General features: G+C 33.5%; 14 protein-coding genes and 2 long non-coding RNA genes across 23 annotated transcripts in view; 6 read left to right on the top strand and 10 right to left on the bottom strand.

Annotated features, from left to right (window-relative positions):
* LOC136987874 (tumor protein 63-like) overlaps nt 1–30,484 on the top strand; it is a 54,754-nt gene extending 24,270 nt beyond the window's left edge. The window contains exons 1-11 of one of the 4 annotated variants that reach the window (XM_067285634.1): nt 475–613; nt 6,963–7,034; nt 8,069–8,157; nt 15,425–15,503; nt 15,575–15,764; nt 19,339–19,449; nt 21,688–21,793; nt 23,157–23,272; nt 23,355–23,455; nt 23,883–23,989; nt 29,630–30,484. In XM_067285634.1, coding sequence (XP_067141735.1) covers nt 548–613; nt 6,963–7,034; nt 8,069–8,157; nt 15,425–15,503; nt 15,575–15,764; nt 19,339–19,449; nt 21,688–21,793; nt 23,157–23,272; nt 23,355–23,455; nt 23,883–23,989; nt 29,630–29,693 — 1,101 coding nt within the window. In that variant the 5' untranslated portion in view covers nt 475–547 and the 3' untranslated portion in view covers nt 29,694–30,484. Of the gene's footprint in view, nt 1–474; nt 614–1,078; nt 1,103–6,962; nt 7,035–8,068; nt 8,158–15,424; nt 15,504–15,574; nt 15,765–19,338; nt 19,450–21,687; nt 21,794–23,156; nt 23,273–23,354; nt 23,456–23,882; nt 23,990–29,629 lie in introns of those variants that run through there. The other 3 variants (XM_067285636.1, XM_067285633.1, XM_067285635.1) reach the window with 3 other exon arrangements.
* Nucleotides 30,485–33,642: 3,158 nt separating this feature from the next.
* On the top strand, nt 33,643–113,758 carry LOC136987871 (TBC1 domain family member 1-like). Of its 2 annotated transcripts, XM_067285628.1 has the most exons (21): nt 33,643–34,268; nt 70,083–70,241; nt 78,849–79,115; nt 79,201–79,755; nt 79,827–79,931; nt 82,569–82,719; nt 83,929–84,020; nt 85,143–85,268; nt 87,435–87,512; nt 88,313–88,372; nt 99,377–99,621; nt 102,998–103,125; nt 103,302–103,466; nt 105,987–106,148; nt 109,304–109,471; nt 111,968–112,119; nt 112,185–112,277; nt 112,342–112,501; nt 112,571–112,740; nt 112,810–112,983; nt 113,049–113,758. In XM_067285628.1, the coding sequence occupies exons 1-21, from the start codon at nt 33,795–33,797 to the stop codon at nt 113,448–113,450; spliced, it is 4,086 nt and encodes a 1,361-aa protein (XP_067141729.1). In that variant the 5' UTR covers nt 33,643–33,794; the 3' UTR covers nt 113,451–113,758. The 2 variants fall into 2 exon arrangements, with proteins under 2 accessions (XP_067141729.1, XP_067141731.1); XM_067285630.1 differs by lacking the exon at nt 88,313–88,372.
* Nucleotides 55,016–64,196, bottom strand: LOC136987884 (uncharacterized). Its single transcript, XR_010882689.1, has 3 exons — nt 64,131–64,196; nt 56,281–56,448; nt 55,016–55,135 (listed from the first exon to the last, which is right to left on the bottom strand). It is a non-coding gene; the product is annotated as an uncharacterized lncRNA (long non-coding RNA).
* Nucleotides 113,759–134,988: 21,230 nt separating the features above from the next.
* LOC136987877 (Krueppel-like factor 8) lies at nt 134,989–313,534 on the top strand. 2 transcript variants are annotated; one of them, XM_067285640.1, is made up of 7 exons: nt 134,989–135,295; nt 140,521–140,631; nt 145,522–145,678; nt 161,769–161,865; nt 163,540–163,850; nt 165,195–165,392; nt 165,463–165,684. In XM_067285640.1, exons 1-6 carry the CDS (start codon nt 135,287–135,289, stop codon nt 165,365–165,367), a joined length of 858 nt encoding a protein of 285 aa, XP_067141741.1. In that variant the 5' UTR covers nt 134,989–135,286; the 3' UTR covers nt 165,368–165,392; nt 165,463–165,684. The 2 variants fall into 2 exon arrangements, with proteins under 2 accessions (XP_067141741.1, XP_067141740.1); XM_067285639.1 differs by lacking the exons at nt 134,989–135,295; nt 165,463–165,684 and adding exons at nt 139,472–139,825; nt 313,525–313,534.
* LOC136987889 (sodium- and chloride-dependent glycine transporter 1-like) lies at nt 179,830–199,396 on the bottom strand. 2 transcript variants are annotated; one of them, XM_067285658.1, is made up of 15 exons: nt 199,282–199,396; nt 190,947–191,151; nt 190,736–190,867; nt 187,944–188,087; nt 187,709–187,865; nt 187,449–187,581; nt 187,224–187,358; nt 187,050–187,153; nt 186,514–186,638; nt 184,337–184,449; nt 184,090–184,221; nt 183,908–184,007; nt 183,189–183,295; nt 182,894–183,061; nt 179,830–181,786 (listed from the first exon to the last, which is right to left on the bottom strand). In XM_067285658.1, the coding sequence occupies exons 2-15, from the start codon at nt 191,131–191,133 to the stop codon at nt 181,550–181,552; spliced, it is 1,974 nt and encodes a 657-aa protein (XP_067141759.1). In that variant the 5' UTR covers nt 191,134–191,151; nt 199,282–199,396; the 3' UTR covers nt 179,830–181,549. The 2 variants fall into 2 exon arrangements, with proteins under 2 accessions (XP_067141759.1, XP_067141758.1); XM_067285657.1 differs by lacking the exon at nt 199,282–199,396 and adding an exon at nt 197,877–198,053.
* Nucleotides 219,703–275,581, bottom strand: LOC136987882 (ubiquitin-like protein 3). The gene is made up of 5 exons (XM_067285646.1): nt 275,123–275,581; nt 238,156–238,264; nt 233,726–233,812; nt 230,233–230,310; nt 219,703–222,911 (listed from the first exon to the last, which is right to left on the bottom strand). Exons 1-5 carry the CDS (start codon nt 275,147–275,149, stop codon nt 222,847–222,849), a joined length of 366 nt encoding a protein of 121 aa, XP_067141747.1. The 5' UTR covers nt 275,150–275,581; the 3' UTR covers nt 219,703–222,846.
* Nucleotides 284,544–314,327, bottom strand: LOC136987875 (fatty acid hydroxylase domain-containing protein 2). 2 transcript variants are annotated; one of them, XM_067285637.1, is made up of 7 exons: nt 314,233–314,327; nt 302,193–302,363; nt 293,142–293,242; nt 292,953–293,074; nt 290,179–290,384; nt 287,842–288,114; nt 284,544–287,767 (listed from the first exon to the last, which is right to left on the bottom strand). In XM_067285637.1, the coding sequence occupies exons 2-7, from the start codon at nt 302,351–302,353 to the stop codon at nt 287,608–287,610; spliced, it is 1,023 nt and encodes a 340-aa protein (XP_067141738.1). In that variant the 5' UTR covers nt 302,354–302,363; nt 314,233–314,327; the 3' UTR covers nt 284,544–287,607. The 2 variants fall into 2 exon arrangements, with proteins under 2 accessions (XP_067141738.1, XP_067141739.1); XM_067285638.1 differs by lacking the exons at nt 302,193–302,363; nt 314,233–314,327 and adding an exon at nt 300,007–300,229.
* LOC136987851 (uncharacterized) lies at nt 305,481–307,434 on the bottom strand. The gene is made up of 2 exons (XM_067285603.1): nt 306,123–307,434; nt 305,481–306,079 (listed from the first exon to the last, which is right to left on the bottom strand). The coding sequence occupies exons 1-2, from the start codon at nt 307,432–307,434 to the stop codon at nt 305,481–305,483; spliced, it is 1,911 nt and encodes a 636-aa protein (XP_067141704.1).
* A 5,057-nt stretch (nt 314,328–319,384) lies between the features above and the next one.
* LOC136987878 (fatty acid hydroxylase domain-containing protein 2-like) lies at nt 319,385–340,056 on the bottom strand. The gene is made up of 7 exons (XM_067285641.1): nt 340,037–340,056; nt 321,256–321,340; nt 320,890–320,973; nt 320,687–320,814; nt 320,007–320,215; nt 319,657–319,932; nt 319,385–319,576 (listed from the first exon to the last, which is right to left on the bottom strand). Exons 3-7 carry the CDS (start codon nt 320,966–320,968, stop codon nt 319,432–319,434), a joined length of 837 nt encoding a protein of 278 aa, XP_067141742.1. The 5' UTR covers nt 320,969–320,973; nt 321,256–321,340; nt 340,037–340,056; the 3' UTR covers nt 319,385–319,431.
* A 7,937-nt stretch (nt 340,057–347,993) lies between these two features.
* LOC136987848 (kelch-like protein 8) lies at nt 347,994–372,776 on the top strand. The gene is made up of 9 exons (XM_067285600.1): nt 347,994–348,051; nt 351,148–351,842; nt 351,914–352,181; nt 352,251–352,394; nt 352,466–352,577; nt 352,654–352,822; nt 370,829–370,988; nt 371,617–371,818; nt 371,892–372,776. The coding sequence occupies exons 2-9, from the start codon at nt 351,228–351,230 to the stop codon at nt 372,013–372,015; spliced, it is 1,794 nt and encodes a 597-aa protein (XP_067141701.1). The 5' UTR covers nt 347,994–348,051; nt 351,148–351,227; the 3' UTR covers nt 372,016–372,776.
* PolD1 (DNA polymerase delta) lies at nt 357,913–365,068 on the bottom strand. The gene is given in 3 exon segments (XM_067285599.1): nt 357,913–358,986; nt 358,988–361,104; nt 364,807–365,068. Coding segments are annotated over 3 exon segments (3,270 nt in total). The 5' UTR covers nt 364,979–365,068; the 3' UTR covers nt 357,913–358,005.
* Nucleotides 372,777–410,500: 37,724 nt separating the features above from the next.
* On the top strand, nt 410,501–422,639 carry LOC136987873 (sodium- and chloride-dependent glycine transporter 1-like). Its single transcript, XM_067285632.1, has 14 exons — nt 410,501–410,662; nt 412,877–413,162; nt 413,233–413,364; nt 413,456–413,756; nt 413,829–413,961; nt 414,952–415,086; nt 415,170–415,273; nt 415,379–415,503; nt 415,589–415,701; nt 419,788–419,916; nt 420,335–420,434; nt 420,816–420,916; nt 421,006–421,173; nt 421,253–422,639. Exons 1-14 carry the CDS (start codon nt 410,633–410,635, stop codon nt 421,484–421,486), a joined length of 2,091 nt encoding a protein of 696 aa, XP_067141733.1. The 5' UTR covers nt 410,501–410,632; the 3' UTR covers nt 421,487–422,639.
* A 5,243-nt stretch (nt 422,640–427,882) lies between these two features.
* Nucleotides 427,883–474,025, bottom strand: LeuRS (Leucyl-tRNA synthetase). Its single transcript, XM_067285631.1, has 27 exons — nt 473,941–474,025; nt 473,660–473,875; nt 463,361–463,441; nt 460,060–460,188; nt 458,016–458,177; nt 457,624–457,736; nt 455,063–455,126; nt 454,901–454,968; nt 454,603–454,831; nt 454,432–454,519; nt 453,006–453,136; nt 451,630–451,770; nt 451,487–451,564; nt 444,809–444,894; nt 444,333–444,481; nt 444,083–444,221; nt 440,086–440,356; nt 439,955–440,018; nt 439,698–439,881; nt 436,884–437,118; nt 436,671–436,814; nt 436,483–436,596; nt 434,328–434,435; nt 428,586–428,690; nt 428,406–428,501; nt 428,199–428,331; nt 427,883–428,129 (listed from the first exon to the last, which is right to left on the bottom strand). Exons 1-27 carry the CDS (start codon nt 473,941–473,943, stop codon nt 427,924–427,926), a joined length of 3,537 nt encoding a protein of 1,178 aa, XP_067141732.1. The 5' UTR covers nt 473,944–474,025; the 3' UTR covers nt 427,883–427,923.
* Nucleotides 474,026–477,661: 3,636 nt separating this feature from the next.
* On the bottom strand, nt 477,662–543,725 carry LOC136987879 (uncharacterized). Its single transcript, XM_067285643.1, has 5 exons — nt 543,431–543,725; nt 479,392–479,843; nt 479,247–479,315; nt 479,084–479,173; nt 477,662–477,957 (listed from the first exon to the last, which is right to left on the bottom strand). Exons 1-5 carry the CDS (start codon nt 543,489–543,491, stop codon nt 477,829–477,831), a joined length of 801 nt encoding a protein of 266 aa, XP_067141744.1. The 5' UTR covers nt 543,492–543,725; the 3' UTR covers nt 477,662–477,828.
* Nucleotides 487,085–502,069, top strand: LOC136987901 (uncharacterized). The gene is made up of 7 exons (XR_010882691.1): nt 487,085–487,198; nt 487,353–487,529; nt 487,613–487,729; nt 487,803–487,963; nt 488,051–488,398; nt 488,483–488,649; nt 501,999–502,069. It is a non-coding gene; the product is annotated as an uncharacterized lncRNA (long non-coding RNA).
* On the bottom strand, nt 541,319–543,341 carry LOC136987880 (uncharacterized). Its single transcript, XM_067285644.1, has 4 exons — nt 542,985–543,341; nt 542,841–542,909; nt 542,678–542,767; nt 541,319–541,451 (listed from the first exon to the last, which is right to left on the bottom strand). The coding sequence occupies exons 1-4, from the start codon at nt 543,333–543,335 to the stop codon at nt 541,323–541,325; spliced, it is 639 nt and encodes a 212-aa protein (XP_067141745.1). The 5' UTR covers nt 543,336–543,341; the 3' UTR covers nt 541,319–541,322.
* Nucleotides 543,726–576,716: the final 32,991 nt, after the last annotated feature.

Below are 576,716 nucleotides of genomic sequence, written 5' to 3'. Positions count from 1 at the left end.
ATGAAGAAAAATGTGCGAAAAACAATTTTATTGGTTTTTTTAAAATTCTTTCCGCCCTGTGGGCACTAAGAAGGCCTTTTTAGCCAGCTCATGGATTCGTTCAGGCCCACAATGTGGCGGCAGGGTGATGAAGGGCGGGGCCCAACCCGTCCGGATTCGATCCCGGATCCCCGATAGCAATCAATATATTCATAAGAACGGCAGGATATTTTATATAATAATGAATCCAGCTTAAAAAGAAGCTGGCATATCATATGTATTGTGTTAAAGTGAATAGATTTAACAAGAAAATTGTACTTTATGCAGTCTGGCACGCAGCGGTAACACGGCAAATCAAGCAATGGAAACTCAACTCGATATTAAAAATATATCTATTTTTTTAAATACGCGTGAGTCGGTCGTCCTGTTTATTTCTTAACAGCGCCGACTTAATTACACAAATTCCGTAATAATAAAAAAGACGAAAGATCGAACTGGCAACGTTCGACGATCTCCTGCCATTTTCTGCAAGGAAGGACGAGTCTGGACAAGCCCGTACTCGATCAAAATGGTAGAGCCAATTAATTTAATGCCCAACATAAAGTTGGAAGTGGAATCGGACGACGAATTTCAGGTTTCATATTAACTTACGCTATTTTCTACCTAATAAAGAGAAATTATTTTGATTATAATTATATATTACTATTATTATTATGAACTCGAGTTATTTTTTTTAGGTGGTTAACTAAGTTTGCCGTAGTTCTTTATTTCCGCTTTCGTGTCAATTAGTAATAAATTATAATTAAATGACGTAATTAATTTGAAATTTAGATCATTTTCCCCCGTGTATTTAGGTCACGTGACTGCCATGTTGACACGTAACCGAGTAATTTTTTGAATCGATTGATCTTACCGCAGTATCGCGAGCAAGATGGGGAGTTTTGAGTTTGTTTCGACGTAGTAAATGCCGATTTATTGCGTAAATATAGTCTCGACGATGTAAAGTTGCTCGATTCTTTCGGTTTCTGCGTAATTTAACGAAATAGAATCTGCGTACAGCCTCTGGGCTGAATTGTTAACAGTACAAACCCTGTTGAATCTCGCCAGCTGTTATAACAATTAGGTTAATTTATGGTATTCTTTTTTTAAAAATGAAGAATAATTATCCAAAAGTACTCGATAAACTGCTATTCGGTGTAAATTTGTGAATTCTAATAAAAGATTTTCAGATTTATTAATTAAGCATTCTAATTTATAAGTTCGATTGCTGTCTGTACAGTTACTGCAATGATCAACTTAATTGCATATAAATCAAGCATATGTAATTGTGAGCAAAGAATACTTTCGGAGATTTAAGATTGTTTTTGGAGTTTACCGGTTCGTATTAATGCGACAGTTTTCGGTGCGTTTAATTAATTCATAGAAATAGAAATACTTTTACTTGATTTTGCCATTCATTTAATGATGAATGAAGATCTTGCACACCCACAACGTAGAAGCAGTAATGTAGAATAGTTCTGCTCATTTTGAGTGCTGATTGATAAAAGTTTTACGGTTAAATACAACGTTTTATTAATGTAGAACACATTAAGCGTATTAATTGTAATTTTACGTTACCTAGATTAATCGAAAAGCGCATTATCTGAAAAGGATTAAGGTTTGTCAGGTTTGTGAATTATAAAACTAACAGACTCCCTCTGTTTATCCACAGTTGCTTTTGACTAGTGGTAATTTGAATTTCTGTGAAAAAAAAAGGTGGCAACGCGCCATTATAAAAATATAAGCTGCACGGCCTCTCTCGTTTCCTTTCTGTTTCGTTATATTACAAGGATGTAAAGAGCAATTGTGATTAACCGAGAGCCTGCCGGCATGCTTTGGTAAAGAATACGGGCATTTGTTTCAAAGACCTGTCGGAAGTCTCGGTCCTTTTCAAATCTATGGTTAAAGACTGACTTAACTGTGATCTTGCCAACTCCCAAAGAGTTGTTTCTGCAGGGAGTAAAAATTTTCGGAATTTGATGTTTTTTACTCTTGGCAATTTATGATAATACAAAAATGCCGTAGTGTATTCTTTACTCTGTTTTAATAACTCAAAACTGGATCGTCTTGTCGATCGAGTTTTGGAGTTATTAAAACAGTCGAGGAAGAATAGGTGTCAATTCGGGAGTCTGAAGAAAATTAAAACTCTTTGTCAAATTTCTGGAGTCGTCCGTCGAGTCTGGGAAAGTCGACAGTCCTACATTAATAATTATATTTTTGTTAGATTATGATATATCCAAAATGAATTTGTACTCTGTAAATAAGATAAGAATAACCGTTTTATATATATATTTCTTCATACTTAAAAAAAAATACAGTGGGAGAGATGAATTAAAAAATTGATCCGATTACATTTTGTCTTAAACAGTATCATTCTATGGATTCTTATTTACATTGAAAAGAATTAGAATAACTTCAAATTAACTTAACTGTAAGTTAATTGAAATTTTATAGGAAAAAGTAAAGTTGCTCTTATTTTAACTAGATCAGTATCAAAAAGATGGTGATATATAATAAAACATACGTTATAAAAAATTGGATTTAAAATTTACTTAATTAAAATATAGTAGAGTTTCTGTAGTCCGTCACTTGCCAGTTTGATGTATCTGGTAATCTGATACTCTGCCACAAAGTGATGCATATGAAATTTTTGTGTTATTAATCGACGTGTGCGACAGAGAGATCGTGTGACAGAGAGACGTGTGCGACAGTGATATTCATTGCACGTGCTGTCGGCAAGGCAGTCACGGTCACAATTAATATAATAGATTAACCTAACAACCAAATGTATTTTTTACTGTACAGTACATACAAACAAAATCTAATAATCTGACAACTGCTGGTCCAATGTATGTTGGATTACAGAGAATCCGCTGTAATTACAAAATTATCATCGTTATAGTTTCGACGGGTTATGTTATTGGTTATTAATTAGCTAGGCTATTTCTGAACAATTAAAATTTGTAAAATGCTTTTTAAGTTTCTGTTTTAGACAGGTCCAAAATTATGATTTTTTTAAAATATAATACGGAAAACCTAAAACACAAAAAAAAATTAAATGAAAATTTCTGATTGTTCCTAAATAACTACAGTTTAATATTACAAGTTTGTATGGAGGAAACAGACGAATTAGATTTCCAATTAAAAATCAATTTTGTTATTGAAAGATGTTTATTATTTAATAATTGCAAATTCTTATATCTGAAATAAAATGTTGCTTAAATAGGTGGCATAGTGTAGTGGGGGTGGCTCGCCCCGGGTGGCACTTTTAGGGGGGGCCAGAATTTCACAATAAATAATAATAATATCTTGTAAAAATTTGAACCGTTTCATTTTATATTTTTGTCGCACCTACGATTCGGACCGATTGAAATGAGCACAGAATTTTTCATTACTTATACCTAAATAAGGGGACAGCAAAATTTTCCTCTGTCCTGGGCGGCTGACACCCACGCTACGCTACTGGCTTAAATTGTGTGGTAACTTTCCATAATATAACAAGGGGGTAACCTTGCAAACCAACAGAAATTATTTTACTTGACTAATACATTAATTTCTCGGTTTCATTGACTTTGGTTATTGTCAGTTTCGGTGTTTGTCAATTTTTTTCACAAAAATTTGTCTCGGATTTTGTTGGCGTGCCCACGTGATCTCCCGCTAATTTTGCGAAAACATAGGGCTACCCACGCATTTTCCTGCTCAATGTGACATTATTTCTCATTGTGTTAGCATTACCCCGTGCGTCTAGCCAAACAGTTCCATTGCTTTCCTTTCCTTTTAGCTCTATCGTGGAACCAAAGAAAGTTTCCAGAGCCAACAGCTTTTCAAATGCCACGTTAAATGCTATGTTAAATGTTCATTTATTCTTTACATTAGTTTTTTGTATTCATATTATATTAATTTATTATTATTTTTAGTACCAAATCAACTTATCTTAAATACCAGTTAACTTAATCCACACTCACTTCGTTTAACCTTAATATCCGGTACTTCTTTGTCGTCAAAACAAACGTTTTCGTCCTCCCCGAGGACTGCATCAGGTTATTCGAACAAAAGACTACATTCGAGCCGGATTCCAATTTCTTCGAATTACTTTCTCGAGGAACTTTCAAACTATTTCAACAGGAATAGTTTGAAAGTTCCTCGAGAAAGTAATTCGAAGAAATTGGAATCCGGCTCGAATGTAGTCTTTTGTTCGAATAACCTGATGCAGTCCTCGGGGAGGACGAAAACGTTTGTTTTGACGACAAAGAAGTACCGGATATTAAGGTTAAACGAAGTGAGTGTGGATTATTATTTTTAGTATTAAACGGAATATTTATGCTTTATAAGATGTGCGTTTTGGTATGTTTTTTGGAGTGTCTACAGTGAATTAATTGGATTTACATTGATTCGTATGGAAATAATTGCCTGGGTTTTCAGATTTCGCCGATTGTTTTCGGACGGATTATTGACGAAAACCAAGGTGCCACTGTACTTTCAATCTTAATCAGGTTTACTCTTTAACACAAATGGAACATGCATTTAAATAAGTTTTTGAACAATTTAAAAATTTAAATGGATAGAATTTTTTGTTCGTGTATATCCTAGTATATGGTCATATAAGTCAGACATGGATATCAGTTATTGCTTGACAAAGTATACAGAAAATCTAATAGTGTTTCGGTTATCAGCTTTTAGAAAAACTTATTTGCAGGAATAATGATTTTTATTTATGATTATTTAAAACAGAATTATAAAATGCCAACAGTTATTCAACTTCTAACAGGACAACTTACTACATAAAATTCACAAACCCGACAAATTAGTTCAGCAGTTGTCAAAATTTCAAAATTATCACCTTTTTTAAAGTTTTCTACTCTGAAGGTCTTTATCAGGAAATTTGAATACTGGAATGTTCATTTAATATTTGTTTAAATTTAATACATTTTTTAAATTCTGTTGTCACATGCACTTTATGCAATGTATGGATATGCAGTTCGTAAGGTGGTGTCTTTTGGGATGGTTCTTTCTTCCTTGTTATTAATGCAGTTCTCGTCCCTGGTTGCGTTGAAAAATCTCAAGGACCTCCATCTCCGATACTTCCCCATGTACGAATGTTTTTAGCATGGAGGCTCTTCCCAGATTGTCCCATTGTTTAACAATTGTTGAGATAGCAGGACAATCCATTCTTATAAAATGTCTGTATGAGAATAAATATTTCTATTTTTTTTTTTTTTTTAGTCATTTAGTCTAAAAGATATATTTCTTTTTGTGAAATTTACTGCACTTTATTCATTTATTATTAATGATTAGTTTTTTTTAAATTACTTTTTAAGTTAACAGAAGCTTATTTGTGCTTTTATTTGAAAAATACATACAAAAAATTATGATAGTTTATACTGCAAAGAGTGTTTTTGGGAATGATCAGAAAATTGTATTCTGTTATTTGTTGCTACTTGTTATATCTAGGGATTTGGTGAAGTAGAGAAAAGCAGGCTGGCAGATCATTTAAAGTGGAACAAATGAATTTAGTTGACTCAACTGGAGGCTGAAAACAACTGCAAATAATATGATGACATGCATATTTATAGATAAATAAACTAATTTTTGTTGAACACCTGTTGTGTCTTAAATAAGCATCTAGGTAGCACTAAGAGAAAAAGTGACTCGGATGATCGGCACTTGCTGGAAAATTTCTGTTTTTGTGCACTTGTCAGTTTGACTTTTAAAATGTAATCTTTTAAATAATATATGCCTACTGGAGCTAAATAAACTATAAAAGATATAAATAACACCTTTTTAACAATCCGGCAAATGTTTAATTCGTTAAAAAAAAGGTGTTATTTATATCTTTTATATGTAATCTTTTGTTTGTCTTGTGTCAATCACTGGAAAAGAAGTTTAATATTAAAATATGAGATGATGATCTTTCAAAGTTGATAGACAACAACAAAACTTTATATATAAAGTTGTTGTATTTTTTTCTTTTTTTTTTTTGTTCCTTATAAAGACAGGATCAATGAGAGGAGGAATAGAGAAGTTTTTTCCAGACTCAAGAAAACTCGGTGGCCCCTATAAGATTAATGTTATGTTTATTAACAGAAAATAAAAACTTAACCACTCTGCAGTGATCGATGGATATATCCATCAAGGGCGATCACGTGGCAGTGGTGAACAACGTCTATATCCACAAAGAAATTTTGCAGATATTGCCAAAAACTACCGCGATAAAAAATTAACATAAAAAAGGAATTATATGACAATAAAAAAAGATTTTTCTTTACTAGACATAACTGTTTAAAAAAATTTTTTCTTGAAACAGAAACAAGAAAAACACGTGGGAAAATTCATAAAAAATTTCCCACGTTTATTCTCCACTACATCGTGGTAGCTCCATATCTGAGTAACCCACTGTAGAAAGGTTAAGGGTAGAGTTACACACAACAGTGACATGCCGGCACAGTGCAGTAAGCATCGATAAATATCACACACAGCCAATCAGAGTTTCATCTACAACATTTGTATGATTGACAGAATACAGATCACATGTCGTAGATGAAACACTGATTGGCTGTGTGTGATATTTATCGATGCTTACTGCACTGTGCCGGCACGTCACTGTTGTGCGTAACTTGACCCTAAGATTGGTTTTTATTAATAAAGAACATTCTATATATTTTTTTGTTAAAAAAAACAAAAAGCTAAAGGGACCTGATTTAATTCTGGCAGTGAAAGCTATTCCATTTTTAGAGTTGTAGTTTTTAGTTAAGTACTTACATAGTCAACTTACATCTTAATTATAATAAATATTTTAAACTTTATTTTATTAAATATATTCAAATTAACCAATTGAATAGCTTAAAGAAGTTTCTCAATTCAAAAATGTTATGTTAATTGCAAAATTTTTTACTTTCAGGAATTAATGATGTTAATTTGAAATATAGAATATGTATTTATTTCAGAATGAAAATCCTAATGAGATTGAAAATGCACGAATGCCATTACCCGAAATCACCACTCTTAGTTCGTTCAATGTATGTATGTATTTATAATATGCTGAAAAAATAATAAACTTATATTTAATATTCTGTTAATATTCTCAATAAACTCTGCCATTTCAATAATTCATTTTGATTTTTAAATAACAACAACAGAAATAAACTGCGGGAAGTAAATAAAACAAATAATTAAACCTTTTGTATCCAGTAGTAATTGTTCAAATAGAACAAATGCTTCGGAAGAAGTTAAACATTTAAATTGAAAGAGTGCATGCAAAATTTAAAAATTGACCAATACTGTTAGATTTGAGAAAGAAACTTGCATGTACAGTATGAAAAGAAAATACTACAGAAAAATTAAAGTTGAAATAATAGGATCTATGTGCGTATACAAAATTTAAATTTAAAAAATTTAATTACAAAAATACAAGCATGTACAGTAGTAAATTATTTAAACAACACTCTCTGCACATGAATTACTCATTAGATCCATATTAATGAATTTTAATACTTAGCCAATACTGGATTATAATATGTTAATGATAAATTGTTTTTACATTCCTATGACTTTGTGTGTGTTTATATCATTATTATTACCATATTTCTGCACAAATAAGAACATGCTTTTATTTGTGAAAATTGTTTTTGTGTGTGTGAAACATACATCCTGCTTATCTTATAAGGCCATACCTCACATATAAGAGCATGCGTATTTTGTCAGCTTGTTTGATGCTCTTTGGATATACAATAAAATTGTATATTATTGTCATTTTTCTGTAAGTATAATTATAAACTCTTAAAATGTACACTTCATATAAAGTGTACATGCATTTGTGTGCTTTAAGATATTTTTTTCCTTTTGAAATGTGTACCATTTTAATTTTTTAACACTTACATTTGCATGTTTTTTCAATAAATCTTGATAAGTCTTTATAACTAATTTCAAAGGCATCTTAAATGTCATTTACTTTTTGAACTAACAAAAGTTATTTCTACAAATTTTGATCATTTTCAAATTTGGCATTTGTTTACATTTCATTTATTTGATTTAAATTTTATATGATTTTTAGATTCCCACTTCGTCTCATCGAAACATACTACCCAAAGGTAATGAGACAGTAGCTTCGCCCCATATATCTCATGGAAATATTCCTGCAAAGTAAGCATTTAATTATTATTTATTATGAATATATATACAGGTAGCCCTCGGTTTACACCACAGTTCCATTTGTACAAAAGCCGGCATAAAATGAACCCATATTTACAGTGAGGTATAGGGTTAGGTTCTACATAAGTGAAAAATAAGCAAATAATTTTGTTTATTGATACAATATAATACAAAATACATACATTATAAATTTAATTTTTAAAATGTATTTTATGATGAAATGTTTTTATTAAAAAATCTTAAGAAAAACAAATGATATTTCAAAGTTTCGGATCTCTTACATGTTTCGGAAAAAGTATCCATCTTTAATTGTTTCGATTTTTGTTTTCTTTCATTAAGAATTTCAGAATGTGGTCGAACGGATGCGATGATGCACCTTTTTACATTTGCACTTCGCTCCCAATTATTGTCTAACTCACAAAGTTCATCTGTCAACCTTTCCATAGTTGAAAAGATACACTGACCCGACGTAGAGCTACAGACGAGCGGAGACACCGATTGGTCGGCCGCCGGCCGCTGTAGCACATATATAAGGTCAGTTTGAGCGGGAAAATTGAAGGTGGCTAAGGAGAGATACATATCCTCTGGCCAACGAGTAGTAAATTTGTCTCACTAACGATAGTTTGTGATCGCCGGAAGTGCTACTGTGTTGTAAGGTGAATGAACTGATATGGGATACATTCATTGGCGTTATGGATTCAGATGGCATTTATTGGACTATTAAGTTTAATAACTTGACTCGTGGGTACCTGAACATTTAGTATTTTAATATTAATTTAATGCAAATGTATACATACCCAATAATATTAAACAGAAAAAATAAATATATTCAATAAAAATCTTTGTTTTAACGAATGTACAATGTTGCGGCTTGGTAAATACGTCAACACTAAAATGAAAATCAGTCTAACATAGGGAAAATCGGGGAATTACACTGCGAAATGGCGAATTGCGCAGCGGCGTTATTGTGAACCGGTGTAAACCGAGGGCTACCTGTAATTCATTACATGGATGATTTTGGCCACATAATCAGTTTTATATATACATATTAATGGAAAATGTTATTTTAAAAGAAGAAAAAAAAATATTTAACAATAGTAGATCTATAACTACTTAGTCAAGGTGGGTCCTGTAAGTAAGAAGATACAGGAAAGTAGGTTAAGGTGGTTGTACATTTAAAGAGAAGTGACAACCTTGTTGGAAAGAGGATTGAGAAGTTGGAAGTGATAAGGGAGGAGGAAGCAGGGAAGATCGAAGCTGAGATAGAGAAACAAGTGGCAGAATTTGAGAATGAGGGAATGGAGGGGGGAGAGGATGTTCTGGATAGAGAGAAATGGAAAAGAAAGATTAAAGATGGGAATGATGATTCCATATAAACATGGGTAGAAACTAAGATGAAAAAGATCTATAACAATTTAGTAAATTTGTATAATTAGAAATGACTATAAAACTTTGACTATGAGTATGTTTATATATTCATGAATTATATAATATATTTTTTAAATGGACTAATTTTAAATTGTATATCCTGTATTGAATTGCCTAATATTACTGTATTGTTAGTTTTGGACAGCTTTATCTTGCAACGTATGGTCACTGAGTATTGGTCTGTTGAAATAAAATGTGGATCTGCAGATAATTTAAAAACTAGGAAACAAAATAATGAAAAAATTTGGTACTCATCGGTAAACAGAACACCAGTCATTTTCACTTTTTTGTGAAATCGCTATTTTATTTTGTAATTTATTCATATTGAAATAAATACCATATTAGCCCGAATATAACACAACTCCAAAATTTTCATAAAGATATTTAGAAAAAAAAATAATACTCATAAAAGAATTCAAAGAAAGTAAAATTCAATCAGATAAGCATTTATTTAGGTAATTATAGCTAATAATACAGGTTAAATTCATGTCAATAAAATTAAGTAATGTAAAACAAAATTAATATTACGTAAGTAACAACAAAAAACGGAAATGTTTATTCAGAATCAGAACTGTTTTCAGAATGAGAACTCATTGATGTCACATCAGTATCATCAGTATTTTCATTCTTGCTTTCAGTCTCCCACAAAATGTCATCTTCCGTCCCATTTAGATCATCGGAAATGCAGCATTTCTTGAAACCTTTAACTATCGATTCAGGTTCGATCTTCTGCCAGGCAGTGGCAATCCATTCTCCTAAAAGAGAGACTGAGGGTTTTTTTATTTTTCCTGAAGGTGTCAATGGATGATTGCCCGATAATAGCCAATTGTTGTATTCTTTTCGAAAATTCTCTTTAAATGGTTTATTAACCACCACATCCAAGACTTGAAACTGAGAAGTCATACCACCCGGTATTATTACAAGATCGGAATCCAGTGCCTCAATTTTTTCCTTAACACTTGTCGTAAGGTGGCCTCGAAATGCATCGACGACTAGCATGGAGCGGGAGTTTCTCAGAGAATCTGGCCGTTTTTCCCATATCACATTCAACCAGTCTAATACCAACTCCTCTGTCATCTAACCTTTTTCTTGGACCCGAAAAACAATTCCTGGACACAGCTTTTCTTTGGGCATTGTTTTACGTTTCAATATAATGTAAGGTTGAAGCTTTTGTCCGTCAGCAGTAACAGCAAGCATAACAGTAATTCTGGAGTTTTCATAACCAGCTGACTTCAATAAGACCGTTTTTTCACCTTTCTTATTTACCGTAAGGTCGGAAGGCATGTCAAAATAGACTGGTGTTTGGTCTGCATTTCCCATATTTCCAAGACTGTAGTTGTGCTTTTTGCGTAATGATATAACATGGCGCTGATAAGCCAACAATTTTTCATTAAAGTCGTCAGGAAGTTTTTGCGCGAGAGTTGTCTGCCGTCGTAGTGATAAACTGTTCCTTTTCATCATTCTTCTACACCAACCCATACTTGCCTTAAAGTCCTTTCTAGGAATGTTTAAATTAGCAGCCTCTTCTAACGCTTTAAATCTTATGACTTCACGGGATATTGGGCACCCTTCATTTCGCTTTTCTATTACGAATTTTAACACTCGCTGCTCAACTTCATTAAACCTTCCTTTTTTAGGTCCACTAAAAGATTTTCTTGAAGAATTTGCATTCTTATATTTCCTTAAATCTTTTCTCCATAGGCGGATGTTTACTTCTGGAACTCCGTATTTCCTCGAAGCTCTCAAGTTGTTCGTTCTTTCTGCCTCGTTTGCAACCATAATTTTAAAATTCATATCGTAGGTTCTCCTGGTACCTTTATTTATTTGACTCTTTGATGAGCCTTTTTCTCAACACTACCTTTATTACTCACACTCATTTTTTATGGGCAATAAAGAAAATAGTAAAGTAACCATCACTAGTCACTAGAGCAAAAAACAAATGAAACAAAACAGTTGCGTGAGACGTTAATGAGTGGAGACATAGCCTTACTATAGTAGCGCTATGCAAACAAAAGCGCAGGCCTACTAACTAGATCACATGGTTGTTTTGAAGTGGTCGGTCGAGCTAGGAATTGGTCGGACGTTCAGTCGTGTTTCAACCTCTGTAGGAAAATGTCCTTGTTTATATTACATTCCATATAAATAAACAACAACTAACCCGTTATAACCAAACCAACAACTGGTTTTTTATTACATTCCATTACTTAAACCCTGAATTTAGCACGAGTCGATTTTTTAACGGAAAATAAATGGTCGAAAAATATCGCGTTATATTCGGGCTAAGAAATAAATATTTATAAAATAATAAAAATACAAAGAAAACATTCTGCGAACATTTGCCATATCAAACTATTGACATAAACTTGGATATGTCATTTAATATTGCTGTAAACATTTCACTTTTGGAATATTGTCTGCACCACATAAATTCTATTACATATGAATCTAAATGGTTATGCAAAGTTCCACAATGAACTTTATTCGTACATTTTGCTATTCCCACAAACTTTCTATATTCGTTATTTTGAGCATGACAGACTGTATTAGGGTCCACAAAGTTATACTTACGGTTTACTTGAAAATGATCATATCTGGCTTCTCCTAACTTGTCTTTTTTATAAACTCTCCAACAGTCAGAATATATTGTGGTTCCTTCTTTAATGTTATTTCGAATTTCCTTCTTCAGTATTTTGGCAGAAAAATCACGTACAGATACTAAAAACACACTCTTTGGTATCCCTGCATATTCCGCTGAAAACCCACTGCTGTGGAAGAATGCATCCTGCATTATATTTTCTATGTGTATATAGACGAAAGTCTATCTCTACTATTTTGTTTTCACCGCCTATTTTTACATTAGGTTAACAGATTAATGAATTTGCACATACCTCCCACATATAGTTGTTCCAATCTACAGTTGTGCTGGGATGATTCCTAACTGCATTTGGTAGAAATCTCTGGAGGTTAGTTCCAAATGCCGTAGGTCAGGGGTGGCGAACCTATGGCATGCATGCCCAAAGTGGCACGTAAGAGAAATCATCTGGCATGTAATGTATCATATGATTTCTGTCCTTTTCAATCATCCTTTCTGTTTATCACCTGATCATCCTTTTTTCAATCAGATTTTTTACATTTATTCGAATTAAAGCGTATTCGTTAAATTTCTTTAAATATCATTATTCGAAGTCTAAGACTTTGGCACGCATTAACATCTTTAAAGCTAAGTATGCTTACAATATGGCATGTGGACTCAAAAAGGTTCACCATCCTGTAGGTAAATGAACTGTACAGCATTCAAAAAAGAAATACATGATCCTTCAAACCAGTTATTACTTCTAACACCCTTCTTTTCACAACAGGACCAGGTATGGCATCTCCATTTTGGGGCTTCGTAGGAGCAAAAATACGTCATTTTATGTTTTCTAGCACAGTATCTTTCATTATGCAAAATTCCTTTTTCTTGAAAAAACAAATAGCATTTTCTTCATCGTTTCGTAGTTCCCAAGGTGTAAAATCCATTATCAGTTGAAAACAAATAAGTACATGAAAAAGACAAATTACTAAGCACATTAAACAAAACTATGCAATTTCATACTCTGAGTCACTTCACTTGGTAATTTACATAATCACATTATAGTAATGATGCAAATATGAGTCACAGAACTATGCAAAGAAAGACGATGATACATTAGAAATGCTGATTTTAAATTTTATTAATTTTCTACTTCAAAATAAAAAAAAAAAACACATTAATTAACATGTTATGCATAAAATAAACAAAAAGATTGTAAAGTTTCACTTCTACAATTACACTAACATTGAAATATGCTTTCTTGCGAAGACACAATGCAGTGACAGTAGATTTAAAACACTGGGCAAATTTTCATCCCTTATTCAGTTGGAATGCTTTTTACATTGCGCGTTTCGGGCCGATGCCCTTCTTCAGCCAACTAAACAACAAAAGGTGTTTTTTACATAAGAAAAGAGTACAAACAGATATTTAAAGTAAACAATACAACAGCATACACAACACTCCATAAAACGTACCTTATAATTGTCTGTACGTGTTACAAATACATGTGTACAAACAGCACAGCAGTTATTGGGGGTTGTTACCTCCTAAATGTTGGTGTTAAGAGCTTGTATACTGGAATTAATGTTAAATATACATTTATATAATCAACTAAAAAGGTGGGTTTTTTTATTAAAAGTTTAAAATAACATTACCCATTAAAGACTGGACTGCACTTCGTTCGAAAGCATAGACAGAGTAAGAGTAGTCCAACAGCATGAATCTTTATAAAATTGCATAAAAGTTTTTAATATCAATCTGTGGAAATGTATCAAATTATTCTCTATAAATACTAATCTAAGTGTAAAAATCAGCAAAAATTGGATTAAAATGTTATAAAAAATATTATAAAATATACAAAACTATTTCAAGATTCGATATTATGTCATTTGCATAGTGATAGATATTAAAATCCAAAAGTAAAATAAAAAATTGGCAATGGGCACCTGCTGTATAGTAATAAGCTCTAAAAAATGTCGTTAAGTTCCAGAATAATTTTGTTGGAAGGGAAAACTCCTTAGAAGTAATACCTGCCCTATCGGTACTTAACCAAATGTATGCAAATTAAAAAACCAAATTACGCAGTTGAAGCGGCGGCCCTGTATATGGAAACAACTCTAGTCACTATGCAAGGGAACTCCCAGATAACATGCCGGTAGATGAATTTCAGGTATATCTTTTGTAAATACGATCTGTAGAGAATAATTTGATACATTTCCACAGATTGATATTAAAAACTTATGGAATTTTATAAAGATTCATGCTGTTGGACTACTCATACTCTGTCTATGCTTTTGAACGAGGTGCAGTCCAGTCTTTAATGGGTAATGTTATTTTAAACTTTTAATAAAAAAACCCACCTTTTTAGTTGATTATATAAATGTACATTTAACATTAATTCCAGTATACAAGCTCTTAACACCAACATTTAGGAGGTAACAACCCCCAATAACTGCTGTGCTGTTTGTACACATGTATTTGTAACATGTACAGACAATTATAAGGTACGTTTTATGGAGTGTTGTGTATGCTGTTGTATTGTTTACTTTAAATATCTGTTTGTACTCTTTTCTTATGTAAAAAACACCTTTTGTTGTTTAGTTGGCTGAAGAGGGGCATCGGCCCGAAATGTGTGATGTAAAAAGCATTCCAACCGAATAAGGGATGAAAATTTGCCCAGTGTTTTAAATCTACTGTCACTGCATCGTGTCTTCGCAAGAAAGAAAACATAAAACACAGTTTCCTCAAGATAAAAAAAAAATTGAAATATGCTAATAATTTTGGATTTCAAACATGTATTAACAGTCATTGTTTAAATACATAATCGACTTTTATATTTTTTATACAATCTTAGGGAAAATGGAGCGTTTTCAATCTTATTAACTACATATACAATTTAATGTAAAATAAAGAAAATATCTGGATGTAAATGCGAATCAGATTTCATCTGTTGACTGGCATCCCATTAACTGAAGTGCAATTGATCATTGTTTATTATTGCTGTAAACACCAAAACGTTTATGGCTTAGGTATAGAGAAAAAAGGGATCTAAACTGCAGTTTGGGTCTAGACCTCATTTCTGTAATTAAGCCCAGAGCTTGCTTATGGAAAAAATATCTAATAATGGTATTTTTGTTGAGTGTAAAAAATTTAATCAATTATAAATGATTTTTACCTAATTTTTGCAAAATTTTTTTGTTGAGTTTTGGTTGAACATTTTTGTCTATTTATTTATTAATTTTTTTACTTTTATTTCAGTAACGATTGGGCTGGGGAGTATGGATTCAATATTTCATTTGCACCTCATGAAAAAAATACAAGATGCACAAATTGGACAGTATGTTTCATTACATAACAATTTTATTATTGATGATAAATAAGTACATTGTAAATATTTTTTCATTTCAGTATTCCGACATTAAAAATAAATTGTACGTGAACATAGCAGTGCCTTGTCCGATAAGATTTCATGTTTTAAAGACACCTCCCGAAGGCTCCGTTATTAGAGCATTACCCATTTTTTCCAAACCAGAACATATTATGGATGTGGTTAAAAGATGTCTAAATCATTCTCTTCCAACTGATCCATTAAATGAAGGTAATTGTTTTAATTTTTCTAATGTATAAAAAAAATATCATATAATTTTGTCTTTCACATCAAATTATAATAAATATATAGCGATTATAACTTAATGATGATATCTTATTTTATACTTATCACAATACATGGAAAGATCGTATAGTCATTCAGAAGTATGAATGAGAAGTCACTAGGCTGCAATTTTCAAATTGCAGATCTATAAGTGTCCACTAGTGTCTTTCTGTTCATTCTTGAGAATGGAGTTAGATAGAAGAAAGTCAAAACCAGTTGTAGAAAGCTTAAGGGTAGGAGGTCCCAATTAATTACACTGGTCAACAATGAAAATGTTTTGGACTCAAAATTAACATATTCTTATGTATTTCCATCTGCTGAATTCAAAAATCACCATAAAAACGATCGATTAGCTCTCCCTTTGGAGATACAGTGAAATGTCATTTTTTAGGGTCTACATTTGTATTTTGGGGAAAATTTATTTTTTGGGAGTTGTCACACCTCTCAATTGACATAACGCAACGTTCTCCATATGTTTGTAAGTTATGAACATAATAAATGTAGCTGTGACATTGCCGAGCCTCTCGTGGACCCAAAAAATGTTCTTTTTCCACCCTTTCATATCAAGCTGGGTTTAATGAAAACTTTTGTTAAAGGTATGAACCGGAAGGACAGGCATTTAAGTACTTAAGAGACAACTTTTCTAGATTGAGTGATGCAAAGGTTAAAGAAAGTATTTTTATTGGGCCACAAATTCGACAACTTGTAAAGGATCCTGTGTTTGACCGAGTTTTGGAGGGAAAAGAAAAGGAAGCTTGGGAAGCCTTAAAGAGAGTTATTCATGGGTTCTTAGGCAACAAAAGAGATGATAACTACACTCAGTTGGTAACAGTACTGAAAAAATACCATCAACTCGGATGCAACACGTCCTTTAAAATCCATTTTCTCTACTCCCATCTAGACTTTTTCCCTCCTAGTTGTGGAACTATCAGTGATGAACATGGAGAAAGAGTCCACCAGGATATTTCTGTAACGGAACAAAGATATCAGGGCCGTTGAAATGAAGCAATGCTTGCAGATTAATGCTGGTCTGTGTGTAGGGATGCACCGGAACTCACTTACAAGAGGCAAGCGAAAAGAAAACGATCTCATGAAGTCACCACATGATTTTCTTCACACCAACCACCTGCCAGGTATTCTTCCATCAATTTAGAACTCCTAGAATGTAACTGTAATTTTAAAAAAATTCAAAAGCACTTTCAATGTTCTTAGCACATGTAATTAAAATGTATTGTTTTCTCTTAAGCCATTAAAATCACATACTGCCACCTATTGTATATTACAGAAACTAGAGCTAATAAAAATTTTTCTTTGTCATATTTGATTTTCTCACCCCAAAATTAGTAAGATTTCACTCATGAAATAAAGGAAACATTCAAAAACATTTTTTTTTGTTGACCAGTGTTATCTATGAACTTCTGATCCAGACGGGAAGTCACATTATTTCAATTCAAAAATTCCTCTGGAATGGAGTGAGTTAGGTGACAGGCATGCCTCTGTTGTTAACAAGAAAAGTATGATGTACAGAGGCAAGATGATACTAAAATTGAAAGCATATATTTTAAATTAAATAAATTAAAAATTGCAGCCTGGCATTATGATGTCACAGTAAATAATTGCTCATTTCTCATTCATTCATATCATAATTACTGTGTTTTTGTGCATGTGCATGTAATCTGTATTTAAAAAGCTATTTCAAAGGAGTATGGGCTATGCAAATTGTTTTACTTTCATTGTAGCAATTTTCTACAGGTTATATGAATTACGAGTTGTAAGCCATGATTCATATACACACAGCTGTAGGTTGTAAGCAAAAAATCTTATAAAGTGTTTGTAAATTATTGAATCAATTCTTTAGTAACTAACAGTTTGAAATAATAATCCAAAATAAATGTTTCAATCTCAGTTTTTTTCTCTTGTAATATTGAAAAATAAGAACGACAATTGGATAGCAAGGATTATAATGCAAGAAAATTGGCAAGAACAAATTACAATATTACTATAGATTTAACTGTTATCTTTTATAAAATATTTTAGTTAAATTACAATTCAAATTAGTAAAACATTAAAATATGACAGTTTTCTACACATATGTAAATCCAAAATAGTTGAATTTATTAGCAATTCACAAGGAGAGGGCATAAGGATTGGGAAACTGATCTCAATGAAACTTGGCCAAATGATTGTCATAATTAATTAGGTTGCTATTATGCTATAATTAATAAGTAAAAACTAAGTAGTTTGGAACTAGCATAATAATAGCCCAATTAATTACGGTGATTGTATAGCTTAGTATCAATATGTTGGGCTTCAGGATGTCGATATATATGAACAAAACTTATTTCTATACTAGTACTAAAACATAGGGAAGTGCTAGCATGTAATATGCAGCCAGTTTTGAAAAACGCCCTTGAAAACTAGGACAACAAATGTCTATCAATCCTACACAGATATCTGGCCAAGTGGTAGTTAAGCAGCTAATGCTGTTTTCTGCTATACTGCTAGCCTGTTTAATTTCTGCTGATAGTTTTTACATACTAAAAAGTATGTAAACAGTATAAAGTATGTAGAGTTTAGTTTTACATACTAAAAGTATGTATAAAAAAATGATGTACTGTTGCGTTAAAAATGCAACAGTACATCATTTTTTTATTATTATAATTATTGATAATTTCAAATAATGAATAATAATCATTTCATATCACATAGTTATACAGTAGCAGAGTTTAGAATAACATAAGAATTATTGACTAAATGTGAAAGTACATTGTTGATTATTATTATTGGCTATTAGTTAAAAAAAATGCAGATAAAAAAAATTAATCAGAAATAATGAGTTGTGTGGAAATAATAATTTAAGTCTAAAAATTAAGAACTGCAAATAAGTTATTAGAAGAACTAGCAGATAAGCCCGGGGTTGCTCGGACAAAAAGTAACAATAGCGAAGATTAAGATTATTAGATTATAGCTGATCTTACCCGTTTTCACCAGGTGCAAGAATTAGGTCCTCCTATTCCGAGGCTAATTAGAGAATTTTTAGACGAGTCTAAAAATATGTTTGATTTCCCACAAAAATGCAAAACACCGCATCTAAAATAGTACAGTAGAAGTCGAGTTCTTTAGGGCAATTCTTAACCCTTGCCCTGTCCCCATGGGGGAGAATTTCCAAAAATCTCTTTTTAGTGTGCATTCGCATGGCATACCCTAACTGTCTACCAAATTTCAATTTTCAACTCCTAACTATTTCAGCTCTGTGCTTATTATTATCATCATCATCAACCCATCTTGATTATATTATAAGATTAATATGTAAATTTTAATAGAACAGAGCAATATTCATTCATAAAATTATTATTCATAAAGTGTTTTAAGTCATATTGTATGATAAAGAACATAAAATTATAGCTCTTATAGCATAGTTTTTGTAAATAATGTGTGCACAGTATAGAAAATGTTAAGAATTTACGTTTAGATAATATGGTTACTCATGAATATTTCATCATTATCATAATTTATTTAGGTCATCCAGCTCCTGATCATTTGATACGATGCGATGACGATTTCACTGATTATACACAGGATTTATCCACAGGACGTTTGAGTGTAACTGTTCCTTATAAAAGTCCACAAGGTAATTCAAATAACAATTTTAACTAATAGTGATTATTTGCACATATTTTAATAATATATTCTATGGTCATCTTAACATAGATTAGTTCACTAACATTATAAGGAAGATTCAAATAGTTTTCATTTCTGATGCTGTACTCCAATTGAACAATGTTCTGGACTACTACACAAGTTTAGATTACATGGTCTTGTGTTTGCTCAAAGTGGCATTGTTGTTAGCTGTAATAAGTCAAGTTTAAATACAATTGCAGTGATTCCAATTATCAATGTATTTAACTACAGCATCCAAGTCTGACTACAGGGTATTTATCTGAGGGCTTGCTGTTTCTAGAATTGAAACCACTGATCAGACTGCAATTAAATAAAATTACATAAATACATATAGATAACCTCACACTCATAATCCAAGAAGGGTGAGTAGCAGGCAAAAGTAGACTACAATCCTACAAATCATCCATTCTGCAACTTTCTCCAAACCTTCCCATCCAGACACATCTCCTACCTCCTTTGCTTCAGACACACTTGTGCCTCTTCTAGCACATATCCTCATGTTCTCTTTCTGACTCAACACCTTACATTCTTTCACATACTCATTCATTTGTTCCAATCAAGACTTTTTCAGCCTTCCTTTACCACAGTTTCCATCCACCTTTTCCCATATACACTCTTCAACACTCCTCCCTTTCATTCTCTCAATGTGGCTGAACTATTGTAGAGCTGATTTTGAACCACACTCTTTCATATCGCATTCCTCCAGCTTTTGTTCATTTCTCGTATACAGTGGAACCTCGGTATACGACCTTAATCTGTTCCTGATGTTTGGACTTATACTGAATAGGACGTATACCAAACCAACCTTTCCCATAAGAAGTAATGTAAAAATGATTAATCCGTTCTCATGTAAAAAAAACTCCTCTTGATATGGTATATTAATGGGGTTGTAAAATAATTGAAACACTGTTTGAGCACATTAATAAAAAAATAAATTTTATTATAGATTTTTAAAGTTATTACAGTAATAATCGCAAATAATTGCTTCTGATACGCTGTCGCCAGCACATTGTTTTTCAGTTATCGAAAGCAAAAGCAATTTCTCAACACGATCTAATGTCTCCGATCTCTGTTTAGAAATTGATTTAACCCCTTTTGCAACATTAGCAGATTTAATAATGTCTTTATTTTTCACGATTGTCGGTATCGTTGTTCTCGGAATACGATATACAACAGTTAAATCTCGAACATACATGCCACCTTCATATTTCTCAACAATCTCTTTTTTCAGTTCCATTGTGATTCTAGTCATTTTTTTAGTTTTCTGTTGCTTTTCGTTTGCCTTTTTGCAATTCATGATTAATAAAAATAATAAAGTTTTACTTACAAATTAAAATCAGAAGAAATTTAACAAAGTTATAGACTGTGGCACTGTGAACGTCTAGTCTGGTCTAGTACACTGATAGTGCTACTTTTTCATAGATGGTGCATATAATTGAATTAAGTGGTATATTGAGCAAAATTTGTTTCGTCCAAACAGGATGTATTCTAAAGTAGACGTATATCGAGGTACCACTGTAGTCTCTCCTCATTATACCACACACTCCTCTCAAATACCTCATCTCCCATGTGGTAATGCAAAACTGTGACTCTTCTTTCATATTATAAGTTTTCGTACCATATGAGCACAGGCACCACAACACTTCCACACAGCTATTTGTCTGTTTGGATATCATTTTATCTCTTGAAAATTTACTCATTGCACCCACGACCTGTGCTCCTGCATTCACTCTTCTGGTGAGATCATTAAAGCAAGTTGATCTCATAAATTGAGCTTTGGTATAGATTTTTGGCATGAAATGCAAAAATCTATACCAAATGATGTTACACACATGTTTGGAAGAAGCTGCATTGTGCGTAATATAAACACTTAACACATCTTCCTTGTAGTTCTTTAGTTATGTGACTTTTCTGATTTTTTTTAATCCACAAAGAAAGCAATTATTTGCCAATAATTAACTAACATCTCATTAGAAATCATCAATTTTATCTATATTTAATTAGTATGAAAAATGACTTCTTTTCACAAAAATTTGTTAATGTTAAATATCAATTTTAATTTGTTAAACTTAGAAATTAAGCATAAAAAGTTAAAGTGCTGAATTATTATTTTAATGAAGAACAATTTCATTAAATTTTGTTTATTTATTTATTTTTTTAAATTCTATTTTGTTACTTATATTTACAGTTGGCATGGAATATTCAACATACCTCTTCAGGTTTATGTGCCTTGGAAGCTGTGTAGGAGGTTTGAATAGAAGACCTCTTCAATTGGCTTTTACCTTAGAAAAAGAGTGAGAACAATGAATTATTTTTAGAGTATTTAACAATATTTTTATATTATAAATAAATATATAAACTTAAATGCCCCAATTTCAGTTACATGGGCTTATCAAAATTGTAAAAGTCATTATTTAATTAAAATCTTATTAGTATATAGATAAAAAACCTGACGAAGATCTCGGAGGAGATTCGAAAACATTAGTTGGTGATTAATTTTGTCTTGGGTACCGGAAACGTAAATGCTTAGGAAGATATTCTGGATATTATATAGATAAAATATTTATGATTGTATCTGCAGAAAATTCAATTACTATTTAGTATTAAAGACTCGAGTGACGTTTTAAAAACTTTTAATACTGTGTCATTGATGTCAGATCCTCAAAGGAAAGATTGGCCTCAAAGTATAGTGCAGGGCTTCTCAAACTGTGCGCCACGACGCCCCAGGGCGTCGCGGCGCTATCCTAGGGGAGTCGCGAGATGATACCCACAGGTCGCCTGCACACGACGTAATGAGTGAGTGCACGGCGCATGCCGTGCACTCAACTCATTACGTCACGACGTAATGAGTGACACTCATTACGTCGTGACACTCATACGTCACTCATTGCGCGTGACACTCATTACGTCACGACGTAATGAGTGTCACGGCGCATGCCGTGCACTCATTTATTACTCATCACCCCGCTCTTCCATTTTCTTGTTCTTTCGTTCAGTCTTTTGTTTTCCTCCATTATAAGTGTTGATAAATCAGTGTTTTGATTTCAAGTGTGTTGTATTTAATTTATGCATCGTAAAATGGATAACTTTATTCAAATAAATAGAAAACGTGTCGAAGACTCAGGAAAGAGTACAAAGAAGAGTAGCCATTTCAAAACTTCAGCCCCAATTTGCAAAGTTATGCTCAGAAACGCAAGCTCATTTTTCTCATTAATTGTACTGTTATGTTTTCTAATAAATAATAATTATTAAGATTCTATATTCTTTGAAGTTTTCTTTGAATAATAAATTGTCTGCCGGAGCTACACGTAAGTATCTTCAAAAAAAATTACAGCCTGTAAAGGGAGTAGCAGTATAAAAAAGATTGGGAATCCCTGGTATAGTGTATGTGTGTTTTTTTAATATCATATAATTGGTTTTTAACGAAGAACCGTTTGCATTTATATTTGGCTACTGAGAATGCTGCTACAAGTAGCAGGCTTAAACTATATCTCCTAAAATGATGACAGAATTATCTGGTGATTGCAAAATCTATATCATATGACTTCCTTGTATGTACAGATAATTCTTGAGGGTCTGGATTTTCATAATTTATCATTTATAGAGGTAAAAGTACTGTTTCTCATCTCTCATTTATGATATTTAATGTTTTTACAGCGGATGTTGTTTAGGTAGAAGAGTCATAGATGTTCGTATATGTGCTTGTCCTGGTAGAGATAGAAGAATAGAAGAAAAATGTTACGAAGATTCTCAAAAGGATTCAAATAAAAGAAGTAAATACTTCAATTTTTTTTTAATTACACATCTTTGCTTTTTAGAAATTCATATTGTGGTGTAATAAAATTAAATATTCAGGTTTTTCAAGAAACTTTCAAGAAAGTAGCTTTTCCGACCAAGTTGCTACATTGAAGAAACAAAAATCAAGTAGTTCGGATGATGAATACGTTCTCATTTCTGTAAGTATTTATTTTCTAAATTTAAAATAATGCGCGTAACAACTCTAAATGCTATAAACTTCTAATTTTATAAGGTAAAAATCATATAAAATATTTTAATTTGTGTTTTCAATTAGAGTGATTAAGGAAAAAAAAAAGGTAATGTTTCATTACAATAAACTTTATGGAATGATTTTTTAGACTTCTCAATGTTGATGTAGATTTCAATCAATATAGTAAAATATCAAGAAATGATTAGAATTATTTTTGTTTATATAAAACTTGATGGAATTTAAAAAGTTATTATCTACTGAATGTAAAAAATTGGTAATGTAATTATAGAAACTTCATAATGCTTTGTATTATGTTTCAAAATTAAATCTACCATATTTAACGGGGAGCTTGCAGCTGTCTTGTAATGTTAAAATTTTTCACGGTTTTATTCTAGATAAAAAGAAGCCATTATGAATTCATTAAAAAGACATTGGATGGTTTAGATGCATTAGAAATGCTAACTCCTGAAATGAAGGCAAATCTTCATCAAAAACAAATACAGTAAGTAATATATTATGCAAGAATATTAATAGTCAATAACACCTTTAATGAAGGAATTGCATTAACGTGTATTTACGATATATTGTTTCAGTTACTTATCTGACTACTGAGATTAAATTAGCAATTAGAATTTTCTAAGGACATTTATTTCAAAAATTTTTCAGTAATTTTACAAAAAATTATGTAAAATTTTAAATTGTATTCTTTTAAAACATGGACAACAGTAATTTACATAATAAAATTGTGTGTTTAATAAATATAGGGTTAATCAAAATGACATTAACAAATTTGTTGTTTTATTTCAAATTAACTTATATCCCTATGACAAAATATGTTATAATATGAAAATACAAATAACATTTTTAACAGTAGCTTACATCCTTCAATGCAGTCACTACGTGCAATTCCAAACATGTCACTGCAATAATCAGATTTGTAGCATGTTTTCATCAATCTGGAAAATGTGTGTGATTGTGGCACAATTTCTAAATCTTCTTACAGAATCTCACAAAAACTCTAGGACGTGAGGTTTAGTGATCTCGTTGGTTGGCAAAATAGATTTTATGTTACAGGAAGCATCTCCAGCTTTCTTCTATTTTAAAATGTGATAGAAATCCATTCTGCTACAATTTATATTATTGTATTCTCAGCTTTGCCCATAAGCTTTTTCTCTCGAACATAACATGGATAATGTTTATTTTCAAACTCCTGTTTATGCTCCCCAGTTTCAAAAAAAAAATTCTTGCATCCTCAGATACAAATTTTGTGTCTTTTCTGCTGAGATAGAATTTTGCTTCTTTGGAAAGCATTAATCTCTCCAGAAAATTTCTGACTATTTTTTTTTTTTTACCTCAATGCTGGATAGTACAACTTTGATATCAAATGAAACCATAAATAATATTTTATGCAAGGAAACTACATAAATTTGAAATAAAATGTCAAAATGATGTAGACAACATTGACTAACTCTTTATATAATTAACAAGTTATTTCAGTTCTCTAATTACGTTGTCTTAATTTTTGTATTGGCGATTAAAAATTGAAATGAAAAAAATTAAAAATGCTTTAGCATGAATTATATTTTTGATTTACAAAACAAATTGTACAGAATTTTCAGCAAATTGACATGTAAAAGTTTTTAATATATTTTATGTAAAAATGCCTACTTTAAATTGTTAGAATATCAGTGTCACGAACTTCTAACGTTCAGTCGAGATAAAACTACAGAGAAGTTTTGTGGTGTTTCAATTTATTTTCTGCACTTTACGATTTATCGATTAATTTATTGTATGTCATTTTTGATGGTACAGTATTTCTATGAATTTGAATAATTTTCTTTTGAGTGTGAGTGAATAGTTCTTGATACCTATAACAAGTAATCTGGTAGAATTGATTTTGGCTTTTTTTCATGGATATTGGAATTTTTTAAATGTTTTATGAAAACCAATTCATTCCAGAATTTGGTTAATGTGTACCTAGGTAGTCCAGGATGGCAGCGCTTCCGGTCGCCGGGGTCTTGTTTGCACACAGCGCATGTGCAAACAAGACTGCGACCGCTCGACAATAACCAAAATGCACCTATATTTAAAAAGTGTTTCAAACTAAAACATTATTAAAACGTAAATTTTCTACTTACTTTTTCCCCGTGCTCTTTGTTTCATTTCCTACTTTTGGAATGGAGGCGAAAAATAAATAAGTAACTATAATACCTGAAAATCCTCGATAACTGGATGTGGTGAAATACGAGATTGAATACATCAGTGGTTCGAACAAGATTCGCCTGGAATTTAAGTATAAGTTTACGCCTATGGGGAACTGCAGCCTCGCTGTCACACGGCCTCGGAATACTATATAACATCACCATAGGTAACGAACAGTAAAGGATGAATCACTAACCTTTGGAAGATCCATCAGGAGCACGAACAGTCGAACGCCATTTAGTGAAAAACTAAAATTGCGTAGAATGCTAATAATTACGAAATAATTTCATCTTCCGACATTTTTCCGGACGACAGATAAATAGTAAAAAATTTTGATTAAATTTTCCTACTCGTTAACTTAAAAAAAAAAAGAAAAGAAAATTGTACGAAATTTAAAAAAACACCAAAAGCATTCGAAAAGATAACAGCGTGCACCGTCTGTCTACACCATAACCAAACTCAAAATTTGCATTATTCCTCATATTTTCTGAATGGAAATTTCTGAAGAAAATTTGCATACGAAATCGTCAGTACGATAAGCGCCATCTACATTTTATTTCTAAACACGCATGCCGTCGAGATTACCGGAAGCGCGTCCATCTTGGACTACCTAGGTACACATTAACCCAGAATTTTAAGGACAAGTACTTAGATACAACACATTTTCCTTTAATGTCATTTGTAGGTTCTTTGAAACTGTGATGTTAAGCAAAACAATGTATAAAAGAAATCAATTTTACTGTAGGCTAAATGATATAAACGAGATTACATTTCTGATCACAAAACATCACCAAACTTCTAAATAGACTGAAAACTCTTTTAATGTCAAACTCACAAGATTGAAATAAATGCAAGCTGTATGTGACATATTTAAGGAAGATTGATGAAAACAAGTAAGATTGTTATTTATCCAATTTTGGGAATTAGTGAATGACAGCAGTCATGGTGGTGGGTTATATGGAAAGGGAGTTAATTCCTCATCACTGGAGATGGTTAAAGATGAGTAATAAAGAATACATTTTTGCAAAAAGAAAAATTGTAAGGGGCATCTTCTACCATCACACAGTTTAAAAACAAACAATTAGTGATTCCAGTGAATTGTAGGGGATGTTATATAAATTTAACATGGAAGTTGTAAACAGGGCATGTCTGTTTATTTCAACATTAAATGATGTCCTATGTGTTGTTAACATGGATATAAGTTCATAACATTTGAAGTTTAATGATTGCAAATTTTAGAAAATAATTTGGTTAATATTAGCAAGGTTGAGACCGAAGTTTTAAACGTGAAAATGTGTATGTCGGACGTTCGGCGCCGCTTTCCCGTAAGCCTAAAAGTTTGACAATGGCGTTTGGAAAGTCAGTGGAATCGTGCTCGACATTCCAAACGCCATTGTCAAATTTCTAGACTTACAAGAAAGCGGCACCGAATGTCTGATGTACATGTTTTCGCATTTAAAACTTCGGCCTCAACCTCGCTAATAATAATATAGACTGGTTTCCAACCTACAGCATTTATTTCCTATCTTGTAGAATCAATTTTACTGTTTATAAAGAAAATAAGCAATAATAATTGTAAATGACATATATACTTGTATCTTCCTCAACAATATTTTAATGAAACAATATTAAGTACTTGCTTTATTATAAAATATTTTTTGAGCTGTTTAATATAGAAATTTTATTATCTTATTATAAAGCTTATATTTTTCTTCACATCTTTTATAGCTTTATAATTTCATAGCTTATATGGCAGCAGTTAAATGGTGTTTTTGTTTGATTTCAAACCAATTTTTTCCAGTTTTATCCAATAAAATAAAATGGCTGACATCAAATATTACATGTCAGTAATGAATATCAGCATTGAAAAATATTACTATAGTAATTTCTTGTTCTTTATCCATAAAATTATATATTGTTTGCTGTAATGTGTTGAGGGTGTTAGTTATAGATATAGTAAAAGCTGTATAAGTTGACTGACTACAATTTCTGTGAGAATTGATCAAGGTGGACTGGTAGTCAGGATGTAGAGTGAAGTATTGTTTAGAGATAATTGCAAGTACACAAGATTAAACATAGTAGCCTACAGAAAAAATACAAAGTTTTTTCCCACCAATTTACACTGATTGCAGGAATATTTTACTACATGTAACATTATGCGTGAAACATTTACATATTTCTCATATCCAGTCATTAGTGTACAGTATTATAAATTGACTGTTAGAAAAACATTGAAGATGTTTAGTTAAACTTCAGTCAATCTTAAGATAAAATTTCTTAAAAACTTACTAATACATTCGATTTTGTTTTTACATATTACACTCCTGAAAAATCAGTGAAAAAAGAAAGATACTGTCTGTATGAAAAAAATGGAAGATTGATTCTAGACGTTAAAAACCAGTAAAAATAATACAATAAACCAATTAATATAACAAGATACAGTGGAACGTCGCTTAATGAGCACCTTGCATAACGAGCAAAACAAATCGTAAAAATTTGCCTCGCTTAACGAGTGATGAGAAGAGGGGAAGTCCTAAATCGTGTGCATACAGCATACTTATAAACATCAACAACCATAGCTTGTTATATAATAAACACGCCAAACGATATGCCAAATCCTTGCTTAAATTTAATGATCGATTCCAAATTAAATTTTAGAAATGTCTGAATTAAAAATTAACTATTTATAATTATTAAATTTAATACGAGATGGAAACATAACTGCCTACCTCTAGTCAAATTAATTAATTTCTAATATTTAATTATAGCCTTTACATAACCCAAGAATTTGGCATATCGTTTGGAGTGTTTATCAAACATATTATCTGTGATTTTTTTTTTTTTTTGTTTCTGTAAAGTCGAATTCTCATTTCAGGATGGTTCATTCCACGCTAGAAGAAAAGATGATGATGATTCACGCTCCTTAACAGTGTATATTGTACAATTTTTTTTTTTTTTTTTGAATAAACGTTATACATAAAACATTTGAGCATTTTTTTGTCGTGGAATGCATTATCGTATTTTACATTAATTTCTATGGGAAAAAATTGTTTTGCATTACGAATAAAACTCTGGAACGAATTATGCTCGTTAAGCGAGATTCCACTGTATATTTAAACAAAATATTTCAATTTTAGTTAAAAAATCAGGAAAGGTGTAAGTGTTTATAAATAAAATATTTTGGCAACACTTGATAATAGCATCACTTCCACTGTTAACAAAGAATATAACCCTTTTTCAAATTGCCACTGCAAAACACCATGACACAAACATCACTAACTCAAAAGTAGCCACTGAACAGACAATGTTTTTAAAATTAAAATTTAGTGACTATTTCTATTTGTAGATATTTGTATGCATATGAATTTGTACATATTGCACCCTTGCTTCAATTGTGATGCAATTAAAAAATGTAAGTTTGTAGAACAATGCAAAAACATCTTTTTAAGCATAACAAACATATTGATAAATAGGTTATTCAACAATAAGAATGAATAATGCTCATAAAACCAGGATCAATTGTCATTTTTGTTATTAAAAACAATCTCTTGTATTTTTCTACAAACCTACATTTTTTAATTCTCTCTCTCGAAGCAACGATGTGATAAAAGGTCATGTAATACATATATAAAAATTTACCCCTAGATAATGTATTATTATTACATCTTTTGTGGTACAGTAATTATTTTACATTAGATTATACTGTAGATTTTCTTTCACGCTAAATGCTTTAAAAGATTTTTAATAGATTAATTTTTAGTAGTGTATTATGAATTGTGAATAATCCACCGCAGAGTCCGTAAAACTCTTCGTCCTCTCGGTCCGCGTTAGGTCGAGTTTGCGGAACTCTACCGTAATTAACATTTTGAATTACACATATTTAAAATTAGTTGATTCGAATACATAAATTACCATAATTAATAATCATATTTTATTGCAGAAGAGTTGTGGCTACAGCAAAGAAGCACAAGAAAGGAAGTAGCAGCGACGACGAAATTATTTAGTTAATTATAATTAGCCCATTTAAAGAGATGGCAGTTTTTATATTAACTTCTTTTTTCAAGAAATAATTTTTATAAACATTGTTACAAATCATTATTCTATTTCATTGCTCGCGTATTTCATTTATTTTGACTTATTTTACGTTTAACAACAATTGTACGTTGCATTTACGTTCGGTACGAATGTAAAATAATCTCACATTCCATACAAGTATGAATGTATAAGAATGTGTAAAATATGATTAAGTCAATCCTAGCTAATATTAGCTAAATTATTCAATTTATGATTATTGCTTTTATGTTAAACCCTTAACAGTTTTTCTGGTTATTTTAAAAATAAGAAAATCAAAGCTAGATTTAAATTGTTATCATTCTCTAGTGTAATAGTTACTTTAGTCCCTAAAGTATGATTAATAGTTTCAAACTGTTTTCTACATAACTTAATTAAGGCAGATTTTAAGACGACATCGAGCTTCGATCGTCGTCTCGACGAATCGTCTCCCGACGGCCAAAGGTAATCTTCGGATATATTAATCGTTTGAGCTCGTTATCGTCTTAAGTTTTCCGTCGTGCGAATCTGCCTTTGATAGCGACGTAGAAGATCAATTTAAATCTAACTTCGTCCAGAGAGATGTAAAATAATATCAATTTCGATGATATTCTAAAATTCAACATAAGAAAACATTCTTTTAAATTTCTGTAAATCTTTTATTTGTATTAATGTTGGTTTGGATTCATTTAACTATATTTTTATATGTTATTTAATAACAAAGAATAAAAATAGTTATTACATTCATTTGAAATTTTTTATTTATTAAATCTCATTTTCATATATATATAATTTTTTTTTTTTTTTTCAATTTATTCTAAGAACAATTTCCATGACAATAGATTTTATTAGTAATAGGAAATATTTCAGATTTGCATTTTCTGATTACTGAGTAACATAACATTTTTCTTTAATTATCATAAATACAAGATGATTATTGTTAACAGTTACACGATTAGTCATTATCAGCCTTAATAATTAATCAAAATTTAATATTTATGTTTAAACATAGTTTTGTGAGGGCCCTGGGCACCGGCCCCAAATGTCCTTACGTAAATCCGGCCCTGTATACAGGGTATATAATATATACTACAGCATAATAATGATGATTAAATGATTTGCCATTTGTGTATATTAATTGAATGCAAGTTATTTTATCAGTGCTTTAGATTCATTATGACGAGAAAACGAATTAAGGAGTGAACAAATGACACGAGCACTTAAAACACCGTGATTGTAGATAATTGCCAGAGAAAGATACCACGAGACATTTTTAGATTTCTCTGCTGCTATTAAACTTTTCTTTAAAAAAGGTCTTTATCAGTTGTATTATCTTGGGGGAAGAAAGTTCATTATCTTATTCAAATTAAAGAGTGAAAGGGTTGCCTTCCAGATTTGGTTCTCCAGATAATATAAATTACCTGGAGCACCAAAATCAGTTTGCCCATATTGTCAACCCAGTTGGAATGTCTTTATGTTCTAAGATAAAACTAGTTTAATAGTTTATTCATTAATAAAATAAATTATTTTTGTAAACACATAACCCAAATTTAGAGAGAGTGAAAGTTTTGCCACCAATCTTCATTGAGGATTACATTATGGTTGAAATTTTCCAAGTAATTTGCTTGGAAACACAATTGAAAATTAATTTTGGGAGTTTAAATTTCAGTAGTTAGAACATTTTTATACTCTTGCATTACTCAATTATTTGGAATAATCAACTAAAGTTAAGGATTTTTTTTTAAAAATGGTTTGTTTTTAAACCGACAGGTGGCGCGACTGAATATTATATTTATAAAATCGGAGTAATGTTACGTCGATTATTAATTTATCATCATCCGATAACAATTTGACGGAAGTTAGAAGTTAATATTATTTATATATTAATTTATTAATTAAATTTTGTGGATTAAATATAGCAATAAATATTCTTTATAAATCAAAAGTCCTGTTCACCATCACTCACCACCAATTTTTCACTTCATCTACTATCGTTAGAGGAACAACATGATTTGTAGGATTGTATTTGTTTTTGAATCGTGAATTCGAGTAAATATATCCAACATCTGGGTCTAAGTTACGAAAATAACTGGAGTGGATCCAAGTTCATGAATTTTTTACGAATGTTTATTCGAGGCTACAAAAATTCATATACAGGATGGGTGGAAAGTAACTAGGCATTTAGAAATCGCCGTGATTTCTACGTTTCCAACGCAAAGATGATGAAAATTATTTAACACGAACCTTATTAAGTGGAGATGCGTATGCATACCTTAAATTCAATGTAGGCACCATCCACCATTATTGCAACATATGCCCCTTCTGACTAAATTCCAAAAATTCTAATCGGAGTTTGATCTCGAATTCAAAATACTTTCTATATTTAATAGCAACGTAACGGGGGGTTGGCATTCTTATCTTTGTAAATAAATAAATGAAAAACTAAGTACGTTTGCCAGATTTAAATCTTTTTCTCATACAATATCCGAGTTAAATCTTGACAGTGGTACAGGAGTTGCACGTTCTAATTCGGGTCCCCCTAATATCTTGTTATAGTTATGTAGGGCTTCGTGTATAATTTTCACGTTGCGTATAAATTAAATATTAAATCCTCGCTTTTACGACCTAATTTATATAGAATCGTCGTAAAGCGAAGGTCTATTTCACGTTAAATCTTTATCGTAAATTGAGGCCACGTTTCATGAAAAGATATTTAATTACATAATGCAGAAATGGCGCAAAATACGGCAGTTCATACGATCACAATGATGGATTTATATCAGCCGTAAAGCGAGGGTGTGCCGTATAAAAAAGGAAACTATTATAGAGCAATATTTCCTTTAAAAATTCCTTAACAGTAACCCTTACGAGATAGAGAATTTTATCACAGGATAATGCCAAAGTCAAGGGATGAGAAAATGTAATTTAATAGGAGGTTAGTGACAATAAATAGTAATAGTTTGACCCCTAACGAATGAAATTGCCCTAAAATTTGTTCATAAACAAGCTATTTTTATTGTTTATTTACAAACGTACAATTTCAATGGCTCGTACGAGTTTTATTTATTTATACACGTCAATAACAGATCGTAAATATATTGAAACTAATGGCACACACCTATCGACCTTGACGCGATTTAACATCTGTTACGTTCCTTAACCCTACATATACGGCGATTTTAACGAAGCTGAGGGAATAAAGAGAGACAATAAACAAAGAAAATGAATAATGACCCTAAGACTTCTCAGAACTGCATTGTGGTTCCACGAAAACGACCCAAATAAAATTAACTCGATTAAAAATACTTAAAAATTCAGCCAATTGTTACGTGAACAATCTTGTAGGGCCTCATTAGCTTAATACATGGGCATACTCGATCATGGCCGGAAGGCCTCCCCTTATTAGAGAGCTTTTCTATATCTATAAAATGCCTATAAAAATTGAGCCGGGAGCCCTTCAAAACTGGACTGCCTAATAGGTATTAAGTGTTTTTGTTTTATCGAAACAGAACGTTCACATCGCACTATAAAACACTAAATAGGGGATTTTCGGGACACATTGCAGTGTGCTGAAATATTTGACAGGAAAATGTAAGAAGCCTAACGTAATTGTGGAAAAAATACCCGAAACAATACTTTTCACACACTACTAGATAGGGTGTAAATTATATAAAAAACACTAGTTTTATTTTTTAAAATTTGAACATATTAAGCGAACCGAATCGTCCTGGAAATTAACAAGAAGCGCGTGTTATTTTGGAAGCATTTAAATAACGAAAATAAGTGGCAGTAGAGCGCAAGTAAAGCTACGAGGGTTTTGCGTGTGTTGCTACTGTACTTTTAACCAGACCACGTGCACGTCCAACCAGCGCTTATGAGCGCCATCTAACGGTCCGAACTGATTCGAGAGTAGTTGGCATCGAGCGTTGGAGCGAAAGCGTATGCGACTTTTGTTATAAAAATGGTGCTTTATGGGGAAAGCGAATCGCTGCTTCTTCTAATTTCCAACTTATAACTTTCGTCCGTGATGTGATGAACCGGCAAACTGTTCAGCAATGAACAGATTGGGCAAAAGTAACACGGACAGGGATGTTAACGATAACACGGAATGGCACGCTTCCGAATCTAAGATGACGGAGGAACGACCCAGGAGTTTCACTTCGGATTTCTCTCACTTGCTTCTTAAATCTCACGCCAACCACGTGACTTTCCAGCGCACGTATCGCGTGGTATACGTCGGTTCATCGGTACTTAACCAGCGGTACAGTCAGCCCATGCTGCCATGGATTATCTCGGAGATCAAGCTCTCGTCCTCGACAACGGGGAAGGAGGTGTTCTTAGAAGTTACGGAATCTTCCTTAAAGGCCGTCGACGTCTACGAGAACAAACTGATATTCGAACATCGCTTGCAATGCATTTCCAAATTCGCTCAAACTGCTCACGATCACTCGTGCTTCTCCTACTTGACCAAGGATCTTCCCGATGAGCCTTTCATTTGTCACGTGTTCCAAGCTTTCGAAGAAAATACGGTAAGTACTCTTAAAATAGCTCAGCTTTCGTCATCTCAAGGATAATTTCTAAGCACCCGGGCACGGAATTCCTACGTAACACGTGCTATTATTCGGCACCAAACACGTAAAACGCAAATTATACGGATTTATTTGTTGTATTGTCCGTGCAAACGGGCATTCGTTAATTATATAGATTATGGAAAAAAATTTGGCTTGAGATCAAAAATAATAACACCTCCTTTTCTAACGTATTGACCTTGACGTGATTTATCACTTTGCATGTATGTTATATTTCTTATACTCTGCAAAAAAAGCAAAAAAAGAAAAATAATAATAATAATACACCCTGAAGGGTGTAAAGCAAGAATACAAATCCACAACGAGGAATTTACTCACGTATACGTTTATATACAGTAAAACCTGTCTAAAACGGAAACCTGCGTAAACAGAAAAAAATTCTTCTATACGGAGCGATTTTTCGTGTTAAAAAAAAACTCTGTTAGAAGCGGAAAACTGCCAAGCCGGAAAACAATCCGTATCGTGCGATCCGGTTTACACAGGTTTTACTGTACCCACCTTAAAATTTCTTACTTAAATCCTATAGAAAATCATATATTTAATTCTTCCGAAAAAAATGTAGCATCTAGTTTCTAAAATAAATAAAATAAAATAAACAAATAATTTAGGAAACAAGAATCGCCCGGTATGCAAATTAGCAACACGTCCTGTACGAACGAGCTGCGTTGCATTCGAATAATTCTAAAAATATCTAGAATTATTTCTGCCGTAGAATACGAGGAGAGAAATTTAATTTCTTTATCTCTACTCTACCGGGAATTATGTCGACGTCATAATAGGTGAAAATTCAAATTAACAATTGATACGGAGGAATATCGAAAGAGGAAGTTTGTGTACCGGGGCACTCGTTTTCTATCTGGATCCTAGCCAAATAAACGAAAAGTAATGGGGAGAAAATTAGTTACGTAGTTAGAAAAAATATTAACAAAGATACGTGCCACGTAAATAAATAAAGGTTGTCTGTCCTGTTGACGAAATTTCGTAACACAATACCTGCAACACACAGTTATCACGTTCTCGCTCTGTGAATTACGTATTAGTGCACGGTATCTAATCTGATTAATATTTCTAAATGGTTGCTTTATAGATAACGCTGATGGGGTGTAATCTGTAAATTCGATTCATTTCTATTGTTTACTGCAGCTTTGTACGTAATAGTTTTTACTGTTTGGTGATTTTATAGCTGTAAAATAAGGCAGGTTCGGCATTTCCTGCAGGCATTAATGCTTGGCTAAAAAGTAAATCGCGCCGAAATCTCGGGAATGGATATAAAAAACTTTCAACTATGGCTTCGATTACGTGAATTTTTGGTTGTTTTATTGGAGGTTTTACTGCTTCGTGGGGGGTATCGAGTAGATAACCCCTACGCTGGCGAACGGCAAGTTATAGTGGCATTATTGATCGTATTCTCCTTTTTATTTGCTTAAAATTATATATTTAAGCGCGACTTCGAAGCCAAAAGCAAATATTGAGGATTCGTTATCGAAGTGTTTACCTGTCGCATCGCGTTTGGCTATGTTATACGCGCGAAGCGACGCGACGCGACGAGAAAGGTCGAGAAGCGCTAATCTAATATGTAAAATCTTCTTTTACGTTAAAAATCCAAGCTACTTTTATTTTTTAATCGTAAATTTAATATAGTGGTGTGTGTATATATATATAATCGGTTGTATTGCTAAATATAGTATATTCTGTAGTACGTGACGCGCGAGTGGAAATCGCATCGCGTCGCTCGCAATCTAATAAAAGTACGTTTTTATAAAGTAATTGTTGCGCTATAACAAGGACGAAGTAAATTTAGATTATGGGTGACACTAAAAGGCCAACATCCGAGACATTTTCGGTCGAATAAGCTGTTTCGTTGGAGATAAATATATGAATTTAGTCAATACGCGACCATAAAGCCGGCATTATCATCGTTTTAATTCCTTTGTAAAGTAATAAAAAGCGAGTAACAGTTGTCATGGTTACAAAGTGGTGCATTTCGATTCGGTTATTCATTTTCTGTGTTGTATTTTAAAGTACTGGATACGGTAATCGGACGGAAATTTTTATATCTTTAGACGTTTGTCTCCCCCCGATAACATTTGCTAAAAATTTCTAATTAATTTACATAATACTTGCTTCTTTCTGTGCTTAATAAATGAATATTCGAGGGGTTCTCGTGAATGGGACGATCTCCGTAACCGATAACAGAAAAGAAAGATAGGTAAATAAGTTTAATCTTTAAAAATCCGCTTAATAATTCGAGTGTGTGTCGGTCAGTCTGAACGTTTGTAAAATATTTTAAACTAAAGAAACGCGTATAAAAAATAAAATCGTTCTGTTTGATTTTACGGATGATTCCTTCTCTCTCCCACTTCTAAACCCGCCCTTTATCTAGGATCTAGATAAAGGGCGGGTTTAGATCTATCCATTCTAGATCCGTTCCTGAATCAGATCAGCCCTCCTGTATCCTTCTTCGGAGTACATCAGCCCTCCTGGATACGTTCCTCGAACTAGATCAGCCCTTCTGGATTCATTTCTTGAGCTAGATTAGTTCTTTTAGATCATTTCCTGTAGCAGAATAGCCCTTCTAGAGCCGTCCACGAACCAATCGCTATAAAGTTAATTCGAGGGGTTTTTTCCCCCATCTTCCTAAAACATTAACCTGAATTTATTAAAGCAAGAATTACGTTAATGTAATTTAAGTAATAATAATAATAATAATAATTTCGTGCGAGATTTATATTAATGATTCAATATATAAATATATATTTAGAATCAAAATTACAACGTCGGACGTAATAATAATGATGTTTTCTACAATAGAAATCATCTTTTCTCGCTGTAAATGTCCGCCTGAATTGGAACCGTTCCATATTACTTTGATAACCAGCCAGATAACAATCACTATTTTCTCGTTCCCCCTCTTCCTCTTTTTTTTTAGAATATACTTCAGGTAAGAGTTTGCCGAATTTAAGATATTGCTATGGCAACAGCCGTTCTACCGAGTCATATCACTCGAAAATGAAATCTTCGAAAGTTTTGACAAGAGAATTGGAAAGTTTCGAAGTATTAAAGCATTTTTTAAGTGTTTTTTTAACAGTACAAAACTTCGATTAATACGTTTTAACCTCTAAATTCGTAAAGAATTGGACAAGTACACGGGTCCTTTTTTTAAAAAAAAATATTTGAAAGACGATAAGACCGACGTGTTGTATACAAAATTAAAAACTAGAATTCTCAGTTCTATAATTAGTAACAGTTGAAAGTGCAGTACTTCAATAAAACTAGATAATTATTAAGCATTAATGCCTAGAAATACGGGTATTATCTAATATTTAAAATTTAAAAAAGTGAATTTCAATCGGGGAAAAAATGTAAAAGACGTGAAATGTTATTTGGCGCTGAATCGAGTACGACGCTAAACCGAAGTACCGCGAGAAATGACGAGTTTGAATGAGTCATGTGGTAAAAATGCCTCTTGTCGTTACGTTTAGTAATTCGCAGGTTCTGCGAGGGTTGATGAGGAAGATCCCTTCTTGAATATTCATTGGCAATGTTCTGGAGGGTGCGGGTTCGAGGTCGACGAATCCGGATTTTTATTATTACAGTCAAATCTGTCTATAACGGAACCCCCGAGGGATCGATCAACTCTTCCGTAGTAGACAGGTTTTCGCTGTATACGTGTTCGTTATAGTGAGGTTTGGTTGTATTATTATTATTATTATTATTTTGCTGGTGCTTTGTTTCCGATTCCTTATTCGTGCTCATCGATTCCATTAGGATTAGGTTCGACCATAAAAGGATATATTGAAGATAGATAGGTGATAAACGATAGCTATAAAAAGGTGAAAGACATAAGAGAATAAATCAAATACAGTGGAATCGATAGAAAAGATTCGAGTCACGTATCTTTATTAGAAAACAAAAAAAAAAAAAAACATTAAAATTTAAAATCTAGATAAAAAGTATTACGTAGTATCGATTGGGCCATATTACAAAATTTTGTTTTGTTCTGATACATCGATTTTCTGTGACTTTTTCTACCGGTTTTCTGATACTTTATACCTTTTCTGCATAAGTAGGTCAACGGTAACTAATAGTCAAACTAATCAAGTGTCTAGTGATACCGATATTATAAATTTAGTAAGTTCCTTTGCCAACCCATTAGTACGATTTTTTTTTAAAATTTAAATACATCGGAAAGTAGAGAAGGAGTAGTACAAAATGTATTTTTCTTTATTTTCTTAATCTGTTTTTTTTAAATTTTAATTATTTCCGTTGTGCGGCCATTAAGAGAGTCATTTTTCGTGTCCCTAATGGGTTCGGCCGTGTCTACAATGGAAAAGATGTGTTGGAGTAGAGTCCTACGTCCCCGTACATCCCGATAACCAGGTCATTCATCTCTGAACATTTCAGGATTCGAACCTGGCTCGCTCTTCTGATTCCTTTATCGATTGTCTGGCCATGAAAGTAGATTAATCCCATGGGGTTAACCCGTGACTGCGATTAAGAATCTTATTCTCTATTGCTTGTGTAGTATGGGTATTTAGGTATGTACTGTATATACAAGATTCGCTGATTTTTCACCTGGTTTAAAGGAGAATTTAATGACCTTACTCACACACTGTGTGTGTGTAAAAATTTATTTATATATATACAGTGAAACCTGCTAATGTGACCACCTGTGTAAGGTGACCATTTTGAGCTGGTTTCACTGTATAAATTCCTAAAAATTATAATAAATTTCACTGTAAAACACAACAATATCCTTCTTTACCATCTCTTTTTACTAGTTCGATTTACGACGGTTTTACAGGAATCAATTTGGTCGTAAAGCGGGGATCTACTGCATTTAATAAGAATTAAAATCCATTTCCAACTTCTTTCGGGTAATGACCTAGAATTAACGCAAATTTTTGCATTCTTTTTACGGATACCCTCATTAAAGAAATCCCAAATACGCCCTTCGGTTTTCATTTAAGAATTATGGAATATTAATACCTATCTCCTTTACATACCCTCGAATATAGTTCCTTTTCGGTCATCGGCCGTATGATTAATAGTGGCAGGTGTTTAGTTAATAATTTATTCAAATCTTATCTATGTTTCATAAATTAGAACACAAATGAAACAATTCTTTGCGCAATACGCATACTCTTGGGCATACCCAACCGTGGGACCTCGCCTTCTTAGAATCCTTACCTCGTTGCTCTTTATTTGTATAATACCTATTGGGCTGGGGCCTCGAAATTACTTAAAACAGACTTCAGTAGTTGCTAAATCCAATTAAAATGGTTGAAAATAGTTGCATCTGTTACTAAAAAACAAGTAACGTAATCGTAGATATTGGCATATAAACTACGTATCTATCCAAACAAAGAATCTATGGAACGTGCAGAATATACAGATGGATCTACGTCATAGGTAACGTGCTACGAGCTCTGTTTTCACCAGGCTAACACGCTATCACTGTATTTTTTTCTTTGTAAGTAGGTCATAGTTTTCTCTTTAGATGGACACGTGATTTTTCTTCCAAGTTTTTAGACGTCATTTACCTTCAATAAAACCTTACGAATATAGACTAATGAGTGTAGGAGGTACAGTACAAAGAGGTGTGCCCTTTGTTGAACACCCTTTACCATTGTTCTGCTTCATGGTTAAATTAATTCGAGTATTTATTTAATCACAGAGACTGATGAACTTATAAATTGCACAACACCACCCGTGCAAAATTATGCGAGCCTATAGGCTATGCCACTTTCCTTGTAGGCCTAAGTGGCGCCTTAGCGCACGTTACACGTTACGTAACAAGACAGTTTCTACGAAGCGAAAGTATTATATAAAGATAAGACAGGAGAAAAATGTGTCAAGGAATATTTAGGTCTCATATTAATGAATTCTCACCAGAATTCTTTTGTAATCTCTAATTATACTTATGAATTATTTATTTTCTGATTTGATATTGCTGTATGTCTGTCAGTCGGTTTTCCTTCGTATATACAGTAATTACTATGCTGTTACGCTGTTACGCCGTTACGCCGTTGATTTGAAAGGAGAAATAATTTTTTTTTTATGTCGTAACGTATCTAGTAACGAGCTTCCTCGCATTTGTCGTCGAACAATGCCAATTCCTCAATGATGGATGTCATATTTGGTTACTTCGATGATAGAAATGACGTGACTCGCATGCTGTGTATATAATGGCGAGCGAACAGAATTATGTAACGAGAAGAAAGAATATTTTCTTTAGAGGACTTCTATCTATTTTGGAGGTGCTTTAAAAATATCTTCGATCGTCTCCAATATTGGATAAGACATAGAGTCGCGAAGATTATAGAAAATTCACTAAAGCTCTTCTGTAGTAATAAAAAGTAACATTCGGTGAACGTAACTTAATTTATTTTTTGTCAATTTATTATTATTTTAAATCGATCAAAACTTGGTATTCCGCTACAAGGCCATCCAAGTGTTAAAGTTCATTGGCACAACGTACCTTCTCTCCAAAGATTCTACAATATTTTTTTACTTTTCCTGTTGTGTAATCTATAACAAAGGATAAGTATGGCGATCGGTCAAAGAATGACCTCCCCAAATTTTTACATTTGTGGACTCTGGGACCGTAAAACACGAAACGATTTGAGGGTTTTTCCTGTATGTGGGGGACACCAGTTTTGAAGCTTAATAACTGGCGTGCCAACAGTCGAAAATTTCTGAAATTTTGCAGGGTGGTTTGTGTATTAAGGAGGAACGTTTCTAGAAATTTTCAGGAAAATCGGAGTACCGGTTCGTGAGATACGGTTCCACTCCCGAACTGATCTGAAGACTTAAAGGTAATGGTAACGGTTATTAAGGATGAAAACAAATAAACAACGTCTCCATTTATTTATTTATTTATTTACAATGTCTAACATGAAATAATTTTCCATGTATTTAATGCTTTCGACTCTTTGATAAATTATTAAGAAAGTAAATAATAAAAATAGGGCGACTTAACGTGTCTAGAATGCTAAATTAGAATAGGTCGTCCAAGTACAGTAGAACCTAATTTTATAGGTGACGTCGTCCGCGGGAATTATAAATATTTAAAAAATATATAAAATTTATACATTGTTCTTATTTTTACCATTTTTTCTTAATTATGTAAATTAATGCGGCCATTACGTAGGAGAAATTGTCAATCTGCAAATAGGTTTTTCTCCTTTTATTATTTGTTTAATTCGTTTTCATTATCTGAATTTTCGTTGCTGCGTGCAGCGATAAATTATTTTTAAAAGTGCATTCCGAACAAAAATTCTTGTTTTTTTTTTCTATTTTTGTCCGGAATGCAGTTTAAAACGCGAAAAAATATGCAAATTAGTAATGGAAGTAATAGATTTATCATCATCTAGAAAATGGAATCTGCACGAATTGCATTTGCAATATTTAAAAAAATAATAATAATAATAATAAAATATTCTTCACAAATTGCTTTGTGCTCGTTTTATATATATATTTCTACGAGAAATAAATCAACTTTAATCAGAATTTTGTGTCGAACTGGCGTATCCTGTGTTTTACGCTACTTTGATCCTGCTTTATAATCGATATTACGAATGATTTAGCTCGATTCGTTGAGAATCCGCCGTAATTTTAATGAAGTTTCTACTGCGTTATGTAGGTCTGCTAGCGAGAAGGGTCCATCTCTGATGCCACTGGAGACTGGTTTCGCGCCTGGACACGCGTTTTCTTTACGTGTTTAACACCTAAATAAGGGCAGTTACCCATAAAATATCTTCTCGAACACATCCCCTTAACAGATCGCCCACCTGTTGAGTTGTGGTACCCATCAAACCAAACCGAACCTTCTGCAACGAGTATGCAAATTATATTGTAACGGGTCAACAATGACAGGAGTATTAACGAGCAATTATTTATTGTGACGTCGTCGCAATGACGGGCTGCAAATATATGCTCTCCATCTCAAATTACTAGTGGCTTGCCCCTGTACATCATACAGGGGCAAGCCACAGAGTCGTACCGTTCATCTAACTCCTTTCGAGGGAAAATTTTTGAATTGAAATAACGTGACTTCCGGTTTGTACCGGATGTTCGTATACAGTTAATCGGGCCTCCTCCCTCTAAGGTTTCCATATGTGGTCTTGGCTTTCGCCTATCTAACTCCGTTTTCGGGATAAAGGAAAGACGAACAGACGGACGAGTGGGAATTTATAGTTCTTCAATTTTTTCAGATTGCAGCCATAAAGAAAACTATAGAAGAATTTTTAAATACTTCAAAATAACGCTAATTTTTTATTCGAAATTAAAAATATGCGCATTTTTGTCAGACATTCTCAAAATGTTTTCTCACCCTTGAATTAGATACTCCACTCCTATTCAGAGATAATACAAGATAGCAAGGTTTGTATAAGATTTACTGTTAAGAACCTTTTTAATTTGTAAATATTCAATTAGAATTTTAAAGTTTCATAAGTTACGGATTTACGTGCGTGTACAATCAAACTTCGATTTAACGCCGCCATTTTTTTTAAGCCAGGCGCAATTTTCATTGGTTACAGCCTAATTTTCTAATTTTGGCACCTAATTAAACACATTCGTATACAATTTAATTTATTCTACAGGATATTTTTCGCTGTAGGATACTGTTTTTGATACTTTTTTTTTGTTTTTAGTTGAAAGATCTTTGTAGGTTTCGTCAAACAGTTCATTATTTGTTGATCTTGGCACCATCGATACTGTTAGTTCTGTCAGAAAAGTTTCAGATACTTGACATATATATTTTTATATATTTTTTTTCCTTCTTAGCTCCTAACTTATTTTTTACACGGGTTCTATTATTTACTGTGCAGATGTTCGTTCTTCCACATTAGTACGAAATTTCATTCCGCATCTCTCGTATGGAAACACAAAGTTTACGTCGTTACCACTCGATCGACTTCATTTAATATAACGAACACATCAAAATAGAATTGTGGCACATTGAATTGTTTTCTTTAATTCAAAAATATAATTAATATAATTTTACTTTTACCTCCCCGGCTGATTTATACAACAGAGGGAAAGTATAGCGATCGGTAAAATCCCCCTCCTAAGAAGATTTTTACATATTTGGACCTTAAAACGTGAAGAAATGTTAGTTTATGTTAGTTCTAATTCGAAGCTTAATAACTCCTGTGTCTTTTGTCGAAAATTTCTGAAATTTGGCACGGAGATTTGTGTATTAGGGAGATTAATGCTGTTAAATTTTGGTGGTTAAAGGTCGAGACAGTGGGGAGATACAGGGGGTCACGTGTCACCTCTCGAGCGGGTTCGGACTTAATGATTTTACTCGTTATTAGCAATACAAATTTTTATAAAACTCACCTTTCCCCTCAAAATTAAGCCATTTTATAAATATTAATATTATGATATTTCATTTAAAAACTTTATAACAGATGGCGTCATACGCAACTTTAACTGCTTTTACCGGGAAAGTTACGCAACTCGTTGCTGGATTTATTTATTTATTGTATAAGACTGTTTCTATCGGCCACGTATATAATTAGCAGTTTCTTTTAATACAAATTGCTACTACTTAGCACGATTTGGAAGTAACCTACTTGGCTAATATAATTGGATAACTAGTAAAGTAGCCTATTTCGATAAACTCTGGCCAAATTTTCTACATATTTTAATATTTCAAGATTAGATATAACACTAGTAACTTCGTATCTTTTGACGTTACTTATAGGTGTTCTAGTTAAGACTTTTCAGGCACTCGACGGAAGAAGGAATTCTATGGTGGGAACAAGCCGTTTTTAATATAGATTCACTCACTTTTATGCAATATTTTATCCAAGAATATATATATATATAGGCCTATAAATGTAAACAGATATCTCTGCCGCTAGTCGGTAAATATTTTCTATAAAACCACGTGTGAAATATTCGTGTATCAGTGTTGGCTTTCTGTTCCGCGACGATACTCGCCGTGATAAGTATATTTATTCTGTAAACAAGTGTACAGTAACCACTGCCAGGAGAAGAAAATAAAAATTTGTAAGTATAGGAACATTAAAATTAGTATAGAGTTCGTTAGTAATACCTGATAAAGCTTTAACTTAACCATATTTTTTTGGACAGGGCAATTTGAAACTTCGAGAAATGCAAAAATTCGGGGATAATTTCTGTATATATGGTTTTGTGTGTTGGGGGACACGATTTTTTTTCACACTGTTTGAAGCTTAATAACCCCCTGTGCTTTTTGTCGAAAATTTCTAAAATTTATCAGGGAGGTTTGGACTTTAGTGGTATTGAAGCTATTAAATTTCGCTGGTTAAAGGTCAAAGAAGTGGAGAACTAGAGGAGTCACGTGTCTGGAGTGGGGTCGGACTTAATGACGTTTTTACTCGTTATTACCATTTACTATTTTTTTTTTTTTTTTTATAAAACTTATCCCTACCTTCAAAATTAAGCTTTTTGCCATTTTAAATAATTAATTAGCCTTTTAAAATAAAATCTCATAATAGATGGTACCACACGCAATCTTAACTTTTTCCTGGGAATGTTACGTAACTCGCTGGATTTTTTAATACTAGAATACTGTTTCGAGGATGATTTGGTGTTTATAGTTAAGTAATTAACGGGTTTTTACCATTTACCTTATGTAATGTCTACCGAATGAACTAAGTTAGCAGCGTGTAACATTCTACATATTATTAAACACTTTAAAATATGTTCACGTAAGTCAGACTTATATATTCTTATCAAAATTACAGACAGACAAACCTTATATTTGTGAAAGATAATTTTTCAAGTAAATTAAATATTTAATATGTTATAACTGATATTAAGAATATTAAATAATAAATAATAAATTTAAATTCATTCCCGATGAAACGAATATAAAATTCGTTATTCTGAGAATAAATTGCCCCAATTTTATTTATTTATTTAAGATTCTTTATTGCTGGAAAATAAAATAAAAGTTTAAAGGAGTTCGAACGGAAATTTCTAAATTTAATAAACTGAAGATAAATCGTTATACGTGTTTCGCGTGCGAACGTTATATCCGGGTGGTTTTTCTCTTTCTGGGTGGACGCGTATACCAACCCAAAGATAGAAACAAAGACTCAGACGGAAAAAATTCTTTGGACTCGGATGGAAAACGGGAACCGAACCCACGTTTTTTCGGATAGGTGCCAAACTTGTTCACCGTTATACTCTGAGGCATCCATTTTTATTTTAATAAGTGAAAATGCCACGTATTTTATTTTTAAATATACCGAGTAAAATGGTTAATTTAAAATTATTAATAAGAAAAAATACGAAGGAAGATTAAAAAAAAATGAAGTAGAGAATTACAGGGATTATAAATTAGGAAAATTTTCTTTATCTGGAAGAAATTATTTAAATGTTGATCAATTAATATAAACTTCGATTTAGCGCCACTGATTGTTCGATTTAACGCTGAATCGAGTGTGGCACTGAACTGAATTATTTCAAACAATAACGATTGTATCTAATAACGAGGTCTGTACGAGAGCTTGGAGGCCGAGTGGTTTAGTAGTAACACTCGTTTACAGTGAAAAATTGTAGAATCAGTGAGTGAAATACTGATTTAATGTTTACGAGGAAGTTACGAAAGTGAGACTATTTAGTAGGACGTTATATCGAGGTTTAATTAGAAATTATTTTATGATCTTTATAATTTTCATAATTGTTAAATTAACATGTCACGTAATTTATTAAATGCAATAACTTTTATTTATAACATAAAATTTCGTGTTTTGACCTTTCTGTGATTGAATATCACTTGAATAAGTTAATGATAAAGTAAGAGGTGTAATTATTATCAATGTACATTTATTTAGACATGAATTATTCGCAGTCATCTCGTATTTAAGTAGGGTGTGGAAATTATCGAGTAAATTGTAATTTTCCGGTACCAAACGCCTACCAGTGATCGAGTGGATAAAACTATGAACACTGGTCATGGGTTCGCGCCTTACCAACGAGCTGGCCACGTGGAGTCTTCCGGTTTTTCTTCACGTTTACACCTAAATAGAGGCCAGTTTCCCTTAGAAAGTCCTCCCGGGTGGTATCCCTCTTTAGCGTGTCGCGTTGCCTTATGCAAATAAACCAAACCGGTATCAAACAAAAGCTACTATACACCCAGCAATTTTAGTACATATACACACCTCAAACGGCCATAGAAAACAACACATCAAATATACTACGACCGAGCCATAAACACAGACAAAACAATACATCACAACAGACCAAACATCACATCCATCGACAAACAAAACAAAATCACGTACTGTACTGTACTGTACACCATAGACATCGCTGTACAAACAAACACACTGAAAAAATTAGTAAACGTTTATGAAATAAAGCTTTTGTAGAGTATGGATAAGGTACTTTTTGTGCCAGTAATTTCTTGCAGTCATCATAACAAATACACTACTGAAGTCTAGAAACATAGGCACCACACTACCAGGTTGCCATACTAAACACGTCACATAGAACATTCTTAAATACAGGCGAACAGGCTACGTGAACAGCTCTAAAAAACAAAAGAAAGCAATTTTATTTTGTAGTTATGCTTTGACTTTAATCCCGCATAGCGCTAGGCATGGTGTAGAAAGCACTCCAACAACACTATTACCATAATAATGATAGAAAACGGTGAAGATGAATCTTTTTATCGGGAAAAATTAGAAAAGCAGTACTGGTATTTCGGTAACGGTATTACTCATCAACTTTCAAAAATAGGGTGTGTTTCTGAAACCGGTGTATTTAAATACCGGTTTCCACACCCTACATCTAATTTATCTATTATTTCTCATTTTTAGCATTATTATATATACAGTATACTATTGTATATATGCGTATACACGTTTCCTTTTATTATTTCATACTTGTTAACTACACACTTATCTGCAGGTGTTAAAATTCCATAGGTATATATAATTTTTATATTATAAAAATTAAAGTAACGGATAGGTATAGTATTTATTTAAAGTATATGTATACGGTATGACCTGTATCAAGAGACAAATGTCTTGCTGAAAAACTACGAGCTGTGTTTATATTTCAAGTCATGATTTATGACTTTCTTTTATCAAAGTAACCAACACTGTTGCCACTGAGAATTTCGTTATTTTTCATAAATGTCTAATGTTCATGTTTTTTTTTCAATAAATTACAATAATGTATATCGAGTGTTTTCTGTACTTGGCTGCGGAAATAGATAGAAAATTTTGTCTATTTTGTTTGTTTTTCTGACCGCCCAAGAGTGGCGGCAAATGTTGAGAAACTGGCCCCTTTTAAGGTATTACGACACTTGGGAGACTGGCCCCTATTTAGGTGTTACGAACGTGAAGAAAACTCTGAAAACTCTTCATGGCGAACCCGGACCAAGTTTACCAGTGTTCGGAGATTTTTACTCTTCTGGCTGTTATACATAACAGAGGGAAAGTATGGCGATCTGGCAAAAAAATGACCCCCTCCTGACTTTTTGCGTTTTCGGACTCAGCATACCTTAAAACGTGGAGAAATACAAAAAACTCCGGAGGTTTCTTCTGTATATATGGATGTTCGCGTGTGTGGGTGGGAGGGGTACGATTTTGTTCACCCTGTTTGAAGCTTAATAACTCCTTTGCTTTTTGTCGAAAATTTCTGAAATTTTGCAGGGAGGTTCGTTTATTAGGAGGATCGATGCTATTAAATTTTGGTGGTTAAAGGTCGAGGAGGTGGGGAGATGGGAGATAAATGAGTCATGTGTATCTCCAGTTGGATCGGACTTAATGACGATTTTACTCGTTATTAGCATTTACAACCTTTTTTGTTTTTATAAAACCCATCTCTACCCTCAATATTAAGTTTTTTGCCATTTTATAATAGTTAAAAATATATAAAAGTTCTTAAAATAAAATATCGTAACAAATGGCTCTACCAAATATTGCCGGGAAAGTTAAGCAACTCATTGCCTGAGCGTTTTTGTTCACTCTGCCACTGGGTGAGCTGAAAAATTTTGTCTGCTTATAGTTTCTTTTTATTAAATTAATAGTATATTTTTTAAATACGATTTTTTTTTAAACTCGCGATTAAAAGTATCACAAGACAGATGCCCTTGTTGTTTAATTTTTAATTATTTAAAGTTTATCATGTAACGATGTAAAGAGCATCTTACATATTTTATTTTTGAGTATGTGTAGGGGTAGAATTTGGCATTTTCCTCGTCACCAGTAATGAGTCCTTAACGAAAAATAAACTCCAAGGCCAGTGACAGTTACCAAGAAGGCCATTTTTCTTTCTTTTTGTTTTGGAAAATTGTAAATCCTTATTTAAAAAAAATCCCCAATTTATACGAATACAGTATTTATATTCGCTTGATTTGTTAGTATGTAGTGAAATTTGTAATTGTTACTTTGTACTGAAATTATCTGTTGCGTTCTGTTATTTTGTAATGAAATTAATGTGAAATTTGTGTAAAACGTAATTAAATAATTGCCAAAATTGATACAGATCATATTTCTTCAGTGTTCTTTGTACTTATATACATCATGAATAGCTATCAATTTTTATTATCCCTCTGTTATGTATACGTATAACAGAGGAAAATTATGGCAATTGGTCAAAAAACGGCCCTACATTTTTGAACTCGAGGACCTTGAAACGTCAAGAAATGCAAAAAAAAAATGTTAGCGGGGTTTTTTCTGTGTATGAATGTTAGTGTGTATGGGAGCACGATTTTGTTCACCTATTGAAGCTTAACAATTCCTGTTCCTTTTGTCGAAAATTTCTGAAATTTTGCAGGGAGGTTTGTATATTAAAGGCATTGATACTATTAAATTTTGATTGTGAAAGATCAAGGGGATCGAGTGATCACATGTCATATTTCGCGAGGAGTGATGAAGATTTTATGAAGATTTTACTTGTTGTCAGCATTTGGTGTTTTATAAAACTCATTTCTACCCTCAAAATTAAGTCTTTTGCTATTTTGTAATAATTAAAAATATATAAAATTTTTATAACAAAATATCATAACAGATGGCGTCACATACAATTTTAGTTGTTTATTTTGATTAATAATAAAAATGTTATTTTTAAAATAAAATCTCATGAAAGCCGGCAAAGTTACGCAACTCGTTGCTAGATTTTTTTTTTAGATATGCTTAAATATTCACTGAAATGGATTTATCTCTATTAAAACGAATTTCTAGTTGTAATATGTAAAATATTATTATTCTACATAATTTTAGCAGCAGAATAAATTATTTTATTTAATTTATACTGTATTACACAATTGTATTTCAATTATTCAGAAAAAAATACTCTATAATTTACGACGTGAATCTTTATTTAGGAGAAAACTCCGATTTTCTTCATTCGATAAAGTAAGAAAAAAATAAAATAAATGTCCTTAATTCTTTAAAGCGAATAAAAGAGAGAAAGAAAAATACATAAAAGGTAACTTGTATCAGTTAAATCTGGTCTGAATTTTTTTAAATTACTTAGACGAAGATGCTGTAAATGGAAGAAAATAATAAAGTAAATAATATAATAGAAAAACTCATTAAAAATTAAATGAAATAAAAATAAAAAGTCAATATTTAAAAACTTCAAGTTTGCTTTCATCAATGGTCGATTATGTTCGGAGGAGGAAACTGTAAATAACACTTTTAAATTGCGATAATTGACTTAAATAAACGAATAAAAAATATTACTTACGTTATTTTCTAATGAAATTTTAAAGGAACAACTCAGTTTTCCCCCCCGGAACATCCTAATTATATGTCCATTTTTCCATTTGTAGGCGTCAATGAACTCCTGTATCGATCGGTGCGTGATTAAAACACGCAAAAGTTTAATTCATATAAATAATTATTTTTGATTTATGGGCCATTCGGATGCTATCTATTGTAGAAATTTATTTATGAAGAATTTTTTTTTGTGTAAATTATGAAACTAGACCTATGAAATTTACTTTTCCGGCTGTTATAACAGAGGGAAAGTATGGCGATCCGGCAAAAAGAAAAAAGACTCCTCCAGATTTTTTTACATTTTTGGACTCAGGACATCTTGAAACGTGGAGAAATACAAAAGAATTCGGAGTTTTTTCTGTATATGTGTGTTTTGTCCACCCTGTTTGAAGCTTAATAACTCCTGTGCTTTTTGTCGAAAATTTCTGAAATTTGGAATGGAGGTTTGTTTGTTAGGGGGATTGATTCTATTAAATTTTGGTGAGTATAGGTCGAGGGGAGATAAAGGGAGTCGCGTGTATCTCCAGTAAGACGGGACTTAATGGCGATTTTACTCGTTATTAGCATTTATAATTTTTTTTATAAAACCCGTCCCTTCAAAATTAAGCTTTCTGCCATTTTATTTAATTTATACTGCATTTATACTTTAGTTGTGAATAACTAAGATACATAGTTTAATAATAATTAAAAGTTTTTAAAAAATTTTTAAATGAAAGATCGTAACAGATGACGCCACTAAATGTTGCCGGGAAAGTTAAGCAACTCGTTGCTGAAATTTTTTTTTCGTGGAAGTAACACGGTTTTATGATTAAGGAAAATCTCTGTTTAGAGAATTGAACGTTCTCACTTTAAGACTTCAGCTGTTCTTGAAAATTTAATACAGTATCGATTTTCTATTTCGTAAGGAATCGATTGATTTCTAGTTGCTGCACTCTCACGATAATGCATTTTTTGTCCCCCTTTTTTGTTGTTTAAGATCGGTCACTTTGAGAAAGTCCTAAATTATTTTACATAACGGACAGTACAATTACAAAGTATTAATTCAAATAAACTTCAATACAGTCTAACCTCGATTTAGCGCTAGTAATTACTTGCAAACGGATCTTCTCATAAATATTTAGTAGGGAACCTCTTCGGTATCTGTGAATAACTAACTAAACGTGAGGTTATTTTTGTCACCAAGTCACAAATTTGTGTCGACCTCATTCAATAGATCATTAAACGTTAATATTCGTAAAAAATTAATTTGTACATACTTTTACCTACGATATAAATTTAAATTTGTGGGAAAAAAACAGTATTCCTTAATTTTATCGAAAGGTTTTTTTTAAAGAGCAATTAACTACGGAATATACTAACAAATACTCGTGTTTTCGAATTCGAGTTCATATTTTTGATGAAGAAAATACTAAATTATTCTGTACTGTTGCCGTCGAGGGAAGATATATAGGCTAATTTATTTGTTACAAACTTTCTTAAAAGTTTAATTTAAAATATATATATATATATATATCTGAATTGTTTTCTTTGTGTGTAGAAAATAAAACCAAAATATCTTACAAGTTTACTATAATAGTTGAGAGTAGATTCTAATTTCACAGAAACATTTATTGTATTTTCTTCATACATAGCAAAGTTAAAAACTTTATTGTAAACGAAGAAAATAAAGGAATTAATTAATTTCAATGAAGAAAATGGAAGAATAAATAAAATACAGCAAAGAAAATGCGATAATAATTAAAATAGAACGAAGAAAATACAAGAATTAAATCAACTGCAACAAATAAAATGCAAGAAACATTCAGAATTTAGATTAAATAAATAAAAATTCCGAATTTGCTATTATTAGTATTATTATTTCTTGCGCTACAGTTTAGTAGTTATATCAAAAATTACCTATTTAGACTATTGTGATGTAACGAATATTTTTCCATAAAAATTACTAGAATTAAAACGGGCTATGAAGCGCGATATACAGTAAATTGTACATAAGTTCAAAGATTAAAAAAAAAAAGAAAAAAAACATTTTGTTTGCTATAAATCACCGACATATTTACATAAACAGACTACATAAATATTTCCGTAAAGAAATAAAATCTTAATGTATCTTGATTATTCGTTGGGAGAAAAATCATACCACTGTTTATAAGAGATAATTATGTATCGGTTATATTCTACATAGTTTAGCATTACTATAATTATTATTATTAATGTGCCTTCATTTCTCACAGGAAGTGAATGTGAGACTTTGGAGCCAATTTTTTTGTAATTGATACCTCTCTAAACAGTTTTTTCCGTATCAAGTTATGAAGAGATGGCTCCAAAGTCTCCACAGTTTCCTTTTTTTGTTATTTGTTAGTTTTTTAAGTTCCTTATAATTTTAATTGCCAAATTTATTCGTTATCTTAAGATTGTTGGTTGATCCTCTTTAAAAAAAAAAATTGATTTACTTCAGAATTTTGATGTAATTCTTTGGAAATTTCTTGTATTTTACTAACATTTTTCGTCTGAGAAAACGTTAAAGGCAGAAAAACCGAATTAAAATTTGACCTGGCATCACGAAAAATTCGCTGAAAATTATATATATATATATATTTGATACACCTTAACAAAGCATTAATTCAAATTCGTATAAATTAAATTAGATAAAATTTAATGAAGTGTTGCTACTAGTGATGGTTTCAGTTAAACAGTTTTATTAATTTAATTCGTATTAATTTATTAAAGTGGCAATCAAAAATGATTGCCACTTTAATAAATTATTTTTATCAATCATTCTCCTACTTAATTTACGAAAATAATTAAGTTTAAACGATTCATTAAACGGTTAATTATAATTATCCAGTATAAAAACACAACAAAATCTTATAACTTGAATGTAATTAAGTAACAAAAGATGATTTCAAATTTAAATTAGTTAATTTTAAACATGATTTCTGTGAACACAAATGTGATTTTTAAATGTATTTATTTCCTAATCAATACAGCTTAAAAAATAAATTTTTAAAGCATTATATTTACGTACAGATGTACTGTACATTCTTTATAGAATATTTGCGTGTGCTAAAGACCTAACGGTTAAAAATTAATATTAAAAAAGTTCTGGCTTTTAGTACTATAGTTTCTATTGATTTTCCGGATGGATCCAATCAGGAATACGTCATTATATTAAAAGAAATAATAACGCATTTCCGAAAGCAGATCAGCTATTATAGTAGGCTCGTGTAGTAGGCTTTTACAATGAGTAAAATTCGTTCCGGAAATTGGGGAGAGAAAGGAAAAATCCATTATACTTCTACAAGAGATAACGAAAAAATCAAGAGATAATACCTGTTTTTGAATTTCCGATACAGCTTTTATTCATGTCCATGTCAAGCTTCAATTTATTTATTATTTTTTTTTAATGGAGTAATTCTGTGTTACGTTGCTCATAAAACAGATTTGATTTAGGAAGATGGCGAATTTTTCTATAATTTAATTGTTTTAACGGGGTAGTTTTTAAAGCCGGGAGTAGCGACCTTTAACTTTTTCCGCTACTTAAAAACGATATTATAAATCTAATTGAATGATAACTCCGATGTTCAAGAAGCGTGAATCATGAAGAAAAGTTTGTTTATATATAAGGAATCTATCAGATATTTTATATTCTTAAAAAAATATAAGTATACAGTGTATAGAAAAAAGGAGAAGACAATTAAACTCCTACTATCTTCTATTACATTTTGCTTGGTCTTCTTGTAATCTCTATCCACTGGAGATGTATCTAAATTTCCTCGCTGTAATCCAGTTTTATCTTCTTTGTGCTATACGTTATAGTGGGGTGAATATTCTGTTATTGGGGTTATTTCGAGGTTATTTACTGTCTTCATTTTTTAAATTTTATCAAGTAGTAGTCGACATTCTTACGAAGAATTTCCTTTCGGCTAAAATGAATCGTCCTTCATCCCTCTTCCTGAATTATTCATATTTTATTGCCGTAAGTGAGCGGTGGCTTTCTATTATTTTATAAGCTTTAATTCTGGTATGTCTTTGAACTTGTATCGGATTGAAAACATGATTTATTATTGTGCAGTTTTGAATTTTATTACGTACGTCTCCTCTCCCGAAAACGTTAGGTCCACAGCCAAAATATTCGAAAGGCTTCACTTGTTACAGAACTGTTTTAAAATGCGTGACGTGTTCCGAATTGATTCCCTTCTGTACGTGATAATTCCATTTTTTAAAAATTTCTTGACATAACGCAATAGATGTACTGCTGTGTTGAAAGAATATTTACTTGTATGCGGGGTGTCAGCGTAATTATTATGTAACGTGATGCTTCCATATATTGTTCGTCTCGAATTTATTTATTTATAATTATATAAATGCTTAAGAGTAGCTGTATGAAGAGGCAGCTTTTCGAACGGCACAATTTATTGATTTCCAGTCTGAAACTTCTGTTGCCAGTTTTATCGCTATCGAGTTGTTTTTTTTATAGATTTATATATTACTAATACTACTTTGTTTGAGATTTCATCATTTGGTAGAAATTCTAAACGCTTATTTCTAATGTTCATTTGCTCAGATGCGTATTTTTATGAATCGACAAGTGTCGTATGAGTGTCCGTTGAACTGTACTTTTCGACCGTTGCTTTCAAAGTAAAAAAGCTGAGTGCATTGAACCTATCCCTGAGAAATTCTTTCTCCACTTTAACCAAAACAATGATTTTAATAATATTTACGAATATTTTTAACCGATAACGAGATTACGTAACACTACAGTTTACATAATTCTTAAAATTATCCTTTAATTATTTTTGAAAATTTTGATTATTACAATTGTCTAAGAGTTTAGTGGATTACATTTTCATATTATTTATGAAATTCGGTATAGTCGTAGGCCTAAATGCATGGGGTCCGCAGAGCTCCACCGTGGGACAATGTAAGGTTGTTTGAGGGAGGATGTTTTTGTATTGATGCAACGTTGCATTCTATAATATACTTATGAAAAACCCCCAAAATTAAATAATTTATTGATGAAATTATTTTGTTTCCAACTCCTCCTGGGAAATTTTCTATAGATGCCCATGCCTAAATGATGATTTAAAAAAATGAATTTGTATAACTATTCAATACATGAAATATCGAGAAATCAAAAATGATCTGTAAAACAGAATAAATAAATCGTTGATAAATTCATTATCTAATAAAGGAACAATTCTGAAAAATCAATAAATGTCATGACGATAAAAATATCAAAAATTCTGATAGCAAATTTTTTTCTGCACGCGTATTAAATTGATTACAATCTGACAGTTGCCATTTGTAATTTTTGCATATCGCCTTCAGGACATCTTAATATATAATTCACACAGCCGCGCGTTATCCTATGGGCAGAAAGAGCGATTGCCTGGGACCCCAAACCAATCTTTTATAAGGAAATCTTTTCCCAAAAAAGTTAATTCCCCGAAGAAAAATGTTTGAAGTCATCACTGCATACGGGGCCCGTAATTCAAATTTGCCTGGAACTCACGAAGCTATAAAGCGCCACTGAATTCATTCGAAACCTATTTGAAACATAAATGTTCCATAAAAATATTTTGTCATCGTGTCTTTTGCATATAAAATGTATAATAATTTATTCTAGTATTTTATTTTTAAAATTCCAGGTTGGCAATTAGGTTGAGTAAATCACGGAAAAAATACAAGTAGCGTTTGTATACAGTATATAAATATAGAATATAATGATTTTCACATTTGACATTTAAACAATAAGCGGATAAAGTATCATTTTTACGAAAAAAAAAAGTCCATATTTTGGTCTGTAGCATTACATAAAGTATTTTGAACACATTGTTTCCTGTATGCGTGATGAATTTAACATATTTACAACACTGAGAAACAATTTAATGACATAAAACTTTACGTCAGAAAAATGCTAACGAAGCTTACAACACCAGAACAATATTTTTTTCTGGCATTAAAACCGTTTCCTTGACATCAAATGGCATAAAATTTAAATGCCATCGCATTAAAAATATGGCAACGTTTGTCGTTTATTGATTTTTCCAAAATACCCGACGGTAGGGAAAAAAATGTAAGAGATAATCCTGATGTAAGATGTAGTAAAATTTGCATGGAGACTTAACCAAATCTTTTGATAAAATATTGAAAAAAAACCTATGCATTTATATGTACTGGACAGATCATAGCTATGTATGGAAAAGCTATCTTACCCCTCATTATTAATGCAATCATTTCCGGGATGTTTTGCATATCTCATTATTCAAAATTTATGATGCTTTACGTCAGGCCGAGAGATGAATATTCACATTTTTCTTAGCAATTCTTTACGTGTAAGAAATATAAATACCAGGAAAAGGCGATTTTTAAATTGTTCGTCTCTGTATTTAAAACTAAAAAGAAATACAGGTAATATAATTTACAATATAATACAATACAATCGACCGTGGATCAAATTTCCGAAGAGAAATAATTATTCTACAGAGTAAATTTAGGAAGTTATCGAAGAGGTAAATTCTCTTATTGTTTATTGTGCCCTTGGATTTCTTTCAAGGAAATATCCTTGCTTTTCCTTCCTCGTTAATTTCGATAACATCTTACAGTTATTCAATTAATCAAGCAATATTTAATGAGCCGGAACGTGTTCTGAAAGTAGAATATCGATTATTCGGTTGATTCGGTACAGGATTTATTGGAAACTTTTTGAAAAATTGCGCGCTGTCATACTAAATATTGTTAATTTTTTGTACAAAATAAACCTTAGAAATGATACGCGGAAGACTCTCGATTATCCGACATGCCAAAAATGCCTGTAGATAAAAATGCGTCATTAAGTTCATGACTCGTCCGCTTTTTTGCAGGCCAGAAGGAGGGGAGGGGATAAACTGATGAAGTGTCCGGTTTAACTTATTCGGATTAACTACGTGAGATAGTTCCATGCTTTCTCCTGTTCACTCTTTTTTACTTTTTATTTATTTTTTAAAAATTTATCTGTTTTGTTTACTGGGTACGGGATTTAAGCGGTACTGGATTAACCGGGATTAACATTTTCCCCATTCATCCGAATAACTGGGAGTCTACAACTTAATTTATTATTATTTATCAGATTGTCTTAAAATGTCGGGATTATTACTTTCCCGGCTGTTATATATAACAGAGGGAAAATATGACGATCCGGCAAAAAATGACCCCTCCAAAAATGCAAAAAATTCGGGGCTTTTTTCTGTATGTATGGATGTTTGTGTGTGGGGGACACGATTTTGTTCACCCTCTTTAAAGCTTAATAACTCCCGTGCTTTTTGTCGAAAATTTCTGAAATTTTGCATGGAGGTTTGTTTTAATAAATTTCATAGCACCAATCCGCCATTAGGCGGATTGGTGCTATGAAATTTTGGTGATTAAAGGTCGAGGGGGTGGGGAGATAAAAGGTGTCGTGTGTGTCTGCAGTTGGATCGGACTTAGTGACGATTGTACTGTACTCGTTATTAGCATTTACAGCTTTTTACAAAACCCATCTCTACCCTCAAAATTAAGCTTTTTGCCATTTTATAATAGTTAAAAATATGGTATTTTATTTTTAAAATTTTTTATAAGAGATGGCGCCAGTAAATGTTGTCGGGAAAATTAAGAAACTCGTTACTGAATTTTTTTTTTTTTTTAATATATTAAATAACGTATCAACAGTTGGAATGAATGATTACAGATTAACAATAAATAGTGTGTACGATGAATGCTAGAACAATTCTTGTATGCAATTTATTAAATCTTGTACATATTTATTATAACAATTAGTTTAGTAAGCTGATTATAGTCAATTAGATATATTTATTAATTTTTAACATTCCGGTAATACGATGTTTTTGTAGGTTTTCAATATTATCATTGTTTATTATACGAGTCTCTTAAATTTAAAAAAAATAAATAAAATTTATAGATAAACTTTTGTTAAAATCTGTAAAATATAGGGAAAAAATATTTACAGTACAGTGTATAACACATATACAACACAATACAGTTGTAACGAACTTCATTTCAATATAATTAATTTTATTATTCCATAAAATGTAATGTAAGATGTATTGTGAAGGATAATAATTATTTATTATTTATTTATTATCATTAGTTATTTAGACATACTGGGAAAATCCATGATGCAGGGAATACAACAAAATCATTAGATATACAATACAAACTACAGTACGTAGAAAAATAATAATTAAATTTTGAACTGAAAATTTTGTAAAAGGTGCAAGTAGAATACTTTAAATATACGGTATATATATTTTATAAGGATTTGCATAATAATGAATAAGCAGAGATAATAGAGATTTGTATAAAAAACAGTGATCATATCGAAGACCTACAAAAACATGATATTACTGGATTGTTAAAAATTAATAAATATATTTAATTTAGTATAATCAATTTACTAAAATAGTTGCTATAATAAAACATATACAGAATTTAATGAATTGCATGTAAGAATTGTCCCATCATTCAACACACACAACAGTTTTTCCTGGAAACATTTGTTTAATTTTATTAAAATTGTGTGACGTTTACTGTACGTAACAGAAGAGTTTGTTTATATTTTTTAAAAAGTTAACTCTTCCTACAGGCATAATAATCATAAAACCTGCATAAACTGGAATCGCATGGTATCGAATATTTTTTATTCATTTACGCAGGTGTCCGTTTTGGACAGGTTTTTACTGTATTTAGTTTATTCTCTTAAAAATAATTCTACATTTGTTATCTACTTATACAATTTGCCAATAAATAACATTTTAAATAATTGCTTAGAGGTCAACTGATTTTTTTTTCTATAGTAGAAAGTTTAAGGTCAAGTAAATATTGATATCTATTGGATTTTAGCTTAGCTGAATCGTTGCTTGTTTGAATGTAATTGTATAGTGAGATCAAGATAAGGGTTGAAAAAAATTATATCTAAAGTAAATTAATGATAATATGAATAATTCTTGATACTTGCACGTTATCTTTCTACATTAATAAATCATAGTAACTATTGGAATGATTTGTAATGTAAGAATTTAGGGGTAAATGGGTAATCAGTAACCCCCATTAAATTTCCGTACGGAGTGAATAGTAATTTCGATTAATTCTGCCTATTCTGTAATAATTTCTATGTAAATAACCCGCAGGAGAATCAAATGAATAATTCAATAAACTTCATTTTAAAATAACTTTATAAAATTGAACGAAGAAAAAACAGGAATTTTTTAAAAAACTTTTTCGCGTAAACCAAGCTGTAAAATGTGAACTTTATACCGTTTATTGTACACGCAATTACAGTACCGTACAGTACGTAGAGGATAAAGTTTAGAAATCGATGCTGTAAATGTGCGTACAGTAATTGGAATTGGCATTGTATGTAATTTTATTGTTAAATTTTTACTTTTCCAGCTGTTATATAACAGAGGGAAAGTCAAGCAATCGGTCAAAAAATGACCTCCAAGATTTTTACATCTTTGGACTTTGGAACGTCGAGAAATACCAAAAAAATTCGGGATATTTCCCGTATGCCAGTGTGTTTAAAGGGCACGATTTTGTTCATTCACTTTGAAGCTTAATAACTCGTGTGTCTTCTGTCGAAAACCTCTGAAATTGTGCAGGGTGGATTATGTATTAGGGGAAAATACTTCTAGCAATTTTTAGAAAAATCGGACCACTGATTCGGGATATATGGTCCCACCCCCTTAATATCTTCCGAACCAATCTGAAAACTTAAAGGTAATGGTATCGGTAGCAATTATTAATTTAAAGGATGAAAATCATAAAAGAATGCCGAGAAAGTCTAGCAGCAACGTTGCCAGCCTTTTTTTTAAGATTTAGCGCTTAAAGTAAATTTAATTTAATCTCTAATGCGTTTCTGGGAGGGAAAAACGAGAAAATAAATCAGAAAATATAATTGTTCATAGGCTATAATACCGACGTTGACGTATTATTTTATCAGTTTATAGCCTATTATATTATGCCTATTATCGATAATGTTTATAGAGTAAAGACAGAAGTATAATAATTAATATTTATCGACTATTATCATGGTTCAGCATTTCGCAACTAGTTATTAAAATAATGGAATTTTTCGGTGATAATATAGTCGTAACTGCCAAGGAAAAAGTCATGGACGCAGTTTTTAGTATTTACACAACTGTATATAATTGGTATTTTGTAATTTATTACGCATAAGAGAGATTTTTATCTGAAGAGAAACTAATTTATAACAGCGCCATCCGTCTCTGCTTCTGGTGTTTACAACTATTTCGTTTGAACGTGTAATTAAATGCCTCTGTTTCCATTTAAAATCAGTGATTACGTGTCATCAGATAAGTTAAAATGATACTAACACACACTTTAGCAGTGTAACTATTCGATATATTGCGTTTATTTTGATATGATCTTTAGGATCTATGTGACGCAATCGCGACACAAACTGCACGCAATAAAATTGTTAATATTATCTTAATGAGTAAAAATACTTGGAGAAATATGGCTCACCAGTCGCCGAGTGGATAAAACCACCGAACACTGGTCGTGGGTTCTTGCCTCACCAAGGAGATGGTGCGTGTTTTCTTGGTTTTCTTCACGTTTGTAACATCTAAATAGGGTCGTTTTCCATAGAAAATCGTCCCGTGTGACATCCCCCTCAGTAGATCGCCCCCGTGTCGAGTTGCCGTATACAAACAATTCAAACCTGTAGAAATATTCGCAATTATAATTAATAACCGGAAACGTTACCTGTCTGAAACGGACTTTCTTCTATAAACCTGCCTAAACGGAAAACCAGTTTCGGAATGGAACGTTCTATTATGAAAAATACTACTTTAAGCGGAAAGCCTGCCTAACGCGAAAACAGAAGACTTGGAAACGAATTGCATGTGTTATAACCTGAGTAAAGCGGAATTTTTTCGGGCCTAACAGCTGCTAAATTCTAAATCATAGTTAATGCTGTAACTTGCGGCTGAAATCATGGTTAACTTCTTTCTTTTAGCCAAAATAGTACTTTCATTGTCTAGAAAGAAGCTCTTGACAATACAACACCGCTATTACTCCTCAACCATGAATTTAGTTAATTAAATTAAAACACAACCTTCTACAAAACAAAAAATTCTGGCCTATCATCGCGTTCTGTTTTAAACAGGTTTTACCGTTTGAAATTTTTCTATACAACTTTTCTATGATTAACGAGCTGAATTTTTTTGTTAACTATTCTGATGCAGTTTAAACTAATCGATGAGTCACGAGCACCCTTATGAATAATGCCGTTTCACTGTCGAAGATGGTCATCAATTAACATCTGTTAAGAATAATGTCTAAAAGATTTGAAGGTTTCAAAGGGAGGATTCTGTAAAATCTATATTATTCATCATTTATTTAAATGTCTTAATATTTCAAAATTATAAATACATGAAATTATTATGAGAAAGTCGATAGAATTTTCCCCTTCTCAGTAAGGATTAAGTGACTAAGTTTCTGAAAAATATTATTCGGATTCTAAGTTGTTTAACTACTGGGTCACGACCTTCTGAGGTTCATGAACTGTTCTTGGTAACGTTAAGGTCTTCTAATATTGTTTAAAGTGGGTGTCAATTAAACAGTTAGGAAACACTGTTCTAAAGATTCATAGTTTAAAGGTTTCAACGAAGAAATCCTGAAAAAAAAGTCGTTGTAATACTGTATATAACAGAGGAAAACTATGACGATCGGTCAAAAATTGACCCCCCCTGCAAGAGTTTTACATTTTTGAACTCGAGGGACCTCGAAACGTCGAGTAATGGAAAAAATGTAGGTGTTTTCTGTATGGATGCTCGCGTGTGTGGGGGACACGATTTTGTTCGTTCACCCACTTTGAAGCTTAATAACTCCCGTGCCTTTTATCGAAAATTTCTGAAATTTTTCGCGGAGGTTTGTATATCAGGGGCATTGACACTGTTAAATTTTGGTGGTTAAAGGTCGAGGAGGTAGGGAGATAGAGGCGGTCACGTGTCACCTCTCGAGTGAGGTCGGACTTAATGACGATTTTACTCGTTATTAGCATTTACAATGTTCTATAAAAACCTGACCCTATCTTCAAAATTAAGTTTTTTGTCATTTTATAATAGTAAAAAATATTAAAAGTTTTTAAAATAAAATATCATAACAGATGGCGCCACATACAATTTTAACTTTTTCCAGTAAAGTTACCTAACTGGAGTTTTAGTTTATGCTTCTGTCTTCCATAATCTTTGAACTTTTTAATGCCGCAAATAACAGTTTTATAATTGATGCTGAGAAAATTTTAATACAAAACTTTTGAACAATTTATTCCAAGAGTTAATATATATAAACTCCCTTCGGGATAGGTAAGTTCTCTCGATAATTTAATATCTTGTATAGGATATAATTTACTAATATTTGAATTATTCATTTAGGCGATGATAATATCGACAAATGTAATTATTGTCTATCAAATTCCCTAAATTTCATTATTAATTTAGATTTAGATTTAGTTGAATATAATTTCACATAAAATTTATATCTAGTCAAAGTGATTTGAAGTAAATAATAATTGGATGCAAGTAGAGAAGAATTCATAATTTAAAATTAATTGTAATTAAATTCTAAATAATAATTACAATTATTTGTTAATGGATTTTTTTTATTCAAGAATTATTATATTTTTTTTGTCTATGAATTCTTTTTTTGCATAAATTAACATTGGAAAGATGGGAAAATTATTGCTGTGTAATTCTACTTTATTTAAATAACAGCTTGCAAGAATGATATAGAATTAAATTACAAGCTACACCTTATTATATTGTGACGAATAGTTAAAATTGTAACATATACAACAATTTTTAATGGTATTTATCTTAAAGAGCCCATGATATTAGCCCATTAAACTTAATGGGTACCATAGAGTTTATAGTGCCCATTAGATGTATGTGAAAGAGCTTAAGGTTTTGTTCATTGTGTAATATTACGTGAATGAATTTAATTGAACTACAGAGTTTATTATTCTATTATGTACAAAGGAGTTTCATGTGAGCGCTTGACTGTTCATTGAGAAAAGCTTGTATGAAAGAATTTCATTGTAAGTTTCAATGAAGAGATGATTTGCTAGATTTATAGTGTAAATAACGTAATACAGTATGTAGAAACGAATAGTCATGTTGTTTGTTACGAGTCCTGAAGCGGTTTAGGTCCAAAAAATTCATTTGTTCTCAGTTTAATCATCTTTTAACTAATTACTATCGATATTCGGGTTCTTTCCGCTCTGTGGACACTAAGGAAGGGGTCTTTTTCTTACCAAGCCGATTTTGGATTCGACCAGGTCCACAAGGAGGGGTGTGCCCACACATCCGGACGTTCCCCGAAAAATTCCTGGGGTTTTTTCGATCCGTCCGGATTCGATACCGGATTCCCATAGTGATAGGTTGCCACCTTAACCGCTCATTTGAATGAGGGTAGTGTGCTAGATTCGGTTTGGTTTGGTTTTATTCGTATATGGCAACGAAACACATGGGCGATCTGTCGAGGGGAATGCCTCCCGGGAGGACTATCTATGGGAAACTGGCCCCTGTTTAGGTTGTTACTAACGTGAAGGAAACCCCGAAAATCTAGCCAGGCTCGAACCCACGACCAACCACTAGTGTTCAGTAATGAACTGAATACTGGTCATGGGTTTATCCACTTAGCCACTGGTGGGCACGGGATCTTCTAGGAACCGCTGTGAATGAGGGCTATAATGCCTACCGATATATCGCTTAATGTTCTTTATTTTAATTAATGTTTCTATATAATTCGCTTAGGTAATTATCTAAAAATATAGCAATTTAACTGGAGAGTAATCATTTCTAAATGACTATTATTTTCCTTTACGAAGGAGCCGATTTTCCTCCTTTCTGACCTTCATTATGTAATTTTTCGATTATTATGTGTTGTAGAGTATTAGGCCGATTGTTTTCGTGTTAATGAGATGTTTTTCTTATAATATACGAAATAGAAAGTATTTTTATTAGATTTATAAATAGTATCTCTTATAAAACGAATAAAAACTTACATAACTTTGGTGGACGCCATTTTTGAAAATAAGAGATTTTCGTCTGGTTGGGATCGTAAGTTTACGTCAATTTGACGTCACCTTTTCATTTGTACAACGAGCAAATCTAAAAGGTGACGTCAAATTGACGTAAACTTACGATCTCAACCAGACGATATCTATTATGGCGCATTTAAAAAATATTTTCTTCTACAAATCAGTCGAATAATGTATATTCGCCCAGTCGTAATTTCATCATTTCTACTGTATAATTTTTTAATGAAATTACAATACCCAAGCTAGGCTTCTTCTACATTTTGTTTCGGCCACCATTTTGAAACAAGATGGCGGCTAACTCAATTTAGAATGATTATACAAAATAAAGACATTCTGGTTGTATTGCACAATATTTAAAAGTTAAAATTCTACAATTAATTAAAGGAAGAATCACTTTTAAAAAAAAATAATAAAGTGATTCTTCCTTTAATTAATTTGTAGAATTAAACCATTTACACCCTAGAGATCAAACAAGACAATAAAATTATTATAAATATAAACTAATGCTGTTTAACTTTTAAATAATGGTTCTAAATCACAATTTTCAGTTTAGTTCAGAATACTTTTACACCAATTTAACACCCAAATAGGGACCAGTTTCTCCATAGAAAATCCTCCTGGGAGGCATTCTCCTTGGCAGATCATCTACATGTTGCATTTCTATACACAAACAATACACTTTTTTAAAAATATATTACACTTTTCGTAGAAGTCAAGAGTCCTTAATTCATTAATTAGTTTCCAAGTGGTTGGAAGATTAATTAACATTTTTCAGCTATTTGTGATTTTAAGATAAGCTAAGTATCTTCAAAAGTACTTAATGAACTAAAGACTCTTGGCTTCTATACAAAGACATGTTATCTTTTAATTTATTCAAGAAATCTAAGGAAACTTTCTATAAATTTTTATAGGTCATTTGTAAACATCATTTATTTTATATACAGTGTACTACATCATCCCCCATGCTTGTCACTGACCTAACCTTCAGTTTATTATTTTAGTTTGTCAGTTTATTTTAACTTATTATTTATTTATTTAGTGGAGATTGTTTTTGTTTTTGAGTATGATATAATCTCACCAAATGTTTTTCCTCTCTGTGTTTAAAGATGTGGTGATACTAATTCATAAATTAGAAATAATCACAGGTATAAAGTAGGATTTCAGGTGCATCTGTTTTTTTAATGTCTCCAGTTAATTATGAAAAATTGCAGTAAAGTTAATTTGCTCCATGTTGACTTCCTGAAAAAAAACACACCTCACTTCCTTTACACATATTTCATCTTCCTGTTTTCTTTGTGTGACTCACACAGCTGTTATGCATTTAATATTTGTTTTATATATTTTCTTTAACTTATTCAGTAATTGTTAATAGTAATTTTAAATCTTAAATTCAGATGTTTTAGAAATTTTGTCTTATATATGTACTAATTTGTTTTATAAAATGAAAAACTGAAATCACTCAACTCCAAAATCAATTTGTTGTAATTACATTTAATGCAATAAATCTATGAATTTATAAACGAGCATCTTTTTAATTTGTTCAATTACTATTTAAAAAAAGGTATTACGGATGAATATATTTATCTATACGTCTTGCTTTAAGGAATAAAAAAACGAAAGTAATATCACATAGATAAGGGATGGAAAATTTTGTGAACTTTAAATCCGGTAGAGAAAACATGGTGGATATGAAAAAGGGAGAAGTTTCCATGCCAATTAAGAATTTTTTCCTTTTTTTGTATGTATGTATGTGATGTATACATGTGTGTTTGAGCATTTCAACTTGTAATTTATTGATCATGCTATTAATAGAATTATAATACATTAACTTTTCTGTTGATTCTGCTATGTATATTAATTAAAGCATCAAAACTCAGACTAAAATTATAGAAAAATAATAGTTTATTTCTTAAAATAAAATATTTTTTTGATATTATAGAACATTTAATCCTTAAATATTCTATGCATATTAAATGAGAAAGATATATAAGACTTTGTTTAAAATATAGAAGCAAGCAATGATAAAACTCGTGTAATTTCAATTTTTATGCTTGATTAATTATTCACGAATGGTTTCGACAGATTTGGATGTTACGTTATACCCGCTCACTGTCATTCAGAATGTGGATTTTAGATGGACTTTCATGATTCAAAAATAAGTAGTGTTAACTGAAAATTTTGACTATTGAATTTTTAATGTTAATAACTAAAAATCTGCATCAATATTTAAATATTTTCAAAATGTATTGCATCTGTAGAGTCTCCTTGAAAATTCAGATTATATTTTTAGATTAGTTATCTTTCTGACATAACAACAGTTCAAACTGTTTAAATTTAGCTTCAAATAGATTTTAAATATATTTTGTATATTCAAATACAGTAAATCTATACAATTTTATTACAAAATATGAACTTAAATATAAATAAATGTCTAAACTGTTTAAAGAATTATATTAGAAATTTTTTTAATAAGCAATTCACAAGTTACTAAAAAAAAAATTAATTTTAATTGAAACTAAAATTAGGTCAAAATCAATTAAAGAAATTAGATTTTTTAAATAAAATTGCTTAATTATTTATATTTGATAAGGTTTATTTAAAAACCCTTCTAATTTTAAATTTTTTTTAAATGAATGAATGCCATGTTATGAATGTATTATCGCTTAATTTAGAGTAAAAATAATAGAATTCTAAATTTATAATACAAATTTCTCAAGAAAATTTATAATTTTAAAGTTTAAATGTTAAAACATAATGTTCAGATTAGAAAAAAAATGAGAAAATTAAATTATGTTTGTGCTAAAGTTGAAAATTAGAAAAATATTTTTAGTTGTTTGGTAAAGATTTGAGGAGAAAACCATTTATGTAAGATCAAAAGGAATCAAACGTTCACTACATCTGTATCTAATAATCAATCTCCTAAACCGGTAAATTGAATAAATGATAAGCCCTTGCAGCAGAAATATTTTATTTATCAAATGTTTTCGGTTGACCGGACAGCCATCGTCAGGATTAAATATCCCAATGTTCCTTAGCAATATGTTTGTTTTTGCTTTCCTGAAGCTGAGTACTTGTAAACTACAATAGTGGTTATTTATATATACTCTATTAAAACATTTCCCTCATACTGAAAGTAAGAGAAAGATTAGCAATATGAGCAAGCTTTATTTTGCCTAAATAAAATAGCCAAATTATGAAATATACCTTGAAAATAGTTGTAAAATCTTTAAATTGGAGTAAATTTACTGTTAATCGAGAAGCTATTAAAAATTTTCAACAAATTTGAACTCTAACAACCACTTCACACTAACAGGAAACTTACCTCATTTCCATAACTTTTACATTAAAGTTATTTGAAAGTTACCAAAAGATATCGAAGACAATCACTTCTCACTAACAGGATACTGTTAGTGTGAAGTGGTTGTCAGAGTTCAAATTTGTTAGGACATTTTTATGCATATTTTGAAGACATTCAGTTATTGCCATTTTATTTTATTGCTTTTAGTTTTATAGTTCAAAAATGTCAATAAATACTGTCTAATGATTATTCGTTTTAAACAATTATATGCTTTTCTGGTTACTTTTACTTTTAAACTTTGTAGTTAATCAAAAGGAAATGATGAGAAATTATTAGCAAAAACTAGTTTTTAAAAAAATTACCTCTTTAGTAAACTACATAAACTTCTTCACAAGAACAGGCAGTTAATGAAAATGTATATCTAAATGATTTTTACCAAGCTTAAAGAGTCATTATGAAAGCTATCTTCATTTTTCTTGAGTTCATTTGCAAAAGACGAGTCTTTTCAGTTTTTGATCATGTATAACTTCATATTTCATAATTTCCTGTGTTTTAGGTCATTTAGATTTAAAGCATTTTGACACTTAAGTGCAAAAATAATAAATTTTCGATAATTCTTGTTCTTATCTTTAAGCTTTGTTGTGCACCTTGGTTTTTATATGTTTGTTTTCAAAGGATGACTGCTAGATATTGATTAATATCACACTAAGAATATCTAATTCAACTTAAAAACCAGCAAAACTCAAGTGAGTGGTGCTTTTGCTGGTTTTTAGGTTGAGTTAGGTGTTCTTAATGTTTGTTTTCCATTAATTATCTTTTGATTAATTTATGTGGCATATACCAGGTATTTTATTGAATAAAGTTGAAGGTCTTCTGTGTTAATCATCTTTAAAATCTCTCTCTCTCTCTCTAATATACATTTTTTAAACATTTGAAAAATAATACTAGTAATTGTAAATGGATAAGGCCCATAAATTGCATTGTTTAAAATTGTTCATTTAAAAGCTCATTTTCAAAAACTAAAAGGTGTTCAAAATATGTATGTAAACTGAAAGAAATAATAATAAATTTTTTCTGTTAAATTTATTTAATTCTTTCTAATCAAAATAATTATAATAGAATATGTAGTAATGTATAAGTCTGTTTGTTTCAAACCTTTCTGAATGATTTGTGCTTTTGATTTACATAGTAATACAAGGGAGAATCAATAAATAAGGTCACAAGTGAACTGAACGTATTTTTGTTAGTATAAATGTGAATCTACAGCTATACATACATAGGTAAGAACACAATGTTTCTGTATAATCAAATTTGTCCAATATTTGTTCCACTAGGTAATCAATGCATCCATTCTGTCAGAAAATAATTTTGTGTCCTGCAAAATTCCAGCCAGGCAGTGACTGCCTGTTGTATACTCTCTACAGTCAGAAATCATTGTCCACAGAGATGCTTTTTCATGGATCCAAAGAGATGAAAGTTATGGGAGCCAGATCTGGACAATAGATACAGTATTCCGAAATCTCCCAATATATATCATCATTATGAGACCAGTTGCTTTAGACAATGTGTGTTTTCGCATTGCTGTATAAGAGAATGACATCGTCTTGTAGTTCCCTGGTCTCTGTACCTCAGTAACTGTAACAGATCAAGGTGTAAGTGTTATTCATCTTCCTCTATTGTAGAGACTGTGCGACCTTATTTATCGATCCTCCATTGTATAACAACTTTTTAAATCATTACCTGTAATAAATGACTTTATTTTGAATTATAATTTTTTATTTGTATGAAAGTTATGATAATGAAAGAAATGGTTTAATTTAAATTTGTAATTAAGACATTCTTTAATGCAATCTTCATACAAATTCGAAGCTTTTTCTAATGTATTAACTAAATTATTTACATTTCTATAACTATATAATAAATATAATTCAATAATGTTTTAAAAAATTATATTTACATATATAATTTAAATATTTTTTGTAATAGATGATTTAATTTCAAATTACTAAATCTTTTTCAAGTAATTAATAATATTCCCTATAGTTATTTGTTGGAGTATTGCATTATGTCATTTAATTTAATTTAATCGAATAAATCAAGTGTCATAACATATGTAATTAAAGCATGAAATTATTAATAATTAATTTGTAATATTTTAATGATATTAATTAATTTAACACTATTTTTTAAACAGTTATTTGTGAAATAAATTTAATGACTTTGATCAAACTCCCAATAGAAGCAACTTTTTTCGCATTAAGATAACCTAATATCCCAATTACCAACTTATTTATTTATGAAATTATCATCACATAATGAATAAATCAATTAGAGTAAATCTGGCGTAGATTATTACATTAGTAATTGGCGTGCTTTGTATAATGCATCAATTTCCGTGCTGCCATCTGTTGAATATTTTCATAAATATATTTAAAATTTAGTTTTTAAGAAATGATAAAAGAAATAATAAAAATTTACATAGAAATATGTACAGTTTTATTAATTATTCACAAATTAATCATTACAATAAAGTTATCTCTTACTAGAAACAAGTACAGTAAGAGGAAGTAAGAATATAATTATAAATTGATATGATTAAATTTATTTTCTTTTTCTAGGTGTTAGAATTATTCACTACAATAAGAGAGATGACTAAAGAATTAGTCCAGCAACATAATATCGTGGCACCTCTGTGTAGGCAAACTAGTAATCTTGCTCTCGACACCATTCTTTGTAATTCTCAGCAGTACGAAGTATTATATGTTGGAAAAATAAAGGTAAGTGTTGAAAAATATGTAAGTTACGGCATTTATTAAGTTACATATTTATATATACAAATAAATTTAAAATGCATATATAATTATTAGATAAGGTAATATAGTATTATACACCGATACGTAAAAGAACAAATAAACTGTTGGGTGTCGTCGTATATTTGTAGTTAATATCAGTTTTAGTGTTGATTGAGCCAATATATATTTTATAGAGAGAAAAAATTAATTTTATACACTTATATTGTATTAAATTCATTGACCATATTACACATTTCAAATTAATTTATAGTGGATAAATTATTGAATGTTGCAGTGATTTTGTTGCTTGTATGGAGCTGGGGTAGAGTGGAGCCTTTTTCCATTTTTCTGTATTTTTGGGACAAATTAAATATGTAATCTTCTGTTATTAAAAATGACATTAATTTATAGAGATAGGAACTGCTATGGACTAACCAATTTTCTCAGAGCCTGCAGATAAATCCTTAGCTCTTCCTCTCTCAACGGAGACCTGATGCATTAAAATGAAAAATACAGAATGTAAATAAGAATATATATAAAGAAATATTGTATATGAGTATTTGATTGTATATACATGTTAAGAGATGCGTGTAGTGTGACTAAAAGTGAATGTTAGAATAAAACGTACAAAACAGAAGATACGTAAGAAATATTATTGGCCTTTAAAGTACTCTCCGTGAGACACAATGTGCTTTTACCATGTTCATAAACATTCTGGAAACAGTTGAAAAGGTCTTGTTTGGGAAGTGCCATAAGAACTGCTGTCACATGGGCTTGAATCTCAGAGATACCAGCAAAATGTTATCTCCTGATAACCTCTTTGACACAAAGAAACAAAAACAAGTTCGCAGGCACGAGATCACTTTGCCAACATTTCATATGTCTCTGTCATCATTTTCCCCAATTTGATGCATAACTTCATGTTGTACCATTGTTCCATTGATGATACAACATTTCACAAAGACTGTTCTTGAATGATTTCAGTGGAAGCCCCTGACATGTCTAGAATCTTCTAGCTTGAAATACAAGGGGCTACACCATGTTTATTTCAAACCAGAAGTTGATTCTAGACACGTCCCTGATGTCTGTGTGCTTGCATTCAAGATAACCTAACATCTAACATTTACTGAACTTTTTAAACACACCACATATTATATTAAAGCATTATAAAATAAAACCTACTTTATTATATGGTATGGATAACAAAATTATATAATTGAATAGGAAGACTAGAACAGTTTTTGTCCAAAACAAGTATGATTTATTAAGTGATAATGAAAGTGTGAGTGGATATACTCAAAAATAGACAACTGTAAGCATTTTAGAGGTAATTTTGATTTTGTTAAGATGTAAATGACCATTCAGTTTTCTAAGGTTAAGGAAGAAGTATTCTGAAATTAGTTTAGACAAGTGAAGAAACTTGGAAGACTCCACGTGGTTGCTATTGGTGAGATGCATATCCACAGTCAGGATTCAATGGTGTTATCCATTCAGACTTATGTTATTGCATGCTCATAAAATCAGTAATTATTATCATATTTATCCAGCTTTGAATTATTTAACTTTTAAGATTAAAAAGCAACTCAGAGGACGATGATTTCAACCAGAATCTGATCCGAATAACTGAATTATTTCTTTCCAAAACAGTTTTTGACTCGGATAATCGGGAATCCTAAAATGCCGGCTACCGGGAATTTCATTTAACTTTAATTATAAATTTGATCCGAATATTTTTATTATAATTTGAGAAATGACAATAATAATCAAAAAAGTAACTAAAGAATAAAAATTGTGAAAGAGCAAGTTATTAATATTAAATAAGGTAAGAGAGAACTTTTACAGCCTATCAAATTAAATAAATATGATAAAGGCTTTTTACATACAAAGTATATTTCTTAGAATTCTTTTGACTTGTTGATAATTTGAGTTTTTTTTTTAGTTTGTTTAATGGCACGTGGAACAACAGAACGGTTTTTAAACAATTCTTTTAATTTTATTTACGTTTATAATTTCCTTTTATCATAATGTGAAGTTTTGCAATAGACTTTACTTAGTTATTAATTTTTTTTATAATGTAGTTTTATACATAGTTATAGTGTAAGGTGACCAGATTTTAACATTGGTGAAGCGGGACAAAATTGACCCGGGGGGAGTGGTTGTCTTGTTGAAAAAAATTGTACTAGAACAACAGACTTTTATCATCAAAGAATGCAAAAATTGTATTGTATTATATCGTATAAACAGTTGAATCCACTCTTCGTCGATTATGCTTATGAGTTTTTCCGAATTCTGATTTCCGAATAATCATCCGTTTTCATGTGGGAATGGATTAAAACTTATATCGGACTCCCGTGTGATTTTGGAATTTCAATCTGGAATTCAATTCGAAAGCTTTGCTTTTCCTATTGCTATTCATCTTTACTCCTGACAATATATAAGAACGGTTCAAATGACCGAGATAAAATACTTATGTTTTTAAATACAAGAGGATAAGCATTCGATAAAAAATGCAAATACACGAAAATTATTTGCAAAAACACAAAGAATCTTTCGCTTGCACTTATAGGACGACCTATGAATTTGAAGCCGTGATAAATTAATAAAAACCTCATCTTATATGCAAGTAAATATGATATTTTTTAAAATTTCAACATATGTAAAATTTACAAATATAATAAATATATATATTATTATAAATCTTTAAAAACTCTATTCTTTCTCATATTTCTCATTTGAGTGAATTTTTTTTTTAGTAGATTGCTGTTGTTGTTTAAAATGTCATAAAATTTTTCACAAGAATTTGTTAAATTATATTTCACACATAATATGGCTTTCAAAGTCTCAACATTTAATTATAATTTATCATATGTCCACATTTTATTTACGGTAAAAAAAATGCATTCGGTTGTGGCATTAGTTCCTGGTAAGGACAGCACGTATTTCACAGTTTTTATATTCTGCATCGTATTCTGCGCCATGTAACGTTCAATGAACGAAATATTCGCTCATTTGGACAGCCTGTGAACACTCACTGCTCTGTTGCAGCAGTTGCACATCCCAAACCATTTTCTGTAGGTCTTTGCCACAAACACAAAGGGTTTTGTTGGCACAGCATTCTTTATTTCCAATGCTCATGCACACCTTGGTAATGATACGTGTGATACAAAATGATCTTTATGAATCTTAAACATAAGACATAAGTTTATGACACATAATTGACAAAAACTTAATCTTTCCAAAACTCTGGACTTTTTTAAAGTGCTGCGGGATGCGGGACAAATTGTTAAAAATCGGGACTGTCCCACCGAAGGTGGGATGTCTGGTCACCTTATTATAGTGACTAAATTTTATATGCATCCATCACAGTATAAATCATGTAATCTTGATTTGCAAATGTCTTGTAATCTTGATTTGCTTATGTCAACTGGCTTTGTATTCATTTTATATTGCCCAGGTGATGGCATGAAAACAGCCAAGAGTGTCATGATTTGATAGAAGAATTCTTGGGTTAATTACTTTCAAAGCAGTCTCTGTTCTGTTTCATGAAAGGTCTCTCTCTCTCTCAAATCTAATGTTGTGTAAGTTAGAAGTGAGCCTAATGATTTTGGCTTGATTCCATTGAACGTGCACATTATTATTCTGTGAATAAGCTGCCAGCGCCATGTTACCGAGGTTTTTCCTAGCTGCATATTTATGCTCCTCGACCCTCTTCTGTAAATTACAAAGTGTAGCTCCTACATAGACTAGCCTTGAATTGAAACACTTGTCGTCGACCAATATGGAGTAAATCCCGGTGGTTGAGTCCCGGTCACGTAGTGTTTTATTATTCTGCAGTATCTTAAAAACCATTGGGTTATGTTGATATACCAAAGATACTTTACCATTATGAGCTGCTTTCCTCTGGATACTGAGGAAGCCGGGGATTATAATTTAAGACTACCCTTAAAGATTATAAAACGATTGACACTTAACACCAAATGCTGTAACAGCAGCATTAAACGGGAGGCAAAGGGTAGTCTTAAATTATAACCCACCTTCAACATCCAGAGGAAAGCAGCTTATGATGGCAAAGTATCTTTGGTATTTGTTTATTAGTTAAGGTTATAATAATTTATATCTGAATTAATTAAACTAAATTTTAAAATTTAATATTAAATATAAATTATTTTTTTAGTTTAGTATTGATGATTTATTTGTATTTGTGTTCTGTATACAAAAGATACATGATATCCAATGAGTAGAATAAGCCACATTAACGACGAAACACCCGATTAATATTTAATACTCAGAAATGTAAATAAAATCATATTATAGAGTTTTAGAAAAGAAAAGAAATTATTTAATAAAGAAAAGATTTAATAAAGAAAATAATAATAATTATTTCATAACAATAATAAATATTTTGATCCTGCTGTTTTTAATCTTAAGCATTTCTAGTTATGTTTTTCCACTACTGTATTATCAAGGTTATAAGTGGAAACAACAGTTATGATAGATGATATATGATATATCAAGTGTCATTGAAATATTATATATTTAAGGATAATTATAAGTTTATATCTATTTTCATTTTGTGAATTTCTGAAATAATATAATTTTTGTATGGATAATTTATAGAAATGTTTATCAAAACAGTTGAATAATCAGTAAATTTTTAAAGTTAATCAATGCTAAAATTATGCTTATCATCAATAAATCTATTTTTCTCATTTTTATCAGGAAAATAAATTAAATCATTCATAAAAATTTTCTGGATGATTAATAAATAAACTATAAATACAAATTAATTTTTGTTTATTTAAATTTTCTTTCATTGCATAAGTAATTTCTGTTGTGGACGAAATTTTGTAGTATTTACTTGTATTCGGTGGCGTAGTGTAGTGGGGGCGGCACTTTTAGGGGGTGGCAAAATTTTACAATAAATAATAATAATATCTTGTAAAAATTTGAACCGTTTCATTTCGTATTTTTGTCGCACCTACGATTCGGATCGATTGAAATGACCACGGAATTTTTTATTACTTATTCTGTGATGAAACTGGGGAATCTCCTTTCTTTAAATAAATGTATAATAATGACATCTTGCTCATTGTAGCGACTGGCAACATCGTCTGTACTGACTTCTAGGGATTCTCCGTATTTTATTTTGTGCTTGGATTGTTTATGACTAATATTCAGCAAGAATGACTTCTATCATATAAAGAATAGTGTTCAATATTGTATAATAACACCTGCAAATTAGATTACAGTACTGATAAGTCCCTTCAGGGAAGTCCGTGAGTGATACTTTGACAATAATGATGATCGTTCTTGAGAATTACTCTATATTTTAATCTTTTAAATTGAGATACCTAAATAAGGGGGCAGCGAAATTTTCTTCCGCCCCGGGCGGCTGACACCCACGCTATGCCACTGCTTGTATTTAAACTCTACCAAAGCTGTAGGACCCACTATTCGGACATTCTCGAGAAACTCGCGATTAAAGTTTTTCTACAACTATTAATACCTATGCGGAAGCACCACTCTGGTGTTTGTGGTGTAGCATGATTAGTTAAGGCATTGCATGAAGAGCGTTAATATGTGGGTTTGAATCTCATAAATTTTTTCTTACATTTATAATTTAATCTTATTGTTATTAAATTTGTTATATACAGTTTTTAAAGTCCTCAAAAATTTATTTTTTTATTTTGATCACTCCATATTTAGAAAGTACATATAACATTATAATCACATTTTGTATTGTTTAACATAATGTAGGTTTTTACTGTATATTATACATATCAATACATTTATATTACATTTTATATGTAAGGATAGAAAGATATTATAACAAGAAACTCTTTCCAGCAAAAAATATATTATATATACTGTATGTAATATTTTAGTAAGTAGACAAGCCTATTCTAATCAGGAAAGAAAACTAGACAAAGATTATGCTTTCTGCCTGGATGCTTCAATTTTACTAGAGAGGTAAGGGCATGGCTAGAGTCTCTTTGATGTAGAAAGGGAAACGACCAAAGTTGACAGCTAGGATTCTCTCTTTTCATTCGCCAGTGACCCCAATGATATGGGATTCAAACCTGCATATTAATGCTCTTTATGCAATGCCTTAACTAATCACATCACACCATGAACACCCACAAGTGGTACTTCTGCATAGGTATTAATCAGGGGCAAAGCCTGACCAAAATTTTTGGGCATGCTGAAAGTTATAATAAGAATTATAGGCCTATCTCTAGCACTAAACAATAGGCAGAAACGTTATTTGGTGTGAATAAAAAAGTATGGACTATTATAAAGCCCATTATGTCTATACGTGAAATATATTATAATAAAAAAGTATTAAAAATTTATGATAATAATTCAACTTTTGTGGGCCTTTGACACTGGGGTCCCAGAGCTTAAACTCAATTAGTCCCTATCAGTGGTGAAGCATAGTGGGGGCGGCAGGGTTGCCCGCCCCGGGCGGCACTTTTAAGGGATGGCAAAATTTCACAATAAATAATAATATCTTGTAAAAATACCTAAATAAGGGGGCGGCAAAATTTTCCTCCGCCCCGGGCGGCTGACACCAACGCTACGCCACTGGTTCCTATGTAGATCCACCCCTGTACACAATACATGTATGCTGACTGGATACCACATGCTTTCGATACAATCTGGCCGTGTTAAATGCTTTGAATGGCGTCGTGCGTGTGCACTTGTTTGCTGCAGCAAACCACACGAGCAAGCAATCGAGTTTCTGCAAGCACCACACTGACTTAAAACTTCTAGCCACTAGCTGTCAATGTAAAAACAAACACAAATGATAAAAGAGTTTACACGTTAGAATAAACCATTATTGGCATATTTTTTCTCATATAAAAATATATCGACAGACAAAACTTTCTCTTAAGCTCTCTGGTGCATGCTAAGCAAGCCCAGAGAATTTGCCCCTGGTATTAATAGTTCTAGAAAAACTTTAATTGTGAGTTTCTTGGGAATGCCCCAATACTGGGCATTCCTGCGGCTTTGGTACAGTTTAAGTATGAGTAAATACTACACATCCACAAAATTTTATCAAAATTGGTGATGACAATCTCCCAGGTTCCCCTGTAATTGTCAGATCTGAAGATTTGGATAATTTAGAGAGGAAATAAACGACTTGAAAGTTTTAATTGCTGAACTTATTTGTGCTACAATTCGTCTAAAGGCGGCTTCACACATTTGGTATTTGCCGATTGCTGAATAGTTGGCTATTCGTTCTCTTTGATTTGACACATTATACTGACAAGTGGGAAATGGCAAATACCAAATATTAGTTATATGTAAATCATTCACACAACTTGATATTGACCGTATGTTCGCTCAACATTTGGTCAATATCAAGTTCTACAAATATAAAACACGTGGATCTTCCTTAACACAAAACATTTTCACTCTCAATTTGAACCATTCTTGGTGCATATTTAAAATACAGGGTATCTCTAAAAGAATCATTTGATTTCAAGTGATCATATTTCAGAAACTCATCAATAGAGAATGGCTAGTGTTACACCAAACAGAAGGAAAAGCATACAAGATTTTGTCCCTTTACCTTATATATGCTGTTTGAGCTTCCTCAGTAGTCCAGTTCCTCCCACACTTGATGTAATGTGTCTGCTCTTACTAACAGTACAGCATTTATAATGCATATTTTAAGCTCCTGAAAGTTTGTGGCATTGGCAACACGTACACACAATCTTTTACATACTCCCAAAGGACTCACGAGTAATTATAAGGTGTGAAGTCTGGTGACTTGGGAGGTCACCTATCATTGAGTCCTCTGTGTCCAATTTGATGGTGTGTATGAGAGCACTTCATTTTATGATATTCATTATCCAAATGCCACCTATATGAAACTTGGAGAATCTTTGCTTCCAACAGTATTACAGAATGAATGTTAATGGAAAGAGAACTATAGTCATTTGAAATCTGGCACTTCTTGTAGAGATACTCTTGTGGTATATGTTCTGGAGGTTTGGGACTTTGATGATATGTGATGAGTCAGTCTGTGCCACCGCTAGTCCGCCTGTTCTCTTTACACATCTTTTATTCTCAGCTCCCCTTACCTTGCTCAAATAAATTATTCCTTATAATTTGTTTTCAAATAATTACATTTCTTCTCCTCTTGATGCCTCCTTACCCGGTGCCCAAGGCACAGGTATGGGGTACAAGCCCATCCTTGATCTTAATTGTGCTGATGAGTATATCCTCTTATGTGACAGACTAAATGAAGAAGAAAAATATCTCATATGTCTGAGTTAGATCATTTGAGAAAAGTTCCCAAGTTCTAACAAAGGTAGAAACTCAAAGTGGAGCAGCAGGTAGAGGTCTTCACCACCTCTGCATCTAGTTAGCAATTCATTTGTAACTTTAGAAAAGGTGATGTTTTATAAATTAAAGAAGTTTATTTGAAAACTTCTAAAAACGTTACTTATCAAAAAAATATTATAAATTGTAAAAACAAATAATTAAGTTAATAATATTTTAATTAATAATTAACTAGTAGAATTTTTATTAATTTAAAGAGTAATTACTTCAATTAAAACTATCATTTAAAATTTTTTTAAGGTTTCACACAAGAGAGCCCCTCCGACATTTATCGACGAAGCAGTCGAAAAATTTAAAATATTTAAGGCTCAACAACAAGAAGGAAGGCAAAGACATGGAAGTGGAGCAAGCATTTCTAGTTTGTCTCATAATCTCGATATGAGTGAAAAAACCAAAGAAGAAGAATTAGGTCATACCAATTTAATGAATAATAACAACAAAGAAAATAGAGAAACAAATAGTTTGTCAGAAAATGTCTTAAAATCCAGCGAAGAATCTTTAAATAAGGTTACTGCTAACATTTATTTTTTTAATATGTAATTGCATTACTAAAATAAAAAAATAATGTAAATTAAAATATTTGTATTTACAGGATGATAATAGTGACCATAGTGAATATGTAAAATCTCCTATTACACCGACAGAACAATTTGGAAATATCTTGAATTCGGAACATTCTTTGATAACTCATACACAAAGCATAGATAATCCGGTTCGTTCTTCATTTATTCACGATTTAAAAGAACTCGCAGTTTTAAATTCAAACTCTCATATGTTACAACCACCGACGGCTAATTCGCTTATTACTCACACGCAAAGTTTGGATACTCCAAGTAGAACTATACTAGTAAACGATCTTCACGACACTATCAGTCATTCTAACAGAGTTAGATCGTGCAGTGGAGATGTTCCGAGACCTTCCAAGCAGACTTCGTTGCCAGTTTATCGAAGCAGAATAAATAGCGGCGAGAGTTCGGATACTCGCCGTTCTCGGGCGGAAACGTTGCCCATTATGTCGAATTCTCGCCAGCCGCTTAATCGAACCATGCTTTTTCTAATAGGGCGATCAGAATTATGCTTGATTGGTATGGATAAGAAACAAGCATTACTTAGTAAAACATTTAATGACATTTCTCATTGTTCTCAGGTAATATAATCTAATATAAGTGATTACTTTGATAAAATTAATTTATAATTTGTTGATGTCAATTTTTTTAGGGTATTAAAAATCCCGATAATTTTGGATTCATCTGTAGAGAAGGAACGATGACTTCGGTAGACTGCTACGTTGGTTATGTATTTAAAGGACAAACCGAGAAATTGGTAAGCTAGAGATGGTTTTGATACCAGTTTTCATGTAGGAAAATAAATTACAAAGCATTTTAAGAAACTTTTATACAATAATTTCATTTTGTAATCCTTGGGATATCTTACATAACGTGAAATCAGAATACGCTTTTCTCTTACTGAAGTGAATAAGTTGCTTTTAAGTAGTGCAGATTTGAAAAATTAATAAAAAATGAAGTTGTACACACAATATTGCAGTTTCTCCTAAAGCAAATGCTAGAATGTCTCCCGGGGAGTGAGGTTCGGAGACCTAGCTGTCCGAATTCCATGGGACATTATGCGATCGGCAAAGAAGTCTTCCAAAAAGTGTAGCCCGAAAACCAGAACCTCTGTGAGCAAGTAGTAATGCCATCTACTGCAAATTGGAAATGCAGGACATACAACTCATGGGTCTCTTATGTGATGTTGCACATATAACTTTAATGTTATTACAAATTTCTCATTGCACAGCAACTTTTCAGACACTCTGTATCAACATTGAATACATGGTACTATTTAATTTTTTGATCAATTGTATAGTTTTGTTTGGAGTCAAGGATATAGGAAAAGACTGCAAGAGCATATTGTATGACATAGCAATGACGAAAAGCAAAGAAAATGCCCTTCTGAGATTTTTCTTTGTTTTTCTAATAACAATTGTATAAAATAAAAGTACAGTCAAACCTGTTTTTATGCGGGGGATAGGGACCGCATTAAAAAAGACGCATTAAAAAAAATAGCACAAAACTTCACGAATGGCTGTAAAAAATAGTTTTCGCAACACAATTAAAAAATATTTTTTTTATGCGGTCAACAGGGACCGCATAAAAAAAGTCTCACATAGAAAATAACTCAAAACCGTACGAAATAGAATTTATTGACAACAGATGTCAGCACTTGACTGCATCGTCTGGTCTATCGTCTGTTTTACATATTTTTGTCCAGGTGGTGTTTTGTTGACTTAAAAAGTAAATTATTTCATTTTTCGCATATTCATGCAATAATATTACTATAATAAGTGCATTTATGCTATAATAAGTTTATTTAGCTATAATAAGTCAACGTGAGACATGACGAATCGCACGAGACTAGTCACCAACTATACCGCACAAATAAAAAATCGCACATAAAAAGAGCGCATAAAAACAGGTTTGACTGTACTTTGCAAGAGTAACTTAATTTTGATGGTTGTAATTGCAGTCCATGTTTAATGAAATGATTCTTCTAGTTCTTTTTAATTAAAGCCCTATGCAAAAGTTGTTCTTTTTGGAAGACTGCATGCTTTAGAATAGCATTTTTGCTTGTTTTTTATTTTTATATGTGTTTATTATTCATTCATGACAACAGATGAGGGTTGTAGAAGTAGAAACAAACTTATTCAAGGAACATGATTATGTTCTCTAGAGATGAATTTTATAGATGAATTTCCTGAAATGATATATGTAGAGATAATTCTAAATTAAATGAAAGTGGAGACAATAGATGGAAGCTAATAAGCTATGACTTAATAGACAATAATGAACAAAATTAGTCTTGATGCTAGATAAGATGTAAAGATTTTTTTATACACTTATATACAATTATAAAAGCCTTCAAAAAATATATTTTGACAACTGCTAGATTTATTCTCTGATGCATTCATTCAGGAATACTCAATAAATCTTTGGCAAACATGACACGGCATTACAAGTTCTCAAAATATTTGACAGTAACGACATACATTGTTCATTTATCTGCAAACGTCTGCTATAAAGATAGCTCGTTGAGATTGAATTTAGCACGTGTCATCTTCATCTTTTTCTTCTACATTTAATAATGAAAAGTCTGAAAAGTATGTATAAATAACTTTGTCTTATTGGTCATAGCTTTAATAAGTAAGAAAAGAAACAATGTATTATTCTACCACCTCAAGGCATAAGGCCCTATCTTCAAAACACTTTAAAATCAAGTTGTGCACTTGGATATGCATGGAATTACTACAATGCATTAAAAGGGAGGTTGATCTAGATATGCGTCACATAATTTGGGGGGGTGGATATGTATGACAGCATTCTGGGGCATTACAGAGGGTGAAAACTATAAAACAGTATTATGTAATTTATAGACAATTTCTATAAGAACTTGTCTATAAATTTTCACTATTTTTCTTGAGTTTTAACGATTCAAAGGTATAAAAGTTTAGCATAGGGCTTAGCATATTTTTATATATTAAAATCTAATGGAATACATTAGACTTACAGAATATGAAAATATCTATTGCAATTAAGAATTTACAGTTTACTAGTATAATACAAATAATTTTAATTTATTAAAAAGTTATCTCTACAATGTTATTAGATATGATTTGATATATGATGATATGATGTTATTCAATACTTTAAAATATTGGATAACATATATCACACATTCATTCCAATGCGATAATTCTTAATATGGTTAAAAATACTTGTCTAAACAGTTCACATTTCTCGTTTAAACTTTAACTTCCAATCTTATATATATATAATTCAAAGTAATTTTATAATTATATTGAAGTTTTTTGCATTTATTTTTATAATGTAATAATAATATTTAAATGTTGTAGTAAATATATTTAAATATTATAATATATTGAAGTTTAAATTTTCCGAACAGGTAGACGAAGTGATGAAAGCATTAAAACAGGCATTTCACAGTGCTCATCAAACTTTTCAGTATCATCATCATCAAAATAACAAGAATCAAGCCGTTATCTGCGAAACTTGTCCAATGCATTGGTTTCATAAGTTGTGCGTCGAGTTAGAAGGTGAGAATTAACTTTTGTAATATTTGCTCATTTTTTCCTATTATTTTAATCTTTCATTTCCTTAAATCCATTAACCTTAAATTGTATTTTGTATGAATAAAGCTTTATATAATTTTTGTAGTTATTAAATGTGTGTTTAACACGTAATAAGAAGTAAATTTCTGCTATTTATGCTCTAAAATGAAAGTCAGTTTATAAACAGTAGATAAAAACATATTAATAATTTTTTTTATATTATTTTATTTGTCAAATTTGTAAATTTTCTTCAGAGTGCATCTAAAATAGAAATTTTTTATTTTTTATAATTATTCTTTTATGTACGATGTTAATGGATAAATGATGATTAAAACTAATTTCAAATTGGCTTAGCCATTTTAAATTACTCTAATTATGTTAATTATTACCCGAGAAGTATGCAACGCACATTAATTCGTATAGTAAATGTTCAAGTTTCGCTTACCATCTGCATTCAAACATCTTTTCGATTGCTGCCTGTAGGAAGTGCCATAAAAAAATGGAACTCTGCAGCAGAGAAAGCATTTTGAGTTCTGCAGTCTGCCAACTCTGAATCACTCCAAAATTTCTCTCTGAATTTTAAAGTGATCCAACATGACTGATTCCAACATTGCAAACTGCAGAACACAAAACACTTTCTCTATTGTAGAGTTTCCATTTTTGTTTATGGCGCTACCTAGAGGCAGCAGATAGAAGGACGTTTGTGAACAGATGGTAGGCGAACTAAAAGATTTTCTCTATCAATTGACGTATCGTACATTGCATACTTCTCGGGTAATAATTAACATAATTACAGTAATTTAAATGATAGCATTCTTTTGGAAGACCCTGTAGATTAAGCACTCTGAGTAATATCATCATTCAATGAAGATCAAAAATCTATAATGTACAGATGTTCATAAACACCAGATGTAACATTCTTATCCTGTAACAGGTTCACTGTCTTATCTAAAACTTTACTTTTTAAGTAATGGATAATGCTAAATGTTGATTTTCTTTGTTTTCATCACACTTTTGACAGCATCTGAAAAGAAAGAATGGATGGATGATATACCTCAAGATTTCAGTATTTTTGAGTATTAAACATCCAAAATGTTAATGTAATAACAATTTAGTTTTTAATTGTTAAAATTACAGAAAGTTTTCATTGTGTTTTATTTGAAGAATGTTCTAATATCTTTAAATTTTTCGCAGGACTCTCCACCGAAGAAGCCCAACTCATTATCATTAAGCGTTTGCAAAGTTTGCCAGACAATGAACGGGAAGATATAATGTTAAAGTCTCAGGTAGATATATAAAAAATTAAAAGGTGGTTTTATTTTTACATATCACTTATCATCAGATTTTAGGACCTCTGAAAAACTTAATCTGAACTTAACTTTAAGAATTCTATTCTAAACAATTCACACGTATGAAAACTGAATTATTTAATTTCTGTTTGAGGATTTAAATAAGTTAAAAATATGTAAAAGCTATATGTTTTGGTGTAAAGCCATAGACAATCAGCCAGATGAAGCAGTTAACCACAAATGTCAATTCATAAAAGTCAGAGGGGCCATATTCCCCCAGTATTTTTGAACCAGTAAATTGTTCCCTTCTGAAGATATATACATACTTTTATTTTATATCATACTAAAAAAAATAGAAACAAGTACACTGTACATAAAAGATACATCTTATTTTTTATATCCGTGCAAAACCCAACAATGAGAAATTCTTATTCCTTGTCATTGGCCTAAAGCCTCCAATATATATACAGATCGTTATCAATATGGTTAAGGCATCAGCTTACTGCTCTGGAGGAGCCAGGTATAAACCCCAAGTCATCCCAGGAATTTTTAATGAGCAGTCCATTCTGGATACATTGTGTCCAGGTCCGGTTCTCTCCACAATTCTGGCTGAATCTATGATGTTTATAGGAAAAGGGGCTCTCTTTCACAGGGCAGAAAGAGCCAAAATGAAAACAGATGTATAAAATCATGATCAGAAAACTAAATTGATTAAGTTGAAGTTTTCTAAAGCTAAATGCATTTATCCAGATCTAATAAAAAAGGAAAAAATCTGTTATTTAATGTTATTTAAATGTAATTTATGAACATATTTTATATTTTTGTTTAAAACTACAAAATTAAATCTCAAAACTTCTGTTTTAATGAATTTCAAATAATTGTATTAATTATTTAACTCTAATTACCCACTAAAATGTTATATTTTAGATATAAAAATTTTCACGATTACGGATTTAAATTTATATTATACATTATATAATTCTGTAAACAAGGACATTAATATTAAATGAATTTTTTAGAACTGTTATGATTAAATTCTGTTTTTTAAGTAACTTTCCGCCAGTTTTGAGAATAAAATTATTGCATAAATAATTAATAGCATTGAATTTTGTTTTGAAGGGTTCCGACATAGAAAATATGCAAGAAAGAAATGAAGTATTTATGATGTTAATTCGGAGGTTATGCGAACAGAAGCAATCGAGTCATACTCATGTTTCTAATGGCAGTCATCCAACAAAAGTAGATGTAAGTATTAATGAATATATATTTAAAGAATTATTACTGAGTAATAGATAAATAATAATTAAATATATATTCCTCAATCACTTTCTTTTTCTTGTATCGTTTAATAAATTAATGTAATAGTTTATTTAAAAGAAGCCACATTCCAATTACATTATACTTTTTTTTTATATATTCTGGACATCTTTTTTTCTCTTCTTCAGTCCCTCTTTACAAATTCTTTTTTATCTATTGTCATTTTTTTGTGTAACATTCAGTATTATATTTGTTTAATTATGATTTATAGTACATTTTATAAGATGAAATAATCTGTCTACAGCACTCTAGAATTCAACATAAGAAGCCATTTATACATTATAGTGCATTTCTCAATCTTTCTCTCATTGGGACTGCCAAACCAGTTATACACAACTATGAATTATACTTATATATGCTTATCAAGTGTTATTGTATGTAACAAAGATGTATAGTAACTACAGATTACTATTTAAATGTCACTGTAATCAATTGTGCCATTGTCAGTACAATCAAATATATTTTTGTGGGTCAGTGGTTGAAAAACACTGCTTCATATAATACAAATTTAATCTTATGCTGTCTATCTTATATGTATGTATATGAATAAGAGATTAAGAATATTTTCTATAATGTATGAATGGCTTCTTATGTTGAATTCTGGAATTCTATAGAAAGATTATTTTCTCTTCTTATAAAATGTACAGGTACTCCTCACTTTACAACCGAGTTTCGTTTTGACGACTATGTCGTTAAGCGAATTGGTCAATAAGCGAGGAGCTTGCGCCGGGAATATAGAATCGTAAAATTATCTAAATTATGCAACAAACTTCAAATTTATTCATAAAATTAGCCTATTATAGTATGCTTAGTGTGCATGTCACCATTCGCCACTAACCAACACTCAAACTGAGAAAGGGGCTTCAATTCCCCGAATTGAAGGTCGAAACTCGATTGGTCGTTAAGCAGATAGGTCGTAAAGTGAGGAGTACCTGTACTATAAATCAAAACATACTAATTTATAAAATATCAAAATAATATACATTGAAAATGTATTTTATCTTAAATCCCTTAAGATGCATCAAATTTAAACATCTAAAAAATTTTATTATAACTTAAGATTATTTGTTTAAATAATAATACCGAATCCATTGTAAATTTGACATAGTTTTCAGCCTTGAAATAATTTTCATTCACAAATATTCAGATAAAATATTATTTTATCCTTCTTTAGATTCAGGTAGATAAAAATTAAAAATATCTGAGCTTGATTAAAAGATAAAATAACATTAAAAAAAGAAGACAGAACACTGATAAGATACAGAATATAACATTAAGAAATGTTCAATTTTGTTAATTTTTAAATATTGTTATTTTTATTATATTATCTGTTTATATTTTCAAAAATTAATTACACTGTTTTGCTTTTATCTTTGTTTTACTACATTTAAGTAAATTATTCAATCGGTAAGCAATTCAATTATAAATATAAATGCATCCGAGTAAATCAGGTTGTTTATCAAAATATGATAAAGAATCTGACTTACTTCAATTGTTTAAATGATAACTGTAAATTGTCTAAAGTCCAGTAAATATTACTAAGTAATATTTGAGAATAAAAACTATCGTTAAATACATTTTAAATCTCTACATGTTTTTCGAAACTCGATTGTTTGATAAGTTGTAAAAGAGGTATACTTTGAAACAAATTAATATAATAAAAATGTGTTTTGTTAAATTATGAAGAACATTTTAGATGTAATTTTAATGTAATTATGTTAGGTTAAATCAATAAATAACCAGCCAAGTTGCATAGGCCGAATATTTATTGATCCATCCTTATACTTATAAACTAGATATAATATTTCATTATCAATTAGCCGTCAAAGAATAATTTATAAAGATTTTTAATTGGAGAAAGTTGTACAATATTTAAGAAATATGATTTTAGATTGTGTTTAGAAGTAGATTATCATCATTATTGTCATCAGTAATAGTTGTTAGAAAACAACCATGCGAAACATTATGTGAAATGAAGGAAATTAAATGAAAAACTGTAGAATTTGTGTTAAAATTTTATAAAATATTAATAATTTTTAAATTATTTTAAAAATTTCTGTTTCTTATTTTTAATTTCATTTTTCTTTTACGAAGAAAGTTCCGTCAAAGCTCGATAGTTTCCGTCAAAAAGCAAAGAAGTCACTCCACAGTTCTTTCGAAACTATTTTAAAGGTAAACGTAAAATATGATATATAATTTTTATTGTATAAAGTTCAAATAATTAATGCTGTTTTTAATTGTGATTAATTATTAATATTAAATTATGATGCATGGTTTTATCAGGCTAACTGTAATATGATATTTTCCATCTTTTCAGGCCACAATGAGAAAATTTGATATTTAATATTTTATTATGATATAAATAAAAGGGTCATTATATAACAGTCGGTAGAGTGAAGATAAAAAAAATATATCAGGTTACAACAGATGACTGGCCATCGTATAGCCTGAAACCGGAGACTATAAGACCATGAAATATTTAATATTAATTACTTTATTATGTAACAAAAGAGAATAATTAAACTAGTTTTCGATATTTTTTTCCTTTTAACTATTCACTATTAGATATAAAATCGCTTTTTATTAAAAAAACTACGACCGCTGGCCGTCGGACCACTTCTGAGGCCATACGACGGCCGGCAGTCGGAAACAAACTTCATAGACATCCGCCAGAGGCCACCACTAGGATGTAAAACAACGTCTTACGAAGCCAGGATAATTTAACCTTGAGTGAAACTACATTGGTTATTACGACCACAGGCGGTCGTATGGCTCTGTACGGCCTTGACTAGAACGACCGCCGGCGCGTCGTTTCGAAACTATTTTAAAGGTAAACGTAAAATATGATATATAATTTTTATTGTATAAAGTTCAAATAATTAATGCTGTTTTTAATTGTGATTAATTATTAATATTAAATTATGATGCATGGTTTTGTCACTAATATTGCTACTAATTATGACCTTTATTAGAGAAAGGGAAGGGACGAATATCGAGAAAGAGCTGCAACATTGGATGTTGATATAAGTCAAGTAAGCCTCCTCATTACATTTATGGACTCCTCTATTTCTCAATAATTTGTTTTAAGTGTTACACAGTAATATATAATTAATTTTTGTCAACATTTTAACTGTAATTTTTTAACAAATAATAAATACTTATTTAGAAAAAATGATTGAAGTAAAACATTTTAAATAATGCTGATGAAACATATTTATTGAATGCCACTGAAACATTTCAAGCTGTTACATGATCGAAATTACTGAAATTTTCATACAGGGGTCTAAATAATAATTATAATACTTGAGATCATCAAACTTATTCATTACAATAATCTCTCTGCATACGTGACAGAAAAGTAGACTTTTCGTATTAATGTTTCTTCTATTTTTTGTGAATTTTTAAATATACTTATTGTCCTGGCTTATTATCAACAATGCTTTGTTAATTGTGTCATTATCAGAAGGTATTTTTTTAATATGTTTCATGTATAGAGGCAGATGAGAGCTTTACAGTAAAAGTCAACATTGCTGTGACACTATTATATTCCTGAGCTGTAGAATAGGATGAAATACAAAGAAACTTCTAATTCATTTTACTTTTTCTTCTATTTTGTTTTGAATTTTTAAGTTTACTTATCCTTTTGGTTTTTTATCAACAGTAGATTTTTCTATATTTACTAAGCTTTAATTATGTTAATATTTCAGCATACTTATTACCTTATACATTTTTGAGTGAATAGAATCTATTTTTTTTAACTAACTTAAATACCAATTAATAATTGAAATTATTAATTGGTATTTAAGTTAAAATATCAATTAATAATAAATTTCAGTTAAGCAGAAAATATTTCAATAATAACAAAGATTTGATAAATAATAAATTTTTATTTTTATAGATTTATTACTAATAGGATTTTGTTATTTATTATGAGGTCTGATCAAAATTGACCTGGAATTTTATTTGTAAAGTAAGAACAAATTTACTCAAAAGGATGAAACTATGTACATTTCTCAAAATACTCTCCAGCTGCGCATACATATTTGTTCCATTTTCCTGGTAGTGTTTTTATTTCTTTGGCAAATAAAAAGTTTAAGGACATTGTCACAGTCATAGTCTCACAACCAATGTTCCCTCAAAGTTGCGCGGCCGCACACTGTTCAAATTGTTGCCGCACGCGGGGTTGCCCGCAAGGCTCTGTATGCGGCCCCCTTTTGTGGAATGTCACATTCAATGAATTTCTGAACTCCAGTTTTGGACAGGACTCACTCACTGCATATGCAGACGACGTTATGGTCCTGGTTGGCGGCTCAACCAGAGCTGACCTGGAAAGGAAGGCCACTAATATCCTGCATAATATACATCACTGGGGCATTCGTCACAAACTACACTTCAACCCGCACAAAACTAAGGGCATTATATTCACAAATCCCCGCAAGCCCAACCCCTATAAAAGGATCCCTACCATAAAAATGGATGGCCACTCCATAAAAATCAAGAAGACATTAAAATACCTGGGGGTCACTCTTGACTACCATCTTTCCTGGGAACAACATATTAGACACACCTGTGACAGAGTCAGTCTTATTTTTCATTCTTTCTCCAGAGTGGCCAAGAACTGCTGGGGCTTAACTTCGGAAGCCATGGGCATAATCTATGATACTATCTTCGTCCCCATCATTACCTACGGATGCGGCGCCTGGGGGAATGCTGTCACCAAATCCCACCCTCACCAGGAAACTTATCTCTGCTCAGAGGACTGCCCTATTACACATTGCTAAGGCTTACCGCACTACCTCCAATATCAGCCTCCAGGTCATATGCAAGAGGCCACCGATAGACAAGGTCATTAAACTCTATTACGATATTTGGAACATCAAATGGGGCAAGAATATTAACACTAGTATAGGTGTTATTCAGGCTGATGTGCTCTAATGTCCCATCGATATTAGCAATGCACCTTACCCGAACGATATTACCAACTTCTCCCACACTTTCCTCTCTGAGCCTTCTATTAACATCTACACCGATGGCTCCAAGGCTGGTAATCAGGTGGGATGCAGCTTCATTGTCTATCAGAATGATACTGAGATTTTCCAACGTAGGGCGAGGCTGTTTGGCGGCTGCTCGGTCTTTCAATCTGAGCTGCTTGCCATCAAGCTGGCCATCGACTGGTGCTCCACAAATTGCCACAATGTAAACATCGCTCTTTACTCTGATAGTAACTCTGCCATCTCCCTCCTCAGCCGTAGGAACATGCACCCCATTGCTAGGAAAATCCAGGAGGTTCTCAAAAAGTTGGATAACTCCATCTGTATTAATTGGGTCCGGGCCCACCAAGGAAACATTAGCAACGAAAGGGCCGACGCCCTTGCTAAATCTGCTGCCACCAATGATACACTTCCTATTGAATATAACAAGCTAAACTTACAGACCATCAAAAAACTTTTGTGGAATGATCTACTCGCCAGCTGGCAGCAAGACTGGGACCTAGCCCAAAACATTACTTATCAATTCTTCCCGGACATCTCGGCAATTTACTCCTACAAGTGGATTACCCCGAATTTTCAGCTCACTCAGTTCTTATCAAACCACGGCCGATTTAATGCCTACCTAAGACGTTTTGTCAACCCTCAAAATAGTGGCATTTGCCCTACTTGTAACACCCAGGACGGCAGCCTGCACTACATCCTGGACTGCGCAATGCTGGAGCCTGAGAGGGCACTTCTCCATATCCTGGTAAACCACAAGCAAGGCCACTGGCCTCAGGACCACTATGAATTCTTAAACGACCTAATTAATGATAAAGAAACTTATGACCAATTTATTCTCCTCATCAATCAGTACAATAAGAGGACAAACATCCCCACGCGCAACTCTCCTTCAAATTAACCATCATCTTTCTTTCTTGTTTACAGTGTAATTACTGTAATCTATTGTCATCGTCTCTATTTCTCTGTACTCGGGTATATTTCTTTTTATGGCATACGGCATTATTCATTGTAATACTGATATCCTGTCATTGTATGCAATCTTGGTAACTGCAAACATTACTATGTTTATTTTCTGCCAAGGTTTGGCACTCCTTTGTATATATGTACATTAACTTAATTGTATCTCTGTATACTGTATTCCTATATTGTCGCATTATTCTGTAAATCCTACCCAACACGTACATCATTGTATCCTCTGCAATTATGCCTATTCTGTATAGTAACCAACGTTTCCTCACGTTTTGTACACATTACTAATTATGTATACTTGATTCTTTGTAATAATTTCTGTATTTCTGTTCCAGCTATGCCTAGCGGTGCTGGACATGCATTCTTTTCATGCATTAATAAAATGATTGATTGATTGATTGTTGCTGCATGCGAGAATTTATGTGCCGCACAGGCGAGCATGCACACTGATTTGAATTGTTGTTTACTTATTTCTTACTCTGTCTGCAACATGATTATTGCTACGTATTTGGCACTAGAGCTCGGCGTTAGGCGCCATCTCTTACTAAACTTAATAATTATAATTAAATTAAATAAATAATTTTAATATTAATTATTTATTTATTATAGCCAACTCTAGCCCGATAATTCGGCTCTTGTGGATGTGTAGCTTTGTAACGGGTTAGTCGTTATTTATTTATATTTAATCTCTACTTTATAATTAATTAGTTTAATTTTTATAGGAAAAAATAAGATTTTATATATATATATATATATGCTCAGAAAAATTTTTTGCTCAGAGAAGTATATGTTCCGCTCATCTACAAAAAAAATTAGACGAAACATTGCTCACAGCTGCTTCAATTTCTTTCTTGATGCAGAATTTATGGCCTTCAAAATGCTCTTTTATGGGTCTAAACATGTGATAATCACAGGATGAAAGATCGAGACTGTACGGTAGGTGATCCAGAATTTCCCAATCAAGATATGTCAATGTTTAAACAGTGGATGGCAGACATACTGTCATGAAGCAGCACATCACTTCTCACATTGCTTACTCCTCAGGGCAAGTTTAACTTTTGTTTCTTGTGAATTCAAGTAATATTGTAAATTGAATATTATTTTCTATGTTTAGAGACCCTTTAAAGAGCATTTGCGTGACCAGAAATTTGGCAGTAATGAAGAAGTTGAAATAGCTGTGTGACAGCAGATGTGGCAAAGTCCCCAAATCTTTTTGCCAGCAGTATTTTCTTTACAAAAACGTTTGATATACTTGTTACTAGGAAAGTGGAACAAATATATATGTGCAGCTGGGGAGAGTACTTTGAGAAATGAATCTAATTTCATCCTTGTGAATAAATTCGTTTTTATTTTATGAAGAATATATTTGTATTTTTTATATACAAATATATTATTTCATTAATCTTTAGTATTCAAATTTGTAATTATTAATTTTTATGTAAAATATATTATATAACATGCATATTCATTATTATTAATAATTATTATAAGCTGTTGAAAAAATATTTTGAGGAAGATTCATTTATGTATTCGTTATCATCATCATCGTCGTTGTTTGCCTATTGTCATATGGAGTCCTCTGTGACTTTGGAAACCTTTTCCAAGAATCCATCCCTTGATTATAAAGTGATTTGTCTGTAGGTTTGGAGTCCAGAGTTTTTTTTCACTGTCTGCAGCCATTCGATCTTGAGTCTTCCTCTTTTTTCTATAGCCAATCTTGGCAAACAGTGCAGCTATTAAAAGTCTCTGGAGTGTCATTCTTTCCACACGTCCATACCATTTCAATTGTCTTTTGTGGATTTTATTTATGAAAGAGTCAAAATATTTCAGCTTACTTTTTAGTTTGTTTTTTGTCAGCTCTCTTGGTATTATTCATTTTCCTTAAATATTATACGTCAAAGGCCTCCAGCTTTTTGACTTCTTGTTTCTTAATTGTCAGAGCCATAAATTCTATTTGGAATTTTGATACTGTCAAATAACTTTAGTTTTAACATTTTGAGAACTTATTCCCGTTTTACATTTTGTGCAGTTTATTAAATGAGACTCGGGCTATTACTAATCTGTGATTAATCGACTGTAAAGTGTCCAGATTTTCCATCATTAATATACTCAAATAATTGAGTTTCTTTTATTTGCTTAATTTTATCTTCATTGAGTGAAATGTTGATATCGTCGGTACTTTTTCCAGTTACCATTATTTTTTTTTTTACTGGTATTTAGAGTCAGATTGAAAGTTTTTGCTGCTGTTTTGAGTTTAGAAGTTAACTTCCCAGTGTTTTATATTGCATCTGCTATTAGAATATTATCTGCAATTGATATTCATGGTGTCCAGAAAGTAACTATGCAGTGGAGAAGATTTAACCATGTCCTGGATCTCAAGAACTTTCTGAGGTTGAGGGACTAACAATTTGGAGTGCATCTGCAACATTGCCTGTTTTGTGAAACTTGACTATCAGATTTTGCATGCATCACATTGGTGCACCTGTTTATTTAGGAACAGCTTCATTACCCAATGTCTGTGAATTTTCCATCATACAGCATATAAGGAACAATAGATTATAAAAACTCAATTGGAGTCTCTTACAATTAGAGACTCAAGGGAATTTATTTTTCTTTCCGATCAACAATGTACCATGCCACTGAACAAATGATACTAAATTGGTATGAACTTTGTAAAAGAGACTTCTGCACTTAGATTTTCAGCTCATACTTTAACATTTTCTGAAATTTTAAACTTTACCATATGACATAATATTACTTTTAATTTCTCTTTTATTTTACACAAGCCCATTTGCTTTACTGTTCCTGCATTATATATAAACTTGAATTTGATATTATACGCAAAAACTTGAGACTGAATTGAAATCCGAGTTAAATTTTGGTGATTTTTGCCCACTTCTGCATCCCTGCAATGTAAAAGAGTACTAGGAAAGCCCAGAAGAGAAAGAGGAAAGGGGAAAAGGTCATTATTTTCTATTCATTCATTGCATCCTACTGACTGATTTTTGTACACATTTCATATCCTAGATAAAATTATATTCATTTATTTTTAAGGAAATAAAATTGAGAATGAAAATTTATAAAGCAGTTATTATAAAACTATTAATACTTAGATGTTATTTTGTCCAATGAAGTTTTGTCTGTATATGCTTTTAAATGCATTGCAGTTTTGTTTTGGGCTTTTGTCCTATGGGATTCTGCAACTTAGCTATTCTTATTTAATTTATTAAACTAATGAGTGCTTAATAAATGAATAGATATATAAATAATATAAATATTAATTATATGTTAATAATTAATTACAGAAATATCTGAAATTAATATGAATGTAAGCACAAATAACTTAACTGAAATTGTGTTAAATGCAATCGGTTCAAAATCTGTAATGATGATAAAAACCATAAACAAGATTTATTATTACTATTTTATTTATTTATTTTTAATAAGTTTTGATAGAAAAGTAAATAAATAGGTAACATTGAATTGTTTATCATTTGTTATCTTCTAAAACTAGATATCGTGTAAATTAAACATATTTAACTTGTCGCCTAAATCTACATTCTTCATAAAGTAGCCCTGTTCTCCCTTGTTTTGCTGTTGTGTTCTGTAGTGACTTGTGTATGGTTTACTTGATTGATATATTTAATCAGTCATTTACAATAATATAACATTTGAAATTTTTGTATTTGGTTAGCTTTTGTGATATGTTCTCAGTGCATTAAAGGTCAGGAAAATTTTCAGAAAATTCTATTGTATTCTTATTTACATATTAATATAAGTATTATAAACAAATGTTATAATGACCCAGTTTTATGCTGATTTGTTTAGTACTCGGCATATTTTCAGGAACACATCCTGAGAGTTAACCAGAGTATGAGAGTATCTTTTAATGCACATTAGTACTAACAGTTAAAATAACAAAAGTTATCTATTAAACATTTTCAGCTCACACAAAGATGACATTGTCAATTAATGTAATTGCATTTAATTATTACCTAAGAAGTATGCGACATTTACCAATTGATAGAATAACTGTTACATCAAACATCTTGTCATTTAATATTAATAATACTTCTAGGAAGTGCCGTAAACAAAAATTGTGATTCCACAGCAGAGAAAGTTGGAACCATCATGGCGGATCACTTTGAAATTGTCATTCGCAGACGATTCAAAGTGATCCACCATGTAAGGCAAGCATTCTTGTTGCACAGTGGTGAGTGATTAGACAGATTTGATTATTTATTTTACTTTTAAATATCCTGTTGTTGGTTTGTTTATTTGTACAGTTCTATATGGTTGTTATTGATATTTTATATTATGTATATTCAATTCTATATTTATTTATTTATACAATTCTAATATGGCACAGCTTAGACCAGTGTTTCACAGTTGATGTGCCGCAGCACACTGGTGTGCCGTCACAAGGTGAAAGGTGTGACGTGAACTTTTACATATTCTAACAATTGTCAAGTTTTATTTATATATTTTTATCACAGTTGCTGTGTTTCTTACGCTTGTATTTCATTCTCTGACGCAGCACTGGTGAAATATGATGATGTTTGTTTATTCTTTATTACATTTTTATGTATTCTAAAAAATTAAATATAAAATAAATTTGCTCACAGGTGTTTTGTTACCTTTGCCAATTGTTCTGTGTACGTGCTTCTCCCAAAAGTGCTGGGATTAGCCCTGTCTTTTATTACTTTATTACTTTATTTTGGTACTTGTTCCTGTTTGTTAATGCTTCCTCAACTTTATTACATTCCTATACCAATTCACCAACCCATTATTAGACTTTCCTTTGAAGAATATAGGTCCCGCGTCTTGCAAATATTTCAGTTCTATCTTAGCTGTGCTCTGTAGTAGTCCAAAAATTGTGATTGCTAGTCAGTCTTATTTTTTTCTATTATTATTAGACTATTTAATTTTTTCTAAGATAAGATTTTCCTTGTATGGAGTGTTCCTTCAACAAGTAGAAGTAGTGATAGCATTGAGCCTGCAAAAAAGAAACAAAAATTAGTGCGCCGGCAGTATAGTGATAATTATTTATCTTGCGGGTTCTTTTGGTGTGGTGATAAAATGTGCCCAATCCCCGAGTGTATTGTTTGTGGTGAAAAACTTACTGATGCTGCTATGGTGCCCAGTAAATTGAAACGACATTTGTCAACAAAACGTCCTTCTCTGTTAAACAAAGATGTCAATTATTTTTGTCGGTTTTTGGAACAAAACTGAAAACAAGCAGCATTCATGACTACAACAGTATGTGTTTCGGACAAAGTACAGAAAGCTAGCTATAAGATAGCCGAACTTATCGTAAAGGCCAAAATTCCACATACAATAGCTGAAACGTTATTAATGCCTGCTTGTAAAGAGATGGTGAAAATAGTCCTGGGTTCAGAAGCTGCTAGTGAAATATCAAAAATTCCTCTTTCTGATGACACAATCAGTCGCCAAGTTATTGAGATGTCCAGTGACATTGAAGACATTATGAAGGAGAAAATCAACAGCAGTCGAAAGTTCTCACTTCAGATCGACGAGTCCACCGATATTAGTGGCCACGCACAACTTCTTGCTTATATTCGGTACATCGATGGTAATGTAATTGCAACTAATTTCTTTTTTTGCAAACAACTTCCCGAGCGAGCCACCGGTGAAGAAATATTTTGTGTAACTAACGAATATGTGCTCCAAAATGAATTAAAATGGAAGGACTGTGTAAGTGTTTGTACAGAAGGAGCCGCAGCTATGACAGGCCGAGTGAAAGGATTTGTAGCTCAAGTACGTGAAATTAATCCTAACATACGATGCGATCATTGTCTTATTCACCGCGAAGCCATTGTTGCTAAATCTTTGCCACCTTCTCTGAAAGCTGTGCTGGACGAAGTAGTAAAAGTCGTAAACCTTGTCAAATCGCGACCCCTAAATTCGCGTCTATTTTCCGTTTTGTGTCAGGAAATGGAATCAGAACACACCACACTCCTGCTACATACAGAAGTATGGTGGTTATCAAGAGGAAAAGTGTTAACGCGAATATTGGAACTTAAAGACGAGGTACGTGTATTTTTGACTGTCGAGGGGCACGAGTACGCGAATTTATTTGCAGATGATGAATGGGTATGTAAGTTGGCCTATCTTTCTGATATTTTCATACAATTGAATGAGCTGAACAGAAAAATGCAAGGTAGGAACGAAAATATTCTTACTAGTATGGATAAGATTCAAGGATTTGTGAATAAGCTAAATTTGTGGATACAGAGAATTGAAAATGGTTCGTTTGAAATGTTCTCGACTGTATGGTCACTTGCTTCCGGTAATAAAATGATGATGGATCTAATTAAAGAACATTTACAAATCCTGCAGCAGAGGTTCAAGAAGTATTTTGGAGACAGTGTCGAAGATATCGACTGGGTTCGTAACCCATTCGTTGCGATTTCAGAGTCTCGACCTATTCATTTACAAGAGGAACTCGCAGAATTAAAAGCAGACAGAACATTGAAATTAAAACTCCTCGAAGTGCCTTTGAATACATTTTGGTTGACAATAAAAAGTGAATATTCGGCTATATCCGAGATGGCAGTTAATATGTTATTTCCATTTTAAACTATGTATAAATAAATAATGACTAACCCGTTACAAAGCTATACATCCACAAGAGCCGAATTATCGGGCTAGAGTTGGCTATAATAAATAAATAATTAATAAGACAATTTGGCACTAGAGCTTGGCATTAGGCGCCATCTCTTACTAAACTTAATAATTAAAATTAAATTAAATAAATAATTTTAATAATTTGGAACTGGAGGAAAAGAAATCGGCCCGAAGCGGGACTCGAACCCGCAACTTCTGCTATCCTTGCAGACACGTTACCAGTTACGCTACCCAGACCTTCAGTCCGATTGCCTCCTCCAGTATATATAAGCTAACACGACGACCATCGACGGTCATTACAATGCCGGTATTTGTGTGAACTGGGCTTCTCGACGTTGACTGAAATTAAAACATCAAAGAGGGAGAGACTCAGATCCATCGATGAAGAAATGAGAGTAGCATTGTCAACGATTCCACCACGGATCAGCCGTCTGCGTGCAGCTAAGCAGGCGCAAATATCACATTGAAAAAATATGAGTAGAATTATTTATTTTAATAGTAGTAGAAAAGTGTATTTTCTACACTATACACTCTACAGTGAATTAAAGTTCATAAATTTTAATAACGCACGAATTGGTTAACACAACATCTGTTTAATAATAATAATAGGTTAGTGGCATAACGTAATTCTATTAATAGTATAATATATACGTTTTTAAGGGGAATAACATTTTGGTGTGCCGTGTTGAGTCGTGTCGAGTCATAGGTGTGCCGCGAGTAGAAAAAGGTTGCGAAACACTGGCTTAGACTATATTGCTCTTGTGCCAATCAACAAACCAACTGACCATCCAACTTTCCAAACTGCAGAATGCAAAATGCCTTACCTGTTGAAAGTTGCCATTTTTATTTATGGCACCTCCTAGATGGAGTTGGTGACAAGATGCTTGAATGCAGGTGATATGAAAATCACAGTTACTGTGTTGATTGGTGTATGTCACATACTCTTCAGGTAATAATTAACATAATTACATTAATTTAAAATGGCAGCATTCTTCTTTGAAGACCGTGTAAATTTTGATCTTTTCATCATGAAAGAAAAGTTTTTACTAGAGTCTTTCAACATCCAGATGTTTATTTTTTGGGAACTTGCCAGTACAAGTAATAACAAACATTTTATAAGCTTCTTAGTTATTCTTAACATGCAAATGGTTGTAAAACATTTACTAGATATTTGTTTCTGCTAATTTTATTTTCCTAAAATAAAATAAAATAATTACTGAATAATTTTGCTTTATGTATTTTTTAATCTTAGCTATTAATTTTTCTAAATACAGCCTTATATTACTAATTCTTTTAACACATAATGAAAGTTCAACTATAACTATTGGTAAATGAGTTTTCATATTTTTTTTAACATACAAACATTATCATTGTTTTAAAAAATTTGTAATAAATTTACAAATTTATATTTTGATCTTTAAATAGTTATCTCCGTTTGACATGTCTGAAAATGTCCCGGACGACATATCACCGAGATTACCTCCTTATCGAGAAGGAAGTTACGACGCTCCCGATAATGTGGAATCGGAAGATAACACGATGCAGCGGCCTCGAAGTTCTACGATTGGTACTGCCGGAGACGCTCACAAAGAAGTTCGTAGGAAAATATCTGTCGGAAAGAAAGTAGACGACTCTCACGCTTCCCAAACAAAAAGTTCAATAAGAGATATGTAAGTTTGAATGATAAGTATAGTTTTATTTAAATATCATACAGAATAAACTAACTTTTAAAAGAATTTGGATTCTAATGTTATCTGTCTTGTATTTTTATAAATTAATCTTATAATAGAAAATATCAAATATCTATTAAAATGAAAACCTGACTTAAAGCCTGTTACCGTGAGCTTTCGCTGAAAATCGTTACAAACGTTTTCGACACTATAAAGTTCTTACTTCAGGTAACTGACGACCGGTTAATCGAATGCAATTCGAATAAAATCCTAATGGAATACGATTCCGAATTCTATCGCTTGGATCGTTGACGTCATCCAGGCATGCGCTCTTACCGGCTGTGTACTATCTTAAGTTCTTGTTTATGAGTGCTTGCCATGCCGTTGACAGGGCGATTTCGTCCTTATTGTTGATGCAGTTATCTTCCTTGAGATTAGCCTTATATATGCACAGAGCTTCTAGCCATCTAAGATGGTTTACGCATTGAGTTGTGTGTATTATTTTGGCTTGATTGAGAAAAGGTTCTATTTCCGGATCCGAGGCATAGATAGCAAGAGCGGTGGTGGACCTCGCGTGTAAAATATCCCTCTCGTGTTCTTTTAGTCTTACTTCCAGGGAGCGCTTCGTGGATCCTACGTAGATTAGACTTCTGTCTGTTCTATGGTCCATAATCGGGATGGAGTATACGCCCGGAAGTCGTTCCTTGTTGGAAATGTCTTTACCGTTCTTTAATATATCCGAAATTGTAGCGCATCTTCTATAGGCTATGCGTATATTCTTTTTCTTAGCTATTGATCTGTATATTGCTTCAAGATATGGATTATATGTGACCGGTATGAAATTAGGTCTAACCTCCTCGTGAAGCTGGTTAGGTTGTGGATCTTGGCTATTGTGTTTGCGGATCAATTTACTTGCAATCCCTTGGTAACCATGTTTCTCGGCTATGTGATGTATACGATTCAGTTCGGCTTGTAAAGAGCTCTGGGATGACGAGTGTGTATAAGCCCTCTTAATTAAAGCGTTAAATGCTGCTGTTTTATATTGCGGCGGGTCGCAGGATCCTGCCGGTATATAGAGATGTTCGGCCTCTGGTTTGCGGTAGACCTCTGTGTGGATGGACGTTTGGTCGATTTTGATGTTGATGTCGAGGAAATGCGCTTCCGTAACGTGTGCTTGGTCTATCTCTAGGGTCATGCCATAAGGATTATCATTGAATGCCCCGACAAACTCTGATATGTCTGGTTTCCGTCTCCACAGGATGAGAATATCATCTATGTATCTTTTATATAGTAAGATGTTCGGTGAATACTTCGTGATGATCTTAGATTCCAATTGCCTCACCACCATCTCACATAGATCTCCTGCGATGGGGCTGCCCATCGGGACCCCTCTACCTTGGGCATATGTGACCCCCTTGAATTGGAAAAAGGAGTTATAACATAATAGATGCGCCAATTCTAAAATCTGTTGATGCAGAGAGCTGTCATTTACGATGTTAAAGAGTTTGTCTCTAAGGGCGCAAAATACCGGCGGTAGTTTGATTGACGGGTATAACGACTTAAAGTCCAACACTGTTATGAAGCCGGGAGATCGTAACTTTCCGAAGTCCTAGGATCTTCGCCTTCGCGAAGACCCACAAACCGGGTCAACAGTTAAGACCCGTTATTGACAAAGCGAGAGCTCCAACCATTGAACTGGAGAGACGCGCACATAAGCTACTGTCGAACGACTTGGAAGGATACCCATATGCTCTGACGAACCCAGCGGAACTATTATCCAAACTCGGAAAGTTACCAGCATCTCCCGGCTTCATAACAGTGTTGGACTTTAAGTCGTTATACCCGTCAATCAAACTACCGCCGGTATTTTGCGCCCTTAGAGACAAACTCTTTAACATCGTAAATGACAGCTCTCTGCATCAACAGATTTTAGAAATGGCGCATCTATTATGTTATAACTCCTTTTTCCAATTCAAGGGGGTCACATATGCCCAAGGTAGAGGGGTCCCGATGGGCAGCCCCATCGCAGGAGATCTATGTGAGATGGTGGTGAGGCAATTGGAATCTAAGATCATCACGAAGTATTCACCGAACATCTTACTATATAAAAGATACATAGATGATATTCTCATCCTGTGGAGACGGAAACCAGACATATCAGAGTTTGTCGGGGCATTCAATGATAATCCTTATGGCATGACCCTAGAGATAGACCAAGCACACGTTACGGAAGCGCATTTCCTCGACATCAACATCAAAATCGACCAAACGTCCATCCACACAGAGGTCTACCGCAAACCAGAGGCCGAACATCTCTATATACCGGCAGGATCCTGCGACCCGCCGCAATATAAAACAGCAGCATTTAACGCTTTAATTAAGAGGGCTTATACACACTCGTCATCCCAGAGCTCTTTACAAGCCGAACTGAATCGTATACATCACATAGCCGAGAAACATGGTTACCAAGGGATTGCAAGTAAATTGATCCGCAAACACAATAGCCAAGATCCACAACCTAACCAGCTACACGAGGAGGTTAGACCTAATTTCATACCGGTCACATATAATCCATATCTTGAAGCAATATACAGATCAATAGCTAAGAGAAAGAATATACGCATAGCCTATAGAAGATGCGCTACAATTTCGGATATATTAAAGAACGGTAAAGACATTTCCAACAAGGAACGACTTCCGGGCGTATACTCCATCCCGATTATGGACCATAGAACAGACAGAAGTCTAATCTACGTAGGATCCACGAAGCGCTCCCTGGAAGTAAGACTAAAAGAACACGAGAGGGATATTTTACACGCGAGGTCCACCACCGCACTTGCTATCTATGCCTCGGATCCGGAAATAGAACCTTTTCTCAATCAAGCCAAAATAATACACACAACTCAATGCGTAAACCATCTTAGATGGCTAGAAGCTCTGTGCATATATAAGGCTAATCTCAAGGAAGATAACTGCATCAACAATAAGGACGAAATCGCCCTGTCAACGGCATGGCAAGCACTCATAAACAAGAACTTAAGATAGTACACAGCCGGTAAGAGCGCATGCCTGGATGACGTCAACGATCCAAGCGATAGAATTCGGAATCGTATTCCATTAGGATTTTATCGTCGGAAAGAAAGTAGACGACTCTCACGCTTCCCAAACAAAAAGTTCAATAAGAGATATGTAAGTTTGAATGATAAGTATAGTTTTATTTAAATATCATACAGAATAAACTAACTTTTAAAAGAATTTGGATTCTAATGTTATCTGTCTTGTATTTTTATAAATTAATCTTATAATAGAAAATATCAAATATTCTTATTTAAAATGAAAATGAATTAAATGTTTAAAAATCATTACATTTTTTCAGTTTCAAGAAAGTGGGTACTACAGTAAAAACACCACCAAATAGTGTTAATAATTCACCAGAGTTAGATGGGAAAAAAGGATCTTGGCGACAAGCTATTTTTAATAAAGTACAAACACCAATAAAGCAAGGTAAACATGCATAAGAGATTTTAACAATAGTAAAGACTAGTTATAATTTAAAATTATATCCCAAAAAATCAAGCTTAATATGTCTTTTATTTATCTGGGTTTGAAATTTTTATTTTAGATCTAAAAGATGATAATATTCTAATGGAAGTTTTTTAATTGTAAATTTATTATTTCAGAAAATCATGAAATTCACACTGATGAAAATGATAACGAAGACCTTCCAGAAAAATCAAATGTACAAACTAAACGTTCGGCAGCGGCTCTGAGATCTCTTTGGAAGAAAGCAATAATGGAGCAAATTTTACTTATTCGAATGGAAAAAGAAAATCGAAAATTACAAAGTAAGGTTTTATAATTATCTTGAACTGTAACAGGCCTTATTCTAAGGTTTTTTCCTACTCACAAATATCAGTTTTATTTTAGTCAAGCTGATAAATCCAAGCATTAATAAGCTGTTCCAAAAGACATAAATGGAAAGTAAATCTCATATCTGTATAATTATTAATTTCGATCATCGTTCGATCTTAATCGTTAGACACATGCAATGCGCACTGTGTGCCCGCACGTGATGTAATTTATTCTATGATAAGTATGTGGATCGGAGGCGTAGCTACCGTGGAGCAGTTGGAGCAAACTGCTCCAGGTGCACGAATCACGAGGGCGTCAAGTTAGAAAGGGCAAAATAAAAACTTGTAAAAACATTTGTAAAAAAATTTTTGGATTTCATAATTCATCAATTAACTATTAAATTTGAATCCGTTGAACAATTATGTACAGTTTTCAAGTGCTTATCGCCTGCATATCTTGTCACGTCATCTGATAAAAAATCAGAATTGTTACAATCAGCATATATCCCTTCGACATTCGTCTAGTTTTGGACCTCAACTGCTCTGATTTAAAATGTGTTTTTATAGTCAGGTAAAAGAAATTACTTCTATAAGCGAAGATGCTGAACTACTTTTATTTCACACCGCAGCCTCAAATAGGTTCTTCGATATTATTGTAGCATGCCTCATTTTTTTAACTTTATGGACAACGACAACGACAGCAGAACGAAGTTTTTTAAAACTAAAATTAATCAAAACTTATTTAAGAAGCAGTGCGTCACAACACCGTTCTAACTCTGGTTACTATATCCAGGGGCAGATCTACATAGGGACTAATAGGGCTTAAGCCCTGGGCCCCCAAGTGTCAAGGGCCAACAAAAAAATTGAATCATCATCATAAATTTTTAATACTTTTTCATAAACAATGAGCATTTATCATATAGTAAAAATAGTTAATATTAATAATAATATAATCATAATTTATAGTATTTATTTGTAATAACAAAAAATGGATCCTCATCAGATTTCAATAAGCCCAAGCTCTAAAATACCGAGAGCCGCCCCCGACTATAACAATATCTTGTCAACTTGATCTGGAGAAAGTGATTGACCGATTTGCAAACAAAAAAGCGAGAAAATAATTTTTAAGTTTTTTTTTATGTATTATTATGTATTTGTTATGAAATTAAACTTGCTTACATTTTGTCAATACAGTTTATTTATATAAACTGTATTGACAAAATGTAGTATATAATATGTAGTAAATATTATTAGGTATGCCAGACTTAAAGAATTATGTTTTGTTTTATTATTATATTTATAATTGTACTAGCAGATGAGCCCAGCGTTGCTTGGACAAAAAGTAACGATTGCAAAGATTAAGATTATTAGATTATAGGCGATCTTACTCGTTTTCACTGGGTGCAATAACAAAAAAATTGTTAATTTAATGTAAAATTTAATGTTAAATAAAATAGAAATTTTTAATATATAATCTTAATAGCCTATGTATTTAAGAGATTCATTCAATATTACAAATGAAATTTTTTCTTTTTGCTTTGAATTTAATCCTTTGTAATGTTTAATATTATAACATTCTGAAGATAGAATAAAATTTTGAAAGCATTTAAAGAAATTAGATAATTGTGACATTTTTAAGTAGCTTGTTAAAACATAAAATCATAATGGATTCTAATTTAAAAACAAAAACATCTTAACACGACAATATTTAATAAATTACAGTAGACTCCCGTATAACGCGCTCCCGTAAAACGCGAATTCGTACAACGCGACAAAAAAATTGCGACTAGTACTCATACAGCGCGATAAACAGTCCCGTATAACGCGTAAGATAAATTTAACATTTTCACATAGTTTCTGATTTTTTATTTAGAAAAGCAAATGTATACACTTACCTGTTGTTTATATATGAATAGTGAAGCTGATAGTTTAAAGAAGTAGCAGTTTATAAAAAAATAATAATACATACTGATTTAAAGGTATAAGAGGAAAATAATTTTATTCGACTTAAAATAAAATTATGCACTTCACTGTTTAACATTTATTCACTATTGGAAGTATCAACAAATAAGTTTCAACGATGCCATTTTGTTAATATTGGTTGTACGGTACAGATTTATTGACAACCGTTACAATTTACAGACTCCTGAATTTGCATAAATTGATCTGTCCCGTGTAACGTGATTTCCTACTACGTGGAACATATCTCCCACGTTATACGAGAGTCTACTGTATTACATATGGGGTATGTTCTTTATACATATAATATCCAAAAATAATACCTTTTATTTTTTCTTATTTTTTTATTATTTATTTATGAAATGTAATTATATTTAATGAAATTTTGTAAGCTTAATTATGTTGCTATGTTCACCTATTTTCATAAGAACTGTATACATTTTTGATTGTGTTGTCATAATTAAAGTAATTTAGTTTAGTCAATAATATAAATTCTACTCTGATAAATAATTTCTATATACAAATGAAATGTTACTAATGAAAAACATCATTTAGTGAGACAGAGTGCAGTATCCAGTAAACGAATGAAATTAGATTATGAAGAAATAACTCCATGCTTAAAGGATGCAGTTCAGAAGTGGGAAGGATTTCTTAATGATCCTGATCGAATAGTAATGCGAATAGACTGGCAGAAACTTCAAGATGCTGTGAAAACAGGTAAGAACTTATCTTTTGATGTTTTAAACTGTATTTACAATTCTGAGAATAATTCTTGGATAAAAATTTGGATACCTTTCAAATAAGTTTGAATAAGTTATAAACAAGGCACTATTTACTAATAGATGTGAAATTAAAATCATGTGATTTAATTTAAAAGTGACTAAGCTATATTAAATTGAGGTTTCTACAGAGTTGTTATCATTATAGTTTATACACAAATACACAAATCCAAAATAATTGCTATCATTTTAAATTATTGTAATTATGTTAATTGTTATCTGAGAATGTTATAATGTACATTAAAACATTGGAAAACTGTTGAAGTTTCACATTTACCCATTACAGTTTCTCAATGTGATTACATTACACTGAGAAACTTGTCAATTACAGTGATTCTGACTTTGCAAACTACAGAACACAAAATGTTTTCTCTGTTGAGGAGTTGCCATTTTTGTTTATGGCAATTCCTAGAACTAGTAGATGACAAGACATCTGAAGGCAGATGAGAGATGAAAGTCTGACAGTTACTATTTCAATTGGTGTAGGTCACATACTTTTAATGTAATAATTAACATAATTACAATAATTTAAAATGGCAGCACTCTTTTTGGAAGATCTAGTATTTGTCTCTGACAGTTAAAAACTTCAAATCCAAGTTTCTATATGGATTCTGATGTGAAAGCACTAGTGTGGAGTCCAGCATTGTCATGTTTCAGGATTTGTCTATAGTTCCAGCACCATAAACTACCACTAATCTTGCATGAATTTTTTTGAGAGACTCATTTTCAAGAGTTAAAACTATAACTGATCATTGTTTGATTTGCATCAACATTGTTGAGAAAGTAACATACATCTTAATCACAATTAAATTTGAATTATAACAGATTCAGTGTTCCTCCGTGCATTAAAATATAGCTAATGAAAGAGAACCATTTGTTGTCTAACTTTTTGCTAGGCTACAACTCTTGTATGAAACATTTGTGTAAAGGCATTACTTACTGAATGGCCTATGTATATTTAAGATGATGACATAATGTAACCAGTTGTGCTTTTGTATGATTTTATGCAAATAAATAAATTCATGCAGTCGTTAGTAGCAGCTATGGTTACCTAGTCATTGTAAGGTAAGTGACACAAATATGCATACAGTTTTTATAGGAATTCTAGATTGGATGTAATTGTATGATCAGAATAGTTCATATAATTCAGGAAAGAGTAGAGTTTGTTCTAACTTATAGACATAGACACAATGTCAGACAGAGAGCAGACATTTTTTATGGCTGACATCCTAATAAGCCAAAGCCAAATTACACTGCCATTTTGTGGCTCTATTAAAAATTTCTTAAAATAAGAATGGTACAAAGCAAAGAAATCAGGATGTCTTCAAGTAGCTATTGATAATGTATCAGAGATTGCTTTGCTTTCGTCAGTACTAAAACAAATCCAGCAGTTGCTCTGTGAAATGGAACTTGTATTGGAATTTCTCGATCATCTGTCTATTAAATATTAAACAGGCACAAGTTCATTCATGCAAGTTAGTTACTGTACAAACAGGGCCGGCCGGTGGGCGGTGCAAACGGTGCAACTGCACAAGGCCCTGCGATCCTGCACGATCTAACTGTTGTGAAGTTTAAAAATTAATCATTTCATTATTCATTAAGTTAACTAACTTTTGCTAATCTATTTAACGGATGGTATGTTTACCATTAAAATATTATTTGTCGTTCAAAACTGCTATTTTTTATTAAAAGGCACAGCACGACAACCTTGCACCATTCCCCGCTATTTCTCGGACCGGCCCCGTGTGCAAGAACTAGGTGTAGATGATTTCAACTGCAGGGTTGAATTTTATGAAAGTTTCACAAATCTATTACAGAACAATCCAGGATTCATCACTTATGCCTCTCTGACAAAGCAACTTTCTATTTGAATGATTGAGTCCACAAACATATCTGCTATTATTGGACATCCACAAATTCTCCACGTCACTTGCATAGGCCAAACTCAAATGCCGCAAAAATAAATTTGGACTGGATTATTGGCAGATAGAGTACCGGGCCCTTTCTTCATTGAGAAGAATCTAACTGGGCTCATGTATTTGAATCTCTATAATGAGGCAATTGAATCAGTGCTTGAGAATGTAACACTGGGAACTGATGTTTGATGCGGGCAGTGTAGTCCATCAATGTGAAAAAGCTCCTGCTCACTTTCAAATAGACATCAGAAGTACCTTAGATGGGTTGTAGCAGTCAATTTGTATAGATTCCAATACCCAGGAAACAACTGATTTAACACCCATTAATTTCTTCTTATGGGACATTTGAAAGCAATTGTTTACCGAGAGTCATTGTGAACTGTTAGAAAATATTTCACAAGCTTGCCAAGATATAATCCCCGAGATGGTGGGAACGAACTGCCATTTGTTCATTTTATCATTGACTGTTCTACTATTCGTACGTGGGAGAGCATTTTGAGCATCTTCTCTAAAATTTAAATTGGAGAGTATTCCAAATAAAACATAAAAAAATGGAAAGCAGAATAAAGTACTTATTTTCATGACAGAGGAGTATTAATAACTGAATTTTGCATACAATTAACCAAACATTGAGCCTAATAATACCAATGAATGAAATGCTAAGTAAAATTAATAATTCATTCACATATTACAACACACTATGAAATACTCAAATGAAATTTTGTAGAATTGTCTTGCTCATAGTGAGCATATCTTCTTTCCTTTACTAACCATTAAATTAAATACTAATTGTTAGTTCGGACATGTAAAAAATAGCAACGAACCAAACCTTAAAAGAAATTTCAGGGAATTCTAATGTTTTCAATCTACACGGGAGATCTTCCTCGGAATTCTCTAAATCGGAATGCGGAAATGGACATTATTACAAAACTGGTGCCACGTAACAGGACTTATATTAACTTTACTCGATTGTGTCTATAAAGTTTTTCCTACCAGTTTCTCCACATGATCTCCTTTGGCATTTTTCTTTCGGGAAACACTGCATAAATATTACAATAAATAACAAAATTATTTATGCAATTTTTTTATTACATTACGTTTTAATAATGCTATAAATTACGGGAAGTTAATTAAAGATCTTCGAAATTACCGAGTAATTATATATTTATATTAAAAGGAATTCCGAGACATAAACGAGGAGAAATTTGGCAGTTTTTGGCAGAACAGCATTGTCATCATTTAAATGCCAGCATTAGTATCAGCGAAGATGTCGACCTGACTATGCCCTACGAGGATTTATTAAAGCAGCTGACGTCACATCAACACGCAATTCTTATCGATTTAGGTAGGTTATAGTATAATTGTAATACTAATAACAGTTTATTAGATTTTTGAAATAGCCATTGCAATCAATCTTCAATTAAATAATAATATCCTGCACAATTGTAGAATACATCTACTTCTTAAATAAATAAAATAAAAAAATTAGTAGGAATCATTGAAATGATAGTAATAATTATAAAAGTTATACCTCGACAGTGGTGGATCGAGCACTCGGAGGGTCCCGAGTGCAACCTAGTTTCGAGGTCCCCTCGTTCTAAATACTAAGTAATGATATCAAATTAACTTTATTACTTAATAAAAAAAATACTGATCAGTCAATTGTTTCCTTAAAAATATATTTCTAAATATCTAGATGAAGTTGGAATCTATTCATAATGTATCTTTTTGAAGCTGCTGACTTTCAGAGGTCTCGAGTGCATGCTTCTTGTGCCTGCGCAATGATAATTACAGGACCATAATTTATTTGTAGTTAATTAGTATTTGTATGAATCTTCAGTTTAATACTTTAGTCATTACAAACAGTGTCTGAAACATCACCAAAGATTCATACCATGGTGTAGGAACAAGAGACACGGAAAGGATCAATTGCTGATGACCTAGGTGTGGGTATTAAGCGCACTTTTGGAAGCTACTAAAATAATTTGCTCATCAATACATTTACAAATAATAAATTGCATAAGAGAACTAGATGGTTAAGTATTCCATTTAGCATAATGTATGCCAGAAAATTTGCTTCTCCACTAACTTTTATTAGTAAAAATATGAATAATATATTCATTGGTCTTAAGCAGTCCCATAGACAGGAATAAATCATGGGGGCTAGGAGAGGTGACAGGTATTTTTCTTACTTCCAGACAGCACTAGACCTATTAGTTACAGCTCACAAGATGTTCCACCTCACTATACACGTGATATTCCTATAAGAAAGGCAGTTAAAATGGAATTGGAGTAGGCCAAAACCTTAAAATTTTCATAACTATCATTAAAGAAGTGAAGAAACCTCTTTTAATGTAATGAAAATCTTTGACAATTGTTTATGCCTAGTCACTGCGATCCGCGAAAGTCAGTTAAAAAAAGAAATTCTCTGATTAATGGGATAAAACTTTAAATATTATCGCGCAGTTTTGCCATTATATTTTGCGGGATTGTAATTAGAATAGAGCATAAATCTGCTGGAGGCATGGCAAATTTAAATTACTTCAGTCCGGATTCTATTGATTTCGTCGTCGTAAAGTATTAACGAATAATTTAACGTTGCATTGTTTAGGTACGTGTACTAAATTAATTGTAATTGTACTTTTTGATGAATTAATACTTTGCAAAAAATGGGTTTTACGTTATATTTAATCAGTTAAAAACACATTAAAAAGTACGAAAGTTCAATTACACCGGACTGTTTCATCACATAATCAATGTTATCGTTGCGTGTCGCCTTGTGTCAACAGTGACATTTATTATCATCAAACATGTAGCAAGTAACTGGCATATTGACTCGTATAATTGGAAAATATGCAAATAATCCCTATTCAATTATCTATTTTTCTGTATTCTGTTCCATTTACTTAAAAATTTCCTCTTTTTTCTAACGACAATAGTATTTTTCTCCCACAGTACGTTACAGTAGGTAATTGTTGTCTTCGTGTAACCTTGACCATATAAAAAAATCCAGTTGCTTAACTTTTCCGGTGATATTTGATGGCGCCATCTGTTGTCTTATTTTATTTTAAAAACTTTTTATATTTTTAACTATTATAAAATGGCAAGAAGATTATGGGATGGGAGCGTAGGGGTACAACTATACATAATTATGCATGACATTCTATTCTTTCTGTGTATTCGTGTATATACATACAGTATATAAACCGCGCCGGTGTTTACATCAGACTAATTAATTTGGCTGGAGACGAAGGGGAGTGCTTGTATGCTACGTTTTTATGTTTTTGCCAACTTGTATTATATAAGCCACGACTGACAACTTAAATAGCTATCAGTCATGGCTACCCGGATAGTGGCATCAAGGACTGTCTTTCGCAGCACACGCCAGTGGAAGTGTATTAAGTTATTGCTTAGAATACACCAAAACACGTTACTATTAATATAATTTCTTTTTTGTACATCCGATTAGCATTTTAAAAACGAGTTAACTGATAAATATGCAAGCGTGAGTAATTAGTTACGCTTCAGATTGCCTAATTAATCGATGAAAAATTTAACAAATGGCCTAACTACTTCGTTGTATAACCGTGTGCTTATTACCATAATACGAAATGTAAATGCGTTATATTATATTTATGGTAAAGTAAATAGAAGGAATTGAATATTTATAGAGGCGCGTGAGAAATGAATCGATTTTTAAACAAGTTTCTCGGACGTTTAAACAGAAGTAAACGTCTCTTTCCCTCGGTTCGATGGGGGAATTCGTTGGAGTAATCGATTTCGATCACAGATGGCGTCACCTGTCCGCAGTTAAAATACCTTCACCAATTTCTGATTTCAGGAAGAACCTTCCCTAATCATCCTTATTACAGTCAGCCCCTGGGTCCCGGCCAGTTAGCCCTTTTCAATTTGCTCAAAGCCTACTCTCTTCTGGACAGAGAAGTGGGATATTGCCAAGGTCTCAGCTTCGTAGCGGGGATTCTGCTTCTTCACGTGAGTGTTTTAAATCTCCCGGTGTTAATTTAAATTGGATGCGTTTTCATTTGGGAAACTTTCAGATGTCGGAGGAGCGAGCCTTTGCCATGATGAAGCATATTCTTTTCCATCTTGGATTCAGGCGACAGTATAAACCCGATATGGTAGCTTTACAGGTAAGTCCGTCTGTGTACCGTACGTAGTAAGTATGACGTATAACGGCCATTTTTCTGTGTTTAGATCCAAATGTATCAGTTATCCAGACTGGTTCACGATCACCAGAGGGATATTTATAATCATTTCGAGAAGTACGATATCAATCCCACTTTGTACGCCGCTCCTTGGTTCCTGACTTTATACGCCTCCCAGTTTCCCTTGGGTTTCGTGGCTAGACTGTTCGGTAGGAACCGTTTGCGCGTTTAAACAATAGCAGCAAAGTCACTAACGTTTTGTTTTGTACACTTCGCAGATTTGATATTTCTCCAAGGCGTAGAAGCCGTGTTCAAAGTTGCTCTTGTACTCCTGTCTAGTCACCGAGAACCGTTATTGCACTGTCACGGTTTTGAATCCATAATGGAGTTCCTCAAAGTCACCATGCCCTCGATGGGTATCATTCAGATGGAACGGGTATTCAATCAGGTAACGAATACTCTTTGTTAAACAATGCGTGGAGGTCTTTAAGTGTTCTTATCGTTAAGATTTCTTCAGGTTTTCTCCTTGGATATCGGTCGAAAGCTGCAGGCCTACGAAGTGGAGTACCACGTTTTGCAGGAAGAAATGGTGTACTGCACCGAGAGGGGCAACGTGGGTTACCTGGACAAGTTGGAAGAATCCAATCGGAATCTCAAGAGGCAGAACATGGAACTGTTGGAGCAACTTCAGGCATGTTTGCAATTTATGAAATTGCACGTTTTCCATAACTGTATTTAATGATTCTTGTTCTGTAGGTGGCGCACGGTACCGTATCCAGTCTGGAATCTGCTGTGATGTCACACCAGAGTACAGTGAAGAGGTTAGAGGGTAGAGTTCGGGCTCTAGAGGACGAGAGGGAGGCTTTGATGCATAGCGTGAATATCATGAGGAGAAGGTTGGAGAAGCTGGAAACCGCCCAATTGAGTTCCGAAGCGTCGTCACCTTCCGAAAGTAGAGCACCCTCGCTGGGGGTCATCAATGCCTACACGGGAGGAGAACGAGAAGAGGAGGCGGCTTTGGTTTCCCTCATCAAAGGAGCCTCTAAAGAGACCCTAGAAAGTTTACTCTCGGACGAAGTGGCAGTCGGCGACCGGAAATCGTGCAGCAGCGGAAGTGACGTCAGCGAGTGCAATTCCGACATAGGCAGCAGTCTCTGATTGTCTAGTTGAAGGGGACGTTCGAATTGTGTGCCAAAATAAAAGAGCGAAGCCAGTTCGTCGAAACTAATCATTTATCAGTGCCTTGGAATCACTAACTCGTGATATTTCATTTCTAGTCATAGAGGAAACTTTCCGCTTGTTCTAGTAGATTTTTTTCTACTTTATTTTTTTGAATATTGTAGAAAAAAAGAAGAGCAGAGTTTAGAGCTTCAGAAAAAACCACAAAAAAACAGAAAACACAGGAGCGGATGTTGAGAAATTAAGATGTAACTATCTGTTTCCAATAAACACCTTCATATCTATTATTGCATGAAACGTTGTTCGCTGTAATCGAGGAATAAATTTTCTTTTTTAATGGCACACTAGACGGGCTGCAAGATCCACCAATGGCGAAATTTAATACATGGCATCCTGTTGTGCGCGAAACTATAAAATAAAATAAAATAAAACACGCGCAGGAAAGCTTATAAGCCACCAGATATATCCGGAATCGGTACGACCCGAGGATCGTGATTATTTGGTGCCAAGAACCCCACCTGATGCCGCCGACCCTGTCGAGGTCAAAGGTGATGTTGCAAGGGAAGGTCGATGCATGGCCGTCGGGCTAGGACGTGATCCTAAGGATACCCAGGAGGACTTTTCGTCTCTCCTCTCTCTCTCTCTCGACAGATATCGGTTCGGACTAATATAACTCGAGGTTGTTGCACCCTTTTTTTTTTAGTTTTCTTCTTTGTCTCGTTGATCACTTTCGTTGCCAAAGTTAGTGTTTGAGAAGTTTTCCTCGTTTTATTTTAAATTTCTGTTCCTCGGGCATTGTAAACAGAGAAAAATATACTACGGACATAGAGTGATTGGATTATATACGATTTGATTACGGTACGGGTGCTGTATATTTAGGTGTTTTGTTTGTGTGAGCTGACTATTAAGGTGTTTTGATTCCTGATTAGGGAATTTCTGCAAATAATTTCGGACTTTTTACGTCGGTTTATAAATAAGTTACGTTCCATTCTTCTATCGCCGCTCAAACCTTATTTATGTGTGATTTTTATCTCTAATTTTCGGATCGAGTCGGGGATATTTTTATCCCTATTCGGGAAGCTAAATTCTCATTAAAGCTCGGACAAATCAGTACGCCCGAAGTATTGTTAGTTATTGTATTAACTGATGGAAAGGGCCGTTTACATTTCGTAATTCTTCTCCAAATTCAGCCATTTTTCTTTTGTTAGTAGAGAATATTTTTGATTTATAAGGAAGCCATGCGGGTGCACGCACTTGGCTCAAAAAGCCAGTCGAAGGGTTGACAGATAATGCGCATTGAACAACAAGGATCTCATTTTAAATAAATTCTTTAAGGTCGAAGAAGTAAGTAAATCTGCAATTTAGTCCTCACACCGCTTAACCGACTCTTGGACCACCCCCAAAGATTAATGCCATAAATTCCGCGCTGTAAACTCGAATGGCAACGCCATATTGCGCGTTATCCGGCGGCGGATGTTTACCGGATTTGACTGTCGAGCAAATTTAATGCGGGCCGAGCAGAAGGGGGCGTTTTCCCCCCTGCAAACGAACTCGTATATCACTCGTCGGCGCAGATTGCATCGCCCATTCTCGTATCGAATTCGGGATGCAGGACCGGATTTCAATAAAAGAATACGAAACGGTCAAATTTGCAATTCATAATGGCGGGGATGGCATTCGTCACGTATCGCGTTGAACGTAGGACGCATCGATGCCACCTCATCCATCATCTTACCTATCCCTTGCAGTCGGCGCCCAATGCGGGAGCAGCATCCTCACATAAATCTGTCAGGGGAGGATGGAAGTAAATAATTAAGTGGCCGGCCCATTGAAGTGTCCGAAAAATGCATCCGACCGTAATTACGGAAAATATTATTTACAGTAATGAAGATAAATAGGACCGCCGAGTGTGTGTGTGTGTTTGCGCGCATCCCAGTAAGATGGCGGATATCGTTCCTATATCGAGGGGAATGGATGATGATGATGATGATGATTTCATTCTCGCATTAGTATGATGTCCGTCATGTTTGTTTTTTAATTGTTGGATAGTTTAATTATAGAAAAACGAAATGTATATATAACAAAAGCTTATTTGAGGATTATCTTCCGAACGAGGATCCCATTGATTCTCCTCGTTCGGAATCTATTGATGATGACAACAAATGGCACTAAATCGAAGAAGGGCGATGATTTTGAATGTTGCCTTTATTCGGTTAATTGCTCCTCAACACTAGATCTTCCCCTGTAGCAGTTACAGTAAGTTGTAACTCAATAAGCACGTGAGATGACACAATTATCATCATCATCATCGGAATCCATTAGATTCGTTTAATGGGCTAAACTTAAAATAAGTGTAATTTGTAGTATATTTTAGTATTTTTAAAATAGATTTTGTTACAATCAAGTAGTACACGAATTCGGACTCTTCTACATTAAGGTTCAAAGCTATTCCTACCTATTTAATTAGCGTGAGCTGTAAATTTTGAATGTAAAGTATACTTCACGGGTGTGCATTCTCACAGGCCTTGCTTTACAGGCCTCACGCTTGGTTAATTTCGGCCGATGTCGTCTTGAAAAGGCCTCCATTTTTCACTAAACCTGGCAAAATACGGAGCCGGTTCTGGTTTACTTGTTATTTTCACAGTAATAATTATTACTGAAGAATTCTTTACTAGTAATACATAAGCAAGGCATGAAAGAGGGTGCAGCGAGACCTGGTCTAGACATAAATGCGGGGGCCCCACCCCTGTCCGAAAGTCATAAAAATATATGAATAAAATCAATAAAACAAATAAAAACAGGTTTTTCACTACCTACCAAAAGGAAAATTTAATTTATGTCACTTTCCTATCGCGTGTTTTACATGAAAGACTATAGGGCCCTTACGACGTAACGAGCGAGGGCTAATGGCATTCCTGTATGTAAACCTGCAAATAAATTACGCTGGACTAAAGAAGAATTTTTAAAATGTCTTAATGTGAGAGTCATGTTTAAGTTTAAAGCGATCGTATGACATTTCTCAAGTTTTGAGGCCCGAGCCAAACGACCCTGCTGGCACTGTAACTGCATGAGTCTACAATCGGATCGAAAAAGAAATATCAAATTTCTTTAAGGTAATAATCATATATTTTAAGATTTTGGCCCTTATATTTGTATGCCCGAATCGTTTTAGATGCCTCGCGAATGGCATTTTAAGATTAAGGCCCTTATATGCCTAAATCGTTTAGGTGACTGAAGAGTGGGATTTTAAAGATAACTTATAAAACAAAGTTACAGGGCCTCTCGTATATCGTAACTTATATGACATCCGACAGGCCCTACATTATCCGCCAATTAAATTAATAAATCTGTTGTCTTCTTCTGTTTGAACAGTCATCAACAAAAAAACTTTCTGCCCATTTGAAAGGGAAAGCCGTTTCTTGTCAACACCCATTTCGTTTGATATCCGTTTCGGTATGGTAAATGAATGGGTGTCTCACGCGTGACGGGTGGTAATGCCTTCCACGTGACCACCCGTTGTCACGCGTAACACTGACGAATGCCCAGTCGAAGGTCGAGAGGAAAAACAAAACAAAAAGAGGGGGGCACGAGAATGGAATGCTTAATCGAGTGAACTATCGATCGAATTTAAAGGCGTGACGTCTTACACACACACACACACACACACGTCACGTGTTATTATTTTACGTAAATAATTAGGATAGGGCCTCGATACAACGGAAAGGGATCAGTAAACGAAGAGGGACGAGAAGTTTTTTATTTTTATAAAATTTTATATGAGTGGTTAAAAAATCAAGAAGACGAATGAGTCAGGCTACGCTGTCCAACAGCGATTTATGTGTAGTTGTTTTAACAGAGTAACATCGGCGTATCCATTTATTCTTTCGAGCTGTCTCCGTGTCATCCGGGGCTGGGGAGGACACAAATTTATAACCTGGTTCCGCCGTCCTTGTTAAATTGCACAAACATTCCTTTACTCAAAACTTCAAATTTATATATGTATACACACACGTACACACACAGTGGCGGATCTATATAAGGATAATGGGCTTAAACCTACGGCCTCAACTTTTAGGGAGCCCTAGACACAGCTCAAAGTATGCAATTGTTAAATACAGTAAGTGTAAATGTAAAACAATACCATGTCTGGCTAGTGTTTCCTACACCTACGATTCATGTATGAAATATATAATTTTAAAAGGGGCCCCGAAGAGAACTCGAGCCCGTGGTCCCACAGAAAGTTACACCCCCGCAACACGAGGGAAGGATCGAGCCGTGCAATACACCAATACTTTCCTCCGTGCTTGTGCAATTAGAAGAAGACTACTCTTATTAAATGTGAGGGATGACATACCTTGTTGAATCTACATAAACTTCTTACACGGGGTAGTGAGCTATTGTTTGCGTGATTGACGGCTCATTTATGCCTTTATAGTTTCGGTGTAGCGCTTCGTGAAGTGAATAATGATTGCCCGGTTCGGTCAAAACTTATCCTTTTCTAATAGGCTTACCTGAAAAAAAGGGAGGGGGAAGGAACATCTCTTCGGGCTCTGCAGGGTGGTTGGCATGACGCACACCATTTTGGATACCGGTTATTTTCCTGATAATTTATCACTCTATAAATCGATAAAATATATTCTATAGTACTGTGTATTCATTCGCCACAACGTCGTGTTTTTCTGTATACGAGAATAGGGCCTCGAAACGTTTTTCCATCACGTTTCGGTCTAATTGGATACGTAAAAACGGGGAAAAACTCATAAATGTTGCATCTTTCCCCCCTGTTTTACCTGTTAATTATACAAAATGCGGGCATCGCGTCACTAAAGTGAAGTAATTAAGCGTTAATTAACACCATCCTAGTGTTACGCCTCTGTTAATCGGTGCTATTTAACAACACCAGCGATCGATTTCGGCAGTTTAGAAGCCGATGAACAATAATCCGCGCGTAAAATCGATGCAGAAAATATTCGAAAAATCCGCAGCTGGAACTGATAATGGAAATCGGTTCTGAGTGGGAGGGCGCTAGCGATTGTTTCCGTGTGAATTATAGTGTAATATCTTCAACGCAATTCGATGGGAGTTGATTTTAGCGAATGAAGCTTTAAATTAAAAAAAGAAAAATAGAACCGAATTCGGCCATTACTTCGTAACAAGAGAAGGGTGTGAGCCTACCAATCGGCAGGGCTCTATTGTTCTCGCCAATTTGCCCTATCGCAGGAAACAATTGAGTGCTTCATCGCTTGTGTATACACAAGGGGGCTAGGTCAACGCTAGCGGTTAATCGGCGATCGGACATACTTGGCCGTTTCCCGCCCAAAACCGGCAATTTGGTGGGAAAATAAAGGGTTGTGGCTTAGGGGGGGTCCTCTTGATGGATGGTGGCGTCTGCCAGAACAATCGTCGGAAGCCGTCCGGGCAAGATGGCGTCTTCGATACAGACAATTCATGGAAATCTAACTGATTTTGCCCTATATTGTATTAGTTTTAGGTATTTTATGTTCGTGAGATACATAGTAAATCGATGATATCTCCTTTAGGGATTAATTTACAATTAAAAATATAAGTCACTTTTATAATAGATTATTTCTAGTTCTGTTTTTTACGACTCGTTATTAAGCAGCTCGACAAACAGGACGTCCACACGACGAAACTCCATCGCAGACGATACGCGAATGTGTGAATATTTACACGGATATTAACCGATTTTTTTTCATAGATATTCGAATATTTTACGGTATAAATCACACAGTAAAATATAGAATAATATTCAATTTGTATGATAAATACAGGGCGAAATTCTGTAAAGTATTTATTCGGGTAAGAAGAAATTTTACTGCTCGGGCGATATTCAAAAGAGAAAATTACTGTTTACACAGATCTGTACAAAAGCCCCCCAGGTAACAAGTCTGCGTGGACAGTCAAACAGACGGGCTTTGGCTCGACTTCCTAAACACAGAGACAGGCTTCCTTTTAGTTCTCGAAATGTAAAAAGCGATTATTTTTAAAGAAAATACAATATTTTTTTTGAAATTTTGGCTCTACCCATTGTATATTTGGTCCTTTTAAACAGGCGTTAGAATCTCGATTATCCGTCCTGACAGAGCCTATTCTCGATTATCCGGCTCAAACCATGGAACGGATAATACAAGACTAGATATAAGTTTATATTACGAGATGCATTTTGGATTGTATTATGGGATTTCATTAATATGCCGCTTGATAAATAAATAAATAAATGACGAATTTCTAAGGTTAAAGTTTGCGCATTAAAATAGCACGAGATTTTAATTAAGGGCATTTTGAAAAATGCCCGACAGTAAAAATATATTTACTGCACTTGTGGTAAATTACAGTAAGTTTTGTGATTTCTAGTGTGGCCCGCTAGGGTATAAAATGGCGCGACGAATTTTGAGTTGTAAAAGTGTATTTTCTGGTATACATTTCTATACAATTTTACAATTAAAGTAGTGTGTACCTATACTAAGTGTTCAATTAAACACACACCTGTATTAACTAAGTGTATACAGGTTATAGGAATTATATACAGTCTTCGTATTATAAAAGATGCCCCCTCCATTATGTATTACGTTTAATAAGAAAGTAAAGTATATACAATAAGGCTAAGCTTATTGTTTAGAATTGTAAAGAAAACAATTATAAATTTCTGTTTTACGTAGAAACTAACGTTATAGTTGCACCAGTATACACGGATCTGAGTGTGTATTGGAGGAAATAAATGAGGAACTAAGCTGTTTCTCTGATAAATATCGTACCCTGTTCCTCATTTTATAATAATTGTGAATGTATTATTGATATTGGGTCCATTTTTGGGGTGGAATCTCTTTATCAAAATTACTGTTCTTAGACAGCTGTTCCATCATAATGTCACGTGTCTGAAACCCGGACCTATTATCGTTCCGAGTAACCTATATTCTCCTCACATAAATGGAATGCGATCGTAAATCAGTAAATTTCTGATATTTCCAAGTTTAACTCGCATTTTATCCATTATTCCTTGAAACTAGTCGGATATCAGCGAGATAAGACGACATCGTCAACGATCCGGGTTCGAATTCGATGCCCATTATTGTTAATTTTTCCTGGATAATTCAAGTTTATGCGGGTTCCGCTGTATCGAAAATCAGGCTGGATCGTAATCCGAGCTGTGTGATCATGTATTTTACATTGACAAATCAGTCAATAATGCCTTGAAAATTATAAATTTCTCAACTGTTTCCACATTGTGGCGAGATTTCAGTCAATTTTTACGCACTAAAGATGGAGGAACAAGACATTTTCATAATTTGAAGATAGGTACAGTACGTTTACACATGGGTTTAGAGAGAAGTACTGATCAATTACTGCAAGAGAATTCATTTGAAGAGTCCCGTAACCAGGAATAAATCATGGGGGATAGAGGAGAAAGTGAAAGATGAGGGCTTATCCACCTCGTACCCCCCAGTAGCTACGGTTACGATCGAATTCGAACCCGGATTCCTCCGACCAGTGGTCAATTACAACTCCCAAATGTTCCTCACGAGGTTCAAAAAGCATAATAATTCTTTCATTGCTCTATGCTAAATCATCACTTAGATAATGCGAGAACAGAAATTAATTGTTCCTCTTTGAGGATCTTAACCATCCTGAAGAATTTCCATTCGAATTTCGTAACTCGGAACGAATTTTGGTAAACGAAAAAAAAAAATAAGAAGGAAAAAAGGCATTTTTACTCCTGGATCGTGTCCAAATTAGAGCTATGGGAGCAGCGAGGGGCATTAATCATGACGGGCCTAATTGTCCAACTCCCGGCAATCAGATCCAACAAATATTTACGATTCGGAGATAAAATCAGTCTACAAATTTATGACGTCGACGTCACGTTTCGGACGGTAAAGTCGGGCAGAGTAGCGCCAGGGCAGGACCATCACCAGTCGAGAAATTTTCGGGCCTCCAGCTTAGTCTAATAGATCTTGAAGGAAGAAGAAAGGGCCGAAATGGTACGCGGTCCTGGAAATGTGGGCGCGACCTTGTCTCACCTTAATGATGTTACGATCCTTGATCGGTGCACGATCCAAATCTGGGCCACTTTTTCAGCTAGGGAAAACCCCGACCCGACGATAATTGGCCAAGGCCGACGACACGCGGGATCCCGCGCCATCAATCGCCCTCTAATTGGACCATTTTATGAAGTCGGGCCACCGTCACTCGCTACTCGGGACCCAACGCCCCCCCTCCCGTTTGGTAACGTTAAGAATACAATACAATCCCTCGGACGAATTTTCATGATAAAATGCCCATTTCATACTAACGGTAGGAAATGGCTGAAATTTTTGAAATTTCTTCGCTCCTCGGAAGTTAACTGAAGGCGTTAAACGCATTAAAAATGAAATTAGCGCGAGATGATGTACGATTTTCGTGCGAAAATTCCCGAAATATCTATCGAGAAATGATAGGGAATTTCGGGGGAATGTACGCAAAATATCCATTTGCAAGGTACAAGATAATAGGAATGGCCTAGCCCACCGTTTATTATCAGTGACGATGACAATCGTCGCCGGGAAGAAGGACGAAATGGGAAAGTCCCTGGGGCATACCCTCCGGTTTAGTCCATTAAGTGTCCATTGGTCAACTACTTCCGATCGTATTGGGGTCAACCGCGAAGAGGGAAGAGGGGAGGTTGCGCGCGCTCGAAAGTGACGTAAATAAAGTGGACGAAATGGAAAAAACTGGAGAAATTTCCACACTTCGAATCCTTCGCAACTCGTCTGAGGCCATATGTCACGGCAAGTTTTGATAAAACCAGTGTTGTATGTCCTTGGGAAGTTGGAACGTCTCGCTGTATGTCATTTTTATCGATTCATCTATGGTTACGATGGAAGAAAAAAAAAACCCAAGCCCGTAACTCATAGACCTACTTGGCAGGTCAGAAGTGGACGAGGGACGATCGCCTAATAATTTAAACGGATAATTAGCCAATAAGGCAAAAACAATAATAATTTTTAAGTTCTATAAACCTCTCATTAATTCGGGGTGATGCTGTAAATAGGGGTTGTGCGTCAGAAATGATCGAACGTAAATATCGAAGATCCTCTTACATCAGTTGTAATTTCAAAGGGAGGAGCCGCTCGGCAATCCAATGGGTTTAGAACACGCGAACTTCATTTCTTCCATTGTCAAGCCTTTCTCCAAAGCGAAATTTGTTACTTAGAACGTAACGCAACGTAACGCATTGTATTTTTTGGATCCGTGCACAGAGGCGATGAAGACGTTTGAAGCACCCGAGTCGAATGATAGCGTGGACAAAGAGAAATCTCGAAAGGTCGAAGGTTACGGCTGTGACTAATGCCACAATTACTGCTAGCATGGAAAATGGACGGGAACACGACGACTTAATATGAATTACGCAGCACGCGATCTGGATTCGGTTTCTTCTGAAGAAGAATATCCGACGAGTACCACCATCTTAGATAATTAATTCCGTCCTAGACGACGTGGTTAATGAGGAAATTTCGAGATGGAAATACCCCTATGCCACTTTACAACTCCTTCTTTGGGTAATATAATTTAATAGCCATTCTGTAGAGGGGGAAGAACGTACCTTGACGAGAGATGAGAAGGTCCAAAGAATAGATTGGCTTATGTCCAGGGATATGGGACTTTCCCCTCGGCTTTCTTTTATCTCGTTCTACATTCCTGAAACCAGGATGTGTCCGCCTTATCGATCAGGGTTGTTTTTTAGGCGCCTGCTCTCTTTAGAATGGCAAATGACTTCCTTCTTCCTATCGATTTAATGGAAATTTATCCACCAAACCGGAGTGGAGTGAGAGCATCTTCGGAAAGAAAAGAAAAAAAGTAAGAAAAAACACCAGTAGAACAGTAGTAATGTTTCTCAATTAAATAAAAATGACAGGCCACAAATTGAATGTGCAGTGTTTACAATAAATTAGTGCTTAAGGTAGGCAAACAGACGCAACAAGTTTGCCTTAGCGAGCGCACTTACCGACGAAAGGAGGGCCCGGTGTCACGTGTTAATTATCTTGTCAATAAGTTGATTCTTGGCGCCGTTTCTTGTGTTCCGTTAGTGACAGAATTGTCTGCCAGGCTTAATTAGATGGCTCTTCCATTGTGCATCATCGTTCGTCTGCTTTGTCAATAGGCGCTACCGGTGTTGCGTCGTCCATAATTATCCCCCTTACTTTAAACCAAAATTACATCTTTAATTTTGTTAGACTGGATTCCATCCTGGTTCCAATTGCCTGCGGGTGATAGTTCCTTTAAAAGACTAAATTAAAAAATACTTATAGGGTACAAGACACTGGTGCTCTTAGTTGCATCGAATTGCGTGCTGTTCTGTTAGAAGAGCTGAGCATTTCTTTCTATGAAAAGTGCTCTATTCTTTGTGGAATTCTTTCTGTAGAAATGCTCCATACCCTATGGAATTGTCCACGCGGCTCTACGAAATTTCACCACGCACCTCTACGAAAAAGCTCTATTATCTACGAAACTGCACGGTGCAAGTTCTACGGAACTGCAAGAGGTGCATAATTCGAAATTTGCGTAAGAGTTTTCAATAAAATTCAGATAAAATCTGTATAATTTCATTATATTTGTTTAAAAAAAGAAAGAGGAAACAAATTCGTAGAGATTACGTCTTTTTGGATTCACGTTATCTGTAACTCGAGCTAAGTTACGAGTTCCTCGGGGATATTATGACGATAATAATAATCTGATTATTCGGAAATATGTTCGAGCAGTGACAGCAGCTACTGATAAAAGAATATTAAGCACATATCTCCCCCAGCTACCATAAATTAAACGGGTTGCAGTCTATCGTACACTATAAATCGAATTCAATTTTTTCAAGAATTACGATATATTAAATGCAGATAAATAACGTCGTTATAACGGGAAAAAAAGGGAGGAGATGATTAACAGAATGCACAAAATAAAAAAAAAACTATAGTAAAACTCGAGATTTATTAAATATAATATCAATAGAGGCCCTTCCTCCCACACTATTGGGGGTAAGATGGGGAAGATTGATGGTGGCATTGTATCCGCCTACTACCTTTACCCCCGACTGACTGAGGGAAATTGGAGCTTGTCAATCTTGATTTGGCCTCCTTTGGATGTTACTCCCTGCCAATGTAACTGCGTCACGTAACTTAGTATTATTAAGATTATTAACACGTGCTTTCTTATATGTAAATTAAACACTAATGAGACTTTTTTTAATTGGGATAATTTTACCATCTTTGTACTAATTTACTTACGCCGCAATCATACAGATGTGTTACAGCTCTTGTGTTGCCTCTTATATATATATCTTGTTACGCTGTCTCCTGTATTGCCTGTTATGACGCTATGCTGTCTCGTATGTTACCTGTTATACACTATGCTTTGTTACTATAAGGAACATTTGCAAACTCGGGTATGACAATTTGAATTTTAATGTGATAATTAGAGAAAATCGATAGAGTATCGTTAGAAAAATATAAATAGCAAGTAATTGTGTGAAAATTTGGAATTCGACACACGTTCGACAGTTGACCTAATATTGGCAATTTGGCAATCTGTCAAATATAAAAAAGACAATGAATTATTAATTAATGGACTTACAGGATATCGAGATAATTAAGAAACAATCAGTATGAAAGAATCGTATTTCAAATTTTCCACTGGGAATAAATTGCCGTGTTTATAGTTTTAAACAAGAAAAATCTCCTTTTCTCTCTCTCTCCAGTTGAAAAATAATTACACTTTTCAAATTTTCGACGGTCATAAATCTTGTGGAAAGGTTTGTTTTATTGCTCTTTGTAATTTCTGCATGAATACTGAATGCACTGGTTCTGTGTTTATGCAGAGAATTGCATACAGGCCGCACCTGAAAAGGATAAAAAAATTCTTTTTTTTTTTGTTTATTTTATTGTGAAGGGTCATTATACAAATTTTTAATGGTGCTGGTCCTCCGAAGTGACTGTAATTAACAATAGTCACAGTTGGTGTTGTCGCGTTAGTGTGTGATTTCACTACCGTATAGTTTCTAAAGTCGAGTACACACACGTACTGTACCTGTACGCCTGGCAGGTATACCTGAATGTGAAAAAAACAATTGACAGTTCTGTCATCCGCACGTTCGGGTGTACCGGTAGGCGTGTACTTGACTTAAGGGATGAGCAGGGCCTTGTTTGCCAGGGCCGGTCCAATTTCTTTATGGGCATTATATGCAGGCAGATACACAAAAAAAGAAACATTTGTTTATGGCCCCCTAAGAAGAATGGCTTCTTGCTTTTTGTAGGGCCTCGCTTAGAAGATTAGGCATAAATTTGCTCTGCTGTAACACCTTTCTATCCGGGCTATTACTATTGGTGCTTGGTAATTTTAATACAATAATAAATTACTACAGTGAAGTATTAACTAAGCGTGGGTCCTAAACACAGAGGGGGCATAAAATTTATTTTTTATGTGAAAAACAATGCAAAAGTAAGTTATAATCGATTTTATTCGTATATTTTTATGCCTTTCGAAAAGGGACAAGGCCCCATCTCCATTTCACAGGCCCCACTCATAGCGTCCGAGACAGAAGCGAGATTGTATACATGCGATGTACATATTTATTAATCAATTTTTTTGCCGGTTAGAGAGGAAATACGAGAAAGTTCATGTACTGTACACAGAACGGAAATTTCGTATTATTATGTATTGTTACCGAACTAATGGAAATTAAAACTAGCGGATGATTATGATTTTTGTTTATGTTCCTTTGTTAACGAGTGCGGGTCGAAGAAAAATCAGAGCGTTGTTCATTTTCACTTTACTAAAATTTACGGGAAGTTCGTGGGCGTTGGTGACAGGGCGAGGTTTCCTGGTACCCCCCGATACATCCTGCCCGGATATCGCTAGTTTACATAGCTTCAACCATACGGCTCACCTTTTATTCGCCATTTTATCGAGTAAACTATAGGATCGAATGCAGAATAATCCACACTCCTGAATTCCCTTTTAAGAGAAGTTCAGTAATTGGTGTGAGTATAGAATTCCCGCGTGGCTAACACTGCGAATGAGTAAATGTATGCATAAAACGAGGAATTTAATTGGTTTACAGCAATTGTAGTGAAGAACTAGGATCTCCTGTTCCTAAATCAATTAATTTTCTGGCAATTGTGGGGGAAGATGCTTAAAAATGGCGGAAAAATTCGGTGGCAGAAAGTAGATTATGGAAAAAAATCAAGAATAAAAATGAATTTGGGAGAGGCGGATATGTCTGTCACGCTGATATAACCATCAAACGTACGGGGTCACGGGCCGTGCGTGACAAATTTAATATTGATTCGTGACGACTCTAGCGTAGTTTTTGTTGAAATTTAATAAAGTCCAGAACTTTGCTTTTTCAAATAAATAAAATAAAAAGCGTTTCGGTAGAGAATCGCGCCTTCACTGGACCGGCGGAGGACAATTTGTCGCTCGGATGAGACCAATGTGACATTTTGGGTGGGGAAGATTAGGCAGATTCTAACATCCGTGATGGAGACGACAGTCGCGTGGCAACTACCACCCAAAAGAAAAAAACGCCCACTGTTTCTCTTATCGTGACCTTAACGGGATTAGATGGAGCAGATAGAAGCGCGATTAGACACCTCACGTGGGTGGAGAGTCGTGGTGGTGGGTCTGTATTCGTACGCCCCGTTCTATTCCAATTAATATCGAACGGTTGGGATCCATCCCTCGGCTTTGCAATACGCAAAAATGACGATAATTAACTGGGCAAAAGTTAATTAAGATCGAATCTTAATGATGCCGAACAGTCCTTGAGCATACTTTCAGAGGTTACAAAGAGGGCGGCGTCGGATGACACGAGTGGGTCCACCCTCAAATTCCGAGAAGGTGGCGCCCTTTGGGTGGAGTAGCGGTAAAGCGGACGTCTCCGCCTGTCCCGTCATGCGTCGAACTTCCGCTCGAAATGTGTGACCCCGAATCAAATCATCAATTCTTCCACTAGTCGGGGTGCCGTACTGGTGTTTGGTACAAGAGAATTCCCCAAAAAAACACAAGATCCAGAGTTGAACGACCTATCAGTTATGATCTACGGATGATCCTCCAGGAGGTTGCGTATGAAGTAACATTATGCAGATGATAGCAAAGGATGGTGACACGGGCGGAGAAGAGAGAAGAGGTAGGTCAAAGGTGAGAAACAAATTAGCACTTCCACGCCAGCTTCTCTGCCACTGCCAGTTGCTCTCAACGTTTCATCCATCATTTGAAGACCTGTTGGGTCATATTACTATCCCGGCTGGGATTGGCAGATGTACAAATATACCCACGTCATACTAACGAACAATGAAAGTTACATTTCTCTAGTGTTTATGCAACTCGTTAAGAATTAAGAAACCAGGAAGTGGGAAGCGCAATAGGAAAATTTTTGGCAAAATGAGTCGGGTAGCTCTATAATTTTTTTATTTTTTATAAGAGTAAAGATGAATTACTTGTTTAAGTTACTCTCTATAATCAAATTGCTGTACCGACACCCGAAGTACAGCATGGGAAAATGTAATTAGGTCCACTACAAAGGACGAAATTTGTCAGGAAGGATCGTGAAGCGAATATCTTCACCTTCCTTCCTTCACGGGTCTTTTCCCCCCTCTTTTTTTGCTCAATTTCCTCTCCTAGAATAGGTTTATATTGTTTAAAATATGCTAATTAAGTATCTCGAGTGTGCAAAAATTGTTAATTACTTCCATATTAATTAAACTACTTGGAAAAAATTCACGTAACAAGTGAGTGAGGACGTCACACGAGGTTCTCTCTCGTTCATATTCTTTCTCGTCGGGGGAGCCACTGGCCGCTTCAAGGTCGGACACGGGAGAGGCCAACCGTGCCCTGTGACCCCGGGGTGTGGCCGGCACGCGCTAGTCGGGTCTCACGTGGCTCCTGAGGGAGTGGGCGGCTTTCATAAAGCTCAGCAGGCAGCGTGCCTCGCCCCAGTTCGCTGTATTCACCAACAGACCCAAAATCTTTTTTTTTGGTGAATTTTGAACTTTGACAGTCGTGTGAGACAGGATCCTGCTGTTGACGTAATATGAAATTTAGACATGACACGAGGTAGTTGGAAGGTGAAAGTGATCGATTTCTTTTACGTTATTGTTTGAATTAATTGCGTTTAATTATTAATTTATTAAAGGATTTTTAATTATAATTAAGTAAATTGTCTTTTGTATTCATAATGGGGAAGTAGTGTTGTTTTTTTTTCTTTGTTTCTGTCTTGTTCTTTGTCGTGTTGTCAATTTGAAAAGTGGTTCATTTCAGAAAAAATCTCTCGAGTTAACAATAAGAAACTTTTTAAAATATTTTTTATAAAGATATTTGCAATATTACAAATAATTCTTTCAAGTTTTTATGCCTCTAAAGCAGGAAATTTTATTTTAAAAAATAAGTGTTAAAATCAAGGAAGCAAAAGTATGCCTCTTTAGAAACTGAGACCTGAGTTGAACCCGGATAGTAAGGCCTCACCCCTCCCTAAAACCCACAATATTCATACCATGATTGTTTTCTTTTTACAAGAAAAAAACTAAATTTTGAGGGCCCTTCTGTGTCTGGGATCCATATCAAATTATCCACTGTCCCTTCTCTATCTGATCCTTCGTATGCCATTATGGTTTAAGGTTTCATTAAATGGGGGCTATAATTTAGACTTTAGAACCTCACCTTACCCAGGTACGTGGGCCCTAATCTGTAGGCTAGAAAACGAATTAACCGAGGGGTCACGTCAAAAGGCATCCCGAGCTTCTCTATCGCTTCTGATTAAGAAGAATCAGAAATTATTCCCCTCTTCTAACGGGCCCATGAGCTGGACACGTCAGAAGAATCAGAGGAAACGGATCCCCTTCTTGCGAGGGGCCTTAATATCGTGATCTGTTCTCAACGCCCTGCTTTTTTACGTTAATTTGCATAAGAATAATACAAACAGGTAATAATATTCTTATTGAAACTTGTTTAGAGTTGAAGTTCGCTACATTGTATACGAATTAGAAGGAGAACAATGGTAACATTTCTTTTTTAAAATAGAAACTAATTAAGGAATAATGAATTACAACACAGGGCCTCTTGTTATACAATAAATGAATCAATATTTTACATCAACAAGTTTTTCTATAATTGACACATAAAGAGGCTAGTAGTAAAAGTTTATTATTTTTTGGTTGTTGAGTAGAAACCCGGCCATGAGGCCCTTTTTAGGATCCTCGAACATGATATAAATAATAATTACAGGTGCAAATTGTTTTAAAGAGATCTATTAACTACGTTTCAGAATTCTTTTTATTCTTCAAGTATTTTTTTTTTCGACGCTTCTTCCTCTCTGTAGACACCACGAAGGGCTTTATAGAGGGGATCGCCTTACTGGCAGAGCCTTTCGTGCCACAATAGGGAGGTCTTGGCATCACGCATTCAACTAGACTCGTAGTAGAGCGAACGGATAATAAGGGAGGGGGCCTGATATATCCGGCCATGAAAATTAGGCTTGAATCCTTATAGCAACAGGCTATTACCATAGCCAACGTTATGGGGGTTCTCCCCTCTAGTCTAGAGGGGAGAACCTTTATTTTTTATTTAATAGAAGGGCTTCATCAGTCTATTTAAAGTTGCATTTAGCACACGTAAACAAATATTATATACGTATTGTATTTAAATAGATGTGTAATGAAGGAAACGAAGCGTTGTCACACTTTGATGTAACGCCCTTCTCGATAACGCCCTTTTATAGGATCATTTGGAGAATTACAGTTGACGTTACTAGGGCCTCAGAAAAGTGAGGGAGAGATTAATCCGAGTCACGTGTTTTACGTAAAATAAATTATATTTGAGACCTTTAGATGTTTGGGGCCCGAACCAAAGACCCAGCTGGCCCCCTTTATTTGGGCCTTCGTTTATTTATTTAATTACTTGTTAAGTAATTTCATTAATTTTTGTCTCTCCCTGCGAACGCTAAGAGGTCCTTTCTTTCATGCTTATAGTGAGTTTGACAAAATTATGAGGAGAGAGGAGGGTTGGTGAGAGAAAGGGCTTCACGTACGTTTCCAAATACTATTATAGAATGCCACAAGTTATATTGAAAGTATGGGGGCCCTACGAGAATGTGCACACTCTTGAAGCTTACTCTGTCAGGGTCATTTTACCCGAGCCCCAAACTCAGAAGGGCCCTAAACTTTTACGTTTTTAGCGAACAACATAACAAAAAAGTGATGTAAGTTAAAAATTTCTTTCGATAAGTGGTGAAAAACCCTCTAAAAGGACACCCTTCTAAAGCGACCACCTCTCACGAAGACCACTTTCACTCGGAACAGTTAGTGGTCGCAGAATAGAGGTTTCATTGTATCTAATTAAGTCATCTGAATGTTCAATTCGTCATTTAACAATATCGCTTCTGTGACGTAGAAATCCTCTACAAGACGGAATTGTACGTCACAGAAGCTAGTAAGCTGCAATTATTTATTAATTTATTTAAGAAATTCAATTTATTTAAATGAATAAATTGTTTTTATATCTAAAAAAAACTATAAATTTGTATAAATATAGATTCATATCTTACCATAAAACGAGTTTGTATTGTATATTTATTTACTTTAATAGCTTGATCTACAGGTTTTCTTTTGTTTTTATCTCGTGATTTCTCGACCAGATTATTGTTTTTTTCTTCCATTATTTTCTTATTTAATGAAAAATTTATGATGATAAAATTTATAAGAGTATTATTATTAATTTTTTTATATAATAATTCACTTGTTTAAGCCATTTAATTGGGCAATTTACGATTGTTATCGGAGGAATTTCGAGGTGAAACTTGTTAAATTTCTCCAGTTTTTCTGCACTTTGTAGTAATTTAAACTGTTATTTTATATTTTATATTCGTTATTTTTACTTAATTTTATAATATTTTTATATAAAAAGCGTTTAAAATTAACTTAATTAAGATTATTCTTTATAGTTACTTAAATAGGGACTGGCGCAAATATGGGTCCACAATCCTCTTTAGAAGCTTGTGAAACCTGCGAACAACGGCCACAGATGGGAACATTAAAAAAAAATGGTCGTCGTTTGGAGGCTATTTTGTATGCATTCGAAAAGAAACCTTCCTGAACAATGGCCGTCATTTACAGGTGGGGCCGTTTCGGGACCTTTCAGAGAGGCCTGGACCAAGTTGTGGTCTAAAAAGAGGGGTAAAAATTGTAATAGGTCCCCTATATTTTTAAGTAATAAAACTTCTTTTCCCCTGTTAGTCCAATGGAATAGTTTGCAACAAATATTTTTGAGACCCTTGTAAACGTGAGGCCCGGCTAAATGGGCCTTATCGCCTTTTACGAGGGTCAACGCCACGGACAAGCGACTTGCCGGCTCGTTTGAGAGGGGCTGAGCCCTTCTGTTTCCGGTCTTCTTTGAGAGGGGGTCTGGATCTTCCTACATCTGGTTCCATGTCCATTGGGCCTATCGGCTTCCCATTATTAAGGCCTGTATACGTATGGGGAGAGAAAAACATAACTAAATTACAGGATTAAGTGAAATTAAATTCAATTTCTATCATTTAAGCTGTTTTATTGTACAAAATTCCATTTAAAAAATACGTAATACAGTCAAACCCCTAAACAGCACTAATAACGGGGACATATAAAAAATGCCCGCTGTTCGGAGGTGGTTGTCGTTTAGAGGTGTCCGCTGTTGGGCGTTTTATCTAAATTAACAAGAGAAATTTAATTTAAATAAAATAGAAATCATTCATGATTTATATCTATTTTTTCCTGTTTAAATAATGAACAATAACACGTGTATTTATTCAGGTTCATCTTAAAATTCAAATCACTCCGAACATTCGGGACTTATAAATTACAGGATTAACCTCGCATCTTATTATTAATTTAATTATGGGCTTAAAACATAATAAAATATGCCAAGTAATGGTAAAAATTGAAAATAAAATATGGCTTCCAAAGGCAATTAATTATTCGAAGAAGATAAAGAACATTAATCATTAGAATTTTCATTATATGGAGGTAGATATTTTCCATCCTGTAAAAGTAGATTTTTGTAGAAAAACGTAGCTATGTTTTCGGTAAAAAGTACGCCAAACCTCGATATAGCGCTAATGAATACTCGTAAACGAATTTTCTCCGTAAATACTGAATGTAGAAGACACCTTTTTCATTGCAAACCATAGGACTTTAAGACCCCCTTTAGCGCGGAATTTTAATGTAGAAATACTTCGGTTTAGCGCCGCACTCAATTTAGTGCTAGTTTAAAGCATTGAGAGAGAGAAATTCTACAGATTTAAATGGTTTAAAAGAAATTTCGCGAAGAATATGTGAAATTTTTTGAAAACGGAGCCAAGAATTTCAATTGAAATACGTTTCTCTTGAACACATTGCTAAATAATGGTCACAAAAGCATGAAGTTAAGAACAATGCATAGAATCATCTTCAATGGTCAAATATCTCTCAAAAAGGCAGTTCATGTCGAGGATGTCCAATATATGGAAACGAGTGAGCATTTCCATAGATTAAACATCCTCTACATGTCAATTGAACGTCCTCAACAATGATCATTTACAAAGACTGTGCCTGTGGAAATAATCCATCTACATGATTCCATTCTTCAACAAAAGCATAACTGCTCGTGATGGAATATGTTACGGGATTATTCGTGCATTTCTACGTGAGGTTGGTTCCAGAGCCATGGCGTACAGTACAAAAGGGTACGAAAATACGAAAACGTAATAATGCTTTTGATGGAAGCTGCAAAGGGTTGCGTGCTGCTCTGATTTCCATTTTCATCAATGGGTGCATTCGATTGAGCGATGGTTAAAGCGTATGTATCGTAAATTATGATCGACATTTCGTACTTTGTGGTTGGAAACAAAGGTGAAGAACAGAGTTGAGATGGGAAACCGGAAATGAAAACAGAGGTTCGAAATGATTCCAAACGGAGTCAAAGGGGAAGATAAGAAATGAAGACTGCATTCTATCCGGTTGACACTTCACTTAACATTAAATATGGCAAGGGTTGAGAATAAAAGCGAGTTCATCACCAAGAATGCAATAAGCATATACTATGGGCAAGTCGTGAGTTTCCTCAGCAGCGACTCCGTGCAGTGCCGGGCAGACTGTTTTACATTTTCTGCCTGGAAGCCTGGGTTACTCACGACTTCACGACTTGCCCGGGGCTTATTAGCTCCAAGAGCTGGACAGGCGTCGACTGTCTCCTCCGCCCACTGCAGACCTCCAGCGACTAGCCCCGGGGGTCAAAGGTCGGACACGTTTGCCGTTAGGATGGAGAAGGGGCGATAGCTGCTGAATATCAACGTGCAATTAGTTTTGGCTATGCAGCTTGCAACTTTATGTGAATTTCTTCTATGTATATACACACCAGAACACGCTCAGGCAGCGCAGCCAGTGACAAAAATTCGAATCGAGTAACAAGTAACAGCTAAATTACGTGTTTGATAAACAGGTTATCGTTCTCTTATGTACAATTTTATCGAGTCAACATTTTAACAATAGTGTTTTTAATGCGGCTTCAATTAGTGCGCGTGCTTCTTAATTACCTTTTACTCCAAGTTCAATGGCAATTAACAGTACGCGAGAATAATAAGAGGCTCGGTAAGAGCGTTTACAATTTGTCGTCAGAAATCTCAGAAAAAAAAAGATCGAATGAAACGAGACAAATTCGAGAATTACATCCAACAATCTATTGACCCGGGGGCATCTCTTTTGTGTTCACAATGTTTAAAAGAAAGGGTTGGAATGCCTGCCGCGTAGTTGTACTACATCTTTATTATGTCCGTTTGCTCAGTTGTAAAACCACGCCCCTGTGCCTCGGGCACCCTTAGAATGCTTGTTGTCCCACAGCTTTCTTGTCTCGAATTTTTTTTCCCTCCCCCTTTCAAATCTTGTTAAGTGTGGTAGGCCTATTATAACGTCAAGTGTTGATGGTTTAAGACTGAAAAACACAACAAACCAATTTCCTGTTTAGCTTCTTTTTCTCCTCCTCTATTTGTTCTTCACCTTAAAAAAAAGGGTCTTTGTAAATCGCTACGAAATCTGATGACTTTTTGGTGCGTGTAAACAATTATTTTGTCGCTCCTGTTACTTGTTTTTGCCCATTTTAATGGCCGAAATCACGTGGGGTGTCTTTTTTCTTTGTTTTATTTAATATATAGAACACGTGGGATTTTAAAATCACGTAAACATACGCAAAAAAATATTAACCTGTCATAGACAACGATTGGGTTTTAAATTACGAGCTATACACTAGGAAAGTTTAATGGCTCGTATGCACATTTTTTTGCATAAATGTAGAGCATGACGATTATTATCTTTCATATTGTAAATTGACCTTTCTGGTTATCTGAATTAACCTTAATCAGATAAATATATATTTAATATATTTATATTGCGACACCACAATATAATGAATACTGTTGATTCGTAACACACGGGCACGTGTTAGAAACAAACGCACAGACACACACACACGCGCACGCACACACATAAGGACGAGGGTACGAGTTAGTTTTTCGTATTCAAGTCGTGGAGGAACGAAAGAAAAAAAAAACAGAAGAGCAGATGACGGGCGCACGTTCTTCCTACCCACCCCCATAAGCGGGGTTGAATCCCCGCATGGCACCCCCTCGTATAAATCGACCAATCTGGTAAGGAGACAACAATAACGGTCCCTCCCACTCAGAGACCGGCCTTTCCTACAGGTTTCGGCGACCAGTTTTGGCGGATGTTCTGAGGATAGCAACTCAGTACTCATAATCCCTGCGTATGGTCCTGGTAAGTTCTTCAAAGTTTTAATCATAATTAATTTAAAATTTCGGCCATATTTATTCATTAGTGTCGTTAAACTTAACACTACAATTACCTACCACTCGATTTCGCTACTTGAAAATTTTAACCGTTTATTTATAACTTATACGGTGTAAAGTGCGGTGTAAATTAGTATTTTCTTCGCTGGGTATGGATTAAATAAGCCTTGTAGTGTTTAATATTCGACGTTAGAATACAGTAGAGGAATGAATACGTCATAGAAAACACACCTGTCTTCTCACCTGTGTAAATGTTTGGAGGCAGACAGGACATCTGTCCTTATCTTCCTTCTGTTATCTGTCTTGGGTTTGTCCGTTCTTAAAAGCAGTGTAAAGATATATTTGGAAAAAACAAGGATACGGTATAAATATTTTGTATAAAACACAGAAAACTCCTTAAATTTTCATACATTTCACCTTTAAAATAGGAGATTTTTTTCGTAATTTGAGTACCACGAAAATTATACTTAGAAGGCGAAATTTGCCAGAAGGTCTTCTTTGAAAACTCCAAGAAAACGGCGTCGTCATTTCTGTTTCTATCCATACCCATTCTGTTTTTAGGAAACACCCTACAGTAACGCCCGTTGACGTCATAAACAGACACGATGTCGTGCCATTTTGCCGACCTCACTTGACATCGACGCCCCCCTGGATGTTAGGATCACGGGGTTGGGATCTTAATAACTATTCATATATTTTAATGACCTTAATCCGAAAAAAAAAAAGACTACGGAGTTAGTTAGTTACCAAGAATTAATAGACCAGGTAAATTTGGGATGGTTAATTCTTAGAAAACAGAAAAAATATGGAGACTTGTGCAACGATGTTGGCTCCCTTTTTAATGTGATTTCACTTCACGAATCGTGGGTTTTCGTGCGATTTCATTCCGTGCGCACCCCGATTCAAATGCCAGCTTTCGGGAGGTATATAATACAATTTGGGAGTATTGTTAGGTGCGAAAAATACACACGAAGAGCCCAATGTTAATTTGGAGGATTTTTATAGTCCATCGACCAATGGATTTTTCAAAGACTAGACTTTTTCTTCACCATGACTTTTCGTTCGAGCTAGACTATGTCAGGTGTGACCCGGGGGCGAGGACGCGAACAAAGGAACTCTGGGCAGACCCCACCACCCACCCCGGGCCTTCAGGGGCAGCTGGTGCGTCGGCCACGACAGATGGTGGGCCACTGGCCCCACCCCTAGGTTCTATTCAACACGGCGATCATAGATTAGCCCTAAAGTCGACAGACGACAGAACAAAAAGCTTCCATGTTAGGCCTACAGCTAAGCCTCGTGTGCTCTGACGTGCGCCTGGTCTCGTCTTCTGATTCTCGACAGATGTTCCATGCTTCTTCCCCTTTTATCACCCCCTGGAGGGATCAGACTGGGGTGGAGAGGATTGTTCCCGCTCATCTGTAGTCGTGTATAGGAACCGAGGAGACTAAATATCCGAAAGATTGTTGTCGTCCAGTAAAATTTAATGCGGACAGACCACTCGATCATCGTTTAAATATGAAATCTTTAAAACAATTTACCTCTTGAAATTCCTCTTTGCAACAATCATTCAGTTTCTTGTAAGCAGATGCTTACAAGAAACTGAATGCTCTTTCCTGCTAATTATTTAATCTCACGTACAGTTTCTTCTCCTTTAATCTTATTTAAATATATTTTTAATTAATTACGATTATCTTTTAATTATAATTATCCTTAATCAATCGGTTTAAACGAGAAAAACGACCGAAACTTCAAGGATTACGGCTCGAGTTAAGTAATAGAAAAATAGAGAATTTTTACCAATAAATTGTTAAAATATAATAATAAATTAGAGAATTTTTAATGAAGATTATTTAATTACAATTAAATTCTCAATTAATATCGGAATTTATTAGATTTAAAAGAGTTTGGAAGACATTTTACTATTTCAAAATGCCATTCTTCCTGAGGGATTGGATCTACCTTCGTGAGCACTTCTAGAGATAAATAATTAACTTTGTTTTTTTAGATTTTACTTAATTTAAAATTAGATTTATTAAACTAATTACAGAGTAGTTAATTAATTAATTATTTATATAATTATATTATTTCTTTTATGGCTTTTAAAATATGCCGCGCGCTTCTTTTGTATTAACGAATAAGTACTGTACATTGCGTTTATTCAGAAAATTCACGAGCAAATCTGCGATTATTTCTAGAATTATTATAGAAAGATCGTATTTTACTTCGAATTCCATCATATTTAATTCATGAATTTCTGCTTTAAGTTCCTTTTTTTCGCCACTCCATCGCTTCCGAAGTTACGTCATTACGCTCGAGCAGAATGGCAAGAGTTGATTTAATTGCCACTTATTCGTCTTTCAGCGTAAAATAAACAATTGAAATACATAATTATCATTGGGTATTCCTCTTATCCAATAAAAAATCGCGTTTAAAATAAGATTCGGACTCGATAGAGGGGTACAGAAATCTTTACAGGGGGCTCCCCATAGTAGAATATTTTGTAAGGCTTTCTGCGCCTTACAAAATATTTAACTCTGTAGCACCCCTAAACGGAGGTAAAACACCAAAGGGGGATGCAGCTACGCCCTGTGCACCCCCCGTAAATTCGGACCCGAAAACAGCCATCCAATTACATCTTTGGCGATGGGGTGGAACTCCTACATAACCACGACCTTGGCCCATCCGACCTCCGATACTATGAATTTGACTCTGACCCCTGGGAAGCTATTTTTAGTATCCTATTTAGGGATTGACCACCGACTAACCCCGAGGCAACGCATGTTCTGGTTGCCGGTCCCGCACCGGGTGGGGTTGGAGTAGGTGGAGTCGAGTGTGGGAAATGCGGCAAAGTGGACTCGGAGAACAGCAGATGTCAAGTACTGACTTCACTACAGACGATTTAAATGTGTAAAGGCTAAACTACTAAACAGCACGTGATTCTTTATTTCTGTAGCCCCATTACATTTCAGCTGCCGTTTATTTATCGAGTTCCGCAAGGCCCCACAACACCCGGTTACGATTACAGTTCCATAACCTGGTGTTTTGGGGCTCGTATCTGCAGTAATTTCGTGTGTTTTCGGTGGTGTTTACCGCCATTAATGTTAAGTGTTTTCTTCCCCGGTCTGGCGTATTAGCAATTGAAAGTTGTCCCTACCAAGAAAAGGATGGACAATGCCTTCCGAGGAATTAATTGTATCTTCCTCGAATAAATCAGCATTAATTCTTTTACAAACACGTGTTACCGTAGGGACAACGCCCAGAATAAGGTCATAAAGAACCATTAGAGTGTTGTTCTACCTTGGAATCAAGGACGATTGGAAATGCCCTCAGACGATGCCTATAACCTTTGAGACATTGTGGACTTGTTGCCATACCGTACCAGGAATATCTATTGTTTGCACTAGGACAGAGAAAGCAGATGATAAAAAGTCAACGATCAAAAACGGGAGCAAAGTTAAACAACCTCTGCCCTTGTGTAGACTTTCCCCCCGACCGGTTACCCCCGTCTGGTGGCAAGTAGCGCCACACGGTGTCGTTATCAATGGCTAAATTGCTGACCGAAGTCCGAAGAAGCGTGATGTGCAATTGTTATTTACACTGATTACTTCTTTTCCTTAATTGTTTTCCTATCGGAGGAACGGTCTCTCTCCACTTTTATTATTTAGTTATTGCTTTAGTTATTGAAAAAAAGGGTGGAAATACGAAAACGGTTGGGAAACCCCGATTTAAACCATTGATTTTCTTGGATTTCTTGCTTGTTTTCTGTCACAGAAAACAGCAGGAACGGCTTCTGTTCTGTTAATTATTTAAGAATATTTAAGAAAATATTCAAAAATGGCGAGTTAGTTCTGACAGAAAAAAAAGAGAAGGTAATTTTTAATCGATGGTGGCCTTGTCAATGACATAACCTAATTTGACTTCATTCACGACAAAAAAAATAAATATATATATATATATATATGAAAAAAGAAGTTCGTTAATAGCCTTTTGTATTTTCTAGCATCGGCTTACAGCGGGAAGTTGTCAGTGAATTATGACAACTCATTCATTACCCCGCATAAAAATTACAAATCGAGGGTATTCAATTTGGCGCGTGACAGATTTTCCAATCGGAAAGAGGTGAATGAAGTGAAATGTCCGTCGAGGGGGGAGGGAGAGAGATTAATTTCGTTTCTTTCCCATTTAATTTGTTCGGAAAATTGACAGGAAGTAGCGTAATGGAGACGAGTCGTAGAGAGTGTCACCACTGTTTCCCGGCACCGTGCCAGGCGTGGTTAGTTGTAATCTAAGGGGGAGAGAAAGAGCGTGCAAAAACTTGGTAATAGTCGTAGTGTTACGCACCGGCGACAGCCGAGTTCAAAGACATATCACCGAGAACTTGGTGATGTACCGGAACTCGGATCGGGGTCTGTAATCAATGAAATGGTCTGTTTACTCGAATCCTAAGTCTCGCTCTTAATCAGTTGATTCTCACATCTTCATTATGTTCACGCTCATGGTAAGGCGAGTCTTTCCAATTAACTCTTGCTTTAATTTTATTAAGAATGCTTCAAGAAAATAGCTTTTAAAATGTATTAAAAGGTGCTTCCATACACCAAAAAAATATGCTCTTTCTCCCGGTTTCGTTTCGTGATATCGTTTGCGTACTGGCATCTTGGGTACGGGTGCTGTTTAGGAACTCAATTAATTATGTAATTAATTCACATTTTATTTATAAAACGGCATTTTAGAAGATTAAATTAAGTTTATTTCCATTTGAAAATTCGCTAGTGTTTGTGTGAAGAAAGAAAATGAGGGGGAAAGTATAAAACGATCGGCGTGAAGCGCAATGGTTTCCTGTTTCTATTTATCACTTAACCTTAATGACTATTAATGATAATTGCCTTTTAAATCGTTTCCTTCACTTCTTCCTAAATTCTAGCTTCTGTGCCTTACTCCTTTCAATTGTTCCGAGTGCTCGAATTCTTTATTACGATTTCATATTTAAAATAGAAAAATCTGTACATACGGAAGCGGAAGAAAGGCAGCAAAACGCCTTTCATTATTATCTACATTTCGTGATATCACGAGAAAACTTTTTATTTTTTTTATTTTTTCAGGTTATGATGCTAAAACATAATTTTAATTACATTACTGTGCTTAAAAAATTAGGTAAATATGTTCGAGAATCTAATATATGGTTCTTTTTTCCAGCATAAAGGTCACGTGCAGTCCTGTGACCTCAGGAACCCCTCCCATCTACTCCCTTTTCATCATCGAGTCTTCGCATTGTCCATGTTTCACCCATTATTAAATTCAAAGGAGGTAAGTAGGTTTGAAATATAAGTACAGTAGGCTCTCGGTATAATGAATCATCCCTTATAGCGTTAGTTTTCGCAATTTTTGGTGCGTTGAAATGGTTTAACGAGCGCTGGCTACATCGGGAATCCTTACTCTTACAATGGTACCTATACATCATTTATGAAAAAATATATAATGCCCATAAGAATTTTAATTAATTTATGGTTTTTTCCTGGTTTATGCTGTTTATAAATGGTGCGCTTATATTCCTGTATATCTACGATATTTATTTTGGAAATACCTGGCATTGTGTCTTCGAAATAAATACATCGAAGGATGACATTAAGGGGAGCTTATGGAGGGAATTCCATGATGCATGAGAATATTAAATAAGTGGAAAGTCGTCTGAATAAAGATAAAAGAACATTTGTTATCTTACTCTACAACTTGTTTAACCACTCCCACATTGCTCAATCCACAGATTTAGGGAAGGCCCCAGGGGCGGTCAGAAAACGTGCTTTACTTTAACGGAAACCGGGCGGATACGAGGCAGATCGTGCGTCCCATTTCTGTCCAACCATCCACCTGCGGCACGCAGTTGTCAGAATATCCTTCCCCAGAAGGTTGGGAGGAAGTAGAGCTAACGTCACAATGCCTCGGGCCTGCGATCCCGTCTGCCAACAGATTTTTCACCTTCGAAATTTCAGTTCTACAAAAAAGAAAAACCTTTCGAAATTAATTCCAATTGATAACACGATAACAAATTTTCGCATAGTTTACTAGTTTTTTTTAATACGCTCCGTGATCAAATGGTGTTATTATACTTGTAATACAATAAAGTGTTTTTCACACTCCACTCGTCTTACAAGTTGCCGTTTAAGCCTTAGAATTACTCATTTAAAATCTTAATTGAGCATGTTAATTAGTCAATTTTCTACAGAATTCCACGCTATTAAGCACGCTAGATGAAATTTTACAACATAGAGCCCACTAGATAAGAGTTTACAAGAGAACTTATTACATGAGAGCTCACTGTATGAGAGTTCAATAAATGAATGCTTACAATATGAGGGTTTACTGTATGAATGCTTACAATGTGAGAATTTATTACACTAGAACTCACCAGATAAGAGTTTTGTACCAAGAGAGCTCACTGTATGAAAGTTTGCAACAAGAGAGCGTGCTGTATAAGAGTTTGCAACAAGAGAGCTTGCTGTATGAGAGTTTACAAGAGAGCTCATTGTATGAAAGTTTGCAACAAGAGAGCTTGCTATATGAGAGTTTACAACAAGAGAGCTTGCTGTATGAAAATTTGCAACAAGAGAGCTCATTGTATGAGAGTTTACAACAAGAGAGTATGTATAAAAATTGAGTATGTATATATGCTGTATAAAAATTACCACATGAGAGCTTGCTGTATGAGAGTTTACTTTATGAATGCTTACAATATGAGTTTATCATACTAGAACTCACCAGATAAGTTTATTACATGAGAGTTTACTGTATGAATCTTACTGTATGAGAGTTTACTACATATGCAGTCTGTATGGGAGAGTTTCTACACGTCCACTCTGACGTAGTGAACTCTCGAAGGACATGGCTAAATCATTCACCACATCCACAATTTACTACACATAAATACTTGAAGGACCAACAAAACAGTTCACTATATCGGGATATTCGCTATAACAAGATTTCTCAGTAATTATTTATTATTACTTCATTTTGGGTGTCGTTTCTTAGTCATTGATCAATATTTAGAATGATTAAAAGATTAATGATTTCACGTTATCCCAATCGATCATGCCTAATGCCTGTTGCTTCTTGTTTACTAATTGAAATTTGCTGGACGAAAACGGTCGATAGATTGTTGGGAAGTGATGTGCGTTTGTTCGTTTGACACGACAAGACGAGCCAGACTACTAATAGAGTTGTTGCCTTTTTGCAGTTTTGACACGTGATTAATATTTGGAAGTATTTTCTGCAGAGCTGCGGGGCATCGGATGAGCTGATGGATTGAGAGATTTGGATATTTAAAGGAAAGGTAGTTAAGTAAACATGACTGGGGTTATCGAAACAGCTACGTTTTTTCTTTCTAAGCCAATTGATGTGGCCTTCGGCACACCGTTCTAAAGCCTTTTTTAAAATCTACTGATGAGGTTAGCGCCCCGCGGATCGGTTAAGTTAATTATGATACACCATCGCATATTATGCGACACGTTAGTTCCGAGCCTATAATTTCGCCTTTTTTTTAAATATATATATTTGTTTATAGAGCAGACAGACAGACAAATCTCTTCTCTAATATCTTTTATAATGTCCCTATTCTCAAAATAGATATTATAATAAAAATTATTGTAAGTTTACGTGGGATTTAAACCGTTTGTTTATGCAGTGAAATACAAGTTTTGTTACGCGAACATTGAATTCGATTTAAAAATACTGCCAAAATTCGATTTAGCGCCACTCTGAAACTGGCGCTAAATTGAGTGTGACGCTGTAGGGACGTAGCCGAGGGGTCTAAACGCGGCTGCGACTTTGGCATTCTGCGATAAATCGGGTTGGCGAGTCTTTACTAGCGTTATAACGAGGTTTATGTAAAAATCGAAGTGGCCGCCATCTTGTTTTCGTTCAAATGTAATTAATTAGTGTCATATTGTCCTGTTTGAAGAGAGGAAACAATATGCAATTATAATTTCAATTCGTATAAAATGATTAAATAAATGAAAAATTGAAATGACCGCGATTTAGTTATGTTGTTTTCGAAAGAGAACATTTTATTATTCATAACGTACAATCATATTTTTAATGGATTACATAAAGGAAAATTTGATTATTCTGCCCCCCTCGGGTTAATTTTTAAATTTATGCTAATTATAAATATTCAAATTGTTATGATTTTAAACTCTTCCATATAACGAAACGAGTGTTATAATTAATGAGCGTACGTTACTATGAATACATATACGATGAATAATGAATGAGTATGTTCGTATGAGCGTGTTATTGCAGTAATGAATGAGTATATGTTATTGTTATGAGTGAATATTCGTAATAATACACTTACTATAATGAGTAATGAGGGATTGTACGTTACTACGAGTGAGTGTATAACGAATAATTAGTTAGTATGTATACAGTGAATAATTAGTAAGTGTATGTTACTATAACCTTAAAACAGTATTACAGGGAAATTCTGTATATAATAGCCAACCCCTTAATTTAAAAAGAATCCCTAAACTTGTTAAAAATTCTGGAAAGAAGCGGAGAAACAAAAACAATAGGGGAATTTCCCTAAACTAAAGTGATAAATGATAAGTTTAAGATGTCATTCTATTCAAACCGATTGTGTTAAGTTCATAAATAAACAATTGATTACTATTTTTTACTGGAAAACAAGAGTAAAATATGCTAGGACCGAAGGTTTTCCGAAGTTTAAATGAGAAAAACACGTAAGTTATCGATGTAAATATATTCCGCCATTGATTAAATTAAAAATAGGTAAATTATTTTCCTTTTGCATTTATAATTAATGGCGGAGAAGGGAGGATATAAAAAAAACAGTTAAAATAATCGTCTAGTTAATGTCCAAGATACTATAACCTCGAATAGTAGCCTCTAAAATAATCTTTGATCAGTATTTGGCTCGGCCTTCACTTTTTAAAATCCCTTTGAAATATGGGTCAACCACTTCACATGGGATGTTCATTTTAGGAAATCCCTATGGAAACAATATTGTTTTCTGTTTAAAAATCTGGCGTGTGTGAGAGTAAATTTTAATAATTTGCCGTAAACAAAATGTATTATTCGATAGATTATTTAACAAATGTTCTTCTTTGGCAACGTTTCCGCCCCCGACCCCCCTCCTAGATTTATTATTTTAAAGAGAAGAAACGTACAAACTATCCGGTTTTTCCCATTTTTGGAACATTGTATTATATGGAAACAGGAAATCGGTCACAATAAACAAATAAGGGACAAAAGATTTTTTCGTTCCCCTACTTCGGCCTTCTCTTTCTCGATTTCTTTGAGGTCCTTCGATAATTTTAGGCTAAAATTTCGGACAAAAGCACACGGGGCGTTGCCCTGTAATTTGCGGCCATCATCTGTTCACAGACATAAGTGCGATACCCGCAACCTCACTTGGTCTGGACAAAAGCTATTCAAGTAGAAAGATCCGCATTGTTTCCTCTCTTGTCAAGAGAAAGTCTTTACCTCGATCTCGATTGTCCACCTGCCAAGGCAGGCCTCATTTTTTGGACCAAAGTCGCACGTCTATACCCAAAGTGGCAATTAGGAAATGACTTTTTCTCCTTCTATTTTTTAAAAATAATAATAAAAATAAAAAAACAGTACTTTTTTCAGTGTTTAAATTTGTTTTTAAATACCGTATCAAAGTGGCATTAAAATGCTACGACGAAATCGGGTTCAACAGTTCGAACTTTGACCCGAGTTATGACGAGACCCACTTATTCCAGAGAAACGACATCTTCGTCGCTCGTGTGTGGCTGTCTTATTGTGACGTCAGTTGATTTTTTATGGCTCGAGGGTCAATGGGACGTCGCCCCCTTCAACCGTTCGAGCGCCCGATCGAACTCTTTATGCCCTGTAATTGCTTATGATTATAGACACGACCGGTAGGCATCTGGTGACCACCGATACTTCCCAGATGGGGAGGAAGAATTTCGAATCGATTAAGGGGGGCCCACGACCCACTTGGTCAGGTTATAACGACATATGGAGAGTTAATTTTAGCTATCGAAAAGCGCTTCAGGAAGTTTAGTGACAGATGTATCTCGCTTTCATATTTAGTAAGACGTCTCGTCCACTTCCAATATGGATTTCAGATTGACAGATTTTTGTTTCTTGCCTGCATATTATTACTACTACTATATGACATGCACTTTCCCCCAGGCCGATTGTCCACCTGTACAAATGGAGCCCGTGGACCTGTCTGTGAACAAGAGCAAGTCTTCTGGATCGTTGACTCATCTCACTCGTCTAGAATCGTCCAACAATTCACCCGTACAAAGTCCAAACTGCATAGATCTTCGACTCAACAAAGGAGCCGGTGAGTGTCCTTTATGTTGATTATAAACGATTTAACACTACAAAGAAGCAAAAGTTCTTGACGTTTCCACAAGTTCTAACACAAGAATAACCAATAAAATTACATATTATTTAGGTTTAAAGTTAGCAGTTTACGCTCTTCTAGATCAATTCTAGAACCCAATCTTTGGATATCTAATCTAGAAGAGCGTAAGAGGCGATTGGATAATGCATCGATTTGTAAGATAATTTAATGTATAATGGAGGTAATTTGTAAATAACACTAATTAATTTGTGAAATTTACGGTTGTATAGACAAAATACCCGAAATCCCTACAGGAAAAACCGTTAAAGTATGAGAAACGTGGCGTGGTATGCAAGTATAAGTACGACAGTGGCTGGTGGAAAAACGCTTAAAACAAAGATACATTTCTTTTCGAGGGGATAAATAAGCCCGGAGGATGGGAGGATAGATAGGAAAACCCGTCCACCTTAGATCGCGTGGGAAAATACCTGACAGTCACAGTTGGACTCGCCTTAAGGGATGGGGTCGTTCGGAAACTGAAAAATTCTTGTTTACATCGGTCGTTCATTATAACGTTCTTGACTAGCTATGGGCGTAGAGGTGAATTGCCGATGAGCTATGGGGTGAGAAAGAAACGGCGAGGGATCTTGTCAAATCCGTTTCCCTCCACGATTCTAGTCCATCTCCTCCTGGGTGGTCAAGAAGACCAACTGCTGAGACAAATACCTAGTTCGTATCGTAACGTATGTGACGCTTTCTCCAGCATAACTTTCGGGATCAGAACTTATTGCATCTTTTCTTTTTTAAACCATTGCAAATTACATTTGGAACACGCACGGTAGCATCGTTTATGATTCGACTTCCGTTCAGATCCTTCACGTGTGTCTCTTATGTCCTATACACGAGCCACGTTGAAGAGAATACGCATTTTTTAATTCAGTAATTAAGAAAAGGAACCTCGTCCATGCAAATTTCTTAGAACCGCTCAAATAATATTGCATCATCGCTGTCAAATTACTGACGCAAATGTCTATTGTTACTCCTTTTTCGTCAGTACTTTGATAATTATGATGTAATATTATTTGTTCTACTCTTTAACAAGTTAAATACAGCAGCAGTATTCATATTTTTTCATGAGTTACGTAAATATTTAATAATATCTTGAACAACTTACAACGCGCTGACGTTCAGAACTATGCAATGGATTCCCCGTGAAATTTGATTATCTACGTGGTTCCTTTCAGTTTCTATTGATTAATTCTGTATTTTGGTGCAGCTTCCACACTTTTTTTTTGTTTTAAACGAAATCGTATAATTGTGAGAACACACCCAAGTTGAGAGGGGTACCGCTTCTTTTCATCTTCCACCTACACCTGCCCATTACCCCCTGCCAGGATCGCACCCATGCGAACAACGCCCCTTTCCGGTCAAAGAACCCCGCCCGACATAACTTATGTTTCCCTGGATAAAGATTATTCTCTAGAATTTTTTTTTTTTTTTTTTTTGTAGAGAAAGTATCTAGCAGGGTTTCACCCCCTCGTTCGCCATACTGAATAACCCTAATGTATATCTTTGTTTAGATTAGGATGTGGGTAAGAGGAATGGATGCAACCCGGACATCGTGAACGACACGGAATCATCCATTCCGCCCTCTTCTCGTGACTAGTCTGGAAGTCACCCGGAAGTAAAAGATGCGGGGGAGGACTGGGCCATAGTTCGTGACTGACACCGCGGGACGATGACCTTATAATGAGTGGAGGTTAGAGGTCAAATACTTGGCTAATTCTCATCTTTATTGGCTACGGTCACGGCATCATTTTCTCATCTATCTTGAGAACATTCGATGCCGACTTCTTTCCTCCACGAATTACACGTTTTCATCCCTCAAACCCGTTCGAATTATTTTCTCTTGTGTAACTTACACCCCTTTTTTTTAAATTTCCCGCATCTTCCTACACCCAATCTGCAATTGGGTGTAGAAAGATGAGGATTTTGTACTTTGAAATTCTTGTCATGCATCCGAATTGGCTCTAATCCAAAGTGGCACGAGGACTTTAAAGGTCAGAAACCTGGTTTATGACGTTACGAGATAATTGAATTTCGGAAGCGTAGTTAATTTTTTATGGCAATTTAACATTATAGGAAATAAAGATACCGAAGAAACTTATTAATATTCCCTTCACACAAGAAATAATTTGAATACAAAACGACTAACAATGGGCTCAAATTTATCAAGTTTTGATTGAAATTAATTGTGTTGATACTGTCTTTATAAATAAGGTTGATTTATGTGATGGAGTAAATCTAATTAATATAAATATAAGTAATAATAGTAGCGATCGGGATGTGATAGCTTCAGTTGTTTCAGCATGAACTTCATTAGAAGTCAGCATTCTTGCCCCCTCTTGGGAATCAACGTGCACTACAGGTATCGAAAGCGATGTTATCTCATCCGGTGCAACCGGGATCAATCTTTTAATTTAGAGTTTCTGACTCTTACTTTCGCTCAATTACTCTACCAAAAAAAAACCTGTTTTCGCCCCCATTCCATTCGCCTCAACAGTTACGAGATGGCAATAGATTACGTTATACTTAATGCCGATTTTCATCTGTACATTTTCGAATTTTGGCCAGTTTTTAGTGGGGGTTATTTTAATATTATTATTGTAAAATTTATAAGAATTTATATTATTACATACCCTAGCGAATCCAGAAATCTTTAGAGGGATGCAGAAAGGAAACAATAAGCCATTTTACTACACTTGAATTTACTCGTGAGAAGGGGGTGCAACTGAGCCCTGAGCACCCCCTAAATCTATGTTGTGTGTGTAGATTTGTAGCCCTAACAGATTCTTCATTCCCTCCCCTTGGGGTACGCGTACGACCGGTTGAGAACTGCTGTTCAAGAAGACTAAGGTGGTGGCTTTTCTAGTCGTTGTAGATTGAGGTAATGATGCGATTCATTCTGCAAAAACTAGTGTATTCAAATGAAGACATTGGGGTTATAAAATATCATTGATTAAATCAAAGATAATTGAACTGTAAGGTCATTATAATTGAATTTTTTCCGCATTCACACTAGTAGTTTTAATATTAAATCATTACGAGTCGCATGAGAAAGGTCAATGATGCATCTCTAATTCGATTATGATTCTTCAACTGGGGAGAAATGTAATTACGAAGGAAAACGAGGAAGGGCGGAGGAAGAGTGCTTAATTATGTATTGTTTCTCGTCCAGTCAAGGATGAGTTGTTATAAGCCTTTTCTTGTCGACAAGTAATGCCTGGGGATAGATTGTCTCCATTCTTAGCGAAACGAGCGACTTCAAACCGGTAGCCAGAATGAGATTTGTTTAGTTAACTATGCCTAGACCTTATTTACAGTTTGCTTCCTTGAGAAATAATAAATGCCGTTGAATATTCTATAAATTATTCATTATTTTTCCCTTGAATATTCTACGGCTATACATTAGAAACCCTGTCGAATCCGTCGGGTTACTACTAATATTTCGAAATAATGGATGAGTAACTTATACTTTCTTCGACTATACGGTAAAATTTCTTTAGTTAACTACGCCTAGACCTTATTTACAGTTTGCTTCGTTGAGAAATAGTACATGACGTTGAATATTCCATAAATTATTCATTATTTTCCACTAAAATATTCTGTGTCTATAAGAAACCTTGTCGAAGCCATCAGGTTGCTGCTTCAAAATTTCGAAATAATGGACGAGTAACTTATTCTTCCTTCACTTATACATTAAAACTTGTTTAGTTAACTATGCCTAGACCTTATTTACAGTTTGCTTCCTTGATAAATAATAAATTCCGTTAAATATTCAGTAAATTACTCACCATTTTTCACTGGAATATTCTGTGGCTCTGAAGAACCCTTCAGGTTGTAACCTGAAGGATTCTTCAGAGGAACTACCACAAAATTTCAAAATAATGGACGATTGACTTATTTTTTTTCATTTACACATTAAAACTGTGTAATTTTATACATAAATATACGTAATAACTGGATAATTATGCGAAGCGAAGGAGGAAATCGAAGATAGGCATTCGAGTCTGGCCTGTGTGACACGAATACAAATACAAGTAAAAAATAAAAAATAAAATATTGATTTATGGGAAAATAATCATAGTTTACGTTTTTAAAATTTTAAATTGATTCATCATTTACTCGTAATAAATAGTTTGAAATACATTAGATGCGTTTAATGGCATAGAATCAGGAGGCCCCCCTCGTGCCATTAAAGTCAAACTAACGTAACAGACTTCAATTCTCTTCTGTTGCCCGGAGGGGTGTATTTCGTACAGTCGTGTGTATAAATGTATAATAATAATCACTTATTTAATCACTAGTAGACCTATGATTGATACAGCCTTGCCTTTATAGGTGATAAACGACATCCAAAATTCAGTTCACTCCTCATATCTCTCTACCTCTAGGCCACGTCGTGTCTTCGAGTTCCTTGTGTTTTCCTAGGGTTGAACCCTTCCAATAGAAAATTAGGGATTCTACTATCTAAAATGCGTGGGTATTTAGGGGTGTCTCCCGAGCCATGGGGCGAGGACACGACTGTCCTAATTTGGGGACAAGGACAACGAGGCGGTCCTGGCATAAAACATCTCCTGTAGCCTCCTTCGAATTTGTTTCGGCATCTGGTGTTATTTCTGAAACACGGCACGCGCAGTTGCACGTGCGTCGTGACTGTACAACGCCGAGATATTGTCGTGACGTGTTCGGTGGGGAAGAACCCCTCATCGGGGGTAGTAGAGCCGTTTAGGAAAATGGATTCCGCTTTTTCGTTATATAAAACGTCTTCATAAATTTTAATTTTCAGAATTGCAAATGAACCTTTAAATATCTCCTCCCCCCATTTTTTAATTCATTCCAGTATCTAAATATGTTAAAATTGGGCAATTTATGATGAAACTTTCACTCGAATACATAAATTATTTAAATTTATTTTTTCCCTATCTACAATCAAGAGTAAGTCTTCTAGAACTAGAACTGATCTAGTTTAAGGCGGGGGGAGGGAGAAATTCGATTTTAATTAATTATTTATGACAATCTCTATACTTTTACATCAAATAATTATGTGGGGGGGCTAAAGATTTTTATTAGAAAATTACCTTGGGGTGGTCAGTCAGTTAATTTGTATCCGGTTATATTTAAAAATATCCTAGATTTTTTGCTGCTCAAAACCTACAGTTACGTCCAAGGTAAGTATATGATAATTGGGGATTATAATACCCTTACAGAGATGTTAGTAAATTACAATTCGCGTGCACACCCCCCTTCAAATCACCATACGAAAGTGAAAAAAAGCAAGCATCAATTGATCATCCGTAAAACCTAAATCAAAACAAGATCCAATTTGTCCTAATTTCTTGACAGAATTAGTACAGAAATTGTGATTAATTATATATATTTTTACCTGTTTGCATCATATCCAAACACTTCTCTCCCCTGTAAAATAATATTTACTATTATTTTAAGGGCTAATTTTATTATTAAAGGGATCAATATATGATAGAGTAGAGTCTACCTTAAATCAGGGGGGGGGGACTTCTATCTTCGTCTGGACCACCCACCTGGGTAACTAAACATGCTTAGGCTTAGCACCCTAAGCCCTATATATCAATCTAGATGGCGAGAGGAATGTACTTTCCAGAAACATAGGTATGTGGGGACAATACATCCCTAAAGAACCTTCTTTTTTTTATTTTATTTTTTATAGAACAAGATGACTTCTTCGGATTATATCTTCGAGAATTCTTCTTCTTCTTCTTCTTCAATTTTTTATATTTCTCTTTTAAAAGGGGAGTAAAAGGGGAACGAATTTTAACTTAGTTCTTGTTTAATCCTTAAATTATTCGTTGTTAAAGTGGGTATATTAATATAGTTAACTGAATAAGGTATAAATTACAGAGATGTCTCGATATAGCAAATGATTTAGTTCTTCCTGGAGTGAGGTGTGTTTATTTATTCTAAGTTCAATATAAAAATGTACTTTCTGTACTCGTTTTTTTTGTGTGTATAAAATGTATTTTAATGCTAATTTTTGTGCATAAAATGTACGTTATTTTCCATTTTTGTGTACTTTTCATTCCTACTTCTGTGCATAAACTGTACTTTTTAAGCTCACTTCTGTGTAGACTGTTAACAAATTTGCCTTTAGATTAATTAGTCTCGTGTTAAACTTCTCACCTTAATTGAAAAATACGAAAAAAAAGGAATTAAAATGAATGCCCTTTTTTAAAAGAAGAAAGGGGGAAAAAAGGCAGTTTTCTTCACTTTCATTTTATCTCATTTGTACTTCTTTTTTTCCTTCCCTTGCAATGGTCGTGTCTCTTTTACTAACAGAGAAACAATGACGACATTTCGTGACAAGTTACCACATCTCAAACTTGTTTGTGTCATCGCGAATGCCTCCGGTTTTGCACAAATTACCTAATTTGCTAAGACTCCAAATTGAATTATTCCCTATTTTTTTCCCTAAATAAAACGTGTGGAACCAGATTTTTAGTGATAATAATATATATATGTATTTTTTTCAATACTTTCTTTCAAATCTAATTTCTTCTGTAGAAAACAAATATGTAAGAATGTTGTTTTACTAATAAGTAAAAATGTAAAATATTTATTATATTATTACATTTTTAAAAAGAATTTAGGGAATTTTATTTTGGGTAAAATTCCAGGAAAATAGGTCAAATTGCTACCAGGCGTTTTGAGTAATTGAATGCTTAATGATGCGTAGGACCATCCTTAGTTTTAAATAGTAATTCAATTAATTTGGTAGGATATCTGCCGGAAATTCTTACATTTTTTTATCGTTTAATTAAACAAAGAATAGAGAATTATAGAGAAAAATAATCGGTATGTCCGGCCGAAAGGTTATTTCTTTAGCTAAACACGAGTGAAATTTCTCGATAAACAGTAGTTAAATGCAATACCTACCAAAATTTAAGTTGAAAATTCAATAGCTTGGATGAAGGAAGGTTCAGAAAGCTTCGTATCTAGACGCAGAGAGGATTTTTGAACGCCCCACTGCATTCAAATCGACAATTCATCGAGGCTTGAGAGGTGCGAAATGGGCTACTTACTTCGCTACGAAAGCCACGAAAATATGCTTAATAGAATAAATAAAAATAGATTTTTTGCTACTCGTACTCATTTTTTTAACACCAAAGATGAAATTTTATAGCTTCTGCTCCCTTCTGTAAATTTTGGAGATGTTTTCTAGCGCAGGATCTCCTCCGCAGAAGGTGAGTTGGATTCAGTAGATCACCCTTCATCAAAAATAAATAATGAAAATGGCTTGATTTTATTCAATAGTCAAGCTTCAAGAAGTTGAAATCAACTAATTATAATTCAAATTACATCGAGTAGTTTAATTAGTATGCAAGTTGACACTCAATAATATGCATATTAAAGTAGTGAGTTAAGAATTATTAACAATTGTGTGTGTGTGTTTTTTTACTGAAAGGGAATTCCACAATTAAATATTCGCTTGTACATCCTGTTAATTTTTCCACCCCTTTCAATCCTAAATTTCACATTTATTTTTTGCTATTTTGCTTCGTTACGTTGCTTATTAGAAGCCTATTCTTCCTTACTTTCAGGCCCATTCTTTGCAACTATGGAATATAAAAACTAGCTCTTAAACAGTATATTATTAATTAATAATTAATGTATTTATTATATATATAACCTATATACACAAGGTATATATAGGTTATATATATAATAAAGTTCTTGTATAATATACAAGGACTTAGACTTCAATAAAATCCTGTTTTTCTTACCTCTTCTCTCCTATAGATAAATTTTTACAAAATCCTTTCTTATTTAAATGAAATTAAATAGAAATTTCCTATATAAAAAGGAGTTAAGGTGGGTTCTCAACGAATCTTTTACTGTTCGATTCTTCTTTTCGTATTAAATTTCTCAAATAATGGTATTTATTTCTGCAGTGAATTATTATTTTTCTTTTTTATCTGATAAAATGCCTTTTTGGTAAAGTCATAGATCTAGAAAAACACGTTGTAACTAACATTCGGATCCAGAAGAGAAAACAATAAAGATATGTCTTCGTCAACTTCCTTTGCGATAAGATAGCTCTTATTTAAAGATAATAAACATCTTATTTTTCTTCCTTTTATGTTTTTAAGAATGCATTTAAATGATGTTTTAGAAGAAAGCTCTGTTTATTCTTCCATTTTTTGGCTAAGAGGGCCTTATACCCAATGCCCATTACGTATTCGGTCAGGCCCACAACGGTGAGAGACAGGGCCTGAAATATCCAGATAGATAGTCCATAAAAAATCTTGGGTTTCTCGCCCGGATTAGTGGCAGTGATGAGCCACAAACGTGGGACAAAATTTATAAAATGTGTCTAGTTTTGTATTTTCTATACAAAAGTCTTCAGCCACCATACATGTAAAGTCATCTTTGATGTGGTACTGGCACCATAAATGGGTGTGCCGCTAGCTGAGAAAGGTGAAGAACCACGTCTTGCAAACGTTTATCCTAGCAAGGAGCCATTTATATATATAGAAAGATGCCTTTAATCTGAATTCGAGAAGCATTTACACGAGGAATTTTAATCATTTTCGTAAGTAACGACGTACAGTTTCATTGCCCAACTCGATATTTGAAGCACAAAGCCAGAAAATAGCGAAATTTAAATTTACGCAACCAGTGATAGAGAGTAATCAATAATAGGTAACAATCGGGGTAATAGGTAATTAGTAATTACCATGGTTGCCAGATACTTGGCGCTAAAATCAAGGACAAAATGAGTTCTTCCCGAAAAATACAGGAACAATTCAATGCCAGGACATTCGGGATGTGTATTTTTACTCTTTCGCCGACAGAAATACATTTAAAATATGTAAAAACGAAAAGAATCCTTCGTTGTAGGAGCATTTTTTTTAAGAATAAAGTCCTCCAGTCAAGATGGCACTCGGAAAAACTCCGAGAAATCCCGAGAAACCGGGAGATCTGGCAACCGTGCTAATTAGTAATCGGAAGCCATCTTGTTTCACAGGATCAACCAAGTAACTCATTACATTTATTATTATTATTTTTTTATTATTATTATCAAATAATCTGTTTTTAAACGAGATTAAAATTATAATGGAGTCAATCTCCAGCAAAAGATAAATTAAAAAATTTATAAGTAAGTAACATTATAAGATTAATTCTTTTGTTATAACACGAACGGATTAGTCGGTATGCATACGCTTCAGCTACTGAATAGTTCTATTTACAAGATAAAGCATTACTGAATTGCCCTCCGGGGACTATCCTTTTATTGACAGTCTTCTATCGTTCATAATAGGACGACATTATCATTATTATAGTCCTTTTTATTCTTTCTTTTTTTTATTAATGGACTAACTCGGGGTAGATTCATGCTTTGAATTTCATTAAGTGGGCCTTATATATAGAAGGAATAATTCCTAATTTTTAATTTTTAATAATGTAAAGCCTACTATTTAAGCATTTAATCGGTGTTATTTGCAAGAGTCCTTCAGAATGGTGGCAATGTCCTTGCAGCTGATTAATATTAATCGCGCCATTAATAAAACAGTTTCGTTTAAAGCTTTTAAAATATACAAAATTGTTACCTTTTTTTTTTATCTATTACGAAGCTTAAATTTGAATATTTTTATAGGATAATTCTTAATAAGGAACGTCATCGTTCGATAAACAGGACAATCGAATTAGTTAGTAAAGAAGTTTAATGGATACTAATGGATAAAGTATAGTACTAGAACGTCTTTAACATTATTTTAATGGGCACACGTGTGCCCAATCAAGGACATGGGTTGGTTTAATATAACGTTAAAGCGATTCAATTATAGGCATAAAAGTTAATTTGCATATCCATACGCTTCTATTGTTTAGAATTGTTAGCTTCTACAACTGTTTAGAAGCTGTCTGGAGTGTTTATTATGCAATTTAAGAGAAAATTACATTAAAAATATCAAAACTTTTCTATGTAAATTATCATTTTAGTAGTGTCACTTCAACTGCACTTGTACCATAACATAACAGCAACTTAATGAAATACAGTGTTTATGTTTATTGCTGGTTTAATCTGTTTCGTGTGCAGATTGCATTCTACACAAATTATAAAGAATTTATCCAAGAAAACATCCAAAAAAACTCGAAGAAAACATGGTAATCTATTCATTTTTATGCTGTATTACGTGGTATTTTTATCGTGCGCTCAAGCTAAATTCAATTAAATTTGCGTGATTAACTATCGGTCTTATAAAACTAAATATAGAGCTTAATAAATTCAATATAAAATGGTTCAACAGGGTTATCAATATAACAAAAATAGTGTCGACAACCCGATTAGAGAGAAGTGAACTTATACAAACACTACAGCGAGGTGACAAAAAAAAACAGCACGAATCTATATATAAGAGCAAAAATTGTGAACTAATTCCTTAAAAATCGTATTAAGATTCATGTTTAAAGTATATAATTATCGATTATACAGTAAATTATCGTTATAAATCCTTAAAATTCTTATGTGCACACTTTGTAAGTGCGCTGAGCCTTTGTAAGGCTCAGCGCACTTACAAAGTGTGTAAAGTGCAGTGAGCCTGTTATATAAATAGGTCTTTATATAAATAAATGAAATTGTTCTATAAAATTTTTTAGTATAAAAAATAATTAAAAAATATACGGAATAATCACGTAAACATAAAGGTAATTGCCTAAAAAAGTAGCCCCTTCTCATTATAGAGAAGTTGAAGTAAGCTTTGTTTATGATAACAGATTTTCCTACAATAGATAAAAATATGCCCTTAAGACAATTGCGGGCAGTTTATATAAATTGCTGAGATAAATCAAAACTTAGGACTATTTTTTTTTTTCCTTTCTTTCTTTCTTAATTTTAATTTTTAAAATAGAATTAGGAATCCAGGAAATATTTTAAAGGCAGGAGGCCATTGGAAATATTCCACTGTATAAATGCCTATGAGACATTTATGTACAGTTAATTACATTATATCTAATTGAGATTTCAACTGGAATTAAAGTTAATTAATTTTAATTAAAAATCCTACTTAAGATTTATGTTACGTCGTTAATTTGATTTTATCTTGATGATGATTTATTGATCTAATGCGGCGTATGTCCATTTTTTTTTTTTCTTAGTGTTAACTTAGTACTTGTTAAGGAAGGATTATAATTTTAATTTAAATTATTGTAAAGGAAGGATTATAAACTTAATTTAAATTACTGTTTCCTTATTTAATTTAAAAAAAAAATTTCCTTCTCGATCAGGAATAATCGATAGAAAATTCCGTGTGTTCGGCTCAAGGTAGAGGGGACCATCAGGGCCCTTTATTTCGGGCCCTCTACAATTTAGGTATAATATAATATCTATAAATACAAAATAATAGAGGAGACTTGTAAGGCCTTATAACGAGGAACGGAGGTCTTGTAAATTTATTTACGTAAATAACTGATATTTAATTGATCATACTCTTATACACTTTTGGCTTTTCGGAGAAGGCCCTAAATTTGTAACAGATTCAGGCCCTCTATCATCTCTTTCAGGTCCCATTATCTAACGTATTTTATAATTAGAAATTCAACTTAAACGTTACGCTTCTTACGTAGAATTTACAGGGTGATCGTGATTAAAGTACCCCTATTCAACGTCGACTGGAGTAATTAAATGCAACCAAATTTGGTGTAGTGGCATTTCAGAACACGCGGAAGACATCTCTGTAAAATAAATAAATAAATAGTATCAAAACTTGCCACTGTGGCAATTTTGGCGTTGCAAGCACGTATATATGATTTCAATTGTGGGATATTGCAAAGGAGCACTTCAATTCTGAACGTGCTCTGTGAGCTTCTGAGGCTGAAACTTTGCAACGCCCCCTACGTCGCTAGTGTCCGAGAAGTGTCTTGCACAAGTAAAATGTTCGTTGCTCGAAGCGCCAAAAGTGCCACAGTGGTGGATTTCGACACTAATTTTGTTTTTTATGCGAATGTCTTCAGCGTGTCGTGAAACGTCACCAAACCAGATTGGATTGCACTTCGATAGAGTTGAACAGGGGTACTTTACGATCACTTGTTATATTTTGAAATAGGTAGAGTTGAATAGGGGTTTTCTAGATAAAAATTTCTCTTTTCTCTGTTAAAATTCATAAAATTTACTGGATTTTTGAATAGTTTTACAAGCAATTTAATTACCATTAAAAATTTATTATAATTAAAAAAAATCTCCGTTCATTTCTATGCGTAAAATACCTCCATTTAACTGATTAATCGCTCCGAAAATTACAGATGCTCCTACACAGGAATAAAAATAATTTGAGCGATGAAAGGGAAACCATCAGGACTATAATTTGAATCAGCTATCAATTGAATTTCTTAGATAAAAATAATAATAATAATAAAAAAAACCTCTGAATGCCGGCAAACCAGATCCATTAAACCTTTAACATGTTGGTTCACTAATAAGCTTGCATTTTTATCTTTATTTCAGGACCGAAAAATAATTTTACGTGTACCTAATGATATTTCCACAGACCAGTTTGTGTGCCCTTTACTGTAAAGGGGGAGAGCAATCAAAGAGTTGATTTAATGGCGTATTGATTAAATAAATGGGTGGAAGGAGGGTGGATATCGTGGGCTTCGATCGTATTTATCATTACGTGTCAAAAAGAACCAATTATCCAATTTAGCTACATACGAATATTTTGTTATATGTAGTCGAAAGCTACATATCTGTTGCAACAAGTTTCCTTTGTTCTCGGATGTACGGAAAGAATTTCAAACAGTCGCAAACGTTTAAAAATTCTTTTGAACTCGACATCGTTCTGACCTTAGTAGATAGATAAACAGTAGAGGACATTCTTAGCCAAGTGTTTGATGAGGTCATTTAAATGCTGGAATCATCTCTGCCACGCACAAAGTTATATACCTACTAAACAAACCAGGCGTGGTGTGATCGAGTGGGTAACTTAGAAAAGAGAAAACCTCGAATAAATATTGTTTTTCTCTACGTCTTATCTTCTGTTTATCGCGCATTTTACTTTCATTCCAGATTATTTTCTTGTATAAATGCAAATGAGTAGTTTGCTTATAATTTATTATTTCATTATTTTCTTTGCTTGACCTCCAAAACTAGGGCAGAATTCGGCTCGTATTATTGCATTTTTTTTCGGTTCGAACCCTGCAGAAATTTAGTTTCTTACCTTTAAAACACATACTAGAGTTGTGTTTGTTCTGTAGCACACCTAATTAGTCTGGAGAGGATCCGTACTTCATAAAACCGCTGCTGTAGTTGCATAAGTACATATATTATGCCTTACAATAGAAGGGAAACGATCAAAAAATATCATAAAATATATCATTTGTAAGCTATTTTTTAGTCAATTTACCTGACAAGTGAAGAAGAGCAGGTGTGAAAAGACTTATTATTCCATTTCATATTTACCAGGCCGCACTAGAAGTCACAAAAGGCCTCACCTCAGGTCTATACTTTACAAATTATTATTAAATTAAAGGGTGAAAAATTATCCTCATACCTGGCATGTCTTTGATTTGAGTACTTCTTATAAGTTTGGAAAATTTCTAAGTAATGAGGCACAATTACTACTGTATAACCCATTTGTTATCCGAATTATAAAGGATATGCTGAAAAGAAGGCATTATCCTTAGCCCTTAATATGAAATACATGAAGTATTAAGGGCTAAGGGGTATTAAGTGTATTATTCTGTAGGGGAAACAAGTTTGGGCTTTAGTAGTAACACTACTATTTTGTACGAAACGGGTTCTAATAGTTCACCAGAATTGCTTGGCGAGGAAAAAAGCTTCCGATTTTTTGCACCTTTGATACAAGTAGTGTGTCGGTACGTTATTTATCTGTCACTGACGACATTGGGCGCGCTCGATTTATCACGTGCCCATTGTTTGGAAGCCATAGAAACCCGCTCCATTTATCTTACTTAGATAGGGGAGGAGGATAGGGAGGATTTTGGCATGATTAATTGATTAATATTTTCGGAAATATCAATCTATCACTGTGGACATTAAGGTATTGTTCGAAAGGGCGGTAAAATATTTGTTTTATGCTGACGAGAAACAATGCTGCGCCATCGGTCACATCCGCTCGTTTACTACCTCACGCTAATGTTTTTTAGCTTTCACGTGGAGGGGGGAACAAAACGTTTTAGGCTTTCGCGTGGGGGGGAAACGTCTTTAGCTTTCACGCGGAGGGGGGGAGCAAATGTCTCTATTGTCTCCAACACCACAAAAGCGATGAGATGATGAACTACTGTTCATAATTCAACTAGAAATAATTCTTTTCGGCTTTGGCACTTGCTATTTTCTTTCTGTCAATTGCCAAAAATTCGTACGGAGCTATTTATAAAAATTAAGCGCTTATTAATATGCAAATCTAAGAGGAGGCGTATTTTCTATACGAGGAGATAGGATCCGTTATACAAGGGTTATTCAGACAACAAAGGAAGAACGAGTCCTTGAATATCGCAAATGCTGGACAGCAACTCTGTAAAAACTGAAAAATTTAATTAGGACATAATTCGTGGAATGAATTTACATTAACGGACGTTTAAAATGCAATTCTTTTTTAAATGCCGTTATTGCGCAAAAACCTGTCTAAAACGGACCATCTGTTACAACTGAAGTTTACCTAAACGAAACGATTTTATTCGTAAGAAAACCGTTAAAAGTAGGCAACCTGTCTAACACGGAATTAACGTTAGACGAATTTCTAAATCACGATTATAATTCTGTCGAGAGACTTAAACCTGCACGAAGCGGAAAAATCCTACAGGTGAAGCGGAGTTCCGTTTTAAACAGGTTTCGTGGTAGTAAATCCCCATTTTGAATGATTTCAAGTTTGTTTAACGAAAGTTATTAGCCGCGTGGGCGATTTGACAACAATAAAATATGACAGAAAGAAAAACACAAGAAGGGGGTGCGAAAGGCGGCGACTAAAATCAAAAACGGGATCGCATCGATGAGAGAAAGCAAATCTTCTATCCTTCTTTACCAAACGGTGGGTGTGGCTGGGTTGTCATTGTGGCACGTGCCGTTTCAGCAACCGGGCGTTGGCCATTCGGGTATAGAATTACAGGCAAAACGTCTATTAATATATTCAATACAATGTTTCATTTGCATTTTTCAAGTGTTTAAACACTAGTTATTAACGCGAACACAAGGGGGAGGAAATAATTTAATTTTTGCACCCGTTTCTTGTGTCGTATTCCGCACACCTTACCCGAAAAAGGGAAGAATCGAGAAGTATTCTAATTTAAAAATAAAAGGGGAATAAGGGCGAACATGCTCGGACCAACCCGGATGTACGAGGTGAAAGGTTATCCAGCCGGTAATTAACAGTGATTTAGAAGGCCGTGCACTTATGGTAATCATCTGTTTATCCGGCCTCCTTCATTAACACGGCAGACAATGACCGTAATTATTGTTTCTTCCCCCTAAATGGCAGTGGCGTTAAAATGACGCCCCGAGGGGGCGTGTCCTTCCTCTGTCATATATTTAATTTCCACGTTGATGGAACTAATAGGAAACTGGAACCAAACGAAGATCTAACTGGAACGTTCGTTGCTTTAATTAGCAATGTCTATAATTAAATCAAAGATTTTTCGCATTAGAACATTACAAGCAACAAAATATGGGTCCTACAGGAAGCGAAATTGATCTTATAACCCCTTAACAGCATCCATTTATCCATCTTTAAGTCGGGAATTGATGAGTAGCTCACGAAAATACCCGATCTTTATTATCGATTTGCCCATACTTTGAGGCCCCAAAATGAATTTCTGCAATGGCATTTAATTGTTCTTCTATTATTATTAATCTTCTAGGTGTAAGGTTTGTTTTAAAATTTAAATTTCGAGCCTTTAAAGGTTAGAAATCAAAACAGTCCATCCTTGAACATTCTTTAATTGTTGACACAATCTAAGCTGCTGTCAAGCTTAAACGATTGTTTTTCCAGGTGCAATCCATTATTAAGATTATTATTTTTTGTTTGTTTCTTTATTCTAGGTGATATGGATGAACAAGATCAGAGCGCAGTTGCCATAGAAGGGATGAATAGAACAAATCAATACCTTCCACTTCAAAGGATAAAAGCAGCATCATTGTAAGTTACATATTGCAAAAGAGAGGCGCCATTTTCTCTGTTCTATTTTCATCGATTAATTTCCAAGTTATATTTACTTTTACTTGATATTCTAAAGTTTAAAAATTAATTCGGGTCGATCCTATGGAGGAAAACAATGCGCGGATGGAAGCGAGTAGTAGCTGAACGCATAGGGCCAAAGTATCTCGTGACCCTGGCTCGACAGGTGACCCACTGCCCCTCATTTACAACCAATCTAGTCGACCGAATAACCCAAATTGCGACATTTGTCGTAACATTCCGACACTACCCGTAATAAGTTCGGATGTTGTCTTACGCCCTTTAACCGAGTTCCATTTTGCTAAACATGGTACACGATAATAAATGCGGTAACAAATCTGCTCCCGTTTTTCTCTTTTTTTGGGCAGAAAAAAGAATCCCTCCCCCCTCCCTTGGTAGGTACAAATTAAATTAAAAGTTGTTATAACACGTTTGGCTGTTGGTGTATATCCCTACGGGTTGACACTTTCGCCTTCCTCCTTTTTAGACCGGTTTCTCTTGGCAATCTGCTCACGTCCAAACCATACATTCACTGATATCCGGGTGCTGGCTCATTCTATGAAGAGGGTGAAGTGACAGTTTCAATGTTATTTTGGAACTTATCTATAGCATTTTAAGTGTTGGATAATAGAGAAAACCTACATACAAAATGAGTCTACGACCTACGTAATTAGGTTACAAACAAGAGTGACCGCAGGGGAAGCATTGTCGAGCAACAAGGCGCAACTTCACAAGTAGAGTGGCACAGGGAATATGTATCTACGCGTTTTTCTTTTTTAGCCTCATATTTTAAGTTTCGATAATGGGACCTCCCACATTGTTTGCTATCGTCTCTCACTCCGAATAACCTCCCCCATCGTGGCTTTTACAACTGTCATAAAAGAGGTGATACGAGATACCGTTGCCACATGCTTTGGCATCTTGTGTATATGAAGTGGAGGGGAAGAGCGGGAGTCAGTGTGGATGCAAGAAGCGAGTTACTAGGATCTCGAAAAACAAGTCCACGAGAACTGGTTGTTCGAGGTGATGTACCGTTTGTGTGCTAAGGTCATCGGCCTCTCTCATCGACAGTAGCTCCTCCTCAGTAAATATTGGTTGGAGTGTTCCGTGGCGGAGGTCAGCCATTCTTGTGGTTTATTGAACGAGTCAATTTTCTCCAGGAAAGAGAAAAAAAATGGCCTGGCGAAATAAGAGAGCCTTAATTGAAATTCACATTTGGAACACTACATTGAATCTATATTTATTTATAGGTCAAGGAGTAGGGCCTAAAGACAGATAAAATTCGAGCAATTTCGTTCAAATTGTATTGAAAAGTTTTTTCTTAATTCGAGGTCATTGACACATATAACCCCGCTACAACGACAACAGCCTGACGAAACAATGAGGGGCAGAAGATTGTGGCAGACGTTACCGGAAAGGTTTCGATTTAGGCCTATGTTTAAGAGTCACGTTTCTATGTAACGTTTGCTTCCTCAATAGACATTTAGGGCTATTTGTAAGACACGGCCCGGTCATTAGAATAAAACAAACACTGCTATTTTTTAAACCTTTAGCTTTAATTTTTGGCAATTGTTAGGTGAATAGGTGAACGACTTTTTTCAAATATGTATTCTTTTTCCTTTATAATTTTCACAGGGCCATGTCTCATCTGCATAAAAGGGCGACAGGAGGATCACCGCCTTTGGTTAAGGGTGCCCTTGGGCGCCTACCTCCTTCCATGACTCCATCTCTATCCGCATCGCCCTTGCTGAGTCCCACTCCGCTCGTCACTAGTGCCCAGATGATAAACAGAGCCCTATCTGGATCACCGGGGGGCCCTCTATGTCATCCAGATATTATGTCGGACAGTTTGAGGAGAAGAAAAGTGCACAGATGTGATTTTCAAGGTTGCGACAAAGTATACACGAAAAGCTCTCATTTGAAGGCACACAAGAGGACACACACAGGTAAGAAAGATCATTCGATTTTGCAAGAGTCGTTAAGAGAATTGATATCGACTTATCCGGTGGCATGTCACTTGTCGACAGATAACAATTAATGTATCCATTAAATGGGGTGTGGTCAGTTGGTAACATGGTATAACAACCTTTATCTACGGGTAGGATCTTTCACCTTGTTGATTATCGCACGTTGAAACCGGTAATTAATTAAAAATTCCGCCCATCTCACTTTTTTTTTCTTCTATTCTTTTATACAATTGTTTTCCGGAAGACACCCACGAATCTGTTGTATCTAAAACACTCCATTTTTACCGGGAACACTTCTTATTCAGGAAAACCCAGAGGAAAGTAAGTTTTCCTGCAACGGGTCATGCTCGCTCGTCACCTTTACCCCGGCTGGGTCATCAGAAAACCTTAAAGGTTATCACGACACATCCATTATCCCTGGTCGTCGCGTTGGAATGACAGGAGGCCAAAGTCGGGTTGAAGTTCGAGTCTCGCGGCTTTGGGAGTGGATGGGAATTAGAATCTCGTTCTATAAGTTTATTTACCATCCCCAGAGCGACTCCAGTTCCTCTTATATATATATATAAAGTTGAAAAATACAGTTTGAAAAGCGGAACGATGGAAAATTTCATAAAATTAGGAGGTACTTCTGGGTGAGTTGCGTGTCTACGGGGGTGTTAAAATCAGACCAGACGCGATAATTAGGATAACAGATGCCACCGATGGCTGATATTAAACCTTAACCGTAACGAATTTCTTAATACAAGTGATAAAACGGCACCTGTGGCCACTATCGATTCTTCACCATCGCATACCAAACCAGATGTATGGCACGTAATGATGAGTTTGTGTTGCAAATCACTTCTGGACACTAACGTGCAGCAGACATCTCCGCCCTCTGCTTGGCATCATTTTTGTTTCACACGACTCAAATCTAGATTTCCGGTTAAGTTCGAGTAGGGGCAGTTTCTCACGGACGTTTCTCCTACCCTGCAGGGAAAAAATACGACCCCTCCCGGGGTTGGTCTTCGAAGGGTGGGTGGGATGGGCGACTGCACGGAATTGCTACGCTATGACATCATAATGGAGGAATACGGAGCGGGAGTGGTCAATCTAGATTAAGAAATGAATGCGTAACAAATGACGTTCACAATAATTATTTATATTGTTATTTCCGCATTTCTAAGTATGTGAAATTTACAAGTTCATGTTTTATTAATTCGCAAAATATGCAAATTTGCCTCTCGGTGTTACGTTTTCCGAATTGCTGATAATATTTTCGGATTTCTTTAAATTTTATAATCTTTTAATCACTCTAAAATACTTTCTTTACCGTTTACACAGGAGAGAAACCATATTCCTGCACTTGGGACGGATGTACGTGGAAATTCGCTAGATCTGACGAATTAACGAGACATTACCGTAAACACACCGGACAGAAACCATTTAAATGTCAGTTATGTCAACGATCATTTTCTCGTTCGGACCACCTATCACTTCATATGAAACGACATTAGATTAAAGAAATAGAAAACAAAACAAGTAAGGCATTTCTTCTTTATCATTTTCGCTTCCATTAAGCCATTTCCTCTAACTTGTTCGTTCGTTGCAGGCCTTTTCACACGGGATGACTACGCCATCTAGTGGACACTTCGAAATTTAAAAAAAACACCACATATCACTGAAAATTTTCTAGGCATTAATGCCCAGTATAACATTCCTACTTCTTGCCCATGGGGCTATCTACACGGCCAGTTGATTCGTAGGCGTCCTGAAGGTTCGAGCTGTACATATATATAAATCATCAAACCCGCCAGACTAAAAAGCCCACGTAAAAAAAAAAAAAATACAAAATTAGGGAATAATATCTGTGAAAAACGCGTTGTATTTTTGTACTTTTTTATAACAGAGAATATTTTATTAAAAAATTTATATATATATATATATTTCCCCCCATATTTTTGTCGTATGTTGAAGAACCAAAAATGCCGATGGAGATTTCTGTACATAATTCTACATCTACTTTGAAAGGAATAATACATAGAATTTTTTTAAAAAAAATACATATTTATGATCGGCAAAATAAAGAATTTTTATGGTAAATTTTTATAAAAATTTGTAAATAAATTTAAAATATAAATAAATAAATATATATATAAAAGGAAGCTTCGTAGATATGGAACAAAAATTAGCGCGTGAAGAGAATAAAGAAAGGGGCATTAACCAATCAGTTCCTTGCTAATAATTGTCCATTCAACCGGATCTTTTGCCGATCATCCGTCCTCGACTGCCAGAAACAATTCGACTCAAGTTAATTGTTGTATAATGACAATTTTTGTACCTCCATGTTGAATAAAAGAACCATATAATTTATATACATTGATATACACATAAATATATATATATATTGTTTGGATATTTTGTGTAAAATAAAAGTTATCTATAAATTTTCATCCGTATGTCTGCATGTTTTACTCTTCTTTTAAAACCGTACTGAGGAGCGAGTTATTAGGGAATTTCAGGAGGGATTCCTTTAAAAGACCATTTTTTTCTTTTCTTTTTGTACTTTGCTCCTCGTCTAGTATTAAATTTAATTATAAATATAATTTTTATCTAAACAAATCGAGTAAAATGCGGCGGATCGTGATGGAGGAATAAAGTCAGCCATCCGGAATATCAGCAATTATCTGGAGTGAAGAGCGTTGTCGAATGGCAGCCATACTGCTCCAGGCTAGACGTGAGGATTGTTTTACTTGTTTAGTTGTTAAAGGTGCCAGACACTCCCCCCTCTAAATCTTGTTTTACAAAGTCCGATGATTTACGACCTTGGCTATTTTAGATGCTCCGTCCGCATTGGGAATGACAATTAGCGTTCGAATGAGTCGTAAAAATGTATAAATGAAAACCATTTAAACTCTAATTGTCCCGGATTCGGGAGTCTCATTATTTTCTTACCTTCGCAGACGTTCGACTTTACTTCTTTGCTCTGTCTTTAGTTAATCGACGGAGGAGAAAAATTAATTTGTTTGTGTTCGTGACCGCCTAACAACTAATCTGAGTTCATCAGTTGCTGAAATACAGAATTTCCTATAAGACTTGACTCCAAAATAGGCTAGGATCATCATTAAGGTGCATGGTCTTCGGGGATGGTAAAGTAATGGATACGCGCGTGTACATAGAAAAAATCTTGTATTTTTTATTTGCATATTAAAAAAAATCACAAAAAGCTGCGTGGGGAATGTTAATAAGAAAATTATTCATAAATTTTTAATAAATTATCTCGAATAATTCTACAAAATTGTAATTCAAATACTCGCCGATCATTTTTGGGAAATTATCAGTTGTGCCGGACTCGGTGGCCTGCTATATACGTTAGTCTACCGACTAACGTATAGCAGGCCCTTCTTTTCTACGTGTAAATATACGAGGCCTAAGCTGTAGACTCGTAACTCGAGGCCTAAGCTTACGTGCAAATTCGGATGTGGAGGTTACCTCGTTTTATAAGTTGATTTACCATCAACGGGATGCAAATTTTGTGGGGCCAGATGCAAAATATAATGGGGCCCTTTTTTACGATGCCAAGGGTCGAGCATTAACCAAGCTCTAGGCCCTCGAAGCTCGCGAGTCGCGTATTCACGAAGCCGGTTCTGTTTATAACCAAAACCACTAATTTTTATGCATTATACAAGGTTAGGGCCCGTTTCACCTCTCTCGACCCTTGTTTAATGCAGATCCTTGACATATTAAAAAGGGCCCCCATTATATTATGCGAATAAAATCAACGAAATAGATATTTTAACCATTAATTAAGAGAATTTTTTTTTTAAATAAAAAAGATTAAATTTCGAAGCCTTCCATACCCGAGCCCTGATAGCACCCCTCTATCTGGATGTATAATTATTTATTTATTGAGGGTGAAAGCAAAATTTGGAGCCGATAATGCCTATATTGTATTCAATTTACCGAAAAATTTACAAAATTGTATCGACGTAAATAAACTAAAATGGCCTTCATTCATTTTGATAAGGGGTATCTCGTAGTTGACATGCCTTGATAACATAAATAGAATATGCAAATTTCATTGATACCTGCCAAAACTCCTGTTTTTTTATACATTGTTTGTAGAGAATTTATGCGGCAATTACTCTCGAAGCGAAATAATGTATGCATTTTGTAATCAGAGCGCAATTAAACTTCGATATAGCGCCGCCCTCATAAAGCGCACCTACGTCAAAGGATTTTCGTCGTGAATACAAAATAAAGAACTCTTCGGTAACTCTGTATTACATTTTACTTCGTTATCACCCGATTTTCAAACTCGCAAAGACCTCGATTTAGCGCCGAACTCGGTTCATTTCCAATTTCAGAGATGAACAAACAAAACGGCGGAGTAAAATCGAAGTTTAACTTTACACATCCAAAATTAGAATTTTGTTCTTACAGATTTACAATAAATTATCATCAGACAGACAGACACACACAGACAGGAAGCGAACATGAAATCGTTTAATAATATATTTTAAACTACAGTATTAATATATTGTTTTGTCAAGCTGAATTAGACAATGAAGTGAAAATATTATAATTAAGTTAGATTAATTATACAGACGGAACCTCGATATTATGTCTCCCTATATAACGCCACCCCCGATAACGCGCCAATAGATACTCCTGTCACGTGATTTCTATACCCCACTCGAACTCTGCGTCTATGTATTTCTTATTACTCGAGATACTTCAATTTAGCGCCATGTTCAGAGGAGTAATATGGTGGCTCCAAACTGAATTATCTAAAGCCAAACCTCCGATAGAGGCCATTTTTTTCCAGGGATGTTTTTATCTTCTTTAAATAAAAATGCATACAAAATAACCTCCGAACAACGGCCATTTTTTAATGCCTACCTCGGTGGCCGTTGTTCAAAGGTTTACCCGCAGAGGTAAGCTCTACACAGTTGATGCACGTACAAGACGTACCGGCACTACATTGGCGCTATTTAGGGGTGCGCTATATCGAGGTTTGGTTGTATTTATTATGGATTCGAGTCGTTATCTGTATATTAAAACGATTGTGTTTAAAAAAAACAAAAATTATAATTACTTCGACTGTACTTTGCCAATAAGATAATTTTTAAATCGATGGGAATCGAGGTCATGTAAATTTATTCGTTTCTACGATCCGGTTCTTCCAGCCTATTGTATTTATTTTCATAGATAAAGAAAAATTAGTGCCTTTACCAAGCGAGGACATATCCTACGGATTTTAGTATTTTATTTTTTACAAGCTGTAATTTATTAAATTTAACACAGTACTAATTTTCTTAGTCTTGTGGGTGCATTGCTAAAGCGTGCAGCCTCAATAAGCGGCTAACTAAGGCACAAACACGTAAATTACGATAGTAATAAGTTATAGAAATAAATAAATAACAGAAGAATACTTTATTTAATATTTTATAAAATATCTTGCTTTCATTTGAGGGTCTGAGCACCCTACCAGCCAATTGATCCACAAGAGAAATGTCATTCTTCTTTCAGATATTTAAGGATTTTATTTAATTCAGCTTTTCTTCAGCAAAATTCATTTTAAAATGTTCTTTTCAGAATGTAAAACACTCGCAAAATCTATGGTTTTCTTCAATGATCCATCTGTTCAATCTGTGGCCGAGTAGATGAAACCACCGAACGGGCCGCGGGTTTGCATCTGACCAAAGGGATGGCCACGTGCCGAATTTTCTTCATGTGTGTAATACCTAAATAGGAGCAGGTTTTCGTAGAAAGTGTAACCGGGAGGCACCCACCTTGACAGGTGGTTCAAGTGTTGCGTTGTCTCATTCCATCAATCCAATCAATTCTAACACTTCTTGAAAAACTCATTCATCGCTTCAATTTTCTGTTAATCTATATGTCAAATGTTCCAAGGATTTCCCTGTGATACAAGGATTGAATCCTAAATATAGGAAAATTGTATTGAATAATACAGGGATTTGGTTTTATGAAATATTTCATCAAATCAAACTCCTGTATTCTGTCTAACGCCCAGAATGGTGGGAGAAAGTGTATTTTATCAGACATGGAATTTCATGGCGACTTTGTAAGCTCAATTTTAATAAAAGAGCATTGAAGATTATTTTTTATGCTAATTTTCAATCTTTCATTGCTTATGGATTGCCCATCTGGTCAATGGCTGCACCTTCCCTTTTACACATGATTACTTTTGCTATTAATAACATATACCTAACGTTTAACAAAACGTGTAAGATGCCTTTCACTATTGATTTTGTTCTAATTTATTTTTATGATATATGTTTTTGTACGGGATCGTAAAATAAAACGTCTATTCAGATTTTTCCTGTAAATTTAATGAAATAAATAAATAAATGTGACACAAAAATTACAATATTGTAAGTTAACAATAAACTTGAAATTCGTAGAAAATTGTTATGTAAACAGTTAATACGACATATATTGTGTTTCAATATATACTAACAAGTGTTCCACATTAATTAAATTTCACAAAAAATTCAAATTACATTTAATTCTAAGATCTTGATATACATTGCAAACATAAATTAAGTCCAAGACGAACTAGACAAACAGGGCAATTGCCTAGGAGTGCAAATCTGACAAAAGCTCATAAATCAATTTGTATATTCACATAAGAAAATTTTTAGTATATTATAAACAATGTGAACATTAAACGTTTGAATCTTCTCCAGAAGGTCCATTGGTAAATAGAATACAACAAATAAAATTGTTAACTTTAAGATGCCAGAGTTTAATGTTTTGCCTAAGGTCCGAATTTTCGTTATAATCCGGCAATGTATAGGCGCTAAGTTAAGGAATCCACGTTACGTACCGCATCACACGTCTCCTAGTTTACCCAACGAACCATGTTGCAATCCATCCTACACTCCTCACAGTTTACCCAACAAACCATGTTGCAATCCATCCTACACTCCTCACAGTTTACCCAACAAACCATGTTGCAATCCATCCTACACTCCTCACAGTTTACCCAACGAACCATGTTGCAATCCATCCTACACTCCTCACAGTTTACCCAACGAACCATGTTGCAATCCATCCTACACTCCTCACAGTTTACCCAACAAACCATGTTGCAATCCATCCTACACTCCTCACAGTTTACCCAACGAACCATGTTGCAATCCATCCTACACTCCTCACAGTTTACCCAACGAACCATGTTGCAATCCATCCTACACTCCTCACAGTTTACCCAACGAACCATGTTGCAATCCATCCTACACTCCTCACAGTTTACCCAACAAACCATGTTGCAATCCATCCTACACTCCTCACAGTTTACCCAACGAACCATGTTGCAATCCATCCTACACTCCTCACAGTTTACCCAACGAACCATGTTGCAATCCATCCTACACTCCTCACAGTTTACCCAACGAACCATGTTGCAATCCATCCTACACTCCTCACAGTTTACCCAACGAACCATGTTGCAATCCATCCTACACTCCTCACAGTTTACCCAACGAACCATGTTGCAATCCATCCTACACTCCTCACAGTTTACCCAACGAACCATGTTGCAATCCATCCTACACTCCTCACAGTTTACCCAACGAACCATGTTGCAATCCATCCTACACTCCTCACAGTTTACCCAACAAACCATGTTGCAATCCATCCTACACTCCTCACAGTTTACCCAACGAACCATGTTGCAATCCATCCTACACTCCTCACAGTTTACCCAACGAACCATGTTGCAATCCATCCTACACTCCTCACAGTTTACCCAACGAACCATGTTGCAATCCATCCTACACTCCTCACAGTTTACCCAACAAACCATGTTGCAATCCATCCTACACTCCTCACAGTTTACCCAACGAACCATGTTGCAATCCATCCTACACTCCTCACAGTTTACCCAACGAACCATGTTGCAATCCATCCTACACTCCTCACAGTTTACCCAACGAACCATGTTGCAATCCATCCTACACTCCTCACAGTTTACCCAACGAACCATGTTGCAATCCATCCTACACTCCTCACAGTTTACCCAACGAACCATGTTGCAATCCATCCTACACTCCTCACAGTTTACCCAACGAACCATGTTGCAATCCATCCTACACTCCTCACAGTTTACCCAACGAACCATGTTGCAATCCATCCTACACTCCTCACAGTTTACCCAACGAACCATGTTGCAATCCATCCTACACTCCTCACAGTTTACCCAACGAACCATGTTGCAATCCATCCTACACTCCTCACAGTTTACCCAACGAACCATGTTGCAATCCATCCTACACTCCTCACAGTTTACCCAACGAACCATGTTGCAATCCATCCTACACTCCTCACAGTTTACCCAACGAACCATGTTGCAATCCATCCTACACTCCTCACAGTTTACCCAACGAACCATGTTGCAATCCATCCTACACTCCTCACAGTTTACCCAACAAACCATGTTGCAATCCATCCTACACTCCTCACAGTTTACCCAACGAACCATGTTGCAATCCATCCTACACTCCTCACAGTTTACCCAACGAACCATGTTGCAATCCATCCTACACTCCTCACAGTTTACCCAACAAACCATGTTGCAATCCATCCTACACTCCTCACAGTTTACCCAACGAACCATGTTGCAATCCATCCTACACTCCTCACAGTTTACCCAACGAACCATGTTGCAATCCATCCTACACTCCTCACAGTTTACCCAACGAACCATGTTGCAATCCATCCTACACTCCTCACAGTTTACCCAACGAACCATGTTGCAATCCATCCTACACTCCTCACAGTTTACCCAACGAACCATGTTGCAATCCATCCTACACTCCTCACAGTTTACCCAACGAACCATGTTGCAATCCATCCTACACTCCTCACAGTTTACCCAACGAACCATGTTGCAATCCATCCTACACTCCTCACAGTTTACCCAACGAACCATGTTGCAATCCATCCTACACTCCTCACAGTTTACCCAACAAACCATGTTGCAATCCATCCTACACTCCTCACAGTTTACCCAACGAACCATGTTGCAATCCATCCTACACTCCTCACAGTTTACCCAACGAACCATGTTGCAATCCATCCTACACTCCTCACAGTTTACCCAACGAACCATGTTGCAATCCATCCTACACTCCTCACAGTTTACCCAACGAACCATGTTGCAATCCATCCTACACTCCTCACAGTTTACCCAACGAACCATGTTGCAATCCATCCTACACTCCTCACAGTTTACCCAACGAACCATGTTGCAATCCATCCTACACTCCTCACAGTTTACCCAACGAACCATGTTGCAATCCATCCTACACTCCTCACAGTTTACCCAACAAACCATGTTGCAATCCATCCTACACTCCTCACAGTTTACCCAACAAACCATGTTGCAATCCATCCTACACTCCTCACAGTTTACCCACAACCATTTTTAACCACTTTTTTCATTCTTCTAGCTGTTATTAGTTAAACACTAAATTATAAACCAATTTTGTGTTAAAATTCATGGTTGTTTATCCTTTATAACGCTTTAATTTTTTCATTTTCATTTTCACCAATACATTTTTTATGTTCTGTTAAATCGTCAATAGAAAATGACTATTTTTCATGCCATTTTTTAAAGTAATTGTAAAAAAACAATAATAATACGTTGAAGAAACAAACATTATGAAAACCGTGACTGTTTTAAATATGGCATACATTAAACAAAATGTCTTACGTGCAATGCCCTAATTGCCCACATTTTTTTTTTTATTGCCTGAAGGTTAACAACAGACTTACAAGCCTCAAGAATTTTATCACAAGAAGAAGCATTCGTGAAGTAATAAAGAAGTTATGAAATAAAATGCAAGATAATCAACCAATGTTTGTGGTTGAATGTTATAATAGATAACGTTGCGTTATACCGGGAAAAGTATCGAAAAACAGATGGAGTAAAACAAAGCCATTTAAATGGTTAAGTGAGGTTCTATTGCACTTTGTCTTTTCTTATATGTTTTGATACGATTATCTCGAGATAAATTGGAAAAAATATTTACAATTTATCCGTATCCTTGTAAGTGTTTGTGCTTTGTGTTTAGTTTGAGGCCAAATACATTTAAACCCCGATTTAGCGCCTTCGTTTGTTCGCCTTTAAAATTTTCAATGTCTTTTTTTCCAAACTCTTTCTGCCCTGGGCATTTTTTCCACTGCACATCGTGGGTTCGGCCAGGCTCATAATGGATGTATCAGTGATCGAATGGATAAAATTGTTCATGGGTTCGCACCTGACCAATGGGCTAGCCAAGTAGATTTTTAAGGGTTTTTTTACGTGTCTAACTCCTAAATAAAAGCCAGTTCTCATAGAAAGTCATCCCGAAGGCACCCCCACTTCACATACCGCTTATGTGTTGCCTCATCTCATCAATCAACCGGGTCCGTAGCCAGGCTTTTGCTGGCTCATTCCTCGAATTTAATGGCTGACATTTTAATCGCTTCAGCTGTCGTTTTGCTATTAGCAGTAGATTTCTACCAAAATTCATATGGGGCTTTAGCTCCACGTGCTCCCTCCCTACTTACGTGTCTGAATACAACTCAATCCGTACCCCACAATGGAATAGGTTGAGTGGTGAGGAATGGGCCCCGACACATCCAGAACAGACTACTCATAAAAAGCCTTGGGGTTGGTTACTCGCCAGGATTCGATTTAGGGTCCTCCAGAGTCGGTAGTCCGGCTGGCCCGAAAATTGGCACTAAATCGAATTAGAATTTTACATAGAAAATTTCTCTCTATCTTCCAAACGGAAGAAAACCTCTATAGGGTACTCGGCACTTTCAAGAGTACTAAAACCATATTGATAATAAAATATAATCATTAACAGATACGAAGACATTACAACGACAAGCAAGATAATAACTCAGAAGCAAAGAAACCCATCACTAAGCGTGGATAATATACACGATTAATGGTTGCCAGATGACAGTAGGATAAGCTCAATTGTCCTACTGTCACCTATCTGATTATCCTACTTGGTGTTTGATTATCGCCATGGTAAAACCCGAATAAGATCTGCACTCTCCCGAGTTCGAGTCGACACTTCGTTCTATTCTTTACCTTCTGTAAGAATTATTCTATTGAGGATCTACTTCGTCTGTAATGAATGAAACAGCAGCTGATCATATATCCCATTATGTAACAAACACCACAAATCTCTCTCAATGATTCATTAAATAAGAAAACTACGGAAATAATTCATATTTTAACAGGTTGACTAGTAAAGTTCACGTCTAACAGAATGAGGAGTAAGGCTGCATTCACACAGGCAGTTTAATGACGATGTCACCCTTTGTTACGTTATGTGCAAGTGTTCGAAAGGGTATATTAACTTTCACGGTTAGCCAATCAAGTGTCTACACTTTTATAATTATTTTTCTCGAGTTTTTATGAAATGGGATATTTTCCCACTTCAATAATTAGGTTTCCAATTTTTAACACGCTTTCTTCTCTTATCCGCTCAAGCAATCTTGTGACGAGCCGATCAAAATCAAAATTGTCCCATCGTTCCGTGCCTTCCCGAAATGATGGGGCAATTTCGAAGGGCTCGATATAAGCTTCCTTAAGAGAAAAAGAGCTTTAATGGGCTCAATATAAGATTCTTCAAAGGGAAAAGGCAATTTCGATTGGCTCAATATACGATTCCTTCCATCGAAATCGACTTTGCATCCATTCCGACACAACGACACTGTTACCCCGAAATGGCTTCCGTCACGTTACGTCGCTTGCGTTACGTGTGTCTGCTTGAACTCAACATAACGGAATGAAAATATTAACACATACTAAACAGTGCTACTTGGTTAGACAACTCGCTTAAGAATACTTCGTGATTGATACGTATCGATGTCTCCTACAATTGAGATAATATCGTTGATTTATGTTCCTCCGACATCCATTCAAAGACAGTGTAACAATTCTCCTTTACTGTTTTCAAATATTCTTTTGAATAGTTCATCCAAGTAAAAATTTAAAGCTCGGAGCGGATTTACAGTTGAATTTTCTACATACTTCGGCGATGAGAGCGGAGTTAATGCTGCATACTACGTTCTGATTGACAGTCTGCAGCTTATGATCTGATTAATCTGCTTCTATTGATCTTTAACTATCACTTGACTCGAAAAAAAAGTTAGTGTGTCGTATATCAGATTAACGAAAAATAAAAATAAAAAAAGGTCTAAAACGTTAACAAACGTCTCGGTGAAATTATTGCAGTGTAAATTATCCGATCTGTCAGCTCTACTTGGTTGCGTGCCTGTAGTCATGTTTTGCATGGTGAAGCTAGTTGTGATTAGAGATATGTCTTAAGAAATCGCTGATTTAAATTAATATCGAAGAACTTAGAAATCCCAGACGATGACATTTTTTTTTTAATTTTCAATGGCGCCTAATAATTTCATCACTTTTATCGTAAAATTTCTTTCTCGTTATAAACAATTGGAGGGAAACAAGTTTCTTCACCTAGATCGCAGCACAAAGATCCTTTTTGGCATCTCGTTAGCTCTTCTGTTGAATGAAACAATCAATGTGATTGAAGTGACAAGTAACAAACAGAATTTTTAAATCGGAAGATGAAAAATGTCGGTACAAATCATCGATTTTCTCTTAGGATCACATTAAGATGCATCATCAATTCATAGATTCTTATAAAGAATCCACGAATTGAAATTTAATTTATTCACATAAAATACTAAGATGGTCTTTTATCCCAAGCCCATCGTGGATTCGGCCAGGCCCACAATGGGGAGAGATGGGGCTCGACATATCCGAGAGGGATCGCCTATGAAAAATTTCTGGAATTCTCTGATCCCTCATCTTTCGGAGCAGTGAGCTGATACCTTAACTACAATATACTTTTACATAGAAATTTATATTAATTAAGACGTATATTTTTATAGTTTCCTATAAAATAACTAGATCGAAATTGCTGTCATGCATGTCGAAATTTTCTTAGATAGAAGCTTACTTTGTTCTAGAAGTGATTTCTAAATTCTCATTTACAACAAAATAATAATTTGTGTGTACAGTACAGTAAATACGCAGAAAATTTATCAGAGAATAATAGGGATTTTTCACTGTGAGACTGGCCGAATCCATAATGAACCTGGAAGAAAGGTTCCGGGTCCATCATGGATTAATTCCCACAGGGCATTCCGTGGAGCCCATTTCTTAAGCCCCGCAGAGTAAGAAGAATTTAAATAATATTTGCCCATATTTGATATAGATAAAAAGAAAAATTTAGAGAGGAAGAATACATGAAAGCTTTGAGATTAATTCGTATATCCTGGGCATCAACAGTACCTACCATTGGCCATGTGAATAAAAACGCTAGTATCTGGTCGCGGGTTGGCATCTCACCAATAAGCTGATCACATAAAGTTTTCTGGGTTTTCTTCACGTGTCTATCGCCTAAATAGGGACCACTTTCCTACAGAAAGTCCTTCCCCCTCTTGGCAGGTCGTCCGAGTGTTGTGTTGTCTTACTCCATTAAACCAATCCAATCATGGGCACAAGTGAAGTTTGCAGTCCAGGCTACTAACTGTTGGGTATTTTACATATATTAGCGTTCTTTGAAACTGGAACTACTGTGGACGAGGCTGCTGTTCGACGTTTTGTGGCGGTTGCTGCACCCGATTGAAGGGGTTCTAATTGCCCTCGTGCATCTTTAGGTGGTGAATTACAGGATAGGTCGGTTCTCGTTTCTGAAGTTCCAAACGGCCTTGATACAACCTTCCCGTATAAATTCTACAGTTTGGCGATTTATTCCAATTTATCATTCCAATCGACCCCACAGAGAGTCGATTGAAATGACCTCTAGTGGGCATAACTGTAAACCTAGTGTGTGCTAGTGCCTAGCCTTTAACCAATCAATTAACTCAGAAATAATAATTTTGTTTCAATAAATTACACTCAACGTTGTATTTTTCCATTAGAGAGCGATAAAACGCCATTTTAATAAAAGAAACACATTAAGTTTTCATATGCGTATACACATAATACCAGTAAAATGAAATAATTGAGCAGGCGTTTTCTTATGAAATTTTAATCTAAAGAATTTTTAAAGAATATAAAACGTAAATAATGAATATAATAATAAAAATAGGTGAAGATCATTAACTTTAAAATGATAAATACTGTTTTAAATGATAATTACTAGGTATACTATTTTACAACACCCTGCATACACACAGAGGAAGAATTGGGTGTATGCCGAATATTTAATGTATTTTATAATTAATTTAAATTTAATTATAAAATAAAATGTAGCTATATTTAATTTAACATAATTACATTTTGAAATAGGTGCTGCACGATAAAATACATCAAATACAATAGTTTTAAAGGTATTCAATGTACAGTACAGTTCAAGGAGGATACCCGAATGCTTAAGCATTTAGTAAGGTTTTTACGTTTAAAATTGCTATTTTTAAATTTAATAAAGTGGATAATAGATAATAGGAGTCCATTATCTATCCATACTTTAATTAATTTAGAAATTATTATTTTTTTTTATGGTAATTAAAGCCTCAAATGATAAATACTGTATTACGATTCAGAAACAGGCTTCTAAAACGATGCTAGTGCCATCTGTTGATGAATAAATAAAACAAATGTAGTTATGTATCACTTACTTTACATGTAAATTTTTATTTAAATAGAATATAAAATCCATCAAAAATCATTTCAATAAGATTTAGGAAAATGTAAGTTCCAGAAAGTAGTGTTAACATGATAAATATTTATGCCGAATTTAATAAAGACACGCGCCATCTTGTTTTGTTTGGTCAAATCACCAGTAATTTTTTTAAAATTATTAAATAAATATAAGCACAAATTCCAAGCTGCAAATTATGGAAACACGCTATTCACGTGTTTGCATAATTTGCAATCTTTTATTCTATATTTACGCACGAAGATCACTAATAAATGAATCAGTCATCATCAGTAAACATTCCATTATTGAGGATAGCTCAGTATTATGCAGTATTTTTAAATTTCAGTCTGTATTTTATGATGTTTTAACTCAATATTTGTAATCCATAAACAAAAGGATGCACATACAATGTTCCATAAAGCCGTACAGTTTCACTAGTAGTTTTTGAGGATTCCTCGGAGATATTCGCCATTTTCAATTAAAAATGTTGAGGATTTCTTAAACGGGTCGAATATGGACAGGGGACTGGGGATTTTTCCCCGGGCCCAGAGAAAACAGAGGCTCGTCCTTACCCCTATTATTAATGTATTTTTTTTTTTAACTAACAAGAAATACAATCTTTACTACTGCTATTTATTAATAAAGAAACATTCTACACATTTCATTTGTTCAGAAGGGGCCTGCTTTATGCAAGCTGTCGACGGCTTTGGGAGAAACCATACACCATTCTTTTGTCAGATTGCGATTGATGGGTGGTTGTGTTGCTCGACAATTCTGGTGAAGAGTGAGAATATAAGAATTTTCCTTCAGCACAAATGATACAGCACTTTCAACCAAAATGGCCGCCTCCATCCTGCTGCATCATTGTAAATTTCGGGGAGAGTATTATTTTATTGAGTTAAATTACCTAATAGATTGTAATAATAGCAGCTTTTATCATCAATAGCGGTGTTTTGTGTCTCCGCCATTGCGGGCGTGCCCTGCTATTTGTAAGCATTTGGGAACGACGGTGAAAGAAAAAGATGGCGGCTCCTGTATTATTGAAGTATTGTTATGGATGGATCTGTGATTTTAAAATTCGAGTTTCGGGAGGATCTCAATTGTAAATTTTAACCATGAAATGGATTATCTGTCGAAGGAACATTCAATGTAGCTGTGAAGAAATTAGAATGCCGGTTACCATCACGAATTATAAAATGTGACAGCCATTTTAAAGATTTAAACATGTTTATAAAATGAAAATTTTTATTCTAGCTGTTAAAATGACAAAATTACTTTGAAAAAATTATGCTATTTTAATGTAATTCTGCGAACAAACAACACAAAAAAATATTCTTGGTTTACGATATCCGCATACACAATTTATCATTTATCAGATTTTATGACAATTACATCAGATATTAACATAAATAACGCGTAGACATAGTCAAAAATCTAGATTTAACATCAGAAACATTGTATTTAATTAGAAAATATGCAAAAAGTTTATATGAAAATTGATATATACACATATTTCTATGATTTTTCAATCATATAGGCATACATTTATAAAATAGGACCTACACTAAAAAAGTTAGAAATATGATCTTGTATTACAATATTTTATATCAGAACAATAACTCATTAGTATTAGATGCTCCTGTTTATTTTTGCAAATATAAATTAAAACTTCCTGTAGAAGCCAGAAATTTTTCTATGAAATGTTATTAGAATGAGACAAATTGCTTCTTATCTAGAATTTGGACCAGCAGCGAATTAGGAATTAAAAATCCATCCTGGAGCTTACACCTTGAAGCCCCGTTCATCAACTTTAATACAAGAGATCTTCACGAATATGCAATGTGCATTTTCGCAGGGCCCCACACTTAGAGGGACCAAGTCTCGCGCTTGGTTAATCCTCTGCATATTGAGGCGGCCTTGATTTCATTCTTGCATGCGTGTTGCTTAGGGTTCCACATGGATCCAAGTTTTGCACACGGTGATTTGCACAAAGATCTACCAGTAACTAACCTTTCGAGTGTCAATATACTTATCTAGATTACTAAAATGTCAAAATTTGCAGTTATTTTCTAGTATAATTTCTTCAGTTAAAAGAAAAATCTCTAACTTCTATAATAATTTAGGAAGTTTGCTAATTGTAAGCCAGAGCGAATACAGGATTTACTGATTTGATGTAAAACAGTACATTTATAAATAATTACATTCAAGCATACTCTTTTGTCAGTTTGACTTCTTTAAAAGATGTACAAAACACTTTAAAATTGTAAAAAGATTTTCAGATTACAGAAATATGGCACAGTACACCGTTTCAATTGTCAGGAAATATAAAACACACATTAATTTACAGTACTAAAGAATTAAAATATAAATATATTGAAGAAATTGTACTTTTTAAGTTATTTTAAAAGCTACATTTTAAAAGGATCAATTCTATAAACAAAATAAAATGGATTTCAAGTAACTATAAAAATACTGAAAGTTTAAATGTTCATCTAATTAACAGCACGTGAAAAAAATCAGTGATGCCATTCTGCAAAATACAAAATTGCCACCTGTTTTTCTTACAAAACAAGCAAATTTACGTTAAAAACACTTACAATTTTCAAGAACAGATGCATTCGATCGTTTAATTTTTTTTTTGTTGTCCAGTCTTTGCAAATGCCATTCATTATTATTATTTATTTATTTTCTCGCAACTTAGGAACATAATGGACGGCAAAATTAACCAGTTGTTTTATCACAGCAGCTTAAATTGTGCCTACTGATCAACTTTGCTATATTTGCTCTCGAAGCAAAGTTCTTTTGCTTTTAATGTATATATATATATATATATATATAAAGATTGGCAATTTTGTTTACGTAGAATTTTCCATTCTTGCCAATCGACTATACTCCTCTTTGACGAAGTAACAGACACCAGTGTTTAAGTGTTTAGCATCCGCCATCTTGGAATGAAATATACATATATTTAAAGTTTTTAAATTAAAAAATTTAAAATCCTGTTTCGTGTATATAGCTAGGTATATTAAGCCTTAGTCCCTCGGATCCTTCGTCTGTTTTGGTATCGTCCGAGTTATCATCTGGATCGAATACATCGGGATCGGGATCATAATTGGGAAGAGTCAATGGGACTTGAGAATCTGTATGCTTGGGAACGTTGGTTTCCATTCTGTGCATTTGAAGTTTAGGTCCCCATTCTGAAGTTGGCTTTGACAGTATGGAAATCCTCTAAAATGAAAGAAAGAAAAAAGAAAAGACACTTATATTTCAATTATAATTAATCTTTAATACAAGTTAGCCATATTAATTAGAAAACAATATATTTGTGTTGAAGGCCTTTGTTCCCATTCAAAAGATTAAATGAAGCAAGTAATATAAATCTTAATTTTTCTTGTTTTGAGTAAAGTTGTATCATCTGAACAGTTTAATTTTTAAAGTAGTTTATAAACCACTGTATAGGTGAATATTGATTGATTACACTAATTTAAATTAACTATAAATTTCTCTTGTACTTTTGAGCAACCAAATCCTATTAAGAGTTGCCCCTCCTGATGATGGATTAATCTGGTTAATTTAGGTTTGTGTACTGCAGTAAAGCAGACTTTTATTTTCCTATCAACATGTTTTATTTCAAATTGTAAAAAATTATTATTTAAGAAAACAATTTAATTGAAAAATTGGTCATAAGAATCAACTGTTTAAAAATATTTCTATCAATTTAGAAGTTAAGAATCCATAACATGAATAACTTGGCATATCAACTTCATCCATAAGTAACTATTAAGTCAAGCCAAACTGTTTTCCTTGGAGTAAAGAAAACTCTGATTTTTGGACTTGGATCATCATCACCAGCCACTGAGGATGAATGAAGCTAAGAAAAGTGCTTTTGTAAAATAAAATGCTTGTTTTAACATTTTATTGCACTTTTTATATTGATAAATGCCAAGAAATAATTTGTCCAGTAGCGTAACTGCATAACTAGATCCAATATTAGGAGGCCCAAATTGGAATGTGCAAACTTTCATTTATTCCTGTACCACTGAAGATATTGTGGATGTATATACAATATCTGTGTTTGCTTTTCATGTATATAAGTGTCACATTTAAAATTTTTCCTGTGTTTGTTTGTTTTTTTATTCTTGAAGTTATGGGAAAGTACTAGGGGTTATGAAGTAAGGTAAGTGGACGGGGAGGGGCCGAGGAAGCCGGCCCTCTGAGACCTCCATTATTTTTTCTGAAATTCAGAATGTTTATTATAGTACTTGTTTTTTTAATGTTAATTCATTGAAGTAAAGGAATTATTGTGTAAGAAACACTTTAAAACAAATTCAATACCTTTAGAAGAGGTCCATCAGCTTGACAGATTTTAATAATAGCAACAACAGGTATTGCGCTGACAGAGAAAAGGGAAATTGACCAACCAACTCCTGTAGCCCAATCTGGATAAACATAAGTACCATATTGTGTAGGCTTCATATCAATCCAACTGAATATCAAGATGAACTGTTGAAATAAAATTAAAATTTATTAATAAAGTTACATATAATTTATATAAAATATAGAAAACAACATTTTAATGAGAGGAATGAAAAGGAATCATACTTAAGGGGTTAAATCAAAATGTACTTACTATAATCATTAATGGAACTAAGTATTTCCATATGAATCTCCAATATTGACGATGAAAGGGATAATGACCCAACATTATTCTTATATCATTCAAAAATCTGTCAACACCTATTTAAAAAATATAAGACAAAATATAAATTAATGTGTGATATTTCTATTAAATGCATGAAATATAACATTGTTCAAATGTTAAGATATTCAACTATAAAAATAAAGATAATACTGTGTACTCTACTACTTAACTAGACATAGAAAATTCAAGATGCTAGCCTGATTGAGGGATTTAGGTATGAATCTAGACCATTTTGTCACATTTTTATTAGTCTGGCTCCATCCTTTATCACCCGCTCTCTCATTGCAGGCCTGGTTAAACTTGTGGTGGCATGAAAAAGGTTCTCTTAGAGCTCATAGGACATAGTATTAAACAATTAATCCTACAGTATGTATACATGTAGCATTATATGAATGTCCATGGACTAAGCATCACACATTCATATGGTCACAGATTATTACCAGTATATATTTTTGTATTTTATGTTCAGTAGAAGTTTAATAGGACTGTTAGTTATGAGTGCTAAAGTTTCTCCAAGTTATTCTGAAATATTTCAGCCCTCAATACAACTGACTAGCATATGTTAATGATAAAGAAAAAAATTAATTTTAATATATATTAAAATAATGACTATGATAAATGATATGGGGAAAAAAACTGTATATTACCATAAATCCAAGCAATAACTATTACTTCTGTTAAACCTATAATAAGGGCTGAGAAACTGGCACAATAATTATCCATTAATTGTAATATGTACATTCCACCCTAGAGGGAAAGTAAAATATATATATATTATATAAATTTGCACATTTTTATTTAATAAGAAATGTATTCAATAAATTTATACCTCCGTGCATATTATTAAACCCATGAGATACATAACTATGCAAACTCCTGTCAGAACATATGGTTTGTTTCTTCGCAAAACATGTGGCCAAGTATCAACAATTGTTGTTACTACTGTCTCGATTATTGTAAACTGGAAAACATTTTCAAATTATAGAAAGATTTTAAACATTCCTACATTAATTAACTTTAAATATGCTGATTTATAGAAATGTATTATGCACTTTATTAAAAAAAATGGCATTTACCTGTGTTCCTAGACCAAGTGTCATAAGCATAAAGAAGAAAAGAAAAGCCCATAATGGTGAAATTGGAAGTCTTGCAACAGCTTCGGGATAAGCAACAAATGCCAAACCTGCACCTGTAAATAAAAATAGAAAATTATACTGTACTTTCACTCAGTTTTATTTAATGGCTTGGATCGATGAGATAAGGTAACTCAACACGTGGGCGATCTCTACCACGGGAGGACTTTCTGAACCCCTATTTAGGTGTTATTTTAAATGAATAAACTTTTTATCTAATTTAAAATTGCATTTATTATTATTATTATTTTCCTTTAAAGCTTTTTAATAATCACGATTTCAGCACATTATGACTTAAAAATCAAATATTGTGGCATACTTGTGGGAGTTAATATGGGTGTCAGATCCGTAGAGGAATAAAATTTAAACTGAAATAACCTAGAAAACTTGAATTCCTACTGTAAATTGTATTAGAATTGTAATAATTGTTTATAAATAAATGGCACTTTATGCTATTGGTATTCAATAGCATAAAGTGCCGCTTAACAATAGGTATTCCTTTCTGGGCTCAGCCCAGGAAGGAATACCTATTGTTAAGCGTTTTATAGTACAATAGTAATTATTGCGTAAAAGATATTGTGAGATGATGTCGTAGCCTGTGTGAATCCCGAGCCCGGAGAATTCCTCTCTCGTTGGACCCGAGATGGTATATTTGATATATAAAATCGTGCATAATTAGTATAAATAAAGTCTTCCAATGGAAATTTCTTGAATAAAGATCTAAAGTTCCACATTAAAGAATTAACGCCTTATTTTTAAAATTTACCTAAACTAAAACTCCAAGTGTAGAAGTAGATTCTTACTTGCTATTTACAGTACTCATCTGTGTATAAATAGTGTGTATACGTTAAATAGTGCAATGGGTCCTATACTTTATGTTGGTGAAACCAGGTCCTGGAAGCAAAAAGGTCGGAACGTGTCATCTTGCGTTATTGCTTTGCGACAATTTTGGCTCATTGTAGTTTCGCCACTGATCGAGACCGCATTAGAAATTAAGTCATTTTAAATAGAGGAAAACTCACGAAGATTTCGAGACAGTACAAACTGAGTGCCAATCATGCTTGGATTTCTCAAGAATGAAGGACTGCAGAATCCTCAAAACTCATTAAATCAGTGGTTTCCAAACCTTTTTGTACCTGCGCCCCCTTAATTTTTCTAACAATCTAATTTCATAAATACTCAAAGCGCGCTCGGCTCCAAACGCGAAAGCGAGATGTTCTCGTTCCAGCAAGAGTATGAATGGATGTTTTAGCATTTGTACCCGAAAAATTCGCGGCGAGGCTTGTGGATTACGTATACCTATTTTGCTGATTCATTTTTTGACACCTATTCGACTTTTTTGGATTGTATTCGAAAATGATATTTTGGAAACAGCTGCATGCCCCCCTTGCAACAGTCTCACGCCCCCCTAGGGGGGCGCGCCCCACAGGTTGGAAACCACTGCATTAAATGGATGTTAATAAGTAAGAAACGAGAGAGGAAGACAAAGCACTTTGAGCATGGTTTGAGTATTCTTGATACGAAGTGTACAGTACATTGCAGTAATCGTGTAGATTGAAAAACACTTGCTCCACTGACTAATTGCCCAGGCGAAATTAAGATAAAAGGGGCATATCTACATAGGGGCTGGTGTAAAGGAGCGGATCTACATAGGGACTAATAGGGCTTAAGCCCTGGACCCCCAAGGGTCAATGGCCCACAAAACTTGAATCATCATACATTTTTATATCCTAATTCTTATGTTTTTTTTATATAAGATACGGTGTTGAATGACAAACTTTATTTCATAAATAAATGTATTTTAACTCTGATTTCGATGTTATTAAAAATGAGTTTTAAACCCCAATTTAAAGATTCTTAATCTAACAAAAATTGGGCCCCATTGGATTTCAATAAGCCCTAGGCCCTAAAAACCTAGATCAGTCCCTAGTGGTGTATCTCGTGTACATCATTAGATTGAAATTCTTAAATTCGTTAAATATGGAAAATATTTTATGAATTTAATGAATTATGGAGTAGTTCATGTGTTAATGGAGTAGTTAAACTTAAATAGTAATTTATATTTTGAATGTGCAGTACTAAATAGTAAGTCCGATTATTAAAAAAAATATATATCTTACCTTGTGATGCGACTTCATCTACAGGAACATCCAATTCATGAGCCATAAATCCAACAATACTGAATATCACGAAACCAGCAAAGAAGCTGGTGGCACAATTTCCAAAAGTAATGAAGAGAGTATCTCTATTAAAAAAAAGAAAAAGACAGTTTAAAAATTTAATCATTAACAGCTAATTGCATCTTATTTACATTTTGTGTAAGCAAATTTCGCCGAACTGCTTACGAGAAAACAACTTGGCGCCACACTACAGAGCAATGGGTACAAGTTGGCTTTAAAAATACTATGCTCTTATTAGGAGTGCCCATACGTTGGGGTAATCGCGCCTCTCTTTGTCTGGGTTGCTTTTTTCCTAATCCCCGAGAGGACCCCAGATTTTATGATCAACAAACAGAAAAATTCATGACAAATATAAAAAGAAACTAATGGATGATATTTATCGATTGTTCCATGTAAAACATTTTATGTAGTTACATGTAGTTTATAGCTATAACGCCAAGTCCCTTCTCATTGTTTTTTGAAGAAAATTAACTTACTTGTAACAGTTGTTATGAAATCTGTTATAACTAGCGAGTGTAATTAAACCACCCCAGCAGGGAGATAACGAAAAGAAGATTTGCATGGCTGCATCACCCCACACCTGTAAATAAATGTACGTATGTGAAATTTATCACGTATGTAATTGAAATTTTTTAAATTAATTTAAATACCCTAGCTTCTTTTAATCTATCCCACTGAGGGGTAAGATAAAACATGACTCCATCGAAAGATCCTTCTAATGTAGCTCCTCTGATTAGTAAAATCATGAGTACCACGTATGGGAACAATGCTGTAAAATACACAACCTGGAAAGTAAAATTATGTAATTAATTAAAGCTACGTTATTATTTAAGGAAATTCAATTTTGTGGGTTTTATATAATATTTATTCTCTACCTTTCCCATACTTTTAACCCCGCGTAACAAGCAGAGAAACACGACAATCCAACAGGCCAACAACGTAAGTGCAAGCTGCCATTTCACGGCACCTAAATCGTGTAAACCTTCTGTCAGATCCAAGACGAAGTTGCTAAAAACAGGAATATGCAATTATTGACATTAATGTTAATTAATAGTCATTTTATAAATAATGTTTAAAGACATACTGTATAAACGAATTCCTTTAGAAGATTATTAAAAATCAAACACATTCTTACTGAAAGTATTCATCGCTTGCCATTTTTGTGTTAGCTGTAGAATTGAGCAGTTGGTTCCACACTTCGGGAGACACCTCGTTTTGTGTGATGCACGTGCCGTTTGATAAAATGGTGCCGTTATGAGCCGTGCAGTTTTTTGTGTCAAATTTTCTGCATGCTTTAAAATTTTCGAAATTTCAGTAAACCAAACACGTAAATTTTTACGTTACAAAATTTATATACGCATTATATTTACCGTTTGTGTTCCACCAATTGTCACACGAACTCCACGGTAGATGGGTGGTGAAGGACGAAAACAAATAGAAGAGTGCCCATGCCAAGATCATGTTATAGTATATCCCTACTAAACTAGACATCAGGAACATGGCATATCCGACACCTGTAAGAGTTAAAATACGGGAGATTAAACACCTAAGAATTTAATTGCTTGTTTTTAATACAAAGAAGTTTTTAATACAAAGAAGTTTTTAAACGTGATTATGTGTCATTTTCTTTTGATATAAAGGTGTAGTGAATAAAAAAACCAACAAATAATGTGTACTTAAGTGATAAAAAAATCGACTTTCTTTGATTTAAAATTAGTTTTTGTATCTTCTCAGAAATGTCAATTGTCCTATTATTTTAGGATTATAGAGGTGCAGCTTGTTTACTTTCTTATCTGGCAGAAGTCCAATCATTTCTCTTCATTAATTACTAAAAGGAATTATAAGCTTTACAACACAAGCAATGTTAGGAAAGTAGTTACGAAACAATTAACTAGAGATTTCTTATAGACTAAACATTAGAAAATGCTTGTGAACTTTCCATCGATCACAAAATGTGGCACCCTAATGGTCTCCATAAAACATTAAATAAATCTGTAAAAACGAGTATTCTTTAAAATGCAAGAATAATAAGAATTACGTCAAATTGGGCAATATCTACCAGGATATGTAAATTTTAAAATGTACATATCCTGGTAGATATTGCCATCCGGAGGAATGGTAGAATTTCTTAGTACCGACAGGCAGCACCCTGTCCTAAAGGATAGGGTGCTGCCTGTCGGTACTAAGAATTTCTACATGCCAGCAGGACAGGCAGCCAATCCTTTAGGTCATAAAGGATTGGCAGCCTTATACAGCTATATATACAGGCAGCACCCTATCCTTTAGGATAGGGTGCTGCCTGTATATATAGGGTGCTGCAAAGGATACTAAGGTATTCTTTGCAGCACCCTATATATCCGGATCAGATCGCTTTTGAAGACTTCTTGTACTGTACTCCATTCGTACTCGAATTCGGAACCTCCAGGCAGTAAGCTTCGGTTCTAAATTGTCATGGTAATTCACAAGTAGGAATTCTACACAAATTGACAAAGATAGAGCTAAGTGATTTTATCTAAAATCTGTACTTGCAAGATTTGGGCACCATTTTCAAGTATTTTAAATGAAACCTTCCTAATTGATCAATTTACCATTATTTAAATATTATAGAACCTTACGTCATTCCTCCCTTTCACTATTGTTTATGCTCTTAAACACTTCAATTCGATTGAAAAACACACAAAAAACTGTTTCTATTTTCTGAATTACATACACATTTATAGAAATTTCTATAAATTATTTGGAATTATTTACAGAAACAGAGGCATAGTAACATTTAATATTTAAAACGTGTTGAAGGTTTTAGAGCTTCTCGTATTTCTATAAATAACTTCTCAGTTACACTATTATAGACTATATTACATAATGTATTGTGTTTCTTAAACGATAATTCATTGCCAAAAGATGTACGAGTGGCCAACAAACGGGCCAAAAAGGATCTATCTAAGATCATGAAATAGTAGGGTGATCTGTTTGATATTTTCTTCTTATTATTATTAAACGAAATTAAAGGAATTTTCCTGTTTAAACGTTAAACAAAACGAGTTTTCATTACAAAAAACGTATTTTACAAGTTTTCCAGACATTTCTTTATAAAGGAAGACACACGTAACGAACCTATAGAAGAGAATGTCAGTGTGACGTATGTAGATTGATACTATCAACGCCATGTTCACAATAGGAAGGAAATGTCGTAGTAATAGAAACACGTTATGCCTGTATAAACAAAGGAATGTTATAGAATAATTTTCCTGAAAAATTTCGCAGAAAATATCCAGGTGTGCAGCCTTTCATAAAACAGCAAAAATATATGAAATTTTCACAGAAATTTGCAATTGTTAGAGAGACAAGAAGGGTTGAACAGTTCTCTTTGATCAAACAGATAGCTTTAATAAACAATATAAAAGGCCAAGAATTAAAAGAAAAATCGCAGAAAATCATTCCTATCCTATTCTGTTACATGAGAAAAAACAATACGAAAGACCATTCTCATAAAATATGTTAGTTCTTTTCCTTGTTTTTCCTATTGTACCTTAAGGATTGGTGTTGATCTGTGGACAGATTTAGTTCTTTGGATAAAAGGAAAATTTATAGCAATTTCTTTCTTTGACAAAACACCTTAGAACAATTGAAAATTAAGTAAGACAGGTCAAACTTTTATATTCTTTGCATAGTTTTGAGACACATCACAGTAGATCACGTTGATTTTATGTTAACTTGTTATTAGTAAAGTCGAATAAAACTGTACAAGGAAACAATAGAACATCCTACGAAAACAATTTTCCTTCCGAATTATCATTTTCTGAATAGATAAAAATAATAATAATAAGAGCAATGAAACAAGGTACTATATGTTAGGTTGTGTTTTAAATATATATTTAATATAGAATTTTTGTTTAATATAGAATTTTAGGGTGACCCAAGAGTCACTTAACGGTGTTTTGGAAGAATTGGACAGCGATACGGATTTATACAGAGCAATTTGTGAAAGTGTCGAAGAGTCGTAACTTGTGTGCCGAATGAGAATCGTGTCACTCATTGTTTGCTAAGTTTAGTATTCGAATAAAAACAGCAATTTAAATCGTTACAATGGTAAACTGATTCTTGATCCACCCTAAAATTTCTAAACACTAGACTGTCGACATTCAAAAAATTCAACACTTACCTTGAAAGAGGGGAGATATCTTCCATATTGTAATTGGGCCTTCACTGGCATATTGTCCGAACGATAGTTCCAATAGAAAGAGTGGAAGTCCAACAAATAACATCATGATACAATAAGGTATAAGGAAAGCTCCTAAAAAAATGTACATTATTATTTAAATTACAATTCAATTAAAAATAACAACAAGCAAGTATATTAGAAAGTCAATTACCTCCTCCATTTCTATAACAGAGATAAGGAAATCTCCAAATATTACCAAGTCCCACGGCGTAACTCAAACACGATAGAAGAAATTCCACACCACTCGACCAATTGCCCCTTTCTTTATTTTCGTCAACTTCTGCAGATTTGGTGATTACTAATTCAGGAACATCCATACCACTGGGAGGAGCAGGCATTGCTACTGATCGATTTTCCTGAAAGAAATCAATCGATTAATCAATCACTAAAGTGATATCTTGGTATGCAGTATCACTTTTTCCTCTGTTATTAACCCGTTATAAATTCGAGGAAAGAAAGAATCTGCTGTAATATTGTAGTGTTATTGCATCACGAGTTTATTTTTCTTATGGCATGTTTTCTAGGCTACTTCAAAGAAACCTGTTATTAATTTATTATTATGTGTAATAACATGGATATCCACATTGAAAAATAAGTAGGTAAATTGATTCGTTTCGCCGTAATTGTCGTTTATTTATGTCAAGATTTTTTCGACAAGTCTCTTAAATTAATAATCAATCAATACGAAGGACTGAAACTGATACACATTTACTTAAGAAATGTTTCATAACAAGTGATAAATATTAAAAGTAATTATTACATAAGAATTGCATTATATACAGTATTCAATAGGCCGTATTGTTCTTTCAATACACTTGTTTCACCAGTGGCGCGTTATAACTTTACGGGGCCCAGGCGAATTTGAATTAGGGGGGCCCCTTGTGTAGGTTGAATTCAGATCACATTTTCTTCGAGGGAAATCATTTCGATTTGGTGGGAGCCCCAGGCAATTTCCAGGCCCTAAATCAACTCAATTTGGGTAACATATGGAGTAAGTATTAATATTCCATTAAAAAAATTTAGAGGCCCACAAACTTTACATTTTTGTTTCTCTTTTTAAATAAAGCGGGCCTTAAAAAAAGGTCTAAGCCGGGCGCACCTGTTAATTCGTCACCGCGTAAACTATATTAAAATACATAGATTTAAAATTTGAATGAACCAATCGATTCCATTCTTCGTTTCTTAGAAGAAATATGATTGGATATACTCGAGATGTAAATTACGCGCGGAAAAAGAAATTCGTCCGTTAGAAAACCGGAAAAAAAATAACGGATTTTATTCAATTTTTTGAATTTAAAAGTAAAAAAAAAATTATCGAATTTAATCAATGAGATTCGTAATAAGATAAATAAATAAAAATGTATCCATATGTTAACCATAAAACCATAAAGATTTATAACCTGATAAGTACACTACACAGGCAATTTATACCGTAGTATTAATTAAAAAGTATTTTAATGTGCCATAAAATTTAAAAATAAATTTATATTATTTCTTAAATAGAAATAATAAACTACTTCAGGGTGAAATCATAGCAGGTTTGCCTTTTAAAGTTTAAACGATTTTTACGCGATACAATTCCCTATTTTTGAATACAGTAAAAAAAAACCTGTTTAAAACGGAAACCTGCCGAACCGGTCCGGTTTACGCAGGTTTCAATGTATTTCTTATAAACGGTGGTTACAAGGTCGATTTTTCCCGGGTATCCTACCTACAGGGTGGCCCCCAAATATCATTTAACCGTGTTTTCCGGTTGCATTATATACGGTGGAGACTCGATATAGTGTAACGAGCTAAGATCGTTCGCTGCATCGTAAGAAAGACACAGTAAAGCAAGGGCCAACAATAAAATCGTTCGCTATAACGCGTGGGCGCTACATCGGGGTTCCATCGTATATACTACTCTACTAAAACGGTTCCAGAACGAGGAAGATTCCCCATTAATTTACGAATTACAACCGCCGATTCACACCCGCAACCACTCTTACAATACGTAAACGAGCCGCGGTTAACTGTTGCCGGTCACCCCTTATAAAAATTTATTAATTTTAAAGAATTAGATTATTTAATTAAAAGGAGAGGAGATGATGATAATATTAATCTATTTTATAATTTCAGATAGATTTACAGGAGTAAAATAATAAGAAATAAGTGACTTTTGTTAATTTGTTCTCGTTCAATCGCATTAAAGAGGAGAACAGTCACGAGAAGAAATAAAATATGGGGTCAAGGCCACATAAAACCCATCCAGAGACGACTTACTTCCTGTCTGAGGTCATCAAGTTGAAAGGAAAACATTAAAACTCCTTTTATTAGAATTAATAGTTTGCCTCCCTTTTTTTCTCCTTGCCGATAATACACACCAGAAAATAATTCTTCTGCAAATTAATATCAATTTATTTAACTCGATTCTTTATTAATTAGCATCGAAAATTTAATCAATTGACTATAAGCTTCGATTTAACGCCGCAATAAACCGAGTGTGGCGCTAATCTGGAGTATCTCAAACAGCAAGGCTCGAGGGGTGTTATGATCGTCGTTCGTCCGTGTTCGCCGGCGCTTTAAAAAGGAGGGTGGCGCTATATCGAGGTTAGACTACATTTTAAATATAAATTTGACTTTAAATATAAACCCTGGCCTTTAAACCGCGTGCCAATAAAGGAAGGGGGGAAAAACCCCGTGACACAGAAAAAACGTGTATGCTCCAGTTGGGACCGAACCCACTCCTTCCGTAACACTTCAGAAATTTAGTTAACAATTATTTCTAGAATGAATTTAAATATACTGTAAGAAATTAGGATATAAATGTGTGTCTTACTTTAAATAAATCCAGCGTATTGTAGAAGAATGTAGAGTAAGTCCCCCCCTCTTCCGTCTAAACTATTCGTTTATTACACAATATTAAAGCCCCCCCCTGTAATGGGTCGTCCGTTACGTTTACAGTTTGAGGGAGGAGGGGGGTTGCGAAATGTACGTCGTTATTCACAATGGAGAGGAGGGAAGGTCGAGGTATCGGTCGTTTCTTCGTTGCCAGAGGATGAACTACTGCACACGTAGTTAAAAAGGGAGGGGTTTGATTAAAGTACATTATACCCTAAAGGTAGGGAGGGGTCAAAAGGATTCGTAGGGTAGAGTAAATGAGATATAGTAACGCAACACGAGGGATGGGGTACCACAAGGGAGGACTTTTACAGGAAACTAGTCCCTGTTTAGGTGTTAGACAGGTGAAGAAAACCCGGAAAAAACTAAGTTGTTCAAGTGTTGGGGTGTTTTTTTCATCTACTAGGAGGGTCAAGTGTCTCAAAAATCGTAGACGTAATTGATGGGCAGTTATTTTTACTTACATCTAACTCATTAATAACGGTATACACAGGCGACACCTCGACATATTCAAAATACGCAATTCTAAATAGCTGCAACGAATACTCGAACGGTTCCTCCCCCCCCATAGAATACGGAATTCTAAACCCCGATTTTGTGGTCCAACCACGAACTAGGGGATTATATATAGTAACGAGGTCCAAACACCGAATTCGGGGTTAAGTGTGCAAACTTAACCCCGAATTCGTGTTTAGACCTCATTATTTATATATATAAATAATTCTGAAGTGCTTCAGTTTAGCGCAACACTCGTTTTAACGCCAATTTCGGAGCACAATAGATCTCAGTTGCGAGGAGCGACCATTACACATCTTTCTTTGCTGTAAAGGAGAGTATTTAGATTTAATTTTAAAATATTTTAAACTTTTCCTAACAATTTTATCCTTAGAAAACTACCGAAAATGTTGATGAGTAGGTTATTAGCGAGATAAAAATAATTATTTTCTTAGAAGAAAAATCTTCCAGTTTTCCTCAACACCGGGCAAGGCGCCAAGTAAATCATAAATATAGAGCAAAAAAATAAAAAAGGAAGAAGGGTATGAGTATGCTTTCAACCTTTAAGAATTCATTCTATTCTGGTCTAGACGGTCTCAAAAATTCTAGAAAAATAACACCGAATTTCTCTAGAAAATACAACGATTTCAGTGCTGCAGAATGGAGCCATCCTCGACTAGATTCTGCAGCAAGATGGATCCATCCTGTACTAGATTTTGCATCGAGACAAACAAAAATGGCAGATGGTAAATTAGATAACAAGGAGGGGGGAAGGAAAGTAAAGTATATATAATTTTACTTCTATTGTCTTTGCTTACAGAAGGGAGGGTTGTTCCAGACATTCGATGCTAGTAGGTTGCCAATTGATTTTACTAGAAGTCATAGCTCTGCCAATAAATAGTAACAGTGTTTTATTTTGGTTTCACCTGTACTTGTAAAATTCGGCCAACGTTTGCATATAGTTGATACGCTAATTTAACAGAAAAATGCCCACTAAAATTAGAACTGAAAATACTTTTACAGATAAATTAAGCAGGGGAAAAAAAAATAATAATTTAAGTTTTTGTATGTAAGCACGTAAAAAAAGTAGTGTATAGGATTTTGCCGCTTGCTCCGTGTTAAAAATAAATTTAATAGGATTTTTTAAATATTTTTATGAAGGATTTTAGGGAAAGTCTTCTGCAAAAGTGATCCACGTCATTAACGCTTCGCTATCATTAAGCCAAGATTAGATTGCATATCGAGTAAGAATTGCGGGGCTGAAGTTAGGAAGGGAATTTTATCTGAAAATGCCAGGGTTTTACGCTTGTGAGGGGGAAAAAAATGCTAGTGTTTGAAGCTTGCGAGAGGAAAATGCCAGGGCTTTGACGCGATATAATGCTACGAATATATTCTATAAATTAAATCCTCAAAACACCCTCATGCAATACGATTAAAATTACAGGAATGACTTTATGAAAGAATTTAGTAAAAAAAAAAACGGTTAATGTTACCTATGGTTCCAAGATGGTGGCTCGTCTGATTCCAGCAAATAGAAGGGAAACAGTAGGTTCGCACATTCTAACCTAACCTATTCTAATAAATTACCATAATTATTACCAACAAAATTATTAGAATAGGTTAGGTTAGGCTAGAACGTGCATCCCTACTGTTTCCGCATCAGACGAGCCGCCATCTTGGAACCATAGGTAACATTAACCAAAGAAACTAAAGAGAATAAGCAATTGTTAATAAATATTCCTTAAATTTCTCTAGAATATCTACGTTATGCATTATAATAATAATGTAAAACGAAATAATAATAATAATAGAATAAATAATAATAGAAGAAAAGGGTACCATTTATATACCAAAATCGTTTCAAATTTCCAGTAAAATTCGCAATCCCGTCAGTTTCAAGGATGTTGCGTGTCTAAAGTCAACATCCCCGTGTTTCGGTTCGGGTGGAACGAACTGTATATAAAATATTTCTTTTAAAAATTTCAACACTTTTACTATATTATTACAATTGTTGTTAAGCTAAATATTTCACATCTTGCGCTGTTTGTTGTAATTTCCGTTGCAACATAATAATCGGGCGAAGGAAGAACCTGTATTATTCGCGCCATACCCTTCCTATAAATTTACATATACGAGCATTTGTGTTAAGAACGAAATCGACGGGTTGCCCCGTAGAGTCCGAGTTCGATTTCCATCAAGTGGCGCGGCTCCACCCTTCTTGCAGACCCGGAAAAAGGAACTTTATCGTATCCAACCGAGCAGAAAATTTGCCTTTAAAAAAAAAAAAGGATAAATTGGCCTTAAAAATATCCAGACGGATTCCCGCTTCGTCCACTTTCAAGGCCAAACTAGGAAAAACGATATTTGACACCGAAAACAATGAGTAGTTTCATATTCTCGGCTAAGAAATCGAACTCTGAACCAAATTATAAATGAAAAACAATCAGGAGGCGCGATTGTGTTTTCCGTGTTACAAAGTGTAAATTCTCCACCAATTAACGAAGCTTTAACTTAAAAAAAAAAAAAAGAAAGAAAAGAAAGAAAGCACGAAAGACCGGCGCGTGTGTGACGAAACACGAAAATATTTATTTAAAAATACTCCGAGTGACTTTCATGACGTGGTTTTTAACTAACCAAATTCTTGGCATATTCTATTTTTAGATTCATTTATCATTTCGTTCACGTAATCGGCGGAAGTTTCGGAAATAAAGTAAATCTGAATGACGAATTTCGTCATTTTAATAGCTTTGAAACGTAATTTTGGGAGGGAGGGGAGGGGAGTTTATAATTGATTTGTATTTTGATACGAAAAACGTATCTAAATTTAACGCTTAATTCAATTCTTAGTCACGTTCGCGTGTTGAACTTCGATTTAAGAGAGACACGCGCGCGTAACCTATTAACCTACGCGACGTTAAGACGAGGTGAATTAATACGCATCGCGAGACACCCCCGAGTAGACTTATCACGTGATAAGAGGGGCGGAAATCGCTCTAGTACGTAACGCTACCCACACCCAAAATTCCAACCGGGTCTTATGAAAGCGAAATTGTGAGATGTCACAAGCTCATTGACCATGTAAGATATCGCGTTACGTAACATAAGTTACGCGATGTAGGTTACGTATCGCAGAACGGAAAGGTTAATACATGAAAGAACACGAGTGGGGGGGATGATAGAAACAAACGTTTTAAACACCCGTAAATCTTTTTGGAAAGACAAGTAACATCGAAATTAGAAACAAACAAAAAATAACGGGGCTTAAATAATTTTTGGCTCCTTACAGTAACAGAGGGAGGAACACGAGAACGTGTGGGGGTTGATTAAAACGCAACATATGTGTCCGTATCCACGATAAATTAGTCCTTCGGATATACATTTTTCGAAATTAGTCAGCGCCGGAAGGGGAAGTTTGAGCCCTGGTTTATAATTTCCCGCTAAAATTAGGGGTGGAGAGAATGGGAAAGACCTCTTCCTGTGTCTGTGGAAGAGATAGAAACGATACAGAAGATGAAAATAAACTCTGAAAACGGACGGAGGAGGAGATGAAACAGGAGAAAGTAATTCCATTTTAGGATTCAGAAATAACCGCGGGAGGGTTTCTATAAAAAAAACGGAGGAGGAGGAATGTTCCTTCGAGTTTTTAAAAGTTTAATTCCTCCTCCTCTATAAACTTAATATTAGGATTTAAATAAAAATTCCTTACTTTCTGCTGCATGAGGAGCATCCACTGCTTTTTCATGGACATGATTAAATCCGTCGTTCTAAAGTAAAGGCGGGTGTGAAGAGACAAACCCACACCACACTCCACCAGAATAGTAAAACGGATCAGTCAATGAGTGACGAAGCTCTCTAACCGATTTTATACTCGCAGTTTCCACCAATAAGAATAGATTTAACATGGAGCAAGCGCGATGGGAGCAGCGGGAAAGACGGGTCTACTGGAGGTCACCGTCTTTCCACATTCTCGCCGTTCTTAACGCGGGACTAGCTGGCGCCACGTGGCCATTTATTGTTTACAAACAGCCTTTTTTTTCTGGTTAAACGAGGCAAAAAATTGGCGGCATCTCCGAACTTCGGCTACCACAAGATGAAGGACGAAGTTTGCTCCCCCTCCCTCTCCTTTCTTCCCTCCTCCTCTTCTTCTTTTGCTACGAGGAATTTAACTGGTTCATTGATTTAAATTACCGAAATTTGATGAGATTCACCTTAAAAATAATCCGAAGAAATTAAATTTCTCACCCCCTTCTTTCTTTTTTTCTAAAAAAAATGTCAGCTAATTGGAGAAGTGACTCAGGGATAAATTCATTTATCTAGTTCACGTCTCGTAGTTTTATAAAAATATCAAATTAATAACTCGTTTCTACTACGTAAAATTCTAGTATCGGTGCCTGTTTAATGGTAATAAAATGTATTTTTAATACATACTGAAGAGGAAATATTCTATGAGCCTTTTTTATGTACGTATTAAACTGTTACGTAATCTAGAAATTAATAATAATTAGTTTATAAGACAGAGTTACGCGCGAAAAACGGCTCCAAAGCCTGAAATACTTCCCAAAAAACAATGTAAATTCGATCTGCATAAAGTAATTAAGCAAAAAAAGGGGTTAAAACGTTAATACTTTACATTATTCTTGATGTTTTAATGACATTTATGCACATAAACATCCACAAATTTCATTTATATAACGCTTTGAGTGTTGGCACTAACATTTTAAACCCATAAAAGCCCACAAACGCTGGCAAAGCCGTAATTTAAGTTAAATTAAACAACGTTTTAACCCATTTTCAATCGATATTTTCATCCCTCCATTATCATTAATGGGAACAATGCAACGCGAGAATCGATTTCCTCCAACACGCCCAATTCCTAAATGTATCATTGCATACGGGTCGACATTTTCGTACACGTTCGCAACAAATCAGCAATTTGAAAAAAAAAAAAAATATATGCCGGGGATAGAGAGAGAGAGAGTTTACGACAGACACCGAATAGAATTAATCAAGTGCACATTAAAGAGAAGAAGGGTGGTATTGCGAGGCCTATCGGGGCATCGAGAGACGAACCATATATGGCCAGACGCCATACCAGAAAAGATACAACATACCTAGGTCTAGTTTAAGGCCTAAGGCTAATTTCTCGATCGGTTTAACATCATAACGTCCTTGCTTCTAGCTTCTGAACTGGACAACCTCCCCCAAGGCACTCGATGACGTACCAAATCGCTGAGCTAATCTAAATGCGAGCGGATCATTTTTATGCAAATTAAGCCACTCCATTTTCTTTCTTTCTTTCTAAATTGATTTATTTATGTGTGGCAATATTTGTAATTACGTTTATACCAATTTTATTTAAATATTATCGACGTAATTAACGCGTGCAAAAATTACACCATAAAGTTATGCAAATACCTAGTATTAATTGCATAAAAATAACGAGATTTAAAGCCATTAAGTCCATTCCTTTGTCTTACTTACCGGTGTATTATACGGTACATTTTGTGAATATACTCGCGCGTTAAAACAGACAGACTGACGTACGATTTATTTACGCGCTTCCTTTAACGAAAGGATTATAACGGGGAGATCCACTTAAGTTTTGTGTGTATACCCCGTTTCGGGGGGTGCGCCAAAGTTTATATCCCCCCGCAATTGGGTAAGACCAGGTGGGAGGAGGAAGATGACACAGTTAAATGGTGTATGTGTACAGAGAAATTTGCTCACTTCGATTTCGTTTTCGAGATATTGACCCCCGAATCGTGGTGGAATTTCATGTCTAGGTCAGTAACCTTAGAAACGGCAGACAGGCGACTGGCAATCCCTACTTGGGATTGAATCCCCAGGGTGAGCTCAAGACTGGTAGAGAGAGAGAGAGAGCATCACGCATCGAAGACACAACCAAATCAATCCGGTTTATACCCCTTTATATATATATATATATATACATATATTTTTTTCCTTTCTGTAAATATCACTGCTTACAGAGGTTTATTCACTGGCAGAGGATGTCGGAGGCATTTTTGGGGTGAAAGGAAATGTTGCGTAGGCGTGTTGACGTCACTCCCCCATCAATTTTGAATTAATGCGTCAAAAAAAGCGTAAATATGGGGATTAATACGGAGGTGGCAATCTCGTAATGTGGTAAACACTCGACACGAATGCAGATTTACTCGATCCATATCCCACTGTTAAACGGATATTGAAGGAAATAGTTATTTTCGTATGTTAAACAGGATGCTGAACGGTATCATTCTAATTCATTTACAGATATTTATTCGTCCTCAAAATTAAGAAAGAAACAAATAAAATTTATCATAAATAATGTGTTAATTACAATTAAACTAAATGCATATGTATTGTAATGAATACACTAAGGGGGGGGGTGATACGTGCGGTTCCCATAATCTCGTGGACCTAAGTGGCAACGAAGATTATTTGGGGAGATATTTTGTAATGGCTACCCACGGGGGAGACGGAAGTCACGTGGGGATGCCTATTATTATTATGGATGGATCCGATTTTCATATACAGCATGGTTTAGGGGGATGCGCGGGGAGAAGCTGCACCCCTTTCTTGGGTTTTTTTACCCGATAATATTCGAGCGTACAGTTACGAAACTACACGGCATAACACTATTGTGCTTTCATGGCAGATTTTAAAACTTGTTTTATGTCTTTTTTCGATGTTCCTTATCAGGCAGAATGCGTTTAAAACGCACGCTTAATTTGTTTGAAACATTCAGTCAAATTAACAACATAATTTAGGAAAAGAAAGAAGAGAAAATAAGCTTGTACGGCTCATACAGCTGTATTATGTGGCAGTTTTTAAATTCATTTTAAAGAAAAGTAACTGTATAAGAGCTTGTTTTATTGTAGTATTTAGGAAGAATATTATAAAATCTATACAGCCTTCTATATACAGTTTAGTTCTATATAGCTTATAAAGATTTACAGCTTAATACAACTTAAAGCCTACAGCTTGGTTATACAGCATACACAAAACACATACAACTGTACAGTACAGCATATATGGCACATACATCTCTTATACAGTTTTATACAGTATATATATTCTAATTTCCTTTCCAGAAACATAAAAGAGAGAGAGAGAGAGAGGAAATAATCTTCAGACCGCAACAGAAGATAACATTTGACCAGTAGGCTATTGGACACCGTAAAGAACCGTACACGATCCGACAGTATAAAGTTCTGAGTCCAGTTACAGTGACAAAGAACGATGTACTTGTATACCTGTATAGGAATTGACGCAGTGCATTCAGTACAACAGCCCAACAAGACCAAGCAGTTACGTGTAACCTTTGATCGTCCGTGTCAAGAACTCTTCTACGTCACTCGACACCACTGTACACAATGGATATTTAATATAGTTATACTTTATAATATACTTCGGTTTCTTCCTAAGTAAAATAAATACAGTAAAAATTATTCATTCGATTCGATATCCGAAAACACACGTTTTACACTTCGAGTTTACGGCTTAATTAATTGTTTAAGGTATTGTCTTGCCGAACACTCCGAGTTCTATTTTTAATCTTTGTATGAAAAACAGTATAAAATTAACATTTCCTGCTGGTTTCTCGGCCTTATTTGTATTCAAAATATAATATTTAAGAGGTGGATAAGTGAATGAAATGGCTGCTTTTTTTATAATATAGAAGGGCGTAAGTACCTTTTACTAGAATTACGATCAAGTATTTTGTTAGGTCACGGTGTGGGAAGGAAAATTAAAATTGGAAATTTTATTAATGTTTTTCTTGAAAAATCTCGTTTATTTTTTAAATATAATTATTTATAAACGTATTTGCATATAAAAAACTTAAGATTCTCGAACGTCTCCTGAATAACAAGATGGGAACAGATGAATTCCTCGATGGTTATTAAGTAATCATCTGCTTAATTTTTTATGATTTTCGTGAAGGAAATATTTAAATAATTACTTTAAAATCAAAGATTATACAAGAAACTCGTGAGCAGGACTTTCGACGGGAAATTGGCCCTTTTATTTAGGTGTTATACACGTGAAGAAAACCCGGAACACGTGGTCAACCTATTGTTGAACCAAGTGTACTTATGTGTTCCGGACAATGGGTGCGTATTGGGTTGACCCCTATTATATTAAACTAAAAAAACAATTGTATAGGGGCCCCTAATTCTTCGTGGCTCAGGGAAATTCCCTCCTTCTGTCTCCTTTATGTTATGTTTTAAGTGTATGAGGATAATATATATATATATATATATTTTCTGTAAATTTAATTTGCAAATAAACATTTTAAATGCTTCTACCTCATTAAAATTTATTTTATTTTATTTATTTCCTCCCCCCTTCATTTTTGCGTATAACTATTATAACTCGTTCTATAAACCTGTTTAATTTCTGCTGGTTAAGCTACCTTAAAACAATACAACACCCACGTATTTCGCCTCATTCTTATCGACATTAGACAACATTTTTCAATTTTCCAAGCCGTTATAACGCCGAATTTTCTCCCAATTCGAATCACGTTTAATTATCCATCCCATAAACTCCTTAATTACAATTAAATCTTTAAACGTAATTAGACGAGGTTTAAAGCCTTCGGTTCAATAATTATTTTTTAAATTATTAATTTTTTTTATGTAAAAATTTTGAATTGCCCTTCAGACTCCACGTGACAAGAAAAAGATCTATATATTTAGGTCACTCCTCGCGTGTTAGGATGCCAAGGTTTTCTTCAATTCAATTTTTTTTTTTACGTCATTTCCGTTTCGATTGTCGTCATTTTCTGCTTCATTTCGTGTCAAAAATCAAAATGCACACCTTATCGAATTACTTAAATATGTTTGGAAAGTATTTAAACACAATTAATTGCAATTAAAGACCATTAATAAGAAGAAAAATAGATTGCGATTAACGTTACTAATTGACGTCATTATCAAGATTAAATTAAGGATTTTATCAACATATTTCCATTTGTAATCAATCAAGTTAATGATTGTACTAATGAGTGTAATTAAATTCGACTTTTTTAAGAATAGAATTAATTTTATCCGGTTTTAAATATTTGGTTAATGTAACCCTCGGTGCCAATATGGCGGCCCGTCTCTGATTCCAGCGAGGAAACAGTGGGACACACGTTCTAACCTAACCTAACCTATTCTAATAATTTGGTTGTTAATAATTATGGTAATTTATTAGAATAGGTTAGAACGTGTGTCCCACTGTTTCCTCGCTGGAATCGGAGACGGGCCGCCATCTTGGCACCGAGGGTTACATTAACCAAATATTTAAATATTAATTTAATGTACGTTAGGACGTACAAAAGATAAATATGAAGGCTTTAAACTGTATGTATACAGGCTTAAAAACTGTGTTAAATTATATTAAACCTTCACCTATATGTTAAGTAAGACGTTAACACAGGGCTGAAAGTCTTTATATTATTTTTAATTATATAAAAGTTTATTTTAAAAAATATATAAGTTATATAATTTCTTTTGTAGTTTCTAACAAGAAAAGTAGTATAAACCTGCACTATTTTACCCAAAAATCTGTATTTTTAGCCCGTATAATGCCGTATAGATGTAGCATAGGAGAAAGAATTATCAATACTCCCGTTTCATTGAGTGAAAAAAATGGTAATTTTCGGGTTAAAAAACGAGACATTTGAACTATGACCTACCCTCTAAGTATATAAGACGATGGCCATTAATTAACCGTTCATTCATACGTAGGAATTCTACAAAAACCACGACTGTAAAGCAACATTACACCGCGATGAATTATTAAACTGTACACCGAACCCTTCCTTTTCCTTTGATTTTCTTTCTTTTGATAAAAAGAAAATGAAAGGAAAAGGGGTTATATTATAAAATAAACATCATTTAGAATACGGTATGAATGGAAATTTAAGGGATGATCTTCTGGAAGATCTTACTGAAGAGTTCGACGAACTCTGGCGCCTTAGATCTTGATGTTTACAGGAGGTGTCAAAGGTCAGCAAGTGGCTAATTCCTAACTCGGATCATATCTCTGCAATGATACGAGCGGAGAGAAAAAAAGAAAAGATTGGGATGGGAAGTTTCGCGATTTCCGGGCGAAACCCGACACGTTTAGGAAATCCTCGGACATTTTATCCCCGATTTTTCTGCGATAAAATGTACATGGAGAGAAAATGGGCGACGACATCAAATTCTTTCTCCACTTTGCCTTTTCGCATTCGAGTAAAGCAGAAAAGCCGAATTATCGAGAGGAAAATATAAAAATAAATAAAGAAATAAAAATAATAAAATTAGGCCAAAAAAAATGGAGAATTTTACGGAGGAGCAAGGTTAAATATAACTGAAAAATGACCCAATTAACACGAAGCAACGGAATGGTGATCCAATATATCCATTGTAATCTTTGGAAATGGGCCATGGCTTTACTTCCCTCTTGATGTAATTTTTTCCCTCTAGACCAGGCCAATTACATAAGATCGGCTACAGAATCGAATTAATATTTACACAATTATCTCCTAATGCAATTTAAGAATATTAATATTCTTCATAAACACATTAACTTCTTTTTTTTTTTTTTAATTTAAATCTTAATTTTAATTCCCGTCCTTGAAAACAAATACTCCACTTCCCGCACGCACGCAGCACCATAAAAAAAACACACACACACACACACACACTCAGTTGTAAACACGTCATTTCATTCAGATTTTTTTAAAAATCTTACTTGCAAACCAGAGATTTTCATAGAAAATACAATAATATTAAAAGAAATGGTAAATTTCCATGGAATTTCGATTGCACCTTGGTTTTGATATCGTACGAAAGAGAACCTTGTTCTAATAAACTTTCCAATAAGCAGATGTAAATGGGGCAACAATCACTCACTCACATCCAACCGAACGTATAGTTTGATGGAACGACAACTAAATTAATAAATTTCAACGAGCACTAAATTAATATGAAGCAGGAAGGGAAAGAGAATGTCCTGACACCAATTTCCTTAATTACACAACACTTGTCAGTATATTTTTTACTACATAATCGCTTCCAAAATCAGTGCAAACAAACGTAACTCTTACTACAATAGACACGGATTTAGTAAGTGTTCATCGGCACCCCTTTCCCATAATCTATTTTTCAATCGATCTTTAAGTTAAGTAATACTCTCCCTCTCTTAATTTATATAATAATTACAATAACTTTTAGTGTGTGTGTGTGTGTGTGTTTTTTTAAATGAAAATTGGCTTAGTTTTAGAGCAACGATCAATTCTTTTCGGGCCACGTGTCGCCATTTTCTTTCTTCTGGCAGACGTTTACAATGGGAAAAAGAAGTAAACAAATTAGCGTGTTTAATGAAAATAATGTTAGGATTGTTAATTTTAATTAAATATCTAGCGAAATTTATATATATATATATTTATCAAATTCCGCGAGAATGTGGAATGCCCACTTTGGTGATACTTAAGAACAAATGAAGTATTTAGGGTGAAGTTACGTGTATAATTCACTTAGTTTCTTTTAATTAAATAATGTTATCTAATCGCTTTAATGAAAATGTCTTATTGGTTGTTTAGTGGCATACATAACTCATGCCAAGAAGCAACGACGCAGTAAGCACTGGCACCAAAGTTCTACTTTTGGCACGTCGAAGTTGTCCAACTGTCCGCATCTACTTGATATTTTGGGAATGATGTTACAATCTTCTCTTGCATCATTTTCTTCGTTAATTTTATGGAAAATTTAATTAAAAAAACCCCCCAATTTGAGCCGAAGTTCATTCGTTTACTGGTTTCTTCTCGGTAACCCCATTATTTCCTTTCGGGTATTGTTTAATATTTAATTAAATTTAAGGAATCGATGTTGCAAGCCGTTCTTTCACCCGTTTTTATGGTGACAATTCTGAACGGATGCCGTCTTTAGTAGAATAATCTGCTGTTTTGTAAGATAAGGTAATTAGTACCGATTTCTGTGCTCTTTTCTATATTAACTTATTGCTACATCGTTCTTCTAAGTTAAGGCTCGCCGCCGGCACCCCGACACCGCTCGTACCTACTTTAAGGTTCGCCAATGGCACTCGTCGCGGGTTTATGCAGTTATCCGGGTTTTCTTATCGTTCTAACACCTAAACAGGGGCAAATTTCCCGTATAAGGGAGGTATTCACCCTTGGAAGATTGCCCACGTGTTGCGTTGCCGTGATCACACTCTTCCATTGTAAATTAATTAACGTAAAATAAATTTTTAGGTGTAAATTAAGGGAAAATTAACTCAAAAACTTTTTCTATAACTTTTTTTTTAAGGTATGAATATTTTTATGTAATAAATGGGAGTTACATAACACTTTTTTAATGCATTTTTCTTTGGATAAAAAAGGTTAACGACTCAAAAACCAGTCGTATCAAAAAACAATTTTTTGCAATGTAATTAGGATGTCTAGGAAAGTTTTTTTAAATAAAAATATAAATAAAAAAATAATCAGTTTAATGTTTTATTTTGCTGCGAGCTACATAATGTAGGGTAAACGATAAATTTAGATATCCAAAGAAGGAAATTTCTCACTAAATTATCTTCAATTAATAATCAATTCTCTGCCTCCACCTGCCATTATTCTTAGAGAATAATGGCAGGTGGAGAAAGGAGGTATGTGTAGCCCATGGTATGTGTAGCCCATTAAAGGTAGCTCTAAAGATAATTTTCTAATTAAAGAAGATTATTATGCTTATTTGGATGTCTCCTCTTCCCTCGCGCGATACTTGGCTTCAAAATTTTCTACTGTGGATGCAATTTCATCTATTTCATGCCCCGAATCAATCTCTTATAAGAAAATATTTCCCCCAAAAGTTCCCCCGAAGAAAAATGCCTGAAGTCAACACTGTACGCGGAGCCCCCTAATTCTAATTCTCCTGTGGACCCTCACTGCTACGGTTCCTAAGCTCGTTTCCTCCGCGTGGGTGTGGTAATTGGCACGACTCAAAGTCGGAAAGACGTAACGAAATGGGTAATTTGATCTCGTATTTTTTCCTTATTTACAAAATAGTAAATGTACAAACAAAAGAGGCATTCAGAACATTTTCCTCTGCGACTTTTCCGTATCGATACCATAATCTCCCGCCACTGTTTAACGGAGAAATTGAGAAAAATAACGGTAGCATTTTCGTGCAATCTTTCCGACATCTCGAGAAAGTTATTTATTAACCAAAGCACGAAATGAGGAGGGAGGAGGGCAAGAAATTGGAAAAGGGAAGAAGAAATTAGATGTAATATTGAAATACTTACGTGGACTTCACGCAAAATACAGGAAAAATTTCAATAAATACTGTTTATAATAAATATTCGTTGCAGCATATTACGAGTATTTCTGTAAATATAACAATTAGCAAATTTTCTATGAAATATTCTTGAAATTTAATTAAATCAATTCATACACGTTGTGTACTAGGTGTGTACCCGGCTTAACACCTAAGTAGAAGCAGGAAATCCTCCCCGGAGGCTTACTCTTTGGCAGATTGCCCACCTGTTGTCTTATTTTCATCAAACAAAACCATAATACTAATAATTCTAAAGCAGGCTAGTTGATTGTATTATATTTGTGTACATGGCACGAAAGTATGGCACTTCTTTGAGCCGCTGATCCGCCATATTTAGTCCAGTCGTTACTAAAATTTTCATTTAGTAATAAACGTTATTATATTTTATATTATAAAGCACTCGGTTTTACGATATTATGAAATAACATACATAAATTAACAGATATTTTGACCTGGAACTGTAAACGTTGTACTATTATTTTAACTAAATATGGCGGCGACGTCTTTGAATGCGTACTGTCTTCATTTTCAAATTGTTATTTAAATCGTTATTTCCGATTTTAAATTTTATATACAAAATTTCCTTTATAAAGAAGGAAAATATTTATAAAAACCAATGTAAACCTTGGAAAATTCGGCGCCATTATTGACGAATGCCCACTAAGGAAAGTCTCGTTCTGTATGAAATTACATAAACCATGCAAGATTTCGCAATAAAGATGGTGCCCAAAATTCGCGAAATGTATCTATTTTTTCAAGCTGCTAAATTTCGGAGGCCCAAACAAGGGCTTCTTGAACCTGTGCGATGATTCGCCACTGTTATTGAAGTATATTTACCAGCGCTTTTATAGAGATGTTCTAGATAAATACGAATAGAAGTGTTGAACACGACATCGTGTTAGTAACAATCACATGACTTTTTCCACCTTTCTTTAGTTGAAAAATACTTAAAAATGGCAAAACTACCTACTAACCAAATGGATAAACCAACTTCTTCTCGCCGCAATGCGACTCGAACGCCAGCTATCGGCAACCTAACACATTAACTCTACTTTAGAACACAGCTAAGAGACCACTTCAGACTTAATCATACCTATAATGGGTTCAGCCAGGCCCACAATGAGGGCAGCCGCGTGGTGGGAGATGTCAGTGATGGATACATCAAAAACATCTTAATGCTCGCAGGGCGATGCCCAAATTGCCGAGCAGTTAAGATGGCAGCCCACCACTTTGGGAGACCCGTGATCGAACCCGGATGGGCGAAAAGACGCAAGGAATTTTCGGGGGTAATCTATCCGGATATACGCGATTCCATCCCTCACCACTCGACTGCACCATTGTGGGCCTGGCCGAACCCGGGCTTACTAGAAAGATGCCCGCTCGGTGATCACAGGGTGGAAAGAGTTTTAAAAAAGTTCTTTATCAGTTATTTTATCATTGTAATGTTTGGTTATTATATTTACAAATAATTTTCAATGGTATAAACCGATAAAATATAACTTTAAAATACATTAACGCTGCTTCCTAATAGTGTACACAGTAGGTCAGCTGTCGTCACTATCATCAAGTAATTCAATCTCGAGATGAACTGATAGAATCTTCCGTTTTATTTATCATGTATCAGTCATTTCGTCTCAGTTAATGACCAGTATTGCGTCATTTACGAAGTTGTAAGCCATTAAGAAATTCATTAAAATACAAAAATAAAAAAAGTTATTAAATCGTATAATTAAATTTTAAATCTGTTTACCGCATTTTAAATATTTTAACAATTGTGACGAATGATACATGAAAACAATATTTAAGGCGATTTTACCTGTTATTTTTAGCATCGCCATCTAGTAGCCGAAAATGCTATAATTTAACATTTTTTTCTTTACACATTCGGGTTTATAGAATTTAAGATACTGCAGTTTATTTTCAAATATTATGATAAACATTTTTATTTTATTTATGTCTGTTTTTAAATTAAAATATATATATATATAAATTATTAATAAAAAAATATAGGCTTAGACAGAGGGAGCCAGCAGGGCATTATATATAATATTGTTACATGTCTTACTGTGAATAGAAAGGTCCCGGCCGCCCCATTGCGGGCCTGGCCGAACCCATAATCGGCTGGCTAAATAAGGCCCTGTTAGCGCCCACAGGGCGGAGAGTTAAAAAAAACCCCTATATAACCATGCCCTTGCTTGAACTGCCGTGTGTAAACAGTGCAGGCTTGGTGTTAAATTTCTCTTTCATCTCAACCGCCATCTTTGTTTATATACTACATCGTGTGTTAACAGTTAAATTAAATAAATATATTATAAATACGTCATTAAAAATTGTGGTAATTAATTCTTATTTCAATATCACAATATCTTAATTTTTAATTACAATAATTAAATTAAAAAAGAAAAAAAATGTTTATAGAGCGCCCTCTCTATTCGTTTTTTAAATATTTATCTTATTAATTAAATATATCATTTATTTTACTTTTCTTCAAAATATTACTTTATATTTAAAATTAAAAATAAATAATTACGAAACAAAATAATTCGAACACGATTCAAAAATTAATTACGATTAAAAAAAAATAACTATTTAAATTCATTTTTTTACTATTTTGTTTAAATCGATGTATTTATTTAAAGAAATAAGATATTAATTATCGTCTCGTAATTTATAAAATTAATAATAAACTGGACCGTGTTTATTCTTAGTTTTAGAAATAAAGCTTTATCATTGGCTAGTTTAAAACGAACATTTGAAAATTTGAAATTTGACTAGAGAAATGGAGAACGATAGCTCGACATCGACTTGTGAAGATTTATCTTCAGATTTTTGTTACTCGGAAGATTCCCTGACAAATTCTACAGCTACATTTAGCACGGAATCGATGAATACACCCGAGAAATTTTATTGGAACAGAAGATCTTATAGTTTAACTAACATAGATCGTTACGAGCGTTACTATAGTCACCTGAAGAAGGAATTCGGAAAGAGCGGCCATTATTTTAGTTGGGACGATTTTATTCTACGCTTCGATCTCTTCGACCGGAATCGTAAAGATACCAGTTATAAATTCTGCAAGTGTCAGAGATCGGATGACGTCAGCGAGTCCGAATCGGATCTAACACTCGTCACTCCCATGAACTGCAGTTTGGATGAATCAAATCCTCGTAACTTCGTCTCCCCGAAATTTTCCAAATTGATGAAATTTTGGTCCAGTGTGGAGCGTGGATGGCTGCCGAACGGATTGAAGGACTCGACGAGCTAATATTTAACTGAAATTAGAATTTTAATTCGTTAATAAGACACGTAAATGTACACTATTGGACATTTAATGGTTGAAAAATTGGAGGATTATTATTAATTACAAATGATTAAATGGTATAAAATATAATTTATTGATAAGATAATAAATTTATTGATATCTGTTAGTAATTTGTGTGTTTGAAATTGGAATGTATTCAGTTATTTCTTTAAATAAATAAATTTCTGACGTAATGAGTGGTTTATTAAGTCTGAAAATCTATTTAAATTCCATACTAGAGGTCATTTAAGTATCGGTAACAATAGGAAGATATATAACATATTGTAACAATGTTTTAAAGTTAAACAAATTGCCAGGATCAGTCCGGATACCTCGAGCCCTATTGTAGACCTGGCCGAACCAGACACGGGCCTTAAAAAAGGCCTTCTGGGTGCCCACAGAGAGAAAATAGTAAAAAAATCCCTTTAATAGTTGCGTAGCGTTGGTAGAAAATTACATTTTTTGTAACAAATTTAAGTTAAGTGTACGAGCCAAACGAGACTGGGTAATCCTCAGAGGACAGCACGTATAAATATATATTTTATATTTAAAAAGTTTTTCGAAGTATGACGCACGAGCACCTGTAAAGAAGATAGGAGAGTGATCTTGAAGCCGAGCCAAAGAATTAAAGTTTCAGTTTAATTAACTGAAAAGAGAAATCCGTAAATAGCTTCTTCGACACCGCCATAAAGAGAGTTGGCAGCAGAAAATTACGTCGGACTTGTAAGTTGCAAGAGAAACAAAATTTTCCTCACTGTTCTATCTTTTGTTAATTTTAGCAACACTTGAATGAAATGCTAATTTGGAATCAAATTTAACTCGCCAGCCACTTCTTTTATCTACGAATTTAATTACGTGTTGTTGCTGTGGTCAACGTAGGTCCTCATTTTGTCGACTACCGCTTTGTTGTTTATAATGTAAACATTTAAACAACCCTCAAATCATACTTCAGTACGCCAACGATATCCAGAAGAATATGTTTCGAAATAGAAAATGAAAATAACAGCATACTTAATTTTTTAGACATCACTATACTAAGACATGATACTTTTATGTACTTAATTATATACTCGTATTTAAGTTTATCCCTTTTTTTTATTCTAGCACGTGTTGTTATACTGTTCTAGTGTCTATAAGGGTAGAGCTAAAAGTATTTTCCCCTTTTTTCACCTATGTTTTCTCACGAGTAATGTTGTCCTGTCACTATAATCTCAGGCAATTCTGTTTTATCGTATAAACCTTTGTACGCGTAACCTAAATATTTCAATACAATCGGTAAATCTGTAACTACATAATAATTTGCTGATAAATCTGTTATAATAGAACCGAAGAGGGAAATTAAGCCCGAAATGCATATCCTTTCCTATCAATAAACCAACCTGTTTCCACTAGAAGTGTTCCTGTGTGATTTGTTCTCAACGGCAACCTTATGCTAAAAAAATACATAAAGAGAACAGCAAGTAACCAAGATAAAAATTGCTGTTTGCACAATTTTTTCTTGTGAATTCCTCGTTTTGTCAGTATTTCCAGTGTTGGACGTTTCTTCTTGGCTATAGAGGTGCTCCGTGTTGGGTATTTTTCTCTATTGATAACGGCGTAACGTTTCCACTTCCAATATGGCAGGCATTTTAGCATCGTTTCCGATTACGGTTCCTATCTTTTACAGCGGACATTTTCGTGTTTTTAGTCGCGTGTACTGTTGATGATTTATTATTTATCGTCTACATCGGAGGTCCCCAAAGTAGTCAATGTCTAGCACTGGGAAGTTGACAGAACATTTTTGGGGGTAGAAAATTAACTAAAAACATTAATACGCCAATGGGTTTATGTACTCGTATAAGTTTATGATAGTTCGAGATGTAAATTTGTAGGATGTACCCGTTGTATGAAAACGGTTTGTGGATTAACACAGGCTCACCAGATGTGATTTATTTATTAACTGTTTAGCAAAAAAGAACAGGGGGATTAATAAAAGATCGACAGCTTGGTTCGGAAGTCTCGTCGAGAACATCATTTGTTACTTTTGCTTTCTTACTCCCAAGCCGCGGACTAAATTATTTATACTTGTGCCCCGATAACAGGGGGGTGATGATGGCAATTCTTCATTATTACTTTCTTCACTCACTGTCAATTTCGTTTATCGATCCCGAAGGTACTGAAAGGCTTTCAGAGTGTGGCACTGGTCTTATTGCAGAAAATAAGTCTGAATAAACTGGGTCTCTTTGCAAATCCCTGTATATTCGTTGAACAAAAGTAACAATTGGTGAGATAATCTTTTTGCTCTTTCATACCATGGATACAGCAAACAACTTATAGTTTTTACCCTTCCAGCAATTAATCAGTTTTGCATAACACACTGCGCAACAAAGAAGTGCTTTATTTGTTGTCCTATTTTGATGCCATCTATGCGTATTAAAACCTCAGAAAAAAGTAAAATAATGGACTTAAATGTGAAGCAGATGATAAGTCGTAACATGTCAAACGCTATTCTGATGAAGGGGTCCATTTTTATTTTAGTATGAAACATTTTTCGAGATACTTCTTGACGTTGATATTATCTTAAGATGAGTCGATTGGATTCGAAAAACGTTTCGTACAAAAATAAAAAAATGGCCACTTTATCAGAATACCGTTGGATGTGTTAAAAAGTATTTTCGTCGTGGAATTTTACACTTTAATTTCAATACCTCACTAATTTGTCTGCCAAGTCTTGCCGAAATTTGGCACGGTAACTTTTATTTGAGGGCATTGATGCTATAAAGTTTTCATGGTTAAAGGTCGATTGGGGTCAGACATAATGAAAATTTTTTACTCGTTTTTGGCATTTAAAGTCTTTATGTAAGTCCGCCGACCTTTAGGGGGGAATCGTTAATCCCGTGACAGGATGGTCTAGGGTCGTTCGCGTGTGGGTGTGAGGGAGGTGACACAGACAACAAGTGTCTCACAAAAAGTCGTTTATTTAGACGTAAAGGAACTTACACCTAGTACAGACTTCTCGAACGATAAAATTTTTCGAAAAGTCTCAGTCACGCCGGCGTTTTCGTTTTCCTGACGTCTACTGTAGGCCCCGGGGCAGCAACATGTGGAGATGTTCGCTTCTGGTCACTGGTGGTCTGTCCTTAGTGGCACTAATTAGCAGATCGGCACGATGCAGGAAAAATAAATTGTCTTTGTGCGCGTATTAGCCGTAAGCGGATTCACAGTTTTGTCCGGCCTCTCCGCGCGTAGAAAGAAAAAGACCTCTCGTCCCCCTCGCTCGGCGATTATCTCGATCTCCCTTTTTCGTACTGTTCATGTTGATTGGCTCTACGTCCCTCCTTTCTCGCTTCCCGATTGGTCCCTCGCTTGTCTCCAAGCGAAAAACGACCCCTGTTCGAGTCACGAGAAAGAGTCGCCTCGACGAATCTACTTGACACCCTCCGTTTACTCAGGATGGAAAGAATTGATGGAACTTTGAACTTGCGCTCATATTTTCCCCATTGTTGTCTAGTCTGGGATATTTTTGGAATTTAATGCTTTGATGTGAAGTTCTTTTTTATTGAAAACTTTTCCCTTTTTTCAAATATTGATTGATCTAAATTTCGTACACGAGCGACTTATCAAAGGTCCATCTCTACTGGAGGACGTTCATCTACAATTATTAATCATTACAATTATTGCGTTTTATTTTACATTGGGCCCTTTTTACCTTTTGACATCTTTCTCCTTTTTTTCATGCGTCGCGGTTTCAAATGACTGACGCGTCTAACCCGATCTTTGATCGGTTTTTGTCCCCTGTAACAATGGACGATTTTCTACATTCGTTTTAACAATCTTCTAATATAAATAATTAATGTTAACCCGTTTTTTGGGACTTCGCATTTAAAAAACTTCTCTCTACCCTCAAAATTCAGATTTTTTTTATAATAGTTAATAATATAAAAGTTATTTTTAAATAGATGGCCCCGAACACAATTTTAACTTTGTGCTTTTCGCCGGGAAAGTTATGCAACTCGTTGCTGGACTTTTCTATTATTGAATGAAAGATTTAAAATGCAATGTGTTCAAGCACACATTCGTAGACGAAACGAATTCGACCGAGCATGAAATTATTCCGAATTTAGATATACAAAAAACTCAAACTTTCTGGTGGAAATGAGCTATCAAGCCATGAAACATATTCCATTAAACCATGTTCTAGATCACCAGGTTAAAGAAACCCGCGTCCTAAAGCAATTTAAACATGTATAAATCACTTTTCTAGCTTCATAGAGCGTATAGATACGAAACAAATGTAAATAATAGATTTAAAGTGATGACTATGGAGCTTGTACTGTACATCCAATGTTTGTTTGTAATTCCTTATATCTCTGTTGCATTTCACAAGTTGCATATGCATACACACACACACAATAAAATGCAACACACAGATATATTTGTGTAATATTATACATGCAAAAAATTTTTAAATAATAAATAAAATTAAATGGGTTCTACAATAATTATTGAAAGGTTAATGGAAATCATGGGTAAAATATTCATCAAATTTTAAATATAGAAGCTGGCCCAAAACCCCCAATTTCAATCTCTTTATGAAAAAAGTAAATATATTTCAAGAATTTTATTAAACAATAATAATTATTAATAATGTATGGCTAATGCACAAAGTGGTTCAAGCCAGTTAACCACTGTGAAGATTAAATTGCAATTAGAAAAACTTCTTTATGACTCAAATTCAGGAGTATATACCTAGAACAGATGGAATGCAATTAATATAATTCAATATTACATCATAAAGCAAACGAGAATGTAATTTAAAACCCATACAATAAAAAGCAGAATTGTTCACACAAATATAACATTTAGTGCTATAAAAGAAGAATATAGAATTGTTTCTAAATATTCGGGTCAAGGTTTATAATGAACTAAACACATTTAAAAGCATTTCGAGAAAAAAATTAATTTTGTCAATATACATATTGATGTAAATTCCATACCGTAGTTATATATACGAGGTGAATGTACAGTACATGTACATACATAATTACATAAACCTAACATATTTAAATATTTTGTGTACCTGCTTATCAAGAACAACATTCCTTATAAATTACTGCAATTACTTATTCGTGACCCGCTTCTTTTTTGTTTACATAAATATGCAATTTTGTTAAATTATTCATAGCTTAAACAGCAATTGCCTAAAATGTTACTTTTTATGATTATTCAAAAAATCAATTAAATGGATCTTAAGGATTTCTAATTAACACTTTTTTTCATTTGTATTTCATAATTTTGTTCTTATGAACAATACTTGCACCAGTTTCTACTTTACTGGAGCATAAAAACGGTTCTGGAGTCTGTGGCACTTTCGAGTTTTCCACCGACCACCGTACATCTACGTGAATAATCTGGGCGCTCGGATAAATTTTCTTTAAACTCTTTTTGTCCGGTGGGCACTAAGAGGGCCTTTTTAGCAAGCCCGCAACGGGGTGGCCGGGCAGTGAAGACCGGAGCCCACGTATTGAGATGGACCACCCAAAAAATTCTTGGGATGTTTTCACCCGTCAGAATTTGAGTAGCAGACTGCCACGTTAATACCTGACAAGCCAAGGCTCCTAAGTTTTCTTTGGGTGTGGGAAAACTCGTACACCTCTGTTTGCAGCACCCGAGTCGACGAGCACTGTAATTTGCTTGTTCTATCGTAAAGTGTACTTTTCTGCTCATAAAACACCTATTATATCCCTGCCTTAAGTTATGATGTTTTTGTTTTTTACTACCGTGTTGTGTGTGCACTAAGAGGACATCCATACCCATCATAAGTTCAGTCAGTTGTACAATGGGAATAGCCAGGTGATGAGAGAGAGGGTTCAATATGTATATGACAGATGGTTTACAAAAACTTTTTAATGTTTCTTACCCAGACTCAGGTGTGTCCTAGAGCAGCAGGTTGCCTTAATTACAGTTATCAATTTGATAATATCTCTTAAAGATTAATTTATGCCTTTGGAAAGTAACTGTATAAAATTGTTTTCCTTATTTATTATGTATAATAGTATGTAGTTAAAAAAGTAATAAGCATAAATATTATCAAGGCAGTGCAAGACATATCTGCTAGTATAAAAGCAAACAATAAAATGAAAACCATATTATGTTTATCATGAAGTATCAAGAGGATGAAATCAGGCAGAGAAATGGGGGTGTCCATATTTCATAGTAGCCTATGCTTTTCATGTAGTTCTATAGAATAACTCTAAAAAAAACCTTTGTATAGGTCGGTCAAAAGGTTTACAGAGATTGATAGAAAGAAATCTTTTTCAAACAGTTTACACATATAAAGAGTTGCCTATAATTTATTAAATGACTTATTGTATGGAAGACCACCCCAAGAAAATTCAGTTAATTAACTGTTACTTAGATCAAGATAAAATATATATATTGGGTTGTTGTAAATGAAATGGCTGTTTTTTTAAAATTTAAACATTCTGGCTTTTCAGTTCGACTTCTTCCATGTGGCACAGTGCTGGATGTCTGCAATTGGAAGAGTGCACATATAATACGTGAATTTAAAAATGTAATCACATTTATATTGTGAATTCCATATGCTTAAGAGTACTTTTTCTGTTGGCACAAAAAAAAAATTGAATAATTTTCTTTTTTGAGTATAAGCAGGGACATAATGCAACAGAAGCAATCTGAAATACCAATAAAACTTTTGGTGAAGGCATTGTGAGTGAGCAGGCACGATGGCATTGGTTAAAGAAAATTTCATTCAGGGAATACAAATCTCAAAAACCAGAATTGAAGAACATTGTTGAATCAGAACATCACCCGACTGTCAGGGAAATTGCGAAAAGGTTAAACATACCGGACATTATTCAACCATTTCTCGACGTCTAAACATGTTAGGGAGAGTTAAGAAGTTCGACAAATGGGTACCACACAAACTCGGTGAGAGAGACAAGGTGCATTATTTGGAGGTCTGCAGTTCTTTAATTACTCATCACAAAAAACAAAGTATTTAACATGTACCTGAACTTGTTACTGGTGTTGGTTAAATGACAGAAAAAATATCGTAAACGTTTTCGAACCTTAATAGTTCTTCTTCAGATATGAAAAAATAGAAGCGACGGAATGCAGAACAAATAATAGAACATGGATTTTTAAATAGAAATGAACCCACGTCTCGTGTAAAATTGTTGGATTGAACATGCGCATTCAATGTGGATAGAGGGCAGTTAAAGATCCGTGTCCGAGAAGGCCTGCCACGCAACAGACAAATTGAGTTGTTCTTTATAATTAATGCATGTGTTGACGTGGCTAGATTTATAAATGGAGATGGCCTCCAACCACCTCAGGTGCTCAGGGTGAGGCGAGGTGATGACGAGCCTCGCTTGGTTGAAGGCCGTCTCGATGTCAGGGTCGGCCGCATAAACCGCAAGAGTAGTAGATCTCCTCCATGCTGAATGTCTGCATTGTGGGAGTCGGAACACGTGAGCACAAAGCATTTGGTTGAACAGATGTAAATAAGGTTCCTGTCACACCTGTGGTCCTTAAGAGGTATAGAGTAAACACCCGGGAGTCTGTTGGGATTGGGGGAAATTCTTCCCATTGTGGAGGATGTCCAAGATGGTGGGACATCTTCTGTAAGTGATCTTAATGTGGCATTTGTTGGTGATCTCCTTATATAACGATGCAATGTATGGATTATACGTGATGGGGATCTGTGTTTCATCTTCCGGAGGGTTGTCGTCACGGGAGCGGATGGCAGACCCACGTATGGAACGGTGGAAAAGAATTTCATTTGAATACTTTCAAATGAAATTCTTTTCCATCCACCTTATTCTCCAGACTGTGCCAAGGAGTTTTCAAGGAAGAGGAAGCAATAAAAAGTACCTTTAATGACTTTTGGCTTCTCATTCTCATGATTTCTATCAAATTGGCATTAATGCATTTCTATTTTATTGGGAAAAGCGTATTAATGTTGGCGGAGATAATTTCGATTGAATATGTAAGTTTTAAATTAAATTAATAAACATTCAAAGTCAGAAGTAAAAATTGGCCATTTCATTTGCAACAACCTTATAATAATAACTGAAAATTCATAGGAGTGTATTAAAATTGTTTTCAAACATAAAAAAGCTGTTTCAGATGAAATCCTTCAACTTTATTAGTAGAAATTACAATAAAATGTTTTTAAATTAATTAAAATGGTTGACTTTTGGAGACACTCTGTATACAGTAAAGACATGCACAAACATCTCAGTATATAGATTCATTGAAATAAAAGGTTTTCGTGGTATAAATTTATTTTGTTTTATTTTACATTGTAGTTTAGTATAATTCAATTAGTATTTTTATAATAGCTAAGCCATTTGTTGTTTTTTGAATTGGTTAGCTGATAAACAATCTGCCAAAGGTTGGGCAATGCTTTCAAGGATGACTTTCTGTGGGAAGTTGGTCCCTGTTTGGGTATTAGACACAGTAAATTCCACATGGCTGGGTGGATAAACCACTGAACATGTGGTTTATTCCTTTGAACTAAATGGATTTTGGCTGTTTTTATTTCAGTACAATCTGATATAAGTGTTTCAAAATTTATATGGCATAGACTCTTGCTTGCATTTTTGAAGCCAAATGTTATATTAATTCAGTTAAGCAGCCTGGCAAAGAATATAGAAGACATCTGTTTGTTCTCTGTTCCTTATTTAAAAAAAATGCATTTTGAAACCTTTTAAAAGATATTTTTCCTTGTGTCTTTCTTTGTCTTTGAAACAGTATTTTAATTATTGACTAACAGACAAATAGCCTAAAAACAGAAAGCCAGTGTCATGGTGTAATTCCTAGGGAAAAATGAATAAAAGGTGAGCAATTTTAATAGAATTATTTGTATTTGTTCTAGTGTTTTTTTATATTATAAATTAAAAATAAAAAACAAAACTTACTTCAGATCTCTTGCAACTTTTATTACAGTATAGAATAAATATTTACAGGAGTAAAATGCTCACACATTTCTGATCTAGAAGTTGAGGAGAACAATATAATATTTTACTTTTAACATAGAGTACATTTCGAGACAAAGGTATTCCGTATTTGATGGACACAACTGGTTAGGGACCGTGGCAGTTCTTCCTTTGTTCCATATACAATATTTTTTTTTTTTTTTTTCAAGAATATTTAACAACAGTGTTGGTTTCAAGGCTCTTCAAAAATAATCTTTAAATTATAATTATATATATATATATTTATATACAGTTGTACAAAATGAGAAAATTACACATTTATATCATACCAAATGTACAGGAAGATCGTTTCCAATTAACAATAAAAAGAAATAGAATAATGCAAGAAATTAACATAGTAAGCATGAGTTTGTGATTGATTTATCATCATCAATACAATCGTTTAAGTAGTCTCGACATTTTAATTTAAACACACAAATATATGTCGAATAGAAATTCGGTGACGATCAATTTATTACTTAATATTTGGCTATTTCCTAGGAATAATCTGATAATTTTACTAGTGTATGTAATTGTACCGAGAAACGAAAAAAGAAAATCTCTCCATTTATTATATATAAAAATATTTCGAGTTATACGACGATAAAAAACAAATTTAGGTAACTTCTGTATAAATGGTTGTCTGTAACATTTGTACTTTGAGAACTTCTATTTCCGGAGACTTACACATACTCATATATTTCATACATGCAAATATAAAAATAATTATTTTTTAGTGTCTGGTACAATGTCATCTCGCATGCAAACGCCGACTATTGCTTTACTGTGCAGAATGACTAAATTCGGGAGCCTTGAAACCTACACTCATAAATAAATGTATCGTCGTACATTTAATGAATATTACTCATATTTAAAGAATAATTACTTTCATTTAATTTACATTACTAAGGAATCAAAAAACTTTTAAAGCCTTGTCTGGATCTGAACTCCCAAACGTGCAAAATTTATTTAAAGATAAAAATCTTAGCTAAGTATTTAGAAATCGTTCGTAAAGAATGCCGTCGCTAGATTCGAGAAAAATTAAATATAATTTTGCAAATTATTCGAAGATTTGCATTTTAAACTTAGCGTTACTGACTACGTAAAAGAACGGCCATCTAATATTTAAAGAATATCAAAGACAAAAGTTATGGTGGAGCCTCTGTTATGACAATACTGTGGCAGAATAATTTTTTTAACTTTTGCAAAGCAATATTCATTAAACATTAACAAAACGAAAAATAAAATATATTTTTTTTTTCCGCTAAAGAAGCATTTGTGCAATAGATAACTGTGGTTTTAAGCAACATAAATACACATCATTGCACAGCAATAAAAATTTCTATTCAGGAATAACATTTTTTTTTCCCCCTCTTTTTTTGGGCATGCTTTTAGAATTCTAAATGAATACCAATTTGTATGACCCACACTATGATAAATCATAATATACAATAAGTATATAATCAACAACAATTAAAAAAATATTCACTAGAGATTTTTTCTTTAAAGATGGACACTAACATTTTAATTATCTCATTTTTTTTTCGATTCCGAGAAGAAGAAAATTAATACAAATACCATAAAATTTACAATTTATTAAAATTTCTTAACAGTGACTAAATCACACATTTCCCTCGTGTTGGAAAAACTGAACAGTTCGAGACGTCGGCATATAAAAATGCAATAAACTTTTTTAACGGTTTTATGGAATGCACTTTCGGTTCTCGTCGCTTCTAAAATTAATATCGAGTTCGGATTTCGTCAAAATATAAATATTTAGTTGGCAAAAATAAAACTGTTCGAGGGAAATGTGTGCTCGATAAACATTCAGCTTTCTGAAAGCATTTTTTTGAATCACGATACCACTGCATAAATCAAAACTACAACCTATGATAATATAGTCTATGAGATGTCAGCCAGCAGTGCCCAAAACTGACTCATTTCATGACCAATTCTTATTATTGCAAAGACAAATGCACACTTCTAATTTTTTTTTTTTCCTCTATTTACATAAAATGGAATCTATATTGGCTCGTGTATGTTCATATTGGTGTCATAGGCCAATATTGGGACAGCAATAATTTCTATGCACGCATGTATGAACACATTTCATTTCTATCTTTACTCATTGGTATTTTCTGAAATATTCTAGACTGAAGCACATTCCTATATTTGGGAGTTCCTTTCAAAAATTTACAAAATACAGTTCGATTTTCTTTTTTTTTTTAAATTGTCGATTAGCACACTGCCATTTTGTTCTCTTTTTATCTCTTATTTTGTTTGGAGGGAAAAAATTGATAATTTATATATAATACAAGCAAAAGTTGACCAAAGAAAGAAAAAGAGACTGACTGGAATGCTTGTGTTACATAATTAATTACATAGTCACATCCCGACTTTGATACTTTGTGATGACAACCAGTCTGTGCAAAACTCACGAGAAGCAAATGGTGGTTGGTGCTAGGAAAAAATATCCAGAGTAGTGTTGGCCAGAATGGACATTTTTTTTTGTCAAAATGTTTATGACAGCTATGGACAAGAGACTAAATGGCAGCAGGCACCATTAGTGCCAGGAGCAGCTAGAGCCTGGAAAACAGTTCTCCCACTTCCTATTGAGTTCTTTGAAATCTAGACTTAATTTTTATTCATTCTATTTTAGAAACAGTAGCTGTAGATTTAAATCCCCAGTTCTGACAAAATATGCTCAAATTTATAATATACATTTTTCTAGTGGCAGATAACAATAAATGCTTGCAATAATTTTTTTTTTTTTAATAAGCTAGAAGGATATTTTTCTGTTTGTACTGTTCTACTAAAGATAGTCTACTATGATATGTAGCAATCTGAAAGTCCATATGAGAGAGAGAACTCATATACATCAATGGCTACAGACTATAACAGAAAACACTCATTTATGAGAATATCTGAAGCAGTCTTTACTGAATTCACAGCACTTCGTTGGCACAAAGTAACTGTTAAACATACTTTAATCTATATAGGGCATACTTCCTTCCAGCTGCACCTGGGATATATGGAATGGAGGAGTCGTTAACTTCTCAAAACCTGTTGCCACGATACTTTGGCAGCTTATAATATTGAGCAACTAGCATTGCAGCATCCACTGGCTCTTTCCTTGCTCTTCTGTCGTTGGTCTGAAAAAAACGAAAAGAAAACGTGCACATAAACTGCATCTTTTCACATCAAATCGAATAACTTCCTAACCAGTTGAAATTTAGATAAATGAATTTATGTATACCATGTTACATTATCTAGCCTGTTTTAAATTTAATAGATAACACCTAACACCTCCCTCTACTACTAAATTACAAAACTTCAATGTTTCAAAAATATAAACCGACTAATGTTTCCAATCAATACTGATCTTCATAAGATCGTTCACTTTCTGTAAAGTCGGTTTAGATTTTTTCAAAATTAAAGTTTTATTCTGGATCTACAAACATAATGAATCAGCTTAAAAGAGAAAGTATCATGTAGTAGAGTTTTTCTTTTCAGAATGTAAGTGATTTTAGACTTGAATTATCCAATTTTCTAATCTCATGTTCTAAATACTAATTAAAACACATATTTTAATTAGTATTTAGAAAAAGAAAAAAATGCTTTCAACTTTCAAATAACTACTGACGGAATGCATTTTGGCATAATATGGATAATTCGTGATCAAAGTAATTTGACCAAAAAATAAGTGGTTAGGCAGCCATTCTTGCATTAATTTAAAAGTTTCTGAAGTAAAGAATCTGCATCTTCTACATACCATGTAAATGCATTACTAGTTATGTTAACTGTACCTTTATCCAATCTTCATCCAGATATTAAATTAAGATCATATAAACATGCAGATTAATCACTACACCAAATGGGACGTCTCCCACCGACTACAAGCTTTACCTCGACATAGTAATTATGTATGATTAACAAAAACTAAATAAGAATCCAGCTCTTTCGTTTATTTCAACTATTGATACTATAAAACAACATAGTACATATCTAGTTATTCGATATGACAGGGGATCAATCATTTTATTATCTAAAAAACAAAGCAGCCACTTTGATCTTTTATTATTAATAGAAGAGATAATTAAACTACATTACGTGCATTTTGAATTGTTTTAATTTACAGTTCCTCTTCGGTAGTAACACATGTAGGTTTATATTGTGTGCCTGTTTCTCGACTCGACTTTACAAATCACGAGAGAACGGAGATACCTCGGTATCTCAGTTCCCTCGTGATTTGTAACTTCAAAACAAATAAGTTTATATTGTGCCTTTTTCCACGTGCTACTACCGAATAGAAACCGTAAATTAAAACAGTTTGAAAAGCATGTAGTGTGGTTTAATTATCTCTTCTATGAATAATAAAGGAACATTGAAAGGATCGAAGTGACTGTTTCGTGTTTAACTTAACCTCTTTTTAGGGTTTTGGTTTTTTTATACATTTTTCTAGATAACAAAGCAGCAATTAAAAATCTTTCTCTAACCTTAAAAAAGAAAAATGACACGACTCGCTTATAATACATGTCAATGTATTTAAAATACTACACTAATGCGATGAAAATGCTAAAATTGTAAAGAAAATATAGAATAATAAAAATTTGAAAGTTCGTCGAAATAAGAATTATTCTTATTTTTATATGTATTCACATACATAAGCCTACAAATGTTTTATATAAACAACAATATTCCCTGTAAAATTTCCTCCAGAATAATAACTATCAATGACTGATTCACTGATTTTGAGTTAAGTTGTCAATGGTAACATATTCCCCCTTTTCAACTGATGTTCATTGGTTTATCATGAAAATGTTAATGCAACCATATTGATTGCATACACAATACGTGTGTTTTCATTTCTATAAGTTATATTCATTTTACGGGTGAAATAATATATAGCACGGATGCTGACAAAACGAATAAGTTCTCTTTTATATTATCGCTCGGATAATTGTAAATGTTTATTACTCGATTCTCACATAAAAAAACACACAAATATCGATCTTTTTCTTAACTGCTCGGTCCAAAAACCCGAGTAAGAACTTAATATAACTATATTATTTGTATATTTAACTTTCTCCTCTACACAAAGGGAAGTGAGCAGATGTAGTGTATTATGTCAATATGTCACATGCAGATGTTACGTGTCACACACACACACACTAATTTATAGGTGTATGGCTGTGATGAAATGCAATTCTTGACCTTCCTCCTTTTATAAGAATAAAGTTTAAAATGGAAAATTGATTTATTTCTAAGAATGAATATTAAATAAAACTATTTTTAATTTAAATTTCCAGAATAGAGTACTACGAGCGATTAATCAATTAAAACAACTACGAACGGCCCAACTTTAAGCTTATTGATGACAACCGATTATTAATCATTTAAAATATTTTCTAATTGTTTGTTTGAAAGGACAAATTGTTTAACAATTGTGCATCCTGTTAATGGGAAACTCATCGGGATATCTGTTTTATTTGTAATATCGTCACTTAAAACAAAAAAGAAATATCCTAATTTCTTTTATTGTTGATACTTTGCTAAAATTATTCAGATCCTATTAAAAGCATCTGTTTTCAATATGATCTGAAGATGATTTGCATGATGAAGGGAAAATACTTAAATGTGTTGGCTTTTTCTTTTTTACTTCTTTGAATAATTTTAGTAAAGTATCGTCAATAAAGTTGAACAAGCCGCTGTAATTAATTTAATGAAGTAACCAATGCATTTTTACGCTAATATTTTTGGCCTGGTTAATGGAGCATCTCAAGTATGAACAGATGTAAAAGGAATTTTCATCTTACATCTGTTCATGCTTGAAGATGGCCATTACTTGAACTGAAAACATAAGCATTCCTCCAACCTTATTCCCTGTTAAAGGTATATATTGTTTACTTCATTTATTGTCATAAAATTCTGAACAATATTCAATGATTTTAGCAAAGAAAAAAAAAAAAAAACTTTATTTAATCTACATAAAAATAACAGAATTTGGATTGAAATATTCTAAACTTCATAGTCCATCTTGAACTATATGTAACACATCACTTCAAAGTTATAATTTATTATGCATGACTGAAGTGAGAGCTCTAGAGTTTTGAATACCGTAAGTGTAACCAGATATTAAATTCCTCAAAAGTAAAATTATCAAGTAATTACTGAAAATATTTTCAAATTTCAAAAAATATTGTAGAAAGTATGTTTCTTTGATAAATCTAAAATTCACTTTAGGGTTTTAAAGTTAAAGATACTTTGTTATAATTAAAAACCGATACAAAATATGAAATTTCTGTTATCAAACCGAGCGGGGAAACTATTATTGCACGTATATTTATCTAGTTGACTGAACATTAATTAAATAGCCAACAACTGTTACATATCTTTTTTTATATGAGGTTATAATTTCTCAAATTAAATTTTATGTAATTAGCTACGAATTTTTTCGTACGAGTCAGCTAAAGAAGTAGTTTCGTTTCCTATTTTATTGCTCGAATTAAACTTCCTCTGAAACCTCTAGACTTTTTTCTTTCTACCTTTTTTTTTTTGTTCAAAATTTATGGCAATCATTAAAGCCAGTTGACCTTTTTTTACAATTTAAAAACTGTACTATCGAAACATACTAGAAACTCCCGCAACTATGTAAACAGAGTTGTTATTATCCTTTTCGATAACTTTCGACGACCTTATTTTTTGCACTACGAGCTCGAGATAATTACCGCTTTACCAATTGTAAAGGTAATATATAATTTATGTACATACAAACATTCATAAATTACAGAAGATAAGACTAAATTAATTCAAACATCTTCACTAATTTACCTGTATTCGTATCACATAATTCACATCTACTCTGTTGTTTGACTATTATTATTAATGGATGAGGTTTGTTGATATTATCGTATAATCTCCATTCTATGTCACATATTCAATTTATCACGCTTAAATTAAATTCAAATGCATTCTATACTTATGGATAGACGTAACTACCGAAATATGATATTAGCTACATAACGACAAACATATATCGGCTATATGGAATATGATATATGAATAACCAAGTTGACTTAAAGTATTCTTCACCCTGCTTCGTATAAGGTGTTATTCATAAATAAAAATGTTTAAAATAACAGAACAATGTTGTTTGATTTTTTTATATCTCATATTTAATTCGGGTGTCTTACCGAATTAATAAAAAAATCATTTAAAAATATCCAATTCCTGTTGCAGTTAAGTATTTACTAATACACCTATCCCTCTTTTTGAGCAGTGGATACTTCAAAAGAAAGCCATGTAAAAAAAGTACAGTACACGCATCCTGAAGAAAAATGCTTGATATCATCCACAACTTCAATGGAACAAAAAAATAAGCAATTTACAAAAGAAACGCAAGTGTTTTTCGACTTAAATCGTCAACTAGGACTTAACTATTATTAATAATAGTTAAGTCCTAGTTGACGATTTAAGTTGAAATTATTAAGTTAAGGACGCATAAGCATAAAAATCGCATAAGTGTTTTTATTTCGTCATCATTTATCATTAACATTATTTGTATGCAAGTATAATAAACACAAGGTAGTACAGGAAAAAAAATCAACAGACAGTATTCTACAGTACTGCACTGTGCTTAAAAAATGATAACTGAACTCAGATTTAAAACTAAATGTTTCTAATTCATCAATTGCTTAATTTTTAAATTGTATGAAATAGACCATGTAAAAAGAGGAATAGGTGTACTTTACATTATTTATCATCCATAAGTGAGAATTTATTCCCTTACAATATATAAACCTACAAATAAAAACAAAAAATATATATTTACTACATCTTAGATCACAAGATAACACTAACAATTACTATCCTAGATTGTTATTTCTGAAGATATTTTTACATAGTAATATTACACTAGAAAGTTCAACATTATTTATTAATCAAAATATGATATATAAACTTCTTTTTCAAAAATAATAAAGCTAAGTTATGAAATAATTAATATAAGCAAGAAACAAGAAAATTATCGTATGGGTGTTAAACTACGTACAAATATCGCTATATTTATTAGCGCTTTCGACGAAACTATTTCCGTCTTCCGTCTTTTATGTTCCAAAGCTCTAATGCCGTTAGATTAACTCAAGAAAATATTTTGTTCAAAAAAGGATTTTAACCGTTTTTATCTACCTGACAAAGACGGAAATAGTTTCGTCGAAAGCGCTAATAAATATAGCGATATTTGTACGTAGTTTAACACCCATACGATAATTTTCTTGTTTCTTGCTTATCCATTAATCAGCGTGAAGTCCAACCATTGTTACACTGAAATAATTAATATACTTACATTTCAGCTATAATATATACCATATTTTACGGACTATAAGACGCACCTGAATTCTGGAGGCAATTTTTCAAAGAAAAAAGTGCGTCTTATAGTCCATAAAATATGGTATATATATATATATATAAATAAATTTTGGTGGAATTTTATTTAGTCCAAAAATTAAATTAATTGAAAATGTTTTTTCTGAGGTTTAGCACCAATTTTTTTTCCGACAAATATATTGTTAAAAAAAGTTCATTTAAAAAATCTACTGTCAGGTTAACCTGTAATTTGATTGAAAGGTTTATAATCTAGCAATAATTATTTGGTTTATTAAACTATTTGTTTAAATGTTATTTTTTAGGCTGAAATGCTGAAAAATGCTCACTGAGCAGAAAAACAACCAGAACACATTTATGGATTTATGGAAAGCCACAATAAGAAAGTTTGCATCCTGGCTGCTTATGTTCTGACATTTTTTTAAAGTTCTATAATGCATAATTTGTGTTGGGACTGTTAAAAGAAATTACAACACAACCCAGCATTATCAACATATACACATGACAATCTATTGTATTAACCACACTGAACTAGCTTTGCTCTTCTTCCTCAAAGTCAGCTCAGTCATTCATTAATTTTGGTCTGACTTCAAATTAGTAAACATGGCCGCACTTTATCAGTTTGTTACCAAACAAGTCCTACTTGAGGGTCTATGCTCACAATAAGTTTACGCTGCTGACAACTTTATGTACCCGATTTACCTCCAAGTTTATTGCTTGGAAGTAAGTAAGGTTTTATAAGCTGCGGTTGTAAGAGGTACTGCATTGATCAAAGTATAAATGTCTTTTGAAAGATATCGACTAATTTTAAGTGCTATTCTGACAGTTCCTGCAAAAATAATTGAGCTTGGCTGTTATTCTTAATTATTATAGATATTCAATTACATAACCTGAAATTTTCATATGCCACTACACAAGAAACAACCAATGTGTGTTGTGGTGTTGATAAAAAAATGACCACAGTGTGTTCTAGCATTAATGGTTATAACAAATTCTGCATCATAGCATTTTTAAAATGTCAGAATGCAGTGTGGCTCTTTATAAACAGTGAGGATGCAAAATTTATTGTTGCGACTGTTTCCATTAAGTCACAATGCATTCCGGTTGTTGTTACCATTCACCGAGTCTAACGTAACGTAATATGTATGTATTATCTGCATTTAAACCTGTGTCTTCCAAATACTGAGCAGATGTGGACCAATTACCAATTACACTACCCAGACTATAATCAATTAAGAACATAACCACACAGGCTAATCACTGCATTGAGTGAAGACATATTATATCCACGGCTGTCCGGGAACTCAGCTAATCTCTATTCTGGCATGGCATATTAAACTATCAAATAAATCAAATAACTATTGCTGCATTACATTCAATATGAGTTTCATAAGATGACAACATACATTTTAGCTAAATTACTTTTATCCTGAGTCGCTGCCCATTCCCATAGAAACTCACTTAAGAAATGTGTGTATATGAAGCAACCAAACAGTCAAAAATTACAATAATTTAATTAGTTTATAGCATGAATATAGACAATACAGATGATTAATTTATTAAAGAATGCTGGCATTGCCGTTTTTAGTTACAGATTTATTAACAGAAGTAATACAGGCCTTAACATACAGCTGTCTGCTTGATTTATAAACTGTTTAAATACTTTGATATGTAGATAAAATTTGTTATATTTTGACTGTAAATAGTGTTTGTTTTTTCTTCATATTTTTCAGAGTAATTACTAAATAAAAAAATTAAATTAATTGTCTTTTATAGTGGAACATAGTCAAACAAATATATCACTTTGTACTGGAAACTATTACATTTTGAGATTTATTAATCTATACTTTCTGTCAAAAATAAATCAGCAAGTGTAATTAAACTGATATGTCATGTTATACGTAAGAAACAGAAGAGAATAAATTAGCACCAACACACATTTGCAAAACTAATTAGGATTTAAATTAAGAATTAGTTCGTCAAAATGTTCTAAAATTTAATTAATGGACTAAATACAGTTTATAGGTTATTAAAAAAAATCAGAAGAAATGTTTTCATACAAATTCTTATTATATAATATAGTTAAAGTACCTTGTGAATTGGGTTCTGGCAAGTTTTCCCGTGGCACAAGATGCATGACTGTAGTCCTCCCTAATGGGAGCTGGAGGGCTAAAAATAAATTTAAAATACTCAAAAACTTATCCATATTTTAAGAATTCTAAAACGTTTTATAAAGACCACGTCGGCAGAGAAAACATCGAAATTCAAAATATTAAGAGAGATTTTTATTTCTCCGAAGCCGAAAAACAAAGTAAAAACAAATCCTGTTCTTTGATTTCATTATTAAAGGAAAACAAGCTTTACAAAATCAATATTTTTCTGTTTATTTCTGATGGAATCAACTGTTTAAGAAAACAAGTTAATGTAAATATTTACACTTGTGTTTAAAAATTAACTATGTTATTTTGTGTAACGCGACAAGTGGAATGCCGATATCGAGATTGATAAAAATCTCTCCTTTTTTTCCCTCTGCTTTCTCTATACATGTACAATTACTTTTAAAGTAATAATATTGAGTTGGATGGCTTTTTATTAGTTATGTGTTCAATCATAAACTGGATATCGGAGCCAATTTATAGTAACTCGATTTAAAATTCGTGTAGGTTAGAATCTTTTTTTAAAAGAAGTTTTATATTTAGTAAAAGAAAACTCTTTGTAAACTGCTACACTAGAGTCAGCATGTGATGACATATACATAAAAGCACCATAACCGTGCATGCCGTACATAGCATTGCATGCCGATTCCAATAAAACAGTTTGTATAAAAATAATAAAAATTAGTAAACTGTAGCTTGCTATAACTTTATTTCTTATAGAATTTTGTCTCACTTATTTTAGGAAATACCATTTTTAATCTCCTCTTTTGTTTCTAATTGTTTTAATATGCTAATGTTTTACTATCGAATGTCAAAGTTCATAAATTTCCTGTAATAAATTTGATTTATCGCATCTAATTGATAACGCACTGAAAGTATTTAATATATTGCCTTCTTAGTAAATAAAGATTACATTTTTTTCCTTTAAGTAAAACAAACAAACTATTTCTGCATTTCTGTTTGGAAATTTCATCAGTTTATGTACAGTACATGCGATGTAAAATTATTATTTAAATTACCATTAAATATAATTACCGTTTTTGAAGCATAAGCATTTGATTGCTAATTTATCAAAACCCCCGATTGCTTCATTCCGACAGCGACATTCTATTGGCAATTATAATTAAGAAATAATTAATTATATTAATGGGAGTCAACTGCATCTAGTAAGAGGATTTGTAGAATTATCTGGATGTATCTGACTCACATTAATAAAGAAATAGGATCGAGGGAAGATTTAATTACGTTCAATTGAAATGTCAGATTATTAAGAGCCATTACATTAATAATCTTAATTTCATTTGATAATTATTGCAAATGTCGAGCAAATAATAATATAACGAGCTAATTCAGAAGAATATATATTTACAAACTATACTCATAGATTAAAAAAGAATTTAAATTTTTTCTGTTCTTGAATTTCTTAAAATGGAATGCTTTGATAGCGTCGAGTCAGTTGTCAGTATTAATATTCGAAAGACTTATAAATTTAAACTCGTCACGAATATGATATATCGTAATAACAGCGTTTCTACTTATTTACAGATTTGATGTACAAACGTTCAGGGAGTATTCTTTATCACCAGTTTAATTAAGTGCAAGAATTGCCGGGAGGAAAACGTAAATATCAGCAGATGAAATTATTATTATTTTCACTGGAAACGTTAAGCTTACTCTTCTATGCCGGATAGGATTAGACTGGAAAGAAGATTGTGCGTGTAATGAGTGTAACATTTATAAATTCGATTTAAGTTCCTTGATTTAAATTATTTAGAAATTTCTTATCGTATGTGATACTTTAAAAAGATTTCACTTAAAATTTGATATTTATTATATCATATAATGAACAATTTCAAAGTCGTAAAATTCCATATATTTCAAATTCTTGCCATTTGTGATGCAGCAGACTGTATTGAAAATATTTGCATATTGAAGACACTAACTCCAACTGTGAGCAATACTCTTCCACAGTTATGAATAGTTTCAGACTCGGAACAAGTTTCCAGATCGCGTGATTTCTTGCCAGTTGGGTTACTTTTGAAAAAAATTTGCAACTGTTTCTGTGTCAATGTCTTAATTTTTTTGCTTGTTAAAAACATTTATTCCCTTTCTACAGATTTTTGATATCAAAAACTAACACATATTATGCCTGAAGCTTCAATTTTTAATTATTTTTACCTTGCAACTTTATGATAGACATTTACAGGAGTCTTAGCTGATTTCTGGCAACACTACCACAAGTACAAAAGCCTGGGAGCCATTATAAACAATTTACAATGGAAGTTTTTGAATAAATTAAACAGATGTCATACAAGCTTAGTTTTGCCCATGCTTAATTAGGAAATTTTATTTCTAAATGTATTTTATACTTGCAAGGTAGGAACGAAACATTTGCTGCTATACTCTTTATACTGGTCCCCTCACAAATTCATTAAATAGAAAATTTCCTGTATACAGCTTATTTTCTTCTCTCAATACAAACAAAATTTCTGTCACCATTTACATGTGTCAATGTAAACAATACATCTGATTTTTGACTATAGACAAAAGTTAAATACATTTTATCTCATGACCAGTTCTGGTAGAACAGGAAATAAAGGGAACCCAATTTTTGTAAATAAATTTTCCCACTCACGTAGCATTGCATTTTGTTTCAAATTCTTGCATAAATGAACTATGATCGTGCACGTAACGACTTTTAATTTTGATTTAAATGATATTTATTCCATTTACGTTAGAATATTGTGTTCGATATTTTAAATCTTGTTTTCACGATGGTGATGAATACAAGTTCGTCGAAAGTGCTAGTGGAAATAAAAAACTTAACATGACACTCGATGTTGTTTTTACTTTCTTTTATGTGATATTTGGCGCAAAGTTTCACACTGTATTAAATACCTTTTTGATGTGTTTGAAGACAAATGGATCCTTAAAACAACCTGATCACAGAATATGACAAGTGTAAAATTATTAAATTCTTCAGGAAAAATTGATTTCTAATTAAAGAATAGAGACAAGTATATTCAAGCCTCAACACAGTATTGTCATGGATTTAACTCTGAAGTTGACATTAAATTGGGTGTGCTGTTAAATCTAGAACCTCAAGCAGTAAAATTTGTTTAAAGCAATGAGGAGGTTTATAAACAGGTTTGAAGTTTGAGTTTGTTATTACCAAAACATGTGACTTTCAGCATCCTACACGTAAGAATTCAAGGACATTAAAGGGTTCTCTACTTAATACTTATGAAGATCTATTCATAAGTATAAATGACAGTCGAAAAGTGTGGAACTACATGAAGCTTTTTACTATATTTATCGTAAAAAAATTTAATAGCCTCAAGACCAGTAATTATACTTCACTCAAACTTTATTTAGTAAGATTAAATAACAAAAAAAAAAAAATTGTAATGAATAATAATATTAAATACCTCCAAGAGTCACATTTCCATGAAGAAACCTTCCCTGATATATTAAGCGTAAAATTTCTGCTTTTGACACAGCTTCATCGCCCCATTCTGTAATGTATTTAATATTTATGAATTACATACATTAAAAATATTGAAGATAATTTATTATGAATGTTAAATTACATGGGTTCTATTAATATTTTTTGTTATATCTTCCATATGTCAGAATAGCTATTTTAACACACAGTACTGTAAAACATTGATGAATCACATCAAACCATTACTTACTGTAAATAATTTTATGTCGAAATAAAATTTCTGCATTGCAATTTGAATTTTTGAAAATACTACAACTAAGTATTATATTAAATGATCCAATATGCCATAATTTAAGTACATCTACTAACTCATAAACCTTTAACTTCCAGCAATAAACCAATCACATCGGGGCCCTATAAGCCTTAGAAATATACAAGGCACGCCCTGACTGGCAATTGTATTAACTTTGAATAAAGACAGGAAAAACATCTCATATGCTTGGCAATGTTTTTATGAAAACCCAGAAATTACCAACATAAATTAATAATAATAATTATTACTACTTTGTATTATTTTATTTCTTATATTTATATCTTGTTTAATTTTATATTTACTACATATTAATTTGTTGTTGTTTTACAATGTTATGTTTTTGTTCTAATAATTTAAAAATATATTAAAAACATTTTAGTTCTGCACATTCCAATTTTGGACTGTCGGGATGACCGGAGGAAGACCTCGGTTAAGGTCGAAAACGTCCGTCAGAAATTTCTTACGTTAAAAATTTGTTACTGGAAGTTAAAGATTTAGTTAAATGCATTTTTTAATTCATTCCAGTACTGAGAAGAAGGTAATTATATCTACTAACTCACTACTAAACAGGAAAAAGTTACAAACACAGTAATTATATTCCTATTCTTTACTTCACAACTGGGTGCATAGGTAGACACTAAGCATCTTTAACATCACTCTTTATTCAGAAATATTTTACATACCAATATGAGTTTCGGGCATACACCCCTCTTCCGTCAGCCTTCCGTCAGCTTTTTCTTTAAGACATTTCATAAAGAGGTGCCAACTAATACATATATTTGCAGTCAAAATTTCCCGACTGTGACAGATCGGGTGACGGAAGAGGGGCATATGCCCGAAACACGTACTGGTGTGTAAGATATTCCCAAATAAAGAGTGATGTTAAAGATGCCCAGTGTTTACCTATGAACTCGGTTGTGAAGTAAAGAATAATTAAAAGAAAACAGAGTTTCGGAACAAGTCAAATTATATTCCTCTTTTTAAGGAAAAAAATTCTTAATTTATAAAAATTAGAATCATGTAACCAATTTTGTATTTAAGTGTATATATACTGGTATATATCCAACAATTAAATCCAACACTAATAAAGCATGTCTTGCAAAAGCTTATTCGCCATGTTAATTAATAATGCATAACTTGTTAGAAAAGTTTTGCATTATTATTATTTCAAATTTAATTGTTAGATAAGAAATAAGTAAATTCAAATAATAATTTTTATTTTATTCATAATTAAAAATTTTTTTCATTCTCCAGAAGTTTTAAACAATTAGATAAATAACTTATCTGACTACAGATTCAGTATTTTTACTTCTAATGAATTTCAAAATGTATTAATGCATTAATAGAGAAGAAAAATGGATACATGGGTAACTTCAATATTTATTCCAAAGCAACATGGCACAATATAACTTTAAAATATAGATGGTTTAAAACCTGGTGGTTCAAAACAATAGTAAATAGAAAGGATAAAACTCTAGGATAGAGGTTACCTGTAAGGAAAGATCAGTCGGGAGTGAAAGGAGAAAGTCTTTTGTCGTTACGGAATTAGTTCATCTTACGTTAAAATATTCCTTAAATTTTGAATGATAATAAGAATATTTTTCATTTAAGTCAACAGATTAATTTATAAAAAATGTGATTGAAAATGTATGTTTAAACACCTTCTCATTGGTTTTAGTACAGCTAAATAATTTTTAAGAGATTTGTTTAAAGTTTTCACTTAAATTTAAAGTTCAAAACTTCTGAATAGAACAATATGTAATATTTACATGTATAAGTAATGTATTTTGTAAATCTTTGTGCTTTAATTAAAATCATTTACATCAAAAGTCGGCATTTCTTTCTATTTTAACACATATTGATGTTACGTGTCATTTTTATATTTTAAAACCACCTGTTCCGAGTACTTTGTTTTACAAGTAGTTTATGTCGACTTTTTCTTGTCATTCTTTACATAAAATATACATAAATCTATCTATTTTAATTAGATGGATAATGTCTTAAAATTTATTCTGTAAATTAATTATTAATTAAATTACAGTTTCAATAACACTCTTCGTGTCAACAGCAAACAAGTTTTGTCACACTTTTTCAATCTTCTAATTAAGCTATGTCATAATCAATTTTGAACAAAAGTTCTCCATTTTCTGTACTCGAAACAAAACAAAGTTCTGCCCTGCTAAATGATATTGATTCAAAATGATTATTTTTATATGAATAATTAATATCTTCTTGCTACAAAACTATATATTATGTCAGGAAAATACAATTTAAAATTAATTAAATTAAGAGTTTAATATCAAGTGGCAGAGAGAAAAATATTGTATGTATCATATCCATTTATAATTGAATGTTGATTTTATTAACATATCAAGATATACAGATATATCTACTGCTGTTTATGATATACAGTAAAACTCTAACTTGAAGCTCCAAGGGACAGGAAAAAACTTCAAGTTAGAGAACAATACAGTAAAAAAAAAAGCCAATTTTGAATAGATTTTACTTTTACGTCTCTCTCACATTATGTAAAGAATCTGATAGTTTTTTTGTTTTAAACAGTCCATGTAATGCCTTTCAGCAAAACACTCAATGTAACTAATGGAATTGAACAGTTTTGGAGGTACATCTTGTTGAGAAAGTGAGAGGACCTCTTGCTTTGAACTGAAACATTGTCTGAAAATTGGTGTTGTAGAGTAGATACAAGTAACTGTCTGAAAATTTCATGGAAATCCGATAATTAGGATCACTTTGGATAGAATAAATATTAAAATTCATTCAGGGAAGTTGAAAGTAACATAAATCGGTTTCGGAGACCATGAAAAAACTTTGACTTAGAGAAAATTTGAGTTAAGAAATTCAAGTTGGAGAAGTTAAATCCCTATGCCGTTCCATCAAAATCTACCGAGTGCTTCGTTTGAGTTAAAGAAATATTTGAGTTAGAGAAATTTTACTGTATACAGTAGAGGATCGATTATCCAAATCAATTGGAGACTGGAGTTGTTCGGATAACTTATTTTTTTGGATAACAGATAAGTAGGAAAAAATACATTATTAATATAGTATATTAATATATCCCACGATAAAATTTTTCTCCGTCGCGTGTCGCTTTGCGTTGAATTTTTGTCGACGTTAAGCCCAACAAAAGGTTGTATAATAATAATCGTGGATAGTGTATCGTTAAAAATTATTTCTTTATTTTGTACAAACAAAATAAATGTATTGAAAAATATAAAAACAAAAAAATTTATACTTTAGAAGTTAATCCAGTATCAAACACATTCGATTCGGCACGACACGTGTCCCGACACAGTCCGACTGGAACGCTTTCGGTTAACCAATGTTTCTGTTCATCGGTGTTTGGATAATTGATGCTCTACGGTACTATTATTTTGATTCTATTTTTTAAAATGACCTAGCATTGAAAAAATTTTGTTTTATTTATGAAGTTCCAGTAAAGCAAAAGCTTTCAATTGAAGTGTGAATGTTTTTATTTTTAGGAAGTTTCAGAAAAATCAGAATATTTTCATTTCACGAGAGTAACTTTAAAACTTTTGATTTTAACATTATAAAATAGTAGTAGTTTATTTTGTTCTTTATATTAAATACATCATATTGTAAGAAATAGAAACTGCTTTTCAAGTAGCCAAAATTTTTAGTTCAAAATCTTTCTTATAATAAAAATTTTGGCTACCTGGAAAAACAGTTCTGAATTCTTGTATTATTTTACTTTCTGAATGATTAATTTTCATCCGACAAGTTGTTTTTGAAATATGTATTAATAAGATTACAAAACTCTGGCGCTATAATGTTAATTTCTCTCGGGTTTGGAATGTAATTTGGCCAAAATTTTAATTTAAATTTAGAAAAATTATACATTATTGGTGAAACTAGGAAATATTTTTAACAGATTTCCAATTTACTTAAATGGCAATTCAACATTATTTCAAGATTAAAACGTTCGAAGTAAATTTTTGTGCTTCTTTGCTGGCGACAATTTTTAACAACTTAATTTTACAAAAACAAAAGTATTTTTTATGCTTTGAAAGAAATTCGATCTTTAATATTTCCTTCTACAACTATCAACAAAATAATTTTACCTGGAGGCCAATTGTCAAAAACATATTGGGCTATCTCAGCAGCAGCATCGCTCGGACTAAAGAGGAATTCCTTTGTTTTACCACTAACAAGTATTAAACGCAAATTAATCTAGAAAAAAAGAAAAAATACTCTATTTAGTATTTAAAAATATACATAAATATTTGCTATATACACAAGTATACACAATCATCATTTATACCTAAACAAAAGACAATAGCAATGTCAATATAAATGAATTAAACTTTTCATACATTAGTAATTACAGGAATGCAAGATGAAGCAAAATATTTTCACTCTTGTAAAGTGACCAGATTCTCAAATTAGGTGGGACAGTCCCACTTAATATACTGTCCTGATTTTAAAACTGTCCCACTTTTGGACTGTTTTGTAATTATATTCAAAAACTGCTAATATTCATTGCATAAACTGTAAATCAAATATTGCATACAAGTTAGTGCAAAAACTTTAAAACCCAATTTATAGAAACAGTAGCCCAACTGGAGATTTATTACCCAGTCTGGCACAACCTCGTCTATCCGAAAGCAACGAATGAATACCGTGGGCAGATCAACTATAAAAGAGAGATGACGGTTTTTGCTAATTATCAGAGTTAAAAAATGGCAGGTAAAGCAAACAAAGATAGGCTTGGAGCCATAATTAACTGTTAATTGTCGCTATTGCTGTAGGTCGTCGTCTGTATACTCTTGTTTACGAAGTAAGTAAAACATTCACTGGTTGTTCGTAAGTCTGTCATCCATTATGATGTCAAAGAGCTAGAAAATCAACGATAGGTAACAATCCATCGTGTCAAAGTGCCAGCCTAATATTCCACTTTTTACATTTCAAGATCTGGTCACTTTATTCTCTTGCATTCTTGAACTTTATCATGGCTGTTGCTTTAATTAACATAACAATTAGCTAATGATGTATACATACTAGTCATAATACATTCACAATTTCAGTAACTTTAAACAATCAGTTTAACTAAAACTGCCTTCAAACAACAAATATTAGGGTAGATATACCAGTTTTGGCCAGTGTAGTACCAGTTCTGGCCAGAAAACAAATTTAACTTAAAAATATAATCACAAATGAAACAAACTTTTATTGTTAACTGTGTGAACAGTTAACAATAAAAGTTTGTTCCATTGGACAGATTTGAATATGTGGTGATTATATTTTTAAGTTAAATTTGTTTTCTGGCCAGAACTGGTACACCGGCCAAAACTGGTACATCTACCCTATACAATTTATACTTTTAAAGTGTTTTTTTCTTATAAAAAAGAAGAGACTTTCAGTTTATTTATATTGCATAAAGGGTATAAATAGAAACCATCAGATAATGAATTAAAATTACTGACTGTTAGGAAACCAGCCAAAAATTTAGTAACTAAATCAAACTAAATTAAGATCAAATGTTTGATCATCGACTTCATTTATAAATCATTCATATAATGATTGAAATTTTAAATTTTAGCATTACTATCTTTTAAAAGTATGTGGTAAATCAAAAAGAATTGAGTCAAATTAACCCAGTCAACAACTTACAAGTGACTGATAACAAATGCTTTACATGCTCTTCTGATTCATATACCAGATGATTGAGTACTTTAACAGAATTTACAGATATTTTTCATTAATATTTTTTCATAATAATAATGTTACATATTTATTCTTATCCTTACTAAACTGAATATTTTTGTTTGCAGATTAATATTGAATTGTCTGGAAAGTATGTGCCAAGTTTTTGAACTTACTAAATCAAATTAAAACAAGCATACTGTACTATTGTTCTCGTTCTTTTAGAACTTGAGTCGTCGATCAGTTAATTGGAAAATGCTCTTGTAATAAAATTAGAGGGGTTGGATAAGTCTTGAAGACCTTAATCATAATTTTAAGACTTCTTCCAATCATAAAATGAAAAACTGAATATAATTGGAGAAAGATCACAATATATAGAATATGGCAGAAGACGACTTTCTGTTTGCAACCATTTAATTTCTTTAAAAATTTATATATTACGTATAGGCATGCATTATCTTGACGAAAAACAAAGGCATAGACATTTTTTCAATGACTTTTAAGTGCCAAACCGAACAGTATATGTTGGCTGTGATAATTACATTGATTAGAACTCATAATAAAGAATACCTCTGCAATTTCTCTCTCTCTTTTTTTTTTTACTTTAAGCTGATATCCACCATTAATTTTTGGATGTCAATTTGTTATCAAGCAGTCTGAGGACGAAAAGTTTTTTATGTATTTAAACAATAAAGTACACACCATTACATTACAGTAACAATTCAGTTACAAACATGGTTTTTAAGTGATAAATTTATTATTTGTATTTTTGATTAAATATTAAACACAAATATTAAGATCCTTCAATTAATATCTAGACATGGTCATCCTTAACTTTTACTACAAATTCTGTTTATACAGCGAACTCCTGTATAATGTGACAAAAAACAAACTAGTACTCGTACAAAATTCTAATTTTGTCATCCAGAGGTATATGTTTTCTTCCTCAACTTCTAGGCCTAGGTTTAAACTTGCATAAAATCATCTGATAATACACATCTCAATAATGTGATTTCCTATAATCTAGAATGTATCCTCACGTTGTACAGGACTCCATTGTAATCATAATTGTCCAGACATAACTTGTACTCCATTCATTCGCATTTTGTGACAGTTGTGTATAAACATCGTTTTCACGGACATCCAGGGAGCAAAGCTTGGAGACAACTATTTAATTAGATAAAAATTTATTGATGTAATCTGCTTATGAAGAAGTTAAATATAGAATACAGTATTACATTAAAGTGTCTTGCGGTCAAGGGCACGAGGCTACATATCTCGAGCACTTTTTTGATTATAATTTGTAGAATCATTTTGCTCGGTCACAGAGGTAAGCGTCTCATTTGCCCCCTCTGCCAACGCGTATTTTATTTTATTTTCATTATAATCAATTATTATATTTTAGACTAACTTATTCACTCTAAAGTTTCTTTAGGCCGTGCAATACGACAAGCTTTATATAAACTGACACTGACACAATCTTACACCAACATAAATTTTAGTGCTTTTTCATTAAATTGCCCATTAAAAATACATTAAAATTAGTCCAATTTAAATTATCATTTTAAACAAAATGTTTCCAAATTATAAATAATTTAAAGCGTTAATTACAAGAATATTTTAAAACAACGTGTCCCGAAAATTAAAATAATTGTTTACACTCGAAATGTTCTATTAATACTTAATTATATCAAATGATCGTGTTTAAGTTTTGCCGAATAAAAATTTCATAATCTTATCTAGAAAAACCAATTAATTATTCAAGTAAAGCGATGTCATTATTATTTTACGGGTTTAATATTTGATTATTCTCTTACTTTTATCTTATAAAAGATTAAAAATTGTCCGAAGAATACGAGAAACAATCTACAAATTACAGGTTGTTTTAAGAAACAATTTATAATTTTCTAATAAATAACCGCAACTTCAAACTTTTATAAATTGGCATTTTTTTAAATAAGTGATTAATGATTAATAATTAGGTTACTTTTTAAACTGATAATTAATTATTTAGAAATCCAGGATATTTTCATAGATTGATAAAAATATTACACAAATATAATTTTAGAAAAATGTAATTTATATATTATTGTTTACTTTATTAGATGTAGCAGAAATGTTTTTTTTTTTTATATTATAGATCAGAAATTCCTAACCAGGATCTCCAGTTATGTGCATAGGCAACATGAATGTGTTGGAAGGATCACTTAACACAAACTCTTCAGCAAATGGTTTCACTGAATGAGTTGGCACCACGTGATATTCTCAACACATTTGTGTTGTTACTCATATAACTCCAGATCGGGCATTCCCGTTCCTAGCAATTTCCAAGGGGGTCGAGTTAATTTATCTAATTAAATCTCACAATTATGTTTAATTTATTGCATTTAATAAATTACATACATTAATTTAACAATTATAAAAATTATAAAGATCTTAAAATAATTTCTAATTTTGGTTAATGTTACCTATGGTAGCGAACATGGCGGCTCGTCTCTGAAACAGTGGGGACGCACGTTCTAACCTAACCTAACCTATTCTAATAAATTACCATAATTATTGCCAACCAAATTATTAGAATAGGTTAGGTTAGAACGTGCGTCCCCACTGTTTCAGAGACGAGCCGCCATGTTCGCTACCATAGGTAACATTAACCCTAATTTCTTTATGTGGAAATTGATAAAATTATCCAACAACACCCATATTGATGATTATTTGGGTGTTGTTGGACAATCTTATTTTTGGTATACAGGCTATTCTCATTTTATTTCGGTGACACGTTCCTGGAGGAAGCAGCATAAACAAAATCAATGCAAAATAAATCTGTTTTATTATGGAATAAATAGGGATCATTCTAGACATCAACAAATTAATACACACACAGACACACAATAAAAACATGTTTAGTACCAAAATTTCTAATAATATGAAAGATACAAATAAATAAATAAATAATACTACAGAAACTGTAACTGAAATCAATGATGGTGTAAAAACTGCATCAATGTGTCGATCCCATAAAGCATTGTCACTGGATCGACTTATATTCCAAGATGACAGGTAGGATGAGGATCCTGCACCTTCTTAAGATATTTGTTAAAAGTTGCCATGCCTTTATCATCATCAAGAAGGAAAAAAGTGCTAAAGTTTCATTGAAACCCTCTACAAAGTCATTTTGCTCCTGATCAGGGTCATTTCATGACACTTTTCAATGAGTTGCCCATCAACAGTTAAATGGATAAAATCACTGAACAGTGATAGTTGGTCATGGGTTTGCATGGGAGTTTCTTGGTTTTCTTCACATGCCGAATACCTAAATAAGGACCAGTTTCCCATAAAAAGCCATTCCAGGAAGCAGATCACTTACATATTGTGTTGTCAAATTTCATCAAACCGATTAATGAGTTGGCACTAACAAAATATCATTTAATGGCACGGTAACATTACCTTTACGACACTCTCTGGTTCATTGTCGTTTGTTTCCTCTCTTTGTGCGCACAAACTTTCTACCAAAGTTGCTAATTCTTCTATATTAATATTTGCATTTACCACTTGCAGTATGTATTTAAAACTTAAATCAATTGTTACTATCCTTTTCAAAATAAAGAAAAATTCATATAATAAACAAAGCCCAAATATCTATTAATTATTGGGTTGTTCGGAAAGTTCGTAGCGATTTTTGATAGCCGACAGTTGAGACACCGATTGACGCGAAAATGATTAGAATTGTACAAACCAATGAATATTACGATAAATGACCTTGAGACGCGTCCGTTACAAAAAAACCGTTAAGATTATTCAAATAGCGTTTAATTTGGCTCATTGCAAAAATGGATGCGAACAACGTGCATTATCGACACTTGTTTCTTTTCTTTTTTCGTAAACGCAAAAATGCTGTACAAACAGCAAAAAAGATATGTGATGTTTATGGTGAGAGTGCTGTATCAGAATCAACTGTTCGAAAGTGGTTTGCAAAATTTAAAACGGGTAATTTCAGCCTTGAAGATGCTCCTCGCTCAGGAAGACCTCCTGTTATTGAAGAGGACCAAATCAAAGCATTATTGGATGAAAACCCTCATTACACAACTCGAGAGATTGCAGACATAGTGAAGTCATCAAACAGTACTGTATTTCAACATCTAAAGAAGCTCGGATACGTGAATCGTTATGACATTTGGATACCTCACGACTTAACGGAAAAAAACTTACCGGATCGCATCTCCATTTGTGATTCTCTTGAAAAACGAAATGAAAATGACCCTTTTTTGAAGCGTTTAGTGACAGGTGATGAAAAGTGGATCATTTATAACAACATCAGCCGAAAACGATCGTGGGGTAAGAAAAATGAATCACCATTAAAAACTTTAAAGGCCGGTCTTCATCCAAAGAAGGTCATGCTCACTGTCTGGTGGGATTGGAAAGGAATCCTGTACTATGAGCTGCTTCCACAGAATCAAACAATTGATTCTGATAAGTATTGTTCCCAATTGGATAAGCTGAACATGGCAATTAAAGAAAAACGTCCGGAACTGGCCAATAGAAAAGGCATTGTGTTTCACCAAGATAATGCCAGACCTCACACGTCTTTACGAACACGCCAAAAATTATTGGAACTAGGCTGGGATGTTTTACCCCACCCCCCTTACTCACCCGACCTTGCCCCGTCAGACTACCATTTGTTCCGTTCTCTACAAAATTCCCTTCATGATAAAAACTTTGATAGTTTGGAAGCTTGTAAAAACCACGTGGATCAGTTTTTCGCGGAAAAAACTGGAAAGTTCTACGAAGAGGGTATCATGAAGCTGCCCCATAGATGGCAACACGTCATTAAAAACAATGGCGCATACATAGTGGAATAAAAGTATATTTTTAGTATTAAAACAATTTCTTTTATTTCTCTTAAAAATCGCTACGAACTTTCCGAACAACCCAATAATAATCAAATGATAACACCAAATAATGCATGACACTTTTGTTTAAATTAGCCAAATTATAGCCCAGTAATGAATTCAATATTATTGTTTTAATAATTAAAAATTATTATTAATTTTCATTTAAGTTATATTTTCATCATGTTTGTATTCTTTATCGGTTGAGAAATTATGAATTACAATACATGGTACGATTGTAAAGTCCCTCTGCAGTGAACAAGAAAACGAGAAGACCTTAGGGAACGAAGTAACGATATTAACTCTTGACACACTGTCTGCTGTAAAATAAGTTATGACGTCACCACTATGGTATTAATTTATATCACTTACAGCAGTCCCCACTTTTACAACCTAACTGGTTCGAGAAAACAATATTAAGCTAGATACACATGTACCGATGGGTACATCCATACACACGGACAGAAAAAAAAAGCTGACAGTTCTGTCACCCATACCGTTCAGATATACCACCAGAGTAGGTTGGATAATGAATTTGCACCTGGCCAACAGACCGGGTTTTTTTCACATTTGTAGCACCTAAATAGGGGCCAGTTCCTGCATAAAGAGTCCTCTCGGGATGCATCCACATTGCTGTACCCGAATAAACACATCTAACCGGGCTTTAAATTGGTGTCCTACTTCCCCACAAAGCCCAGTGCCATAATTTGAGATTACATTCTTGGAAACGAACAGTTTCAACTATATAATATCGCATAGTAACGACCAACAAAAGAAAAAATAAATTAGGACACTTAAATATAGCATTTCTTACACTCGTAACAGGAAATTTATACACTCGTAAAAGCGGAGAGGGGGGAAAGGAAATGGTTTATTTTTAACAAATACGGCCGAAATTAATGGAATTTTCGTAATCCACAAGTAATTTATTATGCAATAAAAAAAACCTGAAATACGGCAAACATTTACATAACCGAACTCGATAAGTCAGTTTGAATAAAATTAACTTGTAAATGCATAAATTAGACCCGTTATTTGCCTTCTAACCAGCCAAATTCCTCTCGTTTATTGATTTAAATTAATCATCCGGGTTAAGCAAAGATCGTTATCCTTAATAACTGTCAAAATATTAAATATTTACCGATTTTATTATACAGATTTTGCAATTTTCGTAACGTTTGAAGTCACTCGTTTCGAACAAACTCAATTTCCTCCGGGCGATAAAGCACGCGAGATAAATATCATTATGTTTAAAAATGGAGATCAAAGATCGTCATTATCATGTATAAACATTATCGATTCCAGAAAAGTGTATCTAGATTTTCAAAATTACTTACATACCCGTCATTACGCGCTGTGACGTGTAATTACAGAAAAAAAAGCAATTAATTCCGGAGAAATAGCGTAAAAATTCGTACAAAATTAACTTCATTATTATGTCTTATTTTAGAACTTCACCTTGAATAAATTTCGTAAATATATATATATACAGCAACGAGTTGCGTAACTTTTCCGGCAAAACGGTTAAAATTGCGTGTGGCGCCATCTGTTACGAGATTTTATTAAAAACTCTTCATATTATCAATTATTATAAAATGGATCAAAGCTTAATTTTGAGGATATATCCGAGTTTTATACAAAATAGTAAGGAATAAAATCTCCATTAAGTCTGGCCCCTCTCGAGATATTACACACGACCGCTCTATCTCGCTACCCCTTGACCTTTAACCACCAAAATTTAACAGCATCAGTGCCGTAATATACACGAACTTTCCTGCGAAATTTCAGAAATTTTCGGCAAAAGGCAAAGGAGTTATATAAGCTTCGAAATGGGTGAACACAGAGACGATTTATCCTACCAGCAAAGGCGGCAATTGCCTGGGGCCCACAAACCAATGTTTTATAAGAAAACATTTCCCCCGAAGAAAAAAGCCAGAAGTCAACGCTGTACATGGGAACCTCTAATTCAAATTTGCCTGAGCCTCATGCGGGTAAAACGCGCTACTGGGTGAACAAAATCGTGCCACCCCCACAGAAACATCTATAGATACAGGAAAACCCCCCACATTTTTTGGATTTCTGGACGTTTCAAGGTGTCCTGAGTCCAAAAAATGTAAAATTTGGGAGGTTATTTTTTGACCGATTGCCATACTTTACCTCTGTTGTATAAAACAGTCGGAAACTAACTATCCCCCCCATTTTAGGCGAATTTATACAAATGTATCAAGCTGTCATTTATAAATTTTATTGCTGAGTTAGAAATCTCAAATATCCATAACAGGTTGTAGATACTCGGCTTACATATAAACAAACACATAAAACAGAAGAGCAAGCTAGCGTTAAATGTGTTTCTAACATCAATACAAACAGAAGGCAATTCACATACACGTTACGTTTGACGAACTTATCAATAGCTTCTGCACTCGGAAAATGAAATATTCCATGTTAAAATTCGGATAAGATAAATGGGATTTTAATACTTTAATGTCTGTACAACAAAACTGGCTTGTTTTTATGTTCTGCGTGGCTTTTAGAGGAGAAAGAATGGCAGCTTTAAGTGGCCTCTTCTTTCTACTTAGCTCCACTTAACGTCGGAAAAAAACAACAATAGAACCCGTTAGAATTATACGCACGATGTAACAAATATACGGAAACAAAAGATTATCCAACCAGAATATAAAATTACATCTTCAAAAAAATTCCCAAAATGTGATTTTTCTATTGGATTTTTACACAATTTAGATAATATAACTTTTTCCACTATTAACTACTGACACCACAAGAGCAAAAAGTGCACCTCTGATTATAATAATTCAATTTTAGTAGCTATTAAACTGTTATTTATTTTAACAGAATGCAGAAAATAGCAAGAAGATAATATTTCAGGAAAAATCCAGCAATCAGTTGCGTAACTTTCCCCGCAAACGAACTTTAAATCGTGTGTGGCGCCATCTGTTACGAGATTTTATTATAAAATGGCGAAAAGCTTAATTTTGAGGGTAGTGACGAGTCTGATAACAAGCTGTAAATTCTAACAACCAGTAAATTCGTCGTTAAGTCCAACCCCACTCGAAATGTGACACGCGACTTCCTATCTCTCCACCCCCTCGACCTTTAACCACCAAAATTTAATAGCTTGTATATGAGGGGCATCGATGCTAACGTGCCAAATTTCGTTTCTGATACGTCAGACGAAATACGCACACAAACGCGGAATTTTTCCCCCCTTTTTAGGTTCAGGTGGTCTCAAAACACGGAATTTTCAAAAAACTCGGAGGTCAAGGTCAAATTCGACACGATTCCAATACTTTCCAGTGTTATATAGACATAACAAGCTGCGAAAGTAAAAGCAACACCAAGTTACTCGTTAAATTAATACAACTTCTTTCACAACTTGGATTATATAGCACACAGTGTGCTGCAAAAAACTGGAACAATGGCAAGACATATTTGTTTCTAACAGAAGCAGTACCGATAACACACTTAACACGATAATAGTTGTTCGCAGTAATTTCTCCATAGTGTTAAGTTTTTGAAACATCCCGTGTATGATGTAGAAAGACAATAGAATCTGCTTATCGTAATCTATTGCAGGCCCCCCGCCCGTATTGATAACAAACGAATGATAAAATAAAATGGCGTAATTAAACGTGACCAAAATCGGCAGAAATTCTGATTTTATTGATTCGAGTGGCATCAAAAAAAAAGACACTTGAAACGGTTAACAAATAAGTAATTTAAAGTTTATAATAATTATTATTATTGACTGATAACACTAAACGACTGACTATATGTAATTACAACGAGCAGATTCTGTTGTATACAGTAAAACCTGTCTAAAATGGAACATGCTCTTCGGTGTTAAAAAAACCCGTTCAAAGCGGAAACCTTCCGAACCTTTTTGTATTCACGTCAGTGGCCGCTGTTCACAGGTTTGACTGCACGCATAAAGGCTTACTTTTTTAATCATCGCTTCTATTTTATCGTACCGAATCTGTCACGAATATCAATAAAAATTTTCCTTTAGTAATTATTAAGAACATAGAAGAGTCATTTGTTTCCTACCTCAACAAAATATCGATTTCTAGCGTAGCTTTTACAGATGTAGTTATTAATCATTCATTATTCATGCTCATCTATTAATGCCAGATGCTGTTTTAACAACAGGAGAAGAATCTTTTATATAACGAAAAATTTAAATCATCATCGACATATTCGATGTACTGTACTTCAAACGTGGCTTCACACAGGGGCCGATACTCCTGTAAACTGTATTCAAAATTGATAACAGACGTAACTTCAAGCTGACTAACAACGCTTTAATCGTTAAATTTATGGAAAATAATACGAATCGATGGTTTTTATTAAAGATCCGAACGGATTTTTCGCATTGATGAATCGAATTTCTGGGTATTTATTTTTAATAGTCCAGACACACAGTATACGGCGTTTGCCGGAGTATAAGACGCACCCCATTATCCCAAGGCATTTTATGACGGAGGGGAAAAAAATGATACACAGTCCAAAACGGAAGCCCAACTACACGGGAAAAATTCTTCACAACGGAACGATTTTCTGCGTTAAAAAAACCTGTTAAAGCCGGATATTTTTTCCGGTTTTAACAGGTTTTATTGTATATTTGCCAGCGTTAAGACGCACCCCATTTTCCGAGCGAGGAAAAGCACGCCTTATAACGGCGGTAAACAACAATAAAAAAGGGGGTGGTCGGGATAACACGCGCTGCTAATTAATTTCAAAATTTGACGCCCGTCCCGACCTTTATAAATAGCCACTCATTGTTAATAAAAGCGTCACACGCCCACGCAAAGGGGGACAGGAGAAAAAAAAAAACGGTAGTGTTCTTTATTAAACAACCAACCGCGCGGGTGCGGAACCGAAAAACGATAATCCAACCGTTCGGAATCTTCGTTTTACGAGCATTTATTACCGCTTTTCATCGCATCGATGCATTTCGAAAATTAGCGAGTCGTCCCCGTTTACGAGGAATTTTCGCTGCGACGAAAATGGGTGGCGGCAAAAAGCAATAACAGTCTAATCGAGTGAATGATAATGGCATTAGTGTGCATGGCCAAGCGATGCCATCGTCGCCAGAGATTTAAACTCATGACAAGAATTCCATTTTGGCTTAAGGTTTATTACACGGGCCTAATTAATAATAATAATAGGACGGCAATCGAGTTATTAACTCATCTTCAAGTTCCTACTCGATTCTACGTTATTTACACGTAAATTAGTGTAAATGCAATCGACAGTTTATGTTTAAAATAGCTCAGAAAGTTTCTTTTTTTTCGAAATAGCGCAGCGTTAAAGCGAAGGAAAATTCATTTCTGATTTATTGACGTAATTTCCGCCTCGGAAAGCCAGAACCACAGAAAAAAAAATGTATAACCCGCTGGTAACCTGACCGTCGTTTGCATATTAACGTACATTAGCGCCAAGTCAAAAAGATTCTATTAATTTTTCCAAATTTCTTTGGCTCGCTTCCTGCGTGCTGCATTCGATCCATTTACTCTCAGGACGTAATTGCAAAATAAATATCGTTACTCGCGCGCGCGTCTATATGTCTGTCGTCTTCTTTTCTTTTTTAAAAATCCTTCTGGCTTCATTTTCCCAAACTGTTTCGTTTATTTATTACATTAACTGGCGCTATTTTCCCCCTTCCGTCGGAAAAAACTCAATTAATATCGTACGTTTTTCACGTATTGCCCTTTGACAAATTTAAGCTGCAATAAATAAAACAGTATCGATTAACACTAATCAGGCTCACCTACTACGGGTTTCTGTATTGTTTAGCTATACTACAAACCTTTGTTTTCTACGTCTGAGACTTCTTTCTTCCCAAGTAACGGGAATTTCAATAGAATCAATGCTAGATTTTTTCCGAACGTCTTTTAACACTCAACAATGTAAAGAATTCAGCTATTGATGAATCGGTTTTGGTATTTTCAACGTTTTATTTCACAAGTCACACGCCTGACGTCACAATCTCATAGTGTCACACGTGATTCTGCAAGTCTCCGCGAAAGCAAATGCAACAATCGAACCCACCAATCTTTCATTTTAATACAATTAGGCCCGTAAAATATTAAGAGGGAACGACTAAATATTTGATTCGGACGGGTGCCAGACACAGAAATCAATGTTTTTTTCAGGGTTGATTTCCCAGTAAACGTATTTCCGATCTCACACCGTAGAGGCGTTCATCAATGTCAAAACGGCGAGAGATAATTTAAACGGGCGAACACACTTCCGAACAGAAAACATTAGTCTGCCAACATCTGCTAAAAATGATTACAGGACAGACACATTCTAAACTGTGTGAAACGGAAATAAATTTAGTCTGAATACTTTGTTCAAAGTAACAACGAAGCGTATATCTGTGTTTACGTTTTCACACTAGCGTTACATAACATAGCTTACCGAGCAGCGATAAACAACAACAGGTTAATTTCTCTACCAATAAAGGCCAGCGAAATATTCTCTCCACCAACACTATGATGATAATAATTAAAACGAAGCCTAAAAACGACGTTGTCGCATGGTTTACCGTTATTAAATCGAATAAAAACAGTATCCGAGTGACAACATTGACGACATCACCTATGACAAATTTTCCAGCCTTTTCGCGCCTAAAAGTGACACTTCCCCAACTTCACCACCGTCCACACAAATGACAGATTTCTGTTTAAATTTTGAAAGTTCCTCTGATTATCTCTGCAATCATATGATGGCACTCTACTCAATCCGATCCATTGATACACTACAATCCATTCAAAAAATCACACACATCAGCAGTGGCGCGTTATCCTCCGGGCAAAAAAAAAATTGCGTGGGGTGTCCAGACAAAGGGCCCCAAACCATTTATAAACTCGTCATTATAGTAAGAATATCGAAATTTAAACTTGGCGCCATATCTGAGGACCCTGTGGCGCAGAACAGAACTTAACTCTCCCGAGATCGCTTTAAAAACCTAACGAGGAAACCGGGGAACTCCCCCAAAAATGTCTGAAGACAAGGGGCCTCCTAATTCAAATTTTCCAGGGCCCCCCAGAAGCTATAACGCGCCACCGTACGGCGGAATCTTGATATAATGAATGATTTAGCCAAGTCCTTGGAGAGTCCGCTGTATATTATTTTAGTGCGTGTTCTAATTTCTTCCGAATTACGCTATTGGCCGATTCGATTCGGTCGGAAAAACGAAATTTCTGAATAATCTCTCCCACTTATAAATCACAGGTATGACGCATTACTTACATCACGAATGGCGTAATACAGCCATCATCAGACGTCACAATTCACTTCTGAAAAAAAAATTCCCGTCATCCGAAAAGAATCAATCAGAGAACGTGAAAGAAGTACCGAACGTAAATCAAGATTTAATGCAGGATCCATAACCCAAGTCAGACTATTATTAATCAGAGTATCTGCACAATAAATAACTTTATTAATTACTCCGGAGTGCGCGTTCGATTAATTACACGCCGCGAATGGAGAATAATCGAATGGAAAAGCAAATTCAATTTAATGCATCTATGAAAATGGACACATTAATTAATAAATAAAATTATTTATTGTGCCACGTGTCAGGCTTAAACGGCAGATTCTGCGTTAAACTCGTCCTTGTATCGATTTTTCCCTCTTACGTCTTAGTGTTTTTTTTTTATTCGGATAAGCAAACAATTCAAAATGCCAATTCTTAGCTGCGGATAATGGCAAACAAATCATCGTCTACGCATAATTTTATTTACACTCATCAAAATTCGACTGTAGAAGCGTGTCCTGGTATTAAAGATTACACGAAACGTATGAATTATCCTTTATTGATAACCTTAAATTGGAATTGCCAATTACTGGTCTGTTCCTTTGTATGATTTGTTCTCTTCAGCAAAATTTATGCATATCGATAAAGGATTTATCGAGAGAATTGGTAGCATTTGAGCAACAACAACAACAAATATATATATTGCCCGTCATATTAATCCAATGCTTAACGACGTTTATAAATTAAAACAATTTAAAATTCTAGCCGCAACCGTATAAAATTTATCTGTAAAAAATAAATTCCCAGATAAGAATTTTATCGAGACGTCAAGGATAATGTTCTTCGTTATTTTACAGAGATTGCATGAAGTACTTAAGAGTAAAATCCATCTTCCTTCGCTAAAAATTAGGATTTTTGCAAAGTACCAAACAGTAAATACAGATAATCACGTGGATTGTAAAGATCTAATTCTAAATAATCAAGAAAATTTAAATTAAATAAAGAAAAGAAAGGGGGAGGAAGTCTAAAATCGATATCTGAAACAACATTTTCAAATATTTCAGTTTATTTAACACAATGCCCGTAACATCCGGTGGCATTTTCGTAAAGGTTTTCGCTACAGACTCTTAATCTCTGGAAGAAATGATAAAGAACAAACAAATAATGATAATAATCAGCGCTGTCGATAAGTTAAACGTCTATGTAATATCAGAAGGAAAAGAAAAATTCGATTTCCTCTATTCCCCCTCAGCAAAGGAAAAAGTAACGTAATCGACCGGTTTCCATGACAACTTTGGCTAGCAAGAAGGGTTATGACGTCAATCTTTTGGCCGTAGCTCGAGCATCTTCTGCCCCCCTCCTCGTCAGATCAACAATGAACTAGCGAAACCGGGAACTGATATGAGAAATTTAACGAACGTGCCTAAAAATGACGATTAATGGGTATTGGAAGAAGGGCTGGACACGTTTAATTATAAAATATATTGTTTCCTCACTACGTAAAACCGCATTATTCAAGCCGAATAAGAGATTTCCGAGATAATTATGGTGGCGAAATGATGCCTCAGAGTTTTTCTATTCTAAGATCGGGTATCATCCGTGGGTAGAAACAGAAATCGCACGCTTTGTAGTGATCGATTTCGTTATTAAATTAAAACTTAAAATGACTGCAGGGAAATTGTTGGGACGTCAATTGCCACAAGCAAGAGGGGCAATAATGTGTTTTCTAACTCCTCCTTACTTTCCCTGCTGTTATATATAATAATATAACAGAGGAAAAGTATAGAGATTGGTCAAAAACTAATCCCCTAAGATTTTTACTTTTTGGATTCGGGATCTCGAAATATCAAGAAATGCAAAAAAGATGGGTTTTTCTCCGCATGTGCGTGTATGGCACAATTTTGTTCACCCACTTTCTGATATTGTGACAGAAATCAAAAGAGGGAGATTTCGATGGATTGGGAATTTGGAAAGAATGGACCCGGAAAGAAATGTGTCTCAAGTGGATAGAGAAAGACCAGAGGGGAGAAGGTGGAGAGGGAGACCACGAAAAAGATGGGATGTAGAAGATGATTTGAGAAGGATGGGTGTGAGCTGCTGGAGAAGGAAGGCTCAAAATAGAGGGGAATGGGTGAAAATCCTGGATGAGGCCAAGGTCCTACAAGGACTATGAGGGCCAGAGAGAAGAACTTTAAAGCATAGTAACTCCAGTGCCTTTTGTTGAAAACTTCTGAAATTTTGCAGGGAGGTTTCTGTATTAGGGACACTGAAGCTATTGAATTTTGGTGGTGAGGAATTGGAGGGGATCACGTGTCGTATCCATAAGAGATGGTGCCACATACAATTTTAAGTTCTTTTTCTGGGAAAGTTACGCAACTGGTTGCTGGGTTTTTAAACCAGGTAACAAAAACTAGAAGGGACTATTTGACTTAAAATCATTGCTTTTACAGGATGTCATATTTAAAAAATGGTAGTTGATTACTAATCATTTAATATTAAAATTCAAACTAGAAACCGCTAGTTTTGAAGTTACATTAGTTTTTTATAATGATAAATCCAAACAAATTATAATCTGTTTTCATATTTGTATTGATAGAAATGTTTATTAAATTATTAAAAAAATAAATTATACATTAAAGTAGTTAATAATATTAAAGCATTGCATTTATAAGATCTTAGTCATAAATACTTGAAACTAAGTTTTTTAGTTATAGGATTTTTATAAATTTAAAACACTACATATAATATACATTAATAAAAACAAAAAAACGTTATGTAGGTATTCAACTCCCATTTCATTTCTCCACTTCCACATTCTACTCTCAAAATAAAGGTTATGACTATAATTAACACTAATTATAAAGCATCATCACAAATATATGATGATGATAGCTGTAGAATGCAAGCGCAAGATGAAGAATGAAGCTCTGACTCAAATAGATGGCTACAATGCTTGCTTACTTGTATTGAAATCATTGAAAATATTATAATTCCTTGAAATATAAGCCATTATTTTAGTCTTTCTCTGGGAAATATTCTTTAAATTTATCTTAATTTCTGAGATTTATCTTCATTTTCAGTATTATATTTTACGATTAAATTAACAGATTGAAAATTTATAATTCAAGCGAGCGTATTGCTTGTAATTGTGCCACTTAGCAATTCAAATTAATTAAATTTTGTTTGATACAATTGAAAACATTCATCCAAAAAGATTTTAATCGGAATTCTGGGATAACAGTTTCACAAGACATTACGATTAAAATTATGGTTAAATGTACTGTACAGTCTGAAGGAGTTTCTGCTGTACGGTACAGTACAATGCATTTTGAACAATGCTCGAGAGCTACATATTTGAACACCATTGCAGGTATTTTGTAAGATGTACCAACATTTAAATTTATGGAAATTTATTAATTATTATGTTATTAACAGACAGTAACACATCTAATTTTCAAACCGTTAATTTGTTAAATTAACCAAGACTAATCTAACGATTTTCGGCATATTTATTTGGTAATTAATTTTCCACGTTTTATACCGTCACAATGCTATACAGAGTAGAGAGATAATTGACTTCTAAAATATTAATTTGAATGATAACTTATATATTTAATTAAGTGTGAAAAATATAAATATTTATTATTAATGTTTAAAAATATATTGCCTTCTAATGCAATGAGACTTCTAGACATGACATACTTTTAGCACAAATATTCAACAACATCACAACTTTTTCCTTTTAATTCCTTAAAGCCAACAAAGTCAGATTGATTTTATCATCTTAAAAACTATAGAAATAGATGAAAATTACGGTGGTTGTATTGACTTTGTAATACTTGAAATAATTCTAATATTGTATTTCCTTGATTCTAAGATGCAATTTTTATTTTCACATCTTTCATATATAAACAGGAGGAATGTATGATGATCGGTCAAAAACTAATCCCCTAATATTTTAACATTTTTGGATTTGGGACCTTGAAGTATCAAGAAATGTAAAAAATGAGGTTTTTTCTGTATGTGTATGTATAGCACAATTTTATTCACCCACTTTAAAGCTTAGTAATTCCCATGCATTTTGTTGAAAATTTCTCTGAAATTTCGCAGGAAGATTTGTGTATTAGAAGATTGATCTATTAAATTTTAGGGGAAAGTCTAGTGGGTGAAGGAATGGAGAGGGGTCGTGTGTCATATCTCAAGTGGGATCAGACTTACTGAAGATTTTACTTCTTAGCTAGTATTTACAATTTTGTATAAAACTCATTTCTATCCTCAAAATTAAGCTTTTTTTCCATTTTATATTAATTAGTAATATAAAAAATTTTTAAATAAAATCTCGTAACAGATGGCATCACACACAATTTTAAATTATTTGCTGGGAAAGTTATACAACTTGTTAATGAATTTTTTTTACCTACTTTTACTTGTTTGAAAGACAATCATCTTAATCTTATTTCTGATATTACAATTTCAGCAGGTTTCATTTGTAATAATGACAAAAATACTGTGTCCTCAAAGAATGAGTCTAATATAATGTAATTTAAATTTAAATCATCATTTTCACAAGTCATTTCTTGTACAATTAACAATTCCACATTACTTTTTTCTAAATCAGACTGGAAATGCATAACTTTTGGTTAATGTTACCTATGGTTCCAAAATGGCGGCTTGTCTCTGATTCAAGGAAACAGAAGAAAGAAAACAGTGGGGACGCACGGTCTAACCTAACCTAACCTAACCTATTCTAAATTACCATAATTATTACCAACCAAATTATTAGAATAGGTTAGGTTAGAACATGTATCTCCACTGTTTTCTTTCTTCTGTTTCCTTGAATCAAGGACAAGCCACTATTTTAGAACCATAGGTAACATTAACCCAACGTCTTATACAGGGAAAAAATTTACTATGTATAAATATGGAGAGAAACGAAAGAACAGCTTAAATATATAAAAAAACCTGGAATGTTTATATATTAAAATGATAGAATAAGATATGATTTTGTGATTTTTGAATCTATTATCAGCAGAATCAGCTATAAAATCCCTTCAGATTCAAGAAACTCAAATAGCAAAAGAGCAGGGAATCACAAATTTAATTCCCTACACATCTTATATGTTCAGCATAAGTTATAATACAGTAGAGTCTTGAATATCCACATGATATAGACCAGGGGTGGCCAACTTTTGTGCACATAAGATCTACTTTTTATCGTAAAAATGTGTCGCGATCGACTTGTTGTCATAGGCATAGTCTAAGTGGGGAGGGGGAAGCGTGAAATACACGCTATGTTTATACACTGTTTTAGTACGAAGTGCACTCACTGCTTATGAGTCGAGTCATAACTGCATGCATATAGTTGCGTTCAGTTACAAATATAATACATTAAGTCAAGACATCGCTAGCGATTAACCAAAATTGACTTGGCAATCGACCGGTCGATCGCGATCGACTTGTTGGCCACCCCTGATATAGACAATCAAAAATCCAGATAAAATTAAATGTTTTGTATGAAAAAAATCAACAAAATACAAGAATACTGTTGTAAAATTAAAGTTTCATGAGAATTCCAATTAAAATTCATATTACTGTGAAAAATCATCAGAATAAATTCATTTTAAAACTTCTGGAGTCTCTTTTTAGCAGCATACATCACCTGGCCAAGATTGATGAAATAAACCATATTGCACTTGTGCTGATAAAGCATTCTTATGCAACAATACACCTCAAATAATGTAGAACCTTGGTTAATCTGAATTCTATACACAATGCAACATCATATACAGTAATGTCATGTAATATATATTTATATAACATATACAAATTTCACTGGAATTTCCTTGTATTTTCTGTTTTAAGGAATTTAAAGGAAATTCCTTCAAACAGGTTTTAACTGCATTGTAATTACTTAATATGTTTGCTTTGTCACTGCCCTGTCACTGAATTACATTACTGTTTTCCTACAGAGACCACCTGATCTGTGTATTAATTTTCTGAAAGTCATTTTTTGATTTTGCCACTTGGGATAGTTACAAATACTTTTATTACAGAATTAGGATAGTTCTATAAGTTTTAAAAATAATAATAATGTATAATTTTCTTTTTAAAACCTGTAGAAAAATTGCACATAATTTACACACAATACTGTTAATGATATAATATAGTTTACTTATATAATAGTAGTTTAAATTAAGAAAGCCCAGCAATGATTTGCATAATTTTCCTATCAAAAAATTAAGTCAAACCCCACTCAAGATAAGACACATTGACACCTCTCTCTCTCTCCACCTTGTTGACCTTAACCATAAAAATTTGATAGCGACATTATTACAGATTACTTTAACCTCACTGTATCTGAAAAGTGAAATCATGGACGCCCATTTTTTATTGCATTTTGGATTCCTCGTTGCAATTAATGGAAATGGCACAGTTTAACCAAAATCAATCGATCAAATTTTGAGAAAAAACACTAAGCCACATAGAAAAAGCTTCACTAATGTTCCACCTCAAATATTATTTACAACTACAGTTATTTTTAAGTATCAATACTGGCATAAGCTGAAACTAGAAAGTAACTAGAGAGACACGTATTATCTTATGTACTTTTCCAGCAAATTACTCTTAATCAAACTAGTGTTTTCGGCTTTATTAATAAGCCTTAATCGGGTTTCTTGTAAAGAGATTCAATTTGGAACAATATTTACAATTCCGTTATTTTTAAGTATTTCGTTTTTATTTTCTAAACAGGAAGTAACGAGAAATAAACAAAACATCTTACGAAACTAAGTTACCAGCCAAAATGACAGGAATAGACAATGGCTAAAATTAGTCCGATTAGTTAACATTGAAAACAAAATAAATATCAGCGAAACATCACTTGCAAACAAACAATTATTTTATTTAATAATTATTGCAAACAACCAGTTGGTTAGCCATTGCAACAATATCTAAAGATGCACACTATACATAAAACAGTACACATTGCTAGCCTTACAGAAACTGAATTCAAATACTATTTTGGGTCTCACACTTATTCCAGATGTTTTACAAAGGTAACTTCAAATTATTAACATTTATATTTTGTATAAAATAACTGTACTGATCATCTTTACGCCAAATTACTTGTTCATTTTTTATATTTGATTTGTGAAATATACAAGAAGAATTTTCACAGTTCTTAAATTAATTTTTAACAATTGAAAATTCCTAATATATAAATAATAAAACTAAGATAAATCACTATTTTAAAAAAAAATAAAGATAGTACAGTCTTGTTGAGTGATAAAAGTTGCAATGACCAACCGGATAACATACAATAGTGTCTTTTGGGACAATACAGCTTATTAATAAACACTTTTGAAACTCCACACACCTTATGATCAATTAATCTTATATTTTGTGTTGGCAGCACTTTATGCTTTAGCCCAAGTCCCTCTTTCGGGATTTGGGCTACCTCTCTAATAAATTATCTTTTGAGTATATTATTTTATTTCTTAACATCCCAGTTAATATTTGTCACTTCTGGAACACTAAACATCTTAAAACTATTAAATTTCAATTAACTTGTCACCTCCTGCTTCTCTAGCCCAAATCGCCATATAGCAATTTGGGATTTTCAAAAAATAATTATTAAGTTAACTTTTGGGTGTATTATTTTATGTTATAACAATATCTATTTTATTGTCATCTTTGAAACACTATACACTTCATAACCAATTGAATTAAACTAACATGACAGCTTTTCCTTTTTTAGCCCAAATCCCCATTCAGGGATTTGGGCTGGTCACACTAATCAACTGTTCAACATATGGGTATATTATTTTATTTATATCAATACAGAAATAACCTACATTACTAAACACTTTACAATTTTCTATTAGCATTCTAAATTAGAAGCACATTATTCTCCCTGACTCACTATACATACTAATATCCAGTAACAGCTATCACACTAACCTAAGAATCAACTTTCCATTTCCTTTCATCCTGCAGCACTGCCTCAATGAAACTGTGTAAATTTTGCCTGCGTAACTCTGCACACCTAATAAAATAAACTTATTGTATATTGTATCCACACGAATTGTACCCTTGTAGTAGTGTGGATGTATTAACCCTACTTTACCAATCTTACAATTACAGGTCGAGATCGTCATCCACCATACACACCTGTTGGAAACTGTGTGGTGTTGTCACTTATCTTAAAAATTCTAAACTTTTCCCATGTCTACATTCTTATGTGGTAATAGTTTCCAGCATCCCTTGTTTGTCGCACATCTCATTATTAAGTATTCTGTTGAGTTTCCAGCAAAGTTTAGTCTTTCCCTAGCTGGCCAGATGCAGTTTCCCGGGTTTCCTCCACCTTTTCTCCCAAACGGGGGCCAGCTTCCCTTGAAGTCCTCTGGAAGGCTACTGCTTTACCCCTATGGGGTGTAGTAATTCTACCCTATCAAAATTGCTGGGAATTGTTATCACTGAATTGTTCACTGTTGCTTTCTTTTCTTTAGTAGTTTTGAGTAACTCAGAAAATTTGGTTAGGTCTGATTGGTTATGAAATGCAAACTGCTACTTTTCTATCAATCTGTTTTCCTCTTCATTCATCAAACAACATTGGTAAGTTGAAATAGCACAACAATAAATACAACATGCAGAATAAAAAACTGAAACATAACGTAGACACAAATTTATGAGCCCTCACAAGGGACTAGTTTTTCTTATAAGCCCTTCTTGGGACACCTTCTACTAACCAACACACACACCCTTGTCTACACAACATTCTATGGCCTTTTTTGTGCTCTCTGAGCGATAAAGGGCCTAAAACGACCAAAAAAAAATGTGTCTTTTGGGAAAGATCAATCATCATTAGATTCATACAAAATCCAACAGTGGCCAAATATTTAAAGATGTTTGAAATATTTAAATATAGCCGAAGAAAGCATTATATTAATTGCTAAGATATCACACCATCTAATGTATGGATAATGCTTTATAAACAGCACATTAAGATGCATTTTAAAACTTTAGTTAGCTACTTTGTGTGTATGATTATATTTGTCATTTTAATTATATATACAAAGACCAACAACTGCAGAATTATCGGGCTACCAAATGGCTATAGTAATATTAATAAATACCGTTAATTCGGCAGTTGTTGGTCTTTATATATAACAGGTTAGTTGTTGTTTATTTATAATTATATATACATTAATAAGAATATATATTAATTAAATATAAAGAATAATTGATGGCAATAAAAACAAAAAAATGCCATTATTTAAAATAATGTTGAAAAAATTAATAAAAGTACAGTAGAGCGTCGTTTATCCAAAAGCCGGTTAACCGAAAGCTTTTCAGTCGGACTGTGTCGTGCCGAATCGAACGTTTTTGATACTAGATTAACTTCTAAAGTATAATTTTTTGTTTTTATATTTTTCAATATATTTATTTTGTTTGTACAAAATAAAGAAATAATTTTTAATGATACAAATAGCGTCGATTATTATTATAAAAATTTTCGTTAGGCTTAAAATCGACGAAAATTCAACACGAAATGACGCAACGAAGAAAAATTTCAACATCGGACAGGTTAATATATTTTTTCGTACGTAATTGGTTATCCGAACAACCCCAGTCCCCAATCAATTCGGATAAACGACGCTCTACTATAATTAGAAGCAGACAGGTGGCACTTAATAATGCAACAATGGGATGTTAAGGCTTCAAAAGTTGAACTTTGATATGTCATAGGGCCTAAAATATTTGACTTTTAGAATTTTCTGGTAAACTCAAAATTTCTTCTAAAATTCAATATTTCATTTTTCTACAAGACATCTGCTTTTACTCTAACATGTTGGCGAGTGAGTGAGTAAAATCAATTAGAGAGGCAAACATAAGCTTTATTATATAGATAATTTCAATTGCTTACAATAATTTAAAAGTATTGATGGTAAATATTGTTGCAATTTAATAAAATAGACAGTCGAGTAGTTATTAGTTCTCTCTCTTTTCTGTTAACCTCAAATTATTTAATGACTATCAAACTATGTCTGTAATCTAAAAAGAAACTGAGTAAAAAAATCTCAAGTCCATTTTATTTTTGCTAAAATAATTTTGAATACTTTATAATTAATATTTATAAATTTATAAACAAACAGTTATAAATTATTTTTATGACATTAAGTTTTATAGCATTCTTCATATTATTCTTCAGATAATATAATTTATATCATCACTGAATATTTTGAATTTAATAAATATAACTTCTTGACTAAAGTGTAAGTACACTAGTTATTCTATTAAAAAATATGGAGTTGTTAGCTATGTAGAATATTTTAAATAAATTTGTTAAATTAAAAATTCTGAAAATAAGCAGTGTTCAGTAACTCTCTAATATATCAAAATATCTCTAAAATTTACATTAAAATTACATAAATTAAATCAAATGTAAACTAACAGTGATTGAAGGCAGTTCTTAAAGATAAGACAACAGTGCGCGCGATCACCATAGTGTATTTCCAGTATTAGATAAAGCTACGAAATATTATTCAATGCACCACAACAAATCAATAAAATTAATTTTTACTTTAAGAAAAAAAGCGAAAGCAGTATAAAGACCTAATTTATTCAATGCTCGCACTGTTCCATAATCTCCTAGGACTGGAAAATCATCAATATTGTAGAAATTACACCAAAACACTCTTCAAATATACAAGTATATATAGAATATTTTAGTAAAATTATACGACATAGTCTACTGTACATTCAGTCTAAATGAAATTTTTTCTACCATCTTTATACAGTATAAACAAGGCAATGTAAGAATCCATTTTTGAATAGTTTTATTTTTGTGATAAAACACGAGGACTGTTTTGCATACAAAAGATATATTATTAAAATCTATTCATTTGGTTTACAAAAAGATAGAAAAATCATTACATTCTGCTACTAAATGTAAAATGGATTAGCATAAAATACATTGGACATTTCATCATTTCAACCTACATCTGGTCTTTGGTACACAGTGTCTGACAGTAAGAAGTCTACGAATTATTAATTCAGAGAATTCATATTTTTCTTTGCATGTAGAATTTGTGCATTATACACATTATTATTTCTTAGATAATTTTCAAATACAACTCGTTCACTAAAAATTTAATTATTTTATGCTCCATTACTAGATGTTATATGTCTCTCAATTGTTGAAAAATTCTAGTTATACCTATACTCAGTTATACCTATAATAGAGTGGATTATTATTATTAAAACCTGAAAATACCTGAATTATTGTTTGATTCATCTGAATCACTGGAGCAAATATAAAAATTCCGATTGTATTCTCGATTAGTATTTTTTTCCGGTTCATTACGCTTATTATCTCATCAATGAAATAAGTTATATCAGATCCTAAAGCTCTAATTCTTCTAATATTTCTTATCAAATGGCCTATTTTGTTAACATATAAATATATTAACCGTAATAATAAGTGAATTAAAACATTTTAAATTTCAATCATAAGTCCATCAAACGCTAATAATAAGGAAAAACAAGTTATAAAATATTTTTTAAATAGTTTTATTGACGTAATATATAAAATCATAAAATTTTAAATGAAATCGTGTCGTGGCTCAGTAATAGTGTTCATGGACTACCACTGATATACAGTACATATTATTCAATATCAAAATTCAGAGACTAATATAATTATTAAAAATTAATTTTAATATTTTTCTATTCCTTACAGTAAGCATTTTAAATACAACACATAAAATGAACTTAATAAATACTCGTATACTTTATTTAATGAACAGAAATAAATAAAATTTTCACCGAAAGCATAAACTTATAGAAGTAAGGTCTGAATATTAGAGCATCATCTACGATCAAAAATTATAAGTTTAAAATTATAGTTCAATGTGCAGGATGGTTTAAATATAATTTAATTAATACAACAGAATAAATATTAATGAAACACGTACAATGAACTACATAGAAGGTCTCGGAAGCATAAATTTCACACAAGTATTGCATGTAAAAATCATTATTTGCTGGATCTAATTTTAATGATAATTTTATTCGATAAATCTTAAGTTAATAAACATCTTTACTAAAGTTCAAAATTAAAACTGGAATAGATAACATGTAATAAAATGAATGCCATACATAATTTTCCAGCAAGTGGAGTTTGTGGAACAAACATACAGGAATTTTGAATTGTGTAATCTGAAATAGGTTTATAAAATAACTTCCACAAACTCCACTTGCTAGAAAATTATGTATACTCTGCATTTTATTACATCTTTACTATCTAATACTTAAAAAAATAGTCACTTTCATAAAAAAAAAAAAAAAAAAAAGAAAACATTCCTTTTTCACATGAATGAACTATACATAAAAACTAAGATCACCTGCATTTTATCTTATTTCCTCTTCTATTTAAATCATACATCCTTTCTAATATTCTATTCTAAACCCATTTCCTGAGTTATTAACCACAAGTTTCCTTTCTGTAAATGAAATGATTTTCCTTTTCAACTCTCCAAAAGACATCGATTTCTTATCTTTCTTAAAAATAAATCATCATACGAGATATCTGAACTCAGACCTTGAAGCATAGAGAAGAGATAGGTTAATGAACTTCAAAAAAGGTTTTTTAGGTAAGTCTTTTAATTCCCGGTAAATGCTTAGAACATTCAAAAATTTATTAAATACTTTTTATTTCTTTTGGCACTTTAACATTCAACCATGCTACATGTTAACAGGGGGAATAGACTATTTTAATGTTGTTTTTGGCAAGAAGAAAGACCAACAGCAATAATGAATTATTCATCAGAAGACAAAAGAAAACCTTTAGGATGCACCAGATGGGAGAAAGTAAATATATGACCCTTCCTATTCATGATCTGACTAGAGAAGACGGTGGAAGGCCAGCCCAAGCCAACACTTATTTTACCTCCCTGGAGATCACCCTCCACATATCTCAGATCTACATAAACCACAAGCAGAGATTTAATCTCGGCTCATTTGTTCGATAGTCTAGCACCGTATTACCGAACTACCAAAGGGTCCATTAATCAGAAGAATTACAGCAAAATTAATTTTCTGAACAATACTTCTGGCTTAAAATTTGCTTAACTTCATTTTCTTCTTATTTCAGACAAAACATCTAGTGATTTCAATAAAACTAAAAATTTATTTAACAAACTGACATATATAATTGCAAAGCAGCTATCATTAATTGTTGTCAATATTAAATATCCAATTTTATCAGATGGCAGAGAATTAATGAATATATATGTTTAATTAATTAATTGTGTAATGTGGTAAACATGCAGCTAACTATGAAAAGTTATGAAATTATTTGACTTTTTTAGGTTGAGTTTAACCAACAGTGTAAAACTAGTGGGTTGGTTGGTTGGTTAGTTGGTGTTTTATGGCACAAGGGCCATATAGGCCAAGCTACACCAAGGCAATGTAAAACTAGCAGAAATCAATAAAAGATTACAGAAACAATTTGGAGAAATGTTTGCAAATGTAATATATTAAAATAGTGCGATTGTTTTAATATTAACAGCTGATCCGTAATGAAAAATCTCGAATGTAATAATTTTGCTTACTATTGTGGTTCATTAATGTCTAGAGACAGAAGCAGTTGATTACTGTTGACAAATAAAACAGCTGCTGGGAACTTGCTTGAGGTGATAGATGATAATATTGATATTGTCATTCATAAATATTATCTCTCTTTCTGGAAGACATATGCAAACTGGGCATCAAAACTAATCTAAAATATTTATTTGAAAAAGAATTCAAGCATATATAAACATCTTAAATCAGATGTTGCTAATCCGAGCCAAACGATTGTATATTGGGTTATTTTTCTGCTACTATTAATAATTAAATTATAATTAAAATGTCTGGAAGCAAAGAGTCGTTTGGGGTCTGGGTAACATAACTGGCAACAGTAAGAGGGAGTTATGAATTCAAATCCCTATCTGGGCCAATGCTTTTCTTTCAGAATATTCTGAATTATTTAATGAAATATTCATTTATTACAATTATTAAATTTAATAAGAAATGACACCTACTGCCTAATCTCTAATACCAAATTACTTATAATTTAATTATTAATATTAGCAGAAAAACAGCCTGATACTTAACAGGAATCATTTGGCACTGATTAAAATGTAAGCAGTGTCTAGATCAAATCATCTAACTAAATTTGACCTGACAAGTATGAATCTAAATCAAAGTGTTTTTGAATTATAAGATGGCAGAAATATACAAGGCATAATTTTCAGAAAACTTTTCAGATTTCACTAGCAAAGAATATTATAGTCAATATGTTCTGGAATGTAAAACACATCTTTATTGAACTTTTATGGGTTTTATAAAGGGTGATTCACTCAAAACTGAACATTTATTATGTGGAGTATCTTCATATAAAATGAAAATACAAGCATGAAACACAAATGGAATAACTCTTCATTTCATGACAAAGCAATCAACCAAGGTATGTTTTACACTACATGTTATTCAGAAGGGACTGTGCAATCATATTAAACAAATTTAAGTGTCCAGTCCTTAATTTTCTAATACACTTCTGAATGACCAGCACTTTTAAAACAATATAAACAATAACATTTGTAAATTGATGCTCTAATTTTTACAAATGCAAACAAATAGAACAGAATTAAGGCACTAGCTGAATATAACTGACAAAAATATTTACCATGTCATGGTGGTCATCGGAAGTTTGTAAAAATAGCAGATCAAGTGTAGAATGAATATAATTGTGAATTATAAATTGCCAATACAGCCAATAATCATTATGTAATTGAACTCTGTTCATCAAAAAGATATAAAGTAATATTATAAAATTATATTTGAATATTTATCATAATATAAATTTTTGAAGACAAAGTTCTTTACTATAAATGCTAAAGCAATATTTTTAATGGATCGAACCTATCCCATGACCTCAGAAAAGATCCATTTCCTGGATTTTTATTTCATGAAACATTAATTCTTATCATTTTATTCATGACTATTTGCTAATGCTGGTAACTCTCTTTCTCCCTTTGGAGAAATTGATTCCAATGATTCTACAAATTACAATTTTATTTCACAGCTCATTGTCAGCTGACACTAATGTGACATTGAGTCACAGAGACAACAACAACAACAATCTGTATGTAAGAATTTTAACAGGTACTTAAAAGTCAATTCATTACTCATTGTATAGAACAAATATTAAGAAATGTATTTGTAATTATCATCAATTGTTAGACAAGGTTATCTAGTAGTAAGAAATCAATTGATTACATCTTCAACATTCTTCATATAGTTATTAGCAAAATAAGCAGTTTTACTGTACTAAAATCATTCCTCACCATCTGAAAATCAAAAATATGTTCATACCACTTTGTCAATTCTTCCAACTATCTTATTAATCAAACCAAATTAAAGATATCTTATACTACTGAAAATTCCATTTTTGCTTGCCTTAAGCCAGTCTATGTTGTGGAATTTAATGTTGGCATATGTGTCCTAGAATAGTGTCTTCACTGTCCATGCATACTTTATATTTTTTAAATTTAAATTAATGTCATACACTAGGTTGTTTCAAGTGTTGCTAGATAGTGTCTAAGCAGTCTACACGATATTACAGACGAAACTTAAATCTAGATTAATTTTTTTACTGTATAGTTTATACATATCAACATAGATTAACATGTGCTAGGTGCTTATGTATAGTTTGTGTTTTGTTTTTCTTTTATACTCTTTTTGTCTTAAAAAAAATAAAGACTCTCAGTGCTCACAGGGTAGAAAAAGGTTCTTTTATCAAATTCGTAATGTGTTCAATCAGACCCACAACATAATAGTTGGATGGTGAGGGACAAGTCCCAACATATCCAGAACAGACTGATCCTGAAATTTTGGGAAGTTTCTCAACTACCCAGATTAGATCCCAGACAGTGATCGATACAAAGGACTTAAGTCCTTCTCATTGACACACACAAATTAAAATTTATCTGTTCAAACTGCAAAATGTTCTTTTTAAAAACATTTATGGCATCAAATATTGTTTATTGGACTATCTGTAATACAATCCTTGTGCACATATTAATCAGGCCTGTATTAATAATAGGTACTTAATAATTATTCAAATGTTTTTAATTTTTGAGTTATCCTCCTTTCAGTATTTCTGAATCCATCACCGATCCTGGGATCCTTCAAGAGAAGAATTCTAATGCCTTAAATGTCTGGAGTCGTTTGGCCAGCCAAACTTCAACACTGCACTTAATGAAATTTAACGTTATTTTAACAAAATTTTTGGTATAATGAATTTATCTCTAATCCCCTGCTAATTTCCTATTCAGCTCAAAGCAAAAATGTTTCAGTTTAATGTAATAAAAATTCAGTTTCATCAGAAAAGAATAGTTTCATTATAACAAAATCTATAAATGCATAAATCATTCATTTTTAGTAAATGATGAATATTATATCAAATGGTCTGGCAACACTAATTTTAATCCTTAGTTATGATTTTATTTTAATGCTATTACTCTACAGTTACTTCTTTTTTAAGTTTATGGAGAAAAAATGGAGAAAACACAAAAACAATTTCTTTGAAAGAGAATTTAAAAAAATATTAGATAACATGCAAAAATAAATTAAATGAAAAGATGTGCCTGAGGACTTACTGGAATGCTGCGACACAGTACAGGATTTTGAAAAAACTTTGACTAAACAAACACAAACAAAAATTAGACTTCTTTTAGGAGAAAATAACAGCTTAAGCAAAAACAACAATTAGAGAGGCAGAATTTCAACTAGTCAGTACCACTATATCATTATTTTAGTTGTTTGCTTGCGATATTTTTGAAAATTTTTTATTACAGTATAAACTTGCATTCTGAAAATGCAGAATTCAGTTCCATAGAAATACTAATAGTTACCGTATTTTCCGGCGTATAAGACGACTTTTTAACCCAGGAAAATTTCTCAAAAGTCGGGGTCATCTTATACGCCAGAAAATACGGTACATTTTTAAAAACTGTTTTACTTCAAAATGTAAACGATTATTTCGATATAACAAAAATATTTCGATCATCCCTACGATTTTGTTATACCGACATTTCACTGTATTCGTTTACACTATCACCAAATTATTTCATAATTTACTTGCAAAATTTTTGACTCCGAAGAAAATTATTATGTAATTATAGAAATAAAATAAATAAATTACAAAATAATTATTTTCTTATCAGTCAAGAGTTACCATTATCTAATTCTGTTAATAAATTTATAGGATCGTAAAAGAATCCGACGAAATATTTTATACAAAATATTCCAATTGTTATAGTAATTTACTAAAAATGTTTAATGTATTTAGAAAACAACTATTCAATCTATCTTTAATTCTTTTTATAGCAGTGATCGATTTAATGCAAGTTTTTTTTTTTATTGATAATAAGTATTTATATATATTGCAGCTGTAACAAATTTAAATTTTGTTTTTAAGAAAACAGATTTATTGTCATACACCAGACATTAGCTGATTAGTTGACTGAAGTAATTACATCCTTAAATTAGTTTCAATTTTCGAAAAAATTGTAATGGTTTCTGATTTAAATATTTTCAAAATTAATGTTTTTATAATTCATAATTATTCTTTTCGTGCATTTAAACACTTCAGAACAACTGATGCTAATAGTTTAAGACAAAAGAAAATCATCTCAAATAATTATTATAAAGAATTTTATCAAAACTTGCTGCATGTTTTTAAAATTTGATACATTTTTCCATCGACGTTGATTCAGAGTGTATAATTCCAAAAACGTTTAAATAAATAAAACTGTTATAAGATATTGTTAAGTATACATAATGTTCTATCTGTATGTGCTTATATAAACATCCTAAAAGCCTGATATTGCTAAAAATTTTGGCCTTGGAATAAATATTAATTTAACAAGAGATGGTGTCTAATGCCTACCTCTAGTACCAATTATTTAGGATTTAAAAATAATAGCAGTAAAGTAGCCCGATTTAATCCAGGAATTGTTTGGCATATTATCTGTACGTGCTTATGTATTATCCAGATGAACTATTATTACATTACTATTCTATATTACATAACCATTTGCTATCTTAAATATCAGTGTATGTTCATCAAATTCAGTATATCATGATAAACTATGATTACTTAGGATACATCCTGCATTTTTTATTCTGAAAATTCTATATATGTATTCCTTATGCTATTATTATTTAAAAAAAATAGAGGGGGGGAAAACACAAAATTTATTTTGTATGATTATACTTGATTCACAAGTATAAAATAATTGAAAACCAATAATAAATCAACCATTTAACACTGATTATTTTAGGCTATATCTTGCTAAATCCTGGAAATAACCTAGCATTAAATAATTTAATTAAAATAAAAGTTTAAACATTTATTTATAAAAATTAATACATGATAATCAAGTTTATCAACAAGATTTTTTTCAAACATTTTATATAGAATGCTAATTTTTATTTCAAATAAATTTTCCTCGTAAGAATGGTCTTTTTCAAATACAGTAGAGAGTCGTTAATCCGAATCAATTGGGGACTAGGGTTGTTCGGATAAGTGATTTGTTCAGATAACCAATTATGTACAAAAAAATATATTAACCTGTCCGATGTTCAAATTTTTCTCTGTTGCGTGTTGCTTCGTGTTGAATTTTCATCGACTTTAAGTCTAACAAAAATTTTTATAATAATAATCGAGGCTATCATATCGTTAAATATTATTTCTTTATTTTGTACAAACAAAATAAATATATTGAAAAATATAAAACAAAAAAAATTATACTTTAGAAGTAAATAGTATCAAAAACGTTCGATTTGGCACGACACAGTCCGACTGAAAAGCGTTCGGATAACCGATGATTCGGATAGCCGGTGTTCAGATTAACGACTCTCTACTGTATCAACAAAACTGGATATTGACTAGACTGCATGCTTTATGAAATTTATTATTGAATTTTAAATGTTCTGCAGGTTTATTCATTAATAGATTAACAAATCTGAGCAAATAAACATTGAGAGTGCAATATTATTTATTTATTGCGTTGAATTTGGCGATGTCTCGCGGACAATATTTGCCAATCTCCCCTTACAACAATCTCAATTAATTAAAAATCAATACGCAGTAAAACCAAAATGAAAATAATACTACATTAATTACATAACATTAAACAATACTATAATTATTAATACATTGTAAATAATATCCGTATTTTATTACCAATATCTTTTCTTTATGAAGATATTTCTTGATTTTTGCCATAAAAAGTAATAGTTCAAAAAACTACACTAACTATAGAATGCTAAAAATAAATCAGCCAATCTAAACAAATAAATGTTATGAGTAATAAGTATTAATATTTGCAAATGGAAGCCTCTTGATAGTCAGATTACCATCCTGGAGATGGTGAAGATATGGCCATATCTGCCTTAGTAGAAAAAGTCTTCCCATATTCCTCCAACATCTTGGACAGACTAAACGAATTTCAGTACATCAAACAACTCATTAAGGAATATGGGTACTGTATAAACATCAATAGCAGCTTGATCAGGAAGTATGAGTCCACCACTACCAACCAGCAAAAGGATGACAGCAACACTTATATAACAGTTAGATACAACCATATCTTAAGAAAAATATACAAGGAAACAGCAATCAACTAATGGCAAAAAGATTACTTTTAAAAGAAACTCAGCAGTACACAGCTTCATCAGAAAGGTAGTAAACCCACCAGATAAAAAATTGCCTCCCTGGAACATATTGTATATTTATCAAAGACCATAGGTTGAACAAAGAACAGAAATATCTACACCACATGGTCCCTCTCTTGGAGGCTAAAAAGCATGCCGTACCCACAAAAAAAGATTACCCTCCACAGCCATTGCAGCCTTCACAAGCAAAAAATGATATCCAACAAAGCTACCATCTCAAAACCAAAGTGGGAGTTTGCCAACCTTAAACACTTTGAGAAAGTGGAGATCTACAAGGCAGCCTGGATGTCCAAGGCTATAAATTATAAGGACCTATATACCATATCACAAGCCTGGAGTAGTTATACAAAATATCCTAACATCAATCCATCCTCCCATATGGATAGTCAAGAACATTAAAATATTAGAAGCATATACATCTTACAATATACCAATGTAAATTGTTCTGATAGCTTACAATTAGTTAAATGTATTACACCTGAGCTTACAACCAATCATTTTTGTGTGATTTATTTAATATTTAAAGATTTTTCTAATTTCATTTAATAGTTTGAATTCTTCAAATTAACCTGAAGATGACCATTAAAGATGTAATAAATAACTAAGGTTTTTGACCATTATTTCTGCTGAATTTTTATAGTGTTTGTTTATGATTTAATAACTACATCCAGTATTCCAAACACTTATTTGAATTATAGATTTGTCTAATGCAGACATTCTCAAATTTTTTGTCTTGTATAGTGGATTTCATTTAACATTTATGCAATTCATGCAGTTTTAAGCATATTACTATGGATCTGAAACCAAGAAATGAGATAACTCTTGGGTCGGGGCTAATATGATTAAATTTAAGAATATAAAAATTAGCCTTTTATGACTCAATACTTTAAACATTGTTTTGCATAACTATGGCATACAATCATGTTTATTAATTTTATAATTTGGATAATTTAATAAATGATTAATTTAAATACATTTTGTTAAGTAATTTACCCAAGTACTTGTCATCTAGATGCACTCTCTAACTACTTAGACAGCTTACTGCCTAACAGATACTTTTATTTTGCTTATCAACGAATGCAAAACAGTAAACTGATTGTTCAACATCAGCAAAACAATAATAACTGACAACGTTTGTGCAAAGTTTCAACTGAAAGATAACATAGCAAATAAGATACATTTCTGTAAATACAGCATTATTGTTATTGATTACAGTTAATTAATAATAACTGTCTAATTAATTAGTTTTTAAAACAATCTTACTGATAATCTGACATATAAAAATCAAATTTCACAATTAAAATTTACATCATTTCTATTTTTTCCTATCAATTTAGTTACAGAAAAAATTAAAATCTTCAAAGTAATCTTACACAAAGCTTAAAAGTAACAGTTTTTAAATCTTCAAAAGACTTCCATTCTTTAACATACTCGTATTAAAAACTTTATAATTAATGTAACTAATGCAATAAAGAAAATCTGCAGTAAATATCTAATATCAATAAACCATGTTTTTAAGAATAAAATAAGATTACTAAATTTGAAATTTGATATCTTCAGTTTGCAAAGAACATCTGTTTGTTTATCTTTGTTCTTTTGCAGCTTTCAATAAATAGATTAGATTACAATTAAATCAGAAATTACAGACTTAACTAGAAATTCTAAAGGTAAATCATTAGTTAAGTGACATTCCCAATTCTTAACAATTTAATATTCTGAGAAACATTACTTCACTTTCCAATTGCCCAATTAAAGTAAACAACAAACTCAAGAAACCAACATCATATTATTAAATATTTGATGATATTTCTTTATGAATGATGCTAGAAAACAAAACTTTAATACTTTAACTACAATTTCATTAATTTGGAATATTTGTTTAAGTCACACTCACAATTTTGACCTCTATTTACAATTTAACGATATCGACTCTAATTAATATATCTTTAAATCAACATTATTGATAACTTTTAAACAAACCACTTACATTTTGGTTTGCCTTTAAGCACAAATTAAGAAAATAATCAATTAAATGCATTCAGAAATTAATTGAATAGGAACAGAATCATACAATTCTGGATTTTAGTAATTCTATCTTTTATCATACTGTTTAAACATTAAATTAAACAAATATTGGTACATTCTGGTATGTATTTTAAAATGTTTTCTTAAGCAATACATTTGGGAAATGTAACAAAAAACATATCGAACGAATATAAACATCGGTTTTTTAATGCTCGCACGATAAAGCTACAACAACCTGTTTACTGATAAAAAAAAAACCTGATAAAACCGATTTTTAAATTTGAATGTATAGAGAAATAAGGATAAATCTTAGCAATTATATTCTATTTCTGATAACACAGACTGGTTTCTTTTTTTTGGCATCACACAAGTAAAGTAATTTTAATATTACTTAATACTATTTCAACATTATCGTAATATCATAATATAAATAAATATTTTCATAAGCACTGTTAAATTTATAAAACATACAGATTTTTAACAAAAATATAAAAAGATATGTCATTGCTACAATGTTATCTCAGTCATTAGATTAAGTTAATCTCAAAGACAAATTTGCTGACTTCGAAGTATTATTGACTTCCGATAATACAATTTTCTCAAACTATCAATTTTTATTTTTGTTTCTACAGCTTCTTGTTCTTATATTTGTAATTCTGATTAAGTGCAAATTTGCTGTAAAGAATATATAGAAATTTTGAGAAAATAGTAAAAAATAGACCTTATTAATTCCACTTCTGTAATCAATAAGGTCCATTTTTTTTAAAAGATACTGCGGAACTGGACGAGATTACAATAAAACACCAACCATCACCCGTAATCCGATTAAAAAAAAAAAAAACATTTATTATACGAACGAACCGTTTTTAGCGGCCATCTCAAAATTACCATGCAATATATTCTTTAAAGCAAATTTTTAATTAATATGTACATATATATATAGTTTGAATGTTAACCTATTTATTTTCAATAAATAATTCATTACATCATGTTAATTTTTATGTGACCTTCATTAAAATTTTGTCATACCTACTATCAAGTTTGTCAGCTCTTTATAGCTTTTGTTTACAATTGTAGCCTATATATATACATACATTTATTTGAATAGGAAGAAAATAATTACTTAATCATGTTTTCTGAGTACATAATAGACAAGCATACAAAGTAATTATTATTAGACAAACAACACAAAGCAGAAACATAAACAAACACTGGTATGTGTTGTTAATTACCCACGTTTAACACTGAAAATATTTATATATGGGCTTTTAGCATGTGTAAAAAATCAGATTTATAATCCATATTGATAGCTTTCTTCTATTAAAGTATGTAAGATATTGTTGTTTAATGGTAATAACATATTATATTAATTATTATAGTAGTAAGAGAAAGGAAGGAGCTTACTTTATCTCCTGGAATTCTGGATCCCATCTCAATTGGGAAGGCAGCTCACAGTATATGAAATTATATTTGTAAAAGTATTCCAAATTATTTTTTAAACTCTATTTACATTGATATATTCATCTTGAGATTAAATGTAAACACACTTAGCACAGAATCACGGGCAAACTCGAATCCAATTTCACAATCTTCATGAACTAAATTGAGTATGTAGCAAATCAAAGATGGTTCCCCCTTTTTTTTAAACTGATTCTAGCTCTACTGGAAAAAACCGCTGTCTTTTATATTTACAAACGCTACTTATTTACTTGTGGCTTGATTTAAGAATTCCTCATTGTGTTTTTATAGGCATTTCTGTCAGTAGGTTCGAGGTTTCTGCGTCACTACCATACACTCCGCAGAATAAACATGGCGGATCATCCGCATCAAACCACCTGATGCATTATGGGTATGGTGATTGACTATTTTAGCGGCATCTGGTGGCGTTTTCTTGAAATACTCGCTTAGCATCCTTTACATTGCTAGAAGGGTTCCAGAAAGGCCCCTTAGGGTTTCATATTCGGCCCGCCTTCTCGATGATTTCTCTTTTAGAACTCAATGTTTTTAACATTCTAACAGGGATTAAAACAGTAAAAATTCAATTATGTAACACTTTACGTAAGAAGTAAAGGCCTGGTATTTATCTACTTTGACTGGCCCTTTGTTGCGTTTGACTTTGAGATCATTGCTCTGAAGCTTAGAATATGGAAAATGATTTCTTTGCTTCTGATTCTTATTAAATAGTGGACTATTAGTTGATTAATTAATTGTCTTCTCTTCATTTGGCAGGCTTGCAAACTCTGTTGTTAAAATTGATGCCACAAGAAAACGTGGCTATGTGCCTTACGTCTTTTCCTGCCCTCTTTCGCCACGTGGTGGGTCCGACTCGGTGGAGAGGAGTTGTGTAATTCTGGGTGTGTAACCGAGGGTGGGAGTTTTATTGAAGGGTGTGTCTCGGGGAGAAGGGGAGAACGGAAGTGGAGAGAGGACGGAGAAGAAGCAAAGTAGTGGTGGTGTGTCAGTGGCGTAGCGAACATAACTGGCGCCCGACACTTTATTGGCGCCCTCTTTCTCTCCAGAAACACATATAGTTTGTCTTGGAGACCATTTGGGTGCCCCTCTGTGAGTGGCGCCACGTGCATGATACACTGCGTTGCACCCCCCTCGCTACGCCACTGTGGTGTGTGAAAGTGCGGGGAAAAATAGTAGGAAAGCGGAAAAGTAAAGTCTGTGAAACCGAGTCAGTGTGGAGATTTTGAATTTCGAACTGTTTTCTGCCCAGTGCGAAGAAAAGGAAGAGGTGCACTTCGAACTCATTTGTCGGTACGTTTTATGTCCTCACGTTACGGGAATTTTGAGCAGTACATTGTCGGGAGATTTGACGTTAACGATATTCGGTATATTGTATTGTCGGGCTCTGTACGTTCCTGTGATTAATTTTCCTGGAAGTACTGTATGTTATCAGGAAAATTAAAGTGTTATCTTGTTATTTTGGATATTTGTCTTTGTCTAGTCCCTGCTGAGATCAGTGGATTTCCCCTGCTAAGCGTCTGCTTTGTCAAGCACGCTTGTTCTAAATTTATCCCTTCAAAAGTTCTACGTGTCGACTCGTTCTCACGTCCTATACTCTCACAGCTAAATGCCCGGCTTTAATTAAAGAACTCTTTTTGTATTAAATTTAGAAATGCACAGAACTAAATAAATTATACGATTTAACTTTGTCGACTGGGTAGAAGCGTATGAAGTATCTAGTTTCGAAATGGATCCAGGTCCTCGCAATTTTTTCTTAAGTAGTCCCGGATTAGTGGCTGTTCAATGTTATAAATCCATGCTGGCATAATATAGAAGATCGCCCTCCATGACTGATAAAAATACGATTCCTAATGCTAAAATGGATTTCGCTTGTAAACTTCGGAACTTTCGGTTTTGTTAGTTGAAAAATTGCACCGATCGGTTGCCACGAAGTAATCTTTTGAACCCTTTCAATACACTCGACCCTTCGTGTTTGCGTTTCTTCAACGCAATTTTACTTTGTTATGGTTTCTTCGGTAGACAGTTAAGAAAATAAACAATATTTATTTATAATAACAATATTAATAGTAATTAAAGTAGGGGGAGTTTTCCAAAAGTATATAATTGTATACACAACATGGAGGGAGGGAATCAAAAGTGGATCAAAAATTGTACACGTAATTAATGAACAGTTCCTAAAGTGGCCTGTTTTTATGAGGTAATGCCAGTTGCTCGACATCTATGATTTGTGTATTTGTTTGTTTCTGAGTTGATCTTTAAATTTAAAAATATTGAATATTCGTAATAAAAGATTTAATTTGATGTAGAAATTTCGACGTGATGCATTTGTTGTGATGTCATATGAAACAAACAATATGTTCTAATTGTTCATTTATCTATTGTTGGTTACATTGTTTGAACAGAGATAACTCCGGAAATTCCGACTTTTGTTTGCTCCATTTCGACGTTTCTCACTAATAGCGAGGTTGAGGCCTAAGTTTTCAACGTAGAAGTTTGACAATGGCGTTTGGAACGTCAAGCATGATTCCACTGACGTTCCAAACTCCATTGTCAAACTTCTACGCTTACAGGAAGACGGCGCTGAACGTCCGTCATACACGTTTTCACGTTGAAAACTTCGGCCTCAACCTCGCTAATATTTCGATTAGGAACTCATCTGTAAGGTAAGTAATCTCATCTATGCGATCGGGAAAACGTCAACTTGTATCATCACCATTTACATGTAAGATTTTCTTCCAGTTATCATCGAATTAAATTAATTATAATAGTTTATTAACCGAATTGTCTTAGATATAAGCTTTCTATTTTTAAAAAAATTTCATAATAAATGGGGGTACGTTTCCCAAACATTAAAAAAAGAAATTATTGGACTGCAATTTGAAAAAATTGTAGACCTATAAATTTCCACAGCCGCTCGGCTGCCTACCCTTAATTTCGAGAACGAAATTTCCAGCAAAACTGTTGCAAAATTCTCAAAACTAATTCAGATGACAATTATTAGAATCGAAATTTGGTAGTTCCGGAACCCGCCGGCGGAGGCGCTCTATATCTTAAGTCGCAAATAAAAGGAAAAGAACCCTTCCAATATCACAAGGGTTATAAACTGGCCAGCTACTGCACAGTTCCAGAAGCGGAACTTTACGCCATCCTCAGCGCGATTAATTATCTCCAAAAATCTCAATCACTGAAAAAGTATGTATTTATACGGACAGCCAAACAGCTTTCTAAAGGATTAATCGTCACCAAACTAGATGCCAAACCACCAGGATTATCCACGAGAAAATACAGAGTCAACTGTCGACCTCTCCTTCGCCTGGGTCCGGGGCCACAGCGGCACCCGGGGCAATGAGGAGGCTGACAGAGTGGCCAAGCTTTACGCTACCTCCTCTGAGAAGAAACACCATACGAATCTCACCAAAACTAACATCAACCGCTTGGTGGAACAGACGGCAATTAAAATTTGGCAGAGGGAATGGGAAGTGAGTGACACCGGAAAGTTAACCTACAGCTTCATACCAAACACTGAAGATCGTCTCCAAATGAAACATCTCGAAGTCAATTACTTTTCATCTCAGGTGTTGACAGGACATGGTAAGTTTTATCACTATCTGCACAGATTCGGCAAGAGCGACAGGCCCACGTGCGGATGTGATGACACGTCCATCCAAAATGTGAAACATTTCCTCTTCGATTGTATCAAATTTAACCAGCAGAGGGACAGCCTCATACACAGTGCTCTGCAGCAGGGCCTCAACTGGCTCTGTCCATTTAATAAATTCGTTTACAACCGCAAACTGTTCCAGGACCTTATGCACTATATTACAAAGACTGGTGCGCTGGAAGCGGACACTTACAGAAACAACGGCATGTGATTGATCAACAGAACCACACGACCAGACGACGACCTTTTGGCCTTGCTCCTTGCAAGAGGCTTCAACCCAACACAGACTGTCAGTTTTGCGATTTTTGCTCAAATTTCTGTATAATGCTAACACTCTCTAGGTTCTATCTGGGGCCTCGCCCCCATATGGCATTGTATGTATCTGTCGTATACCCACAGGATGGGTACTGTTGTCTACCATTTCTTATATTATGTAAATCGTTTATACCATTATTATCGGGCCTTATATTTATGTACTTATGTTTGTAATTTCTTTCCGAAATAATGCTGTACTGGTAATGTATGACATCTGAAACATCTACGTTAAACCACTGTAGCCATTCTGTTTTCCTGTAACTCCTTAAGTTCAGGAGCTATATTGTACAGTACATATCGTTTTTTCTCTATACTTTGTTTTTCGTTAATAAAGGCGATGCAGGCGCCGTGGGTTTCCCTTTTCATCCCCTTTCCTATCTCACTTTTCCCCTTCGCTCTTCTCTTAATTCTTTTCTATCCTTCTATTCCCTTATTCTTTTTTCTATTCCCTTTTTCACACTCGGGCAACACCTATGAGTAGTCCCGGGTCTTCATCCCCTGTATGCTAGTATATCTTAAGTCGAATGACTATGGACGAATCACATCTAGTAATTCTAGTCTGTGAGTTGAGATTATTATATAGTAATCAGTTTGTAAATAAGTTTAATTGACGGGTGTCCAATTTATATTGCATGCAATTGGTTATCCCTTTCCGTCCTGTGGGCACTAAGATGATCTTTTTTTTTTAGCAAGTCCATTATTGAATCGGCCAGGCGATAATGGGGCAGTCAGGTAGTTAAGGATGGAGTCCAACATATCCGAACGAACTGCCCTTTGAAAAATTCTTGTTCGACCCGTCCGGATTCGATCCTGAATCCCCGAGCGGTAGGCTTTCACTTTAGCCGCTCTTAAACATCGTAATCAGATTATTGAATGATTCCTGAAACCGGTGCTTATAGAGTTTATTATTTGTTTACTGATTCAAATTTAAGCCTAAATTGACGGATTACTTTTCATGATATATTTCAGTTAATTTTTAATTAATTAAATACTCTGTTTTGGCATATATAAACGCAGTCAAGCCGCATGCTCACAAAGAGTAATTGTAGTATTGTAACAATCCAACAATGTTTGTTGCATTAACCCTGGATGTATCTACAAGCATTGTAGATTTCGCGCTATTATTTAACGATAACAAATCTTACACAATTACAGCATTTTCATCCAAATTCTCTACGCGACGCGCTAATGCAACTATCTGAAAGAACTGTAAGGGAATAAAATTCCTTCAAACTTAATTTAGTGTTTTACGTAGACGGCTGGCCTTGTCAAGTTTTACAAATTTTCTTCGTGTCTAATTGATATTGTGTATTGAAACAATAGTGGAAACGGACTTAAGGCGTTGTGTTCAAGGTGACACTTTGCAGTAATGGTTGTAATAAACATTGTGTTATAGTGGTGATGGCAATGGACATAATGCTTCGTGGTTTGGAAGGGATGCTCCAAATAATGCCTGCTACCTGGTATTTGCATTGAAGGTGTGATGGAAATGTACCAATGATTCGCAATACTACAAATGCCTGCTACCCGACATTATACGGAGAATTATGAAAATGGTCCTAAGGTCTCGCGATTCAGGTAGTATGCTCCAAAGAACGACCGTTAAGCAACAGTTCGCGAAGCAGTAGTAATGGGAAAGGATCAAAGGTGTTATGGTCCAAATGGGATGGTACAGATAATGGCACTACTCAACATTACGCATTACAACAATGTGGGAATGGATATAAGGCCCTACGGGCCGGGTGAGATGCTCCAAATATTTGCCACTAATAGACATTGTATCTTGGAGCAATTGTGAGAGTCGATCTAAAACCCTCTGTCCAGGAAAAATAATCCAAACATAGTATCAACTACAGACAGACAATAGAATACTGGAGTAACGGTAGGAATGAATGTACTGTTTCATGGTTTGCGTGAAAAGCTCCAAATATTGGTCAATAACAGCCTCTACAATAGAGAGATAGGAATGAACCAATGCCTTGTGATTTGGTTAGAAATTTCAATTAAAGGTCTTTATCCGACGTTGCATATTGTAATATTGGTGCAAATAGACTCGATACCTCATGCTCTGAATGAGATACTATTAAATGGTTACAAACATCTCTTTGGCATAGTAATGAGAATTGGATCTAATGTAAGGTGACCAGATTTTGACATTGGTGAAGCGAGAAAAAATTGACGGGAGGTAGAGCGGTTGTCTTGTTGAAAAAAAAATTGTTCTAGAGCAGCGTTTCTCAGCCTGGGGTCGCGAAACAATAATGAAATCATTTTATGAGAAAAAAAAATCCTTTATTATAAACTTACAAACATTTTACTTACAATAAGTAGACGTGTAAATAAAAGAAATTAATTTGATGGTCGCATTTGCTTTTCATTTCAAATTATCTCCATACGTGGATCTACATTAGAAACACACAAAAGCAAATTGTTTTCGAGTGATAAAAGACAATTTTAGCGCAACCATAGACGAGAAACCCTTTTCACAGAGATAAGACGTGGCAAAAGAGATTAATATTTTCAATGCTTCTGTAGCTAAATTTCCATATTCGTGTCGACGAGCGAGCCAAAACGTATTTAAATCTTCAGATGTGAATTGCAGTTGTAGCGTTTCGATGAGCTGGTCGTGAATCTCGACTGCTAAGTTAGCAGCGGCAACAACATTTTCACTAAACGGATTCAATACCCATATCTTGGAGAAATCATTTTTATCTTCCGGGAAATACTCCGTCGACTGAGTTTTTAGTTCACGCAAATGCATCTTCATGTGGTGAATAATAGTGTCTTGTTCATTCAAATTCTTCTCGATATAATCCGAAGTGAGTGGGAACATATCCAAATTTTTGATTTGAAGGCGAATAATCCAGATATCAGGCCGGATGGCCGAGAGGTCAAGGAGGCAGCCTACCGCTCTGGGGGACCCGGGATCGAATCCGAACGGGTCGAATAATCCCCAAGAATTTTTCGGGGGGTGGTCCGTTCGGTTATGTCGGGCCCCGTCCCTCACCACTCGGTCGCCCCATTGTGGGCCTGGTAGAACCCATAATGGGCCTTCTAAAAAGAGGCCCTCTTAGTGCCCACAGGGCGGAGAGTTTAAAAAAATTCCAGATATCAAGCTTTTTAATGAACGCATGAACTTTGTCATTAATACCGGTAAATGTTTTTATCACGTCCTTGTAAATTCACATTCGAGTCGTTTAAATGCGAAAATACATCAGCTGACAACGAACTGCTACATGTAATGTAGCAGTTCGTCGTGTCGTCTTAGTGTTTCATTTTCATTTTGTATGAAATCATCACGTTGTCATTAAAAATATTGCAAAATGCTGTAACAGCAGAAGAAATGATACACTTGTCCTCCATCTTGCTGAGAATGAAATTACGAGAACTAAGCACTTCGTACGAAGTTGGAACATCGTTGATGACGTCAAATTACCCGGAAAAAGCCGGGATTTCATCCCCCATCGGCAAAGTGGCTGTCGAGTTAGAGCCATTAAATCGGTAACTTATTTCGTAAACAAGACCGAGGTGGCCGAGGAATGGGTGCGAGATACTATTTAATTGCTAGTTTCCCGACCTAATTGACAGATCCCCGATCGTACACCGTTGGGAACGACTGAGGGTCGCCCATCGGGGTAATTTTGGTCATCGTTTTACATCGAGTTCAAAGCAGAATTTGTCCGGCTCTCCTACGGAGGGGGCGGCGGTCGGGACCGAATGGTCCCGGCTGCAGCTTCTCCAAGTCAGAAAAACACATTTAGAGTGTAATTTACGGGACCGTCGTCCGGGAAGGGCTTGACCCGACTCGGACGGGGAGCGGCCCGGATGGGAGAGTTTGGGGATCTTTGGCGACCCCGCGGCCCGAATCGCGCCCCTGGCAACAGACCGGAAACCGATGGGATAAAAGTTACTCTCGTTCGGACCAACCAGAGACTTCGGAATTTCGGGAAAAATTTGGTATAAAAGAACGGAGTCCCCAGGACCCGGGGAGGTTGAGAGGTAGAGATCGAGGTTGAGAGAAGACGACTTGGATCTGAGGACGCACCCTGATATCATCTCAAAAACGAATAGCTGCCAGGACTACCAACACTTCACCTGAGTGCCGTGGATTGGGGACCAAACTTCCCAATGGGATTCCTCTGTGATTGAACTTTCACCATCTAACCTCCAGGTCATGGTGGTTATCTGTAGTGGAAAGGAATTTTCACTGACACGAAATCACCAGCCTCCAGTTCGAACTTTTCAGCAGGGACAAGCCTCCAACGAGCATCCATATCTTTACTGTAAGCATAACTAGATAATAATAAACGCGCGTTAAAATGGAAATACAGTCTGTGTGAATCTCTCTGCATCCAGAAGACCACCACCCCCATACGGTAAGGCTTTCTCGTGTCATCCTGACCGGCAGTGAGGAATTTCACTAAAACTTATTTCAGAAAATGCAACATGTTCTCACTGAAACATAGCATATGCAAGAAATAGCATTATTTGTATCAAAATATGAATTTATAAAAGCAATAATAATTATAAAATATATACTAAATTTCAGCTGAATTTTTCTTATTGAATATATTCAAAGCAATCTTGTATGGCTGTTGTTCCTGTTAAAGGAAAATATTGACTAGACAATAAAAATAATTTTCTGTAGTCTTCTAAGCAAGTAATCATTTATCATTATATTACAAATCTCATACAGCAGAAATCTTCACAATAATAATAATTTAATTATTATTATTAATTAAATATAAATCAAAAGATTCAATATGGTGATTGCAGCAATACTGTAATGTATCGTGGCAGCCACCAAACCTTGTGTTTATAGACCTGCTGCCAGTAGGATCAAATCCCTTTGGAGAACCCAAAGAGATTTTTATGGGTGGTTTCCCCAATACATAGCACCTTTTCTCTTAACATCCAACTGCCTTATTGTAAGCCTGGCCAATCCCATAATTGGCATAGAAAAGGCCCTCAGTTCCCAGTCTCTCAAAAATGAACAGAAAAACAATTCATTAATCTATTCTTGCTTTTAAAAGTAAAATAATTTACATACTTTTTTTGTCACTAAATAAAAAGTTTATGATAAAATTTTAACATGACTTTTTTTTTTATTCTTTCCACCCTGTGAGTACTAAGAGGGTCTCAATTAGCAAGCCCATTATGGATTCCATCAGGCCCACAATGGGGCAGCCGGGTGGCGAGGAACAGGGGCCAACATATCCGGTCGGACCAATTCACATACCCACTCCCGGGGATTTTCCAACCTGTCTGGATTCAATGCAGAGTCCACCTGGACCACTCGACCATTGATTTTAACGACTGCCGAAATATAATTTTTCTATGAAAACATATATATATATATATATAAATTTGAAAAAAAGATGAACTTTAAGGAATAAGTTTATTATTAAAGAATACTGTGTACAGTAAATAATACTGAAGCTGTTTTTACAAAGTTATTATAGAAAACAACACAATACATAAGGCTCATTATCACATACCTATTCTGCTTGTTACTGACTACAGACGCTTTAAATATATCAGCTAAGCATAGGTTTGAGATAAATTTCTGATGGATATATTTCGAGTATATCTGAAACAGACTGCGAGTAAGAGTTATTTAATTATTAATAATACAAATTCAGGAACAAATTTATTGTGAACAATTACAACAACAAGATTTCAAATTAAAAAAAAACAATCAATCTTAAGTACTTAAAAAACAAACAGTAATTTAAGTATCCAAGATCCTCCAATTTTTAACATTTGTTAAGACTTAACGTGATAAAAAATATAAAGAAAACATTATATTGTTATGAAACATTGGTTCTACTTCTACTCATACAAAATCAACATCCAGGAAAGTTTACTTCAAATGCTCATTTCTTTACAAAAAAATCATCATAAACACTTTGTACTTTTCAATAAACATAACTTTTACTTTCAAAGAAACTAGTCTAAATGCCAATATTGTATAAGTAATGACAATATTTTACATTCAATTTGAAATAAAGTTAACAACAGAATTTACATATATAAATCAGTGATGTAGATGAATTTATTCGGTAGGGACAAAATATTTGAGTCCTCTGAAAAGTATTTATACGTAACATTTTGCATAAGTGATATTTTACTTTTTTGAAATAAATTGGGCATGCACGATAAGAATTCATTCGAGTAAATGCATAAATACTTTAATAAGATTAATATTATTTAATATTTAAATAAATATTTAAGTTTTTGAATAACTAAAGCAGTGCTTTTCTATCGTCATTTTTAATAGTGGAACTATCGACTTGGTAACTTTTCTTATGGCATTACTACTATATCAATGTAAAGTTAGAGCTTTTTGTACTTTCAAGAAGTGTTACGGTGCTGCTCGGCACTACTTTGCAGTACCCGAGTGTCGTCGACGTCCCCCCAGTGTGTCACGATGTCCCGACCGAAAACCACTGACCTAAAGTGAGGATTTGAACTACCGGTTCTCCGTATCTACACCACTGATATAAATATGTAGGAGGATGTAAATTCATCAAATAATACAATTAGATTCATGTTTTAAAATGGAAATTTAGGTATGACTGTTTTTTCTGAAATTAATATCTATAATTACAACTTTCCATTGGATGAATAGCAAATAGGGAATTCTGTTTTCAGGTTTACATTCATAATTAAGAAAGTTCAGAAAAGCAGTGCACTTTACTGCATTATTAAATTCCAAAATTAGACATTCAATATAATTATAAAACTAATTCTTTATAATCATCTCAAGTAGATTCTCGAGAGGATCTAAACTGGATTGATATGATTAAAACACATTGCTTAATTATCAAAATATATTTTTAAAATTAGATACATACTTTTGCCAGTTTTTCCTTCTTTTCTTAAATTAAACAAACTTCAAATTAAGATAACGAAACTAGAAGAAATTAATTGAAAGATTGAGTTGATATGAATGATTAAATTAAACATTTTTACATGCAATTATATATTAAAACAGAAAATTTTATAAATAAACGCATAAATTACATATGTGAAGCATTCAATCATTCAAATTATTCTTTAAGAAAATGTTTTGCCTTATAATTTTCACCTTATCTATCCAATAAACTTAACAAATAACAAAGGCTGTCAATAAGTGACTTTTATAATTAATTTTATACAAGTTCCTGAATAAATATTAAATAAAATTTATTTAATAATTGAAATTAATGAAAATATATGTTTTTTTTAAGCTAGTTATTAAATACTAACAAACAAGTGGAGTATTTTATACTGAAATGAGCGATCCATTCATATATTATTAGATTTACCTTTTTTTATACAATACCCTGTTAACAGGCTTTCCTGACAAATTTTCAGGTCGTGAATTATAATAATAAGGAAGATATTTCAGATCTAGAATTACTGTTAGCCATTTATGATACTTGCAAATTGATTAGTACAATTCAGGAGTTATATCTTTACATGTCTAATTTATCTGTAGAAATTACAGTTTAGAATCGAAACTGTTTGACAATTTACAAAAATTCTTTTCGTTATTATTATTATTGTCTATAAAGGAACGTAAATACACACTGACACACACAGCTTTATATATATATAATATTTATAAATATTGTACAAGATACCAAGAAAATAATATGTGCATAAAACTTTTTTACAGTTAGTCAATTAATATTCTAGTTATATAATTGTTTTTTCACATCATGCTTTAACATTAAATAATAGATTTTTTGTATAAAATTAAAAAAAATTATTATTGTTTCTTCTCAATAATTACAGTCTTGTGAAAATCTTTTGCAAAGTTAATACCGGTGATCATCGTCGTCATGAAATTATCTATTAAAGAGATATTTTCAGTTATAAGCATTTCGTTTATTGTAAAAGTGTCGAGGTGTAAATCTGATAGTGACTAAAGCATGGAAACATCATTAAAATTCAAAACAGGCACGTTTAAAACTTTTTTTTTTGCCGACATTATATATGGGCAAGCAGAGCTAGAACGACTCTTCTAATTTTATCAAATGAAATGTGAAATTTCCTATTTGTACAAGATTTAAACATTTTTCTTAATGTTTAATTTCATTCATATAAATTAGAAGAAACTTTAAAAAAATATTTATAATTTTATATAACAATAAAAATATATATATGTATATTATGAATAAATTCAAGAGTTTTGGCTACAACTCTTAAATATAAATGTTTAATCAAAATAGTAAGTTTAAATAGGAAAAGTTATCATTTTTCAACAAGTATATAACTAAGAAATTATTATTAAATTAGAAACAAGGTAATAATTTAGAGTTATATATTGGAATGATAACTTTATCAAAGTAAATACTGTTTAAATATTAGATACTTTTAATGGTAGAAATGGCAAAATCAAAATTAAGGCCACTTGCTTTATACAAAAATTAAAAACAAAAACAAATCAACCAAATCATTTAGTTTTCTGTTTTAGATCATCTGGATACAGCTGTTTCAAGGGAACAAGACTAAGGAGCATGATGTGACGATGATACACTTTGCTGTTACGAAACTGCGTGTCGGTTCCATGTAACCGGTCCAAAACGCCAAGCATTCCATAATTTTGATTAAACCTTAAAAAAAAAAAGATTTAAAAGTTTAATAAAATGAATTTTTTTATACAGGTTTTGAATTACAGAATTCTTACTTCAAATGATGAAAATCGTGTGCTTCTGGTGAAGGAAAAAATGGAAAATGGTAACCAGAATGTGCATTCAAAGTTGAAAGAATAGCAATTGTGAACCATAGCCAAGAAGTTGCGGTATGTGATCCCATAAGTAATGGGCCAAGATATGGTGGTACTAAATTTGAAAAAATGTGCTCAACTGGATGACAGTATACTGCAGTGATTGCAATTGGTGAAGTCCACTCATGATGACGTTTGTGAATATACTTGTATACTTTCGGATGGTGCAATAATCTAATTAAAATATGATAATTAAAATTTAAGTATTAATACAAGTTATATTTATATAGCAAAATTGTAAAATATAGTTTTAAATTATATTATCCAAACGTGATTAATCATCATTGAAAAGAATATGATCTAAAATATTTTATAACAAAATCAAAACTTTATTAATTCTAATAATTTTGAAGACAATATATACCAAGTTGCAATTGTAATACAGTGTCTTCCAGAAAGATTGCTACCATTTTCATCAACCATTTTCAATTATTGTAATTACGTTATTACCCAAGAACATTGTAATATGCATTGGAACATTGGAAAACTGACCAGGTTTCACATTTGTCCATTACAATTTCTCAACGTGTGCACTTCATGTCACATAGCATGCATTCATCCAATATTTAAATTCTTCCTACACTTGATACAGCATATCCGTTGTCACTCCTTCCACAGCAGCCACAATTCTATGGCTCATGCAGATTACTCATGTTGCACAACAACACATGATTCTGACTTCACAAATTGCAGAACACAAAATGTGTTCTCTATTGTGGAGTTGCCATTTTCATTTATGGTGTTTCCCATAGGTAGTGGACAACTAGATGTTTGATCTTGGAGATGGAATTTGGATGGTTACTCTATTGATTGGTGTACATTGTAATTATATAAATTATTATCTGAGAAGTATGCAATCATTTAAAATGGTGGAATTCATTTTGGATAATCTTGTATTTACTAAAATGATATACATGACTTATAACGGCTAATGAGAGAAATTTCGAGACTTATAAAAGTTCAAGTTAATTTCAAAAAGACAATACTTTAATACACTTATCTGTAGTTTAGATTGAATAATTTGATAATGTAATTGATAATTCAATTGGAAATTTCGTCAAAAATTTCCAATCAAATTAGTAGTAATCTTAATGAAAATACTTGAACTGAGAAATAATGTTTTTATATTTATAAGTATATATGTTATACCATATAATAATTTTTTGCTTTCCTGATATTTTTGACATACAAATATGTTTAAATCTTACCAGCTGTTTCATCAGTACAAGAAATCCTCGTTAATTCAAACTCGGCTAATTCGAAATCCCATTAGTTTGTAACTGTACTGTTTGTCCTGGCCAGGGATCTAGAAGTTCGTGTGTTAAGGAATTCAGTTAGTTTGAAAAACTACTACTTTAAAATTTGAAGTGAAAATTTTGTCCTAACTGATGTGTGTATATTAACTCTTACATTTAGATCAAAGTTCACATGTCTCCATATAATAGCGAGGTCGAGGCCGAAGTTTTAAATGTGAAAACGTATACGTCTGACGTTCAGCACAACTTTCCTGTAAGCCTAGAAGTTTGACAATGGTATTTGGAATGTCAAGCATGATTCCGCTGACTATCCAAATCACCATTGTCAAACTTCTAGGCTCACAGGAAAGCAGTGTTGAACATCCAACGTACATGTTTTTGCATTGAAAACTTTGGCCTCAACCTTGCTAACAAGAAAATAAAAGACTTTGAATAACTCAAATCTAATCAACACTGCTTTGCTTTTACAATAATGTATTTTTGGATATCACCTTACCTTTTTTCTCTTATCTCATAAAATATGGCTGGGTTTCAGGATTGTAAGATTGGACTACAAGTAGCAGACTAAGATATTTGTAGGAAGGGTCTATGCTACTATATTTGACAATTTAATTTTGAGAATTCTATTTTACTTTTTATAAAAACTATGTGACAACCTGTGACAATCTCCCACCCATATGCTGCTTTACTTGCAGTTTATTTATATTATTATTTATTATAATTATTAATTAATGAAAATAGCATTCTGTATATGTAGTCATATTATGTTTGCTTAATAAATTACATCAGTTACACGGCATTTGGTATACTGTACAGAAGTATGTTAATCTCTGGTAATTCAAAACTCAATAATTTGAAGTCAATTATTTTGTCCTTTGCATTTTGAACTAATGAGGATTTCCTGTATTTATAAATGTAGAAAAGTCAATTAAAATATAATTGAATATAATAAACAATAATAATATATATATTAAATACATACCTATGGGAATAATAGAATCCAAGTTCTTCCATCAAAATAAATATAGTCAGTTCTAACAACACCCATTGGAATGTAGGTAATTCAGTTCCTTGATCGTATCCTCTCCATTTCATCAAATGATAACCAACCATAGCAAATGGAATACCAACAAGTATTTGATTGATTAATACTTGTTTAACAACATGCAAAACTTGAGACACTTTCACCTAAAATGAAATTTATATATAAAAACTATGACAATAAAATCTGGGAATTTATTATTATTTGAAAAATTATTATTTTAAATGTGTGTTACATTTCTATAATATATATTGGGTATTTCAAGATGAATGCTACCATTTTAATTACTGTAATTATGTTTATTATATGAGAAGTGTGTGATGTGCACTAATTGATAGAGTAACTGAGTTTCATCTCCCATCTCCATTCAAATGTCTTGTCATCTATCTCTAGGAAGTGCTATAAACAAAAATGGCAATTCTGTAACAGAGAAGGCATCTTGCATTCTGCAGTTCACAAAGTCAGAATTGCTCATCATACAATACAAGTAATCTGCTGGAAATGTAGAATTGTGGCTGTCGTGGGAGGAGTGACAATGGATATGCTGTATTGAGTGTAGGAAGAATTTAAATATTGGTCGGATGTGTGCCATGCTACATGAGATGCACACATTGAAAAACTAATGGAAAAATGTAAAACTTGGATAATTTTCCAATGTTTTAATATACTTAAAATGTTCTCAGATAATAATTAACATAGTTACAATAATTAAAAACAGTAACATTTGGAAGATCTTATATACACATACATAAAACCTTAGAAACATAACACATACACAAACACACACATTATATATATATATATATATTATATAAAACAAACATTTGATATTAAGGCCACAACTCCACTAGCCGTAAAACCCCTCGCCGTAAAAGCTTTTAATCATGTGACTTATTTGCCTTTGCGCTCGGATTGCAGTGGAGGTCCGGCTAGCGAAGCTTTTTACGGCGACAGTACTATTACGGTGTATACGTGATATATCAATATAAAGACAATAATTATATTCTACGAGTTTTCTCTATACACTCAAACCTGTTTTTGTGCGGTCTATTTTTGTGTGATTTTTTATTTGTGCGATTTGTTTTGTGCGATTTTTTATTTGTGCGATTTGTTTTGTGTGATTTTTTGTGCGCGATATATGAATTTCAATCAAATTGGTATACTGCACAAAAATAATTGCACAAAACACATTGCACGTATAAAAAAAATCGCACAAAAAAAGACCGCACAAAAACAGGTTTGAGTGTACTATAATTACAAATATAGTAAAAGTAATATCTTTACTTTCATATATTGACTTTTATTATTATATTATTAAGATAATATACAGCATTTATAAGCTTAGCTTTTTTATTATATACTCCTCTAAATTGAAGGATTTCCTTTGGCCGTTCATATCGCGTGTTTTAGGCATCCATTATTATAATCGGAATACCTCTTGTCGTACATACATGAATACTTTCGGATGTTTTCGATAAATCTTTCCAGATCTTCTAGAGTAGCCACGAGAGAACGTACACAAAAGCTCGTTTTCCACCATTTTCGCACCGTGTCACGATGACCTAGATTTAACTGACTTCTGATTGGTGGATGGTACCGGTTTAAGGTTGTATTCGCTTCGAAAGTTGAACACTGCTCAACTCGCTTTTACGTTGGTCTTACGACCTGCTCAGGCGTAAAATATCATGGTCACGTGATTAAAAGCTTTTATGGCGAGGGATTTTACGGCCCTTTTACGGCTAGTGGAGTCGCAGCCTAACACGCAAGATAAAATAGCTTATTAATCATTGAAGTTAAATTAGTTCTAATGAAAAATATTCAAGATTTTTATTCTCATCTTCAATTATTAAAAAAATACCAAACAGTTTTTAGAATAACTTTAGATTAAATTATTATTTAGAGCAAATTTACAGTTTTTTTTTTAGTTGACATCTGTAAAGTTTGTTCTTTGTAATACTTTGAAGTTACATTAATATTGAAACTTGAGAATGCATGCCTTAAAGTGTAAATATAATTTACTGGACAATAACATTATTAAAATGATTTCTCCTCCTCCAATTTTTTAATCATGGAACAAAATCATAAACTGGTAAATTAACCTTAAACTCTTCATATTTTAAATAATTATACTTGTATAAGTATTAAATATATTCTAATCCTAGTAAGTTTTCTTACATTATATAAATAGTTATTCTAATTAACTATTTTATAAGTACATTTAATGTTAGAAATAAATGTTTTTCCTTTGTTTATTACTTTGTCATTTTATAATCAAAGAGAATAAAAATCATTTGTAAATAAGTGTTAAAACTCAGAATATAAATATTTGAACTGAAATAATCATATTAGTAATAAACAACATTCATTATAATTAGTTATACATACATATGTATGTGTCTATCAGGAATTGCCAAACATTTTCATAACAGGAGCCATATACAGCATATCAGAAATAGTTGAGAACTGCATCCTATATTAGAATTGCATTTTATATATAACCTATATACTATAAATATAGAAGGACAGTACCAAAGTCAGACTTCTACCTCTAAATATCAATAATATGGAGTATTAAGGGACAATTATACAGGAACAGCACTAGAGCTCTACAAGAGCCAATTGCAGCTCTGTTTGGCCCCACTATATATATTATTTAATAATAAAACTAAAACGTATTTTCAGGTTTTAAACTAATTTATTTAATCTTAACTTACTGGATAAGCAGTGGTATCTTGTATTTTGTAACGAAGTAGAAAAGCAGGTTTTCCTGTTAAATCTATAAAAGTGTAGAGAAGACCAGCTCCCCAATAAACTAAAAATGTGGAGATGAAAGTACCTAAAAAGACAGTATGAAAGTTTATTTAGGATATTATATAAAAGAAAGATGAGAGAGAGAATTTTACCCCAAACAGCAAGAGAATATTCTTTCCCAAACAGATACACTATTTTCTCCCAATGACTTTGCCAAAAGTTACCAGATGCTCCCCAGAAGCATTGCAAATGCCTGTAACACATACAATAAAATTATTATTACAAATTTTAAGAATGAGGCACCATAATTCATTGCAAATTCTTACAAATTAAGTTTATGACAAATATGTTAATGTATCAGTGCATAATGTATTCTTGAATATTAAATTTATTTTATAACTAAATTATAACACACTTCTATATAAAGCTAGAAGTTATTAATTTGCCTTAACAAGCTTGTGACTGGAGGGTTGGCACCTCTTTAGTGCCTCGTCAGGACTGAACCACAGTGTCCTGATTGACATGGAGCTGAGATGGTGTGTTGATTCAGTATTTGAACTTAGGTCACGCGAGTGGCCACATGCGTGGATGATCGGGTTTGGGATGGAGACTGTGTTAACGAGCAGGAAGTGACTCATGCAGAGACTAGGTTAACGAAACAACTGTTTATTTGTAAAGGAAAAAAAATACATTGTATACAATTTATTGATAGTGAGTATAATAAATTGAGCTAAAATAAGTCTAGACAGGCCTAAATTCGCAGTTCTCGAGAGAGAGAGAGAGAGTTTACAGTGGTTTGCGAGTCAATAAATACCTGGAGTAGATGATGATGCTCCTTGATTAGGGTCTCGTTGTGACTAGGGTGACAGTCTTGTTAAGATCGTTGGGAAACTTCTGAATCTCCGATAGGCTGTCTCTAAAGGCGCAAAGGTAGGCGATTGGGCATTGACACAATTAAAAATTAGACATACTTGCGATGACTTTTCTCTTGGAGGAATGGGCAACAACTGACTTTTCGGCTGTCAATTCTGATACCAGCCCAATATTGCCTGGCTGAGAGGTCAGCAGATCACGGAAATGCGTCATTTTTGCCATCAAGAAATTGAACAATCATTGAACAAGTGTGATGATATTGACAATTGATTTTTGTTAAAGTTCAGATTCTTAATTGAAATATAATAGTTTAATTTTGCTAACAAAAGTGTTATGATAAGTGGTCTGCGAAAACATTACATGGCATCACATTTACATACAATTTATAGAAGCTCTGATAACTTTTAGTAGTCGTAATGATTTGATAAAACTGCCTTGTTTTTCTTAAGATGGTTCCAAGTATTCAGTATATGCCAATTAGCAAATTCTGTGACAAAAGGCAATTATTTGGCAAAGTGTTTGTAATGTGGTGAACACACACACACACGCACGATTATTTTCTAAACATCAGTTTGTTGTGGGAATTACAAACATTTATCAGAAATTCATTCCCTTTGATTTGGCACAATATACTGACAAGTGTGGCAATACACCATATTAATGTATATATTAGATATAAATTTAGTTTTAAGTTTTCTTTCTTCTTCCTTTTGTTTTCTCAAATTTTCTATTCACATTCCTTCCTGTGGGTGGGGTAACCCTTTCCATGAACCATGTCAACAATGGGAAGTGAAGGCCTTGAGGCTACTAGAACAATAAGAAGGTTCATTCTTGGGTTCGACGCTCGGTGAAGGTAGACGTGCAAAAGTTACGCTCCTGCTCGTCATCTTGAAGGACAAAGGGAGACGAAGGTGGCCTACAGAAAGAGAAAGGACCCCACTAACGTAAAGAGAAAGAGACAATGTCCCTTGTATGAGGAGAATCTTCGTAGAGATCTGAAAAAAAGATCATCAAGAAACGATTTAAAGTGGTTTCCCACCAGAAGAGCATCAATATCAAACAGAGAACCCAGATATTCCTTATAACCTCCTCTATCATACTAAAACTTCTTGCTATTCTTCCTTTCCTTTTTAGTTTATAATTTAGTGTAAGTTAGTCTTAAGATTACAAGTCTGTCTGTTCTTATTTGTCGTGAGTGTGTTCCTTTGATCTGTATTCGCTCGATTCCTCGCCCCGGTTTTGGATATTGTATAATATTAAGAGTTGGAATCCAAAAAAATCCTGTATATTGCTAATCATGTGAAAAAAAAATTGTCATCTTTTTTTGTGAACTGCCTCCCGTGGACTATTGTACACTTGTGCGACTATTACACAAGGAGTGGGAAATGGCAAATACCAAATATTTGTCATGTTCGGTCAAGAGTACATCATCTGCATTACTTGGTATTGGACAAATGTTTGTTTGGAATTTGGCAAAAACCAAATGCATGGAGCCACTTTTGTATTTAGATATTGATATATTTCAACTTTGATTGCACAGTAAATTAATTTTATAGTTTTATATAATATATAAAATAGATTAATGACTATTCTACAGAATTTAAATTACAAATAAATATGGTAATTTTAAGTCTTTAATACAATTTTATGCATCGAGAAATATATTAAGTCTATATATTAATGAAAACTAATACACATAAAGAATTACTTAAACTATATGCTAATAACTTACAAAGCTTTCATATTATATAACTTAATATAATAAGTGTACTTTCTATTACAACTTGTACTCAAAATATCACATCCTTTAAACTCCAGAAATAAATTTCTATTTAAATACACTTTTTAAACTAGCAGATTTATTCAACAAAAGAAAAAACACTAATTTTTGAATGTTTTAATCAGTCATCTTCAAATTTTTTAAATAAATCTACTGGTTTGGAAAGTTTTTTCAACATTGTGACAATCAGTTTTTTATTCATACTTAAAATGCATTTCCTAAAAGCTATTACCCAATTTTTTCATTTGCCAATACTTTAAAACTGAAAGTTACAAAATAAAATTTAGAAATAATATCTAATTTAACTCCTTTTAATATGAAACACACAACTAACGACGGCAATAAACGTTTTGTTCGACCCGTCAGCATTGCATTTGTCTGACATCATAAGTAAGGGCATTGTCTTATTCACATGACAAACCTTAAGCAAACAACTTTTACACTAATGAAAAGCATCGTGGCAGAGCATAGCCATCCACTGAATTGATTTTAATTACACAAAAAGAAATGTACTTCTTGAAACTTTAAAAATTTGGCTAGCTTCTTCCTAAAATCATGTACATGTTTTTAATATTTACATTTCAAACCTTTATATGTATTATAAATGTTAAAATGTGTCAAAAATCTAACTTCAATTGAAATCATCATCTTAAAAATTAAAAACAGAAAGCTATTTTAATGATGTTAAAAGTTTCTCATAACTTTATTCTATATTCGGTTTATGGCGTCACCTTCCGATCTCCAGGATTTTTCCTGGAGCTTTGTTGCAGTGTCATTTTTTTTTTACCGGAGATAGGATGCAGGCCTATCATCCAAACCCCACCATGGAGGACCATGGTGTCTCTTTTTGTCTGGCACCTACTCTTTCACCTGTCTGGCTAGGGTGGCCATATGGCCACCCTAGCCAGACAGGTGAAAGAGTAGAGCTATCACCGGCATAGCTCTCCGAGTCGTCTGTGTTACGCAAGCTCATCCACAACAACAGGATAGACACACCATCAGAGGAGTCATAAGTTTATTTATATTTTAAATATTTGTTTTAGTTCTATTACATAAAATATCAATGTTTATGCAGTGGAAACCGATAGCTTGACACCTTGTGGGGAAAACTAAACATGCTGAGTTACATAGATTGTTGAACTAGTGAAGATTTAGGAAATTCTGAATTTTAATGTATATTGTACAGTATATATTATTTGTGACAGTTTTTGTGTTATTTGATTTTCTATCTTAATACAGTACATAAAATAATAGTGCAATTAATGAAATTGCCTGGCTAATGAAAATTTGCAAAAATGTAATTGTTTTAGGCATGTATAAATTACTATGCTGTAATCTAGCGTACGTTGGACTGCTTCCGGCAACCTTTGAGTTTTCTTAAAAGTTGTACGTTTTCTGCAAGTATTAATGACTTTAGCTTTTGTGGCACCTTCAAATGTGTGTACACAGCCTGCTATAATATGTGAATAAATGAAATAAACTTTAAGCACTTAAAAGGACAAAACTGTAATTAGACAGTGCCCTTAGGGTTTTCCCAGTTGAAGGGATGAAATGACAGCTGTTTTTGTGGCATGAGGCAATGGGTGGAAAAGATATAAGGGAAAAGTAAACCATATAAAAGCATTGTTAACACAACAGAAGTGCAGAAAAACTTGCTTTTTCTTTTTAAAATTTGTCAAACATAGGCCAAGACAATGAGATCATCTACTCAATTCCTCAGACTGGAATGGAAGTATAGTTCAAAACCTCTCAGAAAGTTTTCTGAAATAAATCTCAAGTAAGTTATCACCTTCAGAACAATTAATGTTTTCAATCCCACATCTGGATCTTCAGGTCAACTGTTCTAGAATCAGAATGCTTTGATCATCACTGCAAATGCTGCATTTCATAAATCAAACATTGTCGTAAACATTGTGTTTTGCAAATATCCTTTTTTAAAAATGTTCTGTTTATCGAATGTCTCTCCAGGTTTGAATTTGTTGCATGATGTCATTATCGTAAAGTGTGGTACATAATACTGTATTAAGGGATGGAGATTTATTTAAGAAGGTTCTCTAAGAGGTCTTGAACTATCGTTAAGTCGAGGTCATCTATCAATAATATCAACTTAACAAGGTTTTGGCCCATAGAATAATACATTAGAACAACCAAAATATAGAAAAATGTCAAATTATTTGAGTATCAAGATAGCACAATAAACAGTACTATGTTTGTTTATAACAATTAAAAAACTGTATGAAGCAATAAAGAAATAATAATAATATTAAATTTATTGATTTCTGATCAATTTTCCTTTAAGAATAAAAATATTTCCAGTAAATTAACCAATGTTAGTCATTTCTTCAGATAATTTATGGCTTTACCTTATAAAATCAGAATGATTTTGACAATTTAATAAATTGCAAACGTCACAATAATTCAACATTTTAATGTGGTTGAATATTTCATAAATAATTAATGAAACTAATAGCCTCGCAATGTAATAGATTCAAATAACTAAACTCTCTTAAAAGTGGTTGGTGCAGTAAAGATGTCTTTTCCTGCTAATTTCAGAGACCTGACTCGAGGTCTTTATTGTAGACAGTGTCTCAAATACATTGCGCCTCATCCCTAACTACCCAGCTTACCAGTTGAGGGTTTGGCCACAACTGAAATTGTTAGGGATTGTTTAACTTTCATAAGTATTTACCATTAATAAGATATTTGTTAAGCACATGATGAAAATACAACTTTCAAAGTTACAGTTCACAAATACATCAATACAATATTTGTACATGTACAGCTTAGCAATAAACTGCTTTGATTTATTGACATTTCTGAAAGATGCTAATAGAAATACACAGTTAATTTCGTTAATCTAAATTTAATAAATACGAGAAAGGGGCTGTCCATAAATTACATCTGCATTTTTCTTGAAATTTACTTCCCTTCTCCCTCGTCCCAGTTTACCAAGTTTTGGTAACTCCTCTCTTCACACATCCAACAAAACTTGGCCCCCCCTTAAAACCTTTATCACTTTATGATTGATAGATACTACAAGTAGAAACAAAACATACAAGAAATTTTAGAAATAAATATAATAAACTGCATAAACTGTATAAAATGTAATAAAATAAATGGACATCCATAGACACTTAACCTATCCCTTCTCTGTCTTGTCATAGCCTCTTTTCTCCCATGTCCGTAAATGACATTATAGATGTCATTTATGGACAGTCACTCAACACAGATATTGCTTCTCATTTAAACTCTTGAAAATCTAATCCTAAATAAAAATTAGATACTTATTTATATTACTGTATACTTATAGATCAGTGCCTTCTTGTAAACAGACAAGCAATATCAGGCAGTTACTAACTCATACATCCTGCATAATTTAAACAAGAGAGAATAGAGAATATATACTTTAATTGAATGACAGAAAATAAGCAATGACATCAATTGGAATTTAAGTGATATACATATACCAGCTAAATGGCCAAAGCAACATTTTGGGTACGATCCTCAAGAATGGCGTGAATAAGATATATGCCGAACCAGTATCAACCTAAAGACCACCTAAACTGAATCATAGATGAATGGAGGACCACCTAGGCCTCATCCACTTCTTATCCTGTAAATAACTCCTTAGATAATTATAGATTGTGCCAAAATATCTATCTAGTAACTTAATATACAAAGAGAGATGATTTGTGAAAATATTTCCCCCCCTCTGGGTAATCACCACAGAATTGCATTTTAAAGAAATTGCTAAAATTAGTCTGAGGACACCTGGCACATGTTTAAAAACCACCAGTGATCACGATCCACTCTGCTAAACCACTTCTACAACAAACCCTCTCACAAGAGAACAAACAGGGTCCTTTGATCTAGTCACCACATTTGCAAAAGCCTCACAAAATTTTTGAAATTATTCATTCCATTCTTCTAAATACAAAACAAATGCAAACAAACTAATATTTTTGCTATATTTAATTATTTAAAAAACAATACATTTTTTTAAATGCTATTTTGTTTACTTTTCAAATATAGTAAGGACCTCAAAAAGGTCAAGTGGTTTGGGACCCCCTCGATCTCTGAAAAGTCCAATTCATCATCATACCCATTCAGATAAACACAAATGAAAGATTAAAAACAAAACGAGCCTCTTAATACTTTCTAGATAGAAAAAAATGTTCAGAAAACAGCCTTAAGTTTACATTTACAAAATACATAGTATATTTTTACAATCTCTCATAAATCAACACCCGACAAGAAAAAGTTACCTACCTAGCGGTACATTAAGTACAGTACCTATTATTACCTACAATAAGGGAGAAAAAAATCTATTCCTTTAAATATAAATGAATAAAGAAAATACCTACACCATATTGATTACAGAATACATATTCCATAAAAATAGGATTTGATTTTTCTTGAAAGGATCCAACAAATTATGAAGAATAAATGGCCTAAATTTTGCTCATTAAGTACAAGCTTGACGACAATGGAGTAAACTAATATTGATGAGGACGGAGAATGAAGCCCGATCTCAGAATATTGAAAGAATTGCTTACTGCATGACCATCAACTGACTGCTGTATGGAGTTTAATTTTTATGTGTTACAGTTTTATTCTTTTTTTAAAAACGCACATTTCCTGGATGTTTGTTCTACATTTATTGGATGTTTACGTCATAACACAAGATAGTTTCCAACTGTTACGAACAATAAGATAATTAAAATGGTAGTATAATTCAAAATAGCATTTTTAGTAAATTTTCATTCATATTTAATAGAAATCTAAGTTCTCTTTCACTGTAATATTTTTCTGTTCTTTTTAATTTATTGAACATTTATTTATTTATATAAATTAATACATTATAATATTAAGACTATGTTTATCAAAATTAACAATAAAAGAAATTAACTATACTATTGAAAATTAATTCTAGTTAATGAATATCAATTATTTTTTGTAGCATAATTTATAATTAATTTTCAATTTACATATTAAAAAAGCATGCAATAATATAATTTAATATTTTACACTTATTAAAGAAATTTATGTTGATGTCCAGGACAGTATTAAATATTAATTAATATATTTTTATTGGAATTTGTCTTCGTCTAGAAATTTTTTAATGTTTTTGCATATCGAGATGGACAAGTAGCCTCAAACAAAAGGTTAATTCTGCCTGTAAAGACTTGTGTTCTGAGGTGTTCAAGAACAAGATATGAAGGCAATTTTTTAGGTTTCTTCTAATATGTGAATATTTTTAATAAAAATTTCTTTGTCATATGTGCAGCATGACTTAAAATTCAATTAACTGAAGTACAGTAAAGCCCCATTATTTCAAATTATGAACTGAAATGTCAATTACAAAGCTCAACAACTACATTTTGATAGAATAAATTGTAGTTGAGAAACACCTTTTGCAATACAGTATATCCTGCAGTTGCAATTAATGCTGCTTTTTTCTGATTGGTTACAAGTTTGACTTGCGTCCTATTGGTTGAAGAAAGTCAGGCATTAGGAACGAGCGATTATTTATTGTGACATTAAAAATTGTAACCCAGCGTTGTGACAATCATATTTTTAATAATATTTTAAAATTTAAAATAGCCTACATGCTCTCCACCGCAAATTAGTAGTGTCTAGCCCCTGTACATCATACTTTTCCTTCGGCAATAAAGTCATTCCAGAAAAAATGCAATGTGAATTAAATTAGATCTAAAAATTTTCATTGTTTATACTTCTTAAACTGTGGGGCACGACTCAAAAGAAGTCATATAACTGAATGTGGAGGTCAGTAAAATTTTGTACTGTGTATTTATGCAAAGTGACATTTTCAGCATTGACAATTATCAAACTAGAGCATTAGACAACCCTGGAAAACATTGAAGATATTCTGTATCTACAATATCAAATATTAAGCCATGATTTAATTTCTTATGCAAAAATAAACAAACATATCTATCTCATTAGTAAATTTGCTTTTGTCTTTAATAAATGAAAAAATAATATGTATATCAAAGGATTGTTTCGGAATAATTTCTTTTATGTTTTATCATCAGAAAGAGATTTTATAAGGTATACAAATAAGTATACCTAATTTATGTACGTATCGAGATGTAAAATTTTCTCAGATGAAAGAGGATCAACGAATGGAAAAAGTTTAAGAAGTTCTGATTTATACAAAATATTTTAAATTTTAAATTATAAATAGCTCTCTCATTATTAAATTTTAATAGCTCTCTTTCCTAGTACTTTCAGGCCTTTCAGCTCATCATTAAGGGTACAGAACTGTTGTGACAGTTGTTGACAACATTAGTGATTAGAAGCCATACCATACTTCTGTTGTAACATTACGATATCCTCTGATGTGTTGAGAGGTTCAGAAGTACTAGAATTCCACAGAGATTTTGTTTTTATTTCCAAGAAAGCAGAGAAATGTACTTGTTACGATCACAAGAGAGAGATCGATTAGCAGTATTATACAATACAAATATTAATTTATTTAATTATATATTTAATAAAAAGAATATTTAAAATAAATAATTTACATTACCATGTAACTGTATTGCGAAAAGCAACAAAGATGATAAGGGCAGTTCCTAAAATGAATAAAAAACTTTTCAGAGAAGAGAGAAGTTGTCCTTTGCGATTCAGGCTGTCATCTACAGGTGCTGTGCTTGACATGCAAGATGCTTTATCTTTTGTTGACATCATTGTCTTCAATCTATGAAAAATACATTACTGTATTATTGCAAAATTATTATTATTTTATAAAGGTATATAAATAAAACTGTAAAATATATTTTAATGGAGTATATTAACAACTGTTATATAGCTTTCAAATACATTTGAGTTATCTCATTCATCTTCAGGAAAACAAAACATAGACTTTTTTTTTTTGCTTTCCTACAGATAAGTGAAGTAACTCAAAAGCTACATAACAGTTGTTTATATACTCTATTAAAGCAGTGTTTTCAAAAAATTTCACTGGTCCGCAGAGAAATATTCAACCATACTGATGCTGGCACCGTTGATTATGGGTGATATTTAAATAGTAGAGTTACTCTATACACTTTGTTACATAAAAACTCTAAATAAGCATATATAAGAAAAATAAATGAGGATAATTCATAGTCTCATATAAATACTGGTCTGTAAAATTATAGATTTTACCAATTCACAATGAGAAAAGGTTAAGAAATATTGTACAGTAACACCCCAGTTAACGAACGCCTTGGTTAACGACCAAATTGGTTAATGAAATTTTATTTTGCAAAAATTTTGTCTCTGATAACGAACGTAACGGCTTTTTTGTGTCAAATTTTAGTTGCTGTTAGGCATGCACGAGTTAAGCATTGCTTTTCTAAGTGTTTGTGCTAAACTTCTTTTTTCAGTTTAGTGATTTATATATTTAATCAATATAATCAATAATCAACATTTGAGAAAAATTTTGATTAAAAGAGTAAGACAATCAACTTTAGATCAATTTCTTGTTCCTTACCAAAAGAGACTTTGACTCAAAGAATCTCCTGATGAAGTGCTACCAGTTATTTTTTTGGAGGGGGCTTTCCCTTCTAAGCATTAAGCTCTGTATATCTCCACTCCTCTGCCACCAACTACAACAAATGAAGGTATGTACTGTACAGTGCTATTTTATTAAATAAAGTTTACTTGTTTGGTGCTGTAATGATAGATACGTTTTCTTACATTTTCATCAAAGGAAACCTACCGTTTTTACAAATAAAATCACAAAAATTTCAGAGGCTAAAATGGATAAATTGTATTTGTATTAATTTCTATGGGAAAAATTGCTTCGGTTAACGAACGGAGTTGCGGAATGGATTAAGTTCGTTAACCGGGGTTCCACTGTATTAAAACATATCTTATAGCTTTGTTCAGTTATGAAATTATACCTTACTAATATATAATTACTCAAATGCTGGATGAATCATGTGAATCATGTGCGTACAACTATTAACCTTAATTTTTAAATCCATAAATCTTGAATTATAGATTAAAAATTAAGGTTAACAGTGGTACATATTGCTTATTAGTATATAAATCAGCATTTGATTTTATTAATTAAATAATAAAGTAGAGCAAATAAACCAAAGTATTATTTAAAAAGTTTCCTCTCCCATCTGCATTATAATGTCTTGTCATCAACTACTCTAGGAAATACCATAAATGAAAATGGCAATTATGAAATAGAAAAGACATTTTGTGTTCTGCAGTTCTCAAAGTTGAAATCACTCATCGTGTAACATGAGTAACCTGCAGGAGCTTTAGAATTGTGGCTGCCATGGAAAGAGTGACAACAGATATGCCGTAGTGAACACACAGAATTTGAGTATTGGTAGGATGTGTGCCATGTGACACAAAGTGAACACATTGAGAAACTAATAGGAAAATGTAAAACTTACACAGTTTTCCAATGTTTTAATAAACATTCCAATGTTCTCCAATAACAATTAACATAATTACAATAATTTAAAATGATAGAATTCTCTTTGGAAAACCTTGTATAAAAAATTATATTCTGTGAAACTTACATTGTTAAGTTGCATTGTTGTTTAAAAACAAATGAGTAAGTTTTAATTTAAAATTTCATTTTAACAATTCTATATAAAATCTATGACTTGTTAATACATATCTATGACACAGAAAATTTTTAGCTTCATATAGAATTATGTTAATACATAATTCTATATGAAGCTAAAAATTTTCTATATGTCATAAATGTCTACTTAATTTTATGCTTTCAAAAGACTATCGATACTTACAAAAATAAATTTATTTGCATTATACATGACTAAGTTATAATAATAATGTTTAAATTTCTCAAACATTACCAAAATTTTACAAATATAAAACCTTTAATAACTAATTTCAAATGATTACAATGTAATCTAACATAGCTATTTTTGATAAAATTAAAAAAACTCAAGAGTGAACATATTTGTTAAACATAGAACAATGTTACATTAATATATTGATTGGTTGGTATATATTGATTAGTTGATATAGCTGAATATATATAGAACATGCATTGGCAATCTTTCTATACTAAAGGGCCACATGATGTCATTCCGTGTAGTCCGCTTAAGATGTGACACATAATTCCCTCTATCTCCCCACTCCTCAACCATTAACCACCAAAATTAACTAGCATCAATGCCCCCTAGCCCCCTATATACAAGTTACCATATCAAATTTTGTTTCTTAATCTTTACCTCATCCTGAGATAATACAAAAAAATAGACACCAACATATGTTCACATGCACATACATATCTGCAGAATTCTTTTTATGTTTTTGGGTTCAACAGGTCTCAAAATGTCAAAATTTGCAAAAAACCTAGCGACACAAATGTGAAACATTTCCAACACCCTCCTGTGTTGCATACATAACAGTCAGGAAATTGAAAGTCATAAGTTGCCCATTCCTGATATAATAATCTCAAACAAAACAGTAGAATATTTGTAAAATTACACTTCACTCTGACACCGGGGATGAAATACTAAATACCGAACCTGTTACCGGTGTAATTTGCGTGAAAAAATCTTCTTTCCACAAACGTTTTCGAGCTTTCCAAATAGCTCTTCTTCAGGTAGAGAAAAAAGTTCCGACGAAACACTTCGAAAAAAGGAACGTAGACATTTAAATAAAAAACCGAATATTAAGGTGGTCATGCGCATTCGTGCGCTGATGTTGCTATTTATAGATCGTTGTTTATGAGGGCCTGCCACGCTATAGAAAGATTAATCTCATCCTTCCGATTTATACATGTGGTCCAGTGGTTAGTCTTACAGATGGATATAGCTTCCCGCCATTTTAGTTGCTACAGGTGGGGAGTAGTGTCGATGATGTCAGCTTTGTCAAACTCCGGTTCTATATCGGGATCAGATGCAAAGGTGGTTAGGGCTGTGGTGTACCCCCCATGCCGAAGGTCCGCTTGATGTTCTTGCACTCTGGTATTTAAAGATCGCTTGGTTGAGCCGATATATACAAGGCTCTCGTTACATCTGTTATCTTTCAGCGGGATAGAGTACACGCCAGGAAGCCTGCCACGAACTGGACTGCCTTTTCCATTTCTGAGGATGTCGTAGATTGTCGGGCCTCTTCTATAGGCTATTTGTAATTGTTGTTTTCCAGCGATCTCAGCGTATATCGCTTTAACATATGGGTTAAAGGTGACTGGGAGGCGTGTACGTTCATCCTGGTCAGTGTTGGTCCTCGTACGCGTAGTGGGTGCGTATTGTGAGCGTTGAAGTCGCTCAATTAGACGGTGTGCCAGACCATGGTAACCGTGCTTGGCTGCTATCCTCTTGATATAATTCAATTCGGTGTTGAGGGCTTGCGTGGTGGACGAGTGGGAAAAGGCCCTTTTAATCAAAGTATTAAATGCTGCAGCCTTGTAGGTGAATGGGTCAGATGAACCTACCGGTATGTATATAGGGTCGGCATAAGGTTTACGGTATACCGACGTGACGATGGCGGATCCTTCTACTTCTAATGTTTATATCCAAAAAATGGACCTCAGTATTGCTAGATTGTTCCATTTCCAGCGTTAGGCCGTAGGGATTATCGTTAACGGTTTGTACGAAGTTTGAGATGTCAGGTATTGTCTTCCACATGATGAGGATGTCGTCCACATACCTCCTATAGAGTAAGATGTTCGGGAGGAACAGCGGAAGTATTTTTCGTTCCAGTTGCCTAACGACCATTTCACATAGGTCCCCAGATACTGGGCTACCCATGGGGACTCCTCTTTGTTGTTTGTAGACTTCTCCGTCGAACGCAAAGACAGAATTATAACAAATCAGATGGGCTAAGTCAATGACTTGGTGGTGTAATGCTTGTTCTTGAGTCAAATTAAGCAAAAGGTCCCTAAGGGAGCAAAAAGCTGGAGGGAGCTCCACCGACGGGTACATGGATTTAAAGTCTAGCACGGTAATATACTGCGGCGTCGAAGGCACAACCCGAAGGAGGTGGATGAGCTCAACTGGGTTATCGATGGTGTATGGGTAGTCCTTGAGGTGGGGAGAAAGTAGGTTATGAATGGCTTTCTCCAATTTTCTTGTGGGAGCTCTGATTTTATCGACTATTGGACGTAATTGTTGGCCCATTTTGTGCGTTTTGGCAAACGCAAAAAGTCTTGGTGTGTCCGGGGAATCAACTATTATGTTGCCCAATGCAAGGCGTTTTGCCAACTTGGAGTTTGCAAATCTCTTAACTTTATTTTGTATTTTGTCCACCACGTTCTCATTTGCCTTTTCGCATTGGATGATATTGATGTATTCCCTTAAGCCTTGACGGTAGGTGCTGCGTCTCATGAGGACTAGCGTTTTAGATTTATCCGCCCTGGTGAGAATGATCCCGTTACGTTGCATCCACTCGCTCGTGCGTCTAAGTTTATTTCTCAGCTCGATGACCCCAGGTTGTTCTTTAGTTTTCTTCATTCTTAGTGTGGCTAACCATCTGTAGTACTCTTTTTGCGTATCCGGTAGGCTTTTTACTAGGAGTTCCAAATCTGGAATGAGGTCCTTATATCCGCTTATAGGAGGCGGAGGTGCAAAGGTCGGACCATGCTTCAATACATCTATGACGAACTTAGGAGGTTTAACATTGTCCCATACGAAGAACGGGAAGGTAGGGTGTTGTCGTCTTTCTGGTACTTGGAATCTTAGTATCCAGTTCAGTTTCTTATGGTAGCGTCTTTTTAGGTTGGCACTTAGACGCTCTTGGATGGGAATCAGCCTAGTATTCTCTCTTGCCAATAGGTCAGGGCCCATAATGAATAGCGAGTTTTCGGTCTCGATTAGCTCTGAGTCTTGAGAAAATCTGTTTTCTGGTAGTTCGAATAGCTCTGTTGAGGCATAGTAGCCTTACCTTCTTAAGTAGAGGTTCACTACCAGATGGGAGAGGCCTCACCTTTTTTCTCTACCTGAAGAAGAACTATTTGGAAAGCTCGAAAACGTTTGTGGAAAGAAGATTTTTTCACGCAAATTACACCGGTAACAGGTTCGGTATTTAGTAGAATAATTGAAAATATGAAATATAACAAGAGGTTTCATATAACAAATAATAATAAAATTAAAATAGAATGACTAAACAAATTAAATCTCAAAATTTAAGGCAAAAACACGACCAAGCAACTCCCATATTCACACCTATTCATAAAAACTTTTTTAAAGATTTCACTTTAAATGTTTTGAAAGAAGATTGTGTGTGTCTGTGGCTTTTTTTTTTTTTTTAACTCTTTCCCTTCCAGCCCTGTGGACACTAAGACCTTTTAAGCAAGCCCATCATGGGTTAAGCCAAGTTCACAATGGGGCAGCCAGGTAATGGAACAGTGAAGTCGAGCACATCACTCCCAAAAAACCCCAGAGGTTTTTTGACTTATTCAGATTTAATTCCAAGTCCCCTAGAGTCGTAGGCTGCTACCTCAACTGCGTGGCCATCCAGCCATCATTAAGAGAGGACTGTTAAAAAAAAAATAATTTTTTAATGAATCATTTTGAAAGTATTACATTTAACGACTACATAACTCTTGATATTAAATGTTGATATATCCTGGATGTGTTACAGAAACTGGAAAGTGCTTGAGTAATAGGGAAAGTATAAACTTCAGAGAAGCAGTTTATATTAATACTCTAATATAACGTTTCAAATGATAATGTACGAAAACTGAGAAATAACTAAATTATGTCTTGTTTTAGGAATAATTTATACAAAAATATACAATAAAAGCTTTATTGTAAATCAATACAAAATATAAAAGATTAAAATATTTCATTTTACAAAAAGCATTACAAAAATAAAATGACATGTGCAAGATGTCTGCCTATATTCAAACTTCTTCCACAAACCACGTAACAATTTATCATCACATGATGTTAAATCACTGACTGCTGCCTCTATCAGTGATGTTTCCTCATCCATTTATCAAAGATATTCACACATTTTTAAAAGTTATTGCATTGTGTGCTCTTTTCCTTGCGTAGCAGCCTAAAGAGGCACAGATTCCCAATATATGGCATCAAAACATTTACAGTAGGAGGAAAGAAAGTATTTAAGTATCTGTTTGGTGTTTTGATTTCTAACATATTCAAAATGGTGATTTGTTTGTATTTCTTTACCATTATTGTCAAGGCGATAATGGCAAAGAAATACAAACAAATCACATAAAAATGTTAATAAATATGATAACATGTTGATGTATGATGATAACAATGATAATAAATATGATTATTATGTTTGTTTATCATATTTAATTATCATACAATAAACATTATCATGTTTATTATTGTGAAGCCCCAGTGATACTCGAGCTCGTGTTAAAAATATCATAAAAATGTCAAATCAAGGGATCAAGCTTTGATTCTGATGCTCATAAAAATTGGAAGAAAACCTTAAATAAAATCAGAAAATATTAAAATTATTAATCGAGAGAGAAATGTTTTTAAAGGAGATGCAGCGCTGATATTATGTATCAGACTTATAAGAATTCGAAACAATTGAATGCGAGCAGAAGTTTCAAGTTGCGATTAATTTCCCATGATCAGATTAAAACACAGTGTCGAATTTAAAACCTTTAGTAGCGGGAAATGGTCGGTCATCTGCCTAGATACAGGAAACCAACAAATTGGGAGCTGGAGATCCAGGAAAGAGAAATCTTATAAAAACCTGGATCTCAAGGGCAAAGCAGACTTTTCTCTGCCTCCCCTTGTGAAGACTTCTCCCGGCTTCTGTCCGTGTCGACTACTGTTCAGACTTTTCCGAGCTGACAACTATAATCCACTGTCCAGACTTTTCCCTGCCTCTACGAGTGGACACCATCCGACTGAACTTTTGAGCTTTCACCATTCGTCACAACCTCCCACGGTCAAGCATCAACTGTCTGCCCCGGGGCCAACAACTGAACCATCGAGAGCCACCAGAAGACAAGATATGCGGGACACACTACATTGTAAGACTTGGTTTGTTTGTCACTACAGCTATTATTTGCCTCACTTTCCTTCACCCCACATGCGATAAGTCCTGACATTTGGATATCATGAATTCGGCAACCTCACATTATATGATAATTGTATGATAATTGATGTTATTTGTATGATAATGTTTATCATATGATAAATATTATCATGTTAAAAATTATCATGTTTGTTTATCATACTTAATTATCATATTTGTTTAACTATACAAACAAATGGAAGTTAAACAAGTTTAGGCCTAACTGGAAGAAAAGAAGCGGCCCGAAGCGGGGCTCAAACCCACAACTTCTGCTCACCGTGCAGATGTGTTGCCATTTACGCTACCCGGACCTCCGGGTAGCGTAAATGGCAACACATCCTTCCAGTATACATACACTTACATTCCAGTATACATAAGTTTACATTACTATACAAACAAATACAGTATAAACAAATACAAATACAAAAATGTTTGTACAGTAAAAGCATCGATTATCTGGAAATTAATTAAGCTAAATCGATTCAGAGAGTATGAATTCCAGCAATTACAAAGTTTTTACATAATAACGATTGTCAGCATGATCTGTACACCTGCTATTGAACTAGCATTACGTTTCATTTATTATAGCACAAATGGAGAAAGCATAATTACTGAGTCACAGGCTCTGTCCATATCTGTACTGTACTTAGAAAAAATAAAATGTCCATACTCTTCAACTGAGTGCACATTTTATTAATTAAATCATAAACACAGATTTAAATATGAAAAAAAGTACTAAACTTTTGATGATTATTATTATATTTGTTGGCTAGGTGGCAACATTGTATAAGGAAATGTAACAACTCTGTTGCTTAAAACACATGGGACATATTTCTTTATTAGTTTGTGTGTAGTGAAAATGACGTCACAGGCAGCTATCGCTACATGTCACTGCATTATAGTTAAAAATGCTTTCTGCTCGAGCTAAATATGGAAGCCTTAATCCATTCTTTAATTCCTGTTACAGCCAAAAGTAGTGTTTTAGTAAAAGAACTACAACATAACAAAAAAAAGATAAATAATTGGGCATTTCTCTTCTCGAAAATGTGAACAAAGTAAAGAGACAGATGAATAATTATGTTTAATAATATAATATGTAAAGAATTGGAAGGAAAATACTATAACTTTCAGAGTCATTTTAGATAATTTAATCCTCCTTAATCTTTCCATAATACTTTTATCAACAGTTGCTTTGACATTTTTACTTTCACGGCATAATATCGCATTATACATACAAGCATTTATTTTGCTTTGCACATGTAGCAGATATAATAGCTGCTTTATCTTTGCTGCAGTGACCCCTTGCAGCAAACAGAAATGATTCACTACATGATAGCACTTCATTTAGAAATGCTTTGCTGTGTAGCTATCAAGTAGCGCTGCATAAAGAAACGCAACCATGTGCACAAACATTCATTATAACAGTTTAATTCAATAATACTTGTCTAAGTGGTGAAACAGTTTACTTATATTTAAAATTGCATTCTGTGCCCCAAAGAAGTGTAAACTGAAACTTTATATTATATATGCCTACATTTACAGAATTGAAAAATATAAATAAATTCTTTTTATTTTGTCTCACGGACTACTTTTAATGCTAATCTGTCCATATTTTGCATTCAACTATTATAAAAAACCCTACCAAAACTGTCCTCCTCTGATTATTTCAATAACTGATGCTCTATTGTTTTTCTGTCCTTTAGTCTAATGGTATTCAAAATGTGTTCCATGATATCCTAAGGTTCCACCAGCAATCTTCAAGGGTTTCCAAAGAGATATTTGGGTTAATGTTACCTTAGGTAGGCAAGATGGCAATTCATCTCTAATTCTAGCAAGGAAACAGTGGGATGCATGTTCTAACCTAACCTATTCTAATAAATTACCATAATTATTAGCAACCAAATTATTAGAATACATTAGGCTAGGTTAGAACGTGCGTCCCACTGTTTCCTTGCTGGAATTAGAGACGAATCGCCATCTTGGCTACCTAAAATAACATTAACCAATATTTGTAAGCACTGGTTTTTTCTAAATTATTGTTGGTATGCATTTATGGCAACTAAAGACATAATACTACTATGTAACTGGAGAAACTATCAACTTATGTAAAGACACACAAGTGTGTTCTTATCAAATAAGGATGAGTGGTACACTATTCGGGGATACTATAGATTACCACCTATGGAATTTCGGGTTTTTGAGTATATATCTGAACTCAGGAAACCGAAACAAGTTAAACAATACCCTACTTTTGGACCGGAGACGAAAAATAAAAAAGTTATCATACTTTTTTCCAGCGATCGCGCGATGATAGGGAGTTGCGTCGCTCTCTCCGCTAAGTCAGCCTTGCTATTGCGATCGGGAGTCGCGTCGCTTGCCGTTAAAATTGCCTTTAGTAGACATTTTCCCCTTTTTTTACTTTGTTCAAGAACTACCGCGAATCAATAACTAGTGAAGTTTAGCACATGGCGGCCTGCCGGCGGCTCCGCTCTGGGAGATCAGTCGGGAGCGTGAACAGTGGGAACAGCCGCCATGTTCGCTGCCATAAGTAACACTAACCGAAATGGCAATCGCACGATGATCGGAAGTCGCGTCGCTCTCTCCGCTCTCGTATCGCCTGTTTAACCCTACTGGAGAGACCATAGTCCGACGTCATGGTTTGCAGACTTTACCGCAAGATGGCAGTACTAGCAACTATGGTGCAGTCTTCATGAGAGCATTAAAAAAGTATAACAACTTAAAAAGTATGATAACTTTTTTATTTTTTGTCTCCGGTCCAAAAATAGGGTACCGTTGAACTCTTCTTAGTCCAGAGTTCAAAATATATAATCAAAGTCCTGAAATTCCATAGATGGTAATCTATAGTACACCCCACTATTCTAAACCTACATTTACAGTACAACTTTAATTTTGGATATTTGTTTTTGCTATTAAAATATTGAACTTATCAGTTTTTAGGGAAGAATAAGTGTAAAGGTAAATAATATAAGAAAACAGGGTTAATGTTACTATGGTTTCAAGATGGCGGCTCGTCTCTGATTCCAGCAAATAGAAGGGAAACAGTGGGGACGCATGTTCTAACCTAACCTAACCTATTCTAATAAATTACCATAATTATTACCAACAAAATTATTAGAATAGGTTAGGTTAGGTTAGAATGTGCGTCCCCACTGTTTCCCTTCTATTTGCTGGAATCAGAGACGAACCGCCATCTTGGAACCATAAATAACATTAACCGAAAACAGAAATGCTCCAAATATGAAATTCTGCAGCTAACAAACACAGGAAAAAGCCATATATAGGCTCATCAAGTAAAGAAAAAACAGTCTCAGTACAGCACATAGAATAGAGTACAGTATAGTACAGCATATATCACACAGTAATATATATTATATAGTACAGTATTTATGAAAAAAATAGCTCCAGATCAAGAATATTATACTCATTAAATATGAGGTCCATTAGAAAACAACACATCAATTTTCTTAAATGTAATTTAAAAGGACTTATTAATTTGTAATTATCATCCAAACTTTTTCTTGAAAGTCCCTTTCCTTAATCTTAAATTTCAGAACATCAAATTCAAAGTAATATGTTGTTAATATCTGAAGAATTATTGCATATCATACATGTATACACATAATAAATAAATTATGTTTTTTGAAAATAGATTCCATATAATCATTACTTATTAAATTAAATAAGTTGATTATTACCTTCGTAACATCTTTTCAAACGATGGCGTTTGTTAAGTTACATAATTAAAAATTTACGTCGATATTTCAAAATAGCATATAAAATAATACGCAATATAACAGATATAAATAAAAAAATCAACTGCAACCAAGGTCAAGTTAAAAGTGAAAAAGGCGAAACAAGTACCTCGTCACATTACACATCAAACAGGTTATTTATTTCGAGACACTTTTCCTATATGACATACGGGAGAAGAATAAAAGAAACAAATTTTCTTTGTGCTCCTCCGTCACTGGTGCATTATCCTATGGGCAAAAAGGGCAATTGCTTGGGGCTCCCACCAACAAGGGGCCTCAAACTAATCTTTTATTCTCATAAAGTAAAATGTCTCTAAGTAAAGTCAAATGTCAAATTTGTCAGGGCAAATTTGCCCTGACAAATTTGTCAGGGCCCCACAAAGACATAATGCACAACCCCTTGACTCTGCACAGTATTTTGTGTACTTCTTTTACTTAAATATACTAATTTAATTTGCTAGGCATCTCAATATGGTTTTGCTCCAGGACCCCCCAATTTGTATTTTCTCAAGGGCCCCAGTTATTCTCTGGGAGGCCTTATCTATTATTTTCCTATCTAAATCAATATAAAATTGATATTTTTGATAAAGCTGATGTCAAAACTATTTATGTAATATTCAAGTAAACAATAATGAAGATGGAATTCCATGTTTACATTTAAAAGCATTAAAACAATAGAATTATGTATATTTCTAGTATAAAAAAAAAACCTTAAATTCTCTATAAACTAAATTATAAGGTTAATGAATTATTTACATTAATTCAGTTAAAATAATTAAGGAATTAAATAGAAAAGATGCTCACCATAAACGAAAACTACAGAGTTGAATGTATAAAGAACTTATCGTCTCCAAATACGCAAATAAACAAAATCCACGCCCCCTACAAAAATCGAAGCTACCGTAGCTGTACCTTTAATTCTGTCATATTTATAATATAATATTCTTAAATTACTTTTATAGATATTATGGCTTTATTATATTATATAACGCGTTGAAATATTAATTTAAAAATTATTATTACTAATTTTACTTAATGATATTATATAAAGTTTACATGCGTATATTATTTTTGTTTATTTTCACGACAGTGTTGCCATACGACTACATTTTTTTTGGGTTTTTTTAAAAAAATCTTTTCGCCCTATGGGCACTAAGAGGGCCTCTTATAGCAATCTAATTATGGGATCGACTAGGCCAACAATGGAGCGACCGGGTAGTGAGGGACGAAGCCCGAAAAATTCCTGAAGATTTATCGATCCGTCCGGATTCGAACCCGAAGTCGTAGGCTGCCAACTCGACCGCTCGGCCATCTGGCCGGGGGACCTATTCAGAGCTCTTCTGATAACTGAACGAGAGCGATACACGGGACATTCGATAAGTCCCCTTAGCAAAAGACAGTTAACGAACCTTAGACAAATCGCTATTCTGTGCTCCACGTTAAGTGGGTTTCGCTACTGGTAGTCGGTCGAGATGCGTCTGGGTTCCATACTATCGATAGCTATTACGCTTTAACCAATCACAGTTTAGTTAACATTGTATTTTGTCACGTGACTGCAATCCGCCATTTTCTAAGCGAAGCACGTGCTTTTATCATAGTCGTGTACTAGCACTAGTGATATAGTTTTGTTTTGTTTTAAAATGTCTGGGTCTATTACTGGATCTATTTTGTCAGCCCATCCGTTAAGCAAATATTTGTTTTTAAAAATTATAATTTATGTGATAGATAGTCATTTATGTATAGTGTATAGTTTACTGTTAATAACGATACTACTCAGAATAGGTCCCCGGGATTTGTTAACTTGGCAACAGTTCGTCTCACTTGGAAAAATTTTTCCGAAATATTTATTTCTATCAGAAAATATTCTATTTATATTAAAAACAGTCAAATAAAAACTATAGGCGATAAGTGTCTACAAGTATAATACATGCGAAGGCGTTTAGTAATCTGTGACTAGAGGCGATTCTGGTATGCGCACAGCCGGCCGATAGTGTTCTTTAAAAAATAAAATTAAAGTATAATTCACTACTATTTTAATATAGTGGTTGGTGATGAAATAGTTTGATAATAGAGCTGTGCATTTTACGGTAATAACGTTGAAACTTACATATTAGGGTGTTTTCCATCAGAAAACGTAGATGTACAAGCACTTTCTTTTTTTTTTTTTTTTAACTCTTTCCGCCCTGTGGGCACTAAGAGGGCCTCTTTTAGTAGGCCCATTATGGGTTCGGCCAGGCCCACAATGGGGCGGCCGGGTGGTGAGGGACGGGGCCCGATATATCCGAACGGACCACCCCCGAAAATTTCCTGGGGATTATTCGACCCGTTCGGATTTGATCCCGGGTCCCCCAGAGCGGTAGGCTGCCACCTTTACCGCTCGGCCATCCGGCCGTCTATGTACAAGCACTGGCATAAGTGAATTCGGCTGTTGAACCAGAGATGGATCAATAATTACACTTTCCATTACCTCTACGATTGTTCCTTGTTTTTAACCAAATAAACAAACGCATAAAAGCTTAGAGTTTGCAAACTTTAAATTCAAATATTGAAAGAAATAATGATGATCAGGAAATAAAAAAATTCTTTAATCTGCCTCATTCCTTCTTATCTGAGGATGCGTTAGTGAGCGATGTTATTCATGCATTCATGATACTAATGGGAATTTTAAACATTTAAACTAAATTTACTTTATTTTAAAAGATTATTATTTATTCTTAGATATAAAACACAATTAAAAAAAACATCGATTTGTTGTACATAAAATACATATTTTTAATAAATTTGAAGACATGCAATATACGAATACTTTATTTCAACATAATAAACATTAGTCAATTGTTGATAATTTGCGAATAATCATTTATTGTTGCTATTGTTTAGCTGAATGCGATTATCGTTTAGCCATGTTGAGCTATTTTCTAATATTTGCTTTAATTTTTCAAGAAATCTCGACATTTTCCTTACGGAACGACAGAAGGTGGAGATCCTCTTTCAATACTAAATTCTTGAAAGATGGAAAAAAAGCACAACTAGAATTTGACAAAGATAATATATATTACAATGCGATCGGAAAATACAAATCAAGAGATATTCCATATTCAGACTTTGACATTCTAGATCATAAAGAAATGGACTATAGCCCACTGTTTGCTCCAAAGTTCGGGAATGGTAGAGACGACAACTTCAGTGATAAAATAAAAGACTCGATTCGTACTAGAAAATTCATAAAAGCCACTGCATCCGAAGTATTTACCGGAACATACATCACACTTCCCGATCAAGACTTAAACAAAAATGATTTTGAAGAAAGAACAAAGATTCAAAACAAGGAAGTAAATGTCAACAATCAGGTTTATCGTGGATATGAGAATTTAATGCGACTTGGAAAACCACAAGAAAATAAAACGGATCTGAAATCTATAAATAAGAAAAGAAAGAAGCTTATTATCATATACGGAATTCTTATTTCCACTGGCATTCTTCTTTCCATTCTACTTTTCGTTGTGTGTCGAAAATGCCGGAATTCGCGGCGTGAGAAAATGTTTTCCGCTTCAAACGATGAAAAGCAAAGACTTTTAGAGGATGAGGAAGAAAACATTTCTAAAGAAGAGCCGAATCAGGTTGAATGTCAACAAGGAACTTTATACGAATTGCAAGAAAGAAATCGAGAAATCTCTGAGGATTACTCTAGTAATTCGCCATACACCGTTAATTTCCTTGAGAGTATTCAGAAAATTAGGAACGATTTGAACGAACTGGAAAAATTTCTTTTGAGAATTGAATCCACGAACCAAGAAATCATCAAAAATGTGATGCTTCAAGATAACAAATAGAAAAATTTTAAATATTCTGAATGAAAGTGATAGACACATTTGAAGAATCTTCTCTGCAGATTAAAAGTTGGAATCTTTCGCGGGTGGATTATGTATCTATCAATGATACTATTTTACTTTTGGCTTTGAATTATTTCCCAAACAGTTTTATAATTCGTTATAAATAAATAAATAAACATTCAATTAAAAATAACTATAAAATTTCAAAATGATTGAACTCTTATAGTAGCGTAGAGTCCTACAAATATCTCAATCTACTGTAGCCCAAACCTGTCAAACTGTAGCCCAAACTGTAGCCCAAATCAAACCTGTAGCCCAATCTTGCAATCCCGAAAATCAGCCGTATTTTTGAGATAGAAGGAAAAAAAAAATAGTCCGTGTGTAAATGACACCCGAAAATGTGTTACCGTAAAAGCAAAGCCATGTTGACCAGATTAAGTGTCCGTTCTTGGTCTATTGTTCTCTTATAGTGTGATAACCGACAGCGAATGGTAAGCGAGGATTAACAAACACACTTTGTTAATTTACAAAACTATACTTTTATTCGCTACGCTACAGGGTTCTTTTACACTGGATCCCAACGTGTAGGCGGTGAAATTACAAAGTCCAGAATACATAAAACAATACTACTAATATTACAAAGGTCCTTATCTATCTTAAACCGACTTACAGACTATAAGAATGGAAAAAAAAGAGAATATAAGTACAGGAAAAGGGGAAGGTGGAAATACCCGGGATTTCTGCTCTGGGTGCTCCGTGACACTGGGAGGGGTTACTGATGCCTCCGATTATCTATTTCAGTAGGTACCTCTCGTTCACTTTGTCGATAATCCACTGTCAAATCCGTCCAATAAGATTGGCAATTCATCAGGAAGTTCTTTGTCTACTTTAACACTAGATAGCTTCTCCGTCTCGACCTCACTCGTCGAGCTCCGATTCTTATCCTACGTCGTTCCGACTTACAACCCGTGCTCCACGACCTTTCTCGTCGAGAGCCAAGATCCCTTCTCTTTCTTTCTTCTTTTCTTCTCCTCTCTGTTTTTTATTACTTTGTTTTTAACAACGCTGTTTTTCAACGGAGGCATCACTCCCCATCAGGTAGTAAAACAATTAGATAGTAAAGTGATTAAGAAGGAAGTTTTTTTTGTCAACAGGAGAGGAAGAGAAACAGAAGAAATCTTAAACCTAACTTAAATTTATAAAATTAAAAAATACAAAAATATACATTACTATGGCCAACGGTCACAATAGAATGGGGGCACTTCGATCTAAACGAACGAGTTAACTAACACAGTTCGGACTGAATTTTCAGTTGGAATTTCGAAGTAGCCATGTTTCGAACCATCCGAATTTCTTAACGTGTATATCTCTATATCCGGGACAAAAGTGCGGTTACGAATTAACGCAATTTCGAACTATCCGAATTCGAATTAACGAGGATTTCCTGTATATCTTTTGTTTATAGTATCGATAATATAAAAGCAAGTAATTTAAATTCTGAATACTAACATTATTTTTAATATAAATGATAAGAATAGTTTTCTTTTTTAGTCTCTACAGGAAATAATGTAACTGTTGTAAAATATTGAGAATACAAGGTACTTGTATGTCGACCGCGTTTACCATGTATCTTCAGATGTACGTAAAATAACTTTCTACCATTTCTTAGGAAATATTCAAAAACCAACCCAAATTTTAATGAAATATTAATACATAACTATTATAAATAATAACTAATTATCATTCACAGTATTTCCTAACAATTGTAACAATACTCAGTATTATTGAAATTAGGCAATTGTTGTACGAAGCGTTATGGCATTGTAAAAATGAATCAGGTTTATTAATATTTTTTTTCTTAAAAATAAATGCACAATATCATTACGTATATAAATACAATTAGTCTACATTTGTGGAATGTTTAGGAAGAATTTTGAGAGTACAGATATGATTTTATTTTTAAAAAATTATAAATGATAAACCCGGTAAACTCCACGTCCTCGAGCGAACCCACAACCGAACTCCCAGCGTTTAGAGAACAGGACCGCTCGAGCCCGGGAGTCACATTAGACCGATCGTTTCCCTCTGTTATACGCATGTATATAACAACCGGAAAAGTAACATGCTATGTATATTTTTACTTCAATATAAATGTTAGCAAGTAATACATTTAATCGTCATCAGGAAAAAGTTCTTTCATCGATTTAAAAGACAGCAAAATAGTATGTCTCTGATACTCTTTACTTTTCTTGAAAAGGTCATCTGTTCCAAATAATTTGTCCAAAAATCCTACGGATCCAAAATTATTCCATATCCTTAGGACACGTTAAAATAAAATAAAACACATTAGTTATTTTAAATAAACGATAAAAGCAAGTTATAGGCGTATATTTACCTCTTATGATGAAAATCATGATACTCCGGTGAATGTGGAAAAAACGGTAAATGATAACCTATATGATCGAAAACGTTATACGAAGTTCCTACGACGATCCAGATCCACAGATTGATCGGATGAGCTCCAAATATAAAGGAAGGTATGTAGAAGGGTATGACATTCATAAATACATGTTCCACTGGATGCACGTAGACAGCCGTTATGGCAATTGGCTTATCCCATAAGTGATGAGTTTTGTGAATACGCTTGTAAATAGAACGAGTATGAAGAGTCCTGATGCAAAATGGTAATTAATTTTAAATAACATACAATTATAAATTATATTATTATATGTAATTATAGCAAACCTATGAACGGAGTAAACTATTATTTCTGACAGGATTGTATGAAGGAATAATTGAATAATTATAAAGGAAACAGAAGGCGCTTCATATTTCAGTCCACGAAATTCCCAAGATTTCCATAAATGGTAAATAAGAATGACGCACGGGATGGCTACAAATGTCTGATTGAAAAGAACTCTTCTTATAACTGCAATTGCATCTGCAACACGTACCTAAAAATATTTAAAGATCATAATTGAATTTATAGGAATAGGGCGGATGAAGAGTAACGTTAATCTAGGACAGTGATGTGAACCTTACTTGTGACACGTGTTCCTGTTGCTTAACACGACACGTGTTAAGCAACAGATTTAACACAGATTTAAGATAGATTTTATTCGTTATTAGCATTTATATAAATTAATAATATAAAAGTTATTTTTAAAATAAAATCTCATAACAACCGGGAAAGTTACGCAACTCATTGCTAGGTATTTTAAATTTGTTCTGACTAGAGTATATTCGTTTCGTTTCTTAAAAAACGATGATTTTTTAAATTTTAAGCTTCGGAATTCGTTAATTTTTCAAAAGTTAAATACACTTATTAATATATCAATTTTGTTTTATATTGTCCACGTAGAGCTTGTTTATAAATAGGACTTATTATACTATTGTATTAAATAATACATAAAAGAATGACTTACTGGATAGTTTTTACAGTCGAGTTTCTGTATTTTATATTTATGTAAAAATTCTGGTTTTCCTGTTAAATCAATCAATGTGAAGGGAAGACAAATAGTCCAGTATACTGAGATTCTCAAACACACGGGAACTACAAGAATATATATGTATGTATGTAATGTTAAACAATAACTATATAAGTTATATTTATCCAGTATTAACTTACTGATGATATATAAAAATCTTGGATCTCCCTCACACCAATGGTATATCGAGTGCCACAATGCGTTGATATGATGATACATGAATGCTTCGCTACAGCAATAAATAAATAAATAAATAAATTCTTATCTGTTATCTTGTAGGGGAGAGTCGTACAGTTTTCCTAGTATTCATTTTTTTGAATAAATGTTATTATTGGTAATGGAACAATAGTACACTATTCTGTACTTTTATGTGATTGAATAAAAATCACTAAAACAATTTATATTATCATTAAGATATTAATACCCTTTAGAACAGTAACTGGTCGGTACTGCACGACTCTATTCCCTATAATTACAGTCAATTATTTTTTATTCTAAAGACTTACTTGAAAATAGATCTGTAGAAAACCACGTTTTACAAAGAAGAACACTACGATCGTCGCACTGATTATTATCAACAATGTACTGTACCTATTAAAAATGCTTATTATTAATTAATTTATTTATTTTATAAGCTATATTTACGTAAATCAATCAACAAGATAATTACTTAGTTCAGAAATTTAAATTTTCGGACATAATTAGCTTACAAACAATTAATTGTACGGATTGAGAACTTTCTATTGAACACAGAGTCTTACTCCATGTTCAGAAAAAATCATGTACTGTACATACAACATAAGATTTTTTAACATTTTCTTCGAAAAATTAAGAATTAATTTTAAAATAATATGTGCGTAAGAGAGGCAAAATAATTATTTTTTTACAAGTTTTCAAATCGGAATCTTCTTTATTGTAGTTTTCATTCCACTGAAAACAGAATTTATTAAGGAACGAGCAATTATTTATTGTGACATCATCACAATGTCAGGCTGCAATTTTTAATCATATTTTTAATTTATTTAATTTAAAATATATGCTCTCCGCCACAAATTAGTACTGTAGTGGCTTGCCCCTGTACATTATAGCAATAGAGTAGTGTTCTGCAACCGGTGTGACGTGAACTTTTACATATTCTATTAACTTCAAGTTTTATTTATATATTTTTATCGCAGTTGCTATGTTTCTTATGCTTGTATTTCATTCTCTGCCGCAGCACTGATGAAATAAGATGATGTTAAAGCAATAAACACAAACACATATGTCGTCCCAGTACTCACTCACTCTTTTGGAGTTATACATTGGACTCACACAGATCTTGAGCAACTCCAAATGAAAACAAGAAAAACACTTACTAAGAATAAACAACATCACCCTAAATCCGCTATAGAAAAATTAACCCTTCCACGTAAAGATGCAGACGTGGCCTGATCGACATACTGTTGTTAACTTCCACTATAAACAAATACAGATACTGCGAGAGTTTTTCTACAAAAAACAAGAAGCATCACAGTTACATAAAGCAGTAACTTTAGCAGACTCAAATAATACACCATTAAATTTACATTCACAACGTGTAGACATGACACAACATATAAATAGCATAGACACCATTAAGCAATCATGGGTACGAAAGGCACTCCATGGCATCCCTATGACCTAGTCCAGGATTTTGTTGACAAAACTGCATCAAACAGCTGGTTAGCTCGGGGATGCCTCTTTGGGGAGACGGAAGTATTCATGATTGCCACACGGGATCAGGTCATAAATATTAAAAAGTACGAAAAACGCATACTCAAAGATACAACAAGCACAAACGCAGGGCCGGATTTACATAGGGACATTTGGGGCCGGTGCACAGGGCCTCCACAAAACTGTGTTTAAACATAAATTTTTTTCCCTATTACTGCGACAGCCTAGTGTGGCCTAATCACGAGGGCCACAGGCAAAGAAAACCAAACCCGGGGAAAAACCTATGAAACATCGGAAAATTTCGGGAAAAAAATTATACGTAGGTATTTTTCAATTAAATTAAAATAATGTTTTACACAATAAAATATATGTATGTTTACCTTATTTTTTAAATGAAATTTACAACTTTATAGTTGAAATCTAGTTGAAAGTACAGTATTTTGTGTAAATTTTCTAAATCATCAAATTTGCCTACTCTTAAAGGGGGGCCCTCACCGAATTTGTACCCAGGGCCCCCGGATTGATAAATCCAGCCCTGCACAAACGGCACATGCAGAAAATGTCATATCATGCTAGAAACCATATACACATCACTTCTGGTTTGCAGCTCTTGGCACAGACATAATCAAGTAGCAAATACATCAAGAGCTTGAAAACAAACACAAATTATTAGACATCCACGAACCATACTACAAATACATTCAACAGACAGTATTGGAAAACAACACGCACAAAATGTACTATGACAGAGCCACAATCACAGATAAAACAATTTACCACAACAGACAATTACAATAAAATTACATACATTATAGACATCTGTTCCAAACAGTGGCGTGCCGTCATTGGAAGCGATGGAAGCGCCGATTCCACATTCCAATGACCTTCCCTCGTATTTTATAAAATATAAATTTTCATATTTTAACGTACTTTGAATTAATTAAAATTAATATTTTATTATAACTGCATTATGTATCTTTTACAAATTTCTATACTACATGTGAAAAAAACGATAAGATTGCTATTGTATATTCGAATAATTCGGTGGCGGAAGGAATGTCGAAACCAGGTGTTTCCAATCAGCCAGATTACACAGGCATTGGCACATGCGGTTTACAGAGCACCAACCTCACCCGGTTTAGCTGGTAGAAGCAACACACGCGTAAAGCGTCCAATTTTATATTCCAGACCGGTCGTGGGCTGTTAACTACCCGCCTGCTAGATATTCGGCCGCCCTCACCCGATTATGCGAATCGCGAGTAGACTAGATCAACGGCGGGCAACCCCCGGCCCGCGGGCCAGCTACGGCTCGCGAAAAGTTTCTATCCGGCCCGCGAGATCTTTAATAGATTATTAAATTGGAAAAATAACTAATTAATAGTTAATTTTCCAATTCTTTGTAATTTTCGAAAACGATAAGAGAAATAAATGTAGTAATTAACTTTTTATTTATTTATTTCATATTTGCAGACTAAAAAAATTACGGTTAATGTTACCTTAAGATCCAAAATGGCGGACAGGGAAATTTTTCCCTACGTAGGAGACTGCGACGGGGAAAAAATTTTTCCCTCCATTCAAGATGGCCGCGGTTCCGGCCGCCATCTTGAATTTCTCTGTAGACTCCGCGGATTTTTTCACCGAAATAAACAATAAAAAACAACAAAAAGAGGAGTTTTTACTCATTTTTCGATTGTTCGATATTCTGAGTATGATCTCCTGTTTGGGGGTCGACGAAATATTTCGAATCGTTGACAGTTCTTGTTTGACCACTACTACTTCTATGTCGTCAATATGCATATATCCTTTCCATTCGTCCGTTATTATCGTACTGCCGGAATTCACGTATTTATAAACAATCCAATTCACAGTGTTTTCTGATCTGTCGTTTACCTGACATATGAAGCAATTCTTATCTTCATCGCAATGAATGCAAACGGACTTGGTCGGCTGTATGCCTAACTTTACAGCAAAATTCGATGCGTTATCGATACGGGGAGGCAAACCTAGCTCCGAAAAGTCGTCTTCCTTCAACTTGTAGTAATCACGGGAAGTGCATCTCGACCAAAATTCGTCATTGCAACTCAAATCGGCAAAACTAGTAATTATCGAACAATTGGCAATAAACTAAACGAGGGGAGGTAAGGATAGGGGAAAAACACGTTTTTTCCTTAATTTCTGATTACTTGGTTCTCTAACTTTTAGGATTAAATTGTTATAAAAGAAATAACAGTACTTACTAATACTGGAGGAAATAATAATAATAAATATTCAACGATAGCAATTTGTGTGAGAATGAAATATCGTTACGAAAAACAAACACAGCAATTAATCCAATACGCAATTCGTCGCAACACAGCAGTAAACGATTCCAACTGGAAACTAGTCGATTTGCATAAAATTGCCCAGAAATGAACAGAAATCACGTCACAGATCATGCATTTGCATATTCGTTCGTAACACACCTACGAATTTTCCGCCGATTTTACTCTCGCACGACGTCACGAAAAGGCTCCCTCTACCGTCGCAAATTTACACACTACCGTCTCCGTTTCGAGGTTACAGGATACTCGGCAACGTCGAACGCAGGGTAGAAACTGAACGGGGAAAAATTCCCCACGTCGCGACTCTAGGGAAAAATTTTTTCCCCGTCGCAGTCTCCTAAGTATGGAAAAATTTTTCTGGCCGCCATTTTGGATCCTAAGGTAACATTAACCAAAATTACAAGTCACAAGAAGGCGTCAATTGACTACTACGGCCCGCGGAAATAAAGTAAAATTTATTCTGGCCCATGTTATAAAAAAGGTTGCCCACCCTAGACTAGATTTATAACTTAACCCAACCGTTAGGAATTTACTGGTATGTTTTTATGATAGTTCTGTATAGTTGACAGGAGTTTTAAAAAAATCCATTAAAATATTTGATATATTTATTCTGCGTTTATTCTGCTCTCCCATCTTATATTAGTTACGGATTTCAATGTTAAACCCGGTGATATTACGATTGCAGTGGCGTGCCGTGACATTTGATGATAGGGAAGCTGTTTGTGTAAGAAGCCGACATACAGGGGCAATCAATTAATTGCGCGTCAGGGCCCGTTCGTATTCGTTTGTTCGATAAGCCAGTAAAAACCGTATACTTCTTTAAATGTATTTTTAATAGATTATCTGACGTACTTAATAAATAACAGAGGTAATTATATTGAACTTTCATATTAGATTCAATAAATTCCCTATGCCCTCTAAATACCAATTTTTGCTTTGAGAAAAAACATATAACATCTACTAATCGTTATTATCTTGTTATAATTTTCAATATATATTTTATGTATATTTTAAATGTTAAATTCTATTCTATTTTGATTTCCAAATTGCTCCAATTTTACGAAAAAATCGTCATTCGTCATACATTTTATCGTCAAAATGTCGAAATTTTTTTGTCGACGTATTTATATTTAATTTAGGCATTGGTCTTTCTCTTTTAATAATGTTTTCTTGAGCCAAAACTTTTTTAAAATAAATTTTTGAATCACTAGCCACGATATAAGGGCTAAAATTAAAATTATCAAAAAAAAACTTACTTAGTAAAACAAAATGTGTGACGAATATACATACCTAGTACAAAAAATTCTTCAATTGTATGAATATACTTTTAAAGAAACTTATAATTAAATATAACTTTGTGAAGAAACGTACATAAAAATAACAAAATATTCTTTACTTTTTAAATCTTAAAACAATCCACTTAGTGAAATAGCTCCCTACGAGTGGCTAATGAATGGAATCAGAGACGTCCTGGTCAGTGGCGTAGCTAACATAACTGGCGCCCGGGGCACGACACTTTATTGGCGCCCCCCTCCCCCTTCCCCCTTCCAGAAGCACGTATATTTCATCGCAGAGACGGCGTTTCTCGCTTGCCACAATGTAGACAGCGATTAAAAACAAGTTATTTGACCTACTTTCTAGACTCGCTCGACAGCGGGTTTAGAGGGCTTTTTGTAGTTTTTTTGGTGGAAAAGTTTAGATAAAAAATGGATATCGTTCCTTTGATAAATGTTGTAAACCAGGGGTGAGCAACCTTTTTAATCAACGGGCTAATTTAAATTTTAAAACTTTTTGGCGGGCCGCACATAAAGTAACACTTATTAATAATTTACAAAACTTTATTTATAATAAACATTAGAATGAAAAAAATATAAAATTTAAAAAAAGTAAAGATTTCATATACAAATTTTAATGCAAAATAAAAACAAACAAGAAAAGAACAGAAAAACGAATTTACTTGAAATTTTTAATGAGAAATTTGGCACTGTTTTTTCGATACAAACTGATCAATATCAGCTGGAATTGATGAGGTAGCTACACGTACGCAGCTTTCTAATCGTGCATCACTCAGTCTTGATCGGTGGTCACTTTTGATTAATTTCATGGTTGAAAATAATTGTTCGCAAACATACGTACAGTACTTCCGAACAGAGACATCATTTGCTTTGCATTTTTCGTCAAAAGCGGAAATTTCTCAGGGCTCACATAAGATTTATAAAAATTTTCGATATTTACTGAGAAAAATACATTTTTTAAATCGGTATTATTCTGCATGTCAATCACTTCCATTTGAAAGTCTTCGAGACTGTATCCACATCGATATTAAATGGCGAGGAAAACATTTTCGTGGAAACCGCCGTCTTCCCAGCTTTGAACATTTGGAATCGTAATTGAAATTCGTTGATTAAAATGTCTATATATTGTGCGTATTTTTGAGAAGTAGTAACGTTTTCTTTTTCTAAATGTGGAAAGTGAGACACATTATTCTGCAAAAGATGCTGTTTCCACAATTTTAATTTGCGCTCAAAGCCCTGAATTTTATCATACAAATTGTGAATAAACTGTCCTTTGCCTCGAAGTTCCATATTAAGATCATTGAGATGCTGAGTCGTGTCGATAAGAAACCCAAAATCGCACATCCATTCTTTATTACCAAAATGAGGAAAGGCATATCTCTTCATATCCAAGAACAATTGTATTTCGCTTTTTAAGTTGTATACTCTTTTTAGCATTGCACCTCTACTAAGCCAACGTACTTCGGTATTAAAAACCACGTCGCCATATTCAGTTTATAAATCTTTCAGGATTCTTTAAATTCACGGTCATTTAACGCTCGCGACTTTATAAAATTGATTAGTTTAATTATTGGTACTGTGACATTTGGCAAACTCAATCTTTTCGCACACAAATTTTCCTGGTGAATGATGCAGTGGTTAACGAATATTTCTCTTCCTGCGACTTCTTAATGTCTTGAAATAGCCTTCCCGATACTCCTACCTCCATGCTTGACATTGCTCGTGCTCCATCTGTCAATATACCAATAATCTTTTCTAATGAAATTGAAAAATTTTCCAACACAGACTTTAGTTCATCGTACAGGTCTTTGCCGGTTGTAGTCCATTGCATTGGAATCTTTGAACACAATTTTTCGGTAATATTAAATTTGGTGTCAATGCCACGTAAAAATATAGCCAGTCGTGCTGTATCGCTAATATCGCAACTCTTATCAAGTGCCAAAGAACAGTATTCGAATTTCGCAATGCGTTCACGAAGCGTTGTTGCCATGTTCTCGGACAAATCTTCAATTCTCCTTGCAATGGTGAATCTTAATAAACTAATATTTGAAATAATATTTATTTTATTGGGAAATGCTATTTCTGCAACAGCAGTCAGACATTCTTTTATCATCTCTCCATCCGCAAAGGGTTTCATTTTTTTTAGCCATTATTTGACTGACAACAAAACTAGTCTTTACTGCCGTATTTGATAAAATAGCTTGATTTTTAAAAATAGCCTGTTGGTTTCCCAAGTTTTTCTCCATTTGATTAAACTTATCTATCCGGAGTTGTCCTGTTAAGTTTTTTATATTGTTGTTCGTGTTTTGTATCGTAATGCCTTTTTATGTTATATTCTTTTAATGTCGACACAGTCTCTGAGCATATTAAGCATACAGCTTTATCTTTGACGAAAGTGAAAAAATAATCAAATTTCCACTTTTTTTGGAAATGAGTGTGCTCATCCGCAACCTTCCGATTTTTGTTTGCTTTTCCGACATGCTATTATGAATTAAAAATTTGAAAGTTAAAAAAAATTTCAGGAGAACTTAACTTTGAATAAAAAAAAAACTAATATTACCTTTTTGACAATAATATTGCACTCACCCCTTTCAAGAAACACAAGAATTGCTAAAATCGCTAGTTAACAGCTTACCAGTCTGACTGATTGTGTGACAGAAGCAAACACAAACAAGCACAGACGCGGCGCGTTCGTATTGCATGTTTGAACAAGTAGCCGACAAGTGAGTAATTCGTCACAAAAAATTGTTTCGGTTTAGTATGTACTACCATTTTATTATAATTAATTTTATAACGATCTATTGATGGGAGAAAGTCGATAAATAAATTCAATTTTAGAAATGCTTGGCGGGCCGCATAAACATGTTTAACAAGCCGCAAGCGGCCCGCGGGCCGCGTGTTGCTCATCCCTGTTGTAAACGGTACGAATCGACATTATTAACCATTAATTAATTGCTTGGAGCAAAAATAACAAAATTAAATACTTTAAATTTGTTTTAAAGGTTCAAATTTTGATAGATTTTTTTTTTTTTAACTCCCGTCAACTATACAGAACTATCATAAAAACATGCCAGTAAACTCCTATCGGTTGGGTTAAGTTATAAATCTAGTCTAGGGTGAGCAACCGTTTTTATAACACGGGCCAGAATAAATTTTACGTTTTTTCCGCGGGCCGTAGTAGTCAATTGACGTCTTCTTGTGACACGTAATTTTTTTAGTCTGCAAACATGAAATAAATAAATAAGTTTTTTTTTTGTTGATTTTTCCGTCCGATGGCGAGATTATTATTAATCAAATTGAATCCTCTTTGGGCAGACTTGTCTTCAATTTGATTAATAATAATCTCGCCATCGGACGGAAAAATCAACAAAAAGAAATTTTTAAATTACCGTCGCCAGGGTGCAGCTTCAAAATTTGCATTTTCCAGCATGCCAGCAAATAAAAAGCGGAAACACCTTCACTGGCCGGATGGTTGAAGAGTAAGACGTCTGTGTGTCACCGACTCCTTTTAGTTTTAATCGGATGTTTGTGTTTTTTTTTCAAAGGACTTTTTTACCTCTGGCGACATGAAGCCTAAAAAGGAAGGCCTGTCGCCATGAATGTGTACGTTTTTAGTCTGGAACGCAAAATAAATGGTGGCCCCTTTGGGCAGACTTGTCTTCAATTTGATTTGATTAAATAAATAAAAAAGTTAATTACTACATTTATTTCTCTTATCGTTTTCGAAAATTACAAAGAATTGGAAAAATAACTATTAATTAGTTATTTTTCCAATTTAATAATCTATTAAAGATCTCTCGGGCCGGATAGAAACTTTTAGCGAGCCGTAGCTGGCCCGCGGGCCGGGGGTTGCCCGCCGTTGATCTAGTCTACTCACGATTCGCATAATCGGGCGAGGGCGGCCGAATATCTAGCAGGCGGCTAACAGCCCACAACCGGTCTGGGATATAAAATTGGACGCTTTACGCGTGTGTTCTTTCTACCAGCTAAACCGGGTGAGGTTGGTGCTCTGTAAATCGCATGTGCCAATGCCTATATAATCTGGCAGATTGGAGACTGACCCGGTTTCGACATTCCTTCCGCCACTGAATTATTCGAATATACAATAGCAATCTTATCGTTTTTTTCACATGTAGTATAGAAATTTGTAAAAGATACATAATGCAGTTATAATAAAATATTAATTTTAATTAATTCAAAGTACGTTAAAATATGAAAATTTATATTTTATAAAATACAAGGGAAGGTCATTGGAAGGTGGAAGTGGCGCTTCCATCGCTTTCAATGACGGCACGCCACTGTACGATTTAGTATGGCCCATCTGTAAGGGGATGCAGAAAAAACGTGTACAATTCTAGTACAGTGTTAAAAAATTAACTGTTACTTTGGCATCATCATTTACAACCAAATTTAATGAATGAGACGTACAATGATACAAAAAAAGCTCTAGAATTTATTTTCTTTAAATTTACGATTTATGTATCGGTTGTCATAAAAATTTCTTTCCACTTCTTTCCCAAGACTACAGATATTCAAGTACAAAGTAACTACGGTAGTTTCGACTTATTTCTACTTAAGAAGTAGTTAAATAATTAAGCGATTAGGGAATTAGAAACATATATAAAACCCGATGAAAGAGCCGAAATTTTACTTAAACAGAAGCTTAACCGAACCAATCTCTTGCCGAGTAGAGTGGGGTCTGATTTCTTCAAAATATTAGATGTAATAAAGACAGAAATTTTTCCAGTTCAATGAGAGTGACCGAAAAGTTGTAAATTTTGGAAATTTCCGCGAACACTCGGTCCTAAAACGAATTAGTTAGAAAACGAAGGACGGACAATCTGTTAAGTTTAACATATTTAGATTTTTACAGCTATGGTGAGAAACGTTTAAAATCTACAACAACCCTGTCGCGTCCTTTGAGATATACTAGTGACGCGACAAAAGAGGCATTTGACATTGACCGGTATCGGCACCCCCGGGATTTGGCACGCACACACCTACCTGGACCGTCTCCGATTCCATTCATTTGCCACTCGTAGGGAGCTAGAGTATTTCACTAAGTGAATTGTTTTAAGATTTAAAAAGTAAAGAATATTTTGTTATTTTTATGTACGTTTCTTTACAAAGTTATATTTAATTATAAGTTTCTTTAAAAGTATATTCATACAATTGAAGAATTTTTTTTTACTAAGCATGTATATTCGTCACACATTTTGTTTTACCAAGTAAGTTTTTTTGATAATTTTAATTTTAGCTTTTATATCGTGGCTAGTGATTCAAAAATTTATTTTAAAAAAGTTTTGGCTCAAGATCATATAATGAAAAAGAGAACATTATTAAAAGAGAAAGACCAATGCCTGAATTAAATATAAATATGTCGACAAAGAAAATTTCGACATTTTGACGATAAAATTTATGAAGAATGACGATTCTTTCCTAAAATTGAAGCAATTTGGAAATCAAAGAGGAATAGAATTTAACATTGGTAGACAATATAAAATAAATATTGAAAATTATAACGAGATAATTACAAGGGCGTCGCCAGCCAATGGGCCGGGGGGGCAAGATGATATAAATTGATAGAGGATATGAATTGTATGTAGGCAAAATAAAAACTATTCATAAATTTTAAGAAGCTTAAGAAGATTATTTTAATTAAAACATAATCTTCTTGGGTTTTTCGCGCAGGAATTATAAATCGGGCAATAAATGACTTAGCATTTAAATAATTTTTTTCGCATGTCTAGGGAGGGGAACTGCCCCTCTGCCCCCCCTCTGGCGACGCCCTTGGATAATTACGATTAATAGGTATATCTAAATTAATAGATGTTACATGTTTTTTCTCAAAGCGAGAATTGGCATTTAGAGGGCGTAGGGAATTTATTGAATCTAATAACGGAGGTAATTATATTGAACTTTCTTATTTATTAAGTACGTCGGATAATCTATTGAAAATACATTTAAAGAAGTATACGGTTTTTACTGGCTTATCGAACAAACGAATACGAACGGGCCCTGACGCGCAATTAATTGATTGTCCCTGTAAGTCGGCTTCTTACAGAAACACAGCTTCCCTATCATCAAATGTCACAGCACGCCACTGGTTCCAAACACTCACAATGTAGAAAACACATGGACTAGTGATTGCATTACCGATATACCGGTAAAATAGGAAAATTATACCCCGGTAAATTTACCGGTAATTAATTTTTTTACCGGTATTTCGGTAAAAAAAAACCATCTTAATTAATCCGATATTTATTTTCTAAAATTCCCGTGGGAAGATTTCTTTTTTCTCTCACCCCATACCATAGCGAGAAAACAGTGCAGGTTTTTTTTTTTAGCTCTTTCCGCCCTGTGGGCACTAAGAGGGCCTCTTTTAGTAGGCCCATTATGGGTTCGGCTAGGCCCACAATGAGGCGACCGGCTGGTGAGGGACGGGGCCCGACATATCCGAACGGACCACCCCCAGAAAAATTACAGTGCAGGTTGTAATGGGTCATTCCATTTGTAATTTAAGGTTACTATAAAGCAATTTTCTAGTCTGTTTATAACTTGATTCCCTATATTATACTCCAAAACGGGTCTTGTTTTTGTTTTCAAAATAGCTGAGATGCAAAAGGAAACTTTTTACAAAGTCTTGATAGTTCATAAATACGTGCTGACTGAAAACACGACTTACAGAGTAAATAATATTCTTGTTTATTGGTTTGTGCCTTATGAAGCTTGTGGCAGTACGCCATATTATATATATATATATTAAAATAATATATATATATATATATTATTTTTAATTGAGTATATAGCTCCTTTTATTTCTTTTTTGTTTCATTGTTCTATCCCTTCTAGAATGTTTCTTCTTAAAACAATCAAAGCAGTCGGAGGAAGTACTAGCGGGCTGCATAATCACCTCATGTGACGTCATGATATAAACTTACTGAAAAGAAAATCTGAGGAGACAGCCGGAAAAAGTGCACAAAATGAATATAATTAAAAAAATAACTACGTTTTTCAAGAAAGAAAATGACGAGTCTTTGCCTATAGTATTATCTCGTATGGCTTCAGTTTACGGTCTGCCATTCTCCAAATTTTGCACGTCGAAAGACCTAAGACGACTTTTCTCTGCAAGCGGATATGTGAATCTTCCTAAATCTCCTCATTCGATTAAAAAAATGATTACTGAATTTGGAAAAAAATTCAGGATGAGATTATTAAAGATATATCGGAACGAAAAGTTTAAAGAGAATCTTTCAATATATCTTGTGACGAATGGACATCACTTAACAACCGTCGATACATGAATGTCAGTCTTTACGCAAGTAACAAATTTTGGAATCTTGGTCTGATTCGCACACGTGGATCTATGTGTGCTAAAAAATGCGTTGAAATTTTAAATGTCAGATTAAAAGTATTCAATGTCGATTATAACAACCTAATTTCAATTGTCACGGACGGAGCTGCAGTGATGAAAAAAGTGTCAAGATTAATCAATGTAAACAGCCAAGTGTGCTTTGCTCACGGCTTACACTTAGCAGTAGTGAAAGTTCTATACAAAAAAGGCCATGTTAAAGAAAACAGTACTGAACCCATACATTCGAAACTGGATGAGAAAGATTCCGAAACCTCAGACAATGAATCTGATGATGGAGGATTTGAAGTAATACAGGAAAGCCTTGATGACACTATGTTTCGCAAGGATGTTTTTCAAAATGAAACTTTAAATCTTTTAATTAAGAAAATACGAAATGTAGTTAAAACGTTTCGAAAATCACCACTCAAAAATGACATTCTTCAGAAGCATATTAAAGTTGAATTAGAAAAAGAATTATCTCTACTATTAGACTCAAAAACACGTTGGAGCAGTATGTTGACCATGCTGGAACGTTTTTCAGAGGTCCGAAATTCTGTCAGGAAAGTCTAATTGATATTCGTTCAGATATAATCTTTTCTGAAGATGAACTTGAATTGCTGTCTAATACAATACACTCATTACAACCTATAAAAGTAGCAGTCGAATCATTGTGTTGCGAATACACAAATTTGTACGTTGCAGATCTAACGTTAGAATTTCTGATAGAAGAACTATCAAAACAGGATTTCTTTTTGTGTAACGAACTAAAAAAAGAAATTATTTTTCATGTAAAAGGGAGACGAACCATTTACTCTGATATTTTAATGTATCTACATAACCCAGAAAAATTAAATAAACATAAGTCACACGAAATATTCAATGATGTTAACAAAAATACAATTTTAAATGGAATTTTACAGATAATTAAGCACTTATCAGAAAACGAAAACGAATCAAGACCTGTCGATGTCGCTGAAATTAGTTCAGACTCAGATGCTGGTGAGAGGTGTTCATTGCTTACCATGCCATCAACTTCTCACGTCGACACGAGAACAAAATCTACAATAAAGAACTCAAATTTAACAATGAAAGGGAAATTGGATTTATTCAATTTATCCATTAAACATCAAACGAGCGTAGACACTGATAACAGTAATATTAGTAAATTTAAAAGTGTGAGAGATATAGTTAAGAAAGAAATGAATTATTTCGTAGAGCAAAAAATACAAGGTACACATCTTAAAAAGGTTTTCAATGCTCTAATGACAGTACGTCCAACTAGTATTGATTCCGAGAGAGCTTTCTCTAATGCAGCTGCCATTTGTACGAAAATTAGATCTAGATTAGATGACGAGAGCCTAAATATATTATGTTTTTAAGAGCCTACTTTCAAAATAAAGAAAAACATGATTAATAATTAACATTATTTCAATGTCTGTTATGTCATAATAATTACTATTATAAGAATATTGTTTGTGTAAACCAGCGGTTCCCAACCTTTTTTTGACCAGAGATCACTTTGATTTCATTGTTGTTAGCAGGGACCACAAGGTTTAAGAAAAATAAACTGTTCAATCTAAAAATAAACTTTAATCAAAACTTTTAACATAAGTAATCGTTAAACTCGAGAGTAACATGCTTTAACAGTACTATTATAATAGAAAACATAACATTTTTAGTAAAAATTAAATTCAGTTTGTATCAATGTGGGAATAATAATTTAAAATGAATAAAAGTTTTAAATCTTTCGCGGACCACTGGTTGGGAACCGCTGGTCTAAACTGATAGAAAACTTAAAAATAAATGGTTGTTCAATAATTCTGTCAGTAATTCAGTTTCGTTTTAAATCATTTCTTAATACGATTTTACCGGTAAATTACCGATAAACCGGTAATTCCGAATATAATTACCGAATTACCGGTAACGTAATATCCGGTAAATTTGCAATCACTAACATGAACTGAAAAAATCAGCGAGTACACAGAACTCGCCAGGAAATAAGGCTATAAAAAAATAAGCCTGTCGTTCTCTCCTCTACAGGTGTCATACCACACACACTACCTACTCAAAAGCCTGGGGACATTAAAAATTAAATAGAAACAATATCACTTCCTAAGCCTTTTAAATTTCCGGTACTCCATACGAAAATTAACCACTAATTAACTAACGTTTTCGATCGCCTCCGCGATCTTCGTCAGGTTTTATCGACGGTTTTGAAATAGAATGCAAATAGAATTATTTCAAAATTCAAACGATCGAACCTCTCCCGCGTGCAATAATTGCGAATGATCTAACATGCAATTAATCTCCCTGATACCATCATAAAAATGTCTCTGTCCATCCATACAGGAATACTACACTATTCTGAGATGCTACCATTGCGGGTGCATTTCGGATACATACTGCCACGCATATGATAATACGTTGCTATCCTTGAAATTAATACATTTCCCCGATTTTTGACGCCTTGTAAATCTCAAGGGTCTCCAAGGCCCTGATGCGGTCCGTGTCGAATGATGTTTTAACGAGGCTGGTTTTATCAAAATCTGCCTTTATCTCGGGGTCGGTGGCGTACATCGACAGGGCGGTGGTGTGTCTGTTTTTTTTTTTTTTTTTTTTTTTTTTTTTTTCGTATGGAGTACCGGAAATTTAAAAGGTTTTTATTCGTATGGAGTACCGGAAATTTAAAAGGCTTAGGAAGTGATATTGGATATTGGAGTACCGGTATGAGGATTGTTTTCTATAAATAGCTATGCCGGCTAGAACATACAAGAAGTTAACGTTAGCCCTAACGAGGGCAAGGGCTAAGCTGAATTTTCTTTTGGAATGCAAGAAGAATAACGTGTATCCCATGTCTATATACAGGATACGTCTACCATTAGGATGCGAATCCTTAACACCGAAACTTAGATGGTTGTGTTTGAGAAAAGCTATTCGAGCATATAAGAGGTGCGTATACTCCTGCCTCGACAAAGTAATAGAAACGGAAGATGACCTCTTTGAACACCACCGCGATTACCTACAACTGGAAAATCGAAAAGTGGCCTTATTTCAAGAAATAATGGCAAGAAATTTGGCGCGGAGATACAAGAAGAAATTGCAGTGGATAATGAGTAAGCAAAAACCCATCAAGAAAAATGTACCCCCCACCCCTCTGGTCTGCTGGGACGGCATAGTTCCTCCGCATTACTTAATCGAAACGGTAGCGCACGGCCCGATGTATACTCCGGGCTCATATAAACCCTTGCTGGAGACAGTAATGCCGGACATTGAAAGAATGGTCTGCGGAATGGATGAGGTTTTCAAGGAACATTACAGATGGAAGGCTGCCATGAGAATAAGTTGTAACAGAAGCTGTAGAAAAGACAGCATATGGATGCATATAAGAAGAACCAAGAAATGGCTTGCGGAGGAGCGTATCATTCTACTAAGGGCGGATAAGAACAGAGCACTCGTTCTACTCAAGGAAGAGACATATAAAGCTATGTTGATGCAATACATCGTGGATACGGACAGTGAGCAGGTCGCGGATAACTACGTAGACAGGTTGCATGCACGGGTTGTGCGATTCACGGGCACACCCTTGGCGAAGGCGCAGGGATTAAACAGGGCGGTGGTGGCGTCGCCGGATACACCCAGGCTTTTCGCTTTCGCGAAAACGCACAAGCCTACGCCTGCGCTCAGACCTATTTTGGATAAGGCTAGAGTCCCTACGAAGTTGCTAGAAACCGAGTTGCACCGCATATTGGCCGGACATCTCCAAGATTATCCCTTAACAGTGAAGAACTCCAGAGAGTTGGTCGATGAATTGAAGCGTACACAGGTTACAGAGAGCACTCACGTCACGGTATTGGATTTTCAGGCTCTATATCCATCCATCAAACTCCAACCTTGCTTTTGCGCCCTTAGGGACGTCCTACTAACCAAGTATAGCCTACCAGCACACCGCAAACACGTACTTGAGCTCGCACACCTGGTGTGCTACAATTCGCTGTTTAGGTTCGACAACGCCACGTATTTACAGAAAAGGGGGGTCCCCATGGGGAGCCCAATTTCGGGCGACCTGTGTGAGTTGGTTTTACGGCAGTTAGAGAGAGATGTCATTCACAGGTTTACACACGATATTATTTTATATCGTAGGTATGTGGATGACGTGATGGTCATATGGAAGAACAAGCCGAACGTCCATGATTTTCTGCGCAGTGTTAATGACAACCCGTATGGGCTAACGCTTAAACTAGATCAACTATCGGGCACCGATGTGCACTTTTTAGACGTCGCCATTCAACTCAAGGTAAACAGTATTGAAACGCGGGTGTATTACAAGCCCGACTACCTACCTATGTACATACCTGCTGGGTCTGAAGACCCGTATCCATATAAGATTGCGGCGTTCAGGGCGTTAGTTAGGAGGGCGTACACTCATAATTCTAAATGGGAGGACACGCTCACAGAGCTGGGACACATAGAAGACATAGCCGCTAGCCATGGATATAAACGTGGCCTCGTCCGTAGATTAGCGCGTAACTTCCGTAATACAAACACGGCACTTAGCGCTTCGGTGGCACGGGATAGGTCCAATTCGGGGCCGAACCGGCGCACGGTGGTCCAGTACAACAGAGGTATGCAGGACCTATACAAGGAAATAGCGCGGAAGAAGGGCACCAAGTTGGCGTACTCAAGAACCCAATCGATCTATTCGCTACTCAGGAACGCCAAAGACAAACCGGATTTTCTAAGAGCACCAGGGGTATATAGTGTCCCGATAAGGGATCACAGGTCCCAAAGGGACCTAATATACATCGGATCTACCAAGAGGTCCGTTCAAAGAAGGATCTCGGAACACAAATATGACGTTGCCAAAAAAAGACACACCACCGCCCTGTCGATGTACGCCACCGACCCCGAGATAAAGGCAGATTTTGATAAAACCAGCCTCGTTAAAACGTCATTCGACACGGACCGCATCAGGGCCTTGGAGACCCTTGAGATTTACAAGGCGTCAAAATCGGGGAAATGTATTAATTTCAAGGATGGCAACGTATTATCATATGCGTGGCGGTATGTATCCGAAATGCACCCGCAATGGTAGCATCTCAGGATAGTGTAGTATTCCTGTATGGATGGACAGAGACATTTTTATGATGGTATCAGGGAGATTAATTGCATGTTAGATCATTCGCAATTATTGCACGCGGGAGAGGTTCGATCGTTTGAATTTTGAAATAATTCTTTTTGCATTCTATTTCAAAACCGTCGATAAAACCTGACGAAGATCGCGGAGGCGATCGAAAACGTTAGTTAATTAGTTGTTAATTTTCGTATGGAGTACCGGAAATTTAAAAGGCTTAGGAAGTGATATTGGATATTGGAGTACCGGTATGAGAATTGTTTTCTTTGAATAGAAACACATACATCACACTACAGAAGGCCACTATATTGAATACATGTCATATTGTTAAGAAATTCCTGAATACAGACACACACTGACACAGTATTTAATTTTTGTCTTCTTTTGAAGTTACTCTGGTCCGGCATAGTACACAGCCATCGGTGTCAACCGAGTATAACTCACAAAACCCAACATAATAATAATAATAGGTTTATGGAAGTACGAAATTCTATCAATAGTATCATATCATACGTTTTTGAAGGGAATAACATTTTGGTGTGCCGTGTTGAGTCATGTGGAGTCATAGGTGTGCCGCGAGTAGAGAAAGGTTACGGAACACTACAATAGAGTCATGCCGGTCATATATTAACCGCTCACAGGGAAAGATTTGAATTGAAATAACGTAACTTCTGGTTGGAATCGGAAGTTCGTATACAGTTAATTGGAGCTTTCTGTACAAAGATTTCCATATCTGGTCTCAGATTTCATCTATCTAACTCCTTTCTCGAGATTGAGGAAAGACGGACGACAGTGGGAATTAATTAATAGGTCTACAAGTTTTTCGGATTGCAGCCCAAAAAAATTAGTTGCTAGCGATCAGAGTGCAACACGAACTTATTGATACCAATTCCCTCACTAAAACCATTCACACGAGTGTTGTCCATTCTCGCCTGTTAAATGTTCGTCTGTGTGTCGAAACTGGTGGTTTAGCTACTATTAAGAAAGTTTAAACGATTGGGAGGAGGGGGGAAGTTTAGAAAAAATAAATCCATGGTTTTAGTGCGAAATTTGTGTACAGTTGGACTGCATTATAATTTCACACCCGCCTCTACTATAATCAATTGCACAAACGTATTAATTTACAAGAGGTATCTCACGTTTAATGTGATGTTCTGTTCTCTAAATATACAAAACCGAAATTTTGCCAGCAAATAAGTTCATTATTGGCAAGCATTTTCGGTCTAGAGTCTAGTCTTCTATTTTCATTTATTTACCACTGGTGTCTTTTGTATTGTAAGTATCTTAAATGAAATATTTAATTATATTCTGTTTCGAGTGCCAGAAATTTGTAGTTAGGCAACTTTCTGAAGGTGATTATGTAACTGAAAAAAAACCTCTTAATTTATTCAACATTTTGATCTCCTGAAGCACGCAATTATCTTGTTTATCAATTACTGTGGTATCATTAGTCTATACATGCGTTACATATATATAATAGTTAGATAGTATTACCTGATCAAATACTGGAACAAGCGAATAACATTAATTCATATAATAGATTTACTCATGAGGCTGAAAAATATAATAAAATAAATTATCTAGATATAACAATTAAACGACCTTGAATATTGTAAGTACGAAAAACCGTGTAATGCTAAAAAAAGTTATAAATTTTAAATCATATTGTCAAAAACGAAATATATATCTTATTAGTTTTCTCACACTTACAGCCAAAATGGCGCCCCTAAACTTTGGCGCCCCTAGAGCGGGCTCTACCAACGATCGTTTGAGGAGGTTGGTAGATGATGCCGGTATCTCTATTGTATTTTCAGGTGTTCATCATTATTTTCATTTAATAAAGTACAATTCAGGCAATTTTCGTTTTCCGTACTCATAAAACTGCAATTACAGTAAAGACTCGTTAATCGGAACCCCGGTAATCGGAACGATTTTCAGTCAGACTGTGTCGTGCTGAATCGAACGTTTTTGATACTAAATTTACTTCTAAAGTATAATTTTCATGTTTTTATATTCTTCAATATATTTATTTTGTTTGTACAAAACAAAGAAATAATTTTTAACTATACAATAGCCTTGACTATTATTATAAAAATTTTCGTTAGGCTTAAAATCGACGAAAATTCAACACGAAGCGACACGCAACGGAGAAAAATTTGAACATCAGACAGGTTAATATATTTTTTCGTACATAATCGGTAATCGGAATAAATCACTAATCTGAACAACCCCAGTCCCCAATTGATTCCGATTTTCGGTTCTCTACTGTATTTACTCTTTTCGTCTACAGGCCTACTACATGCAAGAAAGTCTAACTTGCGTGATTTATATGCTCGTCAGGCGACTGATATCCCTGCCAATACTGTATAATTAAGCAATTTAATACGTGATTCTAATACGTAATTCGGTAAGTTATATGTTTTGCGCATATTAAAAGCGAATGAATGAAAACCTGTATTAGAATTTACGATGTTTTAATACGAATAAATTTTAACCCATTTTAACCCAAGTTTTATTATTGATAGTACGCTTCTGAGAATTGAATCGAAGTCTAAGTATAGTCCATCTGTTTCAATTATTTAAAATAAAAATCGAAAGCTTTAGGTATCGAATAGGTTTTGTCAAGGTTATTTTAAGATATTACGGCCTTTCTATGCCTCGAATCGATCCTGCTAGCCCATTTTAGGACGCAAGTGTGTTAGCCCATTATGGGTCACTTACACAGCATCAAACGAGATATTCTTTTAAATTGAAATTAAATTATTAAAATTATTGGTTAATGTTACCCATGGTTCCAAAATGGCGGCTCGTCTCTAATTCCAGCAAATAGAAGAAAGGAAACGGTGGGACGCACGTTCTAACCTAACCTAACCTATTCTAATAATTTTGTTGGTAATAATTATGGTAATTTATTAGAATAGGTTAGGTTAGGTTAGAACGTGCGTCCCCACTGTTTCTTTGCTGGAATCAGAGACGGCTTTACTTTGTGCTTTAAAATTGTTGCATTAACAATGATTTGGCTGAACATTAGATCACCTTCGAGCAATATTAGTGAAGGAATTTTAAGGTGTCTGTTGTAGATCAGGTTGCACAACAGTCTTCTTGTAGGAAAATGTAGCAGGCTATTGTGCAGGCATTCTCTGTTTGGTAGGAGGCTACAACACAGGCGTCTTCAAGCCTCCATTTTGAAGAATAGATATCACATGCATATTAATGCTTTTAGTTTGTTTAAGTAAATCAAAATTTTTTTAATGTTAAATGACGTGCTTACCAGATAGCTGTTTCATCAATTCAAGGCTATCAACATTTTTTATTTCGAAAACAAGAAAAAAACATAAACGAGGTTAACAAAAAATTTAAATCTTATCAAATTGTTACTAAAACAGTAAAATTAAACGAAGATATCTTTTAATAAACTTTACACCCTAAGAGGGTCCTTTCTTTCATACGGGTCCTCAACGGGGGACAGAATGACCAAGAACAAGGCCAGAACAGACCGACCACGAAAAATTCCTAGGGTTGTTCGCCCGTCATCTCGATTTCGGATATCCAAGATTGGTAAGGATCGCGGGTTCGCGCATCACCAATGGGTTTGTAACATCTAAATCAAGTTAGAAAAGCCTTGTGTCGCGTTGCCATTAACATATAAACCGAGCCAATAAAAATCAGCAAACTTACAAAACAGTATTAATTAATTAAACACAAAGACTTACCGTTACGACTTAGTAATTACGAATGACAAAAATGTACTTCACACATTAATGTCGATAAAGCGACTAACACATACGAACACGAAAATAAGATATATTTAATTCCTGTATAATGCGTTTGATAGAAGTTAGGTATTCACCTTTCTTCATATCTCGTGCTCGTTGATTGGCAAGAAGTTCTGTGATTGGCTATTTGCGCCAATCACAGAACTTCTTGTTTTCACAGAATCAACTCGAATTTTAATAATAACTAATAAACAATTAATAATTTTACAAACCGGTTGAACCGCTACTAGCAATACGATATAGCGTGTGAAGTGACACGGACGGCCTTGGTCAAGCCGGCTGCAAAAACCGAAAGATTTTTGAACAATTTTTACGTCAAAATTTCGTTTCATTTCTTCTATAAAATTAAATCGTCATTTAATTATATTATGCCAATTTATTTGTTAATGTACGGTACATTGTATGTTGTATTCATCTATAGAAATTAGCGTAGAATTAGTTGAACTGGAGACAAACAATCAGTTCTAAGAAATACTTATCTTTGTTATTTCATTATTTTCTTTACGCAATTCTAGGAAAAAGCGTGTTTACACAAAGAAAACAATTTTTAAAAAATAATACAAGCAGTTTCAAGAAACGAAATAACACAGCTTGAAAAGCAGTTTGTTGCTAAAAACTTTATTAATAAGAAATATCGTAGTACAGAAAATACAGTGTCTTGTGCCCTTGAAACAATAGTATGACAATTTGTATACAAAAATTTAGAGGAATAAAATATTTTTTAATTTCTGAAGACAAATTCGCCCAAATGGGGATCCCTATTTGGGCGAATTTGTCTTCAGAAATTAAAATATAAAAAAGAACCATCGGACGAAGAAATTACGAATTACTAAAATAATTATATTTAGAAACAAAAATACAGCTTTCGTACCGGTAGACGACTATGAAGGTAAGAGTGCAAAGTACAGAGGGTAACACTCCCCATCTCGTATTTTGCTAACAATAGTCACATATGTAAGGACGAAGTCCTACGTTGTATTACGCAATGGTGCCATCACTGTTGGGTGGAAGAACGTTAGAGGTTTGTCGTGATACAACATCAAAATAGAGAACAACAGATAATCTCTGCTCCGGGATTGATTATTTGCTTTACTAGTCGCGCATTTTTCTTTCTCACGTATCTTCGCACCTCACACCAACAATCACAACTTACACTATACACAGCCTTCGTCAAAATCACCCAAACAGCCAGGACAGACATTTTCTCTTTATACAATCTGCAAAGTTAGTGTTTATTTCCCGACTCGCACATTTAAATCGGAAAATACCATTCCTGTGATGCCTTTAATGTCATCATCCCCCGTCTTTGTAGGCCTTCCTCCTGGATCTTGCCCAACGTGACTATCCTTTCCAGGCCATCATCAGCCTAAAGTAGTACCTCAAATGCACGTTACCACGTCAAAGTTTCAAGAAAGCAATTTAGTTTAATTTGATCCAGGGCTTTTTTTTAAAACTCTTTCCGCCCTGTGGGCACTAAGAGGGCACGAAGAAGGCCCATTATGGGTTCGGCCAGGCCCACAATGGGGCGACCGGGTGGTGAGGGACGGGGCCCGACATATCCGAACGGACCACCCCCCGAAAAATTCCTGGGGATTATTCGACCCGTTCGGATTTGATCCCGGGTCCCCCAGAGCGGTAGGCTGCCACCTTGACCGCTCGGCCATCCGGCCGTCGGATCCAGGGCTTAACACTAGTACAGTACATGGTAAAATTACAATTTAATTTTAAAGAATAATAAGTTCGATATAGCGATCACCCGATATAGTGAACCATTTCCTCGCTATTCTTTATACGTATAATGAACTAGCTTATTTCTTCTACAGTTCATTATATCGAGAGTGGAAAGTATTCAAATATTCTATCAAATATTTAATTCTTCACTAAATTTTTAATGCTTTCTCGCGCTAGTTTTTCGCACTGTAAAAAGGCATCATTTATATCCACGAGATAGGCGATGAATTAATTATTATTTTCGAGCAAGTGCTTCAGCGTAATGAATCACAGACAAACCAATTTCTTAAATAGAGAAATAATAGGATGCAACATAGAGAAGACGAGTGATGTATATTGTATCGATCATTTGTAATACTTTTTCCAGGAAAAGAACGTGAGAATATGCACATTTGCCATGTTTTTTGCTTTAACTTTTTACGTGAAAACAAAACTGTAAGCAATAAAAATTTCAAACACAATGCCAAGGAATTTTTATAGAAAACCGGCCCTTATTTTGGTGTTAATGACACTAAATGCGTGCACACGCAATAATTAAAGTTGCAATTAGTCTAACTAGTTCAATGATCGGGCCAACAGCGGCTTAATGGATAAAAACCACCGAACAATGGTAGTTGGTGGTGTGTTTTTTCGCCTCCCTAACGGTAATGTTTTCTTCACGTTTGTAACACCTAAATAGGGGCCCTTAAAACGTCCTCCCGGAAGGCATCCTCCCTGGGAAAGATAGCATCTAATTACTTTAGACAATCGTAATTTCGTCTCAAGTTAATTAAGGAGTAAGTTGGAGGAGAAATCTCAAGCAGCAAACAGCATGTAGCCTTAAATCAGGAAGACATCTCCGTAAGCATTCATATCAGCTAATTAATTAGAATTTCAAATGAACTTAATCTACATCGAACGTCATTGGCCTAAATTAAGGAATGTGTAGTTCTAAATTAAGATATTTATTTACTTTAATTATTGAAGGGAAGCGAGATTCAATGCGAAGAATATTCTGGTGTGAGGATTATATGATGTATTGTATCTGTACAATTGTGAGGCCCGATAATTGGCATCTTTAGCAGCCTTAACAAGAGTTACGCGCTGGAATATACAAGTGAGGCCTTAACTTATAGGGAGGCCTCGTATCCGTTCCGAGGCCTGACTCATAAAAGGTATTTATCTGTCACATCTGTATTTCGAAAGCATTGCTTAAGCTCATAGCCACGTATTAAACAATATCAGAATGTGTAGGATGTAATTATTTTATGCAAATAATACTAATTAATCGGGCGCGTAAAATATTTTTGGCCCTCTCAAATTTTTTAAAATTTATTTATAAACTGTTCAGCACAAGATGGAGCCACTATTAATTAACATAAATTCAAAGATATTTTTGTATTATTATTTTTTTTATCTTTTTAAATTTATAAATTTTATAAGTAAAAAAAAATATAAAAAATTATGTTAATGTAAAAAATAAAATAAATATAATTTAAGGGATCAATGTTAATGCATTTGATAATAACCCTGATACAATGAGTCATATAATTGTTTCTGTCGAATCCACATTTCCTCTAGTCTACTCTCGAACGTGGGAATGAACAGCAGACAGGACGCTTTATTTAGAATTACTCTCATTAACCACGAATCCAATAATACATACAATTCCCCCCTCCCCCCACAAATTCTCACTAAAACCTCTTCCACTTGTATAAATTTATTTAATCAATTCTACCGAAAAAACACAGAGAAAACACTCGTTAAACAATTAAACTTTTCTGTTTTGCTTAAAAAATAAAAACTGTTTTACTTAATATCATTAATAACATGCCACGTGTGCTGGAAAGTTATGTACAACTTTACAGGCTCGTGTTCTGTTTATAGTGAGATAAATGGAAACAGACGGATTTTTATGTATTTAAATAATGCATCTATCAGCCAACATATACTCTTCTTCATTGTTTAAGTACACTAGAATCTGTGTATTTAGGTCTGTTTCCGTTTATCTATATTCTATACAATAGTGCATATAAACAGAACATAACTAGCATCTACGCGTACGTAGCATATTATTAATTAATTTACTTAAAACAGTCGCATTTAATTAGACGGACAGACAGGCTGACTGATAGATATAATAATTCCACGTAACTATTTAAATAATTATTTTAATTTACATCAAAGCGAGTGACGAGTAAGTTTAATGGTGTTTATTTTTATAATAATTTTCTTATGCGGTTTAAATATAATTAATTAATTATTATAATAAATAATAACAATTAAGCGATTGCTTTAAACATCATTAAGGAATCAAAAAAGAAGGGAATCGGTTCAGACTTGACGTAATCTGGAAGAATTTTCGGGTTTATTTAACAATAAACCCGAAAATTCCTCCAGATTTTCCCGAAAATTAAATACTTTATAATATATTTGGAATTCCGGTGGACGGTTTTGATAATTAAAGACGACGACGACGATAAAAAATAATAAAGAAAACATAAATAAATGACCTTCTACACGCCCAATATGCATGAAACATCAGCTAAATTGTTCGGTGTAGAAACAATGTTCGCGTATAAAAGAGAATAAATTCGCCTAAAGAAATAAAAACAGGCGTCACGGAAATAACTGAAATGCATAAATTTATAATTACAATAAAATAAATAAATAAATATGTCGAATTTTTCGTTTGTTCTCGTGATTACACCCCATTTATTTTGGTTGTAGGCTAAGCGAAGATTGCGTGAAATATTCGATTAAAAAAAAAAAAAAACTGTAAATTTTAACCAGAAAATACGAATTTCCTGTATAAATTTCGTGAAATTCTCTATTATTTCGCATTTCGCGAAAAGGCTGATATAAAAAATAACCTTGAAAAATCTGAATTGAAGAGCGGGCATCGTCTCTACATCCTCTCATCAATTTTTGTGGGAAATTTAAATTTCGATCGGGATTTATATTTTTCGCATCCAGAATATCGAAATTGATCGTAATTATCGATTTAAATGCATAAAATTGCTAAAATTGTAGAGGAAAAAAGTCATTTTTCTACGCTGAAATTACGCAGAGCTCCCCTCATTACACGTGATTTGAAGATGGATAATGAAGATTTTTATGTGAAATTTTCAGAAAAAGTGTTAATTTCTCCTATAAATTTTCATTAAATTAGCATTTCGTGAAAAGAACCATCAAAAATCCAAATTAAAAGAGAAAGAATCTCCGCATCCTCTCATCCATTTTGTGGAAAATTTTAAACTTTGATCAATAATTTCGAATCAGAATTTATATTTTACGCATCCGTAATGTTGGAATTTCTCAAAATATCAATTTAAAATGCATAAAATTACAGAAAAAATGATTTTTCTCAGTTGAAATTACGCAAAGATGGAAGAATGTCGCCTCGTAATACACGAGTAAAAAGGAAAAGGAAGAGGCCCAATTCGAAATTTAATACAGCCTCGCGAATCTTAACCTCGTGCCTTTTTTTATGCGCCAATAAATGATAATGAAAAATTAAACTAAAGATACAGAAGAAAAAAAACACGTGCAATGACCCGCTATCAACGACAGTTTCCGGTGTCACACGCTTCTTACAAAGAACAATTAATGTCGCTGACGATGGCGTCATCGATTTGACTCGCACCAAACCCGTTGTAAGGAAATAACTTTTTAAATTAAATAATCTCAAAGGAAAATTTTAATTGGGAGTCATCAACCGAAAGTCGAGTGATACAACGAAAACAAATTAACGCGTCTCAAGGTTTTCGCAGTCGATAAATTGCCGAGTTTTTATCTTAAATTATCAATTTATTAATAACTAAATTCGTACGAATTAATTAAAAATAGGTAAAGATGAGATTGGAGACGGATGGGGAAGAAACGTTAAAAAAAAAAAAAAAAATTAAAATGGAGATGAATTAATTATTTCTTCAACATCCCGCTAGGTGAGCGCCAGTCGTGTGGCGTCATCGGAGCACGTGTTGTTAGGTTTCATTCAGTCGTCTGTAGTTTAGGCTTAAGGTGAGTCGTTTCGTATTTAAAAATCCTTTAAATGCTTAAAATCGCCTTGTAAATTTGCATATTTAATATATAAGTCGGTTTTAATTATTTATAAACTTGAATATGCATTATTTATGTATTATATTTTTAACCAATAGAAAAAGGGATTAAAGGGCAACTTTGGTATATTTTTTTTCGTTTTTTAAATTTTTTTTTATATTTAAATTATTAAAATAAAAACAAAAATTAATTCGAATTAAAAAATTTTAATATTATAAATTTAATTTTTGGTAATAATGTAAATATTTTATTAATTTTAACGTTAATTCAAACAGGTGGACCGCATTTGAATTTTAAAAAAAGCGGCACCCACGCCACTTATTTTTTAAAATGGGTGCCGCTTAATTTATTAAATTCCGCTTTAAAAAAAGTATTTAAGCATTTAAAATGAACGTTTAAAAATTCATTTAAATGCTTAAAAATGTTTTAAAACACTTTAATCCGTTTTATAATGGCTTAGTGTCGAAAATCATTAAGTAAAATGTATGTCATTAAGTAATTATTGCGCGAAATTTCCATAAAAGTAGGCCAACACGTTATAAAAATGTTGAGATTTTTTCCCGATTTAATCCATTAATTAAACGTCAGTTTATCTGTAATAGCCGTTTCGACCCGGCAATCGAATGAACTCGACATTTAATGGAACCTTGGAATTCCGGTAAACGCCCCGAGTTTTGTTTTAATCCTCTAAAAATAGAGGATGCTGAACGAAAAATCTATATATACACACGAAATCTCTTAAACGAAATTTGCGCGTTGATAACGACGATTAAAAATGTTAATCGAGTCGACGTGATCGCTCCTTTTTAAATTGCTGACGTCACGTACGTCGACACCCGAAAACTTATTGTTGTATCTAAATGTGGGGCCTCTCGAGAGATCGAAAGAGGAGGCCGTGGCCACCTCTCGTCATCTGCGAGAAGCTGTAAAGGCCCGTTAAGCTTCCTCTAAAGCGAGGAAAATCAATAGAGGCCTGGAGAACAAGTGTTAAAAATTTGCATTGTATTTTGTAAATAATAAAATTAGGCTGAAAGTAATAGTGTTTCCTCCTACATCACACAATATTCTGTGTATATTGATAATTTTTAACACGTTTTTAAGGCCCCTATAAATATGTAGCCTTCTCACAAATGGCCCTGATGATCCGTGTTAATGGACGCCGACGATAGAAGAAGATGCGATTTATTTTAATTAAAAAATATACACATGCAGAGGGAGAGATTATATCGCGTGCATTAATTTAGTTTCAATTCTGCAACGATTTCCTCCATCTTGAATGTAGGTTAAATCGGTAAAACGGAAAATTCGTACAGATCGTTTACGAAATCGATAGAATTATATAGTGTAAGTTAAATGATCGGATAAAAATTAAATTAAAATTTTTTATTACTAGATACTAAAAAAAAAAATATCGAAATTTATAACGTTTCCTTCTAGTTTATAGTGAACAGTAGATGCTATTGTGGATTATAATACAGTATAGTGTCATTTTATATTATGGAATATATTAGCGCACGATATCTATAGACTGGCATGAAATTTTTTAAGCCACAGTTCATGAATTCCTTACCGAATTGAAGCTAAACTAAACACGCAATCTCTATATATACTACTACTATAGTTGAAAGCTCTCATATATATATATTTTTTTTTAAACTTTCCTCCTGCAAATAATATATACCGATATGCAACTGTGTCATATGTTTACGGATGTCACAGCTTCTGACGTCATTAGTTTCGCTGACGCGTCGCTAATAACGGTGGAAGAAAAACCATTATAGAGGCTGATAGTGTAACATATGAGGCCCCGTCTCTCCGTCAAATAATGTATGTAAAAGCACGAGGCCCTAATTCGTGTTCGCAGGAGAAAGTTATTGCAGTACACTTAAATAATTAGTATGCAACACTAGATATTTAAAACGACACAATAGTGAAAGATGCAACAACTTACGTCACACATAAATTACGCTATTGTTTATTTACTTAGTGGGTTAACTTATTTCCAGAATAAATGGCGTTCTCGTGTTTGTTTTTATTAACCAAAGATCGTAAATTATAGTTGCAGAATAAGTCTATACTAAGTGAAAGCCGTGTGCAATCTAGAATTTATCGGGTTTTTTTTTTTTAACTCTTTCCGCCCTGTGGGTACTAAGAGGGCAAATTTATCGGTTTGTCTATCCTTAAGGATAAAGTAAAGTTTCGTGAGGATTAAATTACTTTAGGTTTTAATATTTCAACATGAAAATTTATTTAATGTAGCAGTAATTTGGCCAGAACGGAATTAATTCTGTTCCCAAAATTACTTTTAACATCCACATACTTGCCACCTGCGTAAACACTAGCCTATACACTAACCACTGTTATAGTATAATAACCGAACGTACAGTACTGTACATATTTAATCACCTTTCATATAGAATATTAAAATTTCTATTATTATAGAGAAATTCGGCAAATTATTGATGAATAGTTTGGTCGTTGACTCCGGTTTTAACGTCAGGATTCGATTGTGACACGCTTGTTTTCACACCCGACACACAAAAATAATATATATTTCTTGTTGAGAATAACAAATAGTCGACGCTGTTTATTTCTGGCAGATATCTTATCTTTTGGCAAGAAACTGGATATTGCAATTTTCCGTCTAATTATTTTTCTGATTTGAAATGGAAAAAAATTACAGTTCTAGAAAACTTGAAAGTGTTTTAAGTGACTTCTCTGCCAAGAAAGTTTTTAATAATAATAAAAATGGAAAATAATAATAGAAAAATAGAAGTCGGTCCACTTAAACATTTCTATTTTACTCCATCAAAATTTAAAATCTTTTATTTTTTAAGCAACAAAATAACTAAATTTAATTTAAAAGCAGCCCATCTGTTTATATCACATTCTAGAAATCAGAATGAGTTCACAGAATTGATTTTGCTATTTCTTCCTTGGCCTTGAGATACTTTACTCGTCTTGCATCCATCGATCTTATGCCGATGTTGCTTTTCTGATAACTAGAATACTTATAACGAAAGATCTGTTCTTACGTGTTGCTCTTATTCTTTACAGTTTAAAATGACACGGTTACGTGGGCACCGCGAGCCGCATTTGTCTACCGTAGAAAGTCTGGCAGTTGCGCATCTTATGACATGAAAAATAAAATAATGGGAGAACAGTTAATCGAAGAACCTAGTCCTTATTATACGTATGAATCCAAAGGAATGTTTCGTGCGTCCTTCCAAAAGTTGTATCGCTTCCTGAAGGAGGATGTTCTGTGCGACGTGGAGATCCGAACCGGAAGAAAAGCCATACGGTGCCATAGAGTCGTACTGGCGTGTTGTAGTCCGTACTTTCAAGCCATGTTTACCAATTCCTTGGCCGAAAGTAGGCAGAAAATCATCACCATCAGCGAGATAGACGAAAGTGCTATGGAGTTACTGATAAACTTTGCCTATACGGCTAAAGTTGAATTGAATGTGGCCAATGCTCAATCGGTGTTACACGCGGCATCCGTGCTCCAACTAGAAGCTCTTATCCAAGCGTGCTGCGAATTCATGCAACTCCACTTGCATCCTACTAACTGCCTCAGCATAAGACAGTTTGCCGAGCAGCACGGACTAATGTCTCTCGCGCAACAAGCGGATGCATTTACTTGTTTCCACTTCCAAGAAGTTCTAAAGAGCGACGAACTGTTAACTATATCTGCTAACCATCTGCAAGATTTAATTTCTTCGCCTAATCTCTATGTGGAAAATGAAGCACAGGTATGCTTTACTAACATTCCCTTTCTTATATATAGAAATATTAATTCATTTTAGGTTCTATAAACATCTAGGTATCTGAAACAGTCTTCCGGTGGGTGCATCACAATGTCGAAAAGAGGAAAGATTTATTACCCAGTTTATTATCGAAAGTGAAACTTCCACTTTTGACTCAATCGTATTTGAAACGTCACGTCGAATCTCAAGATTTGGTCAGACGGAATCTAGAATGCCGCGATTTATTAGACGAGGCGAGAGATTTTCAGCTGTGGCAAGTTTCGCAATTACCTTGTTTGAGGCGACCGTCTAACGAATTAACCAGACCTAGAAAAAGTTATGCAGGTCAGAAGTTTTTAATCATTATTGGCAAGGCTCAAATATATTCATTTTTAATCAAAATATAATTTACAGGTACTCTCTTCTGTGTCGGTGGACGAGGTATATCGGGAGAGCCCTTTTCCTCTATAGAATGTTATAATTGGTTCAGAAACTCTTGGTTTAATGTAGTCGGCATGAACACTAAGAGGCGACACGTGGCTTGTATATCCATAGAAGGTAAGATTTTTACTTTAATAATGAAGAAGATATTGCTAAAAAAGCTGAAAAATAAATTTTAATTATTGTAGGAAAGATTTATGCTGTTGGAGGTTGTAATGATAAAGAACATCTCTCCAGTGTTGAAGTGTTTAATCCATTAACAAATAAGTGGAATTTCATTGCTTCTATGTCCACACCAAGGTATTATTTAGTCCTAAGATACCTCGTGAAGTAAGATTATATGAAAAGTTTATAATATTTCGTAATTGTTATTCAGGAGAGGATTGGGACTGAGTTGTTTAGGAGGCCCAATTTATGCCGTGGGCGGGTTAGACGATAATTCGTTCTATTCAACGGTAGAAAGATACGATATCAGTTCGGATACGTGGTATACGGTCACTTCTATGAACGAAGCTAGAGGAGGAGTTGCCATTGCAACTTTAAAGGTAATTTTTGAGTAACTTTACTTATGTAAATTGTCAGTTTTTCATAATATTAAGCAGCTTTTTTAATTTATTGCAACATAAAATACTGCATTAAAATCCATTTATTTTATCATCATTTGGCTATAATATAACTAAATGAAGGTGGCCTAATTGCCTACCTATAGATCAAATTACTTTATTTCATTAATTAGAGTTTAGCAAAATTATAGCCCAAAAAATTTAGCATTTAGATATTTAATTAGATCAGTCCTTAATTCTAATTAAGTGTTTCAAAAATTTGAATAAATTTTGAAAAGAATAATTTTTATTTCAAGTAAGCATGATTTACTGTTCTAATAAGTTAATAAATATAGATGTATGTTTGTATATATATGGTAGTGTGAAATATGGGTGATCGGCTAAGGAAAAATGTCTCCCGGGGGATTTAACAGAAAACTGGCCCCTATTTAGATGTTAAAAGAAAATCTGGAAAACTCCGTGTGGCCGGCCCAATGGCATGACATGAACTTACAGCCACCTACCAGCATTCAATTTAAACCACTCTCATAATAATATATAGATGACATGTTAAAGCAGGTTTCCCAATGGGGTCCATATTGACCCCTTTGGATTGATGAAAGTTTCAGGAGTTGAAAGAATTTTTTGCAAATATTAAAAATTTTTCACTATTTTACTGTTAAATCAATATAGGAAGATGTCTTTAAAAAATTATATATAGGTAATGGTGTGTGGGTGTGTGTATATATATATATATATATATATATATATATATATAAAGTATACAATATTGGAGATTTGGTTAAAAGCTTTTCTTACAAGGTTGATACACAAAAAAGGTTGGGAATCCATTTTAAAGTAGGGTTCTTTAGGGGTTCTTTACAGAATTATAATGGGTTTAAAGTGTTAATTTACATTTCAAGAGTTTTAAGTTCAAATTGTGTTTTTTGATGTGAATGTTTTTTCATTAATAACCTAAATGAGAAAATGTAAATTTATTTGTATTTTCTGTATTAAATTTAGAATAGTGTTTTGCAAACTGTCTCAACTCTATCATCTCAGATAAATGCTTAATTTAGTGATGATGATGATGATGATAATAATAATAATTATTATTATTATAAAGCTAGATTGATAAATAACTAGCCAAAAGCAACAAAAAATCACAGCTGGTTATTTATTGAGCCACCCTTATATCTCAGTTATTATGATTGTATATCATTATTTTACTTGCTTATGTCAGAAGTGTAAAGATAAGCAAGTTTATTTAATGTAAATTTCATAGTTTATTTAATTAAGTCATTATGAAATAATTTTCTCCGTAGTTTTTGTTGTATTTATATATATTGAATTATTAACAAATTAATGCAAATTTACTTCACTATCAGGTTCTATATTCTTACAACTACAACTGTGATGCCACTTATGGTTTTGTGTAAGGTTGCATAAAATGTTTTATGCATATTTTAATGTAATCATTTTGGTTTAATTAATGCACTTTTAACAGTGGTGAAATTTAAATAATGCCGACATTAGTGGCCTGTTAACGGGCGTTAAATTAGCCTTATTTCAATTTTGCCACTGTTAAAGGTGCATTAAGCAAGCTAACCAGTGGATAGATTATCATTGTTGTAACAATTTTAATTGAAATTTAAATAATAATTGAGTAAATTTAGATGTTTGTATGGCTAAAACAAGGCCATAGGAACAGGTCCGGCCGTGGCTTGAACACTTTTTTCTGCCAATGTTACAAAATACAATTCTAATTTAAAATCATATGCTAATGTGTAACAGACCAAACTAATAGAATTTCCATAAGGGGGAAAAGGGAAGGTATTACTTTCACTCTTAATCTTGACAACCATTCTTTCCCTTTCCTGCACTCCGACTGTTTTAATTTATCCTGTTAACATAATGTGCTTTGGACACTGTAGAGTGAGAAATAGATAGAATTGAAGACATTGCTGAAAATGCAATGATTAGTGATTATTTTGATTGGACTACAGGCATGAAAATTAAATGATATAGCCCGATAACAATCTGGCAGTAATAAGGCTAAATATTATAGTCATACGTCAATAATCAAACAATACAGCCAAATCCTTATATATCGGGTTTGATTTCATCAGCAAGAAAATTATGCAGAGTGAGATTAGGACCACCGTTGCAAAGACTCAAAGTTTTCCATTTAACTTTTTCTTTTCTATTTGTTGGAAATTTTTCATCAATCAATAAAGAAAAAAATTTATAAATTCCTTCTTTTCTGTCAAAACAACTTTCTACTTTCTAAGAAATGAATAATGGACTTTCAAAAGCAATATAATAGATTTTTGCTGAAAGAAAAATAATTGACGTTTTCTTTTACTGGCAGCATCAATGCCACAATTCCATTCTTTGTCTTTTAATATTCCAGTTCTTTAAATTCCGAGTCAAATTTCGCTTCTGGTAGTCAATTTTGCTTTCCAAAATCTTTTTGCATACATGTTTCTTTAAGAATTATGTGACCTGGTTTATAAACTTACTTCTACACTTCTCATGCTGGAAGAGTATTTGCATACAAATATATTCATGTTTTAAATAGGACCAATTCTAGCACAGTAGGATTGGTATTGACCTAAATCATTTTCAAGATTTAAGCATATACTCCTTAGTATAGCTTGAATATTTGAAATACATTTCTCACCATAAAGTTTATTTATTCTGCCATAAATTTAGGAAACTCATTATCTTTTGCTTTCAAAAAATGTAATAATATTCCTTTGTTCTATTTAGCAGAAAATTAATATTCTTAAAAGACTGAGTTTATTTTTGATTCTGTTTTGAAAGGCCATAGCAAGTATATGTCCATAGTTAAGACACTCCTGTGTTTGTGTATTTATCATATTTATTTTAATAAACAGTGCAGCTGCAAGATGCAAAAAGTTATAGACAGCACTCTGGGTTAATGTTACCTATGGTAGCGAACATGGTGGCTCATTTCTGAAACAGTGGGGATGCATGTTCTAACCTAACCTATTCTATTCTAATAATTTGGTTGGCAATAATTATGGTAATTTATTAGAATAGGTTAGGTTAGAACATGCGTCCCCACTGTTTCAGAGACGAGCTGCCATGTTCACTACCATAGGTAACATTAACTGCACTCTGTAATAGTAAGCATTGTCATACTTACATTTTATTTTTAACATAAGGTGAGTGTTGAGTGTTTTTTTGTTCAAATAGAAGTGAAAAGCCTGCTGGATTTATTCCGTTAACAATTGCACCCAATAAGCAGATGAAAGAAATGTTTCCCTTAACAGAGACTACTCTAATAATACAGTTACAGACATCATGCTGTGTATTAGAATAAATATGATCCCATTTATACTAATCCAAACTCACCATAATTAATTGGGCTTTTATGCTATAATTAATAATTAGAAACTAAGTAATTTGGTTCTAGAGAAAGATGTTAGGTGTCGTCTCTTATCGAAATTAATAATTACAAGAGTTTGGATTAGTATCAATACATTAGGCTTTGGAATGTTTATATATGTATTATTTAATTTTAAATCAACTTTCAAATATATGATCAAAAATACAATACTATAACTGCAAGCTGCATTTTGACTTTCATCTTTATTTTTAAAAAGTTTATGAAAGAATGCAATTTCTTCAAGAGAATGTCATCAAGCATTGTCATGCAAAAACAATACAAATTGGATCATTAGAATGCATTCTAATGTTTCTATAGCAAAAATGATTTATAAAATTAAAAATTCTCTAGTAAATGAAATGATTGGAAGATTTAAGGAGGGAAAATATTGGGTACATTCCAGTGAGCATCAAACAGCGTGTCAGTAAACTACAATGCACTGATTCACTGACAAGTTCATGGTGAGTGACCGAAGCACATTGCACTCATCGGGCTGTCAATATGAAGAGCTCTGATGAAGCAATATGGCCACCTTTAGTTATCATTAACACCATTTTTACTATTACCACTACTCATCTATATTAACCCAGTTATTTTGACAAAATAAATCTGCAAATGTCAATACGGTACTGTTTTCGTCTACCTTATTAGGCTGCCAGATGTTCTGGTAAAATCATCAAATCAATCATTCTAAATTTGGAACTTAGAATGTATAAATACAAATAGTAAAGTTTAACCTGAAAATTACTACTTAAAGCATCATTGTCACATCAAGTTCAAAATCTTTCGGAGTTAAAGGGGTTGGAGCTTTCTGATCTACGAGTCTGCTAGGAGAGGTATGTTAATTAATTCGAGGGATTTTCAATGCCTGGAAATCACCTTTGAGATCCTACAAATGGATGGATGATGATATTCTGCATGACACTTTATTTACATACAAGTGATAAAGGACTATGGTTTATTTGTTATTTCAATTTAATCTGTATTTCAGTTTTACCTTGCTCTTTAAATAAGTTACCGCTCTCTACCTGTTTGAACTTTTTAACATACCTTTGTTCCATAACTTTGTCTTGAGACTACAACAATATGATAAAAACATGAAAATAATCATTCAATCAGTGAAAGTGTTAATGTAAAGAATGTTTTGCTAAAATTATAAGGTGTTGAAGTTACATTTAAGCATTTCAACAAACTATACCAATTACTAAGGGACAAATGTAATATGAAACAGCCCACTGGTATTTGTAGAATTCCAGTAACAGATAGTTAGTTTTTAATATAGTAATGCTTTTAATGTGTCCTAATATACTCACATCTAGCATTGCTTGATTGAGTAGTGAGTGCAGCAACAGATGTAACAAAAATATAATTAGATGTTTGTGTGATCTAACCCTATCCAAATAATACAATAAATATCCTTTTTGGGCATAACTGCTTAACTGACAAGATGGATCCATGTAATGAATGGAAATTATTAATTAAATAGCCTACATACATAAATTTTTTTAAATTTTAAATTTGGTACTTAGAATGTATAAATATAAATAGTAAAGTTTAACCTGAGAATTACTACTTAAAGCATCAACAAATGTAAGAAATAATTTTTTTAGTATCAAAAGGTTTAATTTTAGTTTTTCTTTCATATTTCATTTGTACTTTGTACTGAAAAATATTCTACTTTCTTCCTTATAAATTGTATTTTTATTCAAAAACTATACATTTAAATATATTTTATTAATGAACAATTTTTAATTAAAAAAACTTTTGCATTTTACTGAATAAATCTTTTTAAAATTTTCTCTTGATCGGCAAGATCTTTTTGTACTTTTTTCCGCATGTAAAAGATTGGACAGTCACGACTAGTACATAGAATTTCTTCGTGAAGACTACCTTGACAACGCTGACACTGAGTCCATAATCTAGCAAATTTTTCTTCTAAAGAGTTCAAATTTAACATTTCGGTCATGTAGATTTCCGATTCTCTTGACTGACAGTGAAGACAAATTGCACCCGCATTATCGTCCATCAAGGCACGGCATCCGATACATGTACTGCGTTTTTTTGTGAAGGCTGACAGAGCGCCGACCTTTGACATTACCACTGTTTTAGTCCTTGTGTGGTCGCCTCTTAAAAGGACCGACTCGGCTCGAGTCTCTCCCAGTATTGGTTCAAAGATACGCAACAGAGGTTTTGAGATTTGATTTTCTAAATAATATTGTGTATCGATAGGAATATTATTTTCTAACACATAAATTGGATCTTCTGATTTTAAATAGGCGGCGGTGCCTTTACTCGCCGCAATAATTACGTAAGGCACTCTATCCCCCAAGTTTGGAGCACTGCCGGCTTCTCTCTTCCTCATCCTGTGTGCTAATTCGACATGGGCCTGTTTGGCAGCATATTCTTTATCAGTTTTTGTCAATTCTTTTGTAATGACTAGCTGTGATATATCTATACGGTTACATAGTAAATCCGAGATGATCTGCTTTGCATAATCGACGGCACCATTTGGATCTCTATCGATCAAAATCTTTTGGAGACAGGTATTAATAAGATTGGCTACTAACGGACAATTATCCCGTCGCACGGTTTCTATTCCCTTGCAGTCCATTTTGTCATAAGTATCTGGTTTAGTAAAATATAAACCAGCATATCTCTTTTTGTTAATTAGCAAATAAGGAAAGTATACTTTCTCAAATTCCAATTTAATTGGTTTTTCAAATTTATCGCTGACGTATTCTGCCGCTTCTTTTTCCGATTTTCATGGCATCGTGCACAGTTTTGACATTAAAATTAATCATTACAGAATCTGTATCACCGTAAATTACTTTTGCATCACTGTTGTATCCATTTTCAACTCGATATCTCTCTTCGACTTCTTGTTTTGTTCTTTCAATCATCATTCGGCCAAATGCAGTTACACTCTTTGATATCTCCAGACATGGTAACTTTCCGACTTGTGCGCCAGTGAATCCATAGACAGAATTTGCACTAATTTTCAATGCTAATTGTCTTCCGTCCAAGACTTTCTTACGGAATGAATCAGTTTCTTTTTTTAAGTCCTCTTTAGCTTTTTTTCTAGCACTAAGAAGATTTTCCAAGATTTCTGGTAATAAACCTTTGCATACAGTTGCTTTTACAAAATAGTTTCCTGACGGTGTCTTGATATATTGATCTGGAGAAACGTTATGTTTACTCGGCACACTCATAAGGGTGGTGTAACAAAGATTATGAGCCATCATTATGGAAGGATATAGCGAAGAGAAATCCAAAGTAGCAATTGGCATATTATAATAACCTTTTATTGGTTCGATAACGGTAGCACCCGTGAAGTCGTCACCAGTTTCAACTTTCATCACGGGTATGATATAATCGTATTCTACGGCTTTTTGCAATAATTGCGATACGACTTTTATTTGCTGACCTCTAGTTAATAAATATGACAGCGGTACTCCCGTCACTCTGGCCATTTCCATATAGTTAATAATACACATTAATTTATCTAAAAGACGTAAAGGCAACATTGCATCTTTCAGGCAGTAAATTGCCAGTCGTCGTCGTGTTTGTTCATTTCCATTTTGTAGATCTGTTATGATGCTATGGTGTACATCTTCCTTTTGTTCTTGGAGAAAATGAAAGCTGACAGCATTTAAAGTATATGATCTTAACTTGTAATCTCTTACTAAAACTAACAGTAAATCAAATTGGACTCTACCTTCAATATTTATTATTTTATTCTCTCGTTTTCCCATCTGCTTAGATTGGAGTACCACATTTCTCATTGTGGTTTTGTTGTCTTTGATGCGACCCAAGAATGGGAAGTTTTTAACTTTTAGTTCTTTGGCACGATTAAGCAAGTAAGGTATATCGAAGTTTTGAATGTTATAGCCTGTAATTATGTCGGGATCGACCTCCCGAATGAAATCTGCCCATTTTTCTAACATCTGCGTTTCGGAATTATACGAGAGAACTTCGCATCCGACAATCGGAGCACACTTATTCAGTGTAAAAACGTTACGGATAAATGGATCCTTTTGCCCTTGCACAGTAACCATGTTAGCAATTTGAATAACGGGGTCCTTTTCTGGTTCTGGAAAAATTCCTTTTCTACTCGCACACTCAATATCAAAGCTTAAAATCCTAAAAGGAGCCACATCAGACCATTTCCCTTCTGGTTGATGAGAGACAATGTCATGACAGTCAATATCTATTTCAATTTGACATCTAGATTTTACATTATTACTGTTTTTCTCTCGTAAATTGTACTTTCCAGCCGGTAATTCAATCCAATTGCAACCAACTATATGATTATCTACCATAAATCTAATTTCAAAATCAATATTACTTTCAAAAATACCAAAAATATAATCTTTAAAATCATCACACACTACAACCCCAGTTTCTAGCAATCTTTTAGCCGGAGCAAGTAATCTCGGCAAAGCCATGGTAATCTTAATGAAAGGACGTTTTCCCCTTGCATCGTACCCATATATATTTTTCTTGAGGACAATTTCAACGGCTAAAACAGGATTTAAGACATCATTTTTGTTAGATCTCATATCTGAAAGAACGGCTTTATTTAATGCTTCTCTGAAGCGATGACAGTGAGCTTCAGAGAAACCTTCGGGAGCAGAAGTATAAAAGTACGGAAGGAAACCGTGAACATAGCATAAAATGCTATTACCTTCCGTAGTGACACCATACATTCTCATGACAGGTACGGGACCTCTTCGATTACCAGACATTCCAGGCACAGGTTGACCCACGAAATAATCTATGTCAATCTGTTGAAATATCAGCGGTTCGTCATTCGACGAGATGAAACATTTTGGACGCGACCATTTGGCACTAGTTGAAATGTTTTCGGGACCTAGAAAATAAACTTTTGTTCTGAATTCATTAGGCAATATATTAAAATTCTAATTTTAAATTATTTAGATGCAAATGAAGTGAAAATTGGGTACAATTCAGTATGCATCAGTTTTGCCCACAGTGAATGCACCAGTGAATAATCTAATAAGCTTTTACTGGAAAATCTGCCAACCTAATATGGTGAGGGGCAGCAATGGAGTGTCGTCATTGGAAGAGATGGAAGCGCCGCTTCCCTCGTATTTTCTAAAATATAAATTCATATTGGGCAATTATTTTAATATTTTAACATACTTTGAATTAATTAAAATTAATATTTTATTATAACCGCATTATGTATCTTATTACAAATTTTTATACTACATGTGAAAAAAAACGATAAGATTGCTATTGTCTATTCGAATATCAGTGGTGGAATGGAAGCGCTGTATGGTCGAAACTGGGTCAGCTTCCACAGTGAAGATAACTGAATGGTGTAAAGCAGCCAGATTATAGGCATTTGCACATACGCTTTACAGAGCACCAACCTCACCCAGTTTAGCTGGTGGAAGCTACACATCAAAATATCGTATAACGTTTCCAACGATTCTATCCCTTAGCTTCCTGCCAGTGGCTATCTGACTACATGAATTGTTTAAAGAATTAAAACATGCTTTAAATCTTAAATTGAGTAAATTTTATGGGAAAGTTTTTGATTTATCTAAATTACATAGCGAATCACAATATTTATATTCGTGTCCGGACTATATTGACAAGTAACTCTTAGACATAAAACATATTATAATTAATGCCAATCCGAACAAAGATGTAAAAGAATTATATGATTTAATATTAATTTTTATGGTATCATCTACCAGTGGATCTGTTGAACGCAGTTTTTTGACCACAAAGCAAATTCGTACATCGGCCAGGAACATTCACTCAGTCAGAGGAAAAATTGTCATCACTAGCATTGCTTTTGATAGAAAAAGAGTTTTCAAATACATTGGAGTCAACGACCAGCGACTTTTATGATAAAGTAATTAACGACTTTGCGGAAAAAAAAAAATCACCGAATAGAGTTAGTTTATAAAAAATTTAAAAACTAGTTTTTCTATCATTGTTTGTATCATATCAATTTGTATTATGTATGTATTATTTGTATTTTAGAGCTAAAACACACAAATTGTTTATTTTTGTCATTTCCAGTATTTGTTTAAAACTTTTATGGAAATGCCATGTACTGGACAGGTCTGACCAGTCATGAAAGATGCGAAAAAATGGTTAATTTAGAGAAAAATTTAGTTTAAAAAAGCATAGGTAAAAGTCGTTTGTAGTCGGACACTCATTGTTTATATCAAACTGCGATGCAGAAACCATAAATCATGGAAAGGAAACTGATAAAATAAATCATGATGTCACACAAACTAGCAAAAAAAAGAAAAGAAAAGAAAATACCAGCCAGAAATTATACCAAATACATCACAAGAGGATTTAATGATTTGCAGTTAGATCTGGAAATTCCAATATGCTATATTTACAAACTTTTGGATATTACCCATATCCATCTTTGGATTGAACATAGAAATTTTGAAATTTTTTTCTTTCTTTACTAGACACAAGTGCAAAGAAAGCAATTTTGAAATTCTTTAACCCGAAGATGGATGTGGGTAATATCAGCAAACGTTTATAAAATATTTAAGCCGATCTCTGAAAAAAAAAAAAAAAAAGTCGTGCTCCGAAGAGTGCATTAGATTCCAATACAAAATATTTTCCTTCGAAGAGAAACTCTTAAAATTTTAAATTGTTAGGAAATTTCTACATTGTAATATAATACATAATTTTAAAGAATATTATAACAATTATAATTGTTACATACTCTTTGTTCTTTATAACTCTATACAGAACTGTGGGAGAGTGATGTTTATTCATGTTTTAGTACCAAGCTAATATATTCTATAGTGTATAATTTGACTTCTGTGAAACACTTAATCCTTTGATGAATAGGTTTATTTGTGGCTCCCTCTGCTCCCAGAGTTAGTTTTCAAAAACTAACATTAATATCTTGTCTTCTAATTCGTACTTTTTAATACACTAGACAATATTTTTCTTTTCTGATTCAACTGTCAAATAATTCGACAATTCAAGAGAAAGTGAGTGTGATTGTCTACAAGATCCCACATTTGTCTGCATGCAAGAAAATTCTACGCTAAATCTTGTAAGGTTTCAAGTCTGCCCGTATGCAACGAGACAAACTTGAAGAACGTACATACAGTATAAGTAAACCCCATATGTATCACATTTATTTATAGGGTTATTTGTCAAAGGGTTAAAATTAATATATTGTACTGTCACCGTTGTTTATGTACAACTCAAAATGATACTAATTTTACTTTTCTTTTTATTCTTAAGTTTAGATTTTGTTTTTATGATACATTATCCTACAGTATTAAGTAATTGTTTAATACTTTGATCAAAGAAAAAATTATATTATCATTGTCACATCTGGACCTTCACAAAGGGCTGGCTTGACGGCCGGATGGCCGAGCGGTCAAGGTGGCAGCCTACCGCTCTGGGGGACCCGGGATCGAATCCGAACGGGTCGAAAATCCCCAGGAATTTTTCGGGGGGTGGTCCGTTCGGATATGTCGGGCCCCGTCCCTCACCACCCGGTCGCCCCATTGTGGGCCTGGCTGAACCCATAATGGGCCTTCTAAAAGAGGCCCTCTTAGTGCCCACAGGGCAGAAAGAGTTAAAAAAAAAAAAAGGGGGCTGGCTTCCCTTTCAAAATATTTCTTTCCTATTTTTCTGTTGTTATTATGAACTTTTTTAGATTTTTGGAACTTGTTTATTATTTACTCTAATTTTTACATGACGTTTGAGTGAGTGAAGATGCCCTAGAAATGTATTTTTTAACATCATAATAAACAACACTTCTTTCTATTATATCATCAATGCATATTTTAAAGGACAATTTGGGACAATCCATTAAATAATTAGGCTCAAAATAAGAAACAGTAAATTTAACCTTTCTTATTGCAGAGAAGCACTTATACTATTTTTCTTTTTCCTGTAATATGTATGCAGTGATCCTTCGTGGTACAATTTTGACAGTTAGGACCTTATCAGAGTCATAGACCACACATGGGAGCAAAAAAGTTGAAGGAACCAAGTACAACCCCAAAATCGGCTTACTTCCGGGTGGCGCACGATCCAGATTGGCATCATATTTAACCCGTGCCACCGAGTCGTCTTCGAGTAGTTTGCTCGACTATTCTTGGAGTATAGTTTTAAGGTGCACGGGGCTTGTCCAAAGCAGCACCGAGGAGCTGGCCATCACTTGCACCAAAGTACACAACTATATGCAGAGCAGAGAATAGTCAAACTTTCGAGGCAAATATCTGGCAAAGGATCAGACATACCAGTACAATTCCATCGACTTTTTGCTTATACAGGGCAGTCTACAACTCTAGGGGGTAGAATATCCCTCATTTAGTATTCACATTCTACCCTTGATACATTTATGCATTAATTCTGATATTTAACTTAATGTTTACAAAAGAAAGTTTTGGCCCACGAAATGTACACGCTTACGTAAATTTGACGTCATCTGGTCGGTTTTACAGCCAAGAGTCTCGAAAATGATGTCAAATTGACGTACAGTACCTCCACCGTACCAATCAACTTTTTTATAAAGTAAATGGGAGACTAATCACGTGTTTACCTTCTTCAGTCGATTCTTGCGATTCCAATTTGAATTCTTCTTCCAGTTCGTACATAAGGGCCAATTCGTCCTCGAAATTGATGGCGTCGTCATCTTGGGAGCGCGCTCGTTTATTTCGTTGGGACGAACCGAAGTTGCTATCGTCTCTCGAGTTCCTTCTTTTCTCGCTCATCGCCGACGTCAACAGTTACAATGAACGATTTCCGCGCGCTATTTTCTACCAGATTACGTCCTCGTTCGACTTCCGCCCGATTACGTCATACCTGATAGCCCAATTATAGCCAAAAGTTTTTTATATCCTGATAATAAAAGTATTAAAATTGTGTTATAATTAATTAATAATTTATCAATTAATAACAGTAATAATAATTAAGTTTATAAATGCATTATAATACGATAATTTAAAAAAGAATTTTCGAAACGATACATTTAATAAAAGAAAATTTAATTACCGCTTCTAGATGGCGCTACGTGTCAATACGAGAGTGTTATCCTCTCACTTAAGACACGTAGCGCCATCTAGAAGGGCTTTTTTTACGCCAATTTTTCTAGTTTATTGAACTTAACAAACGGAATAAAATTCTTTAGTATTTATTTATAATATTAAGGCCTTTTACTAAGCCTATACAAAGTTAATTTTCTTATTTGTTCGGCTCCACACGCTACTTAACTATCGGCTTTTAATTTTAATTAATTAAATGACATACATTATCTTCGTGTAATTCGAGTTAACTCGTAATACCGTGTAGATATGTGTAATTATAATAATAAATTATTGTTTACATTGTTTATAAATTGATACTGAAAGCACTTCAAGTATTCAGCTAATGTTTATTTCCATTAAACTCTACCTAAATTTATTGGCCGCATACATCCGATTATCACGTATGAGGTATCACGTATGACTTATTCGGTTATCGTGTATTAAAGGTATGACGTAAGCGTGCCTTTATCATGAAAAATTTCGAGGAAAATACTAAAATTTCGTTGTGTAGAATTTTTTTTTTTTTTTGGAGTTTATCGATCCGAGCCCGTAATGGCATCAGCCACTTTCACGTTTGCTACGTCTTGAAATCGGTTCTGAAAGTATTGTTTCCTCGTATTGTTCGAATTAGGAGCATAATGCATTATATAGAACGGATTTATAAGTCAAATTATTGTCGGTTCGTACAATTGTGCATTCACAAAGGAGTTCTGTACTGAGGAGACGATTCTCTTATCACTTTGTGGTTTGGTATGAAAAGAAAACCCGAAGAAAGACACTTAAAATAGCCTTAGCGATTGTTCCGAAACTACAATATTAGATTTCTAAGTAGCTAAATCGATTGATTAGTTAATTAACGGGAGGAAGACAGTACGGCTGGATATAATTATGGAATAATATGGAATGCACAAGCACGAGCGAGAAAACTAGGCCCCCTAATCTGTATTGGGCACGAAAAATTATGGAAATCAATACCGAATTCGAAATCGGACTCAGGCTAATTGGAGTTAAAATATAGCGTTGTGTTAGTAGGGCTACTTTAATTGCTAATCTGTTTAAAGAGAATTGAGTGATAAATTATTGCACATTATCAAATTAAAAGAATAATTATTTTAAAAGCGTGTTAATGACGATTAATTCTATCATACAACTGAAGTCGGAGAAGAGACGGGAGCTGTGCTGCTTGGTCGTACATCACCTTTTTATTTTCTCCATTTATTTGTTAAATATTTTAAATAAATATTAGTGTTATACGTTATGCTAGTAGCATATTATGTAGCTTATGCTCTTCTGAAAATTCAGACCCCAGGAGTCCGTGGGCCACAGTTTGAGAAACACTGCTATTGAGCATCATAGACTGGAGACGAACCGAATATAACAATAGGAAAAGGAGCTTATTATTTAAATAATTAAAATGCTGTGTATTTACTTTAATAAATGAGTTATTAAATAAAGTTTTCGAGTTGGGAAGAATTATTTAAAATTTTGCCTGACGTCATCTGTTTAAGACGTCGTCCCACGACGTCACAATGTAAAGTACTCTTCTGTCTTTACGTCAGCGGTGATACTCTCGGTCGATAATTAATATGAGAACGTCACCGATCCGTAAAAAGTATTGTGAATAAGTAAGGCAATATATTATTTTCTAATAATAAAATATATTATTATTATTATTAAAGTGAGGAAATTTGTTAGTGACATGCTGGCAAGGAAACAAAAAAGTATCGATTGTAAATCGTCGTAGGTGTGGACGTAGGTTAAAGATTTTCTTAAAATAAATCCCGAAGAATGTGTTTGAACGTGATTATATTGATAAAAGAATATTAAGTAGGATAATTTATATCGCGGGGCTTCTATTTATAAATTCGAAATGTCATAGCATTAATAAATATTTAGCGGTTGCACGTCATAGAAACTTGGCTTTTAAACTTCTAAAAGCATTAATTTATACGTTTATGTGTTAAATAAACAGGAAACTAAACGATAATACATTATATTCATCATCATTTGTTGTAAACGGAGGAAAGAAGGTGTTTTTTTTAATGTTTCGTTAGTAGGAAGAAGTGGTCTTTTATCATGTTTTATTTGTAGGAAGATGGGGTGCTTCGTCCTCCTCTTCCTGCATACCTATCAAAATATATACAATATAGAGTTTATTGTAAGTAAATGTAAAGAAAATTAAGTTTTAAGGTTAAATTATAATTTAAAAATGAACACAATTACGACACTAGCTTAGTTGTTGCAATAACTTATATTCTAATTAGTAGTTGCATCATTCATTATAGACCTAGAGCATATAGTAAATAAAAGTAAATAAGTAAAAAAAAAACTGGTAATTATTGAGATTTATTTCCTGTAAATTGTAATAAAAGTAAATTTTTAGTTGTGTTTGTTAATAATTGCTAAGTTATAAACACATTGCTCAAGAAATTTCGATTCAAAACAAGTGGTCGAGCGTATTTAGGCAATGATTTCTTTTGACGTATTTCTGAAATTATAAATTAATTGTTTAATTTTCGAAAAAATTCCTTCCCCCCAATAAAATTCTTCTTAAATCGTATTAAATAAATTTAAAATTTTGTTTTAAAGAATCGATCAGCTCATAAATGACGTCAAAATGACGAGATGGTGACGCCGTGATTTATTACGTGTGATTATTTGATTTGCTACGTCAGCATTACGTTTAAATTATTCAAATTTGAAATTTTATAGCGTAATTAAATAAATATAATTTCCTTTTCAAATTATTTTACAATTAGGTTTTATATCCACTCTCTGTTGGACTATTTTCGTGTTGTATTCTGTAAATTGTATATTCAGGCCAGTCTCACAGGACCGAAATCACTTGTCGTGGGTTCGTGTCCGGGAAAGGGGAAAATTTCCTGGGTTTTTTTCGCGTGTCTAACACCTAAATAGGGCCTAGTTTCCCATTAAAAAAGTCCTGGAAAGCCTCCTCTCTTGGTAGATCGCCCACGTGTTGCATTACCTTATCCCATCGATCAAATCTCCTCTCAAAGGGGGGCCAGTAGAACCATTCGGTACGAGCCCCAACTGCTTTTGGGGGCCTTAATCAGAGGTAAATCAGGGCCTCTCTCGCCATCCGAAAGGCCCACCGTAGCTACCAAAGCTAGACTTTGACAATAGGAATCGGGCATTTCATTGGAATTCCGACGAAATTCAACATGAAATCCGGATCCGGTATCGATTCAAAGTGCCAGTTTACGATTTATTTTAGTGTGACGAAAGCTTTGATCAGATAAAATAATAATATTGACCCGCGCTTTGAATGTTAGAAGAATAAAAGGAATAAAAAAAATTTCCCTTTTCTCTGCAGCTTTCTTTATTGTAAAGACATTTCCCAATTGTTTTTCCGTTTTTTCTGAGTCACCTTTATCATTTCCTTCACGTATAATTAGGGCCTGAGAGGTGGAAAAATGATATCCCTGTGAGACCTCCATATCAGTAATACGGAGGCTTCACTTCTGCAGATCCCTTTCCGACATCGGGCTCTGATAGAGACCATCTTGTGGAGGCCCCACCAATGGCCAAGTGGATAAAAACAGCGAACACTGGTAGTTCGGGTAGCTCCGAACTACCAGTGTTCGCTGTTTTTATCCACTTATGCTATTACCCATTTGTATGGTCGAACCGGATATGGCTCATGTCATTTTTTCTCAATAAGTTGAGTAGAAAATCTCTCCTTAATTGAATCCGATCAATATGACAATTCATTTATTGTTTCGGCGATATTTAATAGCTCTGTCTGACTTATATGAGAATTTATTATGACATATTGCGTACAAAATTTAATATTTCATACGTCATAACGTAGTGTTCAATCGCTTAACAAATCTCTCTTCCAATTTATGATGCCTAGAAAATAATAATAAGTCACGAAAAGAATAGATAAACACAAGTAAATTCACACCGAGAGTTTCAATTTGCATTATTTTAATTGATCGATATTCTAGACTAAGATTAAATACATTTAACTTTTAAATTAAATGAATTATTCACAATAATTATATACGCGTGAAAGCTTCGTTAAAATCTGATTCGATGAGGATGAGCCTTAAGAGATGGGTATGATTAGAAAGGCTTCTTAGTGACCACAGGGTACACTAGAGCCTTTTTAATCATAATCATCTCTTAATCCCTTATTTCTAATTATTTTTCTAATTATACCCATAGATCTTTTTTTACCATTGTACAATTCACAAGAGATTACTAAAAGTAATCTCTTGTGAATTGTACAATTGAAAAAGATCTATTGTGTACCTGCACAAGAGAAGTTCGATCTCTTTTAGAAAATCCAGTGATATCGATATCAAGAATATAGAAAATATTTAATTATTTTAAGAAACTAGATGAATAGCAATTCTTCTTCTCTATATTATGGAGGTATATTACTGTATACTGTGTATTATGTACAGGGTATTGTAGCTCTAATATAGGCAATCATTATTGTATACAGTGTATACAAGATATAAAGAATGGACTAAATTAATAGGACAGTTATACTAGGCCTCATATCCTGATACTACTGTGTAGAGCCGTCGAGAGGGAAGAGAAATCACAAATTATCCTTACACTCTGTTTTTTTTTTTTTTTTTTTTTTTTAATCTAAACATTACACATTGAATATGTAACTCATTATGACCTGATAATAAAATTCTTTTACAAATATCTACCTTATTACAGTAGTTCTGGGCTTACAGGTCCAGAAGTAATAAGGTATTAACCTACATAGTGAACACAGGTAATTGTAGTGTGGTAGACAGGTAAGTCTTTACCCTATATAGCGTGCGTAAAGAAATGCAATCAACATAAAACGAATGCAGATATCGTGATTGATGTACAAGTGTACGAATGGTGTTTAGCCCATGTTTATGTACAGTAGGCCTACTTTAGAGAACATAAAGCATTGTAGTCTTAATATTCTTGTGATGAAACCATATTGATTTTCATTACAATACAAAATAAACGGAAGTTATTAACATTTTTATCAGGTTGTGCCACACCCTGTCTCATCTTTCCGTCGCTAAGTTTGGTCACGTGGGGCGCCTCACACCCCCAAATTAAAAAAAAAAAAATGTCTTTTCAACGTTTCAAATTGTGCGAAACCGAAACTTATCCTCACTTCGATTGCAGCATTTGGCACTTATTCGCTATTCAATCGCATTACGTCGGTGCCACTTCCCATTTATAACAGAAGAATACAGTGTTGCATTGTGATGTATTATGACGTGGCGTGATGAGAATATCGAATTTTTAAACCTCTACGGTTAAAAATTAGTAATGTAAATGCGTTATTTCGGTTTTTTCACCATCCGAACGATAAAAAGTAGCCGCATTTAAAGGTAGTTTCTGTGCTCTAAATGGGTTATTTTGATCTACTAGTGATGGCCACGCGGAGTTTTTTCACGTTTGTACGGCCAGTTTCTCTTATAAAGTCCTCCCGGAAGGACAAACGTCCTTTTTGAGTATAAAACATGAAATAAATGAGCAATTTTCTTTGTTTTTATTGCTTTTTTAAAGGGTTTCCTGTACGCCATAGGAGGAAACAATGGACCAAATTCATTATCCTCGTGCGAGAAATACGACCCTCATCTCAACAAGTGGATACAAGTGTCTCAGATGAGACAAAGTAGGGCGGGTGCAGGTGCTGCGGTCTTCGATGGATTTCTCTACGTTGTAGGTGAGTGTGGATTACACGGCATTTCTAGGAAAGTAGTTTCAAGGTTTTGGGTTTTTTTTTTTCTTTTTTGCTCTTGGCTTAGTTTCCACGAATACACCTGTCACTTGCCCAAAATTAAATATACTACCTGATGCGTACGAGTGATTTGCTATTTTAAATAGTGGAGATGTGCCAAATTGAAGACAGATTTAACTTTAACACAATGATATATTGGAAGAGTGGAATAATAATAAAATTCCTGTCTGATTCCTTCTCTACACGAGCGTAAATAAATCACCCCTTAACGAAAGTACAAACTTCATGTTTAAGTAATTTTTTTTTTTTTTTAATTTTAAGGGGCTAAAATTTTTAATAAATCTCCAAATTTGGCTTCGTGTGAAGAATGTGATGACACTCGAGTGGTGTGAATTATTATTATTGGGCTACAGTTTCGAAATTGTAGACCCGATTCCCGCTTGTCTGGTTCTGCCCTCCCTTCCTTCGAAAATCGTATAGAAAATGACATCTTTCTCGCCGCCATTTTCGCAAATATAGACTCGATTTGTTTTCTTATTTTTAAAGTTAATCATTAAAAAATTTGTGTACTGTCTGGTAAACGTCATAAGTAATTCATTATTCTCTATTCAAGGTGGATTCGATAACAACATTCCATTGAATTCCGTCGAAAGATACGACCCCGAGACAAACACGTGGACAAATCTCAGTTCCATGACAACGTGCAGAGGTGGTGTGGGGGTAGCATCGTTAGGAGGACATATTTTTGCGGTAGGAGGACACAACGGTAGCAGTTATCTGGACAGCGTGGAGATGTACGACCCTCTACAAGACAGGTCAGAAATTAATTTGTACAGAACTTTATAAGTTATTCCCTATTGATTTCTTTTATTTCTTTTGTCGTAACAGATGGGAAACAATGGCTAAAATAGGTATAGGTAGAGCCGGTGCCGGTGTTGCCTGGTGTCCATGCTCACCGGAAAATCTGTATAATTTGAATAGAAACATGAACGAAAACCAATCCCCTACTTGATTTACGCCCGTTCTTCTTCCTCCTTCCGTAATTAAATAAATAAATAAACAAAAAAAAAGCATTCTAGTCGTGTCGGAAACGTGGAAAGCTCGTGCAGATGTTTCACCCCTTACATTTTTATTTGTTTCCTTTGTTTTTCAAACACTAAATGACGTTCACGTATGGAGAAATTTAATATAGGGAATAGAGAAAATACACGTGCCAGGTAGTTAAATCACTTGAGAGATGTGTGACGTTAATCTCCTATGTGATGGGGGCATTTAAGAAATTAGAATATCTTCTCTTAAACTGTGATCGAGTGATTGTAAATATGTTGTAATGTAATTTTACATCTTTCTAGTACAAAATACTTTAGCTGTGTCTAGTTATAAGCATCTACGTCATAGAAAACAATGCAGAAACCTTCGTTTTCTTCGTGAATTTCCATTGTTAACCATGATTTTTTTCTTACCAAAGATACTAAATTACTGCTCAACAGTGCACTTTTGTGATTATTATTATACGATTTTTAACGTATAATTAATGTATTTAAATTAGTTATTTGCTACAATTAATAGTCTATATATATACAATATATATATATATATATATATATATGTTAATTAAATTAAGATTTTTATATAGAATTATTATTACAAAGAAAATATTTTTTCTCGTAATTATATTTTTTAAATTAACCGAATTATAATTGGAAAAAAAATTACCTTGTAATCGTCGTTCTGTGATTGAAAATAAATAAAATTTTTGTTTTTTCCGACTTATTTTTGTCGTTTTTACAGATATTCTCATGAATTATAGGGGAGAAAAGGGAATTTTCAGTTTAAATAGGGATTTTTAGATAAGTCAGAGGCATGTTATCCTATGGACCCCACCAAGAGAGGAGAAGGAGAAGAACACATCCCCTGTACGGTCTTAGACTTGTTGTGGCTCTGATCTATGACAAATAACACGCTCGACTCCCTACACCAAACGTAAAAATCTGAGGCCCCAGGCCCTAAAGCAATCGCTTCGATTTTACAATGAACAAGTTTAAGAGATAACGTCGAATTGAGGTAAAAGCTGCACCGTCTCTAGCCCTAGAAGAACGTTATAACGGGGTTTGATTGTATTCTAATGAATACAGAATAACGGAATACTTATTATGGGTACTTTATTTTTGAAATTTAAAATTCAAATCGTTGCAATTAAGGTGTTAGCCTATCGCTCTGGAACACTGAAGCGTTAAACTATGGGCAAACATGGCCCATCAACAAATTTTAATTATGGATGTCAGGCTCTCACGAGGAACTTACTACAATGACCCTAAGGATACTAAAAGGGCTTCTTTTAATCATACACATCGTGGGTTCGACCAGGCCCACGTGGGGGTGCAAGGTGGCTAGGACAGTCGTTATATCCGAAAAAACTTCATGAGGGTGTTCGCCCGGATTTCCCAGAAAAAGTAAACTTATCCATCGATATTCAATAATATCGAAACACCGCTAGTAACTACCCGATATAGTGAAAACTTCGATATAACGAAGACTTGTATTTGAAGAATAACGAGGACTAATAAACTAGATTTTCGATATAACGAACTCTCAAATGACCGCGCTAAATAATTCACTATATCGAGAGTTCGCTTTATTGAAGGTTCGACTGTATAACGCTTGAACTAAACAAAAAAAATTTACTATATCGGGTGATCACTACATCAAGAGTCTACCCGATATATTGAATCTCCGACACTGATTTAGCTCAGTCCTTCGACAGTATCGCTATATCGAGGGATTATTGAATAAAAAGTTAATTGACTTTAGGATAAAAACATCCCTAAAATAATCATAAATCAATCCTTAATTCTCATTTATAGGGTAATTAGTTAATAAAACGTAATTAAAATCGAACAGTTTGATCGATTGAATATAAGAAAACACTTTAATTAATTAACCTTTTTAACCTCAATTAAGGGAGAATATGGCCTGGAATAATTGAATCGCATTAAAAACGTTCGAAGTTATTAATTTATTATTAAAAATTTAAGGAAAATGTACGTTAAATCGGTTTAATTGTATGGTTTATGAACGGCCGAATTATAAACAATTACATCAATGTTTATAATACTCAATTATTTAATTAATATATTTATTATTTAAGTAATCGTCTAATTATTTCTATCGAGTAAATTGTAATTAATTCGCACGATTAGATGACGTTAATGCATTTTAGAATTTTGCAGGGAGGTTTTGTAGCTATTAAATTTTGGTGGTCACGTGTCATACCTCGAGTGTGATTCGGACTTTACTCGTTATTACCATTTACAATTTTTATTTATTTATTATTATTTTTGTTTAAATATAAAACCCATCCATTCTCCAAAATTAAACTTTTATAATAATTAAGAATATAAAAAGTTTTAAAATAAAATAACAGATGGCGCTACATACAATTTAACTCTCCGGGAAATTTACGCAACTCGTTGCTGAATATTTTTTTTATTCACCTATTTTGAAGCTTAATAACTCGCGTGTCCTTTGTCGAAATTTTCTGAAATTTTGCAGGGAGGTTTGTGTGTTAGGGGAGAACTTTCCTGGAAATTTTCAGGAAAATCGGACCACTGGTTCGGGAGTTATTGCTCCACCCACTTAATATCTCCCGAGCCAACTTATAAAGATAAATGGTGGCAATTGTTAGGGATGAAAACGAATAAAGAATAACATTGCCAGCTTTCTATAACTTGAGTAGTGTATTTTTAGCTGAATTACGCAGTTTTCAAGGTTGTTTTTTAATATTATTTTCATTTCGTTCAGTATTAATAATCTATTTTTTCCTCCTGTCTATCACACTGTCATTTTTTTTATTGAAAATCACACTGAGCTATGCAAATGTGTGTGAATATTAGTGCTGAATAACTAGAGAATACCTCAATATATTCAAAAAATAAAATTCTAAATGCTAATGTCGACTAATAGATGAGTGGACCACTGAACGCTGGTCTTGTGTTCGCTCCTGATCAATGGCCATGTTCTCCTCACGTGTCTAACATCTAAATAGATGCCAATTTTTCCTTCCGGGAGGCACCCTCCTCTTGGCATGTTGCCCTATCTCATCGATCTAAATAAGCTCCTGACAAATGGCTCTGGTGATTCCCTCTCACAGGGGGACCACCATGAGGCTCGTTTCAGAGCCTCATATTTACGAAAGTCTGAAATGTTCAGGAGAATCGAAATATCAAAGATAAGTCAGGGGCCTCTCTTGCCACCCGAAGGGCTTTGTATTTATGCTTGTGTGTTTGATTGTGTGCACGATTTTGCATCGCAGACATTCTCAAGTGACTTTTAAACTCTCGAACTCAAACTTCGGTTTAGCGCCACACTCGATTTAGTGCCAGGTGATATCTCAAAAAGGCTGGGCACAGATTTTTCCAGCATAAACGTCTTTATATAGATTACACTTCGATAACACAACGTTCGTATGTATTAATTTATAATCCATTATTATTTATCTTGTAAATAATACAATATTAACACAAAAGATTCACGAAAATACTTAAAAATAGCAATTATTTCCCAACATTAGTATCAACAAACAGCCTACGTAACACGTGAGTGGGGGGGCGGAGACACAAGACTTCATTTGTTGGATTTGCTGATTATAATCATTGTTTTCAGCATTTACAACTTGAAAAAATCCTATTCTTGTGTTCGAAATCAACATGGCGGGAGGCTTTGCGGAATTGGCACTTACCAAATTCTAAATTAAGGAAAGTTTATGCAATTCAACATTTCTCTTTTCTGTTCGCTCGGCCAATTATTCTTATCAGATCCTAAACTGGATGATGAAATTCTCTTCGGATAAATAAGAGAAACCATTGTTGATGACACCGGTTTCGATTCAATGGGCGATCTTCCAAGAGGGGGTGCCATTCGGAAGGATTTTCTACGAGAAACTGGCCTTTATTTACATATTTAATAGTAAATAAAGGCTGCACATTGATGGGGCACGTGTGGACCTCATCGATGTGCTGGCCACGTGTGGCAATATTTTTAAACAAGTTTAAATGCTTCCTGTAATCACATCAGCATCAGAATTTATGAGAAATGTGGAGCACCTCCTCTAATTATTTAACGGGTGAACGTTATATTTCATAGAAGATGACTAAAAATTACATCGATAAGATAAAAAATGCATGAATAATGATTGCACATGATACAAGAAATATCACAAACCTCGTGACTCACAGAAACAGTTAAAATAAGATGCGTGACTCATAGAAAAACGTCGTGTTTTAACAATGTATCACGTTACAGAATTTAATTCATTCATCACAAAATACTTATTTATATATTTTGTATTATTTTATAGACTTCCCCTCTCTCTTACTTTAACTGAAATAAACAAATAACCTCCATACAAACTCTCCTCTCTACATAAAAGGAGGCCCTTTCACTCTACTAAATAATAATACGAGGCAAACCATGAGTCTACGTGAGGCCCTATGCTGTAACCTGGTAGTTCATACGTTCATATATACATAAACTTACGAAAATATAAACAATTGTAGACCCTACACTGACGAGGCCCTAATCTATATACTGCTAAGCTTGTATAAAAATCCAGCCCTAATTATTGTGAGGCTTAATAACTCTCTTGCCTTTTGTCGAAAATTTCTGAAATTTTTCAGAGAGATTTGGGTATTAAGGTCATCGATTCCATTAAATTTTGGTGGTTAAAGGTCGAGGGGGTGGAGAGATGGAGGGAATTTCATTTTTGTTTGCTGGTAAATTTACATTTATTTATTGATCTTTTAGTGGAAAATATTTTTGTTTAGAAACGTAGTCAAAACATATAAATATTAAAGTAAATTTAATATTTTAAAAACATATATTTTCCATTTATATCTCGTATAAAAGCTCAGAAAACGTCACGCGAAAACACATCACCCCTTTGATGTATCGTTAAGTCTCTGTTCAGAAAGTCTCTGTTACTCCATTCCCTTATTCTTTATCTTTGCAATTGCTGAATAGAATATCAAGCAGGAGGGGGAAGTAAATTCGCCCCTCATATAATTCGCCGCGTGCACTTGTGTTGCCCTCACGAATGTTATAAATGAGCTGGATAAGCAATTTTGAAATGTGATGGTGGTTGGGAATGACCAGAAAATTCCTAAAATGATTTACAGTGAAGTCAGGGAGAGTCAAATCACGTAGCAGAAGGAAGATGCGATAAAAAATGATCCCGAAATTCGAATTATCAGCCGAAAATAATGGTAGACAGAAGGATATAGCCGTATCTTTGGGGGGTTAGAAGGTGGCAAGCCACCCCGCTTATCAGTTCCCATAGACACTGCTAAGCTAAGGTTGTTAACATTACCGGAGAGTAGCATTACCTCTGCAGTATATACTGTATAATATGTGCAACCGCTTTCATCACGTATACCTAGGAAGGCCCTTTTCATATAAGTTCGTATCATACAGTTTAACATCTGGAATCCTAACTAGTAGTGTATGCAATAGTATTGGAACATTCACAATCATATACAGTATTTCTGCGTGTGTGGATCCCTAAAAGCGCGAGGTCCCAGGCAAATTAGACCTAAATTCCCTATGCCTTTCTTTTGTAAAGATGCGAGAGATTAAAATATTTTAATTGTTTTAAGGCAAAGAGAATTACCGTATTGTTTATATCCCCTAGTCTTTCACGGATGTAAGATTTAAATGGTCGCCATTTTGTTTAAAAATTAAAGTGAAAGTTAGTTTTCCCAGCTGTCTTTTCATATATAGAACACAAACACTTCAACTGCACTTCAGTAGCGCAAATATTGGGGAGGGCCCGAATTAGAACGTGCAAACTTAAATTTAGGTGTAGATGATGTTTCCAGAAAACCCTAATTTGCCTACTAATTTAATGGATTTTTTAATTGTCGTTTGTTGAAGTTATTTGGAGGAGGAAGACCTTCAAAATTACCTCAGTCTTACAATTAACACTCTCCTTAACTGTCTTATAACGGGATTTAATCACGTATAAAGTTCCGAAATTTGTTATTGACACCAATTTCTACTTGTAATAAAGCGAAACCTCGATATAGCGTCTTCCTAAATAGCGCTAAAGCGGAACGGATCTTCCCAGTAAATGTTAGATAATTGCTATAAACGCCATTTACGTGACTTACAGATGATTTAGCGTCACGCTCCCGATTTAGCGCCATTTTCAGAGGTGACCGAAAGCGGCGCTAAATCGAGGTTTGACTGCATATAGACAAGGCTATTAAATGGCGAGTGTGTAATTCTAGATCAATGGAAGAAAGTGATTGTGTAACGTTAAATAAACACATAAATATATTCAAAATATTATGTTTTTAAGAGATAAAATAAAAATAAATTTTATTTATTTATTTATTATTATTATTACTGTATTATTATTATTCTACTAGAAAAATGTACATTTATTTATATTACTTATGTTTACATTTTGAAAATAAAATAAATAATACAGAAATATCAAATATAAAGTACTGTACAAGTGAAACCTGCTAATGTGACCACCTGCGTAAGATGACCACTTTGAGCTGGTCCCTTCAAAGATTAGCAGATTTCACTGTAGCCTATACACAAATATATTTAAGAGATCAAACTGGGGGACCCGAATTCGAACCCCGGTCCTCACCGTTTAAGCCTAAAAATACCTCTTCCATTGAAATCTAATCGAATGGGGCCCCAAAACACCGCTAATTTACCGAACACAAATGTGGATTAAATTGCATTTATTCATAGAATTGGGTATTACGTTCGAGTTATTGGCAAGAAAATGCGCAGAATGCTTACAGAATAACATTCTTTATGACGTATTGATCCTCATACGTTCCTACGTTCAAATGTCATAAATAACAGGTAATAGGATAGTCTGCTCTCGTGCGACCGATACGTGGCGTGGAATGTATAAAAGCAGAGTAACCCATTATTTTCCTACGTCTAAAAGTGACATTGCAGCTTGCAAAAGTAACCAAAGATAATAACGTTTACTCTCTAAACAGATAAAATGCCGTTTAGGGAACGCTAATTTTTATTTCCTTTCTACGTCCTGTGACGTATAAACTTTATTTAAAACTCTTCCTCCTATTGCTCCTTGTGGGCACTAGGAGGAAGTGTTTCTGTAAGGTTTATAGAAAAGGCCTTCCTAGTGTTTCTTGTGGGCACTAGGAGGAAATGTTTATAAATGTTTATAGAAAAGGCCTTCCTAGTGTTTCTTGTGGGCACTAGGAGGAAGTGTTTATATAAGGTTTATAGAAAAAGCCGTCCTAGTGTTTCTTGTGGGCACTAGGAGGAAGTGTTTATATCAGGTTTATAGAAAAGGTCTTCCTAGTGTTTCTTGTGGGCACTAGGAGGAAATGTTTATAAATGTTTATAGAAAAGGCCTTCCTAGTGTTTCTTGTGGGCACTAGGAGGAAGTGTTTATATAAGGTTTATAGAAAAAGCCGTCCTAGTGTTTCTTGTGGGCACTAGGAGGAAGTGTTTATATAAGGTTTATAGAAAAGGTCTTCCTAGTGTTTCTTGTGGGCACTAGGAGGAAATGTTTATAAATGTTTATAGAAAAGGCCTTCCTAGTGTTTCTTGTGGGCACTAGGAGGAAATGTTTATAAATGTTTATAGAAAAGGCCTTCCTAGTGTTTCTTGTGGGCACTAGGAGGAAATGTTTATAAATGTTTATAGAAAAGGCCTTCCTAGTGTTTCTTGTGGGCACTAGGAGGAAATGTTTATAAATGTTTATAGAAAAGGCCTTCCTAGTGTTTCTTGTGGGCACTAGGAGGAAGTGTTTATATAAGGTTTATAGAAAAAGCCGTCCTAGTGTTTCTTGTGGGCACTAGGAGGAAGTGTTTATATCAGGTTTATAGAAAAGGTCTTCCTAGTGTTTCTTGTGGGCACTAGGAGGAAATGTTTATAAATGTTTATAGAAAAGGCCTTCCTAGTGTTTCTTGTGGGCACTAGGAGGAAATGTTTATAAATGTTTACAGAAAAGGCCTTCCTAGTGTTTCTTGTGGGCACTAGGAGGAAATGTTTATAAATGTTTATAGAAAAGGCCTTCCTAGTGTTTCTTGTGGGCACTAGGAGGAAATGTTTATAAATGTTTATAGAAAAGGCCTTCCTAGTGTTTCTTGTGGGCACTAGGAGGAAGTGTTTATATAAGGTTTATAGAAAAAGCCGTCCTAGTGTTTCTTGTGGGCACTAGGAGGAAGTGTTTATATCAGGTTTATAGAAAAGGTCTTCCTAGTGTTTCCTGTGGGCACTAGGAGGAAGTGTTTATATAAGGTTTATAGAAAAGGTCTTCCTAGTGTTTCTTGTGGGCACTAGGAGGAAATGTTTATAAATGTTTATAGAAAAGGCCTTCCTAGTGTTTCTTGTGGGCACTAGGAGGAAGTGTTTATATCAGGTTTATAGAAAAGGTCTTCCTAGTGTTTCTTGTGGGCACTAGGAGGAAATGTTTATAAATGTTTATAGAAAAGGCCTTCCTAGTGTTTCTTGTGGGCACTAGGAGGAAGTGTTTATATAAGGTTTATAGAAAAAGCCGTCCTAGTGTTTCTTGTGGGCACTAGGAGGAAGTGTTTATATCAGGTTTATAGAAAAGGTCTTCCTAGTGTTTCTTGTGGGCACTAGGAGGAAATGTTTATAAATGTTTATAGAAAAGGCCTTCCTAGTGTTTCTTGTGGGCACTAGGAGGAAGTGTTTATATAAGGTTTATAGAAAAAGCCGTCCTAGTGTTTCTTGTGGGCACTAGGAGGAAGTGTTTATATCAGGTTTATAGAAAAGGTCTTCCTAGTGTTTCTTGTGGGCACTAGGAGGAAATGTTTATAAATGTTTATAGAAAAGGCCTTCCTAGTGTTTCTTGTGGGCACTAGGAGGAAATGTTTATAAATGTTTATAGAAAAGGCCTTCCTAGTGTTTCTTGTGAGCACTAGGAGGAAATGTTTATAAATGTTTATAGAAAAGGCCTTCCTAGTGTTTCTTGTGGGCACTAGGAGGAAATGTTTATAAATGTTTATAGAAAAGGCCTTCCTAGTGTTTCTTGTGGGCACTAGGAGGAAGTGTTTATATAAGGTTTATAGAAAAAGCCGTCCTAGTGTTTCTTGTGGGCACTAGGAGGAAGTGTTTATATCAGGTTTATAGAAAAGGTCTTCCTAGTGTTTCTTGTGGGCACTAGGAGGAAATGTTTATAAATGTTTATAGAAAAGGCCTTCCTAGTGTTTCTTGTGGGCACTAGGAGGAAATGTTTATAAATGTTTACAGAAAAGGCCTTCCTAGTGTTTCTTGTGGGCACTAGGAGGAAATGTTTATAAATGTTTATAGAAAAGGCCTTCCTAGTGTTTCTTGTGGGCACTAGGAGGAAATGTTTATAAATGTTTATAGAAAAGGCCTTCCTAGTGTTTCTTGTGGGCACTAGGAGGAAGTGTTTATATAAGGTTTATAGAAAAAGCCGTCCTAGTGTTTCTTGTGGGCACTAGGAGGAAGTGTTTATATCAGGTTTATAGAAAAGGTCTTCCTAGTGTTTCCTGTGGGCACTAGGAGGAAGTGTTTATATAAGGTTTATAGAAAAGGTCTTCCTAGTGTTTCCTGTGGGCACCAGGAGGAAGTGTTTATATAAGGTTTATAGAAAAAGCCGTCCTAGTGTTTCTTGTGGGCACTAGGAGGAAGTGTTTATATAAGGTTTATAGAAAAGGCCGTCCTAGTGTTTCTTGTGGGCACTAGGAGGAAATGTTTATATAAGGTTTATAGAAAAGGCCTTCCTAGTGTTTCTTGTGGGCACTAGGAGGAAGTGTTTATATAATGTTTATAGAAAAGGCCTTCCTAGTGTTTCTTGTGGGCACTAGGAGGAAGTGTTTATATCAGGTTTATAGAAAAGGTCTTCCTAGTGTTTCCTGTGGGCACTAGGAGGAAGTGTTTATATAAGGTTTATAGAAAAAGCCGTCCTAGTGTTTCTTGTGGGCACTAGGAGGAAATGTTTCTGTAAGGTTTATACAAAAAGCCTTCCTAGTGTTTCTTGTGGGCACCAGGAGGAAGTGTTTCTATAAGGTTTATAGAAAAGGCCTTCCTAGTGTTTCTTGTGGGCACTAGGAGGAAGTGTTTATATCAGGTTTATAGAAAAGGCCTTCCTAGTGTTTCTTGTGGGCACTAGGAGGAATTGTTTATATAAGGTTTATAGAAAAGGCCTTCCTAGTGTTTCTTGTGGGCACTAGGAGGAAGTGTTTATATAAGTTTTATAGAGAAAGCCGTCCTAGTGTTTCTTGTGGGCACTAGGAGGAAATGTTTATATAAGGTTTATAGAAAAGGCCTTCCTAGTGTTTCTTGTGGGCACTAGGAGGAAGTGTTTCTATAAGGTTTATAGAAAAGGCCTTCCTAGTGTTTCTTGTGGGCACTAGGAGGAAGTGTTTATATAATGTTTATAGAAAAGGCCTTCCTAGTGTTTCTTGTGGGCACTAGGAGGAAGTGTTTATATCATGTTTATAGAAAAGGCCTTCCTAGTGTTTCTTGTGGGCACTAGGAGGAAGTGTTTATGTCAGGTTTATAGAAAAGTCCCTTCCAATGATATTTGCTGGATCTAGGAGGGGGGTCTTATTTCTATGCCTATAATGTGGGTGGTCAGGTAGTGAGGAACAGACCCGACACATCCGGAAATGTTTGTTTGTTTGTCTGTATATAGCAAAGCGACAGGTAGGCCAACTATTGACCTTATATGGAAAAAATGGCTCCCTTTTAGGTGAGAAAACACGGGAAACTCCGCGTGGCCAGCCTCTCGTCCAGGGTGCGAACCCGCGACCGGTTCAGACATCGGCGTGGCTAATTATAGATTTAAGAAGAAAAATAAGCAAAGTGGGTATTTTTAAATTTAACGTGTAAATAATGACACGAGCGTGTGAAAGATCTCGGCAGTTTTCTCAGAAACAAGAGTTTACGGAGAAAGTAGGGCTCAAAAACATTTTCCCGGGTTTAATAAACTGTAAAACTGCTGTGTAAACAACCTAAATCCAATACTTGTTTTCATTAAAAAAATAAAAAAAAAGGAAAATTAAATTCACTGACCGCACTCGAAATTTTAGTATTCCGTACCAGGGGTTTGATAAGCGCACGTGGCTCGCGCGCTATTGACGAGTCGATTGAGGCAAGCTCCAGGCATCGACCTTATACAACGATTCTGGCACGTCTGTAAAACAAAATAGGTCGCTCCCAATTAAAAATGGGCCTCAAATAAAGAAGAATAGGCTTCGTACGGTTCGCTCCGACCTCGATATAACGCTCCCCCAAATAGCGCCACCCTCTAAAGCGCCAACAAACCTTCACATCTTCAAACTCGAAAACGTGATTTAGCGCCAGTTTCAGATTCGAACAAATGAAAGCGACGCGACGATGCGATAGCGATTTTTTTAAAGAACTCGCCGAGATCTTAAAGATGAGTGGATTGCATTTTTGATTATAAAAAAAACAAAACAAAAAATAAATTCAACCTTTATTTAATTTAGTTTAAGTCGATAAAATAAAGCAACGAACCTAATATTTAAATTAAACGGGGGTTGGCCTAAATTATAAATAAAAAAATAAATTCAAAATTACACTTTTTATCGCGCGATTTTCTCGCTTATCTTAAAGGCGCGAGACTTTAAATAAATAAGCATCGTTAACCAAGGGCAGGAAATCGATACGATCCGGTGAGTGAGGCGCAAATCGGAAGCGTCGCGCCTCACTCCAGCACACAATGCGAGACGTCGCGTCGACTTAATTAATTAATTAATTATCTTAGTTTATTGCGTGAAAAATCGCCGGCTGATGCGCGCGCGTTATACACGAATTTGAGAGTAAAAACGAGAGGGAACCTTCAGGAAATTGGGACAAAAGCATTGAGGATACAAAATACGGCCGTGTGGCAATCGACCCCTTTCATAACTGCGCATTATACATCAAATCTTTGCATAAATTACCCACCTTTTTCCATTTAATTACAGCGTATAATGCGCACCCCGTGTACTAAATTTTTTTAAAGATGATATAGCTTGGAGGAATGCATTGACCTTTAAATCGAGAGAGCGGACGGCCATTTTGTCTGGCCCCACGGGGAGAGACGTTTTAATTATACAGTAGGACCTGCGTAAGCCGGAATGGCACGCTACCCAATATTTTTTTTTTTTTTTTTTATTGTTTAAAGGAGGGGGTGAAGAATGATTGATCTTCTTCCCTCTTTACTTTGCGACCGACAATGGCTCCTAGCAAAAGTTGTCTTTATAAAGGGTGGTCGCTTTAGAAAGGTTTCATTCGTTAAGTCTCTACTTTGCGATCGCCAATGGTTCCTAGGAAAAGTGATGTTTTTGAGGGGTGGTCGCTTTAGAGGGGTTTCACTCGGTAAAACCATACTTTGCAGCACCAAAACTGATTTTTATGGTCTTAAAAATGATGGAGGAGGTGAGGGATAACTGGTCGTTCTTCCCTCTAGGAGTGGTTTCGCCTCCGGTTGCCGTGGCAACGGTCATCCGCGAGACTTCCTACAGGAAACTGGAGATACGTATCCTAGCAACCGATCATCGATTGTAACTATTTTTAGGAAAACGTCGATTTCAAGATAGCAGATTTCTGCAAATGTCAGATTTTCAATGTAATTATTATTTCTTTTTCCAATGATTTCTGCGAAGATCATCTGCTTTGTGACGAAGGGTGGATCTCGTGCTGTTTTTAAATTGAAAATTAAGGGGAAAATAAATAATATTCTAACTTTAGACTCTTCTGGCAGTACTCTTATGGCACGTGAACACGTAACTAAATTGTCGATAACACATTGCATATTTTTTAGGTAATGAGAGTAAAGGATACACCTTGGCCTGTTGGTGTGTCGCTCCCAGACCTCGTTATAATTTCTCATTGCTGTATACTACTTTATCTTATTTCCTCTGTAAAATTAATACAATAAAACGTCTCTGAAAGACCACCCCTCCTAAGCCAACACTATTCGTAAAGATCACTTTCAGTGGTCGCAAATTAGGGGTTTTATTGAATGAAACCCCTCCAGAGCGATCACCCCTCTCGAGCATTACTTTTCCTTGGAACCAGGCCGCAAACTAGGGGTTTTATTTACTTGTGAATGAAACCCGTGTAAAGCGATCGTCCAAAAGAAAGACTACTTTTGATGGTCGCAAAGTAAAGGTTTTATTGAATAAAACCTCTCCAAAGCGAGCACCCTTCATAAAGACTACTGTACGGTTCCTCCTTTATCTCTTATTATTGTTAAACAGTCAAACCTGTAAACAACGGACAACCACGAGAATATAAAAGACGTGGTTCCCAAAGGAAATTAAAATTTGGGGAATCATACCGATTAAGGCCTCGCTGTTTTATTTAATAGTGGGAAAGGCGTCATACGTTAAACTTAGGGGCCTCATCGAGTATAAATATAGCATTTAATATATAAAATACACATTAATTTATACACGTACGTAGATAACACGGCGTAATGTTTGCTTACTTCGTGTACTTTTACACATGTCGAACCTCTAATAACGGCCATTTTTGATGTTGCCGTCAGTGGCCGTTGTTAAGAGGTTTGACTGTACATCTGTACGTGTAAGTAATATAATTATCAGCATAAATAATTTTTTGGAAATTCGATTTTGAAGTGAAGTTTGAACTTTGAAAAATTATATTATTATACTTTAAACAATATAAACAAATTAATCCAGACATAATTAAATATAAAATTTACAATACATATTTTATAAATAAAAATATTTTATGCCGCAATTCGTAATTTTAAGCGATAAATTGCAGGTCGAACCTTCGTTAACGGCTACCTCGGCGGCCATTAGTTAGAATGTTACTTTTTGGAATGCGTGCTAAATAACCTCCAAATGACGACCATTATTTATATTAATAAAAGTAACAAGAAGTACGAATTTGACATTATTTACATCCATATTATATATTTTTTGTCTAGGACACCGTCCTAAATTGAACACTAGTTAATTTTATACATTACAACCTTTCTAAACGAGACACTAGTTGAGCGTGTATGATAAAACCTCTCAAAGCTGGACATTATTTAGTAAAAACTCCGTAAATTGGATACTAGTTAACTGTATGATAAAACCTCCCCAAACTGTACTGTAGTTAACTGTACAGTGAAACCTCTATAAATTGGACACTGCAAAGTAAAACCTACCTAAACAGTACACAACTGTACAGTAAGATTTCTACTGCACAATAAAACTACACTAGTAAATTGTACAGTAAAACGTCTATAAATTGGACACTACACAGTAAAATCTCCCTAAATTGGACACTATACAATAAATCTTTTCTAAACTGGATATTAGTTACTACGTGTTGTAAAACCTCTGTAAAACGAACACTAGTGAATATTTCTGAGCTTTCATGGAGAATTTTTAAAGATTTTTATAAAAAAAATAAAGTGGAATTTATCGGCATTGAAGGAAAGACTTTCTAAGACAGCTTATTATCCTTTGTAAGCAGTTGGACGCGAAGCCAACATAAACACAAGCTCTTATCATACACTTCTTTTGAAAGTGAAAAGATAAATAAATAAATTTTCCATCGAAATTTCTTATCTGCACTTTTAAAATACATTTATCTCACTATTTATATCCGAAAACTTGATCCTTAGATTGGCCACTCTACAATTAAACCTTTTTAAACCGGACAAAAGTTAACTGTGTACAGCAAAACACCTCTAAACTGGACACTAGTTAACTTATAATAAAACCGCTCTAAACTGAATACTGTACAGTAAAAACACCCTAAATTGAATACTCTACCATAAAATTTCTCTAAACTTCTATAATAAAAACCTCTCTAAATTGGACATTATACGATATAACCTCTCTAAACTGAACATTACTTAACTATCTACTGTAAAACCTCTCGATTTAGTTTCTTCATCCTCAGCATTAGTGGCATCCACAGTGTTAATACCAGAACTTAGCCTAAATAAATGGAAACTGGTTTAATTTTTTATTTAATTAAATTATTATAAATTTTAAACAATAGAACTGGTGTTTTAACAATAGAAACTGCATTAACACAGCAATTTTTTGAGGAATTTGTAAATGTAACGCTATACAAATTTAATGTAGCGTAATGTAGCGTACTGGCATTCACAAAAGGGCAACAATTCGTAAGGAATGTGTGTCTGACTTCAGTCTAGACCACACAAAGGTCGCTTGGATACACACTGCGCTATTTTAGTTGTAAGATGACCCAGTTTTTGGGAATCTTTTTCTCTTTAAAACCCCTAAAAAACTAATTTTACGTTCGATAACGCTTTTAACGTTATCTTCGTGCTTGATTGTTATCGTAGATAACGTATCCCCCGCTGTAGCATTAACTTTTTTCAGGCTGCTCCATCCTAATTTAAAAAATCGTTATAACGAGGAACCATTTACGAATAAAACTGGGAAGATTTTTACCATTTATACACAATCCAGGGCGATTTGGAGATTATTAGAAAAATTCCTGAAAAAAAAATCGCGGTTTAGAGGTGGCCGTTATTGGAGGTTCCCCCGATATAGTATTAACTTTTTAAAGACTGATCTCTATCCTAATTAAAATAATCGTTACAACGAGGAAACGTTCATAAATCAAACGAATCGAAAAAAGAGAGATTTACAGTAAAACCTGTCTAAAACGGAACACGAATATATGGTAAACCTGTAAACGAGCCAAATTCTTTAAAACAGAGCGATATTCTGTGTTAAAAAACAACCCGTTCAAAACGAAAATTTGCCAAACCGGGAAAAAATATTCTGTAGCGCGATTCCGGTTTACGCAGGTTTTACTGTACAATACATACAACCCAAGACAATTCTATTGCTTTTTTTAATTCATGGGCTACAATTAATAAACGAAATAGAGTCATATACAGCGAAACCTCCGACTAACGGCCACTGACGGGATGACTTAGAGTGGCCGTTGTTTGCAAGTTACTAAAAAGTCTTGAAAATTTTAAGATTTACGCAGAATTAAGGGCAATTCTATTGTTTTTAATAAACGAAATGGTGTCATATATAGCGAAACCTGTAAACAGCGGCCACCGACAGGATTGTTCGAATGTTGTCCACAGTTTGAAGGTTACTACAGAAACTCCTGAAAAGTGGCCGCTGTTTAGGGGTGTCCGTTATTACAGGTTCGGCTGCATAAGAATTAATTTATATTTTCTAAAAATAAATAGGGAATTTCTGTATATATTGATATTTTATTAATAGAACTTATATAGACCTTGAATATTATATCCAAAACTAGGCCAAGTTTTAGGGGAACGGAAAACAGGAAATTAATTCCGTGTTGGAGACTAATGAAATAGGCCTACTTGTCGTAGAGTTACATACAAATTTTATTAAACAACTATAATAAATTTTAGTAACATTAAACTTGAAAATAATGATTAAAAAAATTTAATTTTCTCACCTGTAACTTCGAAATTTCGTTTGTTTATTTGTATGTGGCAAGGTGACACTTGGACGACCTATTTATCTAAAGATATGGGAAACTTACACCTATTTATCTAAAGATATGGGAAACTTACACCTATTTATCTAAAGATATGGGAAACTTACACCTATTTATCTAAAGATATGGGAAACTTACACCTATTTATCTAAAGATATGGGAAACTTACACCTATTTATCTAAAGATATGGGAAACTTACACCTATTTATCTAAAGATATGGGAAACTTACACCTATTTATCTAAAGATGTGGGAAACTTACACCTATTTATCTAAAGATATGGGAAACTTACACCTATTTATCTAAAGATATGGGAAACTTACACCTATTTATCTAAAGATATGGGAAACTTACACCTATTTACGTAAAAATATGGGAAACTTATTGGTATACCTATTTACTTGAAGTTATGGGCAACTGACACCTATTTATGTGGTACAAACGAGAAGAAAACTCGAAAAACTCAATGTTATTATCCCATTGGAGGGGTGCGAACCCACGACTGGTTTTCAAAGGTTTTTAACTGCGAAATACTTCTGATCATTTGTCGTTAACACAGATAAACCTTCATTTAAAAAAAGTACACGAATTTATTATCTCACGTTAATGTCGTTTATAAAATTAAATACGACGAGAAAAAATACAAAATTTTAATGAAATTAAACAGCATTAAACCACTTTAAAATCCGACGATTACCTCATTCCATGTTACAATTTTAAGTGATAATCGATATTTACCTTCTCGCATTGCAAATTTTGAAGGTAATTTAAAACCTGGAACCATTTATAAATAAAATATGAATCACAATTTCCGTTTCGTATTACACATTTTGTATTTTTCCATTCACAATTAAACAATAGAAACTAATACGGAGCATCGAACTCATTTCAATACAATTTCAAACACAAATGTTTACGATTAATAATAGTCGAGTGTCCAAATTACACTTTAAATGGTTCTAGGTCTAGTTTACCAGGCGGGCAAGTTGACAAACGACAGAAAGAAGAAGAAATTACAGAAAAAAACAAGAGAATTAAGTGTTGTATGACACTGATACGAAGCCAAATCTCCCTTTAATATCTTGCACGCGATGCGTGCAGTTAAATTGCTTACGGGTTAACTTCGACTTATGATTACATTTTTTCTTTTTTCCATATACAATTTACAATTTAAATTCTTTCATACATGTACTGTATATAGCAGTAATCTATGTATACATATAATATATATAGAATAGAATGTCTGCCTGTCTGTCTGGCTTTGACCGATCTGCATCAGATTTTCTATAGTTCTTCTCTAGAACTGTGTGGAAAGTATAAGCTGCTGTGATACCTCTACGCCCTACTCCCCCTATTAATTTATCGCATCAATCAATTATATAATTAGCATTTGTCTGAAATTATAGAATCTCCGCAATGCCCAGAATTTTTTTTTCATTTATTAATACTGCATTTAGAATTAAAAAATAAATATTTGCAACTATGTATCAACTTTTGTAACAATAACTAATTTAACATCTGTTTATGTTTTTTATTGTTTGAAATGAATCTACGGCATAAGACCTTATAAGACTCAATTTATCCTGGAAAAATGAGTAAATTTGTATAAAAAAAGTTAAATAAATTATTACTATTTTTAATTTTCTTTTGAAAAATAGAATTTTTAAGGTTTTTCTAATTTACCGAATTTTCCCTGATTTTTCCTAAACTTTTCCCGAATTTTCCTGATTTTTCCTTAAAATTTTCCCGAATTTCCCTGAAAATTTCCCCAATTTCCCTAAAAATTTTCCTGAATTTCAGGTAATTTAAACCTTCATTGCTATTAGATGAGATATGAAGGGTAACTAAGGAAAAATGTAAATTCAGGGATAATATGGGTAGATCCAGGGATAATACGGGTAAATTCAGGATATTTTCCAGGGAAAAACTTGGATGTTATTACAAGTAAATGTAATTTTGGATAATTAATTAATAACGAATTTATAATAAATTATAATTGACACAAAGTAGAGTAAATAAAACATTTTCGTTATACTGTATACGAACTTTAAACAAGAGAGAATACCACAAATTTAAGAAGCACAAAACCACTCACTGACTAGTAGTCGAGGGTTCGTACCCGACAAATGAGCCGGCCAAATTGACTTTTTCGGATCTTTCTTCACGTTTTTAACACCGAAACGGGGACAAATTTCTCATAGAAAGCCCACCCGGTGGGGCAACTCTCCCACGTGTAGCATAGTCCTACGACACCCATACCAAACCCAATTTCTGATTCTTTAAACTCGAATTAATAAGACAATTTATAGAAAAAAATCATCTCAAATTAGAAAGCCTACGACGTGTTATTGATTCTACAGCATTTGCAATTTTGTCGTTATTTTAAGCCCTCTAATAATACTTACAATCAATAATAATCCTCCTAATTAAAGAGGACCGCATCCTAGCGTTACAACTTCATTACATTTACTCATTATTTTTAAAAATCCGGACTTAATTTTCATTAAATTCTGGAATTTTATTAATCTTTAATTAAAATTGCTTGAGGTCTCCCGTCAAAAACACTGCTTTTGACAGAGATTTTATAGAATTTTTGGATTAAATCACGGCCATTTGATCCATTAGAATACGCCAGAATTTTTGTTTCGCTGTCAAATTATAGAGAATTCGACTCGATAATTAAGTTTCCTGGCCCTACACAATAAATTAGTATAATTATATCACAATATAATCAAATTGTTAAGCCAAATTCCAATGGGGTGGGCGTTAATTTCCTATATACAGTAGATTTTCTTTCTGTATTTATTTATTTATTTTAATCGGCTCTTTTTATTTTGGTAAGTGGAAGTAAAATAAGCAATTAAAATAAATAATCTCACTTATTTAACCAGAAATAAATTCATTTTCTTTTGCAACTTCTTAAGAAGTAGACTCAACTTCTTGATCAAAGAAATACTCAAGAGGAAGAGGAAGAAAAAGGAATAAAGTAATTTCTCTACAATTGTTTTTGTTTGCTTTATAGATTTATTTAGCTGTAAACATACTTTATGTTCCTTTTTTTATAAGTAAGAGCGAATAAAACAGAACGGAGTGAGATGAAGTACAGTAAACCTCGATATAACGCCTTTCTGTATAGCTACCCGCGTACAGCGTCAATCAATGCAACGTCAAATGCAGGGATAATGTGGGGAATTTGGAAATAAAGCGAGTAAATCCGGGGATAATGTGGGTAGATCCTGGGATAATGCGGAGAATTCGGGGATAATGTGGGTAATTCAGGGATACTATGGGTAAATCCCGGTATTACGCTGTGTTCGTCATTCCTGAATTACCAAATATAGGATTTTGCATTAAAAAGGTCATCGTCATCACCAAATCACGTGACTTTCAAACCCTCAGACCTCAAACGTGCGCTTAGATCTCATTAATAAAATTTCCAGTGCTTGAAACCATTCGCTTTAGCGCCACACTCGATTTAGTGCCAATTTCGGAGGCGAACAAGGTGGCGTTATATCGAGGTTTGACTGTATATTATTTCACAGATTCTAAGACTCTATTGTAAAAGCTGACACTTTCCTTTCAAGATCTTTAAGAGACCGGATAGAAGAGGAGAAGAATCGAATTCTTGTTAGAAGCTTCACGTTACATCAATTTAAAATACAGTTGAGCTCTAAATGGCGGCCATTTTTTACAAAATGCGTATTAAATAACCTCCAAACTGCGGCCACTTTTAAGTTCCGTCAGTGGTCGTTGTTCACGGGTTCGACTGTACGTGTTAAATAAGTTGTAACTGATATAATGGCGAATTAATTTTTAAAATATTTCTGAAAATAAGTTAAATCATTCGCTATATCAAGAGTTCGCTACATTGAGGATTCACTATATGAAAAATCTAATAATCCTGCTGTAAATACAGCTTTTGCAACGATTAAAAACTGCTTTGAAGCTGAATAAATTGAATACCGCCTCTCATTTAAGTCAACATATGCAACATTTCGACTTAAATATAATTTTAAGAGTTTATTTTAAACGTTGTGTTCTGAATAGAAAGGAACTAACATTAAAATTTTATTAGTATTATTGATCTTTGTGTGTCTGTAAGTTCAATGTTAATATGGTGCACGATAAATGCCAGAAAGGGAGATTAATATCCGTCATACAGTATATGACACTATTGATTTTCACTATGCAAGTGTAGTTGGATACATTTAATTGCACAGTTCGAGCTTCTATTCAATAAATGTGCTTTCTTTTCACTTAAATTTTCCATTTATTTAGGGGTGTAACAGGGTTTGATGCAAGTATAGTTGGCTACGTTTAATTCCATCGTACTTACCGTAATTAATAACCGAGCCATCTATCAATTAAATTTTACACTTATTTAGGTGTAAAACAGGGTGTAGTTGGTTATATTTAATTGCACAGCTCGAACTGCCTTCATTCACCTTATTATAATTAATAAATGAGCTTTCTTTCACTTAAACTTTCAGGTGTAACACTGTACACGAGCGGTTCATCATACTTTTACATCCAACACAAGACTTCTGTTACTTCAATATGAAGCAGCCATTTTTTATTTTTGCCTATTATATATATATATCCAGGCTTAGTATCATTGACTCTATAAGAATTTAATGCAAATTTATAACGTAATAATAATCCAAAAACAGTTTCCTCAGGCCAGTACTATTTATAAACTGGCTATCACGTGATGTAAATTGAAGCATAAATGCCGAAGATGATAGCTGTATCATCGCATTCCCTATTTGGCTGTAACAAATAAATCCTTTACGACTGGTTCCTCTGTGATGTCATAATAATAAAGGGGGGGAGAGACATTCGGTAATTAAGTCCAAGGATTATGGTCAAGGGCATTATCACCAGACAGGTGACACGCAAAGTTTCTGGGGGTTCGCGAGGACAGTTCTCAGACAGCGACTTTTGTCTACCTTTCCCCCCTAAAGCCAAACCTTTTGTAGGAAATTTCCATTGTTGACAGCTTGGAAATCGTCCAGATTTAGGGGAAGGATCGATAATTCCTCGTACGGATCGAATATTATTATATTTTTTTTATGTGTTTCGTACATAGTAACCTGCTACTAATGTCGCTAACTTTTGTTTAGCTGTCATCTCGATAATTTAATTACTTTGTACACCCATTTCTAGGCGTACAAAATAATTAAATTTCCCTAAAGTTCCCTATTTTGTCTAGTGTTAATGTGTACAAAACTATACATTAAAAAAGTGTCATTCGGAATTGCAAATCATCCTTTCAGGGAATTGAAGATTAAAAATTAAAACAATTGTTTTACTTTCCGGTAATGTTAAACAATAATCATCATTATTTTAATTATTTACAGTTACTTAATTGCATTAAGTAAGCAATTAAGTGCTTTTGGGTGTTTATTTAATGACATTTTAGTTAATTTAAAGTATTTTATAATTATAAAAATGGGATGATCGGATGAATTAGACCTGGAAATTTCGTTAATTATACACAATTAATCTGTAATATTTCAGTTGATTTTTTTTTTGTAAATTATAACTGTTTCGTCGTGTTTTGCATTATGCAAAATGCTATAAATATTAAAATAGTGGCATTGAAAATGCATAATGACACGTCGTTGTAAAATTTTAAAGTCTAGACAAGTGGGCTTTTAATGGTTTTAAAATTTAATAAACCCTTAAACAGTCGTAGGATTGGTTGGAAAACTTAATGTTTGTTTAAATGTAACTTTAATGTATTCAAATTAAATAAAAAATATAATAATATAGACGCAGGAATGGCGATTTTCTTATACTGTGAATGAAGGAATGGGTATCTTCTTATACTCTGAATGAAGGAATAGAGATCTTATACTGTGAATAAAGGAATGGGTATCTTCTTATACTGTGAATGAAGGAATGGAGATCTTATACTGTGAATAAAGGAATGGATATCTTCATATACTGTGAATGAAGGAATGGGTATCTTCTTATACTGTGAATGAAGGAATGGTTATCTTCTTATACTGTGAATGAAGGAATGGGTATCTTCTTATACTGTGAATGAAGGAATGGGTATCTTCTTATACTGTGAATGAAGGAATGGGTATCTTCTTATACTGTGAATGAAGGAATGGGTATCTTCTTATACTGTGAATGAAGGAATGGGTATCTTCTTATACTGTGAATGAAGGAATGGGTATCTTCTTATACTGTGAATGAAGGAATGGGTATCTTCTTATACTGTGAATGAAGGAATGGGTATCTTCTTATACTGTGAATGAAGGAATGGGTATCTTCTTATACTGTGAATGAAGGAATGGGTATCTTCTTATACTGTGAATGAAGGAATGGTTATCTTCTTATACTGTGAATGAAGGAATGGGTATCTTCTTATACTGTGAATGAAGGAATGGGTATCTTCTTATACTGTGAATGAAGGAATGGGTATCTTCTTATACTGTGAATGAAGGAATGGTTATCTTCTTATACTGTGAATGAAGGAATGGGTATCTTCTTATACTGTGAATGAAGGAATGGTTATCTTCTTATACTGTGAATGAAGGAATGGTTATCTTCTTATACTGTGAATGAAGGAATGGTTATCTTCTTATACTGTGAATGAAGGAATGGTTATCTTCTTATACTGTGAATGAAGGAATGGTTATCTTCTTATACTGTGAATGAAGGAATGGTTATCTTCTTATACTGTGAATGAAGGAATGGGTATCTTCTTATACTGTGAATGAAGGAATGGTTATCTTCTTATACTGTGAATGAAGGAATGGTTATCTTCTTATACTGTGAATGAAGGAATGGTTATCTTCTTATACTGTGAATGAAGGAATGGTTATCTTCTTATACTGTGAATGAAGGAATGGTTATCTTCTTATACTGTGAATGAAGGAATGGGTATCTTCTTATACTGTGAATGAAGGAATGGTTATCTTCTTATACTGTGAATGAAGGAATGGTTATCTTCTTATACTGTGAATGAAGGAATGGTTATCTTCTTATACTGTGAATGAAGGAATGGGTATCTTCTTATACTGTGAATGAAGGAATGGTTATCTTCTTATACTGTGAATGAAGGAATGGGTATCTTCTTATACTGTGAATGAAGGAATGGGTATCTTCTTATACTGTGAATGAAGGAATGGTTATCTTCTTATACTGTGAATGAAGGAATGGGTATCTTCTTATACTGTGAATGAAGGAATGGGTATCTTCTTATACTGTGAATGAAGGAATGGTTATCTTCTTATACTGTGAATGAAGGAATGGGTATCTTCTTATACTGTGAATGAAGGAATGGGTATCTTCTTATACTGTGAATGAAGGAATGGGTATCTTCTTATACTGTGAATGAAGGAATGGGTATCTTCTTATACTGTGAATGAAGGAATGGGTATCTTCTTATACTGTGAATGAAGGAATGGGTATCTTCTTATACTGTGAATGAAGGAATGGTTATCTTCTTATACTGTGAATGAAGGAATGGTTATCTTCTTATACTGTGAATGAAGGAATGGGTATCTTCTTATACTGTGAATGAAGGAATGGTTATCTTCTTATACTGTGAATGAAGGAATGGTTATCTTCTTATACTGTGAATGAAGGAATGGTTATCTTCTTATACTGTGAATGAAGGAATGGGTATCTTCTTATACTGTGAATGAAGGAATGGTTATCTTCTTATACTGTGAATGAAGGAATGGTTATCTTCTTATACTGTGAATGAAGGAATGGGTATCTTCTTATACTGTGAATGAAGGAATGGGTATCTTCTTATACTGTGAATGAAGGAATGGGTATCTTCTTATACTGTGAATGAAGGAATGGGTATCTTCTTATACTGTGAATGAAGGAATAGAGTATCTCTATACTGTGAATAAAGGAATGGATATCTTCATATACTGTGAATGAAGGAATGGGTATCTTCTTATACTGTGAATGAAGGAATAGAGATCTTATACTGTGAATAAAGGAATGGTATCTTCTTATACTGTGAATGAAGGAATGGGTATCTTCTTATACTGTGAATGAAGGAATGGTTATCTTCTTATACTGTGAATGAAGGAATGGGTATCTTCTTATACTGTGAATGAAGGAATGGGTATCTTCTTATACTGTGAATGAAGGAATGGTTATCTTCTTATACTGTGAATGAAGGAATGGGTATCTTCTTATACTGTGAATGAAGGAATGGGTATCTTCTTATACTGTGAATGAAGGAATGGGTATCTTCTTATACTGTGAATGAAGGAATGGGTATCTTCTTATACTGTGAATGAAGGAATGGTTATCTTCTTATACTGTGAATGAAGGAATGGTTATCTTCTTATACTGTGAATGAAGGAATGGGTATCTTCTTATACTGTGAATGAAGGAATGGTTATCTTCTTATACTGTGAATGAAGGAATGGTTATCTTCTTATACTGTGAATGAAGGAATGGGTATCTTCTTATACTGTGAATGAAGGAATGGTTATCTTCTTATACTGTGAATGAAGGAATGGGTATCTTCTTATACTGTGAATGAAGGAATGGGTATCTTCTTATACTGTGAATGAAGGAATGGGTATCTTCTTATACTGTGAATGAAGGAATGGGTATCTTCTTATACTGTGAATGAAGGAATGGGTATCTTCTTATACTGTGAATGAAGGAATAGAGATCCTTATACTGTGAATAAAGGAATGAATATCTTCATATACTGTGAATGAAGGAATGGGTATCTTCTTATACTGTGAATGAAGGAATAGAGATCTTATACTGTGAATAAAGGAATGGGTATCTTCTTATACTGTAAATGAAGGAATGGGTATCTTCTTATACTGTGAATGAAGAAATAGAGATCTTATACTGTGAATAAAGGAATGGGTATCTTCATATACTGTGATTGAAGGAATAGGGATGTTCTGTGAATGAAGGAATAGGGATGTTCTGTGAATGAAGGAATAGGGATGTTCTGTGAATGAAGGATGTTCCTATACTGTGAATGAAGGAATGGATATCTTCTTATACTGTGAATGAAGGAATAGGGATGTTCTGTGAATGAAAGATGTTCCTATACTGTGAATGAAGGAATGGATATCTTCTTATACTGTGAATGAAGGATGTTCTTATACTGTAAATGAAGAAATGAGGCCCTTCTTACGCTATAAAGTTGAATAAACGGATTTAATACTCAGAAATTTTTAAATCACACGAAAATTAACTAAATATACCATATCAAGTGACCATTTTTGCTACAAAATATATGAATTGTTTAATAATAAACGAGGTTAATTTAACTCGAAACACTTAAAAAAAAGGCTACTAAATCATTAATTGAACGCTCGTATGAAGAATTTCATACATTATTAAGCTTAAATATTGACAAATAATCGCTTCGAAAAAGCCGTTCTGGAAAAGAACGGCTTTTATGAAGTTTAATTTAGCCATGAAGGAACTCTTGGGCGCAAAATCGCGCCCGTTAGACGAATTTAAATGCACTTATATCACTCTATTTATTATTTATTTTTTTAATTTAAGCACATTTTTTTAAAATTTCATTTGTTATAAAAGAACAAATCGAAGTTATTCAAGTACATTTTATTGATTTACAAATCGATATTATTGCTATGGAAACTCCAAGGACACATTAATGCGCATGGGTGAAGGTAATTTGTAAAAAAAAAATTTCATGCCATTAACAATGAAAAAAAATTGTGCGTATCGATAAAGTTGATGCCAAGCGTATTAAATGGAATATTTTGTTTTCGGTCGACACTTAAATGCGTATTTTTATCTTTAAAATATACAATTTATCAGTAATTTTCTCCTTTATTTTGCTAAAGGGCTAAGAGATAAAAATGCGAATGAGTGAGCCGACACCTCTTGTTAAATGATACTTATTTTGTTATACACTTTAACACACCAATAGTTCGTTTATCCGTGAAATTTACGCTCGTGTCAACCCCTTTTTAACGTAAAATGTGAATGATTGTTTTGAATTGCATCTGTAATGGGGTGTTATCATGGGGTACGGAGTATTCTTGGCTTATTATTATGAAGTAAGGGATATTTCTGGTTCATTATTACAGTTTTTTTTTTTTGCTATTTAATTTAGTAATTTGGAAGTTTAATAACATTTCACGTTAAATTCAATAACTTAGCTGTTTTAGAAAAAATCCGAATCATGCAGTAAAGTGAAACTCTGGAAAGTCATTGCCCCCGTAAAGTCTGCATTCCAGCAAAGAGGTTACGTCTTCAGGAAAAGCTTCCAACTCTTAAGGGGAAAAGTAATAAATAATTTATTTTAAAAACATCAAAACGCTATTAAGATCGAATATATATAATAATTCTAACATTAAGCTTTTATAAATGTTATTATAAATTTTAATAATTTCTTTGTCAATGCATTAATATAAATGTTATACCAAGATATAAAAATTGCGATTTAAAAACCCCTAAAATTAGCAGTAAATGAAACGTGGCGATAAACCGAGGCATGTTTGAAAATAAGAATTGTACGTATTAATGAGGTATAAGTACAGGTCTGGATTTAGGGATCCTGAAAGTCACGTGATTTGGTGATAAAGCAATCGTTTACAGTGCCAAGTTCAGAGTTCTCTTTACCTTTCTCAAGCACAGTACTCATCGGCGCTATATGAGGGTAGTGCTATTTAGGGAGCGCTTTTACAGAGTAGTGCTACTTCTTAGGAGAAGCATTGTGAGTGTAGTGCTACTTAGGAGATGCTTGAAGAGGGTAGTGCTACTTATGAGGGTAGTGCTACTTATGAGAGTAGTGCTATTTAGGGAGCGCTTTAACAGGGTAGTGCTACTTCTTTGGAGAAGCATTGTGAGTGTAGTGCTACTTAGGAGATGCTTGAAGAGGGTAGTGCTACTTATGAGGGTAGTGCTACTTATGAGAGTAGTGCTATTTAGGGAGCGCTTTAACAGGGTAGTGCTACTTCTTTGGAGAAGCATTGTGAGTGTAGTGCTACTTAGGAGATGCTTGAAGAGGGTAGTGCTACTTATGAGGGTAGTGCTACTTATGAGAGTAGTGCTATTTAGGGAGCGCTTTAACAGGGTAGTGCTACTTCTTTGGAGAAGCATTGTGAGTGTAGTGCTACTTAGGAGGTGTTTGAAGAGGGTAGTGCTACTTATGAGGGTAGTGCTACTTATGAGAGTAGTGCTATTTAGGGAGCGCTTTAACAGGGTAGTGCTACTTCTTTGGAGAAGCATTGTGAGTGTAGTGCTACTTAGGAGGTGTTTGAAGAGGGTAGTGCTACTTATGAGGGTAGTGCTACTTATGAGAGTAGTGCTATTTAGGGAGCGCTTTAACAGGGTAGTGCTACTTCTTTGGAGAAGCATTGTGAGTGTAGTGCTACTTAGGAGATGCTTGAAGAGGGTAGTGCTACTTATGAGGGTAGTGCTACTTATGAGAGTAGTGCTATTTAGGGAGCGCTTTAACAGGGTAGTGATACTTCTTTGGAGAAGCATTGTGAGTGTAGTGCTACTTAGGAGATGCTTGAAGAGGGTAGTGCTACTTATGAGGGTAGTGCTACTTATGAGAGTAGTGCTATTTAGGGAGCGCTTTAACAGGGTAGTGCTACTTCTTTGGAGAAGCATTGTGAGTGTAGTGCTACTTAGGAGGTGTTGAAGAGGGTAGTGCTATTATGAGGGTAGTGCTACTTATGAGAGTGGTGCTATTTAGGGAGCGCTTTAACAGGGTAGTGCTACTTCTTTAGAGAAGCATTGTGAATGTAGTGCTACTTAGGGGGTGCTTGAAGAGGGTAGTGCTACTTAGATTGCACTATATCAACGTTTCGTTGTGGTGTATTTGTTGAAAATAAACGTGTTTTAATCATTAAAAGAAGTATATCTGTAATATATATTTCTTGAAATGTGTATTTAAATTTAAGAATATAATTAGGAAAAAAATTAAGGCCTCATTACTTCGAATATAATACGCACCCCTCTCACGTTTCTAAAGTTGGAGTGTTTCTTAAATTCGAATATTTGCTGTCACTTTTCCAAATTCTGCATGCGAATTTTTTTAGTATTCCAAGTTTATTTTATATTTTCCGTTAATTTTTAAATATATTTTTAACGTTTTACCCTTTTATAAAAATTTTTTCGACTAATTTCTTTCCGAAAACCCCGATTTAAAAGCGGTGTGACTCTCGAAATTTTGAAGGAAAGGCTTTAATTATATTTTGAAATTTTAATTTAATAATATATCACTTTTATAAGAAAAACCCTCGATTTAATGTAAATTTTAGAGGCAAATAAATGATGGCGCTAAATCAAGGTTTGAGTGTAATAGTCAAGTAATGGTAGTTACACTTAAAACTTCAATATTTTGCTATTTGTTTGCTTCTGAATATGGCATTAAATCGAAGTAATAAGGATTCGAGAGATACATGATACGGTGATAACGTCGCTTGCAATACGAAATCCTACATATATTGTATTTATTGACGCTCTACGAGGGATCTGTTATTTAGGATGGCGTTATATCGAGATTTAACTTACAAACAAATCAAGTTTTATATGCATTTTTATTCAAATAAAAAGTTCATGAAAAAAATATGGCATCTGCTGGTGTGCCCGTTATTGTAGGTTCGTAGAATACTTCTAGATTATAAAGCCAGTCTCGATATAGCATCCCCGTAAATAGCGCTATCCACATAAAGCGCTAAAGTATACTAGTGAACGGATTTTACGCATAAATATTACGAATTCTCTAGTGTCTGTGAATTACTAAATGCACGATTTTTTCATTGCAAATGACTTTAAAACCCCCAATTTACGTTTAGACCTCATTACTGCGTATAATTCATCAGAGACATTCAAAAATATCTACTACTATAAAAATAATAATCCCATTTGAAATTTAGAAAATAATTCGTTTGTGTATATCTGATCATTGGCGTTTTAGAAAAGTGGCGCTATATCGAAGTTTGAATGAATTATATTATTTTCTTCAAAGTTTTTAACTCGGAAAGACAGAAGCTCTTTGTAAAAATGAAGGTCTAATATTTAGTTACCATATTACAACACGAAACTTTAACTACAGTAGAAAGTTCGTTAATCCGACTTCTGACAGAGTAGTGCCGGATTACCGAAAATTCCGTTTTTTTTTTTATCCGAAATTTCCGATCAAAATGTACAGGTATTATATATTTTCTAGTCACTTATTTCTGCCAGGGGCTTTTAGTGTGTCACGTGTCTGACCAAACAATTTTCGATTAACCAAAAAGTAGCATGCCGGATTACCGGACAATTCCGGACTATTGACTACTTTAACGAGATGTCGGAGTGCCAAACGGTTTGGATGAAAGGTTTTCTCTTGTACAAGATGTACAGAAATCAAAATTTTTATTATAAAATGTAAAGTTAAAAACGTTCGAAAGTGCGCTTAAGAGGAGAAGTTATTACACTTTTTACAAGTCCATAAGTGGATAAAACTACTGAAAAATAGTAGTAGAGGGCTCGTGCCTAACTACGCGGAGTTTTCTGAATATTACCACGTGTGTAATTCCTAAATAGGCGCAAACTTTTCATAGAGAGATCTTCCGGGACCGACACATGCCCCCGACCACGTGGAGGTTTTTGGGGTTCTCACGTGTATAATTCGTAAATAGGCGCCAGTTTTCCCATAGAAAGTCCTCCCTCAAGCGACACATGGGTGCAACACGGAAAGCAACACGTGGGTGACCTGTCAAGGGGGGTGACCCTCCTCAGCAGGTCATACACGTGTTGCTTTACCCAATCTCACCTATTACATTCATAATTTATTCCAATAATGTACTTTCAGAAAAAGATAAAAAGAATTTATATAATTAATCCCTTTTTAAATTTTTTTTCTGCGACTTGTAACAAGAATAAGTGTAAAATGATACGTTTACACTTTTTAAAATAGGGATGAGGGTTTTTTTTACCTAAGTTTCTTTTTAATCATTAATTGGCATGGATCAATCCGAAATTTCAGAAAGACGTCTGCACAACATCCGTTGAAATTTTTTCCATTTAATACGAAAGTGTTATCAACCAAATTTCCTGTAATGTAAGACAGCTTTAGTTCCGTTGACATTGAAACGTATCTGCAATTTGTTTTTTTGTAATTACTATTACTGGGGTAATTCATATTACACCACCCGTCGAGAGTTATCTGCACAATGTAGTAAGATGTCTGATGCTGATAACCTTAAAGTTTCTAAGAACCGTATTGATTTGTCATTAGGCATACTTCGAAATCTTTTAAAAATATTCGCTTGTTAAGCAATGACACGTCAATGAATGCCACTTAAATTTGAAAGAATTTAATTCCATTTGTTAATAACGAAATGTACAATTAAATCTATAATGTATGCCTTCCTTTTGCGCACTACTACACTGAGGACAATAAGAAACAATGTAAACGAGCAATTATTTTTAATGTATTTAATTTAAAATATATGCTCTCCCCCCTCAAATTAGCCCCTGTATATCATACTTTCCCGTTAGCAATAAAGTCGTGCCAGTCATCTATCTAACACCTTTCAGGGGAAAATTTTTTAATTGGAATAACGTGACTTCCGGTTTATACCGGAAGTTCGTATATAGTTAATCGGAACTTCCTGCTCCTAATATTTATATATCTGTCCTCGTCTTTCATCTATATAACGCTATTCTCGAGATTAAAGACAGACAGACATACGGACGGATGGACTACGGTGGGAATTTATAGATTTACAACTTTTTTCAAATTGCAGCCTAATTTGCATATAATATAGAAACTGTATTGTTTGTGCAGTGTTTCTTATTGTTTTCTGTATAGGAAAGAATAGAAATTATTACAATATAAATTACAAAATTGTATAATATAGTGTATATGTATATACGTCACCTTAGAGTCTATATAGATCACGTGATTGAATTCTCGATACTAATTCAAATTAATACTACGAGGAATGTTAATGTTAATAATGTTGCAATTAGTTACTGCTTATTGTAGTATTATTTTAAAAATGGGCGCGGCCAACTTCCGGTATCGCACGTGGCCCGACTCTCCCCATTCCTATAGAGAATGGGGAGAGTCTAAGAATGGTAGAACACGTGGCCAGGTCGTGATTCAAGTTCGTTACGTAACAGTTATCATTGATTTTTACTTTGTTATACGTAACGTGACAGTAAAATATTTAAGTTACCGTACACAAAAATAAAATATTTGTTCTATTCTTATCGGCGGAATACGTCACAATATGTACTGTACTTCCCAGTACACTTGCACCTCTACCAATCTATCCTAAAATTACTCTACATAAATGTATTTTAATATCTGCAGATATAATGTATAATTATATATATACTGTACTGTACTACATTACTGTACTGTATTATATACTACACTATAGTTTATACATAGTAAAAACCTGTCTAAATGGGAAAAATTCTTCGGAACCGAGTGATTTTCTATGTTGAAAAAAACCTGTTAAAAATGGAAACTTGCCAAACCGGAAAGAACATTTGACACCGTACGATTCCGGTTTACGCAGGTTTTACTGTACTATAAATGTTTCTCTGTGTAGTAATGTAATGTATTGTGAGTACAATACATTACTACATATACTATAGTGAAACCTGCGTAAACCGGAATCGCACGGTATCCGCTTTAAACAAGTTTATTCTGTTGAATACAGGAAAGAATTTAATTACAGCTCGAATGTTGTATGGAATATAAAATGATTTATTAGCATTTACGTCATGTTAATCAATTTAATTATTAAAAATATTTTTTACAAATTATAATAGAAAATAATTTATAAATAAATATTTACATAATTAATTATTAAAAGTTATCTTTATAAATTTTATATGAAGTATTTTTAGAAAACTCCTTATTATTTTTTTACGTAACAAGAAAATTTCTCAACAATTACTATACGTGTATAATAGACATTCTCACAAAGAACTTCATTTTATGGAATTTAATTAATTAAATAACGTACTGAAATGTTGTTGCAGATAATATATACTCTATAAAAATATATTTTAAGTAATATAATATATATTAAAAGCTAGATTTTATTTGTTTTCATCCCTATTAATTGCAACCATTACCTTTAGATTCGTTCTGGAGATATTAAGGAAGTGGGACCATATCTCCCGAAGAAACCGTTCAATTTCCCTGAAAATTTCTGGAAATGTTCCCCCCTAGTACGCAAAACACCGTGCAAAATTTCAGAAAATTTAAACAAAAGGCACGCGAGTTATTAAGCTTTAAATGAGGGGAATACAATTGTGTTTCTATACACAAACATCCGTACATCGAAAAACCCCAACGTTTTTTGCACGTTTCAAGCTCCCCGAATTCAAAAATGTAAAAATCTTGGTGGGGTCACACTTTCCTTGTTATATAACAGCCAGGAAAGTAATATTTATAATAAAAATTATCTGTAACACCATTTTAATTAAATAAATTCTATAAAATGAAGTTGTTTTTGATAATGTATTAATAGTATAAATCTTAAACACGAAATTATAAACTTTATTTTATTTTTTATATATAATAATATTGATTTATCATATAATTCCAATTTACTTCCAATAACTAATAATATTCTGTTAGTACGAAGCTGAAAGTCATTTATTAAATAAGCTTCTATATAAAGAATAATTGATTATTGAAGTCCTCTATCAAGTAATAAATTATGAAACTACGTTATGTTATACTGAAGTTTCTTATTAATTAAATGACAAAACTTCATATTAAACTTAATGCCAAACCTCCGAACAACGGCCACTGACGGGAGCATAAAAAGAGGTGGCTGTTGAAGGTTCATTTGTATACCATTTTTCTTCCAAATAAAATAGAAATCCTGAAAAAAATGTCCGCTATTTAGAGGTGGCCGTTATCGGAGGTTCGACCTGTATACGATGCAATGCAAAACTTTATTAAAATTGCCCTCTATGCACATCTAAACCCTTTGAAAGATCACAAAAGTGTTCGTATTTACTCTGTAGGACAAACGGCCACTTTTTATGTTCCCCTTCAGTGTCCGTTGTTCGCAGGTTTGCCCACATTAAGCTGATTAATAATTATATTTTTCATTTACATAGTAACTAATTCTCGAGTGTCTTAGCGGCCCATCTATACCGCTAATTATATTATTTATACGTTATATTTTAACATCTTAATTTAATTTTTGTTAATTGATTCGGACTTTAAATGGATTAATAACCTTTAAATGAAAACCTTTTAGCGATTGTTTATTATCGTACGAGGTGACTTAAGTCAAGTCAATGCTAATTCTAAAATAAATATTCTTAAACGATCTTCTGATTAAATAAAACCTCGTTATTTCATTAAGATTTTCACGAGATTACGAGAAAAATTGGTGGTGTCATTTGGTTTCATTCCATTAAAACAATAGTGTTGCCGGCTGGAATTCTCTCGAATGTTCTGTATGTATTTGTGTGAGTGTTTGTTTTGTCAGTTGTCATTTGTATGTGTGTGCTTTCGTGTAAGTATACTGTACTATGTTGTCTATGTATTGTGTGCGTATATTTTGTTTTGGGGCTCCGCGCAAATTTAAAATAGAGGGCTCCATGGACAGTATCGACCTCAAACATTCGATGAAATTTGAGGAATCCCCCGATATCCTCGTTCGTTTTTTTTCCCAGTGATATGGCCCATACTTAAATCTCGGTATTCTTAGTACGGTAATGAGCTTTTAAAAGATTGGCTCGGAGTCCCATGTTGGTGGCCCTTTTCGCCCATAGGATAACGCATCACCAGTAAAAACACGTCTGCTCCTGGCCTCATTATCTCCTCTATGTTTTTGGTGAAATTACCCTAAATTTCCGAACTTTCCCTGTATTTTAGAAACGGACCAGGATATCAGGGAATTTCTACGAGCAGTTTTAAGAGTCTGGAAATTATAGGACTACCTATATATATATATATTTATATAACAAAACTCGTAAAGGGGTAGGACCGTATGTAATTTATTCTTCTCGTTTATAACTCGGCCTTGTGAACTTATCAATCTCTGTATAATTAATTTACAAGTACGTGGCGAATTAGAGAGGGATGATGATAATTTTTACATTGTCTACATAATTGTTTATCGACAATAAAATATTAATAACGAAATTATCGGAGTATAATTGCTATTATTTACGACAACATTTAGATTTAATTACGATACGTCAGGTATTAAATTAGGTCAGAAGGAACGTTAAAGGGAGAGAGAGACGTTTAATTAATACACAATTTATTATTTATAAATGGAAAAAGTCTCAATCCAAACGTTCCCGCTTTAACGCTTACAATAAAATAAATTTTATTCGTTTTTTTTTTGCCTTTAAATTTGAATAAACTCGGAATAAACAATTGGAAGGGGGGATGCAAGATTCCTTTTTATGTTATTTTGTATACAAAACCAGGTCTAAATAAATAAACAATTGCATTCTGTTTGAAAAATAAATATTTATATTCTTTTTTAAAATAAAATAGTTGATTTAAAGTACTTTAATTTATTATTTTAACTTTATATAACAGAGCTGTTCTACCTGTTCTACACATTAAAATATCCGTTTCGAACAATGTATGGTTAAAACCTCGATATAGCGCCCTCCTAAATAGCGCCATCTTGTGAACATTAAACAGAACTATTATCATCATCAAATTGCGCGAGTTTCATGCTCAAACCCATATTTATCTGTAGACCTCATTATTAAGTAGCCTACACTTAAACCTGTTAACAACGACCACTGACAAAAGGGGAAAAAAAAAATGGCCTTCGCTGGAGGTTATTTGTATGCCTCTTTGTTCGAATTTCCTGAAACGTTTGGCCGTTGTTAGAGGTTTCACTTAATTCTTATTGTTTCAGATAATTCTGTTTAGAGCCCGCCAGTTTCAGAGGCAAAGTGTCACTATATCGAAGGTTGACTTTTATATTAAATCCGTTTAATTAACGTCGATTCACCGTACAACCCGCACAAGAAGTGTTAATTAACTGCATAAAATCTATAGGGTTGAACACGAGAAGTGTTGCATTTATATTATAAAATCTCTATATTTAATACATAAATTCAAACAGTTTCCGTGTTCAGCGCTATTGATTTTATGCAGTTAATTAACATTTCATGTACAGACTGCATTAAGTTGATACCGAGTTAAATTAACTCTGATAAAATTAAACCAGATAAGATATAAACCGTTCAGAATTTGGCCACCATTTATTTATTGTTAAGCAAATTCATTCCAAAAATATACCCCCAAAATAAATCGATCCTCCCCCTTAGGAGTGGATTGAGGACACCCCTGATTTAAACTATCATTAAAAATTTAATATTCGACTAATGATTTATTAACTAAATACAATCGAACCTCCAATGACGGAACTTGTCTCTGTCCGCTGTTCACAGGTTTGGCCGTATATATAGCAATTTATAAATCAATAAATCAGTTCGTCTACTCTTAAACACAGCCGGATTTAGAACTGTTGTGGCCCTGCTACTACTCACAAAAGGTTCTTCCTTCTACTTCAAACAGAAAGTAACGCGAGGCCCTAAACTACAGCTTATAACAAACGACAAAAATTACATTCATTCCCCCCTTATGTATCTTACACGTAAGTAGGGGACATTGCCAAAATTTTATACAAGGCTGTACACAAGTCTGCGTACTGTAAAATATTAAAAAGGGAGATTAATTCGCGTGTATGGAGTAGAAACACGTACGAAGTGAGACATAACTAGCTCATAAAACTTAATAAAACGTGGGCCTTCCATGATCGATCGGTGGATCGATAAAGATCAAACAAGTATAAGAAAGACCCCATTAAAATAGCAAGACGAGAACTTAAAAATTCGTATCCTGTTATACGAGAACAATAATAGTCTATATAACACTGTAATTTCATTCTATAGAAAATGAACTTTGTTTTCATTAGTTTGCGTGTAAGAGAGATTTAAAATAAGTTACCTCTACAATACAAAAATCACGTGTGATTACTATACTTTAATTATAATTACAATTAAATTCTTTTTCTTTTTTTTCCGCTTTCGGGGAAATGCACGAAGCGAAAAGAATGTTTAATTGTGTAACAAGAAAAATCATTTAATGTAAATGAATAAAAGGAAAAAAAATCATTAATAATTGTTAAGACCTTTTAAGTCGCTCCGGGAAATAAAAGGTTAATTAAACACGTTTAGATGATTTAAAATAAATTATATTTAAATTTTACAGTATAAATTATGGCCTAAATAAGGAAAAATTTCCATTTTCCTTACTCGATAAATCAGAAGTAAAAAAATATTACAGTCAAACCTGTATACGACGGCCACTGACGAGAGGGTAAAAATGGACGTTGTTTGGAGGTTATTTTGCATAAACTTTTGCCAAAAAAAAAAAAAAAAAAAAAATAGCGGTCGCCGTTTAGAGGTTCAATTGTGTTAAATGTAATCATATAAGTGAGAATTATACTCGAATTGAACCTCCAATAACGGACAACTCCCTTAAATACCTTTAAAATAATAATTAAATAAGCATTAAAATAAGAAGTAAATTAATAAATTTAAAACCAATTAAATTATAATTATACACAATAAATCACAGTTATAGAAAAAGTAAATAAACAATTGATTTAATATAAATATAAATGAAATAAATATACTCGATACATAATTACAATTATCTAAGGTTATTTAATTGTTATCATCATTATTTCGTATCAATTGCTTTACAATTAAACAATAATTCAGTTATGCATAAAACAATTATTAAATAATAATGATGATATTTGTGTTTAACAATTAATAAACTTAGATAATTGCAATTAAGTATGAAGTATATTTAACTCATTACCTCAATATTGACGACGATTTATTGTTAAAGTCTAGATCAAATTGTTAGAGTTTTGACAATATTTTTGAGTTAATAACCTTTAAATTGTTCTAATAAATCATCACACAAGTGAAATTATACCAACCTTTCGTTCATTCTTACTGATTAAGTGGAAAAAACTCCCATTATTGAACACCAAATTATAATTCAAGTGTCATTAAAATCTCAATATTTATGCACAATTGACTTATTGTTTAATATTAAAACAATTATTATGGAATAAAAGGATTTATGTGACATTTTTTTGAGTTAATAATCTTTAAATTTTCACCACTTAAACAACATTAATCTCCTAACCACCCCCATTGATCAATGGAAGAAATTAAAACACAATATAATGGAAATAACACCGATCCATCAAGGCAAAACTAATTCCTTGCTCTAATAATTCCAAATAATTTTTTAAAAAAACTTAAAATATGGATATTAACAGTAACAACTTCCTCATTTAATTATCTTTAAAAAAAAAAAGAATCATAAAAGACTCTGTTATATTTATAGAGTGTGCAAGGATATTTTTCCAGGTTATTTCCTGCCTGTTAAAAAGCAAGTTATTTGAAATTTGCGGTAAAGCCAGGCGATATATGGCGTCAGTTAGACTGCTGTCATTTCTGGAGCGTTATTTGAGGCCTGCGAGGTATAGATTTGCATGGATATAAGTCAGACAAACAGACATACTGTCTGTATACAGTATATTTGACACTTTTATTAAATAACTGCGATGTCTTAACAATTAATTCTTTTAACAATACATTCTGTCGTTATCCTGCTTGTGTTTTCCTCAATAGTTAATTAATTAATTAATATTTAATCAAATACAGCAGTTGTTAAGTTAAGTTACAATGGAGTCGAATTAAAAATCGATAAACCCGAAAAATTTTTAAAAATTCGATTAAAGTGTTACATAAATAATATTAAATAAATAAAAATCAATTTAATTTATATAGTAAAATAAATATAATAATAAGAATAAAAATAAAAGAAATTTATATATAAAAAAGAAATTTTAAAAATGTTCTTCTTTCTCTTACCATTAAATTGGTAAGAATTATTAGAAAATCGGTTATTTAGCGGTGAGCTTCGGAAAATTCCGCTGACCAATCATTGGCCGTCTCGTTCCTTGCGCCTGGTCATTGGCGATGACGTCACAAACGAAACTGTTTTAATCTCGAAGCGCCGCCTTTGTCTGCCATATCCAGTTTTGACCTTTGGAAACGAGGTTTGGTTATTGTAAAATCGGTACTTTTCTGAATATTGTATCATTTTTAAATCATGGTCGGAAAGGATAACCGTACGCCTTTTGTAAGTATTATTTTTTTCTCGTAAATTTTAAATATTAAAATAATAATAATAAAATTATTTGAAATTTTTAAAAAATATTTATATAATTTATTTATTTAAAAAAAAAATTGAAAATAGTTATACCGGCTCGTACTATTGTTCTTGTGTTTAATCTCCTGTCTTTTCGAGAAAATTTGAATTTTCCACGTATGAATGACGCAAAATATCGATTTTTAATTGATTTCGAACGTCTTTCCGTACAAATTTCCTTTAAAAAAATCGCAAAAATCGATATTAATGAGTCACGGATGACAATTAAAAATTTAACAAAGAACAACGAAATTTTCCAGAGAGAAAATTCGCCAGAAATAAAGAAAATTTCTACATAATTCAGCTCTCGCCCTATATTATTAAATATAATACAAACCGGGAGTTAAATAAATTCGAAAAATATTTTGTATGTGTATATACTCACCCCCTCAAAGGATAACGAAGATAATAACGTGACAGATTTAAAAATAACACAGCAGATTTTCCTGCTCCGAGTTTAACGGTAATATTAGCGATTCGCGTGGATACAAGTCATACAGGTTATATAAAATAACTTATATAAAAGAAGATTATGTCTTACACGCTCCTTCCCAATTTCCGAAAATCGTTAAGATTTAATTTTCGGGGGGTGGGGTGGGGTGGAAATTTTTTCCTTAAATCGAATCAAAAACACGCATGTAAGTATAATCGGCTCTGGCATGCGAATATACGTCGAATTTACCCGATTTATTAACTGATTTTTAAAGTAAATCGAGTAAAATAGTCATCCCCGTCTGTCGGTCACGCTACACGTTACGGTGCCGGCGGTGACTAAACGATCGATATATACACGATCTGTTCGATCAGACTAACTTCTAGTGATCGTTTGATTGATTATTTATCCCCGTCACGCCATCGCAGACGATTTAAATTTTATGTAACGTCACGAACACGCTAATTCTTCAACCTAGGCCTACATAAAGCGATATGTTTCGGGCTAGAAAACCTGTTTTAAGTCATTAACCTTTTCCTGTAAGTCGGAGGATAAATTGTAAATAAAGTTAAAAATTTAATATTGAAACATAAATCCTAAATAATTAGCAAAAAAAATAAATAAATAAAATAATAATAAGTGTCGCGCTAACTGCAATTTACGAAAGAACCAGGAAAAATGTGTCATACTCCACGGAACAAATATAATTAAAATTTATGTTTCCGCCCGATTTAAATATTTTATTTAAAATATATATATATATATATATTTAAAGTAGACGTTTCAAATATTTAAATTAGGAAAAGTTTATGCAAATTTGAGCGGCGAAAACACGCAAATTTCGCGATTTTTCGCCGCTCACCGATTTAATTACGAATTGCGCTTCGGTATAAATGAAATTTCCGGGGGGAAAAATCGATATCGTATTTTAATTTGGGGGCCATTTCTTCGAATAAGCTTCAAGGTTGTGGAATAGGATTCGGGAAATGTGGTATATCGAGCGACACACGCTCGCTGATGAGAGGAAGAGCACGGTATGATTACTTGCTATTTTTAAATTAAAATTTAGTTTTAAAAATAAATCGGAGAAAAATAAGAAGAAAAAAAAAGGGTGCTTCCATCACTCGAAAACTGAATTTTAATTAACACGTGAATATTCCCGGTGTGTACTATTTTCCACGTGTTTTTTTAAAAAAAAACAATACTCAATTACACTAAAATGCTTGCTTGTCTTCTAGAATATAAAGATTTACTTAATTTAAACGTAATAAAAAAATTATAATGACGTAAATTAATACACAAAATATTTTAATTTAATTACGGAGTCGAAATTCTTCTCCCCCCCAGTTTTCGTTCTAATTTTAGTTTATTTCCCAGACTTTATGCTCATAATACATTTATAACCTTCAAGGTTAATTGTTTCATTTCTTTTCCTGCTTAATTAGCATTATTTTTCCTGATGATTGCTCAATTATTGAAATAGTTTTCACTCGCTAAGTATAATAATCTGATTATGCATTTGTAAGGTTAACAATGAAATGGCTTAAACTAATCCAGCGCTATTATTATTAAAATAAAAATACAGTACTTATAATAAAGGAGATTAAACTTTTATACAAAAATTATTTTATTATAAGTTAAATTTATATTTATTTTATAAAAAATGTATATGAATTTGACTAAATATTATTAATTATTTCAATTAAAAACAGTCTAGACATCATATAAAAGATAAAAACTCCAATGATCCTATGGATGATAGAAGTCTCTTGCCTAAATTAGAGCCTTCTAAAGGTTGCACTAATCAGGTATCGATCCCTCTTCCTCTCCCCGACGACACCCAGTCCACCTCCAGCGAAGGGAGCAGCCGAAATGGAGAAAACTACGAACGGGGAAATTGGGGGAAACAATTAGACTTCTTCCTTTCTTGCGTGGGCTATGCCGTCGGATTGGGAAATATTTGGAGATTTCCTTATCTTTGTTATCGAAGCGGAGGAGGTAATTTTCTTAAAATCTTTTTTTCGAATTAAATCGAACGCTTATCTTACGTATAAATTTTTAATTCCAGGAGCATTTTTAGTTCCCTACATCATATTCTTGATTATCTGTGGGATGCCTTTGTTCTTCCTTGAATTGAGCTTTGGCCAATTTGCCAGTTTAGGACCTGTAGCAATATGGAAAATATCACCTTTATTTAAAGGTAAAAACATAAAAAAAATAATCATATTTTTATTACAACACTGTGTGTAAATGAAATTTTAAGGATTAACTAAGTTTTGTTTTACTTATAGGTTTAGGCTATGGTATGGTGATAATATCTGGAATAGTGTGTATTTATTACAATGTCATTATTGCCTGGACTCTGTACTACATCTATCAATCGTTGACATCTCTTTTGCCGTGGTCTACTTGTAATAATTGGTGGAATACGCCAAATTGCATCGATCGTCATTACGATCCGACCGCGTCGTTAAATGGCACCGGAATTACAAATAGTTCCGTACTGATTAATGGTACCGTCGCGGCTAACGAGACGATTAAGAATTTCGAAGTCAATAACGATAGAATAACGTCTAGTGAAGAATTTTGGGTGTAAGCGTGATAATGTTTACAAAAAATAATTGTTTATGTGAATGAAAAGTAATCAATCAATTATTTTTGCAGAAAGTATGTTTTACGACTGACATCCGGTATACATGATTTAGGAGAAGTCCAATGGCCATTGGTGCTTACACTTTTTATTGCTTGGGTAGTTGTTTTTCTATGTCTAATGAAAGGAATCAAATCATCAGGAAAGGTTTGTATTGATTTAAACATAGTTTTAAGTATTTTACAATAATAGAGACAACATAAAATTGTAAAACTATATAATTTAGGGCCATAATTTTTTTTCATTTTATATTTTTAATGCATATTCAAAACCAATTAAATTTATATTTTTCACAAATAACATACTATATATAATTTTGAATTTCCTGCCTTTGCTTGAATGTAATATATACTTTTTGTCCATAATTAATAACTTCAAGTGTCATGTCTTATTTCTGTCACAAGTTTTATTATATCATTTTAATGATTTTATTAGACCAACATTAGTAGTAGAAATTATTTAAGAGGTTAGCTTAGCTCACAAGTCTTTAGTCTGTTATAGTAACATTGCAAGTACTTGGATGAAAATTCCACACGGAGTAATTCTGCATTTTTGATGCTTTAAATGGCACTTTTGTTTTACTTTACGTGTAACTTTATATAACATTTTTAAGTATTAGTTTTAGTTGTGACTAGAACAATGCCAGGTCCCGATCGTTGCTACCCAACTGCCCCATTGAGCCTGGCTAAACCAATGCTAAGAGAATCTTCTTAGCATTGGTCCACAGAATCGGAGATGTGTTATAGCTTTATGGAACCCAGGAAAACTTGAATTAAAGGGGCCCATGTACAATAATGATTTCAGACATTTTTCTTCGGGGAAATTTTTGTGGGAAATATTTTCTTACAAAAGATTGCCTGGGGCCCCCAAAGCAGCCATTAGGATAATAAGCTGCTATGTAGAGTAGAGAGTTAAAAGAAAAAAATCTGACCTATAAAACAGCTAAATATACAAAGAAATTACAAATTTAACATTAGAAAAAACATGACAATTTTTTTTACCCCCTCCTACTTCATATCAATAGTTATTATTTAAAAATTAAAACAAATTATTAAAAACATTTAATGCATAATTATTTACATAAAATACATATACAATTCTCGAATAAATTATTAAAATGAAATAAAATTTTGACAGGTGGTTTATGTATCTGCTACGTTCCCTTACATTGTGTTAGTAATTCTTCTTATTCGTGGAGTCACTTTACCAGGAGCTTGGAAAGGAATAGTGTTTTATTTAACTCCTCGTTGGGAGCTTCTGATGTCTTTCAAGGTTCGGTATCCGTTATCTTCCCGCAACAATTTTGTTTTTAAATTTTACGTAAAATAACTTAGCCGTCAATATTTCCGTTACAGGTCTGGGGCGACGCTGCTACTCAAATATTTTATTCTGTAGGTGCAGCTTGGGGTGCAGTTTTAACAATGGCCAGCTACAATAGATTCAGTAATAATTGTTACAGGTAGGCAATTACTATTTAATACATTACCGTCGATTTTGAAAAATTACTAGCGATTTGTTTAATTTTGTACGTATAATCTATTCACGAAACGTTAATTTTTTCCAGAGATTCGCTGCTTATTCCAATCATTAACTGTGCTACCAGCATCTTTGCTGGATTGGTAGTATTTTCTATTATTGGATATATGTCGTACGAAACCGGTAAACCAATTGAAGAAGTAGTCTCTCAAGGTATATTGCATTCTTATATCATCAATTTAAGTCTAGTCTAAGTTTTTTTTATTGCTAAAAACCTGATTTTTTATTTATTTTGTAGGCCCAGGATTGGCTTTTGTGGTGTATCCAGAGGCAGTCTCAAGATTGCCTTTGTCACCACTATGGGCCTTACTCTTCTTTTTCATGCTCTTTACAATTGGTTTAGATAGTCAGGTAACTGTTTATTTAATAATTTATTTAGTTTTAATCTATTATGTATGCTTTCTGTTTTAAGGCTATGTTTTCTTTTCCCAATGAAACACTTCACTTCGGTAGGAGTAATTAAATTTGTCAAAAAGAAACTTCTTGCCAGTTATTAATTCGAAATAAGGTTTTTTAATTTTAATTAAATCGCGTTTAAATTGTTTTTTTTGTAGGTATTCAGCTCTAATGGAGAAACATGGCATTCTGAAATTGATCAGTGCTTTAATTCTCATGCAGTTATTTACAATCATATTGTAAACACAAAGGCCCTAGTGATACAGCCAGATTGACCAGATTTAAATTTCTTTTATAACAATAAAATGCTTTTTAAATTAAAATTATTTTAATAATGATTTTTATTAATTAATTAATTGATTTTATTATTAATTTAAAATTTTCTCATCTGGCTATATCACGATTCATTGAAACTTTTTTCAATAGTTGATAGGGTATGTCCGATTATTTAATGCAACACCAATTCCTGCTGTTATTTTATTATACCTTTTTGAATATTAAATTCAATTATTTGTAATTATCAAAAAAAAAAAAAAAAAACAGTGTGCGAGGATGTATAAGGTGTGCTGTCTTTCCCTGGTGTTATGTTGCGGCGTTGCGTGCAATTTGCTAGATTTTAATTTAGCTAGATTGTATCGATTATTTAAAATTGAAATATATATAATTATTTATTAAAGATTTTTTCATTTGCACACCTGCATGTAAATCACATAGACTCTGCTAATTTTTTGATTTTATTTCGGTTACAATTTGCACAAATCGTTAGATTGTTTTGCAAGCTTCCCCATGCCGTGGCCTTGTGCTTTCTGCCTACACTGCAGCTGAAAAATGAATGAATGGCTTACCGTAATCTGTGTGGTGTAGGTTTTGCATGAGAAAATTTGGAGGTGTAGGCTGAGAGGGGGCTAATGCTGGGAGTTTGCAGCAAAAGGAATGGATGTTGCAGCATTTAAAGGGGGCCGTCAGCATATCGAGAGTTTAGTCTAATTAATTTCAGATGTTTTATGTTGACTATTAGAGTTATTCTGATTTAAATGATTTTATTTTGTGAAGTGTATCACGGAGAAAACTGGTCTGTAATTTTAAAATAAATCAAGGGCCACACTCTAATCGATATTTTACAAATTTAAAATAAATTTAAATGATAACGAATTGAGATTTTTAAAAGTTTTCTTTAAAAGTATTCAAAATCCATGTGTTTTTTTTTCTAAAATTTAATGTGTGGCCCTTCCGTGTTTTGGTTGATGCAATTCGCCGATCCAATAAGAATTGAACAATTCTTCTTTTTATTTGAAATTCGGATTAATTTAAAGGAGAATCGAATGAAATTCTGGAAAAAGTTTTTTTTTTAAAAATTCAAAAATCTTGTTTAAAAACCTTAAATTTCATCAACCAATTCTCTTGTTCAGATTTAAGGCAGAAAATTTATATTTTCTTCAAAAATATAATCAAAAAAATCAAAAATTCTGATACATTTTTTAAATTTTTTAACCCGGTTCGATATGTCGGTAATTTTACCGTAAATAAGAATCCGAAACTATACGAAATATTGCAAAGTAATATTAGGACTTGACAGTTAAAATATTTTAGCAATATATTTTAAAATTCTGCCTTAATCTTAAGCAAGAAAACTGTTTGTCCTGTTTTGTGTGTGTTACTCCCAATAATTTTATTAGCATTACGTCAAGAAATTTCTGGAGTGTTGATTTTGAAGCGAATAAAATCCACCCGTAATTTTATTTTTTCTCGTTTTTCCTTAAATGCTGTCTCTATTTTAACTTAGAGACACCATACGTATCGACTGGAACCTTTATACAAGTTTGTTATTCTTGACGTTTTGCTGATACTTCTTTGTCCTGTTGTTAAAATGAATGATCTGGTTTTTGCTTTCCAGCAGCTTTTGACCTTCCAAAGAAGATATGAAATAACTGTGTTTTCCAGTTCCTATAATAGACCAAAATTATACATAAAAAAATTTTTTTCTACGTATTTAATAAACCTCTAAAAGCCTTGATTTTTGTAATTTGAAATTTTGAAATCGTGCTATTATAGCAGACAGGAAAGCACAGTATGTGATGGACGGGTCATAGTACTAACTGGTGCAGAGTTGCCATCGCTGATTCTGCTGCTTCAGTACAAGAGGTACCTCTTAGATTTTAGACTTTCATTCACAGAGGGATTTGTAATTAAAAAAAAAAAAATTGACACATGGGGCAGCCTTTATTGGAAATATTACTGTGTCAGGAAGAAGACATTGGTCGGAGATATTAACTCTTTGCATGAAGAGCCTATGTCAAGACTGTTTATTGCTTTCGGCAGTTATCGTACTCAGAGATGCAATTGCAGGAAAGAGAGGGAATTACTAATTTGGAATAAAAAAACATCTCGTATTGCCACCGATACGAAGGAAAGGTCGAGCTTTCTGGTAACCTAAAGAATTACGATAAAGTTACACCCGATAGTAATGCTCGTAGCGAGGTTTGGAGAGGTGCGTCCTGGCTTTGACGACGGACGGAAAGTTTCTTTGAAGAGTCGGAGTGGTCGTCCGTTAAATATGGCTTTTATTTTGTCTTTAATAGCTGTATAAATGCAAAGAGTTAGTATAATCAAGGATCGAACCGAGAGAATTTTACAAGTTTTGCTTGACCTTTCTACGATATTTAAAACACAGTTCGTCGCGCTTAACATAATTTTTTTTGTATTTATAAATGTTTTATAAATTTTTTAAAAATTTATATATATTCAAATCATTTTATATATTTATCAAATTTTTAATGTTATTTTCTTAGAACTAAGTATTGAAACGAGTGAAGTACACAGACTGCTATTTAAAATTTTAAATATCTAGTATAATTTGTTTAAAACTTGAACTAATTTTTAAAAATATTCGAAATTTTAAAGCTTTAAATATATTTAATTTTGCTTTAAAAGTATATAGATTTGCAGTCGAAACCTTTTTCGAGACCTTTCGCAGTAAAAAAATGTGTACGAATATTTAATTTGCTGTAATAATTTGTTTTAATTGATGTACGTAATGATAATATTTTTATTTAATGGGATTATGATGACAAAAAATTGGGCAAGCAAATATTACAAGGGGTTAAATGTGTATTGTATTTTTAAACATTTTGTTAGTCAGGCCCTCTGTTGGTTGGGAGCGCCTGGAAGATCTGGGCGGCAGCAGCAGCATAGAAGGGAGCCTTCTACCACTAAAGCGTAACTTGTGTTAACCATCTTTTTATCTCAGTAGTTAAGTGTTGTCCACAAAATATTGGTATATTATTGCTTCGGAGTACCTAGCCTCGATTAAAAGTAAAACTAAAACAAGTGGAGAGCCGAAGTCTGTCTGGTGTGACTGGAGTAATAGGAGTGTGTATTCGCTTTATGTTGCACGAATGAGATATGCATATTTAAACAGACTTTCGGAGATCCCGTTTTAAGATCTTAGCAAATTTGTTGCTATTTAAGTTTTTTTTTTGTTTTCCCCTATTAAAGTTCCGGTGCTTATTGTGCATCTTGATGTTCGGGCCGCTAGGTACACTAATGCATCCCGTGTTTTAAAGCACACTGAGGTCGATCATTGGTTATTAAGTTTAATAATTTCAACTTTTTTTTGCTTTCTTGTAAATGTATAAATGATTTACATTTTATTATTATTATTATTTTTTAATTGAAATTTATAAGATGTTGACAAAAGATAGAAAAATAAAAAAAAGAGAGAGAGAACTTTAGTTACCAATGGTCACTTCATTCAATATATATATTTTATAAAAATATATTTTAAATTTTCTTTAAATGCCGTGCACTGAGTATTTTTTTTAAAGTTTTAAATTAAAGTTTTTAAAAGTATTTTTTCACTTTTTTAAAAATGTTTTAAGATGCTTTTTTATATAAAATAAAATTAAAAAAAAAAATTGTTCCAAAATCAATTTGTTACTTTTTATATACCAAATGTCACTTTTTCTCTTAAGAGAAATAAAAACGAATAAGTCTTTGAGAAAATATGTTAATTATTATTATTATTTTTGTATTTTTCTATAGTTTGGGATGTTTGAAGCCACTATTAGTGCCTTTGTCGATGAATTTGTTGTTTTAAAAAAGAGGAAAGTTTTATTTACTGCCGTCATGTGCATCGTTCTTTTTGTCCTTGGCTTGCCGTGTGTTACGGGAGTAAGTATTAGTGCATTTTTGAAATAATTAAAAGCATTAGTATGGTATTTTCTCCTTTATTGTATCATTAATCATTGATTTTTTTTTTAATTGAAACTGGAGAAATAGTGAAAAATTGGTACATTCCAGTATGCATTAGTAAACCGTGATGTACTAAAATGTGTTCCTACATTCACTAACGAGTTCTTTGGTGCGGCGACCGATCGTGCCGTCCATCTTCTGTCGTCTTGGTTGCCACGCTTTGGCACACTGGAATGTACCCGGTATAATTGGACAATTATTTATAAACATTATGCACTGCCCGTATCTTTAAAAGCAAATATTTAATATTAAAATATTGATGAAGTAGCAAATCCGTTAACATTAGCATTTTGTAATTCATTAAAGCTGGAAAAAGTAAATCTGTTATTTCTTTCAGGGTGGAATGTATGTTCTTCAATTGATGGATTGGTACAGTGCTACATTTGCTTTAATGATCATTTCATTACTTGAAACAGTTGTTATTGGATGGATTTATGGTAAGATTTCATTTACATTCATTCGTAATGCACGATTTGCCATATTTTACCATTAACGTAAGCTTATTTTTTTTAAGCTTACGTTACGTGGAATACGTTTGACCAAAAGTCTAATGTATTCCACATTAGAGAAGTTTTCTTTGATTTGGAATGTTTGTTTTTAAAATTTGGATATTAGTGTTTCGCATTTGTTTTTCATTTGAAAGATGCAAGCGTCTTCACTGAATATCTACTTTACAGTATAATACACAATAGCTGGTATTATGCAGGCTAAATTCTCATACAATATTCTTTTTATAGTAATGAATAAATTCAAAGTTAAAGATTTAACTTTGAATTTATAATAATAAACTAACGATTTTTAATATTTTAACCAAATAGGTGCGGATCGTTTCATGCAGGACATTGCTCTAATGGTTAACCGTGTTCCTCCTTTATGGTGGAAACTCTGTTGGTGCTTTATAACTCCTTGTACAATCCTGGTATAAAAAAATTTTTTTTATAGCTAATTGGAGATTTTACATTTTAATGGCATTGCTAAATTTAAAAACTTTTGTTTTTTGAATTATAGGGTTTACTTATCTTCATTGTAATCAACCACTCGGCGGTTACGTACAATGATTACGAATATCCCGACTGGTCAATTGCTTTGGGATGGATGATGGCCGTTCTTCCTCTTATTCCCATTCCATTATTTGCTGGTATCCAGATCTACAAATCTAAAGGATCTCTGTCTCAGGTATTTATAAATAATAATCACTTTTATGCAATTCGTAGCTTATATAAATATGAAATGTAATTCGTAATAATTTCTACAGAGAATTTTGGTTAATTTGCGCCCGTCGCCCGAATGGGGACCGGCCACCGAGGAAAACCGTCTCTTATACAAGAAGAGTCTGAGTATCGTCTCTAGTAACTTTCGTCAGACACACATTGCCGGTTTAAGTCACAGCGAAAGTCAGGTGTCTTGTGGGAAAGTTTCTATGAATACGGCAGATGCTCTTCCGGCTCCCAGCGACGATATTCCTTTACAATCCGAAAGCGTAGTATAATTAACAACGTAGTCACGAGCGGATAGACTGACTATAAAATATAGGGAAAGCAGGAAGAGAAGTCGGCAGGACGAATAATCTGCAGCAAGTACCCACGTCTGTCGGGAGCTCTTTGCCAAGATGCCCGGAGCATAAATTACTAGCTGTCCGGAGACTCCCGATGCGATCGAAGATACGGAGAAAAGAATTCCGCGGTACGACGCAGTTAAAGATCTCATAACGGACTTTCGGTATTCTAAATTAAACCGAGAGACGAGTCGAACATTCCCGATTTAATTATACAGAATGCTTTCACCCACGGAAGGAAAGAAGAAAGCTGTGATAAAACATCAATCATAGTCGTCCATAACAAAAATAGAAACTGTAAATACTGGTCATTTTGTATACTGGTTTTTCTTTTTGTTTTGTGCATTTTCTCTTTTTTGTTTTTATATACACCATATCAAAACTTGTAGTGTGTACATATTAATTTTTGTAATTTGCAAAATGTTGGGCTAAGTGTTCTTTTCGAAAACATTCCTCTTCATTGCTTATTTTTTAGTATTATGATATTCAAATTATGGCTATTAGTGAAACAACTTTGATGGGATTTTATCAATCATGCATCCTAGGTGGAATATAGACAATCAATAGATTGGTAGGGTTTCTGAATGAAACAGTATTATAGATTTTATAAGTACTGTAACATTGATTTTGTAGTAAAATTGGCTAAAAGTGAATTTGTAATAATAAAAAATTTGTACTGAATTTTGTTATTTAAAACAAATTCATGAAGATGAGACACAATTTGTGATTTCTTTTTTAAGTATTTGTTCTGCATAATAAAATTTTGTCTTAAGATAGTCTACTTTGGTTGTGTTTTCGTAATTTTCTACAAAATTTGCTAATAAAAAAATATTAAAATCAAATTTTGGTATGGTATAGTCTATAGAAGTTCAATATAAATTTGAAGTACACGATTTAACAAATATCTTGAATATAAATTAAGAAAGTTCTGCTCGTCTATGTGAAAGTATTGATCCACTTAGGTGAAAATCCAGGTTAAGTAATCCAAGTTTGATCTCCAAGTCCTGTTGTAAATGCTTGTAACTTCTATACAAGTTTTACGAATTATAAGACTGTGTTCAATAAAAAGTTTTGTAATAAGTTATAATACTTGTAGCTTGTGATTTTTATCCAACAGGGCCAGGTGTACTCTACTTTTCACATCCTGATGTAATATTTAGATACATGATCACCTTATCTTCTAACCTCTCTTTCCATACGAATATTAATTTTGAAACTATGACAATTCGTGCAAGATAATTGCAAATGGTTCCTATATTCCGGAGGATTTTTGACGTTCGTTGGGCGTATTAACACGTGTTTTGATGATTTGCATAGGGAGACATTTTTTTTTTTTCTCGTAGACCACGTGAGTGCTAGTTAACTGCGTGAATAAATGGTATGGGGGAAATGCCTTCGCCTTTCCTGTTATTCGATACAAGTTTAAATGGTAAGTCGAGCCTTATACCGAAGCTAGAAATACGTGGATTGTGGATAATGGACGTTTACGGTGTTTTTTTTTTTGTATTGTGTTACGTAAACGTGTCGAAATTGATGTGCAGAAGAAGCAGGGTAGCAAATGTAATTAGTAATGTGAAGTAATCTGTATTATCAGGTTTCGTTTGCTAAGATTAATGAGGATAGCAAGTGAAAGGTAGTCGAATTTATTGTACACTCAACACTTCTTTTTATAAGGAGGATACGTGTGTAAAGAACTGTGAAAATTTTCTTCCATTGTAGACCTGTTTCGTCAACGTTAAATCTGGTCGAGAACATGGCCATCTCATTATTTTTCTAGTTTTTCTGGAAAGCTCTTGGCAGGTTTTCATTTGCAAATGAAATTTCCCATTAATTTTAATGATGTGAAATGCATTTGTTAAGAATCCTGTCAGCCATCCTTCACTAGCAGAATTTTTTTTTTTTTTTTTGTTTATACCTCGAGATGCTTGATGGTTCCGATTCCTGTATTTTTTTTTTTTTATAAATTCATAATGCCTTTTGCTTCGATATTTCCATCCGCAGGTACCCTTTTTGGTACCAAATCCTCAATCTAAAGCACCAAAAAATCTTCCAGTTTATTTGTAATTTTGTCTTCTAAGTGAGCACATTGCTTACAAGTTAGTAAAAGGCTGACTAGGCGAACCAATGACGCGGTCTGTTTTTAATGAAACAGTTGGATGTAATTGGTTTGCTTTACTAGGCAGCGCGCCCACCATTTTGTATTCAATTTGAATTAAATTTAGACTTAAATAATAAAAGAAGTCGGTTAATCCGGCAACCGATAATCGGGAATTGCCCATAATCTTGGTACACTCACACTAGTATTCCGCGAATCGGAATTTATTTGGGAATACGTATGGTGTACTCGCGCGTTAGACTTCAGTTTTACACTTTCTTAGGAAAACCAAGCGTACACTCCGTTTCATTTAAAAATTTAATGTATTGGTTTGCTTGTATAGCTGCGTGTCTCCTAGAAGCATCATCCCACGTCTTCGTTGATAGATGTTTATATTCTTTTGGGTGCTGAAGTATTTTTCTTTCCAGGCCCTTCGTGGGTTTGGTTACGTCCACGACGGGATAGTGAGGGATGGAACCCCCGAGTATCCGGGACATACCACCCGTAAAGTTTCTCTCTGGGATTCGCTCCCGGGTCTCCCAGAGCGGTAGATGAACCCTTAACGGCTTCGTTTCTCCGTTACAAACGTGTAGGAATGACGTCAGATTGACGCAAAAGTTTAAATAATTGTTACAAAACGAACACAGTAGAAACATATGTAATAAACGTGATAAAAGAATGAATAATACGGTCAATGAAATCACCCGAATAGTCATTCCCATTTGTTTACTGCGTTGGGTGACGACGTGGATAGGAATAAACGGGAATTAATCCATTCATTGTTTTACACATCTGTGATTTAAAATTCTATTATAAATATGGGAAGTACTTTGATCGAGTTTTTAATTTTGAAACAATTCTATGAGAGAGAATGGCCTCTATATCGATCAAATACCGTGCTGAGTAAGCAGTGCAACGTCCCTCATTTACAATGAAATATTTGTGGAAGCAAATAGGCTTATTCAGCAAATAATCTGTTTGCTAATTTTACTGACACGTGAGTCAGCAATTATTTCTATATTTCTGTGAAGTCATCGAGGCGAATGACCCGCTTTCTGAATGAAGCGTAACAAACTTCCATGTAGTAACTCGAAAACAACTTAATTTTACAATAGTAGAGTAGAAATTCGGTAACCCGCTCTAAGGGATTAGAGTATTGCCACTTCCGATAATCCGGCCATTTTTAATATTTTCGACTGGGTTATATACCATCTATACATGGTAGACACTACAGCACAGTTTGTACCAGTGCACGCTGCTCTGTACCCTTCCAATTTGTTTACCCGCATTCTTCAGAGAGGATGCTGCATCTCCTCGATGTCAAAGCAATCAGAAAGATTAGGTAACTAAAGTAATTGAGTGGCATTGTCTGAAAAACAACGGGTAAGGTCCTTGGTTTTCCCGAATCTGCCTTGAAGCACTGTTATTCTCCAAATCCCGGATACGCCATTTTTCTTTAGTAAGTCTGAAGATAATGCAGTGCACGAGTATACTTATAAGACTGAAAAACCTACAAGAACCTCAATGAACACTTCATTGCTTAAAATCTACATACACAATGATTCGTGTGCATATAATTATTTTTCAGACAATGCATTGTATTTCTTTAGCGTACCATGTGTTCAAACAAAAACCGATTCGCCGAGTATTATTGGCATGTCGGAGTATCAAATTATTAGTGAACTTATACTGTACTATCATTATTTACAATGAATTAACCTAAGAATATGACAGAGGGATTTATCATGTACTTTCTTAGAAATTGATATATACAGGGTGGCCCAAGATTCAATTAACCAAGAAGTATTTTAAGAACGGTTTTTAACAACTGTGTGTTGTTGTTTGCTTTATTAGAAATATCCTGGTTAACTTCTGTACTGGACTTTTAGGTCACCTTACACTGTGTATTAAGACACCAGTTTCTGACAAGAATCAATTGTTCTGTCCTTCTATTACTGTTATTAAAGGAAGAAAGAATTATTTTTAGATTTTTATATGTATTACATCAGCAAAAATTTTCCCTTTCTCATTCCCACTCATCAGCTACCCCTGACCTTGGCTCAGCCCTAAGAATAATTCTCTATGTGCTCCAAAATGTAGAAAATTGGAATCTGTTATAATCCTTCAAACACTATGCATTGTCGTCATATTACAGTGGTCCTTGTTGCATTATTCAACTTTTTCTAACAGAGGCACCTCCAACTTGGTAGTTTTTTCTTCTTGCAGAACTACCGCCTCACCAATATAGGGTGATTGCACTTTTGTAATATGCATATAGTCTCGATTAGTGATGTAAAGCTGTATTTCGGGCATCCTGGTTGAAAACCACTGGCTTAATGGTTTTGTAAAGGGGTCACACTAGTTAAAACTAAGAATAATGGAATTGACTACCTACTTAGCTGCACCTTTGATTTTAATATTTCATGTAAATTGGATTGGTAAAACCAACTTTTAATAAGAATAGATAATGGTAATTGTTAATTCACCAGTCTGACTGCAAATTTTAACTATTAGAACTTCACAATACAACATTGAATCCTCAAACTGATAAGTTAAAAGTGATCAAAGTAGAAAGATTTCTTTTAGAGAGGTGTCATTTCAAAGAAAATGCATATATTATATTTCATTTGTTTGTGATAAGTTTGATCTTTTGTGAAGATGCTGTGACCGTAGATTTAATCTGTGATTCATAAACTGGAGAAATTCCAATAGAGGTGAATAACCTTGCCCTAAAACTTTTTACACTGTTGAAAAAGAACAATCGATACTCTATCATACTCCTCACCATTACCTCATTTCTATAAACATACAGCAAGATTACAGCAACTCACAATTATGTAACATTCAAAATGAAGGAACATCAATCATTTTCATCCGAAGCTTGAAAATGTCAATAGAAAAATCATCAGTGAATATTTATCTATTGAAGCAACGAGAACTTCTGTTTTCGGATACATTCTAATACATAAAATATCACTTTTCAATTAAGTGAGATAATATCAAGTGGTGGATTCGGTCATTTTCTCTCGTCACGTGTGGTCTCGAGCAGAATCTCGAAAGCCGACAAAGTTTCTATTGGTTCTGCTACCAGAAAAGTGGTCTCTTTTACTCAATATTCAGTAATGAATAAAATGGAAAGCATATTGGATAGACTGGTATACAAAGATGGTTTTCTGTTTGGCCAATCTCTTCTTAAGTAAATATAACTTGTCTATTCATTAAGCCAGAACAAAAAGAATGGATGATGGTAACGAAAGTATTGTAAAAGTGAAATTTAATGGTAGTCGCGGACAATTCGATCAGTTTTTGAGACAAGGGCACTTTTGTAGCTTAAAGCTTACTTTGTAAAACTATACTGTATATTATTCCTGCATTTATTCTTGTTGGTATTAACTTAATTTTGGATCTGGAAATGCTCAAACATTTTTCCCGTGTAAATTAATGGTAATTGCTTCTTTGCATTAACCGTTTAGTAGGAACATTAAAGATGAATTTTTAATATTTCCGAAGAAATGACTGAGGGAATTAAGACGCCGGGCTATTGCTCCAGAGAACCAAAACTGAATCCGGGTGAGTAACTCTATCAGAATTTCTTGTTGATGGTCTGTCCCTCACCACCTGGCATAATTAAAATGGCCCTCCTAGCACCCAAAGATCAAGAGAGAGAAATAAAAAATTTTCAAATGAACATAAAAGTTATATATCTGTGATTACTTTATTTGAAATTTAACACATTCTGCCCCATAGACACTAAGGTTTATTTTGAAGCCCAATATATGGGCCAGACTAATGGTGAAAATTTCCCAAGGTTCTCAAACTGGCGCCTAGTTTACAGTTACCGTATGTGAGTGGCAACACAAATGTGTTGGAAGAGTCGCACGTAGGGATGTCCCAATACCACAAAACTATCGATACCAGTATCATGAATAGTTCTGAAGTATCAATATGGTATTGACTGTATCGGGACATCACTATTCATGTGGTACCACATGATGCTTCCGACTCAAATGTGTTGGAAGCAGACATAACTCGAGACTAGGCACACCGGATTCGAATCCAAGTTCTCCGAAGCATTGGCCGATGTCTTTATTACCTCGGCCGTCTATATTTATATCATATAAATCTGTAAAATAATTTTAAGAATACATTATTTTTTTTAAATTTCTTTCATTATTAATAAGAGATATCTGTTTCCTCGTCAACAATTATATAAAATTAGAGATATTTCTCATAAATTAATTCATTATTATTATTATTATTTCTCAAATATTTATAATTATAATACAATATAGACCATTTGAGAACCGATACTATACTGCCGATTGTCTTCTTGGACGTTTACGGTCCCGGTTTCCGTTTCTATAAAGAAAACCGAAGAGGCCGAAACCTCCGCTTTACCATCTCCTGGGTTATTAAATGCTGGCATTTGGCGTGGTCCAGATAAAGGATTTTTATACCTCCAGAGCTTGACTTTATTTGGATCTACGATATTAAAATTTTAATAAGAGAAAATTTTAAGTTAATTATTGAGCTGTAAAGAGATATTCTTACCTTTAACTAGATGGTTTATTTTAAGTATACGACAAATAATATTTGAATATCTATCTCCATTATACACTGGAACAGATATTTCAAAGTGTCCAGAGTGAGGTTGAGGATTGAGGAAGCGAACGGGAACAAAAGGCTAAATAATTTTTGAAAAATAATTTAAAATTTATGATTTGACGCCGTTTAAAAAGAAATCTAAAATGTTCTTACTTCACTCCTATATACAATAAATGGTTGTCCCGGACAGCAGTCGTCTCTAATTCTCTCGTCGGCTTCTGTAGCGTATTTGATTTCTAATCCTTCGAGCTATATTTTAAAGTAAAAATTAGTTTTAAATATCAATTTTATTCAAGAATATTTATTAAAAATTAAATATATGTTAAATTTTACCTCAAGTGTATTTGTCAGATATAAAATATTTTCAGCTAATACACTACATTCGTCAAAGTCCAGTGTTAGATTTAGAGCATTTATACCAGTTTTCTCTACATTTTCCTGTAAATATCAAAGAACATTATATCTTAGAGTTTGTAAAGTTTCTAAATAATTAACTGAATAGTCATAACTGCTGGCTTTGAAGAGGCAATCTGGCAGAGAGTGACCGTTACAATGCGCAGTCAATAGCATATTGTAACAGCCACTCTCTGCCAGATTGCCTCTTCAAAGCTGAGCGATTATTCAAATTCTGACACTTTAGTCTTTGATATAACATTATAATATTTTATAGTCAATACTCATATTATTTTTTGACTCTCCATTCTTCAGGTACTAAGAAGGCCTTTACAACAGGCTTGACCAAGTCCATAAAGACAAGAGCTTTACATATCCGGACAGGCTACTCGTGAGTAATTCACAGAGTTGTCCCACTCGGATTCAATCCCAGGTCCTCAGAGGCAGACACAATTAACCCCTTCGACCATCATTACTACTACATTTAAAAGTTAATAACTTTTTCGTCCACTTCTACATAGTTAAGTAAAATCTATATGCTAGACATAACTAGTAAGCATATTTAATAATACTGCAATCTTAGAATGACAAGCATGGTAGAGTGGGGTGCACAGACTTTATGAGGTGTTAGAAAGTAATTTGACAAACAACACATCGGAAATAAGGTGAATGTGAGCTGTACGAGTCATTCGCATGCAAACATTTGATGTTAAGTATTATGCTAAGAATTTTATAACAATATTGAATTTTATCATAAATACGGAAAATACATTCATTATCTTTATTGTACAATAACACTAAGTACAATGTCCTGCTCCGCTTAAGCACTACAGGATCATAACCATTACAGAGAAATCCCGGGTTACAAAGAACACAAATGAATCGAGAGAAACAAAAAAAAACAACAAAAACAAACACGGAAACAAACAAGTAATGCAGCCATCTTGCTGCAGCACTACAGAGAAACTACCTGTTGTAGTGCGAACGCGACAATACAAACAAACGCGAGAGGGCGAAACAAGATGCAGCAAGGTTGCACCGACAAACCCAATCCGTGCCAGCGGCACTAATACCATTGTAACATCATCACGAACTCACGAGACTAACATTAACGCGCGAACTTAAAAGAAAAGTTGAACTGGACAAGGAACACTACGGCAAGTAGTCCGCGGTTTTGACATACAATGCCTTGGCCTTTAAATACAAAGGACACTCTTTGTCCAGGGTGTTGTGCTCGTGCTCAACAAAGCCTTCTCTTATACAGTTGGAACATTTCGGTTTTTCACTTTTCTTAGTGCATTCTTGAAATAAATGATTATCTCCGCAATGGCTACAGACTTTATTTTTTGCAGAACAGTTAATCGCCAGATGTCCGAAGCTTAAACATTTGTAACATTGTCGAACTGGTATGAAGTCATATACATAACATGTCTTCCACTGTATATATAGTAGTCCCTCTTTTTTGATTTCAGTTCTAATCTCTGGTGCCACCTCTATCACCCACGATAAGTAATCATTATCTCTCTGTTTTACTGAAAACCGAACGGCAACTTTCTCTCGAAGTTCCTCCATCGTAAACTTAGTTAAAAAGTATGTATTCTGATCCTTAATATACTCCAGCAATTCCTCTTTATTGATTGACTTGGGGACAGATGCTATTTTCATAAGCGGTAAACGCCTTCTCGCATTCCGCGCAGTCAGTCCCTCCAATTTGTTTGCTTTCTCCTGTAAAAATTCAGCATCCTCCCTATTAGTAGTATCAATGGCAATTCCACCATTGTTGATTTTTCTCACCCGTTTGATAGGCATCTGACATTTCTTTACGTCAAATTGTTTTGTAAGCAGCGCTCTGGTCTCTTCGGATGTACTATTCTCTTTTTCGTTATAGACGAGCACAGTATATGTTGGTGTTAAGGGTTTATTTTCTGGCTGTGTGTTTTTAATTCCTCTTTGCAATATATGACTATATGAAGGAGCGGTCCCTGTAGTCCCTTCCATCCTAACTGAGGAAGCCTTCTCCAGATTAAGAATATTCTGTTTAACTTCCTGTATAGCATCTATATTTTTGTTACCCTGTTCATCTATTAATAGTTTAACTTCCTCCTTAGTTGCTAGCAATTCGAATTTCTCAAGCAATACTCCAGAGATAGAGTTTTTCTTAATGACCTCTTCAGCGCTCTTAGTCAAAATTTTAAATTTTTCTACTATAAATCTAATGTGTTCTCCAGTGCCTAATCTCCCTTTTGAATTATTGCGAGAGTATTTCTTATATTCCTCGATGATTTTTTCCGAGAACTCCAAAAATTCCTGAAGTGTGCTGATGGCCATCCTATTTCAATACAGAAAAAGGCCCAAGCTCGAACACTTAAACAGTAAGAACGCGAGCAGATGGTCAGCAAAGTGACGCAGCTGGTATAACAGGAGTTCCGTCGATAGTCGTTGCTAAAGCAGCGGCCGTTAAGAAAATCCGTTAAAAGGTCACTGACCCCGTCAAGTGATGAAAAGTGGAAAAAACCAAACTTGCCGTAATTCACTAAATTCTAAAGATAATCTGCTCAAATTTTGAGAGAAAATTACTGAAGGCAAGGCAGGTGAGAGAAAATAAACAAATCCTATGGATGACAAACCGGAGGCCCGACGCGGCCCACCGAATCCCGCCGAAACGAAACCGAAACTAAGTTGTAACTAACTAATGGATGGGCCAATTTGCCCCAAAATTCAGAACAATGCTCACAGACACTTTCTCAAAATAGTTCTGTCGATGTTTCCGATCCAGCGGCGTCGGTACTCCGGAAAATCGATCCGAAAAACACTGAACTTCAAGCACTCGTATCTCCAAAAATTTTTGGGTCTATCTCCAAAATTCTCACACCACCTTACTCCTCTCACTTTCACGGATCCATCGATGTAATGCACTACACTAAAACAGTTAAATCCATGGAAAAAACTTCGCATGAACAGGAGCCAACTTTTGCACGACCGATCCGCTTTGCGACACGACGCCCTCCCCAATCTTAATGGCAGTCGCCACAAAAGATAGAATCAAACAATTCCGAAGACACCTCACGGAAAATACAACGAGAATCTTTTCAAAAAGAAAATCAGGAATAATAGTTTGATTTCTGGTTAATCTCAATTTCCTCGCATGTGACTATGTGACTAGCTGTTAAATGCATGGCAAACGAAAAATCATTTGATTGGAGCAACATTAATATATAATTTTGGGAGGAAATTTGTAGGACTCAAAATATACAGAGTATTCACATACAGATGCAAAATAGATCTTTCCAGCATTGCATAAGTAGAGTCATATGATGCATTAGTTCCTTTGCAATGTTTACAGCAAAATTATTTAATTCATTCTTTAAAAAAAAGGGATATGTGTAAATTACAATGTAGTTCCAAGGCAATACAGAAGTTTTCCCATCTTGACCCAAGTGCAAACATAAAGGATATAATTAAATAACTCCACTAAAAACCATCAAAAGCACCAGCACACTAATATATTTAAAATAAATACAATTTGACAAATGTTTTTGATCTAATATGGATCTGCTTTAGGTCATTAATGTTCCAAATAAATTAGAATGCAGGCTGTTCTAATTTAAATACTTTAAAATTGTTCCAATAGTAAAGCTTTATTATGCCTATACAACAAAAATCACATGTAGGTGTTAACATTAATGCTAAAACTACAATAAAATAAAATTTAACACAAATATTCACATATACATTTTTAAATAATATGTGAGTTAATTGTTTTTCAATTTTTATCGTTGCCTGGATTGTGGAAAAAGGAGTGCCAAGCATACGAGATATTGGCCTCCTTCTGTAGCTTTTACATGGTCTGGGTTGAAGCCCAGGCAACACAGTAACACTGGAAAGGGATGGCATTGTCCTAGCCATCGGTTGTTGAACTTCTCCACGAGCCACAGATGCAAATCTACCTAAGAACTTGTTGGTTGCTGCGATGGCAAGTCATCAAGCCATTTGTCTATTGTACAATGGAGATTGATTGTTGTTACAATTATGGGACCAAAAATGTTCACTCCAGACATTTAGTGTAAAACCTACCAGGTGCTGATAATATTTTTTATGCATTACAAAATTAATGATTTGATTTCAGAGTCCAAAAAATTTCTCCTGAAAGATTTCAAGTCAGAACAGTTTATGTCAGGTTGTAATTAAAGATGTATCCATACAAAATTCGTCATGCAGCATGTAATGCACATGTTATTTTGTAATATGATGTATTTTAAATGGAATGTGCACTACATTCAAATTATTTTGAACTGATGTCATTGAATTCTGTTGTTACGTGTAGTTTGAACCTAGCTAGTTGAAACAGCTAAAAACATTTATTTTTGGGAAAATTGTAACCAGAAAATCTTTATAATCCAGTATTTATTGTCTAGTTGCATATTCAAATCAGACCAACATTGCAGAAAGTGCTTATAAACACAATTTGTGTATATTTGTGTGAAGTGTATAATGGTATACGGTTATAACTTACATATTGTTTCTATAGGATTGTTACTTTCCGAACACCCTGCATAATTTGGACAGTCCAAGTCAATGTATTATCTTACATAAATTTCAAGAAAGATCATCATTTAACAAATAACCATTTCAGTGGATTATTTTATTTATCTTTCCAAAACATCCTTTGGTATCAATATAAACACAACTACTGTTTTGATTTATCATATATAAATCACTTTCCACATAATCCAAATTGATGAAAGTAAATATTTTAATCAAAATTCTAAATAAAACTACATATAATTTTTGTAATTATAGTAGGTGCAACTCAGTGGCGTGTGCTAACATTTGATGATAGGAAAGCTGTGCCGGTCCTGGATAGAATCATTGGAAGCGTTATACGATACTTTGGTGTGTAGCATCCACAAGCTAAACGGTGTGAGGTTGGTGCTCTATAAAGAGCACGTATGAATGCCGTAATCTGGCTGTTTTACACGTTTCAAATACTTTTGCCATGGAAGCTGTCCCATATTCAACAGTACAGCACTTCCATTGGGATATGTATATACGAATTTATATTTGAATATACAATAGCAATCTTATCATTTTTTTCACATGTAGTATAGAAATAAGGTACTGTACATAATGCGATTGCAATAAAATATTAATTTTGATTAATTCAAAGTACGTTAAAATATGAAAATAATCGAACAATATGTATTTATATTTTAGAAAATACAAGGGAAGTGGTGCTTCCACAGTTTCCATGGACGGCACACCACTGGTGCAACTAGAGTTGGCCCTTGGGTTGGTTCATTTTTGCCTCTTTAAGGAGTGAAAGAATAGTTTATGAATACATGCCCCTTGGGCTTCGTTATGTCTGAAAAAGGGGCTGAGATCGTGTGGTTAATTTAATTACATCGACATTATTAACTTTTATTAAATATTTATATTTATTAAAAATTCTTGACTACAAATTAAGAAAAAAACAGGCATATTATCTTATCAATCTGCCTTATAGCATAATAAGATAAACCAATCCATTGGCCCACTCTGGTTGTATCAGCTATAAATATGTTGAAACTGGATGACATAAATTAATTTATTCATTATTATTAAAAAAATTTATGTAAAAATAATGTATGCTGTGTGCGAGATTTGAAAATAGTGTTTAAAAATTGTATATAAGACAGAATTTACCTTTGTAGTCTGGACAAAAGGCATAACTTTTTTCATATATTTTTTTAATTCTTCGACTTCCTTTAACTTAGATGCTATAATTTTGTTGTCAGGAAAACCTCCTTGTTCCTTTTATGTAAAAAAAAATGAGGATTGCATTAAATACATTAAAAGAAATTGTAATAAAAATCAAAATAAATCTACAAAACTAAAGTGTGATATATAATAAACACCCCAAAGCTCAAGGTATTGATACTAAACCAAACAATTGCCATAATTAATTAGGTTATTATTTTGTTATTATTAATAATTAGAAATTAAGTAATTTGGTATTAACTATAATATCAAAGGAGCGATTATTTATTGTGATGCTGTCGCAATGCCGGGGTGCAATTTTTAATTTATATAATTTAAAATATATGCTTTCCATCTCACATTAGTAGTGGGCTTGCCCCTGTACATCATACCTTTCCTTTAACAGATAGATGCTCTATTAACACCTGTTGGGACCAATATAGTGTCACTACATATCTTTGCACATAAAACTATACAAATCCACATTTTATGATTGTTTAACATGAGATTTCAATTTTTCCAGGCTATTCAAACTCTTGGTTGTCTTAAAACAAGAATGCACTATTCTTACTTTGTCTATAAATATAGACAAACTCTAATTATCAAAGTACACGGACGGAAATGTGCTTTAGCTATTTTCATGGTAATTATTGATTCCAAGGATTCTAAATATGTTTGCTTCTCGTACCAAACCTGTACACTAATGTCTTTGGAAAAGAGTTTACAAATCATGCATGAGCTAACACCTCGCACATCGTCTTGGCATTTCTCATCTCTAAAAGGAGAACTGACACCACTTTCCAAGAACTTCACGTTTTCAACACTTCTACGTGAAAATCTTGACACCCAACCCACCAGTGTACCGATAACCTCCAGCAATGACGAGATCCACATGCTGGCATACTGGATGCCAGGTTAACAGAATTTCACTGTATATCCAACAAAATAATGGGTCACTGAAACATTTTAATTTCAATATAGTACATTTGGGAATGACAAATTTTGAAACTATCTATGATGTTATTTCATTAATTTGTTAATATGAGCATTTGTTGGCTGCACACAATACTTTTCTGAACATAGTAAATTTATTTTACTGCATAATATTAATTAAAATCCAATCTATAAAATGTTGTAATTTCAGGCTAACGTGAGCCTGGGCTCGACGAAAAATTTTAATCAAAAATTTTTCGAAAGAAAAATCAGGGAGGATGATTAAAACTTTTCCCATGGACTTGCTTCCTAGTTTAAGGTGACACATTGAATGTGTCACCTGGAACCAACGATTGAAATTCAACAATTGGACTGTTGTACGGTGATTCCTAATGAAGTTATGGGAAAAACCCACGAGAGACTCTCGAATACAAAAAGGAGATAGTTTGCCACCATAATCAGTTTGCTTTTAACTGCTGTTCACGCCCGATCCTGTTTTGGATACCAATCAAGCCATCGTCGATCCTCTGCCCTCTCAAGATGGAAAAAGACTTCCATCCTTTCGATTCGTCGTGCACCTTCCGATCACCTAGCGGACCACTTGATATGCTGATTCTGCAATTCCCCATAGAACTAACTTCTACTAAGGTATTTACCAACACGCAACTGATTGTGAACTCTCTGTCTTGGTTAGGGACTATAATTGATATCTAAAATTAGCACCTTGCTATGTGACTTCACTATATACCGAATTGTAAATAGTATCAATAGATAAACAGGTATTGATAATTGTTAAATTCGTAGTGGCATCTCCATCCCAAATCCAAGCGCCTACAAACGTGACCACTTGTATGCAAAAACGAAATTAGCAGCCACCAAGGTTTCTGTGTCTGTCCTGACGAACTAATCAGCGCAAATGCTGTGTCGACCCTTTGGTCACGTGGTGCCAAAGTCTAAGGGACACTCTGGTATTGTCACACTAATAACATAATACTATATTATCAAAAGTAATAAAATCATTTTATTGTATTAAAATTAGCAAAAACATTTTTTAGATTCAGGAGTAATTTTGTGGTAATTATTTATTTAAAAATGAAAACTACTCTACAGACTGATCTTTCTCGTAATTAGCATTCTAAAGAAAGAAACCAAATGAATTTCAACTTACGTTATATAAATGCTGTAAAGTCATTAGTACTAACGACTGCCAAGGTGGGAATGTCTTTGCAACCCATATGACTGCATGGGTAGGTTTCTGAGGTTTATTTTCTCCTCCGCCTTTCTAAAATTAATATTTTCAATTATGTTAAAGCAAAACAGATGTACAATTTTATTATTTCGAAGACGAGTACTCACTTTACCCTTGCTGCCAACTTGATAGTAAGCTTTGAGCCTAAGTCGAAATTCGTGAGCCGAATCCATAAGATACTGTGACGATTTCAATAACATTTCATCGACAACTCCAGTCATTGGCCATCTTGCATTTAATATACTATGATTCTGTTTAAGTTATATATTGTATTTTATATGGTAATGTTAATAAGTATGGGATAAAAAAATATAATATACCTTTCCTATTAATCCCCAGATATGTTCACAAATATGTGGGCATATAGGAGATAATATAAGAACCTGCGTCTCGATAAATAAAAATACGAGATAACGATGCATGCCTTCGTTTACCGTCATCTCTCGGTATTTGTCTCTCGCTGCTTGATATTCAAAAAATCCAGTCTTTAAAGCTTCTTTGAAAAGCATTTTTTGATAAAACTGGGAAGTTTGTTGAATGAGATAGTTCATTTCACTATAATATAAAATTAAAACTTTCATTTTACGACATACAAAGAAATATCATTTTAGTATTTGAATTTTTATAGTGACTACAAGATCTGTCACAGATAGTCAGATGATTGAGCATTAAAGCAGTAGCCTACTGCTGTGGGCGACCCAGGAATGAATACGGGCATGTTGAAAAACTAGAAATTTTCTGCAGGTGGTTTGCCCCGGATATGTTGGAACCCATGCTTCGTCGCCTTGCCACCCCATTGTGAACCTGACCAAATCCATAATGTGCTTGATAAAAAGGCCTTCTTAGTGCCCACAGGGCAGAGAATAAAAGAAAATCTGTCAGAGAGAATTAAGTATCCTTTCAAAAGTGATTGCTAATTTGAATAGTTTTTGAAATAAAATTGCAAATTTATGGATGCACAAAATTATATTTTTAAAATTCTCAATACAATGAAATTCTGCATAAGTGTGTATTCGGAATAAGATACTAGGTTGTTCAATAAGTTTTGTCATTCGATAAGAGATGGTGCTATTAGGTTCATTGCTTTATTTCTCTAAAAATAGTACTACTTTTTTATGAACGTGTGTGAAGTTTCATGTAGATCTGTTAACTCATTCATATATTTACAGCTGTTCAAAGTTGACGTGTCACTGTATTTTTTTACAATGGAAAAAATTGAATATTGTGCAGTGATAAAATTCTTATTTTTGGAAGGTGTAGCACCAAAACGAATTCATGAACAATTGTTAAAAGTGTATAAGGACTCTTCACCTTCAATTAGAACAGTAGAAAGATGGATTGCTGAATTTAAACGTGGTCGTACAAGTCTTGAAGACGATCCATGCGAAGGATGTCCAAAAAGTGCATCAACACCAGAAATCATAGCAAAAATACAGCGTATGGTTTCGGAAGATCATTGATTAACTGAGAAAGATTTAGTAAAAGCCCCAGGGATCTCATTAGGCAGTGTGAGCAATATTTTGGCTGAAGTTTTGGTGCGGCACCCATTGTGCACAGAAAGCTGTGTGCACAATGGGTGCCGCATTCGCTAACAACGAAACAAAAACACATTCGAATGCAACTTTCTCAGCAACATTTGGAGAGTTGTGCATTGTTTCATCACTACAGATGAGACTTCGGTCTATCACCATGATCCTGAATCAAAACAAGAGGCTACGGATTGGTGTGAACCTGGTACTTCGACTGAGTTAGGGTCCAGAAATCGGCCAAGAAGGTGTTAGCATCAGTTTTTTGGGATGCAAAAGGAATTTTTTGTGGATTACCTCCAAACTAGTAAAACAATAAACTCGGATTATTATTATAACCTTTTGGACCAGTTGGATGTAAAAATTTGTGAGAAAAGATCTGGTTTAGAGAAGAAAAAAATCATTTTTCATCAAGACAACATATCCTCTCACACAGCTCAAAAAACCATCGCAAAAATCAGTTAATTAAAGTACAAATTGTTGCAGCATCCACCCTATTCACCAGATTTAGCTTCCTCTGACTTCTGTCTGTTCTCACATCTCAAAAAATTCACGTGTGGGAAATGATTTTCATCGAACGAAGAGGTAATAGCAGCTGTGGAAGCGTATTTCGACAGTCTTCCAGATTCTCACTTATGAAATCCATAAATTAGATCACTGGAACAAGTGTATTGAAGTTCAGGGTGATTATATTGAATAATAAAATGTATTTCAAGCCATAAAATCATATTTTTATTATCGAACGACAAAACTTATTGAACAACCTGGTATTTATATAATGAATGTTTAAAATGTAAGTATCATCATGAAAAAACTTTGGATGCTACAGGTGCTGTATTGAAATTGTTAAACTTTGTAAGGATTACAGAGAAAAGAAAGATAGAATTACAGCATTTCTTAGTCACATATAAATATGGATTCAATACAGAAGACATATCAATGGAGAGCTTGCTCTAATATGTAAAAATTGCTTGTTTTAGATTTTTGAAATGTGTCATGCATTGCTTAAAAGTGCATACCTCGCATATGACAGCATGCTCTTATGTGTGCCAGCTTGTTTTTGCTTATATGAGCACTGCACTGCTGTAATAATGTAAATTAAATATACACATACAGATACAGTATCCATTTATTGACAAAAATAAAAATATGTTTCCATTATTATAAAAGATTTTTAAAGTACTTTCAAAAATATAATACAGGTTTTGCCCCATCAATAAGAGATGCTCTTATATATTTGGGAACATAGTGAAATTTTAACAGATAGGATGTAGTTAAAATCAGTAGCGTGTCCAACTGGAAAGCACAGAAGGACAGTATGGGAAGGACATTGAAAAGAAAGATTATAAGTGCATCTATTAGAAGAAAAGGGAGGAGTAGGAGGAGGAACAAATCTAAAAAAAATATAGCATGTAAAATAGATATTTCACATCAGTTGGGAAACTTAGTTTGAAACATGCAAATTATTTTCATTATAAGTAATTATGCTTTATTAAAAGCCAATAAGCATAATTTCTTATTAGTTTTAAGTATAAATTGACAGTTCTTTATAATTTCAAAAAATATTATAGTTCTAAGAAAAGGTTTTATTAAAAACATTAACAATACCTCATAAATACTTTGTCATTGAAAGAGTTAGTGGGACCAACCCTTAGAGATTCTCTCGAAGTAATCATTTCTTTAACCCATTCCAAAAATGCATACAAACGAAGAATGCCTGCATCGGCCATGGTTTCTACAAAATTTGCATCTTCAATTCCGTCGCCCGAATCGGCCAAAGCCAGTCGCATCCCTGTTCAAAATTAATGAAAATTTTTAATAATTTTAAACAAATTGAAACGTCGAAAAGTAAATAATAATAGTACCATCGGCCGAAAATTTTTCGATAGCTTCCGATAAGGTAAGAAAATTTCCCGTAGATTTTGACATCTAAAAAATTTTGTTTTATTTATTTTTATTTTTAAAATAATAAATTTTAATTACGTAAACAACATACTTTTTCAGAATTTAACAGCAAATGACCATTCACTCTTATACCCAAAGGCCACAAGTTGGGTTCTTCGGGCCACATGGCACAATGAGAATACAGGAAATAAGTGAGATGGTTGGGAATGAGATCCTTTCCCGAACAACGTAAATTGAGCGGATACCAGTACCGAAACTCTCGCCTTAATTTATCGAGACTTTCTTTAGAGATGTTTGTGGAGGGGTACGGGGCATTCTTGAAAAATATATAGTCCCAAACTTCTGGTACGAGTTGTTCCGCCCTAAAAAGATATGTTTACATCATTAGATTATACTTTGAATCATCACCATATTTATTTCTATGATAAATATGCACATTCTTTAAAAAAATGTAAACAATATATAGATGCTCACTTGACTGTTATTTTATTTCTATATTATAAACCCGCAGTGGCCAAACTGGTTGTAAGCTGCATGTGACTTCCAGACCCTTATTACACTCCTATATACTTATACAATTTCGTTTTATAAACTTGGTACATACTATTTACACATATAATATTTGTGTAAGTTTATGACTATTATGTAGAGTAATATACACAAAGACTTAAGTGTAACTTGCAACTTAACCTCAGGGTACATTCACAAAGATTTAAATGATTGTTAACTAGCCAGTCATAACAGTAAACTGTTACTATTATGACTGGCAATGATATCTACATTATATATAGTTAAAATACTATAAATTAATGAGACAGCTCTCCAGTAAAGGATATGACTTTTGTGTATTTCTGATAGACACTGTGTAGCTCCTATCATGGCAAGGTTTGGCCTCCCGAATTATAAACAATCCTAAAGTAAGCTACAACAAAATAGGCTAAAAATATCCAAGGTTTTGAGTAATTATAAAACAAATTTGATTGTGATTTCAGAAAACTGGCACAATCACATTCATTTCATATACTTACAATTACATTCACTAATCATTTTCATTGTGTTTAATATGTTTTCTAAATAAATGTATTTTCTTTGCTTTCAATTATATTAGATGCTGTCGCAGGAGGTGCCATGCATCCTCCTGCGACTGCACCTCTTTATTAGGAAGCCATAAGCTGCTACTAGTTTTTTTCTATCTAGCCTGTATATAGCAACATTCTAGATCAGTGGTTTGCAAACTTTTCCAGCTCATATACCCCTTTTATGAAAATTTCATATACCTGTAAACATCCATGGATTGAAAATACTTAAAGGGCATCAAACATTTTTCAACAGTTGCTCCATAATCACCAATTTGCAATTTAAAGTACTACAGCACTTATTTTAGCAATATAGACATGGAATTAATCATTAGATAAAAAAGATTACTTTATACATTTCTGAAGGAGTTAGATTGCTTTAAAGTTTGCAAGAAACTTACTTAAAAGTAATTTATATTTTTATACTTATATGATTTAAAATTTCCTAGATCTAAGTATTTTCTAAATTAAAAAATTGCTGATTTAAAATTACATTTGATGGCCATTATATAGGGTGCATGAAAAATAGCAATTTCTCAATGTCTAGTTCATATATTTTCTAAGACAAAGATGATGAAAATCATTGTACCTTATTAAACGGAAATATGGATGCATGCTTTAAAATTCAATGTAGGCACCAGCATCATCCATCAACTTCTCAAATGACAGAGGATCATGATGTGGATGGATGGATGGCCATTTCTGTGTGTCCACTACAAAATCTGTGGTTATTAGCTTTGAATGACATTTCTTGATTTTTGTTTTGAACAAATTGTGAACTATGAATGGCAACCAATGATTTCAACACATCATAGCATGCAGCAAACTGTGCTCATTCCCGAACAGACAAGCAATTGGCCATTTTTTTTCTGCCACTGTGCATATGGCTTCTTTCACTCACTCTCCAGATTACCAATGCAGATGCAATCGACCAATGGAACTATACAGTTCCATTGGTCGATTACATCTGTGCACAAATTTTATTATGATTGAACTATTATTAAAAAATTATAGTGATTTCTCAATGCCTAGTTACTTTCCACCCAACCAGTTGATTTTGTTTTGTGTGATATTCAATCATAAATACATCCTTGATCTCCTCTTCTTCTCAATCTGCTACAATTCTGAGTTTTTGTTTTGAGGAATATCGAATTCTTTCAGTCAGTTTCTTTGTTCTACAAAGTGATGAGCATTATGAGCATTTCTCATAGTAGCAAGATAACAAAAAAGATCTAGATCAGTGATTCTCAACCTGGGCGATATCGCCCCCTGGGGGCGATCGAAAACTTACAGTGGGCGATTATTTGACTATACGCTTTTGGGGGGCGATAGTCATTTTGCGTGGGCGAAATCATTTTGAATACCCGCTTGCAGTGATGGGCCGCTGCATTTTTATATTGCGTTGCGAAAGAAGCGAATAAAACATTTTGTAAAACAATATTGTTATCCTTTGGTATTTAATTGCTACAATGTATATTCAATGTTTTATATGTCTCCCTAACGGGCAAAATTAATTGGACTGTGAATACAAAGTCGCATCGTACAGTCCGGTATTGCAATCCCTAGTGCGCATGTCTTAGATTCGCTTTGCGTGTGCAACAATTTCAATCATTTGGTCGAGCAGTCAGTAATGAGTATTATTAAATTTGAATTTTAATGTGATCTGTTGTGCTCTCGCCATATATGATATTTGCATTATTTTTAAAATAAACGTATTTCATTTTGTTCCGTATATCATAGGTAAGTTAATTACTACTTATAGGAGAGAGTTGCCATATGCATACTGGTCACCTAATGCGTATTAGGTCATTTATTTCTAAACAAAGGCTTTATATTGTAAGTTCTAATTAAATCGATAAAGTAGGAACAAAAATTCCGTTACAATAATTGTTTTGTTGTGAATTATAAGAGATTGAAGAAATCAGGTGAGTTTTCTGAGCTTTCTTTATAAGATATATTTTTGTGAATAAAATGGTTTACTTACATATAAACTTATTCAAGAAGTACTATTTTCATATAGATACGCTTTAGGATACCGGTATCCGAAAGCATACTGTATGCATTGTCTTGGAAAAATGATTATATCACAAATATTTATCAATAATAATTAAAAAATTGTGGTCAATTAGCAACTTCGGTAGTTATAGATTGGTTTCAAATTATAATATTCCTATAAATTATTACTAAATAATATATAAATCGCATTTGAAATTAAGTGGTACGCATATGGCAGTTCTCCTCTACCCATTGAGTAAATAAATATTTTCAATTTTACTTATTTTTTATATATTTAAAACTGATTTTTTTAAAATTTGAATTATAGATCAACCTCTAAAAATGCCCCAGAAAAAGAAATGCCGGCAATATTCTGTTGAATATGTAAAGTTTGGTTTTATTTCTTCGCCGCAAAACAGCCAACTTCCAATGTGTTTGCTGTGCAATCAGGTATTTTCTAATGAAGCAATGAAACCATCCCGGATGATTGAACATTTAAAAAGAAAACATCCCGACAAGCAGGACAAAGACATTGAATATTTCGAAAATTTAAAAACGATGATTACCAAAAGAAATAAAATAACGGATGTATTCAAAACAGCAACCACAAATATAAATAAAGGATTGGAGGTGTCATATAAGATTTCACGTATAATAGCTCAAAATGCGAAACCAAATGTTATTCTACTATTGTTCCTTTCAAATTTCTTTGGATATATCTTACTAACGCCTAATGTAATCTACCTTATATTAGGGATTATCGTACAATTTTTATCAGTTAAAATTTATAGGGGGGCGAATTAAGAAGCGGGTCTTACAAAGGGGGCATTTGGTCCAAAAAGGTTGAGAAACACTGATCTAGATCATTCAATATTGTAGGAAAGTCCTTCAAAATTGATTCAGATGAGTTTTTCATTTTTCAAAGGCAATATGCCTTATAAAGCTACATTGGAATCAAACTATGCCAATGTAGCTTTATAATAATAGCTTATTAAAAATGTTTTTCCAAAATCTAACCTGATTCCTAGTGGGCCAATTTTGTCACCATTAATGGCTCCATCCTGTAGTAAATGTGCAACAGTATAATAGGCCATGTAGATTGTTGAATCCGAAAGCGATTCTATCAGCCATTGTTCGTCCCAAGGCATTCTGGTACCTGAGAAAAAAATTCATTAAATTTTTTCAAACGAATTATTCTGACAGACATTGAAAGCAATAAAAAGCATTAAGTGCAAAATTCTTATAAGCATTTTACTTTAATACTCACCGAGACCGTACGTGCGAGAACACGCATGTTCGTGAAGCCAATCTAAGGTTGCTAGGAAATTTTTATGAACTTCGTCCGAGTAAGTATCCATCTTATTTAAGGCCGTCTTAGCTTGAGCTTTCCAGTCTGGCTCGCCATAATTTAGGAACCTATAAATAACACATATTAAAGGAAATAATTTACATTTTGGAAGGTAACAAAAATTCAAATATCTTTTAAAAGCTGAAAATTCTTGGATAAAATCACATAAACACACCTTTTGTACTTTTCCAGCAATAACTTTAATCACAGAATAGTTTTCGGCCCAATTTACAGGCCTGTTTCTGGTTAGAAGCCATTCCAAAGATTAAAGAGCCACATTGAATTCTAAAATGGAATAATTTGAATATTCTGTGATGTTGTTTAAGATTCGTAAGTTGCAATTCGGTATTTTTGCGTGTTTGTGTGATTTTACCTAACGAAAATTCAAGACTTACCACTGATCACATAATGCAACAACACATTCGTCTCCAGAACGGGATATTACTTGTTTTTCTGGTTCCATATAAAGAATAGCTTCATTCTATTTTAACATTCAGAAGTTCATACAAAACCTTAAATTATTATTGATTGACAGATAAGATTTTCATATAAATACAAGTAATGCTATAAATTGTAAAATCACCAATTTTATTTCTTAATTGATATTATTAAATAACTTTTAATAGCCAGAAGGCTAAGACAGTTAAACATATTGTTTCTGGGAGACCAATCACCAAAGCTGGATGAGTGAAAATTTTTCAGGGATTTGTCTGCTCTGGATATGTTGGGCCCATCCCTGACTACCCAGCTCCCTCCATTGTCCTTTTAATAATATCTATTATGTGTATGATGGTCTTCTAAACCCATAATGAGAATGATTAACTTTCTCTTAGTGCGCACAGGGCAGAAAGAGTTTAATAAAAAGCTATACTATTTTTATCTTTTATTTCTTGCAATATTAAATTGGTAACTTACATGTATAAGGCAACATACTTATTTAATATAGTGTAATTGGATTATATAATTAAATTAATAAAATGTAATGTTTATGCTTCTGAATGTAATAGATGAAGCTGGATAGCCTCATCTAAGTAATATAATACATACATTGAAGTCTTAACTGACATCTATTTCTTAATCTGGATGAGCAATGGACCTTATCACAGTTACACAGAGTGCTCTCTTGCAAAAACTTTGTGAAAGTTTGATGGGCATCAATGCTGTCTATAGTGTGGTTTTTATTGATATTGCTTATTTTATTATACATGTAATAAAAACCCAATGAATTGTTGCATATAAGGATACACAAAAAAAATTTTTAATCTAAATCAGTTTGTAACCAATAGAGTTTGAAGAAACAGAGCTGCAAAACAAATAACAAACAGAATCAAGTTTTTGGAAACAATTTTTTAAATTCCTACTATTAGTTCACACTCTCCCTATATATATATATATATATATATATATCTTGTTCAAATTTCCAATCGTTAATAAAATACTTTTTATTCATCCACTCAAGTTCAAATACATTTTTTTAAACTTGTAGTGGATGACACTTGATGTTAATACAGTTTTTTCAAATATTAATTCATTAATTAAATTTAATTATTGGTTAATATTACCTGTGGTATCGAAGATGGCGACAGGGAATTTTTTCCCTACGTTCAAGATGGCCGCATTTCCGGTAATCTCGAATCAGATTATCGAGTGATAATCTGGAAGCAGATTAACAATGGATAATCTCAAAGTAGAATACCGAGTGATCTAAACGTTAGGGGGCGTACCCGTACTATCTGTCGCATTATGCAAATTAATAAATTTTCCCGTCGCCGTCTAGTATCTAGGGAAAAAAATTTCCCCATTGCCATCTTCGATACCAAGGGTAACATTAACTTAATTATTAATACTTTAAATAGAGTTTAGCAGTTTGTAATGAAAATTGAAATCAACAGGCAGTAGCTCAATCGGTAAAATGCAAGGATTTCAGTATTTTTCACGTAAAGGTGAAGAATGCGAGTTCAATTTTAAAAAATTTTCTTTATATTACTTGTTCTAGTGGATGTGGGTGATTTAACTGCAAGCTTGTCTTCTATCCAAAAAATAATAATTATTACAGGGTGTCCAAAAACTTGCTGTGCGTTGATAAATATGTAGTGACATTAAAGTTGTCACTACAAATAATGTCATACAGTAATGTCACACAGGTCTTGTGCGGTATTGAATACAAGACTTGTAAGTTGTATCCCGTACCATACAATCAACTGGTACCAAATGGACAACTTACAGGTCTTGTAGGTAATACTGTATAAGTTGATTGTATGGTACTGTGTACAACTTGCAGGTCTCATATTCAATACTATACATTGGGGCAAGACACTACAGTACTAATTTGAGGTAGAGAGCATATATTTTAAATTAAATAAATTAAAAATATGATGAAAAATTGTAGCCCAGCATTATGACAATGTCACAATAAAGAGATATGTATTATATGACCTTCACTTTCACTAATTCATAGAAATCAGTGGCGTGCCGTCATTGGAAGCGATGGAAGCGCCGATTCCACCTTCCAATGACTTTCCCTTGAATTTTATAAAATATAAATTTTCATATTTTAACGTACTTTGAATTAATTAAAATTAATATTTTATTATAACTGCATTATGTATCTTTTACAAATTTCTATACTACATGTGAAAAAAAACGATAAGATTGCTATTGTATATTCGAATAATTCGGTGGCGGAAGGAATGTCGAAACCGGGTCAGTCTCCAATCAGCCAGATTATATAGGCATTAGCACATGCGGTTTACAGTGCACCAACCTCACCCGGTTTAGCTCACCCGGCTAAACCGGGTAAGCGACACACTCGTAAAGAGTACAGCTTTATATCCCGGAGCGGTTGTGGGCTGTTAGCCACCTGCCTGTCAACTTCCAAGCAGCCAGATTATAGGCATTGGCGCATGCGCTTTACAGAGCATCAACGTCACCCGGTTTAGCTGTTGGATGCTTCACACATAAAGCTTCTAACTTTATATCCCGGACCGGTTGTGGGCTGTTTAGCCGTTTGCCTGCTAGATATTCGGCCGCTTTCGCCCGATTACGTGAATCACGAGTAGACTAGATCAACGGCGGGCATCCCCGGCCCGCGGGCCAGCTACGGCTCGCGAGATCTTTAATAGATTATTAAATTGGAAAAATAACTAATTAATAGTTAATTTTCCAATTCTTTGTAATTTTCGAAAACGATAAGAGAAATAAATGTAGTATAAACTTTTTATTTATTTATTTCATATTTGCAGACTAAAAAAATTACGAGTCACAAAAAGGCATCAATTAACTACTACGGCCCGCGGAAAAACGTAAAATTTATTCTGGCCCGTGTTATAAAAAAGGTTGCCCACCCTAGACTAGATTTATAACTTAACCCAACCGATAGGAGTTTACTGGCATGTTTTTATGATAGTTCTGTATAGTTGACGGGAGTTTAAAAAAATCCATTAAAATATTTGATATATTTATTCCGCTCTCCCATCTTATATTACTTACGGGTTTCAATATTAAACCGGTGATATTACGATTATAGTATGTCCCATCTGTAAGGGAATGCAGAAAAAACGTGTACAATTCTTGTATAATGTTAAAAAATTAACTGTTACTTTGGCATCATTATTTACAACCAAATTTAATGAATGAGACGTACAATGGTACAAAAAAAGCTCTAGAATTTATTTTCCTTAAATGTACGATCTAAGTATCGGTTGTCATAAAAATTTCTTTCCACTTTTTTCCCAAGACTACAGATATTCGAGTACAAAGTAACTGGTTTCGAGTTATTTCTACTAAGAAGTAGTTAAATAATTAAGAGATTAGGGAATGGTGACATAAGTAAAACCCTGCTGACTTAAACAAAAGCTTAACCGAAGCAATTACTAGCTCAGTACAGTGGGGAACTGATTTCCGTGTACACCTGGTACTAAAACGAATTGCAGTAGTTAGAAAACAAATGACTATTAAGTTTAACATATTACCATCTATGGTGAGAAACGTTTAAAATTTACAACGGCCCTGTCGCGTCCTTTGAGATATACTAGTGATGCGACAAAAGAGGCATTTGACATTGACCGGTATCGGCACCCTCGGGATTTGTCATGCATGCATTCACTGTACACCTACCAAAATCGTCTCTGTTTCCATTTGTGAGCCACTCGCAGGGAGCAATTTTAACTCAGTGGATTGTTTAAATATTTAAAAATAAACAATATTTTATGTTATTTTTATATACGTTTCTTCGCAAAAGTATATTCATACAATTGAATATTTTGTACCAGGTATGTATAATTGTATATCCATCACAAATTTTATTTTACCAAGTAAGTTTTAATAATTTTATTTTTAATTTTAGCCCTTATATCATGGCTAGCGATTTAAACTGTAATTGTGATATTGAAAATTTACTTAAAAAAAGTTTTGGCTCAAGACAATATAATGAAAAAGAAGCCATTATTAAAAGAGAAAGACCAACGCCTAAATTAAATATAAGTACTTCGACAAAAAAATTTGTTCGACATTTTCACGATAAAATTTATCAAGACGTAAAATGGCTTTGTGGATGCATAAAAATGCAAAAATTGTTTTGTTGGCCTTGCCTATTATTTTCAAATGAAATTAGTGTGTGGAATAAGAATGGCTTTGACGATTTAAATAATTTGAGTAAAGCTAGAAAAAGACACGAAAATCGTAAATGTCACATCGATTCTTTCGTAAAATTGAAGCAATTTGGAAATCAAAATAGAATAGAATTTAACATTAGTAAACAATATAAAATTAATATTGAAAATTATAACAAGATAGTTACGGCTAATAGATATATTGTATCTAAATTAATAGATATTACATGCTTTTTAGCAAAGCAAGAATTGGCATTTAGAGGGCATAGGGAATGTATTGAATCTAATAACAGAGGTAATTATATTGAACTCGTTTCTTTATTAAGTACGTCAGATAATCAATTAAAAATGCATTTAGAGAAGTCTACAGTTTTTACTGGCTTATCGAACAAAATTCAAAATGAGCTCGTCAATTCGTTAGGAAACGTTTTATTGCAAGAAATTAAAAAAGAAATTGAAAACGCAAAATTTGTTGCTATAATTGTAGATGAAACAACGGACATTAGCCACAGAGCCCAGATGTCGACTGTATTTCGTTACGTGAAAGAAAACGGTAACGTCGAAGAAAGATTTGTGGGCTTTACTGATGTGAGTGAGAACAGAGACGCAAATTCGTTATTCACTCACATTAAGAGTTACTTAGACGAATTTCAATGCACTAAAAAATTAGTGGCACAAACATACGACGGTGCTGCCGTAATGGCCGGACAACATAATGGTGTCCGAGCTAAAATTAAAGAAATATCCAAACATGCTATTTTCGTACACTGTTATGCTCACAGATTGAACCTAGTTTTCTCTCAATCTGTTGGATATATAAAAGAATGTAAAATATTTTTTCAAACTATGACAGGATTTTCTTCATTTTTTTCTAAATCTTCTAAAAGATCTCACGCCTTAGATCTAGAAGTCAATAAGCGTTTTCCTTCAGCCACACCTATTAGATGGAATTACAATAGCAGGATTGTAAACTGCGTTATGGAGTATAAAGAAGAATTAAAACTTTTGTTGTTGAATATGGTTGAAAGTCCAGAACAATGGGATTCTGATACTACAATTGCCGCAAGAGGATTATACCATTATTTAATAGATTTTGATTTTCACTTTTTATTACTAGTTTTTCATCAAATATTTGCACATTCAGATATCCTTTTTGATATATTACAAAAAAAAAATTTTAATATAGCATATTGTATTACTAGAATAAATCACTTTATTGATTTTTTACGACAGAAAAGAAATGATTTTGATTTGATTTGGGACGCTTTGAAAAAAGATGAAACTTTTTTAGAAATTCAACCAAAAAGAGGAATGAGACATACTGATATTGAGTCTAAAAAGGATTTATATAGACGTCTGTTTTATGAAATAATGGATACATTGATACAAAATTGTATTGACAGATTTGCCGACATAAAATCTCTAGAATTTTTATCACTTTTAGATTTTAATAATTTTAAATATTATGAAAAACAATTTCCCGAAGAGAGTTTTAATGCTTTACGTAAATTTTATGGAGAATTTTTTAATTTATGTAAATTACGTAGTGAATTGCAATATTTATATTCGTGTCCGGACTATATTGGCAAGTCACTCTTAGACATAAAAAATATTATAATTAATGATGACCTAAACAAAGACGTACTAATAGAATTATATGGTTTAATATCATTAATTTTTACAATACCATCTACCAGTGCGTCTGTTGAGCGTAGTTTTTCAACAATGAAGCGAATTCATACATTCGCCAGGAACACTCAGTCGGAGGAAAGATTGTCGTCACTAGCGTTGCTTTCTATAGAAAAAGAACTTTTAAATACGTTGATGGAATCAACGACGAGTGACTTTTATGATAAAGTAATTAACGACTTTGCGGGAAAACATCGCCGAATAGAGTTAATTTATAGAAAATAAAAAAAAGAAACAAGTTTTTCTATAATTGTATTATGTATGTATTATTTGTATTTTAGAATTAAAGTACATAAATTGTTTATTTTTGTCATTCGCACGTACGAATGGACCCTAGACCATCACTGACGCGCAATTAACTGATTGCCCCTGAAAGTCGGCTTCTTACAGAAACACAGCTTCCCTATCATCAAATGTCACGGCACGCCACTGATAGAAATTATTATCCTTTATCTTACAACATAGTACAAATGAACAAAATGGCTTGATGTCCATCAACACTAAGCTAATCACCCTAGATGACATCAAAGTAACGGCGCATGAGCACAATAAGTGTAATAAGGTCCATTCCCCAGGAATTTTTCAGTAGTGAGTCTGGATATGTTGGGTATACTGTCTGTTACCACTTGTCCATGTGTTATGGGCCTTGTCAAACTCATGATAAAAGGCCTTTTTAGGTACACACAGGTCAGAAAGAACAAAGAATGATATACAATTAAATGTGTAAAAAGTAAATTTGAGTGAATTTTTTGTTTAAATACACTAGAAACTCACCTTATCAATTAAACTTTTTTGTATTTGTTTTTTAACTTCTTGTATCTTTTTCCCTTTATGAGGTCCTACTATCAGAACCTATTAAATAAAATATATCAAAATTATTGATATAATTTATATCATTATTTAAAGATGATACTTACTCCTTCATAAAATCCTTTAAGATAAACTTTTTCTTTAGCTTCTGCTAATTTTTCTCGGTCATTCTGACTTTGTATTTTCAACTCTTCGCAAACAGTTAATGCACTCAGACAACCGAATCCTGGAACGTCTATTATAGGAACCTACAGAAACAACTTATGAGATCAAAAAGTCTTAAAGTTTGATACATTTCTCACTAAGTAAAACTGTAAAATGTTTCTACAGAATATTTTACCATTAAAAAATAATTGAGAGTGATACTCTAGTTAGGGTATTGTTAAAAATTATGTGAATTTAGTAAATACACATCCAAAACTTAAGAACAAACACTGAAGAATTGCTAGCAGTGATAGCTAGGAAACGTTACCAAACCAGTTGGTGTCAAGCCCACCACACTATTGTGAGTGCTGCATCACAATTTGTGGTAAACATAATCCATATCGACAGTTCTCCCTAACTGGGTATTAGTAAGCACTTTCCATCCATTCTCCACGTATGCTGTATGTATCTTTTCCATCAAAGACTTTCTTTTATTGCTTTGGTTTGTAAAATCATATAAGTTGTCATGTACTACCCTGTGTTAGATGTCAATTAATACAGCTCTTGCCATATTTGTCTGCATTCATCTACAGTTCTTTATATTTGTGTACAAACATCATCCATCCTTAAATTCTGGAGTGTGTATTATAAAGATTTTCAATAGACTTTTTAATGAGTTAATGTGTATCATTAAATTCTAATGTTCAATATTTGTAATTTTTAAGCTGAGGAAATATAAATTAAATGCCTAGATGATATTGTAAAAGGATATAAGTTGGATTTAATAAAGAAAATCAAAAAACTAGATCAGAAAAAGAAAATTAATTAGGGATGTAGAAGGCACAAAACAGTTATATTTCAAAAACATTTAAACAAAGTGTGGCGGCTGAATAATTGTATCCTGGCGCTGCATACGAAAATCCAGGTGGCACTTTCAGGAGAATATAAAAACCCACTCTTTTCTGGCTTGTTCACTTCTCTGCGGATGACTTGTACGGTTCTATCTTAAATCTTGTAGCCGAGTTCTCTTTACTCGACAAGTGTAACGAGTATTGTAGATTACTGTAAATAAATCCATTTGAAAGAAACCTGGCTTCGGATATTTCAAATCTTAACGAACATTTAAGTGGTGATACTAGACTGCCACACAAAGAATATTAAAGACTCAAATTTGTTATTTTTTAAAATGAGTTAGAATGAAATAAGAAAAAACAGTGGAATTTAAAGATGTTATTACAGTTATCATTCAAATCTTATCAAATGTTTTAGTAATTGTTACTTAAGTTAAAAGTTGAATTTCTGAAACTTATTTTAAAAGCATTATAATTTTAAAACTTACTGCTTCGTAAGGAAGAACCATTTCATCTGTAATTCCAAATTTGTTTCGAAATTCTGGCTTATTTTTCAGATCTCTTAAAGCGGCAAAGTCGTCGGGAGAATCCGACGGTACGCTCGTCACGATACCGGTACCTTTTTAAAAGTTAATTAATTAAAACATAATTTTCTTTTGTTTCATTTACTTCAAATAGCACGTAATTTTGCAGAGGAAATTCAATCATAAAGATGAATTATGTAATGTGATTCGAATTAAAACCTTTTCACTATTTTACACAATATTACTAATTGAATCCGCAAGAATTCAGTATACATTTAGAGGTATATGAAATGTACCTCTAAATATATTACCTACATAATAAATGTAACTAACCAATAGTTATTACAAATACCGATGGAACAAGCAGATTCTTTAATGAGCTAATAATTACTAAGTATTTACCCTTCTAACTTTGACAATTAACACGGGTTATCAGGAATTAACAGGGATCACTCGGACACATATTAACAAATTATTTTTATTATATGCATTTTGGATTGGTAACTTGCAGATCCCTCTTCAGTAAATAGATATAATCTATACCAAGAATCACACCCTCCTGTTTGACAATTAATCACCCACTACATAGTAACACTAGAGATATCATCAGAACACATTAACTGTTGGAGTTAGAAAGACATTTGTAGATGTGCTGAATTGTCAAAAAAAATCCTTTTTTAAGTGATTATGTAAATAACTAAAAAACTCCAACACATATTGCTAATTTTAGCTTAGTCTGTATTAAAATTACTAAACAATTTGCCAGCGCCTGCCTTCTATGTCACCCCCATTTATTGCTATGGTGACCGATATAGTTATATCTAAAATTAGCATGGAAGCTAAGGTTGGACAGAGGTCTAGATCAGGGGTGGCCAACTTTTGTGCACATAAGATCTACTTTTTATCGTAAAAATGTGTCGCGATCGACTTGTTGTCATAGGCATAGTCTAAGTGGGGAGGGGAAAGTGTGAAATACATACTATGTTTATACACTGTTTCAGTACAAAGTGCACTCATTGCTTATGAGTCGAGTCATAACTGCATGCATACAGTTGCATTCGGTTACAAATATAATACATTAAGTCAAGACATCGCTAGCGATCGACCAAAATTGGCACGGCGATCGCCCGGGCGAGCGCGATCGACTTGTTGGCCACCCCTGGTCTAGATGATGTTAACAATGCATCTGCATGATAAGCAAAAGATGAGGGTTTGAGTCCCACCGTGGGGTATATATTCGTTTTGGAATATTCTAAAATTGAAATTTAATATTATATTTAGCAAGAGATGGCAGCTCTGGTGGTCTGCTTCCTGCAAACTGCTTAGTAATTATTTAGCCTTGTAGCCAAATAAAGAATCCAGCTGTTCCTTTAGTATTTCTTTTCATTACCTTTATCTTCTTTGATTGTCATCATTGGAAGTGTATATACAACATCATAAGTAGTCAATGGGGCTTTCAATTTAACACCTAATATGTCCTAGAACGTTTTATGAAATTAATAAGTTAATACAGCTAGAAATAAACTCATGTTGCCAATAAAATCATTATAAATTTTCTAACTTTTCCTTCTAATTCCAAAACAACATTCACTCTTCCATTTTCTTTAGTAAAACCTTGATAGCTCATATTTCTTGCCGCTCTTCTCGTACATATGAAAATTTCTTTATTATTGACTACTTCGAAAGCTATATACTTCATATCGGGTCTTATCCAACAGTTTGTCTGACCGTACATGGTCTCGGGACGAAGGGTCGCGGCAACCAAATACACACAATATTTTGAATATTTGCTGAAATATTATTTTAAAAAGTCAGATATTTTATAATCAAATAATTAAACACTATTTAAAAATCTTTACCTAAGTTTAGATGGAAATGGCTGAAGAAGCTTCAATTTAATCAGTGTATATTCTTGAGGACCAACACCCTAAAATAATTAAAAATTTAATAATTTTTTAGTAATCTGGCATCTGAAACATATTTTTTTTTTTTTTTGAATTAAAAGTGTATTTTTAACTTACCTCGCCAGTGCTGCGGTCGTGATCCATACAAGGCTGATTATCTTTCGGAGAAAATATTGTATACCTACATAACAAATAGTACCATTTAATATATTCAACAGCTATGTGATAGAACTGAATACAAAAGAAGAGTTCTGATAAAGAGTAATAACATTTAAATGATTTACTTATTTTAATATTAATATTTACATACTAGGGGTTATCTCCCTACTTAGGGTACCTTTGGAAGTGCTTATAGATCATTTGATTGGCAGCAGCAAATGACATTATTGGTAATTAGTCGGTCATTCTCTAACTCTCGAAGATTGGCAAGTCTGGTAGCAACTGGTACGTCACCAGAAACTTTACAGGAAATGTTTTTGAATGATGCCTGCTTTCGGCAGTCGAACCTTGTTCAACTGCCAAAAACATCCTCTGCTTAAGAATGCAACTAAGAGCTATCATATTTTAAACTGAACATATCGTAAAAGTTCACACGTTGTTTTGAAGAATGAACATTTATGAGAAGAGAACAATAGCTGTTCTTATAAACTATGAATTAGATTAAAAAAATATGAATTAAAAACACCTAAACTCCAAGAATTGTTTTTGTAGACTTTTTCTACTTTAAAAATTACTGTAATAGTTGAAGAATTTAATAGAAGATCCATTATAATTTGATCATCTTTAATATATAATAAATTAGTAATTAAAATAAAAACTTTAAAGAAGGATTTTCTTCTAAAATAAAGCTACATAAATAATTTTTCTGCTTTTTAACGTCTACAAAATAAGAATAAAAATTTACAGAGAAGAGGAAAATAGAATCTCTCAACTTAATGTTTTATTTACAAAGTAACTGATAAAAAATATACATCAACAAAACCTGATAATATAAGCAAATACACTCACAACAGCCGTAAATGAACGGGTTAAATTTGGTACTAGAGCTAGGCGTTAGGCGCCATCTCTTGTTAAAACTAGTAATTAGTAAAATTAATTAAAATGTTATAATTACTAGTTTTAACAAGAGATGGTGCCTAATACCTAGCTCTACTACCAAATTTAACCCGTTCATTTACGGCTGTTGTGAGTGTATTAACTGATAAAAACTGGTTATATAGCTAACTCTGACTAATAAGGGGTGAAGGCTGTCTGACCTTACAAAAGTCCGAGTTAGCGGAATGTGTTTCTCTGATGTGTAAATATGGTACAGAAATTTATTATGATCGGCATATGCAGAAGTTTTACTAAGATTATACTGTTGAATTTATTACTAACAGAAAACGAGCTCCAAAAGTTTCAGGACAGTATTGTGAGATTTCCCGCTCTATTTAGAGTTTTTACAGCAATATGTTAATTGATTTCTCCTTTCCCCAACTTCTTTCAGGAGAGGTCAAGAGAGTGACCCTTTACTATGATGCAGTAAAGCGGTGACTTCCTCTTACAAATGACGTTCCAAGCGTCATGGAAAATTTTCCCCCCTCGCATCTGAGTTTCAATTATATGTATCCACCTTCCTGGGACATCCTCATTACCCAATTAGCATAAGAGGAACCAATTCCTCGATTGAGAGTAGAAAAAGGGTCATTTTGCTGAGAGGTCCGAACCGAACATTCCCACATCGATGATTCATCAAAGGACAACAATTATTTCATAAGTCCCAACCCAGATCTTAACCTTCCGATCCTATCATCCGGTATTGGGAGTGCTAACATATCTAAAAAGACAGAACATTTGATTTGGGACAGTTTATATCAGCAATTATTAGTCATGAATCATGAATCAAACTTACAAATATCACCTGATGTGTGAGTCAGCTTCCGCAAGATGTGGATATAAAAAGGGGTCCAATCCTAACTTCTGGGTAATCATCGTCAGGAGAGACCAAGGACCGAATCAAGACCCGTTACCACTGACTCCCAAGAGATCTTATGGACTCCGTCGCCATCCGTTATCAGGTATTCATTTGTACTCTCTCTCTCCAACCTAACAATCTACTTCTGACTTTTGCCCCTTGTATCGGCCGAGGCAAACGCTATCCTCTATACATACTAGGCTGCTTATTCGTGAACTGTATGAATAGGATTTATAGCCTTAACTAATTGTCGCATTTAACTGAAACGGGACAGCATCTATGTTATTTTTGAGTTTTGTGTCTGTTTTCTTATTTTATTTTATTAAATAAGTATTTCTTTAAATCCTGTTGTCCTCGAGTATGACCGACCCACTATCCCGACCTCACCTGCCCCTCCACTTGTGTAATTGCCATCCAGTGACACAGTGACAGACCCCATAGGTCCGTGCCGGTAAGAGGGAGAAAGAAGCTCGCCGCTCTTTCCCTCCTTGGTTCTCACAGTATGGTATAGAGTAATGTATAGTCTTTAGTAACTTACCAACTACGGTAATATATTGCATAGTATCGGAAAGACTTCCCGATACAAAAAAACACTCATTAATTACAATTTTTCTATCGTTAAGAAATTTTAACTTGTTGTTTTTAAAAATATTCGTACGAGTTACATGAAGTTCGAGCTAACAAGGGTTTACTGTATTAATAAGATAAGGAATATTAAACATACCTTTTACCATAAAGTACTCTATTCCTTTCTTTTAACCTAATATATTGCCATCTTACAAAGGAATCATAAAACGGATTAACGTCGGTGGTAAGAAAAGATCGTCTCCAATCGACCTGTATTTACATTAAACAGTTTGTCATTTTAAAATCTTAATTATTTTAATGCATAACAACAAAGTAAGCCTTATTCAAATCAAAAATATTGTACTTTCTTATTATTTACATTAAAATAAAAGAAAATTGAATTCTCGTCAAATGACTTAAGTTAATTCATTTACTAGATTTTTTTAAAATATGCATTCTATACTTAATTATCACTTATTACAAATGCCAATTTATTTAATAAATAAATTAAAATAATTAAAATATTTAAAAAAAATTATTAAAACTTACTTTCAATCCCATTGATTTTAAATCCTGAATTGCTAATGGAGGGAAATAATGGAGCCAATAATCGGCGTCGGCAAATTTCTTAATTTCTTCATTTTTCAGACCTAACGATGCCATAATTTGCCACTGATAACGTGCCGCACCTACTTTAGCTACTGCTTTACTCTGGAATTAATAAAATATAAAACAACATCTCAAATAAGTCTAATATACTTATCGACAAAGACTACGATTCTCTTTAAACTGCGCAACTGTGCACAGTGATAGTATATATTAATGTTTTTGCAATCATAAATCATAATTAGATACTAATTTTTCTTTATGAATGTGCATTTGCCACTCATCTCATATTTAATTTAGTTCTGAGAGTGTTTCCAGATTGAGATTTTTTATTGACTGACAGAAATTTTGGGGAATTTCTTAAGATGACCTTTTTCACTTTGATCTTTTTTCAGTAGACTAAAACAAAAATGTTTACACGATAGAACCCGTGAAATACTGTTTAAACATTGTAATCAAATATGCTGTTTGGAATTATTCTTTAAAAAATGATTCCTATTGCTAGCAAGGGGAGGGCCAGACATTTGGGTCTCTGATTTGAACGAAACTTGGTGAGCACGTAGCCCTAAACACAAACAGCTTGTCGTCCAAATAATGGGACCCACTTCTCAAACATTTCCAAAAAATTAGGCCTTGAAAATTTAGTGTTTAGCTTATAAATCTTTGGAAATTTCATATCCAAGAGTGGCAACAGCCGAGTGAATAAGACGCTAAGCACCGGACCTAGATGATGTATTATAGGTTCGGAGATTTGGTTTCGTTTAGTTAATTTTATGTGTAACTTTATTATTTTACTGCATCATTATTATTTGTCACGTTTAAACCTTATAAAACAAGAGATTAAAACTTGTGATATCATTCCTGTTTAGCGAAAACAAGCTGCTATAGATTTAACTCTTTTACGTCATTAAATAAAACTTTTATCTTTTCACATTTATTTCCGCATATTTTACATGCTACGTCCTCATAAGTGAATAAGCTTCAGACGTTACTGCACAGTGGACGAAATAAACTTAATGAATGAAACAGACAAGCGATACATAAATAGGGTAGCAAGATCACAGCATTTTATTTTTTAATTGTTATTATTATGGACAATTTCCACACACACTTATATTATAATAATAATGCAGTAAAATAATAATGTTACACAAGAAAAAACTAAACTAAAATTTCGAAGAATTGAACTTACGTCATCTAGCTCTAGTGCTTAGTGTCTTATTCGCTCGACTCTTGGATATGAAACTTCCAATGACTTATAAGCTAAACACTAAATTTTCAGATGCCCATTTTTTGAAAATGCTCAAAAAGTGGGTTGTAATTACTTGGACAAGAAGCTGTTTGCATTTAGGGCTACGTGCTCACCAAGTGTCGTTCAAAGACCCGAACATCAGGCCCTCTCCTTGCAAACGACAGTTTAACACGTTACTTTTGCTTTCCAGACACTAAACTGATAAGGCTACCAGCACCTGCATTAGTTAGTAAGTAAAACTAGTGGCTATAAATAATTTGAAGTGGCGAAAAAAATTTAAAACTGGCGAAATGGTGACGATACTTTTAAATTTTCCAGAGTGATCCCCCGCAACTGTTAAGAAACAGTACCGTTTTTGCAAACTATTTCTTGCAGAAGCATGCACAAAGTTACAATAAACAGACTATACACTCAAACCTGTTTTTGTGCGATTTGTTTTGTACAATTTTTTTGTGCGGTATACCAATTTGATTGAAATTCATATACCGCACAAAAAAAGACGGCACAAAAACAGGTTTAAGTGTATAGGTGTACATTTATTTGATTTCTGATTAACGACGAGTTTAAATCTAGAAAGGATGTGGTTCAGAACATTCTGGCTTTAGGGTCCTATAATGTAAAATGCACTTTGATGACAATGATAAGTTCTGTTGATAAATATTTTGCCACGAGATATTATGAATACCTTTTGTTTTAAAACTTCTAACCATTTAATAATAAAATAATAATAATTACCTTTTTTCCTTTTGATTTATTAAGAGAAATATCATCTAATTTTGGTTGCTCTTCATTATCTTCGTTATCAGGAAATTTAGGTGGGTAGCCGTATTCTTCCATTTCCCATTTCAATTTGTCTGCACAGGCCTTTGAAAGTTAAAAATAAAACAGAAAATGATTGTATATTAGCAATAAATTTATGCGGTGGATGATCGGTTAACGAACGTAATTCATTTCAAAACTTTTCGCTACCCGAATTGTTCGTTAACCGATTATTAATTTACCATAGATTTTTATGGGAATTTGATTAATTCATTCTGGAGACCCCAAAAAAATAAATAAAAACCTATATATTCTTACTATGTTTATTTATATAATAATAAATATCCATATACACACAGTCTTGTATTTTTATCAGTCGTGTAGTTTTTCTCTTTGTGGGAGATTAAAAAATCTGTCCAATCTCGATTGCTTTTCTTTCTTCTTCAGGTTTTTCAGAAGTAATTAATAACATTGTCGACATAGAAATCCCCAAACCTATTAATCTCGCATCAACCCGTTTGGATGTCATTCTAAGACCGTTGTTCATCCTCTGTGACATCCTCCTACTTCTTCAAAAGATCTTTAATAGCAGATGTTGGCATTGATCCTCTTTCATCTTCCTCGTTTTGATAAGAAACAAATATTGCTGAGTTTCTTGGTGTTCTTCATTCAAGAGTTCTTGGAGTTCTTTTGTTGTCAGAACAGTTTCAGGTTCCATTATGAGCTCTTCAATGTCATATTCGATTCATCTGCAATTCTGGATCTCTAACAGTTGTCACAATTTCATCCCCATCTCCCTGAATACAGGAGAGACAGCTTTCACCAAGCAGAATTCAATTGTCGTTGAGTGACTTCTGACCACGCCTTTTGAATGAGCCGTATAGCTTCAAGAACTTTTCAACTTTCAAGACTTTTCAACTATCAAACTTTTCTTTCCGAAACATTTTTAATGTCGTCGTTGAGGAGAACTGGCATGCTTCAAAACAGTGCTCAAATGTACAATTTCTTGAAACCCACAATAACCTCTTGATTCATTGGTTGAATCAATGAAGTGGGATTTGAAGGCAGAAACTGAACTGTCAGCCAGGGAAAGTCTTCCAGTAAATTATCTTCAAGGTCTTTTTGGTGTCCTGGTGCGTTGTTTAATAGCAACAGTGCGTTCAATGGCAATTCATTTATCTGAAGGTAATCCTTGATGCTCGGAGCACAAACTTCAAACACCCATTCTTTGAAAAGAGCCTGGGTGACCCATGCCCTTTTATTCGATCTCTACATTACTGGCAGTCTTTCTTTAATTATGGAATTTTTTTTGAATGCTCTAGGGTTCTCAGAGTGATAGACAAGAAGTGGGATAAGCTTCATATCACCACTAGCATTAGTTACCAAAAGTAATGTCAATTAGTTGTCCATGGGTTTATGCCCTGGAATATTTTTTTCGTCTTTCGTGATGTAGGTACGGTTCAGCATGCGCTTCCAAAATAAACCAGTTTCATCACAATTGAAGATTTGTTGTGGACAATATTCTTTTTTAATGAATTCTTCAAATTTGAGACAACTTCTCAGCTTCTTCTTTATCTGCACTAGCAGACTCACTGTGAATTACCAACTGTTTAATGCCAGATCGCCTTCTAAACTTTGCAAATCATCCAGTGGTCGCCTTGAATTCTGTCTCCTCTTGTCATGAATGTGGAGTTTGTTTCTCCAGTTCTTCAGAAATTTCTTTAGCTTTCTCTTGAATGATAGTCATACTAGTTACATCTCTTTTCATTTCCCTTTCTTTTATACAAATTAAAAGCAATCTCCATTTTTTCATGACTGCACATCTTTGTTTCTTAGATGTGATTTTCGTTACTCCTTTAGCTGCTCAAGTCTTCTTGATTATATCTTTAATGAATATCTGATAGGACAGTTAAACTCTCACCTTTAGAAAATAAAACTGCGCAAAACTTAACAAGTGCCTGACAGTCTTGCAAAGACTATAAAAAATTATTTGTCAGGAAGGTAAACGAAAAGCTGGAATTACAATGGAAAGTTTTGAAGTTTGGAGGAATACTATCCAATTTGTATCGGGGTTGAGTGTCAGTGTTGACATCTTCTGTGCTCTGGAAAGTTTTAAATTGTTACTTGGAGACAAGGAAAAACCAGTATTTGTTATTTTATGTTGCTTCTTTCTGTGTTTGTTCTGTGAAGTGTTTATTATCCGAACATAAAAATCTTTCGCGAAAACATTCATTATCCGATTTGTTTGCAGTCTGAACTGTTCGTTAACCAATCATTCACTGTATTATTAATTATAAGCAGTATATAAGTATAGGTATGCACTGCTTAACAATGACAGAGGTCCTGTAAGATTACAATGGAACTGAAAATTCATATCTGCCTGTATCTTTTCTATGTTCAGTTGTACACTTTTGATAAAACGTTACGTATGTCTATTTTGCATATAATGCAAGATATAGGCTGACAAAGACCACACGAACCAAAAATGTCGAAACTCGGCAGGTTTATTTCTGTATATGAAGCATTGATAAAATTAAATTTTGGTGGCTAAAGGTCAAGGCAGTGAGGAGGTAAAAGGGGGTATTGTGTAATATCTCAAGTGGGGACAGACTTTATGAAAATTTTATTTGTGTTTTGCATTTGAAATATTTTTAGAAACTTGTTTCTAACCTCAACATTATTTGAAGTTGAGGTTAGAGACAAGTTTGAGGAAAAGGTTACTTACACACACACACACACACACACAGATATATATATATATATACAAGGGGGTCTTCCATAAAGAATGCTACCAATTAAATTGTTATAATTATATTAATTATTATCCAGAATGTTGTAATGTATATTAAAATATCGGAAAATTATAAAAGTCTCCCATTTGCCCATTACAATTTCTTAATGTGGGTGACTCTTGTCACGCCACACACATCCAGCCGATGCTCAAATTCTGTTTAAGCTCGCTACGGCAAATCCTTTTCACTTCTCTCAAGGCAGCCACAATTCTACAGCTCTTACAATTTACTCACATTGCAGAATGATGAGTGATTCTGTTTCTGAGAACAGAACACAAAAATGCCTTCTCGATTGTGAAGTCGCCATTTTATTTTATGTTTGAATGCAGATACGAGACGAAACTCGGACAGTTATTCTATCGATTGGTGTACGTCGGATGATAATTAACATAATTACTGTAATTTAAGATGGTAGCATTCATTTTGGAAATCCCCATATATATAATATCATTTAAGTAAATATGTAATAATTTAAAATCATTTACTTTGATGGGCATCCCAGTACAATGAAAACCAAATGGAAATAAGCATTTTTTTCCCTTCAATCGCTGAAAGCCAACAATAAACTGAAATGACAAAATACAGTATTTAGTATTTTTCCAACAAAATATAAAATATTAAAGGTACTCCTCACTTTACGACCGAGTTCCGTTCCGACGACTATGTCGTTAAGCGAGGAGCTTGCGCCGGGAATATAGGATCATTGTAAAATTATCCAAATTATGCAACAAACTTCAAATTTGTTCATAAAAAGACTATTATAGTATGCTATTAGCCTATTATAGTATGCTTAGTGTGCATGTCACCATTCGCCACTAACCAACACTCAAACTGAGAAAGGGGCTTCAATTCCCCGAATTGAAGGTCGAAACTCGATTGGTCGTTAAGCAGATAGGTCGTAAAGTGAGGAGTACCTGTATTTATTAAGAATTAAAAATAAAACAGTAATTAATGATAAAACACAGAGTTAAGAATCTAATTATTTCTGAAATTAAAGTTTTAACTATTCACTTATTTAGGCACTCAGATTGATACGTTCATATGTTCTCGTGTGTATATCTTATAAATATCGTGTAAAGACTGATGTTGTAAGGTATCATTTCCAACAGACAATAATACATCTTCCCAAGGAGAATCTTGGGATCAACACTTACATTCACTATAGTCTTTATTGCATATGTTCTCAAATAGATCTATCATTGTATACAATGACATTATATTATTATTAATGTAATTTGTCAATTCTTATTTCTTACAAGAATATAGGTGTCAATGTTAAGGTAATGTGGTCTAGGTTGAGAAGACAGTATTGAACGCTTTATGCAATTAAAGTGTTTTAAATAATAATTGCAACTTATAATTTTATTTGAATCTGCAAATGCATAAAAATTTATTATTTATATTAATAAATAATAAATTAAATATGATAATTCTAAAAAATAAAAAATATCCAAGAATGTAAATACTTAATTGTTAGGATGTGGAAAACCAAATACAGTAGAGCATCGATTATCCGACTCCCGATCAACCGTCACATCGGTTAACCGACCTCGTTCTAGTCGGCAAATTCAAATGTCCACGAGTGATGTGGCGCTACAATATTTGGCTATGTTTGGCTACTTTAATACAGTAGACCCCCCTATAACACGGTAGATACGTTCCGTGTTATATAAATCCACGTTGTACGAGTCACTTAAATACATGAGCCAATCGCAGCCCAGCACGTGTGCAGTTTAGGGGCTACGGCAGTTTGAAAGGTTTTCTTCCATAAAATTAATCGATTCTAGACTAATTTGACTGAACATTTCCAAATCACGTATAATTTTTGGGAATAATCCATATAAACTATGCTATAAACAAAAAATTGTAGGATTACTTACAGAGTATGCACTGTTCCATGACGCCATTGCTTAAGCTTGTTTTTGTCGCAGAGCGGCTCATCGAACGGCGGACGCATGTTTCCTGATCAGCGAATTTTTCGCAGAAAAATAACTTAACTTTGGCAACATCATTAATAAAAATATAATTTTTATGGCCATTGAATAATAAATGTTTTTTAGTAGGTCCAGTTCTCGTTTAAAATCAACGGTTTGTACAATATCCGCTATTGGTCCAGATTCGACCAATCCTGTCACGACACGAGTCGACAATGACGTTTTACCATATTATACAAGTCTCTTTTAGCGTATTATACGAACACGGTTGCAATTTTTTCGCCGTGTTATACAAATCCGAGTTATATGAACCCGCGTTATAGGGGGGGTCTATTGTATTATTTTTGTTAAATTTTTTGTGTGTTTTAGCAGGCAACACTGGCTAGACCATGAAAGGAAGGCCAGTATTTAAACCACACTTAATTTTCTATTTTTCTTTATTTTTGTATTTATTTTGTGCAAAATAAAGAAATAATTTTTAACGATAGAATAGCAACAATTATTATTTTTTTAAAAATTTTGTCAGGCTTCACATCGATGAAAATTCAACGCGACGTAGGTTAATAGCGATATACTAATATACTATACTGTACTAATAATGTATTTTTTCATACTTTTCGGTTATCCGACCAACCCCAGTCACCAATTGAGTCGGATAATCGATGCTCTACTGTACTTATTTAGTTTTCATAGTATAACAGTGTGAAAACGATTCTGTGAAATGACTGTCCTCATTGTATTTATAGATATTGAGGTCACAGTTAAGGGACACAAAATTTTTATATTATTTAGATACTATTTTTCAAACATATTTCTCATTAATTTATCAATAACAAAATATTAACAAATGCAGTTGAACCTGTCTATCTCAAACATGTTTATCTCGAAAATCTCTTTATCTGGAAATTTATTTCTTGTTATCTTGTTAAGCATTGTATCTTTTACATCAGGGGATGGGCAACCTTTTTCTATGTAAGAGCCGCATTTTAAGACTTTTGAACTGATGCGGGCTGCATACAAGAGAACGAGAAAAAAAATGTTGGTAAATCACAATTATTTATTCATGTATAATTATAAATTAGCATAGGTATACTTAATTTAGCTTCTGGAACTAATGTAAACGTAATATATTGGAAATATTTGGTTAAATATTTGTCACTGCTAGTTTTAAATTAGTTTCGATGTATCTGTTAGCCAGTTTCTTGTTTTAATTTTTACTAAATTCATTGTAGGGAAAACTATTCACATACATAAGTTGTAGAAAATAACATTTGAATTTTTGCTACATACTTCCTTAAGCTGGGAAATTGATATATTTGTTCACATTTTACGCGTCGCGGGCTGCAAAATATAAGAATGTGGGCCACATGCAGCCCAAGGGCCGCAGGTTGCCCATCCCTGTTTTACACGATGTGAATTATCATGCTAAATCATTAATTTTACAACTAAAATATAACAAATACTGTTTATTATTTCTTTGTAAAGTATATTAATTTAGATATTACTAAATCATGAATCTTTTGTAGTGTTATTTCTGTGTTAGAATGGTAACACATTCTTTAGTATCTTGCAGAGTTCTGGAGCCTTTCTGTAGGTAAATATTCGGCAGTCACGGACTTATTGTAAACTATTTAGAGTTTCCAGACATTGGTTACGAGTTTGTCTTGCATTTGATTAGTTGAAGAAAGTTGGACATCAGAAACTATTGACAAAAAATATTTCTGTTAAGGTATGTGAAAAATGTTTTATTTATACGTAATACAGGTATGTACTGTACTTGTTATTGTGTTAATAAAATACCTTACCTCCAATCAAACATATTACTGTTTATTGTGTAGGAATCTCTATATCTTGAAACCTGTCTATCTTGAATTTTTTTCTCCTTCCTGTGAGATTTGAGATAGGTTCAATTGTACATCGTTTAAAACAGCGGTTCCCAAAGTGAGCATTACTGCCTTCCGGGCAGTGAGTAAATTTTGGGGAGCAAAAAAAGGGGGACAGTGGGGTGCTGGAGGCAGGGTCCTGACTGAACGGTGACTGTAAGTGAGAGCTCAAGTCACTGACTTTTTCCCTTACCTCTGTTAAGATGGGTAAGAAGAAACATTGCATTTAATGGTTTCCAGATGTTGAGAACAATGTATGGTAAAGACACAAAGTGTGAGATTTATAGAAAAGCTTTGCTATGAATATTTCCAACCCTTTCTCACACAAGGGAAAATGAGTTTGGGTGTTGGGTATAAGTTTTAGGAACCAAGGAGGTGGTGTCTCAAAAAAGTTTAGGAATCACTGATTTAAAACGTCAACATTTATATCAGTGTTTTATGAAATTATATAATTATTACTGCATAATTGTGTAATCTTAAATAAAGGAAACTTGTATAATTTTGTGTGTAAAAGTGTATATTTTATTATATATTTCTTTAATTATTTTATAATAGTTTTTATAAAGTAGTTGTTGAGTCAGAAATTATTTTAAAATTACTTTCTATAAATATAATTTATATTTTATAGTATTTAAAATGTCTACTCGAACTTGTTTTATTAACAGGACTTATTATACCGACGTCTTTGTTCGGCAAAAGTTAAGAAAGCTTATCAGAAAAAAAAAGTCTTGTTCGAGTAGACATTCTAAATACTATACTGTAAGGACACAGAGGCATATGATTTAATAATTTATATTTATTTATAAGCATGTTGAGTCAGAAAATATCTTTAAAGTCCTCTGACTCAACATAAAAAATATCTTAAAACAATATTTATGTTATGAGTCAGAAGAGAATTTATTGACAGTCAATTCGCATTAATATGAGTCACTAGGGAAACAGTAGTTTATTGAAAATTCATATTAACAGTTTTTAGGATCATGGTCGTATAAGTTACAGATTTAAGGATTAATAGGCAATCAAAATCTCTAAATTATAATATTTTGAATTAATTTACTAAATAAAGTTAAATAAATTAATGATCTAAAGACCACTAGACTTTATCGTCTTCCTCATACTGCTTCTACAAGATTGAGATTGATACGCTCACTTTATACTCTTCTGTTCCAACATTTGAGACACTTATTCATCAAAAACAACAATGCTGAACAAAATACAAAATCTTAGCCATTCAGGAACTGCTCTACTTAGCACCCAAACACAATTACTTTCAGCTTAACAACAGTGCTATTTGCAAAGATGGGGTATCCATGGGTTCACCATTATCAGTCATCTTAGCAGAGCTCCTTATCCTGTCTCTATATACAGTATGTGGATAGTGCCCTATTAACCTTCAGGGTTCCTCATCAAGAGTTAGAATTATTTGTACAGCATTGAAACATTGTTTATTTGGGAACCCTTATATATCTAACTAATGATATGTGTAACCATACCTTCATTGAGGTTATGATTATTAACTTCCAAACATGGATTTCACTTTTCATTGCTGTTAAAAATAAACAATAGTGGTTAAGAGTTTCTTTTATGTATTTCCACATCCCTTACTGTTGCAATTAGTAATTAAGTTATAAGTTTATACATGATGTATCATTTTGCCCTATATGATTATTGTTAAGAGACTTTAGTTTATCAGACTTTATGTCAGAACTTTTTCACTTGATGACGTCAGTAACACACTGTTGAAAGTACTTCTATGAATTTTGTTCAATTACACCCTTTATAACACTGAAAGGCAGCTGGCGTAACTGGCTTAAAGCTTTCTTCTTACATATTTAACTTAATAAAAATAAACTGGATTAATCAGCTGAATTAATCAACACACCTTTAATGGTTAGTGAAGTTGAAAGACCACTAACATTTTTGACTAAGTTAATGCCCATCTTCAGGCATTCCACTTACAACTGTATACACCTGAAAATGGCTCACAGGTTGAAAATGTTAGCATTCTTTAAACTTCACCCAATGTTGAAGATGCATTGATTAATTCAGTTATTTAATTTAATTTTATAACATACGTGATGTGGCTAGAAAATAATGAGACTGTGATCGCCTGCATGCAACAATTGCATGTGGGCCAAAGTGAGTGAGTGGGTAAACGACCTTGAAGAAGTTAGAACAAGCACAGCAAGTCTCAACTTGCTACTGCTATTAGATTGCTGTGAGTGGACGTGTTGTTAGCCTACATTAGAAAAATGGCCAGCTTAAAAGAGGAGCAGCATATCAATTTTTGGTGAAATTAAAAATCTGCAACTGAATCTTTGCACCTGCTATGTGAAGCATATGGAGACACGTGTTTTTGTCGTGCACATGAGTTCAAATGGCACAGAAGATTTTCTGAGAATCAAGATGTGAAAGATAATGAATGTTCTGAATGACTCAGCACATCAAAAACTGAGGAAAATGTACTATAAAATAAAACAAATTGTGAACCAATTTTACTACAAAGAAGTTCTGGAATTTTTGTGGGAAAGGGTCAAAAGAAAGCAGCAACACTTGTGGCAAAATGGTTTCATCCTCCATCAGGACAATGCGCCGGGCCAATCCACTCTGTCAGTGAAGCAGTTTTTGGCCAAGAAGGGAATCACACTACTTGAACACCCACTGTACTCGCCTGACCTAGCTTCGTGTGACTTTTACCTTTTCCCTAAAGTCAAGTCTGCTCTGAAGGGACTCCATTTTGATTCGGTTTCTGCTATCAAGAAAAAATAAAACGACAGAGCTTCTGCGTAGCTTTACCTGCAGCACTGTTATGATCAGTGGAAGTTGAAAATGCAGCACTATGTGGAAGCAGAAGGATCACACATTGAAGGGGAACACAACTAAAGTGACTATACTACTCAAGATTTAAAGTTCCAGCTTCAGTCTTGTTATTTTCTAGCCACATCTTATATAAATTATGAATAAAGTTACATTTTATTACTCGTTATTGTGGTTTTAAAAGTATTATTCTTAAAAAAAGTTAAAGAATATTTATTGTCATGTCTAAAAGCCTGCTTACTGTAAAACAGAAGTAAATATGTTGCATTATTTGTTCTTATAAATGACAACTAATTTAAATCTATATGTTTTGGAAGGAATGTGATTCCATTGCTTTCCAATGCCATAAATGCAAGTTAAATACCTCCCCATTCCATGGTATGTTTACAGGCTTGGAAAGATTTCTTGAAGGACTATTTTGTTGTTTGTCTGGCATCTAATTTGCATAGTCTATATGTTGACTGCAGCATGTTCAACAATGGGCATGATGTGTCAAATAGCTGTGGACTGGGTGAATTTTACAGGGCACGTAATGATGGTTTTCTTGTTTAATTTAACCATAATGGTGGTAATGGAAAGATTGCTGAAATTGATAAAACTATTGTGAGCAAAAGGAAGAATGAATATGGGCAGTTGTCGAGAAGTACAAGGTGGATTGTTGGCGAAATTTGCCATGAAGATAATTTGTGTTTCTTGTATAAAGTAAATGACAGGTCCAAATCCATTCTGAAGTGGATTATTAGTAACCTCAAAGTGTTCTCCTGCATTTACAAATGCAGGAGAACATTTTGAAGTATTCATCCAGCCTACAAGGAAGGTGTACCCAGGAACAGTTTGTGTGTCGGCGTGTATGAGCCAGAAACTGCTCCTTTGGCCTTTGAAAGTACCCTGAAGAAACACGAACATTGTAAGAGGACGGTTGTCGACAAAAGTGTTAAGAAAACAAAAGATTCCTATCAGCCAAGCCCTACTAATTCAATTCTTTATAAAAATATGAAGATAAAAATTAGAAATATGTTTATAGTGAGTAAAATGTTTTATTTGAATGCTGGTGTAGTTAATAACAGAGCTGGTTGTTATAGGGTTCCATAAGTGAAACTCTATCCACTTTTGTTTATATGTAAGATTTGAGTTATCAATGTAAGGTTCAGGCACATGTAAAACAGGTATTGGCAACCCTTTTCTACATAAGGGCCACATTTAAAACTTTTGAATTGACAAAGGAGAGAGGGTGGGGAGAAAACAAAATGCAGGTAAATCATAATTGTTTATTTATATACAATCATAAATTAACATGGTTACTATACACTTAATATGATTTCTGGACTAACGTGAATGTAATATATCCTAAATATTTGATTGAATATTAGTCGCTACTAGTTTTAAATTATTTCTGAGATGCCAGTCCGTTAGCCAGCTCCAACTTCTTGTTTCACTTTTTACTAAATTCATCTGCATACTTCCTTAAGTTGGAAAATTCATTTTATTTCATAGAAGTTTTATAGAAATCTATCAGATTTCTTCTTCAAAAGTATCTTTCAAATCAAAATTACTTTGCAAGTCTATTATTTCAAAAAGGAGGCGTAAAAATCCATAAGCTAACGAATAGTATAATATAGATTAATAGCATATAATTTGCAAAGAAACCAAAACATTAAATGCATGTTTTTAATAAAAATGTTTTTAAAACTTTAAAAGTGTCAGTAAAGTCAGGTTAAACTACTGGACATGTACAAAGCGGATGAATGCTTGGTATTTAGTATGACTACAGACTGCTCGATGTCGGTATTTTAATTTTTCATTTTGTTTTATAAATATTTTGTACAATGTGGGTTGCACAAAGATCTAATTTGGGCCAGATGTGAGTCAGGACTGTGGGTTGCCCATCCCTGATGTAAAATGTTTGCAATATGATGTTTTTTGCAGTTACTAAATATAAGCTTTCTCTCCAAAAAAACTTAAATAAAACCAATTTTTTGAAACTGTTATTGCCTCTCTTGATGCTTTGTTTTAGTTTTCACACAAATGCACTCTAGGGAGAAATTGAAGGGGAAAAGACAAGCAAGAGTAAATATGGCTTCCACTACATGGTACAGATAACTTAAACATATTCATTTTGAAGGATTTAAAAGTTATAGTGTTGCTTTTCAAACACACTATCATGCAGAAAAAACAGAAACAAACAGGAAAGAATTTAGGCTTTATTGTTATCAGCAAAAAAGCATTTCGGGTGTCACACCTCTCTTCAGTTCATATCGCCTAGTTGTACTTAATATAAAAACACCAAAGTACCACATTAAAAAAAGATCATCTTACAAATTATCATTATACAATTGCTCTTTACATTTACTTGTATTGTGGTCTTTTTTTAGTTGTACTGTTAACACAATTTTTCTTTGAATATATATTATAATCTGAATTCAAAAATATTTCTTACTTAAAATAATATCCTAACACAATTTATCTAAAAATGAGGGAAGGAAATCAACAACAAGAAACTTACAATAAAATTTTAAAACATTTTACACATTTAAGACAGATAAAAACTTCCTCTTATCCACGTGTGGTTACTTCCTTGAAGTAAGATGAGGGGTTACAATAATTAAGCCTATAGGGTTCTATGAGAAATTTAAATTTAAATTTTATAGCATGTATGCGTTCATTTATTCTAATTTTTGATTTGTTTTATTTCTTCCACATAGTAGAATGCCAGAACACAATTACATTATAATTTATATATTCGATTTTCATTTAACATTATATCCTAACGGTGTATAGGGCAGAAGGTGCCACCGCGATTTTGGCGCGCCGACCAAACTTTGCTCTAGGACACTGTCAAGGAGAGACTCTTTCCTTTTGTTCCATGCCAATCTAACCTACTGTAAATACCTCCTAATAGTAAATAGTACTACTGTATATATCTAGCAAACGTGACGAATAAAGTAAGATATTTCGCCAAGATCAGTGTCTCCATTAATCTTCACGGACGAATAAAGAACTCGGGACACGCGGTCGGGATCGAAACGATCGTCATCCAAGGTAGGACCAAACTCGAATCAGTTCTACCGAAACGCGCCAACGGATTTTAGCCACACCGCTAAAAGTGTTAGGAACAGAATTATTTTTATTTATTGCCTCACATACTATATTGTTTAGATTAGGACTAACAATATATTAAACTGATTGAATAGTTTTTCGACTTTTTCACCATTTTTTAAATAATTTTGAAAGGGTAATTATTTAAAAGCAATGTTTGACATATGTTTCGTGTTTGTGTCTTTTGGTCTTCTGTTTGTTGTTCTAGTTTTAATTTGATTCAAGTACATATTAAATATATTTTTCATATGTAATGGGTTATTTGAGTAATAATTCATTATTTTTTGTATATTGGTTTGGTATAATTTTTAAAATTTATCAAATCCCGTGCTTTATTAAACATAATACCGAGGAAATTTATTGTTTTATTTACTTCCTCTGTCACAAATGGTATGTTTGGATGAATTTTATTAGCTTGATGTTGCATTTGTTTTAGTCTTATCGGTTTTTATATGTTAAAAAAGTGACACTTTTTTAACATATTCATCTTTATACGATCCATATAACTCTACTCTAAGTATAATAATTTTAATTATAATACAGTAATAATTATTTTAATTTAAATAGATTACAGTAAGTTTGAATTGAATTAACCACTGTGCATAAAGTATATGAATTTCATACATTCAAATAACAGATTTAACCTTTTAACATGATCTATCCACATGTTAAAAGGTTACTTACACATATATACTTATTTCACATAAATAAGCAAAATATATGTGGATTAGGATTATTAGTTGTTAATTAGTATTCAGTTTCTCAGAATTATATGAATCAACCATAAACAGTGAGTTTGTGCAATAAATAACACAAATTAGGAGTAATCTATATGTTTATACATAAAAAGTTATTTCCATTGAATGCATTAGTTTAATTCAATTTATCTGAGATGTAAAAGCTATCAAATGGATCTTTGCTTTCAAAATATGTAATGTAATATGTCAATTTACATGAGTAAAATGAAATAAATTTAACATTAAGAGAAAGTATTTTTTGATATAACAACATTTAATTGGAATTATTTGGTAAAATATTGTAATCGTTTATTTACCTCACACTTTGACAGAGAAAAAGTATGTCCAAGATGAAGTCTTCCATTCATATATGGATAGGGAAAAGTAACAAAATAACTTTCTGGCATTGGATTAGAATGAGGATGAGGAGCATCTTCCTCAAAAATATGTTCTTGATCCCATTTTAGTTGTACTCTTCTCTCAATATCCTGTAAAGCTCTAACTTTAAAAGTTCCTTTCCTCTCAACTGCTGTCTGGAAAATAAATATTATATTATATGAAGAAGCGTTTTAAGTGATTCATTTTACTATATTCTTACCATCACTGATCAATTCGGTATCAAAAAAACAACTTCGATCAACAAAACACGTGGCTTACAAATACGATTAATTCCTCTATTCGTCGCTAGGGTCAGGATTTACATGATGCAATAATCATTACAGTATTTAAAATTAATTATTTATTTTATTCATTATTGTTTGATAACCACTATTTATTATTATTATCGTAAATATTTTATATATAAATAATATAAATTTGTATATTAAATTTTAATATACCAGTAATATATATATATTTGATTTGACAGCTAGGTTTAAATTAATGGATTTGTATTCTGAATTGAAATAAAGAACATATGATTTAAATACTATATATCTATTCGGTTAATGTTACCTATGGTGCCAAAATGGCAGCTCGTCTCTGATTCAAGAAAACAGAAGAAAGAAAACAGTGGTGACGCGTGTTCTAACCTAACCTAACCTATTCTAATAAATTACCATAATTATTACCAACAAAATTATTAGAATAGGTTAGGTTAGAACGTGCGTCCCCACTGTTTTCTTGAATCACAGACGAGCCGCCATTTTGGCACCATATGTAACATTAACCATCTATTCTACTAGACCTACTTGTGAGACCGGATGGCCGAGCGGTCAAGGTGGCAGCCTACCGCTCTGGAGGACCCGGGATCGAATCCCGACGGGTCGAAAAATCCCCAGGAATTTTTCGGGGGGTGGTCCGTCTGGATATGTCGGGCCCCGTCCCTCACCACCCGGTCGGCCCATTGTGGGCCTGGCCGAACCCATAATGGCTTGCAAAAAAGGCCCTCTTAGTGCCCACAGGGCGGAAAGAGTTAAAAAAAAAAAAAAAAGACCTACTTGTTATTTGAAATTAACACCTATGGCCGTCTATAAACTTTGTTTTGAATATAGTGTCTTTAAATATGTCACTTTTTTGTCATGAAAAAGACACTGATATGGTCGAAAGGATTCAATAAAGTCTTCTATTTCATTTAAGCCCTGGTCACACTATGCAATTTCCAGCCGCGCAGGCGACCGCAACTGCAACAAGCGCGAGTCGCGCGCGTCTTCTCGCGGTCACACATTGTTCGTTGACGTTGCAACTCGAAAACACGTGACCCTATAATAAACCAATAAAATTACAGTAGCTTGTTTTTGATACTTCCGTGAGTTTACCGAGTTTCGAAAATTCCCTTCTTAGTGTACTGTACATTCTCATGACGTAAACTGTGTACTGAATTTCAACTTTTAACTTTTATTATCAACCCATCTCGATTATAAGATTATTATTTTCGTTAAATTTTTGCCGATAGATGGCGCTACGTGTAAAATAACAAATCGAAAGGACAAAAATTGATTGATTTACAGAAATTCAATAAATATTTTGAGGTCGGATGTACGACATTATCTAAGTTAGGGGTACGAAAAAAACGTAATTGCCGAGTTTCGTAGCAATTGGTCAAACAGCCTAGGCGTGTATAGCGAACAAACATCCAAACAAACAAACAAACAAAAACATTCTCATATGTACATAGATTAACAAATAAATAATAAAATATAATATAATAAATAAACCAAAACAGTAACGATATAAATAATATAAGAAAATAAATAAAATAATACAAAACACATAAGAACGCATCCAAGTATAAGGGCGGGCTGGATGGCCGAGCGGTCAAAGTGGCAGCCTACCGCTCTGGGAGACCCGGGATCGAATCCGAACGGGTCGAATAATCCCCAGGAATTTTTCGGGGTGGTCCGTTCGGATATGTCGGGCCCCGTCCCTTACCACCCGGTCGCCCCATTGTGAGCCTGGCCGAACCCATAATGGGCCTACTAAAAAAGGCCCTCTTAGTGCCCACAGGGCGGAAAGAGTTAAAAAAAAAAAAAGTATAAGGGCAGGTGCTGACAAAGAATTTTTATATATTTCGGAAAAGCGCATAGTCAATGGGTTCGGGATGGATATTGTATTTTACAAAAGGTATGTGGACGATGTGTGCATTATTAGGAAAAACGGCAAGAGAATGCACGAGTTCGTACAGATAATCAACAATAGCAATAACAATGGATTAAAACTTAAACTAAAACAAAAAAAGTCATAAACGGATACATTTTTAGGTATAGACATCCAATTGAAAGGAGATGGTATAACAACGGCTATCTATATACAACCAACGTATATTCCATTTTACATTGCGGCTAACTCGAACCACTCTTACGGATACAAAATGTCCCCTTTTCCTGCACTCATTAGAAGAGCATATTCATATTGCTCTAACGTATTAGACAGGATGAAGAAAATTAATTGAATCAAAGAAACAGCTTCAAACCTGGGATATAAAAAGAATACAATAGAAGGACTAATTAAAAAATATGAAGAAGGAAAAAAATAAGAACACAAACAAATCAGTTTAAAATCTCCAATTTCACTTATAATCGAAACATCAAGAACATCGTAAAACAAGTGTCGGACAAAAAACATTCCAAAATAGACTTCAAAAGAGCTCCTAATTTGTATAGTATTATCAGCAATGATAAAGATATGATTAAGAAAGAAGAAAAAGCGGGCATATATAAAAGTCCATTTGGAAATCAGCAATTAGGAATTAAGAAAGAATATATTAAGGTCACAAAAAGGAATTTAGGTACTAGACTTGTGGAGCAGAAATATAACATTAATAAAGGGCACTGCAACACAGTTTTGTCAAGTATAGAGCAAGCGGAAGACTGTGTAGTTAAATGGAACGAAGCTACTATCCTCGGGGCCATGCCTTCCGTATCATTAGCATTGCACGAAGAAAAAATTGAAATCTATTAAAGTAAATTAAAGGATGGTAGTATTAATGCCAAAAATGCGAATGGACTAGTTCTATCTGAAAATTCTATATAAAAGAAAAACTAAAATATAAAAATTCTTAGCCCGCACCTGTCATACATGGAAGCATTTTTTGTGTATTTTATTTCATTTCTATTATATTATATTATTTATATCTTTATTGTTTTAGTTCATTTAGTATATTTTGTTTTATTATTGAAAAACGAAGATGGACTATCGTATCAGGTTAAATGTAAAAATGTTCGAACGGACTGTGATTTAAATGTTAAGTTATTTAAACATTGAATTTGATTAGACCTGAAGAAGGACTATCGTATCGGGTCAAAAACGTTAGTGTTTTGATTAAACATATCTTATTACCTTATTCGAGAGATGACCGCCTCTTTTATGGGCCTATTGAAGGTTTAATTTAAAAATACTGAGTATGGTAAAAATTAAAAATGGGTTATTACTGTATTTTATAAGTACACACAAGATTCCAACTAACATATCTATTACGCAATCTAAATACAACGGTGCCTCGTACTGTACTTTGAATTTAATTCATTCCGCAATCGTTCGTATTACCACGTTCTATTATTAATAACTCTGCATCTTGCCCATACATTTATATTATTTAACATATTTGTATTTTGCATAAACATAAAACAGTTGTAAGTCACACATTGGAGTTTATCATACAGTAATCAAATGCTTAAAATAATTTATTACGCTTTGGTTGTAATAAAAACTCTACTACTTAAAATTTACAATTTTTCTTTATCTGTGCGTTTTTCCACGTTTATGTGGAGTCGGCATTATTATCTTTAATCTGTTTTCTCCAGTTCTTTCTATTCAGGGCGTCCTCTTTCCTTCAACTCAGCTCATCTCTTTTCCGATTTTTCCTCCCTATCACTTCCAACTTCTCAATTTTCTTCAACCTAGTCCTCAATTTTCTTCACATGTCTAAACCATCTTAATCTACTTGTACTTTCCTGCATTTTCTTACTTATAGGACCCACCTTGACTGTTCCACTTAAAAAATCATTCATTATCCTAAGATTTTTTTCTCTTATCAATCCTGCAATCCTTAAGATTGGAAGCCAATATTGTGCTTCGTATAAATGTGGATTGTCTCATTGCAGTTGACATTTGCACCATTCATGATATCGTGAATTCCCTTTAAGCTATTGAACGTATTGTACAATACACGTACCGTCTGAAAGTAGAAATAACAAGAGCTGTATTATGATACAAGTATACAAGAAGCTGGGAGATCGGAGCAAGCATCAAATGGAATTTTGACTTAGGGAGTAATTACGGAAAATGTGTGGTTCAGTCTTTCACCACCCGGTCGAATTCATAATGAGTACGATTAAAATGATTTTCTCAAATTTCACAATAAATAAAATAAAACGTTAACAGCAAAATCTTATTGTGATACAATATGGCTACCTAGTTAGTAAGATACTACGTAATTTCCAGTAGAAATCGATTGTTGTCACCATTTCATGTAAAATACTAGATGATTGATTAGATCCATTTTTGTGAAAATGGTAATAAAGTCATTTGTTTGCAAGTGGTGTGAATTATGCTGACCTTAGAAAGAATCATCGATGTGATTTGCGCATGCTTAAGTGGTTTAACATACACGAAAGTATCATTCAAATACTCCTGTCTTCATGCCTTCGAAAGATCACGACACATTTACTTTGCGGGCACGACAGTCCTCCTCCTGTAACTTACGCAATATCTGAACAGGTTACACAGGTTGCATTAGTTTGTAATGGAAGACCTTAACATACTCATACGGGCTCGGTTGTGGCACAGTAAGCCAGGTGCTCACTGTGCGACAACCGACTTTGCAACAGTACATCCTGTGCATTGTTCCGAGGGACAACCGCTTGTGTGATATTGGTTCTGATGAGACCAAGCTTCCTGAATTACTACATAGGATTTGTCGGTATATCGACGTACAATCATACAAGCGCAAACAATGATGATTCTCTGTTCTTAGGTCCAGCATATTTCACTCAACTGCAAACAAAAATAGATCGCGACTTTATAACTAGAAATTTGTATAATCAGTAAAAATAAAACTTTAATATCCTAAATAAAATTTAACACCAAATGATAGCAATGTCTATATGTAGCCAAATCTTATTAAGTAGCCATATTAGAACCTAATAAGATACTGAGATATCGTTTGAATATTAGCAAATATCTGATTTGTTTTTATATGCAATTACATAATAAAGAAATTTAGATATTATCATGTACAATAACGGCTGAGTTTCGAATGAATTAAGCTGAATATTACCGGCTAATTTATTAAAAAGAATTACCTGAATAGGAATGTTTTTAGTTATAATTAAAATATCTCCGCAATTGAATCCGATGGCATTTTCACGAAAGAATTTCATGAAACATATAAGCTAGATGGGAAAATTATCTTTAAATATTTTGCTGTAAATTGAAATAAAAGAGCAAACACAATGAGCATCAAACCTTAATTTTATACGTTATCCGAGAAGAATTTATATTGAATTTTCGGATTTCTTGAAAGTTATCGTAGATCTGAAAATATTTAAAGTTCGAATTCTAATGAAAAAAATTATTAATTTAATTAATAAAATAAATAAGTATAACTCACCGAATTAATCATTTGTGATATTACAAACGAAGCATAAAGTACGACAAGTATAAAAGTGATCGAAGAAATATCATATGCCCATTGATATTTCAAATCTAGAGTTTTGTAAACATTATTATAAACCAAGACTCCAAGCATGAGCATACCAATGCTATAACCTAAAGCAAACATAACTTTCCAAGTATCATTAACTTTATCAAAAAATCGACAAATTTCGGCATGTTCAGACGTGATATAATCGATCTTGTATTCGTTACTATTAACATTTGCCAAATATAGTCGTTCGGAAAGACAATCCAATGCTTTTTTCGCAGAAACCAAAATTATAAATCCTATCATTGACACAGACGCCAACAGAGCTAACTCGTACACGAAGCTAATATTTAAAATAACGGCGCATACAATACCCCTGAGTGTTGTAGAAGCAGCTTCGATACCTTCGGCAACAAAACCTGAAAACATTGCACTCCCTGTCGTAATTACCGTAAAGTATAGGGCAGAGAAAGCAAGCAAATAATTTTGAATGCGTCGTAATATTACCTCGTTATTATTTGATATCGTGATAGGTATTTTGTCGAACTTTCTCGTTTTCAGTACAAAATACCACCCAGTTGCGCCAAAAGACTGAATAAAATAAATGGTGTGAACAAAGAGGGCATTGTTACCCTTACCTATTCTGTTTTTGAGAACGCATCGAAAGAGATTTACATTGTAATTAGGGAATCGAGAGAGGTTATTATCAATTACAATACAAAAATGGACGAAAAATAATAACGCAATGAATATTGAATAAACCAACAAAACTCTTTGCTTACATTTGCTTACTGAACGGCATTTACAAGGACGAACCAAGATCCCTCCCAACATATCTGTTATGGCGAAAGTTGGCCTAAAGAAGCAATAGAAGCATTTGGACTCCATTTTCTGAACCATATAGAATAGTTTGCTCAAGCAATCATTCTGTATTTAGCCAACGAGTGACCGAGGAAATAATACCACTGAACAAAGTCGAGGGTTTTCGCCTGACGAACGTCTGGACACGTGTAGTCGTTCGAATATTCTTCGCGTGCCTATACTCTTAGAATTTGCCTTCTGATGGAATGTCTTCCTGGAAGGTTCTATTTAGCAAATTACTGTTTACCGATCACAATCGATATTCACTTATTGAATCCAAATTCTATTTTTAGAAGAATGTTGGTATTCATGTATTGAATTTAATATATTTGATGCAACGCTGTAAAATGTATTTACCGCGTAGCAACTGGTATTTAGTTTCATTCAGTTTAAATAAAATTTTATTATTGTTGTATGTCTTGTTTACCGTAAATTACACATTCCGAAGTACAATCTAATCTTGGTAAACAGCAGTTCTCATTACGTAACTGCTGTTTATAATTAAATTTTATTTATATTACGTACTACACCTATGTTACTCTTTTACTTCAATTATAAATATATCCGTCCTGTGGGAAGCAATGCGGTCTTTTTTAACACATTCATCGTGGGTTTGGTCAGGCCAACAATGGGGACTATCAGATTGTGAGGAACCGGGCTTCATATATATTAGTGACAAAAGTTTGGTGGTCTGTTCCAGTGAAATATAGGAATGGAGCTATCTTGAAAAATTTGTGAGTTGCCTGTTTGTATTCAATCCCAGAAACCTGAGATCATTAGGAAGAGGCCTTAATCGTCTTGGCGATCAAGCATTGTATATGAATATAAATATGTGAAACGTTACTATTGCGCTTTCCTAAATGGTGTTGCCTTGTTAAGCCTCAGTAAATATTTGTGAAGATATCTTCCTCATTAATATTAGAGAATTTTAAATTATTCGTTAACTACGTTCGTATAGGGTTTGAACTTGAGAGTATTTACTATTCACAGAAATTAGGACAAGTAATATTGCTGTAATACTTCGCGGTTCATCTCACACATTAACATTTAAATTGTTTGGTTTAATGTGATACGTCAAAGCAACACTTGAGAATATTCCTTATCAGATGGCCCAAGTGTTGTTTTCGGATCATTAAGGGGGATGTCGAAGTACTTAAGGAAGAACCATCTGGGTGGACGAGTCCCTCTTTAATATGTCCAATTTGTGTTACACAAATTGTGAATAAAACAGAGCAAAAGCCACGTGGCCGGCCCGTTAGTGATGCGGAACCATCAACGAATTACAATGTTCAATGATCTTATCCACTCGGTGACATAAAAATGTGTTCAGCAGGAAAATACTAGTAATGAGTGATCATTTATTGTGACATCATCATCATACCAAGCTGCATCTTTTAATCACATTGTGAAATTTTTAAAATTAAATATATGCTTTCCTTAAGGTGGAAAGCATACATTTTAATTTAAATTAGTATTGTAGTTCTTGCCCCTGTACATCACATACTTTTCCGTTAGTAATGGTGTTGTGCCGATCGTCTCTGAAACTCCATTTAGGGGCAATGTTTGAATTAAATTCACGTGACTTCCGGTCTAGTCCGGAAGTGCATATACAGTTAAAGTTCATATCTGGTCTTGAATTTAATTTTTAGCATATTTCTCGAGGTTCAGGTCAGGAAGAGAAAATGCCTAAAATTTTCTGAAATTCCTGACTAGAACACGAACCCGGGACCGCTAGACCATCAATTTAACGGACTTGTAGAAGAAGCGATATTCCCTCACCAGTCCATTACTTTGAGAGCGAAAATATTGATTCATACAAAAATCGATTGTCCAAATGCAATTTCTCGTACATTATTGCCTTCAAAGTGTGTGCAATGCAATATTCTAGTAGAGACACAAATTAAAACTTTATTAAATAAATTCTTCTGTTGTTTGAATATCGAAATTAAAATATCTGTTTATCTAAACTTTCTATACGCAAATTCTTGTGTACTTAAAGGAGTTCGCGAAGATTTCGGGGAAAGATAAATGACGTTTTTCGAGACCGGAGTATATATAAAGTATTGAAAATAAATGGAGAATATAGACAGAGAGCTAGATCCTAACTCCATACGATTACAGAACGGAAAACTTATTTTCGACAATTCGTCAAGCCACGTTCTTGGGAGATCTCATTGTGTTTAAATTGACACTAAAATCTGCGGAAAGATATTTTATTTTGTTGTAAAAGTATCGCATGATTATTCACATAAGCGCATATGGTTTATTTCTTTTTAACACCAGAGAATTATAATGTACTTCGAGTATATTAACATCAAACTACACGTACGATATTACTTTAGGACAATTTAAATCACCCAAATAGGGGCCAGTTTCCCATAAAGTCCTCTTGAGAGGCAAAGCATTTGGTAGAATTATATAATCATTTCCAAAATAAAAAAATGAACTGAACAAAAATCTTTTCGATACAACTTTTGAATTGCTTAAAAAAATTCCAAAAGAATAAACGAATAAAAATTTCGTAATAAACTAAACAATCGGATGCCCTGCTCACAGACTGAGGAATGTAAAGTACGGTTTTCATGAATCTCGAAATAAACTTTTTAAAATTTTTAATTACAATAGGTGCCAGTACAAAATCCTCCAGAGAAGTAGCTTTCTGTTGCCATTATGTGCCCCTTGTGTAAATGTCCTCTTCATTCTGTGATGTGATACATCTTAGTGTTACATCACAGGAAGCGAAGTTGATCGTTTTCTTGAGATTCTTCATTGACTCATGTAGCCACATGTAGAATTGTCTAAAATACCTTTTTAGACACTTTTACACTAGAAAAGAGAAAGAAAAACAATGTCGACTTCAATCTTCACTTTATTATTCCCGAAATATGAAATGGACGAAGTACGAAACATTAACATACGCATATTTGCATACTGTTAGTTAACTAAAAATATTTCTAGATCAAAATCACTTTATTATTTAATTCAGTTGAAAAAATATTAAATGTATAAAAATTCCAAGACATTTCGAATATTTCACTATGAATTCTTTGGATAATGCCATAATAATATTTTATCTGTTACGGGTGATTTTCTGGTAATAATACTACATGGAAATTGCACATTTTATCATAAAGTGTTCGTCATGGAAACGAATATTTTGAATAATAAAATAATAACATCGAAAATAGGAAATTTCTGCAATAAAAAAAGTAAAAAACCTTTTATTCCATAGCAACAATACTAAACACTACAAAAATTCGAATAAATTGAACAATTCGGAGATGTAATACGGACTTAAAATTTACTTTTATATCTTAAGCTTTATGAAATTTGGATATGATAAAGGCCTATATTTGAATTCCTCGTTGTATAAAGAGATTTATAAAATATTATTTTTACATATGCTATCCTTTTAAAATGAACCATTTCGGTTTTACTTTCTTTAATATAGCTTCGGTAATGTTATACAACGATACGTGTTTCTCGTGTTTTATTCAGCTTTTTACAGTAAATTTCATTTCTTTTATCAACGAATTTATGTTTATTTTATTGTTTACATTCTTACTTATTTATTTATTTAAAAATACTTGAATATACAATTTAAAAAGCGACAGATCTATATAAAATATTGAAAGCTTTAGATACACTGGAATCGTAGTTATTGATAACAAAATTACTTGTTATTAGCGTTTACAATTTTTTATAAAACCCACCCCTTACCTTCAAAATTGTGAAAATGTCTGACAGTGTTGCTATAATAGAAAACATTGAATGTTTTTACATCACTTGCAGACTTCATTTTTCCGCAATGCGAATAAACACGATGTTCACTTCAAAATACAATAGTAAATCAGCAACAAATCTGTGGTAGTGCCAGCGATTAAAATGGCGACCTATTAGGAGGTTTAAGCAATCGGGATCGATTCCGAAACGGTCAAAAAATCCCAGAAATTTTTCGAGGTAGGCCGTCCGGTTAGGTCGATTCCATCCCTCACTACTCGGATGCCATATTGTCAGATTAGCTTAACCCACAATAGGCTAAAAATGCCCTCTAAGTGCCCACATAGCTGAAAAATAAAAATTACACTGCCATCGAACTGAAATTGAAATGAGTTTAAAAAACGGGTTGAAAAGCGATCCCTGTGACGGTAAATTCAACAACACTGTTAGTTCATTTTGTCGTCCACGAGATAGATATGCAGAAAAATTTCCGTCTGTCTGTATCTCGTGGCCTATAATAAATATATACAAAGATTCATAATTCTTGTTAAGCCTTTATTTTACGCGTCTCTAATATACTTTCTGCTCTTAATAATTTGGCACAATTTCCCCGTTGAATGAGGAGGTAGCGAACCTCCCCAAATTGTAGACCTCTTCCGTGGGAACAAAAAAGTCAAAGGAACCATACCCCTACGCGCGACCCTTCACGAGATATAGCCCTCTAAAGAATCGCCTATGTCATTTCCGGTCACGTGACACTGCCTAAAAAAGGGGGAGCGTACCGTTCAAAAAAAAAGCGCGCGTACACCTTCCTTAGTTTCCCCCCTTGCGCGCTCTTCCGCTCCGCCCTCGCCGCCCTCTGTCCCTTCTATGCGGTCCGTGGGGCACGTCACTGGCCTGAAGTCATCCGTCGCCTGTAAATACATCTATATATTATTAATTATTAATCTTACCTTTGCCGGGACACGAAGCCCGGTCTACGATGGCGGTAGTCCACCTCTCAGCCCACGACGCCGTCTTGCTAGAATCATTTTGGAACTCATATTTCAGACCAGGGTAGCTAGATTTAAATTTTTATAAAGAGCCAACTAAGGTAAATTTTGGCTTTTTTATGGCTTTTTTTTATCATATATTTTATATACACATATAATGTATATAAAATATTCTACTTGAATGCTATTTTATTATGTTAATGTTTTTTTTTTTTTTTTTCAAAAAGCATATCTTCACGATTAAGGGAAGAAACTGGATCAGAGGAATACAGTTTCTCAGAAGTAAAATACTCTAATATTTTATGAGAAGGGACAAATTCTTTGCAACATATATTTGAGGACAAAAGTTGTGACCTAATCCTAATAATTGCATCTAGAAGAGAAAGCTGCATTCCATTCCTTGCCTTATTATTAAAATGAGTTAAAAGTGAAACACCCTCTCTACTGTAGCATTGCTAATGGGCGTTATTAGGCAATTGAAGGCAAAAGTCGCAAGTTCTTTGAATTGGGGATTTTGTAATATTTTTTGCCAAAAAAGCTCACTTTCATTGGATATTTCACATTTCTTAAATTGATCTTCGTCTATCCAATTGACAAAAGGTAATTTTCTGTATTGCTCTTCAATCATATTAAGATTGTCTTGTGCTAAATTCAAAAATGACAATTCAGAAAACTTTGGTCGTAAAGCTTGGTTTAAAATTATATTTGGGCTTAATTGCGCTAGATCTTGAAATAAATTCATTGCCGATGGAAGCCTTTGTTGAACTTGATTTAAAGCCTCTTCTAACACGCGAAAACATCTTTCTTTGATAGTTAGAAATCGTTGCATGATTTTTTCATCATTATTATTTACTTGCAGGTATTTACCTCACTCATTGAAAAAATTCATTCCAAAATCAACTTTAGAAATACTTTTCTTATAATTACCATCATAAAGTCTACTTTTTAAAGTTTTGTAGTGTAAAATAAACTTTAATGCAACTGCAGGCTCTGCTTTATTGAAGGTCTGCTTTATTTTGTTGAAAAAACGCCATTTAACCTTCCAAATTCTTGAACTATTGGAGTTGCAAATGGAAACAGAGATAATTAGTCTGATCCAAGATCAATTTTTTTAATAATATACAACTTAGAATTTATAATATAAAACTTAGAATGCCTACTGGAAAAAATAAAATCAGATTTGTTAAAAAATAAAATTATCATGATGTTATTCGAAAAAAGCCAAACAAAATTTTTTACGCCAATCAGACTGAAAAAAAGCCAAATTTTGCAAATTTGGCATCAAAAAAGCCAATCTGGCAACGCTGTTTCAGACAAGCAAGCACAAAAACGGCACTACGCATGACAGCCCAACCACGTGGCCTTTCCTCAGCCATAGAGATGCAAGGTGCTTTGTAGGCCAATGGGGTGCCGGCCGCAGGTCACGTGACACGCGGCACCGCCTCCCGAGGTTATATAAGCCGTGCCAACCCTCATATTCTCGTACCCAGTATTTGTTACCGAACTGTTATTGATACGCCATGCCTTATTCATGCGAAACTTCAGCGTCTCCCGTTGTGGATCCCACCACGATATTTGACAATTTAACATCTTACAACTTTCATCGCTACTTCCCCAATGAAGAGGCCGCACAGAAATTTTGCCACCTCGTGGGGCTCGTGCCACATCCGGATCTAACCGGTTTCTTCCCGCCATACCCTAAGTGCGGAGGTAAGCCTTTTTTTATTCCCGCCTTTTTACACATGTGCCGTAGACAGCTATCTGTATCGATATTTGACCACGCGAGTTAAGAGTAATAGTAGTTTTTTTTTTTTTTTTTGTAACTCTTTCCGCCCAGTGGGCACTAAGAGGGCCTCTTATAGCAAGCCCATTATGGGTTCGGCCAGGCCCACAATGGGGCGGCCGGGTGGTGAGGGACGGGGACCGACATATCCGGACAGAGTAATAGTAGTGGTAAACAATAACTGCCAATATTTCAATTTATTACTTTTTCAATATGTTTGTCGTAATTTTCAGGCACCATGCGGAAGGAACCGGCTCCATCTGACAGGTTCGGATTTTTTTGAAAAAGTCCAGCCAAAAAAAAAAAAGAGAGAGAGAGAAGGCGGACTGGCGGCACCGTCTGGAGGGCCATGTGCACCGGTTCCCTGTCTTGCACCCAAAACACCTTTTTTGAAAGAGCACAGTTATCAGCCCAAGAGGTATGACATTTCATTCGCTCGCGAAATGTGCTGACAGAATCGGCGGTTTCCTTTTTGTGGGTCACACTACGCTATGCATTTCTGTAATTTGGTAATTTGATCGTATAGCTTGAGATGACGTATATGATATATGTGTTTTGTTTCTATTTTATAGGTGCTGATGCTTGTGTATTCGTGGGTCAAACGGGAGCCGGTCACCGTCGCCGCGGAGGAGTGCGGCGTGGCCCCCAAAACAGCGGTAGATTGATATAATTACTGCCTTGAAGTTGCGGAAGTTTTCGTCTCCTATCAGCAGAACATTCAGCTTGGGGGTGAAGGGTTGCACGTCGAGGTGACCATCGACCCACGTTTCTAACTTTGCCGAAATGACTATGCTTATATTCAAGCATACCTATATTCATATGTTGTTTTCAGATCGATGAGACCTTCACCCGGAGGCGAAAATACAACCGTGGCCGCGTAACTAAAGGCACTCAAATCACCATATTTGGTGCCTTTTGTCGGGAAATACGAGAGGTGATGTACTGGCATGTAAGTTTATTATTTCCTTTTATTTTTTAGTTCTAGTATAAGTTTTGTGTTATGTTTTCTCGAATTCTTTCAGGTGGACAACAAGAGCCGACGGGTTCTCTGAAGCCACATGCTCAGCTACATCGCCCGTGGTAGCGTCATTGTTTCCGACAGCGCGGCCCAATATCGCGGTTGTACGACGATGGGCTTCTCTGGACATAAGATCGTCAATCACAGCCGGCGGGGCCCCGGGAGGTAAGGAGGATAAAACTGTGCTATGTGCTAATTGAAAGAAATGGACGGGCGTTATGGAGAAGCGACATTTATCTTTTTTCTTTGTAGATTCGTCGACACGGATGATCCAGAGGCCCACACTCATAACATCCAGTGCAGAAATCGCTGGCTGGAGAAGTCCATAAAGTCGCTCCGCACGGACGGGAGCCTGCAGAGCCACAACTGTACCTACGTGTACAGGATGCGGTTCCTGTCCAAATTGCCAAGAAAATCGGCGAAATCCGGCAGTTTCTCGGGGACATCGTGGCCGTCTACCCAGGCCCCGGTCGCCAGGGTCTCCAACTCCAGACGATCGTTGTGCCCGTGGATCAACATCTGCCGCCCCACGAGCCGTATATCGATGTTCCCGCGCACGAGGGCGACGTAGACGAACGGTAGAGAGATGACGACCGCCCAGTGAGTAGTGTAGCTTGTGTATAGTGCGCGCGACCAAAGGATACTTCTTTGCGGATGTGAAATTTGGATTATGTGCTTCTTCAGACAACATCGGGCGCCAACAACACCTTTGTCATCGACCCCCAAGACCTAGCCGAGGCGGGAACCAGTGGCCTCACCCCGTCCTGACCTACACTACAGCAGGAATAGGCTAGGCGTCTCCAGGTAGCGAAAGGAAGTGGCGGGAGAAGCCAGAGGAGACGGTTTTGAAGGTGAGTGTACAATCTGTTTTTTCGGCCTTTTACGTGCCACAATCACCCCCGGAGGGGTAGGCTAGGTTAGGTTAGGTTTGTTGGAGAAACCGCGAAAGCGGCGCGTAGTACTAGCCGACCGCGAGCGTGTCGGCGGCTGAGGGGCCGTACGCCCCGAGGTCGAGGTATGCGAAAGAACTTACTCCAACTTTGATTTAACAAAAATGTATTTAATTATATGGCCGGTCTGCCCGGAACACGCGATAGGCTTAGCAGAAAGACCGGCGCGACTCCCGATTGCAATCGCCGGAAATGACGTAGGCGATTCTTTAGAGGACTATATCTCGTAACGGGTCGCACGTAGGGGTATAGTTCCTTTAAGATTTTTGTTTGCACAAGGGGGTTTACAATTCGGAGGGAGTGGCCGACCCCATCGTTCGAACCTTGAATTATGTCAACACGGTAGTCATGTGACCCGTGTGGTAATTTTCGGGAGCTTGTATCTCGTGAAGGGTCGCGCATAGGGGTATAGTTCATCAGATATTTTTTGTTCCCAGGGGTGGCCTGTCGTACACTGTCGGGGTGGCGACCCTCCCCCCGAAAGTGTAGACCCATTTTGGGAACAAAAAATTATTTTCACCCGTTGAATGAGGGGGGTGGCGACCCCCCCTCATTTAACGGGTGAAAATAATTTAGATTTCCAAAACTTTTACCGCAAATATTTTTTAAATTAAGTTTTACACATTTATGTTTTTTTCTTCGATTTTTATTTATAAAATATAATACAATTTAATTAATTTTTGAATTTTATCTGAAATGCTAAACTATAAGTATAGTTTGTTTTACAGTACTATTGCGAACAGATGTAGTCAATTATTTTGTAAACATAATTTATAAAAATTAAAATAAGTATTTAAATTGATGCATCACTACGCACAGAATTGATTAATTACCATCGCGCGATATTTAAGATGGCGACAGAACTCGATTCAATTACTTCTTCATTTTAGATGTTAATTACAGAGTGTTATTTTAATGTAATTTTAGACATAGTGTATGTATATTATAATCCATAAGTCTATATAGCAGTAATACATATTCCTTACTGTATTTAAAAACTAAAAAAACCGAAAAGGTACTAGAAAAAAAAATATGTTTATGTAATACTAAAATGTCCTACATCTATTCTACTTTTAAAATAAACCGTGCGTTGCATCTCGGCCATTTGTAAGCGAAATTATATGATTTCAATTGTAAAAGCTTACTTGTCGCAATGTAATTGCAGGATTTATAAAGCAAATTAATGCAATTTTTATAACAAAGTAATAAAACGATTAGCAGTTTGTTGTTTTTCACGGTGGAGGTCTTGCAAGTCTTATTATATTCGCTGGAAAAAACAAGCAAGCTTTACTACTCTGAAGTTGTAAAATAATATTTTTTCGTGAAATTTAACATCTATTGGTGTTGAATCAGCACTAGCGTGTCAATGGGTTAAAAATTTATTACTACGGGAAAACAGATTGCTGATCAAATACATCAACAGACAGAAACATCTAACATTAATGAAGATCATGTAACCTGTCAGGATAATCCAGGAACAAGCATTGATAATAACACACATACAACAATTACCACTAATGATACTACAGACACTTCCTCATCCATCACTGATAACATAGACATGGATTTAGTTAATACGCTCTCACTTATATTTCAGGAAACACTCATTAAATATACAGGCACAGATCCCACACAAAGACCACGAATACCAAAAATCAACACATCGAAGGAAGTAGGAAAAACACTAAATTATGTAAACACTCACTTACTACCACACTACATTCATTCAATTTCTACACTCTCAGACATTCATACATTAGTTTATGCTGGGGCAGTCACAGTAGTGACACAACATGGACTGAAAGTACAATCACAGACAAATACACAGAAAACACAATTCTATCACAAACCTGCCTGGCAGAGAAGAATAGAAACACAAATAAATGACATTAGACAGCAATTAGGCAGGCTGACACAATACACTAAAAACAACATAACACCCAAATTAAGGAAACAGCTCAAAAACATTTTCAAGAAAATAAAAACACACACAAAACACGAACATCACAACACACGCATTACAGAATACATTGATACACTAAAACAAAAACTTGCTGCCAAAGCACGTAGACTCAAACGATACAAAACATGTACACTACGAAAACAACAAAATAAATTATTTACAAACAATGAAAAACTCTTTTACAGACAAATTAATAACAAAGCAAACACTGATACACAGCACAGTGGCACACCAACAAAAGAAGAACTCACAACTTATTGGTCTTCTCTTTGGTCCAGTGCTGTCACGCACAATGCTGATGCAGGCTGGATCGAGGAGGAGAACAGAAACTTGCACAACATACCAACTATGCCCTGTGCTGAAATAAACATACATGATTTCCAATACACTGTTAACAGAACACACAACTGGAAGACACCTGGTGTAGACAACATTCACAGTTTCTGGTACAAAAAGTTTACATCACTGCACCAGGAACTAGCTAAACACCTAACACACATCATCATCAATCCACAAGACATGCCAAATTTTCTTACTCAGGGCATCACCTACATGAAACCTAAAAACAACAATACCACAGACCCCACACAATACAGACCAATTACATGTCTTTCAACACTCTACAAATTATTGACATCCTGTATTGCAAACAAAATATACAAACATGTTGAAGAACACGACATTCTAACAGAACAACAAAAAGGTTGCCGTAGACATCACAAGGGATGCAAAGAACAGTTACTCATAGATTCAGTCATTCTACGGCAAGCACACAAACAACACAGAAACATACACATGGCATATATAGACTACAGAAAAGCATTCGACAGTGTTCCACACAGTTGGCTGCTACATATTCTACACATGTACAAAATACATCCATCACTCATTACATTCTTTCAAAACGCTATGCAGCACTGGAGAACAACACTACATCTCAGGGTTCATAACACTTCCATACAAACAAACCAAATCTTTATTAGGCGAGGAATTTTTCAAGGAGATTCCTTGAGTCCTCTCTGGTTCTGCCTAGCCTTGAATCCATTATCCAACATGTTAAAAAACACACAATATGGCTACAATATCAGGCATGAAAAAACAACACAGTATACACTGTCACATCTCATGTACATGGATGACATAAAACTTTATGCATCCACACAAAAACAACTTCATCAACTCCTACAAATCACACATTCATACACCAAGGACATACAAATGGAATTTGGCCTAGATAAATGCAAAACACTTCACATAGAAAAAGGAATCCTGAAGAAAGAAGATTTTGCACTTGGAAATGGAGACGTTATTGAATCCATGGAAGAGGGCGAGTTCTACAAGTATTTAGGATTCCAACAGGCCAAACTAACAGAACATGCACAAATAAAGCAAAGATTAATTAAAGAATACCAAAGTAGGTTAAATGCTATTCTCAGAACACAGTTAAATGCAAAACACACAGTTAAAGCAATAAACACATATGTCATCCCAGTACTCACATATTCTTTTGGAGTTATACATTGGACTCACACAGATCTTGAGCAACTCCAAAGGAAAACAAGAACTACACTTACTAAGCATAAACAACATCATCCTAAATCTGCCACAGAAAGATTAACCCTTCCACGTAAAGATGGCGGACGTGGCCTGATTGACATAGTTAACCTACACTACAAACAAATACAGTCACTGCGAGAGTTTTTCTACAAAAAACAAGAAACATCACAATTACATAAAGCAGTAACTCTAGCAGACTCGAATAACACACCATTAAACTTACATCATATGGACATAACACAACATATAAAAAGCATAGACACCATTAAGCAATCGTGGGCTCGAAAGGCACTCCATGGCAGGCATCCTTATGATCTGGCCCATGATTTTGTTGACAAAACTGCGTCAAACAGCTGGTTAGCTCGGGGATGCCTCTTTGGGGAGACGGAAGGATTCATGATTGCCATACAGGATCAGGTCATAAATACTAAAAACTACAGAAAACACATACTCAAAGTTGCAACACTCACAAATGACACATGCAGAAAATGTCACATCATGCCAGAAACTATACAACACATCACCTCTGGTTGCAAGCTCTTGGCACAAACAGATTATTTACACAGACATAATCAAGTAGCAAATATAATACACCAAGAGCTTGCAAAGAAACACAAATTAGTAGACATCCACGAACCATACTACAAATACATTCCACAGACAGTATTGGAAAACAACACGCACAAAATGTACTACGACAGAGCCATAATCACAGATAAAACAATTTACCACAACAGACCAGACATCACACTCATTGACAAACACAATAAAATCACATACATTATAGACATAGCCATTCCAAACACTCACAATATACAAAACGCATGCACTGAAAAAATTAGCAAGTACACAGAACTCGCCCAGGAAATAAGGCATCTGTGGAGGATGGATAGGGTGCTTATTGTACCTGTTGTTCTCTCCTCTACAGGTGTCATACCACACACACTACACAAAAGCCTGGGCACATTAGAATTGAATAGAAACACATACATCACACTACAGAAGGCCACTATATTGAATACATGTCATATTGTGAGAAAATTCCTGAATACAGACACACACACTGATACACTTCTTTAATTTCTGTTTTGGTTACTATGCCTTGACTTTGGTCCGGCATAGTACACAGCCACCGGTGTTAACCGAGTATATCTCACTTAACCCAACATAATAATAATAATAAATAGTTGCGTAGCACTACATATTTCCCCCCAAGCGACTCATTTCCCGTAGTGCAAACTACGGAAATCAATTTTGCGTTCACGTAGGTTATAAGGTTTCTTATGCACCTCAAGGTCAGTGCACTTCTGCACACCACTTGTGTCAACATTCTGCGTTTTAGTGACCACCCCACGTCTCCTCACCAACCGATCATTTAGGACTTCATCATCATCCTCCAGTACAATTCCTCTGTCCTCCCTCTTTTTTCTCTTATTACCAGTCAGATAGCCATAGCAAGGTTTTAGGCGATCGACATGGACAGTCTCCTGTTCCTTCATATTGCAACCTTCCACACGATAGGTAGTTGGGTTTATCACCTTGGTTATCCGAAAGGGTCCTTTTTAATTATAAGAGAACTTATTCCTTTTAACACCTTTCTTTCTCACCCAAACCCTCTGCCCTTCCGAAAAACTTACTAATGTTCTCCCTTTGCTCCGATAATCCCTTCCTTTCTTGTTGTAATTTCGCGCATGGATACTCGCATTTTCCCGTAATGCACGGAGTTTCGTGACCAGGAATGCCCTACGCTCATTGGTAGACATATCATCAGGCAGGTACTTGATATTAGGGATACGGGGATCAACGCCATACAAGAGGAAGGCAGGTGACTCATTTATGGCAGTGTGGTGCGAATTGTTATAGGCAAAACATGCAGAAGGTATCATTTCATCCCATTCGACTCTCCTATCATCAGAGGATTTAGTGATCATTTCGACTAACGATTTGTTCACCCGTTCGCATGTGCCATTCGCACAGGGTCGATAAGTGGTAGTAATGTTCCTCCTAATTCCTAACCACTTGCAACAGTCCGAGAATAAAGATGATAGAAAGTTGGTACCTCTATTGGAAATAATTACTTATGGGGCACCGTACCTACAAACGATTTCATTAAATATTGTATTACTCACGGACCATGCAGTTTGGTCCTTCAAAGGGTGTGCTTCGACGAACCGAGTGAAAATATCTACTATTACAAGTATGAACCGATTACCGCTGCTCGATGTGCGGATAGGTCCTACTATATCCACAGCAATCTTTTGGAAAGGTGCCTCAGCCGTCTCGTTTTCTTGGAACGGAGCCTTTCCTTTGTGTACATTATGCCTCTGGCACCTTTCACACGTCTTAATGACCCCCTCGACCTTTTCTCTTAAATTCCGAATATAATAGTGTTTCTCGATGTTAATTATAGTTTTTTGCACGCCCCAATGCCCCGACAGATTGTTTTCGTGAATAGCCTTAATCACTTCCCTAGCAAGATCCTCCCCTACGCATAATTGGCTAACATACTTGTCACGGGACTTTAAGAGGCTTCTCCTATACAGGCATTCGCTTATTACTACATACTGGTGCATATAGCTCCCAATATTTCTATTCCCGGGGCTTCTCAGTAAATCCCTTTTTATGGGGCCAAAAATTTCATCGCGATCCTGTGATAAACCACTCTCGTATCTGTTAGGGATTACAGCCCTTGTAGATTCAACGTCGAAGTGATGAACCCCGTTAACGTTCCTCGAAAAGAAGTCCGCTACTTTATTGTCAACGCTTTTCACATGTTGGACTTCTATATGGTAGTCCATAATCTCCATTATCCAACGAGTCAGACGCTTGCTCCCATTTTGAATGTTGCTAAGGAACACAAGGGGTTTATGGTTAGAGAGTATTATCGTTTTTTGGCCTAGAATTAAAAATTTGAAGTGTCTTAAGGCTAAAACAATTGCTAGACATTCTTTCACGATTGTGGAATAATTGATTTCTGCCCCTTGAAATCTCCTACTAAAATAGCCTATCGGAGCCAGTCCCTTTTCGTGCTGTTGTTCGAGCACCGCAGCTGCCGCGTTGTCAGATGCGTCAGTGTGCAAATAGAATGGTCTATCAAAATCTGGGTGAGCTAGAATTGGTGGGCTTGCTATTGCCTCTTTTAACTTTTCAAAACCTCTCTGACACTCTGGGCTCCATTAAAATCTCTTCCCTTTCTTGGTGAGTTCTGTTAGTGGGGCAGTGATATCGGAAAACGACGGAATAAAATTCCGAAAAAATCCGACCACACCGAGAAAACTGCGGACCTCTTTTACACTACGAGGTGTTTCTACTTTCTTGATCGACTCAACATTGTTGGGATCAGGTCGCACACCCTCGCTATTAATAATATGTCCTAAATATCTCACCTCCTTTGCTAATATTTGGCATTTACTCGGATTTAATTTTAAGCCCTCATCCCTTAATGTACTAATTACTCGATCGACAAGCTCAAGATGATCCTCCAAACTTTTTGAAAATAATACAATATCATCTTGAAACACAAAGCAGCTATTTCCGACAAATTTTGCTAAGATCTTCGTCATAATGTATTGGAAAAACCTCCCACTATTCTTCCCACCCTGAGGCATCCTACAGAGTTGGTATTTTCCCCATGGTGTGGAGAACGCAAATATGTGTCTTACCTTGGAATCTAGAGGAATTTGGAAATACCCTGCTTTTAAGTCCAATACCGAGAAATATCTGTTCCCATTAAGTTGGGATAAAATGTCGTCTATTCGAGCCATCGGGAATATTTGGGGTTCTGTTATATCATTAATTTTTCGCAGGTTCAAAGTGATACGAATCTCACCAGAGCTTTTAGGAACAACATGTATAGGAGAGTTCCACTCCGATGAGCTCTCCTCACATATACCTGCTTTTATCAGCTCACTAACTTGCTTTTTAAGGCCAGGTAAGTAACTGTACGGAATTCGGTACTGTCTAACATTGACTGGACGTTCCGATGTCAGGCTAACAGAGTGCATATGTCTGCTAGTGCCAGATAACTCGGCAATTTCGCTAGCAATAGCGTCCGGATACTTGCTCAAAATATTTATTATTTTCCTCTTAACCAGGTCATCTAGGTGATCCAACCTCCACACCTCTCTTTCTACCTATGCCACCCCTACCTCACTATTTATATTAATACAAAATCTCCCTTCACGACCTTGCCTATCTGTCTTAACCACAGATTCGATCCCCACCAACAGCCCAGGGTGCTGGCAAATAATGTCGAGATGACCATCCCGATGATAATCTCGTAACCTGCCCCTTCAGGAAACCCAACACTTGGTGTTGTCGTGCATACCTTTTTCCCATCGTGGAAACAGCGCTCGATTGCTACGGCCTCATCACTGTTTATGAGTGCTCCCGACATCCCACTAATACATGAATTGTTCGGGACCACCCAATTCCTATTTTCACGCCTGATATATTCAGTCAATTCATTCTTAATTACGGTCCTTTCCGCACCTGTATCTACTAGACCAGCAATTTCACGTCCTAGGATTACACCTCTTACAATCGGTAACCCCCGGTCGACAAGTGTATCTTTCTGGTCAGTTCAAATTTAACTAACGGGTCATTTGCCTGACCTTTCAAATGACCTCTGACTAGTTTAAATCTCTTCTCTTGTTGCATTTCCTTGAAATATGGCCTATTTCACCACACGTGTAACAACGGCACTCTTTTCCCCACTTCTTGTGGTTCTCATTATTCCCCTTCACGTGCTCAAGTAAAGATGCCATGGACTCGGTCAAACTCCTTATTTGAGTCTCCAACTCCTCTAAACGTTTACCCATTTGTACTTCCTTTCTTTCCAACCCCCTTTCATGCTCAACATTTGCGCATACCTCACTTATCCCACCTCGTTTGTTACAGGCCGATTCGATTTCCTCTTCGGCCTTTACTATCGCCTCATCCAAGGTGTCTGGTCGCTTCTGCATCACCTGCCTCCTAATCTCCGCTAGTAATCCTTTTATAAAGCATTCCTTAACAGCATTGTCGCAAAGCATCTCCAATTAGAATTGCGCGTCACCGCTCGTGAAAACAACGATTTAATCCTGATCCCGTATTCGCAAACTTTCTCCCCTCTTCTCTGGGAGATCTTTAATACCTGATCAAACGGGTCTTGTTCCTTTTCTTTACGACCAAAGCACTTTATAAGAGCCCTCCTTATTTCATCATAGCTCATGACGCCCTGGTCCTTTAAGTTGAAAAATAAAGACAAGGGCTCACCTTTTAGGCGGGCTTGAACTACGGTGACCTTCACAGTCTCATCCCAGCTTGCCAACGACGCTACGTTCTCGACGGTTTGGAAAAATCTACTTACATCTAAAATATCTCCGGGCAGGTTCGAAAAACATGGGATCATGCCCATAAATCCCGTTACAATAGGCACATTGCCCAATTCCCCTGCCCCTGAAGATCCACTGGTAATTTGTTCATCCATAGTTTACCGAAACCTTTTGGTTTTACAATAATACAATTTACAATTCCAATGGCTATAATCACAGGTATAAGCGGCAGTAGGGTTAATACAAGATGCACGTTTGGTCAGTCCTTTTACAACAAACAACCCGATCAATATTTTGTCGCGGACGCCAATGTAGATTATCCAATGGATCGAAGTCCACGGATGTAACAAGGATGTATATTAAGGACTCAAGTAATGACCAATTACATGTGCACGAATTTGGTGAAACAACAGTAATTTATTCTAACAGTACAATAACCGTGAGATACTTCCTAACCCTCAAGTTTACACGATACACGACTTAAAACTAACGAAATTTACAATACTCTATATACATATATACATACACATTTTCCTTCTATACGATATTTGCATGTATCGACGAATCACGGTATTACGTTAAGTGAATGCACACGATCTCGAGTTCCAAGCGTTCCTTTTCTTTACGTCAATTTTCAAAACTAATAGTTCTGTCCGATACCTGGACGTAATTCACGTCACCAGAAGTACAGTACGTCCCTCGTTGATACCCCTCGATTACACTACGATGGAAACGGATTGTGCTTCCCGACTGAAAATGGTCGCTCTTCCTACACTCCTGTTCTCCCGGTCTAACTCCGACGTCCTTGCTGACTTTTTCTCGACGAATCCAAAAACAGCCAAAAAGTGTCCTCAATCGTGAGAGTTCCTCAATTTATACTTCTCGCTCTCCGGAAGTCCACTTCACTTATTGTCCCACTTTGAACCAATCAGAAAGCTTTTCACGTATCATAAGGTGACACCTATTGACAAAACTTTCTCCAGAACTGCTAGTCTGTCATTTACATTTAAGAACATAAAATGGTCTAATTGTATCATATTATGGTTAAAAAAATATTTTAAAGTATATATGTGTACATGGTGACATACTAATTCCATAGTGACAGATACACTTTCATTCATATTCTTCTTTCATATTCATCTTTCATTCAGATTCAGATTCATTCATATACACTTTCATTCACTCAATGCTTTTAAATCTATATCAGCAAAACAATTCAAATACAAATATAATTTTCTCTTAAAAGCCAAATTACATTAGAAAATTATTATTAAATAAATTTAGTATTTTGTAACTGTTTTCAGCTCATCATATATTTTTATATGAAAGAAATACTTCAGTATAAATATTTTGAAAATATTAAAGTAATGTTTGTTTGCATGCATATACAGGGTGTTCATAGTTAATGCAATACAGTACTATCTGGAAAAATATGTTGCAATCCAAATGCTACCAAGTTTTGTATGCTGATGTTTCAGAACAGGAAGAGATTTCTGTGGGAAATTTAGTTATAAAAGCATACGTGAGAACATGGTCACACCTCAAGGGATATCTTCAATTAGAATTGAATTTTGACTATTTACAAAAATTAAAAATTTTCGAGTCTATCTTACATCCTTTTTTTACCTCACAGAGAATCACAGTGCAATGGATTGAATTAACTTCATTAGGACAGACGGTAAGTTATAAAAAATCGACACACAAAGTTAAAATTGATCGGAACACTGACCTTTGAGGATTTGGCATCCTCTAAAACTAAAAACAATCGTAAGGAATTTAAGAAGAACCGATGGAGTCGGAACTTTTGACAATTCTTACGTATTGTACTTTTGAAAAAAAGTGCATGGAAATTCCAAATTTTCTATTTTTTTTTTCTGACTTTTAAGAGGACTAAAAAATTTTTTAAACTAAAAAATTTATAAAAATGAAGTAGAATTCTCCCAACGGGTTAAGAAGATCAAACAAGTATATAAAGAGAAAAGATACTTTTTTTAATTACATGATGTTTATCCCTAAATTCATTTCGCTCACTTTCTTTGGCCTCTTCAGTAGGGCTTACATAAGTACAAAAAGATAACCATTCAAAGAGTGTACAATCATAAAGGTCAGTTATCATCTCTTATTGGTTGATTACAGCCTCTATATCCGACTAGATTTACCCAGCATTTCGCTGGCAACACACCACTATTCAAATTAACAGCGTTATTCTGTCTGACGATTGTAAAATGTTCTTTAAATTTCCTTTTTACACAATTTTTTTTTTTTTATATACTATTTTAACATTATTAAGATCAATATTACAATTATGAGTCTTACAATGCAAAAATACCAGTGAGGTGTTAACCTTGAGTTTTATTGCAGCCAGAAGTTCGGATAGTCGAGCTTTTAACTTTCATTTTGTTTCTCCCACGTAGAAACTTGGATTTTTACACGTACATTGCAGTTTATATACCACTCTTTCTTCCAACGGGTCTTTTTTTTAATACTCTATTTTCATCAGTTCTGACAACCTATTATTTTGGGTAGGGGCCAATTTTATTAAGTTTTTGCAAAAAATTTTTTGATATTTTTATATATTCCTTTGATATATGGAAATGATATGCACTTTTTTACTTCCTGTTTCTTTTTAACTTGAAATCTGTTCAATATAAAATCATAGTGTCACTTTTTTAACAATTTACTTGGGTATCCGTTCAACGAATACTTTTTGTTTACTGATTCAATTTCTTTTATTCTTACTTTAAGTTTTGTTGTTCTAGAATAGATTTTTCTTATTTCCATAATATATATATTTCGCTTTTGGCTTATCGGGCAATATGATTTAAAATTTATAACTTTTTTGGCGTTACATGGTTTTTCATATTTACTATATTCTAGGCAGTTATTAAAGCATTTAATTGTTATATCTAAATAATTTGTTTGTTTATATTTTTCAATCTCATAGGTGAATTTAATACCTGAATTAAGGCTATTTGCTTGTTTCAGTATTTGGTCGGGTGATGTTATTTTACTGTCATATATAAGTATTATCATCCACATACCTTGCCAGAAATTTTATTCCTATAATTCTTGATATGGCTATGTCCATGTCTATCATAAAAATCTCTGCCAATTTTGGGCCAATGACGGAACCCATAGAGATACCATCTTTTTGGCGGTAATAGTCCTTTTTGACAGTTTTTAGTCCTTTTAAAAGTCAGAAAAGAATAGAAAATTTGAAATTTTCGTGCACTTTTTTTTTTGAAAGTACAATACATAAGACTAAAAACAATGGTTACAACTTGTAATCATAACTACCTTGTCGTTTAGCACAATATATAACTTATTCAGCTCCTCTGGTGGCGATTTCGGGTAATCCATAAAGTTCATTTGCATAAGCATACACGATGTAAGATAGACTCAAAAATTTTTAATTTTTGTAAATAGTCAAAAGTCAATTTTAATTAGTTATAAAATTTATCACTGTAGGTGCTGCATGGACAGCTTTTTATACCTAGAATTTCTGTCTGTAGTATTGTTCTTTACACTTGTGCTGTAAGATCCATATTGGTGAGTTTTGGTATTAAAGTGTTTTCTGTGGAAATATTTTTTGCATATCCTGAAACATCAGCATACAAAATTTGGTTGTTTGGAGTATTGTACATTTCTCCAAACAGTGTTGAATAGAACTACTTTAATTAGGATTACCATATATGTAAACTTTAATTCAATACAAAAATACACACTAGTGTCAAAAATTAAAGCTGTGTAAAATCAACATCATGAAATGTGAGTAGCTGAAACTTGTATAACATGTAAATCAGAAAAGTGACATCCTATTAGGTAAATGTCATGCAAATAAGGCATGATAACAGTGCATCCATGCAACATTAATGCATTATATATACAGCAAAATTCTTTCTGACAATCATCTGTTAGGACCTGCTGACAGTTAGGAAGTGTTCCTGATACATCTGTATCTTATCAGGCATGCCTCAGAGAAGGCATTTGGATGATTCATTGCAATGAGGGACTGTTTGTTTCTGCATTTTTGCTAAATGCATTTAATTTTGAACACAAGTATATTTTCCTGCATTATGCTTATTTTGCTAATTCTTCTCTGTGTTGTTGATTGTATAAGGAAATGAATTAATATATTCTAATTAAAGACTGATTCATTAATATCTTTATTTAGAATATTTGTTAAAATTTGCTGAAAATATAAGCATAAAATATTAAAAATAATTTGGATTTTAAATATTATAAACCTTGAAAGATGAATAATAAAAGTATTGATATAGTTTAAAAAATATATATATATATATATATTAATTGATAACAAATTATATAACATGATGGTAACATGATATAACATGAAATTATATATATTTAATGTATTTATTAAAAAAAATAATGTTGCAAAAATTGTTCTCTAGAGTTTAGGAAGTATGATAGGAACAAAAGATACCATGAAGAACATAGAAGACATTTTGAACAAGACGAAGGATGATGTGACAATAGAATTGAAGTAATAAACTTATTCAGAATTAAAGTATTAATATTTAGTACGGAAGCAAATATTTAATTTCTAGTTAACTTCTAAACTTTTGTTTGATTAGGAAATGTGTCGATTATAAAAATGAGGAGCTGACATACGTCAAAGAAAAATTACAGTCGATAAAAGTGGATTACGAAAAGAAGGAAAAGCAACTGGAGAAAGTAAATGAATAATTAAAGAAAATAAAAAATTATTATTATAATATCAAGAAAAAGTAAACAAGGTAAATAATATAGTACCTTTAAGTTTATTAATATTTCTAACTCTATTGATATTGATTCTGAATTTTGAGAAAAAAGATGGAAAATTTTCATTAAAAACATGACTAAAAAATTCCAAATTAAATCTCTAATATTTCAAAAACATTTATAGTTGATCTAAGTTTCTAAATGTCAAATTAAAAATAATAAAATAAAATTTATGCAGACAGTCAACTGCTACAATTAAAAAATGTTTTAGTTTAGAAAATATCACTGGAAAGAATTTGAAATTTTATTTCAATGGTTTATTATTTCAAACAGTTTCTTATAATATTTAATACTTTTAAAAAAATTTTTGCATATAAATAAAAAATTAAAATGAATTAAATTTTAAAAAATGTTTATTTAATGAAAAATCTTTTTACAAACATGAAATTGTCCTGTTGTATCAATGATAAAGTGGTTGATTCATTAGTGATAACATATTCTTCAGTGAGTTAGTCATGGATGATCATGTCTCATTCTTTTTTTATTTATATTGTAACATGCAATAGAAACTATTATTTACACACCTTTGAAAACATATGAAAGGAAAATCAAATTCAAAGTTGTTTCTTCAAAGTCAAAGGTGTTTTTGCAGATTTAAACACATTTACAGATAGTGAGTAAAAATATTTTTGTAGATGTATATGTATATATATCTACAGAGATACATTGAAATAATTTCAGATATCAATTAACACCTCTGTGTAAATATATGTTCAAAATAATCTTGTCTTTAAAACAATAAAGTTAACCATTTTAAGGCTCGTTTAGTCGCTCAAGGATACACACAAAAGTATGGCTTCGACTACGATAACGTATATGCCCCCATGATCAAAACTGCCACTCTTCGAACACTCTTAACTATAGCCAGAATTAAGAACATGAAAGTTAAGCATTATGACATTGAAACGGCTTACTTAAATGGAGACTTATCACACGAGGTATACATGAAACAAGCCAAAGGATACGAAGAAGGATTACCGGACATGGTTTGCAAATTATTGAAAAATATATATGGCTTGAAACAAGAAGCGAATGAATGGAATAAAAAAATCAATGAAACATTACTATCTAAGGGATTTAGAAGAAGCATGGCCAATTCCTGTCTTTACACCAGAGGCCATAAAAGATGTTTGTATTTAGCAATTCATGTAGATTACGTAATAGCAATGGCCACAGACAAACATACATTAATCGAATTTGAAACTGAAATGAAGGATATGTTTAAAATCAAGAATTTAGGTGACTTAAAATATTATCTGGAAATACAATTTGAAAGAGACGAGAATGGAATATTTTCACTCCACCAAGAAAGATATATCGAAAATAAATTGCGAGAATTTAACTTATCTGATTCAAGACCGTCTAATATTCCTATGGATACAGGATACTTAAGAAGAAATAAAATGCCTGATACGTTCAAAAACAACAATGTATACAGAAGTGCTATTGGATCTTTATTATATCTAGTGACTAACTCGTGTCCAAATATTGCGATAAGTACATCGATATTGGCGAGAAAAGTAACAAAACCTTCGGAAAGTGATTGGGTGGAAGTAAAAAGAATCTTTCGTTATCTGAATTCGACAAAAAAGAAGAAACTTAAATTAGGAAATATCGACGAAGAATTAGAACTTAAATGTTATGTAGACGCCGACTGGGGAGGCGATCGTATCGACCGCAAATCAAACACAGGATATTTGCTCTTGCTAAAAGGAAGTACTATCCACTGGGTCAGTAAAAAGCAAGTGTGTAGCACTTTCGTCCACCGAAGCGGAGTATGTAGCCTTGGCAGAAGCTACTCAAGAAACTGTATGGATGAAACGACTTTTAGAAGAAATAAATCTATTGATTACGACACCTATCAAAATATTCGAGGACAATCAAAGTTGTATACGACTTTTAGAATTAGGAAAAGCACAACAACGCACGAAACATATCGACACAAAATACCATTTTGTACATGATTTAAAGAGTTCGGGAGAAATTACTGTAATTTATTGTTTGAGTGAACGGATGACGGCCGACTTGTTAACAAAGCCGCTAGACGCGAATAAGGTTAATAAATTTACTTGCGATATCAGATTGTATTAACGATCAATCATTGACGGGGTGTGTTGGAATCAACGATCGCGATGTTTTGTAGATGTTCTTCTGACGTAATAAAAGGTTGGTGGCGTTGTTGACCTCTCAGGGAAAATGAACTCATTTCACTCTCCCCTTTCCAGCGCTGACCTTTTGTGAGTCAAGACTGTGTGTAATCTTTGTGCACTCTTTGTTCCTTTGTTACATAGCCGGTTACGCTAGTCCAACTGCCTTTCTACTAATCTTTCCGATAAGCACCAAGTCTAACAATATACATACATCTTTTATACATACACATTTTATATATAAATAATTTTAAAATTTATTACTATAATTTTTATATTTTTTGGTTTGTGAATTTCATATTGATTTTTATTATTTATTTTCATATTAATTTAGTATTAAATTAATTTTCAGTATAAAATTTAGTATTAAATTTTTAATAATAGTTCATTGAAATATATTCTCTTGTACCTATTGTATGTTTTTATTAGTTCAAGGTATTCAATTAATGTTAACTTTTTTTCCACTGATGATGTAATATATATACATTTACATTTCTTATAAAAATCATTCTGAAAATCATGTATTTTGATCTTTAATATTATATTGTTTTCATTTGACATTTTCCAAATGCTTCTATTATTATATAATTAAATATTTTATTAATTTGATAATTTATCAATATTACAAAAAATTATATGAAAATTATCCTTGTTAATTTTTCAACACCAATGTTGGGTAAATATTCATTTCTCATAATTTGCAATTTTCTACATTCTACAAAAAAATTGAATAGAGAGAATAAATTTTCATTTCAAAATTAACAATATATTTTTTAATTGTTTCTCAAATATTGTAATTAAGTGAAAAAGTTGATTGTCAGGTTTTCCTTAGCATTTTAAAATTTATTAAGCTATATAAATGCATAATTTTCCTATTTGAATGCCACCATTCCACTAGTCAGATAGAAAGGGGGTCTTGTTGCAGGGGTTGAAGTTAATTTAGCCAAAAGCAGTCATTGCACTCCTTCTAGATGAAAGGATAGTCAAGTCTCATTGCATTTGCTCAAACTGTCACAATATATAAAAAACAAACTAACAAACTTTCTTCTTTATACATTAGATTTCAGATACAATATTTTTTTTAAAATGTTGAAATATTTTCAATAGTTGATATGTGATACAAATCAATTTAGAGGTGTAAATTATGAGAAATGAATGCTATATGAACAATTTAGCTAAAAATGAACCATTTATATATGACAATTATTTAGCTGAGTTTTGAAGCTGAAAATGTGGGAAAATTTGAATTTTTAATAAATCTGTAAATATGCTTCACATTATTATTTTTATAAAATATACAGGTTTTTTTTAAAATAAAAATCATAAATTGATTATGATTGTCTATAAATATTCTTCATATAATAAAAAACATTCTTTTAAATACATTTGAAAGTACATTTAAAATACTTTTACATACATTTAAAATACATTCTTTTAAATATATTTTGAAATGATTGTTTTGCAATAGATGTTTCTAATTCTATTAACAGAAATAATCTCAAATATTTAAGCTTCCATTACATTCTAATTCATGTTGATTTTAAATAAAATTTTTTAAAATTGCTTCATGAGCAATTGAATTTCTTACTGCCTCAAGTTTTATTCAGTTGTGTGTTGTTAGTTTTGTCTAGAAATTTCATTTGTTTTGCTAATTTTTCTGATTGTAATGATTACATTTTGCAAAATTTTTTAACATACAAATTATTACTTTGAATTAAAATTACATAATAGGGATTCTCTTATTTCTTTCAAAGCTATTATTAATTTCACTAACGTAAATAGTATTGAATGTTTTCTAAATATGTTAAAATTTCATGTATTATTAATACTTATATTTTTTTTCAATAGATTATGAATACCCAAAATAATTATAAAAAATGATGGAGTCAGACTTTCTATTCTTCTTACGTTTTACTCTTAAAGTATACGAAAAAATATATTTTTCTTCCCGTTCTGACTTATGGATATTGTATAACTAAAAAATTTTCTAAAACACTGTATTAACAATGAATAAAAAAGATCACAGTTAAAAAGGTAAAAGGAAATCAACTTGCAGAGAAAACTTTTTTATTTACTTTGACAAACTTCCCATATGCATTTCGCCTCTTATAAAAGGCCTCTTCAGTAGGTTTGACTGTACGCAGTTATTGTCGGAATATGAACTGTGTACAGTCAAACTTACTGAAGAGGCCTTTTATAAGAGGCAAAATGCATATGGGAAGTTTGTGAAAGTAAATAAAAAAGTTTTCTCTGCAAGTTGATTTCCTTTTACCTTTTTAACTGTGATCTTTTTTATTCATTGTTAATACAGTGTTTTAGAAAATTTTTTAGTTATACAATATCCATAAGTCAGAACGGGAAAAAAAAAATATTTTTTCGTATACTTTAAGAGTAAAACGTAAGAAGAATATGAATACTTTAAAAACAACATGCACTGAATTGGAAGATCAGATTCATGTTCTTGATCAATTATTGGAAACACAACAGGAAAACGAATCCAAATTAATAAAAGAAAAGTATGATCTTATTGATTTTTTTAAAATTAAAAGTTACTTCTATTATTTTGTTTATAAAGTTAAGTTTATTATATTAATTTATTATTGTTATGAATTTCATATTTGATATAAAAATAGACCATGTAAAAAGGGGGATAGGTGTATTGATTTAGATGTTTTGAGAGCAATAGGTGGAGCTCTTATCAAAGTATACTGAATGCAAATAAAACTGCATGAGTTTTCCCACAGGATGACAAAAACATCTCTTTCTGTCTTGTATTGTTCTAATGCTAAAATATTTTGAAATGATAACAATAAATTATGTACAAACTACATTATAAAGGGTGAACACACCATCATTGAAACATCAAAAATTTCTCACAAATGAAAAAATCAACAGGTAATAAAAAATAAATAAAGTTAATTAATTTTAAGATAGCATGTTACTGTTGTAATTATAAAACAGTTAACAATCTTTTTAATCAGCACCATACCCTGCTGAAGGGACATTATAATGAACACTAGTCATAAGTTTATGCACAAGCTCATCAAAAACTTTCTTCGTTTTGAACAACTTTGCCTGTTTTTTCAAAATTTCTCTTAGGCCGCGACTCTACTAGCCGTAAAAAGGCCGTAAAAGCTTTTAATCACGTGACCATGATATTTTACGCCTGAGCAAGTCATAAAACCAACGTAAAAGTGAGTTGAGCAGTGTTCAACTTTTGACGTGAATACGACCGTAAACCGGTGTTATCCACTAATCAGAAGTCAATTAAATCTAGGTCTTTGTGACACGGTGTGAAAATGGCGGAAAACGAACTTTTGTGTACGTTCTCTCGTGGCTACTCTAGAAGATCTGGAAAGATTTATCGAAAACATCCGAAAGTATTCATGTATCTACGACAAGAGGTATCCCGATTATAATAATGGATGCCTAAAACACGCAATATGAATGGCCAAAGGAAAATTCTTCAATTTAGAGGAGTATATAATAAAAAAGCTAAGCTTATAAATGCTGTCTATTATCTTAATAATATAATAATAAAAGTCAATATAAGAAAGTAAAGATATTACTTTTACTATATTTGTAATTATAGTATAGAGAAAACTCGTAGAATATAATTATTGTCTTTATATCGATTTATCATGTATACACCGTAACAGTACTGTCGCCGTAAAAAGCTTCGCTAGCCGGACCTTCACCGCAATCCGAGCGCAAACACAAATAGGCCACATGATTAAAAGCTTTTACGGCAAGGGGTTTTACGGCTGTTTTACGGCTAGTGGAGTCGCGGCCTAACAATTGACCAATAATAATTTATTTGTTAAAGTTCTGCCATGTGTGGCAGATTGCATTCTTTGAGAACACAGTCAACATTGTTATCTTTGTACCCCTTCTTAATATCATTAGAATAATGACAAGTTGCAAGGCCTAGTTAGAATAGTGGTTTTCAGTGCTCTAGAGCAGGAGTGACCAACAAGTCGATCGCGATCGACCGGTCGATCGCGAAGCCAATTTTGGTCGACCGCTCGCGATGTCTTTACTTTATGTGTTACACTTGTAACTGAACGCAACGCTTGAACGTAACAAGCAAATGCGACAGTATGCATGCAGTTATGACTCGACTTATAGAAAAACACAGCCATTTAGCTTGAATATTTGGTACTGTCATACGGTAGCTTCTTTTCTTTAGTACATGTATTAACAATGTTATTACTACTTCTCCCATTATTATTAAGGTAATAAAATAGATTCCAAATCTGTCTTTATCTGTAGCTAATTCGAATTAATAAATATTGTTAATAATTACTCATGTTGCTTTAATTCCCCTGGATGTGAGTTTTTTGGCACGTTAAATAATTATGTTGTTTTTTACGTAGGTAGATATACAGAGTGTTTCAGTACGACGTGCACTCCTGCAATCGATAGATTAACAAAGAATAAATCTAAAAATCTTATATCATTCTTCCATGATAATTTTCAATCAAATTATCAGCCATACTGTACTTTTTCATATTTACGAACAAATAGTACCACAACTTATACATTGCAATTGATAAAAAAAAAAAATTATATTATATTGTAAGTTACTAAAAATCTATCTTGAAAGATTTTTTTAGGTACCGCCTGTACGGAATGAACTGGTAGCTGCAAATATCAAAAGTTGGGTCTGAAAATTTATTTTTTTATTAGCCTTATATCTCGAAAACTTAATGATTTAAAAAATAGAAAAATAGTATTGAATATAATTTGCTTATCTACCCATAGCTCGCGGGAGTGTACCTCGTACTGAAATACAGTGTATAAACATAGTATGTATCACACACCTCCCCCTCTCCACTTAGACTATGCCTATGACAACAAGTCGATCGCGACACATTTTTAAGATAAAACGTAGATCTTATGGACACAAAAGTTGGCCACCCCTGCTCTAGAGCATCTTGGCAACTAGAAGTGTGGAAATTCTGACCAGGAAGACTTTGAATGTGGGTAAAATAATACATTTCATCATTCATCACAATATCTTGGACCTTGGTAAACAAACTGTTAAATTGTTGTGTGATCTAATTTATGTAAAATTTGTTTTGTGTCCCAATCTGGAGCAGCACATGCTTTAACTCTTGTAGATTTTGGAAATTCTACACTCTGCAAGTTTTCTTACATTGAGACACAGATTTTCACTATACATATGCAAAATCAGTTTATGATGATCAGTTCTGATGCTTAACTACTAATTGCTAACAGGAGATTCATTATTTTTTAGAACGGTGTTTATATTTTTATGATTACTTTTAAATTTCGTTACATTTTTTATGCTATTTAAGTTTATGTAATTTATTTTAAAAACAATTCTTAAAACAATAAACATTGTATTATGCAAATTCAAAATTTTTTTCTTTGAAATGTGTTCCTAGATGTGTGTTCGATTATTCTTAAAGCATACAAACAAGTTTTGTTTAGTATAGCCATTTTTTTGGTGTTAAATTAATAATAGATGAAAAAATCATTGCTCGAATCTTCTTAATTTCTCTGAATATATTAAGAACAAAGTTGTTTAAGTTAGCTTATTATGTTTATATTTGATATAGTTTTCATTTTCTGTTGGTTAGTGAAATGGTAAATTTAATGTTTTTATTAAAAATATAATTAATTTTTTAAAATTTAATGTACTAAATAATATGTTAAAAAGTTAGATTTTTAGATGTTTTATTCCAAATAATAGAAAATATCTTAAAACTGTTTATGAGAATTAATAAAAGTTGTTGAATAAATTGATTATTTAATATTCAATATTTATTTCATATATAATATTTAATTTTTTATTCTTATTATTTTTTTGATATAGGAAATCCTTGTTTGTTCAAAATTCAAGGGACAAAATAATCACGACTTCAAATTACCGAGTGTTGAATTATCTGAGCTCTACATATTTCTGTACAGTATGTCAAATGACATGTAACTGATGTAATTTATTAAGCTAACGGAATATGGCTACTTATACAGAATGCCATTTTTGTTAATTAACAATAAGAATAATATAAATAAACCAGAGATAAACAGCACATGTCCAGTGAGAACCTCGCAGATCACCAGATAGGCTTTATAAGAAGTAAAGCAGAATTCCTTGAAATGTATCCAAGGAATTCTGCTTTACTATAAAAAGCCCAGATTATTTTTGAAGTGACCTAAAAAGTAGTAAGTCTCCCAAATGTAGTAGCCTACAGGCCTACAAATACCACAATCTGCTACTTGTAGCCCAATCTTTCAACCCTGAAATCTAGCCATATTTTATGAGATAATAGAAAAAATGGGTAGTCCATATGTAAGGTGACACCTGAAAATGTGTTACTGTAAAAGCAAAGCCCTGATGACTAGTTGAGAGTTGTTTTTGGGTCTATTGTTCTCTTATAATACAGAGGCACTTCAATCTAAACGAACAAATTAACATACGCATATCACAGTTTGGACAGAATTTTTTGCTTGGAATTTTGAATTAGCCATATTTCAAACAACTGAATTCCTTAACATGTAAATCTGTATATCCCTGGCTGGGACAAAAGTACGATTTCAAACTATCAGAGTTCGAAGTCATGAGGATTTCCCGCTTTGAAAATCTAAGATTTTTTTTAAAATTATAACTTTTCTTTCAGTGAATCATATCAGAATGATATAGAAAAACTGGAAGATGAAGTAAGAAATACTCGGGAAACACTAGCTAAAGAAAAAAGAAACAGGTTTGAATTATTATGAAATATATATAATTTTGTAAAAATGAAGTTGATTTTTTTTTTAATTATAAAGTAGTCTTTATTCCTAAATATTTATTTAAATAACTTAAACTTTTAAATAAATATTTTATAATTTATTTAATTCTGATGTAACATACACATTGCATGTTTAATCTGTTCATCTTTATAAAATAAAATTTGATTTTGTAAAGAGACATTTATCTAAAATTGTTTTGAAGAAAAAGTTTTGAGATCATCTTTCAAAATGCAAGATTTATAAAAACTCTCTATTGAGTAACTACAATAGAAAATAATAGTGTATTACTTGTAGAAGAAATTGATCACACACACACACTGATTTTTAAATCTTCAATTAATATATCTACCATATTTTTGTATTTTTTTTCATTTATTTTGAAATACATCAATTGCGACAGAGGATGACAAGACAAAAACGAAATTAAATGGTGACAATGTTTCCCAATTTTTTTTTATAATGAAAAACTTACTTTTTGAATTCTCATATTATTAAAAGTTTCTGCTAATCTGTTTTTAGCTACTGTTTATAAAAATTTTACTTTCTTCACAACAAATACATTTTTATAATTAAATATAATTGTAATTCTAAATTTTAAGTCATATTTAAAAAATATTAATAGTTGAAATATATTTTTTTCTATCAGCTATATTTATTTCATATTTTAAAAAGCAGAGCAATATATATTATTTAAAGTTATGAATGTATATTGGAAGAAAGCATCTATAAGTCTGTCTGAATCTTTTTCATCTTTGTTTAAATAATATAAGCATTGCATTCTGTAATGAAGTGCTGTATTTTCTTGATTGAATGTATACATACATATTTTTGCACATTTTAATGTTTATGTAATAAGGCTGATCTTACAGTTGATGTGACTACATTTGATATCAAACTGACGAGTTTCTTTTGATGATCAAAAAAAGTAAGTTATGGCATAAGTGTCATTACTTGCGAGCAAATCATATCTGTTTATTTTGTTATCATTTCAGTCATGTTCACCAATAATACGTAAGTTGAATTAAAGTAAAATATCTTCAAATATTAATAGATTACATTATGATACATTTAAACAAAAGCATCATATTATAAATACGTATATATTAAAAACAGTACAGAAATTTTATTTCAGGTACATAAATAAATATTGTTGATTTATTTTACCATTTTGATCAAAATAAATTTTAATTCTGTTGACAAATTTTTACTTTTTTATATTAATAAAAAAAAAGTGTGTTTATACTTTCAATTTTATATTGATAGTGTATTTTACAGTTTAGAATTGAAGAAGAAAAATAACTTGAATTTAAGTATATTATCCTTGCTGTAATTGTAATTTTGACTTTTCTGATGTACAGTATGGTGTGTAGGAAATGTAAAGAAATAGACAAAAAGATTGCATGTTTAAATTACTGAATTTACTTTGTTTTTTTAACTTTAAACATTGCTTATTTCTATATGTTCTATATTTAATTTTTTTTTTAATATTTAGAATAGAAACAGAGTTTTTATTTGAAGAAATACAAGATGCAATATATGAAACTGAATTAAAAACTCTGAGGGAGCAAAATAATCAGCAAAGAGAACTTACAAAGACTTGAGTAATAAAATCATAGAATCAGAAATAGAATTATCTCTTGCAGAAAGTACAAGAGAGAGAATGAATAAAAAATTATATTTACTTAAAAAAGAAATTATAGAAATAAAAGAAGAGGTAATAAAATTTAATAAGTTTTCTTAATGATTGAAACCCTTTAACCTTCTTTTTCCCCTCCTTCTAGACTTTATAATATTTTTGATTTCATTTTTAGTTGAACACTGCCTTTTGCATTAAATTTTTTAACAATAGTAACAAATTCTAATATTTTGGATATTGTGGGGAAGTACTCGATCTTTAGAGTATTCCCCGTGCAGGAACAAAACAAAAAGAAACTTCAAAGAAATAAATCACACTCTATGACTCTAATGCAAGGAACTTAAAGTTTATTTTAGTCCTTCCAATCACTACTCTGTCCCTTCGCTATAACAGACACTAAAACAAAAGAAACAACACACACAAAAAAAACAATCTCGCAACTCTATTGTCTACGCGTCCTCTTTCCAAAAAAGTCCCTTTTTTTCCGTTGAGCATGCGCGATCTCCCTCTCTCTCTGTTTTTTCTTCCGAAAACGTGGCCCATCCTTTCTTTACCCTGCGGCCCACCCAAGGATCACGCAATAGAACACGTGATCTTTGGACCACATATCTCCCCTCCTCCCTAACTTTTACAACAGGAAGCTTTTACGCTATGAGGGCCTGTCCCTCCTTTCACCGTGAACCACCCAAGGGGTTGGTTACGAGCTGGTTAGGCAACAGAACACATGGTCTTCAGACCACAATATCCTGTTTTTATAATAATTTCTGTAAAACATTTAACTAATTTACTTTTTATACTTTAAACTTTATAAATAAAGGTTGTTATTTAGAAATATATAAAATATTTTCTTTTTATGCTAACATTACTAAAATTTAGCAATGTTTAAAATTTTACACACACTTTTAAAAAAATTTAAAAATTTTTTTAAAAGTGTGTGTGTGTGTGTGTTTTTGTAGGTGATTCAAAAAGTAAGGTAACAAGAGCTCTCCTGTACAAATTTTATTTCACAGGCAGATATAGTGGTACAGATTATTATGGCACTGGTACATATTATTTTTTAACATTGTCACCGTGCTTGTTTAAACATTTATTCCATCGATATAACAAGGCATCGATGCCAGCAGAGAAGAAATCTGCATCAAGTCCCTTCAGCCATGTCATGACTGCTTGCTGAACTTCCATAAAAGTTTGGAATTGTCCACCACCCAGGTGCTGCTTCAATGGTCTGACGAGATGGAAATCACTTCATCCTGAATCAGACCTTCAATAAGGCACAGATTGCCATCTGTGGAGGACGTGTTTGGCCTACCAGATCTTTACTCAGTTTGCACATCTGTCCTGCCTTTATTGAACTTGGTGCACCACACCCACACCTGTTTTTGTGACATGACATTACCATCATACACCTCAACAAGTTGATGATGAATTTCTACTGATGAGTTGCCCTTTAGATGCAGAAACTGAATCACACTACACACTTCCACATTTGATTGCATTTCCATAAGTGTAGCCATTTTGAAGATGATATTGCGAAAGTCCGGTGCAACGTTTGTGCCAAATAACACCTGTGTGATTGATAAAGCTGTGGTCTTCTGCTGCTGCTCTAATAAAAAATTTGAACAAGAGGTGGTGTATGATACCTGTGAGAGCTCTTGTTACCTTACTTTTTGAATCAGCCTCGTGTATGTATGTATGTATATATTTATTTAAAAAATTAATAAATCTAATCTGAATTAAGTAGATCTTAAAATTAATTTTCTAAAATTTTAAGACTCGCTTAGAATTCTGCTCCTGATATAAAGGAAAAGAATTTAAGTATAGAGTATAGACTCTATACTTAAATTCTTTTCCTTTATATCAATTCTTATATAATAATTATGTATCTAAGTGTACATCAGGATTTGGCCAAATCACATTTTGTGTTTTGAATGCTAGCGCACAAATTTACATGGCTATACTTATGAAATTTTACTATAAGTTTTCAGAAGAATATCAGATAAGAAATAAAACTATTCTAATGATGAATAAATTGTTGACTAAATTGCTGTAATATTTCTGTAAATTTCTTCTGCTTTAAAAAGTCAATGTTGACTTAATGTGAAGAAAATTTCATTTATTTAAATTTAGAGCTCTCGTAAAATGAACAGTCAATTGAAAATGCATAATTTAGAATATAGTGGAAGCTCGCTTAACGAGCATAATTAGTTCCAGAGTCTTACTCGTAATGTGAGACACTCGTTAAGCAAAACAGTTTTTTCCATAGAAATTAATGTAAAATACGATAATGTGTTCCACGCCGAAAAAATGCTCAAATGTTTTATGTATAAAGTTTATTAAAAAAAAATTGTACAATATACACTGTAACGAGTGTGAATCATCATCATCTTTTCTTGTAGCGCGGAATGAACCATCCTGGAATGAGAATTCGATTTGCAGAAACAAAAAAAAAATCACAGCTAATATGTTTGGCATATCGTTTGGAGTGTTTATCAAAGTCTTGGATTATGTAAAGGCTATAATTAAATATTAGAAATTAATTAATTTGTAATCTCTCTATACACCGGAATTTGTAATAATTAAAATAACCCTTCTAACCTTTTACCCAGTGTCGTTCTATTTTTAGAATTGCGTCATTCTATTTTCAGAATTGCAAACGTTTTCACAGCCCCTCATGCAAGGCAAAAGAGTCCCGATGGGCAGTCCACTCTCGGGTGATTTGTGCGAAATGGTAATTAGGAGATTGGAAAACAATATTCTACCGCGGTTCTTGCCCAACATCTTGTTGTACAAACGTTACATTGATGACATTATTATATTTTGGAAAGTAGAACCGGACATAAAATTATTCCTCGAAGCCATAAACAGTAATCCGTACGGGCTAACATTAGAGGTGGAGCAACACGACTCATTGAGGGTGCACTTCTTGGATATTGATATCAACTTTGAAGGAGCTAATATACTTACATCAGTATACCGAAAGCCTAGCACGTTCCACACATATATCCCTAGAAATTCATATGATCCTTTTCAATACAAAATAGCTGCCTTCTGAGCATTAGTGAGAAGGGCTCATACGCACTCCTCTACAAAAAAAGCGCTCGAAACGGAGCTCAATCATATCCAAAATATTGCTATAAGCCATGGATACAGCAAAGCTCTCATTGAAAAGTTGTCTAGAAGACATGAGAAGTCCCAAAAGGCAAATAATCCAACAGGACAACCATTGAATATCAGACAGGAAGAAAATGAAAGGATATCTATCACATACAATCCAGTGCTGAAATCCATTTACAACACCGCGGCCAACCGACAACGAATTAACATTGTGTACAGAAGATGTCAGACTCTCTTCAGAATATTAAGCAACGGCAAAGACCCACCAAACCCCGAAAGGCTTCCGGGAGTATATATGATACCACTAGAAGACCACAGGTGCGATAGACAATTAACATACATTGGTTCCACGAAACGTGTGTTAAAAGTGAGGTTAAAGGAGCACGAGTCAGACATACAGCATGGTAGATACACTACGGCCCTGGCGACGTACGCGTCGGAAGAGGAAATAACGGCGGACCTGCATGCGGCAAAAATCATTATACCCAGCTATAACCCATAGCAATTGAAATGGCTAGAAGCCATGGAGATATTTAAGGCGGGATTACTTAGTACCTGCGTTAATTATAAAGAGGAAATGATCCTATCGAGCGCATGGCAGGTTTTGCTAGAAAACAGTGTTTAAAGGGAAGAACATGGAGCATGCGCAGTACAAATATCCAGCTGCTGCACATGGTAATGTTCCGAAAAGAAATTCAAATTGATTATTTATTCGAATGTTAACGGCCTATTCGAGGAAGCCTGAAGAAGAGCCCAGGAGGGGCTGTGAAAACGTTTGCGATTCTGAAAATAGAACGACACTGGGTAAAAGGTTAGAAGGGTTATTTTAATTAATTAATTTGACTAGAGGTAGGCAGTTATGTTTCCATCTCAAATTAAATTTAATAATTATAAATAATTAATCTGTAATTCAGACGTTTCTAAAATTTAATTTGGAATCGGTCATTAAATTTAATGACCCAAGAATTTGGCATATCGTTTGGCGTGTTTATTATATAACGGGCTATGGTTGTTGGTGTTTTTAAGTAATATGTGTGAACACAAGTTTGGAAAAATATGTGATCACAAGCGACACTGAGATGCTTGTGGAATGAGTGCTAAACACAGACTGATGAAGCATGTCGCATGCGCACAATTTGGGACTTTCCCTCTCCCCATCACTCATTATGTGAAATATCGGTTGTTAAGCGAGGCAAATTTTTACAATTTATTTTGCTTGTTATGTGAAATACTGGTTGTGCGAGGTGCTTGTTAAGTGAGGTTCCACTGTATATCAGAAGATTTCGGAGAGAACTGTAGTGATCCATCACTTAATGTAACCGTTTTTCTCTCCGCATCTATTGTTACTTTCTTTTTTGTCGGATTGTAATTTTTGTATAATTATTCGCGCCCGTTTTTGTTTGTGTCGGGTGTTCACTTTTTGTGTAAACTCACGGGTTTCTTATTGGATATGTGAAAGTTAACGTATGCAAGTTATGATGTCAACAAAAGTATAAGAGGGAGGAGCTTCACTGGAGACGTCACCTTTTTTGTTGGCCTTCGGACTGAACTGCTGATAGTACTGGTACTGGATAGTACTATCAGCACCTGAGCTGCTGATAGTACTGGTACTGGAGATCGTCGTGTACGATAAGAAGAGAGATTGGAGACCATTTGAATGTGTGAAGCAATCCGCTTTCATCCAAGGCCTGCCTGAAGACACGTGTGTGAATTGGGTAGATATTCCTTATTAACTACAAAAGGACACATGTAAGACTGTTTTGTTAAGGTTTTCGATTTGTGGTGTTATAAAATTTTTGTTACTCCACAGAGAGGTAATAGAATAGTTTGTAAATTTATGTTTATGTTATTTAGAATTTTGTATGTATATGAATAAGCCTGTAGGGTCCAGGAATAAATCTTTGTTAATACCTCACTGTATGAGAAAGTGTGAAGTCCTTTGTTTTTCTTTATATTGTATCGCCTGTTTCCCAACCGTGTACCCTGTATACCCAGGTATATCAGGACAATAACAGAACTGTTTTAAGATACAGTCTGGCCACAAGTTGTTAATTTGAAAAGCATTGGCAAAATGCATGTGAGATCAGACTAGCAGTATTTTCTCCTAGGTCAAGAATCAATATAACTTATGCAAATCAACTTTCAGATGGCCAAGACAGTAAGGCATTAGCTTATCACTGTGAAGGACTTGAGATTGAATCTGGTTAACTCAAAGAACTCCAGAAAGTTCTGAGGGAGTGGTCCATTCTAGATATATTGTCTTTGTGAAATATGATTCCCCCATCTGTTGCTTAATGTTGGTAACTTTTGAGTAATTGCTTCTTTTGGACACCTGAGCTGCTGATAGTACTGGTACTTACTGCAGTTTGTTTCATGTCTCCCTATAGTTTGTAATGGATAATTTCTTAGTAACCTCCAAACAAACAACATTATCTGTTTTGGTAAATATTTGCTTTGGGATTGGTTAGTGAGGATTATGAACCTTGCTTCAATTTCTTTTTGTACCATATCGTACAATATCCATTTCTTGTCTCATCATGTTGGTAGTTCAAAAATAAAACAGCAGTCTACTGCATATTGTTACTCTATTCAATAAATTTCTCTTGCTTAACTAATGAGGCACCCAAACATCTAAGTGATTCATATACTTTAATTTCTTTAAATTTTTAAAAATTATTTACTCTAGGACTTGGTCTTTTGCAAGCTCCTGTACAGTCATTCTAGAGTTATTTTCAGCTGTACCCTTAACAGATCTTTGTCAATGGTTGAAGGTCTTCTTGTCTGAGATTCATCTTTAGCATTGATTTCCCATTTCTGAATTTCTTAAATCAATATTTAGCCATACTTTCCTTTATAGCATTTTCACTGTAAACTTCATAAATGTTGTTTCAACACCTCTCTTTATCAAACAAGAAATGTTAACAATGTCATTAATACACTGTTTATTCTCTATTTTACTCAGTAAAAATTGCTAATTTGACTCCAAAATAATGACTAATATATTCTTTTATAATGTTGCGCCCTAGTTTTCAAATAAACTAGAAATTACTCTAATATGATATAATTAGAATCTGATATAATTTATCAAAAATTTACCTCGGAAAACCTAGAAAAAATTTCTTGTCCAGAAATTTTTCTAGGTTTTCTGAGGCAAATTTAAACTCAAGAAATCTTTAATAAATATGGTAAAACTAGTGATTAGGGAACTTCTAGTGGAAAAAGATATTTTAAATATTTTTCAGCGAAAGTTTTCTTTTAAATTATTTGGTTTTTGGTGAAAATAATTCTGTAGAGAAGAAACCGATTATATAAGTAGAAATTGTAGTTTTTGTTGGAACGTATGAATAATTAACATTTTGTACTGTTTCAGTGTGGTCATTTCATACAAGCTGTTTGAGGAATTGAATCATTTTCTACTATTTAAATTAGTAAAAGTTAAAACAATAAAAAATATTAAGAAATTTCTACTATATCAGGATTCATTTATTACTTAACTGAATGTAATTTAAGGTTTCTTAAAAAGCAATTTATATTTTGTGCATATAAAAAATAAGATATATTAAAAATAATAGTGTTTTTTGAAGTGTTTGCATATAGTTTTTTTTGAAAATTTGGTTTTTTTTTTTAGGCTGCTCAACTCACATCAACCAAATGAACTGGATGAATGTATTTCTTCTAATATAGCCTTAATCTTTCCAGTTAATTTCTTTCACATTTGTTCTATCGTTTTCGGCCCACCCTGGGTCATCTTCAGGAATACAATGAATGAACGTGCAGACTTAGAACGTATAAATCGAATGCCGCCCGAGGGCGGCATTCGATTTATACGTTCTAAGTCTGCACGTTCATTCATTGTATTCCTGAAGATGACCCAGGGTGGGCCGAAAACGATAGAACAAATGTGAAAGAAATTAACTGGAAAGATTAAGGCTATATTAGAAGAAGTACATTCATCCAGTTCATTTGGTTGATGTGAGTTGGAGTAATTTGAAATTAACGCAAAAATTAGAAGAAACAGTTTCGAAACTTGAAACAAGAGAACTTTATGAACAGACTTGTAGTGAATTGGAAAGTAATCAGGTAATTTATTTCAGAATCGAAATTTAGAAATTGAAATATATTTAAACAGTATGATCTTCATATTGAAAAATCTATTACTAATGAGGATTTGAACATAAAAGTTTTTACATTAATAAAAGTATTAAATAGCCAGGATGATTACATTTTAAGAATTTACAAGAAAATCTTAAATTTTTTCAAGAAATTAATTGAAGAAAACACAGGAATAATTCTTCTTTTTTCATTCTTTTCATACCTCAGGAACAAACAGTCATATGGCAGAGTTGAAGTTTTATTAATGTTTTTATATATATAATTTGCAATTTAGTCATTGCCAAAGGAAAATTTATTTCAAATGTTTTACATATTGAGATGGACAAGAGCCTGCAATAAGAGGTTGAATCCACTGTAAGACTGTTTGTTCCTGAGATGTGAAAAGTACAAAAGATGAAGATACCCTGTGTTTTCTTCAATTAATTTCTTGTGAAAATTTTTTAATGATTTTCTTGTAAATTTTTAGAAAGTTTTTTATCAGAAACTCAGTTTTCATACTATGTTGAAAAGATTTTCAGAATTTTGATTCACTTCTTACGAAAGTTAAGCCACGGAAATGCAGAGATGCTTTAATATTGATCAAATAGATCATGCAAATATGAAATTAGAATATTTACAGTTAAAAATATTACTAATAATTTTTTTAAATCAATTAAAACTCTTTATAAATTTTAATTCATATTTAAAACTTTAGTACAATTTTTTTATATTTAGGTTTCTTACGAAAATGAAAAAATGAAATTTGAACAAACAATTAGACAGCAAACCAAATTAATAGATTTCTTACAAACAAAAGCTGAAGGAATGGAAAATAAACGCAAAGAAATGGTAAAATGCATTCATTTTTAACTAACAAGGAGACCTACGGCTTTGGGGAAACGGATTTTGATTATCTTCGGTGTGGAGGTAGTACACTGTGTGCGTGTACTACCTGTAAAATACTAAAGTGCAATACTCAAATGTAATCGAGAAAAATGAAGTTAAAGTTTTTTTTAGCACATTATGTATAAGTTACGCGTACCATCGCGTGAGTGGTAACACTCCTGACTCGTGTGCTTGTGTGCTCGGGTTCAATTCTCTTGTGTATAATTTTTTTTATTCATAAATACTTATAATGTACTTATAAATATACTTATTTATTTACTCATTCATTTATTTTTTATTATTTATTTATTTTAATTTAATTTCTACTGTTCCAAGTCTAATATTTTTACTTCGAAAACCCATCTTTTTCAAGTTGAGAGAGAACTATTAATATCAATTTGCACGCCCTGTTGTTTACTTTTAGTTTGTAAAATGACCGAGGGCAATACTGGTCAGTCAGGAATATTATTTTAAAAAATTCACTAAAAATGATATTATCATTATATTTGTATGAAAGAAAATCACGTACATTTATTAATATCTTTAGTTTTAAATATATTTTTCAATACATTTTATTAGAGAAATTAATAAGAAAAAAAATATATATATCTGAACTGACATTTAAACTTGATAGTTTGTAACTTTTTGTCAAAATTAACATTGTCTAGTTATTTTTTTGGCACTAGGCTAGAAAGACGTAGAATATTGTTTTGTACAACTCTAAATAACAGTTTATTTCTGACACGAATAGACGTATTTGTGCAGTGAAATTTATTTTGAAAAGTTATTTTATAATTACAAAAATGTCATCAAGAGAAGCAAGTTCTTCACGTTGTGATGAAAAGACTGTTGATGATTACTCTTTATACAGTGATGTATCGAAGCAGCGGCTAAACGATGGAGTAGTGTATTATGAGAGTTTACTTTTCGAAAATAATTTAATTGCAACATCTTCTGATACACTATCTGAAGATGCTATGCTGATAGGCACAGAATTATACAATAATACGTTGGATGCGTGGAAATTGGTCAACAAAGAGTGAAAGAGTGAGTGAAAAAGACTCTAGACCCATGTTCAAACCTGGCATAAGTATTAATACTTCTCTCTCAACTTGAAAAAAGTGGGTTTTCAAAGTAAAAATATTAGACTTGGAACAGTAGAAATTAAATTAAAATAAATAAAAAATAAAAAATAAATGAATGAGTAAATAAATACATTATAAGTATTTATGAATAAAAAAAAAATTATACACAAGAGAATTGAACCCAAGCATGCAAGGCATGAGTCAGGAGCGTTACCACTCACGCCACAGCACGCTCAAGTGATAGTATGCGTAACTTATTCATAAAGTGCTAAAGAAAACTCAAATGTAATCGAGAAAAATGATTGTAGAGTATTGCACTTTAGTATTTTACAGGTAGTACACTCACGCAGTGTACTACCTCCACACCGAAGATCATCAAAATCCGTTTCCCCAAAGCCATAGGGTCTCCTTGTAAGATTAGAATTATTATCATTATAATTTATTATTATTTATTTTTTCAGCATAAATTTTTTGGAAATTGCACAGAAAATCTTTCCTTAATACCTCTTCAGTATTGGAGGCAATGGTGGAAAAGGAGCATTCAAAATGTCGCCGTTTACAGGAACAGTTAAACAACTGAAATTTTGGAATGTCGTATAGAATCAGTGGCGTGCCGTCATTGGAAGCGATGGAAGCGCAGATTCCACCTTCCAATGACCTTCCCTTGTATTTTATAAAATATAAATTTTCATATTTTAACGTATTTTGCATTAATTAAAATTAATATTTTATTATAACTGCATTATGTATCTTTTACAAATTTCTATACTACATGTGAAAAAAATGATAAGATTGCTATTGTATATTCGAATAATTCGGTGGCGGAAGGAGTGTCGAAACCGAGTCAGTTTCCAATCAGCCAGATTATATAGGCATTGGCACATGCGGTTTACAGAGCACCAACCTCACCCGGTTTAGCTGGTAGGAGCAACACACGCGTAAAGCATCTAATTTTATATCCTGGATCGGTTCTGAGCTATTAGCCGCCTGCCTGTCAACTTCCAATCAGCCAGATTATATACCGTATTTTACGGACTATAAGACGCACTTTTTTCTTCGAAAAATTGCCTCCAAAATTCAGGTGCGTCTTATAGTCCGTAGCGTCTTACAGGTATTTTTTTTTTTAAATTGCTTAAAAATTAAGGTGCGTCTTATAGTCCGTAAAATACGGTAAGCATTGGCACATGCGCTTTACAGAGCACCAACGTCACGGTTTAGCTGGTAGAAGCAACACACGTATAAAGCTTCTAATTTTATATCCCGGACCTGTTGTGGGCTGTTAGCCGCCTGCCTGCTAGATGTTCGGCCGCCCTCGCCCGATTATGTGAATCGTGAGTAGACTAGATCAACGGCGGGCCAGCTACGGCTGGCGAAAAGTTTCTATCCGGCCTGCGAGATCTTTAATAGATTATTAAATTGGAAAAATAACTAATAGTTATTTTTTCCAATTCTTTGTAATTTTTGAAAACGATAAGAGAAATAAATGTAGTAATTAACTTTTTATTTATTTCATATTTGCAAACTAAAAAAATTACAAGTCACAAAAAGGCGTCAATTAACTACTACAACCCGCAGAAAAAACGTAAAATTTATTCTGGCCCACGTTATAAAAAAGGTTGCCCACCCTAGACTAGATTTATAACTTAACCCAACCGATAGGAGTTTACTGGCATGTTTTTATGATAGTTCTGTATAGTTGACAGGAGTTTTAAAAAAATCCATTAAAATATTTGATATATTTATTCTGCGTTTATTCTGCTCTCCCGTCTTATATTACTTACGGATTTCAATGTTAAACCGGTGATATTACGATTTAGTGTGTCCCATCTGTAAGAGGATGCAGAAGAAACGTGTACAATTCTAGTACAGTGTTAAAAAATTAACTGTTACTTTGACAGCATCATTTACAACCAAATTTAACGAATGAGACGTACTGTACAATGGTACAAAAAAAGCTCTAGAATTTATTTTCCTTAAATTTACGATTTATGTATCGGTTGTCATAAAAATTTCTTTCCACTTTTTTCCCAAGACTACAAATATTCCAGTACAAAGTAACCAGTTTCGATTTATTTCTATTTAAGTAGTAGTTAAATAATTAAGCGATTAGGGAATTAGAAACATAAATAAAACCTTGATGAAAGAGTTGAAATTTTACTTAAACAGAAGCTTAACCGAACCAATCTCTTGTCGAGTACAGTGGGGTCTGTTCTCTTCGTAATATTAGATGTAATAAAGACAAATTTTTCCAGTTCAATGAGAGTGACCGAAAAACTGTAAATTTTGGAAAATTCCGCGAACACTCGGTCCTAAAACGAATTAGTTAGAAAACGAACGACGGACAATCTGTTAACCTTCCTAAAAAATATTTTCGTTCTTCCATTATTATAAAGTAAGCTATCCTTTGAATGGAACAGCTTGTTTACAACCGTATCGATATGTGCGACACCTATGTCACGTGATCACTTTTTTCCCCTATTAACCCTCATTTTTTCATAATTATTTGGATTAATTACACAGCTGAAAACATGTGGCATAAATTTCAGGGTTTCAGGAGAATCATCCAGTTTCCATACCTTTTTCGTATGTTCAATATTCAATACACACCTCCCCCTCAGGAGTTTTAAATGGACATTTCAAAAGATTTGTGGGGAAGTACTCGATCTTTAAGAGTATTCCCCGTGCAGGAACAAAACAAAAAGAAACTTCAAAGAAATAAATCACACACTCTATGACTCCAATGCAAGGAACTTAAAGTTTATTTTAGTCCTTCCAATCACTACTCTGTCCCTTTGCTATAACAGACACTAAAACAAAAGAAACAACACACACAAAAAAAAACAATCTCGCGACTCTATCGTCTACATGTCCTCTCTCCATTCTTTCTTCCGAAAAAAGTCCCTCTTTTTCTGTTGAGCATGCGCGATCTCCCTCTCTCTCTCTCTCTCTCTCTTTTTTTTTTTTTTCTGAAAACGCGGCCCATCCTTTCTTTACCCTGCGGCCCACCCAAGGATCACGCGATAGAACACGTGATCTTTGGACTACATATCTCCCCCTCCTCCCATAAACTTTTACAACAGGAAGCTTTTACGCTATGAGGGCCCGTCCCACCTTTACACCGTGAACCACCCAAGGGGTTGGTTACGAGCCGGTTGGGTAACAGAACACGTGGTCTTTAGACAACAGATTGTTTCTCAAGCACTTAATGAGATGAGGGAAATCTGATATGAAATGAAGATTTCTCTTTGAATCTAGTGGATGAGTTACCTTACATGAAATTTTTTTGCCAACTGGCTTATATCCAATTCCAAATTGAGCCCACATGTTCTTGTTCCATGATGCACCATCACATGTGATAAAGTTCATCATTAGCACAGATCTTTCAACTGGCTTACAGAAGTAGTTTTGATAGCAGCTCACCTATAAAATAAGGATAAAAAAAATGTGTTAATATTACATAAACTCATAATAATTAACATAACATTTTTTAGAAGTATTTGCAAAATGTACAATAGAAAAGTACTATACTTCACTTACCTGATATCAAGTTGCAAAAACTCCCAGAATCTGTCGCCAGTCTCCTGTTAATGGTTGGTACATTATCACCATGCCATGATTACATGCAGTAGTCTTCATTTGTTCTGGTGTAAAATCACCCAAGTCTACAAATCATTCAATAAGACCAGAGGATGTAATGTGATAACTTTCTGAAAGATTGAGTTCATCTACTAAAAGCCCACCATGTTTTTGAAATTCATCTAATTCTTTAACTTTTTCTTTTAGTGCATCAAATATTTTTGGGTTAAAGCCAAATCCACTTTTAAAACTTCTCATATACTTCTGAAGTGTGTTATGGCATGGTAGTGCAAGAATTTTATTGATTCTAAGATGCTCATATAATCTGGGACTTTTCATCCTCATGATAATACATTTCAAAATCCATTCTCGATCATAAGGTAAACCATGGTTGGATTTATATTTGGATGCTAGAAAACAGTGGTTTACATCAGATACATTAAAGAATTTATCATTAATCACATCCCAGGTGATATTTTCACAGAATTATTACCCTTAATAAATTTTAAATTATGTCTCAGTTTGTTCAGATAGATAATGAACTATCATTTAGAGCAGGCGTGCCAAACTCAAACTGCTTAAGTGCCAATTTTTTGTCTCAAGTATGATAGCGGGCCAGATGTTTTAGCTTTTGTAGCCAAAAATTTTCTAAAAAGTAGTCCAAAAGTGACCGACTAAAAAGATTTTTTTGATAATTTGAGAATAATAAAAAATACACCATTTGTACTTTTCCAGGAATAACTTTAATCATAGAACAAACATTTTCGACCAATTTACAGGCCTGAAGCAGGTCTGTAAACTGACCGGAAATAAGGATGGCAAGACTCAAACTACAAGTATAAACTGTAATTTATTAATATGTGAAAAACACGCATTTTATATGCAAAATAGTGAGAATTATGCAATAAATTATCTTGCCAAGATGGACTTTAATTTGAAATTTAAAAGATGAATTAGAGAAAAATGATGTAAGCAAGAAATTAAACACAAAAATAAATCAAATAAAATAAATATCTCTAAGTAATATGAATGAATAAAAACAAAAGCACAAATAATAATAATAATTGAGTTTAACAATTTTATTTATTATTTGTTTAAGTACGAAATATCACATTTTCTTTGATATCAATAATAAAAAAATAAACGAATAGCATTATTGAATTGGTATCGCAGGCCGCAACTAATTGTCTCGCGGGCCATATCTTTGACATGCCTGATTTAGAGTCTAGGAACTTATTCTCTACATTAGATTGGGTTATAGTAATACTAATAGCAAAAATAGTAAATTATTAATCAAGTTGTTCATAAAACAGGTAACAGTCAAACTAGAATTTTTATAAACATGCTGATTCATAGCTGGTCTTTTGTATTTATGTTGTGTTAAATAAAATCCAATTAATTATATTTAACAATATAGATAACTTTGTTAATTAATATAGTAAATACTACCTAGAGTCAATATTTGGCAAATTATTATTTAGATCGGTTAAAATTCATATAATTTAAGTTAGATTTGTATTAATTACTTGTAAATGCTAAATATTTCAGTTTTGTTTTTCATGTACAGTCAAACCTGTTTTTATGCGGTGGATAGGGACCGCATAAAAAAAGTCTCGCATAGAAAATAACTCAAAACCGTACGAAATAACTAGGAATTGCTTTTTTAAACGAAATCATGACGAGGCTTGGCAGCTATTTGGAATCTCGTCAAACCTTTTGGAATCTGATTTGGAAAATACGTAAATAATACAGTGTATTTACCTTCAATTTACGCTTTGAAATGAATCTTATCTTAATGGTCCAGGATGTGAAAGCACTTTGAAGGTTTAATTAACGTAATTAAAACAGACGTAGAATTTATTGACAACAGATGTCAGCACTTGATGCATTGTCTTGTCTATCGTCTGTTTTACATATTTTTGTTCAGGTGGAGTTTTGTTGACTTAAAAAATAAATTATTTCATTTGTCGCATATTCATGAAATAATATTGCTATAAGTTCATTTATGCTATAATAAGTTTATTTAGCTATAATAAGTAAACGTGAGACATGAAAAAACGCACGAGAAGAGTCGCCGACTATACCGCACAAAAAATCGCACAAAAAAAGCCGCACAAATAAAAAATCGCATAAAAACAGGTTTGACGTATTTTAAATTAAATTTTGTACTTTTCTATTGTATAATGCTGCTCAAATTGGTCCAGAAATCATTTCTTATGTTCAATGAAATTTTACTAAAAATTTTTTAAATTTTATTGATTACTTTTTAATTAAACTGTTTAAAGATGTCTTTTAGAAGTTTTTAAAAAATGTATTTTATTACTTTTAAGCACTTACTGTCAGGAGTAAACTGCAATCGAACTGTCCCAGGAAATTACTCGAAAATGGCCCAGAGATTTTCAAAATAATTAGAACTACAGTACTTGGTTATTCAATTTTTCTTGGTTATTCAGTCTAAAAATTAAAATAAATGAAAATGAAATGCAATTGAACATCATTTTCTGAGCATTATTATAAAGCTCAGAATTTCACAAAATATACTCAGTATATTTTGTGAAATTAAATAAAATGTGAAATGGAGAAAAAAGTTGGTCTGTGAATGCAGTTTGAGAAGTGAGATAAAGAAATACCACATGTATTTTTTATATATTCTTGACTCATTGCATTTTCTTTCATGATTAATGATTGAAAATTATACATTAAAAATCATTTCTACAACTAAAAGTGATAATTCATTTGTTTGCTGATTACACAAAATGCTTTACATACTGAAAACATCTATGCTAACTGTTAGAATTTTCATTGTCAGTTTTAACTCTAGTAGTTGCATTTGGAGTAAAAATGAATTGAAATTTTACTTATATTTGTTTGAAAATTAATCATTTTTTCAACTTTATATTTAATTTAAAGTATAGTAATCTATATGTATAATCGAGACGAGTTGATAATAATAATAATAATAGCGATACAAAACATGTACACTACGAAAACAACAAAATGAATTATTTACAAACAATGAAAAACTCTTTTACAGACAAATTAATAACAAAGCAAACACTGATACACAGCACAGTGGCACCAACAGAAGAAGAACTCACAACATATTGGTCTTCTCTTTGGTCCAGTGCTGTCACGCACAACGCTGATGCAGGCTGGATCGAGGAGGAGAACAGAAACTTGCACAACATACCAACTATGCCCTGTGCTGAAATAAACATACATGATTTCCAATACACCGTTAACAGAACACACAACTGGAAGACACCTGGTGTAGACAACATTCACAATTTCTGGTACAAAAAGTTTACATCACTGCATCAGGAACTAGCTAAACACCTAACATACAGCATCATCAATCCACAAGACATGCCAAATTTTCTTACTCAGGGCATCACCTACATGAAACCTAAAAACAACAATACCACAGACCCCACACAATACAGACCAATTACATGTCTTTCAACACTCTACAAATTATTGACATCCTGTATCGCAAACTAAATATACAAACATATTGAAGAACACGACATTCTAACAGAACAACAAAAAGGTTGCCGTAGAAATCACAAGAGATGCAAAGAACAGTTACTTATAGATTCAGTCATTCTACAGCAAGCACACAAACAACACAGAAACATACACATGGCTTATATAGACTACAGAAAAGCATTCGACAGTGTTCCACACAGTTGGCTGCTACATATTCTACACATGTACAAAATACATCCATCACTCATTACATTCTTTCAAAACACTATGCAGCACTGGAGAACAACACTACATCTCAGGGTTCATAACACTTCCATACAAACAAACCAAATCTTTATTAGGCGAGGAATTTTTCAAGGAGATTCCTTGAGTCCTCTCTGGTTCTGCCTAGCCTTGAATCCATTATCCAACATGTTAAACAACACACAATATGGCTACAATATCAGGCATGAAAAAACAACACAGTATACACTGTCACATCTCATGTACATGGATGACATAAAACTTTATGCATCCACACAAAAACAACTTCATCAACTCCTACAAATCACACATTCATACACCAAGGACATACAAATGGAATTTGGCCTAGATAAATGCAAAACACTTCACATAGAAAAAGAAATCCTGAAGAAAGAAGATTTTGCACTTGGAAATGGAGACGTTATTGAATCCATGGAAGAGGGCGAGTTCTACAAGTATTTAGGATTCCAACAGGCCAAACTAACAGAACATGCACAAATAAAGCAAAGATTAATTAAAGAATACCAAAGTAGGTTAAATGCTATTCTCAGAACACAGTTAAATGCAAAACACACAGTTAAAGCAATAAACACATATGTCATCCCAGTACTCACATATTCTTTTGGAGTTATACATTGGACTCACACAGATCTTGAGCAACTCCAAAGGAAAACAAGAACTACACTTACTAAGCATAAACAACATCATCCTAAATCTGCCACAGAAAGATTAACCCTTCCACGTAAAGATGGCGGACGTGGCCTGATTGACATAGTTAACCTACACTACAAACAAATACAGTCACTGCGAGAGTTTTTCTACAAAAAACAAGAAACGTCACAATTACATAAAGCAGTAACTCTAGCAGACTCGAATAACACACCATTAAACTTACATCATATGGACATAACACAACATATAAAAAGCATAGACACCATTAAGCAATCGTGGGCTCGAAAGGCACTCCATGGCAGGCATCCTTATGATCTGGCCCAGGATTTTGTTGACAAAACTGCGTGAAACAGCTGGTTAGCTCGGGGATGCCTCTTTGGGGAGACGGAAGGATTCATGATTGCCATACAGGATCAGGTCATAAATACTAAAAACTACAGAAAACACATACTCAAAGATGCAACACTCACAAATGACACATGCAGAAAATGTCACATCATGCCAGAAACTATACAACACATCACCTCTGGTTGCAAGCTCTTGGCACAAACAGATTATTTACACAGACATAATCAAGTAGCAAATATAATACACCAAGAGCTTGCAAGGAAACACAAATTAGTAGACATCCACGAACCATACTACAAATACATTCCACAGACAGTATTGGAAAACAACACGCACAAAATGTACTACGACAGAGCCATAATCACAGATAAAACAATTTACCACAACAGGCCAGACATCACACTCATTGACAAACACAATAAAATCACATACATTATAGACATATCCATTCCAAACACTCACAATATACAATACGCATGAACTGAAAAAATTAGCAAGTACACAGAACTCGCCCAGGAAATAAGGCATCTGTGGAGGATGGATAGGGTGCTTATTGTACTTGTTGTTCTCTCCTCTACAGGTGTAATACCACACACACTACACAAAAGCCTGGGCACATTACAATTGAATAGAAACACATACATCACCCTACAGAAGGCCACTACATTGAATACGTCATATTGCGAGGAAATTCCTGAACACAGACACACACACACTGATACACTTCTTTAATTTCTGTTTTGGTTACTATGCCTTGACTTTGTCCTGGCATAGTACACAGCCACTGGTGTTAAGCAAGTATATCTCCCTTAACCCAACATAATAATAATAATCAGTGCAGAGCCCAAACTGTTAGGAGTTGAAAGTTGAAATTTGGTACACAGTTAGTTTGCGTTCTCGTGACATACCCTAACTTTGTACCAAATTTCAACTTTCAACTCCTAACCGTTTGGGCTCTGCGCTGATTTTTCTTATATATAAAATTCTCGTGTCACAATGTTAGTTACCTTACTCCTCCGAAACGGCTTTACCGATTTTTACCAAATTTTATATGCATATTCAGTAGGTCTGAGAATCGGCTACTATCTATTTTTCATACCCCTAAGTGATAAGGGTTGTTAACCCTTAACCTTTTTTTTAACTTTTGGACAAAATTTTGTGTTTTTATTTTTCTATAATGTGACATTAAAAAATACATACAACCCTAAATTTTTACCCTATTATCACCAACCCCTATTTTTTAATAGCCATTTTAGTAATTTAATCATTTTTCATCCCGCTCGATAACTGATCAATTATCGTCTTTTTTGTATTCAGTTTCCGATTAGATCGGCATTTGCAATGACTCAACAAATCCCAAGGCCAAACGATGTCTATTTGTGGCTTAGATTTGAGCACGCCATGTTTTTCACACGGACAATTATACGTGGCATGCTCTCGAGTGGGGACACCATTCAGTTTGTTTGTGTTAGCTAAAGATGGGCTAACAAAAAATATTGTTCACGCTATAGCATTAAGAAATTGATATTGTTTGTTAGTGTTACTGTCGTAATTAATTAATGATATATAATTTTAAGGAATAAATTATAATAACTTAAAAATAATAATGTTTGGCATTTGTTATTTTTATATTCCCTCATCGTTCACAGCGCTCCATGCCTATTTCACGCATATACCACATCCTTACACACTTACAATAAGTTAGTTATTTTTTGTCTACACTAGAAATTACCTTGAAATAATTTATATGGCAAAACAACGTTTGCCGGGTCAGCTAGTATTATTATAAACTCGTCACCATAATGTATATAGAAGCCTTAATCCCGTCCCTCTCCCCCACGGGGAGGATTTTCGAAAAATCCCTTCTTAGTGTGCGTTCTCGTGACATACCCTAAGAAGGGATTTTTTGAAATTCCTCCCCACGGGGGAGAGGGACAGGATTAAGTCTTAACACTTCCATCAACAATGGAAGTATTTAGTAACGATGGAAGTGTCAACAATGGAAGTGTTACGTAACAATGGAATTGTTAAGAGAAAAAGACGTGCAAGACGCAGATGGAGGTTTTTTCGTTTTTGCAGGAAATCGAACATATTTTTAGACCCATCTAAAAATTCTCTAATTAGTCTGGAAACAGGGTAACCCAATTCTTGTATTCTGTGAAAACGGGTAGGGTTGACTATAACGTAATAATCTTAATCTTCGTCATCGTTACTTTTGCCCGAACAACGCCGGGCCTACCTGCCAGTTTATTATTATAAACTGGCTTTTTCTTCTTTGTTGAAAAATTTAGTTCAACATATCCACTAAGTGAACATAGTAATGTTCACTCTTTCATATAGAATATTATTCAGATTTATTTGTGAATTTTGAGTAATATCATTGATAAATCTATGTGTATATTAAGCTAAATTACTATATTTTTCTAATATACAGTAAAACCTCAAATGTTGGATACTCTCTCTAACCTGAATACTTTAGATTTTCACTCCAGGTGTCCAACTTAGTGAGGTTTTTTTTATAATTCATTTTAGGTGTACTATAGATTACCACCTATGGAATTTCATAACTTTGATTGTATAATTGAACTCACAGGACAGAGAAGAGTTCAACGGTACCCTATTTTTGGACCGGAGACGAAAAATAAAAAAGTTATAACTTTTTTAATGCTCTCACGAAGACGGCGCCATAGTTGCTAGTACTGCCATCTTGCGGTAAAGTCTGCAAACCATGACGTCGGACTACGGTCATCTCCAGTAGGGTTAAACACGCGATACGAGAGCGGAGAGAGCGACGCGACTTCCGATCAGCGCGCGATCGCCATTTCGGTTAATGTTACTTATGGTAGCGAACATGGCGGCCGTCCCACTGTTCGTGCTCCCGACTGACCTCCTGGAGGGGAGCCGCCGGCAGGCCGCCATGTGCTAAACGTCACTAGTTATTGATTCACGGTAGTTCTTGAACAAAGTAAAAAAAGGGGGAAAACGTCTACTAAAGGCAATTTTAACGGCAAGCGACGCGACTCCCGATCGCGATAGCGAGGCCGACTTAGCGGAGAGAGCGACGCGACTGCCTATCATCGCGCGATCGCTGAAAAAAGTATGATAACTTTATATTATTTTTCGTCTCCGGTTTAAAAGTAGGGTATCATTGAACTCGTCTCGGTCTCCCGAGTTCAGATATATACCCAAAGACCCGAAATTCCATAGATGGTAATCTATAGTATCCCCTTTATTTTTAATGTATGTAAAATAAAAATTATTTTAATTTAAGACAAATACAATTACTTAATTTTTTTGTTGTGTTTAGTACTTCAGCTGTGGGCACTAAGAGGGCCATTTTAATCATGCTCGTGATGGATTTGATTAGGCTCGCACATGGTTCCTGCATTGAACGCAAGAACCACGTGTGGTGAGCTCTATCGATAAGTCCCAAAATGGTCGCTGCCGCATAGAATCACGGGAGTGTGTTCTGACCTTCTTTCTGACAGGCTATATGTATGCCATCTTGTAATGAAATTTTTAACTAATGGCCTTCCCAAATTATTTATTCACCAGTTAAAATATTGTAGTGTAAATTTTGTGATCGCCTTTAAAACTATAATATTTTTGGGACTATCGAAACAGTGTTGTTATTTGTATTTGGTATACTGGCACAATGAAGTGACGCTTAATCAACACTGGGCGAGTTTTCCATCTTTAGTTAGTACGCTAGTTTGCATATGCGTTTCAGGCTTTCGCTCCTCTTCAGCTAACTAAACATGAAAAAAAGGTATAAAGCAACATAAGAAACTACAATTTTAACTATAAACCGAACATAAAAATTATTTTGCAACTAGTAAAACATACCTCAGTTTAAAACAGACACCTGCGAACAACATTTAACGGATTGGCAGGAGACAAAAACGTGCATGACAATTATTACGGTATCTATAAATACAGTTCTCGTACGACAGTCTTAATAGCACGGTTGGTTTCCTTTAATTTTAAAAAATTAGTGAACATCTTTACATACACACCTAAAACATCATTTAAGATACATCAACGTATGCACAATTTGTTGCTCTTAATACGAGAATTAACACGCATCATACACAAACAAAAGGAACATACCTCAAAATCCCAAGCATTAGCATATAGATAAAATATTTTTTGCAGGGTGGATGAAACAAGGATTGGTTTTACAAAGGTTACGCTTAATAACAGCGTTTGAAAGTAACAAGTTATAAAATTAAATAAAATAACGTAAAACACAGTATAAAATTACATCTAGTGTTACAATTCTTTCAGACACATTCTTTAAACTGCCATCTCGACACGGCTATCCGATTAACTAATTTGCATATATATCGGCATATATAATTTGCAATATTACATTTGAAATTCCGGAATAAATTATCGAAAAGAGTTAACAATAATATATTATTAAATACACCTGGATTTGTGTACATAACAACTATCTTTAAAGTATATTAACTGATTTTTATTAACATTCAATTTTTCTAATATTCAGCCAATCACGGTATCCGCATCCAATTTTTGTTAATTTTAACACTTAGGTTCTTATTTATACAATTTTGATATTTATTTTTTATTATTTCGACACTTTCTTTAAGTTTTCGATCATATGTTTTCTTTTCGTTGTGCAAAATCTGTATATTCGATTGATCAATATTACAGTTGTTGATTACACAGTGATCGTGAAAAACTGAATTTAAGCGGTTATATTTTAGATATGCTCTTTAAGACGTGTTTTTAGTTTACGTTTGGTTTCACTTATATAAAAACTATTATTTTTACAAGTACAGGGTATTTTATATACAATATTTCTCATTTCTTCTTTGTTTACCTTTTGTTTCTGTGTACTTTGTTTAGCAGTTAATCTGGATATTAAATTTTTATAGTTTGTGGCAAGCTTTATGTTATTTTTTGGATCTCTTTATCAATTTTTTCGTACATATTTTTTATATATGGAAAGTTTAGATATTTTACTTTTGGTTTTGTTTTTTCTTTTTCAACAAGTAATTTCATACTATTATCTATTTGTTGTTGCCATTCATTGATTCATCTAATGGGGTATCCATTTAGGCTAAATTTTCTGCGTAAATCATTTATATATTTATTTTTATTTATTTGTTCACTCGTTCTATTATGTATGTTTTTGTATTCCATATAAAAAATATTCTTTTTAATATACAAAGGTATATTAGAGTAGTAATTCAGTGTTTTTTCAATTGAGTAAGGTTTTCAAACATTAACGTGTTTTCTTTTCTAGTGATCACAACGTCGAGATACCTTATGCTATTATCGATTAATGTTTCTTTTTCAATAGTAAATTTAATTTCTGTATAAATGTTATTTATTAGTTTACTTATTTCCTCAATTTTTACTTCAGGTTCCTTATCAGTGCTATAGTCACGTGATTATTCCACCCCCCTTTATCGCGTGGCGTCTGACAGAATCCATTTTTTATCTTTAAATTGTAAAATTTTTGGCTTCCTTTCAAAAATTATTATTACATCTTTGTTTTCTTTATTTTTTCTACTTTTAAACAGTGTAAAATATTTTCTTATTGACACAAATGCTTTATTTGTGTCGAATTTAATGTAATTTGATACGTAAAACGCAAAAAATAAACATATCAAATTTCAACTCGCTGTAATTTCTCTCAAGTTTCACCGATCGCCATCGGGTTTGTTTGTAAATGCGGAAGAAATATAACACTTTCAAGTGAAGTCAGTAAAAGTTTAATATATTACAAAAATAAAACATTTAACTTATTAAATAGTATACAATAATAATTAGAAAGTATTATCTATATTTTTTTATTGCGTTAACTTTGATGAATAATTATAATAATAATAATAACAATTTCATTATTTTAATATACTGTATTTAAATTTAATTAATGGTAAATTAACTAAACAATGAGAAATGAATTTATTTACTGAAATAATGCTTTTAAATAGTGTAAAACAGTTAATATTTTAAATTATTTTTATTTCTTAGATAGCTTCTACGTCACACAAAGGTGAAAGGAAATAGAATGGCGTCCCCTCACCTGCCGGAGGGGTTTCGGGGTCACATGACCTGTCACATGACCGAAAAAACACGTGTCTTTGTTTACAATATTTCTTGCTATTATATTTGGTAAATTAATTAACAAAATTGAATAAAAATGTAAAAAATTACAAAAAGCGATGAATAACAAATATATAAGAGCATAAATTAGTACAAAAACTAACAAAATAATGAAAATAATTTACATTAATTAGGGCAAATAAATTTAATTAGATTGTAATTTTTTTAAATTATAAAATCTGACAAAATACATTGTCTAGTCTTACAAATATTTTTCCAAGTACATTACAACAATTAAACTGCAATTTAAATTTACATTGTAATCTAAACATGACCCATTCTATCTAAGCGGTATGTTTAATTAAAAAATCCAAAATGACGAATTTATTTAAAAATTGAAGACGAATAAAAAATAACTGTGTAGAATAAAGACAGAAAAAAACGATGGCGTAATTTGCTTACGTCTAGAAAGTATAGTTCTCAAGAAAAATGAAATTAAAACGCCGGCGTATTTTAACGCAGGGCGAGAGTTTTCAAACCTCTCAAACCAGTTTGTGTTTGGCGTGGAAATATGCCGGCGAGAACCAAAGGTACCCTCGTAGGCTCATTTTGAGAAAGATCAGTATGAGAATTACAGAAAGGATGGAAGAAGATTGTTGAAGCGTGATACCGTGCCTACACTTTTTTCTCACAGACCTGCACATGAGTGAAGATGCTCTGGACCAAAAACAGGGTATAGTAACAATTGTGAGCACATAGATCCAACATTAGACCACAGTTATGCTACAAATTTATCCCCTATGACATCTATGCAGCCCAGTACAGGTATATTTATAATATAAATTTAAAATATTCTTATTAAATATTCTATTTTTTTAATTGCATGTTTTGTTTCTTTTTGAAGAAAATGGTGAAGAATGTAAAAGCACGAATGAAAATAAAGATGAGACTTCTGGTCCAGTATTTCGGGACTCCAGTAATCTTGTTAGCCAGCCTCTGTCACCAAAATCAAAACAGATTAATGATTTGAAATCTCAATTGCATAATGCGTTACATAGAGTTAAAAGAGTGCAGAAAAGTAAGAAGGATCTCTATGAAGAGATAAGAAAATTAAAGTCTAGAGTCAACACACAGAGTACAAACATAAAATTAATAGGTCTGAAAATTATAAGAAGCAGAAGACATAGGTCTGAAAATTATAAGAAGCAGAAGACATAGGTCTGAAAATTATATGCATTACATGCGACATGGCTAGTGCAAATAGACCAATGTAGAAGGTCTTTGGGATCAATGTGGGCAAATATGCAGAGACTATTAATAAGATTGTTCATCCTTATGATTCATCTAGATCTGTCTACTTCATAGCAGATCCACCACATATTTTGAAAAATTTCCGTGCTGCCCTGTTAAATAATGTAAATATTATTCTATCAGCTGACACTGTTCATAAATATAATCTGCCAACGAATGCTGTGGATCTGCATCATGTTTTTGATTTAGCTAACTATCAAAGTGATTGTGAGTTGAAGTTAGCACCTCAACTTTCTTTACAGCGTCTTAGTACACATCATTTTCAAAGTCACTTAACACCCCTGTTATAAAATATATAATGTACTCAAAGTTAATTCGCTGGTGTCGAAAACGGATTACACGAATGGAAAAACAGATTGAATGTTAACAGTCAGAATTTATAGATCTACAATTTTCTCAAATTTCAACCCAATAATGTTTCTATAAACGTACTTTCCACATGTTTTTTAATAATCTGTGGCTAAAATATAAACAATATATTATCACATAAATGCAATATTCCGGCATGTTTACAAGATTTTTTTTATATTTAAGGAAGTTTTATATGATGTCTTTTGTACGTTTAATATAGCAAATGCGACCTCGTACGGAGTCATCACAATCTATTCGACAAACATTAATAGGAAACCTGTATTAATTAGTAGTCGTCAACCGTCCTTTCTCCCGGGAGGAAGCTAACGAATATTTTTGGTCGAATTAATTCGACCTCCTTCCACAACATTCTTTCTTTCTGTCGGACCAGGGTATAGTGGCATTCCAATGGAACAATTACATAACGCGTAGTTACCTGCAAGCATAAAATATGCTTTATGTGGTTTTAGAGTTTGCCAAATTTAAATATTTGGTTTGTTTTTCGTGAAATTCGATTGGCCGGCAGATGATCATTTGACATTCGGCTGTAAACGGTACAGTTTCTTAACATTAACATTAGAAAACATTATGGTATTGTAAAAAATTTAAGATATCGTACTTTCAATTGGTGTCTACTTGACCAATGAAATTATGCTATTTCGTAAGGTCCCAGTATCTGCGATACACGTAACAATGGTAGGCTGAAATGACCAACTCTTCATACGGTTTCTGTTTTTTAATGTTTGTTACATTATAGTGTTTGATTTAATTAACTACAAAGGTTATATTACGTAAGGGTTTATCACTCTAATTGACCAGCATTTTAGAAATTCTATATTCTTCTACTGTACACAATGTAAAGAATTTTTAAAATTTGTTAGATTGGTCACTTGATGTGATAAACTATTACGTAAGATAACCTTTGTAATTATAAATCAAATACTAATAATATAGTAGAAGGGTAATGTAATAATGTAATAATCTTATTTTTGTTGTTGTTATTTTTGCACGGTAAATGTCGAGCTCATCGGCTAATATAATATATTTTTCATACTTTAATTGAAAGAAATGTTACAGTGTTAGAGATTTAAATTACAAACACTTTCACGCTTAATACAGTACAAACTTCCATAAATTTAATTTAATTTTTTAAAATTTTACATGTACAACTAACAGGTATACGGTTCACTCCATTACCTTTCAGGCATGTACTGTACGAATTTTATTTGCATAATTGTATAATTTCGTGTGAAATAAATGACTATGCGCATATTGAGGCATGTTTTGTATGCATTATTAATTAATATACATTATCATATTTATAAATTTATTTCCTAATTTTACAATTTATCTATAAGACTGCATAATACAATGTTTTAATCAAACTGACTGAATAACTTTTCATAACTCATTGGATTTTTCTACAGTTTCCGCTTCTATGCATAACATGGCTACCGTCTTTAGATGACTTTCCGCCATGTTAGAGCGTAAGAAACTTTTTATTCCTTTTAAATAATGAGAAAGAACTCTGAGCTGTAGAATTTTCACAAAAGCATTCTCAGAGCTATAACTACATTAAAATAAATAATGTACAAATTTTCATTCTGTAAACCATTGTCGGAGAGCGCGGTCGAGACTTTAGGGTTGGATTCGACGTTAAGAAATTCAAAATAGAATTCAAAATCAGCATCGGTGTCGAGCAGCTATCGACCTGATCGAAATGTGCCAAAGCAATTTCGAGTACAGCAGTCGCTTTTTCTCGGGCGTTGTCGCAACCGCATGAGGTACAACGCGAACCGATTGGGCAAAGGACTCCGTTTGCACTTCGATTCAGGGGATAATGCCAGACGGGATAAGTGGTCGTCTGTAAAAGTAAGTGGCAATGCCATGACGTCAGTAATTAGAAGATTAAAACTATTTAATGAGATATTCTTGTCGACCGTGATGCTTGGTCGCGTTGTCAGGCGGGGAGTACAGTTAGAGCGCCGGACCCGCGATAGCTCAGTCTGTAGCGGGTCAAGCTTTTAATCAAACGGTCTAGGTTTCGAGTCCCTGTTCGGCCGTTCCGCTTTATCTTTTCTTCGTTTTGCCGATCGTGGATGTGAATTGCAAGAACTGAATTGCGTTTTACAAAGACTTACGAATGCTCGCCTAACTGGATATGCGAAGAAGACGTGTTTAATTGAAAACTCGCAAATGCAAATTTTGCAACCACGCTAATTTGGATATTGCATGTAGGCAGAGAAAATATCAGATTTATTCGGTACTTAACTACACGAAGACCACGAGGTAATAAATGATAAAATTTAATCGTAAATTTATATATGTAAATAACAAATATTTATATAATTATTTGAATAGTTAATATGATTTGTTCGTGCACACTTCATTTATTAAAATTTACCATTGGCATGTTTGTACGTGACTTGCGTGTGACACCACATGTTACAGTAAATTACCTATCTGCACTAATAAGTAAGTTTGCACACGCCATCAGCTATGCATCCGAACCACATATAATATTCTTGCTACATCCGTGAAACTAATAATGTTAAAACCATGTAAGACGGTTTCTTTAGTCTTATGAAATCATATTTTATTCTCGAACATTTTTCTACTTTTAGATTACAGTGCTTTTAACTTAGTGTTCGTTGCACATAAACAAACACAGAACATTTATTGCGTACAATTTCCAAAGGAAAATCGGCGTAAAAATAAGCTATATTTCTGTCCTAGAAATTTTTTTTTACGAGGGAGGGGCGAAGTCTGAAGTAACAATTTTTGACGAATGGACTCGGACAAAACAGCATATAGCAAAGTTTCCTGGTGAAGATGGGAAAGTTATACAACTTGTTTTGGGCTATTTTCTTTTTACTTTACACTTTATAGTTCAGGTGGTCAGAAAACATTATGAATTGCAAAACGTCCAGATGGCCAAACTTGACAAAATTACAATATTTTCCCGTGTAAAAACAAGGAAAAGTAAAAATAAGCAATGCAAAGATCGATTATTTTTAAAATACATAAACATAAATTTCGACTTTTTTCACACGAATGTACATTTTTTTGGGGGTTTTTGTATGCGTCGAACGTCAGAATAGAACTCAGTTTCTTATAAAACGTTCTCCCTTGGCTGATTTCCTTATTTTACCAATCCTACAATTCTTACGATTGCAAGCCAATATTGAGTTTCGTATAAACGGGAATTGTCTCATTGCAGTTGACATTTGTACCATTCATGATGTCGTGAATTCCCTTTAAGCTATTCAACGTATTATACAATACACGGACCGTCTGAAAGTAGAAATAACAAGACAAAGACCTGTATTATGACATAAACTTATGGATATAAAAAAGCTGGTAGATCGGGTCAAGTATGAAATGAAATTTTGGCATAGGGACTATTTACGGAAAATGTCTGGTTCAGTCTCTGACCACCCGGCCGAATACATAATGGGTACGATTAAAATGATTTTCTCAGTTTCCACAATAAATAAAAGAAAACGTTAATACCGGAATCTTATATGGCTACTTGATTAGTAAAATACTACGTAATTTCCAGTAGAAATCGATGGTTGTCACCGTTTCATGTAAAATACAGGATGATTGATTAAATCCATTTTTGTGAAAATGGTAATAAAATCATTTGTTTGCAAGTGGTGGGAATTATGCTGACCTTAGAAAGAATTATTGATGTGATTTTCGCATGCTTGAGCGGATTAACATACACGAAAGTACCATTTTAATCTTTTTGTCCTCATGCCTTCGAAAGATCATGACACATTTCTTTGCGGGAACGATAGTCCTTCTCCTACTTCAACTAATGCAATATCTAAACAGGCTACGCTGGTTGCACGAGTTTGTAATGGAGGACCTTAATAACACACTGTGTCGGTTGTGGCACAGCGAGCACCTGGCTTATTTTTCTGTTCCATAACGGAAACTCTACAGGTTGAACCAATCCGGGTGGTATGGTGAGCCTGTCGGAACATTGCACAGTACATCCTATACATTGTTCCAAGAGACAATATCACCGCTTGTGTAATATTGGTTCTGATGAGACCAGGCTTCTTGAATTACTAGGTGAGATTTGTCGGTATATCGACATAGGTTAATACAATCAAACAAGCGCAAACTACGATGATTCTCTGTTCTTAGGTCCAGCACATTTCACTCAACTGCAAGCAAATGATTTTGTTAAGATGTTAACAAACATCGGGACTGTTATAACAAGAAATTTGAATAATCAGTAAAAATAAAAATTTAATATCCTGGATACAATTTATCTCCAAATAATAGCAATCTCTATATGTATCCATATTTTTCTAAGTAGCGATATTAGAGACAAATAAAGTTCTGTGATATCGTTTGGATATTAAAAAATACCTGGTTTGTTTTTATATGTAATTACATCCATGTATACATAATAATGAAATTTAGATATTATTATTTACAATATCGGCTGTATTTTCAAATGAATTAGGCTGAATATTATTGGCTAAATTATAAAAATGAATTACCTGAACGGGGATTTTTTTAGTTATAATTAACATATCTCCGCAATTGAATCCGATGGCATTTTCACGAAAGAATTTCATGAAACATATCAGCTAAAGCGGATAATTATCTTTAAATATTTTGCTGTAAATTGAAATAAAAGAGCAAATACAATGAGCATCAAACCTTAATTTTATACGTTATCCGAGAAGAATTTATATTGAATTTTCGGATTTCTTGAAAGTTATCGTAGATCTGAAAATATTTAAACTTTGAATTCTAATCAATAAATTAATAATTTAATTTATTAAATAAATAAGTTTAACTCACCGAATTAATCATTTGTGATATTACAAACGAACCATAAAGTACGATAAGTGTAAAGAGAATCGAACAGATATCGCATATCCATTGAAATTTCGGATCCGAAGTTTTGTAAACATTATTATAAATCAAGACTCCAAGCATGACCATACCAATACTAGAACCTAAAGCAAACATATCTTTCCAAGTATCATTAATTTTATCAAAAACTCGACAAATTTCGGCATGTTCAGATACGATATAATCGATTTTGTATTCGTTACTATTAACATTTGCCAAATATAGTCGTTCGGAAAGACAACCCAATGCTTTTTTCGCAGAAACCAAAATTATAAATCCCATCATTAACACAGACATAAACAGATCTAACTCGTACACGTAGCTAATATTTAAAATAACGGCGCATGCAACACCCCTGAGTGTTGTAGAAGCAGCTTCTATACCTTCTATACCTGAAAACATTGTATTCCCTGTCGTAGGTACCAGAAAGCACAGGGCAAAAAAAGCAAGCATATAATTTTGAATGCGTCGTAATATTTCCTCTCTATTATTTGGTATCGTGATAGGTATTTTGTCGAATTTTCTCGTTTTCAGTACAAAATACCCTACAGTTGCGCCAAAAGATTCAATAAAATAAATGGTGTGAACAAAGAGGGCATTGTTACCCTTACCTACTCTGTTTTTCAGAACGCATCGAAAGAGATTAACATCGTAATTAGGGAATCGACAGAGGTTACTATCAATTACAATACAAAAATGGACGAAAAATAATAATCGAATGAATAGCGAATAAACAAACAAAACTCTTCGCTTACATTTGCTTACCGAACGGCATTTACAAGGACGAACCAAGATCCCTCCCAACATATCTGTTATGGCGAAAGTTGGCCTAAAGAAGCAATAGAAGCATCTAGACTCCATTTCCTGAAGGAAATAGGATAGTTGGCTCATGCAATCATTTTGTATTTAGCCAACGAGTGACCGAGGGAATAATTCCACTGAACAAAGGCGAGGGTTTTCGCATAACGAACGTCTGTTGTGTACGTCATGTCTACGTGTAGTTCGAATATTCTTCACGTGCCTATACTGTTAGAATCTGGCTTCTGATAGAATGTCAACCTGGAAGGTTTTATTTACTAAACTACGGTTTACCGATCACAATCGATATTTACTTATAGAATCCAAATTCTATTTTTTGAAGAATGTTGGTGTGCATGCATTTAATATAATATATTTGATGCTACGCTGTTAAATGTATTTACTATGCTGTAAATTCTTGCAACTGGTATTTAGTTTCATTTAGTTTAAATAAAAATTTCATTGTGGTTTGTAAGTCTTATTTACCGTAAATTATTCATTCTGAAGTATAATTGAATTTTGGTAAACAACTGTTCTCATTACGTAGCTGCTGCTTATAATTAAATTTTATGTATATTACGTACTACAACTTTCTCACTTTTTACTTCAGTTATAAATATATCCGTCCTGTGGGAAGGAATGGGGCCTTTTTTAAACATAATCATCGCTGGTTCGGCCAAATCAACAATGCTAATCACCAGATTATGAGAAACAGAACTCCATATAAACCAGTGACTTAGATTTGGTGGTCTGTTCCAGTGAAATATAGGAATGGGCCTATCTTGAAAAATTTATGTGAGTTGCCTGTTTGAATTTAATCCCGGAAACTCCAGAGCATTAGGAAGAGGCATTTATCGCCTTGGCGATCGGGCTTTGTATATACATACGTGAAACGTTAGTATTGCGCTTTTTTAAATGCTGTTGTCTTGGTAAAGCGGCAGTAAATATTTGTGAAGATATTATCCTAATTAATATTAGAGAATTCTAAGTTATTCGGGAAGTACGTTCGTATAGGGTTTGAACTTGAAAGTATTTACTATTCACAGAAATTAGGACAAGTAATAACTTATAATATTTTCGTAATATTAATACTTCGTGGTTCGTCTAACACATTAACATTGAAATTGTTTTATTTAATGTGATACGTCAAAGCAACACTTGAAAATATTCCTTATCAGATGACGAAAGTGTTGTTTTCGGGTCATTAAGGGGTATGTAGGAGTACTTAAGAGGGGACCATCTGGATGGGACGGATCCTCCTTTAATATATCCACTATGTGTTAAACGTTCGTTAGTGAGGCGGAACCCACGACGAATCACAATGTTTGGTGACCTTATCCACTCGGAGAAATAAAAATGTGTACATCAGGAAAATACTAGTAGTGAGAAATTATTTATTGTGATATCGTCATCATACCGAGGTACTACTTTTAATTATATTTTGAATTTACTTAGACGTTTTCGATTAATCAAAGGGTAATAAATAAATTTCTGATTGAAAGACATTTACTTATGGACATGAAATTTTCTATTTTCCTTCTCCTGTGTTTTTTTTTTCTTTTTGGTCGGTTTTTTACAATATTTAATTATTATATTTTTTTCTTTCATACTTTCTTGTATAAATAAAAATTAAATAAAATTAAATTTTTTTGTGCACATATTCTCGATTCACTTTAGGAGCTCCACACTTACACAAATAATTTTCGATGGAATCGTCAATGAAATCGTTGGAGGAAAAAGCGAAACGAAGTAATGGCTTCGTACAGAACCCATTTTTTATTTTATTTGAACGAAACACAATGGCCGTAGAGAAATTGTTTAGTTGGCAGAAGAAGAGGAGGGAAGAGGGGAATGGAAGAAGGGGGTGTGGAAATAGAAGGAAGAGAAAGAAAGCATCTCTCTGAGTGCATATGTAAGATTACTGCTTCTTGTACGATCAATGTTGGCGTTTTTAGGCTGCAAGGCCATAGGTCTAAAAGAAAACTTGTGTTGTGGCATACACCAATAAGTAGTCCAGCTACACATAAGATAAACTAAATTTTTTGGCTTAAAACTTAAACTCAAGAATACTGACAAGAATAACAATGCAGACAGACTACACCAAGCAAAGACAAAAGACCTACGACCAAGACTTCATTTTTGTTCAATAATATATAAAAATGATTGAAGACAACATGAAGAGCAATGAAAAATTGGTAAAAGTGAACCCGATAACTCTAAAAAAAAAGCAAGAGAAACAACAGAAAAAAACTACAAACGATATTAATAAATGTTATATGTGTAACGTTAACAACAAATGCGTAAAAGAATGGCAATCTGTATTCAGAGAAATGACATAAGGTATCATCTTCGGACATAAGTTGTAAACTGCATCGAGGTTCACGTTTCAGTTTGTGAGCATTTTTTATGAATGTAACTTTTGTATCATTTATTATTTGGCTGCAATTCACTGTTTGCAGACCTATAAATTCCCACTGTCATTCGTTAATGTTAAAACGAAGTTAGATACATAGAATTCAAAATCAGATATGTAGGTGTCCAAGTCCCTATTAAGTACGTAATAAATAACTTTCGAGCTTGACCGAAACTCACGTAATTTTTTAAATTAAATGATTATTAAAATTTGCAGTTCGGCATTGTGTCTATGTCACAATAATGTATAATATATATGTATATATGGCTTTCTCACGTCTACTTCTCCTCTATCCCTGTGTCATGGGTTTCTAGTGCCCCGAAGCTTTATGTTAAAAGCAGGTAGTAAAGTGAGTGGGACACTTCTTACACAGGTAGGTGGACGCACAAGTTCATTTGCAGGGTGGACAGGCCGAATCCAACTCACTTCAACCCTAACTTCTACATTACACAATTCATGAACGCGCACGGGAAATTCAACTACTACCTTGCTAAATTTTTAGAGAAGGTTGACGGAAAATGTAGCAGCTGCCCACTGGAGGATGAGTCCCCTGAGCATTTCCTCTACCACTATGAGGGCACGGAGGAGGAAAGGCTAAAACTCACATTCACCATCCTAAAAAACAACGACACTTGGCCTTGTAACCCGAGTCTCCTCATCAGTAATAAACTATACTACAAAGCTTTTGCAAACTTTGTGGCAAGGCTCATCTCCAGCAGGACTATTCACCATTAAGTGGACTCCCTATATGAACTATATTGACTGTCATTTAGTTCGCCGGTAGGAGACTCTACAGGCCTTTCTTCCTTTTCCCGTTTAGCTGTGTAAAACCACACTGTGTGGTTTGATATCTGTATATATTTTGGTGCGCAATCCCATGCACATGCTTTCGCCATTTATGTATATGTTATCTTTATGTTTAGCAATTGACGCCCAGCAATGGCACACACGTAATCTTCATCCTTCCTCTTTCACCTCCCCGTCTTCTCCTCCTTTCCTTTCTTCTGTTTTCTTCCTTACCTCCTTTTTTCCTTCCTTCTCAGGCTATGCCTTTCGGTGCCGCCTGGACCTATCAACTGTCTATATATATAATATATATACATTCGATTTTAGTTTACAGACTGCACGTGTCGGAAAAAAGATAAAATATTAAAATCGTGTCAAATTTGACCCTCAGGTTTTGTGCAATTCTCTAAGGTTTGACATATTCTGAACCGAAAAAATTCAAATAACGGAAAAAATTCCATACTTTTGTATGGATCTATGGCGTCTATTTCGTTTACTATCTCGCATGTGGGGTAAAGCATAAGAGTCGAAATTTGGCCTGAAAACTTGATTTAAGGGGCATTAATGCTATTAAATGTCGGTGATTAAAAGTGGATTAGGCGGTAGATTGGGGTCAGGGGTCATATCAGAAGAAAGGGAGACTTAAAAAAGATTTTACTCGTTATTAACATTAATTTTTGTTCTATTTTTATAAAACTCGTTTACACACCAAAAATTATGCTTTTAGTCATTTAATAATATTTAATAATGTAAATTGTTTTTACAAGCAAATTTCATAACAAATGGCGTCACTCATAATTCAATTTATTATGATTAATAATATAAAAGTTATTTTTTTTTAGTCAGAACTCAACAACAGGGAGCGTTACGAAACTAGGTATGTTTTCTACTGTATGAGGTAGTTTCAAGCAGTTGTTTCTCCAAAAGTACTGACAATAATTGACAATAATACCCATATTCATATAAAGTTTTTGTTCTGAATGATCCATAATCGTCTGCGAACTGATTTTTCTCTTTTTGTTGATTCACCCTGCATAAATCCTACATATTTTCTATTTTAATTAATACACAATTTGTTCAATGTTAAGGAATTAAAATTAGAAACAACTTTGCGCTTAAAATATACAAATTAACATACATTGAAATTTATTTTCATAAGTAAGCATGTGACAATACAAACTTGAGTCATTCATGTGATATTCAAGATATTTATACGAATACAAAATTGTAACTTTCATGAATAATTAAGAGTGGCTTCGGCATTTAATTTACACTTTATTTACGAGCGTCCGATATTAGAAAATAATGTATTATACAATATTATTTACATATTTGCGTGATTTCTTAACAAATAAATAACGATGTACATACTAATAAATATTTTGTATGAATTATTAAATACATTTTCTTATTTTGCGAATTCATATGCTACGTTTACAAATCGTATATCGTGCTTTATATCTAATGTTTTAGTTGAACATACTCAATAAGTTTAATTAAAATAATACGTAAACAGACACATTATGTACCGTAATGGCGACAGCGCGAACTTGTGACATCTAGCGCAGCGTTTCTCAACCTGGGGGTCGCGAAACAATAATGAAATCATTTTATGAGAAAAAAATCACTTATTATAAACTTATAAACATTTTACTTACAATAAGTACACATGTAAAGAACAGAAATTAATGCGATGGTTTCATTTGCTTTTCATTTAAAATTTTCTTTATACGTAAATCTACGTTAGAAACACACAAAAGCAAATCGAGTGATAAAAGACGATTTTAGCGCAACCATAGACAAAAACCCCTTTTCACAGAGATAAGACGTGGCAAAAAAACATTAATATTTTCAACGCTTCTGTGACTAAATTTCCATATTCGTGTCGACGAGCGAGCCAAATCGTATTTAAATCTTCAGATGTAAATTGCAGTTGTAGCGTTTCGATGAGCTGGTCGTGAATCTCGACTGGTAAGTTAGCAGCGGCAACATTTTCACTAAACGGATTCAGTACCCATCTCTTGGAGAAATCATTTTTATCTTCCGGGAAATACTCCGTCGACCGAGTTTTTAGCTCACGCAAATGCATCTTCATGCAATCCAAACTGTGGTAAATCCAAACTGTAGTGTCTTGTTCATTCAAATTCTTCTCAATAATCCGAAGTGAGCGGGAACATATCCAAATTTTTGCTTTGAAAGAGAATAACCCAGATATCAAGCTTCTTAATGTCTGTCATTAATAAAATGTTTTTATCACGTCTTTCTAAATTTACATTCGAGTCGTTTAAATACGAAAATACATCAGCTAATAAACCAACGACAACATACATTCATTATTCTGTAAAAACAATGAGAATGGCGTTTGTTTATCCTGAAAAATATTAATTAATCTTGCAACTTTACAGCTTCGCAAAGAATTTGATAGAGATTTTCCGGCATATTTTTGTGACAAGAGCGTGTCTGTCAAGGAAGCAGTGCGTCCATTCCGCCCTTGCTATAAGACGATCTCTTTATATATTCATTAATCCACTGTTTTTTCCCGTTATCGCCTTTGCACCATCGCTACATACTGCAATACATTTCGTCCAATCTAGGTTAGTATAATTCCTCGTAGCTTCATAAAAACATGAAAAAGACATTGTCCTGTTGCATGACCTGATACTGTTTATCAGAACAACATATTTTCTTTGATTGATGTGTCCCTATCGCAAAACATAAGAACTGAGACATGTCTGCATTTGTTGACTCATCAAATTGAATACTAAAAAATTCATTGGAACTCACTCGCTGAATTATCTGATCGCGAACATCGGCAACCACGCCATCGATTCGCCGTGATATTGTGTCGTTAGAAAGCGGAATGTTTTTCAATTTTTTTTGCTTCTTCCACACCTATCAGGCTAAAAACTGACCATATCAATTGCAGCAAGCAATATGAGGCTTTTAGCGATTGTATGGGGTTTGGACATCTTAGCTATTTTTAATGCTACGAGATAAGATGCTTCGAGTACACTTTTATCAGTATCGCTTAACTTACAAACAAAAGTTAGTCGATTTCTCAAGGTATTGTGGCTTTCCATCCAATGAGGTGAAACCATAATCTAAATAACTATCATTATACAACCTTGTCTTTTTACCAACCGATTCACTGCATGTAGATGGTTCACTTCGTTTTTTCACACATTTATCCATTTTGCATTAAAAATTAAAAAAACAATTCAGTTTCACGGTTGACCGCGCACTAAAATAAAAGCACCAGAAGCATGCTTCGCATTCGAAACCGAACTGACGTGGTGCAATCGACAGCGCCTCTTTTATACTAGTGACAGCACGAGTTATTCAAACGCATCCGTATGCATGTTCAAACATGCTCTCGCAGCGAGTGTTATAGAACGAGATCAAATAATAAAGAGCATTTACGCATCGAGTTGGAACTTGTAAATTGCTCACCCGTGTACCGTACAAGTCATATATGCGTGTTCATACCCGTCGCTATAAACCAGTGACATAAAATAATAGGAATACAGTAGTTGTATTACATTTTTTATACTGTTGGTATTTTCTTAATGTATAAAATTAGTTCAACGTTATTATATAATATTTTAAAATATTTACATTTATAATTACAGTCAAAATTCAATTAGTAATAGTAAGGCTTACTCTTATTATTCCTTTGGGTGGGGGTCGCGAAATATTAATTTTATTTATATTTACTAATTGGGGGTAGCGAAGCTAAGAAGGTTGAGAATCGCTGGCTTACAGTCACCGTAAACGAAAATGTCCAGTTTACTTTTGCGTATGCACATGGACATTCTCAATGGTGAATTGAATGGAACATAACACCTACGTAACTCCTAAGCTTACCGTTAGAAATTTTTAGTCGACCGTGTTTACGCTTAAGTTATCAGCCTAATTTTCAACGTTTCAATCAAATGAACGGAACAGAACATAAGGCTTAGGTATCGAAAGGAAGGCCATTGTGCTCGTGTAAGCCTGACAGACGGACAAAAGTCTTAATTGCGCAAAACATCAAGAACATCGTTAAACAAGTATCGGAAAAAACCACTCCAAAATAGACTTTAAAAAAGCTTCTAATTTGTATAGTTTTCGCAGAAATGATAAAGACACGCTTAAGAAAGAAGAAAAAGCGGGCGTAGCCATATATAAAATTCCATTAAAAAATCAACAATTAGGAATTAGAAAAAATTATATTGGTGTCACAAGAAGGAATTTAGCTATTAAACTTAAGGAGCACAAATATTACATTAATAAAGGACACTGCAACACAGTTTTGTCAAGTATGGCACAAGCAGAGGACTCTGTAAATAAATGGAACGAAGCGAGTATCCTCGGGGCCATGCCTTCCCATCATTTTAGCATTGCACGAATAAAAAATTGAAATCTATTACAGTAAATTTAAGGATGGTTGTATTAATGCCAGGGATGCGGATGGACTAGCTTCTGCTTAGAAATTCTACGTAAAACAAAAACTAAAACATAAAAGTTATTAGGCCGCACCCGCCCTTATACTTGGAGGCATGTTTTGTGTATTTTGTTTCATTTTTATTTTATTTTATTATATTATTTATATCGTTATTGTTTTAGTTTATTTAATATCTTTTGTTTTATTATTATATTATTTATTTGTTGATTTATCTAATATTTTCTTTTAAATTTAAATGTAAAAATGTTCGAACGGACTGTGATTTAAATGTTAAGTTATTTGAAAATACGTTCGAATTCGATTACACCTGAAGATGCCCTATCGCATCAGGTCAAAAACGTCAGTGTTTTGATTAAACATATCTTATTAGCTTATTCGAGAGTTGACCATTTCTTTTATGGAAGGTTTTCTTTAAAAATATCGAATACGGTAAAATTTAAAAAAGGGTTATTATTACATTTTGTAAATACACACAAGATTCCAATTAACATATCTGTTACGCAATCTAAATATAGTAGTGCCTTGTATTTCGAATTTAATTCATTCCGCAATCGTTCGTATTACCTCGTTCTATTATTAAAAACTCTGCATCTTGCCCATACATTTATATTATTTAACATATTTGTATTTTGCATAAACATAAAACAGTTGTAATTCACACATTAGAGTTTATCACACAGTAATCAAATACTTAAAATAATTTATTACGGTTTGGTTATAATAAAGACTCTACTACTTAAAATTTACAATTTTTCTTTATCTGTGCGTTTTTCCACGTTCATGTGGTGTCAGCATTATTACCTTTAATCTGTTTTCTCCAGTTCTTTCTATTCAGGGCGTCCTCTTTCCTCCAACTCAGCTCATCTCTTCCCCGATTTTTCCTCCCTATCACTTCCAACTTTCCAATCTTCTTCAACACAGTCCTTAATTTTCTCCACATGTCTAAACATCTTAATCTACTCGTACTTTCCTGCATTTTCTTACTTATAGGAACCACCTTGACTGTTCCTCTTAAGAAATCATTCATTATCCTAAGATTTTCTTCTCTTATCAATCCCGCAATCCTTAAGATTGCAAGCCAATATTGTGCTTCGTATAAACGTGAATTGTCTCATTGCAGTTGACATTTGTGCCATTCATGATATCGTGAAATCCCTTTAAGCTATTGAACGTATTATACAATACACGTACCGTCTGAAAGTAGAAATAACAAGAGCTGTATTATGATATAAGTATAAAAGTATAAAAGAAACTTGGAGATCGGGGCAAGCATCAAATGGAATTTTGACATAAGGAATAATTACGGAAAATGCCCGGTCCAGTTCCTCACTATTCGGCCGAATTCATAATGGGTACGATTAAAATGATTTTTTCAATTTCCACAATAAATAAAATAAATTAATAAAAATAAAACGTTAATAGCGAAATATTATTGTGCTATAATATGGCTACCTAATTAGTAACTTAGTACGTAATTTCCAGTAGAAATCGGTGGTTTCCACCATTTCGTGTAAAATACGGGATGATTGATTAGATCCATTTTTATGAAAACGGTAATACAGTCATTTGTTTTCAAGTTGTGTGAACGTTATTTTTATTTTATTATTATTTCCGTTTTATTATCTTTTGTTTGGGGCTTATGTTTATTTAGGACGAAGGTTCCCCACCACTCTCTTGTTAGTAATGAAAAATGAAGAAAAAACAACTCACGGAGAAATAAGCGCCATAGGAAACATCTTGCGCACTTGCGCTGCCCGGCGGAAGTAACAGTCCGCAGAAAAAAAATGGGGGGGGAGTCCCCACAATCACTAGTAGAGAAATACTTGATAAACCGTCTTAAACATCCCAGAAAATTATGATAAATATTTTGTAAACGGTTTATAAGCTTTGTCGGAAACTTAAAGCTGCCAGAACAAAGTTAATGTTAGCAACTAAGTATGTAAATAAGAGGAGTAACCCAGCTCAAGTGTGACGTCACCTCACAGTATAAAACCCGTACGTTAACCGAAGAAGGAGAGGTGATTTCCAAATCGAGGCGACTGTGAGAGCGAGGTATTTTCTGATAGAAGTCCACATTGATAATTGGATGATCCAAGGTGCTAAAGAGGAGTTCGATTGACGATTTGACGATATCGAAAGGATTGAGGAAATAGTTTTCTTCGTATAGTGAGGTGACGGATAGACGTTTAATTAGTAAGAGATTTTGTTCATAGTTGCTAAGTATTTGATTTGTCGAATTTCAAAGGGGAATTACTATTAAGTTAAGCTAAGTAGCTAGTTTATTGTCGGGTTGACTTGTTGATTTTCGTTAATAAATTTTGTTTGGAATTATTGATATTTGTACGTAGTACGTTCTAGTTGCTAATTAAATACAGGGTGGGCCAGCGAAAACGAAACGGCAGAGTGTTCGTGTTCGTCCAAGCAAAGCGCTCGGACAGGTCGATTTTACTCTCGAGGGAACATCTTTTGCAATAAAGTTTTGGCGATTTTGAATACAACAGACAACAAAAAATTTTAAAAACTCATTTATTTTGTATTAACTAAACAAGCATTTATTTCGAAAAAAAATGTTTGTTTAGTTAATATTCAGAATCGCAAAAACTTTATTGCAACAGATGTCCCCTCGAGAGTAAAATCGACCTGTCCGAGCGCTTTGCATGGACGAACACGAACACTCTGCCGTTTCGTTTTCGCTGGCCCACCCTGTATATTTGAACTTTTGATCTGACTTGATATTTGTCGTTATTATTACTAATTTTTCGGTGCACGCTTAAAAGCCCAGTCCTGGCAAACTAATCTCGAATCCGCGTAAAGTACCCGTTAGGTTAACGGAAGTTTCACCGACCGTAATTATAGTCGGTTTCCTAAGCTACAAAAAAAAATAGTACTTTACAATACAGTCATTTGTTTTCAAGTTGTGTGAATTATGCTGACCTTAGAAAAAATTATCGATGTGATTTGCACACGCTTGAGTGGATTAACATACAGGAAATTGCCATTAAAATACTCTTGACGTCATGCCTTCGAAAGTTCATGACACATTACTTTGCGGGCACGACAGTTCTCTTCCTTCAGCTTACGCACTATCTGAACAGGCTACGCAGGTTGCATCAGTTTGTAATGGAGGACCTTAACATACTGTTTCGGTTGTGGCACAGTGAGCACCTGGCTCATTTCTCTGTTCGAAAACGTAGACTCTACAGGTTGAACCGTTCCGGGCGGTTTGGTGAGCGTCTCGGAACATTGCACAGTACGTCCTGTACATTGTTCCGAGAGACAACCGCTTGTGTGATATCGGTTCTAACGGAATCAGGTTTCCTGAATTTCGAGGCGAGGTTTGTCGGTATATCGACGTACGTTAATACAATCAAACAAGGGCAAACAGTGATGATTAGGTACAGCGTATTTCACTCAACTGCAAACAAATGATTTAACATGTCAACAAAAATAGATCGCGATTTTATAACTAGAAATTTGTATAACCAGTAAAAATAAAACTTTAATATTTTGGATAAAATTTAACACGAAATGATAGCAATATCTTATTAAGTAGCCAAATAAAGTACTGTGATATCGTTTGAATATTAACAAATATCTGGTCTGTTTTTATATGTAATTACATCTATGTATACATAATAATGAAATTTAGATATTATTATTTACAACAACGGCTGGAGTTTCAAATGAATTAGGCTGAATATTATGGGCTAAATTATTAAAAAGAATTACCTGAATGGGAATGTTTTTAGTTATAATGAACATATCTCCGCAATTGAATCCGATGGCATTTTCACGAAAGAATTTCATGAAACATATCAGCTAAAGCGGATAATTATCTTTAAATATTTTGCTGTAAATTGAAATAAAAGAGCAAATAGAATGAGCATCAAACCTTAATTTTATACGTTATCCGAGAAGAATTTATATTGAATTTTCGGATTTCTTGAAAGTTATCGTAGATCTGAAAATATTTAAACTTTGAATTCTAATCAATAAATTAATAATTTAATTTATTAAATAAATAAGTTTAACTCACCGAATTAATCATTTGTGATATTACAAACGAACCATAAAGTACGATAAGTGTAAAGAGAATCGAACAGATATCGAATCACCCATTGAGATTTCGGATCCGAAGTTTTGTAAACATTATTATAAATCAAGACTCCAAGCATGACCATACCAATACTAGAACCTAAAGCAAACATATCTTTCCAAGTATCATTAATTTTATCAAAAAATCGACAAATTTCGGCATGTTCAGACATGATATAATCGATTTTGTATTCGTTACTATTAACATTTGCCAAATATAGTCGTTCGGAAAGACAACCCAATGCTTTTTTCGCAGAAACCAAAATTATAAATCCTATCATTAACACAGACGCCGCCAGAGCTAACTCGTACACGAAGCTAAGATTTGCAAATAACGGCGCATACAACACCCCTGAGTGTTGTAGAAGCAGCTTCGACACCTTCGGCAAGAAAACCTGAAAACATTGCATTCACTGTCGTAAGTACCATAAAGCACAGGGCAAAGAAATAAAGCATATTATTTTGAATGCGTCGTAATATTTCCTCTTTATTACTTGGTATTGTGATAGGAATTTTGTCGAATTTTCTCGTTTTCAGTACAAAATATCCTACAGTTGCGCCAAAAGACTGAATAAAAAACACGGTGTGAACAAAGAGGGCATTGTTACCCTTACCTGATCTGTTTTTGAGAACGCATCGAAAAATATTTACATCGTAATTAGGGAATCGAGAGAGGTTACTATCAATTACAATACAAAAATGAACGAAAAATAATAGCTGAATCAATACCGAATAAACGAACAAAACCCTTCGCTTACGTTTGCTTACCGAACGGCATTTACAAGGACGAACCAAGATCCCTCCTAACATATCTGTTATGGCAAAAGTTGTTCTAAAGAAGCAATAGAAGCATCTAGACTCCATTTCCTGAAGCAAATAGAATAATTTGCTTATGCAATCATTCTGTATTTAGGCAACGAGTGACCGAGGAAATAATACCACTGAACGAAGTTAAGGGTTTTCGCCTAACGAACGTCTGGACACGTGTAGTTGTTCGAATATTTTCCACGTGCCTATACTTTTAGAATTTGGCTTCTCATAGAATGTTTTCCCGGAAGGTTCTATTTAGCAAATTACTGTTTACCGATCACAATCGATATTCACTTATTGAATCCAAATTCTATTTTTAGAAGAATGTTGGCATTCATGTATTGAATTTAATATATTTGATGCAACGCTGTAAAATGTATTTACCGCGTAGCAACTGGTATTTAGTTTCATTCAGTTTAAATAAAATTTTATTATTGTTGTATGTCTTGTTTACCGTAAATTATACATTCCGAAGAACAATCTAATCTTGGTAAACAGCAGTTCCCATTACGTAACTGCTGTTTATAATTAAATTTTATTTATATTACGTACTACACCTATCTCACTCTTTTACTTCAATTATAAATATATCCGTCCTGTGGGAAGCAACGCGGCCTTTTTTAACATATTCATCGTGGGTTTAGTCAGGCCAACAATGGGGACCACCAGATTGTGAGGAACCGGGCTTTATATATATTAGTGACAAAAGTTTGGTGGTCTGTTCCAGTGAAATATAGGAATGGAGCCTATCTTAAAAAATTTGTGTCTCTTCCCTGTTTGCATTCAATCCCAGAAACCTAAGATCATTAGGAAGAGACCTTAATCGTTTGGCGATCTGGCCTTGTATTTGAATATACATATGTGAAACGTTACCGAATACGTGAAGCGCTTTCCTAAATACTGTTGTCTTTGTAAAGCGCTAGTACATATTTGTGAAAATATTATTTTCATTAATATTAGAGAATCCTAAATTATTCGTTAACTACGTTCGTATAGGGTTTGAACTCGAGAGTATTTACTATTCACAGAAAGTAGGACAAGTTTGAATTAAATTCACGTGACTTCCGGTCTACTCCGGAAGTTTGTATACAGTTAAATTTCATATCTGGTCTCGAATTTTATTTCTATAACATATTTCTCGAGATTCTGGCCAGGAAGATAAAATGTCTAAAATTTTCTGAAATTCCTGACGTACCCGGGTCCGTCAGGAAAGCCTCACCACTCCATTACTTTGAGATTGAAAATATTGATTCCTACGAAAATCGATTGTCCAAATGCAATTTCTAGTACTTTCCAAAGTGCTCAGCAAATAAAAACAAATAAATAAACAAAACACCTTAAGTGTTTGCTGAGAAAATATATTTAAAAAACAAACGTTTTCAGCCTGATTAACAGGCCATCCTCACATCAAAAATGAAAATAGACATGTAACATATTTGTTCTATTTTCGTTTCGACCTGAGGGTGGCCTGCTAATCAGGTTGAAAACGTTTGTTTTTTAAATATATTTTCTCTGCAAAAACTTAAGTGTTTTGTTTATTTATTTAATTTCTCGTACATTATTGCCTTCAAAGTGTATACAATGCCATCTTCTAGTAGACACAGAAATTAAAACTTTATCAAATAAATTTAATAACAGATAGAAAGATTCCAGATAAGAAAAGATTCTAGCAAAAACTTATATCTTGAATTTTGAAGATTCAAAAAGTGAAGGAAGTAAAAAAGAATAAAATCCTCTGATCTATATTGATATAAAATTATGTATAAATCATGTATAGAAAACTTTACAATTTGCATATTGAACAAGATTGTTCAATATGCAAATATTGAAGTTGATTGTTCAATTTTGTCTTGATCTCTATTGAAGTAAATAGTACAAAATAGTTAATTAATTTAATATTAATAAATGAAATAAAAATATTTGCTGCTTAATTTTAAAACATTCCAAATAAATGATGTCGTATCGAGTTGTTTGTCATATATCAAATAACAAAATATACACGTATAAACGTCATTAAGGTATATAATTCACAAAATTAATTATCTAATTAGCTTATTCATTTAATATTATTAATTAAAAAGTATAATTTGAACTTTAGACGGAGAAGTTGCAATTATAATTAAATCGAAATATATTAAAACTACTTTGATTAATAAAGTTGAAATCGTTCATTAGTATGTTGATTTGGTGTTAATTTAACTTAACTTTCGTATATTAACTTTTGTATATTAACTTTGAATTATTATTATTTTTCGCTTTACAATTATCCAAATTAAATTAAACTTTCAGACAATTGATTTGCTATATTTTTGTTGAAATAAGACAATGCAACACGTAAGCGATCAAACAAAGAGGACGCTTCTGGGAAAGATTTTCTGTAGGTAACTATTTCCAATTGAGGTGTATTCGGGTGAATTGGAGATAGTTACGTACAGAAAATCTTTCACAGAGACATACAGGTGTTACACACGTGAAGAAAACCCGAAAACTCACGTGGCCAGCTCGTTCGATCAGGAGTGAACCCACGATCACTGTTCGATTGCTAGTGAGCCCGAATGTAAGATATTATGAATTATATTATACAGTACTGATTTTCTGGCATACTTTGGTCCAAATTTAAGTGTTAGGCACGAAAAATCCTCAAAACTATACGTGGCTAGCCGGTAGTTGAGGCGCTAACTCGCCACCACTGATTCACGGAATTTAGTCATTTTATCTCCTCGATTATGATGGTGCTTATTATGGTTTGGAAATTAGTAATTTAGTTATATAAATTCCAATATTTTTGTCATGAATCATACAGGATAATCCAAACAACCTATCTTCTAAGTTTAATATTTGTCCTCAACTTGATCTTTGCATTATATGAAATGCACCAAATAAAGAATATTGATTGGAAGTGGTTCAGGTATGAATCCTTGAAGGTGGACACTGTCCAAGAACTCTCTATGGACTTCAGAACAGTTTTGACATGTTTTCTAGTTGCAAATAATTATGGGCGGATGGCCGAGCGACGAAGATGACAGCTTACTCTTCTGGGGAATCCGGGATTAAATCCAGACTATTTAAAAAAGCCAAACAATTTTTTGCAGTTATGATTCCCCACCACTCGGTCGTCCCATTATGGCTGAGCCAATAAAGGGTTTGCTAGAAGAATGCCATCTTAGTGTCCACAGGGTGCAAAAAAGAAAAGTAAAAACAAAAAAGTTGAAAATATTTTTATTAATTCAATCTCTTGGTTTTAGCATAAATATTTCAAATAAGAATGTTATTTATCAAGTTTTTGTATTATAACTAAATAAATGTAAAAGAACTGGTCTAAAATAATATATAAAATGTTAATTTAAAATATACGCTTTCCGGTTAATGTTACCTATGGTTCCAAAATGGCGGCTCGTCTCCGATTCCAGCAAATAGAAGAAAGGAAACAGTGAGGATGCACGTTCTAACCTAATTTAACCTATTTAATAAATTACCATAATTATTACCAATAAAATCATTAGAATAGGTTAGGTTAGGTTAGAACGTGCGTCTCCACTGTTTCCTTTCTTCTATTTGCTGGAATCAGAGACGAGCCGCCATTTTGAAACAATTAACTCGCTTTCCATTTAAACAGTCTCGTTAGTACAGTCTCGCTCCTGTACATCATATCCTTTCTTTAATAATAGAGTCGTGCCAGACATCTATTAACTGCTTTCAGGGTAAAAGCAGTAAATTCAAAACAAGGTGACTTCCGGTTTGCACCCGAAGTTCTTATATAGTTAATTGTACCTCCTGCCCCTAAGGTTTCCATATCTGGCCTCGGATTTCATCTATCTAATTCTGTTCTCGAGATTAAGGAATAACACAAACAGACCGACGAAAATGGAAATTTACAAGTTTATAATTTATTCAAATTTCAGCCCAATAACCTCTTTTGACTGTTATCATTATATAAAATAATAACTTGCATCGTGAATGTTTAGTCAAGCAGCTACATTTTATCGTCAACGAATAGCAATAATAAATACTGTAATAACATAGCACAAACTGTATAGATGAAAAGATAGTTCGTTGCTGCTCATAAAGCAAATTACATACATTCGGAAGCATTACATTTCAATTACTTATGATTAAGTCTACGGTGATAAAAACTTTCATAATCCACATATAAAACATTATATTGTGCAAAAGAATTTTTTAAATTTCCTTTTTCTTTCAACAGAAGGCTCTTCGTAATGATCGCTGATGTACAGTTATAAATTGTAAGGTAACTACATGGTCAAGAACTGAAGTCAGCATAAATTGTTTAAGAATTCAACAATAATTTAATTTTATATAGCTGTTACATTTATTAAATTTTTTCAAATTGCTATTTTACTTACGAAAATTTACTTTATAAAGTCTTTTTTCCTTAAAAGCAAATGTGGTAACTTTTGTAGGCACATAAACTAATCTACACTAAAACTTTTAAATTGTCTAATTGAAAATCTTTTCTTGAAAAAAGCAGGCTACGTATCAGCTCTAAACATATTAAACATTAATTCATACACTTTGTTTCTTATATAAATCATATAATATACCACACATAGTCTAGAACAATTGTGCAATTGTTCTGGACTCCTACAATTAACAATCCAGCGCTGTAATCTTAGCTTTTTCATTAGAAAACGAAATTTTCTGTATCTTTCCCGACAGAATCACTGTCAATCTGCGCACCACAATTTCACATCTTAAATTGTTTACGGCGTGTATTTTGACAGAATATAAACAATGCATGTCAACACTATCCCAAGACGATCGTTGCCAATATTCTAACGTAAAAAGGCAGATGCTCATAGCTGTATACACAGAGGGGCGTTAAACTGAAGGATTACATTTATGCATAACGTCAGCGTGGCCGATCTAACAATCATTGTGGCCTCTATTGCACTGTTGAGTGACAATTGTAAATATGTTCCCCTCACCTCTAAAAATAATTCTGTAATGTGAAATATTTGTCACTGCTGCTTTGCATAGCAATAAACCGATTGTATGTATCTAACGTTACACCAACAAAAGTTACAAACTAAATGGTTTATGAGCTGTAAAAACTGCATTTACTCGAATAAAATGAAAAATATATTATTTCGTACCAAAGCAAAATGTAAGGCATGTTGCCTTACATTTTGTTTTGCTCACTCATGCTGTTTTGCGCAAACATGCTCGGGGTGAAGACATTTTGATTAACTTATCGAGTTTGAGAATAAAAGAATAAAAAAAATATTTTATTGGAAACAAACAAATTTTATCGTTCGAGGTACAAACTGGCAAATTTCAGTTAAGGCGCCAGCTAGCAATTACAAAGTTTTCTTTTCTACAATATCGATTTCACCAGAAATTTCCCACAAAAGTGATTGAAGTATATTTAGTCACTATTCTGTGAGTCCTTAGTTTGAGAGCTCGTGAGCCATCACTGATTAACTGTGATCCAGTTCGTAGAGGTAAGAAATGAAGTCAATAGCTCCACTTCTTCATCGTCTAGTGCTTCGATGGCCTGTCGAACTTTCAGGAACGACGATTCGTTGCTATTTGGTGGAACCGATGAAGACAAACAGCTTAAATTATCCTTTTTTGAAGTTTCGGATGCTAGTAAAGATGTCGTCTCGGAATCCGGTGAAATTGTCACACCCGTTTGTCTTTCAGTCTGTTTGTCTTTTCTATTCAAGATGGCAGAAGAAGCACGCTTTCGACCAAACTCTATTCTGCACATTTGAAGGAATACACCACAGAATACGATAATAAGTATGAGTAATAGCCAATAAATCACCCGATTAGTTTCGGTATGTGACGATTCCGAATTAATTTTGGTTGTATCGGGTGTGATCTGGTCGACGAGATTCTTGAATATTCTTCGTCTCATTTTTTCTAATCGAACTTTCAGCCAATCTTTTTCCTTTGAAGTGTCTGTCGATGGCCGATTAGTTGTAATTGTATCCGGATGAACTAATGAAATTTTAGTGAAATCATAAGAAATTTTTGTTTTCTCCATCCAATCGACTTGTTTGTTCTCGGACATCTTGAGATTGTCTTGAATATTTTCTTGATTTGTCGTAATTCCTGTATTGTATTTGATCGAATGACGAGTCAAAAGTCCATACAAATATTTCAAATACTTGTCGTCGTTGGGTGCCACGTTCGATGATTTGTCAAATTTGGGTAGATCCTGCTTGGTACGGAACGGAGCAACTTCATCCGTTCTACGCTCCACTGGATCCAGGCTTCCTCTTTGAATTGGTAAAGCAAGTGTCAAAATCGTGGATGATAATAAATAGAAAATTGAATTGAAATAGTAGAGCGTCGCAATCCAGCGCTTTTTTCTCAAAGAATACATTTCTACAATAAAGATTTTTTCATAATTGCGGTATTTCTTTATTGTTGAATTCTTTGTTAAAATTATTTCAAATTTTCTTCGTTTCTTTCTAGCAATAACCCTTTACTTGTATCCTTGTATAACGGGAAACTTACTTTTTTGTACCAAAAACAATCTACCATTACAAAAAATGAAGACGTTTTCGGTAGGAAAAACGCAAGAAAAACTTTTGTTAACTGTTTATGAATGGTTTTTTCAAATATTTTTTTTTTTTTTTTTTTTTTTTGTTCTCGGACTCGTGAAAAGAAACCGCAACAGGGAATATGGGTATTTGTATACATGTATTTTAGATCGCGACATGGAGACAGGCTCCGCATCAAAAATATATAGGATTCATTTATTCATAACAAAGGTTTATATACTACTAGTAAAGCGGAGATCTAAAGTTCCTTGCATCTATTTCTGATATTTATGTTTAATAAGATATTTTAAATACTACATTTTTGATGTATTATTGAATAAATGTTAATAAGGAAACGCTTGGCACGCATTCTTTAGTTTATTTTAGAACTTTTAAGCTGTAAACGTATTGTAAACATCACTAATTAATGTGACTTGTGTTTCATACAAAGAACAAACAACACTATATTGTAAATTATTTAGTAAAATATTCTGACTTTAAATAATCTTAGCAAGAGGAAAATTTGTGTGAGGGACAATTACGCATTTTACTACACTATTAGTAATTTAATGGCATTTACTCGTATTTAATATTTGTAATAAAATTACAGCATTTGTAATAACATTCTCCATGCAAAAGCGATACAATTTCGCTGTTAATGGCAACACTTATTATCATTGTCTATTGATCAATTAATTTATAAGGCTTTTTCCCTGTATAGAAATAACCTTGGAGCGATATGGGGTTTTAATGTATTCTTTTTGAAAGTGAAACGTCAAAACTCACCTTCAAATTGACAGTAATCAGACAGATGATGGCATTTGATTTGGTTTTGTGGACGACCTGCCTAGGGAATACATATGGATGGGTCTTTCTATGGGAAATTGACACCTATTTAGATGTAATATAGGTGAAGAAATGTGAAAAATTTACGTGATTAATATTATTACATTAAAATGAAAAGATTGAAGAAGTATGTCTAAACTTCCTATATGCAAATTCTTGTGCACTTGACGAGTTTGCGAAGTTTTCGTAGAGAGATAAATGACGTTTTTCTAGACCGTAATACATATAAACTATTGAAATTAAATGGAGAATATAGAGAGAGCTAGATATTAATGCCATACGATTACAGAATGGAAAATTTATTTTCCATTCTGTAATCGTATGGAATTAATATCTAGATTATCTGATCGTGGCTTGACAATTCGTCAAGCCACGTTCTTAAGAGATCTCATTGTGTATAAACTGACACAAAAACTGTGGAGGGATATTTTATTTTGTTGTAAAAATATTGTTTGAATATGCGTATATAGTTTGTTTGTTATTAACACCAGAGAATTATAATGCACTTCGAGTATATTAACGTCAAACTACACGTACGATATTACTTTAGAACAATTTAAATCATCCAAATAAGGGCCAGTATCCCATAAAGTCCTCTTGAGAGGCAAAGCATTTGGTAGAATTATATAATAATTTCTAAAATAAGGAAATGAACAGAACAAAACTTTTTGAAACTACTTTTGAATCACATAAAAAATATTCCAAAAGAATAAACGAATAAAAATTTCGTAATGATCTAAACAAACGGATGCCATGTCCGTAGACTGAGGAATGTAAAGTACAGTTTTCATGGATCTCGAAATTATATTTACCAATAATTTTTAATTGGTTTGAAACTGCCAAAAATTTTTATTGGTAGTTACAGCCAAATGCCTCATAGAAAATCCTCCAGAGAGGTAGATTTTTCTTGTGTTGCCATTATGTAAATCTTTTCATTCTGTGATGTGATACTTCTTAGTGTTACATCACACGAAGTCAAGTTGATCGTTATGTTGAGATTCTTCCTAGACTCGTGTAACACTAGCTTAGGCACGTGTAAAATTGTCTAAAATACCTTTTTAGACACTTTTACACTAGAAAAGAGAAAGAAAAACAATGTCGACTTCATGCGTCACTTTATTATTCCCGAAGTATGAAATGGACGAAGTACGAAACATTAACATACGCTTATTTGCATACTGTTAGTTAACTAAAAATATATCTAGATCAAAATCACTTTATTATTTAATTCAGTTGAAAAAAATATTAAATGTATAAAAATTCCAAGACATTTCGAATATTTTATCTCTGAATTCTTTGGATAATGCCATTATAATATTTTATCTGTTACGGGTGATTTTCTCGTAATAATACTACAAAGAAATTGCACATTCTATCATAAAGTTTTCGTCATGGAAACGAATATTTTGAATAATATAATAATAATAACATCGAAAATAGGAAATTGCTGCAATAAAAAAGAGTAAAAAAAACCTTTTATACCATAGCAACAATACTAAACACTACAAAAATTCGAATAAATTGAACAATTCGGAGATGTAATACGGACTTAAAATACCTTTATATCCTAAGCTTTATAAAATTTGGATATGATAAAGCCCAATATTTGAATTCCTCGTTGTATAAAGGGATTTATAAAATATTATTTTTACATATTCTACCCTTTTATAATGAACCATTTCGGTTTTATTTCCTTTAATATAGCTTCTGTAATGTTATACAACGATACTTGTTTCTCGTGTTTTACTCATCTTTTTACAGTAAATTTCCTTTCTTTTATCAACGAATTTATGTTTATTTTATCGTTTACATTCTTACTTACTTATTTATTTTAAAAACACTTGAATATACAATTTAAAAGCGACAGATCTATAGGAAATATTGAAGGCTTTAGATACACTTGAATCGTAGTTATAGATAAGAAAATTACTTGTTATTAGCATTTACAATTTTTTATAAAACCCATTTCTACCTTCAAAATTAAGCTTTTTGCCACTTTATAATAATTAATAGATGGGAGTCGGAAAAAATCCGGCTAAATTAGAATATCTGGCAAGACTGTTACTAAATATGATTATAGGGAGCTGCCATTTTGATTCTAGGGACAATTACTTCCGACAGGGTGCATCGTTTAACAGGAGAACGGGCCCGTGTTTCGTTACCACGTGCGCATTTTAAGTGTGTTTTTGTATGTGTTTCGGTTTATTTTCTGTGTTTATTTTTTAATATACGATAGTTAGTTCGACCTTAGATTTTGAAATTGGTGTATTTTTTGGACGGACACTCTTTATGCCTCTAACCTGTCAGAAAACAGTGCATGGCATCCAGCCTGAAATCCTGTAGCAGCAGTGACCAGTGGCGTAGCGTGGGTGTCAGCCGTCCGGGGCGGAGGAAAATTTTGCCGTCCCCTTATTTAGGTTTTATTATTATTTATTGTGAAATTTTGCCGCTTCCTTAAAGTGCCGCCCGGGGCGGGCCGCCCCTGCTGCCCCCACTACGCTACGCCACTGGCAGTGACACAGTGATATTTATGCCGATATCATTAGAACTGTATTGTCAGATTTCCAACTAGCAGAAATGGAAGTGGAATGTGATAATCTTTGAGTGTTGTTATAATAGCGAAAATTGTATATTTTTACATCATTCGCAGATATCATTTTTTTCGCAATACGAAGAAACAGGATGTTCACTTTAAAATACAATAGAAAATTAGTAACAAATTTGTGGAGGTGCCAACGACTAAGGTGGCAACCTACTGGGAGGTTTGAGGAACCGGGATCAAATCCGCAGGCTCGGAAAATTCCAGGAATTTTGATAGGACGTTCAAATATGTCGGATACCACACTACCCAGCCACATTACTGTCAGATTGACTAACCAAAACCACAATAGGCTTGCTAAGAATCTCCTCTAAGTATCCACATAGATGAAAAAATAAAAATCGCCGCGCCATCGAACTGAAATTGAACTGAGTTTAAAGAACGGATTGAAAAGCGATCTCTGTGGCAATAAATTGAATAACACTGTCAAATAATTTTGTCTCGAGATAGAGACAGGCCGAATATAATAATTATACATTGATACAAAGATTTATAATTCTTTTTATATCTACTTTTCACGTGTCTTCAATAATTTTTCTCTTCTTGGAATATAAAGATTAACGAAGATACAATTCATAAACACTTAATAAAATTTGTTCCTTTGTTTTTTCCTATCGAAAACATCTCCATTGAACATTACACACATCCATTTTGTGTAATGGGACAATTTTCTGATAGGAAAAAGAAATTTTCCAGTTATACATAGATATAAGAAAAAGGTTATTACCAGAAGAAAACAACAACAAAAAAAAAAGATAAAATAATTTTATGTCGACAACAAAGAATTCAACAATAAAGCAATCCCGTTATAATAAAGAAAAGCTTTATTGTAAAAATGCATTCTTTGCAAAGAAAGCCTTGGATTGAGATGCTCTGCTGTTTTATTTTAATTTGCTACTTATTTTCACCTACAACTGTCACACTTGCTTCACCAATTCAGAGAGGACGCCTGGATCCATTGGAGCGTAGAACGGATGAAGTTGCTCTGTTCCGTGCCAGCAGGATCAACTCAAACTTGACAAGCCATCCAACGTGGCACCCAATGACGACAAATATTTGAAATATTTGTATGAACTTTTGACTCGTCACTCAGTTAAATCCGATACAGGAATTACAGTAACTCAAGAGGATATTCAAGACAATCACAATATATCCGAGAACAAACCAGTCGATTGGATGGATAGAACAAAATTTTCTTATAATTTCAACAAAATATCATCAGTCCATCCGGATACAATTACAACTAATCGGCCATCGACAGAGACTTTAAAGGAAGAAGATTGGCTGACAGTTCAATTAGAAAAAATGAGACGAAGAATATTCAAGAATCTCGTCGACCAGATCACACCCGATACTACCAAAATTAATTCAGAATCGTCACATACCGAAACTAATTGGGTGACTTATTGGCAATTACTCATACTGATTGTCGTATTCTGTGGTGCATTCCTTCAAACGTGCAGAATGCAGTTTGGTCGAAAACATGTTTCGTCTGCCATCTTGAATAGGAAAGACAAACACACGGAAAGACAAATGGATGTGACAATTCCATCGGAATCCGGGTCGACAACTTTGCTACGATTCGAATCTTTAAAAATGGATATTTTAAGCAGTTTGTCTTCATCGGTTACATCAAATAGCAACGGATCGTCGTTCCTAAAAGTTCGACAGGCAATCGAAGCACTAAATGATGAAGAAGTGGATCTTTTGACTTCTTTTCTTATCTCTACGAACTGGAACACTCTTAATCAGTGATGACCCACGAACTGTCATTGACAATTAAGGACTAACAGACAGAATAGAATATATTTCATATCATTTATGGGAAATTTCTGGCGAAATCGATATTGTAGAAAAGAAAACTCTGCAATTGTTTGCTGACGCCTTAACTGAAATTTTTTAGTTTGTACCTCGAACAATAAAATTTGTTTGTTCTCTATAAAAAATGATTTCATTGTATTATGATTCTCAAATTGGATAAGTTAATCAAAATGTCTTCACTCTGAGCGTGTTGCATTACATTTTGTTTTGATACGAAATAAAATATTTTTCATTTTATGCAAATAAATGCAGGTTTTTACACCTCGTAAACTATTTAGTCTGTAACTGTCGAACATGGTGTAAATTTTGTTGTTTTGACGTCAGATACACATATAATCATTTTATTGGCTTTTCAAAGCGGCATGGACAAATATTTCACACGACAGAATTTTCTCTGCGGTGAGGCGAACATATTTACAGTTGTCACTCAACGGTGCAATGGAGACCAGCGTGATTGTTAGATGGGCCACGCTGACGTCACGTATCAATGTAATCCTTCAGTTTAAGGCATCTCTATCTATACAGGTATGAGCACCTGGAAATTTGTGTCACAATCTGCAATAGTAATGACGTGTATTGTGTATATTTTGTCAAAATCCACTCCGCAAACAATTTAAGATGTGGGCTTATGGTGCACACATTGAGAGTAATTCTGTCGGAAAAGATATAGGAAATTTCGTTTTCTAGTATAAAAAAGCAAAGATTTCAACGCTGGATTGCTTAAATGTAGAAGTAATTGAAACGTAATGCATTCAGGTGAATATAATCTGCTTCATGAGCAGCAACACACTATGTTATCATCTATACAGTTTGTGCTATGTTATTACAGTATTTATTATTGCTATTCGTTGACGATAAAATGTAGCTGCTTGACTAAATACTCATGATGCAAGCTGTTTTTATATGTAATGATAACAGTCAAAAGAGGTTATTGGGCTGAAATTTGAAAAAATGTAAACCTATAAATTTCCACTCTGGTAGGTATGTTTGTATGTCTTTCCTTAATCTTGAGAACAGAGTTAGATAGATGAAATCCGAGGCTAGATGTAGAAACCTTAGGGGCAGGATGCACGACTATCTATATAAGAACTTCGGGTGCAAACCGGAAGTCACCTTGTTTGAATTTACTGCTTTTTCCCAGAAAGACCTGATTATAAAAGGAAAAGTATGATGTACAGGAGCAAGACTCTACTAGTTTGATGCGGAAAGCGTATATTTTAAATTAAATTAAGAAATTTGATTAAAAATTGCAGCTTGGCATTGCGACGATGCCTTAATATATAATTGTTTGTTTGTAAGTGTATTGTTGTTATTATTATATGTGTTGTATGCAATATTACATAAAAAGAAACTGCTATCTAAGAAAATAAAGTATTTTTTTATGTATTATTTCATCTGAGTTCTTTTACATTTACTTAGTTATAATAAAAAACATTATAAATAACATTCTTATTTGACTTTCCTCAACAAAATTAGGTATAATAGAAAGTCTCAGTAGAAAATGTGTTACCCCAAAGAAGTTTTACCCCATACAATATATATTTCTTTATTTGGTACTTAAGTTAACTGTGTACTTATTTTTGCGTCAAAAGGGGTTTCGTTTCGTCCGCAAAAGATTTTCCAGGAGACGAAATCTTGGAGAGAAATAAATACATTAATAATCATTTACTTATTAACTTTTTTTACACGTGGATTACACGTATTGCCTCAATGTTACGTGTCTCAATCATCTATACGACTATAACTTAAAGACATTTTTAGTCGATAACTGGAAGAGTAAGTGCCTCGGTTGTTCCCGAATGCAGATGCCTACGACTACGGTTACATAGTCCAGTTTGCGATTTTAACAAAGGAAAATTGTTTAATATTTGGTCAATCAAAACATCAACGGCTTATTTGATTTAATTAATTTAAATTCGCAAGTTGTAATATCAAATGACAATTTTTTTTAATATTGTAAGAACCCTCACAATTGCATGCTTATTGGTTCTCGTATATAGAGTCTAGAGCAGGTAACATAAAACGAAGGGTTAATGTTACCCATGGTTCCAAAATGGCGGCTCGTCTCTGATTCCAGCAAATAGAAGAAGGGAAACAGTGAGGACGCACCTAACCTATTCTAATAATTTTGTTGATACCATAATTATTACCAACGAAATTATTAGAATAGGTTAGGTTAGGTTAGAACGTGCGTCCACACTGTTTCCTTTCTTCTATTTGCTGGAATCAGAGACGAGCCGCCATTTTCGAACCATAGGTAACATTAACCAAACGATGAATGCGCACATTTTTCTAGATAGAGGTACAGTACCTTAATTCAGTTTACTTAAAGTGACGTTACAGATGAAGGGTGTTGTTTTGATTCCAGTAAATCCAGTGAAAATAAGAAAAATCTTTAAATAAATCAGCTTACATTAAAATAGAATTTTATCTTTTATTTATTAAATTTCATTCCTTCGTTTGTTTGGAATCAGAATAAAGATTTTATTCCAAAATTCGATCCTACTCGAGAAATGACATTATTCCTTTTTCTCGCCAGTCCGTCGCGCTTTAACCACCAAAATTTAACAGCATCAATCTCCTTAACACGCAAAACTCTCGGTAAAATTTCAGAAATTTTCGGCAAAAATCACAGGAGTTATTAAGCTTCGAAGAGGGTAAACAAAATCGTGATTCCCCACACTCACTAACATCCATACATACAGAAAACTCTCAAACGTTTTGCATTTGTCGACGTTTCAAGGTCCTCTGAGTTCATGGTTTCTATGTCCGGTCCGGGATTTAAAAATTATCATCAGTAAGATACTTAGAAGCTTGCTACGTGCTTTTCGAGTTTCACAAATACCATGTGATCCGCCAATATTATGCATTATTAAGTACCAATTGTAACTGAAAGAAACTGTGCTCATAAGTTTAACCTTTGTAAAAAAAAACATTTTAACTAAAATTAAAATTCACATTAAGAAAATACACAACTTTTTCATAGTTTGTCTACAGGAACGATTTCATTTAAAGAAGTCGACTTTTCATTGTAGGATCTCCCTGCCTGAATTTACTATAACTGTAAAGTCTATCTGGCGATGTCCACCGGTGGTCAGGTGGATAAACCACTGAACGCTGGTAGTTAGTTGGTCGTGGAGAGGCCAACAGGCTGCTCGCAGAGTTTTCCGTTTGTAACATCTAAATAGGGGCCAGTTTCGCATAAAAGTCTTCCCAGGAGGCATCCCTTTTTCGGCAGATCGCTCACGTGTCACTTTGCTGTATACAAATAAACCAAACGAAATTTTCTGGCGATGATTATAATATTAAAAAATTTTCAATTAATTCATCTTCCAGGTTTTTAAAATTAATTATGTACTAAACCATATATTAGATTCGCACCTTTACGTTTGTCCTCAACTTCAACAATCTTCCTTAGTCTTAATCTGGAAGTTTGACATCAGACTTTGAAGAATGACTTTTAGAATAAAGATTTTACGTTAAATAACTCCAAAGTAACACTATTTATGTTATTTCGTAAAAAGAAACCTCAAGAATTCAGATTCCAATCCTTTCATGATGCTTTACATATAATGCAATAATAAAATTGAGAAGAAACATTAAACATAGTAGGTAGGTTTTTATGGATTATCCTGTATGATCCGTAGCATAAATATTGAACTTTATATAATAATGAAGTTACTATTTCCAAACTTTAATAAGCACTATCATAACTGAGTAGATAGAATCAGTGAATGATTGGTCACAAGTTAGAGCCTCACCAACCGTATGGCCACGTATAGTTTTTGGGATTTTATGTGCCTAACACCTAAATTAGACCCAAAGACTGCCAGAAAATCAGTACTGTATAATGTATCCCACAATACGTTACATCAGGATTCACCAGCAACCGAACAGTGGTAGTGGATTCGCTCCTGATCAAACGGCTGGCCACGTGCAGTTTTCGGGTTTTCTTCACGTGTCTAACGCCTGTATGTCTCTACGAAGAATTTTCTGTAAGTAACTATTCCCAATTCACCCGAATTCACCTTAATTAGAGATAGTTACCCACAGAACATCCTTTCCAGAAGAATCCCCCTTGGCTGATCGCACACGTGTTGCATTGTCTCATTCCAACGAAAACATATCAAATCAATTGTTTGAAAGTTTAATTTAATTTGGATAATTATAAAACTAAAGATAATAATAATGAAATGTTAATGTACAAAAGATACTTAAAACTTAACATCAACACCAAAACAACATACTAATGAACGATTTTCCCTTTATCAGTTAATGTAGTTTTAATATATTTCGATTTAATTATAATTGCAACTTCTCCGTCTAAAGTTAAATTATACTTTTTAATTATTAGTATTAAATAAATAAGCTAATTAGATAATTTAATTTTGTGAATTAAATACCTTAATGACATTTATACGTGTATATTTTGTTATTTGATATATGACAAACAACTCGATGCCACTTCATTTATTTGGAATGTTTGGAAATTAAGCAGCAAATATTTTTATTTCATTTAATAAATGATGAAAGAAATTGGCTCAAGACCTTATAAAATTTATACAATTCGAAGGATAAATAGAATTTAAACATTAAAATTTTGATATTTTTTCTTTTATTTGATGAGATATTGTAATGCAACACGTGGGCCATCTTCTTAGAGAGACAAATTTTCTATGGATAACTGGCCTCAATTTAATTGTTAGACACGTGAAGAAAGCTAGAAAACTCCACGTGAAAACTCCGTTTGATCAGAAGCGAAACCATTACTTGTCTTCCGTGGCTTCAATTGTCGGCTGGTGGGCCCCATACGGGATATTAATTGAATTCGTTATAGAACACCGATTTTCTATCATTCTTTACCTAGAACTTTGCCCAATTATTCCTGTTCCGGATAAATAAAATACACATAATATTCTGTGAATTCCATTCACTTGTTCAGATTGCAACTTCGAATTAAAATTTTCATGAGTTAATCTATTTTACTTGTGCAAAAATTAGACTTCGATGTCTTTTAAATAAGAAAAGGCGAAGAAATTAAAGAATTTGGATTTAATATTAGTAATGGATACACCCCCGATTATCCGGCACTAGTATCAGAATGTCCGTGAGTGCCTTACTGAATAATGGAACCACAGATGGCATTGTGCCCTCCAGTTGCCGAGTGGATAAAATCTCTGAACACCAGTTGGTAACGGATTAGAGCCTGACCAATGCGTTGGACTCGTGGAGTTTTCTGGATTTTCTTAACGCATCTAAATATGGGCCAGTTTTTCACATCTCGTGGTTTTGAGACTGACCAACGGTCTGGCCATGTGGAGTGTCTAACACCTAGGGGCCATTTTTCTATAGAAAGTCCTTCAGAGTAGCATCCTCCTTGGCCTATCTTCGTATATACACATCCGAACTTTCGGTTTGAACCGCCGGTGGTTACCTTACTTATATTCAAAAGTTTCCCTCGAACGGAGTTAGATAGATGACCCACACGATCGTATTGCTAACAGGATAAGTAGAAGGTGCAGGAGCAAGACATCACTGAAAGAATTGAGAACATTCTAACAAAAATTTGCCGCCTGGCACGGCATCGTGACGATGTCACAATAAAAGCTGGTTAGATTTAGTTTGATTTATTTGCTTACGCCAACGCGACACATTAGTGATATGACGAGGAAGATGCATCCCAGAAAGACGTTTATGTAAAGTCGGTTCCAATTGAAGTTTTAATACGCGAAGAAAGCTCCACTTTGCCAATGCCGAGTTTCGTAGCAATTGGTCGAAAGGCCTAGGAATGTATAAAGAACAAACAAACAAACATCCTCAGTTGTATGTACAGATAATGTACATGTGTATAAACGACAATGTCTATACGTATATATGCATTGTCATACAGTATACACGTATACATAATTTTATATTAATATAGATAAAGGGTTCTTAATCTTTCTCGCTGTTTGCATTTCTTGAATCTTTAATGTTCAAGATATGATTTTTTTTTATAGAATTCTTTCTTATTTACAAATTAAATTTATTCAATAACGTTTTAATTTGTTTCTCTACCAGAAGATGGCATTGCATGAACTTTGAAAACACTAAAGTACAAGAAATTGCATTTCGACAATCGAAATTTTATATACAGTAAATCAATTATTTTCGCCCTCAAAGTAATGGACTGGTGAAGGAACATTGCTTATATTGAGGGTCTTGCGGATCCGGGTTCGTGTACTGGTCAGGAACTTCAAACATTCGTCGGTGGGTATGTCTGGCTCGTTCGACACATTGTGAGCATTGTGTTGGGCCTCACCAACTAGCTGACCACGTGGCCTTTACCTTGTTTTATTTACGTGGGTAACACATTTAAGGGTGACTGCCTCTCAACCCTTTAAGCACGTGGTCATTATCGTTAGCAGATGGCCAAAGTGTTGTGTTGACGTATTCCATTAAACTAAACCATTTTCATGTTAATACTGTGAACTACGTGTTTCGCCTTTGAATTAGTGTATAAAGGAAGGAGAAATGGATTGATGAAGAACACGCTACTTTAATGGATTATTGTAAGGGATAAGTAAAAACAAAAAGCGAAATAAAAGATCACACCATCCGTGCATTGTTTATTCTGATTGATGAAGTCCCACGACGAAATCAAAGTAAACAAAGACGACTCTTGAATGCATTACAAGATTATTTAAAACACAAGATATTCTACGCATGAATGTAAATCCAATAATGTTAAAACTGCGATAAGAATTGATGCGAATGACTAAAAAGAAACCATAAAGGTAATTCTGCTGTAATTCCAATTGGATTCCCGTCACACTAATGGTAATAATGAAGATTGTAATTTAATAATTCATACTCAGTAAACCTGTAATTATTATGTTAAATATTACAAGTATCTGTATTTATGTAATTATGGCTGAAAAGGGTGCATTTTACAAAAAATAAGAATTCTTTCTATTTCAAAACATAAATTCTTACTGGCGATTCATGAATACAAAAATTATAAAAGGGGAGGCGAAGAATTTAAATATTTATAATTTAATAATTTCTCGTAGGATTTAAAAATGTCCATTATAATTCAAGTGGTAAAAATTTATAGGTGTAGAGAAATCGTATTGCATCCGGTGGCTATCGTCACTTAAAGAAGAACATGCCTCCCATGAGATAGATAACAACAAAAACCCTGGGAAATGATTCGAATTTTCGATTAGAACAGGCGAATGTTCTGATTTATAAATGAAAAACATAAAAGTTTTAGTGAAATTTGGCTTTCTACACCATCTTCATCCCTCACCGTAAAAAAGCAAGTTTAAAATCCTTTGAACTGTCTTCTAGGAAATTTAATCAATGATAATTTTAAACTATTATTTCGTAAATTGTAAGAAATCGTGATTAAATTTTATTCTTTTGGTGTAAATTTCTTCAACTTTTGGATTGGATTGATGGGCGATCTACCAAGGTGGTAGCACACCTGGACTGAGTGGATAGCACGACTAAACACTGGGCCAACACACGCTGTGTTTTCTGGGTTTTCTTGACGTTTGTAACACCTAAACAGGTGCCAGTTTTCCATAAAAGTCCTCCTGTTACCAATTTTTTTTTACTGTAATCTCTTCCGAATGTTCTGAATTGTCATCATACCAAATTTTCCGTGCTAAATATGCCAGACCGTATTGAATAGGTGTACTTTAATTACAATTACCCGCTGTTCTTTCATATTCTGTCATTTCTTTTACATTAATTTTATGATTAGTTTCCAGGACAAAACCGGGATCAATTCCAGATGATACTTTAGACAATGACAATCACATTTTCTTTAATCTTTAAGAGAATTCCACTAGTTTCCGAAGTCTTATGATAATCCTTTCATTGGATATCATCCAACCGAATTTTAATTGAAAATTTTGTAATTCAATTAAATCGTTAAACCAAAAATCCATCCAATATGTTTTTCTGGTAGATTATTAAACATCCCAATTTGAATAACGTTTAAATCTCATGAGATTCTCTCGCTTTTTTTTTTTTACATTGGAACGATTAGGGAAATCCAGCTGCGTGTAAGCACGAACGTGAATAAAATCATATTTCGTGAGATCCACCAATTTTATCTGTAATTAATTTGAATATATCCATAATTTCATGTAAAATCTGAATAGAAGTAGTTAATATTTAATTCATCCTCGTAACTTTTTGATAAATTTTCAAGATTTAAACGATTCGAGAAAAAATTGCTGTATCACCCTCGCTGTATACTGCTTATACAACTATGGTGTTTCTACGTACCCCAGTAGATACGTACTTAGTGGTAGTTTATCGCGGGTTCGCACCTCGCTACGAGGTGCGAACATGAAGTTTTCTGTGTTTCTCTACGTGTACCTAAGATTCCGTAGAAAGTTCTCGAGGGAGGCATTTCCCTTGGCAGACCACCCACATTTTGTTTTGCCTTATCCCATCAAACAATAGGTTTAAGAACCTTTAATTAAGAGTTGTTGGCTCACACTTTACAGCTCATTCTTACAGCATTTATTATGTTCAGGTACGAGGTATGACTGTATCA

The sequence above is a fragment of the Centruroides vittatus genome, unplaced genomic scaffold, assembly GCF_030686945.1.
Source record: "Centruroides vittatus isolate TY-2023 unplaced genomic scaffold, ASM3068694v2 scaffold_2802, whole genome shotgun sequence".
Classification (NCBI taxonomy): domain Eukaryota; kingdom Metazoa; phylum Arthropoda; class Arachnida; order Scorpiones; family Buthidae; genus Centruroides; species Centruroides vittatus.
This window is presented reverse-complemented; position numbering and strand designations above follow the sequence as displayed.

Excerpts from the sequence above, each read along its gene's own strand:
- LOC136987882 (XM_067285646.1), bottom strand. The coding sequence starts at position 275,149 with ATGGGATCCAGAATTCCAGGAGATAAA. Across the intron at positions 233,813-238,155 it reads TTTTGACAATTGGCCTCCAG|AATGGGGCGATGAAGCTGTG; the intron begins GTAAAATTATTT and ends AATACATTACAG. Across the intron at positions 230,311-233,725 it reads TGGAAATGTGACTCTTGGAG|CCCTCCAGCTCCCATTAGGG; the intron begins GTATTTAATATT and ends ATTTATTTTTAG.
- LOC136987873 (XM_067285632.1), top strand. The coding sequence starts at position 410,633 with ATGGTCGGAAAGGATAACCGTACGCCTTTT. Across the intron at positions 415,702-419,787 it reads CAATTGGTTTAGATAGTCAG|TTTGGGATGTTTGAAGCCAC; the intron begins GTAACTGTTTAT and ends ATTTTTCTATAG. Across the intron at positions 419,917-420,334 it reads GCTTGCCGTGTGTTACGGGA|GGTGGAATGTATGTTCTTCA; the intron begins GTAAGTATTAGT and ends TATTTCTTTCAG.
- LOC136987889 (XM_067285657.1), bottom strand. The coding sequence starts at position 197,918 with ATGTCCATGAAAAAGCAGTGGATGCTCCTCATGCAGCAGAAA. Across the intron at positions 186,639-187,049 it reads TTTCATAACAACTGTTACAA|AGATACTCTCTTCATTACTT; the intron begins GTAAGTTAATTT and ends TTTTTTTAATAG. Across the intron at positions 184,450-186,513 it reads AGATGAAGTCGCATCACAAG|GTGCAGGTTTGGCATTTGTT; the intron begins GTAAGATATATA and ends TTTTATTTACAG.
- LOC136987875 (XM_067285637.1), bottom strand. The coding sequence starts at position 302,353 with ATGATGTCAACAAAAGATAAAGCATCTTGCATGTCAAGCACAGCACCT. Across the intron at positions 293,075-293,141 it reads ATATTCTCTTGCTGTTTGGG|GTACTTTCATCTCCACATTT; the intron begins GTAAAATTCTCT and ends CTGTCTTTTTAG. Across the intron at positions 290,385-292,952 it reads AAGATACCACTGCTTATCCA|GTGAAAGTGTCTCAAGTTTT; the intron begins GTAAGTTAAGAT and ends ATTTCATTTTAG.
- LOC136987880 (XM_067285644.1), bottom strand. The coding sequence starts at position 543,335 with ATGTCTGTGTTAATGATGGGATTTATAATTTTGGTTTCTGCGAAAAAA. Across the intron at positions 542,910-542,984 it reads TATCACAAATGATTAATTCG|ATCTACGATAACTTTCAAGA; the intron begins GTGAGTTAAACT and ends AAATATTTTCAG. Across the intron at positions 541,452-542,677 it reads CTAAAAAAATCCCCGTTCAG|ACGGTCCGTGTATTGTATAA; the intron begins GTAATTCATTTT and ends TTCTACTTTCAG.
- LOC136987871 (XM_067285628.1), top strand. The coding sequence starts at position 33,795 with ATGAACAGATTGGGCAAAAGTAACACGGACAGGGATGTTAACGATAAC. Across the intron at positions 79,932-82,568 it reads AAGGACAAACCGAGAAATTG|GTAGACGAAGTGATGAAAGC; the intron begins GTAAGCTAGAGA and ends TTTTCCGAACAG. Across the intron at positions 103,126-103,301 it reads ACAAACACCAATAAAGCAAG|AAAATCATGAAATTCACACT; the intron begins GTAAACATGCAT and ends TTATTATTTCAG.
- LeuRS (XM_067285631.1), bottom strand. Across the intron at positions 454,969-455,062 it reads ACGACCGCAGCACTGGCGAG|GGTGTTGGTCCTCAAGAATA; the intron begins GTAAGTTAAAAA and ends TAATTATTTTAG. Across the intron at positions 428,502-428,585 it reads ATCTGACAAATACACTTGAG|CTCGAAGGATTAGAAATCAA; the intron begins GTAAAATTTAAC and ends TTTAAAATATAG.
- LOC136987851 (XM_067285603.1), bottom strand. The coding sequence starts at position 307,434 with ATGGGCCCTGACCTATTGGCAAGAGAGAATACTAGGCTGATTCCCATC. Across the intron at positions 306,080-306,122 it reads GATCCGCCATCGTCACGTCG|GTTCATCTGACCCATTCACC; the intron begins GTATACCGTAAA and ends ACATACCGGTAG.
- LOC136987848 (XM_067285600.1), top strand. The coding sequence starts at position 351,228 with ATGAAAAATAAAATAATGGGAGAACAGTTAATCGAAGAACCTAGTCCT. Across the intron at positions 352,823-370,828 it reads TTGCCATTGCAACTTTAAAG|GGTTTCCTGTACGCCATAGG; the intron begins GTAATTTTTGAG and ends GCTTTTTTAAAG. Across the intron at positions 371,819-371,891 it reads TACGACCCTCTACAAGACAG|ATGGGAAACAATGGCTAAAA; the intron begins GTCAGAAATTAA and ends TTGTCGTAACAG.
- LOC136987878 (XM_067285641.1), bottom strand. The coding sequence starts at position 320,968 with ATGTATCATCATATCAACGCATTGTGGCACTCGATATACCATTGGTGT. Across the intron at positions 320,216-320,686 it reads TCGACTGTAAAAACTATCCA|GTACGTGTTGCAGATGCAAT; the intron begins GTAAGTCATTCT and ends AAATATTTTTAG. Across the intron at positions 319,933-320,006 it reads ATAGTTTACTCCGTTCATAG|GACTCTTCATACTCGTTCTA; the intron begins GTTTGCTATAAT and ends ATTTTGCATCAG.
- LOC136987879 (XM_067285643.1), bottom strand. The coding sequence starts at position 543,491 with ATGCTTGCTTTTTTTGCCCTGTGCTTTCTGGTACCTACGACAGGGAAT. Across the intron at positions 479,316-479,391 it reads TATCACAAATGATTAATTCG|ATCTACGATAACTTTCAAGA; the intron begins GTGAGTTATACT and ends AAATATTTTCAG. Across the intron at positions 477,958-479,083 it reads CTAAAAACATTCCTATTCAG|ACGGTACGTGTATTGTACAA; the intron begins GTAATTCTTTTT and ends TTCTACTTTCAG.
- LOC136987877 (XM_067285639.1), top strand. Across the intron at positions 140,632-145,521 it reads CATTATTAAATTCAAAGGAG|GCCGATTGTCCACCTGTACA; the intron begins GTAAGTAGGTTT and ends ACTTTCCCCCAG. Across the intron at positions 163,851-165,194 it reads ACACAAGAGGACACACACAG|GAGAGAAACCATATTCCTGC; the intron begins GTAAGAAAGATC and ends CCGTTTACACAG.